At 38.6% G+C, this 566,933-nt stretch overlaps 1 protein-coding gene across 1 annotated transcript; it reads right to left on the reverse strand.

Moving 5' to 3' along the window:
• Window positions 1-53,568: 53,568 nt before the first annotated feature.
• On the reverse strand, window positions 53,569-442,633 carry LOC150077384 (uncharacterized). The gene is made up of 15 exons (XM_090385883.1): window positions 442,453-442,633; window positions 410,909-410,974; window positions 399,984-400,061; window positions 363,763-363,854; window positions 343,221-343,428; window positions 338,248-338,497; window positions 319,164-319,824; window positions 309,619-310,062; window positions 283,868-283,970; window positions 268,144-268,184; window positions 223,458-223,562; window positions 197,911-198,044; window positions 117,117-117,364; window positions 81,646-82,340; window positions 53,569-53,709 (listed from the first exon to the last, which is right to left on the reverse strand). The coding sequence occupies exons 2-15, from the start codon at window positions 410,970-410,972 to the stop codon at window positions 53,569-53,571; spliced, it is 3,264 nt and encodes a 1,087-aa protein (XP_090242009.1). The 5' UTR covers window positions 410,973-410,974; window positions 442,453-442,633.
• Between the last annotated feature and the right edge of the window lie 124,300 nt (window positions 442,634-566,933).

The following is a 566,933-nucleotide window of genomic DNA, read 5'->3' on the forward strand; positions in this document are numbered from 1 at the left end:
TTTGATCTCCCAATGTTTATGTCACACCAAACTGACTCCACACTGCACTGTCCAGCGATGTCGACTGGCTTCACTTCCTTGGTTTTTATGTGTTTCTTAACTAATAGCATAACCCCTCCCCCTTCCTATCCTGTCTATCCTTTCTGTAGACGTTGTACTCCCCAAATTGCAGTTCTGCATCCCTTATATCTGTGTGACACTACGTCTCTGATATCCCAATAATATCTGCCTTCGATGTTTTGAGTAATACCTCAAATTCATCAAATTTATTTACTAAACTCCTAGCATTGGTGTACACGCAAGTATACCTGCACCTGTTTCTATTCTTAGCTACCCTAACACAACCCATGTGTTTACTTGTACCGCAATGGCTCCCAGCAGTCTCTGAAATACCATGCATCTTGTTTTTCAGGCTTCTGCTCATTCTAATAGAAGCAGTGCAAGAATCTCTTTCGCCTCTGCCAGTGGCTACTGTCAATCTATTGGTCTTTGTCTCCCCCCAAGCTAGCAGTTTTCCGACCCACCTAACACTGCCTCAATAGCATCAGCAAATATTCTTGCACCCTTTCTATTTAAGTGTATCCCATCCCTGTAGAAGCAGTCTCTCCTGTTAACAAGTACAGTCCAGGCTGAAAAAAATTCTACCCCTTGAGCCTTGCACAATCTTTCCAGGGCCGAATTGATCGACAAGGCTCTCATCATATACTCCCTCCTATCGTGTCTGGGCAGAATTGCAGACACTTTCAAATTCAACCCTAATTCTCGGCTTTTGTTCAACAGTGACCTGTACTTGTTAAGTAATTCTGCCGGTCTCCTACTCTTAATATCATTAGTGCCAACGTGTACAACTATATCACCTTTTGCGCCCTTAAAAGATGATATTCGCTCTACAACGTCATCAACCTTTGCCCCTGGCAGACATACCCTGGTCCTGTTCCACCTATCTTTTTTACAAAGCATGTTCCCCGTTTCCCTGACAATAGAGTCACCAACAACTACTAGTTCCTTCGGGACCAGCGCATTTTGCCTTAGGGGTTGTCTCTGTGTCACGCGATGCCCAAGTGCAAGCTCTGGCGTTGATGTGGGCAGCGGAGAGCTTGATGGGCCCCTCAATTTAGTTTCTTCGAGGGCATCCACCCTGTCCTTCAAGCTCTCATATAGGCCCACAAGAACGCCGAGTTGTTGCCTGATATCGATACACTCCTTGCATCGCGCACACACAAAGACATCCCCCTTGGCAGTATCATGTCCCGTACCCGATTGCTCTGCAAACATCAAGCAAACAGTGCATTTTATAAGGCTGTGAGTCAGAGGACAACTGCCCCCCTGAGGCAATAGATTTGTTTAGAGTTGTTTTAGTTGTTGTTGTAATAATAGAGTTGTTTTATCTCTATTTTCTACAGGAACTAAAAAACATCGTTTTGTAATTCTTTCGAATGCACCAAAAACCAATTGTGTTCGTATTAGTCGTCCTCTATTTCTTTTGAAAAATGCTGATTCATTAATTTCAACTTCGATAGGTATTCCATTTTCTGAAATCCCCCCCCCCCCAGTTAATTATCTGAATCAATTATTGATATCATTCAGATCTCCCTCAGATCTTTGCATTTTTCAATAACAGTGTTTTTATTGATATTTAAATCAAGAGCAGTGCGATCTTGGGACCAGAAGTTTAGAAGTAATAAATTTTGAGATAATGATAATCTACTATCACCAAAAAATGATTTATATCTAATACTTTTTGTTTTACGGCAAGGTTTCTTACAACCCCATCTAATCACATATTTAACTCAGGGACTCACATCTGGTGAGTATGGGCTTGGCACACCCACGGTCCTGAGCTGGCTATCATCATTCTTCTCTTTCTTGGTGATTCCCTTTCGACTCTCTCTCTCTCTCTCTCTCTCTCTCTCTGTTAGGGTAACTCGGGAATTTTTTTTGGCTGGTGCAGCATAAGCCTCAGGCTTCCTTGCACCATATAGCTAATATTAATATTAGTTTTACATTTACTTTTTGTAAACCGCATTTCAAGATTGCAAACTTCACAAAAAGCTGTATTTTGCAAAATGTGATTTTTTGCCAACCAAGAAATCACGTGATCAATATTGCCACTGCATAAACTAATCAACTCCGTTATAATAACAATAAAAACGGTTTACATATGATGTACAATCAATACGGAAGTGATTTTTTAACGTGAGGAAGTATTTTGTCTTTCTTTAATGGTAGTTCTTATTTTTGACTTCTTCCTCAGAATAAACTGCATTTGATATGCAATTTGGAAGTTTTTGTTTGAACATAATGTAGGAGTTTTAAAAATTTTTAAGGCACCCATTATTTTTTATGGCACCTGTTAATAGGATTTAACCCAAACGAAAATTTAAAAAGTTGGCTGGTTAAGTGTTAAAAATAGCGGATTTTGAGCATGCGGCTAGCGGGAAGTATTATTAAGAGTTGGCAACACTACTTGCATATGTTGATGACATTCTGTGTAAGTGACCGATGCAGTGGGAGGAACCCTTCGTGTAATTAGCGTTTATCTCGTGGTGTTCAAAGAGCGAATTAAACAATGACAAGGAAGAGTAAAACTTCTATTTCAGTCACCCCAAAATTTGCGGGTTTCGATCACACAAGTTGTTTGTCCAACATGTCACTCCAAAGCATGCAATTTTATTAATTTTGTGGTTTGAGGTCGGTTGCTATTTTCACAACATTGGCAACCTTGTCTATTGCTTTCTTTCTATACAGCCAACAAGACTGGACTTTGTCGCTTTTAATACATTTTATAACCGTTTTATATGTATCTGTTATGTTTTCACTTGGGGTGGGAAAATTTATTGAAAGTTACTTTAAGGAGAAACTGGGGAAACGAAACAAAAAATTCAGCCAATCAGATGTTTTCATTTTGCTTTATTGGTACAGAAAGAAAGTTCTGCAGCTCTTATCATGTACTATTTGCGATTTTGCATTATCAAGTGTAGTGATTTTACATTTTCGAGTTTCACAGAGCAGAGCACAAAAAAAATTCACCCATTGCCACCATTCTTTTCTAACCTGTGATAGAAAGGCTGAAAATGGAAGTAAATTTATTATTCCAGTTTTCATTAGTTTACACAGGATTCACAGAGGCGGACTGGCCATAAGACTTACTGGGAAACCCCGGTGGGCCGGAGACCGATGTGCAATTTCATGACCATAAACACTGTTGTGAGGCGGCTAAAAGTTTTCCCCGGTAAGAATTTTTTGATCCAGTCCACCTCTGTTTAGATATGTTGAATGATCCTTGATGTCTGCTATAGTCAAAAGGTTGTCCAGTTTTGATAATAATGTTACTCATTACTGTAGGTTTCTTATTATTATTTTTTTTTTACTATTCTTTGCATTTTGTTACAACTTCACAGAACGATCTGTAATGTTACTCCAGTGTCAGTATTTTATTTTATTTTATTTTTTTTATTATTGAAAACCTGTTGCTGGATCATTTACTGATTATTGAAAGATGTAATATGAATTTCAAAGTTATTTTTCGTAATTTCAAAAATTTGAAAGGATTCTATTTTGAAGTTTTGTATGAATTGAGTACTAAATATTTAATATCTTCCGTAGTATTTATATTTTACTTTTCTTGTCATAATTACATATAATGTAACAAATGTAATACATTTTTTCACAAAATCCTTATGCACATCCCAAAATCTGCTCCAGTTTATCTCTGTGTGCCGTACAAAAATAAGTTTCCAAGTGTGGTGTGGCGTGAAAACGGTTGGGAAGAACTGCTATATTACACGTTATGGCAACAGTTTATTTTATCTATAGAACTTTTGTGGCCTATAGATAAGCCACTTAAATATGATAGCCAATTTGGCTAAGTCTATTCAAAATATCAGGCATACATATTGTACGTTATGAAAAGCCAATGGTTTTTATGCTACAAAGAAACTTAAGTAGGTATGCAATTTGCATGTGAATCATGAAAAGGTAAAGTGTATATTAATATACTATATTAAAAATCGGAGTGGCTTTTATCGTTGGCTGGTGGATGTTGACATTGTTTGAACTTATCCCCAGGGGCTCACATCTGGTGAGTATGGGCTTGGCTCACCCAGTGTCCTGAGCTGGATATCATCATTCGTCTCTTTCTTGGTGATTCCTTTCTACTTCTGACTCTCTCTCTCTCACTCTCAGGGTAATTCAGATTTTTTTTTGGCTGGTGCAGCATAAGCCTCAGGCTTCCTTGCACCGTATGGCCAATAATAATAATAATAATAATAACTTAGCTGTATAGCATGGGTAATCCTACACTTTAGTGTCGTGAGTCACTGTCAGCTCGCAAGTCTCCGCCAGCTCCAACCTGTTGTGAATTGTATTCTGAGGGAGCAGTTCCGACTTCGATGAGCATGCGCGACACTCACTGTATCAGCCGGTCTATATCAAGTCACCGCCTCCAACCACTCACAGGATCTGCCGGTCTGCTGGCTGTGACTCACGCCGTAGCATATTCTCTTTAATGACAACGTACGTCACGTTAATTAAGCAGTACTACTACTCAATCAAACGTTGCCAGGAGAATTAATTTTCATGCTGTGATTCGAAATTTTTCACAAAAAAAGGCCAGGAAAGTTTTTTTTTTTTTTTAATTAAAGTAAATATAAGCCTATCTACCATTTTTTTTTTTTTTTTTTTACTTTTTACTGATAATTATGTCTTCTGATGATTTGATATTTACGTATGGATTGGCCTGCCAGTTCCATCGTTCTAAATCCTATCGAACACATATGGGATGCTCTGGGGGGACGCCTAGCGGCACGTCCACACCCACCAGAAAATGTTCACCAGCTGAAGATGGCACTGACAGTGGAATGGACGATGTTACTGCACGAACTTATCAACAACATTGTTCTAAGTATGGACAGGCGGTGCAAAGCCTGCATCGACATTAGAGGTGGCCATATCTCCTACTGAGGACCACTTCTTCCCTTTGTTCCAACTTTGGCAGTGATGCATCTGTATGATGGCAACCAGTGCTATGTTGCCATTTTTGAATAAAGTTCCTCGATACCGTTTTGTTTCCGTTGTTGTGTCAGTGTTGTTTCCTTCATCATTTTTGTACCTCACGAGGTTCCTTTAGTATGCTTTTCCGATATCCAGGACTCCTATGAGCAGCTATAGGTGAAAACCTGACTGGTCCTTAAGTTTTGCACACCAGTGTATGACGTGGTCACAAAGGAACTGGATGCAAAAAATAAATTTTATACCATATACTGGGATTTCAGGAAACCTTTTGATTATGTTGCACATTATTATTAGCCATATAATGCAAGGAAGCCTGAGGCTTATGCTGCACCAGCCAAAAAAGTTACCCAGAGAGAGAGAGAGAAAGTAGGAGGAATCACCAGGAGAAGAATGATGATATCCAATTCAGAATTCATTAAAAAGGCTTCCGGAGTCAGAAATTCGATAATTAATTTTTAATGCCACCAAACACTGACTCAAGACTGCATATATAACTTTATTTACAATACAATAAAATAAAATATACTATAAAAATATGAAAGTATACTAAAAAACTGCAATTAAAATAAAATGCATGTTACAATAATAAAATCACTAAAAATAGATTAAAACCACTATATAAAAGCTTTCGGCAGCAACAGCTGTCTTCATCAGCTGAAATGGTTACTACGGGTTATCCAACAATATATATATATATATATATATATATATATATACCTAATTCTATCCCAGCAGGTCTGCGACGCCACTACAGCACACGAGCATTACTAACTTCCCATACACTGGAACCGGAAAAGGCTTGGGAACAAGCCATTCTAGACTGCTCATCCCTCCCTAAAATGAGGGACTCAAAAAGCAGATGAATGTGGCAACCCTTATCTCAATTAATGCTATATCGTCCGGACGAACATATTCGTAAGCTCTCTAGCCACTTCCGGTTCCAGAAACCCCTAGCCCTGTCGACAACCAATGCTCCTTTAGCTGAAATACCATGCCCCGTTTCCGAAGCGTGTTCGACTACGGCTGAGATCCCGTAATCCGCTGTCTTGATGGCTCTATTAAATCACTAAAAATCGATAAAAAGATTAAAATCACTATACAAGAGCTTTCGGCAGCAACAGCTGAAATGGTTATGAGCTATCCAACAATATATATATATATATATACCTAATTCTATCCTAGTAGGTCCGCGACGCCACTACGGCACATGAGCATTACTAACTTCTTGTACACTGGAACCGGAATATGTTTTACCGGATGATATTGCATTAATAGGAATAAGGGTTGCCGCATTCATCCACTTTTCGAGTCTCATTTTAGGGAGGGATGAGCAGTTTAGAACAGCTCAGAACCCTGGGTGTGCCAAGTCCATACTCACCAGATGGAAGACTACTGTACGAATTGGAGCAGTATGGCATTAAAGGCAAGTTGCTATAATGGATAAGAGGATGGTTGAATGGGAGAAGACAGAGAGAGGTAATCAATGGACACTGGACACTACTCTCCATGGACTAATGTCATTTGTGGCGTGTCCCAGAGTTAGATGTTGGGCCCATTGTTGTTTTTCCTATATTAATCAATGATGAAGGTATATCAAGCTTAAAGTCGAAGTGTGTAGATGATACAAAGGTTGGCAGGGTTGTTAATGAACAGTATGCTACTGCAACAGAATGTAGAAAAGTTGGGCAGATTGGCTGAGAAGTGGCAACTGAAGTTAAACATTGACAAAGGCAAAGTAATGAATATGGGTAGCAGTATCCCCAGAGAAATGTACCAAATGTGTGGTGTTACACTCAGAGCAGTGGAGAATGAAAGAGACCTGGGGTAATTGTGTAGTTAGATATGAAGTTTTCTGAGCAGTGCAGACTGGTGCCAGAGCAGGTCATGGGGGTCTTGTCGATGATATACAGGGATAAGGAGGTGATTGTCCCCTTGTATAAGGCAATGGTCAGGCCACACCTTGAGTACTGCGTACAAGTCTTGAGGCATCATTTTAAGAATGATGTAGAGTTGCTAGAACAAGTACAGAGAGGGACAAGAAAACTGGTGAGGGGAAAGAGTGGTGCTCTTATGACGAAAGGCTTAAGTGCTGCAATTTGCGTCTGGAGACTAGGCACCTGTGAGGGCATCTGATTGATTGTATAAGGCCTTGAATGGATTGAGCAGGTTCAATGCTAATGGAATTCTTCCCCTTGCTCAGATTATAAACCTGAGGTGGCATAAACTGATAATGAGGAAAGAGTTATTGAACAGATGTGCAGAAATTTGCCTCTAGTCAGTGTGTAGTTGATTGGGGGAACAAACTTCTATCTGTCGTTGTGGAAGTTGATAGCTTAAATAAATTCAAGGAACAAGTGGACAAACTTTTGGAGCGAATGGATTGGTGAAATGGGAAAGTTGTTTTTTTTTTGGCTGAAGCTGTATAAGCTTGGTTTCTTGCATCGTATGTCTACTAATGCTAATGATAATTTTTTAGCATTGCTTATAAATAGGGACGCCGCAAGTGAGTAGCGAAAGCGTCGCTTACGGGCGGCAGTTCAGGAGGGCGGAATTTTTTTTTTGACATATACAAGTAGGACCTCTGTTGAACGAACTTCTTTAAAACGAAATTTTCTATTTAGCGATATTTTACGAATTCCCCACGGTAATTACATTTAAAATAGTTTCCTTAGAAAGGAAAATTTCCATGTAACGAACGTGTTATGACAGACTTAACTGGGGACGCATTAACAGTTCGCACCTCTGGCCTTCAGGCAATTGAGACAATTAGTTCTACTACTAAGCACGAATTAAGAGTTAAAGGGATTACCATTCTGTAACTTAGTGGTACTCATAAAACATCTCCATCTCCTGTTCCAGGTATCCATAAGTCACGCTGGCCATCTGATTGTTTAACGTTTACCAGTATTCAACACCGCAGGCAAATAATTCATTTCAAATAAATACAGTACATGATACTGCAGACTTACGTTAATTTTCTTATTATCTTGATCTGTGTTCAGTGCCGGATTAAGGTACAGGCTAGCAGGATTCTCTTCAAGGGTACCAAAAACAGAAGAAAAAGTGACGTGCAAAGTGTGTTAAGCGTCTAACAGCACCAAGGGTTTCTCCATCTCCGCGTTGCTTTCCTTGTGAGTGTACCGGTTCACTGGGAAGGCCAGATATTTAAAAGTGTGTGGATCATATGAGTATGTAATGTTATGTACCGTTGTTCCTCTGGCCATTTAGCCGCTGGACCCCTGCTGAGGCCCAACGTTGCCCACAGTTTGCCCCGTGGAGGCAGACCAGGTAACCACTAGTTTAAATTTGCACTCTGCCAGGTCCTGGCACACAATTTCCTCAGATTTTAGTGGCTAGGACCTTGAAAAAAAAAAAAAAATTGAATGGGATATTGCGCTAGAATTGGAAAAGCCAAAATGGTGGGCAAACAGTAACTTAGATATGATTATTTTTGACGTGTGGGGGCATTCGTTTGCATACGGATTGAGTGGGCTGAGGAGAATGAACATTGAGGGGATAAAGACAGAAGAATGAGGTAACTAGGGGAGACGACCCAAGGTTGAATCAGTGGGGAATGTCTATGCCCCACCAGAGGGAAGAGCGGGGTCGGCGAGGAGGGGAGGAGACAACAAAGCCGTCGTCTCCCTTTCTTCTCCCTCATACCGGCGGGATCAGGGAGAAGAAAGAGCCGAACAAGGGAGCTGGCTCAGATCGCCAACATGGCGTGTATGCAGCAAAGCTGCGGCTTCGTCCTCGACAGTGTCCCGTCCAATATTTGGTCAGTGTTTGGATAGGATCCCATCCACTGCTGGTCCAATAATCAGGATGTCAGTGTGGCATGGTGTCACTCATGGGACCTAGGTCACATCCATAAAGTCATAGTCATGGTTCTCCGTTTCGGTTGTCAGAATTCCAGTGTCGAGTCTAGGGAAGTTGTAGTAGTGCTCGTAGTCTGGTGAACAGTTCGTGCGCAAATTATGAGAGGGCTCTGTAGTACTCCTCCTCCCAGTGCACAAGGTTGTTCCCGATCCTTTGGGTTGAAACATATTTTTGTTATAAAGTGACTTCTTATATCCTCAAAGAGGGGACATTCATGCATCAGATGTGTCCATATCTGGTTTTCACCGGAGTGGCATAGTGGTGATTCTTTTATTTCGAAGGTCGAAAGTTTGGCGTTAAAGGAACCGTACCCCATTAGAAGGAATGTGGTGTAGAGCCCCAGTGAAAACCAGGACGGCTGATGGGGGTAGACTTGGGTAATGTCCGGGATGAATTTCTGGGTTATGGTGCCTTTAGTTGATTCTGCCCATCGGGACTGCCAGGTTTGCCGGTGATGGTTCTTAAGACGTTTTTTCTCTATGTTCCTGTTGTTGGTTGGTTCGGTAGTGAAGTTGAATCAGGTTACACTTTTCTCCCTTGATAGTTTAAAGAGTATGCCGCAGCGGACAATTTCCAAGTCCAGGGAGAGTGATCCCGCCAGGGCCTGCAGCCCTATCTCTTCCATCATGCAGTATGATTGATGATTCTTGAGGTTATGATGAATATCGTGGTGAGATCCAATATTCCTTACATTTCGAGGGTACAACTCTAAAACGGTTTTCGCAGGCCGGCCGCTAGTTAGTACACCGGACCAAACCTATTGGTAACTCTCTAGGAGGCTTCCGGATCAGCTAGGGTATAATCTTGCTACCTCTACTCTGCCAGATAGTGACTGGAGAGAGTCCGAGTAGTGTGTATGCGGGGAGCATTGTCGAGGACACGTTATGTCAAGGATCTGGGTATATTCTTACCACATGTACGCCATATCCAAAAATTTCATTATTTCATACAGCATGTCCCACCCACTTTTCCTTACTATTGAATAAACCATGAATTGTCAAACTAATACAGCAAGCTTATCTGCGAAAAGATCTAAACCTCCCAAGGACTTCCTAATTCATTTCACAAATATACGTGGTCTCAATTCCAATCTCAACGAAGTCCATTTCCACTTGCAGTCTTCTAAACCTCATGTTCCAAACCTTTTTCTGACTGAATCTCAGTTATCAGTTGATTCAAATACTGCTAATCTCAGATGTCCAAATTATTTGCTGTATGATTCCTTTCGCCTCAGAGGTGGTACTTGTGCATATGTCCGTTCTGATATTCCCTGTCAGAGACTTGGCAATTTGGAATCTCCTCTCTTTGATCTTCTCTGGCTTAAAATCTCTCTACCTCATTGTGTCAAATTCATCTGTTGTCTCTACCGGTCTCCCAACTCCACTAATCACTTGGAGCTCTTTGACTTCCTCTCTTTGCAACTTGACTTTCTCCAGTCCAACTTTCCTAACAGTGAGGTAATTTTCCTTGGTGATTTTAACGTTTACAACTCCAGCTGGCTTCCGTTTTCTAGTCACACCGACCCAGCTGGTCGAGATGCTGAGACTTTTGCAATTACTAATGACCTAACACAGATTGTTCATTTACCTACAAGAATACCGGATAATCCTAATCATACCAATACGCTTGATCATTTTCTCACAAACAACACTTCTAAGTACAAGATCGAAGTGAGAGGTCCTTTAGGCACTTCAGATCACAACTTGGTGATTGTCTCTTCTCCAATGGAACCTTTATCTCATGGCTATTCCCAACCTCGTGTTGTTTGGCATTACAAAAATTGCAAAATGGGATGACCTGCGTGACTTCTTTTCTTTGGTCTGATTACTGTTTCAAAACTTCTGATGTCAACGTTTGTTCAGATCGTGTCAGTGAAATTATTCTTGCAGGAATGGAATCCTTTATCCCACACTCCACTTTAAAATCTCGTCCTTTATCTAAACCTTGGTTTTCCAATAAATGTGCTAAGGCTGTCCAAGAGAAGAATGTTGCATATCGTAATTGGTTTGTTTCTAATTCTTCAGTTTCATTTTCTGCCTACACCAAAGCTCGCAACAATTGTAAAGCAGTTATTAATCAGTCCAAACTAGAGTTTAAACAGGCTAAGAGTAGAAAACTTGCTTCTTGCCCTAATGGTAGCCGAGCATTCTGGTCTCTTGCCAAAGCTATTGGCCGCAACTTTTGCCCATCTCTGCTCCCACCTCTGTCCAAACCAGATGGTTCTGTTGTTACTTCAGCCAAGGATAAAGCTGACCTGCTAGCATCCCATTTTTCTTCCAGCTCATGTATTAATGATCTTGGTAAAACACCTCCCACCATTCCTAACACGCTCCATTCAATGCCTCCTGTGGTCTTCCGTCAAAAGGATATCAGAAAGATTTTGATGAATCTGGATGCTAAGAAAGCTCCAGGTCCTGATGGTATTTCTCCACTTGTTCTCAAAACCTGTGCCCCTGAACTTACTCCTATCCTTTGCCGCATTTTTTCACTTTCTTATTCCAAAGGTGTTTTTCCTTCTGCGTAGAAATTTGCTCATATCTAGCCAGTTCCTAAAAAGGGTGACAAATCCCTCCCATCCAATTATCGTCCCATTGCAATTACTTCTACTCTTTCTAAAGTAATGGAGAAATCAATTAACCGCCAACTCTTAAACTACCTAGAAACTTTCCGTCTGGTCAATGATCGCCAGTATGGATTCCGCCAGTGTCGATCCAATGGTGATATTCTGGCTTATGTTACCCATTTATGGACTAATTCAATGGAAAGGTTCGGTGAAACACAAGTAGTTGCTCTTGACATCTCAAAGGCTTTTGATCGTGTTTGGCATAAAGGTCTTCTAAACAAGCTTCCATCTTATGGTTTGCCAACTGTTTTTAGTAATTGGTTATCCAGTTTTCTCTCTGATCGCTCACTGAGGGTGATGGTAGATGGCTCTCTGTCTTCGAACTTCTCCACTAATGCCGGTGTCTCCCAAGGTTCAGTTCTTTCTCCCACTCTTTTCCTCTTGTATATTAATGATCTTCTTCCATTGACTGGAAATCCTATCCATAGTTTTGCCGATGATAGCACATTGCATTCAACTTTCCATTTTGAGAAACTTTGTCCTGCTCAATCAGCTTCAAGTTCTCGAAAATCTGCTGCCAATTCCTTAAATGCCGATCTTCAGGTAATTTTCCAGTGGGGCAAAGACAACTTAGTTGATTTCAACCCTTCTAAAACTCAGTCTTGTCTTATATCTCGCAAAAAGGATTCTTCTGCTCCTATGCTTATCTTTAGTGATACTCCGATTTCTAGACAAAATGATATATCTCTTTTGGAGATTACCCTTAATTCTAATCTCTCTCTTGGCACAAGTACATTACAAATATTACTTCCTCTGCATCTAAAAAACTTGGTTTTCTCTTTCGCTCTAGGCGTTACTTTTCTTCCAAACAGCTGCTCACCCTGTATAAATCGCAAATTCGCCCTGCCATGGAATATTGTTCCCACATCTGGAGTGGTGCCCCCAAAACCTCTCTCAGGCTTCTTGATTCCATTCAGAAGAGGGCAGTTAGGTTAATTAATGATTCATCTCTAACAGAGTCTCTCCACTCCCTTTCTCATAGACGCACTGTTTTTGCTGCATGCCTCTTCTACAGATACTTCCATGGGCACTGTTCTTCTGAATTGGCTTCTATAATTCCCGCTCTCTCTTTCAAAACAGTCCGAACACGTGCCGCCACCAGCCGACATCCATTTACCGTCCAACTTCAAACCCACAGAACCAACTTTTCATCTTCCTCATTTATTCATTCAACTGCCGTTTTCTGGAACAACCTTCCTTCATACCTATTTCCTGAAAATTACAATCTACAGAAGTTCAAGTCCAATGTCAACAAATATCTTCTTTCGTCTTCTCAACCTCCAAACCAAGCACGGTACTAAGTACTATCAGTTCTAATACCTCTCGTGTTTGGGGTTCTCATAAAAAAAAAAAAAAAAAAAAAGCCTGTGTCAGCTGACAGTGCAGCACGCTGTGTGATGGTGAGCAAGATGCTATGCTGTATTGATTCTAATTTCCTTTTGTTGACAGCCGTGTTTCTTTGTTGTACTAAATCCCTGCAGCGTATGAGATGGCCGGGATGAAAAAAGCCTTGTAAAAGAGTGACAGGGTCCTTTTCCTTAGTCTCCAATCTTTTCGCGTGACTCTTGCTATGAGGGCTGAGTAGTTCCTGATCTTTCCCTGGAGACAGACGAGGTGTGGGGTCAAGGATAAGTGTTTATCCAGTACGATTCCAAGGTATTTTAGTTCTATAGTTAGTTTAGTTTAATTGTTGTTCCTTCTATTTTGATTTGTGGTGGCCTTCTGGTGTCGAGAGAGCCCTTGAGGAGTATTGAGGATGTCTTGGTTGGTGATATCGTTAGGTGGTTCTGTTTTGCCCACGTTTGCAGGGAATCTAGTGCTCGGTTTGTAGTGGCTTCCAGTTGTGCTCGGCTGTCCGCCTCTAGTATCAGGACGAGGTCGTCTGCAAAAGCATGTGCATCTGCTCCATTGAGATTCTGATTGAGGAAGCCATCCATCACCAGGTTCCAAAGGACTGGCCCCAGGAATGAACCCTGTGGGCAGCCCCGGAAGATAGACCGAGTAAGTTGAGAGTAGGGAGCATATACTGAGATACTTCTGTCAGATAGGTAGGTTTGATACAATGGTACAGGTTGTTTGGGGATATTTGCCTCCCGAGGACACTTGACCACCAAAGTGAGTCAAATGTCCCGGCAAAATCGACAGAGGTCATCAGGAAATATTTGCGGATATAGTTGGTAGCTGCGGTTATTATACGTTACAAGCCGTCTACAGTGGAGCAGCCTCTACGAAAGCCAAATTGTTTGGGAGATCGTAGGCCTGCTTCTAGGTAGTGGGTGGAGTAAATGTTCAAATAGTTTGCTCAGTACCGTTAATAGTGCTATAGGTCTGTACGACCCGGAAGTTCCTGTGATTTTGCGGGGTTCTTCAAAATCAGTATTAACCATGTAGATCTCCAGTCGTGAGGGAAGTAGCCTGCAGAGAGAGAGTGAGAGAGAGAGAGAGAGAGAGAGACAGTGGTTGAACAAATTTTCAGGATCTCTGGTCCAGATAGTGTTCACCAGGCATCTTCTTGTTTCGTATTTTGGCAGTCCCCAAGTAGAGGTCTGCTACTGTGAATGGGTCTTTGCGTTGTACTGGGTTTTAGTTTGCGTTTTCTTCGCAGACGGAGCTGCTCTGAGGAGTTGCTGAAAGGTGGCATTGAGGATATTGTCTATTGATTGGTGCCATGATTTTGTATAGAAGCCAGCAAGTGTTTCAGTCTTGGAAACTACCTCTCCTTTGGGAAGCTTGTTAATAGCGACTTTATATACAACCCCCCCAGGGGAACTCGTTCCCGGTATTTGAAACTAGCATTTCCCAGGATCGTTTCTTCCGGGTTCTGAACAAGGCGATTTATTGATTCCTGACCTCGCGGTATTGCTGTCTGAGGAACTGCACCTTTGCCGCGGGCCAGGATCTTCTTGCTCGTTGAAAGTTTTTCCTGCGTGTATTTACCTGGTGTCGGAGTCTCTGAAGCTCTGGGCACCACAGGGGTCCGTACGTGGGGATGGTTTCTTCCTTTTGATGGTTGCGCTTGCAGCCTCTGTAATTATGTTTACAATGGCGCGTTGGTGTTGGGCCGGGGTAAGCGTTGCATAGTCAAAAGTTTGGGCAGAGCCAGTCAGTGCTGCTTGAAATTGTTCCCCTTTGGCCTTGTCAACGGCGAATCTGTTGACGATTATTCTAAGTTTGGGTTGTCTGCTAAGAGCACGGTGCATCTGGAATGTAATAACTCTGTGGTCAGAGGTTGTCCAATCCTCTCTGATCTTCCATGAAGATATATGTCCAGCAGTGGAGCGGCTAGAAAAGCTTACATCTATTGTTGCTTCCCATAATGTGCTTGAGGAGGTGGGCGGATTGTTCGGCTGGTTTAGTATTGGCAGGCTATTGTTGGTCAGGAATTCTTCTAGGCGCTCGCCGTTAGCAGCACCACATCAGTCAGGGGTTGCACTATGCAAGCCGGCGACCTGCAGTTAACATCTGCAGAGACTATTACTTTAGCGTTGGGGAGCTCATGGACGAAGTTTGCAGGTAATGTATTGCATGTAGAATGTCTTAGCCAGGTCGACAGTATAATGATATTGCATAGAATTTTCGTAATGGGGAGATGATTTGGGCACAGGCGGCCCATTTATTGCAGAGATGTGTTATCTTTGTTACCGTGAGGTCAGGATTGCGAACTATGAAGGTCGCCCAGGGGGTATCTCAGTCATGCTGAACTATTTTGTACTTGAGAGGATAGCCCTTCACCTCTTTCTTGTGCGTGTAGGGCTCCTGGAGGAAGAGGACATCAAGATTGTCTTCATCAGCCTTCTTCTTTAGTTGCACCACAACAGCTTTAGCCCGTTGTGCGTTATGTTGAGCAAATTTCATTGTGTTTACATTATTGCATTTATGAAGAGTTCCCATAATCGGTTCTTCATTGTAGAGCGCTTTTGGCTTTTATGTAGACGGGGCAGTTTATTAAGCATACTGATCGGGCCCCCAAACTTCTACTCTGGTGGTGCATGGGCATGCCCCACTGAAAACTGGGGCTATCTACTCTATTGGCCCCATATTTCTGTCTTTTCCCCCCAGTATCTCCTGTCTCCCTCCCCTCTCTACCTTCATCATAGCGAAAGCCCCACACATCAAAAACTTAATATGATAAAATTACCTTACGCCCAAAACTCGGCCTAGCAAACCAAAGCGATATTACCCCTACGATAGCGCAGATTTTTCGCTTATTCATATTTTTCTTTATTTTTATATATATATATATATTTTTTTTTTATTTATTATTTTTTTATTTATTATTTTTTTATTTATTTGTTTTTATTATTATTATTTTTATTTTATTTATTTGTTATTATTATTTTATTTTATTTATCTTTTTTAAGGTCCTAGCCGCCGAAATCCCAGGAAATTAAGCGGCAGGACCTGCCAGAGTGAATCTACAGCTACTAGGTTCCTGGTCTGCCTCCACGGGGCGTAAGTGGGAAAACGTTGGGCCTCAATAGGTGTCCAACGGCTAAATGACCAGATGGACAACGGTACAGAACACAACACATGAACAATTCCCACACACTTTTAAATCTCTGGCATTTCCCAGTGAACTGGTTCACTGCAATGAAAGCAACGTGGAGATGGGGGAAACTCCTGTTGCCATAAGACAACAACACACACTTACACTCACTGATCGGGCGGTTTTATTAGGGCAGGAGTTGTAGTTGTGGCACATGCCTGCACAGTGCCCACAAGTTGGGGAGGTTTGTGGTTGCGCACACGTATGTGTGGTGTGGCCGAATCGCAACCCGGAAGCATTTGGGGACAGCCACGTGCTCTCTAAAGCGGTGGCTGCCCCAGCTGATGTAAATCCGTGTCTGTTGGCTGATTATCTTCGGGCACTTGGGGCTAACTCAATCACTCCGTTTGTGGCGTTACCGCTTCTGGGCTTTGTCTGGTATTTAGGTGTGATTAGTTCTGATGGGTCAGTATCAGGAATGTCTTGCTGCAGGTTTCTTATGTATTATTATTATTAGCCATATGGTACAAGGAAGCCTGAGGCTTATGCTGCACCAGCCAAAAAAAAAAAATTCCCGAGTTACCCCCCCCCCCCTGTGTGTGTGTGTGTTTTTTTTTTTTTTTGATTTGGTAGTTGTTGGCGCATCGGCTTCTGTGGCCATATTGCACCTCCCAAGGTTTTTGCAGTACTTTGATCCAAGCCCGATATATATATATATATATATATATATATATATATATATCGGGATATATATATATATATATATATATATATATATATATATATATATGTGTGTGTGTGTGTGTGTGTGTGTGTGTGTGTAAGAGAGAGAGAGAGAGAGAGAGAGAGAGAAGTAGGAGGCATCACCAAGAAAGAGAAGAATGATGATATCCAGCTCAGGACCTGGGTTTGCCAAGCCCATACTCACCAGATGTGAGCCCCCGGGGTATTTAGTCCTGTAGTTGGGGTTGGGGAGAGGTCACTCCCAGTGTCAACTACAATGCTAGGTCCCTTTCTCTTGGGGACCTCTGCATGGAGGCCCAGGATGGGCACTTTCGGGTTTTCAATGATTTTATTCACATCCTCCTGTCTCAGTTTCAAAATGACGCCGACGTTACGAGTCTTCCTCATCGATTTTATTCTGGTGTTTTTAAAATCTTCACCAAGGTTGGTAATTACGGAGTTTTTCACCTCTTCGCTTGTGTGGTGAGTCAATGGTGTGGCAGGCTTTAAGATGTTCAGATGTGGGCGTTGTAGTAGGGGGGGTACATTCTTCTTGCTGGGGGCAGCAGGAGTCGACTGTTGCTCTATTGTTGTTGTTGTGGTCTTCAACACTTCGGTGTATGTGGGGACGCGCTGTGGCATTTTGTTCGCCCCACAATCAATATAAACCTGAAGCTTTGCTTTCACTCTCTAGGAACGTTTCTATCAGGAGTGTGTCCAGCTTATTCCACAATTTGACGATTTCTGCTCTAAGCCGATTGTCACTGTTCAAGGAGCAAACCAACAGGTCACCCTGTTAGTTTGCTCCTTGAACAGGGTTTCCAGGCAGCCTTGAGGAACATTGATTTCTAATGTACGGTGCCCTCTGGCAGGATGGGATCCAGAGGTGCTTCCGGTTGTTTCTCATCACTGGTTTCTTTTTGACTTATTATTATTATTATTATTAGCTCTATGGTGCAAGGAAGCCTGAGGATTATGCTGCACCAGCCAAAAAAAAAAAAAAAAAACCCGAGTTACCCTGAAAGAGAGAGAGGAGTAGAAAGGAATCACCAAGAAAGAGAAGAATGATGATATCCAGCTGAGGATCCTGGGTTTGCCAAACCCATACTCTCCAGATGTGAGCCTCTGGGGTCGACTTCGCCTGTTGTCGTCGTGTGTTTCTTTTGGCTCCTTAGGCTCAGTGTGTGAGCGTGTCTCCCGCTGTGAATTTGGCACTATTTCCTTCTTATTCTTTCTCTTGCTTGTCTGGCAGTGGTACACCGCTTCATCCTGGTGTTCAATGATAATGGGATCATCGTTTGAGTTTTGTTGCATGGTGTCCTGGTTATTATCAGGTTTTCCCCTCCAAATCGGGTAAAATCTGGATTATCGAGCCGATTCGGTTTAATTGGGTTTTGTGGGTTCCCGTGAAAGGGTGCAGTATGTCGCCTGTAATAGGTTCGTAGGTGGAATAGTGGCTGAACAGTCCATCAGCGAAGTTTTGTGCTGAACCCCACTTTCCACAGATGGAGGGGGGGGAGCAAACAAATGTTAGAATCCACCTAAAGCAGTGGAATTAGTTCCTTCAGCAAACACAAAATAGAATTTTTGGGTTTTCTGAAGACAATGGTGATGCCAAAAACACAACAGATGTTGTTGTTGTTATTTGGTTTTTAGGAGCATTTGCAACTAGGGCCATATTGCTCCGGGGATATGCAGTGGTCATTCCCTGACCTTTCCGCATCCTGCATTAGTAGGGATTTAAATCAGCAGCCATGAACAGTAATACAGAAAGACAAATGATACTGAAATTGAAGAATACCGATGGTGTACTTATAAGCAGCAGAGAAGGCATAATTCAAATAGCAGAAGACTACTATAGAGAATTATACAAGGAACGAGGGAATGATGCCAGCAGTGGGGAAGATGGATTGCAAAGTACACATACGACATACCAGATATTCTTCCTGATGAGGTAGAACATGCATTGAAGAAAATGAAGAATCAGAAAGCCCCGGGGGAAGTTGAAGTTACTGTAGAGTTGCTAAAACTGGGATGAACAGACATAACACAAAAACTGGCAAGGCACAAAGTGCATTAGAAAAGGTGTGACGCCTAAGTAGTGGAAAAATGTAATCATAGTTTTGCTGCATAAGAAAGGAGATAAATCAGAAATTCTAAATTATAGACCAATTAGCTTGTTATCCCACATCTATAAGTTTTTCACAAGGGTCATTACTAACAGATTACAAAGAATACTTGATGAGAATCAACCGAAACAGCCAGCTGGCTTTAGGACAGGATTCTCAACTATGGATCACCTTCACGTAATATCACAGCTAATGGAGAAAGCAAATAAATATAAAACATCATTATGCCTGGCATTTGAGGATTATGAAAAGGCATTTGAGGATTATGAAAAGGCATTTGACTCCATACAGCATAAGGCAATGATTCGGGCACTGGAAAGACAAGGCATAGATACCCCACATATTATGATTTTGAAGAAAATATATGAGAGTGCTACATCCTTTATTAGATTAGACAAGACAGTAAGAAATTTAAAATTGAGAAAGGAGTTCGACAAGGAGACACAATATCTCCGAAGGTGTTTACTGCTGCCCTTGAGGAAACTTTCAGAAGATTAGACTGGTCGCAGAAAGGAGTCAATGTGAACGGAGAGTACCTAAACCATTTACGATTTGCAGATGGCATTATGGTCATAAGCCACGATCTCAAAGAATTAGAGGAAAATCTTAATCAGTTATGCACAATTAGTAAGGATTTTGGACTAAAGATGAATAGGGCTAAAACAAAAGTAATGATGAACAAGTATGCCACAGAATGAGAAATAATGATTGAAGGAGCAGTAATTGAAAAAGTGAAGTCATATACTTATCTAGGACAAGTTATTAGCTGTAATAATGATAAATGGCTGGAAGTCAGGAGAAGAATAAATTTTGGATGGATAGCATTTACGAAATATAGTCACATACTGAAGAGCAATATTCTAGTTTGCTGAAACATAAAATAATAAACCAATGTATACTCCCCACCATGACGTATGGAAGTGAAACTTGGGCACTCCCCAAAAGAATGGAAGAGAAGCTGAGAACTACACAGCGAAGAATGGAACGAATTATATTGGGAATCAGACTGTTAGATAAGAAGAGAAACACATGGATTAGGCAGCAAACTCAAGTAAAGGACATTCTTATCAAAACTAAAGAACTAAAATGGTCTTGGGCAGGACACATAGCTCGAAGACATGTTGACAGATGGACTAAGAAAATAACAGTATGGTACCCAAGAGGAGCCAGAAGAAAACGTGGAAGACAAAGGTGGAGATGGATAGATGAAATTCATGAGTTTGTGGGTAGTAAATGGATGGCCAGTGCTCAAAACAGAAGGAACAGGAAAGTTGCTAGAGAGGCCTTCATCCTGCAGTGGATTGAAAATGGCTGATGATGATGATGCAAAAGATCAAGCTTATGCAGCATCAGCCAAAAAAAAAAAAAAAAAAAAACCACTCCCATTTCACTCCTCCGTTCGTTCAAAATACCTGTCCAGCTGAGCCTTAAATTTATTTAGGCTATCAACTTCAACAACAAGGGATGGAAGTCTGTTCCACCAAGCAACTACTCCCTGGATAAAGGCAAATTTCCGCACATCTATCCTACATCTGTCTTTCCTCAATTTGAATTTATGCCCTCTCAGGTGATTATTCTGAGCAAAAGGAAGAATCCCATCGGCATTGAGCATGCTCAAACCATTCAAGACTTTATACACCTCTATCAGATCACCTCGCCGGTGCCTAGTCTCCAGACACTTTGATTTGCAAAACTTAATGGAACTAATCACTATTCTTTTTGCCCTTCTCTGTACTCATTCCAGCAGCTCTACATCCTTCTTGAAATGAGGCCTCCCGACCTGTATACAGTATTCAAGGTGTGGCCTGCAATTGCCTTATACAAGGGAATAATCACCTCCTTATCCCTGCTAGAAAAATTCCTGTATACCATTGACAAGACACTATAAGCTACTCTTGCAGCCCGTCTGCACTGCTCAGAAAACTTCATATCTACCTGCATAATTATCCCCAGTTCCTTTTCATTCTCTACCACTGTCAGTGTAGTACCACAGAGTTGATACGTTGCTCTGGGGTTGCTGTTTCCCACATGTACTTTAAAATTGTCAATGTTAAAATTCATTTGCCACCTCTCAGCCCATCTGCTCACCATTTCCAGTTCCTGTTGCAGCAGCATAGTGTCAGTAGTGTCCTTAACAACCCTGCCAACCTACCTTTGTATCGTCTGCAAACTTGGACATTAAGCTTAATATACCTTCATCAATATCATTTATAAATATATAAAACAACAATGGACCCAACACTGAACCCTGAGGGACTCCACTAATAACATTAATCCACGACGAGTAGTGTGTATTCATTACCACTCTCTGTCTTCTCCCTCTCAAATATCCCTTTACCCATAGCAGCAATTTGTCTCCAATGCCACACTGCTCCAATTTGTTCAACAGTATCAAAAGCCTTTCTAAGATCCACATATATAATATCAAAGTTATTCCCAGCATCCAGTTCTTTTGTGACTGCATCATAGTATCCAATTAAATTGGTCAGGCAAGACTTTCCCTTAACAAAATCATGCTGTGTCCGAGCTATAACTGAAGTCTTGTACAGATGATCGTGCAGTGCTTCTCTAACCAGTGCCCCCATTAATTTTCCCGGAACAGAAATTAAACTCACAGGTCTATAATTACTGGTGTCAGCCTTTGATCCTCCTTTGTGAATTACGGTCACATTTGCACATCTCCAGTCTATTGGTACCTGCACTGAGTCCAAAAAGCCCTCATAATTATGGCTAATGGTTCGCTTACTTCCTTTGCTGCCTCCTTTAATATAACTGGATAGATTCCATCCACACCGGGTGCCTTTTTTATGTTTATCCTCAACAATTTCTCCTCCACTTTCCTCTCAGTTATTAGAAAATTATCTAGCTCACTGCTATAGTTTACTTGACCTCTGGCATTGACTTTCCTGAATAACTTCTCATGTGTGAATGTAGATGCAAAATACTCGTTTAGTTTGTTAGCCAACTGAGCAGGATCAACTGTTGAACCATCAATATTCAGTGGACCAAGCTGATTCATCCCTTTCCTTCTAGAGTTTACATCGATAAAGAACTCTTTTCTGTTTTTCTTTGTATACTTTGCCAAGGATTTCTCATAATCTGCCCTTGCCTGCCTAATCGCCTTTGTGACTTGGTTACAGACCAGCTTATATCTATCATAGGCTTCCATGTCCCCCATTAATTTATATGTATCCCATGCATTTTTCTTCTGTGCCATATGTCACATTAGTTCATCTGACCTCCACTTAGGCCTAAACCTTGAACAATATTTCTTAGTTGGTATGTAAAGTCTAGTAGCTTCCAAGATAAGTTCTTTGAATGCTTTCCATTTTGAATTTGCTGTTGGTAACATGATCAGTTGGTCTCACTCTATAGAATTGAATTTAAATACTGTCTCAGACCATCGTAGTCGCCTTTACGAAAGTAAAAACCTTTTTCTTTACTCCTGATGGTTGTTACCTCTTTGAGTAAATCCCACTTCGGCATACTTTGATCACTGCCACCTAGTGGTTTCTTTATCTGCAGATTCTTAATGCCTGAAGAATCACTACTGATAATCAAATCAAGAGTATTACTCCCTCTAGTTGCCTCCCGAACATGCTGATGTAGAAAACAATCATCCAATAAATCCACAAAAGCCTTGCTAGTGTGTGAATGACCAACCCACAAATTCCAGTCAATATCAGTGAAATTAAAATCTGCCATTATAAGACTCTCTGATTTACTGGCCCACTCTATTTCCCTGTACAGTTTCTTATTATACTCATCAAAGTCATTAGGCCTATAGCACACTCCTACTCTCAATTTTGATCTTCCAATGCTTATGTCACACCAAACTCGGTACTGCACTATCCAGCGATGTCAACTGGCTTCACTTCCTTGGATTTTATGTGTTTCTTAACTAATAGCATAACTCTTTCTATCCTGTCTGTTCTTTCTGTACACATTGTACTCCCCAAATTCCAGTTCTGCATTCCTTATATCTCTGTTATCTTACTTTGATATTTTGAGCAATACCTCAAATTCATCAAATTTATTTACCAAACTCCTAGCATTGGTGTACACGCAGGTATACATGCACCTGTTTCTATTCTTAGCTACCCTGACACAACCCATGTGTTTACTTGTACCGCAATGACTCCCTGCATATTTGGTGGTCACGGGCTCTAACCTCGGTCTAATCAAGAAGTGTGTGCTGTTCTTGCCCACCTGGCTACGGAGGCGCCACACAATAGAATGCACTGGAGAAGAGTTCGTTCCTCACCATGAAAAGTTTGACGGGGGAGGAGTTCACTAAAAACATATTTCTCGGTTGTTTAACACAGTTAAAAGCACAAATTGTTGGAGCTCTCTTTCAGCCCGATAAAAACACTGTTGGGGCACCCTCCCCAGTCAAGTGCACACTACCAACGTGGTCTCCAGGTTATAATCGGTGCCTCTCTGTGGCCCTCCTGCCAGCCACATGGTGACCATTGTGGTCTGGCAAACAAAGGACACAGATAAAAACGCTAGTAATTTGCTAAATCCCCAAAAGTTTGCAAAATTGTCTCACGTAGGGAATCCTCAGATGAATGTCTTTCGACGGGAACACTTTTCTTGGCGAACTAAACACTTAAAACTCGTATATTAACAAAAAAAAATCAGGAGCTCGTAAAAACGTGTCTACTCGTAACGGCAGCCATATTGGAATCCCAAAAACAGAAGAACAATGTGGCAAAAATATATTATTATTATTATGAGCCATATGGTACAAGGGAGCCCGAGGCTTATGCTGCACCAGCCAAAATAAAAAAAATAAAATAATAAAATAAAAAATTCCCTGAATTACCCTGAGAGAGAGAGAGAGAGAGAGTCAAAAATAGAAGGGAATCACCAAGAAAGAGAAGAATGATGGTATCCAGCTCAAGACCCTGGGTGTGCCAAGCCCATACTCATCAGATGTGAGCCCCTGGGGTTAATATATCCAGCCGGTTCGCGCCGGTTCGGCAGAACCGATACCTAATTTTTTGTTGAGTTCGGCGAACCGATTGTTAAAATGGCACTTGTGATCAGGGTTCTCTCTAAGGTGGGAGCCTGGGCAGCCACCCAATGTGGAAATCACAAATTTACATTCCTTACTCTTTTTTAACGTTCATCTACGCAACAGCGTATTCCAAGTGCCGGTAGTAATGTTCATTCCGTCCATAGGTGAAAAAAATTAGACGGAACTATGCTTGTAATATTTATTTATTCATTCATTTCATAAAACTCATCATACCTTTGATGAAATACTAAATTTTTATTCCCTCGCGTTTGTTACTTAAGTAAACAAACATACCATAGAGAGAAAAAGTGCCAAACAACCAGGGGGGGTGACATACTGTCATTTGTTTCAGCTTTGTGTTACGCCCTAAATTCGCAAGAGATATTATGAGTGCGTTGGTGTTCCCCGATCAATAAAAACAATTGGAAGCTAGGACACAGCCCACCAATAGAAATATAGATTTCAAGGGTTATCTTATCGCCCATTTCGGAAGCCGTGGAAGAATGTTCTTCCATGTTGGAATCCTTATGCCAGTGTGCACGTGGTATTTAAGACGTTTTTATCACGTGACAAACAGGTTTGTCGTACCCATCATTCTATCGTATTTAATTTGTATAGGCTATGCCATTTATTAATTCAGCAAGAAATTTTTGTTTTGTATCGATAAAATGAAGAAAATGTATGTTCTGACTGATGTTTATCAATGGTATAAGCACAGTGCTTTGTTTATAAAAGTTTACGATATGATCACACATGGACAGAACCAGTAAAAATATTCAAATATATAGGCACATATCCGCTCCTGCTCTATAATATATTAAAATAAAACATTTAAAAATTTTTTTGCAGTAGCCCTTAAAAGGATGTGGATTTGCTCGAGCGTGTACAGAGGGGGAGACAACGGGATTGGTGAGGGGAATGGAGGGAACCTCTTGCCAAGAGAGGCTAAGTTCTGCAAATTGCAGTGGCTGGAGACTAGGTACCTGCGCGGTGATCTGATTGAGGTGTATAAGGCCTTGAATGGATTGAGCATGCTGAGTTCTGATGGGATCCTTCCACTTGTTCAGATTACGAACCTAAGGGGGCATAAATTCAAATTAAGAAAAGACAGATGTAGAATAGATGTGCGGAAATTTTCCTTTAGCCAGCGGGTGGTTAATTGCTGGAACAAACTTCCATCTGTCGTTGTGGAAGTTGATAGGTTGAATAAATTTAAGGAGGAACTGGACAGGCATTTGTAGGGAATGGTGTGATTCTTTTTTTTTTTTTTTTGGCTGATGCTGCATAAGCTCATACACTTGCTTTCTTGTATCACATGCCACTACTACTACTTCAACAGAGTTTGACAGATTTTTTCAATAAGAAACCAAAATCAGAATTTGTTGTATCAGAATTGGCCTTGGATGGTACAAAACAGTCACAAGCACAACCACTCCAACTTGAAGAAAGCAGCGCGTCAATTATTGAAATAAAAAACTATAACAACTCCAAAATTGAAAATAATCTTCCTGAATGCTGGACAGTGCAACAATATAACAATTTTAAAGAAAAATATGACGGACTGGTAATTTTTAACAAAAAGTTAGGTTGCGAGTATTGTGCAAAATATGACTTTAGAAAAGAGAAAAGTGTTCATGTGTCAAAAGAATGGAAATGTTTTCAGATTGAGGCATCAGGGAAAAATAAAGAGGCACAACAAGCTTCTCTAAGGAAAAAAATGAAAGAACATTTTCCATCAAAATCTCATAACATTTGTAAAGAGAACTTAAAACAATGTGAGCAGGATTCAATAACAAAAGTAATAAATACGATGAATGAAAAATATTTAATCGCTACTTGTAGAGTATTTAATACAGTTTACAGCCTGGAAAAAAGATGTAAACTGTTTTCAGACATAGAAGATGAGATAGAAGTGTAAATTAAAAATGGATTAGATATGGGAATAGGATTACATTCTCATAAAACTGCTGTGAAAGTAATTGATTTCATTGCAAAGGAAATTAAAAAAGAAATATTTAATAAAATTATTGAAAATAATCTGAAAATATGTTTGATTATTGATGAAGCTTGAACGATATCCTGCAAACCAGTTATTACTGTATACTTTTCTTAAAAGTTGAGGATTCAGTTACATCACCAACAATTTTCGTCGAACTAGTTGAATTGGAAAAACAAGATGCAGAGACAATATGTTCTTCAGTTATGGAAAGTTTAAATGATGTTGGGCTTACTAAGAACTACCTAGAAAAAAAATTAATAGGATTTTGCTCCGATGGTGCCAGCGTTATGCTTGGGAGAAAATCTGGAGTGAGCACTAGGATTGCAAAAGAGTTTCCAAACATAATAATATAGCACTGTTTAAATCATCGCCTCCAACTTGTTTTAAATGATTCAATAAAGGAAATAAAGCAAGTAAATCATTTAAAAATATTTATTGATAAGATATATACTGTTTTTCACAAATCCAATAAGAACCAAATTGAACTTTCCAAAATATCCGAACAACTTGGAATTTAAATTACATAGATTGGTAGAGTTTTGGGACCAAGATGGACTGACTGTAGTTTAAGGTCAATCCTAGCTATGTGGGGCGTTTTATCCAGCGCTACATCACTATTTTTATTCAAATAAAAAAGTACTTAGGATTGGCTGCCCGTCTTGAAAATATATATTTTATAACTGATTTGGCATTGATGATTGATATTTTAAACGAAATTTCTCTTCTTTCAAAAGCACTGCAAGCAAGAAATATAGACATAATAAAGGCTGAAAAACTCGTGATAAGATCTATTAAAGCCTTTCAAATGCTTGGAAAGGAAAAGGGTCCATACGAATAAAAGCTGATGAATTAATTACTTCAGAAACCTTCAAAAATATAAAATTTTACAAAATCATCGATTTGTCGGGCTTCCTCGGGAAAGACTTTTAGAAAACATCGTAACGAATTTGAAAAAAAAAAAAAAAAAAAAGAATAATGGATTGTGAACATATAAAAGCAAGTTGTAGCCATTTTCAAGATAGGAATAAATTACAATTTCTCAATTTTTTGGAGCCAGATTACTGGAACATTGAAGAAGTACTAGTTCCATGGAAAGCAGCTGAAAAACAATTGCTCGAATTTAATGACATTTTTAATTACCAAATTGATATTAATGATTATCGAGATTTCGAGGAGAACGTTTTAAAAAATTCCCAGAATTATGCAATTCCTGAAAGTGTTTAAAGAGCTAAAAATATTGTCAGAACAATTGCTGTAAGTTCAGCAGAAGCGGAAAGGGGTTTTACAAAGATGAACATAATATGTTCAGAGAAGAGAAGTCGCCTAACTGTTACTAATATATCAAACACAATGACTATTAGTCTAATCGGCCTACCTCTAAAGGAATGGGATCCTACTCCTACAGTGAAAAGATGGTTAAGGATAAATCACTCAGCCGATGATGCTCGGATAAAAGAGAAGAAAATTGCAAGTGAGGACGCCAATCAAGAAGCAATAATAGTTTTATTGTTTTCTGTCAGGTATTATTTAATATTTTAAATCTCCTTCTCATAACATAATCTAGTTTTGTGGACCTTTTTATTGTTCTTATTTAAGTATTAACTGCATGAAATAATAAACTACCTTTCGGTATATAGTGTTTTATACTTAGAACTAAGTATAAAACACTATATACCGAAAGAAAAAAACTTATTACTAAGTTTTTTTATACTTAGAACGATCATTAGGGCAGCGAACCGGTTGTTAAATCATTTGAATCCCACCACTGTATTTATCCCTAGTCAAGTGCGCCAAAAAGAGAACAATGAGGGAAAAAAATTATACAGTAGACTCTCGATTTTCCGGGATAGATAGATGGTAAAAAACAATTCCCGGATAATCGATTTCTCGGTTAATCCAAAAATACAAAAGTCCCCGACATACGTAAGAATACGTTCCAGGACTTCTTACTTCTTTGAGTTTTACGTAACTCGGGAATGACTAATAACATATTGCTACTATATTATTATTGACAAATCTGAATTCCGCGCGATACCTGTTAATGTTTGGCCATTTTGATACATCCTTATTATAATGATTCCTTAGAGATTTAACAGATGCACCGTTTTCAAACTTTTGAATAATTTAAAGTTTTTGTTTAACTGAAAACGCAACTCTTTTTGCGTTTACCCATCACTTTCGCGATTTCTAAACAAAAAGAAAAAAAAAAAAATTTACTATAAAAAAAATTCCGACATCCCCGAACATAAATAACGAAAAAAAATTTGTCCTACACTAATCTCCCAATAAATTCGCATAAGTATCTAAAGAACTTATAATGCCGCTTGTCGCTTATTTACGACTTGCAAAATATCTGTTTATACCTATTCAAGTTATTACTTGAATTTTTTGATTTCTGGTTGATTTTTTTTTTTTTTTTTTTTAATTTGGAATCTTGAAGTGTCCCGGTTAATCGAGAGTCTGCTGTATATCCTTAGTCAAGTGCGCCAAAAAATCGTTCTGCCCAAAGCGCGGAAATACCTTGGTCCAGCGCTGTCTGTGTTTCATATTTATATTTCGCAGGGTTATAATCCAGAACATGGCTATAACCCCGTACTTTTGCGAGAAAAAGGGGAAGGAAGCAGAGATGAACACTTAGGCAACTCCCACTCACTGCTATCCCCCCTCTCCTATATTACCGGGGGATGTCACGTGACATCACAATATGTCGGAGCTGAAATGAAGAAAAAGAAACGACAAAACGGCATTTTTTTTAGACAACTAACAAAAATTACCACTATATACAACCATTACCCCTGATTCTTCTCCTCCGTACATTACTAGACGATTTCAGGTGCATTGACAATGAGAATTTGCTCATGTACATCAACAGAAATGTCTTTGGTTTTTTTTTTTTTTTTTTGTTCTGGGACTGCTTCCCCACACCCCCGCTAATATAAAGAGAACCTGATACTAACAACTCATACATACAATTCCTGTGAAAAACATCAAATCGTCAAGAAACAACTTGAAAGCGGAAAAAAAACAAAACAAAAAAAAAAACTAACCTCATCAGCCCTTGACATCAGCATGTAGAAATATTTAAAATGTTTTATATTTCTGAATTAAAAAAAAAAAAATGGTCAGATGACGATTTATTAAGTCATTGCAAACATTTACATATTAAGTTAAGTGACATTTATCGTAATGAGTTGGATATTGATGGTTTAGCATTATCTGAAGAACGTAGAGTACTTCAAATTTATATACTCCATTTGAAGTGTTACAATATTTTTTTAAAAACGACTTTATAGATACTGTACTTTTTCAAATGTAGAAGTTGCATTAAGAATTTTTCTAATTAGTATTTTTCTAGTTCCAGTTTCAGTTGCCTCAGGTGAATGGAGTTTTTCAAAATTAAAATTAATCAAATATTATTTACAATCGAAAATGTCTCAACAACGACTCTTTAATTTGGCAATAATTCAATAGAAAATGATCATTTGGAACAAATAAACATAAATGAAATAATTAATAAATTCGCATCTCTTAAACAAGGAAACGGTAAATTTGTATAATTTTCCTTTTATTTTTTAAAGTTTTATTTTCAGAATGATTTTGTTATATTTGTTTGTTGTTTCATTATATTATATGTGAGTATGTTGTAGTTCTTTTCTTTTTCAATTAATGAAAAATAATTATTTACATCTTATTTTATTTTTTAATCTAAATATTCTGGGGCGGAAAATTGATTTCGCTTACTGGCGGCACATAGGGTTGCAGCGGCCGTGCTTATAAATATTATTAAACTTACTCCATATGGTTAAAATATGATGAAGAAATTAAAAACTAATTAGAAATTAATTAAAATTTCTTTTCCTGTAATAAGATCCTGGTAAAAAAATTACCAGGATTTTATTACAGGAAAAGAAAATATTTGCAAGAATAAGATCAAAGGAAACTTGTTGGTTCACTTAAATATTTAAAAATAACAGCAGAAAGAGATAATGATATGTTGGTACTGTATTACTAAAGATAATAAGCAAGATCAAAATATTGAAATATATCATTATCAGCTGATTCAGGTAATTGGCTAGAAAACCTGACAATGAAACAACATGATTTTTTGATTAAAAATTTTCCTACTCAAAAATAGAGAATATCCTTCCAATGAAAATCAAAGAAAATTTTTCAGATGTTTTTTATATGAGAATTGTTAAAAATGCAGAAAAAGCTCAAAGGAAATGATTACTTCAATCTTTATTGGGAATCTGTATTTTACCGTATCCACTTGTATCTGTACAAGTGGATGCGGTAATTGGAGAAATTTATCTGCTATTTTAAATAGGCAAGAAACAAGTGCAGTACATATTAAAAATCATAAAAAATAGTTAGATCTTGCAGTCATTAAAGATAAACACTACAACTGATGCCACAGAACAGTGATTATATGATATAGAAAAAGGTATTGGTAATTGAAGATGCATATTAGCAAGGATATGTATAGCATTCAGAGGAGCTTCCAAAGATTTATATGAAAATGACAATGGTAACTTTTTAAAACTTACTGAAACAATTGCTAAATTTGGGTGATCAAATGCAAAATGAAATTATTGAAATCTGGTGAGTATGGGCTTGGCAAACCCAGGGTCCTGAGCTGAATATCATCATTCTTCTCTTTCTTGGTGATTCCTCTCTCTCTCTCTCTCTCTCTCTCAGGTTAACTTGGGAATTTTTTTGGCTGGTGCAACATAAGCCTCAGGCTTCCTTGCACCATATGGCTAATAATAAGAATAATAATAATAATAAATAATTTCACAAAATATTACAGATAAAATACTAGAAATGACTAGATAAGTTAAATATTTTGCTATGATTTTGGATACAACTTCCGTTGTGAGTCATGTTCTTGACTGTGATACTTAGATTTGTATTTAGAGACACATGCACTATGAATGTTAAAACACGCCAACGTTTTCTTGGATTTTGTCCTGTGAGTGATTCTATTAGGCAGGGATTGTTTGAATAAATATCAAATCTACTTATTAAGCTAAATGAAATATTCAGAATTTACATGGCCAGGGCTATAATAATGGCTCGAACATGCAAGGAAAGTGCAAAGGTTTACAACAAATTCATTCCATGTGCCACTAACACCCTGTCTTGTTATAAATGATGCTGCTAAGATTTCCTTTGAAACAGCTGATTTTTTTGGAATTGTTCAAGAATTATGTTTTTTTCGTCTACCCATCATTGGAACCTACTTCAAAAATATATAACTAATTTAACACTTACACCTTTGTCTGACACCTGATGTAAAAGTAGAATAGAGGCCACTGAGAAACTATTTTTTTTAATCTTAAAATTAACTGCTAAATTACTAAACTTAATGAGTGTCTAATTTAAGTATGACATTGGAAAATCACTGAATGGTTATTTCTTTCAACCACTTCGGAATTAAAGGAAGCAAATTTAATTATTCTAGGGAATAATCCCAAGTTAAACATTTAATGGATATTTCTTTCAAACACTTTGGAGTAAACACAAGTCAGATTTTTCAGAAAGTTTCAACCAGTGCCGTGTCTAGTTCCACTAAGTTAAACCAAGAGATGGACCGACACACACACTCATAGGAAATAAAAAAATCCAATGTGCAGTCTTCTCCCAGAATTTCCCTAAACATTAACTTAAAATAATAAAAAAATTCCACAATTCACCGGATGCCTATTTATTTAATTATTATCATTAATTTTCATTAGTTATTGTCTGCAGTTCCTTATTTTAGGATTACAATAACTACTAAAATCAACTGTTGATTAAATAACACTTTAAAGTACATTTTCCAGAAGTTCTTTGGGAATAATTTATATGAAAATGACAATGGTTCCTCCCGGAATCCATTACCCTTCCCCTAATCTTAACTTTCATTAAAAGAAGTCCCACAATTCACTGGGAAATCAATGAGCATGTCATAAACACTGAGGATGTGAGGTCCCCTCCCAGAATGCATTGCCCATCAACATTCTCTCACAATTCACCAGGTGACATCGGCCATGATGCCTAATTAACTATGATCATTAATTTTCATTAAGTATGCACATTTGACAATTTTAGGTAGCTTTGACATCACTTACCACCACTACCTTTATCATACATGTCTAAACATAATTTTATGGGGCACCCAGTAGGAACCGTCACAAGCCAGAAGAACCCACAATTGAATCCAGCCGAGGTAAAATTGCAATTTAAATTGAAATAAATAAATAACTAATGCTATCAAGCAAATAAAAATAAAATATAAATATTGGCGGCACCTAGCGGGAAAAAATAGAAACCAAGCCCTAGCAACCAAAATTTTTCTCCCAACCCAACGATTGACACATCTTGAATTTTGCCACCACCTATGTCTGCCATTATGTGGTTTCAAAGCTTCAGCTTTTCAAATTGGTTGGTCCATCAATGCAACCTGTCACTGATGTGACAAGTTGCATTGATTTGAGGAACTACATGTGGACTTAAAAGGTGTAGAGATTAAACATTCGAAGCACATCATATGTTTCCTTTTGCATCTATTGTGACAGAAGTCAGTTTGAAAGGATTGGAATGTGCACCAAATGGCTACTTGGTACCATCATCAGGCCATTTTATGAAGCAAAAAGTAGAAAAGTAATAACCTTAAATGTCCCTGAGATGTGTCTGCAACAGTTCAGATTCTGACCAGATGGTATAACTCTTTTCCTCACTAACAATCCAATTTCTCTGCGTGGGAATGGCAATAGCAAAAAAGTAATTCCATATTTCTTCCTGAACGTACCCATGGAAAGGGGCTCTCAACACTGAAAATGAGATTGAAAATGACCAGAAATCTTCATCTCTATCCCTATCATGGTTTCAAGAGACAGAAGACTGACACATCACAGATGGATCAGACCACATACATCCCTCATAATGGTGAAGAGAAGAGCTTCATTCCAACTCCTATTTAAAAATGTGAAATCCATGAAGAATAAACTTAATGAAGTTGAGAAGCTCTTGTTGTCCAGTTCAATGGATGCGGTTTGCTTTGCACAAGCTTGGCTGAGAAAACCCCCAGAGGAGTTTGGAATTTTTTTCAATGCTCAGGTATTTTGTATCCTCCACTCAGTATCAAGCCAGTTCTAGTTACCCTAAAACCTAAAAACAAGTCACACCAATTCTCTCAACATTGTTGCTGTGCACATCCCACCAGTGCAGATGCACAAGTAGTTGAACTCTTCAATTGGTTGCTTAAACATTTCCATTCATCACCGAAACATGTCACGTGCTGGGATTTCAATTTCCCAAATACTCTGGGGAACCCCAAGAGCAGACTGAGTCAGCGTCTAGATACATTAGGTCTTAAACTGTTTAGCATACCACACACAAGGGACAAAAGCACATTGGATCTCACATTCGCATCAGCAAAAAACTGTGTGGCTAATCAAAACCCTATAAGCAACATAGTCTGATCATAATCTCATCTTTCTCTCTGTGCAAATAGAAATGTCCATGACTTCTGGCAGAAGCAAAGTCAGAACCAAGTCAATTACAGCACCCGAATACCTCAACCCAGAAAACTGTGTTCAAGTGGATCAGACAATTCCATGGGATGCTCTTGAGGACTGTAACCCCAAACTTGGGTTTGACTTTATGACAAGATGGATAGCCACTATCTCTTTCTATGCTGCAATGAATAAACTAACCATCAGAGCATTCAAAGGCCTGATGGAATCCAAAAGGCTCTGAAAGTTTCCACATGAAACAGAACATGTACAAGAGGTGGAAAACCTCTGGCTGACCCTCAGACAGAATTGTCTTCTCCCAAGCTTATTAGGATCAAGAGGGAGGTGGAAAATCCCTCGAAAAAAATGTTACTTGCCAACACACTGTTTTATATTTTCATATGTAAAATTGCCATTTTTTGTGCTCCAATTCTTAATCATACGATTGTATAATTAGTAATAACTCCCCCCCCCGTCTCTGTTTGTTGTTTCCTTTCTTGTAAACACGGCTTGTAGCTGCAAAGGGTGTATACAATAGAGTTGTATACAAAAGTGTGTATACAATAGAGTTCTTAAATTGCCATTCTGTACTTAATTTTGGTCATGTTCATTTGGCTAAATAGCTGCTCCACATCAGAATTTGAGTGGGATAGGGTCAATATAGACAAAGCTCCATTTGCTTTCTTTTGCAAGCTTTTGAATGAGGGACAAAAGAGTTCCTGTAATTGAGAGAGAATTTAAAGTTTGAAGTAATCTAGATGTGGAAGGATTACATTCTAAAAGAATACTGAGAGCATCAATAGCAGTTTCTACATTCGGTGGAACTTCCCCTGTAAGAAAGGCATGCATCAGATGAGAATGACCTATGCATGTTCTTCTATTTTGTCCGAAGCTGGAGCACTATATCTGGGCATCCTGTTTAATCTGAAGTTTATTTGATCATTCCAGAGTAACGTCCAGTGTGAAGACTTTATAACCAGGATACAGTACATAAAAATGTGTTAGTTGTTTATAGGATGTTTTGCAGAGTAGTCTGCTCGCTCTCTCTCTTTTTTTTTTTTTTGATTTGGTAGTTGTTGGCGCATCGGCTTCTGTGGCCATATTGCACCTCCCAAGGTTTTTTGCAGTACTTTGATCCAAGCCCGAGGCGAGAATCGAACCCGCGACCTTTGGGTTGCCGGGTAGGTGCTTTACCCACTCGGCTAGCCCGGTCGGCCAACTCTCTCTCGCTCTCTCTCTCCTTGCCAGAAATGCCAGCATGTCCAGGTACTCAGAAAGAAAAATTTAACCGAGCACTTCGTCATGATCCATCCAAAATAACCATATTTTATTTATAATCAGGTGGGAATGTGTTTTTTGTACTGCAGTTATTGCATGTCTGAAATGAGTGAATAAGCCTCTTTGTTAGAGGCAGAGTTCATGTATTCCAAGCAAACTGTATTGCATATTGATTCAACTAAGTATTTACTGCAGTTGAGCAGAAGAGAAACAGAGATAGAAAAGTCGAGATATCACTGCTGCTTTGGTTTTAGAACCATCAGTGTATATTTGATAGAACTCCTAATTAAGAAATGAGTGGGCTGTATGCATCTGTGTATATTCCTGATTTGGAAAGGAGTGCATTCGAAATTGTGGCAAATAGTCATCACAGAGATCTGTATGCCTGAGCCATGGGGTAGTAGGCATTTGTCCTTTAAAATATGTTGTCTAGTTTCATATTCCAGCTATTTATCAGCTCCAGAAATCAAAGTCCTGCAGGTCTATAATCATTGGGATTACTTGCATAAAGATTGCTCAACTAATTATTAGAGGAATGACAGGCAGGATGGACTGGCATGTTCTGAATTTTTGCTGCATAATTCAGTAGTAGCACATTTACCTCAGAGGAGTTAATTTTCATCTGTATATCAGCTTAGATTTAGAGAAGATCTAAATGCACCCAGAACTATCTTCAAAGCAATGATAAATAGCATTAGTGGCAAAATGATGCAAGACGCAAGCTTAAAAAGCCTCCACTAAAACAAAAACTTCCCAAGTCACCCGCCCATCTTTAATAATTTATTGTTATTCCACAAATTTATTCAAACTTCCCATTTCCGTAACAACAGAGGAAGTTTATTCCAGCAATTAAAGAACCGCTGGCAGAAGAAAACTTCTGTGCATCTGGCCTGCAAGTATCATTCAATTTAATTTTAGCCATCATGTGGGTAATCTGAGTAAGGATTCGATCGAGCTTGCTCAATCCAAAACCTTCAACACTCCATGCAGGAGCCTAGTCTCTAGATGCTTCATTTGCAGATGTGAAGGCTTTCTTGGTAAACTACCCTTTTGTTCCCCGTCTTTATACCAGTTCCAGCAATTCTACATGCTTCTTAAAATGAAACCTCAAAATCTGTATGCAGTACTCAAGATGCAGCCTAACCACTGTCTTGTACTATGGGATAATCACCTGTTTATCCCTGTTAGCAAAGTTCCTGTATATTGTTGACAAAACCTCATGAGCCATACTGGAAGTCGGTCTGCACTGCACACAGAACTTCATATCATCTGCAAGATAAGACATTAAGCCTGATATACCTTCCTCAATATCATTAACATTGTAGAAAACGAGCTCACTACCTGAACCTTGGGAGACTCTTCTAATAACTTTAATTGACGAAAAGCAGTTACCATTAATAACCAGTCTGGCTTCTCCCACTCCAAGGGAAGCTAAGGCTGTTGAATGACCATTAGCTATCATGGTAGCTTTCAGAAAGGACCCAATTCAGAAATAGCAATAGAGTTCAGTGTTTCTTGGTGAACACTGGGGTACTCTACTAATAACACTAATTGATGAAGAGCAGTGTCCATTAATAACCATTCTTACTCCAAGGGAAGCTAAGGCTGTTGCATGACACTGTGAGCGATGATGGTAGCTTTCAGAAAAGACCCAATTCAGAAATAGCAATAGAGTTATAGGGCTTCTATGTAAAGACATAACTTTAAATAGTAAATTCCATCAGGACCTTTTGTGCCATTTCTTGATTTTAGAACTTCTTTTAGTTCCAACATTGTAAAGGACTGATTATGAGTAAGTCTCTTGCTGAAATTTAATTTGCACTGCTTAGCTTTATTTTATCCTGTTTAAAGATGGTTCTTATGTAAATATATGTGAAATTTGTGCAAAAGTTTCTGCCAGAGCATTCTACTTCCACTTATCACTGCAGATGATAAATCTTGCCCTCCCAACTAAAAACTGGAATATCTACCATCTTTAATTTTTTCTGTTGTCCGTATTCTTTGTATAATAGAAGCACACTGGATCCAATGTGCCTTTTTAACAAACTCTTTAGCTTTTTTTTTTAAACCATGCCTTAGCTTGAATTTTTTTTGAAATTCATCACATTCTCAGTTGTTGGGTGATTACGAAATATGTTCCATACAGTGTTCTTCTTTTTGGCAAGTCTGCATGCAACATTGCACCACTGGTTAGCTTGTTTATGGCTTTCTGTGGGTTACTAGTTTGGATTTCACAGATAATTGGGTAGTGTCCACTATATAGTGGGTTGTCCAAGGTAGACTATCAGATGTGTGGAAACAATGATGGAGAGAAGACTGTCAGGTCTATAGCTTTTGTGATTGTTCCAGTGGAGCAATGGTACCTACTGGACTATAAGTATCGGCAATGTTAAGATTGTTGAGAAGAGATTCAATAAGTTTCCCTTCTTCTATCTGTACATGAGGGGATGCCCACAATGGAAGATATACATCCAAGTCTCCTAATAAAAAGGTAGAATCTGTAAAAGCTCTTCTTCTAGGTGGTCATTATAAGCTTTAATAAGTATCCATCGTCTACCTGTATGAGTGGAGAGTCCCATAGTGGATGGTGTGCATTGTCTCCTAATAAAAAGTTCTTCCAGGTTATTATAAGCATGTTCCTTGTTTGATGATAGACAGATCAAAACTAAAGTTAACATGAATCCTAAAAAAGACTAAAACAGCTATATCCAATGAGATTTGCAGAGGAATGTATTTAACATGAATTTTGACGTTCCCAAGAATGGCTATACCTCCATACCCAACAGTCATGTAATTTCTATTTTTTGATAGACAATGAAGTTCTCAATTTTGGAGTGATGTGGGGAGTTAGATTGGTTTCTTGGACACCTGCTGGACTATACTGCTTGATAAGGTCATAGATGTAGTCAATACTGCTACATCAGTTTCTACAATTCTATTGCTTAAGTTTGATTTGATTCAGTCTATTATTTATATGCAGTTTAGTTTATTTTCTCCTTTTTTTGGAAAGGTAGGATGTTCAATGATCATATCATCTTTTGTGTGAAGATCAAAGATAAATTCATCCGGGTTAATATTGTCATCTACATCCATGTTCATTAAAGTTATTAGGGCCTTCTTGGTTGGAGCTGGTGTTTTTTTACAGGTTGCAGTTGGCAAAACAGTGATTGGATCATTAATGTGGTCTATCATGCACTGTTCCTTAGGAGACTATTGTGAAGATGTTAATATTGTGCAAGCCAAATCTGCAATAGACAATGTTAGCACAGCTGAGACTTGGGTATATGCTGATGTTGACTGGCATGGGCTTGGCACACCCAAGGTACTGAGCTGGATACCATCATTCTTCTCTTTCTTGGTGATTCCCTTCTACTTCTGACTCTTGTTTTCTCTCTCTCTCTCTCTCTCTCTCGCTGTCTCTCTCAGGGTAACTGGGAAAATTTTTTTTTTTTTTGGCTGGTGCAGCGAAAGCCCCAGGCTTCCTTGTTGCATCATATGGCTAATAATAATTTCTTTGCTACTGTTGAATAGGCATATTGAGCATTATTTTCTCCTTAGTTTTCTGATAGGTGACATTTCCCCTCTATATTTTTGAATTTTAGAATGTTTTCTAATTTACACAATTCAAAGGTTATGGAATAGGCTGGATGTGGGTCTTACATTTAGAACAATTTGACATTTCAGAATCGCAATCCGTTTGTGCATGGGATTTGGGCCTGCAGTTAGAACAACACTGAACTGCCTTAACAAACCATTTGCAGGTAACCAAAATTCTGAAATTTGTAACATGATTTTTTTTTTTTTTTTGATTTGGTAGTTGTTGGCGCATCGGCTTCTGTGGCCATATTGCACCTCCCAAGGTTTTTGCAGTACTTTGATCCAAGCCCGAGGCGAGAATCGAACCCGCGACCTTTGGGTTGCCGGGCAGGTACTTTACCCACTCGGCTAGCCCGGTCGGCAAATTTGTAACATCATATACAGTTAGGAATTTATATAAACTTTAAATGTATGATATTCCATGTGGGAACAAAGTCACCTTAAGATGATGATGTACTTAGCCTGCATGACTTTTTGGTCTTGCAATTCCTGAACCAGCTCATTCCATGTGACGTCCATTAGATTCCACTCTGTCTTAACTCCTTTTGCGATAGAGTTGCATGTGGGGGGGGGGGGACTTTAACTCCCAAGTTTGAGAGTTCAAGCAGAGTTTGACTGTTACTACCTGTAGTTTCAATCACTAGATCTACATCTTATCGGCATTTTTAGTGAACTCCCTGTGATTTCTAAACATGAGAAACAGAGACAACATACTCATATATTTGTTTGTCAGAGACTGGATGACAAGGAAATGCCAGGCATTCCCATTGCTATGTGTCTATATTCAGTGTTTCTTGATGAGCTTTGGTTAGTTTAATTTAAGTTGGATAAAGATAAGCATCTTTATAGTTGTATTCCACAGTTTGCTCTGTTTATCCAATAGATGAAGAAGCAGAAAGGGTTAGTAGCAAAAAATGAAAAACATAAACAAAGGTAGCTTTCCTTTCTTATTCTCTTCAAAAACTTAAGAGTCTTAGAGCTGTTATCAAATAAGGAGCTTTAATGAATGTTGTAACTTAAAAAATTTCTTGAAATTAACTGTCAACAATTAGACAGTTTGACAACACAAAAATAGTTCTGAAAATTGAAAAGATCTGTTTACCTCAGGTTCAGCTTACAAAAGCCGAAATTGAACATGGAATTCAGTTTGTGAATTTGGCGAAAACTGAATTTTTTTTTTACTTGATTGTTTTGCTCTAGCATTGGGCAATGAAGTCAAAATGAGGATAAATTAATGTCTGAAAATAACTATGTACAAGATGTAAGCACCAGCTTACAAGTTTTGTTTGAGGAAAGAAAATATAAAATAAATATCATGTAATAAAAGAAAAAAAATCTATGTGTATCTTATATGTGTAATTATCTGTGTCCTATCAAGTAGAATGTTTTTAGAACCCCCCCTCCCTTTCCCTTTCTTTTTGCTTAGTACAGGTGCGACTGTATTAAGCAAAAAGAAATATTATAGGTATTTCTTAGTATAGGTCAGTAACATGAGCCACACCTAACAAAAGCCAGGGTATTATAACAGTCACCATTTTCAGAGAAATGGTAATCCTTTTGACAGAAATTAAAAGGAATGCAGCAGGCTATAGTTAGATTCTCTTGCGATAATTTACCCCAATAAATAAAGATTCAATACCTAGAAACTTTATCGTGGAAATTCTCAGAAAGCTTTAGCAAGAGAAAATGGAATTACTTAGGGTCTTTGATAGCTGCTTATTGGGTGCAGCATTAACCGGAGTTTATGGCCGTTTTCAAAATTTGAGGAAAAGTTTTACTCCTGTGACTTGTAATTGGTATAGTAGCAGCTCTAATAAAGGAGAGGTTGCAAACAGAAAAGTGTCCCGAGGCCTGTTTTTTCGCTGTGTGTGGGGTTGGTTTTGCAAGATCACAGGTTGTGAGTTTTCCCAGTGTTTAGCTTATGGCAGTTAGTGGTTGCTGTAACCATAAAAAGGCAATGCTTTATAATACAATTAGAGAATGGTTATGTTAGTGGAAACAGATTATAGAGAGTGAAAGAAGTTGACCTGGAGAGTGAAGTAAAATCACACTTGAGCTGATGAAGTCCAATGTACAGGAATTCTATTCATCCTACGGAGAACCAGAATAATTAGCTCATCTGAGGTGGTTCTCACAGAGAGGCAAAGTTGGAGGCATGATTAACAATAAAAGGAACTGTAAGCAAGTTTTCATATGCCACTGATCTAGGAACAGTAATTTTGCCTTAAGTTAAGAAAGAAACCCTGGGTATACTGTTCCTCCAGTTAAAAAATTGTATAAATAAGTCTTCTGAACTTATTTTTACTGCATGCAAATTAGAATTGGTTTTCAGTATGTTCTTAGACAGCTGTATACTGGTGGCTGACTACTAAATTAGTGTGGAATACAGTCTGAGGTTGAACTGAATGATCCAGCCATTGTCAATTTTTTTAGAAAGGGTGCCAATAGCTCACCTTAGAATTTTTTTTTTTAATGGAGGGAACTAGATAGGTGAAATTGGGAAAACAGTCCTTACTACTAACCCAATTATAGGAATTGTAATTTATTATTAATAAGGAGGCCTCTAGGGTTAGACAGTTCAGTTTGTTAGAAATAATTCGACTTTAAGTGCGAAGCAAAATCTGAGTGTCACTAAATGATTTATGAACAGCAAACAGAGTTTTCTTATGTCCATAAATTTTACAACTTAATATCCTACATGTATGAAATCATTAGAGAGTTGTAATAACTATAATATTAAAGTTTTCTCTTTTGTTAATTATACACAATTTAAGTAGGCCAGCCAATGGTTTACAGCTTTCATGGTTTTAGTCTTTGCATGGTTCTTGTGATTGCTCATATTCTGGAGTAAACCCACTGACTGCCCTAGTAATATAATTTATTCAAGGGACAAAAGCAAAATGCCTACAACATTTCAAAATTTGATGAAAATCTCAATCAAACAGTCACTGGTATAGAAAGTTCATTGCAGAGAACCCACATGCAACAAACTTGTGAGTGTTACAATAAAATCTCATTAATACAAACTCGGTTTATACAAAGTACTCGTTTATATGAAGCACATACCATTCCCCTGAGAAAGGATAGGCTTTTCTATGTAAATATATTCGTTTAAATTTGGTTAATATATATTAAAAAGTTCTTTTTCACCCTGTGAGAAATAAATATTGTCATTTTGTATGTTTAATACAAATCATGGCAGAGCGATCCGATTATTGTCCCCAGCCACTTGGCTCCCTACTTCCTGAAGGATGGCACTGACTTGTTAGAAATTAGTTTTGTGTAAACAAAAGCAGTTTATGGTAGTTACAACGTCAAGTGCACTCTGAAAAACATCTTTCCGAAGAATGAGTTGTTAAATTAACAAAAGAATAAAAAGTTTTTCTAAGTTGTTTACATGCACTCCCTTGCTCAACATGGGAATAAGGTCAGTTGCAATTGTTACCCCACTTCAAAGCCTCTTTTGCTTTCATTTACATCAATCTATTTTTTGTGCCATTTTATCTGAGCTGATGTCTCCTTCTGAACTTCTCTTTAAATTAATTTAAAATTTGTTTATATTAAATCTTATCTAGTAGTGTTATGGCGACAAAACGTAGACAGACAGAATTAAGCCTGGAAATTTAACTAAAAATTATACAAGAGGCTGATAGGATGGAAAGAAGCAAAACGGATATTGCAAAGGAATAAAACATTCCTTTACCTACTTTATCTACAATACTAAAAAACCGAAAAAGACGAAGTGCGTAACACTGGAGCAGTGATGAAAAACAGGAAAGAAATTTGTGGTGCAAAACACTAGGAGCTTGAAACAAAACTTTTTGAGTGGTACCAACAAATGCAAAATTGGACCGGATATTTGCTAATATCGGGTCTAATTTTGCAAGAAATGGCAAATCATCAACTCAGCAACATGGGATTAGTGACTTCAAATGCAGCAGTGGCTAGCTCCAAAGATTTAAAGACAGGAATAACTTGGTTTCATGAAATGTTTGCAGTGAGTCTGGATTAGTCGACAAAGAAAAGGCTACAGACTGGTTCTGTTCTGTACAGTCCATCCTTGAAAAATATGAGGCAAAGGATATTTTTAATCTTGACGAGACAGGTTTAATTTATAATTTGCTACCAAACAAAACATTTGCTGTTCGAGGAGAGTCTTGTCATGGTTGAAAATTAAGTAAACAAAGACTCACTGTTCTGTTATGCTGCAATTCAGATGGCAGTAAAAAACTATGCCCACTTGTGATTGGTAAGTTTTCCAAGCCAAGATATTTTAAAGCAGTTAACCAACATCCCTGTGATTGAGGCCAATAGAAGTGCTTGGCTTGTGGTCAAAATTTTTCAACTTGGTTATCAAAATTGGACAGAAGAATGGCTTCAGAAAAAAGGAACATTTTGATGATTCTAGACCGTTGTACAGCATTCTGCCGAGACACTTAAGTTGACAAACACATCAGCATTTTTAGCATTAGCATTAGTAGAGGCATTTGATGCAAGAAAGCAAGCTTATGCAGCATCAGCCATAAAAAAAAAAAAAAATAAAGTAAAATAAATAAATAAAAAATAACCACTTCCACTTCACCCCTCTGATCGTTCGAAATACCTGTCCAGCTGAGCCTTAAACTTATTTAGGCTATCAACTTCCACGACAAGGGATGGAAGCCTGTTCCACCTACCAACCACCCGCTGGCTAAAGGCAAATTTCCGCACATCTATCCTACATCTGTCTTTCCTCAATTTGAATTTATGCCCTCTCAGGTGATTATTCTGAGCAAGAGGAAGAATCCCATCAGCACTGAGCATGCTCAAACCATTCAAGGCTTTGTACACCTCTATCAGATCACCTCGCTGGTGCCTAGTCTCCAGACACTGTAATTCGCAAAACTTAAGCCTTTCTTCGTAAGAGCACCCCTTTGTTCCATCCACTAATCTTGTTGCTCTTCTCTGTACTTGTTCCAGCAGCTCTACATGCTTCTTGAAATGAGGCCTCCAGACCTGTATACAGTACTCTAGGTGTGGCCTGACCATTGCCTTATACAAGGGAATAATCACTTCCTTATTCCTGCTAGAAAAATTCCTATATATCATTGACAATACGCCATGAGCTACTCTTGCAGCCCATCTGCACTGTTCAGAGAACTTCATATCTGCCTGCACAACCACCCCCAGGTCCCTTTCATTCTCTACATGATTTGATTTTTGATTTGGTAGTTGTTGGCGCATCGGCTTCTGTGGCCATATTGAACCTCCCAAGGTTTTTGCAGTACTTTGATCCAAGCCCGAGGCGAGAATCGAACCCGCGACCTTTGGGTTGCCGGGCAGGTACTTTACCCACTCGGCTATCATTCTCTACCACTGTCAGTGTAGTACCACAGAGTTGATATGTTGCTCTGGTGTTGCTGTTTCCCATATGTAGTACTTTACATTTGTCAATGTTAAACTTCATTTGCCACCTCTCAGCCCATCTGCTCAACCTTCCCAGATCCTGTTGCAGTAGCATAGTGTCAGTAGTATCCTTGACAACCCTGCCAACCTTCGTATCGTCTGCAAACTTGGACATTCAGCTTGATAGAAAACAATAAAGGACCCAATACTGAACCCCGAGGGACTCCACTAATAACATTAGTCCACGATGAGCAGTGTCCATTGATTACCACTCTCTGTCTTCTCCCCCTCAACCACCCCTTTATCCATAGCAGCAATTTGCCTCCAATGCCACACTGCTCCAATTTGTGCAGCAGTCTTCCATGTGCAACAGTATCAAAAGCCTTTCTAAGATCCAAGTATATAATATCAAAGTTATTCCCTGCATTCTTTTGTGACTGCATCATAGTATCCAATCAAATTGGTCAGGCAAGACTTCCCCTTAACAAAACCATGCTGTGTCCGAGCTATAACTGAAGTCTTGTCTAGATGATCCTGCAGTGCTTCTTTAACCAGTGCCTCCATTAATTTTCCTGGAACAGAAGTTAAACTCACAGGTCTATAATTACTTGTGTCAGCCTTTGATCCTCCCTTGTGAATTGGGGTCACATTTGCACATCTCCAGTCCATGGGTACCTCTCCTGAGTCCAAGGAAGCTCTCATAATTATGGCTAAGGGTTTGCTTACTTCCTTTGCTGCCTCCTTTAATATAACTGGATAGATCCCATCCACCCCATGTGCCTTTCTTGTGTTTATCTTCAACAATTTCTCCTCCACTTTACTCTCAGTTATTACAAGATTCTCTAGCTTACTGCTAGAGTTGAATACATCTCTGGCATTCCCCTCGCTGAATAACTCCTCATGTGTGAATGTCGATGCAAAATATTCATTTAGTTTGTTAGCTACCTGAGCAGGTTCATCAACAGTTGACCCATCGATATCAAGTGGTCCAATCTGATTCATCCCCTTCCTTCTAGAGTTTACATAAGTAAAGAACTCTTTGCTGTTTTTCTTCGCATCCCTTGCCAAGGATCTCTCGTAATCTGCCTTCGCCTGCCTAACCTCCTTTGTAACTTGGTTACAGATCAACTTGTAGCTATCATAGGCTTCTGTGTCACGTGTTAATTTGTATGTATCCCATGCATTTTTCTTCTCTGCCATATGTCTCATTAGTTCATCTGACATCCATTTAGGCCTAAACCTTGAACAATATTTCTTAGTTGGTATGTAAAGCCTAGTAGCTTCCAAGATAAGTTCTTTGAATGCTTCCCATTTTGAGTTTGCTGTTTGTAACATCATCAGTTAGTCCCACTGTATAGAATTTAAATACTGTCTCAGACCGTCGTAGTCGCCTTTACGAAAGCAATAACTCTTCCCTTTACCCCTGATGGTAGTTACCTCTGAGTAAATCTCACTTCAGCATACTGTGATCACTGCCACCTAGTGGTTCCTGTATCTGCAGATTCTTAATGCATGAAGAATCACTACTGATAATCAAATCAAGAGTATTGCTCCCTCTAATTGCGTCCCGAACATGCTGATTTAGAAAACAATCATCCAATAAATCCACAAAAGCCTTGCTAGTGTGTGAGTGACCAACCCAAAATTCCAGTCAATATCTTGGAAATTAAAATCCCCCATTATAAGACTCTCTGATTTACTGGCCCACTCTATTTCCCTGTACAGTTTCTTATTATACTCATCAGAGTCATTAGGCCTATAGCACACTCCTACTCTCAATTTTGATCTCCCAATGCTTATGTCACACCATACTGACTCGACACTGCACTGTCCAGCGATGTCGACTGGCTTCACTTCCTTGGATTTTATGTGTTTCTTAACTAATAGCAGAATCCCTCCTCCCTTCCTATCCTGTCTATCCTTTCTGTAGACGTTGTACTCCCCAAATTCCAGTTCTGCATTACTTATATCTGTGTGACACCACGTCTCTGACATCCCAACAATATCCGCCTTTGATTGTTTGAGCAATACCTCAAATTCATCAAATTTATTTTCCAAACTCCTAGCATTGGTGTACACGCAAGTATACATGCACCTGTTCTTTTTCTTAGCTACTCTAACACAACCCATGTGTTTACTTGTACCCCAATGACTCCCAGCAGTCTCTGAAATATCCTGTATCTTATTTTCCAAGCTTCTGCTCATTCCAATAGAAGCAGTGCAAGAATCACTTTCATCTCTGCCAGTGGCTACTGTTAATCTATTAGTCCTCGTATCCCCCAATCTAGCAGTTTTCCAACCCACCTAACACTGCCTCGATAGCATCAGCAAACATTCTTGCACTCTTTCTATTTAAGTGTATCCCATCCCTGTAGAAGCAGTCTCCCCTGTTAACAAGTACAGACTAGGCTGAAAAAAAATCTATGGCTGTTGTTTCCTCCCCCCCAACAAAGTGCAGCCACTCTCAACCCACTGCTGGATGGAAACCTCCTAAACAATTTGTGCTGAGGGAAATGGACCACAATCTGCCACGCTGGTCCAGTGCGGGTTGGCAGATTGACCGTATTCAGCAGTCAGGGGCTTGAACCCCGGTCTCCTCAAAGAGCGTGTGCTACTGCACTCCTGCTCCTGGCCACTCGGCTATGGATGTGGCCCAATACCACCAGTTAAATTCAACCAGGGGATCAAGGCATTATTTTAGTATTAGTAATGGCCTATGGCTCTTGCTGCACCAGCCAAAAAAAAAAAAAAAAAAAAAAAAAAAAAGAACCCGAATAAAACAATGATAAAAAAAAAACCAAACTAATAATTAATAAAAGAAAGGAAATTAAACCTATCATCCTATGCATGTCCCTCGCCTGAAGGTACTATCCAGATGATCTTTGAATTTCCCCAAACTGTCAGCCTCTACCACCCATGTAGGCAACTTATTCCAGTATAACTTGCTGGCTAAAATAAAACTTCCTGCAGTCCAATCTAAACATCTTCCCCCGTAACTTGAATTTATGTCCCCTAGTTCTAGCATCATTTATAATCTTGAAAATTTCGTCCTCATTCATTTTACTGATGCCTCTCAGAGCCTTAACCACCTCAATCAAATCTCCTCCAAGGTGTCTAGTTTCCAAACTATGCAACCCACATATTCGAGGTCTTTCTTCATAAAGACGCCCTTTTGCCAATCTCACCACGTGAGTCTTTGCACCGTTTCAAGAAGCTCGATGACTTTCTTTAGGTACAGTCTCCATGCTTCAACACAGTATTCCAAGTGTGGTCTAACAAAGGCCTTAAATAATGGGATTATCAAGTCCCTATCTCTACTTGGAAAAGTTCGACAGATCATCGATAGGACACCATGGGCCTTTCTTGCAACCTGTTTACAATGCTCAGAGAATTTCATGTCTGACTGATACTCGTAACATCCAAGTCCCTTTCCTCCAGTACTGGGTTTAGTTGAACTCCACGAAGTGAATAAGTAATTTTGGGATTACAGTTTCCCAGGTGTAATACCTTACACTTGGTTGGATTAAAGCATAGCTGCCATTTTTCTGACCATTCCTGAAGTCTATCTAGGTCTCTCTGAAGAAGCTCAGCTTGACAGTGATCATTAACTACTCTACCAATTTTATCATCTGCAAATTTAGACATCATGCCCTCTATTCCTTCATCAATGTCATTTATGAAAATTAGAAACAACAGTGGTCCTAATAATGATTCTTGGGGAACCCCATTTCTTACATCAACCCAATCTGAGGAACAGCCATTAATCACAATCCTCTGCCTCCTGCTCTGAAGCTATCCTGCTATCCACCTAAGGATTTTCCCAGTGATTCCAACCTGTTCCAGCTTATAAAGCAACTGCTCATGTTGGACTGAGTCAAAAGCTTTGCTGAAATCTAAATAATCAATGTCCAAATTATTCCCTAAACCCAGCTCATGAGTGACCCTTTCAAAATCGTGAACCAGATTTGTTAAACATGATTTTCCCTTTCCAAAATCATGCTGAGTATCCTTGAGAATTTCAGTTCTATCCAAATGATCCTGAATTCCGCCCTTGCCTCCATGATTTTCCCTACCACTGAAGTCAGACTGACAGGTCGATAATTTCCCACTTCACTCTTAGAACCACCCTAACGTATGGGAGATACATTGGCACTTTTCCAATCTAACGGAATCTCCCGTCTAGTGATGCTTGCATTATTAGCCTCAATGGTTCAATCCACTCACTTGCCACCTCCCTTAAGATTATACAGGGTGTCTCAAAAATATTGGTACAACCTTTAGGGGAGGTAGGTAACATCTAAAGGAATGTGAATCGCATAGGAACCCATAACCAGAAGCGTCACAGGAAATTAGTAGCAGAGGCACAGGAAGCAGAAATGACACAAGACAGTAATTAGTGGCAAACATTTATCTGACATATTAACAATGGAGTAAGAGATGCATGCATTTCATGATGTTACAACATATGCTCCAAGGTTCCACCATGAGACACGATGCATGCGTGACACCGATGCAGCATGGATTTAAGGACATGGTCGAATACACCTGGAGTTTCTTTGACAGTTGCAGTAGCACAGACATGTCTGGCCCTGAGATCCATTTCCGTCTCCACAGGCGATTCATACACGATAGATTTGAGGGTCCCCCTCAGAAAGAAATCAAGACTCGATAAATCAGGTGAGCGTGGGGGCCAGGCAACGGGTCCACCACAGCCAATCCATCAACGCCTGTTCAAATGGTCATGAACACACCTTCCATAATGGGCAGGTGCCCCATCATGTTGAAACCAAATTTTGCATCTCACATTTTCTGGATCATCGTCAAGTAACCCTGGTAGAATTTGTTCAAGATCCGATATTTAGCGGAGTTCACGCGGGATGGTAACAGGTATGGACGGACTACGCAGTCATCGACCATACCTACCCACATTTATTGCGAAGCGATGTTGTGCCGCATGGGGGCGCACACCGTGTGGGTTGTCGTGAGCCCACACATGAGCACTGTGCTGATTGAAGAAGCCTTCCCGAGTGAAATAAGCCTCTTCCGTGAACAAAACATAGGCTGGAAAATTCAAGTCTTGAACACTTTCTTAGAGAAACCACTGCACAAAAGCCACACGTGCAGGATCTTGGGGGAGCAGTAACTGAACCCTTTGGAGATGAAAGGGGTGTAAGGAATCGTCATGCCAGACACACTGTACACTGCAACGAGACACTCCTAAGGCAGAGGCAATGGCACGTGTGCTGGTAGTAGGATTATTCTGGAAGGCATTCAACACTTTTATTTGACACTTTTAATTTTAACACTTCCATAGCGGGAGTTTGCATCGAACGTGGTCTGCCCGCACTACTCCTGTTACCTCTAAGTGACCCATAATCGCACAAATGTTGATGCACATGCGCAAACAAACAGTCCAGTACATATCTCTCTGGGAAGCGTTCTCCATAAATTCGTTGAGCGGCTTGTCCATTGCCCTCTGCTAATCCATACTAGGTTAATGTCTGCCAGCTCACAGTTCGTATATCGATGCATGCTCTTCGTGTGGCAACTACTGCTTGAACGAGTAAACCAGAAATTTTCTTTCTCGCGAACTGATGAACAGCGCCGTGTACCGACTTACGGTGATGTTTCCGATCATGGGTTCCTATGCGATTCACATTCCTTTAGATGTTACCTACCTCCCCTAAACGTTTGTACCAATATTTTTGAGACACCCTGAAGGGTATATTCCTTATCTCCAGGAGCCTTACTGGCCTGTAGGCTTGAAAGTTTTTCATTAAATGATCTGGTGAAATTTCAATATTAATTACACATTTTTCAACTTTGCTACCACAATTTCTTATTGCTACAAAAGGTTTTTCATCTGTAAATATTGATGCAAAATAACTGTTGAGTTCATCTGCAATGGCAGCTGGTGTATTTAATACTATCCCCTTTCCCTTATGTAAAGGTCCGATCTGGTTTGTCCTGCTCTTTTTAGCATTTATATATGTGAAGAATTCCTTATCCCCCTCTTTGCTAGTGATTTCTCATAAACTGCCTTTGCCTGTCAAACCTTTTCTGTGACTCTATTATAGATAATCTTGTAGCTGTTATATGCTTCAGTACTTTTTATTACTCTGTAACGTTTCCATGCCACCTTTTTCTACTCAAGTAATGTGGCAACTTCACTCTTCATCCACTTGGAACCCTCCTCGTGGAGTATTTTTTTAATGGTAAATACGCATTCAAGGCATCTGTGATTGTTTTAAAAACATACCAGTTCAATTGTATTCATTCTCTGTGCGATATCTACCCAGTTAATAAAAGCCATGTAGCACCTTAAGGCATCGTAATTTCCTTTTCTGAAATTATAACCCATTCCTTTGCCTTTCACTACTGCTACCTCTCTCTTCCTCATCCACCGTAGAACTCTGATCACTGCCTGCTACTGGTTCCTCTACTGTCAGTCCTGTTGTCATCTGATTCATGGGTGATGATGAGGTCTAGGTTATTCTTTTCTCTAGTACTTTCCCTAACATGTTGATACAAATAACATTCGTCTAGTTGATTTAAAAATTTTGTTCCCCATGTCGAGTTTCCTTCCCATTTACTCCAATCAATTAGAGGCAAATTGAAATCACCCGTAATAAGACACTGACACTTACTTGCCCATTTCATTTGCATCTAGAGGCTTTCGTCATAATATTTACAATCACCTGGTCTGTAGATTATTCCTACTTGCATTATACCTTTATTTCCAACGATATCACACCATACAGATTCTACACTAGCACGTGAAACGTCTGAATCCGAGAAAGCTATCGTCACACTCAGGCTGCTTCTGATAAGAAGCATTACCCCACCACCCCTTCTATCTATCCTATCCGTACTAAATACATTATACAAGCCGTACTGAAACTCATCATCCCCCTTTCCGGGTGGCACAACACTTCCATAAGCCCTATTATGTCTGCGTTACTTGTTTTATTTATAACCTCAAGAGAGCATATAGAGCCCACTTGATAAGGTACTTGATCAGCAACATAGGAGGGAACAATTTTCAGCCAAATTGGAATGTCTTGGATGCTATCCGTAATCTTGTTATTGCTTGGGAAAGTATTACATAAAGTGTAATAATCAACTGCTTCAGAAAGATTGGCTTTGGAGAGAACATCATTGAAAAACATGGTCCAGCAGACGAGTGCAATAGCAACAGTGAGGAATTTGAAGGAGTTGATGGATTTTGTTGGCAAATTTAAAGAGTTTGTGAAGCTGGATGATGAAGTTGCTACCACTGCAACACCAAAAGAGCTGCTGGGTACCAAACAAAACGATTTTTTTTTTGTTACCAGCAACAGCAAAAATGAAGTGCACGCACACTGCCATCTAAAAAAGATACCCAAAATGCACTGAACATTATTGAGAACATGTTGGCCTGCAGTAACGTTGATAAAGAAACAACTATTGCATTTGATATGTGTGCTGTAGTTAAAACTGCATATAGGACAAAAACTGTGCAAACAACATTGGATTCTCTCTTTAAATTAGATTAATTTATTAAAAAGTTAATGGTTTGTATATCTCCTTTTATATAAAGATTGTAATTCTTTTTACTGTGATACCTAAAATATTGTTTACTGTATTTCCCCATGTATAAGACGCACCTTTTTTCGAAAAATTTGGGGTCTAAAAACTGTGCGCGTCTTATACAGTGGTTGTAGATTTTTTTTTTTTACTTGCATTTCCCGCTTTTCTTTGTGCTCATTGTTTTGCACTTGTTACCAGTATATTAGGTTATGTTTTGCCACGTTCTGCCCAGAAATGACTCAGAAAAGATTTTCGTACAGTGCTGAATTCAAGTTAAAAGTGATCCAGCTTGCAAGTGAATGGAAATCGTGCTGCTGAACATACGTTTGGTCCTCCAACTAAGAAAACAATCCAAGACTGGCTATGGGGAAAAAGAAACCCTACTGAAAACGTCATGGCAGAAGAAGGCCATTAGAGGCAAGTCAGCAAAACTGCCTGATTTAGAAAGGGAATTTATGATATGGATTGAGGAGTAAAGGGCAATTGGAATTCCTGTGTCCACCATCTTTGTGGACACAGGAATTCCAATCAGCGTGAGGCAAGAAGAATTGCTGATGAAAAAGAAGTTACTGATTTCAAAGGAGGACACAATTGGTGCTTCAGGTTCATGAAACGGAATGGACTAAGCATGCATACATGCACCCAAAAGATGCCTGAAAGCTATGAGCAGAAGGTCCTTGAATTTCATCGTTTTGTCATTCAATGTCAGAAGACATCAGTTTGAGTTGGGATAGATTGCAAATATGGACAAAGTCCCCCTTCAATTTGATGTCCCAAGTAACAGAACTGTTGATAAGGGGGTGAAAACTGTAACTGTGAAGACAAGTGGACATGAAAAGAGCCATTATACTGTTCTAGCTTGTTGTGCCGACGGAACCAAGCTGCCTCCTATGCTGATTTTCAAATGCAAAACAATGCCAAAAGAAGACATTCCTCGAGGAGTGATTGTTCACGTTCATGACAAGGGTTGGATGGATCAGAATGGGATGAAGATCTGGTTTGAGAAAGTTTGGAGCAGGAGACCAGGTGGGCTCTTACACAAACCTGCCCTATTGGTGCTTGATCAGTTCAGGGCACACAACAAAAAATACAAAGAAGATTGCTGCAGAGCAAAAAACAAAACTTGTCGTCATACCTGGAGGCTTGACATCCCAGCTCCAACCACTTGATGTCAGCATTAACAAACCCTTCAAAGCTGCCATGAGAGACGAATGGAACCAATGGATGAAGTCTCTGGGGACAATTTGACACCAGCAGGAAGAGTGAAGAAACCAACTATAGAAGTTTGTAGCTGGGTGAAAAGATCCTGGGATAATATCAAGATTGAGATCGTTGTCAAGTTATTTAAGAAGTGTGGCATTTCAAATGCCATAGATGGAACTGAGGACGAGGCAATATATGAAGACAGTGATTCGCCATCAGACACAGATGAGGATGGGAATTTTGAGTGTGATGAGTTGTATGAATTTTACGATGAATAAAACTTGAGTTCAATAACTTTATGTAATACATTTTTTTTCAAATTTTGGGACCCAAAATTAAGGTGTCTTATACATGGGGAAATACGGTATATCAAAATATATACTGTACAATATTTTCATTTTCGTTAATATTGCTTTTCTCAGTTTATCTTACAAATAAAATAAAATCATTAAAAAATATGTTATTCCTATTACTGTATTGTTAGACAAGGCTTTTGTTTTTATTTTATCAATTTATTTTTGATATTATTATTCTTAGATATACAGTATGTACCAAAAAAAATCCAAAAAACGTTAAAATTTTGACACTTTTGGGGGATCTCGTTACTACAAACCTCATTACAATACTTGAAAATTTAGGTCACTTGAACTTTGTATTAACGAGATTCCACTGTAACTGCTATTTTTCACAGCAGATAAATAATTATCTAGGTTTTGTTGAAAAAAGCTATACTGTGAAAGCAACACACCAACATTTCTTCGTATAAAAAAAAAACTGAAAAGATTTAATTATTTGGTGTAATTTCATTAATTTATTTCTTGTAGCATAGTAAGGCCCAGACTATATCTCAACATATATCACGAAGAGAGCATGAATAAGAATGAATTCTTTTACATTCTCCCCCCCCCCCCTCAAAAGCAGCAGTTGTAAAAATCGGATAAATATAGTACCCAAAAATTCCATTAGTAAAATAATAAGAAACAAACAATTTTTTATAACAATTTTCTTTTAAATATTTACATTCATATTTACAATGGTAACTATATTTCCAACAGTCTTGAAAAGTCATTCAAGATTAGGATAATTTATGCTCATATATTCCTATATGATTTTATGAAAAATCATACAAAATTAACATTTGTACAAAATATTGAAAATTGCATCACAATGGTGTGGAAACCCTTCCTTCACCATCTGAAGTATTATTATCTTCCTTTTGTTGTTGTTTCTTTATCTTCTGCCACTTTTGAACCAAAGATGGAATGTTTTTCTTTTTAAGAGCTAATCCTGAAGTCAGCTTCGTCTATAAGAGAAATCAATATGTTTGAGCAAAAAATCAGATTTTCATACTTTTAGAGTAAGAACTTTTAGCCAATGCACCATTAAAATTCAAATTAAATTTACACTTGTAATGACGATTTTAATAAACAGTAAACAATGAAAGTACAGACAATTTTGTATGTATGGCAATAAGAGATGTTTACATTTGGCAATATTTATATAATAATTTTGAATTTACTGAGATGAATGCAACCCCCAGTTAGTGTTCTTTTCGTTTGTAATGTCAAGGAAAATTTTGTTTTTCTTTCAGTTTTGTGCTAAAAGATTTAATTTTCATCATCGATTCAATTTCCAATTCAGAAGGCACTGGGAGCAAATTTTGCAATCAGAAACAATATAATAAAACAATGTAATAATGTTAACATTATAATCAGAGTTAATTCAGAAATTGAAAAAGGACATCTACGAGTTGTATTTTTGTTTACTTTTCACATCTGGCTATATTGATATTTGTGGAAAGAGGGGGGCGGGGGGTTAAAAATAATAATTTTTAAACCAGAAAACCTTTTAGGTGAATGCAGGCAATTTATAAAGTTATCATATGAGAGGCATATGATGCAAGAAAGCAAGCTTATATAGCATCAGCCAAAAAAAAAAAAAAAAAAAAAAAACCAAATCCTTCCCATTTCACCCATCAGTATTAGCTGAGGTGTACAATGCAAGAAAACAAGCTTATACAGCATCAGCCAAAAAAAAAAATAAATAAATAAAAACCTCCCAATTCACCCATCCATTCACTCCAAATGCCTGTTTAGCTCAGCCTTAAATTTATTTCAGCTATAAACTTCCATAACAAGAGATGGAAGTCTGTTCCAGCAATGAACTACCTGCTCTCTAAAGGAAATTTTCTGCACATCTATTCTACAACCGTCTTTCCTCAATCTGAATCTATGTCCCCTCAAGTTCGTAATCTGAGCAAGAGGAAGAATCCCACCAACATTGAGCTTGCTCAATCTGCTCAAGGCCTTGTACACCTCAATCAGATCACCTCACAGGTGCCTAGCCTCCAGGTGTTGCAATTTTCAGAACTTAAGCCTTTGTTGGTAAGAGCACCCCTTTGTTCCCCTCAGCAATCTTGTTGCCCTTTTTGTACTTGTTCTAACAACTCTAAAATGAGGCCTCAAGACCTGTACAACAGAATAATCATCTCCTTGTCCCTGCTGGCAAAATTCCTATATATCATTGACAAGACTCCATGACCTGCTCTGGCAGCCGGTCCACACTGCTCAGTGAACTTCATATCTGACTGAACAATTACCCCCAGGTCATTTTTACTCTCCACTTCCATGAGTGTAGTACTACACAGTTGGTACATTTCTCTTGGGTTACTGCTACCCATATACAGTACTTTGCATTTGTCAATGTTAAACTTCAGTTGCCACTTCTCAGCCCATTTGGCTAACTTATCTAGATCCTGTTGCAGTAGCATACTGCCTACTAGTTCATCCTTGAATTTATTAAACCTGTTAACTTCTACGGCAGATGGATGTTTGTTCGTGCAATCAACGAACAGCTGGCTAAAGGCGCAAATTTCCGCACATCTATTCTACAACTGCCTTTCATCAATTTGAATTTATGTCTCCTCAGGCAACTAATCTGGGCAAGAGGAAGAATCCCATCAGCATTGAGCTTGCTCAAACCATTCAAGGCCTTATACACCTCAAACAAATCACACCTCACAGGTGCCTAGTCTCTAGACACTGCAATTAGCACAACTTGAGTCTTTCTTTTTAAGCACAACCCTTTGTTCCACTCACCGAACTTGCCCTTTTCTGTACTCATTCCAGCAGCTCTACATCCTTCCTAAAATGAGGCCTCCAGACCTGTATATATTGCCCACTGTGCTCAAGATGTGGCCTGACCATTGCCTTATACAAGGGGATAATCACCTCTTTATCCTGCTAGAAAAATTCCTGTATATCACTGACTGCAAGAGTAGCTCACTGACACAATGAGCTACTTTTGCAGACTGTCTGCACTGCTCAGAAAACTTCATATCTGACGGCACAATTACCTCCACGTCTTTTTCATTCTCTACCACCCTGAGTGTAGTACCACACAGTTAATACTTTGATACATACTGCTACTCATATGCAGTACTTTATGATATCAAGTATACGATATCGGAAACTGAAGTTTAACATTAGTCAATGTTAAACTTCAGTTTCCGCCTCTCAGTCTCCATCTCCTCAACTTTTCTAGATCCTGTTGCAGTAACGTACCTTCATTAGTGTCATTAACAACCCTGCCAACCCTTGTATCATCTGCAAACGTTGACATTAAGCTTGATATACCTTCATCAATATCACTGATAAATATACAAAACAACAATGGGCCCAACAACGAACCCTGGGGACACCACTAATAACATTAGTCCACAAAGAGCAGCATCCATTGATTACCACTCTCTTCTTCCGCTCAACCATCCTTTTATCCATTGTAGCAATTGCCCTTAATGCCATATTGCTCCACTTTCCACAGTAGTCTTCCATGTGCAACAAAGCTTTCCTGAAATCCAAGTATATGATATCAAAATTATTTTTTGCATTCAATTCCTTTGTGATCACATCACAGACCACATCATCAACAGATAAAAGTTGTGCGTGTAATTGAAATTACATACAAAAAAAAAAAAAAAAACAAAACAAGGCTAATAAAATCAGATACTATATGATTTAACACTGAGGCAATATTAGTGAATATAATATATGGTGTTTAGGGAGTTATTTATTTCACTTTATCTAGTAATTCCCCATACAACTCTTAAAACATTTAAAATATGACATCAAACATACCAGATCTCATATTCCATACACTTAATTCTATCCATACAATGCAAAAAACAAGTAATACAAAAATTCTTTTTGATTTTATATTGTAGTTTTAAATGTTTTTCACCAACCTTATGTAGAAATAAGGTCATTTCTACATAAGGTTGGTGAAAAACATTTAAAACTACAATATGAATATACCCAACCTCAGAGGCCTGTTTGAAGAATTCTTTTTGATTATTAATAAAAATTATTGCAATTCAAAATATGCAATATATTGTTTATATTCTGTCTAAATATTTCAATTTGGGGTTAAAGTATTTTATAAAAAAAACATAATATAACAAAAAATTTCAAGTTTCTTAAATCTTACCATTTTTCAAAATTTTTATTTAATTTTTTAACGACAATGGCAAACAAGACAGGTAATAGAATCTGTGGTTCTAAGTACCACTCATGGGTTGAAGACTGAGAAGACAAACGATACTTTTTGGCTTCAACTTCTGTAGATTGCAATTTTTAAGAAATACATATGAAGGAAGGCTGTACCAGAAAACAGAAGTAGAAGGGATAACTGAGCAAGAGGAAAAATTGGATCTCAGTTTGGTGTTGAACACTGAATAGATGTTGATTGGTTGTGGCATGCATTTGGACTGATTTGCAAGAGAGTATGGGAATTACAGATGCCAATTCAGAAGAACAGTACTCAAGCAAGTATCTATAGTAAGGGAACAAAGTTAAAGGCAGCATTATGTGGGTAGCACATGAGATTCAGCATATTTGATATCACATTGTAAATGTGTTATCAAGAAATAATAGGGTAAGTAGAATAGATATTAGTCTGAATTGCAAAGTGAAACTGAGAAATCTGTACTAATAATGGGAAATGGGTAAACCAAATTAATGAGAAGTCCAAAGTACAGAATATAATGCAAGTGAACAAGATTATAAGTGCCAGGATGCAGAATTTTATGCTCCTTCAAAAGGACAAGTTTTTTTTGGAAATTTTTACCGTCTTCTTCATTAATTAACATATTAAATTGAGTTTGGCAAATAGATTAAATAGTCTTATTCACATTTGTTAGCTTATTTTTTAAATTTAGCTAGTGATTTTGTAAGTTATGACTCACTACTTGTACCGCTATCTTATTGGTGTTTCGGCACGAACATCATAGCACGTAACCAGCAGTGCAGAGGAATAGTAGGGTTTTAATTGTGACAAATAAGTAGCTCGAAGGTTCTAATCACTTGTTGGGCATATATCTTTTTTGTGTTTAGTAAGGAATTTTTACTTTTTAGCAAGGATATAACTAATTTAACATTGTGCTTGTTATGGAATAGCATAACACATATACTGAACTTGATAGCGTAAGGTAAAACATAAAACTAGATAGCATAATACATATCACTGCATTTAGGAATCTATCAACTTAGTGTAGTATTGCCAATTAAATTTATTAATTTTCATTGTTAATCAATTAAATTGTACTTAAATAGAAATCGTGTTCCAGAGTAGAGCAGCAAAGCAATGGACACAAAGCAGTGGGAGAGCAGTGGCTCTGTGGAGAACCAAAGGGGAAGATTCTCTAATGCACCACAGCCTAAAAAAATGTGCAACTTTTTAAATGTTTGCAGACCTTTCTGGAAAGGTCTGTAAGGAGGATATCTTTGTGTTGGTGCTAGGTGTAGAGAGTGTGAAGTTGTTGTTGTTATTTGGTTTTTAGGAGCATTAGCAACTAAGGCCATATTGCTCCGGGGATGTGCGGTGGTCATTCCCTGACCTTTCCGCGTCCTCCGTATTTGGTGGTGACGGGCTCGAACCCCGGTCTAATCAAGAAGCGTGTGCTACACACTGGTGCTCCTTCCCACCTGGCTACGGAGGCGCCTAGAGTGTGAAGAGTAGGGTGGATGTCTTCAAAGCAGTTAAATGTGGTTTGGATCCCAACATCGAAATAAAAACCTTGTTTGATCAGTGACATATGAAGAATCTTAAAGATTACAGTTTTAAGTATGAGAATATAGGGAACAGATAAAAGTGAGCTCTGTTAATAAACAGAACAATTGGATATTGGATAATAAGGAAAATACTACTGCAGAAAGAGTGGATATATATTAATTGGTCCTACAAAGTGCGCAGTTATAGTATCTAATGTTTCAAATATCTTGCCTAGGGGCATGTTTCTAAATATTGTATGAGGCAACTGACGTGTGGTCACTGCACCAGAATGGGACATGTATATTCAAGTTGTCCACATAAGGATGAGAGATCTGTCTGTGCCAACTACAAGGCTAGGGGTAGGCAGTCAGATCACTCTGTTAAAGATAAGTTATGCCCAAGATTATATTAGAAATTGGAAGTTAACTAAGAAGAAAATCAATTATGGATGAGAATATACATCAAATTAAAGGAGTTAAAATAATTCCATCAAATTAAAGGAGTAAAAATAACCTTGACGTCCTCTTGTGCAGGAACCATACACCAAGAAAGATTTGTTTAAGAATTTCCAAAGCATAGAATAGTTAAGGCTGAACCCAATGCCTAGGCTGCCATTGTTCTTCAAAATAGGCCTCTGGGTTGGGTATATTCATACTATGATTTTTTAGTGTTTCTCACCAACCATTGAAGTAAAAACGAAAGACGGAAAACCAAATTCTTAAAAATTTTTTTTTTAATATTTACAATAAATTTATTTACAAACAAAACAAAATACCATATTACTGATGATAGTAATTTTAAAATAAGACAACTGTGATATACAGTAAATATACAAATACTGAATTTAAAATACAATAAAATATACTAGGTTAAAAGCACTAAAATACTAACTGAAGCTTTCAAAGGCTTCTGCCTTCTTTCTCAACCGTGTACTTCTATTCTGCGGTGCATGATTAAATACCAGCAGGTTCACGGTGTGTCTCACGTAAACGTATACTGTTCCCACCAGAACCGGAAGTGACTTGGGAGCGTTTCAGGCAAAAACGTTCATCCCCTCCAAGGATTACCGCCTCAAAGAGGGGATGAATGCGTGTGCCCCCATCTCTATTTATATTATTCTCTATAGAACTAATTTGTAAGCTCTCGAGCCACTTGTGGTCCCAAAATCTATGCACCCGATCGGTGATGACAGCTTCGTCTGGGGAGATTTGACGTTGCTTCTCCCAAAAATGTTCAGCTATGGCGGATTTACCATAGTCTGCATTTCTTATCGCATTTGTGTGCTCCCCCAGATGATCTTTGAGACACCGTTTTGTTTTTCCCACATAACACTCCCCACACTCCGGGCATTTAATACTATATACGACCCCACTCATATTTTCATTTAAGACAGGGTCCTTCACCTGTGACACAATTGTGTGCAGCTTCCTGCCTGGGAGCTGCACACAATTGTGATAGATTATTAATAGAAATTCAGAGCTTGTGGTAATCCAAATAACAGAATTATGTCATGTGCAGAAATAGTTTTTTGTTACTTAAGTAAACAAACATATAATGTAAAGAGAAAAAGTGCCAAACAACCAGGGGGTGATACACTGTCATTTGTTTCAGCTTTGTGTTATGCCCTAAATTCACACGAGATTTGAGTGCGCTGGTGTTCCCAATCAATAAAAAACAATAGGAAGCTATGACACAGCGAACCAATAGAAATATAGATTTCAAGTGTTATCTTATCACCCATTTCGGAAGCCGTGGAAGAATGTTCTTCCATGTTGGAATCCTTATGCCAGTTGTTGTTGTTGTTGGGTTTTAACGACACATAGGCTACTTGGGCCATATTGTGTCTTCTAATGGTGAATTTGAAATAATAACTATATTTTATGATATAGTTCTATCCGGTTTAGGAAAGTAAATAGTTCTTTTTTTATTAGGATCATCTCCCAGAATCTGCAATAAATTTATTGATGACTGTGTTTTAGCAATTGATTTAAAAGTATTTAAGCGGATGTTCTGAAAGTGGGGACAGTCCACTAACAAATGGCGAATGGTCAGGTGTACTTGACATGATGTACATTGTGGAGCGCTGTCATTAGTTAATAGATACAAGTGAGTGAGATGAGTATGCCCAATCCTGAGCCTTCCTAAAATTGTTTCTTCTCGTCTGCTTTTCTGGAAGCTGGAGGGCCACAGCTTTGGTTCTGGTTTTATTTAGTATAATTGTTTCCTGGATAACCTCTCCAGATTAGTGACCAGCTATTGTAACATGCTTTATGGATAATATGTTTATAATCAGTATATGGGGTTCGAAAAGTCTGCAAAAGAGTAATATATGGTTGTTTGGCTGCAAGATCTGCTCTTTCATTTCCTGCTATCCCAGAATGACCTGGAATCCAACAGAATGTTACAGTTTGGTTTGACTCATTACACACAAGTAATTTAGAATGGATGTTTAGAATGGATGTTTTATTACAGGGTGAAAGGAGTTGGTATTACTATTTATGGCAGAGACAGCACTGAGCGAGTCAGTGTATATTAAGGAAGATGAAATTAGAAGTTGAGCAATGTGACCTAGAGCCAAGTTAATAGCATAAAGCTCAGCAGTGAAGATACTGCGTTCTACAGGTAATGAGCCAGAAGTGGTGAAAGATGGAAAGAATGCCGCAGTGTCTACTTGAGTCTCAATTTTTGATCCGTCTGTATAGATCTTAGAGGCCTGTGAATTAGAAGCAGAGTGAGCTTCATGTAACTGTGCGATATTGAAGGGACACAAGGTGTTCTTTCCCCACTGTTGGAAATAGTCATCGTAAATTGCAGGGATATTTGTCCACGGTGGATCAGGCGGTGTTACGTCCTGATATATATTGCCTATTTCAATATTCCACGTTTGAGTTAGTTCTTTAAGTCTAAGTGCAGCAGGTCTGTTTTCATTTGGATTACTGTTGTAAAATGAGTCCCATTCGGTATTGTACAGATATCTCCAATTCGGGTGGTAGGGAAGACTGCGGATTTTTGCGGCATATATTAAAAGCAATGTTTTCCTCCGAAGATGTAAGGGAGGTTCGTGGGCTTCAATGTAAAGGCTCTGGGCTGGGGAGGTTCTGAAAGCCCCTAGAGAAACTCAAAGGGCACTGTGCTGGATGGTATTTAACTGCTCTAAAGTACTCTTCCTCGCAGAGTCATACACTGGAGAACCGTAGTCCAAACGGGACCTGATGAGAGCTCTATAAATATGGATAAGCGTATGCCGATCAGCACCCCATGACATGGATGACACACACCGAAGGCTATTCAATTTCTTCAAGCAGATGGTTCGAAGATAGGCCACATGTGCTTGAAAGTTCAGTTTTCTATCTAGTATCAGGCCAAGAAAGCGGACAGTTTAACCAGAGGAACCGACACATTTTTTTATCTTTAACTCAGAATCAGGATGAAATGACCGGAGTTTGCAGAAATGAGTGGTAGTGGATTTCTGTTCAGCAAGATGGTATCCATTGCATAAAGACCACGATTCTATTCTGTTTAGAGTAATTTGTAACTGTCTTTCGATAGTATTCATATTTTGTGATTGGCACGATATGGTGAGGTCATCTGCATACATATATACTTCAATAGTTTTTGGAAGATTTTCCAATATATTGTTGACCCTAATTGCAAATAGCGTTGGACTCAGTATGGAACCCTGTGGGACACCCTCTTATTGAATATGAGATGCTGATAGGAAGTTTTGATATCTGACTTGAAAGGTACGTAACTTTAAAAAGTTCTGAATAATTTGAGGGAGATAGCCTCTCAACCCTAACTGATGCATATCTGTGATAATACCATGACGCCATGTGGTGTCGAATGCTTTCTGAATATCCAGGTTGACCATAACTAAATGTTGTCTCCTGATGAAGGCGTTACACGTACGTTGGATTCAATTTTGACAAGTAAATCTAAGGTGGACCTGTTTTTGCGGAAGCCATATTGGTGATCAGAAAGCAGATTTTGGGATTCTAGAATCCAGGTGAGCCTCTTATGCACCATCCTTTCGAAGATCTTGCCCAAACAGCTTGTCAATGATATTGGTCTGTAATTTTGAACTAGAGAGGTATCTTTTCCCGGTTTTGGTATTGCACAAATATAGGAATGACGCCATGAGAGAGGATATGTGTTTTCTGAGAAGATCCTGTTATAAAATGCTTAAACAGATGTTTAAGCATTCTGTAGTGAATGCAGTCTGGTCCTGCTGCACTATTTGGAGATTTACTCAAGGATTCTTTGAGTTCAGCTATAGTAAAGGGCTGGTTATATGGAAGTGGGTGATTTGTTGAAAAATTCAATTTTTTTCGTTCTTCATTAGTTTTAATTCTCTGAAAAGCAGTCACATAAGTGGTTGAGGCAGAAGTATTATAGAGAGATTCTGCTAAAGCATTTGTGATGTCAGTAGGAGAAGATAGGTCCTGCCCATTCCACTGAATTATTGGAGACTGTAGCAGTAGAAAATTTCCATTGAGAGCTTGTATTTTTTTCCAGATAATCCGAGTGTCAGTATTTTTGTTAATAGTTGAGGCGAACTTAATCCAGGAGTCAAGTTTTGCTTTTTTCCTAATTTGTCTTGCTTTGGCTCTCAGTTTTTTGAAAACTATAAGGTTGGCGGTAGTGGGGAATTTGTGAAATTGGTTCCAAGCACGGTTTTTTTCTACTTCGCTATGGTGCAATCTTGATTCCACCACTGGTTTTGGTGTACCCGCTTGCTCTGGTTGGATTTTGGAATAGAAATTTCGGCTGCTAATAATATATGGCTGGTAATGTGTTCGGTTACGTCATCAATATGTTGTTGCTGTACATACTGTGTGTTTAGTAGGACACAAGTACAGTAGTTTTTACAGTCTGCTTTGTGGAAATTCCAAGATATACGGGCTTTGGGGCATGATACGACCTGTGTTTGAATTGAGCTGATGATTGGAAAATGGTCACTGTGGAATGGATCATTCAACACCAACCATTCCATACTTGGAAAAAGAGATGCTGAACAGATAGATAAATCTATGGCAGATGTTGTGCCTGCAGGTAATTGAACATAAGTTGGAGAGCCAGTGTTTAATACAGTCAGATTATGGTTATCTAGGAATGTTTCAATTAATTGGCCTCTCTTATCCATAGTGGAGGATCCCCACAATGGATGGTGACCGTTAAAATCACCGAGTAAACAGACAGGAGGTGGCAGTTGTGTTAAAAGGTTGTCAAGTTCAGTCTGGGTACAAGGATAATTAGGTGGTATATAAACAGATGCAAGGGTTAATGATATTCCCATTGCTATCCGAACTGCTACAACTTCTAGGGAGGTTTCTAGTTGGAGATGTCTTGATGGTATGGTAGTTTTGACAAGAATACCTACCCCTCCACGAGAAGAAGAGTCAGAATCCCTGTCTCGCCTAAACATAGTATAGGTTTTGAATTTGAGTGAAACTTTTGGTGATAAAAATGTTTCCTGTAAGCATACTCCTAATGCGTTAGTTTGTATGAATAAATCATTCAGGTCATCTATATTACTGCGTAATCCTCTGCAGTTCCATTGTAGGAATTTGTTCATTGCTTGGGTTTATTTGACGAAGATTGATGTGACTTTTTTTTCTGAGGTTTCTGCCTGCTTAGTTTTGATTTTTCATTTTTGGGAAAGGTTGGGCGTCCTGTATCCATGGTATCATTGGCATGTAATTCTAGGACTGTGTCTTCGTCCTCTGACTGAACTTCCATTTGAATGTTGCTATAGCATGGTTTCATTGTCTTTTGATTTTCAACACTAACAGATTTTGTTCTTTCGGGCAAGGTTGAGATGGCATCAGTTGGGATACTGATTGGCATGTTGCTGGTTTCATTAACTGTAGATTTTTTATTGCAAGTTAGCATAGTTTTGGCCCAGGTGGCAAATGAAATGTTTAGTTCTATGGAGACATCTCTTTGAGTTGAAATTGACCGGCTGTTTTTAGAGAACGATGCGTATGATCAGCTAGGCATGGTTAACAGTATTTGCTTCCTTGCTTCAGGGTATGTGACTTTATGCTCCACCTTATATTTCTGGATTTGTTTGCCTGTTTTCCAAAGGTCACATGCTTTAGAAAAGGCAGGATGGCTTCCTTTACAGTTAGGGCAACTAGGAGTGGCAGCTGTACAGTCTCCTTGGGAATGCTCCTTAGAGCCACAAATAGGACACACAGCATCGCCTCGGCATGCCATCTGAGAATGGCCATACTTCTGGCACTTAAAGCAGCAAATGGGATTTGGGATGTAGGGCCGAATCTTGCAGTTTAAATAACCTGCTTTAACAGAAGATGGAAGAGTCGGAGTACTAAATGTCAAAATGATGGACCTGGTTGGTAGTAGGTTCCCATCATTATTCTCAGCGCACGAGTCACTTTTTATTCCCCGAATTCTTGTATTATCTCTTCTTCTGACACTGATAGTAAGTCCCATTCGCTGATAACGCCTCTAGAGATGTTAAGAGTGTTATGGGGCATAACTGACACTGGAATACTGTTAAATGATGTTAATTTTAACAGCTTCTCTGAGTGAGTTGTCTTAGAAGTTTCAATTAGAAGGTCTCCAGATTGGAGACGCTTAACCATTTTAGGAGATCCACAAACCGATTCTAAACATTTCTGTATAAGAAAAGGCGATAGTTTGCCAACAGGTTGCGTGGATAATGAGTGCATTATAAGAAATGCTGGCACGTCATTATTCTGATTTTCCGTCCTTAGTCGCTTGGGACGATTGGAGTCACGGTCGTTGTCAGGAATTTCTGATCTCGAGCCCGAGGGCTCTAATGGTGGATAGTCACTTATATCCATGTCGGCTCCTTTTGGCCCTGGGGGTTTGTCTTTACCACACAGGTTACCGGCCCCGCCACGGGGTGGCAGGAGCAGTGCCACGAGGTGACCAAGCGGCTATTAGTTGTATTAGTAATAAAGAAAACGAAACAGAAAGGTTTCTTTCCTTTCTGGGCCTTTGCCTACTACTTGTAGAACGAAAGAGCTACTTAAGTATAAAATGAGGAAAATGGTATTCGGAAATAAACAGAATATATATAATGGCAAAACCTCTTTAGATAGCTCGCTTTGAGAAACGCATTGAGATCGCTTGGCCACGGAACGCTTGTCACCCGGGGCCCCTTATGCCAGTGGGCACGTGATAATTAAGACGTTTTTATCACAACTTTCCAGTGACAAACAGGTTTGTCGTACACATTATTCTATCATATTTAATATGCATAGCCTATGCCATTTATTAATTCAGAAAGAAATTTTTGTTTAGTATCGATAAAATGAAGAAAATGTATGTTCTGACTGATGTTTATCAATGGTATACGCACAGTGCTTTGTTTATAAAAGTTTATGATATGACCACACGTGGACAGAATCAGTAAAAATATTCAAATATATAGGCACATATCTGCTCCTGCTCTATAATATATTAAAATAAAACATTTTTAAAATTTTTTGCAGTAGCCCTTAAAAGGATGAAAAGGCAACAGAGTTCGACAGATTTTTTCAATAAGAAACGAAAATCAGAATTGGCCTTGGATAGTACAAAACAGTCACAAGCACAACCACTCCAACTTGAAGAAAGCAGCACATCAATTACTGAAATAAAAAATGATAACCCCAAAATTGAAAATAATCTTCCCGAATGCTGGACAGTGCAACAATATAACAATTTTAAAGAAAAATATGACGGACTGGTAATTTTTAACAAAAAGTTAGGCTGCGAGTATTGTGCAAAATATGACTTTATAAAAGAGAAAAGTGTTCATGTGTCAAAAGAATGGAAATGTTTTTAGATTGAGTCAACAGGGAAAAATAAAGGGGTACAACAAGCTTCTCTAAGGAAAAAAATGAAAGAACATTTTTCATCAAAAGCTCATAACATTTGTAATAAATACGATGAATGAAAAATATATAATCGCTACTTGTAGAGTATTTAATACAATTTACAGCCTGGCAAAAAGATGTAAACCGTTTTCAGACATAGAAAATGAGATAGAAGTGTAAATTAAAAATGGATTAGATATGGGAATAGCATTACATTCTCATAAAACTGCTGTGAAAGTAGTTGATTTCATTGCAAAGGAAATTAAAAAAGAAATATTTAATAAAATTATTGTAAATAATCTGAAAATATGTTTGATTATTGACGAAGCTTCAACGATAATCCTGCAAACCAATTATTATACTTTTCTTAAAAGTTGAGGATTCAGTTGCATCACCAACAATTTTCGTTGAACTAGTTGAATTGGAAAAACAAGGTGCAGGGACAATGTTCTTCAGTTATGGAAAGTTTAAATAATGTTGGACCTAGAAAAAATTTAATAGGATTTTGCTCCGATGGTGCCAGCGTTATGCTTGGGAGAAAATCTGGAGTGAGCACTAGGATTGCAAAAGAGTTTCCAAACATAATAATATGGCACTGTTTAAATCATCGCCTCCATCTTATTTTAGATGATTCAATAAAGGAAATAAAGCAAATAAATCATTTTAAAATATTTATTGATAAGATATATACTATTTTTCATCAATCCAATAAGAACCAAATTGAACTTTCCAAAATTTCCGAACAACATGGAATTGAAATTATAAAGATTGGTAGAGTTTTGGGACCAAGATGGGCTGCCTGTGGTTTAAGATCAACCCTAGCTGTGTGGTGCACTTATCCATCGCTACATCACTATTTTTATTCATATAAAAAGTACTTAGGTATGGCTGCCCATCTTGAAAACATATATTTTATTTAGCATTGATGATGATTTGGCATTGATGATTGATATTTTAAGCAAAATTTCTCTTCTTTAAAATGCACTGCAAGCAAGAAATATAGACATAATAAAGGCTGAAAAACTTGTAATAAGATCTATTAAAGCATTTCAAATGCTTGGAAAGGAAAAGGGTCCATACAAAAAAAAAAAGTTGATGAATTAATTACTTCAGAAACCTTCAAAAATATAAAATTTGTAGAAAATCATCGATTTGTCGGGCTTCCTCGGGAAAGACTTTTAGAAAACATCGTAACGAATTTGAAAAAAAAAAAAAAAAAAGACTAATGGACTGTGAACATTTAAAAGCAAGTTGTAGCCAATTTCAAGATAGGAATAAATTACAATTTCTCAATTTTTTGGAGCCAGATTGCTGGAATACTGAAGAAGTACTAGTTCCATGGAAAGCAGCTGAAGAACAATTGCTTGTATTTAATGACATTTTTAATTACCAAATTGATATTAATGTTTATTGAGTTTCGTGGAAAATGTTTTAAAAAATTCCCAGAATTATGCAATTCCTAAAAGTGTTTAAAGAGCTAAAAATATTGTCAGAACAATTGCTGTGAGTTCAGCAGAAGCGGGAAGCGATTTTTCAAAGATGAACATAATATGTTCAGAGAAGAGAAGTCGCCTAAATGTTTCTAATATATCAAATACAATGCCTATTAGTCTAATTGGCCTACCTCTAAAGGAACGAGATCCTACTCCTACAGTGAATAGATGGTTAAGGATAAATCACTCAGCCGATGATGCTTGGATAAAAGCGAAGAAAATTGCAAGTGAGGATGCCAATTAAGAAGCAATATGGAAATATTTTAAATAACAGTTTTATTGTTTTTTGTCAGGTATTATTTAATATTTTTTCATTAAAATATTAAAACTCTTTCTTATAACATAATCTAGTTTTGTGGACCTCTTATTGTTCTTATTTAAGTATTAACTGCATGAAATAATAAACTACCTTTCAGTATATAGTTTTTTTATACTTAGAACGGTCATTAGGGCAGCAAACCGGTTTTTAAATTATTTGAATCCCATATACTGTCAATTCAGTCACAAATTAGGACCCTATCTGCAATATATAAATAGGGTTTTCTCTGTTCTCAGGTCCGAAAGGGTGATTATGGCAGTGGACACAAATGCTCATTCAGTGATGTGGGGAGGTCCAGAGACATAATAGAAGTGAATTATTTGAAGAAATTACTGAACATATGGTCCTTGAGGTTGTCACAGACATTCCCTCAGATATGCCAGACAAGCTGTATATGCTACCTGGGAGTCTAAAACGCTGATGGAACTGATATTCGAGTGACACTCAAGTCAGGTGGACCCAATTTCGGCGAAGTCCGGACGGTCTGTGTCAGCCAAATCCTCTGCTTGCACCTTCACGATGGTGGGACTGTTAGTAATCCTGGGTATAACCTCCATGCACAAGTACATAGTGGGTGATCACCCAGGGGTGAACCAACGTAAGTAGGGGTCGAGGTGTGGCACCCACACCACATGGAGAAACGCCGCTCCTCTATGTTACCAGGCAGTACTAGGTGGTAGATGACTCTCATCAACCGGTGAAATACCACCACTTTGCTTATTGGAGGCTTGAAGTGGTGGAACCCATGTTTAGTCTCTAGAGCTAAGTTCCGGTCAACCCATCCCTATCTCTTCCATCATGCAGTATGATTGATGACTTTTGAGGTTATAATGAACGTCGTAGCGAGATCCAATATTCCTTACATTTCGAGGGTACAGCTCTAAAATGGTGTTCGCAGGCCGGCCGCTAGTTAGTACACCGGACTGAACCTATTGGTAACTCTCTAGGAAGCTTCCGGATCAGCTAGTGTATAATCTTGCTGCCTCTACTCTGCCAGATAGTGACTGGAGGGAGTCCGAGTAGTGTGTATGCGGGGAGCATTGTCGAGGCCACGTTATGTCAAGGATCTGGGTATATTCTTACCACATGTATGCCATATCCAAAAATTTCATTACTTCACACAGCATGTCCCACCCACTTTTTCGTACTATTGAATACACCATGAATTGTCAAACTAATAGAGCAAGCTTATCTGCGAAAAGATCTAAACCTCCCAAGGACTTCCTAATTCATTTCACAAATATACGTGGTATCAATTCTTATCTCAATGATGTCCATTTCCACTTGCAGTCTGCCAAACCCCATGTACTTTTTCTGACAGAATCTCAGTTATCGGTTGATTCAACTACTGCTCATCTCAGATGCCCAAATTATTCCCTGTATGATTCCTTTCGCCTCAAAGGTGGTACTTGTGCATGTGTCCGTTCTGATATTCCCTGTCAGCGACTTGGCAATTTGGAATCTCCTCTCTTTGATCTTCTCTGGCTTAAAATCTCTCTACCTCATTGTGTCAAATTCATCTGTTGTCTCTACCGTTCTCCCAACTCCACTAATTACTTGGAGCTCTTTGACTTCCTCCAGTCCAACTTTCCTAACAGCGAGGTAATTTTCCTTGGTGATTTTAATGTTCACAACTCCAGCTGGCTTCCGTTTTCTAGTCACACCGACCCAGCAGGTCGAGATGCTGAGGCTTTTGCAATGACCTAACACAGATTGTTCATTTATCTACAAAAAATACCGGACAATCCAAATCATAAAGCCAATAACGCTTGATCTTTTTCTCACAAACAACCCTTCTAAGTACACGGTCGAAGTGAGAGGTCCTTTAGGCACTTCAGATCACAACTTGGTGATTGTCTCTTCTCCAATGGAACCTTTATCTCATGGCTATTCCCAACCTCGTGTTGTTTGGCATTACAAGAATGCAAAACGGGATGACCCGCGAGACTTCTTTTCTTCTTTTCCTTGGTCGGATTACTGTTTCAAAACTTCTGATGTCAACGTTTGCTCAGATCATGTCAGTGAAATTATTATTGCAGGAATGGAATCCTTTATCGCACACTCCACTTTAAAATCTCGTCCTTTATCTAAACTTTGGTTTTCCAATAAATGTGCTAAGGCTGTCCAAGAGAAGAATGTTGCATATCGTAATTGGCTTGTTTCTAATTCTTCAGTTTCTGCTTACACCAAAGCTCGCAACAATTGTAAAGCAGTTATCAATCAGTCCAAACTAGAGTTTGAACAGTCTAGGAGTAGAAAACTTGCTTCTTGCCCTAATGGTAGCCGAGCATTCTGGTCTCTTGCCAAAGCTATTGGCCGCAACTTTTTCCCATCTCTGCTCCCACCTCTGTCCAAACCAGATGGTTCTGTTGTCACTTCAGCCAAGGATAAAGCAGACCTACTTGAATCCCATTTTTCTTCCAGCTCATGTATTAACGATCTTTGTAAAACACCTCCCACCATTCCCAACACACTCCATTCAATGCCTCCTGTGGTCTTCCATCAAAAGGATATCAGAAGGATTCTAATGAATCTTGATGCTAAGAAAGCTCCAGGTCCTGATGGTATTTTCTCCACTTGTTCTCAAAACTTGTGCTCCTGAACTTAATCCTATTCTTTGCCGCCTTTTTTCACTTTTTTATTCCAAAGATGTTTTTCCTTCTGGTTGGAAATTTGCTCATATCTAGCCAGTTCCTAAAAAGGGTGACAAATCCCTCCCATCAAATTATTGTCCCATCGCAATTACTTCTACTCTTTCTAAAGTAATGGAGAAATCAATTAACTGCCAACTCTTAAACTACCTAGAAACCTTCCGTCTGATCAACGATCGGCAGTATGGATTCCGTCAGTGTCGATCCACTGGTGATATTCTGGCTTATGTTACCCATTTATGGACTAATTCAATGGAAAGGTTGTGTGAAACACAAGTAGTTGCTCTTGACATCTCAAAGGCTTTTGATCGTGTTTGGCATAAAGGTCTTCTAAACAAGCTTCCATCTTATGGTTTGCTAACTGTTTTTAGTAATTGGTTATCCAGTTTTCTCTCTGATCGCTCACTGAGGGTGATGGTAGATGGCTCTCTGTCTTCGAACTTCTCCACTAATGCCGGTGTCTCCCAAGGTTCAGTTCTTTCTCCCACTCTTTTCCTCTTGTATATTAATGATCTTCTTCCATTGACTGGAAATCCTATCCATAGTTTTGCCGATGATAGCACATTGCATTCAACTTTCCATTTTGAAAAACCTTGTCCTGCTCAATCAGCTTCAACTTCTCGAAAATCTGCTACCAATTCCTTAAATGCCAATCTTCAGGTAATTCTCCAGTGGGGCAAAGACAACTTAGTTGATTTCAATCCTTCTAAAACTCAGTCTTGTCTTATATCTCGCAAAAAGGATTCTTCTGCTCCTATGCTTATCTTTAGTGACACTCCGATTTCTAGGCAAAATGATATATCTCTTTTGGGGATTACCCTGACTTCTAATTTCTCTTGGCACAAGCACATTACAAATATTGCTTTCTCTGCATCTAAAAAACTTGGTTTTCTCTTTTGCTCTCGGCATTACTTTTCTTCCAAACAGCTGCTCACTCTGTATAAATCGCAAATCCGCCCTGCCGTGGAATATTGTTCCCACATCTGGGGTGGTGCCCCCAAAACTTCTCTCAGGCTTCTTGATTCCATTCAGAAGAGGGCAGTTAGGTTAAATAATGATTCATCTCTAACAGAGTCTCTCCACTTCCTTTCTCACAGACGCACTGTTTCTGCTACATGCCTCTTCTACAGATACTTCCATGGGCACTGTTCTTCTGAATTGGGTTCAATAATTCCCGCTCTCTCTTTCAAAACAGTCCAAACACGTGCCGCCACCAGCCAACATGCATTTACTGTCCAACTTCAAATCCACAGAACCAACTTTTCATCTTCCTCATTTATTCATTCAACTGCCGTTTTCTGGAACAACCTTCCTTTATACCTATTTCCTGAAAATTACAATCTACAGAATTTCAAGTCCAATGTCAACAAATATCTTCTTTCGTCTTCTCAACCTCCAACCCAAGCACGGTACTAAGTACTATAGGTTCTAATACCTCTCGTGTTTGGGGTTCAAATAAAAAAAAAAAAAAAAAAAAAACAAAATAGACAAATAGACTGTGTGATTAATGAGATAGAGGCAGCTTGCCACATACTCTTCTTTTATAAGAGAGTATAACATTGATGTGACTTTGGCTTCTCAATTGGCATTACCAAGAGTTATAAATTAGCAGGCACGGACTACCAGTGACCACTGATGTATCACCTATAGGACCAACAGAGGACAGCAGTGTGAGAAATGAAGCATATAATATTGATCGATATGCTGTTAAATTTGCAAGATGGGACAAATTTGAAGAATGCATTGGGAGAAATCTGACTGCTGAAACTGAAGAGATTTGGAATATCAGTAGGGTTACGATGTTATACAAGGGTTACGTGTATATACAAAATTTACATTAAGAAAACAGAGGAGAAGGCCAAACTTTTAGGTAGTATGTTTGCTTAGACAATGCAGGACTCAGTGAAGAAAAGAAAAAGATACAGTCACAGGGTGCCTTGGTGGACGAGTGAACTGAGAATAAAGAGAAGACTTGTCTGGCCTAAGATGTGAATTCCAAAGGTTTAGACCAGTGGATTTTGACTTTTTTTTAATAGCGGCACCTATAAGTAATTTATTTTATTTTGTGGCACCTCTACTCAATTTTATGCCTGTTAGATCCGACTCTGTGTGTGTGTGTGTGCATGCACGTGTGTATATTTATTTATTCACAAACAGACTTCTCACACACAGACCCTAAATAAAGGTGAGAATGCTAAGAGTTACAGAAAATACAAAACAGTAATAATCAATACAAAACTAGAATTAAAATACAGGCCACTCCCCATATTTTTACAACACAGTTTTGCTCTAACACGATTGATAAATTACGGCAATCCTCACACAACACGGTATATTTTTGAGCTTTTATGTTGGGGAAACCCTGCTATTAAGTTAAATGTAATTTTCAATGTTCTGTTACTTTTTGTGAATCCCCACTGTTGATTTGCTAGTCGTCATCGCCTTTGTGATATTTTTCTAAAGCATATTTCTGGAGGCCACTACCATTTAACCCCAGGGGCTCACATCTGGTGAGTATGGGCTTGACACACCCAGGATCCTTAGCTGGATATCATCATCCTTCTCTTTCTTAGTGATTCCCTTCTACTTCTGATTCTCTCTCTCTCTCTCTCTCTCTCTCTCTCTCTCTCTCTCTCTCTCTCTCTCATGGTAATTCTGAAATTTTTTTTGGCTGGTGTGCAGCATAAGCCTCAGGCTTCCTTGCACCATATAGCTAATAATAATAATAATAAAACAATTTGCGGTTTCTAGTTTATTGGTCTTTTCTGTTAGTGTAATCAATTATAAACGGGTAGTAAACTCTATTTTCTCGCATTTGCTATAGTACTGATAGTTGGAATTCTGTGGGTTTTTATGTTATTATGGTGAAATTTGTTTCCCCTTCCATGAAATATTCAATCATATAAAAAACAAATAAATGTTCAGAAACTCATTACTCTGTATCTCAGTTGTGCATATCCTGTTTGTTGCAACTTGTGCATGCCCTGTTCTTTGTTATTAATTGCTTATCATGTTTACTGTTTTAAATTTTACAACCAAAAAAAAAAAAAAAAAAAAAAAGTCAGTGAACAGACTTTTGCTAACTGAAAAATATTCTTCCAATTTTCGCCTATCATTTAACTTTGTTAATTGGTAAGGTAATAAAGTTAAATTTGTGCTTTATATCTAAGCGGGGGTCCACTGTATTTTGTTGGGAGATCACTGGGTTAGGTTCTGTGCTATTGAACCTGCACTTGTTTGAGACCATAAAAAATTGTGACTTTGAAGTGTGCAGTTTATGACTTTTAAAGAGAGCAGAAGGTACACAAAATCTAGATGCTGCAGAAGAGATTGTGCTTAGCAGTGAAGAGGAAGAAAATGAAATGAATGTACATTACCTGACATATAAGTATCACAGTTTGTAAGGTAAGTCATTACTATTTAGGTCACTACTATTATAAAAATGAAGTTAAAATATTAAGTTATTATTACTATAAAAATCAAGTTTCCAATAGTTATATATATATATATATATATATATATATATATATATATATATAAAAAACCTGTGCATTTTTGTTAGCTTTTGGAAAGTACCTTTGTACTGGTTCTTTGTACTGTTCTCTGTACAGTTTCACATTACACGAGATTTTATACGAACCAAACTACTGTGTTATACAAGGGTTACGTGTATATACAAAATTTACATTAAGAAAACAGAGTAAGGTGCAAATTCATATAGATAGTTGGATTAAGTGTAAAATCAATATTATAATTATTCAATACCTGAAGGAAACGAAACAGAGGACTACCAAGTAAGTGTTGAGTACAAGGAATAGGTAGTAAGAAATTAGTTTTGTAAAGAGAATTCAAACGGAATATAGTGAAAGGTATTTGTTCAAGAAGAGAAGGAGAATCGATAACAGAGTTTATAATATCGTAGTCAAAAAGAGACCCAAGGGTTGTCATCTAGAGTGAAGAGGAATGATTCTGAAGCAACCACAAAGAGCTCTATAATTCCGACGGTAAAAGGCAACATGATTTTGATAGCATAAGAATTAAATGAATTTAATTTTCTCAAGTCTGTGAGAGATATTCCTGTTAGTGGGGACCAAATAATATCACAATAATCAAAAATGGGAAGTATGAGCTGCTTGCAGAGAAGAATTTAATTTTGTCATATGGTAAAGAAGCCTGGGCTGGAGAGACACAGTTAGTGCAATTTTAGAGTCATTATTCCCACAAGATTTAGAAGAAAAGGAAACAGTCAGCAGAAGAGATCAGGAAATTAAATAAAGAATATCCAGGTGTAGGTGAATGCAAGTTATTCACAAAAGAAGAATTAGAGGAAGGAACAGCCAAAATAAAGAATGGGAAATCCCCAGGAAAAGACTTGACTGAGCCTGAGGTCTTAAATTTTTTTGTAAAGAAATGGTCAGATATCCTCTGGACTTATATGATACATTTTTGTAAGAGGGTATATATTTAAAAAGTGGAAAATTGCAGTTGCCAAAATCTTAGTAAAAAGTCCAGATAGGGATGTAGCAGACCCTGGATCATATTGGCCTATCTCGTTGTCTCCACTATTTGGAAAAGTATTAGAAAGAATGATTATAAAGTGTTGAATCATTATACAGATTAGCATGATGCAAGAAAGCAAGCTTATGCAGCATCAGCCAAAAAAAAAAAAAAAGAAACTCCCACTTCACCCCTCCATTCGTTTGAAATACCTGTCCAGAGAAGCCTTAAATTTATTTAGGCTATCAACTTCCACAACAAGGGATGGAAGTCTGTTCCACCAACCAACTACCCGCTGGCTAAAGGCAAATTTCCGCACATCTATTCTACATCTGTCTTTCCTCAATTTGAATTTATGCCCTCTCAGGTGATTATTCTGAGCAAGAGGCAGAATCCCATCATCATTGAGCATGCTCAAACCATTCAAGGCTTTATACACCTCTATCAGATCACCTCGCTGGTGCCTAGTCTCCAGACACTGTAATTTGCAAAACTTAAGCCTTTCTTTGTAAGAGAAATCCTTTGTTCCATTCACTAATCTTGTTGCCCTTCTCTGTACTCATTCCAGCAGCTCTATATCCTTCTTGAAATGAGGCCTCCAGACCTGTATCAACCCATCTGCTCAACCTTTCCAGATCCTGTTGCAGCAGCATAGCGTCAGTAGTGTCCTTAACAACCCTGCCAACCTTCGCATCGTCTGCAAACTTGGACATTAAGCTTGATATACCATCATCAATATTATTTATAAATACAGAAAACAATAATGGACCTAACACTGAACACTGAGGGACTCCACTAATAACATTAGTCCACGATGAGCAGTGTCCATTGATTACACTCTCTGCCTTCTCCCTCTCCCTTTATCCATAGCAGCAATTTGCCTCCAATGGCACACTGCCCCAATTTGTGCAGCAGTCTTCCATGTGCAACAGTATTGAAAGCCTTTCTAAGATCGAAATACAGTCAGTCCTCGTTTAGCACGATAGTTTTGTTCCTAGAAACCCTCGTGCAATACAACAGGCCCAATGGGAAAAACAGGATTAGGTGCCGACCACCTAAGATTGAACACACATTCGTAACTAAAACATTACCAAACAATAAATAATTGTAATAAAATACGTATTTTATTACGACCATTACGTAATAAAATATTGCTACTGCTTTTGCTTCTATAGCAAGCAAACTTGTTTTTCTATCCAAACAGATGAAAGCCATTCCATCTCTTCCAATTCTTTGTGCCTTAATCTAATGTATTTTAATTACACTTTGAGTTGTTCCTGCTATGAAAGTTGTTTTTATTTTCTCTGCATTCTTTGTAATTCTTGGCGTTGCCTCATTTAGGACTGTAGCACGTGCAATACGACATGGTCTTTTATTTTGCTCAAAGCGTTTCATAATTTGATACTTTTTCTCTATCGACAGAGGTGGACTGGCCATAAGCTTTACCGGAGAAACCATGGTGGGCCGGAGGCCACTGTGATTTTGGCCATAAACAATAGTATGAGGCCAACATAAATTTTCCCAGATAAGAATTTTTGACCCAATCCGCCTCTGTTTACTGATATTGCTTTTCTTTTTCTCTCTGAATCTGCAGTGTCTTCACCAGGACACTTCCTTTTACACCTTTTAAGTATTTTACTCATTTTTAGGGACTAAAGCACAATTACAAAACGAGGTGGCACGCTTGATACACATAAACAAAGCTGTAGAAACTGAATAAACAACACCGTAAAGGCAGAGATACACTATCAACACCTCACATTTTACTAAAGCACATTTCTGGGGGTTACTACCATAAAACAATAAAAACAATTTCCAGTTGTGTTTCTTCTAGTGGAATCTGTTATAATCTCGATCTAACTGCATTTGTGATTATACTGATAGCTGGAATTGTGTTGGTTTTTATGTTATTAGGGTGAAATGTGTTTCCCCTTCACTAATATAAAAAACATAATTACATTTTCAGAATCTTCTCTTCATTCCTATCGCGTTGCGTTCAGTTGGGGTGATTCTGCGTTCGACTGCCTTTTCTTGTAAACACAAAGGCAAATCGTGCATAAGCGAATTCGGTTCGTGTTATGTCAGATATCGTTCCCCTATTTATTAATCATGTATGACCGAATTCGTGTAGTGTAAACACGTGTTATACGAGGACTGACTGTATATAATATCAAAGTTATTCCCTGCATCCAGTTCTTTTGTGACTGCATCATAGTATCCAATCAAATTGGTCAGGCAAGATTTCCCCTTAACAAAACCATGCTGTGTCCGAGCAATAACTGAAGTCTTGTCTAGATGATCCTGCAGTGCTTCTTTAACCAGTGCCTCCATTAATTTTCCTGGAACAGAAGTTAAACTCACAGGTCTATAATTACTTGTGTCAGCCTTTGATCCTCCTTTGTGAATTGGGGTCACATTTGCACATCTCCAGTCTATGGGTACCCCCCCCTGAGTCCAAGGAAGCTCTCATAATTATGGCTAAGGGTTTGCTTACTTCCTTTGCTGCCTCCTTTAATATAACTGGATAGATCCCATCCACCCCAGGTGCCTTTCTTGTGTTTATCTTCAACAATTTCTCCTCCACTTTACTCTCAGTTATTACAAGATTATCTAGCTTACTGACAGAGTTGAATACACCTCTGGCCTTCCCCTCGCTGAATAACTCCTGATGTGTATTTTTCTTCTCTGCCACATGTCTCATTAGTTCATCTGACATCCTTTAGGCCTAAACCTTGAACAATATTTCTTAGTTGGTATGTAAAGCCTAGTAGCTTCCAAGATAAGTTCTTTGAATGCTTTCCATTTTGAATTTGCTGTTTGTAACATCATCAGTTGGTCCCACTGTATAGAATTTAAATACTGTCTCAGACCATCGTAGTCACCTTTACGAAAGCAATAACCCTTTCCTTTACCCCTGATGGAAGTTTCCTCTCTGAGTAAATCCCACTTCAGCACACTGTCACCTAGTGGTTCCTCTATCTGCAGATTCTTAATGCATGAAGAATCACTACTGATAATCATATCAAGGATATTACTCCCTCTAGTTGCCTCCCGAACATGCTGATGTAGAAAACAATCATCCAATAAATCCAACAAAAGCCTTGCTAGTGCGTGAGTGACCAACCACAAATTCCAGTCAATATCTGGGAAATTAAAATCTCCTATTATAAGACTCTGTGATTTACTGGCCCACTCTATTTCCCAGTACAGTTTCTTATTATACTCATCAGAGTCATTAGGCCTATAGCACACTCCTACTCTCAATTTTAATCCCCCAATGCTTATGTCCCAAACTGACTCGATACTGCACTGTCCAGCGATGTCGACTGGCTTCACGTCCTTGGATTTTGTGTGTTTCTTAACTAATAGCATAACCCCTCCTCCCTTCCTATCCTGTTTATCCTTTCTGTAGATGTTGTACTCCCCAAATTCCAGTTTTGCATTCCTTATATCTGTGTGACACCACGTCTCTGATATCCCAACAATATCCGCCTTTGATGCTTTGAGCAATACCTCAAATTCATCAAATTTATTTACCAAACTCCTAGCATTGGTGTGCAAGCACCTGTTCTTTTTCTTAGCTACCCTAACACAACCCATGTGTTTACTTGTACCGCAATGACTCCCAGCAGTCTCTGAAATATCCTGCATCTTGTTTTCCAGGCTTCTGCTCATTCCAATAGAAGCAGTGCAAGAATCACTTTCACCTCTGCCAGTGGCTACTGTTAATCTATTAGTCCTTGTATCTCCCCAAGCTAGCAGTTTTCCGACCCACCTAACACTGCCTCCATAGCATCAGCAAATATTCTTGCACCCTTTCTATTTAAGTGTATCCCATCCCTGTAGAAGCAGTCCCTTCTGTTAACAAGTACAGACCAGGGTGAAAAAAATTCTACCCCTTGAGCCTTGCACAATTTTTCCAGGGCTGAACTGATCGACAAGGCTCTCATGATATACTCCCTCCTATCGTGTCTGGGCAGAATTGCAGACACTTTCAAACAACCCTAATTCCTTTTTTTCAACAACTATACTCTACCAAATAAAGGACTATGCTCTACCAGGTAGTATGGCTTACAATTCTTCAAATATTTAAAGGCTAGGTACAACAGTGCACACTAAAATTAGAAGAATATCTATAGCCCATGATACAAACCTTACTGCTGATAAAGACAAGATCTGAAAAGGTGGGCTACTTTAGTATTATAGCAAAAAACTGCTTTAAACACGCATGTTAGGCTTAATTGGCCAAACATCCATTTATGTATTTTAGTTTCTACTCACTGTTCAAAATTTATCCTAAAGTTTTAAGCACAAAAAGCTGTTTATTGTTATTTAAAGTTTATCTTATTTTAAGAAATCAGTATTTAAACAGGGTGATATTTGTTTATTCAAGTTTACATACCTGTATGTCATAATGCCCTTTAACTCATATGTTAGCAAAAGTGGCTCTTCACAGAGATATACATAGGTCACTCAGAATAAAGTTAGCTACCTCTGTAATAAAGAAACACTGGTCTAATTATTTATTAATTTTTTTTTTTTTTTCCCTATCTCTGAAATAGCCATTTACAGCTTTCTTGAGATCACCACTTGAAACCTTCTTCAAATGCCCACATAGCGTGCCTAGAGATTTCTGAAGTGAAAATAACCACTGATACAAAGGGGGGAAAGGGGATGTCTACAGGATTGATGGGTGAATTATTTAACTCCTGCAATTTCCAGAAGCACAACACCTCATGTCAGTTTACTTCTAATCTGTTCCTTTATAGACATTACATTTTTAAGAACAGCAGCACAGGGATAATTCACTAATTGTTTTCTTATGTGGCATGTAGCATACCAAAAGAATTTCTTTCATATCCCCAAAAAAGTGTCCATGATCTTCCTGGTAGAGAGCTGAGTCCTGCATTTTTTCAATAGTAGTGGCCAATGGTGCTTCTGTTCCATGGATTTCTGTTTCATTTCTGGATCCCAGTGATGAAACTACATTTCATCTCATCTTACAATTCTTGAAATAATTCTTGTGGATCCCTAAATTTTCCTCATGAATTTCGGCCCTACACTGTTTGACCTTTGACATGAGCAAGAAAAAATTACATTCTCTGGAAATCACAGAAACTTATCAAGTTGAGCAAACTAATTTTTTTTAATGGTTGTAAAACAAGATTTATCCCCTAATATTGTACAACTCTATATTATACGAAGTATGATTATAAACTAATGAGACTGATTTTTTTTTCTCTTCTCTTTTCGTTTTTTTGGAAGTTATCCCAACAATGCTGCCATTGCTTAAAAATATTTTTGGCACTTATTTTTTGGAGATGACTTCAAGACCTGTGTCACATTCTATGAATAGCCCAAATGGGGGGAAAAAACCTTCATCTATGAAGATGGGTTCTTGATTTTTTAAAAACAACCAAAAGTCATTCAGAAAGTCTAGTCAATTAGATAGGTGATTAATACTGTTTCTGATCAAAAACTGTTGTTCTACAGGAAGTGCACAATGAACCGAACAATCAAAAAGGCAATCACTGAAACACAGTTTACTAGCTTTTCATAATACAAAGCCTGCCCATATTTAATTTCATAAAAATCATTAATTTCTCCAAATGCTTTCAAATTTTTACACAATAAGCATAACTAATTATACTTATAAGCATTACACAATAAGCATAATGTCAAAGAAGCAAATCAACAATCTTCAACTTGTGACGGACTTCGCCATCAAAACCAATGCTTGTTTTTCTTAAAAATGCATTGTTTATCCAGCTTCCCTTGAAAGATCAAAATAAATGTCAAGTCCCTACAAAACTTTTCTTGTGTTTCAGTTTCTTTATTTAAACTTAACTCTTCATCCATCATTCTCAACAGTTAATCACCTATCTAAACAAACCAAATCTCTGAGAAGTTCACTATTTTTACCAGTCTTATGGGTAATTCTAGGGCCACTTTGAGAGCTATCATTACAGGCCATCTCCCTTAAATCTTTTGTGCCGGTCGAAAGCTCTTGTTCTTGACATTACTTCATGTAGATGTTTAACTTCACACAAACTTGGATATTAATTTTTTGCTCTATATAACAGTCAAACATTTTCATATTGATATTAAGCAATATGCACTTCTATTCTGCACAACTGTTAGCAAACAACTGACCAGCCAACTTAAAGCACTAGTTCACTGGTTGGTTTAGGTTGATCAGCCAACCTAAACTACTACCTTGATTTACATAACAAATTTACATGTCTTTGTTATGATTTTTCCTCTTTACTTCCACATGCTACATGCGAAATCCAGTCTCATTACTTTACAGTCGCACTTCATGTCTAACTATCAAAGAAGAAAAGCCCCGAAAGAAATAAATTAAGTATTAATATTTCTTACCTTTTTCTTTTCTTTTTTTGGAGCAGGAGACAATGTCTCTATAGCTGTACTTGTACCTGGAGTTGATTCTTTAACCATAATACTTTTAGTTAGTGTATCAGTCACTGTAGAAATTCCTGATGCTGGTGAAACAGAATCACCATGGTTATTTGAATTTGATACTTGAGAATTCTGATTCACAGTTGTTGAAGCATTAGGTAAGGAATCTTCACATATGGATACATTAGATGAATATACTGTTGCTGGCTGTGGTGGCTTAGCAATTACCACAGCCTTTTTTGGTGTAGAAGCTGATGTTGATGAAACGATGCTGGAAGATGCTTTGCTATTTGATTCTGCAGGCATATAAGAAATAAAAGATTCAACTTTTGAAGGCACTTGTTTACATAAATATTTTGCAGATGAGTTATTAACTTTGGAGCCAAACGATGATCCAGAGCTATTAGATTCATCAAGGTCCATTTCAACATCTGGTATTTCACCTTCTTCAAGTTCAGTGCTATCAGGTGGTGGCGGCGGTGGACTTTTTGGAAGAGGTGGTGGAGGTGGTGGAGAATCTACCCCAGGAGGAGGTGGAGGTGGTGGAGAATCTACTCCAGGTGGAGGAGGAGGCGGGGATGGAGAGGGACTATGGGAAGAGGAATTAGAATTTTCATCTATCCAAGGAACAGGTCTAGCATTCTTAGAATTCCAACCTAAAACAAAATGCAAAAATTCAGATCAAAGGAATATGAGATGCTAATTTTTTATTGTCAAATCAGGCATTGGTGCAAACAATGGGGAGGTGGGGTACATATATGCATTAAAGAATTAATAGATATAGATTGTGCATACAATAAATTAAATTGAATTTGCTGAGTACCAAATTAAAACTGGTGTTTATTCTACAATGTGTATATTTTTATGCTTAAAAAAAAATGCCTGTATATTACAGTTGTAAGTTGATTTACTGTGGTTATATTGTACACCACTATATATATATATATGCAGCAAACACATACACACATCTGTACATAGTACCTGATAACATGTAGACCATATTTTTAGAATCTATTTAGGACATGAAAACAATCGAAAAAGGTCATAACAAATGTGTCCAATTCTGAACTCTTATAGAGCTATAACTTTTAATTTTAAAAAAATGGCTATTAGTGTTCAATAGTAAAAAAAAAAAAAAAAAAATTATAAGAAATAGATATGAATGATAAACATGTACCCAGTATGAATAAACATTCAACTAAATATGAGACTACTTATTTTTATTTATTATCTTCACAGCAAAAGCTCCAACTATTCAGAACCAGACACATTCGTATAAACTTTTTTCAAGGTTTTTGTCCTCAAATGATCCTGTATCACAGTGATCATCACTGTGAACCTCCCAAGAGCAACAAGATGCTGATCATTTAACATTCCATTAGCATTAGTAGAGGCATTTGATGCAAGAAAGCAAGCTTATGCAGCATCAGCCAAAAAAAAAAACATAAAATAAATAAATAAAAAATAAGCACTTCCACTTCACCTCTCTGTTCGTTCGAAATACCTGTCCAGCTGAGCCTTAAACTTATTTAGGCTATCAACTTCCACCACAAGGGATGGAAGTCTGTTCCACCAACCAACCACCCGCTGGCTAAAGGCGCCTCCGTAGCCAGGAGGGAAGGAGCAGCAGCGCGTAGCACACGCTTCTTGATTAGACCGGGGTTCGAGCCCATCACCACCAAAAACGGAGGATGCGGAAAGGTCAGGGGATGACCACCGCATATCCCGGAGCAATATGGCCTTAGTTGCTAATGCTCCTAAAAACCAAATAACAACCACAACCACAATTTGGCTAAAGGCAAATTTCCTCACGTCTATCCTACATCTGTCTTTACTCAATTTGAATTTATGCCCTCAGGTGATTTTTCTGAGCAAGAGGAAGAATCCCATCGGCATTGAGCATGCTCAAACCATTCGAGGCTTTATACACCTCAATCAGATCACCTCGCATAGTCTCCAGACACTGTAATTTGCAAAACTTAAGCCTTTCTTCGTAAGAGCACCCCTTTGTTCAATTCCCTAATCTTGTTGCCCTTCTCTGTACTCGTTCCAGCATCCCTATATCCTTCTTGAAATGAGGCCTCCAGACCTGTATACAGTACTCTAGGTGTGGCCTGACCATTGCCTTATACAAGGGAATAATCACCTCCATATCCCTGCTAGAAAAATTCCTATATATCATCGACAATACACCATGAGCTACTCTTGCAGCCCGCCTGCACTGCTCAGAAAACGTCATATCTGCCTGCACAACCACCCCCAGGTCCCTTTCATTCTCTACCACTGTCAGTGTAGTACCACAGAGTTGATACATTGTTCTGGGTTAGCTGATTCCCATATGTAGTACTTTACATTTGTCAATGTTAAACTTCATTTGCCACCTCTCAGCCCACTGCTCAACTTTTCCAGATCCTGTTGAAGTAGCATAGTGTCAGTAGTGGCCTTGACAACCCTGCCAACCTTCGTATCGTCTGCAAACGTGGACATTAAGGTTGATATACCATCATCAATATCATTTATAAATACAGAAAACAATAATGGACCCAATACTGAACCCTGAGGGACTCCACTAATAACATTAGTCCATGATAAGCAGTGTCCATTGATTACCACTCTCTGTCTTCTCCCCCTCAACCATCCCTTTATCCATAGCAGCAATTTGCCTCCAATGCCACACTGCTCCAATTTGTGCAGCAGTGTTCCATGTGCAACAGTATCAAAAGCCTTTCTAAGATCCAAATATATAATATCAAAGTTATTCCCTGCATCCAGTTCTTTTGTGACTGCATCATAGTATCCAATCAAATTGGTCAGGCAAGACTTCCCCTTAACAAAACCATGCTGTGTCTGAGCTATAACTGAAGTCTTGTCTAGATGATCCTGCAGTGCTTCTTTAACCAGTGCCTCCATTAATTTTCCGGGAACAGAAGTTAAACTAACAGGTCTATAATTACTTGTGTGCCTTTTGATCCTCCTTTGTGAATTGGGGTCACATTTGCACATCTCCAGTCCACGGGTACTTCCCCTGAGTCCAAGGAAGCTCTCATAATTATGACTAAGGGTTTGCTTACTTCCTATGCTGCCTCCTTTAATATAACTGGATAGATTCCATCCACCCCAGGTGCCTTTCTGGTATTTATCTTCAACAATTTCTCCTCCACTTTACTCTCAGTTATTACAAGATTCTCTAGCTTACTGCCAGAGTTGAATACACCTCTGGCATTCCCCTCACTGAATAACTTCTCATGTGTGAATGTCGATGCAAAATATTCATTTAGTTTGTTAGCTACCTGAGCAGGATCATCAACAGTTGACCCATCGATATCAAGTGGACCAATCTGATTCATCCCCTTCCTTCTAGAGTTTACATAAGTAAAGAACTCTTTGCTGTTTTTCTTTGTATCCCTTGCCAAAGATTTCTCGTAATCTGCCTTCGCCTGCCTAACATCCTTTGTAACTTTGTTACAGATCAACTTGTATCTATCATAGGCTTCTGTGTCGTGTTAATTTGTACGTATCCCATGCATTTTTCTTCTCTGCCATATGTTTCATTAATTCACCTGATATCCACTTAGGCCTAAACCTTGAACAATATTTCTTAGTTGGTATGTAAAGGCTAGTAGCTTCCAAGATAAGTTCTTTGAATGCTTTCCATTTTGAATTTGCTGTTGGTAACATCATCAGTTGGTCCCACTGTATAGAATTTAAATACTGTCTCAGTCCACCGTATTCGCCTTTACGAAAGCAATACCCCTTCCCTTAACCCCTAATGTTAGTTACCTCTTTGAGTAAATCCCACTTCAGCACACTGTGATCACTGCCACCTAGTGGTTTATTTTCCTGCAGATTTTTAATGCATGAACAATCACTACTGATAATCAAATCAAGAGTATTACTCCGTCTAGTTGCCTCCCGAACATGCTTATGTAGAAAACAATCATCCAATAAATCCACAAAAGCCTTGCTAGTGTGTGAGTGACCAGCCCCTAATTCCAGTCATTATCTGGGAAATTAAAATTTCCCCATTATAAGACTCTCTCATTTACTGGCCCACTCTATTTCCCTGTACAATTTCTTATTATACTCATCAGAGTCATTAGGCCTATAGCACACTCCTACTCTCAATTTTGATCTCCCAATGCTTATGTCACACCAAACTGACTCGACACTGCACTGTCCCGCAATGTCGAATGGCTTCACTTCCTTGGATTTTATGTATTTCTTAAATAATAGCATAACCCCTCATCCCTTCCTATCCTGTCTATCCCTTCTGTAGACATTGTACTCCCCAAATTCCAGTTCTGCATTCCTTATATCTGTGTGACACCACGTCTCTGAAATTCCCACAATATCTGCTTTTGATGTTTTGAGCAATACCTCAAATTCATCAAATTCATTTACTAAACTCCTAGCATTGGTGTACACGCAAGTATACATGCACCTGTTCTTTTTCTTAGCTACCCTAACACAACCCATGTGTTTACTTGTACCCCCAACGATTCCCAGCAGTCTCCGAAATATCCTGTATCTTATTTTCCAGGCTGCGGCTCATTCCAATAGAAGCAGTGCAAGAAACACTTTCACCTCTGCCAGTGGCTACTGTTAATCTATTAGTCCTTGTATCCCCCCCAATCTAGCAGTTTTCCGACCCACCTAACACTGCCTCGATAGCATCAGCAAACATTCTTGCACCCTTTCTATTTAAGTGTATCCCATCCCTGTAGAAGCAGTTTCTCCTGTTAACAAGTACAGACCAGGCTGAAAAAAATTCTACCCCTTGAGCCTTGCACAATTTTTCCAGGGCTGAATTGATCGACAAGGCTCTCATCATATACTCCCTCCTATCGTGTCTGGGCAGAATTGCAGACACTTTCAAATTCAACCCTAATTCACGGCTTTTTTTCAACAGTGACCTGTACTTGTTAAGTAATTCCGCCAGTCTCCTACTCTTAATATCATTAGTGCCAACGTGTACAACTATACCACCTTTTGTGCCCTTAAAAGATGATATCCGCTCTAAGTCATCAACCTTTGCCCCTGGCAGACATACCCTGGTCCTGTTCCACCTATCCTTTTTACAAACCATGTTTCCCTTTTCCCTGACAATAGAGTCACCAACAACTACTTGTTCCTTTAGGACCAGCGCATTCTGCCTTGGGGGTTGCCGCTGTGTTGCGCGATGACCTAGTGCAAGCTCTGGCATTGGTGTGGGCAGCCGAGAGCTTGATGGGCCCCTCACTTGTAATCCTTCGAGGGCATCCATCCTGTCCTTCAAGCTCTCATATAGGCCCATAACAATGCTGAGTTGTCGCCTGATTTCCTTACACTCCTTGCATCGCTTACACAAAGACATCCCCCATGGCAGTATCATGTCCCATACCCGACTGTCCACAAACATTAAGCAAATAGTGCATTTTAATAGGCTGTGATTCAGATTGCAACTGCCCCCCCTCAGTTCTCCCCTGAGCCTTTTCCTTTGCTGCTCTGGTCAGAATCATGATTTCGATTTAATTTAAATAAAATTTCAATTTCAGTACAAAATTAAAACCCTAAACTTATATCCCAACACAGTTATAATGCTATATTTATGTTTCAGTATCGAGTGTTATCTATGAAATCCCTTTATATAACTTCCGTATCCAGTTAAGTATTAATTATTTATTTTTTACTAATTATTTATGTTACATAACCCAAGTCGTTATATGTATAGTTAAAAGTACAATTTAATTTACAATGAAGTTTAACAAGATTAACTGACAATATTATGTACTATACTATACTATATTAAGCTTATTCTATCTATTATCGCGTAACAATGGCGGCAATTACGAACGGTAAACACGTGGATTTGATACCCTTTCCAATACTAAGTAATATCTACAAAATCTCTATTTAAGTTAATTTAAACTAAGTATCGTAAATAGGAATATAAAGCTACTATAGAAAATAAGTTAATATGCCAATTTAAGCTAATAAAACAGAAAATAAATCAGAAAAAACTTCTCTGTTCCAAGAGTGGCAAAAATGTACGTTCGCACAGGCTACTCTCGTTCTCACATTCTCCAACCAATGTTCAAAAGTCTTTAATTAGTAAGAATGCCAACCTTAACTTGGCATTGTATAAAAAATTATTATATTTATTTTCAAATAAAAAAAAAATAAAAATGATAAAATAAATATAATAATTAGGATTTCAAAATATAAAACAAAGGGTAAAAAATAGTACAGTGTAGCGTATTTTTAAAGCATCCCACAATAAATTTCATGTAAGGAAAAGAAGCAATTACAGTAGACCGTCAGTTGTCCGAAATAATTAATATCAGACCGCTTCTGGATAGCAAAATTTTCCAGATAATCGAAAGATAAAATCAAATAAATTCTGTTAAATATGTATTAAGGTAAAAGAAAAAAAAAGAGACTAAATTGTGTGATAAACAAAACACATTTATTTAATTAAAAAAATAATAATAATAACTTAAACACAAACATTTGCACATTTACATATGTATGTATATTCGGATAGGTATTTAACTGCAAATTTTAAGTAATTTTTTAAAATAATGTTCAATCGTTTTTTGCTACATTTGTTGTGACCTTTTTCTCTTTTTTTTTTTTTGCTACGAAATCTCTCAAGTTCCTTAATAATATCAATTCGATTATATCGCATTCTTCCTGGTTTTCTGCCCATTTCAGTGCTGTTTCTTTTCGTTGACATTTTACCGTTAAAAAAAAAACAGAGAAAAATAATAAATCACACAGTTATGGGCCAATATTATTCTTACCAAATCTGGAGTTAAACTAAACATAATATGAAATGAAGAGAACAAACTATGTTTTGGAAACATGGGTTCACGGAAGTGAATGGCTAAACTTTATTAGTCATGGTTTCCAAGAAAACTCATTAGTCCCGCCTTTCAAATTATTCCGAATATCTGACGTTCTACTGTACTTGAAATTAGAGAGAGATGTACTATATATGTATAAACATTGGACTCAAGGGTATCAACTATGCACATCTGGAGCTACGATCAACAGTTTTATTTACATTCAAAATTTTGAAGTCAGAACTATATAATGATCTGCAATTAAGAAAAGAAAAAAAAAATAAAAAAAAAAAAATATATATATATATATTGTGTTCTTATAGAAGTTTATGATATCAATATTTAGTCAAGTTTATGTTATTAGGAGTTTGTCTTTTTTTCTTTTTTTTTTATGTAAACCCCAAACACGAGAGGTATTAGAACCTATAGTACTTAGTACCGTGCTTGGGTTGGAGGTTGAGAAGACGAAAGAAGATATTTGTTGGCATTGGACTTAACTTCTGTAGACTGTAATTTTCAGGAAATACGAATGAAGGAAGGTAGTTCCAGAAAACGGCAGTTGAAAGAATAAACGAGGAAGATGAAAAGTTTGTTCTGTGAGTTTGAAGTTGGACAGTAAATGGATGTTGGCTGATGGCGGCACGTGTTCGGACTGTTTTGAAAGAGAGAGCAGGAATTATAGAAGCCAATTCAGGACAGTGCCCATGGAAGTATCTGTAGAAGAGGCATGCAGCAGAAACAGTACGTCTATGAGACAGCGAGTGGAGAGACTGTTAGAGATGAATCATTAATTAACCTAACTGCCCTCTGAATGGAATCAAGAAGCCTGAGAGAAGTTTTGGGGGCACCACCCCAGATGTGGGAACAATATTCCATGGCAGGGCGGATCTGCGATTTATACAGAGGCAGATCTGCGATTTATACAGCTGTTTGGAAGAAAACAAACGCCGAGAGCGAAAGGGAAAACTAAGTTTTTTAGATGCAGAGGAAGTAATATTTGTAATGTACTTGTGCCAAGAGAGAGATTAGAATTAAGGGTAATCCCCAAAAGAGATATATCATTTTGCCTAGAAATTGGAGTGTCACTAAAGATAAGCATAGGTGCAGAAGAATCCTGTTTGTGAGATATAAGACAAGACTGAGTTTTAGAAGGGTTGAAATCAACTAAGTTGTCAATGCCCCACTGGAGAATTACCTTAAGATCGGCATTTAAGGAATTGGTAGCAGATTTTCGAGAATTTGAAGCTGATTGAACAGGGCAAAGTTTCTCAAAATGAAAAGTGGAATGCAAGGTGCTATTATCGGCAAAACTATAGATAGGATTTCCAGTCAATGGAAGAAGGTCATTAATATACAAGAGGAAAAGAGTGAGGGAAAGAACTGAACTTTGGGGGATACTGGCATTAGTGGAGAAGTTAGAAGACAGAGAGCCATCTACCATCACCCTCAGTGAGCGATCACAGAGAAAACTGGATAAACAATTACTAAAAACAGTTGGCAAACCATAAGATGGAAGCTTGTTTAGAAGACCTTAAGCCAGACACAATCGAGCCTTTTAGATGTCAAGAGCAACTACTTGTGTCTCACACAACCTTTCCATTGAATTAGTCCATAAATGGGTAACATAAGCCAGAACATCACCAGTGGATTGACACTGACGGAATCTATACTGGCGATCGTTGATCAGACGGAAGGTTTCTAGGTAGTTTAAGAGTTGGCGGTTAATTGATTTCTCCATTACTTTAGAAAGAGTAGAAGTAATTGCAATGGGACGATAATTGGATGGGAGGGATTTGTCACACTTTTTAGGAACTGGCTGGATATGAGCAAATTTCCAAGAAGAAGGAAAAACACCTTTGGAATAAGAAAATGAAAAAAGGCAATATAGAACAGGAGTGAGTTCGGGAGCACAGGTTTTAAGAACAAGTGGGGAAATATCATTGGGACGTGGGGCTTTCTTAGTATCAAGATTCGTCAAAATCCTTCTGACATCCTTTTGACGGAAAACCACAGGAGGCATTGAATGGAGCGTGTTGGGAAAGGTGGTAGGTGTTTTACCAAGATCATTAATATATGAGTTGGAAGAAAAATGGGATGCTAGCAGGTCAGCTTTATCCTTGGTTGAAGTGACAACAGAACCATCTGGTTTGGACAGAGGTGGAAGCAGAGATGGGCAAAAGTCGTGGCCAATAGCTTTGGAAAGCGACCAGAATACTCGGCTACCATTAAGGCAAGAAGCAAGTTTTCTACTCTTAGCCTGTTCACACTATAGTTTGGACTGATTAATAACTGCTTTACAATTGTTGCGAGCTTTGGTGTAGGCAGAAAATGAAATGAAGAATTAGATACAAGCCAATTACGATATGCAACATTCTTCTCTTGAACAGCCTTAGCACATTTATTGGAAAACCAAGGTTTAGATAAAGGAGGAGATTTCAAAGTGGAGTGTAGGATAAAGGATTCCATTCCTGCAAGGATAATTTCACTGACACGATCTGAGCAAACGTTGATATCAGAAGTTTTGAAACAGTAATCCAACCAAGGAAAAGAAATCTCACAGGTCCTCCCATTTTGCATTCTTGTAATGCCAAACAATATGAGGTTGGGAACAGCCATGAGATAAAGGATCCATTGGAGAAGAGATAATCACCAAGTTGTGATCTGAAGTGCCTAAAGGACCTCTCACTTTGACTGTGTACTTAGAAGGGTTGTTTGTGAGAAAAAGATCAAGCGTATTGGCTGTATGATTAGGATTGTCCGGTATTCTTGTAGGTAAATGAACAATCTGTGCAAGATCATTAGAAATTGCAAAAGCCTCAGCATCTCGACCAGCTGGGTCAGTGTAACTAGAAAACAAAAACCAGCCTGAGTTGTGAACGTTAAAATCACCAAGGAAAATTACCTCACTGTTAGGAAAGTTGGACTGCAGAAAGTCAAGTTGCAAAGAGAGGAAGTCAAAGAACTCCAAGTGATTAGTGGAGTTGGAAGAATGGTAAAGACAACAGATGAATTTTACACAACGAGGTAGAGAGATTTTAAGCCAGAGAACATCAAAGAGAGTAGATTCCAAATTGCCAAGTCTCTGACAGGTAATATCAGAACGGACACATACACAAGTACCACCTTTGAGGCGAAAAGAATCATACAGGGAATAATTTGGGCATCTAAGATGAGCAGTAGTTGAATCAACTGATAACTGAGATTCTGTCAGAAAAAGTACATGGGGTTTGGCAGACCGCAAGTGGAAATGGACATCGTTAAGATTAGAATTGAGACCACGTATATTTGAGAAATGAATTAGGAAGTGCTTGGGAGGTTTAGATCTTTTCGCAGATAAGCTTGCTCTATTAGTTTGATAATTCATGGTGTATTCAATAGTAAGAAAACGTGGGTGGGACATGCTGTATGAAGCAATGAAATTTTTGGATATGGCCTACACACTACTCGGACTCCCTCCAGTCACTATCTGGCACAGTAGAGGTAGCAAGATTATACACTAGCTGATCCGGAAGCCTTCTAGAGAGTTACCAACAGGTTCGGTCCGGTGTACTAACTAGCGGCCGGTCTGCGAAAACTGTTTCAGAGGTGTTCCCTCGAAATGTAAGGAATATTGGATCTCGCCACGATGTTCATCATAATCTCAAAAGTCATCAATCATATTGCATGATGGAAGAGATAGGGAAGGGTTGACCGGAACTTAGCTCTAGAGACTAAACATGGGTTCCACCACTTCAAGCCTCCAATAAGCAAAGTGGTGGTATTGCACCGGTTGATAAGAGTCATCTACCACCTAGTACTGCCTGGTAACATAGAGGGGTGGCATTCCTCCATGTGATGTGGGCACCACACCTCGACCCCTGCTTACGTTGGTTCACACCTGGGTGGTCACTCACCATGTACTTGTGCATGGAGGTTATACCCAGGATTACTAACAGTCCCACCTAGCAAGCAGAGGATTTGGCTGTTACAAACCGTCTGGACTTCGCCGAAATTAGGTCCACTTGACTTGAGTGTCACTCGAATATCAGTTCCATTAGCGTCTTAGACTCCCAGGTAGCAAGTGTAGCTTGTCTGGCATATTTAAGAGAATGTCTGTGACAACCTAAAGGACCACCTGTTTGTGCAACGTTAATTGCCTACAAATCCATAACATTTATTTAAATAAAATCGACCAACACACACACACACACACACACACACACACACACACACACACACACACACACACACACACACACACACTGATCACTGAATTATGGAGGCGCCTCCATAGCCAGGTGGGAAGGAGCAGCAGCGTAGCACATGCTTCTTGATTAGACCGGGGTTCCGGCCCGTCACCACCAAATACGGAGGATGCGGAAAGGTCAGGGAATGACCACCACATATTCCCTGAGCAATATGGCCTTAGTTGCTAATGCTCCTAAAAAAACCAAAAAAAACAAAAAAAAAAAAAAAACAAAAAAAAAACTGAATTATGACCATCCCTATGAAAACTGAATGCAACCCAATGACCACATGAGGTATGAGAGTGGAGAGTTAGTCGACCTATGTAGCAATATATAAGGTGTCAATGGTTCAGTAGGTAGTAAAAATTCCGACCGTGATGGATAAAAGGAAAGATTTATCGGACTTTGATAAAGGACAGATTGTGGGTGCTCGACGATTTCCCAAACGGCTGAACTGGTGGGGTGTTCAAGGTCCGGCGTAGTTAAAGTGTTCCAGGACTGGAGTCAAATGGTCAAATAATGACACAATGGCAAAACTGCACAGGTTAGTAAAAGGTTGATGTTAGAGATGAGCACCGGGTCCAACGATTCATACAGGCACAGTACTGTTGAAGAGTAGACTACCCAATACAACATTGGCCAACCTGGACCAATATCTGGCATGACCATGTGTTGCATGCTCGCTCGTATGGGCTATACCAGCAGATGACCCCTACAGCATCCTCTCCTCCTAACCAAGGTTCATCGGCTTAAAAGACTTGCCTGGTGCAAAGAGCACGCAAGTTGGACGTTAGAAGGCTGGAAGAAGGTGCGCTGGTCGGATGAGTCACGTTTTACTCCACACTATGGATGGTTGTGTACAGATTTGCCGTCAACAATATGATGCTCTTGATCCATCATGCATGGTATCAAAAGTGCAGGCCAGTGGAGGGGGTTGTATGGTGTGGGGCATGTTTCACTGGCAGGAACTTGGACTCCTTATGCATGTGGAACAACGTATCAGTGGTCTCTGCTATCGTCAACTGCTTGCTGACTGTGTACATCCCACTATGTTACACTTTTTCCCGAATGGCAATGGTGTCTTCCAAGATGACAATGTGCTGAGCCATCGGGCACTTGATGTGCAGGAATGGTTTGAGGAATACAGTTCTGCCTTCCAGTATATCGATTGGCCTCGGAACTCTGCCAATATCAATCCCACAGAGCACTTGTGGGACACTATGGAAAGGCATATCAGGCATCTGGATACACCAATCGCCTCCATACTTGCATTGCTAGCCATGTTACACTTGGTTGGCCATACCCACCGAACGCTGCTGACATATTTTTGAATCAATGCCATGTCAGATAGCAGCTGTGCTGAGGGCAAAAGGAGGGCCTACGAAGTATTAGGTAGTTGGTCATAATTCAGTGATCACTCAGTGTATAAAAAGTTGACAGCTGATTTACAGCATTGTATGAGAGATTACTATGCTGCTTTCAGCAAGTGTACAAAGACTCTGGGTACGCAAGTTTTGTTCTGGGTCTAAGAGGACACTTAGCCACATCAGCAGCATGATGTTTAATTACAACAACAGGTCTAACCTGAGTTCTCAATTAGTATTAGCATTAAAATCAAAAAATTAAATTTTCTGTTTATACTCCTGCACGACAACCAAGTCAGTAGAGTTTACAATAAATCGTCAATACAAATATTTATCGTATTTAGTAGTCAAGGGCTCGAACCCCGGTCACTCAAGGAACGAGTTCTATGCACTCTCGCTCCTGCCACTAGGCTACGTCAGGCGTTTGTAGAGGCATATGATGCAAGAAAGCAAACTTATGCAGCATCAGCCAAAAAAAAAAAAAAAAAAAACTTCCACTTCATCTTTCCGTTCGCTCGAAATACCTGTCCAGCTGAGCCTTAAATTTATTTAGGCTATCAACTTCCACAACAAGGGATGGAAGTTTGTTCCACTAACCAACTACCCACTGGCTAAAGGCAAATTTCCACACATCTATCCTACATCTGTCTTTCCTCAATGCAACTAGGCTGAATAGAACAGCATTCATAACATTATGTTCAGTTGTTTTTTTGTTACTTTAATTAGAGCCTAATGCAATGAATAATAATAACTACTCAGTTAAATTTCTTGGAATGAGGAGTTCATTCTGACACCTACCCTCTTTCGATAACCAAAATATTAAGTTTACCCTCAAGTGCATTCCATCGAAATGCAAATCTCTTTGCCAATTGTGCTTCTTCACTGTCATATCTTTTGGTAAAGTAAAGGAATAAAACAAAATCAGCTGACGTATTTTGTCTACAAATGTACACAATTTACTTGAACTCCCTGCTTATAGTACAGGGCTAAAGTGAATTGCACACAGAATATGAATATTTAAATGTTATAATATTTAAATATTAAGAAAATGTATTTCCACTCAGCATTTAAATTAAGCAACTAACCAGTGTTTAAATTAGGTGTTTAAAACCTAATTAAGTGTTTAAATTAGGTTTTAAACACTTAATTAGAATTTAAGTGTTTAAATTCTAATTAAGTGTTTAAAACCAGACTGCTGTTAACATATTTAATAATTAATTGGAAAAATTAATTCTAATTAAATAAATAAATCCACTGAATAAAAACTATTAAATAAATTCAATGAAAGGAAGTTCATATGACTCACCAGGACTATATTTTGCATTTGCTTAAAATAGAAAAGACATTATGATCTTTAACCAGATTACCTCAAAATAAGTCAGTTAGCTATGGCATCTGAACAAGTACAGGGTTTCACTTTAAAAGGAAATCAAAGTTATTTGTATTGTATACAATGCTAAAAAGTAGTGATAGGTGGTGGAATTATGTGATGGGAATTACCCATCACATAATTCCACCTTTGCATTCAAACTGTTCAGTTTGTCACAATCCACATTTTGAATCAAATGCATTATTACTGGTGAATAAACATCATGCTCTATACCATAGCAATGATTTTCTTAGTGGAATCTTACTTGGAAACAAAGTCTTACAGTGAATGTCAACAAAAACCCTAATCAGTCTTGTCATTTAACATCCTCAAACTTCTTTTTATGAGAGCTATTAAAGCAATCCACAAAGCAAGCATTGAAATTCAGTTAAGAGTCCATCAACAAACACTGTCATGTTGCTTGCAATAAGATGAAAAGAGTGAATTCCCTATAAACTATTATTTGTTAATTATTCTGATAATAAATGGGATTATTCTTTGACCATTTTGGGTTTACAAAATGAACAGCCTATATAACAAGTCAAAAACATACCTGAAACCCAGTGACACACATGAAACACCGGCTTTACAAAGTACAATAATCAACTTTGTACTTATCCTTTGACTATGTAATATCGGTGTAGCTACACCATACACAAAAAGAAAAACTATGATAGTAGCGTGAAAGGCATCATTTCATCTGTCTCATATTGTGCTTATCCTTCACGAGTTACCACATATTGCATTACGTAGAATAAGTAACACTTCACTAATACAGAAGACTATTGTTACTTATTCTCGGTGGGCACCACCAGATGGTGTTGGTGCATTTTCATACTACAATCGTAGTTTTTCTTTAAGGTGTCTATGGTGTATCTACGCTGATATTATATAGATATAGAATCTTAAACTCTTAAAAAAATATTATGCCTAGCTGCTTGTTTGTTTGTTTGTTATTTTGGTTTTTAGGAGCATTAGTAACTAAGGCTATATTGCTCCGGGGATATGCGGTGGTCATTCCCTCACTTTTCCGCATCCTCTGTATTTGGTGGTCACGGGCTCGAACCTTGGTCTAATCAAGAAGCGTTTGCTATGCACTGCTGCTACTGCCCACCTGGCTACAGAGGTGCCATGCCTAGTTGCATTTAGTTTTATTTAAATATTATCCTTTAACTGGACAGTATACGAATAACCTTGAGCAAGTTTTCAAGTTTGTAAAAATTGAAAAACTATGTACAGTAGCGGACAAAAAAATTGCATCACCTTAAAAAAAGTAACATTTGTAGTGAAACACATAAGATATTGTTTGATTACAGCCATTTTGTTTGTTGCAAAGCATGGGTATTGCATCAGACAATAATTGAAAGATGTTGCATCAGCGGTTTCTATAAATACAGCGTTGGAAGGCTATACACGCTCATTAGTATCCTGTTTTGCGGAAGTGTAAGCATGGCTCCATATGTTCAGTTGACACCAAATAAATAAAGTGTACCTGTTGCTCTAATCCAGAAAGGTCTTTCTATGTGTGCTATCATGATAAAATAGGCTGCCACCAGTCAACCGTATCCCAGGTGCTAAAATTAAGGCATGAAACCGGTGATGTGAAGAGAAGATCTGGATCAGGCTGTAAGAGAGAGTGACTACGCCTTCCCAAGATCGATATTTGAAACGGCTATGCCTTTGTAATCGCAATGCTAGTGTTGTGTTTGTTTGTTTATTTGGTTTTTAGGAGCATTAGCAACTAAGGTCATATTACTCCGAGGATATGCGGTGGTCATTCCCTGACCTTTCCACATCCTCCATATTTGGTAGTCATGGGCTCGAACCCCGGTCTAATCAAGAAGCATGTGCTACACAGTGCTGCTCCTGTCCACCTGGCTATGGAGGCAGCCGCAATGCTTGTGCTATACTGATCTAAAACTGGACTTTGAGATGGCCTCTGGTGTTGAAACAAGTACACGAACTATCAATGCAGCTGGTCTGCATGCCTTTCGGCCCAAGAAGAAGAAGCCTTTTGTTGACAGATTGAGGAAGAGGCGACTTGCTTGGGCTAAAACGCATGTTTTATGGACAAAAGAGCAATGGGCCACCGTCATCTTTTCTGACGAATCAAAATTCAACCTGCATGGCGCAGATGGAAAGTGATATGTTAGAAGATGAAAATCGGAGGCATACCATCCTGACTGCATAACACCGATTGTAGCGTTCTCCATCAGTTGAATGGTCTGAGGATGCATAACAAGCAAAGGGGTGGGCAAATTAAGTTTATTAATGGAACAGTGAATGCAGAAACCTACTTTCCACTTCCCTGAGTGTAGTACCACACAGTTGGTATGTTTCTCTTCGGTTATTTCTATCCATATACAGTACTTTGCATTTGCCAATGTTAAACTTTAGTTGCCACTTCTCAGCCCATTTGTCCAACTTAAAAACAGTAGCATACTGTTTTTACTGTCGTTAACAACTCTGCCAACCTTTGTATCATATGCAAACTTGGACATTAAATCCGATATACCTTCATCAATATCACTGATAAATATGCAAAACAACAATGGGCCCAACACCGAACCCTGGGGAACTCCGCTAATAACCTTTGTCCATGAAGAGCAGTGTCCATTGATTACCACTCTCTGTCGTCTTCCACTCAACCATCACTTTATCCATTGTAGCAAGTTACCCTTAAAGCCATACCTCTCCAATTTGTGCAACAGTATCAAAAGCTTTCCTGAAATCCAAGTACACAATATCAAAATTATTTTTGACATTCAGTTCCTTTGTGACTACATCATAATATCCAATCAAATTGGTCAGACAAGACCTTGCTTTAACAAATCCATGCTGTGTCTTAACTATTACTGCAGTCTTGTCTAGATGATCCTGCAATGCTTCTTTAACCAGTGATTCCATTATTTTTCCTGGAACACAAGTTATTACAAAGTTATTTTTCCTGGAACACAAGTTATTACAAAATCACTTAGCTCCTCTAACGAGGAGCTAAGTGATTTTGTAATAACTGAGAGCAAAGTGCCAGAAGTTTATTTTGATAGTTTAAGTACCAGAAGTTTATTTTGATAAACTTCTGGTACTCCCCTCATTGAATAACTCCTCATGTTGTTGTTGTGGGAGTTTCTGGCACAAGGGCTACATAGGCCATATTGCGCCTATTAAAGTAAGTGAGGATCCATGTGATAACTGATCTGGCAGCAATTAGAATTGATTATACATTTTAATTCGTTTCAAGTAAGTGAATAATTCAGAGAGTTCTGCATCATTGCCTATGATGCTGCTGTGTGACAAGGGGTTTGAGATGGAGCTGAAAGTAGACTGTTGGGCAGTCTTGAACAAGCTACATTCAATCAGTATGTGCTTTACTGATGATGGCTGCAAACAGTGGATGCACTGAGGAGGATCATTTCCTGTGAGCAAAAACAGATGAGTGAGGTGAGTATGCCCGATTCGAGTTCTGGCTAGGAGCACTTATTCTTTTCTATTTTTGCGAAAGCTAGATGTCCATAATTGTGGTTCAGGTTTCAGTTAAAATAGCTTATTGTGGGTTTGCTTTTTCCGCAGAAATATCCATTGTTCTATACATATTTTCTGTATGTTGTGTTTATAATCGGGATATGGGACCAGATCATTTGATATGGCTATGTTGTTGGAAGATTGCTTTGCAGCATCATCAGCGCACTCATTTCCAGGAACACCACTGTGACCTGGGATCCAGGAGAAGACAACAGTCTGATGTTGCTCATGAAGATGTACTAGCTTATGTCTTATTAGCTTTACAAAAGGATTGTAAGCTGAATTATTCTTGAGGGCTAACAGAGCACTTTTGGAATCTCTATATACTATACTTTTATCTATATAATATTGGTGTAAATACACAATAGAAAACTCTTAAACAAAAAAAAACTGTTTGTAGTGTGAAAGGGCATCATTTTATCTGTATCTCGCATTGTGCTCATCCTTCACAACAAGTTGCCATGTATTGCACTACCTCGAATAAGTAACGCTTCACAAAGAGAAGACTATTGTTACTTATTCTCAGTGGACACCACCACCCAGGTTTCAGTTTCAGATCATCAGTTTCAAGGCTTGTTGGTCTTTCATCGGTGGGTGGGCAGGTACCCTGGTATTGCAGACACGACAATCCAGTTGTGAAGATATGACAGATGCCAAAAGATGTACATAATAATGTTTAAGAGTATAAATAATCTATATAATATTGGTGTAAATACACCATAGAAAACTCTTAAACGAAAAAACTACGTTTGTAGTGTGAAAGGGTGTATATGTGTATTATATGTGTATCAAAATTATATAGATATACATATAATAAATAATCTATATAATATTGTACCAATATTATATAGATTATTTATACTCTTAAACATATAATGCCTTGACTTTGCCTTAAACATTATTATGTACACTTTTTGGCATCTCTCATTTTGTGGGATTATCTTCACAACTGGAATGTCATGTCTGCAATACCAGGGTACCTGCCTGCCCACCCACCGATGAAGGGCCAACAAGCCTTCAAACGGTGCCGTCTGGGTGGTGGTGCCCAATGAGAATAAGTAAAAATAATCTTCTCTTTTAGTAAAGTGTTACATTTTCAAGGTAGTGCAATAAATTGCAACTCGTTGTGAAGGATGAGATACAGATAAAATGATGCCCTTTCACACTACAAACGTAGTTTTTTTTGTTTAAGAGTTTTCTATTGTGTATTTACACAAATATTATATAGATTATTTATACTCAAACATATGATGCCTTGTTGCATTGACTTTGACTTAAACTATGCTTTTATTGATTGACAAGAGCGAAATATTTTCCAGACAAGCTTTTAACTCCTCACGTGTGAATGTAAATGCAAAATACTCATTCAGTTTATCAGCTACCTGAGCATGATTATCAATAGTCAACCCATCTATGTTAAGTGGTTCAATCTGATTCATACCTTTCCTTCTAGAGTTTACATAAGAAAAGAACTTTTGGATTTTTCATAATCTGCCTGCGCCTGCCTAACCTCCTTTGTGACTTGATTACAGTCTAGTTTATATCTTCCATAGGCTTCTGTGTCATCTGATACTCTACATGCATCCCATAGATTTTTCTTCTCTACCACGAGTCTCATTAGTTCTTCTGACATCCATTTAGGCCTAAACCTTGAACAGTATTTCTTAGTTGGAATGAAAAGCCTAGTCAATATCAAGAGTAAGTCCCAAAAGGCTTCCCATTTAGAATTCAACATTGGTAAGATCATCAGTTGATCCCACTGTACAGAATTTAAAAACTGTCTGAGACCCCTGTAATCACCTCTTTATGAAAGCAAAAGCCCTTCCCTCGATGGTACCTACATCTTTAAGTAATTCCCACATCAGTACATTGTGATCACTGTTACCCAGCAGTTCCTTTATCTGCAAATTCTTAATGCATGAATAATCACTGCTGATAATCAGATCAAGAGTATTACTCACTCTGGTTGCCTCTCAAACATGTTGCTGTAGAAAACAGTCATCCAATAAATCTTGGATGACTGTTTTCTACAGCAATAAGTCTTGCAAGCGTGCGAGTGACCAACCCACAAGTTCCAGTTGATATCTTGAAAGTTAAAATCCCTCATTATAAGTCATTCTGATTTATTGGCCCACACTATTTCTCTGCACAATTGCTCATTATACTCATCAGATTCATTAGGCCTATAACACACACCTACTCTCATTTTCCCTTTCCCAGTGCTTATGTCACACCAAACAGACTCAACATTGCATTGTCCACCAACATCAATTGGATGCACTTCCTTAGATTTTATGTGTTTCTTAACTAACAGCATAACCCCTCCTCCCTTCCTGTTCTGTCTATCCTTTCTGTACACATTGTACTATTGATGATCATGCTCCAAATTCCAATTCTGTACTGCTTATGTCTGTGTAACACCATGTCTCTGATATTAAAAACAATATCTGCCTTTGATGTCTTGACTCGCACTTCAAGCTCATCAAATTTATTAACTACAGGAACTCCCCAACCTATGTAAAACTTGACTTATGGAAAATTCAATTCACGTAAGATTTTGCTAGCCGGTGCAAACTTAGAAAAATCTCGGAAACTTATTTTGCATCCTGTAATAATAAATGGGGTATCGTGAAAATATCATAATGTGAACTCAATAACTATGTTTTTTTTAAAATTTGTTTCAATTTCTTGGAAGTTGAAAATTTCACTATATTACTAAGCTTTTTATCTCTCTAAAAGGTCATATTTATAATGGAAATTGGACTACCATTTCATCGTTATCATATGTTCCTGTTATAAGAATCAATTGAACGATTTTGTGATATTTTTCTAAAGCACATTTCTGGAGGTCACGATCATAAAACAATATGATGAAGGGAAAAAGTGCAAGTGGTGGAAGTGCCAGGAAATAAACTTTTCAAATGCCTCTCAAACTTTGTGTGCGAGGATATGTTGTTCCTTCCTCAATGGTATAAGGTATGTTTGTGGAAACAAAATTAATTTAGAAATGAAGATGAAAATGATTAAGATGTATGAAGCAGAACAAAGTTTGCCATCTATTGCAAGGGAATTAGGTCTTTCTGCTTCAACAGTGAATACCATTTTAAGGGACATGTAAAAGGGTCAACGCACTTAAGATCAACAGTGTTCACAAAACAGTGTTCGGGTGCTATATCGAAGATGGAACAGCTGTTAATAATATGGATGGAAAATCAGATTCAGAAGCAAGTGCCCCTGAGTCCAATGGACATTCAAGCAAAAGCAACAAGTATTTATGAAGATATTAAGGATAAGTATAGTGAATCCCAACCCAAGGTAGTGGCAAGCAACTGATGGTTTAATTGGTTCAAGCATCATGCTGGTTTCCACAACGTTAAAGCATTTGGTGAAGTCGCCAGTGCCGATTCTGCAGCTGCAGAGAAATTCTGTGATGTGTTCGAAATAAATTATTATAAATTGGAAAAAAAAATGCTGGATCGAACATACATTACCAAAGAGGAAAAGACAATGCCAGGTTTCAAGGCTTCAAAAGATAAGGCCACACTCTTGCTTGGGGCTAATGCAGCGGGAGATTACAGATTAAAACCACTGCTTGTGTACCATCCTGGAAATCTTCGTGCATTTAAGGGCATCAATAAAGCCACCCTACCCGTGCATTTCCGATCAAACCGGAGAGCATGGATAACAATGTCTGTCTTTGAGGATTGGATTAAATGCTGCTTCATTCCCGAGATTGAAAAATATTGTAAAGACAATGACGTTCTTCAAGATTTTGCTTCTATTAGATAATGCCCCTTCGACCCTAAGAGTCATATAATCCCAGGGGCTCACATCTGGTGAGTATGGGTTTGGCACACCAAGGGTCCTGAGCTGGATATCATCATTCTTCTCTTTCTCTCTCTCTCAGGGTAATTCAGAAATTTTTTTTTTTGGCCGGTGTAGTGTAAGCCTTGGACTTCCTTTAACCATATAGCTAATAATAATAATAATAATAACCTATACACGGCCTACATAGATTACCGCATGGCCGTCGACTCCGTACCTCATAGCTGGCTAATAGAGACCCTGAAGATCTACATGGTCAATCCGATAGTCACATACTTCCTAGGAGCAACAATGGCGAAATGGAGTACCACCAATAAGGTCGAGAACATCAAAACCAGGCCAATCTCCACAAGAAGAGGAATCTTTCAGGGAGATGCTCTAAGACCACTATGGTTCAATCTAGCACTCAACCCGCTATCCACCATGCTCAACGGCAGCAAGTATGGATATAACCTCAAAGAAGGAAGAAAGAACCTGTACACCCTCACCCACCTGATGTACATGGATGACATCAAGGTCTACGTGGCAACCGAGAAGCAACTCCAGCAACTACTCTGGATCAACGAAGAATTCAGAAGGACATCAGGATGGAATTTGGTCTAGAAAAATGCAAGACCCACACACTGCACCAGGGAAAATTAGTTGGCCGAAACTACCAGCTGCTGACTGGTAAAGAAATCGAAGTTATGACAGAAGGAGAGACCTACAAATACTTAGGGATGATGCAGGCTGAGCAGTTGGAACACAAGGAAATCAAGAAATGTCTGTCCGAAAAATATCATCAGAGACTCAGAAGCCTGCTGAAAGCAAAATTGAATGGAGGGAACACAGTTAAAGCCATAAACACCTATGCAGCTCCAGTAATAACATATACATTTGGGATCATAGATTGGACTAACACCGAGCTAGAAGATATCATGCGAAAGACAAGGACAATGATGACCAAGAATCACCAACACCACCCGAAGTCAGCAGTGGAGAGAATAACAATACCTAGGAAAGAGGGAGGGAGGGAGGAAGGGGCCCGATAGACCTGACAGAACAACAGAAAACAGCGATACTTAACCTGAAGGATTACTTCGAGAACAATACAGCACCACTCCACCAGGCCATAAGAAAGACAGGTAAGTGGTATACCACACACAACCTAAGTGAGGAAACCCTTCCCTCTCAGACGGTACAAGAAACGAAGTTAGAAAGATGGGCAAAGAAGACACTCTATGGCAGACACTACAATGACTTCCATCAAGATCACATTGATAACATTGCTTCCAATGCATGGCTCACAAGCGGGACGCTCTTCCCCAAGACTGAAGGATTCATGCTGGCCATCCAAGACCAGGTAATTAACACCCGAAACTATAGAAAATACATTGCAAAGGAGCCCGGAATATCAGATGACACATGTCAACGATGCCACCTGGCCTCAGAAACGATCCAACACATCACCGCAGGGTGCAAGGTGATCACCCAGACTGAGTACACTCATAGACACGACCAGGTAGCCAGGATAATACATCAGAAGCTAGTGAGGAAATACCAGTTGACCAAAGAAAGTGTACCATACTACAAGCACGAACCCCAGGCAGTACTAGAGACCCGAACCCACAAGCTGTACTGGGACCGCGCCATAATAACGGATAAGATCATCCCTTACAACAGACCAGACATAACCCTTGTGGACAAGATGGAAAAGGCTACCTACCTGATTGCTAGTGTTCGGCACCGCTATGTCAATGTCCAGAACACCCATGAGGAAAAAATTAGGAAGTACATGAACCTGAGACATGAGATCAAGGAGATGTGGCATATGGAAGAAGTATCAACCATCCCAATCATCGTGTCAACCGCCGGTATTGTACCAAAGACTCTACACAGCAGCCTAGCAGCAAGGAACTCCAAAAAGTCAAAATCCTGAACACCTGTAGGATAGTCAGAGATTTCCCTGACCGACAGTAACACCAGACATTACAACCATCCTGTGTACTTGGTAAGCAGTACCCGTCATGGAGTGGAATCCCCCAATCAGGGAGAAATAATATAAGAGCAACAACAATAATAATAAGGGGTGCGATGGCCCAGTGGTTATACCCGGACCATCAGGTATAACCACTGGGTGTAAAAATTACACCCTGACCCAACCTATGGATCAGGGTGTAATTTTTTCGAATTTAAAAGCATACTATTTACGCACATTTGCTCAGGCAGTAGACGATGAGAAAAATTTTAAGTTAAGAGACTTTTGGAAATATTACAATATTTACTACCACCATCTTAAACATTAATAAGGCCTGGGTGGAAATTACAAAATGTTGTTTAAATGGCGCATTGAATAAAATATGCCCACGGCACGTAAAAGGCTTCGAACGATTTGAAAAAGACAAATCATATGAAGAGGTTACAGATCTACTTCAGTTGGACGTTGATGCCAAAGATGTGGAGGAGTTAATAGATGAAGAAGAGAAGGAATTATCTAACGGAGAACTCATTGACTTGCAGGTAGCGATAGTGAAAGAAGAAAATGCTGATGAAGCTCAAGATGAACCAAATGAAGAGCCGAGATGCTTCATCATCAGAGAGATGGCAGTGGCATTCGTGAGATTGCCTCAGCAATGGCGAGGTTTCAGAAGATGGATACTGACAGCGAACGATTCTTAAAAGTTAACAGAGGGGTGAATGATATGCTTACTTGCTACAAAGAAATCTATGATGAAAAGAAAAAAGCCACTGTCCAGTCACCGATTAATGTTCTTTTATAAGGTTGAGTGGCCGACCCCTTCTAAATCTCACACAGCCCTCAACCTCCGCAGCGCCATACTTATGAGCTGAAGACGCTGATTCTGGCAACGATGCTCGAGAGGTAAAACTTACTGACATTATGCCTATCTCCCCTCTTTTTTTGTAATTTTATAATTTTGAAATTTTTTTAAATTTCACGCTTTTTAATTTTTCCTGCACACGAGATAAAAAAATTGAATAAATACAATAAATAATTCTATTTACATGTTCGTTGAACATTTATTTTATGATGATTCAATCAATTCAGCAAGCACAATTGCGAGTGCTGTACAAGCATGGGGGAAATTCCGACTTACATAGCGTTCCACGGAATGCAACCCTTACGTAAGTCTGGGAGTTCCTGTACTAATAAACAGAAAACTAATAACATTTCAGAAATGCTATTAGTTTTTTCCAATACATACCGTTTTTTCAAAAATCACTCAAGATGATGTCATGAGTGGATTATTGAATGTACAGTAAACCCCCGCTATTCGCGGGGGTTACGTTCCTGAGAAATGTCGCGAATACCGAAAACGCGAATACTGAGCTATGGCTCCCATAGTAATAAAGGGGTTCCGTTCCAAAGTATGAAATATATAAGAAAAACTAGTCTAAAATTTTGTCTATGTACCTTCATAATATGACTATGTACATAGACAGTACATAGTGAAATGCAAGCATATGGCATCGAAATGAAAATAAGAAACAATTTAATATTAAATGTAATATTTATTAGAAAATTCAAACAAATCTTTCAAACCAGCGCCTTTGCTTGCTAGCAAAAAAAACATCCCGCCAGTGCTATCACCAGTTTCGCTAAAGTGTTAAATTTCACCAGTTTCGCTAAAGTGTTGATAAAGGAGTTTTGCCTTTTCACGAATGATAAGTGAACTTAACGGAATTTTATTTTGAGTTCGGTCTTCTATCCACAGATTTAAGGCCTTTTCCATTTTTTCTAATTTAACATCACGAGTTACAGAGCAAATTTTTGAAACAATTAGCGCGTTTTTCACGGACACTACGGCGGATTTTTTCTTCCGATTTCTTGATTGAACGTACGGTTGACTCATTGATTTTATAATGTTTTGCCACTGAGGAGACACTTTCACCATTAGAAATTTTGTCTAATAACTCAATTTTATTCGCTAATGTCATCACCTTCTTTGATATTTTCACATTTCTCTTTTTATTCGTAGCCATATTTTTGTAGGGGTTAGAAAGAACTTGTCCACAATAGTCACTTTCTTCCGTTAACACACTCGAAAAAGTCTGTTTTACACTGCAAAACGGTAGATTCATCATTTTTGTAAGCTTATAAATTGATAAATTTATTCAATTTATAAGCATATAAATTAAAAGCAAACGACGAAACCTTCCATGACAAACGCATAACGCATACTGAACAAGGATTAGCGAGAAACATCCACGCTCGCGATTTTGTCACCCCTCTCCCCCCACCCACTGAGCGCTGTTTTGACCGGGAAAGATAATTTGAGCCACGCCCATGTTTTTTTATGGCGGAAAATATTCACGGCGCTTTAAAATTCACAAATTTTTAGGTTTCATTTTATATTAAATCGGCGATCGCGAATACGCGAATACAGATACCGCGAATAGCGGGGGTTTACTGTATTATTTAGTTAGGAGTAATGCTGGGAATTTGTAAACTAAATCTTCACATGTTGGCAACAGTCATCAATCATTTGTTTATCAACCTTGCGAGCTCCATGCAGCAGTTTTTGTCAGTGTGAGCTCAGTTTATTTTTGAGGTTATCATGCTAAAATTGTGTTGAGCAGTGAGTAAAATGCCTTCATGCAAGTGTTTGAACAATCCAAACTTATTTTGTGGAAGTAGGTCTACTTGAGGACTACTTCCACAAAAGTAGTCCTCAAGCAACGACAAGATATTACAGAATTTGATGGGTAAATATGAATTTGAAAAAAAATGTGTATTGTGCTTATTTTTGGAGGGAAACTCAGTGAAGAAGATAAAGACTGGGCTCAATATAAAGTTTGTTGAACCTGTGTCGAAGCATTGAGATTGCGAAAAATGGTAAAAAGAAGGCTATACCATTTTCATTTCCCATGATTTGGCAGGAGCCTACAAAACACTCTGATGACTGTTACTTTTGCTTAGTTAATATAAAGGGATACAATACAAAGAGTAACAAGGGCATTGTGTATCCTAATATTCCATCTGTTATTAGACAAGTGCCACATGGAGACAACCTTCCGATTCCATGCCCTCCACTTATATTAGAGAATGTAGCAGCAGAGTGCTGAAAGTGAAGCTTCTGAACATGAAACTGAAGTCCACATGCCTAGAGACAGTGAGTCTAGATCTTGACTGTTTTCACAGCATGAACTCAACAATTTGGTAAGACATTTAAAATTTACAAAAGGAACCTGCAGGACTCCTTGGTTCTAGACTTAAGTCAAAAAAATTTTCTAGTACATGGGACTTTTTCTCATGGCACGGACACAGACAACGAGAACCAGTCCCCTTTTCTGAGGACGATTCTGTGGTTTTTTGCAGTTATATGAATGACTTCATGAGCTATTTAGGAATTAGTTACAATCCTATATCATGGAAACTTTTTATTGACTCATCAAAGAGGGGTCTGAAAGGTGTGTTGCTCCACAATGGAAATAATCCACATGAAAACTTGAAGAAGTCATTGTCAAATATTAAGTATGAAGAACATGGCTGGTTGATCTGTGCTGACTTTAAATCGATTGGCATGTTACTTGGACAGCAATCTGACTACACAAAAATGCCTTGCTTTTTGTGTGAGTGGGACAGTTGGGCAAGGAATAAGCACTAGGATGTCAAGGTCTGGTCAAAGAGGAGCAGTATGTTTTCTAGATCAAAGAACAGTTTATAAACTGGGTTTGATGAAATAGTTTGAAAACTTGACCTCAAGAAGGTTCCTGCTTCAACTACCTCTGTATTAAACCCCCACTGATCATCCAAGAGAAGATAAAACAAGGTATTTTTGTTGAACCTCAAACATGCAAGCTGAAGGAGAACCATGATTTTGAGGAAACTACGAATAAAAGAGAAAAAAAGGGAACAGATGGGCTTCAAAGTCTGTTGTTGAGAATTTTTTAGGGAACAACGTGGATATAGTTGAAAATATGTTGGCAAAAATTCAAGAAGCTGGACTGCAACATGAGTGTCAAGGTACATTTTATACATTCCCACATAGATTACTTCCCAGAAAATCTAGGAAGTGTTAGTGAAGAGGGTGAGAGGTTTCACCAGGAACAACCAGGACATTAAAGACATGGAGATGAGGTACCAGGGGAGGTGGAATATCATCATGAATAGGCCGCCGTAGCCTAGTGGTCAGGTGTGCGGGTGCATAAGTACACGTGCCTTGAGTGACCGGGGTTCAAGCCCATGACTACTGAATACGGTGCTGTTTCTTGTATTCTGTCTATCTTGTGAACTCCTCTGACCGTTTGGTTGTCCTGGAGTATAAACAGAAAATTTATTTTTTTTTTTTATGATAGCCAACTATTACTGGATATTGAAGAGGGATCTGTACAGTGCAAGGATCTGCAAGAAAATCAAAGGAATGAAAATTTTACCCATTGTACATCAGTTTTTAAAACGAGAGATGAGTATTTAGTGGACTTTTTACCACACTGCCCCCTATTTTCAATATGTATTTAAATATAAAAGTCTGGTAAAAGTAGCATTTTGTTATATTTTCAGTGCACAAATTCTACCTAAATTAATAAAAATTTGTGAAAAATCAAATTTTCTTCTGTGATTTTTGAAGAAACTTAATGTGCTGGAAACAAACAAACAGAAGTCATTTTTAAAACCAGCATTAGAAAGTGATTCAGAAACTGCAGAGTAGCATAATCAGATCTAGAGTATTGCTTTCTCTGGTTGCATCTATAACATGCTGGTGCAGAAAACAGTCATTCAATAAAATCCACAGAAGTCTTACTATGTTTGTGACTAACTCAATTTCTCATCAATATTTGGAAAGTTAAAATCTCCCATTATAAAATATTTTGATTTACTGGTCCACTATTTCTGTATATAGTTGTTAATTATACTCAGTCATAATGCACCCCTACTCTAATTTTTGTTTTCCTAGTGTTAACACCAAATTGACTCAAAATTCAAAACTGAGATTTTGAGGTAACTAATCATCTAGTGAAGTTATCACATCAATTGGGTAACTACTTTACTTATATGTTCCTTAATTAAGAAACACAAAATCCAGGGCAGTGTATCTATCCTATATGAGTAGCACCATGTCTCTGATATCCCTATGATGTCTGCATTTGATGACTTAACCGAACCAAATTCATCCAATTTATTCACTGTGCTTCCAGCATTAGTGTACATGCAAGTACACATACTTGTTTTTACTCTTAGCAAAAGTAACACTCAGTGCATTTGATAACAATCAAATGCACTATGAAGACCCCTTCAGGCTTTGACACTTTGCTATCCAGGCTGCCTCATTTCTCAATGGAAGCAATGCAAGAATTACTTCCACCCCTGACTGCAGCTGCTGTTAATCTATTAGTTTGTGTATCATTCCCCCTTCCTCCCCAAGCTAGCAGTTTTCAACCCACCTAATGCCGCCTTGACAGTAACTGCAAAAAATCTGCTTAGTTGGGATCTGCTTAAATAGTGCTGCCCCACTATTTAAGCAGATCCCACCCTTTAAAAAGTCTCTCCTGTTAACAAGTGTAAGTATATGCTGAGAAAAATTGTATCCCATGAGCCTTGTTGTCTTTCCAGGACCAACTTTATTGACAAGGCACTCATCATATGGTCTCAATTCAATAATGCCTGGGCAGAATTTCAGTCACTTCAAATTTAATCCCAACTTCAGACTTTTTTTTCTTTTTTTCTTTTTCTGAATATTGTCCTATACCTTTTAAGAAATCCTCATATCTCCTATTCTTAATATTATTATTTCCAACATGCACAACAATATCACTTTTTTGCTCTTAAAAGATAACTGCATATCAGCAAATATACTGGTCTTATTCCACCTATCCTTTCTGCTCAATATATTTCCATTTCCCTGAAAATAGTCATCAACAATAGGTATTTCCTGTACAACCAGGGAGAGTACAGTCGGTCCTCGTATAACACGTGTTTACATTACACGAATTCGATCATACACGATTTATAAATAGGGGAACGTTATCTTATATAACACGAACCGAATTCGCTTATGCACGATTCGCCTTTGTGTTTACAAGAAATGGCAGTCGAACGTGGAATCACCCCAACCGAACGCAACACGATAGGAATGAAGAAGATTCTGAAAATGTATTTATGTGTTTTATATCAGTGAAGGGGAAACACATTTCATCTTAATAACGTAAAAACCAACAATTCCAGCTATTGATATAATCGCAAATGCAATTAGATGGAGTTTACTACCAGTTTATAACAGATTCCACTAGCAGAAATGAAATTGGAAATTGTTTTTATTGTTTTATGGTAGTAACCCCCAGAAATGTGCTTTAGTAAAATGTGGGGTGTTAATAGTGTATCTCGGCCTTTACGGTGTTGTTTATTCAGTTGCTATACGCGCGCAGCTTTGTTTATGTGTATTAAGCGTGCCTCCTCGTTTTGTAATTGCGCTTTATTCCCTAAAAATTAGTAAAATACTTAAAAAGGTGTGAAAAGGAAGCGTCCTGGTGAAGACACTGCAGATTCAGAGAGAAAAAGAAAAGCAATATCGATAAACAGAGGCGGACTGAGTCAAAAATTCTTATCCGGGAAAATTTATAGTGGCCTCATACTACGGTTTATGGGCAAAATCACACCGGCCTCCGGCCCACCGGGGTTTCCCCAGTAAGGCTCATGGTCAGTCCGCCTCTGTCGATAGAGAAAAAAATATGAAATTGAGAAACGCTTTGAGCGAAATGAAAGACCATGTTATATTGCACGTGCTACAGACCTAAAGGAGGCAACGCCAAGAATTACAAAGAATGCGGAGAAAATAAAAACAACTTTCATAGCAGGAACAACTCAAAGTGTAATTAAAATCCATTAGATTAAGACAAGAATTGGAAGAGATGGAATGGCTGTCATCTGTTTGGATAGAAAATCAAACAAAAAACAAGTCTGCTTACGATAGAAGCAAAAGCATTAGCAATATTTTATTACATAATAGTCGTAATAAAATACGTAAGCATTTTATTACGACTTACGTATTATAAAATACGTAAGTATTTTATTACGACTATTTTATTTAATATAATAAATTTTTTACGAATAAAATACCTATTTTATTCGTAAAAAATACTTTTTTAGTATTAAAAAAATACTAAAAATACTTTATTATAATATAATAAATAATAAAAAATACTTATTTTTTATTATTTATTATATTATAATAAAAAATATAATATATTTTTTATAACGTATTTTAATCGTTATAAAATACTTAAGTATTTTATAACGATTAAAATTACCTGATTATTTATTGTGTTTGGTAATGTTTTGGTTCCAAATGTGTGTTCAATCTTGGGTGGTCGGCACCTAACCCCACTTTTCCCATAGGGCCTGTTGTTTATATTGCATGATTTTGCATTGTACGAGGGTTTCTAGGAACACAACTATCGTGCTATACGAGGACAGACTGTACTCGAGGATGTTGAGCTGGGCAGCTGAGGCTTCTCATTTTTACTCCTTTGAGAGCATGAACCCTGTTTTTCGAGATCTCATATTTACACATCAAAACATTAAATTTGCATTTAATCTCATACCCTTTTCAACGAACACACAAAGGCATCCACCATAGCTGTATCGTGTCTGCTATAGGTATCTCTGTAAATATAGAAGCCATGCAGGATCTTAAACTGTTACAGTCTCTCTTCCTGAGATTAAAAGTCCTGTATTACCTTTAACTGAAATCTCATTCAACATCCCCCACCCTAGCATTCAAAGATCACTTGCTTCTATGGATTCCTGTAATATAAAATATATTACACCATCAGGATCACAGGTGGTGGTCCAGACTATTCTTACTCCTAGTACTTCCCTAAAATGTCAATATATGTGATGTGTAGCAATTATCTAGGTGAGTTCGAAATTTTTCATCCCATGATGAATTTTCTTCTGAACTGTTACAATTATTAAGTGAGAGATCAAAATTGTCCATAACAAAGCACTCAAGAGCTGGAAAAACAGAGTTAATTTTCTCAAAGGCTTAAAAATGAGAAACCTGTCAAGCCTCAGCTGCCCAACTCACCACTAAAATGTACACTCAAGCATCGGAAAGCAGAACAATGGCAGAGAGTACTGGTTGCAGAGGAAATACCTATTATTGATGACTATTTTCAAGGAAATGGAAATATATTATGCAAAAAAGGATAGGTATTGCTTATAGAGGCTCTCCTCATATATTCTTCACAGTTTAGTCTATAACATTCTCTCAGTCTAATTTTTAATTTGCTTTCTACTATATCACACTACAAAACTCAATGCTAGCATGTGTTAGTTCCAAATCTGGGAAAGTTTTTGCCACACACAGTCTACTTTCAACTAATAACATGACTCTTACCCCTTCTCTTCTGCATGCACTTCTTAAATGCAATACCAGTTTCTGTTAGCTGAACAACGTTGACATAATGGGCTAATGGAAAATTTATGTCACTGTTCCTTATGCAAGTAAAAACAGTGTATTCTCCACTTCCTCATTTGATTTTTTCTTTTTCTAAGAAGCAACAAGTTTTTTTTTTTTTATTTAAATTTAGATCTTTGATTCCTTGCCTTACTCCAGTGCTTTCCAAACCTTTTTCTTTTTCTTTGATGCCAACACACATTATGCATGTGTCAGAAATAATGTCACACCTCCAGAATTCTGAAATTAGTTGACTCTTACTCTTTTTTCATCCTTATTTTTAAATTGAAGGTAAATATAATGATATGAAAATTCCTCTGTTTTGAACAGAAACACAAGTATATTCAGCAGTAATCAAGGCCATCTGAAATCAACTGCATCATTCATTAGCTTTCAAAGATAAAGGACAGTCCGGGGTTCATCTTTTGCTGAGTATAAAGCATGTGAAGAAATAAATATCATAAATTTTTAATGTGCTACTCAATAACTGTAATTTAATCAGCCAATTACATCAATATTAGCATTAGCATTAGTAGAGGCATTTGATGCAAGAAAGCAAGCTTATGCAGCATCAGCCAAAAAAAAAAATATAGTAAAAGAAAATCAGATCGAAAACAATGCTGACATGATGACACAATCTAGTGATACCTTTTGGAATAAGATGCAACATCCAATTTGAAAATTTCTTCCTTAATCTCTGAAGTGCTGAAACATTTCAAATGGCAATACAAGTTTTACAGTTTTTTCTTAAGCAATGCAGATGAATTCCATTATTGAAAACAATTTATCCTAAAAAAACATTAATACAGGTCGACCATCACTAATCCAGCCACGGGTAATCCGGACAATTTCCGTGGACGTAATTTCAAATTTCCCGGGTCGGCACACCGACCTGCCGCTACTGTTTTGGTAGCAGCATCAGCTGTTAGCGCAAAGTCGTAAACACTGGCAAGCCATTCCTACTTGTTTTTCTGCATTTTTTTTTTTTTTTTTTTTTTTAGCCCCAGCCATGGTTCCAATACATAAAGGAAGTGCCTCTTGTGGTGAAAAGAGCAAACACCGTATATTGTCCATAATAGATAAAGTTGAACTTCTGAAAAAACTCAACACTGTGAGAAGTTTAACTCTGCTTAGTTGTTAGTTAGTTATTTTGGTTTTTAGGAGCATTAGCAACTAAGGCCATATTGCTCCGGGATATGCGGTGGTCATTCCCTGACCTTTCCGCATCCTCTGTATTTGGTGGTGACGGGCTCGAACCCTGGTCTAATCAAGAAGCATGTGCTACGCACTTCTGCTCCTTCCCACCTGGCTATGGAGGTGCCTTCAGCTTAGTTGTAAATTCCAGCAAATTCTCTCAGTTCATCTTATTTTAGTAGAGCAGGCCCTCATTATAATGTAGTTCGTTTTACGCTGTTCTTATATTATAACCTGTATCTGACTATAACGCTGTCACAAATCACTATAACGTTCTTTTACAGATTGTATTTTTGGCAAATTTAGCGAAATTGTTTCATTTGATGGAGTCGACAGCTTGAAAATAAATAGCAAAACAGCATTAAAACGTTTCCCACACTGACTTGAGAAATATTCCCACGCTCAGTGAAATTTTCTTGCATGCTAATTTAATTGCAGTACAGTGACTTGTTACGTAGTTCCGAGACGAACATTTTAAAAAATGATCAAGTATATTGCTTGTAATATTTACGTTATATGCATTTATCCGAAGTCTAGTCATCACTCGGTACAGCATTAGACATTGTGCGCAACGGACAGTTTACTCGAACATTGTATCATAATTAAAGCAACTAATGCAGTTACATTTTCGAAGAGTTAATAATGGCGGATAAGAATGAAAAAGCAACAAAGTCTGGCAGCAGTACGAAGACTATAAATGTAAGAAACGGAATGAATTTGAAAATTAAATTAGACGTTTTGAAGCAAATCGATTCCGGTCAATGACAAGCGGATGTGTGCCATAATTTAGGTTGTTTGTTATTTGTTATTTGGTTTTTAGGAGCATTAGGAACTAAGGCCATATTGCTCCGGGGATATGCGGCGGTCATTCCCTGACCTTTCCGCATCCTCCGTATTTGGTGGTGATGGGCTCGAACCCCGGTCTAATCAAGAAGCGTGTGCTACGCACTGCTGCTCCTGCCCACCTGGCTACAGAGGTGCCTTATAATTTAGGACTGGCAAGTTTAATTGTACAAACAATTATAAAAAATAAAGAATTAATTTTAGCAGCAGGAAAGACTGCGGTTCCACTGCAAGCAACTAGGGCTAGGCCGCTATTAGGATGGAAATGGAGAGATTTTAACCAATTTTATTGAAGATAATAGCCAATGCAGAATTCAGTTAAGTTAAATGTTATAAGAGAGAGAGAGAGAGAGAGAGAGAGAGAGAGAGTTTGTTTGTTATTTGGTTTTTAGGAGCATTAGCAACTAAGGCCATATTGCTCCGGGATATGCAGTGGTCATTCCCTGACTTTTCCACATCCTCCGTATTTGGTGGTGATGGGCTCGAACCCCGGTCTAATCAAGAAGCGTGTGCTTCGCACTGCTGCTCCTTCCCACCTGGCTACGGAGGCGCCAGAGAGAGAGAGATTAGCCTGTATGATGATCTGAAGAAAACTCACCTAAAAAAAAAAAAAAAAAAAAAAATGTTGAACCATTTAAAGCTAGTAACGGCTGGTTAAATAGATTTAAAATCCAGGGAGAAACCAAAAGTGCAGATCAAGCAGCCGAAACTTTCAAAAAAAAAACTTGTTAAAATTATTGAAGATGGATATTATGTGTTATACTTCTCAACAATTTTTTTAACTTAGATGAAGCAGGACTTTTTTGGAAAAGAATGCCTAAAAGAAGTTTCATATTGAAAGAAGAAAAAAAAAAAAAACACATGCCAGGTTTCAAATCGGCGAAGGAACGGTTGACTTTATTGTTAGGTGGTAACGCTGCGGGGGATTTAAAATTAAAACTCCTTTTAGTTTACCAGGAAGAGAGCCAAAGTACAACCCAAATTCGACACATTTTTCATGACTTTAATTGGAATTTAAAGTTTAATTTTGATACGTAAGTAGTTACGTATGTATACGTATATACGTTTTTGTATATATAAAATATTTGAATATTAAATATTTTGACTGACATTTGTGCATCTTTTCACTACAGTTTATTATTAATTAGGAAATATCTTATGACAAAGACCAAAACTCACAAATACATGTTACCTTAGGGGAATTCAGCACTCGCTTAATGTGGATTCACTTAGCTCTCTGTTTTTCCAGAACGAATTATCAACATTAAGCGGGCGTCACCTGTAATTTTCTTTTAGCCATTCCTTTTTAGATTTTTTTTTTTTTACAACACACGTACAAACTTGAGGAAAAACACAACATGCTAATGAACTTGTTTTCACAAAATCTCTAACAATTCTGACAAACTTATTGCGATGTTTGAGAGTTTATTTCATCGCAATTAGTTTTATTGCAGTGCTCGCCGTGTGTGCAATAAACTAATTACAAATGATCTTCATATGTATGCTGTAATAGCATCACACGTATGTGGCCGACACAGCTTCTCAAGAAATAAAGTATGGGCTATGTCTGCCACACATATGCGACACAAAAAGAGACTTTTTTTTTTTAGATATTTTTATTTTAGAATTACTAATCAAATTATTGGCTAAATATTTTTTGGCCCCTGGGGAATTTAAACTAGCTTGGCAGTCAACTGGTTAGTTATTGGGTAAACTGTATTTGTTAAAATAACCACCGGTGATCCGGCAAACTCACTAATCCGGCACCCCACAGGTCACAACGTTGCCCAATTAGTGAAGGTCGACCTGTAATACAATTACATATGATCTACATAAATAGCATACAATTAACCGATAATCAGCCTTACCATTTTCAAATTTTAATTTTGCCAGTCTATGCAGAGTATCTGGCTGCTCCTCAGGTACTGATGACGAAACTAAAGGGTGCTGTGCACTGCCAGATTTCTGATGGGTCGACACAGTTTCACTGCTTGAAATGTTATTCCAATGCTGTGGTTCAATACTCTGTGTTGTGAACATATTAGATGCATCTGTTGGAAATTCCCACTGTGACTGTCGAGTTTGCTCATTGAAGTAAAAGTATCTCTTGTGTTCCCTGTATGGTAAGGTAGTAGGAAAGGAATAAAAAAAAAAAAAAAAAAAATGAAAAATACAAAACCATAATTTTTTTTATATAATGAATCAATATTTGCTGAAATGTAAAAAAATAAAATTAATAATGCAAATCATACTTAAGAGGTTTGAATGGCTTGCCTCAAAAAATGTTAACACCAGTTCAATTTTATGTAATAAAATTATTATTTTATATTAATAATACATCTATATTTTACAATGTTTTTATAAAGACAACAGGACACAAAGAAGACAGAAATAATGAAGGGTATATTTCTTATATACCCTTGATCTTATACACTTTTCATTATGTGCACTAAAAGGAAAGCTGAAATGAAAATACAATGAAAATACAAACAGGTTAATCATTAAACATAACTGAATTTTGGATTTTTACAAAAAAAAAAAAAAAAAAAAAAAAAAATTAAATATATATATATATATATATATCATTTATGAAACAAACAAACAATACTGAAATGCAAGATGTGTGAATGGAAAGATGGGAAAAGTGTCCCAGATCAGATTAATGCCATCAAATTACTGACTGATTAAACATTACATCAGTCAGTAAAATAATTACAATTTTACTTTTGGCTTACTATGAATACTTTTATTGTACTATATTTTACTTTATACACTCTTATTCAATATCCTTATCTTGCATACGATGTAATTATATATATATAACTGTAAAAATAATAAGTTAGGAGAAAGAAGGAAACAGGAAAAGTAGAGAAAAAGATGACTGTGAACATAAGAATTGGCATATGTTCATGGCTTGCACTGCTTCTAATGGGCAACAGCCAGGAAAGCAAAGTGCTGGGGATTTCAAGGACTGGTGGGAATCATCATGGAACAAGTAAATACATGAGCTGTGTTAGAGTAACTAAGAGTAATAACAGGCACATGTATACTTGTATCTACACCAATGCTAGAAGTATAGTAAATAAATTTGATGTGCTGGTCAAGACATCAAAGGTAGATACTGTTGGAATATCAGAGACATGGTGTCACACAGATATAAGCAGTGCAGATTTGGAATGTGGGGAGTACAATGTGTACAGAAAGGATAGGAAGGGAGGAGGAGTTACGCTGTTAGTTAAGAAACACAAAATCTAAGGAAGTGCACTCAGCTGACATGGTTGGACAGTGCGATGTTAAGTCAGTTTGGTGTAACATAAGCAATTGAAAAGCAAAGATGACATTAGGAATCTGTTATAGTTCGAAGGATTCTGATGAATACAATAAACAATTGTACAGAGAAAGAGTGGGCAAGTAAATCAGAATGTCTTATAACGGGGGATTTTAAATTTTCCAGATATTGACTGGAACTTGTGGGTTGGTCACTCACAGACTAGCAAGACCTTTGTGAATTTACTGGTTGATTGTTTTCTACAGCAGAATGTTTGAGAGGCAACCAGAGGGAGTAATACTTTTGACCTGATTTATCAGCAGTGATTATTCATGCATCAAGAATTTGCAGATAAAGGAACCAGTAGGTGGCAGTGATCACAGTGTAGTTATTTGGGATTTACTTAAAGATGTAACTACATTAGGGATAAATGGAAGGGTTTTTGCTTTCGTAAAAGTGATACGGTGGTCTCGGACAAGTTTTAAATTCTGCACGGAGAGACCAACTGATGATGTTACCAACATTAAATACTAAATGGGAAGCATTCAAAGGATTAATTCTGGAAGATACAGTACTAGGCTTTTCAAATCAATTAAGAAATACTGTTCAGGGTTTAGGCCTAAATGGATGTTAGATGAACTAATGAGATTCGTGGCACAGAATAAAAATGCATTGGATACATATAAATTATCATGCGATACAGAAGCCTATGTAGATATAAACTAATCTGTAATCAAGTCACAAAGGAGGTTCTGCCAGCGAAGGTGGATTACGAGAAATCTTGGGCTAAGAGTGCAAAGAAAAATAGCAAAGACTTCTTTACTTACAGAAACTCTGGAAGGAAGGAGATGAATCAGATAAGTACACTTGACATCGATGGTTTGACTGTTGATTAGGGTTACCATCAGTCCTTTTTTAACAGGATTTGTCTGGATTTTTTGTCTAAAATTTTTGTCCGGGTGGATTTTTATAAATTTGTCTAAATGTCCGGATTTACGCCATATAATATATGGCGTATATTTCGCCATACGCAATATTATACGCCATTTTTTTATGCAAGCTCGACGAAAACTACTGAGTTACGTTATACACAATCTTGGTTTAGAGAGTAGATAACACGTGAAGATCAGATGGTGTGCTAGAAAAAGATATATAAATTACAGGAATTACAGCATGCCAAATAAATATTGACGGTTAGAGTGACTGTTTTCTTTAGAAATTGATTGCAGCATATGAAAACGTGGATTTGAGCTGTGTGCACACCAAATTGATCAAAAGTTGCATACTGTCGACTAAATTTGGTATACTTATCAACGATCCAATCAAGAGGCAGACGCTAGTTTATTTAATATCAAAGTTTACCTTTTTTTAAAATACTGTTTTTTACTTTAATTACAAAAATATTTATTATCCGTCTTTATACCTGTAGGTATTTTTCTGCAATTAGGTTAGTTTAGTTGTGAATGTAAAACATAACCTAATTTTAATAAAATTTATGCTTCACTACTTACAATAAAAAATTATTATTATTTCAATTATAAAAATTCATATTATAAAGACTATACTTCCCCTAAAATGCCTAAAAGGAAGTGCATGTTTACAGAAGAGATGAAAAACAAATTTCCATGTTTTGTATCTGGCCGAGAGGAATGGGAAGCTGAATGTAAAGTTTGCATATGTTTCAGTAGCCAATAAAGGGGTTGTGATTTGAAGCATCACATTGAAACTGAGAAGCACAAGAAAGCAGTTCAAGGTGAGGCCTCTTCGGGAAAGGTTACAGATTTTTTTGTCAAAGCTATCGGTAAAATAAAATATGATCTGGCTGCTGCAGAGGGTACCATTGCTTTTCACATTGTTAAACATCATAGTAGTTACAAATCAATGGATTGCACAACTGTCATGTTAAAAAATGTATTTTTTGATTCTGAGATAGCAAAAAGATTTTCCTGTGCTAGACCCAAGCCATTGTAAACTTTGTACTTGCAAATCATTCTCTTAATGTTACTGTAAAAACTTTAAAAGAAAATAAAATTGCATACTGTGGGATCTCAACTGATGAAAGTAATCATGGTTCTGAAAAAAAATCTTCCCATTAATTATTCAGTATTTTGATGTAAATGAAGGAGGGTTACAAACAAAATTAATTGAATTACAGAAGATGCCTAACGAGACTGCAGATACCATTTCTATGTATGTTAAAGAAACTCTTGAAAAAAAATGGTTTGCGTGAAAAATGTATTGCATTCACTGGGGACAATTGCAATACAATGTTTGGAGGAGTGAGACGAAATGAAGAAGGGAATAATGTCTTTGCAAAATTAAAGAAACTGTTGCATAACAAGACTTTGATTGGAGTGGGCTGCCCTGCACATATTTTGAACAATTGTCTTCAGAATGCAGCAGAACTTTGGGAAGTTGATGTAGAGAACGTTGTTTTTAAAATTTACCAGTATTTTCATAATTATACAGTCCGGACTGAAGAGCTTATTAATTCTGTAAAAGGTATTTTGTTTTTGCAGTACAATTTCAAACATATGTCATGCATTGATTTTTGAGAGGCAATATTTGAGAGGCAATCCAGAGCTATTGAAAGAAATAATTTCTCAAGACAAATATGAATGTACTAATCCGAAACATCAGTAAATGTGGTTTACATTATCTTTATTTTATTATTTGCATAATATATTTGTCCTCTTTTTTAATACAAGATGAATTTTTTGTCCTCTTTTATTCGCCCCAAAACTTGTAAATGTCCTCTTTTTATGAGTGCAGAAGATGGTAACCCTTGATCCTGCTCAGGTAGGTGACAAACTGAATAAGTATTTTGCCTCTACATTCATGAATCAGGAATTCTGTAAGGAAGTGGAGGACAGAAGCTTAATCTCTAAAAGGGAGCTAAACAATTTGATTTGTAATAACTGGAGCAAGTGGACGAGAAATTAATGAAGTTAAATATAAGAAAGGCACCTGGGATATATCCATTATATTAAAGACAGCAGCAAAGGAAGTAAGTAAACACTTTGCCATAATTATGAGAGTATCCTTGAACTCAGAGGTCTCCATGGACTGGAGATGTGCAAATGTATCCCAATTCATAAAGGAGATCAAAGGGTAACACAAGTAATTACAGACCTGTTAGTTTAACTTCTGTTCAGGGGAAAATAATGGAGTCACTGGTTAAAGAAGCATTGCAGGATCATCTAGACAAGAATGCAGTAATAATTAAGGCACAGTGTGGTTTGTCAGGGGGAAGGGTTGTTTAACCAATTTGATTGGGTACTATGACGTGGTCACAAAGGAACTGGATGCAAAAAATAATTTTGATATCATATACTGGGATTTCAGGAAAGCTTTTGATACTATTACACATGAAAAACTTCTGTACAAATTGGAGCAGTATGGCATTAAGGGCAAGTTGCTAAAATGGATAAAAGGTTGGTTGAGTGGGAGAAGACAGGGAGTAGTAATAAACGGACACTGCCGTTCATGGACTAATGTTATTAGTGGAGTCCCACTGGGTTCAGAGTTGGGCCCACTGTTGTTTTGCATATTTATCAATGACATGATGAAGGTGGTATATCAGGTTTAATGTCCAAGTTTGCAGATGATACAAAGGTTGGCAGAGTTGTTAATGACAGCAGTGAGAGTATGCTTCTGTAACAGGATACAGAAAAGTTGGGCAGATGGGCTGAGAAGTGGAAACTGAAGTTTAACCTTGACAAATGCAAAGTACTGCATATATGGGTAGCAGTAACCCGAGAGAAACATACCAACTGTACGATACTACACTCAGGATAATGGACAATGGAAGAAGAAAAAAAAAAAAAGAGTCAGATATGAAGTTTTCTGAGCAGTGCAGGATTTGTCAATGATATACAGGAATTTTGCTAGCAGGGTTGTTGTTGTTGTTACTTAGTTTTTAGGAGCATTAGCAACTAAGGACATATTGCTCTGGAGATGCGGTGGTCATTCCCTGACCTTTCTGCATCCTCCATATTTGGTGGTCACGGGATCAAACCCTGGTCTAATTGAGAAGCGTGTGCAATGCACTGCTGCTCTTGCCCACCTGGCTACGGAAGTACCTGCTAGCAGGGATAAGGACGTGATTGTCCCCTTGTACAGGTTTGGAGGCCAAATTTTAGGAGGTACAGTTGCTTGAGCAAGTACAGAAGGGCAACAAGACTGGTGAGGGGGAACAAAGGGGTGCTCTTATCAAGAAAGGTTTAAGTTCTGCAGAATGCAGCATCTGGAGACTAGGCACCTGCGAGGTAATCTGGAGGTGTTTAAGGAATGGTTTAAGCAGACTCCATGTTGATGGTATTCTTCCTCTTGCTCAGATTACGAACCCCACGGACATAAATTCAAATTGAAGAAAGGAGAGAAAGTTGTAGAACAGATGTGCAGAAATTTGCCTTTAGCCAGCAAGTAGTTGATTGCTTCCATCTGTCGTTGTGGAAGTTGATAGCTTAAATAAATCCGAGAAAAAACTGGACAAACTTTTGGAATGAATGGATGGGTGAAATGGGAAGTGGTTTTTTTTGGTTGATAGTGAATAAGCTTGCTTTCCTGCATTATATGCCTCTACTAATGCTAATATTCCAGATATCACTGTTAATTATCCTGCAAACAAGAAAAATGCAGGAATCGGGTTATTTACAGGTTATTTATATACACATGCATATTATATACATGTCACATACAATTATTCACAGGTGCTTTCCTCCAATCAGGAACAGTTTCTGGCTTCGTGACATTGAAACTTCATCTAGAATCCAACTACGAATGCATGCTACCGGTTTTTTGCAGCAGTGCTAATGTTATCAACAGTCTGGCACCCAGTTGCATGCATTCATTGAAGTATGTAGATTTTTCAATTTGCATGTCACTTGACAATAGGTCTAAAAGGATTTTACTTTCAAAAATTAAAAGTCTTTAATATTAAAAAAAAAAAAAAAAATGAATTGCATTGAAAAAGACTGAAAATAAATGTTGCATCAAAAAAATGAACAACTCTGAATTATTTCTTACTGAAGTTTAAAACTGCACATGAACAGTGTTACTTAGACATCAATGCCTAGAGGAGCAACACTTATTGTGTTCCAGTGATGGGCTAACTGCTTTTTATGAACTTTGGATCCTATACTCTTTTGTAAACTAAACCTGCAAAATTGTTGATTTATTAACTGCCTAAACAATCACAATAATTTTTGATGGTGTTTAAGAAGAATAATTTTTATTTGAATATTTAAATAAAAATGATTCAGCAAAAGAAGATTCTACGACTATAAAGTTGAGCTGATCCATGAATCCTAACTGGATGTGGAAGAATGGAAGACAAAGGAGAAGCATACATATTCTTATATGCATATGTCAGTTGTCCTCAACATTGTTAAACATAAGAGTATTTAACAAATCCATGAATCCACTTAAGAATTGTCATAAAGACTGTTTTGGTAGGTAACATTTCCATCACATTACTTAGCCATAACGTAAAATTAGATCTAAAAATCTAATTGAAAGCAGTAAAAATATTGACAAGACAGAACAAAATTTCAAAATTATCCCAATAATCTGTACTGTTGATCTATTCAAACAGAATTTAAATAAAAAATATGTAAAATTTTGCAAGCCAAAATTAAAAATGGCCTGGACAAACATTTTTTAGATAATAATAAAAAATAAATAAATAACATAAAATAAAAAATATATATAAATTGCAATTTGCAGACATCCACATGCTAAAATCAATGAATCATATACAGCCACTGCCCGATTTACATAAGGGTTGCGTTCCGCGAAACTCTATGCAAGTCGAATTTTATGTAAGTAGGAATTTCCCAAAATGCTTATGCAGCACTTGCAACTGTGTGTGCTGAATTTGATTGAAGCAAAAAAGAAATGTTCGATGAACATCTAAACAGAATTATTTATTCAATTTTTTTTATCTCATGTGCAGGAAAAATTACAAAAGTGCACAAAATTACAAACTTCAAAATTATAAAATTAAAAAAGAGAGAGGAGACAGGCATAATGTCAGCAAGTTTTACCTTTCGAGCATCGTTGCCAGAATTAACTCTCTAGCTGATAAGCATGCTGCTGAAGTTGAGGGCTGTGGAGATTTAGAAGTGGTTTTTTCCAACACATCAAAAAATTTTTCTACGGCTGCAGAATTGGCACTGGCGACTTTACTGCATACTTTAATGTTTTGGAAATCAGTGCGATGCTTGAACCTATAAAACCATCCATTGCTTGCCACAAACTTAGCTTGGGGTACACCATACTTATCCTTAATATCTTCATAAATACTTCTTGCTTTTGCTTGAATGGCCATTGGACTTAGGGGTACTTGCTTCTGAATCTGATTTTCCATCCATATTATTAATAGCTTTTCCATCTTCGACATAGCACCTGCCTGAATGCTGTTTTGTGATCACTGTTGATCTTAAATGCATTGTTCCTTTAACATGTTCTTTTTATACGTGCACTGTCCCTTAAAACAGTATTAACTGTTGAAGCAGTGAAACCTGATCCCGTGCAATAAATGACAAACTTTATCATGCTCCGTACTTCTTAATTAATCATCTTCATTTCTAAATCAATTTTGTTTCTTTTCCTATTACTGCCAGCATTTGCATTTTCCGTTGATCCCTTTCCCTTCACCATTGTAATAAGTAAATAGGAATGAAGAGAAGATTCTGAAAATTTATTTGTGTTTTTATATAATTGAAGGTTTCAGTGAAGGGGAACTCATTTAACCATAATACTGTAACATAAAGTGCAAATTGTTTTTATTGTTTTATGGTAGCGACCTCCAGAAATGTGTTTTTGGAAAATATCACAATGGTGTTCAAAATTGACTTTTATAACAAAACATATGATAACGATGAAAGTGTAGTGCAATTTCCATTATAAAAATTTACCTTTTAGGGAGATAAACAGTTTAGTTATATACCGAAAATTTCAACTTTCAACTCTGAGCTCTTGGAAGGAATTATCAAAAAAAGTGTTTTGGGTTCACATTACGATATTTTCATGATACCTCCATTTATTTCTACAGAATGCAGAATACGTTTCCACAATTTTTTTTAAGTTTGCACAGACTGGCAAAAACTTATGCAAATTCAAATTTCTGTAAGTCAAGTATTACGTAAGCTGGGGAGTTCCTGTAATTTATATCTTTTAGACTACCTGACTGTCATCTTACTTTTTTTGCATTAAACACTACAAGAAAAAGAGCTATTAAAAAAAAAAAGGCCATGGCTTTTTAATTATTTATTTACTGCAATGTATGTATGTATGTATGCAGAGGTTTTTTTTGTACAAAAATAGGTGCCGGTACTCATTCTTTGCTATTGGGAATATTTGAAAATTAAAAGGATATGAAAAGTACTCTAATCCCCCCCCCCCTAATATTTTTGTAGTAATTTTTTTTTTAGAATAAGAACAAGAAATTAAGTATATTAACACAGTTTATTAATCATAAATTTATTATTCAAATTTTTTTTTTTTTTTTTTTTATGTGAACCCCAAACACGAGAGGTATTAGAACCTATTGTACTTCGTACCGTGCTTGGGTTTGAGGTTAAGAAGACGAAAGAAGATATTTGTTGACATTGGACTTGAACTTCTGTAGATTGTAATTTTCAGGAAATACGTATGAAGGAAGGTTGTTCCAGAAAACGGCAGTTGAATGAATAAATGAGGAAGATGAAAAGTTGGTTCTGTGGGTTTGAAGTTGGACAGTAAATGGATGTTGGCTGGTGGCGGCACGTGTTCGGACTGTTTTGAAAGAGAGAGCAGGAATTATAGAAGCCAATTCAGAAGAACAGTGCCCATGGAAGTATCTGTAAAAGAGGCATGCAGCAGAAACAGTGCGTCTATGAGAAAGCGAGTGGAGAGACTCTGTTAGAGATGAATCATTAATTAACCTAACTGCCCTCTTCTGAATGGAATCAAGAAGCCGGAGAGAGGTTTTGGGAGCACCACCCCAGATATGGGAACAATATTCCATGGCAGGGCGAATTTGCGATTTATACAGGGTGAGCAGCTGTTTGGAAGAAAAGTAACGCCTAGAGCGAAAGAGAAAACCAAGTTTTTTAGATGCAGAGGAAGCAATATTTGTAATGTGCTTGTGCCAAGAGAGATTAGAAGTCAGGGTAATCCCCAAAAGAGATATATCATTTTGCCTAGAAATCGGAGTGTCACTAAAGATAAGCATAGGAGTAGAAGAATCCTTTTTGCGAGATATAAGACAAGACTGAGTTTTAGAAGGGTTGAAATCAACTAAGTTGTCTTTGCCCCACTGGAGAATTACCTGAAGATCGGTATTTAAGGAATTGGTAGCAGATTTTCGAGAAGTTGAAGCTGATTGAGCAGGAAAATTTCTCAAAATGGTAAGTTGAATGCAATGTGCTATCATCGGCAAAACTATGGATAGGATTTCCAGTCAATGGAAGAAGGTCATTGATATATAAGAGGAAAAGAGTGGGGGAAAGAACTGAACCTTGGGGGCCACCGGCATTAGTGGAGAAGTTAGAAGACAGAGAGCCATCTACCATCACCCTCAGTGAGCGATCAGAGAGAAAACTAGATAACCAATTACTAAAAACAGTTGGCAAACCATACGATGGAAGCTTGTTTAGAAGACCTTTATGCCAAACACGATCAAAAGCCTTTGAGATGTCAAGAGCAACTACTTGTGTTTCACCGAACCTTTCCATTGAATTAGTCCATAAATGGGTAACATAAGCCAGAATATCTCCAGTGGATCGACACTGACGGAATCCATACTGGTGATCGTTGATCAGACGGAAGGTTTCTAGGTAGTTTAAGACTTGGCGGTTAATTGATTTCTCCATTACTTTAGAAAGAGTAGAAGTAATTGCAATGGGACGATAATTGGATGGGAGGGATTTGTCACCCTTTTTAGGAACTGGCTGGATATCAGCAAATTTCCAAGCAGAAGGAAAAACACCTTTGGAATAAGAAAGTGAAAAAAGGCGGCAAAGAACAGGAGTAAGTTCAGGAGCACAGGTTTTGAGAACAAGTGGAGAAATACCATCAGGACCTGGAGCTTTCTTAGTATCAAGTTTCATCAAAATCCTTCTGATATCCTTTTGACGGAAGACCACAGGAGGCATTGAATGGAGCGTGTTGGGAATGGTGGGAGGTGTTTTACCAAGATCATTAATACATGAGCTGGAAGAAAAATGGGATGCTAGCAGGTCAGCTTTATCCTTGGCTGAAGTGGCAACAGAACCATCTGGTTTGGTTTGTTTGTTGTTTGTTTGTTTGTATTTTATTGGTGCATCAGCAACTGAGGTTATAATGCGACCATCTGGTTTGGACAGAGGTGGGAGCAAAGATGGGCAAAAGTTGCGGCCAATAGCTTTGGCAAGAGACCAGAATGCTCGGCTACCATTAGGGCAAGAAGCAAGTTTTCTACTCTTAACCTGTTCAAACTCTAGTTTGGACTGGTTAATAACTGCTTTACAACTGTTGCAAGCTTTGGTGTAGGCAGAAAATGAAACTGAAGAATTAGAAACAAACCAATTACGATATGCAACATTCTTCTCTTGGACAGCCTTAGCACATTTATTGGAAAACTAAGATTTAGATAAAGGACGAGATTTTAAAGTGGAGTGTGGGATAAAGGATTCCATTCCTGCAAGATAATTTCACTGACACGATCTGAGCAAACGTTGACATCAGAAGTTTTGAAACAGTAATCCGACCAAGGAAAAGAAGAAAAGAAGTCTCGCAGGTCATCCCATTTTGCATTCTTGTAATGCCAAACAACACGTGGTTGGGAATAGCCATGAGATAAAGGTTCCATTGGAGAAGAGACAATCACCAAGTTGTGATCTAAAGGACCTATCACTTCGACTGTGTACTTAGAAGGGTTGTTTGTGAGAAAAAGATCAAGCATATTGGCTGTATGATTAGGATTGTCCGGTATTCTTGTAGGTAAATGAACAATCTGTGCTAGGTCATTAGTAATTGCAAAAGCCTCAGCATCTCGACCTGCTGGGTCGGTGTGACTAGAAAACGGAAGCCAGCTGGAGTTGTGAACATTAAAATCACCAAGGAAAATTACTTCACTGTTAGGAAAGTTGGACTGGAGAAAGTCAAGTTGCAAAGAGAGGAAGTCAAAGAGCTCTAAGTGATTAGTGGAGTTGGGAGAACGGTAGAGACAACAGATGAATTTGACACAATGAGGTAGAGAGATTTTAAGCCAGAGAAGATCAAAGAGAGGAGATTCCAAATTGCCAAGTCTCTGACAGGGAATATCAGAACGGACATATGCACAAGTACCACCTTTGAGGCGAAAGGAATCATACAGAGAATAATTTGGTCATCTGAGATGAGCAGTAGATGAATCAACCGATAACTGAGATTCTGTCAGAAAAAGTACATGGGGTTTGGCAGACTGCAAGTGGAAATGGACATCGTTGAGATTAGAATTGAGACCACGTATATTTGTGAAATGAATTAGGAAGTCCTTGGGAGGTTTAGATCTTTTCGCAGATAAGCTTGCTCTATTAGTTTGACAATTCATGGTGTATTCAATAGTAAGGAAAAGTAGGTGGGACATGCTGTATGAAGTAATGAAATTTTTGGATATGGCGTACATGTGGTAAGAATATACTCAGATCCTTGACATAACGTGGCCTCGACAATGCTCCCCGCATACACACTACTCGGACTCCCTCCAGTCACTATCTGGCAGAGTAGAGGTAGCAAGATTATACACTAGCTGATCCGGAAGCTTCCTAGAGAGTTACCAATAGGTTCAGTCCGGTGTACTAACTAGCGGCCGGCCTGCGAACACCGTTTTAGAGCTGTACCCTCGAAATGTAAGGAATATTGGATCTCGCCACGACGTTCATCATAACCTCAAAAGTCATCAATCATACTGCATGATGAAAGTGATAGGGAAGGGTTGACCGGAACTTAGCTCTAGAGACTAAACATGGGTTCCACCATTTCAAGCCTCCAATAAGCAAAGTGGTGGTATTTCACCGGTTGATGAGAGTCGTCTACCACCTAGTACTGCCTGGTAACATAGAGGGGCGGCGTTCCTCCATGTGGTGTGTGCGCCACACCTAGATCCCTGCTTACGTTGGTTCACACCTAGGTGGTCACCCACCATTTACTTGTGCATGGAGGTTATACCCAGGATAACTAACAGTCCCACCATCGTGAAGGTGCAAGCAGAGGATTTGGCTGTCACAGACCGTCCGGACTTCGCCGAAATTGAGTCCACTTGACTTGAGTGTCACCCGAATATCAGTTCCATCAGCGTTTTAGACTCCCAGATAGCAAGTATAGCTTGTCTGGCATATCTGAGAGAATGTCTGTGACGACCTCAAGGACCTCAAGTATATAAAAAATAAGTAAAATGTGAGTAAAATAAGTAAAAATAATTTCATAATAAAGTTTTTGTAGAATATTCCAAATTTTTATTAAGTTCTCATCCGACAGGCACCCTATGCAGACTTCTTTTCCTGCTCTTTGTATCGGTTGCTGAATGACGCTTTCGAAGCAGCCACGAATCAACATATTTTGCTGGATTGCAGCAGGTCAGCGCACAGCCCACAATTTTAATTTTAAGAAACAGTGAAGAAGCTGTTTTTGTCATCAATGAAGCGCTGGTTGGTGATCAGATTTATTTCTGAAAATCCTTGTTCACATTCACTCGATGAAATTGGTATCGTACTCAGAGCGTTCATCAAATGCTTCAATTCTTCAGAAACCTTCTTATCAATTAGGTTTCCCCGAAATCCACAAATTGTATTTAACTCTAATTGACAATTTTCTACCTTTATTTTCACCAAATGCCAACAATTCATGTTTAGAAGGTTTAGTTACATCGTTTTCTTTCTCTCGTCATCAGTATTGTCACTAGTTCTTAAATTTAAATTTTTTTCTTTTCTTTTCTTTTCTTTTTTTTTTTTTTTTTTTTTTTTGAAACTGTCCAAAGTATTGGTATCATTCGGATATTCAGATAAAGTAAAGTGTAGCACTTCTGCGAAATAACAGATGATTATTTATGGGGTAAAAGAAAATTACTTTTCTAATTCTCGAACGGGGCGCTTATTTTTTATTATCGAAAGAATTTTCTCATTAAATGTTTTGTTCAGTAAATGTAATTGTGTATTGTACTTAATTAAATTTTTGAATATTTTCAATTTTACTTTTAAATGCAATAAGATATCGAAAATGTAACACACTAAAGAACCTTTGAATTTTTTTGAACATGGCCCCGGTACTGGAAAAGACTGGACACCACTGCAGTAAAAGGTGGGCCAGAGCCCATTGGGAATACCCCTTGAACTGCTCGCTCTTGACCAGCGCGACTTCTCCGTATGTGGGACAGGTGGTCGGATAGGTTTTACTGGGTACCGCTAAGTTTTACAATACTAATCACTTTAACTCTTTTAATTCGCGCAGCAGCACTAATTGCCTAAATTGGCTGAAGGCCAGAAATGCTAACAATGACTGAGTTAATTCTCTCCTAATCCGTTCGCTATATGAAAATTTTCTTCCCTAAACCGAAGCTATTTTAAATGTGTACTTCCAAGGGGAATTCAAAATAATTAAACAGAGGTCCGACTGAGTAATTTAGAATTATAAAAATGGTTATACAGTTTTAGAAAATATCTTAACAATAGACAGTAAAAAATGCAAATTTAGTTAAATTATTTTAAGCTTATTTGAATAATGTGAAAAAATTTACGGAATATTATAAATTTTGAAGTGCATTGCATCCAAATGTCACTGTTAATAAAGGTGACGGTACGGAGTACCGTCACAAAAAAAAGCACTGTATATATGTATTATGATTGTGCATTCAAAATCTGAAATGTAATACACCTATCCAAACATTGTCGCCATTCCCAAAAACTTGCAAATCCATTCTCTGACATATCTGGTGAATCATTTCCAGTGGATATGTTTTCTTGAGGTCTTGAACTTAGTAAGGTAGTAAAGGCAAAATCTGTTGTATAATGTGTAAAACATGCAAACACACCATTCAAGAAATAGCAAAAATATTATCATAACTTTCTTGGCACATCACACTGCTTTTGCTTTTTTTTTTTTTTTTTTTTTTTTGACACTGGATATTTTATACACTTCCACATGGTACTCTGTGGTTTGCTCTTTGGATTGTAATAGTGTGGCCAGGCCTCACCTGCTAGTATAAACTTTGCCATCTAGTATCAACAATCTTGGGATTGCAAATATAATTTATGAAACTCTGTGCATATATCACTTGTGTAAATAATTAATAAGAATGGGGTTTTTTTTTTGGGGATTTGTGTGTGTGTGTGTGTGTGTGTAGGGGTGGGTATGAAAGAATAAAAAAGCAGAATAAAATGCAACGAGCAAAAAATAAATTCAAATTTTTGAGACATAAGAGGAAATGAGATACATGATATGACTGTGTCAAAGCAGGTTAATCCAAGTAAAGAATGTACTCTTGTCTACAAAAAAATCTGGATGGAATGATGTATACAAATATCGACTCCTACATTCTTGAGGTGGAAATTTTTGTTTCAAGTGCTCATTTGCAAAAAGATCTAACCCTCCCAAACACTTCCTAATTCATTTCACAAATATACTTGGTCTCATTTCTAATCTCAAAGATGTCCATTTCCACTTGCAATCTGCCAAACCCTATGTACTTTTTCTGACAGAATCTCAGTTATCGGTTGATTCAACCACTGCTCATCTCAGATGTCCAAATTATTTGCTGTATGATTCCTTTCACCTCAAAGGTGATACTCGGGCATATGCCCTTTCTGATATTCCCTGTCAGAGACTTGGCAATTTGAAATCTCCTCTCTTTGATCTTCTCTGGCTTAAAATCTCTCTCTACATCATTGTGTCAAATTCATCTGTTGTCTCTACCATTCTCCCAACTCCACTAATCACTTGGAGCTCTTTGACTTCCTCTCTTTACAACTTGACATTCTCCAGAACTTTCCTAACAGTGAGGTAATTTTGCTTGGTGATTTTAATGTTCATAACTCCAGCTGGCTTCCGTTTTCTAGTCACACCGACCCAGCAGGTCGAGATGCTGAGGCTTTTGTAATTACTAATGACCTTGCACAGATTGTTCATTTACCTACAAGAATACCAGACAACCCTAATCATACAGCCAATACACTTGATATTTTTCTCACAAACAACCCTTCTAAGTACACAGTCGAAGTGAGAGGTCCTTTAGGCACTTCAGATCACAACTTGGTGATTGTCTCTTCTCCAATGGAGCCTTTATTTCATGGCTATTCCCAATTCCCAACCTCATGTTGTTTGGCATTACAAGAATGCAAAATGGGATGACCTGCGAGATTTCTTTTCTTCTTTTCCTTGGTCGGATTACTGTTTCAAAACTTCTGATGTCAACATTTTGCTCAGATCGTGTCAGTGAAATTATTCTTGCAGGAATGGAATCCTTTATCCCACACTCCACTTTAAAATCTAGTCCTTTATCTAAACTTTGGTTTTCCAATAAATCTGATAAGGCTGTTCAAGAGAAGAACGTTGCATGTTGTATTTGGCTTGTTTCTAATTCTTCAGTTTCATTTTCTGCCTGCACCAAAGCTCACAACAATTGTAATGCAGTTAATAATCAGTCCAAACAAGCGTTTGAACAGGCTAAGGGTAGAAAACTTGCTTCTTGCCCTAATGGTAGCCGAGCATTCTAGTCTCTTGTCAAAGCTATTGGCCGCAACTTTTGCCCATCTCTGCTTCCACCTCTGTCCAAACAAGATGGTTCTGTTGTCACTTCAGCCAAGGATAAAGCTGACCTGCTAGCTTTATCCTTGGCTAAAGGATAAAGCTAAAGGATAAAGCATTTTTCTTCCACTCACGTATTAATGATCTTGGTAAAACACCTCCCAACACGCTCCATTCAATGCCTCCTGTTGTCTTCCATCAAAAAGATGTCAGAAGGATTTTGACGAATCTTGATGCTAAGAAAGCTCCACGTCCCGATGATATTTCCCCACTTGTTCTTAAAACCTGTGCTCCCGAACTCACTCCTGTTTTATATATTGCCTTTTTTTCATTTTCTTATTCCAAAGGTGTTTTTTCTTCTGCTTGGAAATTTGCTCATATCCAGCCAGTTCCTAAAAAGGGTGACAAATCCCTCCTATACAATTATCGTCCCATTGCAATTACTTCTACTCTTTCTAAAGTAATGAAGAAATCAATTAACCGCCAACTCGTAAACTACCTAGAAACCTTCTGTCTGATCAATGATCGCCAGTATGGATTCCATCAGTGTCGATCCACTGGTGATATTCTGGCTTATGTTACCCATTTATGGACTAATTCAATGGAAAGGTTCGGTGAAACACAAGTAGTTGCTCTTGACATTTCAAAGGCTTTCGATTGGGTCTGGCTTAAGTTCTTCTAAACAAGCTTCCATCTTATGGTTTGCCAACTGTTTTTAGTAATTGGTTATCCAGTTTTCTCTCTGATCGCTCACTGAATGTGATGGTAGATGGCTCTGTCTTCTAACTTCTCCACTAATGCCGGTGTCCCCCACGGTTCAGTTCTTTCCCCCACACTTTTCCTCTTGCATATTAATGACCTTCTTCCATTGACTGGAAATCCTATCCATAGTTTTGCCGATGATAGCACATTGCATTCCACTTTCCATTTTGAGAAACCTTGCCCTGCTCAATCAGCTTCAACTTCTCGAAAATCGGCTACCAATTCCTTAAATGCCGATCTTCAGGTAATTCTCCAGTGGGGCAAAGATTATATCTCGCAAAAAGGATTCTTCTGTTCCTATGCTTATCTTTGGTGACACTCCGATTTCTAGGCAAAATGATATATCTCTTTGGGGATTACCCTGACTTCTAATCTCTCTTGGCACAAGTACATTACAAATATTGCTTCCTCTGCATCTAAAAAACTTGGTTTTCTCTTTCGCTCTTGGCGTTACTTTTCTTCCAAACAGCTGTTCACTATGTAGAAATCGCAAACCTGCTCTACCATGGAATATTGTTCCCACATCTGGGGGCGGTGCCCCTAAAACCTCTCTCAGGCTTCTCGATTCCATTCAGAAGAGGGCAGTTAGGTTAATTAATGATTCATCTCTAACAGTCTCTCCACTCGCTGTCTCATAGACGTACTGTTTCTGCTGCATGCCTTTTCTACAGATACTTTCATGGGCACTGTCCTTCTGAATTGGCTGCTGTAATTCCCGCTCTCTCTTTCAAAACAGTCCAAACACGTGCTCCACCAGCTAACATCCATATACTGTCCAATTGCAAACTCACAGAACCAACTCTTCATCTTCCATGTTTATTCATTCAACTTCCGTTTTCTTGAACAACCTTCCTTCATACGTATTTCCTGAAAATTACAGTCTACAGAAGTTCATGTCCAGTGTCAACAAATATCTTCTTTTGTGTTCTCAACCTCCAACCTAAGCACGGTACTAAGTACTATAGGTTCTAATACCTCTCATGTTTGGAGTTTACATTAAAAAAAAAAAAAAAAAAAAAAAAAATTTCCCTTACCTCCTCACCGCACCTGTTACCTTTTAGTGAACAAGTTGAGAAGTACTATACTACTGTAATCCCTTTTATTGCAGACCTCTGGCCAGCAGAAGTGTGTGTGGATATGTAATATTACCTACCCCTTGCACCACTTCTGCAAATATTATCTCAAAATATTTTGCTTTCCATCTCAACTTCCACTTCTCAACTACTTTTTTCATTGTTTTCAGGTCTTGAATCAGGCCTTTCAGGACTGATTGAACATTTGTAAACAATGAATAAAGTTAATATAAACAATCATCCAATTCGAAATGTTTATGGAGCTGGGGATGTTTGAATTTTAAAAAAAATGGCTATATAATTTTTAATAGTAAAAAAGTAAATTTTAATAGTAAAAAAGCCATGGAAACGTCCATCAACATTTTTTTTTAAATTCAAAAAGCTATAGCTCCATAACCATTCAGAATTAGACATTGTTTATATAAATTGCTCTTCATTACTTTTAGGTCCTGAATTGATTATGAAAGTATGGCCTGCATGTTATGTAACACCTTATATTTACTTTCTCTAACTGTTACCGTATATATGCACGAATTGTCTTAGGTCACCGTACCCCTAATTGCCAATTTAAATTGATGAAAAATTCAACACTGTTTAACAATCGACTTGCACAAAACACATACCTTTTGTAAAATAAGGAATTCATGTACATGTGGAATATGCGTCCTATTATTTCATTTATAAATATTCAGGAAGGCATGAAATTCTCCACATAGCTTAGGGAGAAAGGGGAACATTGTCCTATTGATGATTTATCAAACGTTTGCTTGTAGAGACATGAAGGTCATAATCCCATGTTTAAGGCATGGTGAGATCACATCTAAAATAAATACAGTAAATAGTTTCTAAAAAAGGGTTAGAGATGGCAGACAGGCTTATAAGATTGGCAAAAGGGTGTCTACAAGAAGAAATACTTTGGATATGTAAATTAAGGATCTGATACAGGTAGTATTTTAATTTTTAATTTTAGCATTGGCACATGATGCAAGAAAGCAAGGTTATACAGCATCAACCAAAACACACACACACACACACACACACACACACACACACACACACACACACACACACACACACACACACACACACACACACACACACACACACACTTATCATTTCACCCATCCACTTGCTCCAAATGTTTGTCTAGTTCGGCCTTGAATCTATTTAAGCTATCAACTAATACGACAGATGGAAGTTTGTTCCCGCAATCAACCACCCGCTGGCTAAAGGCAAACTTCCACACATCTATCCTACATGTCTTTCCTCAATTTGAAAAATTCAAATTCTGATTATTCTGAGGAAGAGGAAGAATCCCATCAGCATTGAGCATGCTCAAACCATTCAAGGTTTTATACACCTAAATCATCACCTTGCAGGTGGCCAGTCTCCAGACACTGTAATTTGCAAAACTTAGGTCTTTCTTCGTAAGAGCAACCCTTTGTTCCATTCACTAATCTTGTTGTCCTTCTTTGTACTTGTTCCAACAGCCCTACATCCTTCTTAAAATGACGCCTCCAGACCTGTATACAGTACTGAAGGTGTGGCCTGACCATTTCCTTATACAAGGGAATAATCACCTCCTTATCCCTGCTAGAAAAATTCCTGTATATCATTGACAAGATACCATGAGCTACTCTTGCAGACCATCTGCACTGTTAAGAAAACTTCATATCTGCCTGCACAATTATCCCCAGGTCCTTTTCACTCTCTACCACTGTCAGTGTAGTGCCACACAGTTGATATGTTACTCTGGGGTTACTGCTTCCCATATGCAGTACTTTACGTTTGTCAATGTTAAACTTCGGTTGCCATCTCTTAGCCCATCTGCTCAACTTTTCTAGATCCTATTGCAGCAGCGTACTGTCATTAGTGTCATTAACAACCTTGCCGACCTTCGCATTGTCTGCAAACTTGGACATTAAGACTGATATACCATCATCAATATCATTAATGAATACAGAAAACAACGATGGACCCAATACTGAACCCTGGGGGGACTCCGCTAATAACATTAGTCCACAAAGAGCAGTGTCCATTGATTATCACTCTGTCTTCTCCCACTCAACCATCCCTTTATCCACAGCAACAATTTGCCTCCAATGCCACACTGCTCCAATTTGTGCAGCAGTCTTCAATGTGCAACAGTATCAAAAGCCTTTCTAAGATCCAAATATATGATATCAAAATTATTCCTTGTATCCAGTTCCTTTGGGACTACATCATAGTATCCAATCAAATTGGTCAGACAAGACTTCCATTTAACAAACCCATGTGTCCGAGCTATAACTGAAGTCTTGTCAAGATGATCCTGCAATGCTTCTTTAACCAGTGCCTCCATTAGTTTCCTTGGAACAGAAGTTACTAACAGGTCTGTAATTATCTGTGTCTCCTTGTGATCCTGCTTTGTGGATTGGGGTCACATTTGCACATATCCAGTCCATGCGTCCCCTGAGTCCAAGGAAACTTGAAAGTAGTATTAGTTCCAAATGCTAAAATGAAGTTGTTGTTGTTGTTGTTGTGGGGGTTTAATGGCACATAAGCAACTTTGGCTATAATGCGCCTATTCATTTATATTAAAGGAAAAGGGAAAGAATCGTACTGTTTGAAATGTCTTTAATCAGAAAAGATTAAAAATTCTAATTTGCTTCAGAAAACGGAAGAATTCAGATATATTTGCCTTGTCACCTATCAAATTCTCTAGGGTTATTGGTTGTTGAAGGATAACCAGTGATTGCAGGGTTGAAATTCTGTCTTGTTTATAATAGGGGCAGTCAATCAGAATGTGTTTAACAGTCATATTTATATAGCAATGTGGACATTGTGGTGGATCATCTCCTGTGAGTAAATGAAGATGGGTCAGGTAAGTATGACCTATTCTTACTCTTGAAAGAATTACTTCTTCTCGTCTTGATGTCCGGACACTGGAGGGCCAGATTTTCGGAACCTGCTTAATCTGAAAGAGTTTATTATTCGTTTGGGAATGCCATAGGGCTGTCCATTCTGTTAGGCATGCAGCATGAAACATTTGTGCATAGTCTGAGGCTGGGACAGGGATATTGGTTAAATCCGAGCTGGTTGGGTTTTTTGCAGCTTTATCAGCCTGTTCATTGCCTAAAATACCAGAATGTGCTGGTATCCAGCAGAAGGCGACCAGTTGGTGACGTTCTTTAATCTTTAGTAATAATTTTCTAATTTCAATTATAACAGGGTGAAATTTATCTGAGGAACTACACAAAGCATTGACTGAGCTGAGGAATCCGTGTAAACTACTGATTTTAATGAGCAGTCAGGAGGGAGATATTTTAAAGCTAGTTTAAATGCGAATAACTCAGCTGAGAAGATACTGAATTCAGGAGGAAGGGCTGCTGATACAATTGTATTCGGAAACACTGCAGCTGCTCCAACTTTTGAATTTGATTTAGAGCCATCTGTGTATATTGGTAAAAAATCAGTATATTTTTGAGTGTGAACAGCATGAACTTGTCTGGTATTTGATGATTGCAAAATATTCTTTCCCCATTGACAGAGGTAAGTGTCACAGGTCGGGATAGGAGTTTGAACCCATGGTGGTTGGGTACAAGTGGCTACTTGTTGTACGGAATGGATGGATATATTCCAAACCTGCAGTAGTTCAAGAAGGCGATGACCAGCTGGTTTTAATATGCTAGGTTTATTTCTGTACAGATTTTCTAATCGTGGATTGAAAAGATATGGCTGAATGGGATGCAAGGCACAACTTTGTATCTTGACAGAATACTTCAGTAATAGCAATTTCCTACGTAAAGATAATGGCGGTTCATGAGCATCAATGTAAAGGCTATGTGCTGGCGATGTTCTGAATGCGCCAAGTGCAATCCTCAGTGCACTGTGTTGTACTGGATCAAGCCAGCGTAATGTGCTCTTTCGGGCAGAGTCATAAATGGGAGCTCCATAATCAAGATGGGATCTGATTAATGCCCTGTATAATCGAAGAAGGCAGGTACGGTCTGCACCCCACGTTTGTGCAGATAAAGATCTGAGTATGTTTATATTTTTTAAGCAGGCAGTACGTACTTTTTTAATGTGCTCTAAAAAATTTAGCTTGTTGTCCATGATTAAACCTAGAAATCTAATGTTACTAGTAACTGGGATGGAAATATTAGAGATGTGAAGTTCAGGATCCGGATGAAATTTGCGTTGTCTACAAAAATGGATAGCAACTGTTTTCCGCTGTGATAGCCTATAGCCGTTAAGGCTGCCCCATTGCCGTATTTTATTTAATGATATCTGAAGCTGTCGTTCAATAGATCTCATATTTTGGGAATGACAGGAGATGGCAAGGTCATCTGCATAAAGGTAAGTTTCTACAGTATTTGGAAGTTGTTTAGTGATAGAATCTATTCTTAGGGCAAAAAGAGTGGCACTCAGTACTGATCCCTGTGGAACACCTTCTTCCTGAATGTAAGTTGCAGACAGGACATGTTGGTATCGAACTTGAAAAGATCTAGTGTGTAGAAAATGCTTTATAAATATAGGAAGGTTGCCCCGCAGACCAAGAGAGTAAAGGTCTCTTAGTATGCCATGCTGCCAGGTGGTATCAAAAGCCTTCTCTATATCTATGGAAACCATTACTAGATGTTCATGCTTAATAAAGGCATTACGAATGGCAAATTCAGTCTTAACCATAAGGTCCAGGCATGACCTGTTTTGACGAAAGCCATACTGACTATTGCTCATTAACTGTTCTGACTCAATGATCCAGACGAGTCTACAGTGGACAATTTTTTCTAGAATTTTGCTGAGGCAGCTTGAGAGGGATATTGGTCTATAGCTATGGGGATTGGTTGGATCTTTTCCAGGTTTTAGGAATGCCAAAACAGTAGAATGATGCCAAGAAGTTGGATAGATATTTTCTAGAAAAATACGATTGTAAAAGAGCAGAAGGAGATGCAATGCTCTGTCATCAAGATGTTGTAGCATGACGTAATAGATTCCGTCTGGTCCGGCAGCACTATTGTGGGCTGTTCCGATAACATGCAAGAGTTCGGAATATTGTAGGGGTTTGTTATACGGCAGAAGGAGAGCAGTTTGGAAGTTAACAGAGTGCTGTTCTGCAGTGTTTTTAATTCTCTGGAAAAGTGGAGTATAAGCTTCAGTCGCTGAGATTTCAGCAAATGAGTTGCCCAAAACATTTGCGATATCTAAAGGACTAGATAGATCTTGCCCATTACAGGACAGAATTGGTGAAGGTACAGTAGGGAACTTACCAGAAAGCTGTCTAATTTTTTTCCATATTATTTTGGTGTCAGTGTTTTTGTTAATGCTTGATGCAAAACGGATCCAGGATTCTTTCTTGGCTTGCCTTTGTATGAAGCGTGCTTTTGCCTTTGACTTCTTATAATTTATTAGATTGGGTGTTGTTGGATATTGCCGAAACAAATTCCAGGCTTTATTTTTTGCTTTTTTGGCTTTTGTGCATTGCTCATTCCACCAATAATTATAATGCTTACGAACCGAGGGATTTGATAGTGGTATTGTTTCTTTAGCCACATTCAGGAGATGTGACGTGATGTATTCTGTCACATCATTCTGGAGACGGATTTTTTCTTCATCAAAAGATATTGATGACCGGAATTTTGCCCAGTTTGCTCGGGCAAATTTCCATTTTCTGCAGGGTTGAGCTGGAGGAGTCTGTGCTATTAATAGGTTGCATACAATTGGGAAGTGATCACTACCCATTATATCATTTAAAACATACCACTCTATGGTCAGGACCAGTAATGGAGAACAGATGGAGAGATCTATGGCTGAGGTGTATGTCCATTTGGGAGCTGAACATGAGTGTTTGTGCCAGTATTGAGTATAGTGAGGTTTACTGCCTCTATTAGGCTCTCAATGAGTCGACCTCGTCTATCTAATTTAGGATCGCCCCATAAGGGGTGGTGCCCGTTGAAGTCCCCTAACATACAGAGAGGTGGAGGTATCTGTATAAGGAGATCTTCAAGATCTTTTAAACAGTAGGTACAGTTTGGCTGTAAGTAGATTGATACTAAAGTTATTTCAATATGGAGCGTTATACGCACAGCAACAGCTTCTATTTCAGTGTGAAGTGGAATATGTTTAGTTGGGATCATTGAATTAATCAGGATTGCTACACCACCATGGGCAGCATTTGCTGTATTATGATCCCTTCGATAAAGGCAATAGTTCTTTATCGAAGGAGAAATTTGCAAAGTTCAGTAAGTTTCCTGAAGACAAAGGGCAACTGGAGAAAATCGATTTATTAGATCTTGGATATCGACTGTATTGCAAAGAAAGCCTCTGCAGTTCCATTGTAAAATACAAGGCATTATTTGTGTTTAGTTGATGGAGCTGATTCTGACTGCTTTTTGAAAGTGACTGGTTTATGGCGTTCTAATTTGTGTTTGTCTTTTTTTTGGAAGACTGGCCGACCAGTGTCCATTTCTTCTTCTTCGGCATGGATTTCTAAAAGAGGATCTTCCTCTATAGATGTTCCATCTGTGTCCATGGTTGTGTCTCGATTATTTCTGATTATATTTGAATTTGTAATACATGGTGTGGTAGCACTCATTGGAGGAGGAGATTCTGCTGGTATTGTAAGAGGAGTATTATTTGCTTGGTCTGAGAGTTTGGGTTGTTGTTTAGGTACATTTGGTTTTTCCACAGAGAGGACAGTTCTAGCCCAATCTGAAATTGAAATATTAGTAGGAACTGTAACATTAGTTTGAGTAGAGACTGTTTGGTATTTTTTAACTGCATTAGCATAGGAAATATTTTTATTCATAGTAGGTGCCACTAGTCTTCTCGCTTCTGGGTAACTCAATTTGTTCTCGACCTTGTATTTTACAATTTGTTTCTCCGTTTTCCATTTTTCACAAGTTCTAGAATAGGCAGGATGATCACCTTTGCAATTTGGACATGTCATTTTGGTAGTCGTACAGTCACTTTGTATGTGATCCGGGGAACCACAGTTGGGACAGACAGGAACTCCTCTGCATACAGTTTGTGAGTGGCCATACTTTTGACATTTAAAACATCTTAAAGGATTGAGAATGTACGGGCGGATACGGCAAAGTAAATAACCTGCTTTTACAGAGGACGGTAAGTTGGGCGTATTGAACGTGAGAATAATGTTTCTAGTTGGGATAAGTTGATTATCTTTTTTTGTCATTATACGTTTGGCTTGAATTACATTTTGTCCCTGCAGCTCTTGGGTAATTTCTTCCTCTGTGACATTTAACAGGTCCCAACTGGATATGACACCCTTAGATGAATTTAGGGTTGCGTGAGGAGATATTTTTACCGGAATGCCCGCAAAGTTTGTTAACTGTAAGAGTTTCTCTGAATGCCTGTGGTTCGTAGTTTCCACTAGCAGGTCTCCTGATTGTAATCTCTTGACAGTCTTAGGAGATCCTGCAATACCTTCGAGATGTTTTTGTATTACGAAGGGAGACAGTTTGCTCATTGGCTGACTAGTAAGGGAGTGGAAAATTAAAAAGGATGGGCAGGGTTGCTCCATCTGATTAGTCTTCTGTCTCTTTGGATGATCATTTTCTAAGTCGTGATTGGGGTCATGAGTGTCTGTTCTTGAGCTCAAAGGCTCTAACGGTGGATAATTATTTTTATCCATAATGGCTCCTTTTCGCCCTGGGGGTTTCTCCTTACCACCCAGGTTACCGGCCCCGCCACGGGGAGGCAGGAGCAGTGCCGCTTTGTGGCCAAGCGTAGAGTTAGTACGGTTAGTAAATCTAAATTAAAGAAAAAGGTGATTTCCTTCTTCTGGGCTCTCTTCTTATTTCTTATAAGAGACTAGAGCTACTTAACAGAAAATTTAATAACTGCAAGATAAAACAAGGAAAACTTATTCGCTGGGAAGAAAAACGCTTGATATACGCACAATAATCACTTGGCCACCACGGAAACGCTTGGCACCCGGGGCCCTAAAATGAAGTAAGTGTACACATCATCAGATAAATAAAAAAAAAAAAAAAAAAAAAAAAAAACACACACCTCATCGGTTCATTTCCTCTAATCTTCCTTAAAATTATTCAAAAATCCACTTGCACATCAGATGGAAGTTTGTTTTAACAGTCAGTTACTCACTGACAGAAAGCAAATTTACACATCTATCCTGCAGTCATCCCTTTTGAATTTTCTCCATACATGTGTTTTCTGAGGGGGGGGAAAAAAAAAAAAAAACGCCATCAGCTTTCTTACCAAGATTAAACTCTTCAATTACATTTCTTGCAGGTGCCTAGTTTCCAACACTGCAATTTGTAGAACTGAATCTTTCATGGTTAAGAATATCCTTTTGATTCCCTTGACTAATCTTCTTGCACTTCCCTGCACCTGTTTCAAAACTTCCACATCCTTCTTAAAATGAGGCTTTCAGAAGTCTATGCTGTGTCATAAAATGATGACGAAATTATTTTTTGCATCCAGTTCCTTTGTTATTGTCTCACAGCAGCTAATCGGATCGGTAAGATAAGATAAGATCTTCCCCATAAACTACTCTATCCTGTTAAGATGATCATGCAATACTTTTGCCACAAATTCCATTATTTTCTCGCACAAGAAGGTCATTTGCACATGTTCAATATATAGCTACTTCTCCCGAATCCAAGGATGCTCTCATAATTATGGTCAACAGTTTGCTTACTTCTTTTAATATAACTAGATCGAATCCATAAACCCAAGGTGCCTTACTTACTTTTAACTTCAACAGTTAGCATATGATGCAAGAAAGCAAGCTCATATAACATCACCAAAAAAAAAAAAAAAAAAAGCTTCTCACTTCACCCATCCATTCACTGCAAAATTTGCTAGTTCTGCCTTGAACTTAAAAGTTGTTGACCTCCACTACAACAGATGGAAGCTTGTTCCACCTATCAACCACCCACTGGCTAAAGGCATATTTCCATACATCTATTCTACAAATGTCTTTCCTCAATTTGAATTTATGTCTCCTCAGGTGAGTATTCTGAGCAAGAGGAAGGAATCCCATCAGCACTGAGCTTGCTCAAACTATACAAGGCCTTATACACCTCAATAAGATCACCTCGCAGGTGCCTTGTCTCCAGAAGCTGCAATTTGCAAAACTTCAGCCTTTTTTGGTAACAGCAACACTTTATTCCACTCATCAATCTCATTGCCCTTCTCTGTACTCGTTCCGGCAGCTCTACATCTTTCCTAAAATGAGGCCTCCAGACCTGTATACAGTACTCAAGATGTGGCCTGACCATTGCCTTATACAAGGAAACAATCACCTCCTTATCTCTGCTAGCAAAATCCCTGTATATCAATGAGAAGACACCATGAGCCACTCTTGCAGCCTGTCTGCATTGCTCAGAAAACTTGATATCTGACTGCACACAATTAACTCCAGACCCTTTTCATTCTCCACTACCCTGAGTCTAGTACCACCCAGTTGATACATTACTCTGGGGGTTACTACTACCCATATGAAATATTTTACATTTGTCAATGTTAAACTTCAACTGTCAACTCTCAGCCCATCTGCTCAATTTTTCCAGATCCTGTTGCAGTAGCGTACTATCATTATTGTCATTAACAAACCTGCCAACCTTCGTACTGTCTGCAAACTTAGACATTAACCTTGATATACCTTCATCAATATCGTTGATAAATATGCAAAACAACAGTGGGCCCAACACTGAACCCAGCGGGACTCAGCTAATAACATTAGTTCATGAAGAGCAGTGTCCATTGATTACCACTCCCTGTCTTCTACCACTGAACCATCCTTTTATCCATTGTAGCAACTTGCCCTTAATGCCATACTGCTCCAATCTGTACAGTAGTCGTCCATGTGTGCCCCAGTATCAAAAGCCATCCTAATTTCTCAGATCTGAGGAATTTTCTCAATTTCTCAGTTATTACAAAATAATTTAGTTTTCAGTTATAATTTGGTATACTTCTAGTATTCCCATCCCTAAAAACTTCAACTACAAATGTAGCTGCAACATATTTATTGTTTGTCAGCAATTTGAACAGGTTCATGAACAGTTATGCCACCCATATCCAGTGGGCCAATGTGGCCCTTTTCTTCTAGTGTTAAAATAAGAAAAGAGTTCTTTGATATTTTTATTTGCATTATTAGTCAAAAGACTTCTAATAATCTGCCTTAACTTGCCTAACTCCTTGGTGACTTGACTGCAGAATAACTCAGATTTTACACAGCCACCACATTTACCATATGGGTAAACAAATCTTTGTATTTTTATAAGCTGCTTATGAATTTTATGAAAATGGAACATAGGATATTACACAACATTAAAGTATATATAATGCCATTACTTACCACTCAGATGAACCTCTACTTCTTTTTACATCAAAAACATAATTTTAATTAACAAGTAGATTTTACTGACAAGTAGATCTGAACTTGAAGAAAATTTAGCAATCAAGATTTCTTTCAGTAAATATTTCCTTTTTTTGTAACCTTCATTCATATCCTGTTTATATCATTTTGAAAATGTTGCTAACGCAAACTTCAAATTATACAGCAGTTGTAGAAAAAAATTTCAATGCCAAATAGAATCTTTCTTTCTCACTCACACATATCCTAAAATGGGTGATTGCAGCATTAATTAATGCATTCACTTTACTATGACATCACATATCTATCTTTGCTATCCTTAACAGTAATTAGCTAGTTGTAGATGTTTACCAATTCCCATATATTCTACTGCAGGCCACAATCAGCCCTTAAAGTTAAATTAAAAGTGCTACATTGCAATAATAACATAACAAGCTAAGTTTTTGAAATTTAAATTGATTAATTTTTGATGTGGACCCATCTATCAGCAGGAACCAAGTGAAATAGCATTCTAGAATATTATTTGAAAATGAATAATTATAAATAAAACATGAAAAATGTGCCAAAGGCCTAATTTGTATATATGGCTAAAAACCAATTAAAATTACTACAAGATATGTACAATTTTTCATATTGTGAAGCAAACCACTAAGAATTGCCTGGTCTTAAATTCCAAATAAACCATACTGCTTCCTAGTCTCCCTGACCCACTTCGACCAAGATTAGGGGAGAAAAAGTACCTCATCTATCCTTTTATGCCCATGAAGTACAAAGCAAAAACAGCATGGTAATAAATTTATTGAAAAACAAAGGATAGTACAGCTCATATTAATCATCCCTAAATAGGGTATAGAAGTTGGGAGAGAAGATTGGCTAATTAGTGGAGAGCAGGAGTGGATGGCAGTTGCTGGACATATCAATACTAGTAAAGCTCATGACAGCTTGTTTTTGTCATGCAGTTAAGTTGTGCTATTTGTATATCAGTCAACAAGTTTGGTTGTTTTTAAATATATGAAATAAACCAATCAGCGAAAAGGAATATAAGATATTCCTTTAGGAATATATAGGAATATAAGGAATATAAGCAATGTAATTCAAAGAATGTTTTATGAAGAATTGCAGAAAAGTATATATAAATTAGCAGTAACACAATCAACCAAATGAGCTGCACTTACTGTTGCAAAATAAGAGGGAAAAAAAAAGAAAAAAAGGAAGGGATTCATTTAACAAAAAGATAGGAAAAAAAAAACCTTCAATTTTCTACATCTAGTAAAAATGATCAAAGAAGAACAACTATATATCTAGATGACTTTGACCAACATGTGATCTGTCAAAAGAAAAATAAATATAGCAGTGACTAGTAAAAATGATCAAAGAAGAACAACTATATATCCAGATCACTTTGACCAAGGTGTGATCTGTCAAAAGAAAAATGAATATAGCAGTGAAGAAAGAGGTACAGTGATAGAAAAGGAAATAAATTTCAGTGAAGATGCAGAAAAGTTTGATAATGTTGCGCATGAAAGGGTTGTTGAGTGGGAGACAACAGAAAGCGGTAATCAATGGACACTGCTCTTCATGGACTAATGTTATTAGTGGAGTACCCCAAAGTTTGGTATATTTCCCAATGATATTGATGAAGGCATATCAGGCTTAATGTCCAAATTTGAAGTTGATACAAAGTTTGGCAGGGTTGTTAATGACAGTATGCTACTGCAACAGGATCTAGAAAAGCTGGGCAGATGGGCTGAGAACATGTAATTAAAGTTTAACATTGACAAATGCAAAGTACTGCATATGGGTAGAAGTAACCCCAGAGAAATGTACCAACTGTGCATAGTACTCTCAGGGTGGTAGAGAATGAAAAAGACCTGAGGGTAATTGTGCAGTCAGATATAAAGTTTTCTGACAGTGCAGACAGGCTGCCAGAGCAGGTCATTGGGTATTATTGGAGGCAAATTACTGCTATGGATAAAGGAATGGTTGAGGGGGAGAAGACAGAGAGTGTTAATCAATGGACACTGCTCATTGTGGACTAATGTTATTAGTGGAATCCCTCAGGGTGGGACTGTTAGTAATCCTGGGTATAACCTCCATGCACAAGTACATGGTGGGTGACCACCCAAGTGTGAACTAGTGTTGCCAACTCTTAATAATACTTCCTGCTATGCGCATGCTCAAAATCCGCTATTTTTAACACTTAACCCGCCAACTTTTTAAATTTTCGTTTGGGTTAAATCCTATTAACAGGGGCCATAAAAAATAATGGGTGCCTTAAAAATTTTTAAACTCCTACATTATGTTCAAACAAAAACTTCCAAATTCCATATCAAATGGTTTATTCTGAGGAAGAAGTCAAAAATAAGAACTACCATTAAAGAAAGACAACATACTTCCTAACGTTAAAAAAATCACTTCCGTATTGATTGTACATCATATGTAAAACATTTTTATTGTTATTATAATGGAGTTGATTAGTTTATGCAGTGGCAATATTGATCACGTGATTTCTTGGTTGGCAAAAAAATCACATTTTGCAAAATACAGCTTTTTGTGAAGTTTGCAATCTTGAAATGCGGTTTACAAAAAGTAAATGTAAAACTAATATTATTATTAGCTATATGGTGCAAGGAAGCCTGAGGCTTATGCTGCACCAGCAAAACAAATTCCCGAGTTACCCTAACAGAGAGAGAGAGAGAGAGAGAGAGTCAAAAGGGAATCACCAAAAAAGAGAAGAATGATGATAGCCAGCTCAGGACACCGGGTGTGCCAAGCCCATACTCACCAAATGTGAGCCCTTGGGTTAAATATGTTTAGATGGGGTTGTAAGAAACCTTGCTGTAAAACAAAAAGTATTAGACATAAATCATTTTTTGATGATAGTAGATTATCGTTATCTCAAAATTTATTACTTCTAAACTTCTGGTCCCAAGATTGGTCTCAAGATCGCACTGCTCTTGATTTAAATATCAATAAAAACGCTGTTATTGAAAAATGCGAAGATCTGAGGGAGATCTGAATGATATCAATAACTGATTCAGATAATTAACTGGGGGGGGGGGATTTCAGAAAATGGAATACCTATTGAAGTTGAAATTAATGAATCAGCATTTTTCAAAAGAAATAGAGGACGACTAATACGAACACAATTGGTTTTTGGTGCATTCGAAAGAATTACCAAACAATGTTTTTTTAGTTCCTGTAGAAAATAGAGATAAAACAACTCTATTATCAATTATAAGAGAGAGAATAGTGCCAGGTACAAGAATCATCAGTGATGTATGGCCAGCATATAAAGATCTCTACTGAGACATTAATCATACCCATGATGAGGTTATTCATCGCTATAATTTTGTTTCTCCAGATGATTCAAGATCTCTTACTCAAAATATTGAAAACATTTGGTTACAGGGCAAAAGAAAATTAAAATACCAATTTGGAACACAGGATAGTCTACTTTCTAGTATGTTACCTATATGAGTTTCTATTTAGAAGAAATTTTTCTAAAGAAAAATTATTTAATTACCTTATTTTAGGAATAAATAAATTAGAAAGGTAAATTTTTTTAAAAAATTTTTGATTTTCCCTAATTTTTTATTTATTAAATTTTTTCTAACTTTTTTAAGCATTTATTTTTTATATGGTACCCATTGTTTTTTACGGCATGATTAATTTTTATGGCACCTATTAATAGGTTTAGCCTTCATTTGTTTGTAGGGATTAAAAAAAATTATATTATATATAAATAGTTATTTATTTTCTGTTTTTAATATAAAATAAATATCTAAATTAAAGTCGAAATTCAATACCTCCTTATCATATGCTTCTTGTGTACCTATTTTGCGAAGCAGTTCTTCAGGTAAAACATAATTTTGACAACTCTTTTGAGCCTGTATCGTATCCACATTTTTCGATTGGATTCAATAATTTAAAGCTCTGATTGGTCATGTCGTTTGTCCGCGAGTGTAACTACGTATTGAAATAATAATAATTATTATTATTAGCCATATAGTACAAGGAAGCCTGAGGCTCATGATGTGCCAGGCAATAGAGAGAGAGAGAGTGAGTCAGAAGTAAAAGGGAATCAACAAAAAAGAGAAGAATGATGATATCCAGCACAGGACCAGGTGTGCCAAGCCCATACTCACCAGATGTGAGCCCCTTGTTGGTTTCCCCTCAGGGAAATTCCTGAATAATATAAAACCGATTCTTCGCTTTATAAAAAAAAACTATGAAATAAGATATCCCTACTATGTTTACGATGTATATCAATAAAACATTTCAATAAATAAATATTTCTTAATTTAAATGTTACATTGCCAAAATATATAAAATGTATATATAAAATGCCAATATATATAAATATATCTATATATATTAACATATTTAAAATTTTAACATTTATACTCTCAGCTAAAAAATCCGCTATCCGCTATTACATATTTTAATCTGCCAAACCTGAAACAATTCCGCTAAAACTAGCGGGAAAACCGTTAAATTGGCAACACTGGTGTCAACAAACGTAAGCAGGAGTCAAGGTGTGGCACCCACACCACATGGAGGAATGCCGCCCCTCTATGTTACCATGTAGTACAGTAATACCCCGACTTACGCGAACTCGGAGTTACGCGGTTCTTGATTTTTTCGTTTGGCAACGCTGCCGCCCACTATCTTCAAGGTCGTTTTTCATATGTTATCGATATACGGTGCGACGGTGGAGAATGAGAGCGAAAGATGAACAAAATTCAACTTTGCTGCTTTTATGTTTTTTATATCAGTGAAGGGAAAAACACATTTCACCATAATAACGTAAAAACTAACAATTCCAGCTATCGGTATAATCGCAAATGCAATTAGATCGAGTTTACTACCAGTTTATAACAGATTTCACTAGCAGAAACGCAACTGGATTTTTATTGTTTTATGGTAGTAACCCCTAGAAATGTGAGGTGTTAATAGTGTATCTCTGCCTTTATGGTGTTGTTTATTCAGTTGCTACATGTGCGCAGCTTTGTTTATGCGTATCAAGCGTGCTCCTCGTTTTGTAATTGTGCTTTATTCCCTAAAAATGAGTAAAATACTTAAAAGGTGTGAAAAGGAAGCGTCCTGGTGAAGACACTGCAGATTCAGAGAGAAAAAGAAAAGCAATTATCGATAAACAGAGGCGGACTGGGTCAAAAATTCTTACCCGGGAAAATTTATAGTGGCCTCATACTATGGTTTATGGCCAAAATCACAACTGGCCCACCGGGGTTACACTGGCCCCGGTAAGGCTTATGGCCAGTCCGCCTCTGTCGATAGAGAAAAAATATGAAATTGTGAAACGCTTTGAGTGAAATGAAAGACCATGTGATATTGCACGTGCTACAGACCTAAATGAAGCAACGGCGAAAAGCACATGACAATTGCAAACTTGACAGGTTGAAAATTGAAAAGTGCTCAATTGTAAAGGGCTTAAAAATTTTAGAAAACATCGACTCCAACGAAGAACGCGTTATAGCTACAAAGCAAGGAATAAAAAAATTATTAGCTTGCTACGAAGAAATTCTGCGTGAAAAAAAGAAGGCGCTGTGTTGTCAGACGAATTTGTTAGATTTTATGAAGCCATCGACATCGAAATAACTTTTTAACGTAAGTCATTTGTTTTTTTAATACATATTTTGTATTAATATATATAAAGAACTGCAATTTTATTAATATTTTTCTTCTAAACTAGTGTTTTTGTTAGTCCTTGGTCCCAATTAAGCAAAATTTACATGTATTTATATGCAAAGTTGTACCCCGACTTAAGCGAATTCGACTTACGCGATTTTCGTCAGACCCACCTATCGCGTAACTTCGGGGTATTACTGTATTAGGTGGTAGATGACTCTCATCAACCGGTGCAATACCACCACTTTGCTTATTGGAGGCTTGAAGTGGTGGAACCCATAGTCTCTAGAGCTAAGTTCTGGTCAACGCTTCCCCATCTCTTCCATCATGCAGTATGATTGATGACTTTTGAGGTTATGATAAACATCGCGGCGAGATCCAATATTCCTTACATTCCGAGGGTACAACTCTAAAGCGGTGTTTGCAGGCCAGCCACTAGTTAGTACACGGGACCGAACCTATTGGTAACTCTCTAGGAGGCTTCCGGATCAGCTAGCGTATAATCTTGCTACCTCTACTCTGCCAGATAGTGACTGGAGGGAGTCCGAGTAGTGTGTATGCAGGGAGCATTGTCGAGGCCACGTTATGTCAAGGATCTGGGTATATTCTTACCATGTGTACACCATATCCAAAAATTTCATTACTTCTTACAGCATGTCCCGCCCACTTTTTCTTACTATTGAATACACCATGAATTGTCAAAATAATAGAACAAGCTTATCTGCGAAAAGATCTAAACCTCTCAAGCATTTCCTAATTCATTTCACAAATATATGTGGTCTCAATCCTAATCTCAACGATGTCCATTTCCACTTGCAGTCTGCCAAACCCCATGTACTTTTTCTGATAGAATCTAAGTTATCGGTTGATTCAACTACTGCTCAACTCAGATGCCCAAATTATTTTCTGTATGATTCTTTTCAGCTCAAAGGTGGTACTTGTGCATATGTCTGCTCTGATATTCCCTGTCAGAGACTTGGCAATTTGGAATCTCCTCTCTTTGATCTTCTCTGGCTTAAAATATCTCTACATCATTGTGTCAAATTCATCTGTTCTCTCTACCGTTCTTCCAACTCCACTAATCACTTGGAGCTCTTTGACTTCCTCTCTTTGCAACTTGACTTTCTCCAGTCCAACTTTCCTAACAGTGAGATAATTTTCCTTGGTGATTTTAAGCTGAAGTGGGATTTACTCAAAGAGGTAACTACCATTAGGGGTAAAGGGAAGGGTTATTGCTTTCGTAAAGGCGACTACGATGGACTGAGACAGTATTTAAATTCTATACAGTGGGACCAACTGATGATGTTACCAACAGCAAATTCAAAATGGGAAGCATTCAAAGAACTTATCATGGAAGCTACTAGGTTTTACATACCAACTAAGAAATATTGTTCAAGGTTTAGGCCTAAATGGATGTCAGATGAACTAATGAGACATATGGCAGAGAAGAAAAATGCATGGGATACATACAAATTAACACGTGACACAGAAGCCTATGATACATACAAGTTGATCTGTAACCAAGTTACAAAGGAGGTTAGGCAGTCGAAGGCAGATTACGAGAAATCTTTGGCAAAGGATGCAAAGAAAAACAGCAAAGAGTTCTTTACTTATGTAAACTCTAGAAGGAAGGGGATGAATCAGATTGGTCCACTTGATATCGATGGGTCAACTGTTGATGATCCTGCTGAGATAGCTAACAAACTAAATGAATATTTTGCATCGACATTCACACATGAGGAGATATTCAGCGAGGGGAATGCTAAGAGGTGTATTCAACTCCTGCAGTAAGCTAGAGAATCTTGTAATAAATGAGAGTAAAGTGGAGGAGAAATTGTTGAAGATAAACACAAGAAAGGCACCTGGAGTGGATGGGATCTATTCAGTTATATTAAAGGAGGCAGCAACGGAAGTAAGCAAACCCTGAGCCATAATTATGAGAGCTTCCTTGGACTCAGGGGAGGTACCCATGGACTGGAGATATGCAAATGTGACCCCAATTCACAAAGGAGGATCAAAGGCTGACACAAGTAATTATAGACCTGTGAGTTTAACTTCTGTTCCCGGAAAATTAATGGAGGCACTGGTTAAAGAAGCACTGCATGATCATCTAGACAAGACTTCAGTTATCGCTCGGATGCAGCATGGTTTTGTTAGGGGGAAGTCTTGCCTGACCAATTTGATTGGATACTATGATGCAGTCACAAAAGAACTGGATGTTGTTATGTTGTTATTTGGTTTTTAGGAGCATTAGCAACTAAGGCCATATTGCTCCGGGAATATGCGGTGGTCATTCCATAATGTTTCTGCATCCTCCGTATTTGGTGGTGACGGGCTCGAACCCCGGTCTAATCAAGGAACGTGTGCTATGCACTGCTGCTCCTTCCCACCTGGCTACGGAGGCACCTCCAAACAAAAGAACTGGATGCAGGGAATAACTTTGATATTAGAAAGGCTTTTGATACTGTTGCACATGGAACACTGCTGCACAAATTGGAGCAGTGTGGCATTGGAGACAAATTGCTGCTTTGGATAAAGGGGTGGTTGAGGGGGAGAAGACAGAGTGGTAATCAATGGACACTGCTCATCGTGGACTAATGTTATTAGTGGAGTCCCTCAGGGTTCAGTATTGAGTCCATTATTGTTTTCTATATTTATAAATGATATTTTTTTTTTATTTCGTATGATGTGATCAATACACGAAGGAACCAGTTTTTTCTTGCTTCCTTCGTGTATCGCGGCCGGGATATCCAACCAACCGGTTAGTTCGGCACCATCGTGATATCCAGCCCGAGGCGGGAATCGAACCCGCGACCTTTGGGTTGCCAGGCAGGCACTTTACCTACCTGGCTAGCCCGGTCGGCATAAATGATATTGATGATGGTATATCAAGCTTAATGTCCAAGTTTGCACACGATACGAAGGTTGGCAGGGTTGTCAAGGACACTACTGACACTATGCTGCTTCAACAGGATCTGGAAAGGTTGAGCAGATGGGCTGAGAGGTGGCAAATGAAGATTAACATTGACAAATGTAAAGTACTACATATGGGAAACAACAACCCCAGAGCAACGTATCAACTCTGTGGTACTACACTGACAGTGGTAGAGAATGAAAGGGATCTGGGGGTGGTTGTGCAGGCAGATATGAAGTTCTTTGAGCAGTGCAGACGGGCTGCAAGAGTAGCTCATGGTGTATTGTCAATGATATATAGGATTTTTTCTAGAATGGATAAGGAGGTGATTATTCCCTTGTATAGGGCAATGGTCAGGCCACACCTAGAGTACTGTTTACAGGCCTGGAGGCCTCATTTCAAGAAGGATGTAGAGCTCCTGGAACGAGTACAGAGAAGGACAACAAGATTAGTGAATAGAACAAAGGGGTGCTCTTATGAATAAAGGCTTAAGTTTTGCAAATTACAGTGTCTGGAGACTAGGCACCAGCGTGGTGATCTAATAGAGGTGTATAAAGTCTTGAATGGTTTGAGCATGCTCAGTGCTGACGGGATTCTTCCTCTTGCTCAGAATAATCACCTGAGAGGGCATAAATTCAAATTGAGGAAACACAGATGTAGGATAGACGTGCGGAAATTTGCCTTTAGCCAGCGGGTGGTTGGTTGGTGGAACAGACTTCCATCCCTTGTCGTGGAAATTGATAGCCTAAAAATGTTTAAGGCTCAGCTGGACAGGTATTTCCAATGAATAGAGGGGTGAAGTGGAAGTGGTTATTTTTTTATTTATTTTTTTTTTTTGGCTGATGCTGCATAAGCTTGCTTTCTTGCATCAAATGCCTCTAATAATGCTAACTCCACATGGCTTCCTTTTTCTAGTCACACTGACCCAGCTGGTCGAAATGCTGAGGCTTCTGCAATTACTAATGAACTTGCATTGATTGTTCATTTACCTACAAGAATACCGGACAATCCTAATCATACAGCCAATACACTTGATCTTTTTCTCACAAACAACCCTTTTAAGTACACGGTCGAAGTGAGAGGCCCTTTAGGCAGTTCAGATCACAACTTGGTGATTGTTTCTTCTCCAATGGAACCTTTATCTCATGGCTATTCCCAAGCTTATGTTGTTTGGTATGACAAGAATGCAAAATGGAATGACCTGCAAGACTTCTTTTCTTCTTTTCCTTGGCCGGATTACTGTTCCAAAACTTCTGATGTCAACGTTTGCTTTGATTGTGTCAGTGAAATTATTCTTGCAGGAATGGAATCCTTTATCCCACACTCCACTTTAAAATTTCATCCTTTATCTAAACCTTGGTTTTCCAATAAATCTGCTAAGGCTGTTCAAGAGAAGAATGTTGCATATCGTAATTGGCTTGTTTCTAATTCTTCAGTTTCATTTTCTGCCTACACCAAAGCTCGCAACAATTGTAAAGCAGTTATTAATCAGCCCAAACTAGAGTTTGAACAGGCTAAGAGTAGAAAACTTGCTTCTTGCCCTAATGGTAGCCGAGCATTCTGGTTTCTTGCCATAGCTATTGGCCGCAACTTTTGCCCATCTCTGCTCCCACCTCTGTCCAAATCAGATGGTTCTTTTGTCAATTCAGCCAAGGATAAAGCTGACCTGCTAGCATCCCATTTTTCTTCCAACTCATGTATTAATGATCTTGGTAAAACACCTTCCATCATTCCCAACGCGCTCGATTCAATGCCTCCTGTGGTCTTCCGTCAAAAGGATGTCAGAAGTATTTTTACGTATCTTGATGCTAAGAAAGCTCCAGGTCCCAATGGTATTTCTCCACTTGTTCTCAAAACCTGTGCTCCTGAACTTACTCCTATTCTTTGCCGCCTTTTTTCACTTTCTTATTCCAAAGGTGTTTTTCCTTCTGCTTGAAAATTTGCCCATATCCAGCCAGTTCCTAAAAAGGCTGACAAATCCCTCCCATCCAATTATCGTCCCATTGCAATTACTTCTACTCTATCTAAAGTAATGGAGAAATCAATTAATCGCCAACTCTTAAACTACCTAGAAACCTTCCTTCTGATCAACGATCGCCATACGGATTCCGTCAGTGTCGATCCACTGGTGATATTCTGGCTTATGTTAATCATTTATGGACTAATTCAATGGAAAAGTTTGGTGAAACACAAGTAGTTGCTCTTGACATCTCAAAGGCTTTTGATCGTTTTTGGCATAAAGTTCTTCTAAACAAGATTCCATCTTATGGTTTGCCAACTGTTTTTAGTAATTGGTTATCCAGTTTTCCCTCTGATCGCTCACTGAGGGTGATGGTAGATGGCTCTCTGTCTTCTGGCTTCTCGACTAATGCCGGTGTCCCCCAAGGTTCAGTTCTTTCCCCCACTCTTTTCCTCTTGTATATTAATGACCTTCTTCCATTGACTGGAAATCCTATCCATACTTTTGCTGATGATAGCACATTGCATTCCACTTTCCATTTTGAGAAAATGGAAAGTGGAATGTTCTGCTCAATCAGCTTCAACTTCTCGAAAATCTGCTACCAATTCCTTAAATGCCGATCTTAAGGTAATTCTCCAGTGGGGCATTGACAACTTAGTTGATTTCAACCCTTCTAAAACTCAGTCTTGTCTTATATCTCGCAAAAAGGATTCTTCTGCTCCTATGCTTATCTTTAGTGACACTCCGATTTCTAGGCAAAATGATATATCTCTTTTGGGGATTACCCTGACTTCTAATTTCTCTTGGCACAAGCACATTACAAATATTGCTTTCTCTGCATCTAAAAAACTTGGTTTTCTCTTTTGCTCTCGGCATTACTTTTCTTCCAAACAGCTGCTCACTCTGTATAAATCGCAAATCCGCCCTGCCGTGGAATATTGTTCCCACATCTGGGGTGGTGCCCCCAAAACCTCTCTCAGGCTTCTTGATTCCATTCAGAAGATGGCAGTTAAGTTAATTAATGACTCATCTCTAACAGAGTGTCCCCACTCGCTGTCTCATTGATGTACCGTTTCTGCTGCATGCCTCTTCTACAGATACTTCCATGGGCACTGTTCTTCTGAATTGGCTTCTGTAATTCCTGCTCTCTCTTTCAAGCCAACATCCATATACTGTCCAACTCCAAACTCACAGAACCAACTTTGCATCTTCCTCGTTTATTCATTCAACTACTGTTTTCTGAAACAACCTTCGTTCTTACGTATATCCTGAAAAATACAGTCTACAGAAGTTCAAGTCCAATGTCAACAAATATCCTCTTTCGTCTTCTCAACCTCCAACCCAAGCACGGTACTAAGTACTATAGGTTCCAACATCTCTCGTGTTTGTGGTTTACATAAAAAAAAAAAAAAAAAAAAAAAAAGGAAAAAGAAAAGGTTTCAGTGTTGGGTCCATTGTTGTTTTCTGTATTTATAAATGATGATGGTATATCAAGCTTAATGTCCAACTTTGTAAACGATACAAAGGTTGGCAGGGTTGTTAAGGACACTACTGACACTATGCTGCTGAAGAGGATCTGGGAAGGTTGAGCAGATGGGCTGAGAGGTGGCAAATGAAGTTTAACATTGACAAATGTAAAGTACTACATATGGGAAACAGCAACCCCAGAGCAACGTATCAACTCTGTGGTACTACACTGACAGTGGTAGAGAATAGTATGAATCAGAGCTGTACTACTCAATATGTTCTACGTTGATAAAAATATTAGTAAAATAATAAGAAGAGTTTACCTCAATATAGTGCATAGAACACTTCTGTATGATACCCTCCAGAAATTAAAACGGAATAAACGAAAAAAATCGACAACTTACCGGTACATTAGAGTAAAATATAAATAATTAAATAATCAATTTAATACAATTCAAATCAATTTAAAACAATTAAAATCATCTAATGAAAATATTGAAAAACGATTTTCCTTCCTAATGAAATAGTCAATAAGAGTTTAAAAATTAATTAGATAGTATGAATCAGAGCTGTACTCTCAATATGTTCTACGTTGATAATAATATTAGTAAAATAATAAGAGGAGTTTACCTCAATATAGTGCGTAAACTCATCTTATTATTTTACTAATATTATTATCAACGTAGAATATATTGAGTAGTACAGCTCTGATTCATACTATCTAATTAATTTTTAAACTCTTATTGACTATTTCATTAGGAAGGAAAATTGTTTTTGAATATTTTCGTTAGATTCTTTTAATTGCGTTAATTTGATTTTTAATTGTTTTAAATTGATTATTTAATTATTTATATTTTACTCTAATGTACCGGTAAGTTGTCGATTTTTTCGTTTTTTCTGTTTTAATTTCTGGAGGGTATCATACGGAAGTGTTCTACGCACTATATTGAGGTAAACTCCTCTTATTATTTTACTAGTGGTAGAGAATGAAAGGGACCTGGGGGTAATTGTGCAGGCAGATATGAAGTTCTCTGTGCAGTGCAGACAGGTTGCAAGAGTAGCTCATGGTGTCTTGTCAATGATATACAGGAACTTTTCTAGCATGGATAAGGAGGTGATTATTCCCTTGTATAAGGCAATGGTCAGGCCACACCTTGAGTACTGTATACAGGTCTGGAGGCTTCATTTCAGGAAGGATGTAGAGCTGCTGGAACGAGTACAGAGAAGGGCAACAAGATTAGTGAATGGAACAAAGTTTTGCTCTTACGAAGAAAGGCTTAAGTTTTGCAAATTACAGAGTCTGGATACTAGGCACTGGCGAGGTGATCTGATAGAGGTGTATAAAGCCTTGAATGGTTTGAACATGCTCTATGCCAATGGGATTCTTCCTCTTGCTCAGAATAATCACCCAAGTGGGATAAATTCAAATTGAGGAAAGACAGATGTAGGATAGATGCGTGGGTAGTTGGTTGGTGGAACAGATTTCCATCCCTTGTTGTGGAAGTCGATAGCCTAAATAAATTTAAGGCTCGGCTGGATAGGTATTTCGAACGAATGGAGGGGTGAAATGGAAGTATTTTTTTTTTTTTTTTTTTGGCTGATGCTGCATAAGCTTCCTTTCTTGCATCATATGCCTCTACTAATGCTATTGTCAATGACATACAGGAATATTGCTAGTAGGGAAATGTAGATTATCCTTTTGTATAAGGCACTGGTCAGGCCATACCTTGAGTAGTGCATACAGGTCTGGAGGCCTCATTTTAGGAAGGATGTAGAGTTGCTTGAGCAAGTACAGAGAAGGACAACAAGTTTGGTGAGGGGAACAAAGGGTTCCTCGTACCAAGAATGGCTTTTAGGATCTGAAATTGCAGAATACGTACACTAGGCACCTGTGAGGTGATCTGATTGAGGTGTATAAGGACTAGAATGGTTTGAGCAGGCTCAATGCTGAAGGGATTCTTTCTCTTGCTCAGATTACTAACCTGAGGGGGCATAAATCAAAATTGAGGAAAGACAGTTGTAGAATAAATGTGTAGAAATTTGTCTTTAGCCAGCAGGTAGTTGATTGCTGGAACAAACTTCTATCTATCCTTGTGGAAGTTGATAGCTTAAATAAATTCAAGGAAGAAACGGACAGACGTTTAGAGATAATGGATGTGTGAAATTGGATTTTTTTTGGCTGATACTGTATAAGCTTGCTTTCTTGCATCGAATACCTCTGCTAATGCTAAATTGGGGTTTAAATTAAAAAAAAATGCAAAAAAGTGCATAAATTGAACAACCCTGTATTATTGTTTGGTGATCAAGATATTTGCATGCCATGAAGAATGAAAGCAAAAAATTTGTTATTTATACTGATCAAACAGGAAGTCATCAAAATTACATGACTGAAAAATGTTGGCAGAGTAACAGGACTTCATTATAATTCAAATTCAGTATATCGACTAATTATTGTGCATGCTGGATTAGAAAAATGCTCTCAAACACTCTCTTAACTTTTAAATGTAAATTAAAACCTGGAGATTATCATGAAGAAATGATCAGTGCTGATTTTCAGAAATGTCCCCAGAAGAGATACTATTATCTGTTGGGAGGTGGGAACACCCAATTATTGTAATGGTTAATGGCTTGTACCACAGTGCAAAACTGAACAGACTTCTAACAGTGTCAACAAAAAAAGAAAAAAAAAAGAGTAACTTACAAAGTGGTTGGAAGACACACTATTTCATTTTTTGCAGACTCAGAAAATCTGAACTATTTAAAAATATAAGAAAAATCATGTGTTGCAAAACAGAATACAACTCAGTACTGTTGAGGAATGGAGAAGTGCTTGCTGACACGTGGATGACCTGCACTGTGAAAATATTGGAAAAATGACAGAATAATTGATGAGGAAATAGATATATTAGCATACTATAACAGTTAAACAGACACTGTTAGACAGCTTATCCTCTGATGAATCTACCCTGAGTGGAATTGAACCCTTGTATAACACAAAAAGGTAAACTTTTATTTAATCTCTAAAATATAAAAATTTTTGATTACATGAGAATAGGAACATATGGCATTTGTAACACTATTTATCAAGACTACAATAGGTTTCTTTTTCATATGAAAGGCATTCAAAAACAAATAAAATGTGGATTTAAAATGTTCCATGAATTTTGTTAACACAAACTTTTCAAATCATATAAACAATGCTTAATTTCAAATTACAGCTAATCTGAAAAGACAGAAATCCTGAATTACCAACATTTGCGTGATTAGCTCATCGTTTGACAAGACAGAGAACAGCTCCCATGTCAAAAGGATTCAGGATGTATGTTGAAATGTAGACTCACATAGACAGCACTAATCAGGCTTGATTTCTCATAGATTGTGACTCTATAATCTATGGTAATAACACTAATGCAAGCCTTAATAATATTGTCTAGGTAAGTATATTCACAAATACAACCTGAATTCACCAATTCATACATGTTTTATTACTATTCTGATAAAATTATTTTTAGCAGAAAGCTTTTTAGATAAATTTGTCGAAATGGTCCCAAACTTCATAGAGTCCTGAAACATTCACAAAAAAACCAAGTTGAGAAACTTCAGTTTTATCACTCCTTGCTCATGATTTTTATTTAGACACTAAACTTACAATAAGCTAGACAATACTTGAAATTTTACAGCAATGTTAGTGGTTGCATTTCTCAGAAAATGCACACACAGGGACATAAATTTAAATCAAAAAAGGATGTAGGATAAACGTGCAAAAATTTGCTTTCAGCCAGGGAGTGATTGATTGTTGGAACAAATTTCCATCTCGTGCTGTTTGAATAAATTTAAGGAAGGATTAAGCAAATTATTGGAGAGGATGGGAAGATGACAGGGTAGCAATTTTTTTTTTTTTTTTTTTGACTGCTGCTGCACAAGCTTGCTTCCTCAAATCATTTGTCACTAATGCTATAATTTTCTGTGCAGAATAATTGGTAAATTATAAATGAGTTATTTGGCATTTTAAAAATAGTGGCAGATGGTAGGAGAAGGTGATGTAAATGAAAATAATAGAAATTTTGGTAATCAAAAGCTTTCATAAAAAACAAATGTGTTGGGACTGTATTTTTAAGCCAACACTCCTTGGCTAAAGACAAGTAAGTTGCAATTTATTTGTAAATCATGCCATTAACTAAAGCAATTCTTGGTAATATGCTTCACAATAATTTCATGAATTTTATAGCAAACTTTGTCAGCTACATATATTTAGCTTTTCAGCTAAGAGTAGAAAACTTGCTTCTTGTCCTAATGGTAACTGCACATTCTGGTCTCTTGCCAGCTATTGGCCACAATATGACAATATATCACTGGGCTTTCCCCAACTCATATATTGTTTCACTGTTATTACCTGACACCTTTGTCCTGACACAGATTTAATTGAATTTTGAATATCTACACCTTTTTGTCTCTCTCAAATTGTGGAAATTTTTCACAACTTGAGAACAGCAGATTTTTATATTTCTCTTTATTTTTACCTGAGCCTCTAAACACAATCTGTGAAACCTATGGTACTCAAGTAGTGTGGAATGGATCGAGAAGGAAGAAATTTTATAATGAGCTTCAATGAGGCTGTCACAGACATTCTCTCAGATATGCCAGACAAGCTGCACTTGCAACTTGGGAGTCTAAAACGCTGATGGAACTGATATTCGGGTGACACTCAAGTCAAGTGAGTTATGCCATGGATCTGGGTATATTCTTACAATGTGTACGCCATATCCAAAAATTTCGTTACTTCATACAGCATGTCCCGCCCTCTTTTACTTACTATTGAATACACCATGAATTGTCAAACTAATAAAGCAAGCTTATCTGCGAAAAGATCTAAACTTCCCAAACACTTCCTAATTCATTTCACAAATATACGTGGTCTCAATTCTAATCTCAATGACATCCATTTCCACTTGCAAACCCCATGTACTTTTTCTGAAAGAATCTTAGTTATCGGCTGATTCAACTACTGCTCAATTCAGTTGCCCAAATTATTCGCTGTATGATTCTTTTCGCCTCAAAGGTGTACTTGTGCATATGTCCCTTTCAATATTCCCTGTCAGAGACTTGGTAATTTGGAATCTCCTCTGGCTTAAAATCTCTCTACCTCATTGTATCAAATTCATCTGTTCTCTCTACTGTCCTCCCAGCTCCATTAATCACTTGGAGCTCTTTGAGTTCCTCTCTTTGCAACTTGACTTTCTCCTGTCCAACTTTCCTAACAGTGAGGTAATATTCCTTGGTGATTTTAATGTTCACAACTCCAGCTGGCTCCCGTTTTCTAGTCACACCGACCCAGCTGGTCAAGATGCTGAGGTTTTTGCAATTACTAATGACCTTGCACAGATTGTTCATTACCTACAAGAATACAAGACATTCCTAACCATACAGCCAATACGCTTAATCTTTTTCTCACAAACAACCCTTCTAAGTAAACAGTCAGAGTGAGACGTCCTTTAGGCAACCTCAGATCACAACTTGGTGGCTCTCCAATGGAGCCTTTATCTCACGGCTATTCACAACATCGTATTGTTTGCCATTACAAGAATGCAAAATGGGATGACCTGCGAGATTTCTTTTCCTTGGTTGGATTACTGTTTCAAAACTTCTGATGTCAACGTTTGCTCAGATCGTGTCAGTGAAATTATCCTTCCAGGATGGAATCCTTTATCCCACACTCCACTTTGAAATCTCGTCCTTTAACTAAACCTTAGTTTTCCAATAAATGTGCTAAGGCTGTTCAAGAGAAGATTGTTGCATGTCGTAATTGGCTTGTTTCTAATTGTTCATTTCATTTTCTGCTTACACCAAAGCTCGCAACAATTGTAAAGCAGTTATTAATCAGTCCAAACTAGAGTTTGAACAGGCTAAGAGTAGAAAACTTGCTTCTTGCTCTAATGGTAGCCGAGCATTCTGGTCCCTTGCCAAAGCTATTGGCCGCAACTTTTGCCCATCTCTGCTCCCACCTCTGTCCAAACCAGATGGTTTTGTTGTCACTTTAGCCAAGGATAAAGCTGAACTGTTAGCATCCCATTTTTCTTCCAACTCATGTATTAATGATCTTGGGAAAACACCTCCCACCATTCCCAACACGCTCCATTCAATGCCTCCTGTGGTCTTCCGTCAAAAGGATATCAGAAAGATTTTGATGAATCTTGATGCTAAGAAAGACCCAGGTGGTCCTGTTGGTATTTCTCCACTTGTTCTCAAAACCTGTGCTCCTGAACTTACTCCTATTCTTTGTCGCCTTTTTTCACTTTCTTATTCCAAAGGTGTTTTTCCTTCTGGTTGGGAATTTGCTCATATCCAGCCAGTTCCTAAAAAGGGTGACAAATCCCTCCCATCCAATTATCGTCCCATTGCAATTACTTCTACTCTTTCTAAAGTAATGGAGAAATCAATTAACCGCCAACTCTTAAACTACCTAGAAACCTTCCGTCTGATCAATGATTGGCAGTATGGATTCCGGCAGTGTTGATCCACGGGTGATATTCTGGCTTATGTTAATCATTTATGGACTAATTCAATGGAAAAGTTTGGTGAAACACAAGCAGTTGCTCTTGACATCTGAAAGGCTTTCAGTCGTGTTTGGCATAAATGTCTTCTAAACAAGCTTCCACCTTATTGTTTGCCAACTGTTTTTTGTAATTGGTTATCCAGTTTTTTTTCTCTGATCAATCACTGCGGGTGATGATTGATGGCTCTCTGTCTAACTTCTCCACTAATGCCGGCGGCCCCCAAGGTTCAGTTCTTTCCCCCACTCTTTTCAACTTGTATATTAATGACCTTCTTCCATTGACTGGAAATCCTATTCACAGTTTTACTGATGATAGCACATTGCATTCCACTTTCCAATTTGAGAAACTTTGTCCTACTCAATCAGCTTCAACTTCTCGAAAATCTGCTACCAATTCCTTAAATGCTGATCTTCAGGTAATTCTCCAGTGGGGCAAAGACAACTTTGTTGATTTCAATCCTTGTAAAATGCAGTCTTGTCTTATATCTTGCAAAAAGGACTTTTCTGCTCCTATGCTTATCTTTGGTGACACTCCGATTTCTAGGCAAAATGATATATCTCTTTTGGGGATTGTTGTTATTTGGTTTTTAGGAGCATTAGCAACTAAAGCCATATTGCTTCGGGGATATGTAGTGGTCATTCCCTGACCTTTCCGCATCCTCTGTATTTGGTGGTCACTGGCTCGAACCTCGGTCTAATCAAGAAATGTGTGCTACGCACTGCTGCTCGTGCCCACCTGGTTACGGAGATGCCCTTTTGGGGATTACCCTGACTTCTAATCTCTCTTGGCACAAGCACATTACAAATATTGCTTCCTCTGCATCTAAAAAAACTTTGTTTTCTCTTTCGCTCTCAACGTTACTTTTCTTCCAAACAGCTGTTCACTCTTTTCAAATCGCAAATCCGCCCCACCATGGAATACTGTTTCCAAATCTGGGGTGGTACCCCCAAAACCTCTCTCAGGCTTCTTGATTCTGTTCAGAAGAAGGCAGTTAGGTTAATTAATGATTTATCTCTAACAGAGTCTCTCCACTCGCTGTCTCATAGACATACTGTTTCTGCTGCATGCCTCTTCTACAGATATTTCCATGGGCACTGTTCTTCTGAATTGGCTTCTATAATTCCCGCTCTCTCTATCAAAACAGTCCAAACACGTGCCGCTATAAGCCAACATCCATTTACTATCCAACTTCAAAAGCAACTTTTCATCTTCCTTGTTTATTCATTCAACTGCCGTTTTCTGGAACAACCTTCCTTCATACTTAATTCCTGAAAATTACAGTCTACAGAAGTTCAAGTACAATGTCAACAAATATCTTCTTTCATCTTCTCAACCTCCAATCCAAGCACGGTACTAAGTACTATAGGTTCTAATACTTCTCGTGTTTGGTGTTTACATAAAAAAAAAAAAAAAAATTCTGTAGGTTCCAATGTTCAAGAAATACACACAGAAAAACGTTAATCTAGAAAACAGATGTGGAGAGAATAACTAAAGAAGAATAATAAAAAATAGTCTAGTCAGTGTGGAGGAATACATAAGCTTAAAAAAATTGTTTAATTTTGGTAGAATTCTTCAGATATGTTATCAAAGCTTCCTGGTACACTAACAATACTTTGACTGAGAATTCATGGCCAGTTTTTGCATGATGATTGTTATTTGATTTTTATGAGCATTAGCAACTAAGGCCATAATACTGCGGGATATGCGGTGGTCATTCCCTGACCTTTCCGCATCTTTCGTATTTGGTGGTGACGGGCTCGAACCATGGTCTAATCAAGAAGCGTGTGCTACGCACTGCTGCTGCTCCTTCCCACCTGGCTACCAGGGTGCCTTTTTGCATGATGAGCTGGTGCTCCATCGTCCATAAAAAAAACAATGCTGAAATTGATTTCGGACTGCACAAATGGAATAATTTTGTCTTTTAGCAGTCTCAGGTAGCTTTCTTTCTCCTGTCATGGTTCCATCAAAGCAAAAAGACCTGAGAACACCTCCTGTCCAAATTCTGGCCCAGACCATAAAACCAGTAGCATTTAAATCCATGTTAAAGAATAAATGGGGGTTGTTGAGAGAGTAATAAGCACAGTTATGGTGGTTAACAGTTCCATTTGGTTTAAATGGCTTTATCAATCCACAACACATTCTTTACTTTAAAAAAAATAAAATAAAATAAAAAACAACATTCAGAAAATTCAAATATCTGGGTTATCCTCATTTAAACTTTGCAGCAACATGAGATAACAATTCTTGTAATTAAAGTATAAGTCATGGCAGAGAAACTATCTGCCATTTTCATACAGCCTGCAGCAATCTGTCCTAAGTTCTTTCCCTAATCAGATCAGAATGTCTTTATAATAGGCTTAGTTTACCAACTGGGCATTCTGAACAAATTCAAAATGAACAACACCCAAGGGAGGGAGGGGAAGAGAAAGAAATGAATTCCCCCCCCCATTTGACTAACTCTATCAATCTTTTTTTTTTTTTTTTTTTTGTATGGAGCGAGTTTGGTGAATTCTGCTGGGATAACTGAAATTTATTTCATAGCCACACATACCTGTTTCACCACCAGTAAGAATGCAATTAATGAAATTAGTCCATTTTCACCTTTCTTTTCAGCACTCCTTATTTTTCAGTCATCATTTGATTAACACACTGTATTCGTTATTATCCAAAATTCCACTTTTGTATTCGTTATTATCCAAAACAGTGGCCGAAGGCATTATGAACCTGCAATTTTGGAACAAATTTTGTCAACACTTGATGAATGACACTGGCCTCATTTTAGGAAGGATGTAGAGCTTCTGGAACAAGTACAGAGATGGGCAATGAAATTGATGAGGGGAACAAAGGGGTGCTCTTACCAAAGGTTGAAGTTCTGCAAATTGCAGCATCTGGAGACTAGGCACCTGCAAGGTGATTTGATTGAGGTGCATATTTTACCCCAGGGGCTTACATCTGGTGAGAATGGGCTTGGCAAATCTCGGGGTCCTGAGCTGTATATCATCATTTGTACACATAATTAACATCTCCTTAGCATAAAACTAATGGAATTAAGGCATAAAGCAGTTTTTTTAGATGTAGAGAAGCCACACTGATAAGTTTAGAACAATGGGTTAGAAGTTAGATTAATCCAAGTACAGAGATGTGCTAAATATCTCAGTGATGTTGCTTAGCACAGAACTTTTTTTTTTGGTAATTATTTATTTATTTTTTATTTTTTTAGCTAAAACTTTTTTTTTTTTTTTTTAACTTACAAGATAATCTATTCTGATTCCATAGTAATTTATTATCTCCTTAATAGATTTTAATACTTCTTGTAATTATTTTTTTAATGCCTTTGTTTATCTAAATATTTACAGACATATTCAGACATGTTCTGAGTTATATACACAATGCTAGGATCTCTCATGCATCATAAGTATACTCTCTCTCTCAAAAAAAAAAAAAAAAAAAAAAAGAGGAAGAATAAAAGGTTAGTTTTCTGTTGCCTCCTCTGTCCACTTATTTTGTCTAAAACAGGGAATTTACCATTCCATGGTGTGATAGAAGACATATTAGTCAAATGGAATCAAAATGCAATTATGTGACAACCTGACCAACCTTTAACATGTAGCAGTATTACTATCAGTATTACTACATAGGGACAATTTTGAACTTTGATTTTTCATCCTAGTCATTCTGAAGTAAACTGTATGAATGTAATTAAGAGTTAGAAGATTATATGTGTTATGTCCAAAGAAAATAATGAACATATGGGGGTCGGCTAGAAAAATCTTAATATGAATAGCAAAGAGCCACTATGATTGAGGAATTAATCATACAGCGTTTAATGAATATTGCATTTATAATAGGTTAAGTTTACCAACTGGCTATTCTGAACAAATTTAAAATGAACACCCAAGGGAGGGAGGGGGAGAGAAAGAATTTTTTTTTTTTTTTTTTTTTTGCATTTGACTGGCCCTATCATGCTTTTGTATATGGGACAATTAATAACAGAATCCTTGTCTATAAGATCAGTTAAGAATTCCGCTGTTCACTGATGAATAGCAAAATCTTTTTTCAAAAAGTGCTAAATATACCTTAATTAAATGTCAAATATCATTCACAGTGGTGTTTTTGGATGATCATGAGCTCTGGGATGACTGATATCATCTAAATGAGTTTGTTTCACATCAATGACGTGTGAACACAACAAATGTGACAATGCTCTTCCAATAGTGAAATCTGACTATGGTAATATATGGTTGGGTTTTTTGACTTTTTTTTTGAGGGTAGGGTGGGATCGACAATGTTATAATGATCCACTATAAGTATAGATATAATACTACGATACAGGTTTCCACATCTGTAACAGAAAAAGAGACCTTTGCTATATTTCTATAATAACTGCTGTTTGGTACAAAGAGAATAACATTTCAAATCTATCATAGTCAGCTCATGGTCCAGACAATAAATCCTTCCAGGACATCCTGAAATGCACTAAGTCCAAATCTCAGGTGCTATGAATCATAGCCAAGCAATGTATTTCAGCAATGTAGTGCACCACCGTTTCTTAAAAAAACAAACAAAAAAACTATTTAAAGCTTTATACCATACCCACCAAACAAATTATATTGGGTGATTTTGTAAAAATTACAAATTATATTGGGTGATTTTGTAAAAATTACAAATTGGATTGAGTGATTTAATAAAATAATTTGATAGAAAAAATTCCACAACTTAGTTATGAACAGAAGGGTACTGGTGATGAATGTGTAGATAAAATAAGAAGACATCGAAGCATATAATAATCTAAAAAAATATATGGAAGAATAAAGAATAACTATACCCTTATATAAAAGAGTAGGTGTTTAATGGAATTGTGATGAATTAAATATCAAAACATATGCACATAATTAACATGTACTGTTTAGATATAAACCGCTTAAAAAATAGAAAGCAGTTTTTATAGAAAGGAATTTATTTATGCTTGCTTTACATTGCACCACCATTGATATTCACTTTGATCAAAATAGACCTTTTTTTTTGTTCTTGTTCTCTCTTACCTTCCTGGAAGCCACATCTGTAGCTGATACCTCATTAGAGTTGAGTGCAGGTTGGATTTATAACTGTAAAAGCTTAATGAAGTGTATGCATTATATATATATTCCTTCATTTCCTGACTGTTCTTGATATAAGTACAAATAATATATAGTATTAAAATTATTCAGAGCATATAACATAATTATAACTCAATAAAAATAAATATAGGTTATAAGATTAATGATAACTTGTTATCACTGTAGAATGAATTAATAATGAACAAAGGTTCATGTCAGGTTTTATTTAAATGGCATCTAAATTTAATTAATTTTTATGCAATGATTATACAACTTACCTAATGTGATACTAATTACTTCAAAAAACCTCATAAATAGTAAATAATTACTCAGTTTATTTAATTATTTTCTTCAGAAACACAAATTACTAATATCAGAATTATGTGGAGACAAACTTTACTGGAAGCTAGAACCAAAAATACACTCAAATGCTTGAATTTACATTAAAGTGGTATAATGTTTTACCAAAACTAGCTTTTTCCATTAAGTGCAAATTCTTTTGACAGACAATATTCAGTAAGTATAATTTTAATAGAGAGTACTCTTTTCATAAGTTCAAGACTGTGTCTACTGTCAGGGATTTAGCATCATAACAACAATAGTAATAATAATAATAATAATAAAAAAAAATTAAACTGCCCTAGTCTGCTATTATTATTAAATTATCAGAAAATATATTTAAAAATCTTTTACAGAACTAGAAAACATTTTTTAATTGCATATAATTAAAATTTAATAGGCAGACATGTGAATGGACTATTTTAAAATAAATTAAAATCTCTCTCTCTCTCAGTGAAATGTGCATGGTTCATCAAAAACAATTAAAATCATATATGGAAGCATAAGAGATGCAACCATTATTTTCAGTGGCTGATAACTGACTAGTATCATTGTTCCTTACTCCCTAACTGATAACAAATATTGCCGAAAACAGTAGTTATATTTCTGGTGCCTTCACCTATGCAGGTGAAGGCACCCTTTAATATGAAGTATTACTTAGAAACCAAGCTGCATGTTCACTTGGGGATTGAGATTTTAATTCATGTGAATGTTATTCTCAGATGATTTTAAATGCATGGAACTAACAGGTGAGTTAACTATTTTCATAAAAGGTTTTAAACACTATTTACTGATTAACTATTCAAAACTTAGGGTTAAATTCAAAAAATTAACCTTCATTAACCAATTTATAGGGATGGGCAGGGCAAGTGTGATCCCCTGCCCATTCCCAATTTATGAAACTATTTTCAGTTATAAGCTTCATTTGCAATTAGTTTAGAAACACATAAGAGACGGCAGAACTTACTGAAAGATTAAGACAATTTATACGTAAATAATCGACACATTTATTTGTCGATTATTTACATTAAATTATTATGAAAAAGTAAATCTTAGGAAAGTTTGCCTGAGCTGGGTTCAATTTCTGTTTGCCACATATATTTTGTAAAATGAACATACAAAGATCAATATTTATCAAATATGATGCAAATTAAAACAATTAAAAAACAATTTTTTATAATTCTGATAAGCTACATCATTACTTTCACACATTTGAATCATTTATACTGACAGTATTTTCTAGTAAAACCAATATTTCAATTGTGGTATATCACAATTTATAATTAAATGTCTTTCAAGTGCAAACCCTGGGAACTACACTTTTAGTGGAATTCCCTTAGGGTTCAGTGTTGGGCCAAATTTTGTTTTTTTCTATCTTTATCAATGATGAAAGCATATCACACTTAATGTCCAAGTTTGCAGATGATACAAAGATTGGCAGGGCGGTTAATGACAGTAATCTACTGCAACAGGATCTAGAAAAAGTTAGCCTGATGGGCTGAGAGGTGGCAACTGAAGTGTAACATTGACAAATATAAAGTACTGCATATGGGTAGCAGTAACGCCAGAGTAACATTTCAACTGTGTGGTACTACACTCTAGGTGGTAGAAAATGAAAAAGACCTGGGGGGGGGGGGTAATTTTGCAGTCAGATATGAAGTTCTCTGAGCAATGCAGACAGGCTGCGAAGACAGCTCATCGGGTTTTGTCAATGATATACAGGAATTTTGCTAGCAGGGACAAGGAAGTGATTATCCCATTGTAAAAAGCAATGGTTAGGCCACATCTTGAGTACTGCATACAGGTCTGGAGGACTCATTTAGGAAGGATGTAGAGCTACTGGAACAGGTGGAGAAGGGCAACGAGATTGGTGAGTGGAACAAAGGGGTGCTTCTACCAAGAAAGGCTTCAGTTCTGCAAATTGCAGTGTCTGGATACTAGCACCTGCAAGATGATCTCATTGAGGTGTTTAAGACTGAATAGATTGAGCAAGCTCAGTGCTGATGGAGCATAAATTCAAATTGAGGAAGGATGGTTGCAGAATAGATGTGTGGAAGTTTTCCTTTAACGGGGTGGTTGATTGCTAGAACTTATATATGTTATTGTGGAAGTTGATAGCTTAACTAAATTCAAGGAAGAATTAGACAAAAAATTGGAGGGTATGGATATATAAAACAGGATGTTTTTCTCTCTTTTGTCTGATGCTCTATAAGCTTTCTTTCTTGCATCTATTGTCACTACTAATGCTAATTCTCCAATGTATGGGCAACTTTTTTGTTTATAAAAATTAAAATCAAAATGGTAGAATATTCTTTAATTCTCTGGTACTTTGAAAAACTAACACGCGGCTGCTCTGATTTTGTTTGTTATTTGGTTTTTAGGAGCATTAGCAACTAAGGCCATATTGCTCTGGGGATATGCGGTGGTCATTCCCTGACCTTTCCGAATCCTCCATATCTGGTGGTCACGGGCTCGAACTCCGGTCTAATCAAGAAGTGTGTTATGCGCTGCTGCTCCTGCCCACCTGGCTACGGAGGCGCTGCTTTGATTTCAATCTGTATTTCTGCCATGTGTTTATGAAGTGGTGGTACTATTTCAATGTAGATTTTGAAATAGTGTGAGAAAATAACACCTCTCTGTGTTATGTTTTTCTGTCAATTACTGCTTGGGGACAATAATATCCATTGTGGAAGTGCCATAACTTCAGCTTAGGTACTTTAGAAATGACTACTCTTGTCCACAAGTTGACTAAAATAACTATTTCAAATTAACTACCTAATCAAATAACATCACCCAGTCAGCTTCTGTTATTTTACCCAATGTATATATACACTCAGTACATCGTTCACCGACCAGTTGATGAAGGTACACCTTGTACCGAAAGCTTCTATCTTATTATTTATTTATATTTTAATGCTTTTATGTATTTCATTACTTTTATTTTATATCTTTTTTAGTATTTTATAGTGATATGCAGCTCGACATTCAAGGCCTGTTTCTAAACAATGTTTGAGAAAATAATGCAGACAGGTTTTTCTCCTCAAACTATTTCAATATCTGTTGAAACAGTACCCCACAACAATAAACATGACAGAAATAGAGAAATTAGGTGCTTTAGAAATGACTATTTGTCCATGAGTTGACCTAAAGTAGCTATTTCATTTCTAATCATATAACATCAAACAGCAGGTGAATCTGAGCAGTGAATGCACAACATTTGAAAAAATAATGCTGAGAGGGTTTATGTTCTCAAACTATTCAATACTGTTGAAACAGTACCCCACAACAAAAGTCACATTTTAAAATTGGATTTTCCTCCAAATACCACTTGGCTTCTCATTTCAATTTGATACATTTGTTCACCAATCACCATAAGATCATTAATTCAGGCTACTGGTTCTCTGATGATGGAACCAGTCTTGAAACTGATCACAACACTGCCTTTGAGTTTTTACTGAATAACAGATTTGCCTAGGTGATGTTATTTGATTAAAAATCAAATAGTTACTTTAGATCGACTCACAGAAAAACAGATATTTCTAAAGAGCCCACACCAAGCTCTGTGCACATTGTTGTCAGGCAGTAACTGGCAGAAAAATATAATGCAGAGGCATTATTTTCTCAAAGAACAGGCATATAAAGTTCAATTTTTATCAGATGCTGAAGCATTGATGCTAACTTTTAATTTTCAAAAATCTGGAGACTGGGTAACTGTAAACAGGAGGAAAACAGAAAAAATATTTGCCAAAACAAACCAAAAAAAAAAAAACACCCTGGAGGATTAAAATATGTTTTGTAAAATACAGGTGGTTTTTTAAAGTTGTGAAGTACTAAGTCTTGACTTAGTTTTGACTTACTACTAAGTTTTGACTTAGCACTTCTTTTCAGAAGTGCTAAGTCAAAGTTTGTTCACGACAATGGGACTGCTATTTACATTTGGCTGTCAATGCTATTTCTAAAACTTTGCCAGAACAAGATCTGAACTCAAGTTTGCCTTTTCTTATCTGGCTGAATATATTCTCTCATACTCATTGCATTACCATGAAGAACTATTTAATTGCCAAGTAGCACAGCATAATTATAATTCAAGCTTCCTTGTGCACCTTTCAGTTCCATAACTATTGTGATCATTGTGCATCATCAATTCCTTCTACCTTCATAATAGCATCTGGTGGGTTCTCACACTGGAATTTACTGAACTGACACTATAAAATATCCATTACTTTACGTTTGATAACATTGATTAGTACTGGGAAATTTTACCTTTTTTTTTTTTTTTTTCCAATTTATTTAAATTTAGTTCAATAAAAACTGTTTTCCAAATGGAGTTATGGGATAACAAATTTCTCAATATACACTACAGTAGAACATTGGTTATCCGGAATAATTTGAAAGGCTGATTTTTCTTATTGTTTTAAATTAATGGTAGTATTTGAGACAAATGTTTATTATGTTACGAGAGTATTTCTGTCTGTTTTTTTTATATCGTATATCTGGTTGTTGTTATTTGGTTTTTAGGAGCATTAGCAACTAAGGCCACATTGCTCCGGGGATATGCGGTGGTCATTCCCTGACCTTTCCGCATCCTCCGTATTTGGTCGTATATCTGGTAAAATGTTGGATTAGGACTAATGGGTATTCTCGTAAACCATGAGTGATAGAGTTTAGTCATTCGCTTCCTTGAACCCAATTTTCCATGACATATTATGTCTCTTCATTTCATATGCTTAGTTTAGCTCCAGATTCAGGAAGAATAACATCGGCCCAAAACTGTGTGATTTATTATTTTTTTCAGTTTTTTTACAATAAAATGTCAACGAAAAGAAAACATGTAGTTTTAACCTTGGAACAAAAAAAACAGGAATTATTAATAAAATTAGAAAAGGTGACAATTTTGGAAATCTTGCCAAAGAGTAATGTGGGGACTTCAACAATTTATGACATCAAGAAAAATTCCAATCCTATATCAGAATTTGTGTCGACTATGGATAGTGAAGGAGGATCTAGCAGAAAAAAAGACTATGTTGAAACCCAAAAATACCACTTTAGACAGTGCACTTTATTTGTGATTTCTTCAAAAGCAAAGTTTAGGTGAACAAGTGTCTGGACCAATGTTGTGCGAAAAAAGTCAAGGGCTTAGTGTCAGACAACGTTAACCACAAAATCGCATTTTTGTTTTGATTATTCAAATAACAATGCATATCGTGTCACAGAAATGTATTTCTCTAGTACTTTACAAGTTAGCTTAGGCTATAAGCATATTTCCAGTAAACTACGAAAATTTCAAATGACTTTTTCTTGTTTAATTACAAAAACATTTACTACAAAATGAATTTTGTAGTTGACACTGTCTGCAACACTAAACCCACGAAGTAATAGATTTTTGATTGAAAATTAAGATGTAATGAAGATTTGAAGGCAAGCACAGGTTGGCTGAAAAACTTTAAATTGAGACGCAGCATACGTGAACTAAATATTCAAGGCAAGAAACTTTCTACAGATGAATCGGCAGCGGCAACCTTTAAAAGTAAGTTTGCTTCAGTTAAAGCAAATTATGAGAAATAAAACATTTTGAATGTTGATGTGACTAGTTTATTATGGAAAGCATTACCAAGAAAAAACCTAGCCACTAAAAGAGAAATGACTGCACCAGGTTTTAACATGAGAAAAGAGCAAGTTACAATTGCTATGTGTGCAAATGCTACTGGAATGAACAGATTTCCGATGCTTGTTATCGATAAATCAAAAAAGCCAAGAGCATTTAAAAATCTTTCTTATCTTCCTGGTTTGTATGAAAATCAGAAAAATGCCTGGATGGATGTTTCTGTTTTCTGAGACCAGTTTATAATTTTTTTTATTCCTGAAGTTAAAAAAAAATCACATGGCAAAGTTTTACTTCTATTAGATAGTGCACCTTCCCATCCATTTGAGAATGACATTAATAGCATTAATCCAAATTTTCAAGTTCTATTTTTCCCTACCAAACATGACTACTCTCATTCAGCCATTAGACCAAGGCATTACTGAGACTTTAAAAAGGTTTTACAGAAATTTGAACATCCACACAAAATTTGCTGTAAAATACCTATGTAAATGCGTGAATTTCCAACTGTTTTTTTTTTTTATTGGTTATCGAGTTTTCTCTCTAACCGCTCACTGAGGGTGATGGTAGATGGCTTTCTATCTTCTAACTTCTCCATTAATGCTGCTGTTCCCCGAGGTTCAGTTCTTTCCTCCACTCTTTTCCTCTTATATATTAATGACCTTCTTCCATTGAACGGAAATCCTATCCATAGTTTTGCTGATTATAGCACATTGCATTCCACTTTCCAGTTTGAAAAACCTCGACCTGCTCAATCACCTTCAATTTCTCATATATTTGCTACTAATTCCTTAAATGTCGATCTCAAGGTAATTTCTCCAGTGGAGCAAAGAAAATTTAGTTGATTTAAATGCTTCTAAAACTCAGTCCTGTCTTATATCTCGCTAAAAGGATTCTTCTTCTTCTGCTTCTATACTTATCTTTGATGAAACTCCCATTTCGAGACAAGATGATACATCTCTTTTGGGGATTACCCTGACTTCTAACCTCTCTTGGCACAAGCACTTTACAAATATTGCTTCCTGTTTGTTTGTTATTTGGTTTTTAGGAGCATTAGCAACTAAGGCCTTATTGCTCCGGGGATATGAGGTAGTCAATCCCTGACCTTTCTGCATCCTCCGTATTTGGTGGTCACGAGCTAATCAAGAAGTGTGTGCTACGCACTGCTGCTCCTGCCCACGGAGGTGCCATATTGCTTCCTCTGCATCTAAAAAACTTTTTCTTTTTTCACTCTTGGCATTACTTTTCTTCCAAACAGCTGTTCACTCTGTACAAATGCAAATCCGCTCTACCATGGAATATTATTCCCACATCTGGGGCAGGGCCACCAAAACCTCTCTCAGGCTTCTAGATTCCATTCAGAAAAGGGCAATTAGATTAATTAATAACTCATCTCTAACAGAGTCTGTCCACTTGCTGTCTATGAATCTAGGAAAGTTTATCGCATTTTACCATATAGAAGCAATGAGATGTGTTTGGTCAAATCATAAAAAGTTTTTTTATTTAAGTTTCTGCCTTAAGCTATGATTAGCATATTTTTGGAATTCTGTGAACTATGAGGGAATAGTACGGAAATAAAAAAAAAACACATCTATTGAAATATGTAATTTAATACGTAGATTATGTATTTTAATAGTTACATGTATCACAAAAATAGTAAAAAATCCATTATTTGAACAATATAACAATTGGTTAATTTTAAACTAAACTAATTGTAACATTAGGTATGTCATAGTACACTGCAAAAATTCAAAATGAATGTTTATGCAATCTTCAGAATCAGGCACGTTGGGATAATTAATTACTAAGAAACTGTAATATTTACAACACAGTATGTAAATTATTAATAAGAAATATTATGCGCTATACCTCTTAGATAATCAACAATATCACCCCATTCATCGTATGCACTAACAAGTCTTTTAATTCGTTCATCACAATTGCGATACTTCCTTTTTTTGTTGCCCAGATCACTTCCACTTAAATATTGTTCAATGTGCATTTCGTTAATACTTTGTTCTTTTTTAATGCAATCGATAAATTTCCAAATGTTGGGATGATAAGCAGCGAGTTATCAAATCCTCTATGCCACTCTTCAACAGAATTATTCGTTCTTGGTAATCCTTCAAGAACAAGCTGGCGTACGCTCCACATTTCATGGGAATACTTTGGTGGTCGACGAAGATGTCGTCTGGTTGGGCGTCCAATCCACGTATCCTCAAAATAATCAACAACTTCTTGCGATTCTGGAGGTAAAACACCATTTTCACACAAATGTTCAAAAACGACCGTCACAATTGGAGTGGGCACAAATGCAGTTGCTGCCAAAATTTGCATATTTAAAGCAAAATTAGCATCAGTTCCATAACGTTGTTTCAGTACATTATTCTGAATGGAACGAAAAATAGATTGTGAAAAGTGGAAAAAACAACCCTGTTGCCAAGCGTCAGGAAAAACTCTTCTGCAAGCATTCATCATCACCGTCTCAAAATCTATAGTTATTAATTGCGGGGACAGAGCCGGTTCCAATTCTTTCAGCTGCTGTAGTAGAGATACATACGTTTCCTCAGACTTGTTAGGCAATAATGCATAAACTAATGGAAGCAATATTTTGTCCTTGAATCCATGTATCGTATACAGCTGATAACAAAGTAAGGGAACAGTTTTGAAAGTCCCATCTGCATACCAGTGTTCACTTCACGCTAACAACTGCAAATTTCTTTTCTTACTGAAAATTAACATAGGATTGTCCTCGGGTCCAGAATTAAATTGTAGAAACAATTCGCCATTGCATGATGTTTTATATTCTTCTGTAAAAACCATGTCTCTACGATACTTTGGAAGAACTGGGCCATCAAAATTTTGATTTCTTATATTTCGGATCGTTTGTTTCATTGTATCTACACTTGGAAGCTTAGGGGCTGCTGCTTGGCTACAGATTCTAGAAACATTTGAAATAATACTATGAGGCGTATTATTTGTTGTGTCTGCAAAAGTCAAATGGTATCAAGAAGTTGTGCTGCCTCAACTCCTGCTGCATCTCCACAATGATTGTGCTCCTTCCATGTTTTAACAATGGTGTTATCTATCGTAGTAACTCGAGCAGCACATTTGGTTTTTCGGTAATTTTGACACTCCAATGAATTTTTGTTTCATTTTGCCTGTCATTATAAAACAAATGTCCACTAAAGCACAATTTCAATTTTCCCTTTTCTGATTTCAAAAATTCCACCGACATGATGCGTTCACAAACTCAAAAGGATGAAAAATAAACTTAAAATAAGAAAATGTTGTGATTGTAAGAGATTATAAATATATAAGTACCTCCCTAATCGGCATACCATTCTCTCTCACAGAACCAATGATGATACTTTCAAAACTGTTCCTTTACTTTTTTATCAGCTGTATACGATACATGGATTCAAGGACAAAATATTGCTTCCATTAGTTTATGCATTATTGCCTAACAAGTCTGAGGAAATGTATGTATCTCTACTACAGCAGCTGAAAGAATTGGAACCGGCTCTGTCCCCGCAATCAGTAACTATAGATTTTGAGAAGGTGATGATGAATGCTTGCAGAAGAGTTTTTCCTAACGCTTCGCAACAGAGTTGTTTTTTCCACTTTTCACAATGTATTTTACATTGCATTCAGAATAATGGATTGAAAAAACTTTATGAAACTGATGCTAATTTTGCTTTTAATATGCGAATTTTGGAAGAAATTGCATTTGTGCCCACTCCAATTGTGACAGTGGTTTTTGAGCACTTGTGTGAAAATGGTGTTTTTCCTCCAGAATCGCAAGAAGTTGTTGATTATTTTGAGGATATATGGATTGGACACCCAACCAGACGACATCTTCGTCGACCACCAAAGTATTCCCATGAAATGTGGAACGTACGCCAGCTTGTTCTTGAAGGATTACCAAGAACGAATAATTCTGTTGAAGGGTGGCATAGAGGATTCGAGGAACAAGTCGCTGCTTATCATCCCAACATTTGGAAATTTATCGATTGCATTAAAAAAGAACAAAGTATTAATGAAATGTGCATTGAACAATATTTAATTGGAAGTGATCCAGGCAACAAAAAAAAAAAAAAAAAAAGAAGTATCGCAATTGTGATGACCGAATTAAAAGGCTTGTTAGTGCATATGATGAACGGGGTGATATTGTAGATTATCTAAGAGGTATAGCGCATATTTCTTATTAATAATTTACATACTGTGTTGTAAATATTACAGTTTCTTAGTAATTAATTATCCCAACGTAACTGATTCTGAAGTTGCATAAACATTCATTTTGAATTTTTGCAGTGTACTATGACAATGTTATAATTAAAAAAGTAAAGTGCAGCCATTATCAACCCACTGCAGGATGGAAGCCTCCTCAACAATTCATGTTGAGGGAAATGGACCATAATCTGCCACGCTGGTCCAGTGCGGTTTGGCAGATCGACCGTATTCAGCAGTCAGGGGCTTGAACCCCGGTCTACTCAAAGAGCGTGTGCTACTGCACTCCCGCTCCTGCCCACTCGGCTACTGTTATAATTAGTTTAGTTTAAAATTAAGCAATTGTTATATTGTTCAAATAACGGATTTTTTACTATTTTTGTGATACATGTAACTATTAAAATACATAATCTACATATTAAATTGCATATTTCAATAGATGTTTTTTTTTTTTTTATTTCCGTACTATTCCCTCATAGTTCATAGAATTCCAAAAATATGCTAATCATAGCTTAAGGCAGAAACTTAAATAAAAAATAACTTTTTATGATTTGACCAAACACATCTCATTGCTTTTAGACGGTAAGATGCGATAAATTTTCCAGACCCCATTGTTTCTGCTGCATGCCTTTTCTAAAGATGGGCACTGTTCTTCTGAACTGGCTTCTATAATTCCCACTCTTTCTTTCAAAACAGTCTGAACATGTGCCGCAACCAGCAACATTCATTTACTGTCCAAACTCAAAGAACCAACTTTTCATCTTCCTCGTTTATTCATTCAACTGCAGTTTTCTGGAACAACCTTCCTTCATATGTATTTCCTGAAAATTGCAGTCTACAGAAGTTCAAATCTAATATCAACAAATATCTTCTTTCATCTTCTCAATGTACATCCCACGCATGGTACTAAGTACTATAGGTTCTAATATCTCTTGTGTTTGGGGTTTTCATAAAAAAAAATGTGATAATTTCTGCTATAGATAGTGAATATTGTGGCATATTGTTTATTAGTATATCATCCATCAACTTCTTTTGATATTTATCACATACTGTCTCTCATTGGTCATTTATAATTGTGATCAACAAGGAAGATGGTGTTTTATAGACAGGGAAGGGTGTTTTTTTGGCTTGTAGTACATTTATTTTCTTTGAAAATAAATTTTTAATGATATATTTTTTAATAAACTCCAAGCTGTTTTATTAATGTTTATTGCTTTCTAAATTCAAGGAGGGCTCGGGCTGTACCATATTGTGTTGAAAATGAAAAACCTGCAGAATAGGGTGTTTTTATATATATATATATATATAATTATTCTTTTGTATTATGATGGTTCAATTCGCATTTTATTTTTAATATTCTATTATAGTAGTTTTATTTAATTTCTTTCTAGCTTTTTCTGTTGTCCCAGTAGCTGTTTTAGCAATGCATGGGTACGAACAGAGTAATTATTATTATTCTTTTGTATTATCATTCTATTGTGGTTTAACTCGTCTTTGTTCATCATTAATGTCATTGTTTTTCGCCATGATGGCTAATTAAACATTGTCCGTGCCGGTGTTTTTTACCTAAAGATATTATAGTTAATACATTACTGGTCTTTAAGCTAGCCTATTCTCGGTTATCTTAATTACCCGCGGCCTAATTAAGATAACCGAGAATAGGCTAGCTTAAAGACCAGTAATGTATTAACTATAATATCTTTAGGTAAAAAACACCGGCACGGACAATGTTTAATTAGCCATCATGGCGAAAAACAATGACATTAATGATGAACAAAGACGAGTTAAACCACAATAGAATGATAATACAAAAGAATAATAATATATATATATATATATATATATATATATAGCTAACTAGACATTTAATGCAAACTATTCTCAAGTATTACTAGTTAACAGTTAACAAAATACAGCCACTAACTGGCTTATGTAATGTTGCCTTCCACGAAACTCTACATAAATAGTTGACTTTTACGTAAGTCAGAATTAACATAAATGCTTATGCAACACTCACAACTATGTGCACTGAATTTTATTGAAGCAAAAAAGAAATGTTTGACAAACATGTAAATAGAATTATTTAATAAATTTTTTTTTTATCTCATTCACAGGAAAAATTGGCAAAGTGTGCTTCAAAATGTACAATAAAAAGATGAAGATAAGTGCCAGTACAAACACTTCAGGGACACTCATTTCTGAATCTGATTTTCCATCCTTATTATTAATATCTTTTCCCTCTCTAACATAGCACCTGAATTCTGTTTTGTGATCACTGTTGATCCTTTAACATGTTCTTTTATATGCGTTGTCCTGCTTCGTACTTCTTAATCATTTTCACCTTCAATTTTATTTTGTTTCCTAGCACTGCCACCACTTGCACTTTCTGTTGGTCGTTTTCCCTTCATCATTGTAATAAGTAAATAAAAATGAAGAGAAGATTCTGAAAAGTTATATTTTTTATATGATTGAAGATTTCAGTGAAGGGGAAACACATTTCACCACAACATAAAAATCCATGCAATTCCAGTTATCGGTATTATCGCAAATGCAATAAGATCAAGTTTACTACCAGTTTTTAATTAGATTGCACTAACAGAAAAGTCCAATAAACTGGAAAGTGAAAATAGTTTTTATTGTTTTATAGTCATGACCTCCAGAAATGTGCTTTTGGAAAATATCACAACAGCATTCAAAATATAATGATGAAAGTGTACTGCAAATTCCATTATAAAAATGACCCTTTAGAGAAACAAATAGCTCAGTTATATAGCGAAGATTTCAACTTCCGAGGTCTTGGAAGGAATTACCAAAAAAAAAAAAAAAAAAACACCAATGTGTTATTGGGTTCACATTACGATTTTTTCACTAACTTCAATTATTCCTATAGGATGCAAAATACGTTTCCATGATTTCTTAAAGTTTGCACCGGCAAAAACTTATGTAACATTGAATTTACGTAAGTAGAGTATTGTGTAAGTTGAGGAGTGTCTGTATATTAGCAAAATATATTAGTTAACAGAAAAAAAAAAAAAAAAAAATATATATATATATATATAACAAAATAGTATTAGTTAAAGAAATTCATAGGACTTTAAAAAAATTCTAAGTATAATGTAGTTTGCCTTTTTTTTTTTCGCAAAAAGAAAAAAGATGAGGAAAGCTGTTACTGAAAAACAGATGGAGAAACTTATGTTATGAGCTAAATTATGGCTGTAAGGCAGAGCAGAGAATAGGTGAAATCAGGTCAAAAAGTCAGATTCTCCAAACTATTATTACTATTTTGACAGTTTAGCAAGGTATTATATAAGTTGAATTCAAAAGATATTCATTATACTGATGGATTTCAGCTAGATATCAATATGCCTATGTGTAGAATTAAGTATGTTTAATGGTTAGTTTACAAGTATGAAATAAACTCATCAGGCAGTTTCACTTAAGATGCACATATAACATAACATTGCACACAAACTTACTGAATTCAGTTGTGAAAAAATAGTTCAGTTAATTTGATACTAGCATATACTTCAGCTACTCTACTAAACAAATAATATCCTATTTAAATGCACAATTTGAACATCAAATTTTAAAATAACAAAATAGCTACTTATTTCCCTATATTTATTTATTAATGACTATTTCCTTCTCATATTCATTCCCACATATCCAATTTTTTCCCCCACTTCCACTCTCAATTCCAATGAATTTCATGCTTTCCTTACAATGAAATACAGCAATACCTTGCTTAGCATGGTTTCAAACAGCACGGGTTTCACTATAACACTGTTTTCAATTAAGTTTAAGTCAAAAACTTACTGTACATATTAAAACTCATTCAATAACCTAGACACGTGCTCTACATATATGCTGCATTGTCGTAGTCTAGGTACATGTACATATATGCTGTGGTGCCAAGTCTATTGTCTCACGTGCACATGTGCTAAAAGCTCCTCTCAGGCAGTCAGCGGCAACAATGTTCAGTATTCTAAATTCTATCCTGACGAGATGACGTGATAGCTTTTTGAACTTTTCATTTCACAATTTATTTTTTACCCTGTTAAATACAATCGAAAATATAGCTGCATCTTGGCCTAGAAATCACTGCCAACAACATACATTCTGTTTGGCAGCATGTTTTGTCCCATTTGGAAAATTTTTTCACTGGTTTTGAATTGCAAGTTCAGACAATTTTCAAAGACATTGGAGAAGACTTGGGATTTGAAACTTTGGACACTGCCAATGTACCTGACTGCACTGACTTACCTTGAATTCTTCTCACTTAGAATTTGCTGTTGGTAACATGATCAATTGGTTCCACTGAACACAATTTGAAAACTGTCTGAGATAACTGTAGTCACCTTTATGGAAGCAAAAACCCTACCATTTACCCTTGATGGTAATTATATCTTTAAGTAAATCTCACGTAACTACACTGTGATCACTGCCACCTAGTGGTTCCTTTATCTGCAAATTCTTAATGAACGAATGACTACTGTAACCATATTAGCATTAGCATTAGTAGAGGCATTTGATGCAAGAAAGCAAGCTTATGCAGCATCAGCCAAAAAAAAATAAAAAGTAAAATAAATAAATAAAAAATAACCACTTCCACTTCACCCCTCTGTTCGTTCGAAATACCTGTCCAGCTGAGCCTTAAACTTATTTAGGCTATCAACTTCCACGACAAGGGATGGAAGTCTGTTCCACCTACCAACCACCCTCTGGCTAAAGGCAAATTTCCGCACATCTATCCTACATCTGTCTTTCCTCAATTTGAATTTATGCCCTCTCAGGTGATTATTATGAGCAAGAGGAAGAATCCCATCAGCATTGAGCATGCTCAAACCATTCAAGGCTTTGTACGCCTCTATCAGATCACTTCGCTGGTGCCTAGTCTCCAGACACTGTAATTCGCAAAACTTAAGCCTTTCTTCGTAAGAGCACCCCTTTGTTCCATTCACTAATCTTGTTGCTCTTCTCTGTACTTGTTCCAGCAGCTCTACATCCTTCTTGAAAGGCCTCCAGGCCTGTATACAGTACTTTAGGTGTGGCCTGACCATTGCCTTATACAAGGGAATAATCACCTCCTTATCCCTGCTAGAAAAATTCCTATATATCATTGACAATACACCATGGGCTACTCTTGCAGCCCGTCTGCACTGCTCAGAGAACTTCATATCTGCCTGCACAACCACCCCCAGGTCCCTTTCATTCTCTACCACTGTCAGTGTAGTACCACACAGTTGATACGTTGCTCTGGGGTTGCTGTTTCCCATATGTAGTACTTTACATTTTTCAATGTTAAACTTCATTTGCCCCATCTCAGCCCATCTGCTCAACCTTTCCAGATCCTGTTGCAGCAGCATAGTGTCAGTAGTGTCCTTGACAACCCTGCCAACCTTCTTTTTTATTTTATTTATTTTGGTTTTTTTTTTTTTTTTTTTAGGAGCATTAGCAACTAAGGCCATATTGCTCCGGGATATGCGGTGGTCATTCCCTGACCTTTCCGCATCCTCCGTATTTGGTGGTGATGGGCTCGAACCCCGGTCTAATCAAGAAGCGTGTGCTACGCACTGCTGCTCCTTCCCACCTGGCTACGGAGGCGCCCTGCCAACCTTCATATCTTCTGCAAACTTGGACATTAAGCTTGATATACCATCATCAATATCATTTATAAATACAGAGAACAATAAAGGACCCCATACTGAACCCTGAGGGACTCCACTAATAACATTAGTCCACGATGAGCAGTGTCCATTGATTACCACTCTCTGTCTTCTCCCCCTCAACCACCCCTTTATCCATAGCAGCAATTTGCCTCCAATGCCACACTGCTCCAATTTGTGCAGCAGTCTTCCATGTGCAACAGTATCAAAAGCCTTTCTAAGATCCAAGTATATAATATCAAAGTTATTCCCTGCATCCAGTTCTTTTGTGACTGCATCATAGTATCCAATCAAATTGGGCAGGCAAGACTTCCCCTTAACAAAACCATGCTGTGTCCGAGATATAACTGAAGTCTTGTCTAGATGATCCTGCAGTGCTTCTTTAACCAGTGCCTCCATTAATTTTCTGGGAACAGAAGTTAAACTCACAGGTCTATAATTACTTGTGTCAGCCTTTGATCCTCCTTTGTGAATTGGGGTAACATTTGCACATCTCCAGTCTGTGGGTACCACCCCTGAGTCCAAGGAAGCTCTCATAATTATGGCTAAGGGTTTGCTTACTTCCTTTGCTGCCTCCTTTAATATAACCGGATAGATCCCATCCACCCCAGGTGCCTTTCTTGTGTTTATCTTCAACAATTTCTCCTCCACTTTACTCTCAGTTATTACAAGATTCTCTAGCTTACTGCTAGAGTTGAATACACCTCTGGCATTCCCCTCGCTGAATAACTCCTCATGTGTGAATGTCGATGCAAAATATTCATTTAGTTTGTTAGATCAAGAATATTACACCCTCTGGTTGCTTTTCGAACATGCTACAGCAGAAAACAATCATCCAATAAATGCACAAAAGTCTGGCTAGTGTGTGAGTGACCTACACACAATTTCCAGTCAATATCTGGGAAGTTAAATCCTCTATTATAACACAATTCAATTTACTGGCCCATTCTATTTCTCTATAGAGTTGTTTATTGTACTCATTAGGCTTATAACACACTTCTCCCGTCATTTTTGCTTTCCCAGTTCTTATGTCACACCAAACTGACTCAATATTGCACTGTTCCTCTATGTCAACTGGATGCACTTCCTTAGATTTTGTTTTTCTTAATTAACATCATAGACCATCCTCCCTTCCTATCCTGTCTGTCCTTTCTCTACACATTCTACTCACCATATTCAAAGTCTGCATTCCTTATATCTGTGTGACACACCATGCCTGTCATATCCCAACAATATCTGTCTTTGATGTCTTGACCAGCACTTCAAATCCATCAAATTTATTTACTATACTTCTAGCATTGTTGTACATGCAAATATTCTTTTTCTTAGTTACCTTAACACAGCCCTTGTATTTATTTGTTTCATGACTCCCACCAGTCCCTAAACCCCCCCCCACAGAATGCTGCTCATTCTAATAGAAGCAGTGAAGAATCACTTTCACCTCTACCAATCTAGCAGTTTACCGACTTATCTACGACTGCCTCGATAGCATCAGCAAACACTCTTGCATCCCTTGTATTTAAGTGTATCCCATCCCTGCAGAAGCAGTCTCTCCTGTTAACAAGCACAAAACATGCTGAGAAAAATTATACCCCACGAGCCTTGCACAATTCCTCCAGGGTTGAATTGATTGAAAATGTTCTCATCATATACTCCATCCTATTATGTCTGAGCAGAATTGCAGACACTTTCGAATTGAACTCGAACTCACGACTTTTTTTCAGCATCGACCTGTACTTGTTAAGAAATCTGCAGATCTTCAACTCTTAATGTCATTAGTGTTAACGTGTACAACAACATCACCCTTTGTTGTTGTTTCCATCTATTCCATTGCAGCCGACTTTCGGAGGCTTTATGGGTGAGCTGCCTGCATGCTATCAAGTCTACAACTTCTTCCAAGTCTTTCATGCTCATGCCAGTGTCCCTCTTGATGGTGTCGAACCAGCGTTGTTGTTGTTGTTGTTGTTGTTGGGTTTAACGACACAAAGGCTACTTGGGCCATACTGTGTCTTCTAATGGTGAATATGAAATAATATCTATATTTTATGATATATTTGTATCCGGTTTAGGAAAGTATATAGTTCCTTTTTATTAGAATCATCTCCCAGAATCTGCAATAAATTTATTGATGACTGTGTTTTAGCAATTGATTTAAAAGTATCTAAGCGGATGTTCTGAAGGTGGGGACAGTCCACTAACAAATGGCGAATGGTCAGTTGTACTTGACATGATGTACATTGTGGAGCGCTGTCATTAGTTAATAGATAGAGGTGAGTGAGATAAGTATGCCCAATCCTGAGCCTTCCTAAAATTGTTTCTTCTCGTCTGCTTTTCTGGAAGCTGGAGGGCCACAGCTTTGGTTCTGGTTTTATTTGGAATAATTTGTTTTCTGGATAACTTCTCCAGATTAATGACCAGCTATTGTAACATGCTTTATGGATGATATGTTTATAATCAGTATATGGGGATCGAAAAGTCTGCAAAAAAGTAGTATCTGGTTGTTTGGCTGCTAGATCTGCTCTTTCATTTCCTGCTATCCCAGAATGACCTGGAATCCAACAGAATGTTACAGTTTGGTTTGACTCATTACACACAAGTAATTTAGAATGGATTTGTTTTATTACAGGGTGAGAGGAGTTGGTATTACTATTTATGGCAGAGACAGCACTGAGCGAGTCAGTGTATATTATGGCAGACGAAATTAGAAGTTGAGTGATATGCCCTAGAGCCAAGTTAATAGCACAAAGCTCAGCAGTGAAGATACTGCATTCTACAGGTAATGAGACAGAAGTGCTGAAAGATGGAAAGATCGCAGCAGCGCCTACTTGGGTCTCAGTTTTCGATCCATCTGTATAGATCTTACAGGCCTGTGAATTAAAAGCAGAGTGAGCTTCATGTAACTGTGCGATATTGAAGGGACACAAGGTGTTCTTTCCCCACTGTTGGAAATAGTCATCGTAAATTGCAGGGATATTTGTCCACGGTGGATCAGGAGGTGTTATGTCCTGATATATATTGTCGATTGCAATATTCCACGTTTGAGTTAGTTCTTTAAGTCTAAGTGCAGCAGGTCTGTTTTCATTTGGTTTACTGTTGTAAAATGAGTCCCATTCGGTGTTGTACAGACATCTCCAATTCGGGTGGTAGGGAAGACTGCGGATTTTTGCGGCATACATTAAAAGCAATGTTTTCCTCCGAAGATGTAAGGGAGGTTCGTGGGCTTCAATGTAAAGGCTCTGGACTGGGGAGGTTCTGAAAGCCCCTAGAGAAACTCGAAGGGCACTGTGCTGGATGGTATTTAATCGTTCTAATGTACTCTTCCTCGCAGAGTCATACACTGGAGAACCGTAGTCCAAACGGGATCTGATGAGAGCTCTATAAATATGGATAAGCGTATGCCGATCAGCGCCCCAAGACATGGATGACACACACCGAAGGATATTCAATTTCTTCAAGCAGATGGTACGAAGATAGGCCACATGTGCTTGAAAGTTCAGTTTTCTATCTAGAATCAGGCCAAGAAAGCGGACAGTGTTAACCAGAGGAACCGACACATTTTTTATCTTTAACTCAGGATCAGGATGAAATGACCGGAGTTTGCAGAAATGAGTGGTAGTGGATTTCTGTTCAGCAAGATGGTATCCATTGCGTAAAGTCCACGATTCTATTCTGTTTAGAGTAATTTGTAACTGTCTTTCGATAGTATTCATATTTTGTGATTGGCATGATATGGTGAGGTCATCTGCATACATATATACTTCAATAGTTTTTGGAAGATCTTCCAATATATTGTTGACCCTAATTGCGAATAGGGTTGGACTCAGTATAGAACCCTGTGGGACACCCTCTTCTTGAATATGAGATGCTGATAGGAAGTTTTGATATCTGACTTGAAAGGTACGTAACTTTAAAAAGTTCTGAATAATTTGAGGGAGATAGCCTCTCAACCCTAACTGATGCATATCTGTGATAATACCATGACGCCATGTGGTGTCGAATGCTTTCTGAATATCCAGGTTGACCATAACTAAATGTTGTCTCCTGATGAAGGCGTTACGTATGTTGGATTCAATTTTGACAAGTAAATCTAGGGTGGACCTGTTTTTGCGGAAGCCATATTGGTGATCAGAAAGCAGATTTTGGGATTCAAGAATCCAGGTGAGCCTCTTATGCACCATCCTTTCGAAGGTCTTGCCCAAACAGCTTGTCAATGATATTGGTCTGTAATTTTGAACTAGAGATGTATCTTTTCCCGGTTTTGGTATTGCACAAATATAGGAATGACGCCATGAGAGAGGATATGTGTTTTCTGAGAAGATCCTATTATAAAATAGCAATAGTATGTACAGATCAGCTTCACACAGATGTTTAAGCATTCTGTAGTGAATGCCGTCTGGTCCTGCTGCACTATTTGGAGATTTACTCAAGGATTCTTTGAGTTCAGCTATAGTAAAGGGCTGGTTATATGGAAGTGGGTGATTAGTTGAAAAATTCAATTTTTTTCGTTCTTCATTAGTTTTAATTCTCTGAAAAGCAGTCACATAAGTGGTTGAGGCGGAAGTATTATAGAAATATTCTGCTAAAGCATTTGCGATGTCAGTAGGAGAAGATAGGTCCTGCCCATTCCACTGAATTATTGGAGACTGTAGAGGTAGAAATTTTCCATTGAGAGCTTGTATTTTTTTCCAGATAATCCGAGTGTCAGTATTTTTGTTAATAGTTGAGGCGAACTTAATCCAGGAGTCACGTTTTGCTTTTTTCCTAATTTGTCTTGCTTTGGCTCTCAGTTTTTTGAAAGCTATAAGGTTGGCAGTAGTGGGGAATTTGCGAAATTGGTTCCAAGCACGGTTTTTTTCTACTTTCGCTATGGTGCAATCTTGATTCCACCACTGGTTTTGGTGTACCCGCTTGCTCTGGTTGGATTTTGGAATAGAAATTTCGGCTGCTGATAATATATGGCTGGTAATGTGTTCGGTTACTTCATCAATATGTTGTTGCTGTACATACTGTTTGTTTAATAGGACACAAGTACAGTAGTTTTTCCAGTCTGCTTTGTGGAAATTCCAAGATATACGGGCTTTGGGGCATGATACGACCTGTGTTTGAATTGAGCTGATGATTGGAAAATGGTCACTGTGGAATGGATCGTTCAACACCAACCATTCCATACTTGGAAAAAGAGATGCTGAACAGATAGATAAATCTATGGCAGATGCTGTGCCTGTAGGTAATTGAACATAAGTTGGAGAGCCAGTGTTTAATACAGTCAGATTATGGTTATCTAGGAATGTTTCAATTAATTGGCCTCTCTTATCCATAGTGGAGGATCCCCACAATGGATGGTGACCGTTAAAATCACCGAGTAAACAGACAGGAGGTGGCAGTTGTGTTAAAAGGTTGTCAAGTTCAGTCTGGGTACAAGGATAATTAGGTGGTATATAAACAGATGCAAGGGTTAATGATATTCCCATTGCTATCCGAACTGCTACAACTTCTAGGGAGGTTTCTAGTTGGAGATGTCTTGATGGTATGGTAGTTTTGACAAGAATACCTACCCCTCCACGAGAAGAGTCAGAATCCCTGTCTCGCCTAAACATAGTATAGTTTTTGAATTTGAGTGAAACTTTTGGTGATAAAAATGTTTCCTGTAAGCATACTCCTAATGCGTTAGTTTGTGTGAGTAAATCATTCAGGTCATCTATATTACTGCGTAATCCTCTGCAGTTCCATTGTAGGAATTTGTTCATTGCTTGGGTTTATTTGACGAAGATTGATCTGACTGTTTTTTCTGAGGTTTCTGCCTGCTTAGTTTTGATTTTTCATTTTTGGGAAAGGTTGGGCGTCCTGTATCCATGGTATCATTGGCATGTAATTCTAGGACTGTGTCTTCGTCCTCTGACTGAACTTCCATTTGAATGTTGTTATAGCATGATTTCATTGTCTTTTGATTTTCAACACTAACAGATTTTGTTCTTTCGGGCAAGGTTGAGATGGCATCAGTTGGGATACTGATTGGCGTGTTGCTGGTTTCATTAACTGTAGATTTTTTATTGCACGTTAGCATAGTTTTGGCCCAGGTGGCAAATGAAATGTTTGGTTCTATGGAGACATCTGTTTGAGTTGAAATTGACCGGCTGTTTTTAGAGACCGATGCGTATGATCGGCTAGGCATGGTTAACAGTATTTGCTTCCTTGCTTCAGGGTATGTGACTTTATGCTCTACCTTATATTTCTGGATTTGTTTGCCTGTTTTCCAAAGGTCACATGCTTTAGAAAAGGCAGGATGGCTTCCTTTACAGTTAGGGCAACTAGGAGTGGCAGCTGTACAGTCTCCTTGGGAATGCTCCTTAGAGCCACAAATAGGACACACAGCATCGCCTCGGCATGCCGTCTGAGAATGGCCATACTTCTGGCACTTAAAGCAGCGAATGGGATTTGGGATGTAGGGCCGAATCTTGCAGTTTAAATAACCTGCTTTAACAGAAGATGGAAGAGTCGGAGTACTAAATGTCAAAATGACGGACCTGGTTGGTAGTAGGTTCCCATCTTTTTTGGTCATTATTCTCCGCGCATGAGTCACTTTTTGTTCCCTGAGTTCTTGTATTATCTCTTCTTCTGACACTGATAGTAAGTCCCATTCGCTGATAACGCCTCTAGAGGTGTTAAGAGTGTTATGGGGCGTAACTGACACTGGAATACTGTTAAATGATGTTAATTTTAACAGCTTCTCTGAGTGAGTTGTCTTAGAAGTTTCAATTAGAAGGTCTCCAGATTGGAGACGCTTAACCATTTTAGGAGATCCACAAACCGATTCTAAACATTTCTGTATAAGAAAAGGCGATAGTTTGCCAACAGGTTGCGTGGATAATGAGTGCATTATAAGAAATGCTGGCACGTCATTATTCTGATTTTCCGTCCTTAGTCTCTTTGGACGATTGGAGTCATGGTCAATGTCAGGAATTTCTGACCTTGAGCTCGAGGGCTCTAACAGTGGATAGTCACTTATATCCATGTCGGCTCCTTTTGGCCCTGGGGGTTTGTCTTTACCACCCAGGTTACCGGCCCCACCACGGGGAGGCAGGAGCAGTGCCACAAGGTGACCAAGCGGCTATTAGTTGTGTTAGTAATAAAGAAAACGAAACAGAAAGGTTTCTTTCCTTTCTGGGCCTTTGCCTAACTTCTTGTAGAACAAAAGAGCTACTTAAATATAAAATGAGAAAAAACGGTATTCAGAAATAAACAGAATATATACAATGGCAAAAGCTCTTTAGATAGCTCGCTTTGGAAAACGCACTGAGATCGCTTGGCCACGGAACGCTTGGCACCCGGGGCCTCGAACCAGCGTATTCTTTGCTGACCTCTTGTCCTTGTTCCACTGACTTTTCCAACATTAAAGATTTATTCTTGAGCTCATTCATAAAGTTTTCTGGCGAAAAATACTGGAGTAGGTCACCAAGTCTTTCTTCAGTGGTGGCGCTATTATATGGCTGTATAGACCTTTACTAATTAAAACTCGAAGTCGTTAAAAATATATATCTTTTCCGATAAGGTGATATTTTGTCCAAAAATTGGACAAAATAATAATCAGAATGACAAACCATACCACCTAATTAAAGTCCCCTGCATCCATAACTTGTAGAATTTTAAAAGCAGCTCTTCAAACTTTCCAATATCAACACTATGCTACAGCATGGGCAGCTGGAATTGACAGTTAGAACAAATAATGCTCTAACTGACAAAACACACTTATTGTAAATTTAGCATAAATATTACCTTTTCATGATTATAAATTGTCAAACCTGATGAACCTTATCACACAATACTGAAGTTTCACAAAAGAATTTAAAATAATTCTAAATTTAGAATTTAATATCTGAGATTACTGCTTTCCAAATGAAGAAATCTATATTTACTAATGTTATACTTTAATAACTGCCATTACTTGGGTCTCTGAATGGCGAGTCAATTCTTAATGAAACTCCAAATACCTTCTCTTCCCATATTACCAGAAAACTCAGACATCAAACTTTGATATAAAATATACTTGTATCGAACAAATTTAGACTTAATCAAAATAACAATTTAAAATAAATGATATGACCTTATGCTATTTTTGTGGTATAATTATAGTTTTTAGCAGAGTATTATATTACATCTGGGTGCCACCTCTCAGTGTTTTTGAAGGTCCAAAAATTCCAAGTTATTCATGAAATTAATGAAACAAATAGTAAATAATCCCTGGCTTCGAAAACTTTCTTTATTTATTTTTTTAATATATATTTTTTTTATCAACTTTGATTTTAGCTCTATTTTTTTTATTGAAAATTCAGTGTTCTTCTTTAGAAGATAATTAGTATCCTTTGTAGAGAAAAAGTGATCTTCATTATTATCTGTTTATAAGCCACTGGCTCAATATCAGTTCTATTTTCCTCTAGGTTTATGAAAAAGCACATTAGAGAAACACTCTGAACTTGAAATTAGCTTCTGATGAGAAATATAAACTTTTACTGTAGTCCCACTGAAGATTAAACAACTAGTTAGTTAATGTATGGAGTGTGTTACAATTCATGTGCATTGATCAATAGTAATAATTTGTGCATTGTAAAAAAAAAATAAAACAAGAGATCAAAAAGTGTCAACTTTTATGCATGAACTGAAAGCATGTTGTTTCCGCACGTATGCCATATTGCCCATAGGAATAAATATCCAGTGCTTCAGCTACAATATATGGTGCGTGAATAATCTAAGTGATATGCAATAAAAAAAATTATAAAAATCCAGATTTCTATTGGTCCTATTTTATGGGAATGCTTGAGAAACTATTCTGAAAGAGCCAATTATAAAATTTCATGGAAATCCATTCACAAACGTTTGTGTTATTACATGCAAAGGAACACACAAAGAAATAATAACTCTCAGATTTCTATTTAACTGATTTTAACGAAATTTGGGATGGCTTCTAAAAGAGCCAATAAAAGTTTATAAAAACTCATCCATTAAGAGAATGGGAATGGACAGACAAACAATAGGTGTTTTAAGCATATATGCTAATGTGCTTAAAAATGAAGTTCCAGGCAAGTTTCATAATTATCCTGCATATTACAGCAGTACAAAATCAGTCTCCCAACACAATAACAACAACAAAAATAAATAAAAAAAATAATAATAAAAAATATATAAATAAATAATAACAGAATTGGAATGTGCAAGACTTGAACATGATAAATACAAACTGCCAAGAAAAGGGGTCACATGAAAATCAAAGGAAAAATCTGAATTTAATGATGTATCAAAATGTATTCAGTCCTCAGGTATTCCGAATTCTTGGCAAGTACTGTCATCATTGTTTTCTGCTCCATATTGTATCAGATATCTGTTCTTTTATAGAGTATGCTGAAAAAATTAAAAGAATCTACACATGTTTTTATTAAAACTTGTGCTGTAAACTGCATGCAACGGCCAAACATTTTAATGAAATGAATGACATTTAAAAAAAAAATGTTAATGAAATTATAGTTATGATTCCAGTTTAAAAACCATAACCAAAATTGTAGTAGATTCACTTTACAATGTACATACAGAGGATAATAAAATTCTCATTAAATTTAAATGTGAATTAATGTCATGTGCAAAAAAAGTTATGATATTGTCTCATTTACTAATATTTGTTTTTTTACTGCATGCAACATGCATTCATTATAAATGAAGAAATTTAAGAAATAGTGGAAACTTTTTCAATAAATAAATAATAATAATAAATTTTTAATGATGAAAACCTTAGAATTCAGCATCCTAATCCTTTAAAAAAAGGGTAACTCACTCGTACTCATTCACACGTTAGGTTTAAGGTCACTGAAATGCTATGCCCCATGGTTGTTTCAGATGACAGTGACTAATGCTGTGTGATGAAATGGGGCCTAGCAGATGAAATTCTTTTTTATTTCATCATAAATATTTTAATTGTATTCTACCATTTATCTTTTGACCACTCAGTTCATAAATCCCACAACCTGAAAGAATGTGCTTCAAAGTAGGCAGGGACATCTCAGAAGCAATGTATTAAAAAAATGTAATTTTTTGTCCCACAAATTTTTTCCAATCATATTGACATCTGTATTTAACTTAACTGTGTATGTGTCTTTGAAAGTCAACTGTATTTGTGCAATGTAAAAGCAATGTAATTAAAAAAAAAATAATAATAATTTCTTTCTATTTCAGTGCAGCACAGCGTTGTGTGATTAGCTTGAGATTCCTGCATATCTGTTACCTTCACTCACATTTTGAAGTAAGTGCATGGTTTACACCTTTCTCCAGAAATAGAAAAGAATGAGAAAAAAGGTGTGATTGATAAAAGTAATCTGATACCACATTTTTAATTATAACAATAGCAGCACAGTGGGAACTGCATTTTGTGTTCATGGTGAATTTATCGAAGAGACTGGCTTTCGGGCATTATGAATAATCACTATCAACAACACAATTAATAAAAGGGTCAATAATCATCTTTGCTGATCTTCCCCAAACATCTTTTGCATAACTATGTTCAATAGATGAAGCAAGACCTTTGTTTTTTATAATTGACTGTGCACTTGCTGAAAGATATCAGAAAAAAATGATTTTAAGTGCATGTTTACCCTAATTTTGATATAGAATCTAATAAAAAAAAAAAAAATTAACACAGCTCTCATTTCAGTTAGTGAAATGAGAAATGGAATGAAATGTTTTGTTGAAAGCAATTCTATAATAATTTGCACTAATAATCTAATACATAAAAGTTTTCTTCTCTGTAACTTAGAGACAAGATGTAAGTAAAATTAGTAAAAAGAGTGTGTGTGTGTGTGTGTGTGTGTGTGTGTGTGTGTGTGTGTGTGTGTGTGTGTGTGTGTGTGTGTGTGTGTAACCATTAAGAAATTCTTCCACTAACGAAAATATAGTATTTAAAAGTTTGACTGCTTGATGCTTGGAGAGAAATGAAATGTACTACTGATATCTTATCTAAAAAGACATGATGTTCCCAGGCAAGCAACACACACATGGCTTGATACAACTTTGCAATAAGTTAATTGAAATAATTCACTTCACAAAGAAAAGAAAATGAGATACCAATATTTCCATATTAATTTGTTGACGATTTTTTTTTTAGGAGCATTAGCAACAAAGGCCATATTTCTCCGGGGATATGCGGTGGTCATTCCCTGACCTTTCTGCATACTCCGTATTCGGTGGTCACGGGCTCGAACCGCGGTCTAATCAAGAAGCGTGTGCTACGCACTGCTGCTCCTGCCCACCTGGCTATGGAGGCCCCTTTGTTGATGATGACTGGCATCCTTACTTAATTTTAATGGTATATACATCAATGAAAATTACTTGTTTTGTTCTTCCATACTTACATTTTGTAAAACACTGAGCCAACAGTATTGCCATGTACACTGTTCATATAACTTATTTTGCTTTATAAAGGAAACTTTTTGGATAAGAACCACAAAATCTCTGAATCTGTCTCTAACTTTGTTATATACTTGTACTATATAACAAGGATGCAAATCCTAACATAGCTATACTTTAAAAAGGAAGTAAATGCTCTATCGATACTTGTCCCACATAAATTTTTTTTTCTAATCATATTGATATCTGTATTTAATTTAACCGTGTGTGTGTGTGTGTGTGTGTGTGTCTTTAAAAGTCAACTGTATTTGTGCCATGCTATTAGCAGTAGTTTTTTTTCACCTTGCATTTTGTAAAATTCAGCAATAATTATGCTTATGACTTCTGGCTTGATTCTAGGTGGTGGTGGTGTTTACAGTGTTCTGAAGAATCCTTGTTTTTAATTTTCATTAATGATATCACAAGATTCATGTCAAAACTTATTAAGGTTGTTACAATAAAATTATACAACTGGTCTAAAAAATGGCATGCTAGTAAATGCAAGGTTCAATAATCCCAAGTTAAATTATCAACAGAATAATGCACTCAATGCTGCTCAAGATGAAAAGGACCTTGAGATTATAACACAGTCAATCATATACATTTTGATGGAGAGATAAAGAAGTAATTATCCCACCGTACAAATCAATGAACAGGCTACATCCTGAATATTGCAAACAGGTGTGAAAAACTTAATTTCTGTGAAAATATCAAGTGGCTTATGGTTGTAAAGAGCAACTGATAGGCTCTACTTCTTTAAGACACAAAGTTGGGAAACAGCATCTAAATTCACAGGACTTGACTGCATACTTTTTTAGCCTACTGCAGCAATCTGATAAACCATGTACTTTAGAAACTTTTTTTTTTTTTTTTTTTCCAAAAAAAAAAAAAACTGATTTCCTTCCAATGGAGTTGAAAAACAAAGAGCAAATTCCATTACCTGAAATGATAATTATAATATGTTTAGACATATATATATATATATAGTTCTTGGAAAGGAACAAATAATTGCTATACACATGAAAAGATCATAAACATGTACAATTAAAAGACTAATCTACACAAAAGATACCAAATTTATGTCCTACCTCACCATCTTCTTCAATTTCTTTTCCTATGTCCATCCTTCCACAAAGCAGATGATGCTGAAAGTCTCAACGTTGTATGTTGCACAACTCAAAAAAAAACTAGATTCCAAAAATTGCTAAATTCTGTACAAAGTTTTAAATGGAGCCTTTAAATATTAAAAATATTTAAAGAGATAATGAACAGAATAATTTACCCTTCCTTCCTTTTATTACATTAAATTTTTATATAAGAGTTGATTGGTAAATTGAACATTTGTATTCTTTAATTTATAAAGGATTTATAGTAATTTTAGATCTAGACTTTTTACTTGAATTAGAGAAATATAAAACTGTGTCCATGAATTACTGTTTTATTTAGTAATCCAATGTGCACTTTCACAACAAATGCAATTCCCAGTTCCCAGTTCATTGTTGAAGATGGCAGAACAGTGCTGCCACCACCACCATGAGCAAGATGAAAGACACTCAGTGGAGTCGTACCTGTCCCAAAGGCAAGTCCAGCCAGAAGGCACAGCCCTCAGCTCATACTGATGAAGGAAAGTATCTGTTTCTTGGAGTCTGGTGAAAAAGTATTTACTCTCTAGTGCTCCTTCCTGCCAATCTGCAAGTCGTGTCTGAAATCATTTGAAATGGGGTTCAACTTAAAGAATCCAACATACATATAATTACTGCATTGTATAAACTGTTTCAAAATTAAATATGAAACCTATTAACCACCACAATTTTTTTTTTTTTTTTTCATTGAAAGGATATTATAATTTAATGAAAAATTCTGCTTTAGTTTACAACTGTTAAAAATGAGTCCCTTTACTGTGATACTTGAATTGATAATGAAAATGAATTTTAATGGGTTTGGTTCTTCCTCTAGAAGTGTAAAAAGTTTCCAACAAAATAAATGGGTTATCTGGTTTTTTTTTTTAGTATTCACCAGTATGGTTTAAACATTTGATCTTTATCATGCATGTTGCTAATACAGAAGTATATACTAAAAAAAAAAAAAAAAAAAAAAATGGAGGTAGTCCTTGCACTTACGACACAAATGTTTCTCGCAAATCACATCTTAAGTTGAAGCACATTTTCCCATAACAGCAATGTTAAACATTTAGGTTACCTTCCTAACCAAGCAGTCAGATAATTAGATAATTATGGCCTACCTAACTGTCTGGCTGCTTGAATAGGAATGTAACCTAAATTTTGTATAAAATCATCCAAAATATTGTACCTAGCAAAAATGCTGTAAACGTAAATGTAACTAATTAAGGACTAGACAAACCTTCTTATTCTAAGGATATAACAATTAATTGAAAAAAAAAAAAAAATCACTGATTCATGCAATATCCCCCCCCCCCCCAATTTCTACTCTATCTACACCAATGCACCACGAATAGCCCAACTAATAGACAAAACCTATCTGTAAAAAGATCTAAGCCTCCCAAAAAACTTGCTAATTCATTTCACAAAAATCTGTTGCCACAGTTCTAATCACAATGATGTCCTCAGTTTTCCAGTTATCAGCTGCCTAATCCACGACCCATCTTAACTGTACCAACTGTTGTTGTGAGTTTTATTTAAACAGGAAATGAAATGCATTACTGTCCTTCTACTGCTACATATTTGACACAGGTCAATGCACCTGTTGAAAAGTGATCATTACATAACTGCTGCGTTCGTGTCAGCAGTACAATGATGTTTTTAGGCTAAACAAAGGATGAGGAAGAACTAGCCCACTGAGCAAAAAGCAGTTGATTAGGCAAAATTTAAATTTAGAAATTATAAAATCTAAATGGTAATACTTAGTCCAGCAGATTTTAATATCAAATTAAATTCAAAGATATCAAATAAATATGACAAAATATGTTCTGACAATAAACATCCCATATCTAAAAATAAGCATGATAGACTAATGCATTTTAATTGAAACACACTGTATATATTACCTTTATATGTAACAACTGTCATATGAACAAATAATGCACATGCATACACACATACAAAGTACAGTCACAATATTATGACCACTCCCCAATGCAGACATCACACACACACACACACACACACACACACACACCTAGCGAATCATACAGCACACGTGTCAAGTTCACACACTGCAAGCATATAAAGGCTTTATGTCCGGCATTCGTGAACACAGTAACAGCCTCTGTCATGGGTAAAGTACGTGACCTATCAGACTTTGAAAAGGGCCAGAGGTGTCAGCATTTCTGAAACAGTGAAAAGATTCACATGCTGCAGTGGTGAAAGTGTATCAAGACTGGGTGAATGGGACAGTTTTGACGACCCGACGTGCAAATTGTGGAGCCCCATGTGCCACTGATCCCAGAGGTGAATGTCAGCTGAAATGGTTGGTCAGGACTGATCGGCACACTACTGTTGCTCAACTGGCCATCCAAATGAACCATGGGGCCACCAGAAAGGTCTCCAACACAACAGTGCAGCAAACCCTGTTGCGCATTGGGCTAAGGAGCAGATGCTTGGTGACAGCACCAAGGTTGATGGCCGCTCATCGCAAACAACGCAGTCAGTTTGCACAGCAATACTGGCACTGGACCCCGGCCGAGTGGCATGGGTGGCCTTCTCTGATGAGGCATGGTTTCTGCTCCAACGAGTGGATGGACGGTGGTGTATTAGGAGTGAAACCTTCGAGAACACACACACCGGACACAATTATTGGCAGAAGGTAGGCTGGTGGGGGCAGCATTATGGCGTGGGGAATGTTTTCATGGCATGGCTTGGGTCTGCTGATACCTATGGAGGGCACACTGAACCCAAATGGTTACCTATCGATCGTTGCCGATCAAGTACACCCATACATGTTGACAATGTTGGCTGGGGGCGATGGCATCTTTCAGCAAGACAATGCACCATGCCATGTCGCCAGATGATTAATGTTTGCAATATCATCAATCATCAGCCATTTTCAATCCACTGCAGGATGAAGGCCTCTCCAGCAACTTTCCAGTTCCTTCAGTTTTGAGCACTGTCCATCCATTTACTACTCAAAAACTCATGAATTTCATCTATCCATCTCCACCTTTGTCTTCCAGGTTTTCTTCTAGCTCCTCTTGGGTACCATTCTGTTATTTTCTTAGTCCATCTGCCATCATGTCTTTGAGCTATGTGTCCTGCTCAAGACCATTTTAGTTCTTTAGTTTTGATAAGAATGTCCTTTACTTGAGTTTGCTGCCTAATCCATGTGTTTCTCTTCTTATCTAACAGTCTGATTCCCAATATAATTCGTTCCATTCTTCGCTGTGTAGTTCTTAGCTTCTCTTCCATTCTTTTGGTGAGTGCCCAAGTTTCACTTCCATAAGTCATGGTGGGGAGTATACATTGATTCATTATTTTATGTTTCAGACAAACTGGTATATTGCTCTTCAGTATGTGACTATATTTCCTGAATGCTATCCATCCAAAATTTATTCTTCTCTTGACTTGCAGCCATTTATCATTATTATAGCTAATAACTTGTCCCAGATAAGTATATGACTCCACCTTTTCAATTACTGCTCCTTCAATCATTATTTCCCTTTCCGTGGCATACTTGTTCATCATTACTTTTGTTTTAGCCATATTCATCTTTAGTCCAAAATCCTTACTAACTGTGCATAACTGATTAAGACTTTCCTCTAATTCTTTGGGATCGTGGCTTATGACCACAATGTCACCTGCAAATCGTAAATGGTTTAGGTACTCTCCATTCACATTGACTCCTTTCTGCGACCAGTCTAATCTTCTGAAAGCTTCCTCAAGCACAGCAGTAAACAGCTTCGGAGATATTGTGTCTCCTTGTCGAACTCCTTTCTCGATTTTAAATTTGCTACTGTCTTTGTCTAGTCTAATAAAGGATGTAGCACTCTCATATATTTTCTTCAAAATCATAATATATGGAGTATCTATGCCTTGTCTTTCCAGTGCCCGAAACATTGCCTTATGCTGTATGGAGTCAAATGCCTTTTCATAATCCACAAATGCCAGGCATAATGGTGTTTTATATTCATTTGCTTTCTCCATTAGCTGTGATATTACATGAAGGTGATCCATAGTTGAGAATCCTGTCCTAAAGCCAGCTTGCTCTTTCGATTGATTCTCATCAAGTATTCTTTCTAATGTTTGCAATAAATGCTTATTAAATGTTAAGCTTATTTTTCCCCTCTCCAATGATCAAATTCCTACAATTAAATACACAAAGGTCTAGAGCTGTTGCCAATCAGATTAATATAACTGCTGAGGAGTGCAACATCAATGTCCTGTTAATTCAAGAACCACATTATTCATTCATGTAAAGTCAATTATCCCAGAAACTACAGAATAGTGGAATGCTCAACCGAAACATTCTGAGCCGCTATAATTATTAGGAACCCAAAAATCACAGTTACAAAAGTTAACTCCCTATATAATCCAACTGGTCTCTGCACTCAAATATACTATTCAATACCTGCAGTCTGCCCTCACACTTCTCAATCCAGTCAAGCTTCTTATGAAGTATGGATGCAAAATGCAGCACTTTACTGTGGCACAGCACTACCCTGGAAAGCACAGGCTCCAACCATGGGCCAACTTTTGAAGGATTTTCTTCTTACTTTGCGGCTTGATGTTCTCAACCAGCCAGAACACCTTCCCCACTTTCTCAAATGCCTCAGGGAAAGCACCATAGCTATTGTTTGTCCTTGCCTCTTTACTGACTGGTACATGCCCAAGGCCTGGATCCGGGCCCCGTTATTCGTCACTACACAGCCAGATACGAAACCAAATCTGCAAACTGGGACCTCTTCTTTGAGGTTATTATAACTCATCTTCTAGCTAATACCCGCAACTTCTTTCGCATCTCTCTCTGCCTCTGAACTTCAGGTTCACGAGACCAAATTCATCCAGCAAGCCTTGGATTGGTCTAAAGAAGAGGATATACCACTACTGCAGTTCCATGGTGGTCCCTAGACCCAGATCATCTCTGCAAGTCAGTTCACACTGCTCGGAAAAACTTCCAACATGCCAGATCCTCTCTCTCTTGCACAGAAATTAATGCCCGATGAGAGACATACCATCAAATGAGGAATAGCTACACTAAAGTCGTCTGTCAAAGAGCAAGAATGCTGCTCTCTCTCGCCACTACAACTGGCAATGCTGATCTCTGGAGGTTTGTCTATCAAATTGTGACTGACAAGATCCCCAGAGATAAGGTCCTTATATTAATACTCCCTCAGTGGTCATGACTACTAAGTGGGAGCAATTGATAGAGAATATCTTAAACACACTATTCCCAGTAGACATCTTTCCTACCACTCCCTCTCAGTTTGAAACTTGTGCTGACAACCCTAACACCAAGGAGCCCTTACCACGGACGAGCTCAACACTGCTCTGAATAAAATACAAAATAAATGCCCTGGTCTGGACTAGATGGAGACAGAAGTTCTCAAAAAGTTAGCATCATTCCAACCAAATATATTTTTCTCATTCCTCAACAAGTGCCTTGCTGAGAGTGTATTCCCTGACTCATGGAGGACAGCAAACATCAGGCTACTGCTTAAAAGCTCTGAGAAGCCCCCATATCTGCCCTTTGTATCACTTCAGTCTTCATTAAACTTCTGGAATGCCTCCTCCTTTACAGGCTTAGCAACCAATACACTGAAAATCAGCTTGACTCAATACTACAGTAGAGCTTCAAGTCTGGCACCACCACTGATGCCATCCATGAATTCCTTCAAGCAGTCACACAAATAGAAAAAAAAAAAAAACCTTTTAGCCATAACTATAGACTTTTATGGGGTGTTTGATCGCCTCTGGTGGCCCTTGACCCTAAGGTGCTTCAGACACATCCATCTTTCCAAGACTTATGCCTGCCTAACCAGTTACCTCAACAAAAGAACCATCGCAGTCACCACTACCTATAGGCAAATATCCTGAACCTTCACCAGAGAATATTCCCAGAGCTCATTCTTGGAGCTCTTCCTCTGGAGCATTGTCCTGGACAAATTTCTGAACATGGATCTGGGTAGAGTGGGGTTTATAACTTTTGCAGATGACTTAGTCTTCACTGTCACTGCATCTACTGGAACCTTCCTAGAGGACTGTGCCAGCAATGCTATCAATATACTTACTAACTGGATCTTGCAATCTCCCCTGGAAAGACTAAAGCCATGCTCCTCAAAGGAAATCTGAACCGAAACAGGCCTCTATTCATCAAAATTGGGTCCACCTCAATACAACTTGCAATACAGTTTAAGTACAGTGGTACCTTGGATTGCGAGTAACTTGGTCTACGAGTGTTTTGCAAGACGAGCAAAAATTTTTAATAAATTTTAACTTTATAAACGAGCGAGGTCTTGCAATACGAGTACAGTCAGTCCTCGTATAACACGTGTTCACACTACACGAATTCGATCATACAAGATTTATAAATATGCGAATGATAGCTTATATAACATGAACCGAATTTGCTTATGCACGATTCGCCTTTGTGTTTACAAGAAATTCAAATGCAGAATCACCCCAACCGAACGCAACACGATAGGAATGAAGAGATTCTGAAAATGTATTTTTTTTTTTTTATATCAGTGAAGAGGAAACACATTTCACCATAATAACGTAAAAACCAACACAATTCCAGCTATCAGTATAATCGCAAATGCAATTAGATCGAGTTTACTACCAGTTGATAACAGATTCCACTAGCAGGAACATAACTGGAAATTGTTTTTATTGTTTTATGGTAGTAACCCCTAGAAATGTGCTTTAGTAAAATGTGAGGTGTTAATAGTGTATCTCTGCCTTTATGGTGTTGTTTATTCAATTGCTACACGTGCGCAGCTTTGTTTATGTGTATCAAGCGTGCCTCCTCATTTTGTAATAGTGTGAGCGATGAATCTGTTTAACGACAATGCAATGTCATATTTCCGTGAAATCCTCAAGAGGAGGCAAGTGTCATTGGAGAGGTTCCTTGTTAAAGTCGCACAAAAAGAAAGAGTCAACAGATAGCAGTGATTCCGTTAGTGACAGTGAAAGTCGTCCTACCATAAATTCGATTGCTTTATGTATATTAAATTTAAATATTAAAAATATGAAAAGGTATGTATGTATTTTGTATTAATCATTTTTACAGATTATGAATATTTTTGAGTTTTGGAACAAATCATCTGGGTTTCCATGATTTCTTATGGGAAAATTCGCTTTGATATACGAGTGCTTTGGATTACGAGCACATTTCCGGAACGAATTATGCTCGCACACCAAGGTACCACTGTATTTGAGAACCATAATTTAATCCAAACTTACATTCCTCCCATATTTGAACTATTTAGGCACCCACTCATGATCCAACTGCGGTCTTTGCAGGAGAACCTTATTAAGGTTTGAAAATGGCAGAAGGTTATCAAATTGTAGCAGGATACTTAAACTGAGAGCAAAACAGGCAATACCTGTTTACCAAGCATGCTGGTCTGGAGCAGAAGTCGAGAATGATATATTGACTGACACATTGGGCGTGACAGACAATGTACTCATTGGTGCGGGAATACAACAGACAAGTGATTGACATTATGTTACATAATATATAAGGAATATTTTTTCTTTTCCTATTAAGGAAAAGGTTTCTTATATTTCCTAACCTAACATTAAAGGTTAGGTTAGGAGATAACAGGAAAAGACAGGGTTAATCTTAAGAACATGGTGTGTGCACTCCAGTCTATTCGGTTAAATGTGTGTTTTTTTTTTAAATAGGCTAATATTCGGCTAGTAAAAAAAAAAAAAGGTTAGGTTAGTTTACGCTACTAATTCGGGATAGATTCAAGCATAAAAAATGTGACTATACAATACCGCACACTAAAGATTACGGACACCATTTTTCACTTGAATCCATCCTGAATTAATGGCATAAACTAACCTAACCTTTTTTTTCACTAGCTGAATATTAGTCTTTTTTTTAAAAAAAAAAAAAAACCACAGTTCACTGGCACCACAGTTTAATCGAATAGACTGGAGTGCACACCCTGTTGTAAAGAAAGAAAGATTCTTTATATATATATATATATAAAGGAAAATAAGGCCGAAATATATTATATAAATTGATAAGAGTAACATAATTAATGAAAAAGTGATAAAACTCTTACAGAGATTAGACAGGGTAGTCCCAACGCAGTGTGTTAATGAAAATTAGGATAAATTAGGTATAAAATTTAGAAGATACAGATGAGATAAAAGCGTACCAGCAACAAAAAAAAAAGTCTGGAATATACAACTAGTCATAACGATAACTGCAACCAAAATGGTAAAACACAGCATCTATAATGAAAAATTACGCTTAAAGTTTTGATCCATAAATGCCAATGCAATGTATTACCAAAAACAAAGGAAATCTAAAATCAAAGTCTAAAAACATACCTAAGATATAAAAGCAAGTTCCATAACGACTAGGGTTCGAATTTTTATGACCTTAAATGTCAAAACATGATGAAAATATATCATTAAATTTTACCAAATATGACCTTAAATATGACTAAATAATTTACCTTTGCATACTGTATAAATTGTATTTTTATAAGTTGTACGACTTGTTATACAAATTTCTAAAAAGTAATATAGTGAAAATATCAAGGGTTTTGCAAGGGTTTTTTTTTAAATATAAACATTAAAATAAATTTTTTAAACCTACAAAAACCAAAATGTATAGGCTAAGGTATGAGGCTAAAAAAAAAAAAAAAAAAAAAGGTAAAGTTGAGCCACTATCAACCCACTGCAGGATGGAAGCCTCCTCAACAATTCATGCTGAAAGAAATGGACCATAATCTGCCACGCTGGTCCAGTGCGGGTTGGCAGATCGACTGTATTCAGCAGTCAGGGACTTGAACCCCGGCCTACTCAAAGAGAGTGTGCTACTGCACTCCCGTCTTGACCACTTGGCTACGGAGGCCGTCTTAAACATACAAAAACTAAAATGTATCGGCTAAGGTACGAGGCTGCTAACACTTAAGTTGCTAAGTACTTTACAACTTAAGTACAAGTCATGTATATTAAAACTAAATATGCATGAGCATTAAATTTGGAATGTTGATATATGGAAGCATCCAAAAATAAAATTTATGATAGATCTATTACCAGGTAATTAATTTACTTAAATAAACTAAATGCAGCAAGGCATAATATTTAAGAGTTAAGATTCTATATAATATCGGTGTAGGTACACCACAGATTAAGAACAACTTAAATAATAACTACGATAGTAGTGTGAAAAAAATCATATTGGGCTCTTCCTTTGGTCACGGATGAGGCTTATTTCACTCGGGAAGGCTTATTCAATCAGCCAAACTGCTACTGTCAAAGAGCTCATGTGTGGGCTCACGACAACCCACACGGTGTGCACCCCCCCCCATGCGGCATAATATTGCTTCGCAATAAATGTGTGGGCAGGTTGGTAGGTGAATGCTTAGTCGGCCCATACCTGTCTGTTACCATCCCGCATGAACTCTGCTAAATATCGGTTCTTTCAAGAACAAGTTCTACCAGATTTACTTGACGATGTTCCAGCAAATGTGAGACGCAACATTTGGTTTCAACATGACGGGGCACGTGTCCATTATGGAAGGTGTGTTCGTGACCATTTGAAAATGCGTTTTGGGCATCGATGGATTGGCCGTGGTGGACCCGTTGCCTGGCCTCGCACCCACACTCACCTGATTTATCGAGCCTTGATTTCGTTCTGTGGAGGGCCCTCAAATCTTCCATGTGTATGAATCGCCTGTGGAGACAGAAATGGATCTCGTGGTGAGACTCGTCTGCGCTGCTGCTACTGTCAAAGAAACTCCAGGTGTGTTCGACCATGTCCGCCAATCCATGCTGCGTCGGTGTCATGCATGCATCGCGTCTCATGGTGGAATCTTATAGCATCTGTTGTAACATCATTAAATGCATCCATCTCATACTCCATTGTTAATATTATGTCAAATAAATATTTGCCACTGTTAATATTATGTCAAATAAATATTTGCCACTACTATCTTGTGTCATTTCTGCTTCTTGTGCCTCTGCTACTACTTTCCCGTGACACTTTTCCGGTTATGGGTTCCTATGCGATTCACATTCCTTTATATGTTACCTACCTCCCCTAAATGTTTGCACCAATATTTTTTGAGACACCCTGTATATATATAGTTGAAATTGGTTATAATGTGCACAGAAATAACGAGATCGAAAAAAAAAAAAAAAAAAGCCGTGAATTAGGGTTGAATTTGAAAGTGTTTGCAATTCTGCCCAGACACGATAGGAGGGAGTATATGATGAGAGCCTTGTCGATCAGTTTGGCCCTGGAAAGATTGTCCAAGGCTCAAGGGGTAGAATTTTTTTTAACCTGGACTGTATTTGTTAACAGGAGAGACTGCTTCTACAGGGATGGGATACACTTAAATAGAAAGGGTGCAAGAACATTTGCTGATGCTATCGAGGTAGTGTTAGGTGGGTCGAAAAACTTCTAGCTTGGGGGGGGGAGACAAAGACTAATAGATTAACAGTAGCCACTGGCAGAGGTGAAAGAGATTCTTGCACTGCTTCCACTGGAATGAGCACAAGCTTGAAAAACAAGATGCAGGATATTTCAGAGACTGCTGGGAGTCATTGCGGTACAAGTAAACACATGGGTTGTGTTAGGGTAGCTAAGAATAGAAACAGGTGCATATATACTTGCGTGTACACCAATGCTAGGAGTTTAGTCAATAAATTTGATGAATTTGAGGCATTGCTCAAAACATCAAAGGCAGATATTGTTGGGATTTCAGAGACGTGGTGTCACACAGATATAAGGAATGCAGAACTGAAATTTGGGGAGTACAACGTCTACAGAAAGAATAGACTGGATAGGAAGGGAGGAGGGGTTATGCTATTAGTTAAGAAACACAAAATCCAAGGAAGTGAAGCCAGTCGACATCACTGGACAGTGCAGTGTCAAGTCAGTTTGGTGTGACATAAGCATTGGGAGATCAAAATTGAGAGTAAGAGTGTGCTATAGGCCTAATGACTCTGATGAGTATAATAAGAAACTGTACAGGGAAATAGAGTGGGCCAGTAAATCAGAGAGCGTACAATGGGGGATTTTAATTACATAGATATTGATTGGGATTTGAGGGTTGGTCACACACACTAGCAAGGCTTTTGTGGATTTATTGGATGATTGTTTTCTACATCAGCATGTTCGGGAGGCAACTAGAGGGAGTAATACTCTTGATTTGATTATCAGTAGTGATTCTTCATGCATTAAGAATCTGGAGATAAATGAACCACTAGGTGGAAGTGATCAGAGTGTGCTGAAGTGGGATTTACTCAAAGAGATAACTACCATTAGGGGTAAAGGGAAGGGTTGTTGCTTTCGTAAAGGCGACTACGAAGGACTGAGACAGTATTTAAATTCTATACAGTGGGACCAACTGATGATGTTACCAACAGCAAATTCAAAATGGGAAGCATTCAAAGAACTTATCTTGGAAGCTACTAGGCTTTACATACCAACTTAGAAATATGGTTCAGGGTTTAGGCCTAAATGGATGTCAGATGAACTAATGAGACATATAGCAGAGAAGAAAAATGCGTGGGATAGATACAAATTAACATGTGATACAGAAGCCTATGATAGATACAAGTTATCTGTAACCAAGTTACAAAGGAGTCTAGGCAGGCGAAGGAAGATTACGAGAAATCTTTGGCAACGGATGCAAAGAAAAACAGCAAAGAGTTCTTTACTTATGTAAACTCTAGAAGGAAGGGGATGAATCAGATTGGTCCACTTGATATTGATGGGTCAACTGTTGATTATCCTGCTCAGGTAGCTAACAAACTAAATGAATATTTTGCATCGACATTCACACATGAGGAGTTATTCAGCGAGGGGAATGCCAGAGGTGTATTCAACTCTGGCAGTAAGCTAGAGAATCTTGTAATAACTGAGAGTAAAGTGGAGGAGAAATTGTTGAAGATAAACACAAGAAAGGCACCTGGGGTGGGTGGGATTTCTCCAGTTATATTAAAGGAGGCAGCAAAGGAAGTAAGCAAACCCTTAGCCAAAATTATGAGAGCTTCCTTGGACTCAGGGGAGGTACCCATGGACTGGATATGTGCAAATGTGACCCCCAATTCACAAAGGAGGATCAAAGGCTGACACAAGTAATTATAGACCTGTGAGTTTAACTTCTGTTCCAGGAAAATTAATGGAGGCACTGGTTAAAGAAGCACTGCAGGATCATCTAGACAAGACTTCAGTTATAGCTCGGACACAGCATGGTTTTGTTAAGGGGAAGTCTTGCCTGACCAATTTGATTCGATACTATGATGCAGTCACAAAAGAACTGGATGCAGAGAATAACTTTGATATTATATACTTGGATCTTAGAAAGGCTTTTGATACTGTTGCACACGGAAGACTGCTGCACAAATTGGAGCAGTGTGGTATTGGAGGCAAGTTGCTGCTATTGTTAAAGGGGTGGTTGAGGGGGAGAGACAGAGTGGTAATCAATGGACACTGCTCATCGTGGACTAATGTTATTAGTGGAGTCCCTCAGGGTTCAGTGTTGGGTCCTGTATTGTATTGTTTTCTGTATTTATAAATGATATTGATGATGGTATATCAAGCTTAATGTCCAAGTTTGCAGACGATACGAAGGTTGGCAGGATTGTCAAGGACACTACTATCCCGTTGCAGCAGCATAGTGTCAGTAGTGTCCTTGGCAGGATTGTCAAGGACACTACTGACACTATGCTGCTGCAACGGGATATGGAAAGGTTGAGCAGATGGGCTGAGAGGTGGCAAATGAAGTTTAACATTGACAAATGTAAAGTACTACATACGGGGAACAGCAACCCCAGAGCAACGTATCAACCCTGTGGTACTACACTGACAGTGGTAGAGAATGAAAGGGACCTGGCGGTGGTTGTGCAGGCAGATATGAAGTTCTCTGAGCAGTGCAGACGGGCTGCAAGAGTAGCTCATGGTGTATTGTGAATGATATATAGGAATTTTTCTAGCAGGGATAAGGAGGTGATTATTCCCTTGTATAAGGCAATGTTCAGGCCACACCTAGAGTACTGTATACAGGTCTGGAGGCCTCATTTCGAGAAGGATGTAGAGGTGCTGGAACGAGTACAGAGAAGGGCAACAAGATTAGTGAATGGAACAAAGGGGTGCTCTTATGAAGAAAGGCTTAAGTTCTGCAAATTACAATGTCTGGAGACTAGGCACCAGCGAAGTGATCTGATAGAGCTGTATAAAGCCTTGAATGGTTTGAGAATGCTCAATGCTGATGGGATCCTTCCTCCTGCTCAGAATAATCACCTGAGGGGGCATAAATTCAAATTGAGGAAAGACAGATGTAGGATAGACGTGCAGAAATTTGCCTTTAGCCAGCGTGTGGTTGGTTGGTGGAACAGACTTCCATCCCTTGTCATGGAAGTTGATAGCCTAAATAAGTTTAAGGCTCAGCTGGACAGTTATTTCGAATGAACAGAGGGGTGAGGTGGAAGTGGTTTTTTTTTTTTGGCTGATGCTGCATAAGCTTGCTTTCTCACATCAAATGCCTCTACTAATGCTAATCATGGCTGTAATGAGCAAAAAGCCATAATGATGTTAATTTACGCGTATTCCCATACAATCGCTCACTGTTATAATGAGTGTACTACACAGATATACTGAACAAATTTTGGTAACTATGTAAACATTCTTAATTGCTTGGGTTGTCAGAAAAACCGAATTATTGGAATAGATGAAAATGAAAAGGGTGACTTAGCTTTATGAACACTTCCGTCGGATTAGCGGGCGGTTTATGACCTTGTCCTCCAAGGATGGGGCCTATACAACAGTGCATTGGTGTTCTGCTTGTCGTATTACCCTATTTACAGATTGTCTTGTATTCACTGAACCATAAGTTTATTTTGGGACTTCTAACATTAATATTAATATTATTATTAGCCAAATGGTGCAAGGAAACCCGAGGCTTATGCAGCCAAAAAAATTCCCGAGTTACTCGGAGAGAGAGAGAGAGAGAGACAGTGCAAGAGTCTGAAATAGAAAGGAATCACAAAGAAAGAGAAAAATGATGATATCCAGCTCAGGACCCTGGGTGTGCCAAGCCCATACTCACCAGACGTGAGCCCCTGCATTATATGCATTTTGGGACTTCTAAGAACTTTGTATGGAGGTCCACTTTATCATTTTAAAGTTAAATCAGTTAGAAACGAACCTTTCCTTCGGAAACATGTCTACTAACAAAAGTAAGTGTCTCTTGATTCGCAAAAAAGTGGAAATTATTCATGAGTTAGAATGTGGCACAAAAAATGTTGAAGTGTGTAAAAAGTTTTCTTTATCCTCTTCAAGTGCATCGACATTGTTGTTGTTGTTTTTTTTTTTTTTTTTTGGTAGTTATTGGCGCATCGGCTTCTGTGGCCATAGTGCACCTCCCAAGGTTTTTTGCAGTACTTTGATCGAAGCCCGAGGCGGGATTGTATCGACATTGTGGAAGAATAGAAGAGATGTTTATGTATCGGCACTGGATAAGAACATAACCGAAAAAAAAAAGAAAAAAAAAAAAAAAAAAATTTAGAAAGTGCAAGTTGTTATTTGATTTTTAGGAGCATTAGCAACTAAGGCCATATTGCTCCTGGGGATATGCAGTGGTCATTCCCTGACCTTTCTGCATCCTCCGTATTTGGTGATCATGTGCTGGAACCCTGGTCTAATCAAGAAGCATGTGTTACGCACTGCTCCGTATCCTGCTCACCTGGATACAGAGGTGCCAGAAAGTACAAGGTTACAAATGTTGAGAAAGCATTACTTCAATGGTTCACCTCACAAAGAAGTGCCGGGTTTTCAATAGACGGTCTGATCTTGAAGGATCAAACGGAAAAATTGGCTAAACAATTTGGACGCAAAGATTTTGTAGGTAACAACAATTGGCTGGATTGATTTAAAAACCATTGTTCATGCAAAAATTAGTGAAGAATCTGAACTGCAAATCCAATCAAATGAATGGATTAACCATGTTTGGGCAGAAATTAGGAATGATTTCAATGAGAAGACATCCACAGCAATTGTGCTACTGTAACAGGATCTAGAAAGCTTGGGCAGCTGGGATGAGAAGTGGCAACTGAAGTTTAACATTGACAAGGCAAAGTACTGCATATGGGTAGAAGTAACCCCAGAGGAGTGTAGCAACTGTGTGGTACTACACTTAGGGTGTAGAAAATGAAACAGACCTGGAAACAATTATTCAGTCATTTATGAAGTTTTCTGAGCAATGCAGAGAGGCTGCCAGAGCAGGTCATGGGGTATTTATTGCCAATGATATACAGGAATTTTGCTAGCAGGGAGAGGAGGTGATTATCCCTTTGTATAAGGAAATGGTCAGGCTATGCATTGATTACTGCATACAGGTCTGGAGGCCTCATTTTAGGAAGGATGTAGAGTTGCTTGAGCGTGTACAGAGAAGGGCAACAAGATTGGTGAGGGGAATGAAGGGGTTGTCTTACTAAGAAAGGCTTAAGTTCTGCAAATTGCGGTGGCTGGAGACTAGGCACCTGCGAGGTGATCTTATTGAGGTGTATAAGGCTTTGAATGGGTTGAGCACACTGAATTCTGATGGGATTCTTCCGCTTGCTCAGATTACGAACCTGAGAGTGCATTGAGGAAAAAATTGGAAAATAGATGTGCAGAAATTTGCTTTTAGCCAGCAGGTGGTCAATTGCTGGAGCAAACTTCCATCTGTCGTGGAAGTTGATAGCTTAAATAAATTCAAGGAGGAACTGGACAAACTTTTAGAGGGAATGGTTGTGTGAAATTGTTTTTTTTTTTTTTTTTCCCCCCCTTTGGCTGATGCTACATAAGCTGATATGCTTGCTTTCTTGCATCACATGCCCCTATTGCTACTACTACTACTACAAAGGGTACTAGGAAAGTTTTGCAATACAGCTTTGTTTATTTAATTTTTTCAAAGTAATTTCCTCTACATTCAATACACCTCTCCATCCTCCGAAACCAATCTTTAAACCAGTTCTGCCAAGTTTCACTAGGGAGTAAAGCACACTCGTTGTCCCAAGCCCGTAGAAGGTCCTCATCACTGGAAAACCGCCTCCCTTTTAGCTTCATTTTCACATGCGGGAACAGTGCAAATTCGCAGGGAGCAAGGTCTGGACTGTAGGAAGGGTGCTCGAGAAGTTTCAGTCCTGTCGTGGTCAAATATTCGGTGCAGGCTTTGGCGCGGTGACCTGAGCATTATCGTGATGGAGGTACCAGGTATCCATTCTTGACTTTGGCCGCAGGTTCTTCATAGATCCAATGACTTTAGGCAGGCATTGTTCAGTATACCACTTAGCTGTGACTGTCTTCTGCGTGTCCAAAACGACACGTTCCACAATTCCACTCGATTTGAAAAATACAGCTATCATTTTCTTCTTTACAGATAGGGATTTTCTGACAATTACAGGTGTGTCGTCATCATCAAAGACCCAAACTTTGTTTTGAGCCTTGGTCGGCAGATCGTAATAGTACAGCCAAGTCTCGTCACCTGTCACGATGTTGTTCACATACCAAGATTGTCCCTTATCAAACTTTTTTAACATCTCCCGGTATCAATTCACACGTCGTGTCATCTGCTCTTCAGTCAGTTGATGCGGCACCCAGAGAGAACAAAGTTTCTTCATGTGCAAATGATCTTGCAGAATCGAACGAATTGCTGGTGCATTTAGGCCCAAAGTATCCTCTATCTGTTGGTAGGTCACTCGCCTGTTTTCGTCAAGCATTTTCCTCACAGCAGTAACGTTTTCCTCCGTAACTGACGTTCGTGGCCTTCCCGGCCTCTCAGAATCCCCCAGAGTGAAATTTCCCCTTTGGAATTCTCTATACCACCTGAATATTGTTGTACGATGTGGACAATCATCATCTAGTGCAAGAGTCAAATTTTCTAAGCACTGGTCTATGGTTAAACCACGCACGAAATTATACCGCAAAACTGTCCTTATCTCATTTCGTGACCACGATGCCATCGCAAGCACTTTACACTCTCACTACTAATGAATAACTGAGCCCATCGACTTGGCGCGGCGGCTACTATGCACGTATGAACATGTCTCAACATGCAGCAACAAGCAGCTTCCTGTGATTCATTGTTGCGTCATATTGCAAAACTTTCCTAGTACCCTTTGTACTATAATGCTGACAAAACAGGACTTTTTTTTTTTTATAATTTGACACCTGAAAATACATTTAAATTCAAAGGGGATTTTCCCCCTTTATTACACTGCAAACAAGAAAGCTTGGATGACTTTGGATATTTTTTGGCAATATGTAAATGATTGGAATAAGGAGCTATTCAAAAATAATAATATTTTATTGTCAGTTGATAACTGTCCTGCACATCCCCAGAAACAAAATTTATCCAACATTACGCTAGTGTTTCCACCTCCCAATGTGACATCAATTTTATAACCAATGGAGATAGGTGCAATCAAGAGTTTGAAAGGATTTTATAAAAGATTTCTAGTTCTAGATCTGATCAAAAATTTATTGAATGATGCATGAAACAAAGTTACTTCGACAACCATATTGAATTGCTCCAAGAAATTGAAATTAAATTGAAATGAAATTTCAACTGTAGATGAAGAAGATGGAAAAGAAGAAAACAACTTACCATTATCCGAATGGTTGCTTTGTAACAATGTTGAAGGTTTTAATACAGATATGAATTTGTACGAGTCGATGAAAACTTATTAACCAGTGGTCTTCTTACAGAGAGTGACATTGTAGATGCTGTGCTCATCAAAAATGATGATGGTAAAGATGATAATTGTGATGGTGATATAATGACAATTGAAAGTGAATCAAAATCAGTGCCGACAATCTCACAAGCTCAAGGTGCATCAGTCAATTTTTCTGAAGGAACTGAGGCAAGTAATGAGACTTTTAATGTATTGAGTGTTTTAAGGGAAAACTTAGGACATATCAAAGTGAAATTTTTAAAACAACCATCAATTTTAAGATTCATAAATAAAGACTAACTGAAATAGTGTTTATTATTAAGTGTATGGTTTTAAAATTACAGACAAATAAATTGTGTTTAATGTTAAGTGTACTGTAGTTTATACAAGCATATTAATACAAATAATATGTAGGTATATACTTATATTATTTTTTTTCTCTCTAATATTTCTTTTGTTTTCTGAATCTATGTTTTTATCAAGTTATTGAAAATTTAAGAAAATAGGTGGTAGATTTAACTCATCACTGACATAAAAGTGTTCGTTGTTTAACGGCCCCAGGGGTTTCCCCATCTCCGCTATCATGAAAGTAGCAAGTAACAGTTATAACGAGGAAATTTTGTCGGTCCCTTGATGCTCATTATAACCAAGTTCGACTGTATATATATATATATAAAATATGTTGCATAATATTGAAGATAATTCAAGCAGACAATACCAATACCAGACAATATTAATGCATAATTGCTCTAGCAAGGGCATTGGGCCATAAGTATTAGTTACAGTTTGTTATAATTTATTAACTTTCTTTCCATATTACTCATATATATATATATATATATATATATATATATATATAATAATAAAATAATAATATTAAGAAGCTAAGTAATCACAGAGTTTGGAGAGTGCGAAAATGAAGATAGTGTTGATTATGGATCAGGGACACTGCATTAGCAAAACATACCCTACAGCCATAATGTGTATACGTTATGGCTGTAAATTATACAGGCTGGCCTCAATTAACGCGATTAATTCTTCCCGCTAGCGCATCGCGCAAACTGAATAAAATAATCAATAGGAAAAATTATAATTGATTCTTGACCTTCTGGACTGTCCATAAAGAATTTTAAAAATACCATTTAAATAACTTTTTACCTGTATACAATGTAAAAGATAATGAAAATAATTATTGAATTAAACGTTTATTGCATAAAAGAGCAGTTCCCAAACTGTGCACCGCAGAATATTTTAAATTTTCGAGGGAAACACAGCGATACTCGACATCTGTGCGAACTATTAGCTCGAGGTAGTTCACAGTTATAACATTTCTTATTAAGTTGTTTGGACCTAACTACCTAATTAATAAATGGAACTGTTAGGTATTTCTTTTGGTCTGGGTGTGCTTCAAAAAAATTTTTGAGACACTAAGTGCGCTATGAACCGAGCAAGTTCGGGAACCTCTGACATAAAATACACAATGAAGAAATGACTGTTGCGGAAATATTTGAACAATGTTGACTTCTCTTTTCATCAATAAATTTCCGATAGCCGACAACAATCTTCTCTGGGCCCTGGCGAAATAAATATCGCAGAGAACCTCAAACTTTTGTTTGAGGTTCTCTGCGATACGAAAGGTTTCATCTAGTTCTTTTACCATTATCTCCTTCACGGTAACATTTTCATCTGGCTCATTTAAAAATTTGAATTTTTAAATGCAAGTCTGCATTGACTTTATTAGAGGGAGACAAGTAACATGTCTTCTTCCGATGGTTGATGGAACACACTGAGGTGGACAGCAAGCAAATGTTTGTTTTTGCCCGTCCGACGCATGGTAAGATTAATGCGCAATTCAAATATTTTTCAACTGTCACATAAAAAAAAAAAAAAAAAATTGCGTTAACAGGAAATTTGCATCATGTAAAGTGGTATAATTTTTTCAAATAGCAGTAACTGAAAAATACGTTAATCAAACTCGCGTTATGCGAGGCCTGGCAGTATATTATGAAGAAAGCATAAAGAAGGTTTTGTTTACTAATACTGAATCTACGGTATACACCAGAAGTGAATTCTAAGAAATGGATAAGGCGTGCGGTGATATCTCTTTGACTTCCTCTCTTTGCAACTTGACTTTCTCTAGTCCAACTTTCCTAACAGTGAGGTAATTTTCCTTGGTGATTTTAAATGTTCACAACTCCAGCTGGCTTCCATTTTCTAGTCACACCGACCCAGCAGGTCGAGATGCTGAGGCTTTTGCAATTACTAATGACCTAGCACAGATTGTTCATTTACCTACAAGAATACAGGACAATTCTAATTATACAGCCAATATGCTTGATCTTTTTTTCACAAACAACCCTTCTAAGTAAACGGTCGAAGTGAGAGGACCTTTAGGCACTTCAGATCACAACTTGGTGATTGTCTCATCTCCAATGGAACCTTTATTTCATGGCTATTCCCAACCTCGTGTCGCTTGGCATTACAAGAATGCAAAATGGGATGACCGCGAGACTTCTTTTCTTCTTTTCCTTGGTCGGATTACTGTTTCAAAACTTCTGATGTCAACGTTTGCTAAGATCGTAACAGTGAAATTATTCTTGCAGGAATGGAATCCTTTATCCTACGCTCCATTTTAAAATCTCGTCCTTTATCTAAACCTTGGTTTTCCAATAAATGTGCTAAGGCTGTTCAAGAGAAGAATGTTGCATATCGTAACTGGCTTGTTTTTAATTCTCCAGTTTCATTTTCTGCCTACACCAAAGCTCGCAACAATTGTAAAGCAGTTATTAATCAGTCCAAACTAGAGTTTGAACAGGCTAAGAGTAGAAACTTGCTTCTTGCCCTAATGGTAGCCGAGCATTCTGGTCTCTTGCCAAAGCTATTGGTCGCAACTTTTGCCCATCTCTGCTCCACCTCTGTCCAAACCAGATGGTTCTGTTGTCACTTCAGCCAAGGATAAAGCTGACCTCCTAGCATCCCATTTTTCTTCCAGCTCACGTATTAATGATCTTGGTAAAACACCTCCCACCATTCCCAACACGCTCCATTCAATGCCTCCTGTGGTCTTCCGTCGAAAGAATATCAGAAGGATTTTGAAGAATCTTGATGCTAAGAAAGCTCCAGGTCCTGATGGTATTTCTCCACTAGTTCTCAAAACCTGTGCTCCTGAACTTACTCCTATTCTTTGCCGCCTTTTTTCACTTTCTTATTCCAAAGGTGTTTTCCCTTCTGGTTGGAAATTTGCTCATATCAAGCCAGTTCCTAAAAAGGGTGACAAATCCCATCCAATTATCGTCCCATTGCAATTACTTCTACTCTTTCTAAAGTAATGGCGAAATCAATTAACCGCCAACTCTTAAACTACCTAGAAATCTTCTGTCTGATCAACGATCGCCAGTATGGATTCCATCAGTGTCGATCCACTGGTGATATTCTGGCTTATGTTAATCATTTATGGACCAATTCAATGGAAAGGTTTGGAACACAGGTAGTTGCTCTTGACAACTCTAAGGCTTTTGATCGTGTTTGTCATAAAGTTCTTCTAAACAAGCTCCATCTTATGGTTTGCCAACTATTTTTTTGTAATTGGTTATCCAGTTTTCTCTCTGATCGCTCACTGAGGGTGATGGTAGATGGCTCTCTGTCTTCTAACTTCTCCACTAATGCCGGTCCCCCACTCTTTTCCTCTTGTATATTAATGACCTTCTTCCATTGACTGAAAATCCTATCCATAATTTTGCGATGATAGCACATTGCATTCCACTTTCCATTTTGAGAAAACTTGTCCTGCTCAACTTCTCGAAAATCTGCTACCAATTCCTTAAATGCCAATCTTCAGGTAATTCTCCAGTGGGGCAAAGACAACTTAGTTGATTTTAACCCTTCTAATTAAAACTCAGTCTTGTCTTATATCTCACAAAAAGGATTCTTCTGCCCCTATGCTTATCTTTAGTGACACTCCAATTTCTAGGCAAAATGATATATCTCTTTTGGGGATTACCCTGACTTCTAATCTCTCTTGGCACAAGCACATTACAAATATTGCTTCCTCTGCATCTAAAAAACTTGGTTTTCTCTTTCGCTCTTGTCTTTATTTTTCTTCCAAACAGCTGCTCACTCTGTATAAATCGCAAATCTGCCCTGCTGTGGAATATTGTTCCCACATCTGGGGGGGTGGTGCCCCCAAAACCTCTCTCAGACTTCTTGATTCCATTCAGAAGAGGGCAGTTAGGTTAATTAAAGATTCATCTCTAACAGAGTCTCTCCACTCACTCTCTCATAGACGTACTGTTTCTACTGCATGCCTCTTCTACAGATACTTCCATGGGCACTGTTCTTCTGAATTGGCTTCTATAATTCCCGCTCTCACTTTCAAAACAGTCCGAACATGTGCTGCCACCAGCCAACATCCATTTACTGTCCAACTTCAAACCCACAGAACCAACTTTTCATCTTCCTCATTTATTCATTCAACTGCCGTTTTCTGGAACAACCTTCCTTTATACATATTTCCTGAAAATTATAATCTACAGAAGTTCAAGTCCAATGTCAACAAATATCTTCTTTCGTCTTCTCAACCTCCAACCCAAGCACGGTACTAAGTACTATAGGTTCTAATACCTCTCGTGTTTGGGGTTCACGTAAAAAAAATAATAAAATAAATAAATAAAAAAATATGGTAGGATAACCAGGTAAGAGACGAAAAAGGAACAGATAGTTGGTAAGAAATGAAAAGGTGACCAGAAAGGTTACATTGCAGTGTTTTTCACAATTTCAGTGTCTTCATCAGAGGCCATCCACCGAAATTATGAGAAAGACGGCAATGCTCTTGCTTCCCATCTTTCTCATAATTTCAGTGGATGGCCTCTGACGAAGACACTGAAATTGTGAAAAACACTGCAATGTAACCTTTCTGTCACCTTTTCATTTCTTACCAACTATCTGTTCCTTTTTCGTCGCTTACCTGGTTATCGTACCATATATCACTGCATACCTTATCCATTTCGTAGAATTCACTTTTGGTGTATACCGTAGATTCAATATGAGTAAACAAAACCTTCTTTACATCTCACAACAACCATCAATCACTTAATGCTATGATGTTATTATCAGCTGTATTCACGCACCGTCACACCCACGTGTCAATCAATATATCATTCTTGATTTCTGCTCCAGACCGATAGTATGCAGTGCAAAGCTGTGGCAGTGGCAAACGAGTTTGTCTGGTAAGTTTCCTGTAGTTTGCCATCATTCTCGTGTTGGCTTTCTTTATGCCAGAAATTAAACTAATTTTGATTTTGCTTCTTCTTTGTTTAATCAACTAACTGTAAGGATAAAAAATAAAAATTTCATTAATGTAAGTAATGGGAAGCCAATCATCATCAGCCATTTTCAATCCACTGCAGGATGAAGGCCTCTCCAGCAACTTTCCAGTTCCTTCTGTTTTGAGCACTGGCCATCCATTTACTACCCAAAAACTCATGAATTTCATCTATCCATCTCCGCCTTTGTCTTCCAGGTTTTCTTTTAGCTCCTCTTGGGTACCATTCTGTTATTTTCTTAGTCCATCTGTCATCATGTCTTCGAGCTATGTGTCCTGCCCAAGACCATTTTAGTTCTTTAGTTTTGATAAGAATGTCCTTTACTTGAGTTTGCTGCCTAATCCATGTGTTTCTCTTCTTATCTAACAGTCTGATTCCCAATATAATTAGTTCCATTCTTCGCTGTGTAGTTCTCAGCTTCTCTTCCATTCTTTTTGTGAGTGCCCAAGTTTCACTTCCATAAGTCATGGTGGGGAGTATACATTGATTCATTATTTTACATTTCAGACAAACTGGGATATTGCTCTTCAGTATGTGACTATATTTCCTGAATGCTATCCATCCAAAATTTATTCTTCTCTTGACTTCCAGCCATTTATCATTATTACAGCTAATAACTTGTCCCAGATAAGTATATGACTCCACCTTTTCAATTACTGCTCCTTCAATCATTATTTCCCTTTCTGTGGCATACTTGTTCATCATTACTTTTGTTTTAGCCATATTCTTCTTTAGTCCAAAATCCTTACTAACTGTGCATAACTGATTAAGATTTGGCTCTAATTCTTTGGGGTCGTAGCTTATGACCACAACGTCATCTGAAAATCGTAAATGGTTTGGTACTCTCCATTCACATTGACTCCTTTCTGCGACCAGTCTAATCTTCTGAAAGCTTCCTCAAGGGCAGCAGTAAACAGCTTCGGAGATATTGTGTCTCCTTGTCGAACTCCTTTCTCGATTTTAAATTTGCTACTGTCTTTGTATAGTCTAATAAAGGAGGTAGCACTCTCATATATTTTCTTCAAAATCATAATATATGGGGTATCTATGCCTTGTCTTTCCAGTTCCCGAAACATTGCCTTATGCTGCATGGAGTCAAATGCCTTTTCATAATCCACAAATGCCAGGCATAATAGTGTTTTATATTCATTTGCTTTCTCCATTAGCTGTGATATTACGTGAAGGTGATCCATAGTTGAGAATCCTGTCCTAAAGCCAGCTTGCTCTTTCGGTTGATTCTCATCAAGTATTTTTTCTAATCTGTTAGTAATGACCGTTGTGAACAACTTCTGGATGTGGGATAACAAGCTAATTGGTCTATAATTTCCAATTTCTGATTTATCTCCTTTCTTATGCAGCAAAACTATGATTGCATTATTCCACTGCTTAGGCATCACACCTTTTCTAATGCACTTTGTGAAGAGCCTTGCCAGTTTTTGTGTTATGTCTCTTCCTCCCAATTTTAACAACTCTACAGTAACTTCATCTTCCCTCGGGGCTTTCCGATTCTTCATTTTCTTCAATGCATGTTCTACCTCATCAGGAAGAATATCGGGTATGTCGTATGTGTTGCTACTTTGCAATCCATCTTCCTCACTGCTGGTATCATCCCCTCGCTCCATGTATAATTCTCTATAGTAGTCTTCTGCTATTTGAATTATGCCTTCTCTGCTGTTTATAAGTAAACCATCGCTATTCTTCAGTTTCAGTATCATTTGTCTTTCTGTATTACTGCTCATGGCTGCTGATTTAAATCCTTTGTTTTCCCTTAATGCTTGTTCTACTTTTCTTGTGTTAAATCTTCTTATGTCCTCTCTGAGTCTCTTTCTAATGGCTTTGCATAACTCAGTATACTCAATTTTCTCCCTGTCAGTGTCTTTCTTGCTCTTCATTTGTCGTCTTCGGTTCATCATGACAAGTGTTTCTTGACTAATTTTTTCTTCTTTGGATTTCTGTTTCCCTATAGGTTTCTTGGGCTTTATCACTTTCATAAAGTTTTAATATTCCTCGTCGATATCTTGGTCCTGAGCAGTCTGCAGAAGCTCAAACTTGTTTTTAAGTTCCAGTACATACTGCTTTTTCTCCTCCTCCTCTGTTATCTCAAAGACCTTTGTATTATTTACTCGAGTCAGTTTTTTCCTTTCCTTTCCTACATCTATATCAAGTATACATCTTACCATTCTGTGATCACTTCCAACATTTACCTTATTCAGGACGGTAACATCATTCACAATATATCTTCTATTAGTGAGGATGAAGTCGATTTCATTAGTTGTTAATCCATTTGGACTCTTCCATGTCCACTTTCTGTTCACCCTTTTCTTGAAAAAAGTGTTCATTACTGACAGTCCTTGAGATTCTGCAAATTCCACAAGTCTTTCACCTCTTTCATTTCTTTCACCAATTCCAAAATTTCCTATAGTTACTCTTTCTGCGCTGTTTTGCCTTTTTCCAACCTCAGCATTGAAGTCCCCCATAATAATAGTGTAGTGGGTTTTCTGCTCATCTAGAAGACTCTCAATTTCGATGTACATTTCTTCAACCTCTTCATCATCATGGCTCGATGTTGGTGCATAAATCATTATAATCTTTAGCTTGTACCTCTTAGAAATCTTGAGTATTAGCCTTGACACCCTTGGTGATGTACTTTTGAATTCCAAAATGTTGTTTTTAAAATCTTCATGGACCAGAAACCCAACTCCACCTTCACTCCTTTCACTGTTTCCATTGGTGTACAGCAGATTTCTATTTGATAAACTTATAAGGGGGAAGCCAATACTCTGGTTAAACTAACAAGATAAAGAACAGGATATGATTACTTCAGTCAAGTAATTTTTCATGGAATTTCAAATTAAATAAATGTATTCCTAAGAAATCATGCATTCCAATAATGATAAGCAATAATCAGTTAAGAATATTTTATACTAATTCTTACTTTTGAATTAAACTAAAAATTAAAGCTATTAATTTTACCTGTATCTGAATTAGCAAGCTTACAAGGGCAGATATACTAAGATGGCCAGTAACAAGAAAGGATAATTTCTCCACCAATAATGAAGACAGTTCTTGAATTTCTTTCTATAAATAAAGAACAAAAAAAAAGTATAATTAGTTTGCAAAAGAGACATAAACAACCTTACTGGCCATTCTATAATTAGACAATAAAGTAAGATGTAAACAGCCATTCCAGTTACCTGTTTATTATTATTATTAGCCATATGGTGCAAGTAAGCCTGAGGCTTATGCTGCACCAGCCAAAAAAAAAATTCCCAGTTACCAAGAGAGAGAGAAGTAGAAAGGAATCATCAAGAAAGAGAAGAATGATGATATCCAGCTCAGGACGCTGGGTGTGTCAAGCCCATACTCATGTCTAGCCCCTGGGGTTCACATGTTATATATGAGAATGTGAGTAATCTACAGGCCAGGTGATTGTGAAGATTAAGATGAGAACCTCTACATGCAAATGGAATGGGCAAGTAAGCATCAATATCTGATTATGAGTGATTTTAATTTGCTTCTAACTGATTGGAGAAAACTTCACATGGTGGACAAAATTTGTAAATCAACTAGAATCAGTGGTGGCTAACCTTTTCTCATAGAGGGGGCCATATTCAAAGTTAGATATGTTTCTTCAGGTGCCACACTGAGTGATTTGAGAAAAATTAGCGTGTTACATTTTCCACTTTGTTACGCGTAAAAGGAAGTTTCTATTTTCATGTTAATGTTTTATTGTATTCAGGCTAAATATAAAAAATGCAAATTCCCAACACTTATGTGCAACAAATCTGTGTCAGTGATTTATTTTTTAGATTTTATTAAAATTATAAAAATATTACTTACTTTTGTTTTTTTAAAAGTACTTTACTTTTGTTCTTTAAAAGCATACCTTACTTTAAAAAAATTTACAATCTGAAAGAGGATGTCAATGTTAAGGGGAATAAATAAATATGATTATACACCTAAAATTGAAAATATTCCAACACTTTATTAAGTACAATATACAATAACATTTACTAAACAAAACTTAACATTTAATGAGAAAATTTTGGTTGGTAATTTTCAAAATTTAAAATGCTGTTTTATTCACTTTCTGCATGGGCCATATAAAAATTATTCCCGGGCCGTATCCAGCCTGTGGACCATACATTGGACACCAGTGAACAAGGTGATTGTTATTTATATCAACATGTCAGGGAAAGTAGTAGGGAAAAGAATATTCTAGACTTCACTATCACCCATAAACCAGATGACATAATAGGGTTGACAGTACAGGAACCTAGGTGGGAAGGAGCAGCAGTGCGTAGCACACGCTTCTTGATTAGACCGGGGTTCGAGCCCGTCACCACCAAATACGGAGGATGCGGAAAGGTCAGGGAATGACCACCGCATATCCCGGAGCAATATGGCCTTAGTTGCTAATGCTCCTAAAAACCAAATAACAACAACAGTACAGGAACCAGCATCAGAAAGTGATCACGGAGTTCTACAGAGGAAGGAAGAAGAAAGAGGTTTGTTTGTTATTTGGTTTTTAGGAGCATCAGCAACTAAGGCCATATTGCTCCGGGATATGTGGTGGTCATTCCCTGACCTTTCCGCATCCTCTGTATTTGGTGGTAACGGGCTCGAACCCTGGTCTAATCAAGAAGCGTGTGCTACGCACTGCTGCTCCTTCCCACCCGGCTACGGAGGCGCCTGAAGAAGAAGAAAGAGGTAGCAGTAAAAGAAATGGGTTATAATTGAAGGAAAGAAAATTACGATGGCTTAAGATGCTACATAGCCTCTATTAACTGGGTAGATATCTCACAGAGAGAGAATACGATTGAATTATGGTATACCTTTGAAGGCCTCCTTAGCCGAGTGGGCAGGAGTGGGAGTGCAGTAACACACGCTCTTTGAGTAGACCGGGGTTCAAGCCCCTGACTGCTGAATACGGTCGATCTGCCAACCTGCACTGGACCACCGTGGCAGATTATGGTCCATTTCCCTCAGCATGAATTGTTGAGGAGGCTTACATCCTGCAGTGGGTTGATAATGGCTGCACTTTACTTTTTTTACTTTATACCTTTAAAATATAAATCACAGAAGCCTTGAATGGTTATTAGCATTAGTAGAGGCATACGATGCATTATGCAGCATAAGCCAGAAAAAAACCCCCTCCCATTCATTCCAAATGCCTGTCCAGCTCAGCCTTAAATATATTTAGGCTATCAGCTTCCACAACAAAAGATGGAAGTCTGTTCCACCAATCAACTACCTGCTGGATAAAGGCAAATTTCCGCACATCTATTCTACAACTATCTTTCCTCAATTTGAAACTGTGTCCCCTCAGGTTCTCAGTCTGAGCAAGAGGAAGAATCCCATCAGCATTCAGCTTGCTCAACCCATTCAATACACCTCAATCAGATCATTTTGCAGGTGCCCAATCTCTAGGTGCTACAATTTGCAGAACTTAAGCCTTTCTTGGTAAGAGCACCCCTTTGTTCCCCTCACAAACCTTGTTGTCCTTCTTTCTACTCGTTCTAGCAACTCTACAACCTTCCTAAAATGAGGCCTCCAGAACTGTACACAGTACTCTAGGTGTGGCCTGACCATTGCCTTGTATAACAGGATAATCATCTCCCTGTCCCAGCCAGCAAAATTCCTATATATCGTTGAGAAGACTCCATAACCTGCCCTGGTAGCCCATCTGAACTGCTCAGCAAACTTCATATTTGACTGTAGAATTAGCCCCAAGTCTTTTTCACTTCCCTGAGTGTAGTACCACAAAGTTGGCATGCTTCTCTTCAGTTTTTGCTACCCATGTGCAATATGGGTAGCAAAAACTGAATACTTTGCATTTGTCAATGTTAAACTTCAGTTGCCACTGCTCAGCCCACTTGCCCAACTTATCTAGATCCAGTTGGAGTAGCATACTGTCTTTACTGTTGTTAACAACCCTGCCAACTTTTGTATCATATGCAAACTTCGACATTAAACCTGATATACCTTCATGAATATCACTGATAAATATACAAAACAACAATGGGCCCAACACCGAACCCTGGGGAACTCCACTAATAACATTTGTCCACGAAGAGCAGTGTCCATTGTTTACCACTCTCAGTCGTCTTCTGCTCAATCATCACTTTATCCATTGTAGCAACTTACCCTTAATGCCATTCTACAGCACATGGAAGACTGCTGTACTCTTCAATTTGTACAGAAGTCTTCCATGTGCAACAGTATCAAAAGCTTTCCTGAAATCCAAGTATATGATATCAAAATTATTTTTGGCATTCAGTTCCTTTGTGACCACATAATAGTATCCAATCAAACTGGTTAGACAAGACCACCCTTTAACAAACCCATCCTGTGTCTTAACCATTACTGCAGGTCTTGTCTAGATGATCCTGCAATGCTTCTTTCACCAGTGATTCCATTATTTTCCCGGGAACAAAAGTTAAACTAGCAGGACTGTACTTACTTGTGTAACCTTTTGAATCCCCCCCTTCGTGAAGTGATACATTTGCACACCTCCAGTCCATGGGGACGTCCCGTGAGTCCAAGGAAGCTCTCATAATTATGGCTAAAGGTTTCCTTACTTCCTTTGCTGCCTTCTTTAATATAATTGGATAGATCCGATCCACCCCAGGTGATTTCCTTATGATTAACTTCAACAATTTCTCCTCCACTTTGCTCTCAGTTATTACAAAATTGCTTAGCTCCCTGTTAGAGTTTGATAAACTTCTGGTACTCCCCTCATTGAATAACTAATCATGTGTGAATGTAGATGCAAAATACTCATTCTGTTTATCAGATACCTGAGCAAGATCATCAATAGTCAAGCCATCTATGTTAAATGGTCCAATCTGATTCACCCCCCTCCTTCTAGAATTTCCATAAGAACTCCGCTGTTTTTCTTTGCATTCTTTGCCAAAGGTTTCTCGTAATCTGCCTTCGCATGCCTAACCTCCTTTGTCAATTGATTACAGACTAGTTTACATCTGCCATAGGCATCTGTATCACCTGATTACTTTATATGCATCACATACATTTTTTCTTCTCTGCCACAAACCTCATTAATTCATCTGACATCCATTTAGGCCTAAACCTTGAACCGTATTCCTTAGTTGGAATGAAAAGACTAGTAGCCTCCAAAATGAAGTCCATGAAGGCTTCCCATTTAGAATTCAACATCAGTAACATCATCAGTTGATACAACTGCACAGAATTTAAAAACTGTCTGAGACTCCTGTAGTCACCTTTACAAAAGCGAAAGCCCTTTCCTTTAGCCTTGATGGGAGTTACATCTTTAAGTAATTCCCACATCAGTACATTGTGATCATTGTCAGCCAATGGTTCCTTTATCTGCAATTTCTTAATGCATGAATAATCACTGCTGTTAATCGTATCAAGAGTATTACTCCCTCTGGTTGCCTCTCGAACATACTGCTGTAGAAAACAGTCATCCAATAAATCCACAAAAGTCTTGCTAGTGTGTGAGTAACCAACCCACATATTCCAGTTAATATTTGGAAAGTTAAAATCCCCCATTATAAGACATTCTGATTTACTGGCCCCATTATAAGACATTTTGATTTAGTCATTAGATTCATTAGGCCTATAACACAGACCTACTCTCATTTTTCCTTTCCCAGTGCTTATGTCACACCAAACAGACTCAAAATTGCATTATCCACCAACATCAATTGGATGCACTTCCTTAGATTTTATGTGTTTCTTAACTAACAGCATAACCCCTTCTCCCTTCCTGTCCTGTCTATCCTTTCAGTACACACTGTACTCCCCAAATTCCAATTCTGCACTGCTTATATCTGTGTGACACCACATCTTTGATATCCCAACAATATCTGTCTTTGATGTCTTGACTTCAACAAGCTCATCAAATTTATTAACTATACTCCTAGCACTGTGTACATGCACCTGTTCCTACTCTTAGTTACCCTAACACAGCCCATGTATTTACTTGTTCCATTATGACTCCCAGCACTCCTGGAAATCCCCATTACCTTGCTTTCCAAGATACTGCTCATTCTAATAGAAGCAGTGTAAGAATCACTTTTGCCTCTGCCTGTGGCCACTGTTAACCTTTTAATCTGTGTATCCCCCCAAGCTAGCAGTTTTCCGACCCACCTAACCTTACCTCGATAGAATCAGCAAATATTTTTATGCCGTTTCTATTTAAGTGTACCCTATCCGTGTAGAAGCAGTCTCTGCTGTCAACAAGCACAAAACAGGCTGAAAAAAATTCTACCCCTTGAGTCTTGAACAATCTCTCCAGGGCCAAATTGATTGACAAGGCTCTCATCATATACTCCCTCCTATCGTGTCTGGTCAGAATTTCAGACACTTTCTCACATTCAACCCTAAGCCACGACTTTTTTTTCAACATTGACCTGTACTTGTTGAGTAAACCTGCCAATCTTTTACGGCACTGCTTAAACAATGGCTGTTAATGTCATAAGTTCCAACATGTACAACAACATCATTATGTTTTGTGCCTTTAAAAGATGATTGCATAGTATATTCCCTGTCCCCCTGACAATAGAGTCACCAACAAAAACTAGTTCCTTTGGGACTAGTGCATTCTGATTTAGAGATTGCCTCTGTGTTGCCTGAAGCACAGGAGTGAGCTCTGTCATTGAGCTCGACAGCTGAGAGTTTCATGGGCCCTCATATTAACTTCTTCGAGGGCATTTACCCTACACCTCAAACTCTCATAGATGCCCATGAGAACGCTGAGCTGGCACCTAATTTCTTTCTAGACACTAGACTCTAGACACCTAGCACACACAAAGGCATCCTACTTGTTAGATCATGTCCTGGTTTAAAAAGGTAGGCAAACATTTCACATTCTGCATATTTTTTAAGACTGTCACGCATTGGAGAATTGTTCTATTCTTTTCTCCCAAGTCACAGCACCCTCGCTAGTCTGTGATCTTTGCTACGCAGCTCTAGTCTGGGTCATGATTACTGTTTAAATACAATTTAATTAACAATGAAATTTAATAAGTAATATTATTTTTGATTAATTGATAATACTATAATAAGCTAACATATTCCTAATACGGTGCTTCGTATTAGGCTATCTAGTTTTAGCATTATTAGCAAAGGCACATCAGCAAAAAAAAAAAAAAAAACACCCCTTATTTCACCCATCCACTCGTTCCAAATGTTTGTCTAGTTCTGCCTTGAATCTATTTAAGCTATCAACTAATACAACGACAGATGGACGTTTGTTTCATCAATCAACCACCCACTGGCTAAATGCAAACTTCTGCACATCTATCCTACAACTGTCTTTCCTCAATTTTAATTTATGCCCTCTCAGTCGATTATTCTGAGCAAGAGGAAGAATGCCATCAGCATCGAGCAAGCTCAAACCATTCAAGGCTTTATACACCTCAATCAGATCACCTCCCTGGTGCCTAGTCTCCAGACACTGTAATTTGCAAAACTTAAGCCTTTCTTTGTAAAAGCAACCCTTTGTTCCATTCACTAATCTTGTTGCCCTTCTCTGTACTCGTTCCAACAGCTCTACAGCCTTCTTAAAATGAGGCCTCCAGACCTGTATACAGTACTCAAGGTGTGGCCCGACCATTGCCTTATACGAGGGGACAATCACCTCCTTATCCCTGTCTGCACTGCTCAGAAAACTTCATATCTGCCTGCACAATTACCCCCAGGTCCTTTTCACTCTCTACCACTATCAGTGTAGTACCACACGGTTGATACGTTACCCTCGGGTTACTGATTCCCATATGCAGTACTTTACATTCGTCAATGTTAAACTTCATTTGCCACCTCTCAGCCCATCTGCTCAACCTTTTCAGATCCTGTTGCAGCAGCATAGCATCAGTAGTGTCCTTAACAACACTGCCAACCTTTGTATCGTCTGCAAACTTGGACATTAAGCTTGATATACCATCATCAATATCATTTATAAATACAGAAAACAACAATGGACTCAACACTAAACCCTGAGGGACTCCATTAATAACATTAGTCCACGATGAGCAGTGCCCATTGATTACCACTGTCTTCTCCCACTCAACCATCCCTTTATCCAAGCAGCAATTTGCCTCCAATGCCACACTGCTCCAATTTGTGCAGCAGTCTTCCATGTGCAACAGTATCAAAAGCCTTTCTAAGATCCAAACATATGGATATCAAAATTATTCCCTGCATCCAGTTCCTTTATGACATCATAGTATCCAACAAATTGGTCAGAAAGACTTCCCCTTAACAAACCCTTTCCGTGTCAGAGCTATAACTAGATGATCTAGATGATCCTGCAATGCTTATTTAACCAGTGCCTCCATTAATTTCCATGGAACAGAAGTTAAACTAACAGGTCTGTAATTACCTGTATCTCCCTTTCTGGATTGGGGTCACATTTGCACATCTCCAGTCAATAGTTACCTCCCCTGAGTCCAAGGAAGGTCTCATAATTATGGCTAAGGTTTTGCTTAATTCCTTTGCTGCCTCCTTTAATATAACTGGATAGATTCCATCCACCCCCAGGTGGATGGAATCTATCCAGTTATATTAAAGGAGGCAATTATGTTTACTTTATCCTTACGCTATCAGTTCGAGATATATATATACGTTACACTATTTCTTATTGATCACAATATGGCGGCTAGTTCAGCAATATTGGCATCAACACTGGGAATCGTAACTTCCAAAAATCACTGGTTAAATTCAAAATAAGAAGCTAACAAACGCTACTAAACCTATTTAATATCTCTGTAAAACAATGTGAAACATTTGTTAATTAACATAGTGTAAAACACTATGTTAATTAACAAAGAATACGGTAAAAATTAAAAATACTTATCCCTTTACAGCAGCCAAAAATCCCACATACCATGAAAAAAAAAAAAAAAAAAAAACCCCACGAGGAAGAATGGATTGTATGGAAAAGTTGGAAAAGGAGAAGAGCAATAAAAAGTACTGAATCCAATAACAGCTACAAATTGATATGTAATAATGCCACTGAAAAGTTTAGGCTGGCAAAGGCAGATTATGAGAAATTGTGACAAAGAGGGAGGATAAAGAATTCTTCACATATATAAATGCAAAGAAGAGAAGGACAAACCAGATCAGACCCTTATGTAATGGGTGTGGGTAGTTTTAGATACTCCAGCTGAAGTTGCAGATGAACTCAACAGTTATGGGAGTGAAGCTGAAAAAATTTTTGAGCCTACAGACGAGTAAGGCTCCTGGGTTGATTGAAAGCATACAACCTATAATTTTAAGGGAGGCGGCAAGTGAGTGCATTGAACCATTCAGGCTAATTATGAGAGCATCACTGGACTCGGGAGTGATTTCGTTGGATTCAAAAACTGCCAATGTATCTCCAATACATAAGGGTGGTTCTAAGAGTGAAGTGGGAAATTATCGAACTGTCACTCTAACTTCAGTAGTAGGGAAAATTATGGAGACAATGATCAAAGTTGGAATTCAGGATCATTTAGACAGAAATGGAATTCTGAAGGATACTCAGCATAGTTTTGTAAAGGGAAAATCACGTTTAACTAATCTGGTTAGCTATTTTGACATGTCACTCAAGAGCTGGACTTAGGGAATAATTTCGACATTGTTTATTTGGATTTCAGCAAAGCATTTGACTCAGACCCACATGAACAGTTACTTTATAAGCTGGAACAGTTTGGAATCACAGGGAAAATCCTTAGATGGATAGCAGGATGGCTTCAGGGCAGGAGGCAGAGGGTTGTGATAAATGGTTATTCCTCAGATTGGGTTGATGTAAGAAGTGGGGTTCCCCAAGAATCAGTATTAGGACCACTGTTGTTTTTGATTTTCATAAATGACATCGATGAAGGGACATGGGGCGTGATTTCTAAATTTGCAGATGATGTAAAGATTGGTAGTGTTACTAAATGATAACCGCCAAGCAAAGCTTCTTCAGAATGACCTAGATAGACTTCACGGATGGTCAGAAAAATGGAAGGTATGCTTTAATCCAGCAAAGTGTAAGGTATTGCAATTGGGGAACAGTAACCGCAAAATAACTTATATACTTGGCAGAGTTGAACTAAAGCTGGTAGTGGAGGAAAGGTACTTGGTATTACAATACGGTTAGATATGAAGATCTCCAAGCATTGTAGACAGTCCATATGAGACTTCGAATATGTGAGTTGCAGGGCTTGGAAACTAGGCACCTTAGAGGAGACTTGATTGAGGTGTTTAAGGCTCTGAGAGGCATAAGCAAAATGAATAAGGATGAAATTTTCACGGTTATAAATGATTCTAGAACTAGGGGCCATAATTTCAAGTTATGGGGGAGACATTTAGACTGTTTGCAGGAAGTTTTATTTTAGCCAGCAAGTTATAAATTACTGGAATAAGTTAACTACATGGGTGGCAGAGGCTGCCAGTCTGAAATTTAAAGGTCAGCTGGATAATTATTATTACTATATATATATATTTATTATTTATTATTTTTTTTTTTTTGGCTGGTGCAGCATAAGCCATAGGCTTCTTTGCACCATGTGGCCATTGCTAATACTAATAATTACCTACGGAAGGAGGGAGATGCATAGGTTCTCTATTTCCTTTTCTCTTAGTAATTATTTATTTATTTTTAATTTTCTTCTTCTTATTATTATAATTTTTATTTTTTTCTTGGCTGATTTTTATTTTTATTTTCTTCTTGGCATAAGCCATAGGTTTCCTTACACCATGCAGCCATTGCTAATATTAAGGACTATTGCTAATTACTGAATTAAGGCCTAATGATGCAAGGAATCGGACACTTTTTTTTTCTGTGTCAAATTGACAGACTGAAGAATATTCATACCATTTCCAGAAGGTAATTTTATCCAGTTAGGCTTTAAGTTTAGTCATATTCAATGCTTCTGTCACTGCGACAGGCAACTCACTGCTCACAGATGAACTCAATTCCACTGTTTGACAACCCAATACTCATAGATGAACTTCAAATCCCTTCTTTGAACCCTCTCTATAAGTTCCAGGAATTCCTTTTTAGGTGAATACGATATCGAAAATGCAGTTTAACCATCATGTTGTACGGAGGGATAATAATGTCCTTCTTGCTATTAGCAAAAATCCTGCAGACCATGGGCAGAACACCTTTTGACTTTCAAGTTGCCTATTTACCGTATTTCCCCATATATAAGACACACCTTAATTTTCGGGCCCAAAATATATTACATATTGTGTCCTCCTTTGTATTACAAAGTGTATTACAATTGTGTCCTCCTCTGAAATCAGTAACTTCTTTTTCATCAGCAATTCTTCTTGCTTCATGCTGAACCATCTTTGTGGACACAAGAATTCCAATTTCCCTTTGCTCTTCAATCCATATCTTCAATTCCTTCTCTAAATCAGGCCATTTTGCTGACTTGCCTCTCATGGCCTTCTTCTGCTGTGGCATTTTCAGTAGGGTTTCTTCTTCCTGTAGCCAGTCTCAGATTTTTTTCTCAGTTGGAGGAGTTCCAAACTTATGTTCAGCAGCACGATTTCCATTCACTTTTGCAGACTGGATCACTTTTAATTTGAATTCAGCACTGTACGAAAATCTTTTCTGAGCCATTTCTGGGCAGAACGTAGCAAAACGTAACCTAATATACAGGTAACAAGTGAGAAACAATGAGCACAAAGACAAGCGCGAAAAATGCAAGTAAAAAAAAAATCTACAACCACTGTATAAGACGCACCCAGTTTTTAGACCCCAAATTTTTCGAAAAAGGGTGCGTCTTATACATGAGGAAATACAGTACATTGCATGGAAAACTTCAATGAATGAATTATAACTCCCAAAGTCTTTCTCATCGCAACCCACTTTTACTCCCCCCTAAAGCTTATAAGTGATTTTAGGTTTTCTTTTCCCCATATCACCTTACATCACATAACACACATTTTTTAGGGATCCGATAAGTGGAACTTATTGATTTGAAATTATTGTTTTTCTATAACTTTTGATTTAAAATTAGTAATGTAGTATTTATTTGTAATTCCCTGAATAATTTGGCATATTTGTTCTTTAAATGGCCTTTATAATTACTTAAAAAACCACAGCTGACTTCTGCCAGCATTATGTTGTATCAATGAGAACATCTGCTTTTTCCACCTTTGTTTCAGTATTGACATAAGAGATACTTGGAGGTTTCTATGTAGTTTGTAGCAGTGTAATCAGTATTATAAGGGGCTTATAAACTATAATCTACAGCACTGCATACATATTTTAATAACTTACCCTTATCACGTAGTCCATAATGTACGACATGAATATTCATTGAGCTTTTAGTATCAGTGACTTGCCGTAGTTATAGTACCACAAAAAAGTCACTTTTCAGGAGGTAGATGACTTTCATCAACCAGTGAAATACCACCACTTTGCTTATTGGAGGCTTGAAGTGGTGAAACCCATGTTTAGTCTCTAGAGCAAAGTTTCCGGCATCCCCCCCCCCCCCATACTTATCCTTCAACCCATGCACGGTACTAAGTACTGTAGGTTTTGATACCTTTCGTGTTTGGGGTTTTCATAAAAAAAAAAAAAAAAACTCAAGAGTTCAAATCATATAGGTTGGTGACAGATAAATGAATTTATTATGTATTATGGTTATTTATAATTTAAAAACATAACGGTATAGAAAAGGTTAGGCTGGCAAAGGCAGGTTATGAGAAATTGTTAGCAAAGAGTGGGGATAAGGAATTCTTCACATATATAAATGCAAAGAAGAGAAGGACAAATCAGATCAGACCCTTTGCCTTTGATGTCACATTAAGGGCAAGTTAATGCAGTCTTTTAAATGCAACACTAGCAAAAACCTTCCTGAAATTCGAGCATATGATATTAAATATTTTTTTGCATCCAGTTCCTTTGATATGCATCATAATATCCAATCAGATTTGTCAGATAAGATTGCCCCTTAACAAATCCATGTTGTGACTGCAGTATAATTGCATTCCTGTCTAGATCATCCTACATCACTTCTTTAACCACGCCATTATTTTCCCTGGAACAGATGTTAAGCTAATAGGTCTGTAATTTCTCATGTCACCCTTTGATCTCTCTCTTTGTAAATTTGGGATACATTTGTATAGCTCCAGTCCACAGGGATCTCCTCTGAATCCAAAGGTGTTCTCACAATTATGGCTAAGGATTTGCTTACCTCCTTTGCTGCTTCCATTTATATAATTGGACAGATCCCATCCATCTCAGGTGCCTCTTTTATGCATGTATCTTAAACTTTCCTCTCAGTTATCACAAAATCATTTAGCCCTGTTAGATTTTAACAATTTTCTGGCATTCTCTGTTCATAAAGAATTCCTCATGTGTGAATGTAGATGCAAAATACTCATTCAGTTTGTCAGATACCCGAGTAGGATAATGAACAGTTCGACCATCGACATGAAGTGGACCAAACTGATTCATCCCCTTCCTTCTAATATTAATATGAGAAAAGATGTCTTTGCATTCTTTGCTAAAGCTTTCCCATAATCTACCTTAGCTTGCTTAAGACATTTTTACAGACTTGCTTTTAGACATTATTACAGACTAGTTTATATCTACCATAGGCATCTCATGCATTTTCTTCTCTGAATGTCTCATTAGTTCATTTCACAATTTCGTGAGACAACTGTGATATTCTTCTTCTACATTCATTTTTATTAACCTTAAATATGACAGCAGTGCAAATTAGTTCTACCACTAAAAACACATTTTTTCAATGCTTTTAATTACAGTAACAGCTAGTAAGAGATTATCATATTTTTTTGATATTTCTGTAATGAAGTAATAAAAAAAATTAAATATTCAAAAGATTGTAAATATGACTTACACCACTCTGGTTCTCACAAATTCAATTCAAAAAGTGATTTTATAGTATATTCACCTCCACACAACACTAAAGAATAAGTTTGTTCCAACAATCAAATACTTCCTGGCTAAAAGCAAATTTCTGCTCCAAATTTATTCTACAGCCATTTGTTTTCAATTTACAAGGGTTATGTGCATGCGTTCCTCACTCTATATGTCTGCACAACTGACATTTATCAGGCTAATAATTTGAAGTTTAAAACTTCAACAAACTTCTTACTGTGCTTAAGAGTTCTTGAAGTGAATGTTGTGTTGAAGAGGCTTTTCAAAATGGATGGTGATATTGCCTAGGTGGTCAGATTATAGTTTCAGACCAAAGCTCTTTTATCTCAATTGTAATTTTACATGGTTGAACACCAAAATAAATTTATGAATTGTTGCTATAAGCATGCAGTGAGTCAACATTAGATTGTGACACAATTTCATGGTGGTATTAAAGGTTTCATCAAGGTCAGAACAGTGCGGAAGACAAGCAATTCTCCAGGAGACCAAGAATATGGATGACGCATTGTCGACACATCTTTATTACTTCCATTTTGGAGGAAGAGATGCATATGACTTGTGCAGAACTATACAATAAATCTGGAATAGTGAAATCAAATGTACACTGAATTTCAACTGAGATATAAAAATGAAGGGTCAGTGCTTCGTGGGTCCCACATTTGTGTCAGATGAACAATGAACAAAGCATAAAGAAACTGAAATGCAGTTACTTGCATTACCAACAAGTATTAGCCATATAGTGCAAGGAAGAGACAGGCTTTTGTGGCACTGGCCAAAAAAAATTAATTAATTAATTAAAAAAGACTAATAATAATCAATAAAAATAACAAAAGAATTATGTGAATCACTCCTCAGCTAGATAACCAACCTTTATGAAGGTAACTTCTTCCAGTAAGCAACTTGCTAAATAAAAGATAACTTCCTACAATCCAAGCTAAACTCCTTCCTCATAATTTGAATTTATGGGCCCAATTTTGGAAATCCTTCATAACAATGAAAAATTTTGCACTTTACTATCCTCTTTCATTTCAGATCTGAAACGAAAGGGAATAGTAAAACAGCAACCTCCATAATCGAGTGGTCAGAAGCGGGAGTGCAGTAGCACACACACTCTTTGAGTAGACCGGAGTTCGAGCCCCTTACTGCTAAATACAGTCAACCTGCCAACCCACACGGTCCATTTTCCTCATCATGAATTGTTGAGGAGGCCTCCATCCTGCAGTGGACTGATAATGGCTGCAGTTTACCTTTTTACCCCCTTTCAGAGTCTTATAGACTTTAATCAGGTCCTCCCTAAGGTGTCTGGTTGTCAAATGCTAGAGCCCACAAAACAGAAGTCTTTCCTCATATGGTCATCGATTTGCAGATCTCACCATGCAAACTGCTGGTATTTTGACCATTTCAAGAAGCTCATGTCTTTATTCTAAATATGATCACCATACTTTGCACAGTATTCCGGTGCAGTCTTACAACTGCCTTACAGTGTGATTATGACCTCCCTATCTTTACAAGCTGTTGTTGAACAAATCATTGATAGGACACCATGGGCTAATCTGGCTGCCTGTCAAAACTACTCAGAGAACTTCATATCTGCTTGTATTGTAACTCTTAGATGCTTCTTTTCCTCTATAGTCTTAACTGAACCTCACCAAATGTAAGACTTTACATTTTGCTGCATTAAAACACAGCTGCCACTTTACTGGCCATTCTTGAAGCCTGTAAAATTAACCTGAAGGAGTACTGCTTGGCACTGATTATTAACAACTCTCTCAATTTTTATGTAATCTGCAAATTTTGACATAAGGCCTTTATTCCTTTGTTTATGTTGTTTATGAAAATCAGAAGCAACAGTGGTCCAAGAACTAATCCTCAGGGGGAGATCCTACTGCTGACATTCCACCAATCAGAAGAATACCTACTAATCACAACCCTCTGGCTTCAGCCTTGCAGTCACCCTGCAATCCATTGTAGAATCTTGTCTATAATCCCAACATGTTCTAGTTTATTCAAAACCTCTCATATGTGTGACCAAGTAAATCAAATGTCTTACAAAAATCCAAATAAGCTATGTTGAAATTATTCCATACATCCTGCATGAAAATACGTAGCTAATTAGGTTTAAATATGATATCCCTGAAATACACATATGCTGCATGTCAATGCCATTTCTATCTAAATGGTCCCTCGATTACACTCTTATTCATTGTGCACAAGATTTTCCCTACCACCAGTTAGTCACACTAACCAGTGACCAACTTCGCTCTTATGTATTGGCAATATGCTGGCACGGCACTTCTCTAATCCAAATGAATCTCTCCCAAGTCCAATGTACTATCTAACTGCCTCTGTCAAAATCACTGGTTATAATTCCGCCAACTACAGGAACCTTACTTGCCTTTAGGTTCAAAAGTTTATAAACAGTCATTTTGAAAACTTGACTAAAGATCAGTGTGATGTATGTATCAATTCATCAGCAACATTAGCTGAGTTATCTAGGACTTCCCCACACCCAATCATACAAGGGTCTGGTCTGATCTAATTTTTGTTCTTCTGTATTCACATACATGAATAACTACTTGTCCCCATTCTTTGCTCTCTTAGCCAGTGCTTTCTCATTCTCAGTGTTTGCCACCCTAACCTTTTCTGTGATACTACTATAGATCAACTTGTTGTTGTAGGCCTCACTAATTTTCATTGCTCAGTAATTTTCATATGCCAACTTCTGCTCTATTAAGACTAGCTAGCTCCATGTTCATCCATCTGGATTACAGGGACCTTGACAAATGCAAAGTACTGCATATGGGTAGAAGTAACCCCAGAGAAACGTACCAACTGTGTGGTACTACACTTAAGGTGGTAGAAAATGAAAAAGACCTGGGAGTAATTGTGCAGTCAGATATGAAGTTTTCTTAGCAGTGCAGACAGGCTGCTAGGGTGGGTCATGGGGTTTTGTCAATGATATATAGGAATTTTGCTAGCAGGGAAAAGGAGGTGATTGTCCCGCTGTATAAGGTCTGGAGGCCTCATTTTAGGAAGGATGTAGATTTGCTTGAGCGTGTACAGAGAAGAGCAACACAATTGGTGAGGGGAATGAAGGGATTCTCTTACCAAGAGAGGCTTAAGTTCGGCAAATTGCAGTGGCTGGAGACTAGGCACCTGCGCGGTGATCTGATTGAGGTCTATAAGGCCTTGAATGGGTTGAGCACGCTGAATTCTGATGGGATCCTTCCACTTGTTCAGATTACCAACCTACGGGGACATAAGTTCAAATTAAGAAAGGACAGCTGTAGAATAGATGTGCGGAAATTTGCCTTTAGCCAGCGGGTGGTTAATTGCTGGAACAAACTTCCATCTGTCGTTGTGGAAGTTGATAGGTTAAATAAATTTAAGGAGGAACTGGACAGGCATTTGGAGGGAATGGTGTGATTTTTTTTTTTTTTTTGGCTGATGCTGCATAAGCTCCTACACTTGCTTTCTTGCATCATGTGCCACTACTACTACTACTACTACTACTACTACTACCTTGGCATCCTCCTCATATTATGTTTTCTTAATGGCATATATGCATTCAAGGCTTCTGTGATTATGGCTTTAAAGCTATCTCATAATTCTAACGTATTTACACTTCCTCTTCAATCTGCTTAAATCACAGATGCCATGTAGCATCTTAAACTGTCATAGTCCACTTCCAGAAATTAAAACCTGTATCTTTACTTTTAGCTACTGTAACAACTTCCTTCTTCTTCTAACTAATGACTCCATGATCACTACCTGCCAGTGGTTTACCGAGTGCTGTGTCATTTGACTTGAGTAATGGATGAGTCTAGAATATCCTTACTCCTAGTATTTTCTCTATGTTGATAGAAATACTGTATTAAAAATCTAATTTATTTAAAATTTGTTCCACCATGGTAAGTTTCCCTACCACAATCAGTTAGTATTAGCTTTATAGTGCAAAGAAGCTACAGGCTTCTGCTGCATTTCCAGGAAAAAAAAAAAAAAGAGGTATAAAAAATACAAATTATGCACTTTTCTATTTGTGGAGCCAACTATCCGCCCTTTGAATTTCATAAAACTGAGCCTCAACTATCTGCGAGGCAACTCATTCCTGCAATCAACACTTGCTGGCTAAAAGAAAACTTCCTATAATCTAAATCTAATCTTCTTAAAATGTAAATTGAATTTATAGCCACTGTAGTTCTGGAATTCTTTATAAATGTGAAAATTCCACCTTCATTTAATAAATCCTCCCAGAGTCATAAATCTCAATCAATATTTCCCCTCTAAGTCTTTCTTTGTGTGGTTCCCCCTCTGCCGATCTCACCATGCAAGCTGCCTTCTTTGGACCCATTCAAGAATCTAAGGTCTTTTTTTTTTTCAGATGAGATCCCCATACTTGAGCAGTGTTCCACACAGTTAGAAGCAAATTGAAATCACCAATTTTCACCAATTAAGAGTGGGAAGCAGTACTTCAACCCCCTTATAGTCCTTACATATCACAATCTATTCACCAAGCTTAAGGAATCTCTTCACAGACAAAGATTTCTATCTTTAGAAGCACAGAGTACAACCATGAGCAAAAGATATCAAGAACTTCTATAAAGAGTTAAATGACATTCAAAATTATGTGAATGTTGGGAAGTAATCATAACATGTGAAGGAAATTTCTACACATCTACTCTACAACTGTCTTTCCTCAATTTTAGTTTATGCCCCCCTCAGGTTAGTAATCTGAGCAAGAGGAAGAATCTCAACAGCATTGAGTCTGCTCAAACCAATCAAGGCCTTATACACTTCAATCAGATCACCTCGTAGTTACCTAGTCTCCATATGCTGCAATTTGCAAAACTTAAGCCTTTCTTCATGAGAGCACTCCTTTGTTCACCTCACCAGTCTTATTGCCCTTCTCTACAAATCTACATCCTTCCTAAAATGAGACCTCCAGACCTGTATGCAGTACTCAAGGTGTGGCCTGAACATTGCCCTATACAAGGAGATCATCACCTGCTGCTATAAAAATTCCTGTATTTCATTGACAAGGCCTTATGACTGCCCTGGCTGCCTGTTTGCACTGCTCAGAAAACTTCATATCTGACTGCACAATTACCCCCCCCCCTAGGTCTTTTCTGTTCTCCACTACCTTGAGTGTAATACCACACAGTTGGTACATTTCTCTGGAGTTACTGCTACCCATATGCAGTACAGTAATCCCCCCCCCTTATCTGAGGGGATATGCTCCAAGGCCCCCAGTGGATGCCTGAAACCGAAGATAATACCGAACCCTATATACACTATTTTTTTCCCTATACATACCTATGATAAAGTTTAATTTATAAATTACGCACAGTGAGAGATTAACAACAATAACTAATCATAAAATAGAAGAATTATAACAATATACTGTAATAAAAGTTGTGAATGTAATCTCTCTCTCTCTCTCTCTCTCTCTCTCTCTCTCTCTCTCTCTCTCTCTCTCTCTCTCTCTCAAAATCTCTTATTGTACTGTACTCACTCTTCTTGTGATGATGATACAATTCCTAAGTGAGGTGAATGACGTAGGCACTGTAATGTAGCATTAGGCTACTATTGACTCTCTGATGATACGTCAGAAGGAGGATCATCTGCTTCAGGTGAGCCTGGATTATTGAGCCATGACAATGGTTGGAGATTCTCAATTGTTGAAGGTTTTTCTGCCGAAACCTTTTAGAAGAACATTGTAATCAGAAGTTGTCATCTCTTTCTTTTTAATCCACCAAAGTGTTGCTGCACAGAGGTTGTAATCCTTCGGTGATCATACAGGTGACTTTAATGCTGCGTTCCACCTGGGGATCATATTCCATAATTTTCCGTTTAATGTCTGTACAATTCGAAACACTTTAGCAAATTTTGGTAATGAACACATTGTTGATTCTGCTTCAGTTCCTTCTTCTTTCTCTGTAGATGACTCAACAATTTCTTCCAATTCCACATTTGTTTACACTTCTCAATGGCCTTCAATATGTTCTTCCATCTCTTCATCAAGCATGTCGGCAAATCCTTCTCCACTAACTTGTCTTCTTGCGTGAATGATTTTCTTAACTTCTCCATCAATCCCTGGGAAGCTTTTAAAAATCATTCACAACTTCATTACATAAGTATTGCCAGCATGCATTTACAGTTTCTAGTTTTAATTCATCCATTGCAGCTTTGATGAATGTTATTACATCAGCAATAGTGAATGATTTCCAGCACTGCATTATGTCCAGATTAGGGTCTGCTTCAATTGCTGATCAAATGTGATCAAATACCAGGTGGGTGTATGTGGCCTTGACAAACCAAATGATGCCCTGGTCAAGCAGGTAAGGTATAAGGTGCCCTGGTCAAGGTATAAGGCAGCTGTCAGGCCGCACTTGGGTTGCTGTTACCAAGATAAGCTTAAGTTCTACAAAGTGCAGCAAATGGAGACTAAGCACCTGTGAGGTGATCTGATTGAGGTGTATAAGGCCTTGAATAGTTTGAGCAAGTTCAATGCTGATGGAATTCTTTCTGTTGCCTAGATTAATCGCCTGAGGGGGTATAAATTCAAATTGAGGAAAGGCAGTTGCAGAATAGATTTGTGGAAATTTGCCTTTAACCAGCGGGTGGTTGATTGCTGGAACAAGCTTCCATCTGTCGTTGTGGAAGTTGACAGCTTAAATAAATTCAGGGCAGAACTAGACAAATATTTGGAGTGAATGGATGGGTGAAATGGGAAGGGGTTTTTTTTTTGGTTGATGCTGTAAAGTTTGCTTTCTTGCATCATATGCCTATACTAATGCTACTGTTGTTAGTGGACTTTACCTTCTTCACAGCTGATTGCATAAGTGGAATTATTTCAATTTTTTTTATAAATCATACTAGTTTTAAATACCAGTGTTCAGCTAGCACAGCAGTCAATAACAGGTTGCTGACAAAATTTTTGAATGCATCAGCACCTTCAATTCTTCATGTGGTCATTGTTACTGTCAACAATACTAAAAAATAAAATAGTAAACTTTTATGATTAAATCAGCATGCAATATGTTTTCATTTGAAAAGATGCATTTGTGGCACACTTAAATAGTAATTGCAGCACACTTGAAAAGGGTTGCGGCACAGTGATGTGCTGTGGCACGCAGGTTGGGAACCACTGGTGTAGATAATGAATACATTAAGAAGTGTGAAACTTCAAACCATTTATTAGGTTTATTCCAAAAATTTCCATGGTATCACAGAAGACTAAAATGCGCCAGTCAGTCAGTGTGAATTTGTAGGATGATCAAATAATCAGTTATGATTATTTAAAATACTGCCAAGGAAGAATTTTTTTATATTAAGCTAAACTGAAGTCAAACTTAGTGATAGTTTTGCTCAAGTTTCAGAATTATGAATTATTTTGTAGATAGCAATCTCTTGGTTTTTTTTTTTTTTTTGCACTGTCTTACATGTAGTATTAGTATTGGCAAATGATGCAAGAAAGCAAGCTTTTACAACAAAGAGCAAAAAAATAAATTAAATAAAATAAATTAAATAAAATAAAATAAAATAAATTGAAATAAATAAATAACTTGTCCATTCCTATCAATATAGATTTGTAGTTCTTCGTTAAATTTTGTGCACTACCCACTTCCACAACAGATGGAAGTTTATTCCAACAATCAATCACCCACCAGCTGATGGCAAAGATCCACATGTCAATTCAGCAACAATCCATCAGTTTGAAGGATGCTCCACTCATTGTCTGAGCAAGAGGAAGAATGCCATCAGCACTGACTGTGCATGCTCAATAAATGAAGTCTTTAAACACCTCAATGAGATCACTTCCTAGATGCTTAGTCTGCAGCCTCTCACCCCTTTGTTCCCCTCACCAATCTCATTGCTCTTCTCTGCACACATTACAGATCTATGTCCTTCGTAAAACAAGGACTCCAGACCTATGCAGTATTCAAGATACAACCTAACCACTGCCTTGTATAATGGCATAATCACCACCTTATCTCTGCCAGCAAAATTCTGTATATCACTGACAAAACTCCATCTGCTGTCTTGATAAGCAGTACTGCTCAGAGAACTTAATATCTGACTGCACAATTACTCCAGGTCCTTTTCATTTTCCACTACCCTGAGTGTAGTAACACACAGTTGGTACTCTGAGATTAATGCTATCCATACGCAGTATGTTGCATTTGTCAATGTTAAACTTCAACTACCATTACTCAGCCATCTGCTGAATTTTTCTAGATTGTGCTGCAGCAGCATACCTTCATTACTGTCATTATCCACCCTGTCAACTTTTGCATCATTTGCAAACTTAGACATTAAGCTTGATATACCTTCATAAATATCATTAATAAATACAGAACATAATGGGCCCAGCACCGAAACCTGGGGGAATCCACTGATAACATTAGCCCACGATGAGCAGTGTTCATTAATAACAACTCTCTATCTTCTCCCACTCAATCATACCTTTATCCATAGCTGTAACTTGCCCTTAATGCAACGCTCCTCCAATTTGTAGAGTAGTCTATTATGTGCAACAGTATCAAAAGTTTTGCTGAAATCCAAGTACATAATATCAAAATTATTTTTTTCATCCAATTCCTTTGTTTCTGCATCATAGTACCCAATCAAAAAATTGGTCAGACAAGATTGCCCCTTGACAAACCTACACTGTGAGTGAAGTACAATTGCACTACTGTCTAGATGGTCTTGCATTATTTCTTTAACGAGCGACTCCATTATTTTCCCTGGAACAGAAATTAAAGTAACAGGTTTGTAATTACTCATGTCACTTTTTGATTGCTCTTTATAAATTGGGTTTATATTTTCATATCTCCAGTTGAAAATAACTTCCCCTGAATTCAGAGGTGCTCTCATAATTATATAATTTCATTACATAAGTAAAGAAGTCTTTGCTGTTTATTTGCATTCTTTGCCAAAGACTTCCGCTTTAGCTTGCCTTAACCCCCTTTGTGACTTGACTGCAGACCAGTTTATATCTACTGTGGCCTTCTATATTGCCTGATAATTTATATGCATCACGTGTAGCTTTTTCTCTGACACAAGTCCCATTAATTCATTGACATCCACAGAGGTCTAAGTCTTGAACAGTATTTCTTAGTTGGTATGAAAAGCCTAGTAGCTTCTACAATTACTTCCCTGAATTCTTTCATTTAGAATCTGCTGTGGTACCAACATCAGTTGGTCCCACTGTACATAACTGCAGTGGGGCCAACTGTAGATGTCGTTGTTTTTTGGTGCAAGGGCTACTTAGGCCATTTGCACCTATCAACATTATGAATGTTACACATGCATAGTGACCGTTATGACAGTCAAAAACAATCATATAATTTTGTGTTTAATAAAGTGAAAAAACTCCAGCAGATTAGCATCGTTACCTATGATGTGGCAGTGTGTCAAGGGTTCTTTAAGGTTTGGCAGAAAACTAAATGAGCCTTGGCAGGCAGCAGTTTATAAAGCACACTCTACAAAAATATGCTTCGTTGTAAGCGGAGAGAGTTGCACTGTGTGCATTGCGGAGGATCATCACCAGCAAGGAGATAAAAGTGGGTGAGTTGACTGTGGCCAATTCATGCTCTGGTTAAGATTACTTCCCCCTTCTGTTTACTTGGAAGCTGGAGGTCCATAATTGGGGTTCAGGTTTTATTTGGCAGAGTTTATTATGCGTTTGGGCTTGCCATTGAATTGTCCATTGTTTCCCACATATTCTTCTTATGTTACAAAAGTAACATATGAAGTAGTAACCAAGATATGGAATATAATACTCTGATAATTCTCTGTTGGATGGATGTTTAGCAGCATAGTCCTGGTATCCCAGCATGGCCTGGAATCCAACAGAAAATGACTGCAAGCTGGAGTCCTGAGAGATGCATCAATATGAATTTTATGAACTTTATTAAAGGACGTGTTTGAGAAGAAGTATTCTGTAAAGCTATAAGTGCACTCTGGGAGTCTATGTATATCATGCTTTTTTTTTGGATGGACAAATGGAGAATATTTTCTATTGCAAGTTTTATGGCACGCAATCCAGCTGTATAGCTGCTGCATTCATTGGGAAGTGATACATAGAAGGCTTTATAAAGTAAGATGGCTGTGGCACCCACTCCACTCTCAGATTTTGACCCATCAGTATACAGGTGACTCCCGCTTAACGCTGATAATTCGTTCCAGAAAAACAGAATGCTAAGCAAGTGTTGCATTCCCGTAAGGTAGCATATGCATTTGTGAGTTGCGGTCAGGGCCATAGGATATTTCCTAATCAATAATAAACGGTAGTGAAAAGATGTACAAATATCAGTCAAAATATTTAATATTCCAATATTTGTACATAAAAAATATTCTGCATTACATATGTATATAATTATGTGGTAACTACTTACTTTTTTGAAATTGGAATTTCAAAATGAAACTTAAAATTCCAATTAAAGTCATGAATTTAATTGATTTAAATTGATTTAATTTAATTGATAAATTTAATCATGAAAAATGTGTTGATTTTGGGTTGTACTTTGGCCCTCTTCCTGGTAATCTAAAAGGGGTTTTAATTTTAAATCTCCTGCAGCGTTACCACCCAACAATAAAGTCAATCGATCCTTCGCCGCTTTGAAACCTGGCATGTTTTTTTTTTCTTTCAAGATGGAACTTCTTTTAGGCATTCGTTTCCAAAAAAGTCCTGCTTCATCTAAGTTAAAAACACGTTGAGAAGTATAACACATAATAACCCTCTTCAATAATTTTAAGTTCTTTTTTGAAAGTTTCAGCTCCTTGATCTGCACTTGTGGCTTCTCCCTGGATTTTAAATCTATTCAACCAGCCCTTACTAGTTTTAAATGGTTCCACATTTTTTTTTAGGTGAGCTTTCTTCAGATTATCATAAGCTAATCTTTTTTTTTTTTTTTATAAAATTTAACTTAACTTAATTCTGCGTTGGAATAAAATTAGCAATAAAATTAGTTAGTCTCTCCATTTCAATCCTAATAGCCAGCCTAGCCCTATTTGCTTGCAGTGGAACAGCTGTCTTTCCCGCTTCTAAGATTAATCCTTTACTTTTATAATTGTTCTTACAGTTAAATCTGGCAGTCCTAAATCATGGCACACATTCACTTGTCGTTGACCGGAATCGATTCGTTCAAAAACGTCTAATTTAATTTTCAAATTCAGTCTTTTTCTTATATTTGTAGTCTTCATACTGTGTCCAGACGTCGCTTTTTCGTTCTTATCCGCCATTATTAACGAATATGTAACTGCGTTGGTTGCATTAATTATGATACAATGTTCGAGTAAACTGTCCGTTATGCATGATGTCTAATACTGTAATGAGTGATAACTAGACTTTGGATAAATGCATATAACGCAAATATGACAAGCAATATACTTGATAATTTTTTAAAATGTTGAACTCGGAACTATGTAACAAGTCACTGTACTGCAATTAAATTAGAGTACGAGAAAATTTCACTGAGCGTGGGAAAAGTTTTAATGCTGTTTTGCTATTCATTTTCAAGCTATTGACTCCAGCAGATGAAATGATTTCGTTAAATATGCCAAAAATGCAATCTGTAAAAGAGCATTATAGTGATTTGTGACAGCGTTATAGTCAGATATATATATATATATTTTTTTTTTTTTTTTGGTAGTTGTTGGCGCATCGGCTTCTGTGGCCATAGTGCACCCCCCAAGTATTTTGCAGTACATTGATCCAAGCCCGAGGCGGGATTCGAACCCGCGACCGTTGGGTTGCCAGGCAGGCACTTTACCCACCTGGCTAGCCCGGTCGGCTAGTCAGATAATATAAGAACAGCGTTATAGCAAATCAGCATAAAGCAAACAGCGTTATAACGAGGGCCTGCTGTATATTTCTGTAAAATGCAGATGATTTTGTGTGTGGGCAATATGGAGTTATTGTATGTTGACATTTTCAAGAGAGTGATTTCACCAGTTTAGGAAATAACTGTCATGGGATGGTTTAATAGAGGACCATGGAGGATCTGGACTACTTTAATCTTTAAGAACTTTGTCAGGACGTATGTTGTGATAATGCCTGAAATCCAAGCTTGTGATAATGCCTGAAATCTGAGAGCAGTAGGCTGCACTGCCCTGGGTTTATTTCTATAGAACATTGCAAACAGAGGGTCATTCAGTATCGATTTCATGGGATGGGTAGGTAGACTTTGGATTTTATTTGTATAATTAAGGAGTAATATCTTTCTCTTGAGGGTTAGGAGAAGTTCATGAGCTTCAATATAAAGACTTTGAACTGGCAAAGTTCTATAAGCACCTATAGCAATCCTCAGGGCAGAATGTTAAATAGGGGCAAGCCATGCTAGCACACTCTCCCTAGCAGAATCATACACCAGGGCACTGTAATCAAGGTGAGATCTCATTAAGGGTCTATACAAATGAAGTAACATGTATCGATCTGCACCCCATGATGTTGAAGAAATAATTCTGAGTACAGTCAGTTTTGCTATAACACGGTACATATGTTCCTAAAAATCTCTGCATTTCACGCATTAAAAACAACAGAGCTTATGGGAAAAATAGGATAGGGGAAGAGGAGGCCAAAAAAAAGACCAGTCTGTTAAGTAACACTAAAAAAAGTTAAAACCTCATAACATTTCTAACACAGATTTAAACATCTTAAATTTCTAATAAATAAATAATTACAGTAAATATAGCACTTTACCATGACAAGATATGAAGTTTGCTTGATTGATATTTCTATTCATTGACTATTTTTTTTTTTTTTTTTGGATTGTCAAGTTTAAAATGGTAAAAAAAAAAAAAAAAAAAAGATAAGCAATCAATAACGATGAACACGCCACACACAAATGAGATATGGAGTAACAAGTTTACAAAGCTTAAAAAATAGGAATGAAGAGAAGATTGTGAAAATTTGTTTTTACATGATTGGAGATTTCATGAAAGGGAAACATTTCACCATAACAACGTAAAAACCAACAGAATTTCAGCTATTGGTATCATTGCAAATGTAATAAGATCGAGTTTATATTGTTTTATGGTAGTGACCTCCAGAAATGTGCTCCATTGCTCACGCAACTTCTGTTAGAACAGAAAAATATGAGCTCCTGAAAACATGAGTTGGCCTACGATATCATCTCTTATCTTGTGAATACAGCAAATGACAACAGTCTGTCTCCGACCAATACAAAATGGGAAATATAGCTCTCACACATTTGACGTTTAACATTTTTTAAGCTTGGTAAACTGGTATGTATTGCTGTGCAGGTCACTATGTTTAGCTTGGTGCTGGGTTTTGCGTTCACCTAATGTTACTTGCAGATGAAATTGCACATGAGCCAATGTGAAAATTGCATTATATTTGCATTGTTCCCTGATATATCAATCGCGGTGGAGCAAATTCGCATTGCAAAAATGCACATTATAGCAGAACTGACTGTATGTTAATTATTTTTCTGGCAAGATGTATAGATATTTAACATATTCCACAAAGTTCAATTTGCTATTGAAAATCAGACCAAGGAGGCAAATATTGTTCACAGGGAAGGTCATGGGGTTTTGTCAATGATATATGGGAATTTTGCTAGCAGGGAAAAGGAGGTGATTGTCCCTCTATATAAGGCAATGGTCAGGCCACACCTTGAGTACTGCGTACAGGTCTGGAGGCTTCATTTTAGGAAGGATGTCAATTTGCTTGATCGCGTACAGAGAAGGGCAAACAAGATTGGTGAGGGGAATGAAGGGATCCTCTTAACAAGAGAGGCTTAAGTTCTGCAAATTGCAGTGGCTGGAGACTAGGCACCTGTGTGGTGATCTGATCGAGGTGTATAAGACCTTGAATGGGTTGAGCACGGTGAATTCTGATGGGATCCTTCCACTTGTTCAGATTACGAACCTAAGGGGGCATAAAGAAAAGACAGATGTAGAATAGATGTGTGGAAATTTGCTTTAGCCACTGGGTGGTTAATTGCTGGAACAAACTTCCATCTGTCACTGTGGAAGTTGATAGGTTGAATAAATTTAAGGAGGAACTGAATGGTGTGATTTTTTTTTTTTTTTTTTTTGGCTGATGATGCATAAGCTCATACATTTACTTTCTTGTATCACATGCCACTACTACTACAACTGAGATAGGCTGATTTGTTAAGTGTTGCTCTGGATCTGGAGTAATCTGAAGTAGTTCACTTTTGAACTACTTTAGATTACTCCTGGCTAAAGGCAAATTTCCGCACGTCTACCCTACATCTGTCTTTCCTCAATTTGAATTTATGTAATCTCAGGTGATTATTCTGAGCAAAAAGAAGCAAGAAATGGTGATGGGATTCTTCAGCTCAATGCTGAAGAATCCCATCAGCATTGAGCATGCTGAAACCATTCAAGGCATTATACACCTCTATCAGATCACCTCCCTGGTGCCTAGTCTCTAGACACTAATTTGCAAAACTCAAGCCTTTCTTCGTAAGAGCACCCCTTTATTCCATTCACTAATCTTGTTGCCCTTCTCTATACTTGTTCCAGCAGCTCTACATCATTCTTGAAATGAGGCCTCCAGACCTGTATACAGTACTCAAGGTGTGGCCTGACCACTGCCTTATACAAGGGAATAATCACCTCCTTATCCCTGCTAGAAAAATTCCTATATATCATTGACAATACACCATGAGCTACTCTTGCAGCCCATCTGCACTGCTCAGAGAACTTCATATCTGCCTGCACAACCACCTCCAGGTCTCTTTCATTCTCTACCACTGTCAGTGTAGTACCACAGAGTTGATACGTTGCTCTAGGGTTGCTGTTTCCCATATGTAGTACTTTACATTTGTCAATGTTAAACTTCATTTGCTACCTCTCGGCCCATCTGCTCAACCTTTCCAGATCCTGTTGCAGCAGCATAGTGTCAGTAGTGTCCTTGACAATCCTGCCAACCTTCGTATCATCTGCAAACTTGCACATTAAGCTTGATATACCATCATCAATATCATTTATAAATACAGAAAACAATAATGGACCCAACACTGAACCCTGAGGGACTCCACTAATAACATTAGTCCACGATGAGCAGTGTCCACTGATTACCACTCTCTGCCTTATCCCACTCAACCACCCCTTTATCCATAGCAGCAATATGCCTCCAATGCCACACTGCTCCAATTTGTGCAGCAGTCTTCCACGTGCAACAGTATCGAAAGCCTTTCTAAGATCCAAGTATATAATATCAAAGTTATTCCCTGCATCCAGTTCTTTTGTGACTACATCATAGTATCCAATCAAATTGGTCGGGCAAGATTTCCCCTTAACAAAACCACTGCCTCCATTAATTTTCCTGGAACAGAAGTTAAACTCACAGGTCTATAATTACTTGTGTCAGCCTTTGATCCTCCTTTGTGAATTGGGGTCACATTTGCACATCTCCAGTCTGTGGGTACTTTCCCTGAGTCCAAGGAAGCTCTCATAATTATGGCTGAGAGTTTGCTTACTTCCTTTGCTGCCTCCTTTAATATAACTGGATAGATCTCATTCACCCCATGTGCCTTTCTTGTGTTTATCTTCAACAATTTCTCCTCCACTTTACTCTCAGTTATTACAAGATTCTCTAGCTTACTGCCAGAGTTGAATACACCTCTGGCATTCCCCTCGCTGAATAACTCCTCATGTGCGAATGTCGATGCAAAATATTCATTTAGTTTGTTAGCTACCTGAGAAGGATCATCAACAGTTGACCCATCGATATCAAGTGGACCAATCTGATTCATCCCCTTCCTTCTAGAGTTTACATAAGTAAAGAACTCTTTGCTGTTTTTCTTTGCATCTGTTGCCAAAGATTTCTCGTAATCTGCCTTCGCCTGCCTAACCTCCTTTGTCACTTGGTTACATATCAACTTTATCTATCATAGGCTTCTGTGTCCCATGCATTTTTCTTCTCTGCCATATGTCTCATTAGTTCAACTGACATCCATTTTGGCCTAAACTTTGAACAATATTTCTTAGTTGGTATGTAAAGCTTAGTAGATTCCAAGATAAGTTCTTTGAATGCTTCCCATTTTGAATTTGCTGTTGGTTATTTTATCAGTAGGTCTCCCCACTGTATAGAATTCAAATACTGTCTCAGTCCATCGTAGTCACCTTTACGAAAGCAATAACCCTTCCTTTTACCCCTAATGGTAGTTACCTCTTTGAGTAAATCCCACTTCAGCACACTGTGATCACTGCCAACTAGTGGTTCATTTATCTGCAGATTCTTAATGCATGAAGAATCACTACTGATAATGAAATCAAGGATATTACTCCCTCTAATTGCCTCCCGAACATGCTGATGTAGAAAACAATCATCCAATAAAACCACAAAGCCTTGCTAGTGTGTGAGTGACCAGCCCCCAAAAACCAGTCAATATCTGGGAAATTAAAATCTCCCATTATAAGACTCTCTGATTTACTAGCCCACTCTATTTCCCTGTACAGTTTCTTATTATACTCATCAGAGTCATTAGGCCTTTAGCACACTGCTACTCTCAATTTTGATCTCCCAATGCTTATGTCAACACCAAACTGACTCGACACTGCACTGTCCAGCGATGTCGACTGGCTTCACTTCCTTGGATTTTATGTGTTTCTTAACTAATAGTATAACACCTCCTCCCTTCCTATCCTGTCTATTATTTCTGTAGACATTGTACTCCCCAAATTCCAGTTCTGCATTCCTTATATCTGTGTGACACAATGTCTCTGAAATCCCAACAATATCTGCCTTTGATGTTTTGAGCAATACCTCAAATTCATTAAATTTATTTTGTAAACTCCTAGCATTGGTGTACACGCAAGTATACATGCGCCTGTTTCTATTCTTAGCTACCCTAACACAACCCATGTGTTTACTTGTACTGCAATGACTCCCAGCAGTCTCTTCCTTGGATTTTATGTGTTTCTTAACTAATAGCATAACCCCTCCTCCCTTCCTATCCTGTCTATCCTTTCTGTAGACGTTGTACTCCCCAAATTCCAGTTCTGCATTCCTTATATCTGTGTGACACGACGTCTCTGAAATCCCAACAATATCTGCCTTTGATGTTTTGAGCAATACCTCAAATTCATTAAATTTATTTTCTAAACTCCTTACATTGGTGTACACGCAAGTATACATGCACCTGTTTCTATTCTTAGCTACCCTAACACAACCCAAGTGTTTACTTGTACCGCAATGACTCCCAGCAGTCTCTGAAATATCCTGCATCTTGTTTTTCAGGCTTCTGCTCATTCCAATAGAAGCAGTGCAAGAATCTCTTTCACCTCTGCCAGTGGCTACAGTTAATCTATTAGTCTTTGTCTCCCCCCAAGCTAGCAGTTTTCCGACCCACCTCACACTGCCCCGATAGCATCAGCAAATATTCTTGCACCCTTTCTATTTAAGTGTATCCCATCCCTGTAGAAGCAGTCTCTCCTGTTAACAAGTACAGTCCAGGCTGAAAAAAAATTCTACCCCTTGAGCCTTGCACAATCTTTCCAGGGGCGAACTGATCGACAAGGCTCTCATCATATACTCCCTCCTATCGTGTCTGGGCAGAATTGGAGACACTTTCAAATTCAACCCTAATTCACAGCTTTTTTTCAACAGTGCCCTGTACTTGTTAAGTAATTCTACCGGTCTTCTACTCTTCATATCATTAGTGAAACTTGAAAGGACCTGTGCTGAAGGAAATTCTGCATGAATTATGGTAAGTGGCCTCTCAGGTCAAGGGAATGCAAATCTACCAGGATACCAAAACACTATGTGGTGTCGAAGGCTTTCTCTACATCAAGGTATACGAGATGAATGATTTCATCAGAAATGAGCATGACGAGATGCTCATTTCTGATGAATGCATTGCTGATGTTTGTTTCGGCTTTGACCATGAGATCCAGGGCTGATTGATTTTTTCTGAAATCAATCTGATTATCTGATATTAGATTTTTTGGAGTTGAGATACCATGTGAGTAAACAGTGAATTATTTTTTCCAGGGTTTTACTTAAAGCAATTGGCAAATGCTGAGAGAAACGGGTGTATAGTTTTGAGGAACAGAATGATCTTTCCCTGGTTTGGGAATTGCCATTACATAGGAGTGATGCCAGGAACTAGGGAAAGAATGTTCAAGGAAGTTGCGATTGAAAAAGGTCAGCAGTAAAAAATCTGTCTCTTTATGTGTTGAAGCATCATGTAATATATTCCACCAAGGCCAGCGGCACTGTTTTTTGAGGTAGATATTCCCATCGGTAAAGAACATGTAGATCTCTAGTTGAGTTTCAACTTTTCGGCTAATACTTTGATCTTCTGGAATGATGGATCATATGCTGTTGAGGCAGACAACTGTGAAAACAAAGTCCCTAAGGCATTCACTATATCTTGGGAGAAGAAAGCTCCTGCCCATTCCAACTGAGAAGTAGGGAGGATAATTTAACTGTTTTATTTTTCTCCATATTATTCTTGTATCAGTATTTTTATTAATCAAGCTAGCAAATCGAATCCAAGAGCCTCTTTTTGCTTTCTTCCTAATGTGATGGGCCTTGGCTCTCAGTCTCTTGTAATTTATAAGATTGACAGTAGTACGTGTTTTCAAAAAACAGATTCCGTGCTCGGCATTTTTATTTTTTTGCGCCCTTGTACTCTTCATTCCTTCAATAATTTATGGTTCTATAGATGGTTCACTGTGATTGTGGAATTGCAGTACATGCAGCAGCCAATATTTGTTTCATAATGTGATCAGTAACTGTACCGATAGGACAGGTTTTCGTGATCAAAGGACACTCGGGAAGTGAACTTTGCCCAATTTGCTTTGGAAATTTTCCATATTACGTAGTTTTCTGAAATTATGGAATGTGCTGTTTGAACTTTACATATTAACAGGAAGTGATCACTATTGAGTGGGTTGTCAAGGGCCATTCACTCAATGCTAAGGGAGGGGGGAGAGGGAGAGAGGGAGGGAGAGAGAGAGAGAGAGAGAGAGAGAGAGAGAGAGAGAGAGAGAGAGAGAGAGAGAGAGAGAGAGAGAGAGAGATGGAGGGCAAATGGAGAGATCTATTGCAGAGTTTGTACCTGTAGAGAGAGATGGATGTAAATTGGTGAGCCAGTATTTAGTATAGTTAGGTTTTGTCTGTCAAAAAGCAGTTCGATGAGCATTAGCATTAGTAGAGGCATTTGATGCAAGAAAGCAAGCTTATGCAGCATCAGCCAAAAAAAAAAAAAAAAAAAAAAATCAAGTAAAATAAATAAATAAAAAATAACCACTTCCACTTCACCCCTCTGTTCGTTCGAAATACCTGTCCAGCTGAGCCTTAAACTTATTTAGGCTATCAACTTCCACGACAAGGGATGGAAGTCTGTTCCACCTACCAACCACCCGCTGGCTAAAGGCAAATTTCCGCACATCTACCCTACATCTGTCTTTCCTCAATTTGAATTTATGCCCTCTCAGGTGATTATTCTGAGCAAGAGGAAGAATCCCATCAGCACTGAGCATGCTCAAACCATTCAAGGCTTTGTACACCTCTATCAGATCACCTCGCTGGTGCCTAGTCTCCAGACACTGTAATTCGCAAAACTTAAGCCTTTCTTCGTAAGAGCACCCCTTTGTTCCATTTACTAATCTTGTTGCACTTCTCTGTACTCGTTCCAGCAGCTCTGCATCCTTCTTGAAATGAGGCCTCCAGACCTTATACAGTACTCTAGGTGTGGCCTGAACATTGCCTTATACAAGGGAATAATCACCTCCTTATCCCTACTAGAAAAATTCCTATATATCATTGACAATACACCATGAGCTACTATTGCAGCCTGTCTGCACTGCTCAGAGAACTTCATATCTGCCTGCACAACCACCCCCAGGTCTCTTTCATTCTCTACCACTGTCAGTGTAGTACCACAGTTTTGATACGTTGCTCTGGGGTTGCTGTTTCCCATATGTAGTACTTTACATTTGTCAATGTTAAACTTCATTTGCCACCTCTCAGCCCATCTGCTCAACCTTTCCAGATCCTGTTGCAGCAGCATAGTGTCAGTAGTGTTCTTGACAACCCTGCCAACCTTCGTATCGTCTGCAAACTTGGACATTAAGCTTGATATACCATGATCAATATCATTTATAAATACAGAAAACAATAAAGGACCCAATATTGAACCCTGAGGGACTCCACTAATAACATTAGTCCACGATGAGCAGTGTCCATTGATTACCACTCTCTGTCTTCTCCCCCTTAACCACCCCTTTATCCATAGCAGCAATTTGCCTCCAATGCCACACTGCTCCAATTTGTGCAGCAGTCTTCCATGTGCAACAGTATCAAAAGCCTTTCTAAGATCCAAGTATATAATATCAAAGTTATTCCCTGCATCCAGTTCTTTTGTGACTGCATCATAGTATCCAATCAACTTCCCCTTAACAAAACCATGCTGTGTCCGAGCTATAACTGAAGTCTTGTCTAGATGATCCTGCAGTGCTTCCATTAATTTTCCGGGAACAGAAGTTAAACTCACAGGTCTATAATTACTTGTGTCAGCCTTTGATCCTCCCTTGTGAAATGGGGTCACATTTGCACATATCCAGTCCATGGGTACCTCCCCTGAGTCCAAGGAAGCTCTCATAATTTTGGCTAAGGGTTTGCTTACTTCCTTTGCTGCCTCCTTTAATATAACTGGAGAGATCCCACCCACCCCAGGTGCCTTTCTTGTGTTTATCTTCAACAATTTCTCCTCCACTTTACTCTCAGTTATTACAAGATTCTCTAGCTTACTGCTAGAGTTGAATACACTTCTGGCATTCACATCGATGAATAACTCCTCATGTGTGAATGTCGATGCAAAATATTCATTTAGTTTGTTATCTACCTGAGCAGGGTCATCAACAGTTGACCCATCGATATCAAGTGGATCAATCTGATTCATCCCCTTTCCTTCTAGAGTTTACATAAGTAAAGAACTCTTTGCTGTTTTTCTTCGCATCCCTTGCCAAGGATCTCTCGTAATCTGCCTTCGCCTGCCTAACCTCCTTTGTAACTTGGTTACAGATCAACTTGTATCTATCATAGGCTTCTGTGTCACATGATAATTTGTATGTACCCCATGCATTTTTCTTCTCTGCCATATACCTCATTAGTTCATCTGACATCAATTTAGGCCTAAACCTTGAACAATATTTCTTAGTTGGTATGTAAAGCCTAGTAGCTTCAAAGATAACTTCTTTGAATGCTTCCCATTTTGAATTTGCTGTTGGTAACATCATCAGTTGATCCCACTGTACAGAATTTAAATACCGTCTCAGTCCATCATAGTTGCCTTTACAAAAGCAATACCCCTTCCCTTTATCCCTAATGGTAGTTACCTCTTTCAGCAACTCCCACTTCAGAACGCTGTGATCACTGCCACCTAGTGGTTCATTTATCTGCAGATTCTTAATGCATGAAGAATCACTACTGATAATCAAATCAAGAGTATTACTCCTTGTAGTTGCCTCCCGAACATGCTGATGTAGAAAACAATCATCCAATAAATCCACAAAAGCCTTGCTAGTGTGTGAGTAGCCAGCCCCCAAATTCCAGTCAATATCTGGGAAATTAAAATCCCCCATTATAAGACTCTCTGATTTACTGGCCCACTATTTCTCTGTACAGTTTCTTATTATACTCATCAGAGCCATTAGGCCTATAGCACACTCCTACCCTCAATTTTGATCTCCCAATGCTTATGTCACACCAAACTGACTCGACACTGCACTGTCCAGCGATGTCGACTGGCTTCATTTCCTTGGATTTTATGTGTTTCTTAACTAATAGCATGACCCTTCCTCCCTTCCTATCCTATCTATCCTTTCTGTAGACATTGTACTCCCCAAATTCCAGTTCTGCATTCCTTATATCTGTGTGACACCACATCTCTGAAATCCCAACAATATCTGCCTTTGATGTTTTGAGCAATACCTCAAATTCATCAAATTTATTTACTAAACTCCTAGTATTGGTGTACACGTAAGTATACATGCACCTGCTCTTCCTCTTAGCCACCCTAACACAACCCATGTGTTCACTTGTACCCCCATGATTCCCAGCAGTCTCTGAAATATCCTGCATCTTATTTTCCAGGCTGCTGCTCATTCCAATAGAAGCAGTGCAAGAATCACTTTCTTCTCTGCCAGTGGCTACTGTTAATCTATTAATCCTTGTATCCCCCCAATCTAACAGTTTTCCGACCCACCTAACACTGCCTCGATAGCATCAGCAAACATTCTTGCACCTTTTCTATTTAAGTGTATCCCATCCCTGTAGAAGCAGTCTCTCCTGTTAACAAGTACAGACCAGGCTGAAAAAAATTCTACCCCTTGAGCCCTGCATAATCTTTCCAGGGCCGAATTTATCGACAGGGCTCTCATCATATACTCCCTCCTATCGTGTCTGGGCAGAATTGCAGACACTTTCAACTTCAACCCTAATTCACGGCTTTTTTTCATCAGTGAACTGTACTTGTTAAGTAATTCCGCCGGTCTCCTACTCTTAATATCATTAATGCCAGCATGTACAACTATATCACCTTTTGTGCCCTTAAAAGATGATATCCGCTCTACAACGTCATCAACCTTTGTCCCTGGCAGACATACCCCGGTCCTGTTCCACCTATCCTTTTTACAAAGCATGTTTCCCGTTTCCCTGACAACAGAGTCACCAACAACTACTAGTTCCTTTGGGACCAGCGCATTCTGCCTTGGGGGTTGCCGCTGTGTTGCGCAATGACCTAGTGCAAGCTCTGGCATTGGTGTGGGCAGCCGAGAGCTTGATGGGCCCCTCACTTGTAATCCTTCGAGGTCATCCACCCTGTCCTTCAAGCTCTCATATAGGCCCATAACAACGCTGAGTTGTCGCCTGATTTCCTTACACTCCTTGCATCGCGCATTTACAAAGACATCCCCCATGGCAGTATCATGTCCCATACCTGACTGCTCCGCAAACATCACGCAAATAGTGCATCTTAAAAGGCTGCGATTCAGAGGGCAAATGCCCCCCTCAGTTCTGCTGTGAGCCACAGCATTCCCATTAGCTTGAGCCTTTTGCTTTGCTGCTCTGGTTTGAATCATGATTTCGATTTACTTTCAATAAAATTTCAATTTGAGTACAAAATTAAATCCTAAACTTGTATCCCAACACAGTTATAACGCTATATTTATGTTTCAGTAATGAGTGTTATCTACGAAATATTTATGTTTCAGTAACGAGTGTTATCTACGAAATATTTATGTTTCAGTAACGAGTGTAATCTACGAAATCTACGAGTGTTATCTACGAAATATTTACGTTTCAGTAACGAGTGTTATCTACGAAATATTTATGTTTCAGTAACGAGTGTTATCTACGAAATCTATGAGTGTTATCTACGAAATATTTACGTTTCAGTAACGAGTGTTATCTACGAAATATTTATGTTTCAGTAACGAGTGTTATCTACGAAATCTACGAAATATTTATGTTTCAGTAACGACTGTTATCTACGAAATCCCTTTATATAACTTCCGTATCAAGTTATGTATTAATTATTTATTTTTACTAATTATTTATGTTATGTAACCTAAGTGGTTATATGTATAGTTAAAAGTACAATTTAATTGCCAATGAAGTTCGACAAGATTAATAGATTTTACTGATTAATTTTCCCGTAACAATGGCGGCTCTTTACGAACGGTAAACACGTGGATTTGATACCCTTTCTGATACTAAGTAATACCTACAAAATCTCTATCTAAGTTACTTTAAATTTAAGTACCATAAATAGGAATATAAAGCTACTCTAGAAAATAAGTTAATATGTCAATTTAAACTAATAAAGCAGAAAATAAATCAGAAAAAACTTCTCTGTTCCAAGAGCGGCAGAAAGGCACGTCCACACCGGCAACTCTCGTCCTCAGAACATTCCTCAGAGTTGTCCTCATCAATCTGAATTGGGAGAACCCCACAGTGGATGTGTCCATTGAAGTCGCCCAATAAACAGATAGGGGTTGACAACTGTAGAATAAGATCTTTGAGTTCATGAATAGTATAGGGATGATGGGGCTTAGAGGGGAACAAGCATTGTGTGTGTTATCAGACACTCAGTTTAAAACACCGATGGATCCAACATCTTTCTATTTCAGAAGGTTTATGGGAAGTCCGGTTGACCTGCTTCCTTAAAATCCACTCATGCACACCTTCTCTATGGTAAGCCCTGTTACGTCACTTATATGGCAAAGAAATGTGTAGAGTGGTTCTCTTCAAGATGCCTGGTCAGTGTGAAGATGAAAAGATCAAACCCACCAGAACATGACAGCACAACGAAACAAATGGCCCTCAGTCCCCCTCTGACGGCAGCGAGAGGATCAGAGTGGAAGCAGAGGGTGCTAAGAATCTCTGGGTACGATTAGGCTACTATGCACGGAAATTGAACTTCGCCTGTTACAACGTAAGATCGCTCATCGGTGAAGACAGAATACCAGAGCTGGAAAAGGAATCCGAAAACGTAAATTGGAATATCATTGGAATATCTTTGTACATACGACCAAAGAGTAGTATGTACTCTTTGGCTGAAACAAGAAGAAATGAATCACTTATAAGTTTATCAAGTGGAAATCTGCTGTACACCAATGGAAACAGTGAAAGGAGTGAAGGTGAAGTTGGCTTTCTGATCCATAAAGATATAAAAAACAACATTTTGGATTTCAAAAGTACATCACCAAGGGTGTCATGACTACTACTCAGGATTTCTAAGAGGTATAAGATAAAGGTTATAATGATTTATGCACCAACATCGAGCCATGATGATGAAGAGGTTGAAGAAATGTACACCGAAATTGAGTCTTCTAGATGAACAGAAAACTCATTAAACTATCATTATGGGGAACTTCAAAGCAAAGGTTGGAAAGAGACAAAAAGTGCAGAAAGGGGAACTATAGGAAATTTTGGAATTGGTGAAAGAAATGAAAGAGGTAAAAGACTTGTGGAATTTGCAGAATCTAGAGGAATGTCAGTAATGAACACTTTTTTCAAGAAAAGGGTGAACAGAAAGTGGACATGGAAGAGCCCAAATGGATTAACAATTAATGAAATCAACCTCATCCTCACTAACAGAAGATATATCGTGAATGATGTCACTGTCCTGAACAGGGTGAATGTTGGAAGTGATCACAGAATGGTAAGATGCACATTTGATATAGATGTAAGAAAAGAAAGGAAAAAACTGACTCGAGTAAATAATACAAAGGTCTTTGAGAAAACAGAAGAGGAGAAAAAGCAGTATGTACTGGAACTTAACAACAAGTTTAACCTTCTGCAGACTGCTCAGAACCAAGATATCGACGAGGAATATTACAACTTTCTGAAAGTGATAAAGCCCAAGAAACCTATAGGTAAAAAGAAATCCAAAGAAGAAAAAAATCAGTCATGATACACTTGTCACGATGAACTGAAGACGACAAATGAAGAGCAAGAAAAACACTGACAGGGAGAAAATTGAGTATACTGAGTTATGCAAAGCCAATAGAAAGAGACTCAGAGAGGACATAAGAAAATTTAACACAAGAAAAGTTTAAATCAGCAGTCTTGAGCAGTAATACAGAAAGACAAATTATACTGAAACTGAAGAATAGCAACGGTGTACTTATGAATAGCAGAGAAGGCATAATTCAAATAGCAGAAGACTACTATAAAGAGGTTATACAAGGAGAGATGGAATGATGCCAGCAGTGGGGAAGATGGATCGCAAATTAGTAACACATACAACAAACCTGATATTCTTCCTGATGAGGTAGAACATGCATTGAAAAAAATGACGAATCAGAAAGCTCTGGGGAAAGATGAAGTTACTTTAGAGTGGTTAAAATTGGGAGGAAGAGCCATGACACAAAAACTTAGGAGGCTCTTCACAAAATGCATTAGAAAAGGTGTGATGCCTAAGGAGTGAAATAATGCAATCATAGTCTTGCTGCATGAGAAAGGAGATAAATAAGAAATTGTAAATTATAGGCCAATTAGCTTGTTATCCTACATCTACAAGTCGTTCACAAGGGTCATTACTAACAGATTAGAAAGAATACTTGATGAGAATCAACTGAAAGAGCAAGCTTTAGGACAGGATTCTCACCTTCACGTAATGTCACAGCTAATGGAGAAAGCAAATGAATATAAAACACCATTATGCCTGGCATTTGTGAATTATGAAAAGGCATTTGACTCCATACAGCATAATGCAATCTTTAGGGCACTGCAAAGACAAGGCATAGATACCCCATATATTATGATTTTGAAGAAAATATATGCGAGTGCTACCTCCTTTATTAGACTAGACAAAGACAGTAGGAAATTTAAAAATCGAGAAAGGAGTTCGACAAGGAGACACAATATCTCCGAAGCTGTTTGCTGCTGCCCTTGAGGAAGCTTTCAGAAGATTAGACTGGTTGCAGAAAGGAGTCAATGTGAATGGAGAGTACCTAAACCATTTACGATTTGCAGATGACACTGTGGTCATAAGCCACAATCCCAAAGAATCATTGGAAAATCTTAATCAGTTATGCAAGTTTGTGTTGCCGTAGATTGATATTTTTTCATTGCTATTGCATATGTGTTCTTGGGTGCAATGAGCATAATTTGTTTCTTTGCCTCGATACGTAACTTTTTGTTCTACCTTATACTTCTGGATTTTTTTCCCAGTTTTATAGAGATCACAAGATTTGGAGTAGGCTGAATGTGCACCTTTGTAATTTAGACAATGTGGTGTTTTATCATCACAGTCTGTTTGCAAATATTCTTTTGACCCAAAGTTTGGATAGACTGGATAGCCTCAACAAGCCATTTGCAAGTGACCAAATTTTTGCATTTGTAGCATCTTAGGATTCAGAATAAAAGGCCATACTCAGCAATTGAGATAGCCGGCATTGACACTAGATTGGTGTTCCGAATGTCAGAATGATATTGCGGGTGGGAATTAGATCTCCATCCCTCCTGATTGTGATCTGTTTGGCTTGTATAACTTTTTGATGTTTAAGTTACTGGACCAGTTCAGCTTCTGTTACATTCATCAGATCCCACTCTGCAATTACTCCTTTGGAGGTATTTAATGTTGCATGTGGGGTGACTTGTATGGGTAGCCCTCCAAATGTTGTTAATTTCAGCAAAGTCTCAGAATGTGTACAACTTGCAGTTTCAACCAATAGGTCACTTGTCAGCATTTTGGGTGAGCACACCACATTTTCTAAACATTTTTGTATAAGAAATGGTGATAGAGTGCTAATAGCTTTGTCTAAAAGAGAATGAAAAATAATGAATGATGGGCATTCCTGTTGTTCTGTGCCTTACACAAATCACCAGTTTATCTTCAGTTCCTGAATCTCAAGATACTCTCATAATTATGGCTAAGGGTTTGCTTACTTCTTTTAATATAACTGGATTGATCCCATCTGCCCCAGGTGCTTTTTTTATGTTTATCTTAAATTTCTCTTCTAATTTTCTCTCAGTTATACCAAAATCGTTTAACTCCCCGTTAGAGTCTGACAAACGACTGGTATTCCCTTCCCTAAATAATTACTCATTTTTAAGGAATATAGACCAAAAAGAAAAAACTTTAAATCAAAAGGAAAAAAACTTGTAGATGAAGTCTTTAATATGATGTATCATTTTTCTGCATATTCCCTAACTAATTCAGCAGATTTAATTTAGAATTAAAGAAGTTTTTGGATGTTGCTCAAATCAAATCCATAGGAATGAGAGCACAACTATTTTTAAATTGCTTTTACTTCTTTATTGTAGCCTATCCGTTGCCTTGGAGATAATCTGTAAGCTTTAAGGGAGCAAAAGCATTTAGGACAAAATCTGAGCAGGGAGGATTGGAACAACTTTAAATCCAAACAGCAATATTCTTGCCAATGTAACACAACTGATATGAGGTCACCTGTTGTCATGTTCAAGCAACACTATACCTGTTGCATTTCCAGGCCTTACTCACTTCATTCGTTTATTAGCATTAGTAGAGGCATATGATGCAAGAAAGATAGCTTATGCAGCATCAGACAAAAAAAAAACCTGCTCCCATTTCACCCCTTCGTTCGTTCCAAATACCTGTCCAGCTCAGCCTTAAATTTATTTAGGCTATCAACTTCCACAACGAAGGATGGAAGTCTGTTCCACAAACCAACTACACGTTGGCTAAAGGCAAACTTCCGCACATCCATCCTATATCTATCTTTCCTCAATTTGAATTTATGCCCTCTGAGGTGATTATTCTGAGCAAGAGGAAGAATCCCATCAGCATTGAGCATGCTCAAACCATTCAAGGCATTATACACCTCAATCAGATCACCTTGCAGGTGCCTAGTCTCCAGAAACTGTAATTTGTAAAACTTAAACCTTTCTTCGTAAGAGCAACCCTTTGTTCCATTCACTAATCTTGTGCTCTTCTCTGTGCTCATTCCAACAGCTCTACATCCATCTTAAAATGAGGTCTCCAGACTGTATACAGTACTCAAGGTGTGGCCTGACCATTGCCTTATACAAGGGCATAATCACCTCCTTATCCCTGCTAGAAAAATTCCTGTATATCACTGACAAGACTCCATGAGCTACTCTTGCAGACTGTCTGCACTGCTCAGAAAACTTCATATCTCCCTGCACAGTTACCTTCAGGTCCTTTTCGTTCTCTACAACTGCCAGTGTAGTACCACAGAATTGATACGTTACTCTAGGGTTACTGCTTCCCATATATAGTACTTTTCATTTGTCAATGTTAAACTTCATTTGCCACCTCTCAGCCCATCTGCTCAACATTCCTAGATCCTGTTGCAGCAGCATACTGTCATTAGTGTCTTTAACAACCCTGCCAACCTTCGTATTGTCTGCAAACTTGGACATTAAGCTTGATATACTATCATCAATATCATTTATAAATAAGTAAAACAGCAATGGACCTAACAATGAACCCTGAGCAACTCCATTAGTCTACGATGAGCAGTGTCCATTGATTACCACTCTATCTTCTCCCACTCAACCATCCCTTTATCCATAGCAGCAATTTGCCTCCAATGACACACTGCTCCAATTTGTTCAGCAGTGCAACGGTATCAAAAGCCTTTCTTAGATCCAAATATATGATATCAAAGTTATTCCCTGCATCCAGTTCCTTTGTGATCACATCATAGTATCCAATCAAATTGGTCAGGCAAGACTTTCCCTTAACAAAACCATGCTGTGTCTGAGCTATAACTGAAGTCTTGTCAAGATGATCATGCTGTGCTTCTTTAACCAGTACCTCCATTAATTTTTCTGGAACAGAAGTTAAAGTAATAGTTCTATAATTACTTGTGTTGCTCTTTGTCCACCTTTGTGAATTGGGGTCACATTTGCACATCTCCAGTCCATGGGTACCTCCTCCACCGAGTCCAAAGAAACTCTCATAATTATGGCTAAGGGTTTGCTTACTTCCTTTGCTACCTCCTTTAATATAACTGGATAGATCCCACCCACCCCATGTGGATTTTTTTGTTTGTTTACCTTCAACAATTTCTCATCCACTTTCCTCAGTTATTACAAAATCATTTAGCTCACTGCCAGAGTTTAACTCACCTCTGGCATTCCCCCTCACTGAATAACTCCTCATTTGTGAATGTAGATGCAAAATACTCAATTAAATTGTTAGCCATCTGAGCAGGATCATCAACAGTTGAACCATCAATATCCAGTGGACCAATTTGATTGATCCCTTTCCTTCCAGAGTTTACAAAGGTAAAGAACTCTTTGTCGTTTTTCTTTGCATCCTTTACCTGCCTAATTTCCTTTGCGACTAGGTTACAGACCAGCTTATATCTATCATAGGCTTCTGTGTCACGTGTTAATTTGTATGTATCCCATGGATTTTTCTTCACTGCCATATGTCTCATTAGTTCATCTGACATCCATTTAGGCGTAAACCTTGAACAATATTTCTTAGTTGGTATGTAAAGCCAAGTAGCTTCCAAGATAAATTCTTTGAATGCTTCCCATTTTGAATTTTCTGTTGGTAACATCATTGGTTGGTCCCACCGTATAGAATTTAAATACTGTCTCAGACCACCGTAGTCGCCTTTATGAAAGCAAAACCCTTTCCTTTACCTCTGATGGTAGTTACCTCTGAGTAAATCCCACTTCAGCACACTGTGATCACTGCCACCTAGTGGTTCCTTTATCTGCAGATTCTCAATGCATGAAGTATCACTACTGATAATCAAATCAAGAGTATTACTCCCTCTAGTTGCCTCCCAAACATGCTGATGTAGAAAAAACAATCATCCAATAAATCCACAAAACCCTTGCTAGTGTGTGTGACCAACCCCCAAAGAATTCCAGTCAATATCTGGGTAATTAAAATCCCCCATTGTACGCTCTGTGATTTACTGGCCCACTCTATTTCCCTGTACAGTTTCTTATTATATTCATCAGAGTCATTAGGCCTGTAGCACACTCCTACTCTCAATTTTGATCTCCCAATGCTTATGTCACACCAAACTGACTCGACACTGCACTGTCCAGCAATGTCAACTGGCTGCACTTCCTTAAATTTTATGTGTTTCTTAACTAATAGCATAACCCTTCCTCCGTTCCTATCCTGTCTATCCTTCCTGTACACATTGTACTCCCCAAATTCCAGTTCTGCATTCCTTATATCCGTGTGACACCACATCTCTGATATCCGAACAATATCTGCCTTTGATGTTTTGGGCAATACCTCAAATTTATTCACCAAACTCCTAGCATTGGTGTATACGCAAGTATACATGCACCTGTTCCTATTCTTAGCTACCCTAACTCATCCCATGTGTTTACTTGTACCGCAATGACTCCCAGCAGTCTCTGAAATACCCTGCATCTTGTTTTCCAGGCTGCTGCTCATTCCAATAGAAGCAGTGCAAGAATCACTTTCACCTCTGCCAGTGGCTACTATTAATCTATTAGTCCTTGTATCCCCCCCAAGCTAGCAGTTTTCCGACCCACCTAACACTGCCTCGATAGCATCAGCAAATATTCTTGCACCCTTTCTATTATAACGCTTATCACCCACAGGGTCCCAGACAACAGTAAATATCACTTTGTTGGCTGATGCTTTGACTTCGAACATGTTCAAAGATGCTTCCATTTAGTTTTTAAAAATAAAACTAATGTGAATAACTGCTGTAACCACCAGAAAATATTTTGGGCTCAGGACTGACACTGCAGACTTTAAAGGTTCAAATGAATGTCAATGGTGGTAAATGTGTAAATTATCACATTAACCTAATGTTATGCCCCATGAAAGTTTTTTCATTCCTCATCTAAAATCTTAATGTGCAGGTGGAGGATTTTGATTTTAGATGAGAAATGAAAAAAGAATCGTTCTCACCAACAGAAAAATGAACATTTCCTTATCAGGCAGAATTATGACAAGAGAGCTCAAGGGTATGTATGCAAACATAATGAAAAAGCTTTTAGATTTCTTCATGAATTTAAAATTTATTCCTATATGTCAAAAATTAGAAAATTGTTGGATTTTCCCATTACTGAACAAGGCAGTCTTTTCACTGTTGACAATTCTCAGATTGCTAAATTAATGAAAAATTCTGAAACAGATAATCTCTCTTAGAACTCTATTAAATAGAATCAATACGGCATTAAAATATATTTTGGACAAAAATTCCATGTCAGAACCTATAGTATTTGAAGATAAAGAAAATTGACAAAACTAAAATTATTTCCTGTGGTCTGCATTGTGTGAATTAAAGAAATATGTTTTGAAATAAACTTACCAGCATGTCATTCTTTTCATGAAGTTCATCATTTGTTTCAGCTAAAAAAAAAAAATAAATATATATATATATATAAAAATTACTCACATGATAGGTGGTTTAGTGTTTGTGTGCACGCACCCACACACAGTTCATTCATTACTCTAGAAATATATTAACTGAATCTATTGCTAAGAATTTCTCTATACTTAAAGTTAATAAACTAATGGTATTTTGATTAATGCTCTTTTCTCATTTAAAAAATCTTATTTATAATAAGTTTGTAAAATAATAACAGAAGTTTACCTCAATATAGTATGTAGAACCCTTCTGTATGTTACTCTCCAGAAATTAAAACGAAAAAAAATCGAAAATGTTACATTAGAGTAACAAATAATTAAAAATCAATTTAATGCAATTAAAAGAATTTAACAAAAAAATTTAAAAAAACCATTTTCCTTCCTGAAGCTGACAACGTGTTTCAACCGTATGTCGTGATCACAGGAATGAAAAGTACCGAATAAGGGTGAGCATGAAACTTAAATAGGGATTATTTGTCTTTGTGCATGCATGTAAAGGACCACGAGTCAGAGATTAGATATGGCTAGCAAACATTAACAGAATTTTCATATAATTTAATTTCGGCAGTTTCTGCAATTATATAATTAATAGTGGTGTATAATTACGTTGGACACTAAGTACTTTGGCCTTGCTAAATAAAAGTATGTTTTTCATTAATGGCATGAAAGGCTAATTCTGACGCTGCTGAACGAGAAGCAAGAACTGAGGCCACATGTTGATTAACACGAATATTCAGAGGAAAATGCGTCTAACCTTGGTAAGACAAGTCGCAATCACCGAAAGAAATGTTGTATACCAGGTCATTAATTTAATCAAGTTTGGTATCTATATCTATAGTAGTTGAGAGTGATCAGGGTATGCTACTTCAAGAGAATTTAGATAGACCCAAAGATGAGAAAAATGGCAATTGAGGTTTAAGGTACTATATTTAGGTAGCAGTAATCCCACAATAAAGTACCATTAAGTGGTACTGAATTCAAGGTACTGGGGTAAGAAAAAGATCTAGGAGTAATTGTACAGCCTGACATGACATCTCTGAGCAGCACAAACACAGGCTGTTGGAAGAGCCCACGTGGTTCTGTCAATTATATAGGAACTTTGCTAACGGGAACAAAGAGGTGATTATCCCACTGTATAAAGCAATGGTTTGGCTACAACTGGAATATATACTGGTTTGGAAAAATCAGTTTAGGAAGGGTATAGACCTTGGAAAGAGTACAAAGAAGAGCATAGATGATTGATGATTAGTCGGAAGTACAGAAAGATATTCTTTCCATGAAAGACTGAGGTTCCTTTAATTGCAGTCTCTGGAAAGTTGGCATTTTGCACAATGTAATTAAAGTGTATAAGGCTTTAAAAGGGTTAAGTAAATAACTGCTGGTGGCACCTTTGCATTTTCTCAAATGAAACGCACAAGTAGACTTAAATTTAAATCAGAAAAGGTGGTTGCAGAATAGTTTTGTGAAATTCACATTCAACCCAAAGAGTAATTGATGGAATAAGCTTCCATTTAGTGCTCTGGAGGTGGGTGAAGGAATGAATAAATTTCAGAAAGGTTTGGAATAGATGATGGGAAAATAAGTGGTTTTTTTTTTTTTTTTGGTTGGTGCTGCGTAAACTTTGCTTCCTTGCTTCATGTTGCCAATAGTAAACCATCTTTTTTGTCTGTTTTACACTTTTTTAAATTCTTATTTTTGAAATTTAATGAATTTTTCAATTTGTCAATATTTGTCAATATAAGATGGTCGCAGTTTCTTGTTAACATTACTTTTCATTAATTTTTTTTTTGAGGAATTTGGAAATTTGATAAAAAACTGAAAGACCATATACATCAATTAATATTAATTTTTCCTATTTTGATTTTATAGTGAAACAGTAGTGTGAGAATCCTCAAAATAAAATCAAGATCAAACTTAAAAAAAAAAAAAAAAAAAAAAGCGAAAACAATGTAAAAATATATTACAACTAGTTATTAATTTTTTTGTTTTGATGATATAATATTCTCTATTATACAAGTATTACTTGATTCAATTTTGTCAACTTCTGAATCCCAGAGAATTACTGCAATTTCAGCTTGCATAAGCCCATGTCATGCTGAACTTTATTTAAGCCTTTTTCGGAGGGTATAGCCTCCTACACTGGTTTTTGAAATTAAAGAGACAACTATCTTGTGATGACAAGCTACTTGAGGTTGTCACAGACATTCTCACAGATATGCCAGACAAACTGCACTTGCTACCTGGGAGTCTAAAATGCTGATGGAACTAATATTCGGGTGACACTCAAGTCAAGTGGACCCAATTTCGGCGAAGTCCGGACAGTCTCTGACAGCCAAATCCTCTGCTTGCACCTTCACAATGGTGGGATTTTAGTAATCCTGGGTATAACCTCCATGCACAAGAACATGGTGAGTGACCACCCAGGTGTGCACCAACGTAAGCAGGGGTCGAGGTGTGGCACTCACACCACATGGAGGAATGCCACCCCTCTATGTTACCAGGCAGTACTAGGCCGAATGTGGTAGATGACTCTCATAAACCGGTGCAATACCACCACTTTGCTTATTGGAGGTTTGAAGTAGTGGAACCCATGTTGTCTCTAGAGCTAAGTTCCGGTCAACCCTTACCCACCTCTTCCACCATGCAGTATGATTGATGACTTTTGAGGTTATGACGAACATTGTGGCGAGATCCAATATTCCTTACATTTCGAGGTTACAGCTCTAAAACAGTGTTTGCAGGCCAGCCGATAGTTAGTACACCGGACCGAACCTATTGGTAACTCTCTAGGAGGCTTCTGGATCAGCTAGTGTATAATCTTGCTACCTCTACTCTGCCAGATAGTGACTGTAAGGAGTCCGAGTAGTGTGTATGCGGGGAGCATTGTCGAGGCAACGTTATGTCAAGGATCTGGGTATATTCTTACCATGTGTACGCCATATCCAAAAATTACATTACTTCATACAGCATGTAGGGGCTCACATCTGGTGAGTATGGGCTTGGCACACCCAGGGTCCTGAGCTGGATATCATCATTCTTCTCTTTCTTGGTGATTTCCTTCTACATCTCTCTCTCTCTCGGTCCTAGGGTAAATTAATTTTTTTTTGGCTGGTGCAGTATAAGCCTCAGGCTTCCTTGCACCATATGGCTAATAATAATAATAATAATAATAATAATAATGTCTCACATACTTTTTCTTACTATTGAATACACCATGAATTGTCAAACTAATAGAGCAAGCTTATCTGCGAAAAGATCTTGACCTCCCTAGCTAATTCATTTCACAAATACACGTGGTCTCAATTCTAATCTGAACGATGTCCATTTCCACTTGCAGTCTGCCAAACCCAATGTACTTTTTCTGAGAGAATCTTAGTTATCGGTTGATTCTACTACTGCTCATCTCAGATGCCCAAATTATTCACTCTATGATTCCTTTTGGCTCAAAGGTGGTACTCGTGCATAAGTTCATTCTGATATTCCCTGCCAGAGACTTGGCAATTTGGAATCTCCTCTCTTTAGTCTTCTCTGGCTTAAAATCTCTCTATACATCATTGTGTCAAATTCATCTGCTGTCTCTACCGTTCTCCCAACTCCACTAATCACTTAGGGCTCTCTGACTTCCTCTCTTTGCAACTTGACTTTCTCCAGGCCAACTTTCCTAACAGTGAGGTAATTTTCCTTAGTGATTTTAATGTTCACAACTTCAGCTGGCTTCCATTTTCTAGTAACACCCACCCAGCTGGTCGAGATACTGAGGCTTTTGCAATTACTAATGACCTAGCACAGATTGTTCATTTACCTACAAGAATACCGGACAATACTAATCATATAGCCAACATGCTTGATCTTTTTCTCACAAACAACCCTTCTAAGTACACTGTCGAAGTGAGAAGTCCTTTAGGCACTTCAGATCACAACTTGGTGATTGTCTCTTGTCCAACTGAACCTTTATCTCTTGGCTATTCCCAACCTCGTGTTGTTTGGCATTACAAGAATGCAAAATGTGATGACCTGCGAGATTTCTTTTCTTCTTTTCCTTGGTCAGATTACTATTTCAAAACTTCTGGTGTCAATGTTTGCTCAGATCGTGTAAGTGAAATTATTCTTCTTGCAGGAATGGAATCCTTTATCCCACACCCCACGTTAAAATCTCGTCCTTTATCTAAACCTTGGTTTTCCAATAAATGTGCTAAGGCTGTTCAAGAGAAGAATGTTGCATATCGTAATTGGCTTGTTTCTAATTCCTCAGTTTCATTTTCTGCCTAAACCAAAGTTCGTAACAATTGTAGAGCAATTATTAATCAGTCCAAACTAGAGTTTGAACAGGCTAAGAGTAGAAAACTTGCTTCTTGCCCTAATGATAGCCAAGCATTCTGGTCTCTTGCCAAAGCTATTGGCTGCAACTTTTGCACATCTCTACTCCCAACTCTGTCCAAACCAGATGGTTCTGTTGTCACTTCAGCCAAGGATAAAGCTGACCTCCTAGCATCCCATTTTTCTTCCAGCTCATGTATTAATGATCTTGGTAAAACACCTCCCACCATTCCCAACACGCTCCATTCAATGCCTCCTGTGGTCTTCCGTCAAAAGTATATCAGAAGGATTTGATGAATCTTGATGCTAAGAAAGCTCCAGGTCCTGATGGTATTTCTCCACTTGTTCTCAAAACCTGTGCTCCTGAACCTATTCTTTGCCGCCTTTTTTCACTTTCTTATTTCAAAGGTGTTTTTCCTTCTGGTTGGAAATTTGCTCATATCCAGCCAGTTCCTAAAAAGGGTGACAAATCCCTCCCATCCAATTATCGTCCCATTGCAATTACTTCTACTCTTTCTAAAGTAATGGAGAAATCAATTAACCGCCAACTCTTAAACTACCTAGAAACCTCCTGTCTGATCAACGATCGCCAGTATGGATTCAGTCAGTGTCGATCCACTGGTGATATTCTGGCTTATGTTAATCATTTATGGACCAATTCAATGGAAAGGTTTGGTGAAACACAAGTGGTTGCTCTTGACAACTCTAAGGCTTTCGATTGTGTTTGTCATAAAGTTCTTCTAAACAAGCTCCATCTTATGGTTTGCCAACTGTTTTTTTGTAACTGGTTATCCAGTTTTCTCTCAGATCGCTCACTGAGGGTGATGGTAGATGGCTCTCTGTCTTCTAACTTCTCCACTAATGCCGGTGTCCCCCAAGGTTCAGTTCTTTCCCCCACTCTTTTCCTCTTGTATATTAATGACCTTTTTCCATTGACTGGAAATCCTATCCACAGTTTTGCCGATGATAGCACATTGCATTCCACTTTCCATTTTGAGAAACCTTGTCCTGCTCAATCAGCTTCAACTTCTCGAAAATCTGCTACCAATTCCTTAAATGCCGATCTTCAGGTAATTCTCCAGTGGGGCAAAGACAACTTAGTTGATTTCAACCCTTCTAAATCTCAGTCTTGTCTTATATCTCACAAAAAAGGATTCTTCTGCTCCTATGCTAATCTTTAGTGACGCTCCGATCTCTAGGCAAAATGATATCTCTTTTGGGGATTACCCTGACTTCTAATCTCTCTTGGCACAAGCACATTACAAATATTGCTTCCTCTGCATCTAAAAAACTTGGTTTTCTCTTTCGCTCTCGGCATTACTTTTCTTCCAAACAGCTGCTCACTCTGTATAAATTGCAAGTTCACCCTGCCATGGAATATTGTTCCCACATCTGGGGTGATGAAAACCTCTCTCAGGCTTCTTGATTCCATTCAAAGAGGGCAGTTTGGTTAATTAATGAATCATCTCTATCAGAGTCTCTCCACTTGCTGTTTCATAGACATACTGTGTCTGCTGAATGCCTCTTCTACAGATACTTCCACGTGCACTGTTCTTCTGAATTAGCTTCTATAATTCCCGCTCTCTCTCTTTCAAAACAGTCCGAACACGTGCTGACACCAGCCAACATCCATTTACTGTCCAACTTCAAACTCACAGAACCAACTTTTCATCTTCCTCGTTTATTCATCCAACTGCTGTTTTCTGGAACGACCTACCTTCATACATATTTCCTGAAAATTACAGTCTACAGAAGTTCAAGTCCAATGTCAACAAATATCTTCTTTTGTCTTCTCAACCTCCAACTCAAGCACGGTACTAAGCACTATTGGTTCTAATACCTCTCATGTTTGGGATTTACATTAAAAATCTATTCTCTGTGATAGTTGCCGTGTTTAAATTTTTGGCACTGTACTAAAACAACCTTCAAAATGTATTTGTATGTATATATGTTTGCACTTGCAAATGGGCTAAGAATGCTTAACTTACACAAAATTCTAGTGCCCTTTTGCTATAATATTGGTTTATCCTCTCCTACTCGTAGAGAGAAGGGCAACAAGATTGGTGAGGGGATTGAAGGGATCCTCTTATCAAGAGAGGCTTATGTTCTGCAAATTTCAGTGGTTGGAGACTAGGCACCTGCGATGTGACCTGATTTAGGTGTATAAGGTCTTGAATGGGTTGAGCATGCTGAATTCTGATGGGATTCTTCCACTTGTTCAGACTACGAACCTAAGGGGCATAAATTTAAATTGAGGAAAGACAGATGTAGAACAGATGTGCAGAAATGTGCCTTTAGCCAGCAGGTGGTTAATTGCTGGAACCAACTTCCATCTGTCGTTGTGGAAGTTGATAGGTTAAATAAATTTAAGGAGGAACTGGATAAACATTTAGCATTAATTATTTTGTAAATAAGCTCATACACTTGCTTTCTTGCATCACATGCCACTACTACTACTACTACTATTTTATACCTTTCCATCATTTCCATTTGCAAGAACAGTTACCTAAAATATTTCTGTAGCTGTAGTTGTTATTTTGTATCCTGTTATTGAACCAATACTATTCTTTCGTATCGTCATTAGAGATATTAAAACTTTTTTTTTTTTTTTGCAGCTCCAAGTGGCCCATATACACAGGCTAATTTCATTACCTAACTTTCCTGTTTAATTTCTATTGGATACTAAAACTGATGGTACTTAGCTTAATGGCTGTTCTAGCAGCATGTTCCACTAACATTCCAGCCAGTATACATCTTGATTGATTTATCCTACCACAGTTTGTTTTAGGAGCATTAGCAACTAAGGCCATATTGCTCCAGGATATGCGGTGGTCATTCCCTGACCTTTCTGCATCCTCTGTATTTGGTGGTGACGGGCTCAAACCCCGGTCTAAATTCTACCACAGTGAGATGGCCTTAGCCAATAATTTGTCCAGGCTGATTGGATTAGTTCCATATCAACTGTCTATCCTCATTTCTTCAAATGCCATAGAACTTAATTCCTCTTAACAGATTACCCCATGAGAAGGTGAGAAGTGGACAATGGGTAAATATGACTCGGGTTAGTTCCACAAAATCTGAACCACTATGCTTTACTATAGAGAGCAAGATGGTAATATTACTAAGAATTATGAAAAAAGGAAACACTAAACCACATTATAAATATAGAAAATTGCTGCTACCTTTTAAGGTTAAGCTTGATGAAGTTTATGTTTCTGTTCCTATGTACCAAACCAACTAAAATATAAAATAAAGTGAAAGAAAATAAAAAAAAAGACAAAACAAAGCTAAACTCATCTCCAGCAGGGTGAACACACCCACCCCAAATAGCCACCAAAGAATTAGAACCACTTTCTTAGATGAATAAATAAAAAGAACTGGGAACTTACAAGCACTAACTCTTCAAGGAAACGTCAGCACTTGTGAACTCCAAAAAGAAATATTTCAGTCACTGACTGGATAATAATAATAGAACTCAAACTTAAAAAGCACCTGAATTCCCACGTCTACATCAACTGTAAAAGTATCATGGCCACCACCTGTGACACTTTATTGGATAGTGCTCAATGACTGCAATATGATCTTATTTTAGTTCACTAGCACTGATGTCTTCTTTAAGAGGTGGTATTTGTGAGTTTATAGTTCTTTCTATTTATTATTTATTTACACAAAGTGATGCTCATTCTTTGGGGGTTATTTTGTTTTGTCTTCCTAATCTTATTTCATTTTATATTTTGGATGGCTTTGTTCATATACACAGGAGCAAAAAAAAAACACCTTACAAAGTTCAGCCTTAAAAGACAGCAGGAATCTGATTTATTAGTAATGTGGTTTAGTGTTCCCTTTTTATGAGTCTTAATAACATTGCCTTATCAGTAAAAGTATATTAATTTCAGATATATACATAACACAGTTTGTTATACAGGAATACCTCGCATAGTGCAGTTTCAAACAGCGCAGTTTACAAATTGAAAAAAAAAAAAAAAAAAAAATTAACTGCGTTATGCACCAATACATTTGATATGTATGTATGTATGTATTTATTATAATGCCAGCACGTAGGCCAATGTGTTATGGATTCAAGGCCACACTGACTGTTGTCATAACTCCCATTATATACGGACTCTGCTAGCTTTGATAGATTAGTAAACACTCTAGATTCCGAGCAGTGAGGTCGCTGATTGTGCGTAAGCCATACAAATATTTTTCGCTGTGTATTTTTATTAAAGATTATTTTTTAAAAACGTTACACCTTTATACGCAAATATGAGTGGAAAGAAGAAATGTAATGGCGCCGAGTGTTCTTCTAGATCCAAACATCGAACGAGGTATGAAAGTAAGGCAGGCGTTGCAAAATGACATTCGATGTTATAAAGAGATGTATGCAGATAAAAAGAAGAAAAAAAAAAAAAAAAAACTGTGCAAACTAAGCTGATCAGTTATTTTTCAAAATAAAAATACAGTACATACTTCACTTATATTCTTTTGGTATATACATACTGCAATAAAAATCATTTGCACTGTATTTACTAGTATTTTTCATTTTTATCGTTTTAGTTTATTTTTTTGCAACTCGACCCATATAATCAAGTTGTCGGAAAGCATTACATTGAAATACATACTAATAATACCTCGATCATCGTGGTTTCGCATAGTGCGGTATTTTTTTGGCACGAATTAACCACGCTATGCAAGGTATTCCTGTATTGCTCTCCCAACTCTCTTTGTTTACACTTTCTTTCTTTCTTCCAAACTTCTATATTATGATTGCTTGTAATCACCACTTGGTTTCTTTGTTACATTTTTAATGTAATCTATCATTTGGTTTATGTTACTTAATAATTCATTTGATTTTTAATTTAGTTATGTTAAATCTATTTATTATGATTTAGTTCAACGTTAATTTGCATATGTGCATTTGGTTTGACCAATTGATTGACTGTTGACATTTAAATTTGCATTTTCGCTTGTTACATTTGTTTATTTACCCTATAGCAGGTGATAACCATGGCATACTTTCTACTCCTCAAGTTCTATTTAACATTTATTATCTGATTGGAGTGCATAAGATATCTCTTAACACTTTGCTGGATAATGGCCAATGGCTGAAATACAGTCTTTTTTGGAGTTCACAAGAGCTGGTGTTTCCTTCAGGAGCTAGTGATTGTGAGTTCTCAGTTCTTTCTATGTTTATTTATTTAGAAAAAGTAGTTTTTATTCTTTTGTGAGTGTGGGTATGGGTCACCTTGTGCTGGGGGTCATGTGTTCACACTGCTGGAAGTGAGTGTTACATTGTTTTGTCTTCCTTATTTTATTTTATCTCAGTTTATTTAATTTTAATTTTTGGTTGGCTTTGTACATAGGAGTATAATTACACCTTACTAAGTTTAGCATAAAAGACAGAAGGAATCTGCTGCATCTTTAGCATTAGCAAGGGCAAATGATGCAAGAAAGAAAGCTTATGTAGCATCAGCCAACCCCCCCCTTATTTCACCCATCCCCTCGCTCCAAATGTTTGTCAAGTTCTGCCTTTAATCTATTTAAGCTATCAACTTCTACAACGACAGATGGAGGTTTGTTCCAGCAATCAACCACCCGCTGGCTAAAGGCAAACTTCCGCACATATATCGTAATATGGTTTTAGTATTCCTTTTTTTTTTTTTTTTTTTAATTAAGTCTTAAAATCTGTTTTCAGTAATCCCAATTTTTTAAAGAAAAATCTTGGTACATAAAAAAATTTACATCTTCAATCATTTAAAGCCTTAGCAACTGTACAACTTTGTAACATCAGCAGATGTGTGGTGACCTATCAGATGTCCTTAAAAACAAAAGAAGCTTACAGATCTGGATTTTTGAATATCTCTAATTCAATTTTTGACCCAAGGCTAATAATTATATAAATATTACTGATATAATGTATAATCATAACAACAATGGTACTTTTTTATTTAAAAAAAAAAAAAAAGAAAACTTTAGTTACATAACTTAAATGATTCCTTATTTTTATGAACTAAATTTGTGTTTATAAGTGTGACAACGACAGACTTCTGTCGTTGAAAGTAGCCTCCAATATTGTCAATCAGAAAGTAGCCTCCAATATTGTCATTTTATAAATTACTGGTTTACAGTGTTACAGTGCAACTGAGCCATAGTGCACTAGTATCCCAGGTTTAAAAATATTCAATTCATAATAAGCTAAAGGGCACTTGCTACAGAGGATCTGTGGTATCAGATCTACCTTTGAATAAATTATTTTATGGTTCTGTTTAAATGTGTTGTAACAGAAGTTTATCAACTGCAGGAAAATAAAAACATCTGACATACTGTTCACTAAATAACCCTTAAGGTTGATATAGAGAGGTTTCTAAAGGTTTGCCAATATTGTCTTTCCAAATATATTTAGGGGTTTTGAGTGGACCCATAGTTTTGGCACTGTGGTGGTCCTCTGCTAGGAATAAATAAAGAGTACGTAATATACAGTGTAACCTGGCTGAAGCAATCTCTTTGCATCTTTGCCATCACAAACTTTTAGTCCTTGATTCTATGTTTGGTTTACCTGATACAATTTGTTTCCAGTTCATTTGCCATTGTCTCAGTAAGTAGGAGGTTGTAGACTGCACACAGAATTAGGAAGCCATCTGCAACAGGATGAGCAGGTGATTTTGCTGCCACATTGGCTAACTCATTACCTGTAATCACAGCGTGTCATTGGATCTAACACAAACAAATGTCTCTGTTATGATTTAGTGGATGTGAGAAAGAACTAGATTAGAATAGATTGTTCTGTTCTGTAATTACAATCTACTACACAGAGTTCTGCTTATATACACTCCAAACTAAAAGTTTGGAATCACGTTCATTTTTCTTAATTTTGGAAGTTAATATTAAAATAGGACCAAATCGTTTACTAATTTTTATTAAAATATTTTCAATTATTTATAAAAATCAAAAAACTTATATAGTATTTAAGAAATATTAACTTAATAAAATTAACTTAAATTCTAGAATATTCGAATTCTAGAATTTAAGTTAATTATTAGAATAATTAGAACTTAAATTCTAGAATAATTCTAGAATATTTGAATATATTTCAGAAAAGTGTAGAAGATTCCTGAATGTGGTAGAACATTGTAGATGATTCTCGAGTGTGTTGCTACAATACAAATTGAGGAGTAAGAGCTATAAATTATAAAATCAAACACCCATCATTTAGAAAGTGTTTTGTGCAAGTTTTGTGTTTTGCAACAAACATGGTGGCATGGCAAGAAATAACGAACTGAGTGTTGAAAAAAGAAATGCTATTATAATTCTGTATAGAAATTTATTCCATGAGAAGTACTGGCAAAAAACTAGGTGTTTCATTTAAATGAGTACAAACTACCGTTCGATGATTCAAGGAGACTGCCAGTTTAAAGGACAAATCACGTTCAGGACAACTGCATGTAACAAGGCACAAGATAAGACAATAAGGCTGATTTCTAAATTTCTTGAGGCATATGATGTAAGAAAGCAAGCTTATACAGCATCAGCCAAAAAAAAAAAAAAAAAAAAAAAAACCCTTCCCATTTTGTCCATCCGGTCACTCCAAATGTTTGTGTAGTTCAGCCTTAAATTCATTTAAGCTATCAAGTTCCACAACAACAGATGGAAGTCTGTTCCAGCAATCAACTACCCACTGGCTGAAGGCAAACTTCTGCATATCTATTCTACAACTATCTTTCCTCAATTCGAATCTATGTCCCCTCAGGTTCTTAGTCTGAGCAAGCAGAAGTATCCCGTCAGCACTGAGCCTGCTCAAACCATTCAAGGCCTTATACACCTCAATCAGATCACCTTGCAAGTGCCCAGTCTCCAGATGCTGCAACTTGTAGAACTTGAGCCTTTCTTCATAAGCACACCACTTCATTAACAATACACATGATTTTACATATATTAATTTCCACACATCATTAATTTTAATTTCATGGATTAACACTATTTTCTTGTAAAATTAAAACTAAAAAAAAAAAAAAAAAAAAAATAGCATTTATATTAGTATTAAATAATGGCAAATGAAGCAAGAAAGCAAAGCTTATAATACAGCAGATGCCTCAGCAAAAAAAAAAACCCAAATCACCTGTCCATCCCCTCTAATAATTTGTATAATTCCTCCTTAAATTTATTCAAACTACCAACTTCCACAGCAGCAGTTTGTTCCAACAATCAGTTATGCTCTGGCTGAAACAGCCAGCTTTGCACATTTATCTTGAAACCATCCTTGCTCAATTTAAATTTATGCCTCCTCAATCAGATCTCCTTGAAGGTGCCTAATTTGCAGAGCTATCAATAAAAGTCATATGTATGCTAGCTATATACACTCAGTGATCACTGAATTATGACCACCCCCATTTTGAAGTATAAAAATGTTAAAAAGTAGCGGTTACAGGATGTAGTAAAGATATGATGGAGTTTCCAAAGGACGTGATTGTGGGAGCTCATGCACTGGATGCTTCCATATTGGAAATTGCATGTCTTACCGGTCATTCAGGAAAAGGGTGTCAAAATGGATTAACAACTAATGAAATCGACATCATCCTCACTAACAGAAGATATATTGTGAATGATGTTACCGTCCTGAATAAGGTAAATGTTGGAAGTGATCACAGAATGGTAAGATGTACACTTGATATAGATGTAGGAAAGGAAAGGAAAAAACTGACTTGAGTAAATAATACAAAGGTCTTTGAAATAACAGAGGAGGAGAAAAAGCAGTATGTACTGGAACTTAAGAACAAGTTTGAGCTTCTGCAGACTGCTCAGGACCAAGATATCGACGAGGAATATTACAACTTTCTGAAAGTGATAAAGCCCAAGAAACCTATACGAAACAGAAATCCAAAGAAGAAAAAATTAGTCAAGAAACACTTGTCATGATGAACCAAAGACGACAAATGAAGAGCAAGAAAAACACTGACAGGGAGAAAATTGAGTATACTGAGTTATGCAAAGCCATTAGAAAGAGACTCAGAGAGGACATAAGAAGATTTAACACAAGAAAAGTAGAACAAGCATTAAGGGAAAACAAAGGATTTAAATCAGCAGCCATGAGCAGTAATACAGAAAGACAAATGATACTGAAACTGAAGAATAGCGATGGTGTACTTATAAACAGCAGAGAAGGCATAATTCAAATAGCAGAAGACTACTATAGAGAATTATACAAGGAGCGAGGGAATGATACCAGCAGTGGGGAACATGGATTGCAAAGTAGCAACACATACGACATACCCGATATTCTTCCTGATGAGGTAGAACATGCATTGAAGAAAATGAAGAATCGGAAAGCCCCAGCGGAAGATGAAGTTACTGTAGAGTTGTTAAAATTGGGAGGAAGAGACATAACACAAAAACTGGCAAGGCTCTTCACAAAGTGCATTAGAAAAGGTGTGATGCCTAAGCAGTGGAATAATGCAATCATAGTTTTGCTGCATAAGAAAGGAGATAAATCAGAAATTGGAAATTATAGACCAATTAGATTGTTATCCCATATCTACAAGTTGTTCACAAGGGTCATTACTAACAGATTAGAAAGAATACTTGATGAGAATCAACCGAAAGAGCAAGCTGGCTTTAGGACAGGATTCTCAACTATGGATCACCTTCACGTAATATCACAGCTAATGGAGAAAGCAAATGAATATAAAACACCATTATGCCTGGCATTTGTGGATTATGAAAAGGCATTTGACTCCATACAGCATAAGGCGATGTTCCGGGCACTGGAAAGACAAGGCATAGATACTCCATATATTATGATTTTGAAGAAAATATATGAGAGTGCTACATCCTTTATTAGACTAGACAAAGACAGTAGCAAATTTAAAATCGAGAAAGGAGTTCGACAAGGAGACACAATATCTCCGAAGCTGTTTACTGCTGCCCTTGAGGAAGCTTTCAGAAGATTAGACTGGTCGCAGAAAGGAGTCAATGTGAACGGAGAGTACCTAAACCATTTACGATTTGCAGATGACATTGTGGTCATAAGCCACGATCCCAAAGAATTAGAGGAAAATCTTAATCAGTTATGCACAGTTAGTAAGGATTTTGGACTAAAGATGAATATGGCTAAAACAAAAGTAATGATGAACAAGTATGCCACGGAAAGGGAAATAATGATTGAAGGAGCAGTAATTGAAAAGGTGGAGTCATATACTTATCTGGGACAAGTTATTAGCTGTAATAATGATAAATGGCTGGAAGTCAAGAGAAGAATAAATTTTGGATGGATAGCATTCAGGAAATATAGTCACATACTGAAGAGCAATATCCCAGTTTGTCTGAAACGTAAAATAATGAATCAATGTATACTCCCCACCATGACTTATGGAAGTGAAACTTGGGCACTCACCAAAAGAATGGAAGAGAAGCTAAGAACTACACAGCGAAGAATGGAACGAATTATATTGGGAATCAGACTGTTAGATAAGAAGAGAAACACATGGATTAGGCAGCAAACTCAAGTAAAGGACATTTTTATCAAAACTAAAGAACTAAAATGGTCTTGGGCAGGACACATAGCTCGAAGACATGATGACAGATGGACTAAGAAAATAACAGAATGGTACCCAAGAGGAGCTAGAAGAAAACCTGGAAGACAAAGGTGGAGATGGATAGATGAAATTCATGAGTTTTTGAGTAGTAAATGGATGGCCAGTGCTCAAAACAGAAGGAACTGGAAAGTTGCTGGAGAGGCCTTCATCCTGCAGTGGATTGAAAATGGCTGATGATGATGATGATCCATCATGCATGGTGTCCACTATCCAGACAGGTAACAGTGGTTGCTTAATATAGGGCATGTTTTGCTGGCAAGACCTAGGATCCCTGGTGCGCATGGACATGCAATCATCATCTCAGCAACGTTTCACTGGCGATGTGCACCCTACCATGTTGCATTTTTCCCAGACAGAATCCTCCAAGACGATATTGCGCCATGTCATCAGACCCACATTGTACACAAGTGGTTTGAGAAACACAGTGAAGATATCATCCATCTTGATTGGCCTCCAAATTCACATGACCCCAATCCATATGAACACTTGTGGGATGTTTTGTAACAGGAATTGAGAACTATGGACATGCAACCATCATCTATTCTGACACTATGGAATGCTTGTGGGAAGCATGGCTGCAGATCCCTACAGATATCTTCAGATATTTAGTGGAGTCAATGCCTAAGCAAATAGCTGCTGTTATCTGTGCGAACAGTGGCCCAACATGGTATTAGGTAGATGGTAATAATTCAGTGTTAGTTCATGGGCTGACTTTTAGAGATGGATTTCAATTTAAGGAATGAAACAACTATTTATTACCTGGTTCATTACTTGTATCTAATCCTTTCACATCTGTATCAGACAGAGGAACTGGGAGTGTAGTATCTGGCAGTGAATCTGGGAGTGATGATTCCTGCAGTACCTAAAGTAAAATATTAATATTATTAAGAAATGGAATTACGGTTAGCATAAAACTTGCCAGTAGAAAGCACATCTTTTTTTATTATTATTATTAATTTATATAATTTCAGCCAATTATATAAACTAAATTTTAGGTTATAGAAGAGGTGACACAAGTGTTACTATTATGATCAAAAGATTAATTTTAATAACATAAGCAAAATCCCATAATAAAACATTCCTTGGGGTGCATGTATCATTTTGCTGCACTGAAATTTCATTCTAATGAATCTCAACTTAAAATTATTTCCACAGAACCACTTAAATTTTTGTTCAAATAAATTCTGCTATACTTTTCTAATATATAGAAGTAGCAATTTCATCTTTATTTTAATTTAAATACAGGTAGTTCTCGACTTTACAAGTTAATTCATTCCTAGCGCACGCTCGTAAAGAGAGAACTCATAAAGAGGGAATTAATTTCCCATAGACAATGTTAAAAATAGGGGTTACATTATCAACAATGAAATTAGTTAACTAATTAGTTTATGTTTAAACAATGAATGATTTATCCAAAGAAATGAATATGTAGCCTGTAAAATCAAGCAAATTATAATAAGAGAAATTATTTATGACTTTCAAATGTTAAAAAATGTTTATTCTTCATCATCATCATCATCGACTAAATGCACACTCGTTGATCACTCATTATTGGCTCGGCACTTGTTGGTTTGTTACACATGGAGTCGTCTTCTTCAGAAATACTTGAGGCATTTGTTTCCAAGATAATCTTCTCTTTTAATTATAAATTTTAATAGCATGCATAAGCATTTTTTAATGGAACGCACAAATTGCAACTAACATGATTTGTGCAGAGTAACAAGTTTACGAAGCTTAAAAAAAAAAAAATTAAGAGAAGAGTTTGAAAATTTATCTATGTTTTTTATACGATTGAAGATTTCAGTAAAGGGGAAACACATTTCACCATAACATAAAAAACACACACAATTCCAGCTATCAGTATTATTGCAAGTGCAATAAGATCGAATTTACTACCATTTATAATAGCTTGCAGTAACAGAAAAGCCCAATAAATCGGAAAGTGCAAATTGTTTTTGTTTTATGGTCGTGACTTCCAGAAATGTGCTTTAGAAAATTATCCCAAAGCCATTCAAAACTGGTTCTTATAACATATGATAACGATGAAAGTGTAGTGCGTTTAAGGATTTGAATTGGTAACTAATACAATTTACACTATAAAAATGACCCTTTAGGGAGTTATATAACAAAAATTTGAACTTCCGAAGTTGTGGAATGAATTACCAAAAAATGTGTTATTGGGTTCATATTACGATATTTTTGCGATACAATAGTAATGGATTAATGTTGTAAAGCGGGGTACACACTGTATTGTATAGATACGCGTGTAGTTTGAAATGCAATATTAATGAATGTTTAACATTCATTTTTTGCAATTAAATGTTCATATTTTCGATTTTTTTGATACTTGATATTAAAAAAAAAAAAAAAAACGTAAACCCGGGAACTCGTAAAGCAACAACTGCCTGTACTCTAAAATCAATAAAATATGTACTACAAAAGTAAAAAATATTTGTTCTCATGTAGGTATCTATCCAGCTGATTTGAATTTCTCCAAACTGTCAGTCAGCCTCGAACAAATATGGAGCAACATATTCCAGTAACCAATAACTTTTTGGCTAAAAGGAAATTTCCTGAATTCAGTCTAAACCTCTCCCCCCTCCTTATTTAAATTTATGACCTGGAATAATGTATAACAGTGAAGATTCACCTCTCAGATCTTTATACATCTCAACCAAGGCTACCCTAAAGTGTTCAGTTTCCAAATTCTAGCTCACACATCCAGTCTTTCCTCATATGCACTGTTAATTACAGTATATTTTCTGTACTATTTATGAGTCTATCTTGAACACTAATAGTCTTTCTTTGAAGTGTGAGGCTAAACTGCATCCTAGTTAATCAAAAGCAAAAAAATATTTGCCCAATAGCAAATAATGATGTTGATCGGTCATGATTTTCACTTCCATTTTGAGCAGTTATGATTTTCACACTATTTGTATTACATTTAAACATTTTTCATTACTCTTCACATATCACATGATGCAAAATATCATCAAGGAGATGAAGTTATACACCAATGTTCATAACCCCCCAACAACACACATCAAAAGGGCCACGGCCAATATGAACAACAGTAGTAAGGAAATGTGCAATGCTGCTGGTAGTCGAAAGAAAACGTGCATTGCTCATCTTTGTACACTGCCAATAAGCTCAGTGTCTTTCTTTAGATGTTGTCTTCATACTTGAACAAGGTATTCCAAGTGTGGTTTTACAATTGTCTTATATAGTGGGATTATAACCTTTCTATCTCTAAAGTAAACGTTTGATAAATCAATGGGATACAATGGGCATTCAGTGACACTTGTCTCCATTGCTTAGAGAACTTTACGTCTGCCCGGGTCCTAAACTACAAAATCCCTTTCTTTCTCTGTTTTTAGTTCAACTACACCAAATGCATAAGTTATTTTAGAGTTAACATTAGCATTAGTAGAGGCATATGATGCAAGAAAGCAAGCTAATGCAGCATCAGCCAAAAAACAAAAAACTGCTCCCATTTCACCCCTCTATTCGATTCAAATACCTGCCCAGCTCAGCATTAAATTTGTTTAGGCTATCAACTTCCACAACAAGGGATGGAAGTCTGTTCCACCAACCAACTACCTGCTGGCTAAAGGCAAATTCCCGCACATCTATCCTACATCTGTCTTTCCTCAATTTGAATTTATGTCCTCTCAGGTGATTATTCTGAGCAAGAGGAATAATCCCGTCAGTATTGAGCATGCTCAAACCATTCAAGGCTTCATATACCTCAAAATCAGATCACCTCGCAGGTGCCTAGTCTCCAGATACTGTAATTTGCAAAACTTAAGCCTTTCTTCGTAAGAGCAACCCTTTGTTCCATTCACTAATCTTGTTGCCCTTTTCTGTACTCGTTCCAACAGCTCTACATCCTTCTTAAAATGAGGCCTTCAGACTTGTATACAGTACTCAAGGTGTGGCCTGACCATTGCCTTATACAAGGGGATAATCACCTCCTTAACCCTGCTAGAAAAATTCCTGTATATCATTGACAAGACACCATGTGCTACTCTTGCAGACCATCTGCACTGCTCAGAAAACTTCATATCTGCCTACACAATTACCCCCAGGTCCTTTTCGTTCTCTACCACCGTCAGTGTAGCTCTTGATCAGACCGGGGTTCAAGCCCATGACCACCAAATACGGAGGATGCGGAAAGGTCAGGGAATGACCACTGCATATCCCCGCAGCAATATGGCTTTAGTTGCTAATGCTCCTAAAAAAAAAACCAAATAAACAAACAAACAAATTGTCAGTGTAGTACCACACAGTTGATCCGTTACTATGGGGTTACTGCTTCCCATATGTAGTACTTTACATTTGTCAATGTTAAACTTCATTTGCCACCTCTCAGCTCATCTGCTCAACTTTTCTAGATCCTGTTGCAGCAGTGTAGTGTCATTAGTGCCATTAACAACCCTGCCAACCTTCGTATTGCCTGTAAACTTGGACATTAAGCCTGATATACCATCATCAATATCATTTATAAATACAAAAAACAACAATGGACCCAACACAACCCGGTTATGAGGGACTCTACTAATAACATTAGTCCACGAAGAGCAGTGTCCATTAATTACCACTCTGTCTTCTCCCACTGAACCATTCCTTTATCCATAGCAGCAATTTGCCTCCAATGCCACACTGCTCCAATTTGTGCAGCAGTCTTCCATGTGCAACATGATCAAAGGCTTTTCTAAGATCCAAATATATGATATAAAAGTTATTATATATATAAATTCAAATTGGGGAAAAACAGTTGCAGAACATCTAAAAATATTTCTTGACTAAATGTCTAAGAATATTAAAGAGGTTGTTTATGCATGGGTACTGCATAAATACAGGTAGTATACGCATGCACAGTTTAATTATATCTTATATTGTGAATACCTTCACAACGAGTTGCTGAGGTATTTCACAGCTTTGAATAAGTAAAGCTTAACCAGTGGAGAAGTCTAATGTTACTTTTTTTCCGTCAGATACCACCACCCAGACTGAGCCATTTCAAAGCTTGTTGGCTTACACATCAGTGGGTGGGCAGTCACCCTACTGATGCAATAGTGACAACCCGGTTAGGAAGTATAACTCCACAATATGAGAGATGCTTGACGGTGTGCATGGTTTAATCTAAAGATCACACCATCAAGCAGCATCTCTTATATTGTGGAGTTATACTTCATAACTCCACATTATGATTAAGCCAACAAGCTTCAAAATGGAGCTGTCTGGGTGGTGGTATCTGCCAAGAATAAGTAACATTAATCTTCTCCACTGGTGAAGCGTTACTTATTCAAAGCAATGCAATACCTCGGCAACTTGTTGTGAAGGTATTCACAATATGAGATATAATTAAACTATGCATGCATACTACCAGGGCAGTAGAAATGTTGGAAGTGTAGTACCCATGCATAAAGAACCTTTCATAGTTGTAGAATAGATGTGTGGAAATTTGACTTTAGCCAGCAGGTATTTGATTGCTGGAACAAACTTCCATTTGTCTTGTGGAAGTCGATAAATAAATTCAAGGAAGAACTGGACAAACTTTTAGAGCATATGGATGGGTGAAATGGGAAGGTTTTCTTCCCTTTTTTTTTTTTTTTTTTTGGCTGATACTGTATAAGCTTGCTTTCTTGTATCATATGCCTCTGCTAATGCTAATCTACAACAATATTAGTAACGGCCGCATGGTGCAAGAAAGCCTATGGTTTATGCTGCACCAGCCAAAAAAAAAAAAAAAAAAATCCGAACAAAACAATGATAAAAAAAGAAAAAAAAAAAAAAAAAAAGAAAAGGAAATTAAACCTATCATCCTATGCGCTTCCCTTACCCGAAAGTACTATCCAAATGACCTTTGAATTTCCCCAAACTGTCGGCCTCTACCACCCATGAAGGCAACTTATTCCAGTAATTTATAACGCGCTGGCTAAAATAAAACTTCCTGCAGTCCAATCTAAACATTCCTCCCCCCCCCCGTAACTTGAATTTATGTCCCTTAGTTCTAGCATCATTTATAATCTTGAAAATTTTGTCCTCATTCATTTTACTGATGCCTCTCGAGCCTTAAACACCTCAATCAAATCTCCTCAAAGGTGTCTAATTTCCAAACTCTGCAACCCACATATTCGAAGTCTTTCTTCATAAGGACGCCCTCTAGCTGATCTTACCAGGCGAGTTACCCTTCTCTGCACCCTTTCAAGAAGCTCAATGTCTTTCTTTAGGTGCGGTCTCCATACTTGAACACAGTATTGAAAGTGTGGTCTAACATAAGCCTTATATAATGGGATTATCACGTCCCTATCTCTACTTGCAAAAGTTCAATAGATCATCGATAGGACACCATGGGCCTTCCTTGCAACCTGTTTACAATGCTCAGAGAATTCCATGTCCGACCGAATCATAACACCCAAGTCCCTTTCCTCCAGTACTGGGTTTAGTTGAACTCCACCAAGTGAATAAGTTTCTTTGGGATTACTGTTTCCCAGGTGTAATACCTTAAACTTTGTTGGATTAAAGCACAGCTGCCATTTTTCTGACCATTCCTGAAGTCTATCTAGGTCTCTCTGAAGAAGCTCAGCTTGACAGTGATCATTAACTACTCTACCAATTTTAACATCATCTGCAAATTTAGACATCATGCCCTCTATCCCTTCATCAATATCGTTTATGAAAATTAAAAACAACAGTGGTCCTAATACTGATCCTTGGGGAACCCCACTTCTTACATCAACCCAATCTGAGGAATGTTGTGTTGTTGTTGTTGTTGTTATTTGGTTTTTAGGAGCATTAGCAACTAAGGCCATATTGCTCCGGGATATGCAGTGGTCATTCTCTGACCTTTCCACATCCTCCGTATTTTGTGGTGATGGCTCGAACCCCGGTCTAATCAAGAAGCGTGTGCCATGCACTGCTGCTCCTTCCCACCTGGCTACGGAGGCGCCTCAATCTGAGGAATAGCCATTTATCACAACCCTCTGCCTCCTGCCCTGAAGCCATCCTTCTATCCATCTAAGGATTTTCCCAGTGATTCCAACCTGTTCCAGCTTATAAAGCAACCGTTCATGTGGGAACGAGTCAAAAGCTTTGCTGAAATCTAAATAAACAATGTCGAAATTATTCCCTAAATCCAGCTCGTGAGTGACCCTTTCGAAATAGCGAACCAGATTTGTTAAACATGATTTTCCCTTTACAAAACCATGCTGAGTATCCTTGAGAATTTCAATTCGATCCAAATGATCCTGAATCATTTGGATCGATTGGATCCTGAATCCCTTGATCATTGCCTCCATGATTTTCCCTACTACTGAAGTCAGACTGACAGGTCGATAATTTCCAATTTCACTTTTAGAGCCACCCTTATGTATGGGAGATACATTTGCACTTTTCCAATCCAAGGGAATCTCCCCAGAGTCTAGTGATGCTCGCATAATTAGCCTCAATGGTTCACAATGCACTCGCTTGCCGCCTCTTAAGATTACAGGGTATATTCCATCAACTCCAGGAGCCTTACTGGTCTGCAGGCTCGAAAGTTTTTTCATTAAATAATCTTGCGAAATTTCAATATCATTAATTACATATTTTTTAACTTCGCTCCCACAATTTCCCATTGCCACAAAAGGCTTTTCATTTGTAAATATCGATGCAAAATAACTGTTGAGTTCATCTGCAACGGCAGCTAGTGTATTTATTACTATCCCCTTTCCCTTACGTAAAGGTCCGATCTGGTTTGTCCTGCTCCTCTTGGCATTTATATATGTGAAGAATTCTTTATCCCCCCCTCTTTGCTCTGTTTGCTAGTGTTTTCTCATACACTGCCTTTGCCTGTCAAACCTTTTCTGTGGCTCTATTACACATCACCTTGTAGCTGTTATAGGCTTCAGTACTTTTTATTGCTCTGTAACCTTTCCATGCCACCTTTTTCTGCTCAAGTAATGTGGCAACTTCACTATTCATCCAACTTGGAACCCTTCTCGTGGAGTATTTTTTTTAATGGTATATACGCATTCAAGGCATCTGTGATTAATGTTTTAAAAGCCACAGTTCAATTGTATTCATTCTCTGCGCGATATCTACCCAGTTAATAGAGTCCATGTAGTACCTTAAGGCATCGTAATTTCCTTTTCTGAAATTAAAACCCATTCCTTTGCCTTTTACTTCTGCTATCTCTCTCGTCATCATCCACTGTAGAACTCCATGATCACTTCCTGCTACTGGTTCCTCTACTGTCAGCCCTGTTATGTCATCTGATTCATGTGTGATGATGAGGTCTAGGATATTCTTTTCTCTAGTACTTTCCCTGACATGTTGATACAAATAACAGTCATCTAGTTGATTTAAAAATTTTGTTCCCCATGTCGAGTTTCCTTCCCATTTACTCCAATCAATTAGAGGAAAATTGAAATCACCCATAATAAGGCATTGACGCTTACTTGCCCATTCCATTTGCATGTAGAGGCTTTTGTCATAATTCGAATTCGCTCATTTTATTGACGACACGTCTAACGTTACTGTATAAACAATTAAGATTTACTGTTCTTGTATATTTAACAACCCTAACACAACCCTTGAAGTTTTTTAGGCTCTCTTCCCTGATATTAGCTATCAGCTCATGTGAAATGTCTTTGCCCCCAGAACATCTAGATAATATGTCCAGTTGGGGTAACAGATAAGAACTCTTACGGTATGTGCAAGAGTTACATTGACCAATATTATCAGATAAACGCGTCACCTTAAAATCACCTTAAAAGGACCCTTAAAAGATATCTGTTCTACGTCATCTGCTTTTCCCCCCCCCATCTCAGACATACCCTGGCCCTATTTCATGTATCCTTATTGCACAATATATATTCCGTTTTCCTGACAAGATTTCATCTTGTCAGGAAAATGGAAAATTTGGGATAAATCAACTACAATAACCAGTGCCCAAGGGACCAATGCATTCTGCATTGGAGATGTCACTATGTTGCTTGATACACCAAACTAACTCTACACTGCACTGTCCAGCGATGTCGAATGGCTTCACTTCCTTGGATTTTATGTGTTTCTTACCTAATAGCATAACCCCTCCTCCCTTCCTATCCTGTCTATCCTTCCTGTACATATTGTACTCCCCAAATTCCAGTTCTGCATTCCTGATATCTGTGTGACACCACGTCTCTGATATCCCAAAAATATCTGCCTTTGAGCAATACTTCACATTCATAAAATTTATTTACCAAACTCCTAGCATTGGCATATATGCAAGTATATATGCACCTGTTCCTATTCTTAGCTACCCTAACACAACCCATGTGTTTACGTGTACTGCAATGACTCCCAGCAGTCTCGGAAATACTCTGCATCGTGTTTTCCAGGCTGCTGCCCATTCCGATAGAAGCAGTGCAAAAATCACTTTCCCCTCTGCCAGTAGCTACTGTTAATCTATTAGTCCTTGTATCCCCCTCCCCAGGCTAGCAGTTTTCTGACCCACCTCACACTGCTTCGATAGCATCAGCAAATATTCTTGCACCCTTTCTATTTAAGTGTATCCCATCCCTGTAGAAGCAGTCTCTCCTGTTATCAAGTACAGACCAGGTTGAAAAAAATTCTACCCCTTGAGCCTTGCACAATCTTTCCAGGGCCGAATTGATTGATAAGGCTCTCATCATATGGCCCCTCCTCCTATCGTGTCTAGGCAGAATTGCAGACACTTTCAAATTCAACCCTATTGGAGCAGTGTGGCATTGAAGGAAAATTGCTGCTTGGATAAAGGGATGGTTGAGTGGGAGAAGACAGAGTGATAATCAATGGACACTGCTCGTCGTGGACTAATGTTATTAGTGGAGTCCTTCAGGGTTCAGTGTTGGGTCCATTGTTGTTTTCTGTATTTATAAATGATACTGATGATGGTATATCAAGCTTAATATCCAAGTTTGCAGATGATACGAAGGTTGGCAGGGTTGTTAAGGACACTAATGACAGTACGCGGCTGCAACAGGATCTAGAAAAGTTGAGCAGATGGGCTGAGAGGTGGCAAATGAAGTTTAACATTGACAAATATAAAGTACTACATATAGGAAGCAGTAACCTCTGAGTAATGTATCAACTATGTGGTACTACACTGACAGTCTGTTTGTTTGGTTTTTTTTTTAGGAGCATTAGCAACTAAAGCCATATTGCTGCGGGGATATGCGGTGGTCATTCCCTGACCTTTCCGCATCCTCCCTATTTGGTGGTCACGGTCTTGAACCCCGGTCTGATCAAGAACTACACTGACAGTAGTAGAGAACGAAAAGGACCTGGGGGTAATTGTGCAGGCAGATATGAAGTTTTCTGAGCAGTGCAGATGGTCTGCAAGAGTAGCACATGGTGTCTTGTCAATGATATACAAGAATTTTTCTAGGAAGGATAAGGAGGTGATTATCCCCTTGTATAAGGCAATGGTCAGGCCACACCTTGAGTACTGTATACAGGTCTGGAGGCCTCATTTTGAAAAGGATGTAGAGCTGTTGGAATGAGTACAGAGAAGGGCAACAAGATTAGTGAATGGAAATAAGGGTTGCTCTTACGAAGAAAGGCTTAAATTTTACAAATTACAGTGTCTGGAGACTAGGCACCTGCGAGGTGATCTGATTGAGGTGTATAAAGCCTTGAATGGTTTGAGCATGCTCAATGTTGATGGGATTCTTCCTCTTGCTCAGAATGAGAGGGCATAAATTCAAATTGAGAAAGACAGATGTAAGATAGATATGCGGAAGTTTGCCTTTAGCCAGTGGGTAGTTGGTTGGTGAAACAGACTTCCATCCTTTGTTGTGGAAGTTGATAGGCTAAATAAATTTAAGGCTGAGCTGGACAGGTATTTGGAATGAACGGAGGGGTGAGATGGGAGCGTTTTTTTGGTTTTTTGGCTGATGCTGCATAAGCTTGCTTTCTAGCATCATATGCCTCTACTAATGCTAATATGGAGAAAGGTTGAAACTGTCCTGTGCAATGTCCACCGCTGCAGATAAGAATGCAGCCAAACTTGAGGCAAACCTTGAATGTAGGGGCACACAAATGTCACAGCACACCCTACATACTCTGATGTGCTGAGGAACACTAAATCTAAACTCCTGGACAAAACCCAACCAACGAAGAGGAGGTTTTAAAGGGAACCAGGTTAGAGTACTCAGTTTTAATGGGGTTTTAAAGGGTGCCAGGTTAGAATACACAGTTCGGATTGCCAATGGCGTGTCGGCAGCAAAGCCACAGAAAGTCTTCGTCGGTGATGGTTGTCATATCTATGTGGTGTTGAATTCGGTAGGAAGGTCAAACTGCCCATCCTGCTCCAGGGGGTGGGATATGTTAGCTGGCAGTGGGGAACCCACCAGGCTAAGGGGTGGAAGAGAGACACATTTACTTCATTCATAATCTGCATTCTATTTTTTTATACTTTTTTCTTATATTTTATAATTGTTTTCCCCAAGTTTAACACACACACACACACACACACACACAGAGAGAGAGAGAGAGAGATCCAAAAGTCAGTAAACAATTAAAGAATCGGTATTTCAGTGAATTTTTGACATATGGTAACGAGATTAGTGCAGAAATGCATAGAATTACGTGTGGTTTTTTCTGAAAGAATGTCAAAATTAGTTCCAAATGTCCACCAGGTGGCACTGTACCATGAATGACGGCACGAGGTGTTTGCTATAAAGGCACTGCAAGAACAACAGCTAAGCAGTTTAGTGAACGTTTGGAAAAAAAAAAGAAAAGAAGCTGAACGGTCAAGTTATCATTATTGGATAAAGCACTGTTGGTGAAATGTTATTACCTTAATGCTGAATCTGCAACTGCAGCTTTGCAATCTTTCCGTCAGCCGAAGGGTATGCGACGTGGTAAAGGACCAATGACTGTTGCAGGACTAAAGATGATTAAGAAATTTGAGACAACTGGTTTGTTACAAAATCGTCCACGAAGTGGAAGACCATCAACGTGCTAAAACTGCGGCTGCAGAAGACATGGATACTCTAATGATATCATCATCACATGGAGAAGCAAGCTCTCGTGAAGTTTCACGTCGAACTGGCATCCCATATGGGAGTGTGTGTGGAGAACACTGACAGTAGTCCTCTGTAGATATCTGTACAAAATTCAACACCTTCAAGAACTTAGGCGTCCCGATTTTGCAAAGCAAGAAGCATTTGTGTCATGGCTTCTTTCAGCGAATTGAAGAACATGACAACTAGCTGTCAAATGTTTTGTGGACGGATGAAGCCCATTTCACTCTCAATGGCACTGTAAACACACACAACTGCAGAATTTGGACGACGGAAAACCCCTCGAGCTTACATGGAAACTCCATTGCATCAGTCAAAAGTAACGGTGTGGTGAATCCACACCACACCGTTACTTTTGACTGATGCAATGGAGTTTCCATGTAAGCTCGAGGGTTTTCCGTTGTCCAAATTCTTCTTTTGTTATAGGGCCATTTTTCTTTCAGGAAATCAGTGGCTCTGGGTTTGAAACTGTCACAGGTCAGCGTTACGCTGACCTGTTACAAAACTGTGTTATCCCTAGATTGGGGGAAAGGCAAGCTTTGGATGTTGTGACATTCATGCAGGATGGAGCACCACCCCATATTGCTTCTCCTGTGAAACAACTGTTACTCTCAGCGTTTGTTGAGAATCGAGTCATAAGTCGTCACTTTCAGCATGAATGGCCACCAAGGTCTCCAGGCCTGACACCCTACAATTTTTGGTTATGAGGCTACCTGAAGTCACGGGTTTACAAAGATAACCCAACGTCATTGGCAATGCTAAAAGACTCTACACAACGGCAGGTATCAATGATACCTCCAGAAATGCTGTTTCATGCTGTCCATAACGGTGTTACTTGTCTTCAGGCAGTGCTTGACAACGAAGGCTGCTACATTGAAGTGATAATGAGGTGTTTTGTGGTGTTACAGATCAAGCGCCATCTGGTGGACATATTTGGAAATAATTTTGACATTCTTTTGGAAAAAATCCCATGTAATTCTATGCATTTCTGCACTAATCTCGTTACCATACGTCAAAATTTCACTGAAATACCGATTCTTTAATTGTTTACTGACGTTTGGATCACCCTGTGTGTATATATATTTTTTTTTCACTCACACTCATTCATCTTTTTCTCACACACCAGGGGGGGGGAATGCAATGATGTGTAGTGTAAATTTAAATACTAATTAAAACTAGGTTTAGTGTGTACTTAACTGTAGCATTTATGGTTTGTGTTCTTTTTCTCACACACACTTTCATTCATTCTTCTGGCTTTCATTTAATTTATTCAACTCTTGCTTTCTGCACTGCACTCTCTGGGCACCTCAACTTACTGTTATTCTTCAGTTGTGGCGCAGGCCTAGCCACAAGTTTTTTACAGGCCAGGGGAGAATGCAGTGATAGTGTTTGTGTTGTTAGCAAATGTTTGTTAGTATATATAAAGTAATGTAAGTTATTTTTAACTTTGTATTCTTTCGGCCAATTACATTTGCTCTTCTACTCATTCCCATTCTCTCTCTCTCTCTTTCCCTCATGCTAGGTCACTCTTTCTTTCTTTCATAAAAACTGCCATTTATTCCCTTTTACCATAATTCCTAGTTCACTCAGTGCCAGCCTGTTCATTTTGTCTTTCATTCTCATTCATTCAATCATTCTTCTTTCATTCTACATTGCATCCCCTTGCTACTAGCTTACTGATATTTTTCAGATAATCTGTTCCCTGGCTGCTTGTGCATCTCCCTCCCCTACATGGTTACTTATTTGGTGTGGGGCCCCAGGTTCCTACACATAGCAGGGTAGTCCAGGTGAGTTTTGTCATGTCAGGTTTCTGTCAGGGCACAGAATCTGCTATCCTGACAGTTTTTAAGTTATTGTCTGGGTGCGGTGGGAAACTTGGGCAATTTTAACTATTGATTATTGTTTAATTGCTGGGGGGCTGAATTGTCATTCTTTGGATAGTTCTGCTCATTTTGAATACTTTCTGTGTGAAAGATGTAAAGGCTTTATAATTTTCCTCTTCTATGATGAACAGATGTTCTTCTCCCCCCTAGGAATGCATGCCCAGTCTTCACTCTCGCGACATAGTGTGTACTTAACTGTAGCATTTATGGTTTGTGTTCTTTTTCTCACACACGCCGTAGGGGAACCAACAACGGGCAACATCTGGGAGAATTCTTGGTAAGCAGTTGAATAGAAGTCATCAACAAACCTAACAACTTGCCTCCATTTTTGAGCACCCTTTGGGAAGCCACTCTTGATGTCACCTTAGCAACATGCTCCACTGCTCGCTACCTATCCAACTGGACTGTGCAGGGGGGCTGGACAGCCTTAGATCATTATGTTATTACCTTCAACATGTGCAGATCTATCAAACACATCCCACTCAACAGACAAAAGCAACAGCGATATGCCGTGGAGAAGGCGAAATGGGAGCTATTCAGGGAGACTACTGTCAACAAAACTACTGCAAATTGTGAATCTCCAAAATTAAGATCCCAATTTCCACCAGCGAGCAGGGATAAAAGCATTTACAAAGGCAGCTAACACAGCCATCAACAAGAACCCTCTCCCTGGAGCAGACCCATGGTGGTCAAGGGAGCTTCGGGCACTCAGGAGAGAGAGAGGTCAACCTTAGAAGGCGTGCCTTCCAGCTGGCAAAAAGAACCTGGCCCCCCTGCTGATATAGAATTTCTGAGGCAGCAGTACCGGGAGACAAGGAATGCCTACACTGCTATGATCAGGCAGTGCAAGCGTCAGTGCCAGGAGCACACAGTCTCAATGGTGGGTAACTCTGATGCCTGAGACACAGTCTACAGGGTCACTACCAATAAGCTCCCCAGAGGAGAGGTGATTCCCTCTATGAGAACCCTGCTGGGGGGGGCAGTACAAACACCTGGCATGACTCAATTCTTAACATCTTGGATGCCATCTTCAAGGAGCTAGACAATCACAATACTCTGGAGCAAATGCAACTGCCTGGTCAGTGATGGATACCACTCTGCACCGAGGCACCATTCACTGAAACAGAACTCTCAAATGCAATAGCCAAACTTAAAAACAAGAAGACACCTGGCTGAGATAGTACAAAAAAAAAAAGTGGCTGAATTTACCCTGAACCTTCTGTTCCACCTCTACAATAACTGCTTGTCCAAAGGGTGGCTACCTACTGAGTGGAGGACAGTGAGTATAAAACTGATATGAAAAAATCCTACCAAGCAACATGACCTTCCTGAGTGCTATCGGCCTACAGCCTTCCTGTCAACCCTAAGTAGGGTCTATGAACAATTCCTTCAGCAGAGAATAGACATGTACTATAATGCTGCACAAATGCCTGATGAAAATCAATTCGGATTCAGACTGGGCAAATCAACAATACACATCACCCTGGCAGCCCATAACTGCAAACGCAAATACCTATTGGTCATCTCAATTGACTTTGCGGGGGCATTCGACACCCTATGGTGGCCGAGCACCTTCAGCAGGTTTAGAAGTACCAATCTCCCTGGAAACTTGTACAGTGCCATTACAAGCTATATCTCCAACAGAAACATCATTGTCCGCCCCCCCCCCCCTTCTGCAGCGTAGGATGACAACTACACCGCCCCTTCTGCAGGGCTCCATTCTGGGACACCTGCTTTGGAACTACATCCTGGACGAGTTTCTAAACATGGGCCTTGGTGAAGTACAGACCGTAGCATATGCCAACGATCTCTCCCTGGTTCTGGCAGTTGACTCTAGGGCACAGGTGGAAATTACTGCCAACTGGGCTCTTATGACACTATAGGACTGGGTGCACAAGCATCACCTATCAAAACAAAATCAATTCTGCTCAAGGGATATCTTACTCCCAGGAGACGCACAGATTCAAGGGAATTCAAGCAAACTTGTCACCAAACTAAAATACCTCGGCGTTGTCCTAGACAAAACTTGACTTACTTTCCCCATCTCAATCATCTGCAGCAAAAAATCAGAAACTACAACATGCTGGTAGCTAGAGTGACTCGCCAGGACTGGGGCTTGAAAAGATGAACCTTAGCACTATTTTATAATGAAGTATTCATTCCAGCCATCACTTATGCCTTGAGGCGGCATGCAACTGGTGTGCTTTATTAGCTGAGTAGAGGAAACTGCAACTTACTGTGACTGCAACTGCAACTTACTGTGACTATACTACAGATCCCTTAAACAATCACTGGGCTGAGAAGACACGACTAACAACCCATCTGTGACAAACCTGGCAAACAAGGTGGAATGATTCCACAAATGGAGATAAACCCGGAAATTTATCCTAGGTGTGCAAAAAACTTATCCTAAATCATCTTCCTGGTTCTCCTTCGGACTTTTCACTATGTACCTTCTCACTGGTCACAGTGCTTTCAGAAGCCAGCTTCTGGGAATCGTAAACAATCTGCTGTGCACCTGTGGGGCACAGAAGCCCTGGGATCACCTCTTAGATGACTGCACCATGTATGATGATCTCAGAGGAAAACTCATATAGTCCAGGCAAACTAAAGCAATTTCCCTTTAATCTGAGCAAAATTGCTTCAGAAGCATTCTAAAGAGTTCCTGCTCAGGAATCATTGCTGAATAACATATCCAAAATCCAACGAAATTGGACCACAAGAACACCCCCAAAAATGGATTTCAGAATGGCAGACTGGCTGTTTCCTCCTTAATGCAAAAAGAAACTAATTAATGGCTCTATAGGGAATATTTTTCGTTTATTTGTGAATTTTGTAAAATTTTTTGATTTTTAATATTAAATAAAATATTAAAATTATTGAATATTATTAAAAATAAAAATTCAAAATATAAAAATTTTTGAATAATTTTTAATATTTTGTGTTTAGATTCAGTTTCAGACTGAAGTTTGCCTTAAAGAATGGAGACCTCTGAAGAATTGTGCGCGATTTGTAGGGAGAAATTGGACAGTGAACAGGAAGTAGTTAAAATTTCGCAAAAAGGAGATGGTATAAATGAAGCCAGCCGCAGCCGTGGAAGCAATTGTTGCAGCAGCTGGAATAAGTGTTCACGTTGCATGTCGGAAAATATTTACGGATAAGAAGAACATTGAAATAAAGAAATGACACATCACAGGTGAAACAATACCAAGGAAAAATGCTCGTTTTCCTTGGTATTATCAAATTTGTCCACAAAGATATTTGTAATACCTTTGTGGACTTTTCTTCCAAACAAACCAAAATCAGAGCATGTGAAAGTACGAACTTCAGGGTTCACTGAAACCATAAAAAGGTGCTGTGAAAGCCACTGTGATGATTGGTCATTTAAGGTAAGAGGCTGTTTGCATCTACCATCAACACCTGCAGCGTCAATTTTCGAACGGGGAAAAACATTCCTCGTGAATACTCTTCCTCCGGGAAGTGTTCGAAGAAAGGGCGACCTAGTAATGAAGAGCAATACCATGCATTCCTTCAGACCTGCACTTACTTGGAAGAGAATGATGAAGAACAACTGCTAATTTCCAAAATGGAGGAATACCTTCAAGGGAGTCAGAGCTGTTCCTATGAACGTAGGCACATGAAGAGAAAGCTTTTAGAATATTGCGGAGAGAGTATTATAATTTCGGGTGAAAGTGGGAAGGCAGATGTAGTAACTCTACAGGAGACAGCCAACGAAATTCTTTGAGGTTATTACCAACAGTTGAAAGAATGTGATATTGAGCTACAGAAGATTTACATAATATAAGGGAAGCATCGCATTGGACACGCGAGTAGTGCGTGGTAAGTTTTTTTATCTATCGCCATACTTTTTATGTAGGTTGCTGAACATTTTTTGATACAGTAAGTCCAAAACTTACGTAGCTTCGGACTTATGTTACGTTAGACAAAATACGAGAAGCTGTGAAGGGATTGGCACCAATGAAGTAAAATATAATAAACAAGGCTACGAAAAACACATATCAGTTTTTACAGTAACAACGTGTTTTTTTTCTTCCTTTTATGTTTTCTTTTCTTATGTGCCATTCCGGCTTCATACTATTTTTCTTCATTCTTCTGAATATATTGTGGTTTTTGTAATTTTGGCATATCAGGGATATAGTAGCAATATTATATTAGTCATTCCCGAGTTTATAAAACTCGACTTACGTAAGAAGTCCTGCAATGTACTCTTACGTATGTCAAGGACTTGCTGTATTTTTGGATTAACCAGGAAATCGATTATCTGGGAATTTCTTTTTACCATCTATCCCGGAAAATCGAGAGTCTACTGTACAAGCATATTAATACAAATATGTAGGTACATACTAATATAATTTTTCTCTCTCTTTCTTTTGTTTTTTTTTAATTTATCAAGTTATTGAGAATTATTAAAAAACAATAGGAGTCATCACTGATATCTGATATAGTGAATAATGGTTACAATGAGGAAATTTTGTCCGTCCCTTGATGCTAATTATAACCAAGTTTGCACATTGGTAAAAAAATTTTACTGATGTGCAAACACAGTTTGGAACAAACAACTGACCTTGTGGGAAGAATATAACAGGTGGGTGCGGTGTACTACACTAGCCAAAAGCATACTAGACCAATGAGCATCAAACAGTATTAGAAGGGAGTCAGTTAAGCATATATAATACTATCTTCTACATCTATCTATGTTTCATTTGATTGAATCTCATCAACTTCTGGATCTGAATTACAGAGAATTTGAGCTTCTGAATCAAAAATCAGATGACAATGACTAACAAGTGCAACCTCATCATCTGATTTTAAAATTTTATTTTTATGGCTGCTATCTATTTAAACTGTGTAATATCAATCAGAGGGAAGAGTTGCACTGTTGGTGATTCTCCTTCAATTCCCCTCACCCAAATAGTGTGGGGGAGTGAGTTGAACAACTAATAGTGAATCTCTTCCATTAGATTCATATACCACCCCAGAATTGAGGAGAAACATTTGGAGTGAGTGGATGGGTGAAATGAGAAGGGTTTTTTTTTTGGCTGATGCTGTATAAGCTTGCTTTCTTGCATCATATGCCTTTACTAATGCTAACATATTTGGACTCCATTTTCCCTGGTATCTTTTTTACATTTGAGAAATATCTTGGTGAAACCTTTTACCGTGTTCATCGGAGACTACCCCTAAAGTTTTCAGAAAAAAGTCTAAATGGGAATGTAGGAAATGAAGCTTTAATGACATTTTGCATCTGAACTCTTTATATGCTAAAATTAACTCATCTACAATTTCACTATAATTTTGTGATTTTTTATTGTCTAAAAATTTCCAGCAGATGTTTTCAAATGCCTTACAGGCTCTTATTTCTGTAGCATTTAATTTTTTAGTGAATTCCACATCTTGGAATAGTAGTTTGATTTGAGGACACACAAAAATTCACACTTTTACCTTGGCCTTGATTCAAAGAAGCTTTTGCCTCAAATAGGAATTCCTTCTCTTCTTTGTCCATTGCTTTCACAGATATATTTTTTTTTTTTTTTTTTTTATCAAACCTAAGTTGATGTGCAATGAAGGTAAATAGATTTTTGTGACATCCACTAAAGGAGAATATGCTACATTTTTCTGGCCTGGCATAGTTTCTGAACAGTACAGTCATTTTTTTCCCCCTGTAGTGGCAATCTTTCACTCGGCTATCCCTCTCACATAAAAAGCAACAGTATTTAGTGTACCCACCTCGCAACCCGGACAGCAAAGCTATCCCTTTTAGGTTGGCACAGATATTCCATTTGTATTCTTGATAGCATATTTTTTTGGAAAAGAACCTGTAGGTTATCATATGTTTTGTTCATGTGAACTGCATGGGCCAATGGTATAGATGGATACTTATTTCTATTATGGAGTAAAACTGCTTTCAAACTGATCTTGGGGATATGCTCCGGATGTAACTCTATCATTAATTCCTGGACATTGTTACAATAAACCAAAGCACCATCCATGGAGTAACAGATTGTCATGTCAGATTGCCTCTTCAGATAAAAAGACACTTTTTCAAGAATATCCAACTGCTGAAGCTATGATCCTTGTAACTGAGTCTTCGTTTTGGAGAGGTCCAAATCTCTGACCAAATCGTTCAATTCTACCTGAGTGATTAGATGTGGCTTTGCAGTATCAAGAGTTGGAAAAGTCTGGATCTGTACTTGTTCTGCATCTTCTGGAGACTTCTTTTCTGATCCCGAATCAGAGTCAAGTCCATAAGTTTCTGGTGGCTTTGGCACTGGCATTATATCATCGTGAGGAACGAGCATTAGAGCAGCAGCAGGTATGCTGGGATACTCGACTTTATGCTTGGATTTCCTCTTTTTTTTTTTTTTTTTTTTTTTGGAGCATTAGCAACTAAGGCCATATTGCTCCGGGAATATGCGGTGGTCATTCCCTGACCTTTCCGCATCCTCCGTATTTGGTGGTGACGGGTTCGAACCCCGGTCTAATCAAGAAGCATGTGCTACGCACTGCTGCTCCTTCCCACCTGGTTACGGAGGCGCCTTTCGCATTTCCTAGAAAAACCAGTAATATCAATCATGAAAAAGTAACAATCGTTTATGTGATCTCGAAGTTCCAAACACATCACTGGAACAGCAAAAGGCATCGATTTATGACTACCGCTAATCCAGCCTGTTAATGTTATCATTAGCATAGGCACATGATGCAAGAAAGCAAGCTGATATAGCATCAGCCAAAAAAAAAAAAAAAAACCCACCCTTATTTCACACATCCACTCGCTCCAAACGTTTGTCAAGTTCTGCCTTGAATCAACTTCTACAATGACAGACAACTTCTACATCTTCTACAATGGAAGTTTGTTCCAGCAATCAACCACCCGCTGGCTAAAGGCAAACTTCCGTACAACCTACGCTACAACCATCTTTCCTCGATTTGAATTTATGACCTCTCAGGTAATTATTCTGAGCAAGAGGACGAATCCGATCGGCATTGAGCATGCTCAAACCATTCAAGGCTTTTTACACCTCAATCAGATCACCTCGCAGGTGCCTAGTCTCCAGACACTGTAATTTGCAAAACTTAAGCCTTTCTTTGTAAGAGTAACCCTTTGTTCCATTCACTAATCTTGTTGCTCTTCTCTATACTCCTTCCAACAGCTCTACATACTTCTTAAACTGAGGCCTCCAGACCTGTATACAGTACTCAAGGTGTGGCCTGATCATTGCCTTATACAAGGGGATAATCATCTCCTTATCTCTGCTAGAAAAATTCCTGTATGTCATTGACAAGACATCATGAGCTACTCATGCAGACCATCTGCACTGCTCAGAAAACTTCATATCTGCCTGCACAGTTAACCCTCCAGGACCTTTTCATTTTCTACCACTGTCAGTGTAGTACCACAGAGTTGATACGTTACTCTGGGATTACTGCTTCCCATATGTAGTACTTTACATTTCTCAATGTTAAACTTCATTTGCCACCACTCAGCCCATCTGCTCAACTTTTTTAGATCCTGTTGCAGCAGTGTACTGTCATTAGTCTCCTTAACAACCCTGCAAACCTTTGTATCGTCTGCAAACTTGGACATTAAGCCTGATAATACCATCATCAATATCATTTATAAATATAGAAAACAATAATGGACCCAACACTGAACCCTGAGGGACTCAACTAATAACATTAGTCCACGAAGAGTAGTGTCCATTGATTATCACTCGCTGTCTTCTTCCACACAACCATCCCTTTATCCATAGCAGCAATTTGCCTCCAATGCCACACTGTTCCAATTTGTGCAGCAGTCTTCTGTGTGCAACAGTATCAAAGGCTTTTCTAAGATCCAAATATATGATATCAAAGTACTGTGGATACTGTGACTACATCACAGTATCCAACCAAATCAGTCAGACAAGACTTCCCCTTAACAAACCCATGCTGTGTCCGAGCTAACTGAAGTCTTGTCTAGATGATCTGCAATGCTTCTTTAACCAGTGCCTCCATTAATTTCCTTGGAACAGAAGTTAAACTAACAGGTCTGTAATTACCTGTGTCTCTCTTTGATCCTGCTTTGTGGAATGGGGTCACATTTGCACATCTCCAGTCCATGGGTATCTCCACTGAGTCCAGGAAGCTCTCATAATTATGGCTAAGGGTTTGCTTACTTCCTTTGCCACCTCCTTTAATATAACTGGATAGATTCCATCCACCCCAGGTTGCTTTCTTGTGTTTATCTTCAACAATTTCTCCTTCACTTTACTCTCAGTTATTACAAGATTATCTAGCTTACTGCCAGAGTTGGATACAATTGTAGGTGTTAGATGACTTTCATCAACCGGTGAAATACCACCACTTTGCTTATTGGAGGCTTGAAGTGGTGAAACCCATGTTTAGTCTCTAGAGCAAAGTTTCCGGCAACCCCCTCCCCCCATACTTCTCCTTCAACCCATGCACGGTACTAAGTACTATAGATTTTGATACCTTTCGTGTTTGGGGTTTTCATAAGAAAAAAAAAAAAACCTCTGGCATTCCCCTCCCTGAATAATTCCTTGTGTGAATGTAGATGCAAAATATTCATTTACTTTTTTAGCTACCTCAGCAGGATCATCAACAGTTGAACCATCAATATCAAGTGGACCAACCTGATTCATCCCCTTCCTTCTAGAGTTTACACAAGTAAAGAACTCTTTGCTGTTTTTCTTTGCATCCTTTGCCAAAGATTTCTGCCTTCGCCTGCCTAACCTCCTTTGTAACTTAGTTACAGACCAGCTTATATCTATCATAGGCTTATGTGTCACATGTTAATTTATATGTATACCATGCATTTTTCTTCTCTGTCACATATCTAATTAGTTCATATGACATCCATTCAGGCCTAAACCTTGAACAATATTTCTTTGTTGGTATGAAAAGCCTATTGGCTTCCAAGATTAATTCTTTGAATGCTTCCCATTTCAAATTTGCTGATGGTAACATCATTAGTTGGTCCCACTGTATAGAATTTAAATACTGTCTCAGACCTCCGTGGTTGCCTTTACGAAAGCAAAAACCCTTCCCTTTACCCTTGATGGTAGTTACCTCTTTGAGGAAATCCCACTTCAGCACACTGTGATCACTGCCACCTAGTGGTTCCTTTATCTGCAGATTCTTGATGCATGAAGAATCACTACTGATAATCAGATCAAGAGTATTAGTCCCTCTAGTTGCCTCCTGAACATGATGCTGTAGAAAACAATCATCCAATAAATCCACAAAAGCCTTGCTAGTGTGTGAGTGACCAACCCACAAAAATTCCAGTCAATATCCGGGAAACTAAAATCCCCCATTATAAGACACTCTAATTTACTGGCCCACTCTATTTCTCTGTAGAACTGCTCATTATACTCATCAGATTCATTACGCCTATAAAACACTTACTCTCATTTTTCCTTTCCTAGTGCATTATTCCTTGTGTGAACCATCGATATCACACCAAACAGACTCAACATTGCATTGTCCACCAACATCAATTGGATACACTTCCTTAGATTTTGTGTTTTTATGTATTAACTAACAGCATAATCCCTCCTCCCTTCCTGTCCTGTTTATCCTTTCTGTACACATTGTACTCCCCAAATTCCAGTTCTGCACTTCTTGTGTCTGTGTGACACTATGTCTCTGATATCTCAACAATATCTGCCTTTGATGTCTTGATTAGCACTTTAAGCTCATCGAATTTATTAACTATAATCCTAGCATTGGTGTACATGCAAGTATACATGCACCCGTTTCTACTCTTAGTTACCCTAACACAACCCATGTATTTACTTGTTCCACTATGACTCCCAGCAGTCCTGGAAATTTCCACTGCCTTGCTTTCCAGGCTGCTGCTCAATTGCATTTAAATAGAATTAGTGCAAGAATCACTTTTTACTCTGCCAGCAGCTACTGTTAATCTATTAGTCCATGTATCAATCCAAGCTAGCAGTTTTCCGACCCACCTAACTCTGCCTTGATAGCATCAGCAAATATTCTTGCACCCTTTCTATTTAAGTGTATCCCATCCCTGTAGAAGCAGTCTTTCCTGTTAACAAGCAAAGACCAGGCTGAGAAATATACTACCCCTTGAGCTTTGCACAATCTCTCCAGGGCCGAATTGATCGACAAGGCTCACATCATATACTCCCTCCTATCGTGTCTGGGCAGAATTGCAGACACTTTCAAATTCAACCCTAACTCACGGCTTTTTTCAGCGCTGTCTTGTACTTGTACTTGTTAAGTAATTCTGCCGGTCTTCTACTCTTAATAACATTAGTGCCAATGCGTACAACAATATCACTCTTTGTGCCCTTAAAGGATGATATCTGCCCTACAACATCATCAACCTTTGCCCCTGGCAGACATACCCTGGTCCTCTTCCATCTATCCTTTTTTCACAATATGTTCTCTGTTTCCCTGACAATAGAGTCACCTACAAAAACTAGTTCCTTGGGGACCAGCGCATTCTGCTTTGGGAGTTGCCATTGTCAGTGCAAGCTCTGACATTGATGTGGGCAGCTGAGAGCTTGATGGGCACCTCAATTTAAATCCTTCGAGGGCATCCACCCCGTCTTTCAAGCTCTCATATAAGCCCATAACAATGCCGAGTTGGCGGCTGATTTCCTTGCACTCCTCACATCGCGCACACACACAAAGACATTCCACTTGGCAATATCATGTCCCGTTCTTGATTGTCCACAAACATCAAACAAGCAGTGCATTTCTATAGACTGTGATTCAGACTGTGGGACAACCACCCCCCTCAGTTCTCCCCTGAGGGGGGGAGAACAGAGGTTCTAGATGGCAAATATACTACTATACTTGCTATCTAATTTTCCGTGAAACCTTACGCTAGCACCCGTTGTATCTTATAACAATGGTGGTAAGTTAGGAACGGTTAATCTACGGATACAGGGTATTATTTACTACTACTGAGCCACAGCACTTCCACTAGTTTGAGCCTTTTGCTTTGCTGCTCTGGTCTGAGTCATGATTTCTATTCAAGTTCAATAAAATTCCAATACAAAATATAACCCTAAATCTATACCCCAATGCAGTTATAACAATATGTATATGTATTTTGGTATCGAATATTATCTCCGAGTTACGATATATGACTTTCTTATCCCCTGTCAACTTATATGTATCAATTTATGATGTTACGTTTGTAATAACTAGGTCGCTATATTTATTTAGTTAAAAAAGTTCAATTAAATTTACAATGAAATTGAATAAGATTAATAAATTTTAGTGATTATTTGATACTACTATACTCGCTACCTAATTTTCTGTTAAACCTTACACTAGCACACGTTGTATCTTATAACAATGGCGGAAAGTTACGAACGGTTAATCTACGGATACGGGGTATTATTTACTTTCCAAATCGTGCTATCTAAATTCAAAATAAACTACGGAGCTTGACTAGGTCTATAAGCTACTTATAGAAAATAATTTAATCTAACAATTAAGTCAATAAAGCGGCTAAGTATAATTAAAAACTTTTCGATCACGGGAGTTGCAAAACCTGTCCACACATGGATTTGATACTCTTACCGATATTAAGTAAAAACCTACAAAATCTCTAAATTGAATTTAAACTAAAGTATTGTTACTAGGAATATAAAGCAATTCTAAAAAATAAATTAATATTCCAATTTAAGTCAATAAAAAAAGCAAAAACTTCTCTATTTGCTGGAGCCATAAAAACTTTGCCTGTTCACATGTACTCTTGCACCCATATGTCCTTGAACATGAGCTACAGGAAATCTCTGGAGCCCATACTTTATCCCGAAGTATGGGCTCCAAATCAACCTTACATACAAAATAGAGTTCATAGGCTTTTTGTCACAAGTTGACTTCTGTTGAGATTTTAATACCACTTCTCTGCAAATGTAGCAAAAGCTACCAGCTTATTTCGGCAAAAATGCGACATATTTCATGTATGGCTGAAGTACACACACATAAACTGTAAATATTTATTTCTAATTTAAACACAGTTCATGATTTACACTACTGCACACAACACTTATTCACTAAAAAAAAACTTGTTCACCCCCCCTCTCTCTCTGAAACACATACTTTTTGAAATAAGAAAATGCTTGCTTGATGTGAAACTCTCACTCACACACACACACACACACACACACACACACACACACACACACACACACACACACACACACACACACACAGTAGAAGTTTATAGAAGACAATGTTTCTAGAGAACTCTGTCAAAGTTCTAGAACCTTCCAGAAACATCATGACCTTTATTCAACATTCTGCAACATTCTCGAATGTTGTAGAAATATCCCAAATTTTCTAGAAAAAAGGTAAAATAGATGGAAAAGATTATTAAACCAACTACAGGTCTTGGTTTTCGGTCATTCGCCTACATATTTGAAAACTGAGGGCGATGAGAACTTTTTAAGCATATATATTTAAGTTTTTGAACATATTTCCTACAAGAATCTGTCGAAATTATTTCAGGGAGGAAATTGATGCCAAAAGGTGTTATTAGTAAATACTCATAATGCAGCTACAAAGAAAAATATCAACATACCTTCTTTTCTAAAGCAAGATCTAGAGCTCGATCAATTTCATCTATATCCATATCTTCTCCCTCATATGGAACTTCTTTATCAAGTGTATTCAGTTTATTCAGATCTAAAATTTCATCAGATTTCACAAAACTAATTACCGGGTAAGAGGTAGAGCTTTTTAACTTTCTGGATTTTTTCTGTGAATTATCAATATCATTGAATTTTTCTTCTAAAGCTAGTTGTCTCTTTTTGCTAAAGCCAAAACCAAATCTTCCACTCTGATGGGTACTGAACATAGTATCAATGTAACCTCGGTTCATATTAATTTTCTCTGGAATGCTTTCTTCTTTTTTTTCTTCCTCCTTCTGCTCCTCTTTATCTTCAGCTTCTGGTTGTTCTTCTTCTGCTCCCTCTTCCTTTTCTTCGTTGCTTGATTCATCATAATGAACTATAGTTTTTATACCCTAACAACAAAGAAAGAAATTCATATAATTTAAGCATTTAATAGATCCCTAAAATATCAAACTAAATGTACCTGAACATGAATAAAAGAGCAAATTATAACAGAATTAATGTGTTGAAAAAATATTACTTTAGGTGCAAGAACACTAGTTCAGAATTCAAAGTCAAACAAGTGATGAGGTGGTAGTGAAGTTGGAAGAAAGAGAGATGCACTGCATTCGTGGCAGATACTCCATTGATAAACAAAAAGTGAACAATACAGCATATCATACTCAAACAGTATGATGGTCTTTCAGATTTGTTATATACACAAGTATATATAACAAATCTGAAATTGTAAACTGCCACGTGTACCATGTGCTGCATATATTCCAAAGTCAGAAATGGAGGCTGTACTTCTTTCAGATCTTTATTTTGATTTTGGCAACTGGCCCCAGAAGAAGGTGCTGAAATCACAAGACACACGGCATTAAGTATTGTTAATTACTTATTATCATCTTTCTCTTCTTTGTTCTCTGCAATTAAAATTTCAGTTATGTTAGCACTTTAACACTATCTACCTACTTCATACTCTTCACCTATGTATCACTTTAGTCGTTGGGTTCTTTCTGCTTAAATTTAGCAGTGTCCCAGGTCCATAAACCATTAATAAGTTAATTATTTAATTAATTAATAATATTTTATACCATTAAATTCTTAAAAAAGTTATATATACAGGGTGTCTCAAAATATTGGTACAAACGTTTAGGAGAGGTAGGTAACATCTAAAGGAATGTGAATCGCATAGGAACCCATAACCGGAAACGTCATGGAAAAGTAGTAGCAGAGGCACAAGAAGCAGAAATGACACAAGACAGTAATTAGCGGCAAACATTTATTTGACATAATATTAACAATGGAGTACGAGATGGATGCATTTCATGATGTTATAACAGATGCTCGAAGATTCCACCATTAAACGCGATGCATGCGTGACACCGACGCAGCATGGACTGGCGGACACGATCGAACACGCCGGAAGTTTGTTTGACAGTAGCAGCAGCGCAGACGAGTCTCGCCACGAGATCCATTTCCGTCTCCACAGGTGATTCATACACGATAGATTTGAGGGGTCGTCCTACAGAAAGAAATCAAGGCTCGATAAACCAGGTTAGCGTGGGAGCCAGGCAACGGGTCCACTACGGCCAATCCATCGACGTCCAAAACGCCTGTTCAAATGGTCACGAACACACCTTCCATAATGGGCAGGTGCCCCGTCATGTTGAAACCAAATGTTGCGTCTCACATTTGCTGGAACATCGTCAAGTAACTCTGGTAGAACTTGTTCAAGAAAGATTCGATATTTAGCAGAGTTCATGCGGGATGGTAACAGGTATGGGCCGACTAAGCAGTCACTGACCATACCTGCCCACACATTTATTGCGAAGCGATGTTGTGCCGCATGGGGGCGCACACCATGTGGGTTGTCGTGAGCCCACACATGAGCATTGTGCTGATTGAATAAGCCTTCCCGAGTGAAATAAGCCTCATCCGTGAACAAAACATTAAAAATTTTCCCTCTTGCGAACTGATGAACAGCGCCATCTACCGACTTGCTGTGACGTTTCCGGTTATGGGTTCCTAAGCGATTCACATTCCTTTAGATGTTACCTACCCCCCCCCCCCCCTAAACGTTAGTACCAATATTTTTGAGACACCCTGTATATATACTGGGTCGTTATAAAATAAGTTTCCCTATTCAGGAGATCCTACTGTCAAAACGGTTAAAGTAAAGTGTGTTTAGGGTCAAACGGCACCAGGGGTTTCCCCCATCTCCACATAGTTTTCATTGTGGTGTGATACAGTTCACTGTAAAGGCCAGAGATTTAAAAGTATATGGATCTTGAGGTGTGTGATGTCGTGTACCGCCGTTGTTCTATTGCAAGGAAATTAGGTCTCGCTGCTTCAACAGTGAATACTATTTTAAGGTACAGTGTGCGTATAAAAAAACATGTTTAGTCTGCCTCAACAGTGATCACAAAACAGCATCCGTGTGCTATATCGAAGATGGAAAAGTTCTTAATATGGATGGAAAATCAGATTCAGAAGAGGGTGCCCCTGAGTCCAATGACCATTCAAGCAAACGCAAGAAGTATTTATAAAGATATTAAGGATGAGTACGGCGAACCTCAAACCAAGTTCGTGGCAAGCAATGGGTGGTTTAATAGGTTCAAGCCTATTCACGCTGGTTTCCAAAACATGAAAGTATGTCGTGAAGTCGTCAGTGCCAATCTGCAGCTGCAGAGAGAAATTTCGTAATGTGTTGGAAAAATCCCCTTCTAAATCTCTACAGCCCTCAACTTCCGCAGCAGCGTGCTTATTAGCTTGAGAGTTAATTCGGAAACGATGCTCGAAAGGTAAAACTTGCCTGTCTCCTCTCTCTTTTTGTAATTTTTCCTGTGCATGAGATAAAAAAAATTGAATAATGCTATTTACATGTTTGTCGAATATTTCTTTTTTGCTTCTATCAGATTCAGCGTGCATAGTTGCAAGTGCGAAAATTTCCCTAAATGCTTATTTAGAGAAATTCTGATTTACGTAAAATCTGACTTAGTAGCATTTCGCAGAACGCAACCCTTACGTAAGTCAGGGAGTTCCTGTATATTACTAAGGGTGAGGCTAGTTTACCTAAGTATAAGCCTATGAAAGATAGGCTCACTCTCCTGTTGGGTGCCAATGTCTCTTGAGATTTTAAGCTGAAGCCTTTTCTAACACCCCCAGAGTATTTAAACAACAAAAGGTCGACAAAAGCATGCTGGGAGTGTTTTGGCACAGTAACAAGAAGGCCTGGGTTACAGGATATGTCTTCAATGAATGGGAGCTTGAAGTTTTCTGTCCTTCAGTGAAGAGTTATCTTGAGAAAAATAAGCTTCCCGTGAAGGCACTGCTCCTGCTGGATAATGCACAAGGCCATGATCCCAACCTTATTCAATCTCTTGGGGCACAATTTCACTTTGTTCAAGTCAAATTTTTGCCACCCAACACCACTCCTCTCCTTCAGCCAATGGACCAGCAAGTGATTGCAATAAATAAAGAAAATCTACACCACGAAAATGTTCACAAGTTGTTTTGCAGCGACCTCTGGTGAAAATGCTGTCACCCTCAAAGATTTTTGGAGGTCGAAGTTCAACATGCTGGATTGTGTGAGGCTGACTGTAAGTTCTTGGAATGATGTTTCCACCAGGTGCTTTAAATTCAGCCTTGAAAAACATCTGGTATTCAATTATCCATAACGTTGACGGATTTGAAGATTAGGGTGCTTTGACAAATGATATTGTTACTCTTGGTAAATCAATGGGTCTGGATGTTGGAGAAGTGGAAGACCTTAATGATGCTCATAGGCGTGAGCTAACAACAGAGGAGCTACAAGAGTTAGAGAAAACTATGGAAAGTGGCACTGAAGAGGAAGCAGAAGAAAAAGAAATGCAAAAAGCAGCTGAAGAGTCAAAGACTGTCATTTCTTGTTGTGAGCATTTAAGAGAAGTGGTAAAAACATCCAGACATTGAAAACACTGAAGTCATAATGTGCAAACTGGAAGAAGCCATTTTTTACTTCAGGAAGCTACAAAAAAGTCACAAAAAACAGTCCACTTTGGACAGTTTCTTTGCCAGTAGCAACAAAAGACTGGAAAGACACCTGACTCTTGATATAGTCCCACGACCACTAAGCCACCATTGATTTCATCAGCTTTACACTTCAAGTCGAAGTTAAATTCTAATTTATTTTTTAAAGATGTTTTATGACTATTTATTAAATAATCTTTATAAAATACTAATTTTTAATGTAAAATGAAGTATAACATGTAAGAAATACATGTTATACTTCAAGAAATACGAAAGGCCGCCGTAGCCCAGTCGTCAGGCGTGCGAGTGCATAAGTACACGTGCCTTGAGAGACCAGGGTTCAAGCCCATGACTGCTGAATGCGGTGCTGTTTCTTGTATTGTGTGTAGCCTGTAAACTCCTCTGACCATTTGGTCGTCCCGGAGTATAAACAGAAAATTTATTTATTTATTTATTTAAATACCTATTTTATGTGTTGTTGGGGAATGAATTACAGGAAATCAACGTATTATTGGTTTCAACTTACAATATTTTCAACATACAATGAGTTTTGTGGAATGAATTACCATCAGATGTTGGGGCCCCCCCACTGTATTTTACATGGTGATATACAAGAAAACAATTCATTAACAGGAGGAATTTTAAAAGAACTGTTATAGTCAATTTACAGTCCTCCTTTTAAAGATAGTGTCAGGAAATAGGATTCAGTTTCAAAAAACTGAAAAATAAGAACAGCTTTTATAATAAGACATTCTAATTTTGTAGCTCACTCAATTAATCAATATACAGACAACCCCCGTATAACACAGTACTTCTACAACATGGTTTCACCCTAACACGACTGATAAATTGCAGCAATCCTCACACAGTACAGTACTTATATAACATGATTTCGCTCTAACACAGAGAATTGCAGGAAACCTCGCATACACAGTATCTTTCCCAGCACAAAAGCACAAAAACTCCTGGGAAAACCTGCTATTATGTTGGATGTAATTTTTAAATGCTGCCATTCTTTTTTGTGACTTCCAGCTGTTGACTCGCTAGTCGTTATTGTCTTCATGATATTTTTCTAAAGCACATTTGTGGAGGTCACGACCATGAAACAATAAAATCATTTTGCACTTTCCGTTTTATTGGACTTTTCTGTTTGTGCAATCTAATTATAAATGGATAGTAAACTCGATCTTCTTGCATTTAAGTACCGATAGCTGGAATTCTGTGGGATTTCACATTATTATGGTGAAATGTGGTTCTGCTTCCATGAAATATTCAATCATATAAAAAACATAAATTTTCAGAAACTCCTCTCCGTATCTCACTTGTACATATTGTATTTGTTGCAACTTTTGTGTGCCGTGTCCTTTGTTATTAATTGCTTATTGTTTTTACTGTTTTAAAGCAGAAAAAAATCTATGTTTACAAGTTTTATTACTCTTGGATAATGTGCCACGCCATCCAAACATTGAAGTAAAACTCATTCCATCAGAAAATCGTTACGATGGATTTTGGAAATCATCGATTCCAAATCTATTGAAGTGATGGAGGCATGGAATCATAGCTTTATTGCTCAAAGAAGTAAAGCCGTCAACATTAAATGAGTGTTGGAAAAATGCATGGCCAGAGTGAGTTCATTCAGGAAATATGGTCGAACCAACAGACAATGGAATCAGTGCAATAGTAGGAACTTGCTAAGTCGGTAGGAGGGGAAGGTTTTGATGATATGACTCCTGAAGACGTTCAAGAATTACTGGTAGAAAAGAGGTAGGCAAAGTGGATTTGATGGAAATGGCATCGGAGGTAAACCAAACCAATTCAGAGGATGATAGCAGAAAATCCTGAAGTTCCAATTTTTACACTAAAAAGCATACAGGAAGGCAAAAACTTAGCTGAGCAATTATAATCTTATTTTTTGAATGTAGATCCTTTGACTGAAAGAAGCACAAAGTTCAAAAGGAAGCTTCAAAAATGTTTAGCTTCATATCAAGAAATTTACAAAGCTCTATCAAGCAAAAGCAAACAAACCCAGATTACTGATTTCTTAAAGAGAGCAGAAGGTACACGAAATATAGATGGTGCAGAAGGTGAAGATATTCTGCGACAGAAAACGTTTTCGTTTGAGCAAAGGTAAGACATTTGTCGTTATTACTATTTAAGTTACTATGATTATAAAAATAAAGTTAAAATATTAAGTTATTACTATTATAAAAATTAAGTTTCCAATAGTTATAACAAAAATGACATATTTTTGTTAGCTTTTGGAATGTAATCCCCCCTTTTTGTACTGGTTATTAGTCCCGTATAACACGGTTTTGCATTACATGAGATTTTGTAAGAACCAAACTACCTTGTTATACGAGGGTTAACAGGGTTAATGTGTTATACGAGGGTTAATTATACACATTACAGTCAATTGGCCTCTTAACAGATTTCAAATCACACTTGTTTTCCTAGTATTTATGTCATGTCAGACTGACTCAATATTACACAGGCAAACTGGGTTTTACTGTTTACAGTCTATGTGATTCTTATCTAAAAGTATCACTGTTAACCTCATTCCTGTCATTTCCATCTTTTCTGTACATATTATAATCACTATATTTAAATCTTGCATTCCTAATATCAGACATCATGCTTCTGTTACACCTATAACATCTGCATTTGATAACTTAACCAATACTTCAAACTCATCAAATCTATTTATATACTCCTACAAGCAAGTAAGCATTGTTGTTTGGTCTTTAGGAGCATTAGCAACTAAGGCCATATTGCTCCGGGATATGCGGTGGTCATTTCCTGACCTTTCCGCATCCTCCATATTTGGTGGTGACGGGCTCGAACCCTGGTCTAATCAAGAAGTGCAAGTAAGCACTTCTTGCACTTCTTGATTAGACCAGGAAGTGCAAGTAAGCATGTGCCTGTTTGTAATATAGTAATGTTAGATTAGTTACTTATACAATGGTATTATTTCTCAAATAATACAATATACAGTAGAAAACTCACAAATCCAGAATTAATAAAAAAAAGCCGGTACTTTCTGAAAAGTGCACTTTAAAAATTTTGCCCCAGGTAGCTATCCTGCCAATTTTGCTTGAACGCAATGCTCACTCAGCTTCTGTACAGACAAAATTACGGCACCATAATTATAGTATCAGTTTTGCAATACAAACATTGCCTACTTCTGTGGCTTATATTAACAGTTAATATAAATATTAATAATGTTTAATATAAATATTAATTAATAAATGTGTGGCTTATATTAACATTTAATATAAATAATGTTTAATATAAATATTAATTAATAAATATGTAGCTTATATTAACATTTAATATAAGTCACAGCATAATATAAGCTTAAGCAGTTGCTTTCTAGGAGTACCAGAAAACAACTGCTTAAGCAGTAATATAGTGAAATGACATACCAATCCTGAAAAAAATCGGAAGGCTTATAAGAAAAGCCAGACGTTTTGTACTAGCAAGACTTAACTTATATTTATTAAATATTAAGTCAAATAGAGTCCAATTTTTCAAAAAAGTCATCAAAAGGCACAGGTATTGGCAGCATACCAATAAATATTGGTACATGTAAAGGATTAGTTTTTACAGTTGTCTAGTGGGGGGTTCCAAAATCTGGATGTGCAGCAAATAATATGGAGCATTTATGGATATCTTAAATACATACTTTACAAGCTGAATTAGACACAATATAAAAATATTTGAAAGCACATTAAAACAGGAATAACCTCCTTATATAATACTGTATAATGCCATGAGCTACGATGTACATAACTTTTATCCAGATGTGTATTCGGATTCGTGGCAGTTGCATATGTGTTTCTCAGTAGTGTCATTTCATATTGGAGCAGCAACTTCAAAAAAGCTGGAAATCCCTCCATAAAAATATGAATGAAGTGTAAACATAAATCTCTTTCTAATGAGCAAAAAAGGACACTTATTAAGAAAACTAGATAATGGTGCTTCAGTTAAGAAACTTTGTGAAGAATATAGTGTAGGCAGTTCAACTTTGTATGACTTGAAGAAGCAAAAAAGTGAGTTCCTGAAATTTTATGCAAACAGTTACATTCCAAAGGCTATGAGTAGCTAAAAAACAATACATACATCGAGTGTCAATGATATCAACAGAGTATTATTTGAATGGTTTTAACAAAAAAGTGAAGGAGTACAAGTGACAGGCTCTTCGCTAACAGAGCAAGCAAACAAATTCCATGATGATTTGAAAGTAAAAAAGGCTTGTGATTATTTGCAAGACTGGCTTCATCACAGAATACGAAAATTAGCTGTGCCTGGTGAAAAACCTAATGGCGATTTGGAGGCTGCTGAAAAATAATATTGGATTAGTTTGTGAATTACTTTTCACCAGAGGTGAATGCTCATTATAAATCTAAGCGACTAGGTGAAGACTGTAAAATAATCTGACATTAGATAACTGTCCTGCCCACCCAGATGCATCAATTTTGGTATTAGTTAACTTGCATGTTGTTTATTTTCCTCCAAACTGTACTCTATAATTCAACCAATGCACCAGGGATTATTATAGGCACTAAACTGCTATTACGGACAGCAATTAATGAAGAAATTGCTCTTTGCTTGCAACAGAGGCCAAGATGTTTACAGATTTAAAAAGGAGTTCAACATTAAGGATGCAATTTGAAATCTAGCTAAAGTATGGACTGATGTAACAGCAGCAACACTTAAAAATGCCTGGTGTAATTTCTGGCCTGCTAGAATATTTGAAGAATGTGATGAATCACCACCAGATTTCGTAGGTTTCAAATGTTAGTGAAAAAAAGATGCCGATATCTGAAATTATGGAGTTTGTTAAAGGATCAAACAAATAATGCTTTCTTCTCTTTTCTTTCCTTTCTTGGTGATTCCCTTCTACTTCTGGCTCGCTCCCTCTTTCTGGGTAACTCAGGATTTTTTTTTTTTTTTTTTTTTTTTCCGGCTGGTGCAGCAAAAGCCTCCAGCTTCCTTGCCCCATATAGCTAATGATAATAATAATAATACAAAAAGTGTGCAATAAGTATGCAGTATCCTCTTTTAAATTCAGCCAACTGCTAGTTTTAAAACTTCAGTTATAAACTTTTGATTATAAATGTTAAGCATTTTACTGTTTTACATTTAAGCCGGGCATATATACTATGATTTATACAATATTTCATGTTTACTAATGTATATTTTGTCTTTGATTTTAATATTCTGGTGTATTCTGAGTGCATATTGAAATACATGACATAAATTACAAAAATCTATGTTTTGCTCCATCCCATAATATGAGAATTTGCCTTTGGATACTTAGGCTAAGGTACACCACTTTCAAAAAACTGGAATTTTCAAAAATCTGGCTCATGTTAGGTCCCAAGGGTACCAGATTTATGACATTCTACTGTATTAAAATTTTATGTTAATAAGGCCAGTTAATGTGATAAAATTTATTACACTTTCAGTGACAAAAAATACAAAGGTAATTCCAACATACCTGTACCCTGTTTTGGAATATGGTATATTCTGTTGCAACTGGAGAATTTAACATATTATCTTTCTTTGTTGTGGAATCTGGTTCCTCTTCATAGGTGTCATCACCACCAGAGAAACTAGCATTCAGTTGTTTTTCATCTGTAGTCTCTCTCTCTTCAATTTGAAGACACAATTCTAATGGTGCTTCAGCAGTAGGTGAGGGTGGAAGACTGTTTTCTTGTTCAATTTCTGAAACCTCTTCATGAAGGTCACCTGATGAAGGACTATTGGTATTTTCAATTGACTGCTTTTCAGCTTTTGTTTTTACTTTAGTTTCCTTAGGTAAATAATAAGATGGAAGCTGAGGTCCTATAACTGTATCATTTTCATTCATATTCTTATGAATCAACTCATCAGTTTCAGAAGGAACTAATAACAATGGAGCTATAGGAACATCTTCAGGAAACTGGAAATCAGGTGGCAACTGAGGACCTATTTCAGCCTGTAACTGAGTTCCTTTAGAGCTAGCAGCATTTTTAGAAGAATGAAATGAACTACACCTGATTCTACGTCCACCTGCTGTTTTTGAATGTTTTTTTGCTTTAAATTCAGTTTTCACTTCTTCATCAGATGATTCTTCTGAAGATGAAGAAGGTCCAAAATAAGATATAGGAATGATTTTACTGGAGAGGAAAAGAGAGGGAAGGGAAAAAAAATTAGAAAAACTTTTAAAATAACATTACAGTTCAAATTAAATTTTATATAAACTATTAAAGTAAGCCAAAAGGTTTCCAGACTGGTTAATATAACAATTCATTTCGTGACTGTTGATAAACTGATGAGAGAAAGGGAAGGCTTACAGGTCAGAATATATCAGTTTCTTTTGGAGTTAATAAACAGTAATCCTACATCCAGTCCTGCTTGCAATTCTATCTGGATGTGATCAACATAATCGAATCTCCATCCATTAAGCTGCAATTTCAAATTTGGGATCAAGAAGAAGCTGAAGGAGAGTACAGAGGGTGGGAAAACGATAGCTAAGTTGCTCTTAATCAAAAAAAAAAAAAAAACAAAAAACAAACCAAATTGCTGCACACAGAAGGCGATGAGTGTTTCTACTACATTATCATTTGTGCAGTAAAAAGTGCTATACCATACTTCTATGGATATTTTCTCCTAATGTCTTCCCTCAAATGCCAAAGACTCCCATTACTTCTGAGAGTCTATCCTGTAAGAAGGAAAGGAAGAATTCTGAAGCATAATTCCCTCACTGTCAAAAAAAAAAAAAACACATACCAATATATTCTTCATGTTGGGCCCAAGTCTGCCTTGCTCTTTTTCAGACATGAAGATGGACTCATCCACTGCGACAACTGTTGTTTTGTTTCTGGGTTATAACTGTAAACCCAGTTTTCATCTTCTGTTATGACCTTGAAAAGGAAGTTTTTGTCCTTTCTAACATGATCCAGCAAATCCCAGCAGAAAACAAGTTTCTGCATACAGAGAAAGAAATTGAGAGGCAAAAACTGCACAGCAATCAGGCACATGCTCAAATCGTCTTTTTTTAAAAATTCTGTTAATTGTGAAATCAAATATGAAGTTGTCTGAGCAATGCACACAGGCTGCCAGGACAACTCGTAGGGTTTTGCCAATAATATACAGGAACTCTGCTAGCAGGGATAAGGAGATAATTATCCCATGGTACAAGACAATGTTTAAGCTGTATCTTGAGTACTTGAGTACTACAGCTCTGGAGGCCTAATTTTAAGGATGTGCATCTGCTAGATGGGTGAAGAGAACGAAAGGGTGGTCTTAGCAAGAAAGGCTTCAGTTTTGCAAATTGAAGTGACTGGAATTTAAGCACATGCGAGGCGATCTGACTGAGGCATTTAAGACTGAATGGATTGAGCAAACTCAATGCTGACAGCATTCTTCCTCTTGCTCGGGCTCCATACATGAGGTAGGTATAAATTCAAACTGAATTTTGAATGTGCAGAGGTTTTCCTTCAGCCAGAGAGTGGTTGATTGGGGAAAACTTCCATTTGTTATGGAAGTGGGTAGTTTAAAAAAATTCAAGGAAGCAAGAGGAATATTTCCTGCCACCTGGAAACTAACAAACCTCAGACTAATAATAAAAAATCCAGAAAAGTCATCAATGATTCTAAATTCTACAGACCTATTGCCTTGTTGCCTGTTTTGGGCTAAGTACTGGAAAGGCTAATCCTCCATCTGGAGACTCACTATCTAAATGCAAACCTTCAGTCAGAAACAATTTTACTTTAATCCTGGTTGTTCAACTGAAGAGGCCAAGAATCATATCACTGCAGCTGCAAATACAACCCTGGAAAACTATCTGCCGGCAATATCCATAATCTTTGCTGGGTGCCTTTGATGCACTATGGTGGCCCAGAATACCCAGAAGACTTCACAAGGCTAACCTTCTCCAAAATCAGTATACGTGCATTAGGGATTACTTCAGCAACAGACAGGTATTGGTTAACAACTACTATCAAATATCACCCAACGATGCCCCAGGGTTCAGTTGTGGGTATTGCTTCTGGATGAATTCCTGGAGATGGATACTGGACAGACTGACAGGGTTGCCTTTGCAGATGACCTGCTCTTGCTTGCAAAGGCCAACACTTGAGCTACTTTAGAAAAATTACCAAATCTTGTTTTTTAATATTTTACAGGATTGGGCCAACCGCATAAATTAGTAATTTCCAATACTAAAACTAAGTCAATTCTTTTAAAATGTAACCTGAACATAACAAGAGAGCATCAAAACAACACGTAAAACAACAGCCCTTTTCACTAAATTAAAACACCTAGGTGTAACGTTCAACACAAGCTGACCTTCCACCCACACCTTATGTACGTAGTGAAAAAAGTATGAAACTATGTTGGCATAATAACAAGAATCAGCTGTGCCAACTGGGGACTAAAAAACAAGCCCCTGCACTCCGTACAAGGCAATCTTCATCCCAGTCATTATTTATGGTGCGGGCACATGGTTCACTAGAGCTAACTAAGCTAAAAACAGAGCTGAACTCCACCACCCAGCGTGTCATACTACTAATCACAACAAGGACCTCCTGTACTGTCAGCACAGCCTGCTCTCCAGGTCCTGGCAGGTACTCTGCCTCTTGATTTGGAGGTAATCAGAAGAGGCCTCAATTACAGAATAAAGAGGCAAGTTCCCACACATCCTGGGACTTACCGTAAACATAAAAGAGAGTCCTTAGTACTCTTTACTAACATCTGAAAACCAGATGGGATGAGTCAAAAACGGGTGAGGTTACTAGGAGGTGTCTTCCGCAGGTTGCCCTATGCTGTTCATTCTGTTCTCTTTTGGCGACATAGTTTGGGATTGTTGACACCTGGCTTCAGCTGGTCCAGCCAGTGTGGGACTTTCAATGCACAAATAGCCTGATAGTGATCTCCCCCCCCTAATTATAGGGCACTCTGACCCTATGACTGTATCCCCCCCACAGTCCTCTCACTGTGGAGGATGAGGTTCTTCTACAGGGATAACCCCCTCTATCCCCGTTTTTAAGAGGGCCTCCCTGGCAAGCTCAGGCAATGCCAGGGTCTGGTTATCTAGAAAACTTGATCCTATTGCCTGCCCTAACTTCCGATGCCTAGTACAGTAGCTAGGGAGTCGGTGGAGTTCCTTGGGCCCCTAGGTTAACAGGCCAGATGGACAACATAACCCTACACAACACATATCACTCACACCATCTGGCCTTTACATGGTACAACACAAGAGAACTGATTACAGAGTTGTGGGGAATCACCGATGCCACTTGACCCTAAACGCTAACGTAAACTATGTAACTATATTCGATATAATAAGGCTATCTTTGCAGCATGATTAGCTGTATGTCATTGATCTTTGTATATTAAAAAGGAATTTTTTTTACAAGCTTCCTTCAGACTTAGTGACCTAAACAGTTCAGGTATTCAACCAATGTCTGACCACTTTTGAAACTCTAAAACCACTCAAATATCTGTTCTCCACACAGACTTCAGGTCATTGAGTCTGACTGAAGAAAATTTGGAAAAAGTGCATCTATCAGCATTGATTGCTGAATTCCAAGCACAACTTCTCCAACTATATGCTCCTTTCCATCAGCTATTTCACCAATTACAAAACACACATGCATTTAAATGGTAGTTACACAATTCACAGCACACTATAATGGCAAAATTCACCAGACTAACTTATAATGAAGCAATACAATGGTACCCAGCAATGAAAAGCTGTATTTCATGACATTCTCCCTCACAGTTATCAGTCTGGAAGCTCTTGGCTTGAACCTTGTATATGTTTCATAACATAACAAAAAGAAAAACTGCATGAAAAGTAAAGAAAACATTCTCACCCAAAAAAAAAAAAAATTCAAACCTAGATTAGACAAAAATCAGACTTCAAAGTTTCAAAATGACTCTGATATGCTTATGTCACTTTTAAATAAACACTGAGTTTTACATAAATAGATATTCTGCATTGGCCTTTACCAACAAAAGACCCTTCATGCTGAGGAGTCTTTCGTCAGAAAATCATACTATTCTTTAGTCAGTAAATTGTATAATTTCATATTATGAAATCACTAACTTTATAATATGAAATTAGTGATTTCAAAATTACAGATGACTATTTATTAGAAAAACTTTCAAGCCTAAAAGCAAGCAGGGTTCCCAGAGTTGATAGCCTATACCCAGTAATTTTGAGGGAAGTGGTCAGAGAGTGTACTGAAGCACAGGTTAATTATGAGGGCATCATTTGGACTTGGGAGAGAATCCACTGGATTGGTAAGTAACAACATATTTCCAATACAAAAGGTAGTTCTAAGAGTAAAGTTGGTAATTACAGACCAGTTAGCCTGCTTCAGTGGTAGGGAAAGTCTTAGAAGCTACAATTAAGAGTGAAATCCAGGGACATTTAAAAACAAAGGCATTCTGAAGGTCACCTGTAAAAGTTAGTTAAAGGTGTTCTTCAGAAATGTGATTTTTCCCTTAACAAAACCATGTTTTGGTTTTGTTAAGGGAAACTAATGTTCAACTAACCTATAGTAAGCTATTTTGACACAGTTATTAGTTTCCCTTAACAAAACCAAAATCTGCAGATGGCATAACAGACTTCAAGAATGGTCAGAAAAGTGGCAGCTATGTTTTAATGCAGCAAAATGCAAGATCTTACACTTGGGGAACAGAAACCACAAAATAAATTATGCCCTTTATTATTATTAGCCATATGGTGCAAGGAAGCCTGAGTGCTGGTGCACCAGGCAAAAAAAAAAAAAAAAAAAAAATTCTGAGTAACCCTGAGAGAGAGAGAGAGAGAGAGAGAGAGAGAGAGAGAGAGAGAGAGAGAGAGAGAGAGAGAGAGAGAGAGAGAGAGAGACTCGACAAAAACTTTAATGAGGTTCTTTTCCACAACAACGCATGACCCACACCAATCTGTGCACGATGGAGGCCATTGCAAAACTGGGATGCAGTGTTCTTCATCACCATCTCATAGCCTGAATCTTACACCTTCTGACTATCACCTCTTGAGCTCGCTGAAGGATGCACTCCTTGGAAACAATGTTGTGGACAACGACCAGCTCAAGCACAGTGTTCACAAAGCCCTCCAGAGTAAGGACATTTACAGGATCGGAATAGAATACAGCATTTGACTCAGAGATGGTGGAAGTGGATAGAAAATGGTGACTTTGTGGAAAAATAACACTGTTTATTAATGATTGAGGATTAATTGATGTAAAAGGCATAGTTGCAGGAAAAAATAGGAAGCGTTAATTTTGTACTGCTCCTGGTATATATAAAAAGAGATTCTGACTGAGGGCAGCATTGTGCTGAATAGTATTGTGTATTATATTATATAATAGCAGTAGTATTATATCTAAATGGTATCTGATCAGGGCTTCACACAGAATAAGTTCATACAGCAGTGCCCCAGAAAATGGCAGAGACAGCCCTGAGTAAAAGTGTTTTCTTCAGACAGTTGGTGCAAGTGTATATTTTATATACTGTTATATAAAGCTCAGCTTATTATGGACAATAAGATCCATAAATCAAATGCTAGTTTGAGAGTGATATCACAGGATTATTCAACTGCAGCTGACATTCAGGATGCAGTCTGGCAAAAAAGTATTGGAAAGGTTTTCTGCTTTGATAATATGTATCCATTATTTGCCATTTATAAGGAGATTTTCTTTATTGAGACTTGACACTGTCTTTCAATGGAGTTCACATTCTGAGAGCAACAAGGGATAGCAAGGCATCTGCACACAGGTAGGTCTCCTCCAATGTATTGGGGATGTCTTTTGTTATGATTAATTCTGTTTGCAAACTACCTTACACTGATCAGTGAGGAATTATTTCCTACTGAACAAAAGGAATGAGAAGGGGCATTGTAATGGCACACCTTCAAGGTGCTGTTTTGGAAAAAAAAATCTGAATTAGATAAGGGAGATACCCCATAACCAAAAATGAGGTTCTTTAAGAATACCAAATGACACGTAGTATTGAAAGCACTTTTTCAATATCTATGCTTACCATGACCGAATGTTCACTTCTGATAAATACATTTCATACATTTTATTAAGATTTGATTATGAGATCTAAGGAGGATTTGTTTTTAATAAAGCTATATTGGTGATTATTTGTGAGATTCTGAGATTCAAAATACTATAAGAGCCAATTACGTATTATTCTTTTTAATGTTTTCCCCAGACAGCTTGTAAGATAGATTAGTCAATAATTATGCAGATAGTCTTTCCTAGGTTTTCAAAAAGCAGGAACAACTGAGCATTTCCAAGAAAACATGGTTGTTCTGAATAAACATTCTCACTGAATATTCTATTATAGAATCATTTATGTGTTTAAACATTATACAATACACTGTCAAGTCAAAACATTAGGACCACCAGCATGCTTTAGCAATTGGCTCTTCTTCCCTGGTAAACGTGTCATGGTTAGAACCAGTGAACGTAATACTGCAGGTTCATGACATGCAGTCCATATGAAAAACTTGACTGACATGGGCCTGGGATATGATTTGACGATTAAAAAAAAAAAAGGAATAATTGTCCGATATCGGTTGAAAGATAGCAGTATTACAAAACTGAAAATCTTGTGGGCTGTCTCTTAAGTACTGTAGCTAAGATTTTCCAAGAGTGGACAGATAATGAACAGAGCAGCAGTTACCAAGCAAAATGTCGAGCACACATGCCTTATTCATGGCTATAATGAACATAGGCTGTCTTATCTTGTGCATTCTCAGACAGAAAAACTGTGTAATGGCTGACCATGGAGTTTAATCAGGGGATGGCCAGCAGAGTTTCCAAGATGGCAATCCAACAAATCTTCCACTGTATGGGCTTGAAGTAGGCACATTGTCAGTGTACCCCATGCTTACAGCCACCCATCACCAATAACACTTAAAGTTTGCATCTGAACAGCATCATTGAACCACTGATGACGGGAAAAAAAAAAGTTACCTTTTCTGATGAGTTATGTTTCTTGATCTGATGGAAAAACAGTGACAAACTGCAAAGAGGAATCGTCTAATGTTCTGGTATAACAGAAACAGGCAGTGTTTTGGTATGGGAAAATGTTTTCCTGGGAATCTCATGGAGCCCTCATACTACTAGGCCATACTATGAATGTTAAAACCATCTATGCATTGTAGCCGATCAGATACATCCCTTCATGATGACTCTCTTAGCAGATGGCACAGGTGTGTTTCAGCAGGTTAAATAATGTGCCCTTGCACACTGCCAGTATTGTTTGAGAGCAATTTGCCACACACAAAAGTGACCTCCAGGTGCTGCATTGACCACTGAATTTACCAGATATGAATTCAATAGAACATCTCAGGAATTCTGGGGATCAACATATATTCAGCATCTGGATCCTCCAACACAGACTATAACATATTCACAGGATGCAATCCTGACAACATGGTGCAACATAACTCCTGCAATGTTCAAAGGCCTTACAAGAGTCCATGCCTCACCACATGGTGATGGTACAGGCAGCAAGAGAACATACTATTAGGTAGGTGATCACAATATTTTCACAGAACCAGCTGCACTACTGTTTTCTTTATTTAGTGACTTTCATAATTCAAATACTGTATGGGATTGGTTACAGGGGAAAGATATTTAGTGTCAAAATTTATTTTACTCCTTTCTGTTGCAATTTTAATATTCTGAAAGGACTGGTCATAGTAATTATTGCTGATAATTGGGAGAATGTTTTTATGAAGGTATTTTTGTAAGAAAGACAGAGTTATTGTCCATTCCAGTTCACAATTGGAGAGAATTTTAACATTTAGTTGTTCTAATGTTAAATTCCTTCATGGCCAGAGAGAGCATGAATAGTGTATATGTAGGGGGGCATTTTGGGACTATATTATTACTATTAATAGAATCACTGATACAAGAAAGCACAACCTTATGCAGCATCAACAAAAAAAAAAAAAAAAAAAAGTCCCATTTCACCCCTCCATTCATTCAAAATACCTGTCCAGCTCAGCATTAAATTTATTTAAGCTATCAACTTCCACAACAAAAGATGGAAGTCTGTTCCACCAATCAACTACCCACTGGCTAAAGGCAAACTTCTGCACATCTATCCTACAACTGTCTTTCCTCAATTTGAATTTATGCCCTCTCAGGTGATTATTCTGAGCAAGAGGTAGAATCCAATCAGCATTGAGCATGCTCAAACCATTCAATGATACACCTCAAGCAGATCACCTCGCAGGTTCCTGGTCTCCAAACACTGTAATCTGCAAAAGTTAAGCCTTTCTTCGTAAGAGCAACCCTTCTTTCTATTCACTAATCTTGTTGCCATTCTCTGTACTCGTTCCAACAGCTCTACATCCTTCTTAAAATGAGGCCTCCAGACCTGCATACAGAACTTAAGGTGTGGCCTGACCATTGCCTTATAAAAGGGAAATAATCACCTACTTATCTTTGCTAGAAAAATTCCTGTATATCATTGACAAGACACAATGAGCTACTCTTGCAGACTATCTGTACTGCTCAGAAAACTTCATATCTCCCTGCACAATTAACCCCAGGTCCTTTCATTCTCTACCACTGTCAGTGTAGTACCACAGAGTTGATACGTTAATTTGGGGATACTGTTTTCCATATACAGGGTCATTCACTACCAGTGTGACAAACTTGCAGGAGGTGTAGGGGGCACAAAGACGAATCAGAATCACATAGCATTGCAGGGTCCGAAATGAATTCGTCATGCGGTTGAGGACGTTGAACGGGAGGTCGTGTGAACAGCGATCCCGCCGGAAGTCAGCATTTGCGAACCGTTTCTGTTGAAGAAACCAAGTAGCAAAAGTCCTCCAGAGTGGATAATCCGCAAGCTCCAATGATTGGACAAGTTGCAGATGGTATGAACTCATTTGGTTTGTTGACAGTATCTTCCATACAGTAGAAATACCCAATCGTTGGCCTATCGCTTGAGTACACGTACTCGGATTGGCTTCTGCAAGACATAGGACATTCTCCTCATTGTTGGCATCCTCATCATTCACTCTCGATTTATGATACCTCTTGTGAAACAACCAGTCTCACGTAACCTTCTGTGCACACATGCGAAAATCGTATGATGAGGAGCACACCTGTGCGGGAAAAATTCCTGGTACAAGCGCAGAGCGGCGCACCCGTTACAGTCTGCAGCTCCATACGCGAGGTGCATGTCAGCCAGTTCAACGTTTGAATACTCGTCCATCCTACTGCCTCGGGAACCAGTTCGCAAATGCTGACTTCCAGCAGAATCGCTGTTCACGCGACATCCCGTTCAACGTCCTCTACAGCATGACGAAGGCATTTCGGACCCTGCAATGGTATCTGATTCCGATTCATCTCTGTGCCCCCTGCATCTCCTGCAAGTTTGTGGCACTGGTAGTGAATCACCCTGTTCGATATTAAACTTCATTTGCCACCTCTCAGCCCATCTGCTCAACTTTTCTAGATCTTGTTGCAGCAGCGTACTGTCATTAGTATCCTTAACAAACCCTGCCAACCTTTGTATCATCTGCAAACTTGGACATTAAGCTTGATATATCATCATCAATTATCATTTATAAATACAGAAAACAATAATGGACCCAACACTGAACCCCAAGAGACTCCACTAATAACATTAGTCCACCAAGAGCAGTGTCCATTGATTACCACTCTCTGTCTTCTTCCACCCAACCATTCCTTTATCCATAGCAGCAATTTGCCTCCAATGCCACAATGCTCCAATTTGCCTCCAATGCCACAATGCTCCAATTTGTGCCCAGTCTTCCATGTGCAAAAGTATCAAAAGCTTTTCTAAGATCCAAATATATGATATCGAAGTTATCCCTGCATCCAGTTCCTTTGTGACCACACCATAGTATCCAATCAATGTATTGGTCAGACAAGACTTCACCTTAACAAAACCGTGCGGTGTCCGAGCTATAACTGTAGTCTTGTCTAGATGATCCTGCAGTGCTTCTTTAACCAGTGCCGCCATTAATTTCCCTGGAACAGAAGTTAAACTAACAGGTCTGTAATTACTTGTGTCGCCCTTTGATCCTCATTTGAGAATTGGGGTCACATTTGGACATCTCCAGTCCATGGGTACCTATACTTTCCTCTCAGTTATTACAAAATCATCTAACTCACTGGCAGAGTTTAATTCACTTCTGGCATTCCCCTCCCTGAATAACTGCTCATGTGTGAATGTAGATGCTCCTTCTAGAGTTTACATAGGTAAACTCTAGAAGGTCTGTTCTACTTTGCATCCTTTGCCTGCCTAACCTCCTTTGTGACTTGGTTACAGACCAGCTTATATCTATCATAGGCTTCCGTGTCACCCATTAATTTATATGTATCCCATGCATATTTCTTCTCTGCCACATGTCTCATTAGTTCATCTGACATCAATTTAGGCCTAAACCTTGAACAATATTACTTAGTTGGTATGTGAAGCCTAGTAGCTTCCAAGATTAATTCTTTGAATGCCTCCCATTTTGAATTTGTTGTTGGTAACATCATTAGTTGGTCTCACCGTATAGAATTTAAATACTGTCTCAGACCACCATAGTCACCTTTACGACTATGGTGGTCTGAGTAAATCCCACTTCAGCACACTGTGATCACTGCAGATTCTTACTGCATGAATAATCACTACTGATAATCAGATCAAGGATATTACTCCCTCTACTTGCCTCCTGAACATACTGATGTAGAAAACAATCATCCAATAAATCCACAAAAGCCTTGCTAGCATATGAGTGACCAACTCACAAATCCCAGTCAATATACGGGAAATTAAAATAACCCATTATAAGATTCTGATTTACTGGCCCACTATTTCCCTGTACAGTTTTTTATTATACTCATCAGAGTCATTAGGCCTATAACGCACTCCTACTCTCAATTTTGATCTCCCAGTGCTCATGTCACATCAAACTGACTCAACACTACACTGTCCAGCTATGTTGACTGGCTGCACTTCCTGGATTTTATGTGTTTCTTAACTAATAGTATAACCCCTCCTCCCTTCCTCTCCTGTCTATTCTTCTTGTACACATTGTACTCCCCAAATTCCAGCTCTGCATTCCTGATATGTGTGTGACACCATGTCTCTGATATCCCAACAATATCAGCCTTTGATGTTTTGACCAAAACCTCAAATTCATCAAATTAATTTACCAAGCTCCTAGCATTGGTGTATATGCAAGTATATATGCACCTGTTCCTATTTTTAGCTACCCTAACACAACCAATGTGTTTACTTGTACCACAATGACTACCTGCAGTCACTGAAATACCCTGCATCTTGTTTTCCAGGCTGCTGCTCATTCCAATAGAAGCAATACAAGAATCACTTTTACCTCTGCCAGCAGCTACTTTTAATCTATTAGTCCACGTATCCCCCAAGCTAACAGTTTTCCGAACACCTAACACTGCCTCGATAGCATCAGCAAATATTCTCGCACCCTTTCTATTTAAGTGAATCCCATCCCTGTAAAAGAAATCTCTCCGGTTAACAAGCACAGACCAGGCTAAAAAAAATTCTACCCCTTGAGCTTTGCACAATCTTTCCAGGGCCGAATTGATCGACAAGGCTCTCATCATATTCTTCCTCCTATTGTGTCTGGGCAGAATTGCAGACACTTTCAAATTCAACCCTAATTCAGGGCTTTTTTTTCAAGTGACCTGTACTTTTTAAGTAATTCTTCCGGTCTCCTACTCTTAATATCATTAGTGCCAACGTGTACAACAATATCTTTTGTGCCCTTAAAAGATATCTGCTCTATGTCACCAGCCTTTGCCCCTGGCAGACATACCTTGGTCCTGTTCCACCTATCCTTTTTACACACTATGTTCCCCGTTTCTCTGACAACAGAGTCACCGACAACTACTAGTTTCTGTGAGACCAGTGCATTCTGCCTTGGGGGTTGCCACTGTGTTGCGTGATGATCAAGTGCAAGCTCTGGCGTTGATGTGGGCAACTGAGAGCTTAATGGGCCCCTCAATTTAGATTCTTCCAGGGCATCCACCCTGTCCTTCAAGCTCTCATATAGGCCCATAGCAAAGCTGAGTTGTTGCCTGATTTCCTCACACTCCTTACATTGCGCACACACAAAGACAGTCCCCTGTGCAATATCATGTCCCATACCTGAATGCTCCACAAACATCAAACAAGCAGTGCATTTTAAAAGGCTGTGGTTCAGAGGGCAACTGCACCCCTCAGTTCTCCCCTGAGCCACAGCACTCCCATTAACTTGAGCCTTTTGCTTTGCTGCTCTGGTCTGAGTCATGATTTCGATTCAATTTCAGTACAAAATTATAACCCTAAACTATAACCTAACAAGAAATTGGGTCTATCCTTGTCACATGAAAAATTTCATCAATTCATATGATACATTCCTCCACAGTTTCATTTCATCTACATCAATGCATTACAAATAATCAAACTAATGAAATGAACTGATCTGTGAAAAGATTTAAACAACTTCCTAACTCATTTCATTAATATAAATGGTCCCAAGTTCCAATTTCATCGATATCCATTTCTACCTATAATCTGCTCAAGCTCTCACTTTTTTCTGAATTATCGGATGCCTCGACTCCTCCTTCTCCTCTCAGTTGTCTAATTATTCCCTCTGTGATTCCTTTTGCTTCAAAAGGCAGTACTTATGTACATGTGCCTCTGACAAATTTTGTCAGAGACTTCCTAAACCGAAATCTACCCTTTTTGATTTTCTTTGGTTTAAAATATTATCTCACCCTGCTTCATGTCCTCTGGCATTAAAAGAATATGAAATGAGTTGATCTGCATGATTTTTTATTCCTCTTTTCTTTAGATAGATGTCAGAGGTAAAAAAAGTGTATACTATAACTAGTGGAAAATGGCTTTCCAATTACCCTCTCATCGATCTAAATTGATTGACTATGTAATCAATCACTTCTTTCCAAGACCTTCCAATGTTAGGTCCATGTGTCAATCAGTTTATGGCCTGTTAAGCCCACATGTCAATCAAAGGGTCACATAACTTTATTATTCATTATTATAATATTAATTTTATGGTACCAACCTGTGAATTGTACCAACCTGTTGATTTGCTATTGTGGCTATTATTTATTAAATTAAATGGCTGTTTGAACATTCCCACTCCGTAGCTAGTTATATCAGATACTCAACACAGAGTTATACAACAGCATAGAATAAATAAACGAAACAAATTTGTGTTTATTCTTGTGCTGTCTGAAGATAACCGAAGCCAGAAAAGTTTACATATTTATCGTGACTATGTACATACAAGGTGTGGCTATAAAATAACGAGACTGCATGTAACTTCTTAACTAAGAGAATGGGTTATTCTCTTAGTTAAGAAGCACATAAAATCTAAGACAGTGCAACCAACTGACATTGGTGGCCAGTGTAATGTTGAGTCAGTTTGGTGTGACATAAGCACTGGGAAAGAAAAAATAAGAGTAGGAGTGTGTTATAGATCTAATGACTCTGATGAGTATAGTGAACAGCTGTACAGAGAAATGGAATGGGTCAATACATCAGAATGTCTTATAATGGAGAATTTTATCTTTCCAGCCATTGACTGAACCTTCCGGGTTGGTCACACACATACTAGCAAGACTTTTGTGGATTTATTGGATGACCATTTTTTACAGCAGCATGTTAGAGCGGCAACAAGAGGGAGTAATACTCGATCTGATTAACAGAGTGATTATTCATGCATTAAGAATTTGCAGATAAAAGCACTACTAAGTGGCAGTGATCACAGTGTACTAATTTGGGATTTACCTAAAGATGTAACTACCATCAAGGGTAAAGGGAGCAGTTTTTGCTTTTGTGAAGTTGACTACAGTGGTCTTACACAGTTTTTAAATTCCATACAGTGGTAAGAACTGATTATGTTACTATCAGCAAATTCTAGACTTTTCATACCAACTAAGAAATACACTTCAAGGTACAGGCCTAAATGGATGTCAGAAGAACTGATGAGATCATGGCAGAGAAAAAAAGTGCATGAGACAAATATAAATTATCAACTGAAATAAAAGCCTATGATAAATATAAACTAGTCTGTAATCAAATCACAAAAGAGGTCAGGCAAATATAGGCAGATTTCAAAAAATCTTTTGCAAAGGATGCAAAGACTTCTTTACTCGTGTAAAGAAGTACGGAAGAAAGGGGATGAATCAAATTGGTCCACTTGATATCGATGGTTTCACTATTAATGATTATACTCAGGTCGCTGACAAACCAAATGAGTATTTTACATCTACAATTCACAAACGTGGAATTATTCAGGGAAGTAGATTCCTGAAGTTTATTAAAACTCTAATAGCCAGCTAAATCATTCTGTTGTTAATTGTTTTTGAGAAGCATTAGCAACTAAGGCCATATTGCTCCGGGACATGCGGTGGTCATTCCTTGACCTTTCCGCATCCTCCGTATTTGGTGGTGACGGGCTCGAACCCCGGTCTAATCAAGAAGCATCTGCTACGCACTGCTGCTCCTTCCCACCTGGCTACGGAGGGGCCTAAATCATTTTGTAATAACTGAATGGAAAGTGGAAGAGAAATTGTTGAAATTAAACATAACCTAAGGCTAAGGAAACCCTTAGCCATAATTATGAGAGCATTTGTGGATTCAGGGAAGTCCCCACAGACTGGAGATGTGCAAATGTATCCTCAATTCACAAAGGGGATCAAAGTGTGACACAAGTGTGACATAATTACATACCTGTCAATTTAACTTCTTCTCAAGGGAAATTAATGGAGTCACTGGTAAAAGAAGTAATGCAGGATCATCTAGATAAGGCCAAAATTATACTTCAAACACAGCATGGGTTTGTTATGGGGGAAATCTTATTTGACCAATTTGATTGGTTATTATATTGTGGTTACAAAGGAACTGGATGCAAAAAATAATTTTATCATATACAAAGGGTACTAGGAAAGTTTTGCAATATGACGCAACAATGAATCACAGGAAGCTGCTTGTTGCTGCATGTTGAGACATGTTCATACGTGCATAGTAGCTGCCGCGCCAAGTTGATGGGCTCAGTTATTCATTAGTAGTGAGAGTGTAAAGTGCTTGGATGGCATCGTGGTCACGAAATGAGATAAGGACAGTTTTGCGGTATAATTTCGTGCATGGTTTAACCATAGACCAGTGCTTAGAAGAAATGACTCTTGCACTAGATGATGATTGTCCACATCGTACAACGATATTCAGGTGGTATAGAGAATTCCAAAGGGGAAATTTCACTCTGGAGGATTCGGAGAGGCCGGGAAGGCCATGAACGTCAGTTACGGAGGAAAACGTTACTGCTGTGAGGAAAATGCTTGACGAAAACAGGCGAGTGACCTACCAACAGATAGAGGATACTTTGGGCCTAAATGCACCAGCAATTCGTTCGATTCTGCAAGATCATTTGCACGTGAAGAAACTTTGTTCTCTCTGGGTGCCGCATCAGCTGACTGAAGAGCAGATGACACGACGTGTGACTTGGTGCCAGGAGATGTTAAAAAAGTTTGATAAGGGACAATCTCGGTATGTGAACAACATCGTGACAGGTGACGAGACTTGGCTGTACTATTACGATCTGCCGACCAAGGCTCAAAACAAAGTTTGGGTCTTTGATGATGACGACACACCCGTAATTGTCAGAAAATCCCGATCCGTAAAGAAGAAAATGATAGCTGTATTTTTCAAATCGAGTGGAATTGTGGAACGTGTCGTTTTGGACACGCAGAAGACAGTCACAGCTAAGTGGTATACTGAACAATGCCTGCCTAAAGTCACTGGATCTATGAAGAACCTGCGGCCAAAGTCAAGAATGGACATCTGGTACCTCCATCACGAAAATGCTCCAGCTCACCGCGCCAAAGCCTGCACCGAATATTTGACCACGACAGGACTGAAACTTCTCGAGCACCCTCCCTACAGTCCAGACCTTGCTCCCTGCGACTTTGCACTGTTCCCGCATGTGAAAATGAAGCTAAAAGGGAGGCGGTTTTCCAGTGATGAGGACATTCTACGGGCTTGGGACAACGAGTGTGCTTTACTCCCTAGTGAAACTTGGCAGAACTGGTTTAAAGATTGGTTTCGGAGGATGGAGAGGTGTATTGAATGTAGAGGAAATTACTTTGAAAAATTAAATAAACAAAGCTGTATTGAAAAACTTTCCTAGTACCCTTTGTACTTGGGTTTCTGGAATTCTTTTGATACTGTTGCACATAAAAGACTGCTGTACAAATTGGAGCAGTGCGGCATTAAGGGCAAGTTGCTGCTATGGATAAAGGGATGGTTGAGTGGGAGAAGACAGAGACTAGCAATCAATGGACATTGCTCTTCGTTGACTAATTTTATTAGTGGAGCTAGTGTTGGGCCTATTGTTGTTTTCTATATTTATCAGGCTTAATGTTAAAGTTTGCAGATGATACAAAGGTTAGCAGGCTGGTTAATGACAGTATGCTACTGCAACAGGATCTAGAAAAGTTGGCAGATGGGTTGAGAAATGGCAAATGAAGTTTGAACACATTGGCAAATGCAAGGTACTGTATATGGGTAGTAGTAACCCGAGATTAACGTACCAACTGCGTGGTACTACACTCATGGCAGTGGAAAATTAAAGACCCGAGGGTAATTGTGCAGTCAGATAAGAAATTCACTGAGTAATGCAGATAGGCTGCCAGGGCAGCTCATAGGGTTCTGTCAATGATATACAGGAATTTTGCTAGAGACTGATAGGGAGGTGATTATCCCAATATATAGAGCAATGGTCAGGCTACATCTTGAGTACTGCATACAGGTCTGGAGGCTTCATTTTAGGAAGTATGTGGAGCTACTAGAACTAGTACAGAGAAGGGCAATGAGACTGGTGAACGGAACAAAGAGGTGTTCTTACCAAGAAAGGCTTCAGTTCTGCAAATTGCAGCATCTGTAGCCTAGGCACCTGTGAAGTGATTTGATTGAAGTGAGCAGGTTCAATGCTGATGGGATTCTTCCTCTTGCTCAGACCACACACATGCGGGGCACTAATTCAATTTGAGGAAGAGCCCTTGCAGAAGTTTGCCTTTAGCCAGCGGGTGGTTGATTGGTGGAACAAACTTATCAGTTGTTGTGGAAGTTGATAGTTTAAATAAATTCAAGTAAGAACTAGACAAACTATTGGAGGGAATGAATAGGTAAAATATGAGATGCCTTTTTTTATTGGCTGACCCTGTATAAGCTTGCTTTCTTACATCATTTACCATTGCTAATGTTAATTCAAAAAAAAGCCTGCAATTTTTTTTGTCTTTCCTCCAATTTAGTGGATCATTTGTGTCTTAACAAAAGGGAGTTGATATATAAACACAATTCAACAATCCTGGATGTTCTAGGATTTTTTTTTTTTTTTTTTTTTGATAAAGATAATATATCAGCAGCATCAAATTCCTGTTAAATCAAGCTAGATTTGTTTGTGGATCTAAGACTTGGTTACTACACATAGTTTGATCTGGTCATTTTGTCGTAACTGGAGCATTGATATATTAGCACAAAGAAAAGTTAAGGGGCTATGGTTCTGCTCAATGATTGAAGTCACTGACTAGCCAACACTAGTGGAAAAATCACTACTTAATTTCAGCCACATTCCAACTGCTCCTTTGACTTTTCATAAGCCTTAATCAAGAATTACTCTATGTTACTATTAATGACTATTATTTTCTCCATTACTATTACTCTTTTTGTGGTGTTTGTAAATCAATATTCGTAAGATCAAGATGATGGATAAGCATTCTTTATCATAGTTTCAGTTTTCCCCAAATTAGTACTGTTCTAGATAAGTTTTCCTTGAAGATTTTCAAAATGGAACTTAATTTTCAGATATCTCCATTTTGATTCTGCACTACAAGATGATAAAAGTAGTATTTGATATAACAAAATTGGCAAGGACAATTTTAGTATTCTTCTCCTTGCTTAAGGAAATCAAAGATCACTGTTTTCCAAGTATTAATAGGGAGACTTCAGGGCTCAAAAATGCTGAAGCCTGCTGCAAAAAAGAAGCCATAACATTGATTAAGTAATTCATTAATTAATTCAAAATTAAACTTCACATCTTGCATTAGATTTAAAATTAATGTTATTAATAACACATACAAGTTTTAATTAATAACATTACCTGTAAAGCAATAACAACACTGAACAAAAACAAAGGAGGCAAAAGCACCTCCACCCCCTTACATATTATAAATGTTTCAATGTATCACAACAAGGTGCAATACTTTAATTGCCTCTCCCACTGATGTTATCTATCTCTAAAAATTTTTAGACAACAAAGTAGATGTTTTGATTCAATAAATTGAGGCACTACATTTTCAACAACACAGTTATAATATTCCTAAATCAGTACTTCCCTGATTGTGAATACACGAGGATTTTGCAAAATCACAAATTGGGTGCAAAACAAACTAGCCTTGTGGAGGGGGGGGGGAACCTTAGTTTGTCTGTCTAAATTTTTTTAAAATCTGCAAGCTGATTTACCTTATCCATAAAATGAAATGCATAAACATACTTACCCTTCTTCGACTTTATTTCCTTTTTTTTTTGATTTTAATTTTTTTAAGGAGTGCTGTTTAATATCTGGGGAAGGTAAATTCTGATTAGCTTCATTTGATCTAGTAGCAATTTCAGTCACTCCCTGAGCTGTCTGGAGATAAGAAGCATACTCAGGTGGGCATTCCCAAGTAACTTCATTGGTTTCAGTGTTCCAAAAATAAATATACCCAGAGGTTTCATCCTGACAATGCTGCCAAACAGAATATGTTGCTAAAAATAAAAAATAATTTGATGTTTGTTTAATAAGTAGCAAATTATGCTTCTATTCATGTAAATAACATGAAATTAAGAACAAGAAACCTGAACATTTATCATGGTAGTGGTATTTATTTATTTATTGGTGGTGGCGGCGAGGGAAAAGATTCATATAATGTCCATCACACACACACACTAGCATAATGAAGTATTTAAGAAATAAAAAATGGTACAAACAATATAATATGAAAATTAAGAAAATAAATATAAGAAAATATAATTTAAATGTTACAGAGGATGAAAAAAGGTTTTCAGTTGATGAAATAGTTTCAGTTAATGAAAAGTTAATAAGTCAGATATTTGCCTTACCTATATTCGACCTTTATCCAAATATGTTCCCCCCCCCACATCTGATTGATTAGACCAGGGTTCGAGCCCGTGACCACACAAATATAGAGGATGCGGAAAGGTCAGGGAATGACCGCCGCATATCCCCGGAGCAATATGGTCTTAGTTGCTAATGCTTCTAAAAACCAAATAAACAAACAAACAACAACAAACCCCACATCTGATGACAGCTACTAATTTTACTGTACTAATTTTACTTTACAGTTCACCCACCTTCTATTGGCTTTGTAATTCAGCCCATAATTTTCTTAATTCATCATAACACATATATATTTAGAATAATGAAATAGTTGAAAAAGGTAGTAAAAAATTAAGAAAATTAAGAAATGAAGCAATCGTCAGAAGCAGCAAAATGCACATTCCTCTACATGATGCCCGAAATATATCTAATATTAAATATAAAATCAAAACTAATGCCAGTAGAATGGCAAAACTGTTGAGCAAAAATAATAAATTAAACAATTAAATCAACAGGGAGGGAGAAGAAAAGGTAACAAGACAAAAATTGTAGCAGAAGCTCTCCAAATAATTTAGAAAATCCAATTAAGAATCATAAAAATCCATTTAAATTTAGTACCAATTAAATAAAAATTTAAAGGCACCCCTTGTAAGGTGCCAGTTCTAAATTGCGTGAAATATCACAAATAGAGACTATACTGACTACAATAAAATAAAACCAAATTTAAAAAAATAGACTGCCCATTATGCCACATATCGACAGAGGGCCACAAGGCCAATAATTTTTAGACAAATCGCTGCAACGGCAAACTGATCAAACCGCCTATGTAGAGGGTTTGAATAACAGTGGTCCTTATGCAGCAAAAAATAAAAATACAGAACAGACTAGCACTCCAGAGCAGAGCCACAACACTGACACAATGTAAGTTTAACCAGCTTATAGAGACAAATAAATAAAGTACTATAGATTTTGCTGCCTCTGATGATTGCTTCATTTCTTAATTTTTTACTACCGTTTTCAACTTTTTCATTATTCTAATATATGTAAATCAAATGGTAGTTAGTAGTGGATTTGATGTGCTAACACTGCGCCCATACCGCCATCTATAGTACTTTATTTATTTGTCTATATAAGCTGGTTAAACTTACACTGTGTCAGTAGTGTGGCTCTGCTCTGGAGTGCTAGTCTGTTCCATATTTTTATTTTTCGCTGCATAAGGACCACCGTTATTGAAATCCTCTGAATAGGCAGTTTGATCGGGGGATCATAGGAAGGTGGACTGATCCTTTGATTAGTTCACCATTGCAGCAATTTGTCGAATGATTGAAATGTAGTGATTCCCTGACCATTATTGGCCTTGTGGTCCGATGTCGAAATGGGGCATAATGTTCAGTGTGTTATTGTTAATTTGGTTTTATTTTATTGTAGTCAGCATAGTTTCTATTTGTGAGATTTCACGCAAGTTTAAACTGGCACCTTACAGGGGGGGGTGCCGTTAAATTTTTATGTAATTGGCACTAAATTTAAATGGATTTTTATGATTCTTAATTGAATTTTCTGTTACAATTTTTAGTCTTTTTACCTTTTCTTCTTCCTCTCTGTTGATTTAATTATTATGTTTAATTTATTATTTTCGCTCAACAGTTTTGCCATGCTACTGGCATTAGTTTTGATTTTATATCTAATATTAGATATATTTCCGGCATCATGTAGAGGAATGTGCATTTTGCTGCCTCTGATGATTGCTTCATTTCTTAATTTTTTACTACCGTTTTCAACTATTTCATTATTCTAAATACAGGTCGACCATCAACTAATCTGGCAGCATTGGGACCTGTGGGGTTCTATATTTTCATTAGTGAGTTTCGCGGATCACCGGTGGTTATTTTAGCACATACAGTTTACCAAACAGCTAACCACCGACTGCCAAGCTAGTTTTAAAAAAAAATTCCCCAGGGGCAAAAAAATATTTAGCAAATAATTTGATTAGTAATTCTAAAATAAATATTGTAATGTCAGTGTTGTCATTTTTTCGCTTAAAATTTATTATTTTTTTATGCCAACGTGGCCACATGTTGGTTACTTTATTCCTTGAGAAGCCGTGTCAGCCACCACGTACTTGTGACGCTATTACGGCATACATATGAAGGCCATTTGTGATTAGTTTATTGCACGCACAGCAAGCACTGCAATAAAACTAATTATGATAAAATAAACTCTCAAACATCGCAATAAATTTGTCAGTATTGTTAGAAATTTTGTGAAAACAAGTTCGTTAGGGAGCTGAATTATCCATCATATTGTGTTGGGTTTTTCCGCAAGTTTGTACAAGTGTGTTGTAAAAAAAATAAATAAAAAATAAAAAAAATCTAAAAAGGAATGGCTAAAAGAAAATTACTAAAATAAGAGGAACTGAGAGAAATTGCTGGAATTTACAATTAAGCAGAGTTAAACTTCTCACAGACACACCGCTGTCGAGTTTTTTCTGAAGTTCAACTTTATCTGTTATGGACAACGTATGGTGTTTGCACTTTCTACCACGAGAGGCACTTCCTTTATGCATTGGAACCATGACTGGGGCTAAATGTGAGCAGCTTATAATAATAAATGCAGAAAAACAAGTGGGAATGGCTTGCCAGTGTTTTCGCACCGATGAGTTCACGCCAACAGCTGATGCTGCAACCAACGCCACCAAAACAGTAGCGGAAGGTCGGTGTGCCGACCCGGGAAATTTGAAATTACGTTTGCAGAAATTGTCAGAATTAGCAGTGGAACCGGATTAGTGATGGTCGACCTGTATATATAAATCAAATGGTAGTAGTGGGTTTGATGTGCCAATGATCCGCCCATACTGCCATCTATAGTACTTTATTTATTTGTCTATATAAGCTGGTTAAACTTACATTGTGTCAGTGGTGTGGCTCTGCTCTGGAGTGCTAGCCTGTTCTATATTTTAATTTTTCGCTGCATTAAGGACCACGACTGTTCAAATCCTCTGCATAGGCAGTTGAATTATCTAAAAGCAACGAAATTTTCCTATTTTTTTTCTGAGCTCTTTGTCCTAGTTATGCACTCCTCCTCCTTTAAAAGTAGACGATGTCATCCAAGCTTTTTTGTTAGCTTGATATATTTTTTTAAAATTTGAATTTAACTGAATTTAAATAAATTCAAGGAAGAATTGGACAAAATTTTTGAGCAAATGGATGGGTGAAATGGGAATTGTTTTTTTTTGTTTTTTTTTTTCGTCTTTGGCTGATGTTAAATAAACTTGCTTTCTTGCATCATATGCCTTTACTAATGCTAATATTACTTGTATAGATTTATAGATTTATGTTTTTAAAACATCTTCTATTCTTAAATTTGTCTATTACTAAGAGTTTTCTTTTTTCAGTTCCAATTCACCCCAGGAGCTCACATCTGGTGAGTATGGGCGGCTTGGCACACCCAGGGTCCTGAGCTGGATGTCATCATTCTTCTCTTTCTTGGTGATTCCATTCTACTTCTGTGTCTGTCTGTCTGTCTGTCTCTCTCTCTCTCTCTCTCTCTCTCTCGGTAACTTGGAAATTTTTTTTTAGCTGGTGCAGCATAAGCCTCAGGCTTCCTTGCACTATATGGCTAGTAATAATAATAATATTTGAAGAAATCAGAACAGTCTGTCACTCTTTGGATAATTTTTTGCCTGTGCACTTTTCACCTATAAATTCGTGGGTCATGTGGTGGGGTGGTCTATAAAACACACTGGCTTCATCAGCATGTCACTTTTACAGAAACCTTTTTGGATATCTGGCCACACATTTTTAATCCAGTCATTACTCAAACTTCTTCATTTACATCACCAGATTCAACAACTTATCTTATCATAGATAATATTATTTCCTTTTTTGAATCTGTCAAGCAACCTATCATTATTGCAAACAAAATCTGCATAACCAAGATGATGAGCCAATTTGTCAGCTTGCAGTTTCAGTAGAGGGTCACTAATAGGAATACAACTTCTTTTCAATGTACATCAACTCAAAAGAGTTGATCCAGATCAGTTTTATCACATATATATGTAACTTTTTCATAATGTTTTTTGATAGCATTAGTAATGTTTTCCTGATTTTCCAAATGGTGATAGAGTGTTTATTTTCTACGGTTATGAGTTAAGAGATAAAGGCAAGTTGGAGGGGGGGGGAGGCTAACTCAACTGCCTTATTATTTTTCTTAACTTGCCTTTATCTCTTTTAACTTATAACCTGTATATTTTTCATGTGAGTTTCTCTGCAAGTATTACCTATGAATAATGAAAACCACAAATATTTGAATTATCTCAAATATGCAAATTAACCAGAATTTAAATGAAATAAGAGGAAAAGCTGGATATCTTACCATATGTATTCTGATCCAAAGCAGAACACATTTCAGTTGGAACTAGTGTTTCTTTTTCTTCACTTTTTTCAGAGGCTTCAGAATATGATAATGTTAGATCTTCTGAAATATCTTCCAACTCTTGCTTAATATTCTTTTCTTTACAAGCTACTTCTTTTGGCTCAGCTTCACATATATCTTGTTCTTCTGTTGTAAGTGCATCAATTTCCTACAAGTTATATAATTTAGGGTAAGATTTGAGAAAAAAATATTTTGGTTCCTAAGCTTTAATTATGCACTTTATTAAAAAAAAAAAAAAAAAGAAAAGGCCATTGCCTTGGTGTGGTAACAGTGGAAAAGGATCAAGCAAGCCCACTTATTTCTTTATTTCTAAAAAAATGTTTTTGGTTTTTTTGAAATACTGCTTACAGTATATCATTACAGAACTGCAAAAAAACTGTTTCCAACTACAGCCAGCCAGTCCCCAATTAAAGGGTTGCATTCCACGGAACTCTACGTAAGTCGAGATTTCCCTCATGCTTGTGCAGCACTCACAACTGTGCTTGCTGAATTGATTGAGTCAAAAAAGAAATGTTCAATGAACATGTGAATAGAATTATTTATTGTATTTATTCAATTTTATCTCATGCACAGGAAAAATTACAAAGCATGAAATTTAAAAAATTTCAAAATTATAAAATTACAAAAAAAGAGAGGAGACAGGTATAACATCAGTAAGTTTTACCCCTCGAGCATCGTTGCCAGAATCAACGTCTTCAGCTCATAAGTACACTGCTGCGGAGGTTGAAGGAGCTTTAGAAGGCGTCGGCCACTCAACCTTACATATTAATGGATGACTGGACAGTGGCTTTTTTTCTTTTCATCTTAGATTTCTTTGTAGCAAGCAAGCATATCATTCACTTCTCTGTTAACTTTTAAGAATCGTTTGATGTCAGGATCCATCTTCTCAAACCTCGCCATTGCCAATCCAATTTCACGAAAAGCCATTGCCATCTCTTTGATGATAAAGCGTCTTGGCTCTTCGTTTGGTTCATCTTGAGCTTCGTCAACATTTTCTTCTTTCACTATGGCTGCCTGCAAGTCATTAAGTTCTTCGTTATATAATTCCTTCTCTTCTTCCTTTATTAACTCCTCCACATCTTTGGCAACAACCTCCAACTGAAGCAGCTCTGCAACCTTTACAATCTTATCTGTAACCTCTTCATATGATTTGTCTTTTTCACATCCTTCAAAGCCTTTTACGTGCTGTGGACATATTTTCTTCCATGCACCATTTAAACAACTTTTAGTAATTTCCACCCAGGCCTTATTAATGTTTAAGATGGCGTGGTAAATATTGTAATATTTCCAAAAGCCTCTTAAGGTAAAATTTTTCTCATTGTCTACTGCAGACAATGCCTGTGCAAATGTTGTGCTTAAATAATATGCTTTTAAATTCGAAATAACACCCTAATCCATAGGTTAGATGAGTGAAGTCATGTTTGGCGGAAGAAATATGACTCTCACATTTGAACTGAAATCATCTAGATGGGTAGGATGTCCAGAAGCATTATCTGATAGAAGCAAAATCTTGAATTTCCAGAATGGTACACAAGCAGTGGTTTTAATCTGTAATCTCCTGCTGTACTAGCCCCAAGCAAGAGCGTGGCCCTACATTTTGAAGCTTTGAAACCTGGAATTGTCTTTCCCTCTTTGGCAATGTATGTTCGATCTGGCATTTTTTTTCCAATACAAAGCAGTCTCTTCAACATCCATCAATAATTTTTTCCAACACATCACAAAATTTCTAGGCACCTCCGTAGCTGGGTGGGAAGGAGCAGAAGCAGTGCGTAGCACACGCTTCTTGATTAGACCGGGGTTCGAGCCCGTCACCACCAAATACAGAGGATGTGGAAAGGTCAGGGAATGACCACCGTATATCCCGGAGCAATATGGCCTTAGTTGCTAATGCTCCTAAAAAACCAAATAACAAACAAAATTTCTCTGCAGCTGCAGAATTAGAACTGGCAACTTCACCGCATATTTTAATGTTTTGGAAACCAGTGCAATGCTTGAACTAATTAAACCACCTGTTGCTTGCCACAAACTTGGCTTGGGGGTTCACCGTACTTATCCTTAATATCTTCATAAATACTTCTTTCTTTTGCTTGAATGGCCATTGGACTCAGGGGCACTTGCTTCTGAATCTGATTTTTCATCCATATTATTAATAGCTTTTCCATCTTCGACATACACTGTTGATCTTAAATGTGTTGATCCTTTAATTATATGCGCACTGTCCCTTAAAGTAGTATTCACTGTTGAAGCAGTGAGACCTAATTTCCTTGCAATAGATGACCAACTTTGTCCTGCTTCATACTTTTAAACCATTTTAATCTTCATTTCTAAATCAATTTTGTTTCATTTCCTGACACTGCTAGCACTTGCACTTTCCGTTGATCCCTTTCCCTTCATCATTGTAATACGTAAATAGGAATGAATAGAAGTTTCTGAAAATGTTTTTAATATATGATTGAAGATTTCAGTGAAGGGGAACTCATTTCACCATAATACCGTAATGAAAAAACCCACAGAATTCCAGTTATCGGTATTATCACAAATGAAAAAAGATCGAGTTTCATCATCATCAGCCATTTTCAATCCACTGCAGGGTGAAGGCCTCTCCAGCAACTTTCCAGTTCCTTCTGTTTTGAGCACTGTCTATCCATTTAATACTCAAAAACTCATGAATTTCATCTATCCATCTCCGCCTTTGTCTTCCAGGTTTTCTTCTAGCTCCTCTTGGGTACCATTCTGTTATTTTCTTAGTCCATCTGTCATCATGTCTTCGAGCTATGTGTCCTGCCCAAGACCATTTTAGTTCTTTAGTTTTGATAAGAATGTCCTTTGCTTGAGTTTGCTGCCTAATCCATGTGTTTCTCTTCTTATCTAACAGTCTGATTCCCAATATAATTCGTTCCATTCTTCGCTGTGTAGTTCTTAGCTTCTCTTCCATTCTTTTGGTGAGTGCCCAAGTTTCACTTCCATAAGTCATGGTGGGGAGTATACATTGATTCATTATTTTACGTTTCAGACAAACTGGGATATTGCTCTTCAGTATGTGACTATATTTCCTGAATGCTATCCATCCAAAATTTATTCTTCTCTTGACTTCCAGCCATTTATCATTATTACAGCTAATAACTTGCCCCAGATAAGTATATGACTCCACCTTTTCAATTACTGCTCCTTCAATCATTATTTCCCTTTCCGTGGCATACTTGTTCATCATTACTTTTGTTTTAGCCATATTCATCTTTAGTCCAAAATCCTTACTAACTGTGCATAACTGATTAAGATTTTCCTCTAATTCTTTGGGATCGTGGCTTATGACCACAATGTCATCTGCAAATCGTAAATGGTTTAGGTACTCTCCGTTCACATTGACTCCTTTCTGCGACCAGTCTAATCTTCTGAAAGCTTCCTCAAGGGCAGCAGTAAACAGCTTCGGAGATATTGTGTCTCCTTGTCGAACTCCTTTCTCGATTTTAAATTTGCTACTGTCTTTGTCTAGTCTAATAAAGGATGTAGCACTCTCATATATTTTCTTCAAAATCATAATATATGGAGTATCTATGCCTTGTCTTTCCAGTGCCCGAAACATTGCCTTATGCTGTATGGAGTCAAATGCCTTTTCATAATCCACAAATGCCAGGCATAATGGTGTTTTATATTCATTTGCTTTCTCCATTAGCTGTGATATTACGTGAAGGTGATCCATAGTTGAGAATCCTGTCCTAAAGCCAGCTTGCTCTTTCGGTTGATTCTCATCAAGTATTCTTTCTAATCTATTAGTAATGACCCTTGTGAACAACTTGTAGATATGGGATAACAAGCTAATTGGTCTATAATTTCCAATTTCTGATTTATCTCCTTTCTTATGCAGCAAAACTATGATTGCATTATTCCACTGCTTAGGCATCACACCTTTTCTAATGCACTTTGTGAAGAGCCTTGCTAGTTTTTGTGTTATGTCTCTTCCTCCCAATTTTAACTCTACAGTAACTTCATCTTCCCCCGGGGCTTTCCGATTCTTCATTTTCTTCAATGCATGTTCTACCTCATCAGGAAGAATATCGGGTATGTCGTATGTGTTGCTACTTTGCAATCCATGTTCCCCACTGCTGGTATCATTCCCTCGCTCCTTGTATAATTCTCTATAGTAGTCTTCTGCTATTTGAATTATGCCTTCTCTGCTGTTTATAAGTACACCATCGCTATTCTTCAGTTTCAGTATCATTTGTCTTTCTGTATTACTGCTCCTGGCTGCTGATTTAAATCCTTTGTTTTCCCTTAATGCTTGTTCTACTTTTCTTGTGTTAAATCTTCTTATGTCCTCTCTGAGTCTCTTTCTAATGGCTTTGCATAACTCAGTATACTCAATTTTCTCCCTGTCAGTGTTTTTCTTGCTCTTCATTTGTCGTCTTTGGTTCATCATGACAAGTGTTTCTTGACTAATTTTTTCTTCTTTGGATTTCTGTTTCCCTATAGGTTTCTTGGGCTTTATCACTTTCAGAAAGTTGTAATATTCCTCGTTGATATCTTGGTCCTGAGCAGTCTGCAGAAGCTCAAACTTGTTCTTAAGTTCCAGTACATACTGCTTTTTCTCCTCCTCTGTTATTTCAAAGACCTTTGTATTATTTACTCGAGTCAGTTTTTTCCTTTCCTTTCCTACATCTATATCAAGTGTACATCTTACCATTCTGTGATCACTTCCAACATTTACCTTATTCAGGACGGTAACATCATTCACAATATATCTTCTGTTAGTGAGGATGAAGTCGATTTCATTAGTTGTTAATCCATTTGGACTCTTCCATGTCCACTTTCTGTTCACCCTTTTCTTGAAAAAAGTGTTCATTACTGACAGTCCTTGAGATTCTGCAAATTCCACAAGTCTTTCACCTCTTTTATTTCTTTCACCAATTCCAAAATTTCCTATAGTTCCTCTTTCTGCGCTGTTTTGCCTTTTTCCAACCTTAGCATTGAAGTCCCCCATAATAATAGTGTAGTGGGTTTTCTGCTCATCTAGAAGACTCTCAATTTCAGTGTACATTTCTTCAACCTCTTCATCATCATGGCTTGATGTTGGTGCATAAATCATTATAATCTTTAGCTTGTACCTCTTAAAAATCTTGAATATTAGTCTTGCCATATGTAACTATTTCACTAAGTTGCCATAATAATATACACCGATAGTGGTACCCAACTCCTGAAGTCTTTGAGAATAACACTCATCTCATCCAAGAAAACTGATAGTAACAGTTTCCCTGCAGATGGTTGCAATCCGGCCTTTTTGAGAGTTGGTGGTGGTGATGATGAATGTTTCCAATGTTTTGAAACCTGTTTTGTTTCTAGGTCAAAGTGATGTATCCGAGATTACTCCATAGTCACCAATTGGAAAAAAAAAAAAAAAAAAACAGGTAAGAATCATTCTAACACACGGCAATCAATTCAGCAGACCATGTCTGCCTTTTCTTTCTGAAGACATGTGAGTAATTGAGGACTCCATCATGTAGTCAAATCATTGTGAATTATGCTCTCCACTGCTCTTCATAGTTTATCCCAGTCTCAGAAACTGAATAATTGTTATCTGGCAATCACTGAGGATCTGCTGTTCAATTTTCTCCACAAATTGAGCAGTGTGAGGTATGGATGGCCACCCACTTCTTTCCTCATCATGAATGCTCTCCTGGTCGCATTTGAACTGTCCAACAATGTTTTACAACATCATTCGCCGAACAGATATCCCTATACACAACAGACATCACTTCATGAATAGTCTTTGGCTGTTTGCCTTGCAAAAACAGGATTTTAATAATGGATCAATATTCAACTTTATTCATGATGCCACTCTGTCATACATTCAGCTCTGTAATAAATGAAACAGTTAGAGCAATGAAATTTCTGGCACATATTACCGGAGAAACAAGTAACACAATAAATAAAACATAATATCCATAGAATACACAGAAGGTTAGGGTAAAAACTTTTGCTACCACCCCCTTTGTAGTTTCCAAACCTGTACACAATATTCAAGTTGTAAACCAAAGCATTACATAATGAAATAACTGTCTTTAACTCTATATGAAATTTTTTTTTATGAAACCCAAAGCACAAGATGTATTAGAATCTATAATGCTTAGTACCTTACATGGGCTGAAAGTCGAGAAGATGAAAAAAAATACTTATTGATATTAGACTTGAATTTCTGTAGATTACAATTTTTATCAGAAGAGAGAGAGAATTATAGAAACCAACTCTGAAGAACAATGCCCATGGAAGAATCTATAGAAAAGGCATGCAGCAAAACAGAATGTCTATGAGACAGAGAATGCAAAGACTTTGTTAGAGATGGGTAATTATTAACCAAGCTACACTATTCTGAATAGAGCTTAAAAGCCTGAGAGATGTTTAGGGAGCATCACCCCCATACGTGGGAACAATATCAATGGCAGGACATATTTCAGATTTGTACAGAGTTGGCATCTGTTTGGAAGAAAAGTAACACTGAGAGCAAAAGAAAAAAACCCGGTTTTTTAAATGCAGATTAACACTTGAGATGACAATGACTGTCACTGAAGATAAGCATAGGAGCAGAAGAATCATTTTTGTGAGATATAAAGACAGGACTGAGTTTCAGAAGGATTGAAATCAACTAAGTTATCTTTGGAGAATTACCTGGAGACCAGCATTTAAGGAACTGGTAGTAGATATTTGAGAAGGTGAAGCTGTTTCTGCAGGCCAAGGTGTTTCAAACTGGAAGGTGGAATGCAGTGTGCTAACATCAGCCAAACTATATGGAGATAGGATTTCGGGTCAATGGAAGGTCATTAATATACAAGAGGAAAAGAGTGGGAGAAAAAGCTGAACCTTAGGGAACACCAACAGAGCGTCTATCATCATTATGAAACCAATTACAAAAAACAGTTGGCAAGTCATAAGGTGGAAGTTTATGCCAAAGACCTTTAAGACCTTTATGCCAAACATGACCAAAAGCTTTTGAAATGTCAAGAGCAACTGCTTGAGTTTCAAACTTTTCCATTGAATTTCTCCACAGATGAGTAACATAAGCCAGAATATCACCAGTATGGAATCCATACAGGTATTCATTGATCAGATGGAAGGTTTCTATATAGTTCAGGAGTTGGCAGTTAATTGATTTCTATATTTCTTTAAAAAGAATAGAAGTGCAGCGGGACAATAATTAGAAGGATATTTAGAAGGATTTAGAAGGACAATAATTAGAAGGATATTCACAATAATGGGAAGGATTTTTCACTCTTTTTAGGATCTAACTGAATAGTAAATTTTCAAGCAAAAGGAAAAACGTCAATGGAATAAGGAAGTGTAAAAAGGTAACCCAGAACAGGAGAAGCAGAACAATTGCAGAAATAACATTGGGACCTTTCTTGCCATGAAGACTTTTCAAAATTCTTCTGATATGGTTTTGACAGAAGGCCACAGAAGAACTGAATGGAGTGTACTGCGAATGGTAGGGGATGGTTCACCGAGATTATAAATACGTGAGTTAGGAGAAAAGTAGGATGCTAGCAGGTCGGCTGTATCTTTGGATGAGGTGGCAATAGAACCATTCTGTTTTGACGGAGGTGGGAATAGAGATGGGCAAAAGTTGTGCCCAATAGCTTCGGAAAGAGACCAGAATGCTAAGCAACCATTTGGGAAAAATGAAAGTTTCCTACCCTTCGCCTGTTCAAAATTAGTTTGGACTGATTAATAACGGCTTTACAACTGTTGTGAGCTCTGGTGTAGGAAGAAAATGAACCTGGAAATTCGAATTCAAGTTAATTCCAATATGCAACATTCTTATCTTGAGCAGCCTTAGCACATTTATTGGAAAATCAAGGTTTAGATAAAGGATGGGATTTTGAAGTGGAGCATGGGAACAATGGAGGCACGCTTATCCATGTCTGGAGCATATAAAGAATCGGTAAATGACCACTATTTAGAAGGTTATTTAGAACTAATCACTTTTTGTATTAGCATATATTAGGAGAACAGATTGAAAAGGTATACTGCAGTCATAGATCCTGTAGAAAAATGGATGTTGACTGTTGGAGATCGCCACAGCAGATGATGAGCAATGAAATCTCCAAGTAAGCAGAATGGAGATTGTAGCTGTTCTATTAGATTTTCTAGGTCATCTGAGGAGAAGGAGAAATTAAGAGAAAAATATACAGAAGCTATTGTAAGATTATAATGTGTACTGCCACTCCTTCTAAAGGAGTCTAAAAGAGAAACATGTTTGAACAGAATGTTGTTTCTAATAAGAACCACCACCCCTCCTTGGAATGACAAGTCAATACTCCTATCTCATCTAATGACGGTATAATTTTTAATAGCAGAATGCACTTATGAATTTAAATAAATTTCCTGTAAGGATATGCCTACTGGCTCATATTTATCGATAAGATCATGTAAATTATCTTTTGCAATCCTATAGCATCAACAATTCATTGGATTCTTTCCATCATGTGGTTTTATGGGTTGTTTTCGATTCTGACTGCTTTTTTATTATTATTTTTTATGAAAACCCCAAACAGGAGAGGTATTAGAACCTATAGTACTTAGTATCCTGCTTGGGCGGGAGGTTGAGAAGACAAAAAAGATATTTGTTGATATTAGACCTGAACTTCTGTAGGGTGTAATTTTCAGGAAATACATATGAAGGAAGGTTGTTCCAGAAAATGGCAGCTGAATGAATAAACGAGGAAGATGAAAAGTTTGTTCTGCGAGTTAAGTTGGACAGTAAATGGATGTTGGCGGCACATGTTCGAATGTTTTGAGAGAGAGCGGGAATTATAGAAGCCAATTCAGAAGAACAGTGCCCATGGAAGTATCTGAAGAAAAGGCATGCAACAGAAACAGTACGTCTATGAGACAGAGTGCAGAGACTGTTAACGAGGAGTCATTAATTAACCTAAATGCCCTCTTCTGAATGGAATCTAGAAGCCTGAGAGAGGTTGTGGGGGCACCACCCCAGATGTGGGAACAATATTCCATAGTAAGGCGGATTTCTGATTTGTACAGAGTGAACAGCTGTTTGGAAGAAAAGTAATGCCAAGAGCGAAAGAGAAAACGAAGTTTTTTAGTTGCAGAGGAAGCAATATTTGTAATGTTCTTGTGCCAAGAGAGATTAGAAGTCAGGGTAATCCCCAAAAGAGATATATCATTATGCCAAGAAATCGGAGTGTCGCCAAAGATAAGCATAGGAGCAGAAGAATCCTTTTTGCGAGATATAAGACAAGACTGAGTTTTAGAAGGATTGAAATCAACTAAGTTGTTTTTTCCCCACTGGAGAATTACCTGGAGATTGGCATTTAAGGAATTGGTAGAGGATATTCGAGAAGTTGAAGCTGATTGACCAGGGCAAGGTTTTTCAAAATGGAAAGTGGAATGCAATGTGCTATCATTGGCAAAACTATAGATAGGATTTCCAGTCAATGGAAGAAGGTCACTAATATAAAAGAGGAAAAGAGTGGGGGAAAGAACTGAGCCTTGAGGGCCACCGGTATTAGTGGAGAAGTTAGAGAGCCATCTACCATCACCCTAAGTGAACGATCAGAGAAACTGGATAACCAATTACAAAAAACAGTTGGCAAACCATAAGATGGAAGCTTATTTAAAAGACCCTTATGCCAAACACGATAGAAAGCCTTTGAGATGTCAAGAGCAACTGCTTGTTTCACCAAACTTTTCCATTGAATTTGTCCATAAATGGGTAACATAAGCCAAAATATCACCAGTGGATCGACATTGACGGAATCCATACTAGCGATCATTGATCAGACGGAAGATTTCTAGGTAGTTTAAGAGTTGGCAGTTAATTGATTTCTGCATTACTTTAAAAAAAGTAGAAGTAATTGCAATGGGACGATAACTGGATGGAAGGGACTTGTCAACCTTTTGAAGAACAAGCTGGATGTGAGCAAATTACCAAGCAAAAGGAAAAACACCTCTGGAATAAGAAAGTGAAAAAAGGCAGCAAAGAACAAAAGTAAGTTCAGGAGCACAGGTTTTGATAACAAGTGGAGAAATTCATCAGGACCCGGAGCTTTCTTACCATCGAGATTTGTCAAAATCCTTCTGACGGAAGACCACAGGAGGCATTGAATGGAATGTGCTGGGAATGGTGGGAGGTGTTTTATCAAGATCATTAATACATGAGTTGGAAGAGCAATGGGATGCTAGCAGGTCAGCTTTATCCTTGGTTGAAGTGACAACAGAACCACCTGGTTTTGACAGAGGTGGGAGCAGAGATGGGCAAAGGTTGCGGCCAATAGCTTTGGCAAGAGACCAGAATACTTGGCTACCATTAGGGTAAGAGTAAGGGGCGACTCTGTCCAAGTGGGCAGGAGCAGCAGTGCGTAGCACACGCTTCTTCATTAGACTGTGGTTCGAGCCCATGACCATCAAATACGGAGGATGCGAAATGTTCAGGGAATGACCACCGCATATCCTCGGAGCAATATGGCTCTAGTTGCTAATGCTCCTAAAAACCAAACAAGAACAACATTAGGGTAAGAAGCAAGTTTTCTACTCAGCCTGCTCAAACTCTAGTTTGGACTGATTAATAACTGCTTTACAATTGTTGTGAGCTTTGGTGTAGGTAGAAAACGAAAGTGAAGAATTGGAAACAATGCAATTATGATATGCAACGTTCTTTTCTTGAACAGCCTTAGCACATTTTTTGGAAAACCAAGGTTTAGATAAAGGACGAGATTTTAAAGTGGAGTGCAGAATAAAGGATTCCATTCCTACAAGAATGATTTCACAGACACGATCTGAGCAAACATTGACATCAGAAGTTTTGAAACAGTAGTCCAACCAAGGAAAAAAAGAAAAGAAATCTCGCAGGTCATTCCATTTTGCATTCTTGTAATGCCAAATAATACGAGGCTGAGAATAACCATGAGATAAAGGCTCCATTGGAGAAGAGACAATGACAAAGTTGTGATCTGAGGTACCTAAAGGACCACTCACTTCGACTGTGTACTTAGAAGGGTTGTTGGTGAGAAAAAGATCAAGCGTGTTGGCTGTATGGTTAGAATTGTCCAGTATTCTTGTAGGTAAATGAACAATCTGGGCAAGGTCATTAGAAGCAAAAGCCTCAACATCTCGACCAGCTGAGTCGGTGTGACTAGAAAACGGAAACCAGCTGGAGTTGTGAACATTAAAATCAACAAGGAAAATTACCTCACTGTTAGGAAAGTTGGACTGGAGAAAGTCAAGTTGCAAAGAGAGGAACTCAAAGAGCTCAAAGTGATTAGTGGAGTTGGGAGAACAGTAGAGACAACAGATGAATTTGACAGAATGAGGTAGAGAGATTTTAAGCCAGAAAAGATCAAAAAGAGGAGAATCCAAATTATCAAGTCTCTGACAGGGAATATCAGAAAAGACATATGCACAAGTACTACCTTTGAGGTGAAAGGAATCATACAGCAAATAGTTTGGGCAACTGAGATGAGCAGTAGTTGAATCAACCGATAACCAAGATTATGTCAGAAAAAGTACATGGGGTTTGGCAGACTGCAAATGGAAATCGTTGAAATTAGAATTAAGACAATGTATATTTGTGAAATGAACTAGGAAGTGGTTGGGAGGTTTAGATCTTTTCGCAGATAAGCTTACTCTATTAGTTTGACAATTCATGGTGTATTCGATAGTAAGAAAAGTGGGGGACGTGCTGTATGAGGTAATGAAATTTTTGGATATGGCATACACATGGTAAGAATATATCCAGATCCTTGACATAATGTGGCCTCGACAATGCCCCCAACATACACACTACTCGGACTCCCTCCAGTCACTATCTTTCAGAGTAGAGGTAGCAAGATTATACACTAGCTGATCCGGAAGCCTCCTAAAGAGTTACCAATAGGTTTGGTCCGGTGTACTAACTAGCAGCCAGCCTGTGAACACCGTTTTAGAGCTGTACCCTCGAAATGTAAGGTAGATTGGATCTCGCCATGATGTTCATCATAATCTCAAAATTCGTCAGTCATACTGCAGGGTGGAAGAGGTGGGGAAGGGTTGACCGGAACTTAGCTCTGGAGACTAAACATGGGTTCCACCACTTCAAGCTTCCAATAAGCAAATTGGTGGTATTGCACTGGCTGATGAGAGTCATCTACCACCTAGTATTGCCTGGTAACACAGAGGGGCGGCATTCCTCCATGTGGTGTGGGCACCACACCTCAACCCCTGCTTACGTTGGTTCATACCTGGATGCTCACCCACAATGTGCTCGACCATGGAGGTTATACCCAGGATTACTAACAGTCCCACCATTGTGAAGGTGCAAGCAGAGGATTTGGCTGTCACAGACTCTTTGCACTTCGCCAAAATTAGGTCTACTTGACTCAAATGTCACCAAATATCAGTTCCATCAGCGTTTTAGACTCCCAGGTAGCCAGTACGATTTGTCTGAGAGAATGTCTGTGACAACATCCTCAAGGACTTATTTTGTTTGTAGATTGTTTGTATCAATTCCATTTTTGTTTTGTCTTTTTTAGGAAAATAGGGGTGTGTTATGTCCATATCATCGGTCACACAGAGTTCTATAATACAATCATATAGATCATTCTGTTCATCAATGTCTATTCCAGTGGAGAGTGATGGTTGCAGCTTGGTTTCTGTCACTTGTGGTTTTGTTGTTGGAGGGAAACATCGGCTGGAATGGTGATTGGAGTTCTGCTGGCTTGTTCAGCTCTTTGTTGAGAAGGATAATGTTTGTAAGTACACAGCAAGGAACATGCTGAATTAGGCGCCACCGTAGCCAGGTGGGAAGGAGCAGCAGTGCATAGCACACGCTTCTTGATTAGACCGGGGTTCGAGCCCGTCACCACCAAATACGGAGGATGCGGAAAGGTCAGGGAATGACCACCGCATATCCCGGAGCAATATGGCCTTAGTTGCTAATGCTCCTAAAAACCAAAAAAAATAACAAATAACATGCTGAATTTGTGATGGATATATTTGGGGTAACTGATACATCCATCTGAATACCTATGCACTGAATATGTTGAGAAGATGTGGAATATGTATGCTTTGATTCTGTTTTGATTATTTCTCTTCTTGCCTCTGAGTATGTGACTTTTTTCTCCACTTTATATTTCTGGATTTTTTTTTTTTTTTTTCTGGCTTCTAGAGTTCACATGCTTTGGAGAATGCCAGGTGGTTACTCTTATAATTTGGGTAGTGAGGAGTGCTAACAGTGCAGTCAGATTGTATGTGCTCCTTTGATCCACAATTAAGACATACTGTCTCACCTTGCCATGCAGTTTGGGAGTGTCCATATTTTTGGCACTTGTAGCACCTGATGGGGTTTGTGATACAAGGTCAGACAAGACAGTGGAGACAGCCTGATTTGACAGATGTTGGTAAGTTGAGAGAGCTAAAAGTGAGAATTATGCTCCTTGTTGAGACAAGACTACCATCTTTTCAAGTCATGATTTTCCTTGCTTGATAACTCTGCCAACAACCTGCCTTAACAACCCTGCCAACCTTTGTATCGTCTCAAAATTGGAATTAAGCTTGATATACCATCATCAATATTATTTATAAATACAGAAAACAACAATGGACCCAACACTGAACCCATTGTTGTTTTCTGTATTTATAAATAATACTGATGATGGTATATCAAGCTTAATGTCCAAATTTGCAGACGATACAAAGGTTGGCAGGGTTGTTAAGGACACTACTGACGCTATGCTGCTGCAACAGGATCTGGAAAGGTTGAGCAGATGGGCTGAGAGGTGGCAAATGAAGTTTAACATTGACAAATGTAAAGTTCTACATATGGGGAACCAGCAACCCCAGAGCAACGTATCAACTCTGTGATACTATACTGACAGTGGTAGAGAATGAAAAGGACCTGGTGGTAATTGTGCAGGCAGATATGAAGTTCTCTGAGCAGTGCAGACAGGCTGCAAGAGTAGCTCATGGTGTCTTATCGATGATATATAGGAATTTTTCTAGCAGGTATAGGGAGGTGATTATTCCCTTGTATAAGGCAATGGTCAGGCAGCACCTTGACTACTATATACAGGTCTGGAGGCCTCATTTCAAGAAGGATGTAGAGCTGCTGGAAGGAGTACAGAGAAGGGCAACAAGGTTAGTGAACAGAATGAAGGGTTGCTCTTAAAAAGAAAGGCTTCAGTTTTGCAAATTACAGTGTCTGGAGACTAGGCACCGGCGAGGTGATCTGATAGAGGTGTACAAAGCCTTGAATGGTTTGAGCATGCTCAATGCTGATGGGATACTGTCTCTTGCTCAGAATAATCACCTGAGAGGGCATAAATTCATATTGAGGAAAGACAGATGTAGGATAGATGTGCGGAAATTTGCCTTTAGCTAGCAGGTAGTTGGTTGGTGGAACAGACTTCCATCCTTTGTTGTAGAAGTTGATAGCCTAAATAAATTTAAGGCTCAGCTAAACAGGTATTTCATTAGCATTACCATTAGTAGAGGCATTTGATGCAAGAAAGCAAGCTTAATCAGCATCAGCCAAAAAAAAACACACCACTCCCATTTCACTCCTCCATTCGCGCGAAATACCTGTCCAGTTGAGCCTTAAATTTGTTTAGGCTATCAACTTCAACAACAAGTGATGGAAGTCGGTTCCACCAACCAACCACCCGCTGGCCAAAGGCAAATTTCCGCACATCTCTCCGGCATCCGTCCTTCCTCAATTTGAATTTATGCCCTCTGAGCTGATTATTCTGAGCAAGATGAAGAATCCCATTGGCATTGAGCATGCTCAAACCATTCAAAGCCTTATACACCTCTATCAGATCACCTCGCCGGTGCCTAGTCTCCAGACTGTAATTTGCAAAACTTAAGCCTTTGTTCGTAAGAGCAACCCTTTGTTCCATTCACTAATCTTGTTGCCCTTCTCTGTACCCGTTCCAGCAGCTCTACATCCTTCTTGAAATGAGGCCTCCAGACCTGTATACAGTACTCAAGATGTGGCCTAACCATTGCCTTATACAAGGGAATAATCACCTCCTTATCCCTGCTAGAAAAATTCCTATATATCATTGACAATACATCATGAGCTACTCTTGCAGCCCGTCTGCACTGCTCAGAGAACTTCATATCTGCCTGCACAACCACCCCCAGGTCCCTTTCATTCTCTACCACTGTCAGTGTAGTACCACAGAGTTGATACGTTGCTCTGGGGTTGCTCTTTCCCATGTGTAGTACTTTACATTTGTCAATGTTAAACTTCATTTGCCACCTCTCAGCCCATCTGCTCAACCTTTCCAGATCCTGTTGCAGCAGCATAGTGTCAGTAGTGTCCTTGACAACCCTGCCTACCTTTGTATCGTCTGCAAACTTCGACATTAAGCTTGATATACCATCATCAATATCATTTATGAATACAGAAAACAATAATAGACCCAACACTGAGCACTGAGGGACTCCACTAATAACATTAGTCCACGACGAGCAGTGTCCATTGATTACCAATCTCTGTCTTCTCCCCCTCAACCACCCCTTTATCCACAGCAGCAATTTGCCTCCAATGTCACACTGCTCCAATTTGTGCAGCAGTCTTCCATGTGCAACAGTATCAAAAGCCTTTCTAAGATCCAAGTATATAATATCAAAGTTATTCCCTGCATCCAGTTCCTTTGTGACTGCATCATAGTATCCAATCAAATCGGTCAGGCAAGACTTCCCCTTAACAAAACCATGCTGTGTCCGAGTTATAACTGAAGTCTTGTCTAAATGATCCTGCAGTGTTTCTTTAACTAGTGCCTCCATTAATTTTCCTGGAACAGAAGTTAAACTCACAGGTCTATAATTAATTGTATCAGCCTTTGATCCTCCTTTGTGAATTGGGGTCACATTTGCACATCTTCAGTCTGTGGGTACCTCCCCAGAGTCCAAGGAAGCTCTCATAATTATGGCTAAGGGTTTGCTTACTTCCTTTGCTGCCTCCTTTAATATAACTGGATAGATCCCATCCACCCTGGGTGCCTTTCTTGTGTTTATCTTCAACAATTTCTCCTCCACTTTACTCTCAGTTATTACAAGATTCTCTAGCTTACTACTAGAGTTGAATACACCTCTGGCTTTCCCCTCACTAAATAACTCCTCATGTGTGAATGTCGATGCAAAATATTCATTTAGTTTGTTAGCTACCTGAGCAGGATCATCAACAGTTGACCCATCGATATCAAGTGGACCAGTCTGATTCATCCCCTTCCTTCTAGAGTTTACATAAGTAAAGAACTCTTTGCTGTTTTTCTTTGCATCCCTTGCCAAAGATTTCTCGTAATCTGCCTTCGCCTACCTAACCTCCTTTGTAACTTGGTTACAGATCAACTTGTATCTATCATAGGCTTCTGTGTCATGTGTTAATTTGTATGTATCCCATGCATGTTTCTTCTCTGACATATGCCTCATCAGTTCATCTGACATCCATTTAGGCCTAAACCTTGAACAATATTTCATAGTTGGTATGTAAAGCCTAGTAGCTTCCAAGATACGTTCTTTGAATGCTTCCCATTTTGCATTTGCTGTTGGTAACATTCTCAGTTGGTCCCACTGTATAGAATTTAAATACTGTCTCAGTCCATCGTAGTTGCCTTTACGAAAGCAATAACCCTTCCCTTTACTCCTAATGGTAGTTACCTCTTTGAGTAAATCCCACTTCAGCACACTGTGATCACTGCCACCTAGTGGTTCATTTATCTGCAGATTCTTAATGCATTCTCTGATAATCAAATCAAGAGTATTCCTCCCTCTAGTTGCCTCCCGAACATGCTCATGTAGAAAACAATCATCCAATAAATCCACAAAAGCCTTGCTAGTGTGTGAGTGACCAGCCCCCAAATTCCAGTCAATATCTGGGAAATTAAAATCTCCCATTATAAGACTCTCTGATTTACTGGCCCACTCTATTTCCTTGTACAGTTTCTTATTATACTCATCAGAGTCATTAGGTCTATAGCACAGTTCTACTCTCAATTTTGATCTCCCAATGCTTATGTCACACCAAACTGACTCGACACTGCACTGTCCAGCGATGTCCACTGGTTCTCTTCCTTGGATTTTATGTTTTTCTTAACTAATAGCATAACCCCTCCTCCCTTCCTATCCAGTCTATCCTTTCTGTAGACGTACTCTCCAAATTCCAGTTCTGCATTCCTTATATCTGTGTGACACCACGTCTCTGATATCCCAACAATATCTGCCTTTGATGTTTTGAGCAATACCTCAAATTCATCAAATTTATTTACTAAACTCCTAGCATTGGTGTACACGCAAGTATACATGCACCTGTTCTTATTCTTAGCTACCCTAACACAACCCATGTGTTTATTTGTACCGCAATGACTCCCGGCAGTCTCTGAAATATCCTGCATCTTGTTTTTCAGGCTTCTGCTTATTCCAATAGAAGCAGTGCAAGAATGTCTTTCACCTCTGCCAGTAACTACTGTTAATCTATTCGTCTTTGTCTCCCCCCAAGCTAGCAGTTTTCCGACCCACCTAACACTGCCTTGATAGCATCAGCAAATATCCTTGCACCCTTTCTATATAAGTGTATCCCATCCCTGTAGAAGCAATCTCTCCTGTTAAAAAGTACAGTCCAGGCTGAAAAAAAAATTCTACCCCTTGAGCCTTGCACATTCTTTCCAGGGCCAAATTGATCGACAAGGCTCTCATCATATAATCTCTCCTATTGTGTCTGGGCAGAATTGCAGACACTTTCAAATTCAACCCTATTTCACGGCTTTTTTTCAACAGTGACCTGTACTTGTTAAGCAATTCTGCCGGTCTCCTACTCTTGATATTATTAGTGCCAACATGTACAACTATATCACCTTTCGTGCCCTTAAAAGATGATATCTGCTCTACAACGTCATCAACCTTTGCCCCTGGCAGACATACCCTGGTCCTGTTCCACCTATCCTTTTTACAAAGCATGTTCCCCGTTTCCCTGACAATAGAGTCACCAACAACTATTAGTTCCTTTGGGACCAGCGCATTCTGCTTTGGGGGTTGCCGCTGTGTTGCGCGACGACCAAGTGCAAGCTCTGGCATTGATGTGGGCAGCTGAGAGCTTGATGGGCCCCTCAATTTAGTTCCTTCGAGGGCATCCACTGTCCTTCAAGCTCTCATACAGGCCCATAAGAACGCTGAGTTGTTGCCTGATTTCGATACACTCCTTGCATCGCGCACACACAGAACGACTTCCCCCATGGCAATATCATGTCCCGTGCCTGAATGCTCCACAAACATCATGCAAGCTGTGCATTTTAGAAGGCTGTGATTCAGAAGGCAACTGCCCCCCTCAGTTCTCCTCTGAGCCACAGCACTTCCATTAGCTTGGGCCTTTTGTTTTGCTGCTCTGGTCTGAAGTCATGATTTCTTTTAATTTAAATAAAATTTCAATTTCAGTTTATAACCCTAACTTATCTCCCAACACAATTATAACGGGATATATATTTTTTAGTGTCAAGTATTAATTATCTCCGAGTTCCCTTTATATAACTTCCCTATCATTATGTATTAATATAACAGTTATGTATTAATTAATTATGTTATGTTTGTCGGTAATATGTATTTAATTAAAAGCTAATTCGGTATATGTATTTAGTTAAAATTAAAAGTACAATTTAAATGCCAACGAAGTTCAGCAAGTTTAATAGATTTTACCGATCACTGAAAATATTATAACCTATACTATACTAACACTATCTAGGTTCTATATATAATGATCGTATTACAAAGACAAAGCCGGGAAGTTACGAACGGTAAAGATATATGGACACTTAAGTATTAATTAACTTTCAAATCTCGCTGTCTCAATTCAGAATAAACTAACGATCCTTACTTGGTCTATAAGCTACTTACAAAAAATAATTTGAGGTAAAAAATATTCAATAAGCGGCTAAATATGGCTAAAAAACTTCTCGTTCAGCGGAGTTGCGACTTGTAACACATTTCGAACGTGAAGTGGAAGGGGTTTTTTTTTTTTTTTTTTTTTGGCTGATGCTGCATAAGCTTGCTTTCTTGCATCATATGCCTCTACTAATGCTAACTCTTTGTTCGCGTAGCTCTTCGGCAATTTCCTATTCTGATAACAGTTAATAGGTTCCATTCTGTTATTACTCTCTTTGAAAAGTTTAGGATGGCATGGGGAGCAACTTTTATTGGGGTGTCCACCTTTGATGGACATATATAGAGACATAGCTTTGCTAAATGTTGGAATTGAGTGGGTCTCTACCAGAAGATCACCAGACTGGGGTCACCTTACTGATTTCTGTGGAACATGCAGCATAGACTGAATGCATTTCTGCACAAAGAAGAACAATAGTTTATTCAGATGATGCTCTGATAAAGAGTGCAAAATGAGGAATGATAGTATCTCCTCTTGGGTGGTTGTTTTCAAACTGTTGTGTTGAGAAAAGTCATTTGAGAAAAGTTGAGAAAAGTCAGTGTTATTTGTTTCTAGTTTTGAGCTCAATGACTCTAAAGGTTAGTGAATAGTAAAAGTGCATAACACTTTTGCTCCTTTCTTCTCCCAGATTTCTGACTGTGCCACAGGGAGGCACAGTCAGAAACCTGTAAGTTCACTATTAATTAGTAGGAAAGACAGAAAAACTCTTAAAACTGAACAAGAACTGTCGATTTGAGTAAATGCTTGATTGTTATAATGCTTGTAACCAGGGCCACATATTTTCTAATTTACTGATACAGTTACATGCACAGCATGGGGACAGACCACAACCTTAGCCATCCAACAATAATGGTTGTGAAATCACTACATGTCAAACGTGAAATCAATACATCAAATCACAAGAGAGAGAGATTTTGCCTCTGATAATATAATACTGTTTATTAAAAAGTACACTTCAGATTGCCACAGTTAAAAACATGGGTAGAACTCAGTGACAATAATGATTACCACAAGTCAAACAGACTTATGCTGGGGCCTGCACTGAAAAACAGACTGGTTTAAACTTTCAAGATTGTTTCAATGCAGCACAAAGCAGATCAACTTTTTATCAACAGTGTTCTTTCCTGTAAGTAGAGGGTGCTTGCAGCATGCAAGATGCACAAGATGAAATCTCAATCAGCTGACAGCACAGCACATTGAGCACAGAAAGTTGTTTCTGGGAAGGAATAAGATTTATCACAATTCCATTGAATACTGGCAGCCTGTATCACTACTAATTGGAGGGGGAGGGAATGGAAGTAATATTGATGTTGCTTCTATTGTAAGAATAAGTTCATTTTGAATTTCATATAATTATTATTAAGTTATACTGCAAATATTTAAATTCAGGATAAAACTTATCCCCATGCACTTGTATTACAAAATCAAATGGTCCAACTTACAGGGTAATTATAGCTGAACTCATTATCTTGAATCAGGCCTTCTACTTTATTTCTCATAGACAAAAACATAGCATAATTGTAAGAACATAATCTAAATATACAATAATTCCAATGAATATACCTTAAGAAAATCAGCAACTTGGGAAGCAATTGCACTTGAAGAATCCTTGGTATCAAGCTCAGTAGCTGATGTAACGAAAGGTTCATGGTCCCCTGAAATTATCAAAGTCAGTCAAGTAACATACTTGGGCATAAAGTATAAATAAATAATTTAAGTTCAAGTTTTGTATCATGTATTTAAGCCTTTCGCTCATATGCTGATGCTGTTTATGGATGGCATAGCCATTAGAAAGACTTTCTCTCTCTCTACTCCCCCCCACAACCAAATTGCTTTACTTATTTCAGTGGAGCAGTGGCTGCTATCCATGTGCTCTAATGATGATGCTGTTTACTTCAAGTCACTGTTAGACCTTCTAAACTAGCAATTCTCAAACTTTTTTTAAATTCTCAGCACACTCTGACAATACTACCAACTAGTCATGTTCTACTTGTATTTACACTAATGGATTCTCACACAAAATTATATGATAAGATGTGAAGAATGCTGCAAAGTGAATACTAATGGTAATTTTCAAGTTTCTTTATAACAGAATATTGTTAAGTAAAGAACCCTTTTGTTCTATCACTTTACACTTTCGGAAACCAATGTGTAAAGTGAACACTTTGATTTCTGATGTCCATTACACAACATTGGGAAATAAAGAATTTAATTTCCCAATACATTTAAGGGAAAATTATGTATATACTGTGCTTCACTTAAAATAACTTTGAGCCTCATTATTTGAAAACAAATTTTCTAGACTTTTCTAGATGCAGCCTTTATTGGTGGGTGGCCTAACCACAGAACATCACTACTAACAGTTGGATAACTTGTTCTACTGCAATATATCTTGTGTTAAAAATTTATGACAGAAATTTCCACTCATTCAATTTTTTATACAAAATAAATTTCAATAACATTAATAAGTGTATTGTAAAATTATTACTAATTTAGCCTGAAGAGGCCAAATTATTCTTCTCTCGAAACCTAAGTTTCGAGAGAAGAATAATTTGGGGCAGCAGCAAAATGATCCCAAAATCTGAATATTACAGCATGGCCCTTTTTATGAAATTTTCTGATTTTTTTTTCCCCTTTTCGTAATAATTCTGCATTTACATTTAATAATTCTACCTACACTTAAGACACACAATCTTATTAGAACTATATAGCCTTGAGATTGATCTCCAACACTACAAGTCCAGCTCCACAAAGTGTCCCAGCACGGTGAAGTACATCTCGCTGTTAAAAGTTGAATCAAAAAAGTATGGCATCATTAACCTGTCTTTCCAGAACTCACGCCACATTGTGATTTTTGGTGAGCCTTGTTCTCGTATCTCATTAATCCAATACAGATTGGTGGTGACCCACCACTGACATGTCTGTTTTCTGCAAGTGCTGATGAGATGGAACACCTCACTACTAAAGCAGATATGTTCCTAAGAAGTTAGCATCAGGGTCATCTTCAGTTAGCAGGGCAATTTTCTACAGATACTTCCATGGGCACTGTTCTTCTGAATTGGATTCTATAATTCCTGCTCTCTTTCAAAACAGTCCAAAAACGTGCCACAACTGGTCAACATCTTTTTACTGTCCAACTTCAAACTCACAGAGCCAACTTTTCTTCTTCTTCATTTATTCATTCAACTTCCATTTTCTGGAACAACGTTTCCTTCATACATATTTCCTGAAAATTACAATCTACGGAAGTTCAAGTCTAATGTCAACAAACATCTTTCATCTTCTCAACCTCCAATCCACCCACAGTACTATAGGTTCTAATACCTCTCATGTTTGGGGTTTTCGTTAAAAAAAAAAAATTCAATTCAAAATATTACAAAGTTCATTGCATGTGAATATTTTTCATTTGGTCAATTATCATTCTAAACATAAAATATCCCGTTTGCAATAGTAATAAACATACTTTTCCAAAAAATTATTGCAACAAAATTAGTTGTACTGGTTGATTAATATTAGTAATACAGTAAACTCTGCAAAATCTGGCACTTTACCATCCAGAATTCTTTAAACCTGGCACATTTATAGAAAAAAAAAAAAAAATAGCATAAACAGTCGAGAAATATAAGAAAAGCAATCTGGCTCTTGCATCAACAATTGCATTTCTCTTTAAGAATCCATGAAAAATGGAGTGAAATTTCTCTCTTTATAAGATGCTTGAAAAAATATCTTGTCCTTTAATCTGTTTTTGTAGATAGCAGGATTTAAACTCCATTGATAATGAATGCAATGGTCTTACTTCTCAGAGCATAACAAACTTGCCTTTTTAATGAGTTGCCTTGGCACTGCAACACATTCAAACAGATGACTTCACTGTTAGGTTAATTTGTCATTTGTTTAAAAGAAGATGAGAATGACAGTCTGTTTCAGGACTCAGTGGTGCCTCATCGAATACAAAGTGGTCTAAGTGGCAACACACCACCATAAAGAAGTCATTCAATGTGATCTGCCATACAGGATAAGAAATATCCATTCTATCTGAGTGTTGTTGCCATAGGCTACTTTCTATCTGGTGAGGTACTATTTAATCCCAAAATAGGTTGTCATAGCAGTCTCACTTATTAAATAAATGACCAATTAACTGTTTTAGCAAGGCTATTTGTTTGAAAGTAGTGCAATACAAGCGACTTGTTAAAATAGACACTTGTATTGATGTGAAAATTAAGACCTTTGCATAATCAATGCAGTTTAAATCCTGAGACAATATAAGATAAAAGAAAAACATATTCCTGCAAACATCTTAAAATTTCTCAGAAGCTTTGAATTTCTCTCTTTTAGTAAACTTCGTAACTTAGTGTAAAATACTGTACAAATTACAGTTATATGGCTGATCATACAGTTCTTGAGTGAGCTGATGATCACTTCTCAATAGCTTGAGACCAAAGAAAGATGGAAAATAACCAATGTGAGCAGGGCCGTGCAAATGCACTGGATCCACCACACTATGACCACCCCCCCTCCTGATCTAGGGGGCCCCCAATTGAAGGAGTCATCAAAGTCACAATATAAATAAACAAGGCCCCTTAAACCCTTTTGCATCTGGAGCCCCAAAGTACCTTTGCACGGCCCTGAATATATGTACTATAGGTTCTAATGTGAGTACAGATGGAAAAATGTATGCTTCATTAAATCTCTTCCATAAACAGCAACTTATTGACATGCACAAACATTAGATTTAGTTCCGCACAATCAAGGATTTTTTGCCACCATTATAATCAGTCATACAGCTTGTCAGAAAAATGACTAAAATAGGGAAAAAAAAAACAACAGCCAACTCAATGATACTCATTTGGTTTCCCACTCTGTACTAATTCTAACGAATAGTATAATGGCAGCAAATATGAAACTTGTCGTCTTTGTAATTACATGCTAAAAACTGATTAAAATTTCTGCACAGTATACAGTGAAACTTCTAACGGACACCTCTCGTTAACGGACATCTCTCTACAGTGGATATTTTCAAATTCCCCAACTCACCTCCATTGCTTTTAACATGTTTGCAGCTTCTGTCTAGCGGACATTCTCTGTAACGGACGCGGACAGGCAATCTGCACTGTTTCGTTTAGATTAGCACTTAATTTGATCTCCCCGTAACGGACAGCGGGCGAGCTCACGGCCCTTTTTCTAGGAACGTTTCTTCCACGTATTGCCTCAATCGTGTGTTTATTTTCTATTTCTGATTCTCTGAATTTTATCAAGGTTTACGTCGCGGTTCTATACCCTTTTTCAAGAATTTTAAGGCTTGTGTAAAACTTCTGATGAATTCGGTGTGTGCATGGGGGAGGGAGAATATGGTCGGCCTTTCATCTTTTCAGTTTCAGTTTTGTTCAGTGTCATGTGAAGTGCACAATGTCTTCTCGTAAACATTTAACTTTAAAAGATAAAGTCGAACTCATTAATGCGTATGATCGGCAAAAAAATAGTGTTCGCAATCTCGCTACAAAATTCAAAATCGGGAAGACGCAGGTAAGCGACATCCTAAAGGGAAAAAATGAACTTCTCAAACAATTTTGGCAACACGGAAATGATCAGGTTCAAAAATCATTCGCGAAAACTGTTGGACTTCAAATTTGTCGCGCACGTGCTAAAAAAAATTCCCATTAATGGGCCTATTATTAGGGAAAAGGCTTTGGAGGTTGTGAAATCTATGGGAGTAAACGAGTTCAAAGCTTCTGTGGGATGGCTAGACAAGTTCAAAACTCGGCATAAAATTTCTTGGAAAACCATAAGTGGTGAAGGTGGATCCGTTGATACTGGGGTTGTAACAGAGTGGACCGTCAAATTGGAAGATTTATGTCATGATTTTTGAAGCTAAGGATATTTACAACTGTGATGAAACAGGGTTGTTTTTTTAAAGCTCTTCCTGAAAAAACAATGAGTCTAAAAAACAAAAAGTGCCAGGGTGGAAAAATTTCTAAGGAACGCTTGACTGTACTATTGTGTACAAATATGTTGGGAGACTTTGAACAACCTCTTGTTATAGGAAACCCACAAAATTCTCGTTGTTTCAAGGGCATAAAATTGAATCTTTCGGATGTTGACTGGAAGTCTAATAAAAAAGGGTGGATGACACGAGATATCATGAGCGAATGGATAAGTCACTTTAACCAAAACATGATTTGTCAAAACAGAAAAATTATTCTTTTCATGGATAATGCTGGATCTCACGCGCACATTGAATTGTCCAACATTCAAATCATTTTTCTGCCACCAAACACATCTGCAGAGTGTCAGCCCTTGGATCAAGGGATAATAAAAAATTTTAAACTTCACTACAGAAAACGTGTTTTAAGACATCTCATTGCAAACATGAACGATGTAACGTGCGAGTGACCTTGCAAAGAAAATCAACATCCTAGATGCGATTCAATGGATTTCCTCTTCAGTAAATGCAATTAGAAAACAAACTGTCGTCCACTGTTTTGTAAAGTCTGGCTTCTCAAACACAAAAATTGAAGTTGTGAACAGCAATGTGGAGCACCGCTACAAGTGACCCTGGCTACAAAGATATAGACTCAAATCTCACTACAGAAGATGGTGCTCTAGATATCAACGACATTATCATCGATATTTTTCAAGAAGTTCCTCATGAGGATGAAGAAATGGAAGGAGGTCATTCTGTCGAAGAACATTAACGACGAACCACCGATGAAAATAGAAGTGCTCATACAAATCAATCGTTTAAAAATGTTTTTCGCCGCTGAAGAAGATACTGAAGGACTTTCGATGGTTTCTTCACTCCAAACAAATGTTGAAAACAAAATTATCAGCCGGAAGAAGGTGCAGAAGAAAATAAGTGATTACTGTATGCATTTTTCTTAAGATAAAGTCATAATATGCATAGCACAATTGTATGTATATTATTTACAAAAATATTGTGCAAAATCTGTATATAATTTAATTTAATTTTACATTAAACGTTTAACGATTTTTTCTTTATCTCTTGTGTATGTAATTGTATATTATTTACAAAAATATTGTTCAAAATCTGTATATATTTTAATTTAATTTTACATTACACGTTTAACGATTTTTCTTTCTTTTTTTTTTTTTTTCTCCCTCAAACTTCTTGTTAGTGGACACTTCTCTCTAACGGACACATTTTCGTCCCCCATGGCTGTCTGTTAAAGGGAAGTTTCACTGTATTAATAAATTCAAAATGTCATATAAACTTCTCTTTTTTTCCTTTTTTTTTATGAACATCTCTCAGCTTCCTCTACACCTAAAAAACTGGGTTTTCTCTTTCACTCTGAGCGTTACTTTTTTTCTAAACAGCTACTCACTCTGTACAAATCTCAAATCCACCGTAACCTCTCTCCACTCTACACTCCACTCAAAAGAGTAGTAGTTGGGTTAATTAATGATCCATCTCTTACAAAGTCTCTCCACTCCCTGTCTCACAGACATTTTGTTTCTGCTGAATGCTTTTTCTATAGATACTCCATTGGCACTGTTCTCGATTGGCTTCTATAATTCTCTTCCAAAGCAGTCCAAACACGTGCTGTAACCAGTCAATATCCTTTTTCTGTTCAACTTCAAACCGACAGAACCAACTTTTCTTCTTCCTCATTTATTCATTCAACTTCAATTTTCTGAAACATACGTAATTCCTGCAAATTACAATCTACAGAAATTCAAGTGTAGTGCCAATCAGTATCTTCTTTCATCTTCTCAACAGTCAACCCATGCATGATACTAAGTACTATAGGTTCTAATACCTTTTATGTATGGGGATTTTATTTTAAAAAAAATAAAAAAATTGTACGATATTTGAATGATGCATGCACTTCAAAAATGGATGCAATATCAATGAGAACAATGCAACGTATGAGAGATCATGAACATGAATGAATGACAAACTTTTCTTCATGACATAAGTAATCCTATTATTTGGACAAATCATCAAATAAGAAATGAAGACAACAGTTCCCAAACCTTCTAATCATCAGCATCAGCCATTTTCAATCCACTGCAGGATGAAAGCCTCTCCAGCAACTATTCAGTTCCTTCTGTTTTGTGCAATGGCCATCCACTTACTGCCCATCAACCCTAGAATTTCATCTGTCCATCTCTTGTTGTCTTCCAGATTTTATTTTAGCTCCTCTTGGGTACTATTCTTTGTTTTCTTAGTCCATCTGTCTTCATGTCTTCCAGCTACGTGTCCTGCTCAAGTCCATTTCAGGTCTTTAGTTTTGATAAGAATGTCCTTTACTTGAGTTTGCTGCCTAATCTATGTGTTTCTCTTCTTATCCAACAGTTTCCTAAAATCCAAAACTTGGTTAAAATGAGCACGGAAATAACGAGATCATGGCTGTAATGAGCAAACAGACATAATGATTTAAATTTATGTGTATTCCCAATCACTCACTGTTATGATGAGCGTACTACAAGGATATACCATACAAATTTTGGTAACCATGCAAACATTCTTAATTGCTCTGGTAGTCGAAAAAACCAAATTCTTGGAATAGACAAAAATGAAAAGGGTGATGTAGTTTTTATAACCACCTGTATCGGATTAGCAGACAGTTTATGACCTTGTCCTTTTGGGAATGGGGCTATACAATAGTGCATTGGCAATCCGCTTGTCGCATTACCTTATTATTATTATTTATTATTATTAGCCATATGGTGCAAGGAAGCCTAAGGCTTATGCTGCACCAGGCAAAAAAAAAAAAAAAAAAAAAAAAATTTCTGAATTACCCAGAGAGAGAGAGAGAGAGAGAAAAGTAGATAGGAATCACCAAGAAAGAGAAGAATGATGATATCCAGCTCGGGACCCTGGGTGTGCCAAGCCCATACTCACCAGATGTGAGCCCCTGGGGGTAGATTTACAGATTGTCTTGTATTCACTGGTATATAGGGAACCCTGGAGACCACAATTAAAACAAACACACCTTGAGCTTATCTTGTATTCACTGAACCATATATTTATTTCGGGACTTCTAAGAATTTTTTAAAACGGGACTTCTAAGACCTTTGTATGCATTTCAGGACTTATAAGAACCTTGTTGCAGATCACTTTACTGTCATTTTAAAGTAAACTCAAGAAATGACCCCTTCCTTCGGAAACATGTCTATTAACATGAAAAAGTCAAAATTATTCGTGAGTCAAAATGTGGCACAAAAAATGGTGAAGTGTGTAAAAAGTTTTCTTTGTCCTCTTCAACAGTATCGACATCGTGGAAGAATAAATATGTTTACATATCAGCACTGGAAAAGAACAATTTTCTCTCTAATAATTTTGTTTTTTAAATCTATCTTTTTATCAAGTTATTGAGAATTAAAAAAAAAATAGGAGGTAGGTTTAACTCATACTAATATAGTGCAAAGTGTGTTTAGGGTCTAACAGCACCAGGGATTTCCCCTATCTCTGCTCATCACTGATATTGAGTAATGCCAACTGTTTTTAGTAATCGCTCACTGAGGGTGATGGTAGATGGCTCTCTGTCTTCTAACTTCTCTACTAATGCCGGTGTCCCCCAAGGTGCAGTTCTTTCCCCCACTCTTTTCCTTTTGTATATTAATGACCTTCTTCCATTGACTGGAAATCCTATCCATAGTTTTGCCGATGATAGCACATTGCATTCCACTTTCCATTTTGAGAAACCTTGTCCTGCTCAATCAGCTTCAACTTCTCGAAAATCTGCTACCAATTCCTTAAATGTCGATCTTCAGGTAATTCTCCAGTGGGGCCAAGACAACTTAGTTGATTTCAACTCTTCTAAAACTCAGTCTTGTCTTATATCTCGCGAAAAAGACTCTTCTGCTCCTATGCTTATCTTTAGTGACACTCCGATTTCTAGGCAAAATGATATAACTCTCTTGGGGATTACCCTGATTTCTAATCTCTCTTGGCAGAAGCACATTACAAATATTGCTTCCTCTGCATCTAAAAAACTTGGTTTTCTCTTTTTCTCTCAGCATTACTTTTCTTCCAAACAGCTGCTCACTCTGTATAAATTGCAAGTTCACCCTGCCAAGGAATATTGTTCCCACATCTGGGGTGGTGAAAACCTCTCTCAGGCTTCTTGATTCCATTCAAAAGAGAGTAGTTGGGTTAATTAATGATTCATCTCTATCAGAGTCTCTCCACTCGCTGTCTCATAGACATACTGTGTCTGCTGCATGCCTCTTCTATAGATACTTCCACAGGCACTGTTCTTCTGAATTGGCTTCTATAATTCCCGCTCTCTCTCTTTCAAAACAGTCCAAACACATGCCGCCACCAGCCAACATCCATTTGCTGTCCAACTTCAAACTCACAGAACCAACTTTTCATCTTCCTCGTTTATTCATTCAACAACCTTCCTTCATACATATTTTCTGAAAATTACAGTCTACAGAAGTTCAAGTCCAATGTCAACAAATATCTTCTTTCATCTTCTCAACCTCCAACCCAAGCACAGTACTAAGTACTATAGGTTCTAATACCTCTCGTGTTTGGGGTTTACATTAAAAAAAAAAAAATGGTTATAACAAGGAAATTTTTTTGGTCCCTTGATGCTCGTTATAACCAAGTTAGGCTGTAATTCGTTCCATTCTTCACTGTGTAGTTTTCAGCTTCTCTTCCATTCTTTTAGTGAGTGCCCAAGTTTCACTTACATAAGACATGGTAGGAAATGCAAAATAATGAACTAATGTTCATTATTTTGTGTTTCAGACAAATTGGGATATTGCTCCTATCGTATTGGGATATGTGACTATATTTCCTGAATGCTATCCATCCAAAATTTATTCTTCTCTTGACTTCCAGCCATTTATCATTATTACAGTTAATGACTTGTTCAAGATAAGTATATGAATTCAACTTTTCAATTTCTGCTCCTTTTCTATGGCATATTTGTTCATCATTACACCCGAGGGCTCACATCTGGTGAGTATGGGCTTGGCAAACCCAGGGTCCTGAGCTGGATATCATCATTCTTCTCTTTCTTGGTGATTCCTTTCTACCTCTCTCTCTCTCTCTCTCTCAGGGGGTAACTTGGGAATTTTTTTTTTTTTTTTTTTTTTTTTTTGGCTGGTGCAGCATAAGCCTTAGGCTTCCTTGTACCATATGGCCATTAATAATAATAATAATAACTGATTAAGATTATGGCTTATGATCACAATGTCATTGTAAATTGTAAATGGTTTAGGTACTCTCCATTCACATGATGGAGACCAGTCCAATCTTCTGAAAGCTTCTTCAAGGGCAGCAGTAAACAACTTCGGAGACATTGTGTCTCCGTGTTGATCTCCTCTTTCAATTTTAAATTTGCTACTGTCTTTGTCTAGTCTAATAAAGGAGGGAGCATTCTCATATATTTTCTTCAAAATCATAATATATGGAGTATCTATGCATTGTCTTTCCAGGGCCTGAAAGATTGCCTTATGCTGTATGGAGTCAAATGAGTTTTTATAATCCACAAATGTCAGGCATAATGGTGTTTTATATTCATTTGCTTTCTCCATTAGCTGTGATATTACGTGAAGGTGATCTACAGTTGAGAATCCTGTCCTTAAGCCACCTTGCTCTTTCAGTCGATTCTCATCAAGTATTCCTTCCGATCTGTAATTTCCAATTTATCTTCTTTTTTTATGCAGCAAAATTATGATTGCATTATTTCACTCTTTAGGTGTCATGTCTTTCGTAATGTATTTTGTGAAGAGTCTTGCCAGTTTTTTTCATGTCTCTTCCTCCTAATTTTAACAACTCTACAGTAACTTCATCTTCGCCTGGGGTTTTTTGATTCTTCATTTTCTTCAATGCATGTTCCACCTCATCAGGAAGGATATCAGAGATGTAATTTGTGTTGCGAATTTGTGATCTATTGCTCCTTATATAATACTTTATAGTAGTCTTCTGCTATTTATAAGTACACCATTACCATTCTTCAGATTCAGTATCATTTGTCTTTCTGTATTACTGCTCATGACTGCTGATTCAAGTCCTTTGTTTTCCCTTAATGTGTGTTCTACTTTTCTTGTGTTAAATCTTCTTATGTCCTCTCTGAGTCTCCTTCTAATGGCTTTGCATAATTCAGCATACTCAATTTTGTCCTTGACAGTGTTTACTTTGCTCTTCATTTGCAGTTTTCGATTCATCATGACGTGTGTTTCTTGACTAATTTTTCTTCTTTGGATTTCTTTTTACCTACAGGTTTCTCACGCTTTATCATTTTCTTTGGCTTTATGTTTTCAGGAAGTTGTTGTATTCCTCGTTGATAACTTGTTACTGAAAGGTCTGCAGAAGCTCAAACTTGTTCCTAAGTTCTAGTACATACTGCTTTTCCTTCTCTTCTGTTATCTCAAAGACCTTTGTGTTATTTACCCAATTTAGTTATTTCCTTTCTTTTCATACATCTATATCAAGTTTTGATAATAGAGAGCTATTAAGTGCTCGATAATGCCTATATTCTATTGTATTATGAAACAACAGGGATTACCTTTATTTTAGATATAGGAAGCTTCTTTTCCAACCAACTTTCCTGGTCCAATGCACTAATAATTCTTAGGGAAGGCGATATCAATTTTACAATGTGGGACATCTTCCCCACTATTAGAACCGTACTGTTCAGACCCCTCGGTCTCAACCTTGAGCACTCAAGACTTCTGTCTTCAAACACCATACCTCTGGCAGCAAGGAAACCATTACGTGGATTGACATAAAATCAAATTTTGAAGGTCTAAACCGCTTAATAAATATGGACCGATTATTTTCTTTGGTCCAGTAGCTTAACATTAGAGTTAAATTTAGGGGTCTAAAAAAGTTTAATGCATATGGGGGGGGGGGATTATTCTCTACATTCCTTAAGTCGGACCAGAACTTTTCGGGGCGTCATTTTCACAGGAATAGAGCAACTCACAATTAATCCGAAACTTTTGTCTTATGTTGTAGTGTTTGTTCTTCACGCATGCATATAAGTGACTAATCGTCGGACAATAGGAATGGTCTACGGATATTGATTGAAGTTTCATGTAATTTCATCTCTGAGGTTTCCGCAATAAGTAGTTTGTGATAGTTTTGTTGAATATTTATAATTTTTGTTTCATTAAAGCCAAGTGAATGTCGTTCATTTATTGCGGGGAAATAAAAGTTCTGATGAATTTGAACGACCCACCCGCACTGAAGCTTGGTGTTGTCTTGCTCAAAGCTGTGCCACTCCCATGGTAGATCCTACATAAAACAGTGTCACAATTTTTGCATGGGATGCTGTACACTAGGTCATTCTGTGATTGGAATGTGGTGTTTGAAGGTCGATTTCTGAAGAATGTGTATAATTTGTTCATGGGTTTTGCTATGATTTTCATGTCGGTTCCCTTGCATATTTGGTTAAGTTTACTGTATCCCAGTACTCAACATATGGAATGGTGATGAAATGTATTTTGGTCTTGTCGGATTTTTGTTCAATGTTTGTTGCAAGGTTGTTGTTATTTATTTTTTCATGGGCTATTGTTTTAACTTTGTTTATATAGGTTAGCAGGTAACCTCTATTTGAGAATCTTCTAGTTAATTCATTTATTTCTGTTGTTAGAGAAATCTGGGTGGAAGAATATTTAAAGGCGTTAAGAAATGATTCAGCATGACCGATTTTTTGTATGGTTGGGGATGATAACTGTGGAAATGCAAAAGCATCCCTTTATTAGTGGGTTTCTATATATGCTGAAATTTAGTTTTTGATCTAATCCAGGGGTGGGCAACCCGCGGCCTTCTAAGATCTTATGTGCGGCCTTTGTCACACAAAGATGAAATAAAACCATTAAATAATCCTACTACTTTTAAACTAATATTTTTTAAAATTAAATATTCAAAATGTTTTAATAATAAAAAAGCTTTATTTTTTTTCACAATATAGAAACATTATTCAGATAATTAAAAAAAGGAAAATACAAATTTTTTTTATCTAAAAAGTAAAATATATCATTTTTAACTTTTTCTATTTATTTAAAAATTGTTTTTATGTACCACAAATGATAAAAAATGAAAGCTATTTAATAAAAGAAATTCTAATACTCTGTTATGTTTGTTAAAATAAAAAAAATATTTTAACAGAGTTAATAATTTGACGAAAATAGTTTTTTATTTTAAAATTTAAATTGTGACATCGTGATTTTTTATCATCTGTTGCTTTTATGTAACTATGAATATTTTGACAACCATATGTATTCTTGTCTTGAATTTTGTAATCCTGTAATTTCTTATGTTTGATTTCACAATTGCTTAATTTTTAGATTGCCCATCATGTCCAAAAAAGTTAAAAGGAAGTTGAACGAAGAAAACAGAACATTTAAAGAAGATTGGGAGATGCAGTATTTTCTTATTTCTGTGAAAGACAAAATGGTTTGTTTGATATGTAATACAGCACTAACAACATTAAAAAAATACAATGCAAATCAACATCATCTGTCTCACAAGGATCATAAATATGTAAAATTAGAAAAAGAAGCTCGCAAATTTGCACTTCAAAAAATGAAGAAAGAAAAACAGCACCAGGAAAAGGCTTTTGGTGCTTTTATTAAGCAAGGAACTTCTGCAACTGATGTTATATACAAAATAGCGCATATACTTGGAAAAAAAGGCAGACTATTTAGTGACATTGAAATGATAAAAGAATGTATTGTTGAAGCAGTAGGATGTTTAGATCTGGAAAAAGTTAACAAATACAAACAATTACCTCTCTCAAGAAAAACTCTTAACTAATAGACAACATGAATTAGCTCAGAATGTAGGAGAACAACTTCAGATAATAATTCACTCTAAAGATGTATATTTTTCAATAGCATTAGATGAAACCACTGATAGAAATGACTCTGCTCAAATATTATATTTTATTCGTGCTATAACTGAAGATTTTTATTGTTACAAGGAACTACTGGCTTTGGGTACGCTCACTGTAAGGACTCGTGGAATTGATATTTTTAACAATTTTGAAGAAATGTGTCTTGAGAGAGGACTAAACCTTGGTAACATGGTGAGTGTATGCACAGACGGTGCACCTTCTATGAGAGGAAAGCGAGAAGGATTCATTTCATTGTTAAAAAAAGAAAAGCCCAATTTAGAAAAGTTAATTTCATTCCACTATATATTACACCAACAAAACCTTTGTGCTAAATCCTCCACATTGAGCAATACTTTGGACAAAATTATTGCAATTGTTAACTTTATTCGAGTAAATGCTTTAAGATATCGCCAATTTCGAAGCATGCTTATATTGGATGATGAGACATATAATGTCAACTTGCCATATTATTGTAAAGTGCGCTGGTTATCAAAAGGACAAATTTTAGTAAAAGTTTTGGCTTTGCGAGAACAAATTAAAAAATTTTATGAGGAACAACAAGAATGTGATTTATTTGATGAAGAATTTTGTAGAAATGCTGAGTTTTTGTGTGATATTATGGAAAAGCAAAATTAATTAAATGTTTATTAGCAGGGAAAAACAAGACATATATATATATATGACATGTGGCAAAAAATGCAGGTATTTCGAAAAAAGTTAATTTTTTACAAAACTCTTTTCTCTAAATCAGAAATATGTGGGGAACATTTCCCTCATTTAAAAAATATGTTAAAGGAGCAGAAATATGTTGTATGTGACACTTTCAAAGACTACATAACTGTATTGGACATCCAATCGAAGAATACAATGATAGATTTTCTGATTTCGAAGAACATACTTTAGAAATGAAATTGGCGTATGAGCCACATTTAGTTGATATCCTGACGGCACCCACAGAACTACAGATGGAATTAATTGAATTAGGAGAAGATAATATGATAGACTTTTTTTGATACAAAAAAAGATCCTATTGAAATATGGAAAAATGCAGTTGAATACCCACGTTTACATCGAAATGCTTGTCGACTGCTGTCTTGCTTTGCAACTACGTATTGTTGCGAATCAACTTTTTCATACCTTACACAAATTAAGTCATTTAAGGACTCAGATATCTGATATTCATTTAGAAGACCAACTCAAGTTGCGTACAACTAAGATGGAGCCTAATATCCAGTTGTTATCTAATAAAAAACAAACCCAAAAATCTCATTAGTTAATTATCAAAAAAGATGTTTCGGCTGAACATCTTTTCAATGCATTCAATCTGATGCATCAATGCATTCTGATGAGTTTAGCTCATTAAAAATGTGCAATCGAAGTGGTTTCAGCCAAGACATCTTTTTTTGGTAAACAACTCAACCACCAAAGCATCAAATCTTCAACACATTAGTTAACTCATATTAAATTATTTTTTACAATAGTACAGTTTTTTCTAATTATTCTTGTATAATTAGAAAAAGAGAGAATGTTAAATGATTCATTTGAATAACAATTTAGAAAATAATTTATCTTTAATTATATTTTTTTAAATTTTGTGTTCATATAAAATGTAGGCAGATGTATTATGATGAGAATATTGTAAATATGTATGTTTTATTGAAATTTATTTGCCTTTTCTATAGTTATATGTAATAAAATTTAACACTGATAATTAACTATGTTTTACTTTGTAAGTAGTGGTTTGAAGGATCGGTGCAGCGTTTCCACTATTTCCAAAAATGAATATGGCCTTTTATTCAAAAAAGGTTGCCCACCCCTGGTCTAATCTGTGTATGGTAAAATTAAGGAAATTTATGGAGTGGGTTTCTGCTTCAATTTCTAATTCAAATTTTAATCTCTGATGGATGTTATTAAAAACCTGTAGAATATTGTTTATGGTCAAATGATCTGTGATAATTTAGGATGTCATCCAGATATCTTCTGTAATATGTGATCTGTGGTATAAATGGATCAAGATGGATCTTTTCTAATTTGTCTAAATATAGTTCAGCAATGAGTCCACTGATGTTTAGGCCCATTGGGAGGCAGAAAATCTGTATATTTTTCCTTGAAAGAGAATGTAATTAGCATTTACTAATAGTTTTGTTAGTTCAAAGATTCTGTCTTTGGGGAGTCTGGTGTTATTAATTTTTATGTTATCATCGTTTAAGTAGGCCCAGACTATGTCTAAGGCATAAGGTACATTTATGCTAGTGTATAGTGAAGTCACATCCAGTGAATATAACTTCATATCCTCCTTGATATGGAGATCTTTAAGGTTCATGAATAAAGCATCATAGTTTTTTATGTTATATGATAGGAGTTCTCGAAGTGGTTTGAGAATTGGGTAGACAAATTAGAAAAGATCCATCTTGATCCATTTATACCACAGATCACATATTACGGAAGATATCTGGATGACATCCTAATTATCACAGATCATTTGACCATAAACAATATTCTACAGGTTTTTAATAACATCCATCAGAGATTAAAATTTGAATTAGAAATTGAAGCAGAAATCCACTCCGTAAATTTCCTTAATTTTACCATACACAGATTAGACCAAAAACTAAACTTCAGCATATATAGAAAACCCACTAATAAGGGGATGCTTTTGCATTTCCACAGTTATCATCCCCAACCATACAAAAAATCAGTCATGCTGAATCGATTTCTTAATGCCTTTAAATATTCTTCCACCCAGATTTCTCTAAAGACAGAAATAAATGAACTAACTAGAAGATTCTCAAATAGGGGTTACCCACTAACCTATATAAACAAAGTTAAAACAATAGCCCGTTAAAAAATAAATAACAACCACCTCGCAACAAACATTGCACAAAAATCTGACAAGGCCAAAATACATTTCATCACCATTCCATATGTCAATACAATAAACTTAACCAAATATGCAAGGGAACCGGATATGAAAATCATAGCAAAACCCATGAACAAATTATACACATTCTTCAGAAATCGACCTTCAAACACCACATTCCAATCACAGAATGACCTGGTATACAGCATCCCATGCAAAAATTGCGACGCTGTTTATGTAGGATCTACCATGGGAGTGGCACAGCTTCGAGCAAAACAACACCAAGCTTCGGTGCAGGCGGGTAGTTCAAATGCATCAGAACTTTCGTTCCACGCAATAAATGGATGACATTCATTCGGTTTTAATGAAACAAAAATTATAAATATTCAACACAACTACCACAAACTACTTATTGCAGAAACCTTAGAGATGAAACTACATGAAACTTCAATCAATATCCGTAGACCATTCCTATTGTCCGACGATTGGTCACTTATACGTATGTGTGAAGAACAAACACTACAACATAAGACAAAAGTTTCAGATTAATTGCGAGTTGCTCTATTCCTGTGAACGTGACGCCCCGAAAAGTTCTGGTCCGACTTAAGGAATGTAGAGAATAATCCCCCCATATCCATTAAACTTTTTTAGACCCCTAAATTTAACTCTAATGTCAAGCTACTGGACCGAAGAAAATAATCGGTCCATATTTATTAAGCGGTTTAGACCTTCAAAATTTAATTTGATGTCAATCCACGTAATTGTTTCCTTGCTGCCAGAGATATGGTGTTTGAAGACAGAAGTCTTGAGTGCTCAAGGTTGAGACCGAGGGGTCTGAACACTACGGTTCTGACTGTGGGGAAGATGTCCCACGTGTTTTGTAAAACTGATGTCCCCTTCCCAAAGAATTATTAGTGCGTTGGACCAGGAGAGTTGGTTGGAAAAGAAGCTTCCTATATCTAAAATAAAGGTAATCCCTGTTGTTTCATAATCTCTATCAAATATACACCTTACCAATCTGCGATCACTTCCCACATTTACCATCATTCATAATATATCTTCTGTTATTATTATTAGCCATATAGCAAGGAAGCCTGAGACTTTTGTTGCACCAGGAAAAAAAATTTTCCAAGTTACCCTGAGAGAGAGAGATAGTCAAAAGTAGAAGGGAATCACCAAGAAAGGTCAGGACCCTGGGTGTGCCAAGCCCATACTCACCAGACTTCCAGCCTTATGCAATCAGCATATTAACCAGAACTAACAGAGTTAAGAAACATGGATGTGGCTGTACAGTTTAGTACTGCTGTTATTCATAAATCATTTAATCAGTTTTTCCCCCCTCATCCTTTGGGATCAAGAAATGAATCATATATTTTGATATCCTTGAGGACAGAAGACGATGCAGGGTGAGTAGCAGTTGGACCCAGCATACAGAATTTTCTTTATACAGGTACTCCCCGACTTACGGAAATTCGACTTTACGCAAGTTTTTGCTGGCCGGTGCAAACTTAAAAAATCGTGGAAACGTATTTTGCATTCGTAAGAATAAATGGAAATATCATAATGTGAACCCAATAGCACATTGGTTTTTTTTTTTTTTTTTTTTTTTGGTAATTTGTTTCATGACCTCAGAAGTTGAAATTTTTCGCTATATAACTAAACTATTTATCTCTATAAAATGTCATTTTTATAATAGAAATTGCACTACAGCTTCATTATTATCATATGTTTCATTATAAAAATCAATTTTGAAAGCCTTTGTGATTTTTTCTAAAACACATTTCTGGAGGGCACTACCATAAAACAATATTCACTCTCCAGTTTACTGTTAGTGCAATCTATTATAAACGGTATAAACTCGATCTTATTGCATTTGTGATAATACTGATAACTGGAATTCTGTGGATTTTACATTATGCTATTATGGTGAAATGAGTTCCCCTTCACTGAAATCTTCAATCATATAAAAAAAAACATAAATAAATTTTTAGAATCTTCTCTTCATCCCTGTTTACTTATTACAATGGTGAAGGGAGAGCACAAGTGGTGGCAGTGCTAGGAAACGGAACAAAATTGATTTAGAAATGAAGATGAAGATGAAAATGATTAAAAAGTAAGAAGCAGGACAAGTTTGTCATCTATTGCACGGAATTAGATCTTGCTGCTTCAACAGTGAATACTATTTTAATGGACAGTGTGCATATAAAAGAACATGTTAAGGGATCAATGTATTTAAGATATCACAATATAGTGTGATTATAATTGATCACAATATAGTGTTCAGGTGCTATATCGAAGATGGAAAAGCTATTAATAATATGGATGGAAAATCAGATTCAAAAGCAAGTGCCCCTGAGTCTAATGGCCATTCAAGCAAAAGCAACAAGTATTTATGAAGATATAAAGGATAAGTACAGAAAACTCCAAGCCAAGTTTGTGACAAGCACTGTGCTGGTTTCCAAAACATTAAAGTATGCAGTGAAGTCACCAGTGCTGATTCTGCAGATGCAGAGAAATTCTGTGATGTGTTGGGGAAAAAAAAAAAAAAAAAAAACTCTTCTAAATCTCCACAGCCCCCAACTTCCACAGTGGCATACTTATCAGCTGGAGAGTTATTTTGGCAACGATGCTCAAAAGGCAAAACTTGCTGACATTACGCCTGTCTCATTGCTCCCTCTTTTTGTACACTTTTGTAATTTTTCCTGTGCATGGGATAAAAAATTGAATAATTCTATTTACATGTTCGTCGAACATTTCTTTTTTGCTTCAATAAAATTCAGCACACAGTTGCAAGTGCTGTATAAGCATTTAGAGAAATTCCGACTTATGTAAAATTCAAATTATGCAGCGTTCCGCGGAATGCAACCCCTAAGTAAGTCAGCGAGTGGCTGTATATGAAAGTGACAAATAATATTAAATTGAAAATAAAGTGCAATATGCTTAGACTCCTTAACTTTATTTGACACTGAACATAATAAAGAGAGTTCACTCTAAAAAAAACAGCCAGTGAAAGTTGAATGCATTGCTGTTTTAACCAGTTAGTTTCGTTTTTATATCACAAAATGCCCGTATCTCACTGAATTCATTGAGATTGTATATGAAAAGTATAAATAATGAATAAAAATATTATTTGTTATTTAGAATTGCTTATTATTTCTCTTCATACAAAAAGAGGTGTTTCTATTTTCATTACAGACTTCGACCATCAGAAGGATGTGGACCATTCCGTTTATATAATTTTATGTTTCATTCCATTGAAATAGCCATAAGTACTTGGCCTGCAATACTTATTCGCATCATTAGCTATCTCTTAAGTGCTACAACTGCAATCATAATCTTTGCTTTATTACTGTGAGTATATAAAGTATAGTAAACATAGGTGCTTTAATTATTTGACTTAAAATGTAAATAATCTGTCCATAAATATAATATGATAAATCTGCAAGTTTTCTCCCATTATATTTAGTTTGAAAGAAGTGTTAAACTACAAGATTTATCATATTTATGAATATTTCCAAACCACTTTGTGCTTAGTATGAAAATTGTATATTATAATGATGGTTTCCCTCTCATTTTACAATAATTAACACCCATTTCTGAGATAAAATGGTATTGCTCTGGGAGTTTAGTCTCGGACCGTGTGCATTTTGTACTTGACCTCTATTTCAGAAAATAAATGTAACTGCCTTCTCAGTCATGTCTTCAGAGCTTTTCTTCTCATGCACACAATACAACAGAATAAATGCAAAAAATAATACTGACATTGTATATCTATCTATTTCAGTAATGTGTTTTGACCCTGTTCCACAACAACTGAGGTCAAAATGTGCCTATTCTTATGTTATAATGTTATGTACTAAATTTGTCCGATTTTCACATCATAGGAATTCATATACTGGCACTCCCTGACTTACATAAGGATTGCATTCCATGAAACTCTGTGCAAGTTGAATTTTACGTAAGTTGGAATTTCCCTAAAGACTTATGCAGCACTCGCAACTATGCGCACTGAATATGAATGAAGCAAAAAAGAAATGTTCAACGAACATTTCTTTTTTCCACAAACTTGACTTGGGGTTCACTATACTTATCCTTAATATCTTCATTAATACTTGCTGCTTTTGCTTGAATGGCCATTAGACTCAGGGGCACTTGCTTCTGAATCTGATTTCCCATTCACATTATTAATAGCTTTTCCATCTTCTATATAGCACCTGAACACTGTTTTGTGATCACTGTTGATCTTAAATGCATCGATCCTTTAACATGTTCTTTTATACATGCACTGTCCTTTGAAATAGAATTCACTGTTGAAGCAGCGAGACTTAATTCCCATGCAATAGATGACAAACTTTGCCCTACTTCTTAATCATTTTCATCTTCATTTCTAAATAAATTGTTTGGTTTCTTATAAATGCCACTACTTGCATTTTACATTGGTCGCTTTCCATTCATCATTGTAATAAGTAAATAGGAATGAAGAGAAGATTCTGAAAATTTATTTGTTTCTTATATGACTGAGTGGTGACGGGGAAACACCACTTTCACCATAATAACAAAAACTCACACAATTCCAGTTATCAGGATTATCACAAATGCAATAAGATCGAGTTTACTACCTGTTTATAATTAGATGCACTAACAGAAAAGCCCAATAAACCGGAAAGTGCAAATTGTTTTTGTTTTATAGTTGTGACCTCCAGAAATGTTCTTTAGAAAAATATCAACAAAGTCGTTCAACATTGATTCTTATAAGGGAACATGATAACAATGAAAGGGTAGCGCTCCATTATAAAAATGACCTTTTAGAGAGATAAATAGCTTAGTTATATATAGCGAAAATTTCAACTTCAAGGTCTTGGAACAAATTACCAAAAACAATGTGTTATTGGGTTCACATTGCAATGTGAACACAATACCTCGTCTCCTTCCACTGATGTTGGCACTACACAACATGGTGTTATGTCCAATGATGTCACCGAGAATTAGAATAGGGGAAGGCAGCTGCACAATGAGATCAAGGTCTCTCTAGGAGATGCTGGCCCAAGGTAGCAAATAAATTGAACAGATGGTTCGATTTATTTGCCAATAAAAACCCAACTGTAAGGAAAATTGCTACTGCTTCTAAGTTAGTGGAAAGTGATACAGGTTGGAAAGGGGTCTGGTTGCCCACAAGGATGGAAAATTCTCCATGGGCAGGTCCATTCCCAGTTATATCCTTATGTATGATAGTTGTCATATGAAAAGAAGGGTTTTCATTCAGCTTGAAATATGTTTGCTGCAAGCAAAAGCACATTGGCTGGTGCTTTTATAAAACAGTAATTTTTTTTATTGTTCAGTGATGACACCCTTCTAGAATTGCAAAAATAATTACTTAGGCCTACTTGACCATTTTTACATTATAATACTTGAATTGTATTCACCAGTGGTGGCTATTTATTATTTATTAAACATAATTTTATCATGTTATTCATCAACAAAGGACAAATAAAAGATTAAAATATATTATTTTAATTAAAATTAAGCACAACTGCAAATTAAAAAAGATTATTGTTATTTAATTTTTTTTTTAAATATCCATCTTAAAATATTTTAAGTCAATCAAAATTTTTAAAATAGTTTCATAAAAAACACAAACAATTGAAACAATCAATATTCTAACACTAAGATGAGCTCTCAACTTGGTTATAAATAAGCCTGCTGCAGAAAAGGCTCTTTTCTGATTGAACAGAAGTTGGCAGAATGGTTTTCAGTGCATTAAATAAATTCACGATGTTTGAAGTTCTGTTCCCTATTGTCTCAAATAATACTAATTCTTGATTCAAATGCTTGTTGAGCCTGATATGAAAACATTGAATGATGCATAGTTCTTTCTTTGATTGCATTGCTGCTTCTAATTTGTCTGCTCATGTCATGGATTTTGCAATTTTTCGACTTTCCCCTTCCTCTGAATGTGAAGAGCTAGGTTGTGATTCACCTTCATTGAAAAGCCTTGGCAATCCCATCTTTACAGATTCAAATAATGATTTCTCATTTGGTAAGGAGGGAAAGCCAAGACCAACTGCACAATTTTCATAAGGCGCCTCAGTAGCCAGGTGGGAAGGAGCAGCAGTGCGTAGCTTCTTGATTAGACCGGGGTTCGAGTCCATCACCACCAAATATGGAGGATGCAGAAAGGTCAGGGAATGACCACCGCATATCCTGGAGCAATATGGCCTTAGTTGCTAATGCTCCTAAAAACTAAATAACAACAATTTTCATATTTTCCCAAAACGTTTAAATACTAAATCAGCACAACCAAAGTAGCATTTCTTTCCTCTCTGTATTAAGGATTAATCCTCTGTATTAGGGAATTTCATTTTCTCGGCAAATCCTGATATTTATTGATTTAGCCAATCAATTATAAAAACAAATACACTCTCAGCAGTTAGCAAAGTTGCAACACAGTTACACAAATTTTCTGCACCAGTTTTTACTGATTGCAGGATTGACACATTGTCACAATATTCAAATTCATCAAATATTCAAGGGTATCGAATTCTTCATTAGTTAGAGGTTGCTTTTTTTTTAAATATCAATCAAGGCTTTGGCAGCTGCAGATCTTATTTGCTTCAGCATTGCCAATAAACTGTTCCAACAAGTTTTGGAATGAAATTAACATCTTTTGATGACCATGCTCTGCTTTCATATAATTTTGTAAAATTTCATTTTTGAGTGGTGGCTTTCTAAATAATCTTACAATTCTTCTAACATTATTGAGAGTTTCATTAATATCTGGGACCATTTTGATGTCTTCTTCTTTGTCTTCATTGATGGCAATTTGATTAATTTTCTCAGTTGCAGTTAAATCCTCAATTTCAATTGTACTCAACTCCTTGCCTAACTCATCTTCATCTGATTCGTTTTCTGTGATAATATTTATATCAGAATCATGTTTTCTCATAAAGAATGTCACATACAGCAAGATGCCTGCCATGGGCAAACGTAAATTATGTTCGCAACTCACTAGTTTTCCAAATTTAATCACCATACTGGCACCATCTGGAACACAAGCAACGACATGCTCCTAAATACTGAGATAAAATTCTTCTCATTCTGCCTCTACTGCTCTTACAGCACTTTCTGCAGAAAATGATCCAATAATTTGTACCATTCCTAAGATCCAAAATTTGCCTTCATCCACATGAACATTCAACTATCTTCTATTTTTCAAAAACAAATATTCTTCAAGAGATTTCTTTATGATTCATTTTGATCCTGCTTTTTTTTTTGTAAAAATTCCATTCTTAACTTTGGCCTTAATGATATCATACTGTTTTACATATGACATTCATTAAATCACTGGGTTGGCAGGAAGCAAATACCCGTTGTCTTGAATTGCCTGTCATAAAATTACTTCTTGTAATTGCATCAACAGTAACAAGTTTGCTAACAACTTCTTCTCATCATCATTCGTCATTCTCTTCCGTTTGGCATGGGCGAGTCCCTATTTAGATATCGTCCTCCACTGTTGTTGATCTCTTGAATCTTCTGTTGATAACTCTGAAAGTCTGCATTTTCCTTTAGGCATTGGAGCCATTCTCTTTTGAGTCTTCCTGGTGGTCTCTTATCTCCAATTCTTCCTGTCATTACTACATTAGGCAGCCTGTGTTGTTTCATCCGGTTCACATGTCCAAACCACTGAAGTTGTTTTTTGTAGATCTGCTCTATTATTCTGCATTCAAAATTTAGATCTCTCCTTACTTGTTCATTAGTTTTATGTTCTCTCCAATTTGTTTTATTGATTTTCCCTAGAAATCTCATTTCAAATGCCATTATTTTTCGCCTCTCTTTCTTATTTATTCTCCAATTCTTTGATCCATAAGTTGCTGTGGTTACGATGACAGTTTCATATACAGGTAGTTCCCGACTTTACGAGTTAATTCATTCCTAGCGCGTGCTCGTAAAGCGAAAACTCATAAAGCAGGAATTTATTTCCCATAGACATAATGGGAAATAAATTTAATGGTTTGTTGCATAAACCAATAACGAGTCGTGTTCTTCAGAAATGCTTCAAGAGGGGGTTTTTTTTCCAAAATAATCTCTTCTCTTTTCTTTATAAATTTCACGATAGCATACATAAGCATTTTTTAATGGCATGCACAAATTGCAACTAATTAACACGATACCCGAAAGCGAGACAGCAACTAACACAATTTGAACGGAGTAACAAGTTTACGAAGAAGGAAAAAAAGGAATGAAGAGAAGATTCTGAAAATTTATTTGTTTTTTATATGATTGAAGATTTTAGTGAAGGGAAACTCATTTCACCATAATACCGTAACATAAAAACCCACACAATTCCAGCAATCGCATTTTTGCAAATGCAATAATATTGGAGTTTACTACCCATTTATAATAGATTGCACTAACAGAAAAGCCCAATAAACCCAAAATTGCAAATTGTTTTTGTTTTCTGGTAGTGAACTCCAGAAAATGTGTTTTAGAAAAACATCACAAAGGCATTCAAAATTGATTCTTAGAACGGAACATATGATAACGATGAAAGTGTAGTGAGTTTTAATGATTTGAATTGGTAACTAATACAATTTCCATTATAAAAATGACCTTTTAGAGAGATAAATGGCTTAGTTATATAGCAAAAATTTCAACTTCCGAGGTCTTGGAACGAATTACCAAAAAAAAAAAGAAAAGAAAAAAAAAAAAAAAAACAATGTGTTTATTGGGTTCACATGATGATATTTTCACGATACAATGGTGTCTCTGGAATGGATTAATATCATAAAGTGGGGTGCACTGTATTGTATAGCTACGCACGTGGTCTGAAATATGGTATTTATGAATGTTTAACATTCTTTTTTTTTTTTTTTTTTTTTTTTTAATTAATGTTCATATTTTCAATTTTGTTGAAATCAATCTTTTTCAATTCTTCTTCTACCAATTTTATTTTCCCAGGCTGGTAAAGCGATCTTACGTTTAGCATTGAGAGACACATTTGAGTTTTGGCTAGCTTTCTTCACAGCTCTTCTCTATGGTTTAACAACAGCTGCGTTGGTTACCCCAGATGGGATAGCATGAATGTTTATCTTACAATGACTGAGATCCATAGGGTTTAAGGCAGATAATGCAGCCACTTGCCATTCGTCTGCTGCATAGTCCACAATTTAGATGGGACCAGTATCTTGGAAGAGTGACAGACTTCCACTGTTGCTGAAGACAGATCCTCTATCTTCACCTGTAACCCAGGCAGGGGCCCATCCCAGGTACTGTCGGCCAGAGCCAGCCAAGCACAGGGTTTTTTTTTTTCCTTGGAGTATGTGCCTCTCCCTCCTTTCTCATCCAGGCTTGGGACCAGCAATGGCAGAGTTTCTTATAGGATATCTTTTTTCTTATTAGCAAAATACATTAATATTTGCTTTCGCTTACCAGTAGAAGTGCTTCCTTCACTGTCCTCAAGTACTTGGTGCTTACAAATTCCACTGCCTGTTAACTCAGTCAATTTATCTATTGAGGACCAACCTCAGCATAGTAATGGAACCATATTTTTTTACATTTTGCTCTTTCTTCATTGGAGTCTTTAATAAAATACTGCCAAACAATCATTTTTTCATTTATTTTATTTTATTTTATTTTTTGTTTAAAATGAAAAAAAAAAAAAAAAAAAAGGTCAGTCAACCCCAGGGGCTCACATCTGGTGAGTATGGGCTTGGCACACCCAGGGTCCTGAGCTGGATATCATCATTCTTCTCTTTCTTGGTGATTCCCTTCTATTTCTGACTCTCTCTCTCAAACTCGGGAATTTTTTTTTTTTTTTTTGGCTGGTGCAGCATAAGTTTCAGTCTTCCTTGCACCATATGGCTATTAATAATAATAATAATAATAATAATAAAAAATATCCCTAACACTATGGATGATAGGTGGCAACTGAGATAGAATCTCATGTATTATAATAATTCAGTGAGTAACATTAGCATGCCTTATTTTGGATATAGAAAAATTTTTTTAATTCCTGGATTTCCCAGGATATTTAATCCACGGGATTTTAAAATCCAATAAAACAGTCAAGATCGCGGAAAAGAGAAACTAGTGGAATTCTCTAGGGTTCAGTGCTGGACCAATTGCTATTTCAAGCTTATCACTGTTGTATATTGCATTTAATGTCTAAATTTGCAAATAATACAAAGGTTCGTAGGATAATTAATCACAGTAATCAGGACATGTTTACTGAGACAAATTAGGCAGATGGACTGAGAAGTGGCAACTGCAGTTTAATATTGACAAATGAAAGGTATTAATCTGGTACTGCTGTTGTTTTCCATACTTGGGGGAGCAGTAATGCCAGATTAATGATCTAGCTCTGTAGTACCACACTCAGGGCAGTGGAGAATGAAATTGGGGTAATTTTGCAATCAAATATAAAGTTCTCTGAGCAATACAGACGGGCTGCTTGGACAGATGATGGGGATTTTAAAGTGATATAGAGGAATTTTGCAGCAGGAATAGGAAGCCGATTATCTTTTTTGTAATGGTTATGGTAAAACCTTGAATAATATAAACAGGTGTGCAAGTCTCATTTTAAGAGGAGCATGGATCTGTTGGAACAAACGAAGAGAAGAGAAGAGAAGAGAACAGCAAGGCTGTTGCTCTTCGTGGACTAATGTTATTAGTGGAGTCCCATAGGGTTCGGTGTTGGGTCCACTGTTGTTTTGTATGTTTATCAATGATATTGAAGAAGGTATATCAGACTTAGTGTCGAAGTTTGCAGATAATACAAAGGTCGGCAGGGTTGTTAATGACAGTAATGGCAGAGTGCTACTGCAACAGGATCTAGATAATTTGGGCAAATGGGCTAAGAAGTGGCAACTGAAGTTTAACCTTGACAAATGCAAAGTACTGCATATGGATAGAAGTAACCCCAGAGAAACGTACCAACTGTGTGGTACTACACTTAAGGTGGTAGAAAATGAAAAAGACCTGGGAGTAATTGTGCAGTCAGATATGAAGTTTTCTGAGCAATGCAGACAGGCTGCCAGGGCAGGTCATGGGGTTTTGTCAAAGATATATAGGAATTTTGCTAGCAAGGAAAAGGAGGTGACTGTCCCTCTGTATAAGGCAATGGTCAGGCCACGCCTTGAGTACTGCGTACAGGTCTGGAGGCTTCATTTTAGGAAGGATGTAGATTTACTTGAGCGTATACAGAGAAGGGCAACAAGATTGGTGAGGGGAATGAAGGAATCCTCTTACCAAGAGAGGCTTAAGTTCTGCAAATTGCAGTGGTTGGAGACTAGGCACCTGCGTGGTGATCTGACTGAGGTGTATAAGGCCTTGAATGGGTTGAGCATGCTGAATTCTGATGGGATCCTTCCACTTGTTCAGATTACAAACCTAAGGGGGCATAAATTCAAATTAAGAAAAGACAGATGTAGAATAGATGTGCGCAAATTTGCCTTTAGCCAGCAGGTGGTTATTTGCTGGAACAAACTTCCATCTTTCGTTGTGGAAGTTGATAGGTTGAATAAATTTAAGGAGGAACTGCACAGGCATTTCGAGGGAATGGTGAGGTTTTTTTTTTTTTTTTTTTTGGCTGATGCTGCATAAGCTCATACACTTGCTTTCTTGCATCACATGCCACTACTATGATTTTTATTTAACCCTCTCCCCCCCCCCCCAAAAAAAACCAAACAACTCATTAATGGGACAAAATGTTTCCATAAAGTACTGAAAGATAAAACAAATGCAATCGAGGAACTTTAAAAAGTAAAAAAAGAATAAAAAAGGGTTCTGAAGATGCTTTCTGATAATTATCATCATCATCAGCCATTTTCAATCCACTGCAGGATGAAGGCCTCTCCTGTAACTTTTCAGTTCCTTCTGTTTTGTGCAATGGCCATCCATTTACTACCCACAAACTCATGAATTTCATCTGTCCATCTCCTTCATTGCCTTCCAGGTTTTCTTCTAGCTCCTCTTGTGTACCATTCTGTTATTTTCTTAGTCCATCTGTCATCATGTCTTCAAGCTATATGTCCTGCCCAAGACCATTTTAGTTCTTTAGTTTTGATAAAAATGTTCTTGAGTTTGCTGCCTAATCCATGTGTTTCTCTTCTTATCTAACAGTCTGATTCCCAATATAATTTGTTCCATTCTTCACTGTGTAGTTCTCAGCTTTTCTTCCATTCTTTTGGTGAGTGCCAAGTTTTACTTCCATAAATCATGGTGGGAGTATACACTGGTTCATTATTTTATGTTACAGACAAATTGGGATATTGCTCCTCAGTATGCGACTATATTTTCTGAATGCTATCCATCCAAAATTTATTCTTCTCTTGACTTCCGGCCATTTATCATTATTACAGCTAATTGACTTGTCCGAGATAAGTATATGACTCCACATTTTCAATTACTGCAACTTCAAATCATTATATCTCTTTCTGTGGCATACTTGTTCATCATTACTTTTGTTTTAGCCATATTCATCTTTAGTCCAAAATTCTTACTAACTCTGCATAAATGACTAAGATTTTCCTCTAATTCTTTGGGATCATGGCTTATGACCACAATGTCATCTGCAAATCGTAAATGGTTTAGGTACTCTCCATTCCCATTGACTCCTTTCTGCGACCAGTCTAATCTTCTGAAAGCAAGGGCAGCTGGAAACAACTTTAATATTGTGTCTCCTTATCGAACTCCTTTCTCAATTTTAAATTTGCTACTGTCTTTGTCTAGTCTAATAAAGGAGGTAGCGTTCTCATATATTTTCTTCAAAATCATAATATATGGAGTATCTATGCATTGTCTTTCCAGGGCCTGAAACATTGCCTTATGCTGTATGGAGTCAAATGCCTTTTCATAATCCACAAATGTTAGGCATAATGGTATTTTATATTCATTTGCTTTCTCCATTAGCTGTGATATTACGTGAAGGTGATCCATAGTTGAGAATCATGTCCTAAAGCCAGCTTGCTCTTTCGGTTGATTCTCATCAAGTATTCTTTCTAATCTGTTAGTAATCACCCTTGGGAACAACTTGTAAATTTGGGATAACAAGCTAATTGTCCTATAATTTACAATTTCTGATTTATCTCCTTTCTCATGCAGCAAGACTATGATTGCATTATTCCACTCCTTAGGCATCGCACCTTTTCTATTGCATTTTGTGAAGAGCCTCCTCAGTTTTTGTGTCATGGCTCTTCCTCCCAATTTTAACAACTCTACAGTAACTTCATCTTCGCTGGGGCTTTCTGATTTTTCATTTTCTTCAATGCATATTCTACCTCATCAGGAAGGATATCGGGTATGTTGTACGTGTTATTAATTTGCGATCCATCTTCCCCACTGCTGGCATCATTCCCTTGCTCCTTGTATAATTCTCTATAGTAGTCTTCTGAATTATGCCTTCTCTGCTATTTATAAGTATACCATCGGTATTCTTCAGTTTCAGTATCATTTGTCTTTCTGTATTACTGCTCATGGCTGCTGATTTAAGTCATTTGTTTTCCCTTAATGCTTCTTTTACTTTTTTTGTGTTAAATCTTCTTATGTCCTCTCTGAGTCTCTTTCTAATGGCTTTGCATAACTCAGTATACTCAGTTTTCTCCTTGCAGTGTTTATCTTGCTCTTCATTTGTCGTCTTCGGTTCATCATGACAAGTGTTCCTTGACTAATTTTTTCTTCTTTGAGTTTATTTTTAATTATAGGTTTCTTGGGCTTTATCACTTTTACAAAGTTGTAATATTCCTCATCGATATCTTGGTCCTGAGCAGTCTGCAGACGCTAAACTTGTTCTTAAGTTCCAGTACATACTGCTTTTTTTTCTCCTCTTCTGTCATCCCAAAGACCTTATTAGTTACTCGAGTCAGTTTTTTACTTTCTTTTCTTACTTTTCTTTTATATAAAGTGTGCATCTTACCATTCTGTGATCACTTCCAACATTTACCTTATTCATTACGGTAACATCATTCACAATATATCTTCTGTTAGTGAGGATGAAATTGATTTCATTAGTTGTTAATACATTCCACGTCCACTTTCTGTTCAACCTTTTCTTGAAAAAAAGTGTTCATTACTGACAATCCTCGAGATTCAGCAAATTCCACCTCTTTCATTTCTTTTATCAATTCAAAAATTTCCTATAGTTCCCCTTTCTGCACTGTTTTGTCTCTTTCCAACCTTAGCACTGAAGTCACCCATAATGATAGTGTAGTGGGTTTTCTGCTCATCTAGAAGAATCTCAATTTCTGTGTACATTTCTTCAACCTCTTCATCATCAAGGCTTGATGTTGGTGCATAAATCATTATAACCTTTAACTTGTACCTCTTAGAAATCCTGAGTAGTATTCTTGACACCCTTGGCGATGTACTTTTGAATTCCAAAATGTGTTTTTTATATCTTTATGGACCAGAAAGCCAACTCCACCTTCACTCCTTTCACTGTTTCCATTTGTGTACAGCATATTTCCACTTGATAAACTTATAAGTGATTCATTTCATCTTCTTGTTTCAGCCAAACCGATGATATTCGGTATCATCCTGACAGTTATATAACTGATGGGAAAAAAAAAAAAATGTGAGTAGCTGAGATCATTATCTTAAAAAATTACAATTATCTGTATATATTATATTTATTTAAATAAAAATACAGTCCTGAAACTTTTCAATTCAACTTGTATTATATAACGCCTATAAAGTATTCATTTTATTTTGAGGGTTGCTATTCCCCAGGTGTAAGACCTTGCATTTTGATGCATTAAAACATAGCTGCCACTTTTCTGACCATTCTTGAAGCCTGTTCAAATCATCCTGAAGGAGTGCTGGCACTGGTCATTAATGACTCTGCTAATCTTTGACTTCTGCAAATTTTAATATCATGCTCTTTACCCTTTGTTACTGTTTTTTATGAAAATCAGAAACAACAGTGGTCCAACAGTAGTCAAAGTCCCCTTGGGGAACTCCACTTATGATTTCACACCGATCTGAAGGGCATCCATTGATCACAACCTTCTGTCACCCTGAAATCCATGTTAGAATCTTTCCAACAATCTCAACATGTTCCAGCTTATACAGTAACCTCTCATGAGAGACTAAGTAAAATGCTTTGCTAAAATCCAAATAAAATTTGGATTTGCTAAAATTCCTACATGCATATCGAAATAGCTTACTAGGTTAGTTAAACATCTAATCTCAATGATGTCCATTTCCACTTGCAGTCTGCCAAACCCCATGTACTTTTTCTGACAGAATCTCAGTTATCGGTTGATTAAAGTACTGCTCATCTCAGATGCCCAAATTATTCGCTGTATGATTCCTTTCACCTCAAAGGTGGTACTTGTGCATATGTCCGTTCTGATATTCTCTGTCAGAGACTTGGCAATTTGGAATCTCCTCTCTTTGATCTTCTCTGGCTTAAAATCTCTCTACCTCATTGTGTCAAATTCATCTGTTGTCTCTACCATTCTCCCAAATCCACTAATCACTTGGAGCTCTTTGACTTCCGCTCTTTGCAACTTGACTTTCTCCAGTTAAACTTTCCTAACAGTGAGGTAATTTCCCTTGGTGATTTTAATGTTCACAACTCAAGCTGGTTTCCGTTTTCTAGTCACACCGACCCAGCAGGTCGAGATCCTGAGGCTTTTGCAATTATTAATGACTTAGCACAGATTGTTCATTTACCTACAAGAATACTGGACAATCCTAATCACACAGCCAATACGCTTGATCTTTTTCCTCACAAACAACCCTTCTAAGTAAAAGGTCGAAGTGAGAGGTGCTTTAGGCACTTCAGATCACATCTTGGTGATTGTCTCTTCTCCAATGGAACCTTTATCTCATAGCTATTCCCAACCTCGTGTTGTTTGGCATTACAAAAATGCAAAATGGGATAACCTGAGAGACTTCTTTTCTTCTTTTCCATGGTCGGATTACTGTTTCAAAACTTCTGTTGTCAACGTTTGCTCAGATCGTGTCAGTGACATTATTCTTGCAGTAATGGAATCCTTTATCCCACACTCCACTTTAAAATCTCGTCCTTTATCTAAACCTTGGTTTTCCAATAAATGTGCTAAGGCTGTTCAAGAGAAGAATGTTGCATATCGTAATTAGCTTGTTTCTAATTCTTCAGTTTCGTTTTCTGCCTACACCAAAGCTCGCAACAATTGTAAAGCAGTTATTAATCAGTCCAAACTAGAGTTTTAAAAGGCCAAGAGTAGAAAACTTGCTTCTTGCCCTAATGGTAGCTGAGCATTCTGGTCTCTTGCCAAAGCTATTGGTCGCAACTTGTGCCCATCTCTGCTCCCACCTCTGTCCAAACCAAATGGTTCTTTTGTCACTTCAGCCAAGGATAAAGCTGATCTGCTAGCATCCCATTTTTCTTCCAGCTCACGTATTAATGATCTTGGTAAAACACCTCCCACCATTCCCAACACGCTCCATTCAATGCCTCCTGTGATCTTCCGTCAAAAGGATATCAAAAGGATTTTGTTGAATCTTGATGCTAAGAAAGCTCCAGGTCCTGATGGTATTTCTCCACTTGTTCTCAAAACCTGTGCTCCTGAACTTACTCCTATTCTTTGCCGCCTTTTTTCACTTTCTTATTCCAAAGGTGTTTTTCCTTCTGCTTGGAAATTTGCTCATATCCAGCCAGTTCCTAAAAAGGTGACAAATCCCTCCCATCCAATTATCGTCCCATTGCAATTACTTCTACTCTTTCTAAAGTAATGGAGGATTCAATTAACCACCAACTCTTAAACTACCTAGAAACCTTCCGTCTAATCAACGATCGCTAGTATGGATTCCGTCAGTGTCGATCCACTAGTGATATTCTGGCTTATGTTACCCATTTATGCACTAATTCAATGGAAAGGTTGTGTGAAACACAAGTAGTTGCTCTTGACATCTCAAAGGCTTTTGATCGTGTTTGGCATAAAGGTCTTCTAAACAAGCTTCCATCTTATGGTTTGCCAACTGTTTTTAGTAATTGGTTATCCAGTTTTCTCTTTGATCGCTCACTGAGGGTGATGGTATTTGGCTCTCTGTCTTCAAACTTCTCCACTAATGCCGGTGTCCCCCAAGGTTCAGTTCTTTCCCCCCACTCTTTTCCTCTTGTATATTAATGACCTTCTTCCGTTGACTGGAAATCCAATCCATAGTTTTGCCGATGATAGCACATTGCATTCCACTTTTCATTTTGAGAAACCTTGTCCTGCTCAATCAGCTTTAACTTCTCGAAAATCTGCTACCAATTCCTTAAATGCCGATCTTCAGGTAATTCTCCAGTGGGGCAAAGACAACTTAGTTGATTTCAACCCTTCTAAAACTCAGTCTTGTCTTATATCTCGCAAAAAGGATTCTTCTGCTCCTATGCTTATCTTTAGTGACACTCCGATTTCTAGGCAAAATGATATATCTCTTTTGGGGATTACCCTGACTTCTAATCTCTCTTGGCACAAGCACATTACAAATATTGCTTCCTCTGCATCTAAAAAACTTGGTTTTCTCTTTCGCTCTTGGCGTTACTTTTCTTCCAAACAGCTGCTCACTCTGTATAAATCGCAAATCTGCCCTGCCATGGAATATTGTTCCCACATCTGGGGTGGTGTCCCCAAAACCTCTCTCAGGCTTCTTGATTCCATTCAGAAGAGGGCAGTTAGGTTAATTAATGATTCATCTCTAACAGAGTCTCTCCACTCGCAAACCCACAGAACCAACTTTTCATCTTCCTCATTTATTCATTTCAACTTCTGTAGATTGTAATTTTCTGAAAATTACAATCTACAGAAGTTCAAGTCCAATGTCAACAAATATCTTCTTTTGTCTTCTCAACCTCCAACCCAAGCACGGTCCTAAGTACTATAGGTTCCAATACCTCTTGTGTTTGGGGTTCACATAAAAAAAAAAAAAAAACATGACTTTTCTTTAAAAAACCATGTTGTAGTTTTGTTATGGGAAAATTGCTTTTCTGAAGGACACCTTTAACTAGAATGCACTCTTAATCATAGCTTCTAAGACTTTCCCTACTATTGAAGATAGACTAAACAGTCTGTGGTTACCGACTGTTCTAAGTTCACTCTTAGAATCACCTTTATGTAATGGTCATATTGGTCATATGGTGGCATGTCTCCAGTCCAAAGATGCTCTCATAATTAATCTCACTGGCTGAATACTTTCTCTGGCCATCTTCCTCAAAATTACTGTGTACTTAATGCTCAAGTTTCTTCAATAAAGAGTCATAGTAACTTCGAAAACACTAACTTCAGATGGCTCAAACTCACTTCCACAGTCTCTCTTCAGAATGCTGCGTCTTTCATCAGTAAAGACCAATGCAAAGTGCCTGTTCAATTCATCAGCTGGATTATTATTATTATTAGCCATATGGTGCAAGGAAACCTTAGACTTATGCTGCACCAACCAAAAAAAAATTGAGTTACACTGAGAGAGAGAGAGAGATGGCAGTAGAAGGAAGTCACCAAGAAAGAGAAGAATGATGATATCCAGCTAAGGACCATGGGTGTGCCAAGCCCATACTCACCAGATGCGAGCCCCTGGGGGCTATTATTTAAGACTTCCTCATAGCTAGAACATAAGAGTCCTATCTAATTTGTTTTTTCCTCTTTGTATTCACATAAATGAAAAATTCCTTGTGCCCATTCTTTGTTCTCTGTAATTTGGTTCCTGGATCCTGTAATTTAAGCCCTGTGATGTCATCTATTTGTGAGTAATGACAAGGTCAGAGAATATTCTCACTCCTAGTATTTTCTGTAACATGCTGGTAAAAATAATAATCATCTAGTTTAAGCAAAAATTTTGTTCCCCATGGTGAGTGTCTCTTCCGCTTATTCCAATCAGTTAGGGGCAGATTGAAGTCAGCCATAATAAAACATTCAACCCTTCCATCTGCATGTAGAGACTCTCATTATACTCTTCATAATCTTCTGGTCTGTAGATTACTCCCACTCTCATACATTTGCTGCTTCTAAATAACTCACACTACATACACAGATTCTATGCTGGCAAGACAACTTCTCGCTCAGCAAAAGCTCTTTTCATGCACAGGCTGCTTAAGAAGCATCAGCCCACCACCCATCCTATCTTCCATATCTTTCCTACATACATTATACATACCATAATGGAACTCATCATCCCTAACTTCTAGGTGGAACCATATTCTAACAGAAATACTGTTAGGCCTGCCTATTATGTCAGCATTAGTTGTCCTTACCAGGAGTTTGATTTCAGCCATTTTATTGACAATGCTCCTGACATTGGTGTAGACATAGTTAAGACTAAGTATTCTTTTATGGTTTACTACCTGATATACCCCTTGAAGTTATTTAGACTTTTTTCGCTAGCTTCATCTTCCCACTCATTTGAAACGTTGCAACCCTCAGAACATCTTGCCAACATCAGCTGTTGTGGCAATAAACAAGAATTTTTGAGGTGAGTGCAAGCATTACTTTGACAAATATTCACTCCTCCTCCAAAGATTCCCTTGCCCCTAGAGCCTTACTGATGATTTGGTTTTTAATGGCACATTGAACTAGAGCTTGCAGATTCCCCCCGAGTCTTGAATTAATCCACAAGGCTTTCAGCATATAATCCCATTTATATCTGGGCAGAATAGCAGACACATAAACACTCTGACCTAACTGATAGTTTTTTAGCATGGTCCAACAAATGGTAAGGTCCTGTTCATTTATTATCACTGGTCCCCCACATGAATAATAAAGCTCTCTTTACCCCCACCCCCTTGAAATCTGACAAATATGTCCCAGTTTTAGTCCATCTATCTTTATTACAAAAAATGTTACTCATTTCCCTGACAACAGAGTCTTCCAATAAAACAATCTACTTCAATCAGAGCAGTATGCACTTGACTTTTTTTTTTTTCCCCTTTTGGACCTGAATCAGGGATGCATCACTTGGCAGGCACCCATTTGTTCAGTGACTCTGATTCTTCTTGTAATGCACCAAGTTCTAATTTGAGATTGGTATACTCCTTACAACAGGTGAAAAGAAAAGAATCGTCAGTTGAGATTGGTTGTCTACTAGACCAACCCTATTTCCATATGCAATTTTAATACTTAGTACTAATAATAACCAATGGATCATACCTTGAACCTGTTTGCTGCTCTCATCATCGCTATCACTGTACTGGGATAATCCACGAAGTGGAATTCTGTTAGTAGTTGCTAAAAAATATTTATAATCTTCATAAAACTTTTCATATTAATAAAACAAAAAAAAAAAATTTAAAAGAGATATAAAAGAATTATAACTATTCACTTTCTAAGACAATCATCTGATCAGAATGTTTGATGAAACATAGCTCTCAACAATGAAAATACTGGACACAACTCTAATAAACTCAGTAAAAATCCATTATAAAAAAGTACCACTTCTAGTAAGAAGTCCACAGCATAAGTGCTAATGAATGTATCATCAATTTAATAATGCTAACAATGGGAAAAAAAAAAAAAAAAAAAAAAAAGCATTAGTAATATACGAGGACTAAAAGGAAACTGATGAGCTTAAGTGCACTTATGGCAAGAAAAGTGAACCTCAGATGTACAAATGATCTAAATGTAAACATTTTGAAGTCAGTCACAAAGTATGCTTCTGTATATACACTGGTGTTCAAAGAAAGTGCATCAAGCCTTAAAATTTAGTTGTCATCCAAATAACATAAATATATGGCAATATATCTTAGTGATTGAATTAGATAAGATTTACAGACATAGGTGATGATGTAATATTGCATCAGCACACTGCAAGAGTGACAGTCATTCCTTGCTTGTGTCAGGATGGAGAGTTACGTGCAGTTGACGCCACGAAGAAAGAGTGCTAATGTTGCTTTACAAGAGGAAGGATGTTCTTCCCATCATATTGCTTATAGAGTGTCTTGTAATCAGTCGACAGTGAGTAGATTTCTTACCAAACTCAAGAATACTGGTTCTGCTGATAGGAAAAAAGGAACCGGACGCAAACAAGTGTCTACGCCAAAACAGGAACCGAACACAAACGAGTCTCTACAGTGCATTTTGAAGAACTTATGGCTTAAAAACTGGTAGCAGTAAGTGAAGTAACAGTCAGAAGATGCCTCTTCAAAAATGGACTTGTAGCCCTTGTCCTAAGAAGAAGCCCCTCCTCACACAAAATATGAAAAAGGTCAGATTAATTTGGTGTAAGGAGCATGTCAAATAAACCCACGAGCAGTGGGAGTCAGTTATTTTCTCGGATGAGAAAAAATTCAATCTGCATGGCTCTGACGGGAGACAAACAATTCGCTGTAGACGTGGTGAAGAATACCACCCAGACTGTATGGTGTCTACAGTGAAATTCCCTACCAGCCAAATGATATAGGTGTGCATTTCGGATCACAGAGTAGGTCACCTGCAGTTTATAAAAGGTTCCGTAAATGCCAATGGATACCTGGCTATATGGGAAGGCAAATAGCTGCCAACCATTAGTCCATTTCAACCTGTCAAGTAACTGCATCTTTCAGGACGACTCTGCTCCTTGTCATTGGGCGAAAAGTGTAAGTAGGAACTGCTGTAGTTACTTTAGCTTCATTTCTAGAGGTTTGACAGTAATGTGCTTACCTTTGTTACAGATGAAAAAAATGGCTGGAAGAACAGTCCATTACAATTCTTAGCTGGTCAGGAAACACCCTGGACCTGAATCCTATAGAGAACTGTTGGCATCGTGTAGAATCTGAAGTTGCCAGAAAGATATCAAAGACCCTTCGTGAACTTCAGAAAGCCATAATTCGTGTTTGGAACCACGAACGATCAGTTGATTATCTTCAGAAATTGATCTTGTCAATGCCTCAATGGTGTGCTGCTGTCATCAGGGCCAGAGGCAGTTCAACTAAATATTAGTTTGCATCTGGTGAACTTTTCATTTTGTTTTCCATTTAAAATGATAAACTGAAATAAATTGAGGGCTTCTGATAACATTTCAGCCATAATTGACGTGTTGTATAAAGGTTGGAAAAGCTCATTTTGGAATATTTTGAGAGCACCTGTCAAATATTACTTAGCTTTGCCTTAACTATTAATAAATATCTTTTGTTTATATTTCTATTTGTGATGCTAGTCATTAATGTAACATAACATTGAGGAGTAGTACAAAATTACTACTCCTCATACCTCCTATTTTTTGACTCAGAAAATTTAATTTCTACAACTATGCCTTTTACATCAATTAATCCTCAATCATTAATAAACACACTTATTTTTCCACAAAGTCACCATTATTTTCTATGCACTTCTGCCATCTCTGAGTCAGATGCTTTATTCCAATCCTTTAAGTCCTTACTCTTGCTCAGGAGGGCTTCGCAAACAATGTGCTTGGGCTGGTTGTCGTCAGCAAAATGGGTTCCATGGAGTGCATCCTTCAGCAGGCTGAAGAGGTGACAGTTGGAAGACAAAATCTGGTCTATGAGAGGGGGTGAGGAAGAACAGTGCACCCCAGTTTTGCAATGGCTTCCATTATGCGCAGACTGGTGTGGGGTCGTGCATTGTCATGGAGAACCACCTCATTAAGGTTTTTGTCCAGTTGAACTCTATGGATGCAGGCTTTCAACATTTTCAGCATTTCCACATATCTGAGTTGATCGCGGTGCCACACTCCAAAGTCCATAAGCAAGATCCCCTCTTTGTCCCAAAACACTGTCGTCATGCACTAACTGGCTGAAGAAAACACATTTACTCAGGACTGTCTCTGCCATTTTCTGGGCCACTGATGTATGAACTTATTCTGTATGAAGCCCTGATTAGATACCATTTAGATATAATACTACTCCTATTATATAATACAGTACATAAATAGTACTATGTACTATAAAATATAAGAGATTTAACTCGTACCTTTTTATAGGAAGTTCTTCGGCCCGACACTCGCATCAAATTAATCCAATTAATACATTATATGAAATTAAATTTATGACACGATATTATGGTTTAAAATTGTTAATATATATATATATATATATATATACACAGGTTACTTAAAAATAATCCTGTATTCAATTTCCATAATCTACTCACTACTAAAAGGAAGAGCAAAGTGAAGTAAATGTACATAAACCCACTACAAACCAAACCCCCCCCCCCAGCAATAACGGACAGGAAATTGAAGACAATTGTCAAATTTTCTAAATTTTTAGTCTATAATATTTTAGAAAATTTGACAATTGTCTTCAATTTCCTGTCCGTTATTGCTGGGGGATTTAGTTTGTAGTGGATTGATGTACATTTACTTTGCTTTGCTCTTCCTTTTAGCAGTGAGTAGATTATGGAAATTGAATACAGGATTATTTTTAAGTAACCCGTATATATATTCCATAGCCGAGCGGTCAGGAGCGGGAGTGCAGTAGCACACGCTCTGAGTAGACTGGGGTTCAAGCCCCTGACTGCTAAATACGGTCGATCTGCCAACAAACACTGGACCAGCATGGCAGATTATGGTCCATTTTCCTCAGCATGAATTGTTGAGGAGGCTTCCATCCTGCAGTGGGTTGATAATGGCTGCAGTTTGCCCTTTTTTTTTTTTTTATATATATATTAACAACTTTAAACCATAATATCGTGTCATAAATTTAGTTTCATATAATGTATTAATTTGATGCGAGTGTCAGGCCGAAGAACTTCCTATAAAAAGGTATGAGTTAAATCTCTTATATTTTTCAAATAGTATCAAAGTAGGAAGGATTGAGCTGTACTGCTCTTATTTATTTTGATAATACTATTTCAGCACAATGCCCTCAGTCAGAATTGCTTTTTATATATACCAGGAGAGGTACAAAAGTAATGCTTCCTATTCTTTCCTACAACTCTGCCTTTTACAGCAATTAATCCTCAATCATTAATAAACACAGTTATTTTTCTACAAAGTCACCATCATTTTCTATGCACTTCCACCATCTCTGAGTCAAATGCTGTATTCTATTCCAATCCTGTAAAAGGTCCTTACTCTTGCTCTGGAGGGCTTTATGAACACTGTGCTTGAGCTGGTTGTTGTCCACAAAATGGGTTCCACTGAGTGCATCCATCAGTGGGCTGAAGAAGTGATAGTCGGAAGGTGCAAGATTTGGGCTATGAGAAGGGATGATGAAGAACAGTGCGTTCCAGTTTTGCAATGGCCTCCATCATGCGCAGACTGGTGTGAGGTCATGCATTGTTGTGCAGAAGAATCTCATTAAAATTTTTGTCCGGTCAAATTCTACGGATGCGGGCTTTCAACTATTTCAACCTTTCCACATAGTGATCTGAGATAATTGCTGTGCCATGCTTCAAGAAGTCCACAAGCAAGACCCCATCTTTGTCCCAAAACACTGTCGCCATGACTTTACCGACAGAAGGCTGTCTTTTGAACTACTTCTTGCACAGTGAATTTTGATGGCCACTCCATCGACTGTCTCTTCATTTCAGTCATAATAGTAGACCCAGGTTTCATCACCTGTGACTGTGTGTGAATAAAATACTTCTCCTTCACTCTCGTAACGATGGAGAAGTTCTGTATACAGATGAATTTCCAAGCTTCTTTGTGCTCATGTGTCAGAATTTTCAGGACCCAAAACCTTTGAGCCTAGTTCCTTTATGATGATCATCACAGAAGGTGATGATCATCACCTATACCTACTGCATCGTACAATTCGCGTATTGTGATTTGGTGGCCCTCTTTGATCAGCACGTCGATCCGGCTCTTGTCTATTGTCACTAACTTTATTGGCCGGTTGCTTCAGGTCTTGTCAACAATGTCACTTTCTTCTGTCTTACCCAATGTCTAACTCTGCTCACATCTACAGTATTGTCACTATAAACATTTTTGAGACACGTATGGATTTCAATAGGCATCACTTCTTCCTTGGTGAGAAATTCAATCACCACTCTGTTTGATATGTATATCTGTAACATCCATAATTTTGAACAATCCATGTGCTGCACTCACGAGACCAATCAGAGCATCACCCAGTGACATGTGAAATGATCCACAACACCGCATTTGAAAGCAAAAAAATTAGGAGGCATTACTTCCATACCAGTCCTTGTATAAGTTAAATAGTGAAAGGTGTTCTTCAATTGTGAAATAGTATTAAAAAATCAACTATGTATTATATCAAAAATAAAGGAATAAACTGGAGTAAACATTTGTTCTGCTGCAGTTTCTAACAATAAAGTTGTACATGAAAGTAAGTGACATGATCATTAGATTTATAGTAGGTTAAGCTGTTAAAGTATTTAATGCACGCAGTAAAATTCATATCAGACATGCACAAGTCATTCAATAAACAAATTATTTTTTAATGAATACAGCAGAAGCTCATTAATACAAAGTTCAAGGAACTTAAATTTTCATGTATAGTAATAACAAGGTTTGTAGTAACGAGGTCTGCTACTACAAGTGTCAAAAATTTACTTTTACTTTTTTTTGTACATATCTAATAATAATAATAAATAACAAAAATATTTAAATAAATAAAATAAAATAATGAAATAATAACAAAAATCTTGATTAGCAATAATAAGGATTTCCTTTTTATTCATAAGAATACTATGAATTTTTTCTTAAGTGCAGCACAGACATCTGCTGCAGTTAAGAAACAAATGCAACAGTTGTTTCTCTATCAGTGTTACTGCAGGCCACATTCCATTCTTTCATTTTAGAAGGAAGGGAATAAATCAGATTGGTCCACTTAATATTGGTGGATCGACTGTTGATGATCTTCCTCAGATCGCTGATAATCTGAATGAGTATTTTGCATCTATATTCACACATGAGGAGTTTTTAAAGGAGGAAAAAGGCAGGAAGTTTATAAAACTGTAACAGAGTGCTTAATGATTTTGTAGTAATTGAGAGCATAGTGGAGGAGAAATTGTTTAAGTTAAACATAAGAAAGGCACCTGGGGTGGATGGGAGCTATCCAGTTTTATTGAAGGAGGCAGCAAAAGAAGTAAGCAAACCCTTAGCCATAATTATGAGAGCATCCTTGGACTCGGGAAAAGACCCCACGGACTGGAGATGTACAAATGTATCCCCAATCACAAAGGGGGATCTAAGGGTGACACGAGTAATTACAGACCAGTTAGTTTAACTTCCATTCCAGGGTAAATAATGGAGTTAAAGATGAATTGCAGGATCATCTAGACAAGACTGCAATGCATCTTTAACCAGATACATAATCACAAAGGAACTGGTTGCAAAAAATAATTTTGATATCATATACTTGGATTTCAGGAAAGCTTTCGACACTGTTGCTCATGGAAGACTACTGCACAAATTGGAGCAGTATGGTATTAATGGTAAGTTGATACAATGGATAAAAGGATGGTTCAGTGGGAGAAGACAGAGAGTGGTAATCAATGGATGCTGCTCTTCATGGACTAACGTTATTAGTGGAGTCCCCCCGAGTTCGGTGTTGGGCCCTGTTGTTTAGTATATTTATCAATAATATTACTGTATATTTATCAATGATATAACTGGACAGCTCCCATCCATCCCAGATGCCTTTCTTATGTTTAAATTAAACAATTTCTCCTCCACTTTGCTCTCAATTATAACAAAATCATTATGCACCCTGTTACAGTTTGATAAATTTCCAGCCTTAACGTCCAAATTTGCAGATGATACAAAGGTTGGCAGGGTTGTTAATGACAGTAATGGCAGCGTGCTACTGCAATGGGATCTAGAAAATGTGGGCAGATGAGCTGAGAAGTGACAACTGAGAAGTGACATTGACAAATGCAAAGTACTGCATATGGGTAGAAATAACCCCAGAGAAATGTACCAACTGGTACTACACTTAGGGTCATAGAAAATGAAAAAAAGATCTGGGAGTAATTGTGCAGTCAGATATGAAGTTTTCTGAGCAATGAAGATAGGCTGCCAGAGCAGGTCATGGGGTATTGTTAATGATATACAGGAATTTTGCTATTAAGGAAAAGGAGGTGATTATCCCTTTGTACAAGGCAATGGTTAGGCCACAGTTTGAGTACTGCATACAGGTCTGGAGGCCTCATTCTAGGAAGGATGAGGTGATTGCCCTTCTCTGTGCATGCTTGAGCATGCACAGAGAAGGGCAACAAGATTGGTGAGGGGAACAAAATGGTTCTCTTACCAAGAAAGGCTTAAGTTCTGCAAATTGCAGCAACTGGAGACTAGACACCTGCCAGGTAATCTGATTGAGGAGTATAAGACCTTGAATGGGTTGGGCATGCTTAATTCTGTTGGGATACTTCCACTTGCTCAGGTTATGAACCTGAGGGGCATAAATTCAAATTAACGAAAGACAGTTGTAGAACAGACGTGCGGAAATTTGCCTTTAGCCAGAGGATGGTTAATTGCTGGAACAAACTTCCATCTGTGGTTGTGGAAGTTGATAGTTTAAATAAATTAAAGGAGGAACTGGACTAACTTTTGGCAGGAGTGGATGTGTAAAATTGGTTACTACTACATTCTCTATTATGTGCAGTGCATTTTGGGAATCTTTTTTTTTTTTTAGAAGGCAGCGTGAGTATTTCTACAGTTTCATTTTCAGTGGTAAACTTCACGCTGCTTCAAAATCCCCTCTTTCTCAACGTTGTTATTACACTTCTTTGCTAGATCATGTTTTATTATACAGTCAAACTTGGTTATAATGAGCACGAAAATAACGAGATCACCTCTGTAATGAGCAAAAAGCCATAATGATTGTAATTTACACATATTCCCATACAGTCACTCACTGTTATGAGTGTACTCATGGATATACCAAACAAATTTTGGTAACTATGTAAATATTCTTAATTGCTCAAGTAGTCGAAAAAATCCAATTCTTGGAACATCTGTGGTTGTGGAAGTTGATAGTTTAAATAAATTAAAGGAGGAACTGGACTAACTTTTGGCGGGAGTGGATGTGTAAAATTGGTTACTACTACATTCTCTATTATGTGCAGTGCATTTTGGGAATCTTTTTTTTTTTTTAGAAGGCAGCGTGAGTATTTCTACAGTTTCATTTTCAGTGGTAAACTTCACGCTGCTTCAAAATCCCCTCTTTCTCAACGTTGTTATTACACTTCTTTGCTAGATCATGTTTTATTATACAGTCAAACTTGGTTATAACGAGCACGAAAATAACGAGATCACCTCTGTAATGAGCAAAAAGCCATAATGATTGTAATTTACACATATTCCCATACAGTCACTCACTGTTATGAGTGTACTCATGGATATACCAAACAAATTTTGGTAACTATGTAAATATTCTTAATTGTTCAAGTAGTCGAAAAAATCCAATTCTTGGAACAGATGAAAATGAAAAGGGCGAATTAGCTTCATAGTAAAAGAGGCATGTGATGCAAGAAAGAATCAGCCAAAAAAAAAAAAAAAAATTCACAAAACCATTACCTCTAAAAGTTTGTCCGATTCCTCCTTGAATTCATTTAAGCTATCAACTTCCACAATGACGGATGGAAGTTTGTTCCAGCAATTAATCACACGCTGGCTAAGGCAAATTTTCACATATCTATTCTACAAGTCTTTCCTCAATTTGAATTTATGCCCCCTTAAACTCTATTTACAGATTGTCTTGTATTCGCTGAACCATAAATTTATTTTGGGACTTCTAAGAATTTTGGAAACGGGACTTCTAAGGTTCATAATCTGAGCAAGTGGAAGAATCTCATCAGAATTCAGCATGCTCAACCCATTCAAGGCCTTATACACCTCAGTCAGATCACCACACAGCTGCCTAGTTTCCAAACCTGCAATTTGCAAAAGTTAAGCCTCTCTTGGTAAGAGAATCCCTTCATTCCCCTCACCAATCTTGTTGCCCTTCTCTGCACACGTTCAAGTAAATCTACATCCTAAAATGAGGCCTCCAGACCTGTATGCAGTACTCAAGAGTTGGCCTAACCATTGCCTTATACAAAGAGATAATCACCTCCTTTTCCCTGCTAGCAAAATTCCTGTGACCCCATGACCTGCTCTTGCAGCTCCTGCATTGCTCAGAAAACTTCATATGTGACTGCACAATTATTCCCAGGTCTTTTTCGCAAGTCTTATGACCTTGTCCTTCCGGGGATGGGGTTTATACAACAGTGCATTGACGTTCCGCTTGTCTCATTACCCTATTTACAGATTGTCTTGTATTCGCTGAATGATAAATTTATTTTGGGAACGGGCCTTCTAAGAACTTAGTATGCCTTTCGGGACTTCTAAGAACTTTGCATACAGATCACTATCATTTTAAGGGTTATTTGTGAGAAAAAGATAAAGCTTTTTGGCTGCATGGTTAGGATTGTTTGGTATTTTAGTAGGTAAATGAACAATCTGTGCAAGGTCATTAGTAATTGTAAAAGCCTTAGCATCTCGCTAAGCTAAGTCAGTGTGACTAGAAAACGGAAGCCAGCTGTAGTTATGAACATTAAAATCACAAAGGAAAATTACCTCACTGTTAAGAAAGTTGGACTGGAGAAAGTCGTTTCAAAAAGAGGAAGTCAAAGAGTTCCAAGTGATTAGTGGATTTGGGAGAACAATAGAGGCAACAGATAAATTTCATAGATTGTGGTAGAGAGATTTTAAGCCAGAGAATATCAAAAAAAGGAGATTTCAAAAATACTAAGTCTCCGATAGAGATTATATCAGAACACACAAGTACCGCCTTTGAAGCAAAAAGAGTGAATAATTTGGCCAACTGAGACGAGCAGTGGTTAAATCAACTGAACTGGGATTCTGTCAGAAAAAGTACATGGGGTTTGGCAGACTGTATTTGGAAATGGAAATCACTGAGATTATAACCGAGACCAAGAATATTTATGAAATGAATGAGAAAGTTTCTGGGAGGTTTGGATCTTTTCAAAGATAAGTTTGTTCTATTAGTTTGGCAATTCATGGTGTATTCAGAAGTAAGAAAATGTGGCGAGGACATGCTGTATGAAGTAATGAATTTTTTGGATATGGCATACACATGGCAAAAAATATACCCAGCTGATCTCCAGAAACTTCTCCAGTGGAGCAAAGATAACAGAGTTAATTTCAATTCTTCTAAAACCAAGTCCTGTCTTATATCTCGCAAAAAGGATTCTTCTGCTCCTATGCTTATCTTCGATGACACTCTGATTTCTAGGCAAGATCATTTATCTCTATTGGGAATTACTCTGAATCCTAATCTCTCTTGACATAAGCACATTACAAATATTACTTTTTATTAATGTTACCTTTCACTTGTGGAAATAATAGCAGCAACCACATAGCGTTGTTGAACAATACCGATAACTGATCTTTGACATAAACAGCTAAAATCACGGAGTTAAGCACTGAATTATCCATTCTAGTTTCATTTATCCTTTTTTTTACCCAACAATGAATTTACTATACACATTTGTTTTGCTCCCCCCCCCCCCCATAATTTTCTATTTTGAAAATTGCTGCTTTCCACAACATAATTTATTATTATTTTTTTTTTAAACATTGTTTGGAATGGTATTTCTTTTGTCATTATTTGCAAGAGAAGATGATGTATTACTGTCCTTGTATAGCTATCTGTTTGACACAGGTGTACACTCCTATCAAGAAGTGACCACCACATACAACCATTACATTCATTTCTTATTTGCTTCAAATAAAATGGTTTACGTTTGTTTCAGAAGTACACCAACAGACTAAACCGAGGATGGGGGAAACTTTCCCACTGAGAAAAAAGAAGCTGATTAGACAAGATTTAAATTTAGACACTGTAAAATGTAAACAGTAATACCAGTCCAATTTAATAATCAAATTCAAAAGTTTCAAACCAATATGACAAAAAAGGTCCAGATGACAAATCGCCTAAAACTAAAAATAAGTGAGACATCTTGGTGCATTTTAATTGAAACACTCTTTATATATTCACTTACTTTACTACATTATTCGCTTCAATCTTAAATTATAATTAAAAAACTAACATATCCAGTAAAATAAAGGACACTTATTTGCTAAACTAAACTAATACAAATTATGGATTTATCTATCAAAAGAAAAAACAAGAAACCTTCTCACAGTAAGAATTAATACTTACACTGACGGTCATTATTCAGCTGTAAAATTGGTCGACGGCCAGTTTTATCTCTTCTTTTAACCATATCTGAAAAAGAAACCCAATTTATATCCATATACGGTGAAGCACATTTAGGATGAATAGTGCAAACTGTTTTCTCCATTCAAGAGATCATAAATGTAAACTACTTAAGCATCACATGAGAGTCTGTTTGGTAAATCCAGTGGGGGTTGGGGGTTGCCAGAATTTGTTTGCCATTGACTTTTAACCGTAAAATTTTACTGTAAAACTGTTAACTGTAAAATTTTTCAGTTTTTTTTTTTTTTTTTTTTTGCTAGAGCATCAACTAGGCTAAAAAGAGCATCAGCCTAGTAGTGCTCTTTTCTGATGGTGCTGTATAAAAATTTCTTCAGACTGCCAAACTTGAATACTCTATTACCAACCTCAAGATTATCCAAAAAAGTAATTTAAGTAATTTACAGTAGTAATTTAAGTAATTTACAGTAGTAATTTAAATATGATACAAATTAGTTTGTTAAAATATAAAATTTCAAAATGTTCCTATAAAATAATTACAGTAATACAAAAAATCAGAACTAACATTTTCAAAATGTAAACATAACTTCACACTGACTTGAACCACATTTTCTGAACAGTTTCTAATTTTCATTCAGTATGATAATGATATGTTACTCTCTACAATTACTCACAGAACCAATAATGTAATTCTCTCACAAAATAAAAGGAAGCAAGGTTAAGAAACACATCGGTACAAGTAATTTTTTTAAAATTGATAACTGACACCAATATGTTTCTCATTGGCTCGTATTTTTTTTTATGTATGGGCTCTGTGGAACAAGCATGTGTGTGCATGGATGCATGCGTGTGTATGCGCGTGCACACACACACACACTTTCAATGATGGGCTCTGCAGAGTACATATATATTAAGGTCATTCCAGACATTATTTTTTTACACAAATTGTCTAATAATCTTCAAACAGGTAGTGCCATATCTTATCTGTTTCCAGGAAATTGTAGACACAATTTACAAAGATGGCGATAAGAAACTAGCTCTGAAAATGGGAATAAAGACTCATCTGTTAATGTCAGCTGCCCAATTTGAGCATACAAAAGATGAAGTTCAATAAATGTTCAGGAACTCTAATTAAGCGGGCTCATGTGATACTCATGTATCCTCTGAATCAGTAGATGCAGAAGATATTACCTATATCAAATAAATAAATTACAAATTTATTTTTTCATGATTTCAATTTTCTGTTGCAATTTTTTTAAAAAATTCTAATTTGATTTTTGACATTAATTTCACTCTAATGTTGGACAATCACGTCAAAGTAAGAATAAATTAATTATACAATTTTAGCATTAGTAGAGGCATATGATGCAAGAAAGCAAGCTTATTCAGCATCAGGCAAAAAAAAAAAAAAAAAAAAAAAAACACACCACTCCCATTTCACTCCTCCGTTCGCTCGAAATACCTGTCCAGTTGAGCCTTAAATTTGTTTAGGCTATCAACTTCAACAACAAGTGATGGAAGTCGGTTCCACCAACCAACCACCCGCTGGCCAAAGGCAAATTTCCGCACATCTATCCGGCATCCGTCCTTCCTCAATTTGAATTTATGCCCTCTGAGCTGATTATTCTGAACAAGATGAAGAATCCCATTGGCATTGAGCATGCTCAAACCATTCAAAGCCTTATACACCTCTATCAGATCACCTTGCCGGTACCTAGTCTCCAGACTCTGTAATTTGCAAAACTTAAGCCTTTCTTCGTAAGAGCAACACTTTGTTCCATTCACTAATCTTGCTGCCCTTCTCTGTACCCGTTCCAGCAGCTCTACATCCTTCTTGAAATGAGGCCTCCAGACCTGTATACAGTACTCAAGATGTGGCCTAACCATTGCCTTATACAAGGGAATAATCACCTCCTTATCCCTGCTAGAAAAATTCCTGTATATCATTGACAAGACACCATGAGCTACTCTTGCAGCTCGTCTGCACTGCTCAGAGAACTTCATATCTGCCTGCACAATTACTCCCAGGTCCTTTTCATTCTCCACCACTGTCAGTGTAGTACCGCAGAGTTGATACGTTGCTCTGGGGTTACTGTTTCCCATATGTAGTACTTTACATTTGTCAATGTTAAACTTCATTTGCCACCTCTCAGCCCATCTGTTCAACCTTTCCAGATCCTGTTGCAGCAGCATAGCGTCAGTGGTGTCCTTAACAACCCTGCCAACCTTTGTATCATCTGCAAACTTGGACATTAAACTTGATATCCCATCATCAATATCATTCATAAACACCGAAGACAACAACGGACCCAACACTGAACCCTGAGGAACTCCACTAATAACATTAGTCCACGTTGAGCAGTGTCCATTGATTACCACTCTCTGTCTTCTGCCACTCAACCATCCCCTTATCCATAGCAGCAATTTGTCTCCGATGCCACACTGCTCCAATTTGTGCAGCAGTCTTCCATGTGCAACAGTATCAAAAGCCTTTCTAAGATCCAAATATATAATATCAAAGTTATTCCCTGCATCCAGTTCTTTTGTGACTACATCATAGTATCCAATCAAATTGGTCAGGCAAGACCTGCCCTTAACAAAACCATGCTGCGTCTGAGCTATAACTGAATTCTTGTCTAGATGATCCTGCAGTGCTTCTTTAACCAGTGCTTCCATTAATTTACCTGGAACAGAAGTTAAACTAACAGGTCTATAATTACTTGTGTCAGCCTTTGATCCTCCTTTGTGAATTGGGGTTACATTTGCACATCTCCAGTCTATGGGTACCTCCTCTGGGTCCAAAGAAGCTCTCATAATTATGGCTAGGGGTTTGCTTACTTCCTTTGCTGCCTCCTTTAATATAACTGGATAGATCCCATCCACCCCAGGTGCCTTTTTTATGTTTATCCTCAACAATCTCTCCTCCACTTTCCTCTCAGTTATTACAAAATCATCCAGCTCACTGCCAATGTTTACTTTACCTACATCATTCTCCTTCCTGAATAACTCCTCATGCGTGAATATAGATGCAAAATACTCGTTTAGATTGTTAGCCACCTGAGAAGGATCCTCAACTGTTGAACCATCAGTATCCAGTGGACCAATCTGATTCATCCCTTTCCTTCTTGAGTTTAAATAGGTAAAGAACTCTTTTCTGTTTTTCTTTGCATCCTTTGCCAAGGATTTTTCATAGTCTGCCTTTGCCTGCCTAATCTCCTTTGTGACTTGGTTACAGACAAACTTATATCTATCATAGGCTTCCATGTCACCCATTAATTTGTATGTATCCCATGCATTTTTCTTCTCTGCCACATGTCTCATTAGTTCATCTGACAACCATTTAGGCCTAAATCTTGAACAATATTTCTTAGTTGGTATGTAAAGCCTGGTAGCCTCCAAGATTAGTTCCTTGAATGCTTCCCATTTTGAGTTTGCTGTTGGTAACATCATCAGTTGGTCCCACTGTATAGAATTTAAATACTGTCTCAGACCATCATAGTCGCCTTTACGAAAACAAAAACCCTTCCCTTTACCTCTGATGATAGTTACCTCCTTGAGTAAATTCCACTTCAACACACTGTGATCACTGCCACCTAGTGGTTCATTTATCTGCAGATTCTTAATGCATGAAGAATCACTACTGATAATCAGATCAAGAGTATTGCTCCCTCTTGTTGCCTCACGAACATGCTGATGTAGAAAACAATCATCCAATAAATCCACAAAAGCCTTGCTAGTGTGCGAGTGACCAACCCACAAATTCCAGTCAATATCTGGGAAATTAAAATCCCCCATTATAAGACTCTCTGATTTACTGGCCCACTCTATTTCCCTGTACAATATCTTATTATACTCATCAGAGTCATTAGGCCTATAGCACACTCCTACTCTCAATTTTGATTTCCCTATGCTTATGTCACACCAAACTGACTCGACACTGCCCTGTCCATCGATGTCGACTGGCTTCACTTCCTTGGACTTTATGTGTTTCTTAACTAATGGCATAACCCCTCCTCCCCTCCTGTCCTGTCTATCCTTTCTATACACATTGTATTCCCCAAATTCCAGTTCCGCATTCCTTATATCTGTGTGACACCACATCTCTGATATCCCAACAATATCTGCCTTTGATGTTTTGAGCAATACCTCAAATTCATCAAATTTATTTACCAAACTCCTAGCATTGGTGTACACGCAGGTATACATGCACCTGTTTCTATTCTTGGCTACCCTAACACAACCCATGTGTTTACTTGTACCGCAATGACTCCCAGCAGTCTCTGAAATATCCTGCATCTTATTTTTCAGGCTTCTGCTCATTTCAATAGAAGCAGTGCAAGAATCACTTCCACCTCTGCCAGTGGCTACTGTTAATCTATTAGTCCTTGTATCCCCCCCCAACTAGCAGTTTTCCTACCCACCTAACTCTGCCTCGACAGCATCAGCAAAAATTCTTGCGCCCTTTCTATTTAAGTGTATCCCATCCCTGTAGAAGCAATCTCTCCTGTTAACAAGTACAGTCCAGGCTGAAAAAAATTCTACCCTTCAGTAGTGAATTTTAATAATGCTGGGGGCTACAGGTAGGGAATTGCTGTGGATTAAATGATAAAATTAGATGAAATAATTTGATATCATTTGAATGATATAATATGATGTATAAAATGTTAATCATTTTACAAAACATAAAATTCAAGAAACTCTCTGCACAGAGCACACCACCACAGCAATTCCCTACCTGTAGCCCCCAGCATTATGAAAATTCACTACTGTGGTTTCACACACATTAAGAGAATTCTCCATACAAACCCATGCATGTCTAAGGACTCACTCATGAAAGAGTCATTTTATTATTATTATCATCATTAGCCATATGATGCAAGGAAGCCTGAAGCTTTCACTACAGCAGCCAAAAAAATATTTCTGAGTTACCCTGAGAGAGAGAGAGAGAGAGAGAGAGAGAGAGAGAGAGAGAGAGAGACAACAAGAGTCAGAAATAGAGGGGAACAGAAATATAAAACAAAAGGAAGACAAGAATGATGATATCCAACTCAGGATCCTGGGTATGCTAAGCCCACAGATGTTAGCCCAACGATACATAGCAGCTTAACATATGTCAGTTACCATTGCTAATTATGAAATATCATGATATTTTGTATTTTTACAGTATTTGTATGCGGTATATATTTCACAATACAATTCAATAACAGTTCAATTTCATAATACAATTTATTTGTATGTCCTCAAAGTTCTAACTCAAATTATTTTGGCAATTCATATTAATGAGCTTAAAAACTTTGTATTTATCGGCTAATTGGTTATTTTTAAATAAAACAGATTTATATCCAGTTAATTTTTAAATTACTTCACATGTTCTAGAATAATGAAATTTTTCATGTAGGTAACTTTTCAATATTTGCTGAAGGAAAATTCTAAAACTGAAATGTTTTTAAGTAGCATCAAAAATTTAGTTTTAACTCAGTATCGGTTGCAGCACAAATCCCGGAAAACACTGTGCAGCACCAGATAGGTGCTCAACTTTTTTTTTTAATTCTGAAAAACATTTTTTTTTTTTTTTTTTTTAATTATGCTTGCAGTATACAAATGGTTAAGCCTTTGCTAATGGGGTGCATTAATTATTATATGTAATTTTTGTTTCGATACAAAACATTTGTAATCTTAAAACATGTTTTTTTTAAAATCATTTTCAATGAAACAAAACTTATTAATTCTACTCAAATTAAAAAAACCTAAATCATGCAATTAAAAAACAAACATGAATACCCAAACCTATAAATCTAATTTAGTGGTTAGTTAAATTCGAATCAGGTTCTCGAACTACGCATAAATGTATACTATATACAATACATATAATTATATACACAACTATGCAAGATGAACTGAGAAACTGCATTTTGGAAGCTGCTGAAACCATTAGGAACGTTTATTTATTTGTATTTTCAGCCCCCACCAAGCTGTAGCAACTCCACTGTGCATTTTGCAAATATACTGAACTAATAAAGGCCAATCAATGAAGATTGGTGTTTCAGTATCATAGTGTAATGTTGAGCTATGTTTCATTGAGTGAATGGCCACTTAACCCAGATGGCAATAGAAGCTGCCAACTGGTTGTTATCATCTAGCACATGAAGCTGGGACAGGGATATACTTAGCTAGAGCTCATGATATATATGTGCTGATCGTGCTCATTCCCAACGAGGGAAAGATAAGACATGCCAGGGAATTACAGACATCTAACAAACCAATGGTCACTTTGAACAGCTGCTTTATGCATTTAAATATTTAGACAAAGATTCTTTTTAGAGGCTTATTTCTTTCTTTTTATGTTTTTAAAATCCATAATTAAAATTCTGGAAATAAAGCCTTTTGAAGCATATGCTTATAGGCACTTTTTTTTTTCTTTCTTATTTTTAACTGTAGAATATGTTCCTATGTCTGTTCTGTGCAATTTTTAAATACCCTGTAAATGCTAACACATTGATCAACACTATTTATAGCCTCATTAAGACTTAAGTTTTAAACGGATATTATTCTATATATTCAACACATATCTTCCCACCTAAAAGTTTGGAATCATTTTATTTTTCTTAATTTTTATTAATTTATAATTTTATTTATTTTAATAAAAATATTAAAATAAAACTAACTTCTTTGCCAATATTTATTAAAATTGTTTTATGTTATATATAAAAATCAAAAAAATTAAATAATACTTAAGAATATTTCTAGAATATTCCAGCCTCCTGAATGTGACAGAACATTCTAGAAGATTTCTGAATGTGGTAGCACATTGTAGATCCCAAAATATTCAAGATTTTTTGCAATAATATAAATTGAGGAATAAGAGCTGTAACTTATAATAAAAAAAAAAACACATTCACAAAAAGCATTTGGTGCTTAGTGTGTTTTGCATTAAACAAGGCAAGAAATAAGGAATTGAGTATTGAAAAAAGTACTATTATAAACCAGCCAAAAAAACCTGAGAGAGAGAGAGAGAGAGAGAGAGAGAATGAAATGAGAGAAAGAGAGAGAGAGAGAGAGAGAGAGAGAGAGAGAGAGAGAGAGAGAGAGAGAGAGAGAGAGAGAGAGAGAGAATGAAATGAGAGAGAGAGAGAGAGAGAGAGAATGAAATGAGAGAGAGAGAGAGAATGAAATGAGAGAGAGAGAGAGAAAGAGAGAATCGCCAAGAAAGCGAAGAATGATGATATCCAGCTCAGGACATGTGAGCCCTTGGGTATTTAAAGGAGTACAAACTACCATTCAACAATTCAAGGAGCTGGGAGTTTAAAGGTTAAACCATGATCAGAATGACCACCCATAACAATGGAAGCACAAGATAAGACCATAACGCTGATTTCTAAATACAATTAATGACTTACTGCACCCAAAATCCAAGCTAAGTTCAATAGGAACACAGAAACTGATGAAGAAGATGTCTACATCTACTGTAAAGCTTTGTCTTAAACAAGCAGGACTTTATGATCGTGTAGCAGTCTAAAAACCCTTATTAAAACTATAAAATCAAAAGATGCTGTTGGGTTGGGCTAAAAGCCATCAACACTGGATAACTGAAGAGTGGAAAAACCGTACAGTGAATGAATGATACCAAATTTGAAAAATTTTTGGATCCAAGCACTGAATTTATGTGAGATGATCAACTGAATTAAAAATGGGCCATATTGTTTGTGCCTGCAGTTAAGCACTGTACTGGTTCCATCATGGTCTGGGATTTCTATTTTTCTAGAGTGGATGACATAATCAAAATTCAAGGTATTTTAAGAAATTTTGGATGCATTAACAATGAGAATTTCTGATGCACATATTACAAAAATATTTTTTATTGTATTTTTGGGGGCTGAAAACCTCCACCTTTGTGACTGTAGGTTAGTAGACAATTTTGAGTGCATTAACAATGAGAACTGCCAATGCAAGTCTACAAAAATGTTTTTTTTTAATTTTTCTGGGGCTACTTCCCCAGACCCCCCCCCCGCACGCTACTATCAAGAGAACTATGTCAAGACAATCTTACACTAACAACTAATACAAAACAATCAAATCAAAAATCTACTTAAATACAAAGAAAACTAGCCTCATAAAAATATCAGAGAGCAGCACTATGGCAACGACAAAACCTCTACTTTCGATAGCACAATAACAATTAAGCAACATGACAAAACAAAGCCAATAATAATTTTGCATTTACAGCTAAAATCAGAAACGAATTTGCACACATACAAAATGGAGAAGGGAGGAAAAAGCTAATAATATTTTCGTATTTACCGCTAAAATCAAAAGCAAATTTGCATCCAATCAGACAATCAGAAATGCAAATTCCACATTCACAGTAATCAGGCAATCACAGAACTCAATTGGACAATCACTCCATTCTTCGGCCACGCCTGCAACACGGTAACAAGATTTAACCAACTCTATTATAAAATTAATCGTCAGAATGCCATGTCTGTGTAAGGCAGTGATAAAATCTAGTAAAGGATATTTTGATGAAAAATCAGTGTAGCTGTTAATATTACCATTTCAATATTTTTTGCAGTAAATTTTTTGAATGCCTAATAAAAAAATCTTAAAATATTTCGTAGTGTGTTTTTTTTCATTTTTTATACTGAACCTTATATTATCATAGCTATTTTTAAAAAAAAATTAATGAAAGCTGTTATCATACGTCTGATTCCAAACTTTTGAGCAGGAGTGTATACAGTAAGAGGCAGTTATAGCGATCACATTTGCAAACTGAATTTTGATTCTAATAAAAGGGTGATTCTAATAAGCAAAAATCGACAAATATTATCCACAGGCTATAATAATAATAAAGATATAAAGCACAAACTTACACTTTATTAACAGAAGTTTATTACCAATTAAATGATATGTGAAAATCAAAAGAATATTATCCACAGGTTGAACAGGTGCATGTATACTTGCATGTACACCAATGCTAGAAGTAGAGAAAATAAATTTGATGAACTTGAAGTGCTGATCAAGGCATCAAACGCAGATATTGTTGGGATATCAGAGACAGGGTGTAACACAGATATAAGCAATGGACAATAGAAATTTGGGGAGTACAATGTGTACAGAAAGGATAGACAGGGTAGGAAGGGAGGAGGGGTTACGCTGTAAGTTAAAATCTTAAAGTTAAAAACACAAAATCTAAGGAAGAGCATCCAGTTGATGGACAGTGCAATGTTGAGTCAGTTCAGTGCAGTGGAGTAACCAGGTATCATCATAGGGGGGGGGGATGGCAACCGGGTCCAGGTAACATCGTAGGGGAGCATGACGACCAGGATTTTGAATTTTTTTTGTTTTTTTTTTTCAGAATGCCTCCTGCATTATTTTCCTTTAATTTCAAATTTTTGGTTAAGAGGGGAAAATGAGAGTGTTATAGGCCTAATGACTCTCATGAGTACAATGAACAGTTGTGCGGAGAAATAGAGTGGGCAATAAATAAGAATGTCTTGTAATGCATTACCATTAGCATAAGATACAAGAAAGCAAGCTTATGCAGCATCAGCCAAAAAAAAAAAAAAAAAAACTCTCATTGCACCCCTCCGTTCGTTCGAAATACCTGTCCAGCTGAGCCTTAAATTTATTTAGGCTATCAACTTCCACAACAAGGAATGAAAGTATGTTCCTTGGACTCCCCTGAGTCCAAGGAAGATTTCAACATTTTGGCTAAGGGTTTGCTTACTTCCTTCACTGCCTCCTTTAATATAACTTTTATATCTTATCTTATCTTTTGTTTATCTTCAACAATTTCTCCTCCACTTTACTCTCAGTTATTACAAGATTATCTAGCTTACTGCCAAAGTTTAATACACCTCTGGCATTCCCCTCCCTGAATAATTCCTTGTGTGAATGTAGATGCAAAATATTCATTTACTTTGTTAGCTACCTGAGAAGGATCATCAACAGTTGAACCATCGATATCAAGTGGACCAATCTGATTCATCCCCTTCCTTCTAGAGTTTACATAAGTAAAGAACTCTGCTGTTTTTCTTTGCATCCTTTGCCAAAGATTTCTCATAATCTGCCTTTGCCTGCCTAACCTCCTTTGAGACTAGGTCACAGATCAACTTGTATTTATCATAGGCTTGTGTGTCACCAGTTATTTTATATGTATCCCATGCATTTTTCTTCTCTGACACATGTCTAATTAGTTCATCTGACATCCATTTAGGCCTAAATCTTGGTCAATATTTCTTATTTGATATGAAAAGTCTAGTAGCCTCCAAGATTAATTCTTTGAATGCTATTCATTTTGAATTTGCTGTTGGCGACATCATCAGTTGGTCCCACCGTATAGAATTTAAATACAGTCTCAGACCACCGTATTCGCCTTTACGAAAGCAAAAACCCTTCCCTTTACCCTTGATGGTAGTTACCTCTTTGAGTAAATCCCACTTCAGCACACTGTGATGACTACCACCTAGTGGTTCTTTTATCTGCAGATTATTAATGCATGAAGAATAGCTACTGAAAATCAGATCAGAGTATTACTCCCTCTAGTTTCCTCCCGAACATGCAGCTGTAGAAAACAGTCATCCAATAAATCCACAAAAGCCTTGCTAGTGTGTGTGTGTGTGACCAACCCACAAATTCCAGTCAATGTCTGAGAAATTAAAATCCCCATTATAAGTCATTCAGATTTACTGGCCAACTATTTCTCTGCACAGTTGTTCATTATACTCATCAGATTCATTAGGCCTATAACACACACCTCATTTTTCCTTTCCCAGTGCTTATGTCACACTAAACAGACTCAACATTGCATTGTCCACCAATATCCATTGGATGCACTTCCTTTGATTTTATACTTTTCTTAAAAAACAGCATAACTCCTCCTCCCTTCCTATCGTGTCTATCCTTTCTGTACACACTGTACTCCCCAAATTCCAATTCTGAACTGCTTATGTCTGTGTGACACCATTCTTGACTAGCACTTCAAGCTCATCGAATTTATTAACTCCCTCCTAATCTTCTTTGCCTTGCTTTCCAGGCTGCTGCTCAATTGCATTTCAATAGAAGCAGTGCAAGAATCACTTTCACCTCTGACATCGGCTACTGTTAATCTATTAGTCCATGTATCCCCCCAAGCTAGCAGGTTTCCGACCCACCTGACTCTGCCTCGATAGCATCAGCAAATATTCTTGCACCCTTTCTATTTAAGTGTATCCCATCATTGTAGAAGCAGTCTCTTCTGTTAACCAGCACAGACTAAGCTGAGAAAAATTCTATCCCTTGAGCCTTCCACAATCTCTCCAGGGCCGAATTGATCGACAAAGATCCCATCATATACTCCCTCCTATTGTGTCTGGGCAGGATTGCAGACACTTTCAAATTCAACCCTAATCCGTGGCTTTTTTTTTTTTTTTTAGCATTGACTTGTACTTGTTAAGTAATTCCACCAGTCTTATACTCTTAATATCATTACTGCTAACGTGTACAACAATATCACCCTTTGTGCCCTTAATAGATATCTGCTCTACAATATCATTAACCTTTGCCTCTGGCAAACAAACCCTGGTCCTGTTCCATCTATACTTTTTTGCACAATATGTTCCCCGTTTCCCTGACAATTGACCCACCGACAACAACTAGTTCCTCTGGGTCCAGCGCATTCTACCTTGGGGTTGCTGCTGTGTTGCGTGAAGTTCAAGTGCAAGCTCTGGCATTGATGTCGGCAGCTGAGAGCTTGATGAGCCCTCAGTTTAAATCCTTCGGGGGCTTCCACCCTGTCCTTCAAGCCCTCATATAAGCCCATAACAATGCTGAGTTGGCACCTGATTTCCTGACACTTTTTACATTGCGTACAATATCATTGTATGTTAATGATATTCCCCTTGGCAATATCATTAACAACCCTGCCAACCTTTGTATCATCTTCGAACTTCTACATTAATCCTGATATACCTTCATTGATATCATTAATAAATACACAAAATAAAAATGGACTCAGCACCGAACCTTGGGGGACTCCACTAATAACATTAGCCCACATAGAGCAGTGTCCATTTATTACCACTGTCTGCCCTCCCTCACTCAACCATCCCTTTATCCTTTGCAACAACTTGTCCAATTTGTTCAGCAGTCTTCCATGTGCAACACTATCAAAAGCTTTCCTGAAATCCAAGTATATGATATTAAAGTTATTTTTTGTATCCGGTTCCTTCGTGATGCCATTTTAGTATCCAGTCAATTTGGTCAAGACTTCCCCTTAACAAACCCATGCCATGTCTGAACTATTACTACAGTCTTGTCTAGGTGATCCTGCGTCACTTCATTAACCAGTGACTATTATTTTCTCCGTAACAGAAGTTAAACTAACAGGTCTATAATTATTTGCTTCACCCATTGAACCCCCTTTGTAAATTAGTTGTTATGAAAAGCCAAGTATCTTCCAAGATTAATTCCCTGAAGGCCTCCCATTCAGAATTCACTGTTTTGAACATCACTTGATCCCACTCTATAGAATTCAAAAACTGAATGAGACCACTGTAGTCACCTTTACAAAAACAAAAACCCTTCCCTTTACCCTTGATGGTAGTCACATGTTTATGTAAATCCCACATCAGTAGACTGAGCACTGTCAACCAGTCATTCCTTTATCTGCCAATTCCTAATGTGAGAGTCTTCACTGCTGATAATCCAATCAAGAGTATTACCCCTTCCGGTTGTCCCTCGAACATGTTGCTGTAGAAAATGATCTGTCAATAAATGCACAAGTCTTGTTATTGTGTGAGTTACAAACCACAAGTTCGAATCGATATCTGGAAAGTTAAATTCCCCCATTCTTCTTTTAATTTCATCTTTTAAGGGCACAAAAGATGATATAGTTGTGAACGTTGGCACAAATGATATGAAGAGTAGGAGACTGGCGGAATTATTTAACAAGTACAGATCACTGTTGAGAAAAAGCCGTGAATTAGAGTTGAATTTGAAAGTGTCTGCAATTCTGCCCAGACATGATAGGACGGAGTATATGATGAGAGCCTTGTAGATCAATTTGGCCCTGGAAATATTGTGCAAGGCTCAAGGGGTAGAATTTTTTTTCAGCCTGGTCCGTACTTGTTAACAGGAGAGACTGCTTCTACAATGATGGGATACACTTAAATAGAAAGAGTGCAAGAATATTTGCTGATGCTATCAAAGCAGTGTTAGGTGGGTCAGAAAACTGCTAGCTTGGGGGGGTACAAGGACTAATAAATTAACAGTAGCCACTGGCAGAGGTGAAAGTGATTCTTGCACTGCTTTTATATGAATGAGCAGAATCCTGGAAAACAAGATGCAGGATATTTCAGAGACTGCTGACAGTCATTGCGTAACAAGTAAACACATGGGTTGTGTTAGGGGTAGCTAAGAAAAAGAACAGGTGCATGTATACTTGTGTGTACACCAATGCTAGGAGTTTGGTAAATAAATTTGAGGTATTGTTGGGATATCAGACACTTGGTGTCACACAGATATGAGGAATGTAGAACTAGAATTTGGATAGTACAATGTCTACAGAAAGGATAGACAGGATAGGAAAGGAGGAGGGGTTATGCTATTAGTTAAGAAACACAAAATCCAAGGAAGTGAAGCCAGTCGACATCACTGGACAGTGCATTGTTGAGGCAGTTTGGTGTGACATAAGCATTGGGAGATCAATATTGAGAGTAGCGGTGTGCTATAGGCCTAATGACTCTGATGAGTATAATAAGAAACTGTACAGGGAAATGGAGTGGGCCAGTAAATCAGAGAGTGTACAATGGGGGATTTTAATTACCCAGATATTGACTGGTATTTGGGGGCTGGTCACTCACACACTAACAAGGCTTTTGTGGATTTATTGGATGATTGTTTTCTACATCAGCATGTTCGGGAGGCAACTAGAGGGAGTAATACTCTTGATTTGATTATCAGTAGTGATTCTTCATGCATTAAGAATCTGCAAGTAAATAAACCACTAGGTGGCAGTGATCACAGTGTGCTGAAGTGGGATTTACTCAAAGAGGTAACTACCATTAGGGGTAAAGGGAAGGGTTATTGCTTTCGTAAAGGCAACTACGATGGACTGAGACAGTATTTAAATTCTATACAGTGGGACCAACTGATGATGTTACCAACAGCAAATTCAAAATGAGAAGCATTCAAAGAACTTATCTTGGAAGCTACTAGGCTTTACCTACCAACTAAGAAATATTGTTCAAGGTTTAGGCCTAATTGGATGTCAGATGAACTAATGAGACATATGGCAGAGAAGAAAAATGCATGGGATACATACAAATTAACACGTGACACAGAAGCCTATGATAGATACAAGTTGATCTGTAACCAAGTTACAAAGGAGGTAGTAGTAGTAGTGGCACATGATGCAAGAAAGCAAGTGTAGGAGCTTATGCAGCATCAGCCAAAAAAAAAAAAAAAAAAAAACACACCATTCCCTCCAAATGCCTGTCCAGTTCCTCCTTAAATTTATTTAACCTATCAACTTCCACAACGAAAGATTGAAGTTTGTTCCAGCAATTAACCACCCGCTGGCTAAAGGCAAATTTCCGCACATCTATTTTACATCTGTCCTTTCTTAATTTGAACTTATGTCCCCGTAGGTTGGTAATCTGAACAAGTGGAAGGATCCCATCAGAATTCAGCGTGCTCAACCCATTCAAGGCCTTATAGACCTCAATCAGATCACCGCGCAGGTGCCTAGTCTCCAGCCACTGCAATTTGCAGAACTTAAGCCTCTCTTGGTAAGAGAATCCCTTCATTCCCCTCACCAATCGTGTTGCTCTTCTCTGTACACGCTCAAACAAATCTACATCCTTCCTAAAATGAGGCCTCCAGACCTGTACGCAGTATTCAAGGCGTGGCCTGACCATTGCCTTATACAGAGGGACAATCACCTCCTTTTCCCTGCTAGCAAAATTCCTATATATCATTGACAAAACCCCATGACCCGCCCTAGCAGCCTGTCTGCACTGTCAGAAAACTTCATATCTGACTGCACAATTACTCCCAGGTCTTTTTCATTTTCTACCACCTTAAGTGTAGTACCACACAGTTGGTACGTTTCTCTGGGGTTACTTCTACCCATATGCAGTACTTTGCATTTGTCAAGGTTGAACTTCAGTTGCCACTTCTTAGCCCATCTGCCCAAATTATCTAGATCCTGTTGCAGTAGCACACTGCCATTACTGTCATTAACAACCCTGCCAACCTTTGTGTCATCTGCAAACTTCGACATTAAGCCTGATATACCTTCATCAATATCATTGATAAATACACAAAACAACAGTGGACCCAACACCGAACCCTGTGGGACTCCACTAATAACATTAGTCCACGAAGAGCAGCACCCATTGATTACCACCCTCTGTCTTCTCCCACTTAACCATCCTTTTATACATTGTAGCAACTTACCCTTAATACCATTCTGCTCCAATTTGTACAGTAGTCTTCCATGCGCAACAGTGTCAAAAGCTTTCCTGAAATCCAAGTATATGATATCAAAATTATTTTTTGCATCCAGTTCCTTTGTGACCACATCATAATAACCAACCAAATTTGTCAGACAAGACTTTCCCTTAACAAACCCATGCTGTGTTTGAATTATTGCTGCAGTCTTGTCTAGATGATCCTGCAATGCATCTTTAACCAGCGACTCCATTATTTTACCCGGAACAGAAGTTAAACTAACTGGTCTGTAATTACTCGTGTCACCCTTCGATCCACCTTTGTGAATTGGGGACACATTTGCACATCTCCAGTCCGTGGGAACCTCCCCTGAGTCCAAGGATGCTCTCATAATTATGGCTAAGGGTTTGCTTAGTTGCTTTGCCGCCTCCTTTAAAATAACTGGATAGATCCCATCCACCCCAGGTGCCTTTCTTATGTTTAACTTCAACAATTTCTCCTCCACTTTGCTCTCAGTTATTACAAAATCATTAAGTATCTTGCTACAATTTGATAACCTTCTTCCATTTTCAAATTGTAATAATTCCTCACGTGTGAATGTAGATGCAAAATACTCATTCAGTTTGTTTGCTATCTGAGCAGGATCATCAACAGTCGAACCATCGATGTCAAGTGGACCAATCATATTCATCCCCTTCCTTTTAGAGTTTATATAAGTAAAGAAATCCTTGCTGTTTTTCTTAGCATCTTTTGCCAAAGATTTCTCGTAATCCACCTTCGCCTGCCGAACCTCCTTTGTGACCTGATTACAGACTATCTTATATCTGCCACAGGCTTCTGCGTCACCTGATAATTTATATGCATCCCATGCATTTTTCTTCTCTGTCACGAGTCTCATTAGTTCATTTGATAACCATTTAGGCCTAAACCTTGAACGATATTTCTTAATCGGTATATAAAGTCTAGTAGCTTCCACGATTAATTCTTTGAATGCTTCCCACTTATAATTTACTGTTTGTAACATCGTCAGTTGATCCCACTGTACAGAATTTAAAAACTGTCTGAGACCACTGTACTCCCCTTTACGGAAGCAAAAACCCTTTCCTTTACCCCTGACGGTAGTTACCTCTTTGAGTAAATCCCACTTCAGCACACTGTGATCACTGCCACCTAGTGGTTCCTTTATCTGCAAATTCTTAATACACGAATGATCACTGCTGATAACCAGATCAAGAGTGTTACTTTCTCTGATTGCCTCTCGAACATGCTGCTGCAGAAAACAATCATCCAATAAATCCACAAAAGTCTGACTAGTGTGTGAGTGACCAACCCACAAGTTCCAGTCAATATCTGGGAAGTTAAAATCCCCCATTATAAGACATTCTGATTTACTGGCCCACTCTATTTCTCTGTACAATTGTTCATTGTACTCATTCAAGTCATTAGGCCTATAACACACTCCTACTCTTATTTTTCCTTTCGCAGTGCTTATCTCACACCAAACTGACTCAACAGAGCACTGTTCATCTATATTAACTGGGTGCACTTCATATCGATGAGTCAACTGTTGATGATCCTGCTCAGGTAGCTAACAAACTAAATCAATATTTTGCATCGACATTCACACATTAGAAGTTATTCAGCAAGGGGAATGCCAGAGGTGTATTCAACTCTGGCAGTAAGCTAGAGAATCTTATAATAACTGAGAGTAAAGTGGAGGAGAAATTGTTGAAGATAAATACAAGAAAGGCACCTGGGGTGGATGGGATCTATCCAGTTATATTAAAGGAGGCAGCAAAGGAAGTAAGCAAACCCTTAGCCATAATTATGAGAGCTTCCTTGGACTCAGGGGAAGTACCCATGGACTGGAGATGTGGAAATGTGAGCCCAATTCACAAAGGAGGTTCAAAGGACGACACAAGTAATTATAGACCTGTTAGTTTAACTTCTGTTCCAGGAAAATTAATGGAGGCACTGGTTAAAGAAGCACTGCAGGATCATCTAGACAAGACTTCAGTTACAGCTCAGACACAGCATGGTTTTGTTAACGGGAAGTCTTGCCTGACCAATATGACTGGATACTATTATGCAGTCACAAAAGAACTGGACGCAGGGAATAACTTTGATATTATATACTTGGATCTTAGAAAGGCTTTTCATACTGTTGCACATGGAAGACTGCTGCACAAATTGGAGCACTGTGGCATTGGAGGCAAATCGCTGCTATGGATAAAGGGGTGGTTGAGGGGGAGAAGACAGAGAGTGGTAATCAATGGACACTGCTCATCGTGGACTAACGTTAATAATGGAGTCCCTCAGGGTTGAGTATTGGGTCCATTATTGTTTTCTGTATTTATAAATGATATTGATGATGGTATATCAAGCTTAATGTCCAAGTTTGCAGATGATACAAAGGTTGGCAGGGTTGTCAAGGACACTACTGACACTATGCTGCTGCAAGAGCATCTGGAAAGGTTGAACAGATGGGCTGAGAGGTGGCAAATTAAGTTTAACATTGACAAATGTAAAGTACTACATATGGGAAACAGCAACCCCAGAGCAACGTATCAACTCTGTGGTACTACACTGACAGTGGTAGAGAATGAAAGGGACCTGGGAGTGGTGTTGCAGGCAGATATGAAGTTTTCTGAGCAGTGCAGACGGGCTGCAAGAGTAGCTCATGGTGTACTGTCGATGATATATAGGAATTTTTCTAGCAGGGATAAGGAGGTGATTATTCCCTTGTATAAGGCAATGATTAGGCCACACCTAGAGTACTGTATACAGGTCTGGAGGCCTCATTTCAAGCAGGATGTAGAGAGGCTGGAACGAGTAGAGAGAAGGGCAACAAGATTGGTAAATGGAAAAAAGGGGTGCTCTTAAGAAGAAAGAGCTTAAGTTTTGCAAATTACAGTGTCTGGAGACTTGGCACGAGTGAGGTGATCTGATAGAGGTGTCTAAAGCCCTTTCTGTAAACATTGTACTATCCAAATTCCAGTTCTACATTCCTCATATCTGTGTGACACCAAGTGTCTGATATCCCAACAATACCTCAAATTTATTTACCAAACTCCTAGCATTGGTGCACACACAAGTATACATGCACCTGTTATTTTTCTCAGCTACCCCTAACACAACCAATGTGTTTACTTGTACCGCAATGACTCTCAGCAGTCTCTGAAATATCCTGCATCTTGTTTTCCAGGTTTCTGCTCATTCAAATAGAAGCAGTGCATGAATCACTTTCACCTCTACTACTGTTAATTTATTAGTCCTTGTTAATTTATTAGTCCTTGTATCCCCCCAAGCTAGCAGTTTTCTAACCCAAATAACACTGCCTTGATAGCATCAGCAAATATTCTTGCACCCTTTCTATTTAAGTGTATCCCATCATTGTAGAAGCAGTCGCTCCTGTTAACAAGTACAGACCAGGCTGAAAAAAAATTCTACCCCTTGAGCCTTGCACAATCTTTCCAGGGCCAAATTGATCTACAAGGCTCTCATCATATACTTCCTCCTATCGTGTCTGGGCAGAATTGATGAATATGGCCAAAACACATTAGTAACTGTGGCATACTTGTTCAAAGATGAACAAGTATGCCACAGAAACGGATATAATGATTGAAGGAGCAGTAATTGAAAAGATGGAGTCATATAATTATCTGGGACAAGTCATTAGCTTTAATAATGATAAATGGGTGGAAGTCAAAAGAAGAATAAATTTTGGATGGATAGCATTCAGGAAATATAGTCACATACTGAGGAGCAATATCTCAATTTGTCTGAAACGTAAAATAATGAACTAATGTATATTCCCCACCATTACTTATGGAGTCTTATAATAGGGGATTTTAATTTACCAGATATTGACTGGAATTTGTGGGTTGGTCACTCACAAGCTAGCAAGGCTTTCGTGGATTTATTGGATGATTGTTTTCTACATCAGCTGCATGGAAGACTGCATGTTCAGGAGGCAACTAGAGGGAGTAATACTCTTGATTTGATTATCAGTAGTGGTTCTTCATGGATTAAGAATCTGCAGATAGACGAACCACTAAGTGGCAGTGATCGCAGTGTGCTGAAGTAAGATTTACTCAAAGAGGTAACTACCATCAGAGGTAAAGGGAAGGGTTATTGCTTTCGTAAAGGCGACTACGACGGTCTGAGACAGTATTTAAATTCTATACAGTGGGACCAACTGATGATGTTACCAACAGCAAATTCAAAATGGGAAGCACTCAAAGAACTTATCTTGGAAGCTACTAGGCTTTACATACCAACTAAGAAATATTGTTCAAGATTTAAGCCTAAATGGATGTCAGCTGAACTAATGAGACATATAACAGAGAAGAAAAATGCTTGGGAAACATATAAATTAACATGTGACAAAGAAGCCTATGATAGATATAAGTTGATCTGTAACCAAGATCTGTAACCAAATATAAGTTGATCTGTAACCAAGGGGATGAATCAGATTGGTCCACTTGAGATCGATGGGTCAACTGTTGATGACCCTGCTCGGGTAGCTAACAAACTAAATGAATATTTTGCATCGACATTCACACATGAGGAGTTATTCAGCGAGGGGAATGCCAGAGGTGTATTCAACTCTAGCAGTAAGCTAGAGAATCTTGTAATAACTGAGAGCAAAGTGGAGGAGAAATTGTTGAAGATAAACACAAGAAAGGCACCTGGGGTGGATGGGATCTATCCAGTTATATTAAAGGAGGCAGCAAAGGAGGTAAGCAAACCCTTAGCCATAATTATGAGAGCTTCCTTGGACTCAGGGGAGGTACCCATTGACTGGAGATGTGCAAATGTGACCCCAATTCACAAAGGGGGATCAAAGGCTGATACAAGTAATTATAGACCTGTGAGTTTAACTTCTGTTCCCGGAAAATTAATGGAGGCACTGGTGAAAGAAGCACTGCAGGATCATCTAGACAAGACTTCAGTTATAGCTAGGACACAGCATGGTTTTGTTAAGGGGAAGTCTTGCCTGACCAATTTGATTGGATACTAGAATGCAGTCACAAAAGAACTGGATGCAGGGAATAACTTTGATATTATATACTTGGATCTTAGAAAGGCTTTTGATACTGTTGCACATGGAAGACTGCTGCACAAATTGGAGCAGTGTGGCATTGGAGGCAAGTTGCTGCTATGGATAAAGGGGTGGTTGAGGGGGAGAAGACAGAGAGTGGTAATCAATGGACAGTGCTCATCGTGGACTAATGTTATTAGTGGAGTCCCTCAGGGTTCAGTATTGGGGCCTTTATTGTTTTCTGTATTTATAAATGATATTGATGATGGTATATCAGGCTTAATGTCCAAGTTTGCAGACGATACGAAGGTTGGCAGGGTTGTCAAGGACACTACTGACACTATGCTGCTGCAACAGGATTTGGAAAGGTTGAGCAGATGGGCTTCGAGGTGGCAAATGAAGTTTAACATTGACAAATGTAAAGTACTACATATGGGAAACAGCAACCCCAGAGCAACGTATCAACTCTGTGGTACTACACTGACAGTGGTAGAGAATGAAAGGGACCTGGGGGTGGTGGTGCAGGCAGATATGAAGTTCTCTGAGCAGTGCAGACGAGCTGCAAGAGTAGCTCATGGTGTATTGTCAATGATATATAGGAATTTTTCTAGCAGGGATAAGGAGGTGATTATTCCCTTGTATAAGGCAATGGTCAGGCCACACTTAGAGTACTGTATACAGGCCTGGAGGCCTCATTTCAGGAAGGATGTAGAGCTGCTGGAACGAGTACAGAGAAGGGCAACTAGATTGGTGAATGGGACAAAGGGGTTCTCTTACGAAGAAAGGCTTAAGTTTTGCAAATTACAGTGTCTGGAAACTAGGCACCAGCGGGGTGATCTGATAGAGGTGTACAAAGCCTTGAATGGTTTGAGCATGCTCAATGCTGATGGGATTCTTCCTCTAGCTCAGAAAAATCACCTGAGAGGGCATAAATTCAAATTGAGGAAAGACAGATGTAGGATAGATGTGCGGAAATTTGCCTTTAGCCAGCGGGTGGTTGGTGGGTGGAACAGACTTCCATCCCTTGTCGTGGAAGTTGATAGCCTAAATAAGTTTAAGGCTCAGCTGGACAGGTATTTCGAACGAACAGAGGGGTGAAGTGGAAGTGGTTATTTTTATTTATTTATGTTACTTTTTTTTTTTTTTTTTTTTTTTTTTTTGGCTGATGCTGCATAAGCTTGCTTTCTTGCATCAAATGCCTCTACTAATGCTAATGCTAATGCAAGTTACAAAGGAGGTTAGGCAGGCGAAGGCAGATTACGAGAAATCTTTGGCAAAGGATTCAAAGAAAAACAATAAAGAGTTCTTTTCTTATGTAAACTCTAGAAGGAAGGGGATGAATCAGATTGGCCCACTTGATGTCGATGGTTCAACTGTTGATGATCTTGCTCAGGTAGCTAACAAACTAAATGAATATTTTGCATCGACATTCACACATCAGGAGTTATTCAGCGAGGGGAAGGCCAGAGGTGTATTCAACTCTGTCAGTAAGCTAGATAATCTGGTAATAACTGGGAGTAAAGTGGAGGAGAAATTGTTGAAGATAAACACAAGAAAGGCACCTGGGGGGGGGGGATCTATCCAGTTATATTAAAGGAGGCAGCAAAGGAAGTAAGCAAACCCTTAGCCATAATTATGAGAGCTTCCTTGGACTCAGGGGAGGTACCCATAGACTGGAGATATGCAAATGTGACCCCAATTCACAAACAAGGATCAAAGGCTGACACGAGTAATTATAGACCTGCGAGTTTAACTTCTGTTCCAGGAAAATTAATGGAGGCACTGGTTAAGGAAGCACTGCAGGATCAACTGGACAAGACTTTAGTTATAGCTCAGACACAGCATGGTTTTGTTAACGGGAAGTCTTGCCTGACCAATCTGATTGGATACTATGATGCACTCACAAAAGAACAGGATGCAGGGAATAACTTTGATATTATATATTTGGATCTTAGAAAGGCTTTTCATACTGTTGCACATGGAAGACTGCTGCACAAACGGGAGCAGTGTGGTATTGGAAGCAAGTTGCTGCTGTGGATATAGAGGGGTGGTTGAGGGGGAGAAGACAGAGAGTGGTAATCAATGGACACTGCTCATCGTGGACTACTGTTATTAGTGGACTAATAACATCGTGGACTAATGTTATTAGTGGAGTCCCTTAGGGTACAGTGTTCGGTCCATTACTGTTTTCTGTATTTATAAATAATATTGACGATGATATATCAAGGTTAATGTCCAAGTTTGCAGACAATAAAAAAGTTAGCAGGGTTGTTAAGGACACTACTGACGCTATGCTGCTGCAACAGGATCTGGAAAGGTTCGGCAGATGTGCTGAGAGGTGGCAAATGAAGTTTAACATTGACAAAAAATAAAGTACTACATATGGGAAACAACAACCCCAGAGCAACGTATGAACACTGTGGCACTACACTGACAGTGATAGAGAATGAAAAGGACCTGGGGGTAATTGTGCAGGCAGATATGAGCAGTGCAGACGGGCTGCAAGAGTAGCTCATGGCGTCTTGTCAATGATATACAGGAATTTTTCTAGCAGGGATAAGGAGGTGATTATTCCCTTGTATAAAGCAATGGTCAGGCCACACCGTGAGTACTGTAAAGAGGTCTGGAGGCCTCATTTCAAGAAGGATGTAGAACTGCTGGAACGAGTACAGAGAAGGGCAACAAGATTAGTGAATGGAACAAAGGGGTGCTCTTACGAAGAAAGGCTTAAATTTTGCAAATTACAGTGTCTGGAGACTAGGCACCGGTGAGGTGATCTGATAGAGGTTTATAAAGCCTTGAATGGTTTGAGCATGATCAATGCTGATGGGATTCTTCCTCTTGCTCAGAATAATCACCTGAGAGGGCATAAAATTGAATTGAGGAAAGACAGATGTGGGATAGATGTGCGGAAATTTGCCTTTAGCCAGCGGGTAGTTGGTTGGTGGAACAGACTTCCATCCCTTGTTGTGGAGGTTGATAGCCTAAATAAATTTAAGGCTCAGCTCGACAGGTATTTCGAACGAACAGAGGGGTGAAGTGGAAGTTTTTTTTTTTTTTTTCCTGGCTGATGCTGCATAAGCTTGCTTTCTTGCATCATATGCCTCTACTAATGCTAATGCTAAACCACATTGCAGTATCCTATCAAATTTGTCAGACAAGATTTAGCATTAGTAGCATTAGCATTAGTAGAGGCATTTGATGCAAGAAAGCAAGCTTATGCAGCATCAGCCAAAAAAAAAAAAAAAACCACTCCCACTTCACCCCTCTGTTCGTTCAAAATACCTGTCCAGCTGAGCCTTAAACTTATTTAGGCTATCAACTTCCACGACAAGGGATGATGGAAGTCTGTTCCATCAACCAACCACTCGTTGGCTAAAGGCAAATTTCCGCACGTCTATCCTACATCTGTCTTTCCTCAATTTGAATTTATGCCCTCTCAGGTGATTATTCTGAGCGAGAGGAAGAATCCCATCAGCATTGAGCATGCTCAAACCATTCAATGCTTTATACACCTCTATCAGATCACCTCGCTGGTGCCTAGTCTCCAGACACTGTAATTTGCAAATCTTAAGCCTTTCTTCGTAAGAGCACCCCTTTGTTCCATTCACTAATCTTGTTGCCCTTCTCTGTACTCATTCCAGCAGCTCTACATCCTTCTTGAAATGAGGCCTCCAGGCCTGTATACAGTACTCTAGGTGTGGCCTGACCATTGCCTTATACAAGGGAATAATCACCTCCTTATCCCTGCTAGAAAAATTCCTATATATCATTGACAATACACCATGAGCTACTCTTGCAGCCCGTCTGCACTGCTCAGAGAACTTCATATCTGCCTGCACAACCACCCCCAGGTCCCTTTCATTCTCTACCATTGTCAGTGCAATACCACAGAGTTGATACGTTGCTCTGGGGTTGCTGTTTCCCATGTGTAGTACTTTACATTTGTCAATGTTAAACTTCATTTGCCACCTCTCAGCCCATCTGCTCAACCTTTCCAGATCCTGTTGCAGCAGCATAGTGTCAGTAGTGTCCTTGACAACCCTGCCTACCTTTGTATCGTCTGCAAACTTTGACATTAAGCCCGATATACCATCATGCACTCACTATGATGCACTCACAAAAGAACAGGATGCAGGGAATAACTTTGATATTATATATTTGGATCTTAGAAAGGCTTTTCATACTGTTGCACATGGAAGACTGCTGCACAAATTGGAGCAGTGTGGTATTGGAAGCAAGTTGCTGCTGTGGATATAGAGGGGTGGTTGAGGGGGAGAAGACAGAGAGTGGTAATCAATGGACACTGCTCATCGTGGACTACTGTTATTAGTGGACTAATAACATCGTGGACTAATGCTATTAGTGGAGTCCCTTAGGGTACAGTGTTCGGTCCATTACTGTTTTCTGTATTTATAAATAATATTGACGATGATATATCAAGGTTAATGTCCAAGTTTGCAGACAATAAAAAAGTTAGCAGGGTTGTTAAGGACACTACTGACGCTATGCTGCTGCAACAGGATCTGGAAAGGTTCGGCAGATGTGCTGAGAGGTGGCAAATGAAGTTTAACATTGACAAAAAATAAAGTACTACATATGGGAAACAACAACCCCAGAGCAACGTATGAACACTGTGGCACTACACTGACAGTGATAGAGAATGAAAAGGACCTGGGGGTAATTGTGCAGGCAGATATGAGCAGTGCAGACGGGCTGCAAGAGTAGCTCATGGCGGCTTGTCAATGATATACAGGAATTTTTCTAGCAGGGATAAGGAGGTGATTATTCCCTTGTATAAAGCAATGGTCAGGCCACACCGTGAGTACTGTAAAGAGGTCTGGAGGCCTCATTTCAAGAAGGATGTAGAACTGCTGGAACGAGTACAGAGAAGGGCAACAAGATTAGTGAATGGAACAAAGGGGTGCTCTTACGAAGAAAGGCTTAAATTTTGCAAATTACAGTGTCTGGAGACTAGGCACCGGTGAGATGATCTGATAGAGGTTTATAAAGCCTTGAATGGTTTGAGCATGATCAATGCTGATGGGATTCTTCCTCTTGCTCAGAATAATCACCTGAGAGGGCATAAAATTGAATTGAGGAAAGACAGATGTGGGATAGATGTGCGGAAATTTGCCTTTAGCCAGCGGGTAGTTGGTTGGTGGAACAGACTTCCATCCCTTGTTGTGGAGGTTGATAGCCTAAATAAATTTAAGGCTCAGCTCGACAGGTATTTCGAACGAACAGAGGGGTGAAGTGGAAGTTTTTTTTTTTTTTTTCCTGGCTGATGCTGCATAAGCTTGCTTTCTTGCATCATATGCCTCTACTAATGCTAATGCTAAACCACATTGCAGTATCCTATCAAATTTGTCAGACAAGATTTAGCATTAGTAGCATTAGCATTAGTAGAGGCATTTGATGCAAGAAAGCAAGCTTATGCAGCATCAGCCAAAAAAAAAAAAAAAACCACTCCCACTTCACCCCTCTGTTTGTTCAAAATACCTGTCCAGCTGAGCCTTAAACTTATTTAGGCTATCAACTTCCACGACAAGGGATGGAAGTCTGTTCCATCAACCAACCACTCGTTGGCTAAAGGCAAATTTCCGCACGTCTATCCTACATCTGTCTTTCCTCAATTTGAATTTATGCCCTCTCAGGTGATTATTCTGAGCGAGAGGAAGAATCCCATCAGCATTGAGCATGCTCAAACCATTCAATGCTTTATACACCTCTATCAGATCACCTCGCTGGTGCCTAGTCTCCAGACACTGTAATTTGCAAATCTTAAGCCTTTCTTCGTAAGAGCACCCCTTTGTTCCATTCACTAATCTTGTTGCCCTTCTCTGTACTCATTCCAGCAGCTCTACATCCTTCTTGAAATGAGGCCTCCAGGCCTGTATACAGTACTCTAGGTGTGGCCTGACCATTGCCTTATACAAGGGAATAATCACCTCCTTATCCCTGCTAGAAAAATTCCTATATATCATTGACAATACACCATGAGCTACTCTTGCAGCCCGTCTGCACTGCTCAGAGAACTTCATATCTGCCTGCACAACCACCCCCAGGTCCCTTTCATTCTCTACCATTGTCAGTGCAATACCACAGAGTTGATACGTTGCTCTGGGGTTGCTGTTTCCCATGTGTAGTACTTTACATTTGTCAATGTTAAACTTCATTTGCCACCACTCAGCCCATCTGCTCAACCTTTCCAGATCCTGTTGCAGCAGCATAGTGTCAGTAGTGTCCTTGACAACCCTGCCTACCTTTGTATCGTCTGCAAACTTCGACATTAAGCCCGATATACCATCATCAATATCATTTATGAATACAGAAAACAATAATGGACCCAACACTGAGCCCTGAGGGACTCCACTAATAACATTAGTCCACGACGAGCAGTGTCCATTGATTACCACTCTCTGTCTTCTGGGGTTGCTGTTTCCCATGTGTAGTACTTTACATTTGTCAATGTTAAACTTCATTTGCCACCACTCAGCCCATCTGCTCAACCTTTCCAGATCCTGTTGCAGCAGCATAGTGTCAGTAGTGTCCTTGACAACCCTGCCTACCTTTGTATCGTCTGCAAACTTCGACATTAAGCCCGATATACCATCATCAATATCATTTATGAATACAGAAAACAATAATGGACCCAACACTGAGCCCTGAGGGACTCCACTAATAACATTAGTCCACGACGAGCAGTGTCCATTGATTACCACTCTCTGTCTTCTCCCCATCAGCCACCCCTTTACCCACAGCAGCAATTTGCCTCCAATGTTACACTGCTCCAATTTGTGCAGCAGTCTTCCATGTGCAACAGTATCAAAAGCCTTTCTGAGATCCAAGTATATAATATCAAAGTTATTCCCTGCATCCAGTTCCTTTGTGACTGCATCATAGTATCCAATCAAATTGGTCAGGCAAGACTTCCCCTTAACAAAACCATGCTGTGTCCGAGCTATAACTGAAGTCTTGTCTAAATGTGCGGAAATTTGCCTTTGGCCAGCGGGTGGTTGGTTGGTGGAACCGACTTCCATCACTTGTTGTAGAAGTTGATAGCCTAAACAAATTTAAAGCTCAACTGGACAGGTATTTCGAACGAACAGAGGGGTGAAATGGGAGTGGGGTTTTTTTTTTTTTTTTTTTGGCTGATGCTGAATAAGCTAGCTTTCTTGCATCATATGCCTCTACTAATGCTAATGCTAAATGATCCTGCAGTGCTTCTTTAACTAGTGCCTCCATTAATTTTCCTGGAACAGAAGTTAAACTCAGAGGTCTATAATTGCTTGTGTCCACTTTTGATCCTCCTTTGTGAATTGGGGTCACATTTGCACATCTCTAGTCTATGGGTACCTCCCCTGAGTCCAAGGAAGCTCTCATAATTATGGCTAAGGGTTTGCTTACTTCCTTTGCTGCCTCCTTTAATATAACTGGATAGATCCCATCCACGCCAGGTGCCTTTCTTGTGTTTATCTTCAACAATTTCTCCTCCACTTTACTCTCAGTTATTACAAGATTCTCTAGCTTACTGCTAGAGTTGAATACACCTCTGGCTTTCCCCTCGCTAAATAACTCCTCATGTGTGAATGTCGATGCAAAATATTCATTTAGTTTGTTAGCTACCTGAGCAGGATCATCAACAGTTGACCCATCGATATCAAGTGGACCAATCTGATTCATCCCCTTCCTTCTAGAGTTTACATAAGTAAAGAACTCTTTGCTGTTTTTCTTTGCATCCCTTGCCAAAGATTTCTCATAATCTGCCTTCGCCTGCCTAACCTCCTCTGTAACTTGGTTACAGATCAACTTGTATCTATCATAGGCTTCTGTGTCATGTGTTAATTTGTATGTATCCCATGCATGTTTCTTCTCTGCCATATGCCTCATCAGTTCATCTGACATCCATTTAGGCCTAAACCTTGAACAATATTTCTTAGTTGGTATGTAAAGTCTAGTAGCTTCCAAGATAAGTTCTTTGAATGCTTCCCATTTTGCATTTACTGTTGGTAACATCATCAGTTGGTCCCACTGTATAGAATTTAAATACTGTCTCAGTCCATCGTAGTCGCCTTTACGAAAGCAATAACCCATCCCTTTACCCCTAATGGTAGTTACCTCTTTGAGTAAATCCCACTTCAGCACACTGTGATCACTGCCACCTAGTGGTTCATTTATCTGCAGATTCTTAATGCATGAAGAATCACTGCTGATAATCAAATCAAGAATATTCCTCCCTCTAGTTGCCTCCCGAACATGCTGATGTAGAAAACAATCATCCAATAAATCCACAAAAGCCTTGCTAGTGTGTGAGTGACCAGCCCACAAATTCCAGTCAATATCTGGGAAATTAAAATCTCCCATTATAAGACTCTCTGATTTACGGGCCCACTCTATTTCCCTGTACAGTTTCTTATTATACTCATCAGAGTCATTAGGCCTATAGCACACTCCTACTCTCAATTTTGATCTCCCAATGCTTATGTCACACCAAACTGACTCGACACTGCACTGTCCAGCGATGTCCACTGGCTTCACTTCCTTGGATTTTATGTATTTCTTAACTAATAGCATAACCCCTCCTCCCTTCCTATCCAGTCTATCTTTTCTGTAGACGTTGTACTCCCCAAATTCCAGTTCTGCATTCCTTATATCTGTGTGACACCAAGTCTCTGCTATCCCAACAATATCTGCCTTTGATGTTTTGAGCAATACCTCAAATTCATCAAATTTATTTATTTTCTCTTAAGAAAACCATGCTGTGTGAATTATTGCTGCAGTCTTGTCCAGATGATCCTGCAATGCATCTATAACTGGCACTGACTGTGTGTATATGTATATAACCATATAAATAAGAATACATATTAAAATAAAATAATGCCAGCAGTATGGTAAGACAAGAGCGAAAATGATCAAAATTAAACCTAAATCAAACCGGGGGGGTGGGGGAGAGAAGGGCAACAAGAGTAAAAATATTGCAGTAGAAACTCTAAAATAATTTAGAAAATCTAAATGAAAGAATAATAATTCATTGAATTTTGAAAGCCAATTAAATAGAAATTTAGCGGTACCCCCTTTGATGGGTACCAGGTCCAAATTTATGTGAAATATCACCAACAGAGGTGTTAACCACTACAATAAAATAAAACAAAAATAAACCAAAAATAGACTGACCATTATGTCCTATCTCGACAGAGGACCACAAAGCCAATAATGGTCAGAGAATCACTGCATTTCAATCGCTGGACAAATTGCCGCAAAGAAGAATCGATCGAAAGATCAGCCCACCATCCGATCCTCAAATCAAACCACCAATGCAGAAGATTTGAACACCGGTGGTTCTGATGCAGCAAAAATTAAAAAAATAGAACAGCTACGAGCACTCCAGTGCAAAACCACATTACTGACAAAGTAATCTCAACCAGATTATATAGACGAATAATGAACTATGGATGGCAGCACAGGTGCAGCATTAGCAATTCGGCCTACTACTGTCATGTGATATAATTATACGTATATTTGAAAAGCGTTTAAAATAGTTGGAAACTGAATCTTTCATAATAAAATAAAATAGTACAGCATACATCAGAGACAGCAAAAAGCATATTCCTCTATATGATGCTTGAAATATAACCACATAAATACGAAGAAGAGTTAAATAAAATAATAATAAGACGAGCGAAAATAATCAAAATTAAACCTAAATCAAATGGGGGGGGGCAGAGAAAGAGAAGGGTAATAGAGTAAAAATATTGCAGTAGAAACTCTAAAATAATTTAGAAAATTTAAATGAAAGAATAATAATTCATTGAATTTTGAAAGCCAATTAAATAGAAATTTAGGCGTACCCCCTCTGATGGGTACCAGGTCCAAATTTATGTGAAATATCACCAACAGAGGTGTTAACCACTACAATAAAATATAACAAAAATAAACCAAAAATAGCTGACCATTATGCCCCATCTCGACAGAGTGTTATGCCCCATCTCGACAGAGTCGGGATGGGGCATAATGTCTCGTCCCCATCTTGTCTATATAATCTGGTTGAGATTACTTTGTCAGTAGTGTGGTTTTGCACTGGAGTGCTCGTAGTTGTTCTATTTTTTAATTTTCGCTGCATCAGGCCCATCGCTGTTCAAATCTTCTGCATTGGTGGTTTGATCTGAGGATCGGATGGCGGGCTGATTTTTCGATCGATTCTCCTTTTCGGCGATTTGTCCAGAGATCGAAATGCAGCAATTCCTTGACCATTATTGGCCTTGTGGTCCTCTGTTGAGATGGGGCATAATGGTCAGTCTATTTTGGGTTTATTTTTGTTTTATTTTATTGTAGTGGTTAACACCTCTGTTGATGATATTTCACATAAATTTGGACCTGGTACCCATCAGAGGGGGTACTGCTAAATTTCTATTTAATTAGCTTTCAAAATTCAATGAATTATTATTCTTTCATTTAGATGTTCTTAATTATTTTAGAGTTTCTACTGCAATATTTTTACTCTTGTTGCCCTTCTCTCCCCCACCCCCCCCGGTTTGATTTAGGTTTAATTTTGATCATTTTCGCTCTTGTCTTACCATACTGCTGGCATTATTTTATTTCAACTCTTATTTATATGGTTATATTTCAAGCATCATGTAGAGGAATATGCTTTTTGCTGCCTCTGATGTATGCTGTACTATTTTATTTTATTATGAAAGATTCCATTTCAAACTATTTTAAACGCTATTCAAATATATATATATAGTGTACATACACCTACATTTTGTTATCTTTCTTGGTGCACTGTTTGTTAACAATAAATGAAAATGATATGAAAATAAATAAACTAAAAACTAAAGTTGCAAAAGTTACTTATAAGCGTCATTAATGAATTTTCATTAGTAGTGCATATTCAAATAAAAAATTCCAACAAATTAGTCCAATCTAGGAAGTTCTATTACAAATAATTATAAAAATCATTTATTCTTGTAGTTTCATATATATTTATTGTACCAGCATGCATTTTTACATTTCTAAAACATGCGATTTTATCACGGTGCAATGCAATACTTACTTGTCAGTTACATATAGAAGAATTACTTCAATTGGTATAGATGTTAACACGTTTGACTTTCACTATATAATTCTTAGAAACTTTCAAACATAACACAGCGGAATCTGTGAGATCCAAATTGGAGTGACAATCATTTTACAACAGACTAATTCTCACTGAATTTCACAAAAATTGCAGAGTAAATATTTTTTGCAACAGCATATAGATTCATCTTCGAAAATACTGGCCTATACTTACAAGGATTAATTATAAAGTGTGCCAGCGTATATGGTGAAAGAACTGATAACAGAACAACTAAAAATGCCAACACAACATAAATATAAGTTTTAACTAATTTTGCGAATATACCAAAAATCGCGACAAATAAAAAAACAAACAAACCCACACAAAATTTTATACCACTTAAGCGCCGCCTACCACCTCTATAAATAATAGTATTTACATTATAAAACTTTGTGTATTTGAACATATATATTAAATATGTATTTTCAGTATAAATAAATATTCACAATTTAAAAACATTGACTGCAGTATCGACGTTAGATGCTGAATACAGTCGCGCTATTTTGAAGAAATAACACAATTTTCCTTTTCATGATTTCCATGTATGTTACACAAAATTTTCAAATAATCACCAAACAAGTAAGGTATTTGTAATAATAGTAATAATAATGGAGTCATTAGCATTAGCAAAAGCACATGATTCGAGGAAGCAAACTTATTTAGCATCAGCCAAAAAAAAAAAAAAAAAAAACACATTATTTCACCCATTCACTCGCTCCAAATGTTTGTCAAGTTCTGCCTTGAATCTATTTAAGCTATCAACTTCTACAACAACAGATGGAAGTTTGTTACAGCAATCACCACCCGCTAACTAAATGCAAACTTCCGCACATCTATCCTACAACCGTCTTTCTTCAATTTGAATTTATGCCTTCTCATGCGATAATTCTGAGCAAGAGGAAGAATCCCATCAGCATTGAGCATGCTCAAACCATTCAAGGTTTTATACACCTCAATCGGATCACCTCGCAGGTGCCTAGTCTCCAGACACTGTAATTTGCAAAACTTAAGCCTTTCTTTGTAAGAGCAACCTGTTGATCCGTTCACTAATCTTGTTGCTCTTCTCTGTACTCGTTCCAACAGTTCGACATCCTTCTTAAAATTATGACTCCAGACCTATATACAGTACTCAAGGTGTGGTTTGACCATTGCCTTATACAAGGGGATAATCACCTCCTTATCCCTGCTAGAAAAATTCCTGTTTATCATGGACAAGACACCATGAGCTACCCTTGCAGACCGTCTGCACTGCTCAGGAAACTTCATATCTGCCTGCACAATTACCCCTAGATCCTTTGCATTCTCTACCACAGTCAGTGTGGCACCACAGAGTTGATACGTTACTCTGGGGTTACTGCTTCCCATAGGTAGTACTTTACATTTGTTAATGTTAAACTACATTTGCCACCTCTCAGCCCATCTGCTCAACTAGATCCTGTTGCACTGTCGTTAGTGTCATTATACATTATACAACCCTGCCAACCTTCGTATCGTCTTCAAACTTGGACATTAAGCCTGATATACCATCATCAATATCATTTATAAATACAAAAAACAACAATGGTCCCAACACTGAACCCTGAGGGACTCCACTAATAACATTAGTCCACGAAGAGCAGTGTCGATTGATTACCACTCTGTCTTCTCCCACTCAACCATCCCCTTATCCATAGCAGCAATTTGCCTCCGATGCCACACTGCTCCAATTTGTGCAGCAGTCTTCCGTGTGCAACAGTATGAAAAGCCTTTCTAAGATCCAAGTATATAATATCAAAGTTATTCCCTGCATCCAGTTCTTTTGTGAGTGCATCATAGTATCCAATCAGATTGGTCAGGCAAGACTTCCCCTTAAAAAACCATGCTGTGACTGAGCTGTAACTGAAGACTTGTCTAGATGATCCTGCAATGCTTCTTTAACCAGTGCCTCCATTAATTTCTCTGGAAGAGGAGTTAAACTAACAGGTCAGTAATTACCTGTGTCTCCCTTTGATCATCTTTTGTGGATTGGGGTCACATTTGCACATCTCCAGTCCATGGGTTCCTCCCCTGAGTCCAGGGAAACTCTTAAAATTATGGCTAAGGGTTTGCTTACTTCCTCTGCTGCCTTCTTTAATATAACTAGATAGATTCCTTCCGCCCCAAGTGCCTTTCTTGTGTTTATCTTCAACAAAATCTCCTCCACTTTACTCTCAGCAAAGGAGCCGTGCCCCCTTAGAAGGAATGCGGTGTAGAGTCCTGGTGGGAACCAGGCTAGCTGGTGGGGGTAGACTTGGGTTATGTCCGTGATGAATTTCCGGGTTATAGCGCCTTTAGTTGATTCTGCACACCGGGACTTCCAGGTTTGACGGAGATGGTTAATTAGACATTTTTTGTCTATGTTGCTGTTGTTGATTGGATCGGTAGTGAAGCCGATACAGGTTACCGTTTATAACTGAAAGAGCATGCCGCAGCGGACAATTTCCAAGTCCAGGGGAGTGATCCGGCCAGGGCCTGTAGCGCGTGTCAGTTGACAGTGCAGCACGCTCTTGTGATGGTGAGCAAGATGCTATTCTGTATTAATTCTAATTTCCTTTTGTTGACAGCCGTGCTTGCTTTGTTGTACCAAATCCCTGCAGCGTATGAGATGGCCGGGATTAAAAAAGCCTTGTAAAAGAGAGACAGGGTCCTTTTCTTAGTCCCCAATGTTTTCGTGTGACTCTTGTTATGAGGGCTGAGTAGTTATTGGTGTTGGAAATTACGATATCGTAACACTATCCAATATGGTGGAAAAACAAAGGCAGGTAAATCGTTAGGTATTTGTCTCAAGAGAAAGTCCACAGTCTTTTGAGCAAAGGAGAGTTCACAGCCCAGTAAATAAATCCGGAAATTTAAAGCGGCAGATGATGATCGAGAGTGAAGATTCAGCCTCTCTGATGTCACTCCTATGGCTTTTTTCTAAGGAAAATGGTCATTACCACAGGAACAACGTTATATTCGATCTGGGTATTTCCAGCCTTCCTCATGAGATAGACACTTTAAATTTTACTACATGGACTTCGAATAATTCTATATCAGTTACACTACTCGGTGCTATCAGGAAACTCGATAGTCCGAAGTTCTTGATCATTAATTCGAAGCATTGAAATATGCAGCCACCATTTTATATAGATGGCATGAACGTGATGTAATTGTATGTAGACATGTAGACATGTATAGTATCTTCTGTATAGCGGCTCCAGGAACATAAGTTCATCTCCACCCTGTTACTCTGTGATGATACAAAACTCTGTAGAGCGGCCAGAAACGTGTAGTGTTATGTTTCTCTATATTATGTGTTGTTTAGTTGTTTCTGGCCTCTTTTCCACCGGGCAAGCGATCTCCTGGAAAGCGTGCCCGATGCCCGTCTACACCACGAGGAGGTGGGCCACAACTAGATATGTCCTTAGCCAAGTGGAGATAGACCATTACAATCTTTTCCTGCCCTGAAGAGCACGAAGTCCCGCACCCACTGGTATAGCACAGTGCTATACCAGTGGGTACCAGCAAATCCCGTACCCACAGCTACCCAAACTTTCGCTCTATGCTGGAACCCAAACTTAGGGTACCAGCATAGAGGGAAAAATTAATAAATAAAATCATAATTAAAAAAAAAAAGTTAGTTAAAAAAAAAAAAAGTAAAAAAATAAACTAAGATAAAAATTTATAGAGAAGAGTAGGGAAAAAAATAAAAATAAATAAATAAATAAAAATTAAATAAAAAAAAGGAAATTGCTAATTAAATAAATAAATAAAATGATGGTGAAGCAAAATTATATAAAATAAAATAAGATGCAATTGTGTAGATTACTTGGGAATTTGGCCTCACGGAGCCTGCTGAGGACGCTTGGCTACCAGAGGGTCTCAAACGACCCAGCAAAATCAACCGTGATGGAAAGAAAGTATTTGCGGTCTATTTCTGTTCAGCGTTGATGATGCTGCGTAGGGCATCGGTGTTGGAGTATCCTTTTCGAAATCCAAACTGTTTGGTTTGCTTACATTTGTGTAGTGCCTCTCCATCCTGTTTCGAGGAGATGTTCAAGAACTTGCTGAGAAATGTCAAGAGCGCTATCAGGTGTTAGGACCCTGGGAGGTCCTGCCTCTTCATGGGATTCTTCAAGATTAGCTGGAGCGTTGCCAACCGCGCAAGAAGTAGCCATCTTTGAGGCATTTGTTGTATAGTTTCAATATTTCCACCGGGATGGTGTCCACTGCTTTCTTGATGATCTCTGGCTCTAGGAGATCTTCCCCTGGGGACTCTGTTTTTCAGCTTGGCCGCTGCGATCTCCAGCTCAATCTTAGTGAAAGATTTCTCAGTTTGCTGGGTTGTGTATGTGCTGTTTTGTTGGCAGTGCTGTACTTGTTCTGGCGTGGTGGGATCAATGTGCTCCAGGAAGATAGCGTCCAAAATGTTGTTGACTGTTTCTTGCCACGTCTTTGTGAACTCCCCTGCGGTTTCCTCATGGCTGGGACTACCTCCCCTCTGGGGAGCCTCTTTGTAGTCCCCTGATAGACCACTCCCCAGGGGTTATCATTTCCTGTAGTGGAAACTAGGTGCTCCCATGTACGCTGCTTTCTTTCTCTGATTTTTGCTGTGTATTGATTCCTTGCAGTACGGTATCGTTCACCGATGGCCTCTACTTCTGCAATAGGCCAATCTCGTCTAGCCCACTGGAATTTTTTCCGACCGGTGTTTGCTACTTGCCTTTATTGCTGGAGATCAGGGTTCTACCAGGGTATCGCGCCCAGAGATGGTTTCTTTCTTTTGATGGATTTGTTCGCCGCTTCTGTGATAAGTCTCACCAGTTTTGCTTGGTGGTGGTCTGGGATTGTCTCTTCTGTGTGGGCAGCCATCCGTACGGTTTGTTGGAATTTGGGCCAGTCTGCTTTTCCTATGATGCATCTGTGCTGTATTTGTCTGGGAGTTGTACTTCTGGCTATTGTTCGGTTTAGTTGGTTATTATTCTGTGGTCCGATATTGTCCAATTTTCCGTTACTGTCCAGGCTGTGATATGATCAGTAATGGATCATGTGGCAAGGGTGACATCAATTGTCGTCTCCCACATAGTGCTGGAGAATGTTGGGAGGTTGTTTGACTGGTTAAGTATATTATAGCAACTGTTTGTGAGGTACTCTTCCAGATGCTGCCCGTCCACAACACCTCTCCGTCTTGAGTTTCACTATACCATGCTGGTGAGCGGCAGTTTACGTCTGTGCCTACAATTATTTTGGCATTCGGGAATTCTGTGTGCACATGGTCTGTAGGTAGTTAATAGTTGGGACGATGTTTTCCCACGATCGACTGTATATTGAGACAGCGCAAAATTCCCCTAGTGGGTTGACTATGTGGGCACACGCAGCCCAGGGGAGGCAGTAGTTTGACAGTTTGATCGTTGTGTATTCCAGATTTCTAATTAGGATGACTGCCCACGGGATTTCAGCATCAGTATGCACGATCTTGTGTTGCAGGGGATATCCCCTGACTTCTTTGCTGTGTGTACATGGCTCTTGCACGAGCATAATGTCGACATTTTCTTCATTGGCCTTTTTACCAACTGGGTGGCAACCGCCCTCGACCTTTGCACGTTGAGCTGTGTGAACTGAACTTTTAGTTGGTTATACTGTTTAGGGCGTGCTTCCATAGTCCAGTCTTGTTTGATATACTCCCTTGGCCTTGATGTATACAGGGCATTTGTTGTCACGGATTGAATGGTCTGACTGGATTTTGTGCGCCGTGCAGTTTTCACATGTAGGTGGATCCTCTCTCTCTTAAATTCGTGTCCTACTTCAGCATAATGTCCACACTTTGGGTGCGTTTGGGCGCATGTGCGGGTGGTGTGTCCGAAACGGCCACACCAGAAGCATTTGGACACTGTCACGTGTTCGTTGTAGAGATGACTGCCCCAGTTTATGAACACTGTTGTGTTTGTTTATAGTATTCCAGATGGCAGGCGAAAGCTCGACCACCAAGTTTGTGGCGTTACCTATTCTGTATTTGGTTTGATACCTCGGATTTATAAGTGACGCTGGATCTACCTCCGGGTGTTCCTGCTGGAGGTTTCTCACATCGACTAGCGCCACTAGTGTGAAGTCAAGTAAAATGTGCTCCTACTTTTTGGATGTGTTTGTGCGTCTTTAGCAACCCCTGAGCTGGAAAAATATGTGTCAGTGAAAATATATGAGGTGGTGAGTCTAGAGGTTACGTTTTGGGAGTTGGGGTTGAATATTTACACAGAAATAACTGATTTAAATTTTACAACAATTTGTGCTCTCATTTCATATAGAGAAACATTGCTCCATAGGAAAAGCATTGTGGAAATCCTATAGTGAATTTTCCCATAGAAGTTGCATTGGTCCATAGACTTTATATGGGACAAGATGGCTGCCTGGCTTTAATTCTTTTTTAGTGTCCAGGGATACACTATAACAGGGATAGTGACACCTATGTGTGGTGGTTATATAATTTCAGGTGGAATTTTGTTATTAAAATTTGAAAATTCAATGTTTTCCTATGGATGGACTTTTTCCCATAGGTTAACATAGGATTTATGGTGGGCTGGTTTTGGGCTAAAATTAGCAAACTTTTAAAAATCAATATCTGCTTAACTATTGGGATTGAGGTTCTCATCTTTGGTAGGTGAGTTCTTAAAGAAATTACTTATTTTCAAGATTTTTTCTAGCTCCATCTGGTGATTAGGAGCTGAGATACAGGAACTAGGTTTAGGCAAAATCAGAACTTTTATGCTGATTTTTGCCCATTGGTTAACATTGGAAAATATATATATTTTGAACCAGATTTTTATTGTAGGTGAGAGGTAAGTGTAAGGAATACAGGACAGTCAAGCAGAAGAGGATCCCTTTAATAAATAAATAAAGAACTTTTATTACAGGAAGAAGAGGACTTATTAGAGATAAGGAGAATCGTGGTAGTTTTCTTTAAACAAAACATACATTATGGATATAGAATCTAGTAGGGAGATAGCTGGGGATTTTGATATAGAGGGGGTGTTCTCTGGTGAGTCTGGGGATAAACCAGAACCCCGTAAGAAACAAAAGGGTAAAAATGTTGTTACATCAATCAAGGGAAGTTCTAAGGGTGATAAAAGTAAAACTAAACGGAAAAAATCTGTTTTTATTGACGTGGAAAAAGGTAAACGCGATTCTGAGGGAGGTACCTCTACTGACTCGGAGTCATCAGCGTTAAGATCTCCCGAGGTTTTTAAAACATTAAAAGGTCGTAAGGTTCCTTTGACCCCTAGGGTGGTGCCTCATGGAGACAGGGCCATAATGTAATATAGATAAAGATAATGTAGTTTGCCCCCCTAAGCTAATTGTGGACTCATCCACGTTAACGGAGCTAGAGGAAGTAGACGTGTCTGATCCTTCCAGTTCATTTGTATCAGATAAGAATCGGAGAGAAGTGACACAGAGATGGGAATCGATATTGAGCTCTCCACTTGATGATGATCCCGTTTCTGGACAGGTCCAGGAGGTCTCTGGAATATGTTCTGCGGTTTCAAGGACTAAAAAAGCCCTCACAGATTTTTTGTTTTCAGAATCAAGCGGGGTTACTGCTGTTGCTGCTAGTCGCATCTTGGGCTTTTGGGCAGATGTGGAAGCAGTGAATACGACTCCACTAGTGGACAATGAGCGCTTAAAGGTACGCTCAGCCGAGCATGAGACTCGTGCGGAACTTTTTAGTAATTTGTTGACGACGCAGACTGAGTCAGGAAGTTTGAATCCTAGATATAAAACACTTGCAAAGGTTGTTGGAAGTGGTTTGATTGGAGAGGATGAGCCAGTTTTATCGAAGTCAGTTGGGAATCGTGAGAGTGCTCGCGGTTCTGTTCGCGGGGCTCCTGAATTCCAGTCTGACACTAATAACATAGTTATTTTTCGTCGTCAGAACGATCTGAGATTGACTCTAGTCTGAGTGGGGGAACATGTTCCCAAACTGTAGCAAGGGACCAACCAGAGAGTATGCCATCTACAAAGGACACTGGAGAAGAGAAGTCAACAGAAGTTCCCTTGGATCTTACATTGCCTGAAGGCACAGTGTATGAAAAATCTCTAGCCTTGAAGACGGCATTAGAGAATGTTTTCAAAGAACCATCAAACAGAATTACAACAGGTATTAGATCGCAGATTGTAAACATTTTCAGTAAGATGGAAGCCATGCTGATAGAGACCTTCCTAGAAAATGAAAAGGCAAACGTGAAGATACAAATCTACGAACAATGTGGGGCAAATCAAATGCAACAGCGTGCCCCCACATATGTCCAGGCGCTGAGGAATGGCTCAAATCAGTTACAAATAAACGAAGAAGGGCAACAAGAAAAAAGGCAACCACTCTTCAAAACACCAAACTTGGTGGTTCTCAGACCGACAACCCTGGAAAACACTGAAAATGTCCAATCCAGCGAAGAACTGAAGGTTAAATTTATGAAAGAGATGAAAGATGACTTGAGGACTACTAGAATTAAAACAATAAGAAAAACAAGAAGCACAGGAATAATAATAGAAACAGAAAATAAGGAAGATATACAGGCAATAATGGAAAACCCAAAACTTGTCAAGTTAGGGCTAACAGCGGAGCCGCCAAAAAAGCGTGGGCCTTCAATTATAATATTTAATGTAGACCAAGACGTAACGCCTGAACAACTAGCAACTGAAATTGTCACCAGAAATCTAAGGAATTTAGCCCAGGACGCACAAAAAAAATGCATGGTAACACCAAGGTATTCAACCGCTACCAGATCGGGAACCAATAGGAACTGGGTAGTTGAACTAGACCCATCTGCATGGCAACAGCTGAAAAAATGCAACAGAATATATATAGAATGCGGATCCCACCGGTTCCGGGAGCATGCAGCGGTGCCGAAATGCTTTCGGTGCTGCAAGTTCGGACACACAACCCACACCTGTACTCAGACAACGCCTACTTGCGGCCATTGCTCTGGCAAGGGCCATGAATACAAAACTTGCCCCAACAGGGAACAGGATCCAACCTGTGCGAATTGTAAAGCAGCCAAAATGGAATACACACATTCGATCAGAGATCCAAACTGCCCGGTCTATATCAAAGCAAAGGGTCAATACCAAAAGAGAATCGACTATGGAGACAAACAATAAGAAATATAATACATCCAAAATAGAGATCATCCAACAAAATGCGCAAAGAGCCAGAGCAGTGGCAGAACAGCTAAGGATAAAAGCTGACGAAATCAATGCAGACATTCTCATACTCCAGGAGCCGTACACCCATTCTAAACGGGTGTGTGGATACCCAATCACATATAAGATAGTACACGAAGAGGAAGATACCCCTTGGGCGGCGGTAGTGGTACGCAACCCAGACTACACAGTCACGAAAGTTAAACAACTATGCTCGTCATGGGCAGCTTGTGCCCACGTATTGACGCCGCTAGGCCAGTTCTACATAGTGGCACTGTACTGTAGACCGGGGGAGGACATTACCCCAGCTACACAATACCTTCAGGTTTTGGTAGACTTGCTCCCAGACGAGAAAATAATCATAGGGGGAGATGTCAATTGCCGATCCCCCACCTGGCACAGCCTGACTCCGGACAGAAGCGGAACTCGGAACGGGCAAATACTAGACGAATATCTTTCTAACTCCCCGATCATGGTACTAAATCGGCCGCACCAACTGCCCACGTTCTGTAACACACTGTGGGAGGCCACGATCGACGTCACGCTGTCCACTAGGAACGTCGCAGGCTATATAAAGGATTGGCTTGTTCGGGATTCGTGGACAACGTCCGATCACAGAGTGATTACCTATCAGATAGCAAGGTCACTTGACAGAGCCCCAATATCCAAGCAAATACAAAGCCGCTATGCCATTCGCAAAGCAAATTGGGAACGTTTTAAGGAAATCCTAATACCAGCAACGGCCCAACATCTAACTGAGACAAATCAGCTCGAGGAACCCAATAAAACCCAAAAGTAACCAAGATAATAACAGAAGCCAGCAATGCAGCAATAAAAAGAAGAAGCCTGATCCGGGGGGCTGTCCCGTGGTGGACCCTGGAAATTCAACAGCTCAGACGAGAAACAATTAAAAGAAGAAAACAATTCCAACGGGCAAGGCGCACATGGCCGGCCCATGAGGTTGAAGCTTTAAGGGAAAGATATAGAGAAGCCAGAAACAGCTACACAAATGCGATCGTCAAGAGCAAACGCAAGGCCTGGGAGACCTTTGTTAGCACAACAGGGAACACTGAACCCTGGGGTGTGGTATACAAGATAGTGACGAATAAACTTCCCAGGGGGGAAGTCATTTCAACCACCCAGACACCACAAGGTGATTATACCACCACGTGGCAACAATCTATAAGCAATATATTGGATGCCATCTTCCCGAAACCAATAGAGCCAACACTGCCAGAGCAACTTATCATCTGTCAAGATAATGAAGTTTATTCAACAGACACTCAGGAGCCACCCTTCACACGGGATGAACTACAACAAATGGCAACCCTGATAAGAAATAATAAATGTCCAGGCCTGGACTACTTAGAACCCGAAATTATTAAGAAAACCGTGGAGATCGTTCCAGACCTCCTCTTACACCTATATAACAGCTGCTTGGCTAAGGGCATCTTCCCCAAAAATTGGAAGACAGCAAAGGTAAAATTAATCGCCAAAAATTCGAACAAACCACTCCACCTGCCAAACTCTTATCGGCCAATAGCCCTACTGCCGGTTGCAAGCAAACTGCTTGAAAGACTACTCTGCACAAGGATACATCAGCATTACCAGGCAGCGAAACTCACAGAGACATCGCAATACGGATTCAAGAAGGGTTCGTCTACTGTGGAAGCCTTGCGTAGCCTATCGGAATCAGCAGCAAACTGCAATAATAAATATCTTCTAGCCATCTCTGTTGACTTCGCTGGGGCGTTCGACACCATTTGGTGGCCGAGCGTACTGGCAAGACTAAGGCTGGCACATGTGCCGATCAACTTATATTCCATAATTAGGTCTTATCTCTCCGAGAGACGCATCATCGTGGAAGCACCTTATGGTAGAGTGAATCGTGATGTCCACAGAGGCTGTCCCCAGGGTTCTGTTCTGGGGCCGCTCCTGTGGAATATGGTTTTGGATGGGTTCTTGGCTTTGCACCTTGGTGATGTGCGCTCCCAGGCCTTTGCTGATGATTTGGTCCTCACCATTGCTGCAGATAGCCGGGCCCAGCTAGAGGAAAAGGCCAATCAGGCAATGCTGATATTGCAAAACTGGACCAGAACCCACTGCCTGACGATATCAACAACAAAGACGTCCTCCGTCCTGCTAAAAGGCAAGCTTGATATACGTAGACCGCCACAAATAAAGGTGGGACCTACCACAATAAAATTAGTGACCCAGTTAAAATATTTAGGAGTTATACTGGATGGTAATCTTACTTTTAAACACCATCTAACTTATATCAGAGCCAAAATCAAAAGATACTCTGGATTGGTGGCTAGGATCGTCAAGCGGGACTGGGGGTTAAACCAACGCACCCTGTCATTGTTTTATAAAACAACCTTCCTACCGATCATCACTTACGCCTCAGCAATATGGTTTTCCAAAACAGGAACTGTAGTAAACCGACGCATCCTTGATGCAACGCAAAGAACAATCCTACTGACAGTTACACGTGCTTGTAGGACAACCAGTACCCACGCGCTGCAGGTCTTGGCCGGAGCTCTTCCCCTTGACTTAGAGATCATGCGTAGGGGAATGAACTACCACATAGAGAAAGGAATACCTTGTACATACCATGGCTATACTGTGGACGTTAATGCACCACAAAAAAATGAAAAGACAAGGCTGCAAAAACACCTGATGCAAGTTTGGCAGGAGCGCTGGGCCAACTCAAATAAGGGAAATATCACCAGGAAATTCATTCCGAACATCGACAGGATGTACCCCAGTCCCCCAACTTGGTTTCAGCCTGGCTTATACACCACCTATTTATTGACTGGTCACGGGGCCTTTACAGCCAAGCTGGCAGCGCTGGGGATTGAGGTGGATCCGAGATGTGCCTGTGGGGAGCTTGAGTGCTGGGAGCACATTATGTATGATTGCACCCATTATGAGGACCTCAGGTGCAGACTGATCACTGCAATACACTACCTCCCCAAGAACTTGGAATCACATCTATTGGACTCACTTGAGGAATACAGGGAGCTAAAGGAATATGCCCAAAAACTATTTGGTAGGCGTAAAACATTGATAGCCATCTACAGAAGATAAAAAAAAAAAAAAAAAAACACAGAATATGCGTGGAGAGAACTCAAGGAGAACCTCGCCCAGGAACCTGCTTACTACTAATCATCTAAAACCAGCGATCGCAAGAATAACCCCATGGAGCTGCGGAACTTTCCATGATGAAGAGAACCACAGCCATAGCTAACAGACCAACAATGGACCTGACCAGTGTTCATAGCTTAGGAAAAATATGGCTACCAATGACAGAGAAGACCAACGAAGATAGAGAAACTCCAAGTTGCTGCCTCAACGGAGCCATGTTGGCTCTATGCTCTGCACTCTCTTGTGCAGTGCAATTCTTTTACTCCCACACCCGGCAGGGGAGGGAGGTGATGGCTTGCTGTCGCCTCTCTTCCCTGCCACACCATTTCTTCCCTCTGGTGGGGCATGGGCATGCCTCACTGAAAAATTGGGGGTCACCTACCCTATCGACCCTCTTCTTCCTATTTCACCCACCAGCCTTCATTCTCCCCTCCCAGCACTTTTTCTTGCACAGCGTATAGCCCTACACGTCCAAATTTAAATACACCAAAAATTTCGCCCAACCTTTTAGGCACTTCAGAAACAGGCTTTCAGCGTCAAACCCCATATTAGTGCTTTAATGTAAGTGATTAAAATCAACCGCGGTCGTTCCAATTTTTTTTTTTTTTTTTTTTTTTTTTTTAAGGTCCTAGCCACTAAAATCCCAGGAAAGTAAGTGGCAGGACCTGCCAGAGTACAATTGACTCAATGGTAACACCCGGCTAGCCTCCACGTGGCGAGGTATGGGCAACGTCTGGTCCCATTAGGGGCCTGGCGGCCAATAAGCTGGATAAACAATGGGCACAACATATAACACTACTCATGACCCACACACTTCTAAATCTCTGGCTTTGACAGGGTACTGTCACCGATACATAGAACATTCGCGGAGATGGGAGAAATTCCAGGAGCCGCTAGACCCTCAATATACCTCATACCTCATACCTCTCTCCAGGCAAGAGCTCCCATGCAGCTGCCGTTACGAGTAGACACGTTTTTAGGGGCTCCTGATTTTTGTGTTAAAATATGAGTTTTAAGTGCTTAGTTCGCCAAGAAAAGTGTTCCCGTCGAAAGACATTCATCTGAGGATTCCCTAGGTGAGACAATTTTGCAAACTTTTGGGAATTTAGCAAATTACCAGCGTTTTTATCTGTGTCCTTTGTTTGCCAGACTACAATGGTCACCATGTGGCTGGCAGCAGGGCCATAGAGAGGCACCGATTATAAAGCGGAGGCCACGTTGGTAGTGTGCACTTGACTGGGGAGGGTGCCCCAACAGTATTTTTATCGGGCTGAAAGAGAGCTCCAACACATTTTAATTTTAAGCATTCATATTCCAATTAATTAAGAGTCGAAACCAACAGCGGGCTTAATGTTCATTCAACGCAGCCGAACCGAGTGATATTCTGCTTAAGGCAACACGTCACTTAAGCTCCTGGCAAGGTCAAGTGGCGACAGGGTTAGTGATTGTTATTCCCGCACTCCCACCCACTGCTGCATACTTTCTCCTCTAGTCATCGAACGGAAGAAGTTCACTGTTTCCCCCCACCTGTTTGTGGGGGACAGGCAAAATCTTCGTTAGTGCACAGAAATTCACCAAATTGGACTACTAACTTGTAGCGGGTGTCTTCCTGCACCAAAAATCAAGTCCTACTGAAGCAACACCCTACCGACCCGGAAATCCGGACCTACTTCGATTATTTGAAATTATCCCAAAATGGAAGGTAAAACCAATAAAACCCAAACCTCGTTGCAGCATACCAACAAGGATGACATTACAGTCATCGAGCATGACGAGGGGCCGGTGGATCCCCGCGCCGAAGCCCCCTCCGCTAAAAGGAAAACCCGCTCACAAACCGACACGAGAGAATCACAAGAGATTCTTGCCTCCCAACCATTCTTCCGAACAGAAACAAGAGGAACCACCACTGGATTCAACCTTGCCCAAGGGCACCGTCCCTGAACAGAAACTAATCCTGCGAACTGCCCTTGAAAACTTATTCAAGAAGCAGAGCAGCAGAGTGACTACAGGACTAAGAGCTGAAATCGTTTCCCTGTGGACCAAACTAGAAACAATTTTGGACCAAACGCACCTGGAAAATGAAAAAATAACTGCCAGGCTTGATGCCTATCTTGAAAGTGGGGCAAACAAAGTGCAACAGCGAGCGCCCACTTTTGCTGAAGTGCTGAGGACACAGCAACCCACCAACCAAACAGTAACTAAGGAATCTAACACTAAACGCAAGACCCTCTTGCCAACCCCTCACCTAGTCATCGTAAGACCGACCTCCAAAGATGAAGTCCACACCAGCGAAGAGGTAAAGAGCATAGTAGTAAATAACCTTACAGAAGACTTAAAAGCGGCAAAAATCAAATCGGTTCGCAAAACCAGAAATGTGGGTGTTATCATTGAAACCCACACAAAGGCGGATGCAAACCTGATACTAAACAATCAAAGAATCCACACACTTTGATTAGAGGCCCTACCACCGAAAAGAAAGGGACCTTGTGTAATTATATACGACTTGGACAAGGACATATCCCCGACTGAGATCCAAACAGAGCTGTACATGAGAAACCTACAGCAAGACTATCCAGGGAAGGCACCATCAACCATCGTTACTCCGAGATTTCAGACTAAAGCTAGAGCAGGAAACGCCACCAACTGGGTGGTAGAGCTCTCACCAGCGGCCTGGAAGACTATATGCCAGCAAAACAGAGTCTTTATCAACTGGGGCAGCCACCGCTTCAGGGAGTACGTACCGTCCCAAAATGCTTCCGGTGTTGTAAATTCGGGGATACTACCCACACCTGCGCTCAGACTCAACCCACCTGCGGCCATTGTACAAAGCGGGGACACGAGTTTAAAACTTGGACAAGGACATATCCCCGACTGAGATCCAAACAGAGCTGTACATGAGAAACCTACAGCAAGACTATCCAGGGAAGGCACCATCAACCATCGTTACTCCGAGATTTCAGACTAAAGCTAGAGCAGGAAACGCCACCAACTGGGTGGTAGAGCTCTCACCAGTGGCCTGGAAGACTATATGCCAGCAAAACAGAGTCTTTATCAACTGGGGCAGCCACCGCTTCAGGGAGTACGTACCGTCCCAAAATGCTTCCGGTGTTGTAAATTCGGGCATACTACCCACACCTGCGCTCAGACTCAACCCACCTGCGGCCATTGTACAGAGCGGGGACACGAGTTTAAAAACTGCACAGACAAAGACCCTATCTGTGCTAATTGCAAGTTGGTAAAAATGGATTGCAAACGCTCGATAAAGGACCCCAACTGTCCCTCATACATCAAAGCGAAGAGCATGCACCAAACTAGAACTGATTATGGCGACTACAACTAAGAAATTCAACACCACAGAGATGAAAATATTCCAGTATAATGCACAGAGAGCCAGGGCTGTGGCTGACCAGCTACGCCTTAAGGCCGACCAAGAGAGCGCTGATATCCTGCTACTTCAGGAACCGTATGCACATTCCAAACAAGTAAGGGGCTACCCACTTGCATATAAACTAATCCAATCTGATGAGGACACTCCCTGGGCCGCGGTCCTGGTCCGAAACCCGGACATCACGGTAACGAAGATCGCGCAGCTGTGCACACCATGGGCAGTCTGCGCCCATGTCATCACACCAATAGGAGCCTTCTACGCCATATCCCTCTACTCTAGACCGGGACAGGATATCACAACTGCCATAAATTACTTGCAACAGCTACTTGACATCCTACCAAACCAGCGGATCATTGTGGGAGCAGACGTGAACTGTCGGTCTCCTGCATGGCACAGCAAAACGGAGAGCAGAAGAGCTACGCACAATGGTCAGCTACTTGAAGACTTCCTAGCCACCTCGCCGTTTGTGATCCTTAACCAGCCACACCATTTGCCCACATTCTGCAACCTGCTTTGCGAAGCAGACATAGACATAACAATAGCCACAGCCAATATGGCCGCGCACATCGACAGATGGACAGTCGAAAATTCCTGGACAACATCCGATCACCGGGTGATCACGTACCGAATCTCAAGAACGCTAACCAGAACCCCAATCACCAGATATCTCACCAACAGATTTGCAATCCACAAAGCGGACTGGAATCAGGTTGCGGTTCACCTAGCCACAGCTATCAAAGCTAGACAACAGCAAATAGAGAAGGAAACTGATCCAGACATCCTGCAAAGAACAGTGACTAACATAATCACAGAGTCCAGCAGTGCAACCATAAAGAAGAAGAGACCCTCCCCAGGAATGGTCCCATGGTGGATCCGAGAGCTGCAGACCCTTAGGAAGGAGGTCGCAAAGAGAAGGAAACAATTCCAAAGAGCCCGCAGGTCTTGGCCGCAGGCTGAGGTGGAGGCCTTAAGACAACGCTATACGGAGGCAAGAAATCTATACACAGACAAAATCCAAAAGAGTATAAGAAAATCCTGGGAGTTACTTCTCTCCACAGCTGAAAATGCGGATCCCTGGGGAGTTATATACAAAGTAACTACGAATAAACTCCCCAGGGGAGAAGTCCTCACGACGACTCGAACTCCACAAGGCACTCTAACAACAACGTGGGAGGAATCAGTCAACAACCTCCTAAACGCAATACTGAAGGAACCAGCACAGCCAACCAGTGAACAACAACTCAAGCTGTGCAAAGAAAATGAAGAATACCTCACGGAACAGATAGAACAACCATTTATAATGGAGGAACTCCAAGAAGCGACTGCCCGGATTAGGCCCAAAAGATGCCCTGGAAGAGATATGCTTGAACCTGAAATCATAAAGAAGGTTGCTGACCTAGAACCCCAACTTCCCTTAAGGCTGTACAATTGCTGCCTGGAGGCTGGCTACTTCCATAAGGAGTGGAGAACAGCAAATGTCAAATTAATTCTCAAATCCCCAAGCAAAAATCCGGCATTCCCGGAATCATATCGACCCATAGCGCTCCTAACAGTTTTCAGTAAGCTATATGAACGGTTCCTCCATAGACGGATACAACACTACTACTCCACTGCCACCTTGAGGCAAAAAACCAATTCGGATTCAAGCCAGGTCACTCGACTGTCGATGCGATGAGAAACCTACTGATATCAGTGAATGATTGCCAACAGAAGTACTTTCTCGCTATTGCAGTGGATTTTTCCGGGGCGTTCGACTCACTTTGGTGGCCGAGCGTCCTGGGCAGGCTCAGAATGGCACAGGTCCCAAGCAACCTTTATAATAATATCAAAAGCTACCTCTCACACAGAAAAATAGAAGTGAAAGTACCATACCAACAGATCAGCAGGAACGTCCACAGGGGGTGCCCCCAGGGTTCCGTGCTCGGTCCACCGCTGTGGAATATAGTATTTGATGATTTTCTGAACAACGGCCTTGGGGAGGTGGTAACCCAAGCATTTGCGGATGATTTAATTCTCACTGTGACGGCAGATAATAGGACACAACTTGAGACTCGAGCAAATCAAGCTCTGTATACTCTACAGCAGTGGGCTATGGAGAACTTTCTACAGATCTCGCCTGCCAAAACGACTTCCATCTTGCTTAAGGGAACATTGGACATAAGGAGACCACCGCAAATTAAAATAAATCGCGCTACAATCAAATTCGCCCAACAAATGAAATACCTCGGGATCATTTTTGACAGCAAGCTCGCATTCCAACCGCATCTCAGGCAACTCAGGACGAAGATTAGGAACTACTCAGGCCTGATTGCGCGAGTCTCACGCAAGGACTGGGGGCTGAGTAAACAAACCATGTTGCTATACTACAAGACTACTTTTCTCCCAGCGATCACATACGGTGCACCAATATGGTACCATAGAACCAGACTGACCACCAACAAAAGAATACTGGACTCAACGCAACGAACAATATTGCTCAAAACAACCCGAGCCTGCAATACTGTGAGCACGGAGGCGCTCCAGGTTCTTACTGGATCCTTACCACTGGATCTCGAAGTGATCAGATGCGGACTAGCATACTACATATCAAAAGTAATCTCTGTGACCTACTCGGGCTTTACGATTGAACCCACAAACAATATAAAAATGGAAAAGGCTCGGCTCTTGGCACACTTAAAACAGGAATGGCAAAACAGGTGGACAGACTCAACCAAAGGAGAGGTGACACGACGCTTCATACCTGATGTAGACAGGTTTTTCCCAAAACTACCTGTATGGTTCCACCCAGGCCTATATGCCACCTACTTATTGACGGGTCACGGCCCCATCAACGAGAAACTAACATCTCTGGGCCTCCTCCAAGACCCCAGCTGTTCATGTGGCGAACCGGAAAGCTGGACCCACCTCATGCACGAATGTACAAACTACGAGGACCTACGTGGAAATCTAATAACAAGATTGACCTACGTGCCGCGAGGCCAGGAGCATCATCTCTTGGATACAAGCGAAGAATATAAGAACCTCACAAGATTTGCACAGGAACTCTTTGCCATAAGAAGAACCTGTTCTGCGATCAGGAACTAAGGGCAATGCATGCCTTGTAGCAGACATTAAACTTCCACAACACCGGACTATAAGCAGCACTAGACCACCCTTCCTGAGGATGGAAACAGGATCAACTGACCAAACCCATCCGGGATGCAAAAGAGACACTCCACGAGACCACCCTGGTCGTGTATATAACCCATAAATGTGACTGACCTCAACCTACCTGGATGGACACATAGCCAATGAATGACATCGGGGAACTGGTTCCGACTGCTTCGTTGGACCCATATCTTTTTCCCCACCTTGAACAGCAGATTTGCTGCCAGTGTGCCAATTGGCGACCGAGCTGGGCACTCTTTCCTGGCTTTCTTTCCACTCCACTTCCCTGGCAGGGGGGGGGAGGTGCCTGTCCTCTTGTCTCCTCCCTTCCTTGCCACCCCCAATTTTCCTTCTGGTGGGGCATGGGCATGCCCCACTGACACCTATTGGGGTCGCCTTCCCTATTGACTCCATATTTCTGTCTTTCCCCCCCAGTCTTCAGTCTCCCTCCCCTACTCTATCTGTACACAAGCGATTGCCCTACACATCCAAATTTAATCATGTCCAAATTACTGTTTGCCAATAGTTTCGGCCTTTCAAATTCTAGCACTCTTACCCCTGCCACGCGAAAGATCAACAATTTTTTTTTGTTTTTTATTATTTATTTTTTTTTTTTTTTTATAGGTCCTAGCCACTGAAATCTCAGGAAATTAGGTGGCAGGACCTGCCAGAGTAATTAATTATAATGCTGATATACCTGGCCTGCCTCCATGGGGCTGAGTGTGGACAACGTTGGGCCTCAGCAGGGGTCCAGCGGCTAAATGGCCAGAAGAACAACGGTACACGACACTACACTCATACAATATCCATACACTTTTAAATCTCTGGCCTTTTCAGTGAACTGGCACACCTACAATGAAAGCAACGCGGAGATGGGGGAAACTCCTGGTGCCGCTTGACATTAACACTCTACACTCTACACTCTCTCCAGGCAAGAGACATGGGACACCACCAACAAAGGATTGATAACCAAAGAGTTCATTCCCTCTGTGAACCTCATCAGTCCAAAGCCTCTTCCCTGGTACTCACCAGGCCTCCATACTACCTTTCTATTTACAGGCCACGGACCCTTTAAAGCGAAGCTAACATCCCTTGGCATAGAAGAAGATCCGCTGTGTCACTGCGGGGCTGAAGAAACGTGGGATCACGTGATGTATGATTGCCATGAATATGACGAGTTCCGGCTAAGGTTTGCCACTAAAATGCAAGAAAATCCCCGGCATTGTGAGCACCTGATTATAATGGACGAGTAGCGCTATGCCGCCTTTACAGGGTTTGCGCAGTCTGTCTTCACTGCTAGACGGGTTAGGCACCCAAATACCACCCATTGAAGATCAAAGTAAGAAACTTCCTGGATATGACAGTCCTCTCAGGAGAAGGTAAAAAAAAAAAAAAAAACACTCCTTCCTTCCTTCGTTCCAGGAGTGACAGAACCTACACCAGCACAGCTCAGCTGCTGCCTTTAGGCCTCCCTAGCCACGCTCCCTTGCGTGGTCCTTTGCCTCCACTCCCTGGCGGGAGGGGGAGTTCATCCCTGGTGTCCTCCCCCCTCACCACCCCTCTTTTTCACTCTGGTGGGGCATGGGCCTGCTCCACTGACTTGGGGTCATCTTCCCTATGGACCCCGTATCTCTGTCTTTTCCTACCCAGTCTTCAGCCTCCATCCCGTTCTCTAACTTACAACTAGTGTCTGAATCAACTCCAAATTGTTTGAGCCCTACACCCAAAAACTTAACAACATCAAATCGCCCAACTAGTACTCCCTTTGTTTTGTCTGACCCCTATCTATAGCCGTTTTTTTTTTTTTTTTTTTTAAGGTCCTTGCCACTGAAATCTCAGGAAATTAGGTGGCAGGACCTGCCAGAGTAAATAACTAAGTAGTGTACCTGGTCTGCCTCCACGGGGCGAAGTTTTTTTTTTTTTTATGTGAACCCCAAACACGAGAGGTTTTAGAACCTATAGTACTTAGTACCGTGCTTGGGTTGGAGATTGAGAAGACGAAAGAAGATATTTGTTGATATTGGACTTGAACTTCTGTAGATTTTAATTTTCAGGAAATACGTATGAAGGAAGGTTGTTCCAGAAAACGGCAGTTGAATGAATAAATGAGGAAGATGAAAAGTTGGTTCTGTGGGTTTGAAGTTGGACAGTAAATGGATGTTGGCTGGTGGCGGCACGTGTTTGGACTGTTTTGAAAGAGAGAGCGAGAATTATAGAAGCCAGTTCAGAAGAACAGTGCCCATGAAACTATCTGTAGAAGAGGCATGCAGCAGAAACAGTGCGTCTATGAGACAGCGAGTGGAGAGACTCTGTTAGAGATGAATCATTAATTAACCTAATTGCCCTCTTCTGAATGGAATCAAGAAGCCTGAGAGAGGTTTTGGGGGCACCACCCCAGATGTGGGAACAATATTCCTTGGCAGGGCGGATTTGCGATTTATACAGAGTGAGTAGCTGTTTGGAAGAAAAGTAACGCCGAGAGCGAAAGAGAAAACCAAGTTTTTTAGATGCAGAGGAAGCAATATTTGTAATGTGCTTGTGCCAAGAGAGATTAGAAGTCAGGGTAATCCCCAAAAGAGATATATCCTTTTGCCCAGAAATTGGAGTGTCACTAAAGATAAGCATAGGAGCAGAAGAATCCTTTTTGCGAGATATAAGACATGATTGAGTTTTAGAAGGGTTGAAATCAACTAAGTTGTCTTTGCCCCACTGGAGAATTACCCCACTGGAGAATTGTGATATTGTCCATTCCACAAGTCTCTCCATTCTTTATTCTCTTTATTGCCTCTTCTCTTTCTTCCCACATAATTGGTATACCAACTTCTTCCTCCAGAATTTCCATTCCTCCATATTTGTCCCTTCATACAGCTTTTCTCCACATTCTTTCCAACTCTCCACAATGTCTTTTTCCTCATATAATACAGTCGAACTTGGTTATAATGAGCAAAAAGCCATAATAATTTTAATTTACATATATTCCCATACAATCACTCACTGTTATAATGAGCGTACTACACAGATATACTGAACAAATTTTGGTAACCATGCAAACATTCTTAATTGCTCAGGTAGTCGAATAAACCTGATTCTTGGAATAGACAAAAATGAAAGGGGGGCTACTTAGCTTTTATGACTACCCTCATCGGATTAGGTACTGGTTTATGACCTAACCTTGTCCTTGTCTACTAACAAAAGAAAGTTTCTCAATTCACAAAAAAGTCAAAATTATTCATGAGTTAGAACATGCCGCAAAAAAATGTTGAATTGTGTAAAAAGTTTTCTTTGTCCTCTTCAACAGTATTGACATTGTGGAAGAATAAACATGTTTACATATCCGGGGGAAAAAAAAAAATTAGAAAGTGTGAGGTTACAAACGTCAATGAAGCATTACTTCAATGGTTCACTGCACAAAGAAGGGCTGGATTTTTAATAGATGGCGTGATCTTGAAGGCTCAAGCGGAAAAATTTGCTAAACAGTTTGGATGCGATGATTTTGTATGTAACAGTGGTTGGCTAGATCGATTTAAAAACCGACATAACATCGTTTATGCAGAAATTAGCAGAGAATATCGATCTGCAGATCCAATAATGGCAAATGAATGGATTGACAGTGTTTGAGCAGAAATCAGGAAAGATTTCAATGGCAAAGATGTACAATGCCAACAAAACAGGACTTTTTTTATAATTTTACACCTGACAATACATTTAAATTTAAAGGGGAAAATGTATTGATGGAAAAAAAAATCAGACTCACTTGACGGTGCTCGTATGTGCAAATATGACAGGAACTGATAAAAATAAAAAACTGCTGGTTATCGGAAAATTGTTAAAACCTCAGTTTCAAAAATGTAAGGAAACTTGCTGTGGATTACACTGCGAACAAGAAAGCTTGGTGGACTTCGGACATTTTTCGGCAATACGCAAACAATTCAAATAAGAACCTATTTAAAAAAGAAAAATTATATTATTGTTAGTTGATAACTGTCTTGCTAACATTTGTCTAACATTAAGCTGCTTTTTATGCCTCCCAATGCGACATCAATTTTATAACCAATGAATATGGGTGTAATCAAGAGTTTGAAAGGATTTTATAAAACATTTATAGTTCTACATCTAATCAGTCAAAGAGAACAGAAACTTTATGAGTTTATATTGAGAGTAGCAGCATGTCAAAATTGAGAGTAGAAGTGTGTTATAGGCCTAATGACTCTGATGAGTATAATAAAAAAACTGTACAGGGAAATAGAGTGGGCCAGTAAATCAGAGGCTTATAATGGGGATTTTAATTTCCCAGATATTGACTGGAATTTTTGGGTTGGTCACTTGCATACTAGCAAGGTTTTTGTGAATTTATTGGATGATTGTTTTCTACATCAGCATGTTTGGGAGGCAACTAGAGGGAGTAATACTCTTGATCTGATTACCAGTAGTGATTCTTTATGCATTAAAGGAAACAGATAAAGGAACCACTAGGTGGCAGTGATCACAGTGTGCTGAAATGGGATTTACTCAAAGAGGTAACTACCATCAAAAACCCTTCCCATTACCCTTGATGGGTAAAGGGAAGGGTTTTTACTTTCGTAAAGGCAACTACGGAGGTCTGAGACAGTATTTAAATTCTGTTTGGTGGGACCAACTGACAATGTTACCAACAGCAAATTCAAAATGGGAAGCATTTAAAGAAAATGGCCTAAATGGATATCAGATGAACTAATGAGAGACATGTGGCAGAGAAGAAAAATGCATGGGATACATATAAATGAATGGGTGACTTGGAAGCCTACGATAGAGATAAGCTGGTCTGTAACCAAGTCACAAAGGAGGTTAGGCAAGCAAAGCCCGATTATGAGAAATCTTTGGCAGAGGATGCAAAGAAAAACAGCAAAGAGTTCTTTATCTATGTAAACTCTAGAAGGAAGGAGATGAATCAGATTGGTCCACTGGATATTGATGGTTCAATTGTTGATGATCCTGCTCAGGCGGCTAACAAACTAAATGAGTATTTTGCATCTACATTCACACATGAAGAGTTATTCGGGGAGGGGAAGCCAGAGGTGAACTAAATTGGAGGTGTGTGGCATTGCTGCTATGGATAAAGGGATGGTTGAGTGGGAGAAGACAAAGTGGTAATCAATGGACACTGCTCTTCGTGGACTAATGTTATTAATGGAGTCCCTCAGGGTTCAGTGTTGGGTCCATTGTTGTTTTCTGTATTTATAAATGATATTGATGATGGTATATCAGGCTTAATGTCCAAGTTTGCAGAGGATACAAAAGTTGGCAGAGTTGTTAATGACACTAATGACAGTATGCTGCTGCATCAGGATCTAGAAAAGTTCAGCAGATGAGCTGAGAGATGGCAAATGAAGTTTAACATTTGACAAATGTAAAGTATTACATATGGAAAGCAGTAAGCCCAGAGTAACTTATGAACTCTGTAGTACTACACTGACAGTGGTAGAGAATGAAAAGAACCTTGTGCAGACAGATATGAAATTTTCTGAGTAGTGCAGACGATCTGCAAGAGTAGCTCATGGCGTCTTGTCAATGATATACAGGAATTTTTCTAGCAAGGATAAGGAGGTGATTATCCCCTTGTATAAGGCAATGATCAGGCCACACCTTGAGTACTGTATACAGGTCTGGAGGCTTCATTTTAAGAAGGATGTAGAGCTGTTGGAACGAGTACAGAGAGGGCAACAAGATTAGTGAATGGAACAAAAGGTTGCTCTTATGAAGAAAGGCTTAAATTTTGCAAATTACAGTGTCTGGAGACTAGGCACCTGTGAGGTGATCTGATTGAGGTGTATAAAGCCTTGAATGGTATGAGCATGCTCAATGCCGATGGGATTCTTCCTCTTGCTCATTATAATTACCTGAGAGGGCATAAATTCAAATTGAGGAAAGACAGTTATAGGATAGATGTGCGGAAGTTTGCCTTTAGCCAGCGGGTGGTTGATTGGTGGAAGAGACTTTCATCTTTTGTTTTGGAAGTTGATAGCCTAAGTAAATTTAAGGCTGAGCTGGACAGGTATGTGGAACGAATGGAGGGTTGAAATCAGAGTGGTTTTTTTTTTTTTTTGGCTATTTCTGCTATTTCTGCTTGCTTTCTTGCATCGTGTGCTTCTACTAATGCTAATGCTATATCAATAATGAATGTTATAAATTTATTAAATTATGCATGGAATGATGTTACTTCAACAAACATATTTAATTGCTTCAAGAAATCGAAATTAATTCAAATGAAATTTCAATCATAGTTGACGATGATGGAAACAAAGAAAACAACTTACCATTATCCAAATAGCTGCTACGTAACAATGTAGGTTTTAATAATAATATCGATGAATTTGAACAAATTGGTGACAACTTGTTAACTAACTTGTCTTCCTACAGAGAATAACATTGTAGATGCTGTGCTCAACAAAGACGATGGTAATATGATGACAAGTGAAAGTGAATCAAAATCAGTGCTGACAATCTCCCAAGCTTAAGGTGTGCAATGGACAAATTATTTATTATTTATTTTTTTTATGTGAACCCCAAACACAAGAGGTATTAGAACCTATAGTACTTAGTACCGTGCTTGGTTTGGTGGTTGAGAAGACGAAAGAAGATATTTGTTGACATTGGACTTGAACTTCTGTAGATTGTAATTTTCAGGAAATACGTATGAATGAAGGTTGTTCCAGAAAACGGCAGTTGAATGAATAAATGAGGAAGATGAAAAGTTGGTTCTGTGGGTTTGAAGTTGGACAGTAAATGGATGTTGGCTGGTGGCGGCACGTGTTCGGACTGTTTTGAAAGAGTGAGCGGGAATTATAGAAGCCAATTCAGAAGAACAGTGCCCATGGAAGTATCTGTAGAAGAGGCATGCAGCAGAAACAGTACGTCTATGAGAAAGCGAGTGGAGAGAGTATGTTAGAGATTAATCGTTAATTAACCTAATTGCTCTCTTCTGAATGGAATCAAGAAGCCTTAGAGAGGTTTTGGGGGCACCACCCCAGATGTGGGAACAATATTCCATGGCGGGACGGATTTGCGATTTATACAGAGTGAGCAGCTGTTTGGAAGAAAAGTAAAGAGAAAACCAAGTTTTTTAGATGCAGAGGAAGCAATATTTGTAATGTGCTTGTGCCAAGAGAGATTAGAAGTCAGGGTAATCCCCAAAAGAGATATATCATTTTGAGTAGAAATCGGAGTGTCACTACAGATAATCATAGGAGCAGAAGAATCCTTTTTGCGAGATATAAGACAAGACCGAGTTTTAGAAGGGTTGAAATCAACTAAGTTATCTTTGCTCCACTTGAGAATTACCCGAAGATCGGCATTTAAGGAATTGGTAGCAGATTTTCGAGAAGTTGAAGCTGATTGAGCAGGACAAGGTTTCTCAAAATTGAAAGTGAAATGCAATATGCTATCATCGGCAAAACTATGGATAGGATTTCCAGTCAATGGAAGAAGGTCATTAATATACAAGAGGAAAAGAGTGGGGGAAAGAACTGAACTTTTGGGGACACCGGCATTAGTGGAGAAGTTAGAAAACCGAGAGCCATCTACCATCACCCTCAGTGAGCGATCAGAGAGAAAACTGGACAACCAATTATTAAAAACAGTTGGCAAACCATAAGATGGAAGCTTGTTTAGAAGACCTTTATGCCAAACACGATCAAAAGCCTTTGAGATGTCAAGAGCAACTACTTGTGTTTCACCGAACCTTTCCATTGAATTAGTCCATAAATGGGTAATATAAGCCAGAATATCACCAGTGGATCGACACTGACGGAATCCATACTGGTGATCGTTGATCAGACGGAAGGTTTCTAGGTAGTTTAAGAGTTGGCGGTTAATTGATTTCTCCATTACTTTAGAAAGAGTAGAAGTAACTGCAATGGGACGATAATTGGATGGGAACCCTTTTTAGGAACTGGCTGGATATGAGCAAATTTCCAAGCAGAAGGAAAAACACCTTTAGAATAAGAAAGTTAAAAAAAAAGGCGGCAAAGAATAGGAGTAAGTTCAGGAGCACAGGTTTTGAGAACAAGTGGAGAAATACCATCAGGACCTGGAGCTTTCTTAGCATCGAGATTCATCAAAATCCTTCTAATATCCTTTTGACGGAAGACCACAGGAGGTATTGAATGGAGTGTGTTGGGAATGGTGGGAGGTGTTTTACCAAGATCATTAATACATCAGCTGGAAGGAAAATGGGATGCTAGCAGGTCAGCTTTATCCTTGGCTGAAGTGCCAACAGAACCATCTGGTTTGGACAGAGGTGGGAGCACAGATGGGCAAAAGTTGCGGCCAATAGCTTTTGCAAGAGACCAGAATGCACGGCAACAATTAGGGCAAGAAGCAAGTTTTCTACTCTTAGCCTGTTCAAACTCCAGTTTGGACTGATTAATAACTGCTGTACAATTGTTGCGAGCTTTGGTGTAGGCAGAAAATGAAACTGAAGAATTAGAAACAAGCCAATTACGATATGCAACATTCTTCTCTTGGACAGCCTTAGCACATTTATTGTTAAATCAAGGTTTAGATAAAGGACGAGATTTTAAAGTGGAGTGTGGGATAAAGGATTCCATTCCTGCAAGAATAATTTCACTGACACGATCTGAGCAAACGTTGACATCAGAACTTTTGAAACAGTAATCCGACCAAGGAAAAGAAGTCTCGCAGGTCATCCCATTTTGCATTCTTGTAATGCCAAACAACACGAGGTTGGGAATAGCCATGAGATAAAGGTTCCATTGGAGAAGAGACAATCACCAAGTTTTGATCTGAAGTGCCTAAAGGAGCTGTCATTTCGACCGTGTACTTAAAAGAGTTGTTTGTGAGAAAAAGATCAAGCGTATTGGCTGTATGATTAGGATTGTCCGGTATTCTTGTAGGTAAATGAACAATCTGTGCTAAGTCATTAGTAATTGCAACAGCCTCAGCATCTCGACCTGCTGGGTCGGTGTGACTAGAAAACGGAAGCCAGCTGGGGTTGTGTAAATTAAAATCACCAAGGAAAATTACCTCACTGTTAGGAGAGTTGGACTGGAGAAAGTCAAGTTGCAACGAGAGGAAGTCAAAGAGCTCCAAGTGATTAGTCGAGTTGGGAGAACGGTAGAGACAACAGATGAATTTGATACAATGAGGTAAAGAGATTTTAAGCCAGAGAAGATCAAAGAGAGGAGATTCCAAATTGCCAAGTCTCTGACAGGGAATATCAGAACGGACATATGCACATGTACCACCTTTGAGACGAAAGGAATCATACAGCGAATAATTTGGGCATCTGAGATGAGCAGTAGTTGAATCAACCGATAACTGAGATTCTGTCAGAAAAAGTAAATGAGGTTTGCCAGACTGCAAGTGTTAATGGACATCGTTGAGATTAGAATTGAGACCATGTATATTTGTGAAATGAATGAGGAAGTCCTTGGGAGGTATAGATCTTTTCGCAGATAAGCTTGCTCTATTAGTTTGACAATTTATGTGTATTCAATAGTAAGAAAAAGTGGGTGGGACATGCTGTATGAAGTAATGAAATTTTTGGATATGGCGTACATGTGGTAAGAATATACCCAGATCCTTGACATAACGTGGCCTCGACAATGCTCCCCGCATACACACTACTCGGACTACCTCCAGTCACTATCTGGCAGAGTAGAGGTAGCAAGATTATACACTAGCTGATCTGGAAGCCTCCTAGAGAGTTACCAATAGGTCCGGTCCGTACTAACTAGCGGAAAACCGTTTTAGAGCTGTACCCTCGAAATGTAAAGAATATTGGATCTCGCCACGACGTTCATCATAATCTCAAAAGTCATTAATCATACTGCATGATGGAAGAGATAGGGAAGGGTTGACCGGAACTTAGCTCTAGGACTAAACATGGGTTCCACCACTTCAAGCTTCCAATAAGCAAAGTGGTGGTATTTCACCGGTTGATGAGAGTCATCTTCCACCTAGTTCTGCCTGGTAACATAGAGGGGCGGCGTTCCTCCATGTGGTGTGGGCGCCACACCTCGACCCCTGCTTATGTTGGTTCACACCTGGGTGGTCACCCACCATGTACTTGTGCATGGGGGTTATACCCAGGATTACTAACAATCCCACCATCGTGAAGGTGCAAGCAGAGGATTTGGCTGTCCTAGACTGTCAGGATTTCGCCAAAATGGTCCACTTGACTTGAACATCACCTGAATATCAGTTCCATCAGCGTTTTAGACTCCCAGGTAGCAAGTACAGCTTGTCTGGCATATCTGAGAGAATGTCTGTGACAACCTCAAGGACCTGGGGCAATGTTGGGTCCCAGCGGCTAAATGACCAGATGAACAACGGTACACGACACTACACAAATACAAAATCCATATACTTTTAAACCTCTGGCATTGACAGTGTTCTGTTTCACACCCTCAATGTATAGCACGCGGAGATGGGGTGGAACCCCTGGTGCCGTTTGACACTAAACACTCTCTCTCCGGGCAGGTCCACAGAGGCTACCCCCAGGGATCAGTTCTGGGGACCCTTCTGTTGACTCTTGTGCTGGATGAGTTCCTCAATATGGAAATCCCTAATATAAGAACGCAGGCATATGCCGATGATCTTATACTGATGCTGCAGGGTAATAGCAGCACACAGCTGGAGACCCATGCAAATCAGGCCATTTCTGTTCTGCAAGGATGGGCAAATCGGAACCTACTGAACATCTCACCGGAAAAAACGCATTCAATACTTCTCAAGGGCTCCCTTGATCCCAGGAGACCTTCTCAGATCAAGATAAATGGAACAACCATTAAACTCCAAACAGAAGTCAAGTATCTTAGCGTTTAATAGAATAGAATCTTTAATTGCAACAATGATAGACATACAATTAGTCCCGTCACAGCATGGTGGTGCCAGGGGTTAAAAAACATATTTACAAAAGAGATACACATGAGAAAAAAAGATAAATCAGATTATTAACAAGGCACAGTTTTACATTTTCAGTTCGACGAGGATACCCTTCCTGTATTTTTTATTATTGACCACTTCTTGGAGGTCCCCGTCGATGGCTTGCAGTGAGGGCAGCATTTGCTTTGGCAGGAATCTGTCGGTTAGTACTAGCCGGTTACGGTTTGCTAGCAGCTGTGCTGAAAACCGGAGATAAGGGGGAGGAATGCGCCAAGAGCAGTGATCCCAGAAGTTCGGCTCTGTAATTTTACCGGTGGCCATCTTGATGGTGAACAGCAGCCTTCTTTCTGCGATGTAGGACCGGAGCCTGCGTAGTTGAAGAGCTTCTGCTAACTGCGTTGATCTGAGAGCTGGGGGAAGGTGGAGTTTGCTGTTGGCCCATTTTAGAAGCCAGAATTCGGCAGAGAATATTCTTTTGATGTTGGATTCGGCGGCCGAGGCCCATATCTCTGAAGCATACAGTATTGTTGGGTAAAGGATTGATACGATGTATCTTTTTACCAGTTGTGGGTCGGTGGTGTGGAGCAGCTGTTGTTTGGCGACCCAGCGTAGTGAGTTCAGCCTCGACTGTATGAGGTTTATGTGATCGTTGAAAGATAGTTTGGAGTCGAAGACGACCCCCAGATCTTTGTGTGTTTGAACACTTGGAACTGAGGAGCCATTAAGCACAGGCTCCAACGTTGTTGGGCTGCCCTTTAGAGAGTAAGTTATTTGTGCTGATTTTAGGGGGTTGATTTGGAGGTTGAAGGTATTGAGGTAGTCAGCCATGTCCTGCAGTTTGCTAGTGATTTGCTGAGTGATTTCGGCTGCCGAGTTGGATGGCGATATTTTAGTAAGGAGCTTGACATCGTCAGCAAATGTGATCCAAATGCATTTATTGGTCACAAATGGCACCATGATTGCTGAGAAGAGAATGCCAGACAGTACCCCCCCCCCCTTGAGGTACACCGGCAGTTATTCTCGGCAGACACCTCAACTTCACACCTCATCTTAGTTACCTCAGAGTAAAATTCAGGAAATATTCCGGCCTATTCACTAGAGTTACACACAGAGACTGGGGTCTGAAGAAGAGGGCGCTCTCCATCCTCTACAAGGCATTCTTCATACCAGCACTGGCTTATGCAGCGGGAGCTTGGTACGCTAAGGCAAGCACTGCTGTTAACAGAGGAAAATTGGAAGCCATCCATCCAATAATTCTCCTTACAACAACCAGAGCATGCTTCACGGTGAGCACCCACGCTCTTCAGGTCCTTGCGGGATGTCTCCCTCTGGACTTGGAGATTGTCGGCCGTGGGCTGCTGCACCAACACGCCAAAGGAAGGGTAATCACACATTTGGGATATACTACGGACCCAACTCTGACTAGATCACAGGAAAAAAGATCTTACAGGCCACATGAGAACAGTGTGGCAGAATCGGTGGAATGACTCCACTAAAGGCCACATAACTAGAAGTTTCATACAAGATATTGGACGTGTTTACCCTATTTTCCCGACCTGGTACTCTCCTGGACTTCATACCACTTACCTGCTGACAGAGCATGGCTCCTTCAGGAAGAAGCTTCACGATTTTGGAATCTCGGACATAGCGCAGTGTAGATGCGGACAAGAAGAAACTTGGGAGCACCTGCTCTATGAATGTAATATATATGAAGACCTCCGTGGCCTGCTGTTTACTAAACTACGCTCCATCCTTAGAAATCAGGAGGACAAAGTGCTGCAGGAAGAAGAAAACTCTAAGGCTTTCACGCTTTTCGCTCAAAATCTCTTCGCAAGGCAAAGAACTTTTCACCACCCTGAAACAAACTTCAGACTTTGGACCACCAATGGACAAAAAGAACACAACTGGCCATTGACGACCAGCTGAGTGACTACAGGACTTGAACTCAAATGGTGGGGACAACCTACAATAACTGAAAGACAACTGAGCCCTAACTGGATGCGACCAAACACTGGGACCTAGATGTAGTTGGCCTGTCACGTGCAGGTGACACACCCTGACCTCTGCCGAGATTAAGTCCACCACCTGGAGAGTCAAAGTGAATGACTTAGATTGCAGCCTTGCTGTCAACTAGCCAAATGGCGACCCAGATCCTACACCTTTCCGGGCCTGCTTTATCTCCTTTTCCCGGCGGGAGGGCACCCCTGTCTCCCCCTATCCCTGCAAAACCCACTTTCCCTCTGGTGTGGCATGGGCATGCCAGCTGAACGTTTGGAGGCCACCTTCTCTATCAGTCCCTTTCTTTTTTTTCTACCCTCCAGCCTTCCTTCTCCCCACCCAAATCTGTCTACCTTCATGATTTGTTAATTCTGGTTTATGGCAAGTAAAAAAAGTAAAAAAAGTAAAGTGCAGCCATTATCAACCCACTGCAGGATGGAAGCCTCCTCAACAATTCATGCTAAGGGAAGTGGACCATAATCTGCCACGCTGGTCCAGTGCGGGTTGGCAGATCGACCGTATTCAGCAGTCAGGGGCTTGAACCCCGGTCTACTCAGAGCGTGTGCTACTAAGGTCCCAACTAGAGGCACGTGCCTCTCAAATAATGGAGGAATATATAGAGTGGTCCAGATTGTATAAGTTACAGATCTCAAAAACAAAGACTGTACAGATGCTGCTTAAAGGACGACTGAGTATGAATAGAAATTCAGTTCTTAAAGCATTTGATATGTCAATTAGGTATGTGACTTCTGTAAAGTACCTTGGTGTGTGTAGGGGAGAGGATGGCGTTTTTGGAGCACATGAAGTACTTAAAAAAAATAATAATAAATAAAGTTCGAGTGCTGTATGCCAAGCTGAGAAGAATGATTAGAACTGATTTGGGGATAAAAGGAAGAGCGCTGAATCTCCTTTATGACTATGTATTAGTCCCCATAATCACATATTCTTCTGTGGCTTGGTTGCCCGGAATAACTAATAGTGTTCAAAAGAATGGGCATGTCTGCCAGGGGCAAAGGTTGATGACGTTGTAGAGCAGATATCATCTTTTAAGGGCACAAAAGGTGATATAGTTGTACACGTTGGCACTAATGATATCAACAGTAGGAGACCGGCAGAATTGCTTAACAAGTACAGGTCACTGTTGAAAAAAAGCCGTGAATTAGAGTTGAATTTGAAAGTGTCTGCAATTCTGCCCAGACACAATAGGAGGGAGTATATGATGAGAGCTTTGTCGATCAATTCGGCCCTGGAAAGAATGTGCAAGGCTCAAGGGGTAGAATTTTTTTCAGCCTGGACTGTACTTGTTAACAGGAGAGATTGCTTCTACAGGGATGGAATACACTTAAATAGAAAGGGTGCAAGAATATTTGCTGATGCTATCGAGGCAGTGTTAGGTGGGTCGCAAAACTGCTAGCTTGGGGGATACAAAGACGAATAGATTAACAGTAGCCACTGGCAGAGGTGAATGAGATTCTTGGACTGCTTCTATTGGAATGAGCAGAAGCCTGAAAAACAAGATTCAGGATATTTCAGAGACTGCAGGGAGTCATTGCAGTACAAGTAAACGCATGGGTTGTGTTAGGGTAGCTAAGAATAGAAATAGGTGCATGTATACTTGCGTGTACACCAATGCTAGGAGTTTAGTAAATAAATTTGATGAATTTGAGGTATTGCTCAAAACATCAAAGGCAGATATTGTTGGGATACCAGAGACTTGGTGTCACACAGAAATAAGGAATGCAGAACTGGAATTTGGGGAGTACAACGTCTACAGAAAGGATAGACTGGATAGGAAGGGAGGAGGGGTTATGCTATTAGTTAAGAAATACATTTACAGGGTGGAAATTAATGGGTGCTGCTCTTCGCGGACTAATGTTATTAGTGGAGTCCCACAGGGTTCGGTGTTGGGTCCACTGTTGTTTTGTATATTTATCAATGATATTGATGAAGGTATATCAGGTTTAGTGTCGAAGTTTGCAGATAATACAAAGGTCGGCAGGGTTGTTAATGACAGTAATGGCAGAGTGCTACTGCAACAGGATCTAGATAATTTGGGCAAATGGGCTAAGAAGTGGCAACTGAAGTTTAACCTTGACAAATGCAAAGTACTGCATATGGATAGAAGTAACCCCAGAGAAACGTACCAACTGTGTGGTACTACACTTAAGGTGATAGAAAATGAAAAAGACCTGGGAGTAATTGTGCAGTCAGATATGAAGTTTTTTGAGCAATGCAGACAGGCTGCCAGGGCAGGTCATGGGGTTTTATCAATGATATATAGGAATTTTGCTAGCAGGGAAAAGTAGGTGATTGTCCCTCTGTATAAGGCAATGGTCAGGCCAAGCCTTGAGTACTGCGTGCAGGTCTGGAGGCCTCATTTTAGGAAGGATGTAGATTTGCTTGAGCTTGTACAGAGAAGGTCAACAAGATTGGTGAGGGGAATGAAGGGATCCTCTTACCAAGAGAGGCTTAAGGTCTACAAATTTCAGTGGCTGGAGACTAGGCACCTGCGTGGTGATCTGATTGAAGTGTATAAGGCCTTGAATGGGTGGAGCACGCTGAATTCTGATGGGATCCTTCCACTTGTTCAGATTACGAACCAAATGGGGCATAAATTCAAATTAAGAAAAGACAGATGTAGAATAGATGATGTGCGGAAATTTGCCTTTAGCCAGCGGGTGGTTAATTGCTGGAACAAACTTCCATCTGTCATTAGGGTCGAATTTGAAAGTGTCTGCAATTCTGCCCAGACATGATAGGAGGGAGTATATGATGAGAGCCTTGTCGATCAATTCGGCCCTGGAAAGATTGTGCAAGGCTCAAGGGGTAGAATTTTTTTTCAGCCTGGACTGTACTTGTTAACAGGAGAGATTGCTTCTACAGGGATGGGATACACTTAAATAGAAAGGGTGCAAGAATATTTGCTGATGCTATCGAGGCCATGTTAGGTGGGTGGGAAAACTGCTAGCTTGGGGGGAGACAAACACCAATAGATTGACAGTAGCCACTGGTAGAGGTGAAAGAGATTCTTGCACTGCTTCTATTAGAATGAGCAGAAGCCTGAAAAACAAGATGCATGATATTTCAGAGACTGCTGGGAGCCATTGCGGTACAAGTAAACACATGGGTTGTGTTAGGTTAGCTGAGAATAGAAACAGGTGCAGGTATACTTGTGTGTACACCAATGCTAGGAGTTTAGTAATTAAATTTGATGAATTTGAGGTATTGCTCAAAACATCAAAGGCAGATATTGTTGGGATATCAGAGACGTGGTGTCACACAGATATAAGGAGTGCAGAACTGGAATTTGGGTGTACAGTGTCTACAGAAAGAATAGACAGGATAGGAAGGGAGGAGGAGTTATGCTATTAATTAAGAAATACATAAAATCCAAGGAAGTGAAGCTAGTCGCCATCGCTGGACAGTGCAGTGTCGAGTCAGTTTGATGTGACATAAGCATTGGGAGATCAAAATTGAGAGTAGGAGTGTGCTATAGGCCTAATGACTCTGATGAGTATAATAAGAAACTGTACAGGGAAATAGAGTGGGCCAGTAAATCAGAGAGTCTTATAATGGGGGAATTTAATTTCCCAGATATTGACTGGAAATTGGGGGCTGGTCACTCACACACTAGCAAGGCTTTTGTGGATTTATTGGATGATTGTTTTCTACATCAGCATGTTCGGGAGGCAACTAGAGGGAGTAATACTCTTGATTTGATTATCAGTAGTGATTCTTCATGCATTAAGAATCTGCAGATAAATGAACCACTAGGTGGCAGTGATCGCAGTGTTCTGAAGTGGGAGTTACTCAAAGAGGTAACTACCATTAGGGGTAAAGGGAAGGGTTATTGCTTTCGTAAAGGATTCTACGATGGACTGAGACAGTATTTAAATTCTATACAGTGGGACCAACAGAGAATGTTACCAACAGCAAATGCAAAATGGGAAGCATTCAAAGAACTTATCTTGGAAGCTACTAGGCTTTACATACCAACTAAGAAATATTGTTCAAGGTTTAGACCTAAATGGATGTCAGATGAACTAATGAGATATATGGCAGAGAAGAAAAATGCATGGGATACATACAGATTAACACGTGACACAGAAGCCTATGATAGATACAAGTTGATCTGTAACCAAGTTACAAAGGAGGTTAGGCAGGCGAAGGCAGATTACGAGAAATCTTTGGCAAGGGATGCAAAGAAAAACAGCAAAAAGTTCTTTACTTATGTAAACTCTAGGAGGAAGTGGATGAATCAGATTGGTCCACTTGATATCGATGGGTGAACTGTTGATGATCCTGCTCAGGTAGCTAACAAACTAAATGAATATTTTGCATCGACATTCACACATGAGGAGTTATTCAGCGAGGGGAATGCCAGAGGTGTATTCAACTCTGGCAGTAAGCTATAGAATCTTGTAATAACTGGGAGTAATGTGGAGGAGAAATTGTTGAAGATAAACACAAGAAAGGCACCTAGGGTGGATGGAATTTATCCAGTTATATTAAAGGAGGCAGCAAAGGAAGTAAGTAAACCCTTAGCCATAATTATGAGAGCTTCCTTGGACTCAGGAGAGGTACCCATGGACTGGAGATGTGCAAATGTGACCCCAATTCACAAAGGAGGATCAAAGGCTAACACAAGTAATTAGAGACCTGTGAGTTTAACTTCTGTTCCGGGAAAATTAATGGAGGCACTGGTTAAAGAAGCGCTGCAGGATCATTTAGACAAGACTTCAGTTATAGATCAGACACAGTGGTTTTGTTAAGGGGAAGTCTTTCCTGACCAATTTGATTGGATACTATGAGGCAGTCACAAAAGAACTGGATGCAGGGAATAACTTTGATATTATATACTTGGATCTTAGAAAGGCTTTTGATACTGCTGCACATGGAAGACTGCTGCACAAAAATCGGGCAGTGTGACATTAGAGGCAAATTGCGGCTATGGATAAAGGGGTGGTTGAGAGGAAGAAAACAGAGAGTGGTAATCAATCGACACTGCTCTTCGTGGACTAATGTTATTAGTGGAGTCCCTCAGGATTCAGTATTGGGTCCATTATTGTTTTTTGTATTTATAAATGATATTGATGATGGTATATCAAGCTTAATATCCAAGTTTGCAGACGATACGAAGGTTGGCAGGGTTGTCAAGGACACTACTGACACTATGCTGCTGCAACAGGATCTGGAAAGGTTGAGCAATCTGAGAGGTGGCAAATGAAGTTTAACATTGACAAATATAAAGTACTACATATGGGAAACAGCAACCCCAGAGCAACGTATCAACTCTGTGGACTACACTGACAGTGGTAGAGAATGAAAGGGACCTGGGTGTGGTTGTGCAGGCAGATATGAAGTTCTCTGAACAGTGCGGACGGGCTACAAAAGTAGCTCATGGTGTATTGTCAATGATATATAGGAATTTTTCTAGCAGGGATAAGGAGGTGATTATTCCCTTGTATAAAGCAATGGTCAGGCCACACCGTGAGTACTGTATGCAGGTCTGGAGGCCTCATTTCTAGGAGGATGTAGAGCTGCTGGAACGAGTACAGAGAAGGGCAACAAGATTAGTGAATGGAACAAAGGGGTGCTCTTACGAAGAAAGGCTTAAGATTTGCAAATTACAGTGTCTGGAGACTAGGCACCAGCGAGGTGATCTGATAGAGATGTATAAAGCCTTGAATGGTTTGAGCATGCTCAATGCTGATGGGATTCTTCCTCTTGCTCAGAATAATCACCTGGGACGGCATAAATTCAAATTGAGGAAAGACAGATGTAGGATAGACGTGCGGAAATTTGCCTTTAGCCAGCGGGTGGTTGGTGGGTGGAACAGACTTTCATCCCTTGTCGTGGAAGTTGATAGCCTAAATAAGTTTAAGGCTCAGCTGGACAGTTATTTCGAACGAACAGAGGGGTGAAGTGGAAGTGGTTATTTTTTATTTATTTATTTATTTATTTTATTTTTTTTTTGGCTAATGCTGTATAAGCTTGCTTTCTTGCATCAAATACCTCTACTAATGCTAATGCTAATGCTTATGCTAATAGTATTTCTTAAATTTTGTCTGTACTGCTCATAAATAATGCAATAATACAGCACATGATCCCAGGTTTCAACACACGTACAGTAGCAAAACGGGTCAGGTTTTAACCCAAAATAATGCAGCTTATAATTAAAAGATCTATGTCCCGTCATGAAATACGATGTTTCCATTTCTGGAAACAACCAGCTGTTTTTTTTTTTTTCTTATCACAGACAAAGTTAATATCTGAAAGAAACAAATGGGTAACCTGACCAGTCTCACTACTGCACTATCTGGCCTGCCACTGATCCATCAAAGTAGTCGTTATCAATTTCTTAGCCTTAGACTTAGTTATATCTAAATTATTAGTAATACTCATAAAAGTAAGTTCAACCCTCTTTCTCAAATGGTAACAAAAAACTCTAAACAACATAGAGATCTAGAGGCATACAACCAGATATAATCTGAGCAGCATTAGTGGAAACAGTTCTACACATTTTAAACAAAGATAGTCTCATTTTCCTTTGTATAGACAATAATTTCTGTCTGAATTTTACAGTAAGTAATCTTGAATACCAAACATTAGCTCCATACACAATGATAGGCAGAAAAACTGCCTTATAGTATAATACAAGAGTCTTCTTACTCAGGCCCCATTCCTTTCTAGTAATCCTAATAATAGACCAGGAAAAGTTTAATTTTTTCACCTAAATACTCTAAATGCTGCATAAAAGTCAACTTACTGTCAATTAATATCCCTAGATGTTTTGTTGTCTTAACCATAGGGTTTGTTTCCCTTCAATTAATACCTTCGGAGACATTCCCACGTCTAATCTACCTTTACATAACATCATTTCAGTTTTACTAATAGATATCTTTAACTTATGATCTGTTGCCCAACATATCAGATTACCCATTACAGTAGCTGCCTTAATCTCTAAATGCCGTCTTGACATGCCATCAAAACCCAGCACCAAATCATCTGCATATGCAATTTTATGGCATTGCATATCTGTGTTTTGTAACTATAAATTCAATACCATGTTCCAGAAGGTTGGCTCCAAAACAGATCCCTGGGGACAACCTCTTGAAATATTCATTGAGATCTTACCAAATGCTGAGATCTTACCAAAATCTTCCTGCCGTGCAAATAATTTGACAGACATTTATATAACAATTGAGGACATTTCATCAAGCGCAAAGAATAAAGTATGCTTTCGTGCCAGACATTATCAAAAGCTCCTTCAAATTCTATATAAATAACTAATACATATTTACTATTTGAAGAGCCAACATAATCTACAAGGACCTTTAGTGCATCTTCAGTGGAACATTTTCGTTTAAAATCATATTGATACGGTAGTGTATAATTACACTTAATAAACCAATCATTTAATCTGAGGAGTAACAATCGTTCAAAAATCTTAGACATATTTGGAAGTAAAGAGATAGGCCTGTATGCTCTAGGTTCCGACAAAAAAAAACCGCTAGGTGGCGGAGATGACAGCAGTGTAATATTTGTGCTCCGTCTATTTGTCTATTTTTACTTAACAATTAGTCATTTACTAGATATGATTAATACCGATAGAAAGCATATGACTCCCTCCATCTGAATATTCCAACAGAAGAAGAAATTAATGCTCAGGTAAAGTTTTATTAATGATTTTCTGCATGTTTATCACTTGCTATTTCACCTCGTTCACCTGCAAGTGTCCCTCAAGGTCACACACTCTGCTGCGCTAAAGAATTAGGCACTACCGCCTAGAGCTAAAGTCAGAAAGAGCTTTCCTACAACAGCCTACCTCCCTGGAGGATTAAAGAATTCAGTTCGCTATTACAATTTACCCTTCAGCATGGAAAAACAACCAACGGATTCAACGGAACTGACGTGCAGCGTCTGTAAGACCGCAAATAAATACACGATCAAATGTTCACGGTGCAGCATCATAATTGGAAGTTGCTGTTCTCAAGTGGATATAGTGCGTTTAAATCAGAAACGACGCAAGAAGTTTCTTTGCACAAGTTGTAAGTCCACAAATGAAAATGATAGAACGGAACAACTGAATAAAACAACTGAAGCGCCACAAGGTATCATAGACACTAGTGACTCAGAAAATGAAGATCCCTCCTCACAGTCCGCTAGGAAGGTAAATCACTCCTTAGCTCAAATCTTAGGCTGTGACACATGCTCAGAAGAATGTGAACACAAGAAAACAAGTGACGACCCCCAGGATATTTGTAACATTTTAGACCACACTATAGAAGCGAGCTGTATTGCATTTCAGACAGAAGATAAAAACGAAGCGAAGCACAAGCAATTAGCCAACGACATACGGAGGCAGGGAGACTTACTAGAAGAACTCCTTCTCCCCATTTTCAAACTCTCCAGGACATCCAAAAGGAAAATCACGAATTAAGAGAGCAAAACATTAAACTAATTGCCAGTCAGAAAGTAATGGATAAGAAACTAGACACCGTCCTAACACAGCTACAACATATTAACAGACGACATAATCAGACAGCTGAAAACTTACGAGCTGGCCCAGCTACCCATCCTAAAGAATCAAATAAAGAGCATGATACTCGTCTCAGGACTACCCTCCCAGGCGAAATAAAAACAGTATTGCACGAAGCTGTTCCCCGCAGAGAACAGATACGCTCTGAAATTGTAGAAAGTACTGAAAACTACTTCCCGAACAGAAGAAATCCAGACTGCAGAACGGAAAACAGAGCAGTGACAACAGTCGCTAGCACTGCGTTACCCGCAAGCCAACCCTGCATAGATATGAATCGCTGTTCCAACTTAGAGCCATATGCACAGAAACAACCTACCTACGCACAGATGGTTACTCTCCCATCAAAATCGGCTGACCAAAGTTCTACTAAAAGAGAAAGCCACCTGCTACCTACCAATCAGCAACATGATGCAACGCGACCAAACGGAGATCCTATGCATAAAATACCTGTTTCCTCGCCGAGGTTACCCACAGGATATCGTCCTTGTCTTGCCGAAAAGTACAACATCACTTCGGTTCAAACGAGAGGGAAAATATTTGTGTCGCGAATCAACCCCAATATTACTCCTGGTGTCATCAGAGAAATGTGTGTTGAGGGAATTGGTATCGATGTTGAGGTACGTCAAGTACGAACCAGACACCCTGCCTACTCCTCCTTCACTATCTCTTGCCCCATTAATTGTGAAGCCCAACTACTGAACAGAAACATATGGCCCAGTGGCACCCTCGTTAAAAGATACAGAGAGCAATCGACAATGCCCACAACTAGTGCAGTGAACACCCTGGCAAAACAATAGCAATTAACGAACACCTCGCCAGTCTTCAAAGAAGATACAAAAGTCTCCATTTTCCTACAAAATGTTCGCAGCATATCGAATAAACTCCACACCTTGCAGAGCCTTCTAATCAATTCAGAACACTCATTTATCTGTCTGACAGAAACGTGGCTCCAAAATAATAAGCAGCTGAACGCTCTGGCAGACAATTTAGGCTACAAGTGCATCGGTAGAGGGAGAGAAATCAAAAGGGGCGGAGGAGTAATGATGCTATATAAAACCGACTTCCAGATTCGGAAAGAACAAAGCTCTAATTCAGATAACTTCGAAGCTGTTATCGCCACATTCTCTGGTGAGAACAGCAAGGTACAGCTTTGTCTTATCTACATGCCACCAGAACATACGAGAGAGATCAGAAATGAGTTCTTTACCTGGCTGGTATCAAACTTAGACGTAAATATTGAGACAATCATCTTGGGAGATCTGAATATGCCGTTACCGAGGAATAAAGATGCAAAAGCAGAGCTACACTTGGAATGAAACAATTAAAAACACCTGCGACAAGAGGATTACAGTGCTTGGATTTAATTTATTACAACGCGCAAGATGTTAACTTAATAGACAACTCCTTACAGTTTTCCTCCGACCACTCTGCGCTTTCAATGGAAGTTGCTCTTCGAAGACAGATTGCCGATCAGAACTGCGACACACACCAGAGTAATGAATCAAATTTGATATTTTCCACAAAATATATCAAATGCGAGGTCATATTGCAATGCTTAGCGCAATATAACTTTCAAAGTCTACATAAGATGTCCACTGAAGAAGCCATTGATGAGATTTCGAGGTTACTCTTGCAGATCGCCCGTCTAGGAGCAGCAAAAGTATTAAAGATCTCCGACAGAGCGAACTCTTGGTTCACTCCACAAGTAAAAGTTATGTTTAAAAAGAAGCAAAAGCTCTACCGAAAGTGGAAAAGAACTGGGCACCCGACTGATCGGACTATGTACAAACGCGAAAGGGCACAGTTCATTCGACTGAAAAGACAAGCATACTTTGAGGTTATGAAGGAAAAATTAAAAAAGGGAAAGAGAATAGTTAGCGAGAAAAACAACAAAAAAGAAATGACGGACCAGCTGTTTAGAGAGTGGACAGAAGTCACATTCGGAAAGCCTTTGAATGAAAAGCAGAAAAATTGTGAGGAAAACATTCGCGAGATGCAGAAAATGATTGAAAAACTGATGGATCCCACTGGCACTAACCGAACTAGAGATAGAAACATATTACGTGAAATTAATATCAGCAGGGAAAACTTAAAGGAAGCTATTAACTCGCTCCCCAGTAAAGCAACGATCGGGCCGGACCAGTTCCCGCTATTCATGATAAAAATATGTAGCGCTTACATAATCGAACCGCTCCACCAATTCTTCCAGCGAATACTAAGTGAGGGGGTTATCCCGGAAAAATGGAAGAGATATTACGTAAAACCAGTTCCAAAAATAAGCAATCCTAAAACCAGTAAAGATTTCAGGCCCATCGCAATCGGATGCTCTCTGCAAAAAATATTTGAAAAAGCAATCCTGAGCACCATCAATCAGCACTGCTTTGGGGACAGGCCAGAATACTTACATTCTGTGCTTCCTCGAAGGTCGACTATTACTAATTTAATGGAGACTCTACTCCGAATACAGTTAGCTTTAAACAATAAACAACAGTTGGACATCGTTTTTCTGGATGTTGCAGCAGCCTTCGACAACGTCTCAATCCCAGCTATAACAGTAATTCTCAAGGAGTATTTCCTCATTTCAGGAAGCACTTTAAGCATTCTCACAAACACTCTTCAAGAAAGACAAATTATCGCAATAAACGGGAAACAAACAGCATCTTACTGTATCTCCAGGGGAGTACCTCAAGGGGGCGTATTGTCCGCCACCTTCTTTGCAATAGCACTAGCCCCATTTTTAGCTCAAAACTGTGAACAATTTATTACATATGCTGACGATTTGAAATTTTTTGTAACATCTAAAGAACAAGAAACTGCACCCCATCTATCAGAGGAAGCAAATAAGGCAATCAAGAAGCTAGAAGAATATCTGCACTACATTGGCCTGAAACTTAATGAAAAGAAAACTGCCCAAATGACCTTCACCAACAAAAAGAAGAAAAATGAAATTACGATTTTTGTGAACAATACCAGAATCCAAAATTCCCACGCACATGTTGACCTTGGCCTTAAGTGGGATGAAGGATTAAACTTCATACCTCACTTCGAACACATTAGGAAAAAGACATACGCAGCACTGTGGAGCACTAGACAAGAACTCACCGGTCTCCGAAGCCCTCATCTTATAATTCAATACATCCTTAAATGCGTTACACCGATTCCGTTGTACGCATCGACTATCTGGTCATCAGCCCCTGAGAGCAACATCAAGGCCTTCTTAGGAGTAGAATACTGGCTCCTGAGATGGCTAAACAAGATCCGGGAAACCGTTTACCATCTCAAGAGCGGTCTTGTCTGCCAATCTGGACATCACACCCTGGAAGTACATCATCACAACCAGAAACATCTTAACTCTGGCAAAGCTACTAACGGAGAGAACAGATGCGCCGAAAGTGGGAAACGTGATCACTCGCCCCCGGATGATACGACCGAGAATAAAGAGGGAAGAACCAAGTCTCAAGTGCCAACTGACTCAATTGGACTCTCTGGGGAGATTTTTCCCAGCAAATACTGTGAATTATTTTAATAATTTAAATATAGATCCAGAGAAACTATGTACAGACAAAATGTATAGGACAGAAATCTTTGGTAATGTGTATCGGCAAGTATAAATATAATAAGAAGACTAATTTAATAATTTATATAATAATATTTAGCATTTAACAACCATTTGCAATTAATTAAATCAACTTAACAATTAATTCATTAACCACATATTCTGTGTTTTTGCATTTCCAAATTTTGTAAATAAGTTCATGTAAACATGCTTGTAAATACTATAATGTAACCACACCCTCTAGCCACGTGCTGTCTATGGGTGTCTCGAAAGAGAAATAAACAGATAATAATAATAATAATAATAATAATAAAAAATCTTTGCCAAGTTTAGGTATCAATTTTAGCAAGGCAACCTTCCAATATCCAGGAAAGCAACCAGCTAAATAACACTTATGAAAAATCTCCAACATTAAATGTGGATAGACTTGAACCATTTTGAGTATTACATTATTTTCAACAAGATCAATACCTGGAGTTTTATTGATGTTAATACCCAAACAAACTTGGTTAAGATCATTAACCGTAAATAAAGTATCCGCACCTGAACCAACATAATTACAATTATCACACTTTATACGCAATTGATTTACAGTATCATCCTCCACATTAGCTATAATTACCAGCCTACTAGAACATAGAAAACTTACTGTTAAGCACCAAAAGCTACAATCATACTTTACCATCTCGCGAGGAGTGCCACAAGGGGGAGTTCTTTCGGCTACCCTTTTCGCGGCCGCCCTGGAGCCGTTTCTTGCACAGTACCATGACTTTATAACATATGCTGACGATGTAAAATTCTTCATCACTTCCAAAGACCATGAATCAGCAGAAAGTATTTGCCAGATGGCAAATAGCACAATCCGAGAATTTGAGAGCTACCTGGATTGCATCGGGCTCCGTATTAATGCACAGAAGTCTGCCCAAATGACCATAACTTACAAGCAGAATAAACATGACATCTCGATCTCTGTGAACGGGTCTAGCGTTGAAAAAGTGCACTCTCACCTGGACCTAGGTCTTAAGTGGGATGACAGACTCACCTTTGCTCAACACTTCGCCCATATGAAGACAAAAATATTCGCCGCTTTATGGGCTACTAGACAGGAACTGGTAGGAATTAGTGATCATCATCTAGCGACCAAGTACATTTTAATGTGTGTCCTGCCAATTGCAATGTATGCCTCGCAAATCTGGTCATCAGCTCCAGATTCACATTATAAGTCCGTCCTTGGGATTGAGTACTGGTTCTTGCGATGGCTTAACAGAGTTGCTGGCCACCCTTTTACTATCTCAAGGGCCATTCTCTACTCAAACCTTAACATCGTACCCTGGATGCAGCGGACAATTATCAGGAACATACACACTCTCGCACAAATGCTCACAGGCAGAGTAGATGCTCCAGTCCTGGATAATATTCTAGTCAAACCGCGTGCCACTGCTAGACGTTGCGGGGAAGTAAATAATCCACTCCGTCCAGTCCTGAACAATCTTAGTAGCCTGCAAAGATTCTTCCCATCAAATACAGCGAAAATATTTAACTCACTACACATAGATGCTGAAAAACTGTGTGAGGATGCAACATACCGGAAAGAGATCTTCCAGAATTCGTACAGATTTACCGAAATATGAATCGGCTGCAAAGTACCAAAGAATTGAGAGTAAAAGAGAAACTTTCTACTTTAAGAACAATAATAATTGTTGACCGGAAAAATACACCTTCTGTAACAGTTATGTAAATAGGTAAGTTATATGTAGAATTATTAATGAATTGTAAATATATGAGCTGTATAATGTTTGTACACAATCATAAATGTGTAAATACTGTATGTATTAAACATAAAATGTATGTATTAAACATAAAATGTGTACAAAATATTTTGGGACGAGACTATGTGTACAGTATATGTAACCAATTGCACGTAGTATCTCGTACCCTGATATGTACTTAGCACCCTCCTGGCACTTTGCCGTCCCGGGGTGGTTCCTTATGGAAATAAACAGATAATAATAATAATAATTATTATTATTATCATCTGGAAATAAACAGTTAACTATACCAGCAACTGTTGTCTCCCAGTAATTTGTTTCACAACTACCTGACTTAATAGTAGATAAGCCGACCGAGCTAGCCTGGGGGTGGGTAAAGTGCCTGTCTGGCAACCCAAAGGTCGTTGGTTCGAATCCCGCCTCGTGCTTGGATCAAAGTACTGCAAAAACCTTGGGAGGTGTATTATGGCCACAGACGCCGATACGCCAACAACTACAAAAAAAAAAGAAATATAGTAGATAACAGGGGACTGACTTGCATTTTATTAGTTACTAGCTTATATACAAGGCCGCAGGAATTAGGGTTACCCGCCCCTGAGACCAAGTTTTTCCATGATTTCGTTTTACTTTTAAGTATTAATTTATGTATTAGTAAAATAATAAGAGGAGTCTACCTCAATATAGTGCGTATATATCTACATCCGAACGATTGGTCTATATTGAAGACCTCCATAGATTTGCGACGGGAAGCACAGGCCTCAGAAATAAAAAACAGACACGTTAATAAGTTGCAAACATTATCGGATAGGTCAAGACACGTTCATGCGAATTCTAACACATTGTCGCGGGATTGCGACCAAGTTCATACGAGTTGGGTGACATCCCCCCCCCCCACAGACACACAACGTGTTACCACAGAATATGTCAGCTAGTTCACGAACACCCCCTCACCAATTATCCGGTAATCACTAAAGCAGTATTTTGAGAACTAGCACTAGCTGAGCTAGGACATATAGTTTTACCCCCCCCCTCAGTGTCTTAGGGTCAACACTTTTCCTAGACCCATCCTCTAGTGTTTTGGAACACTAGAGGAAAGGGGCTAAACACTCCGATTTCATCCCCCCTTCACAGACTTCCTGCTAATGAGACCTATCCATAATTCTGCAAAAAAGCAGTACTCAACAATGGCCAAATTTTCCTAATCATTTGCTTCGGAATAATAGATATTTTATTTCCGTTTATCCAGGAATCGTGCAATTTCCCTACAATCAAAACTCAAGTACCATCTCAGTCAGTAATAATAGACTTGAACTACTTAGTAAAACTAAAGGAATCACAACTTGATTAGCAGAAACTGTAAAATCACAAAATTAAAAAAATAATAATAATAATAAATAAAAAATCACTGGTGTGCGAACACAGCAAACCACATCCACCTCTAACCTACCGATCACTACATGTAACACTCTCGATACCAGAAGCTTAGCACCTTTTAAGAAGGTGGTAGACATCAGAGTGCCCGAAAAATAGATTATTGGACACAGGGTATCCCAGCAGAATATCACCCAAAGCATGACACCACTGCAACCGGCTTGTGTTCGTCCCATGGTGAATCCAGGCTCCATCACTTCCCCAGGAAACCCACACCCGGCCTTCCACAAGGTGCAACAGGAAACGTGATTCATCGGACCAGACGACCTTCCTCCAATCACTCCAGGTCCAGTTTCGATGTTCGCGTGCCCATTGTAAGCATTGTCGCCGGTGAACCATGGTTAGCATGGGGCCTCAGAGTGGCCTGCGGCTATTCAGCCCCAGTTTCAGCAGGGTTCGATGTACTGTGTGTTCTAACACATTACTCCCGTCACCAGCATTCCAACTCGCCAAATATTATGTGGCTAGTTGCGCCACAGTCGCCTTTCTGTTGCCACGTACCATCCGGGTAGCCTTCGCTTACCTCGGTCATCTATGAGTCGATGAGTCGTGGTTGTCCAACACTTCGCCGGCGTTTCGTGGGGTTTCGCTCCTTGGACTACTGTTGGTAGGTACTAACCACGGCGGCGCCTCCGTAGCCAGGTGGGAAGGAGCAGCAGTGTTCATAGGTGATTTTTTGGTTGTTGGAACCGTGGGGTTGTGGAATTATTTGCATGAGATTATATTACAAACTGAGTAATTGATTTCATAGTCGTACATTGCATTGCATAGTGCTTATACATATACCACTGAAATCTCCCATAGAGATACCATTATCCCATAGACTTTGTATGGATGATAATGGCGACTTGAAATATTCCATTTTTTGAAATTAGTCATGGAGACGGAAAACATTTACTAGCGCCATCGCAGTATTTTGACTTAATATCGTTTGTTCATTAGTTTACTTAAGCCTTCCGTTGGATAACATTGTGGGCTTGTTTGGGCTATCATTTCTCAATCTTAAAGTTGATATTTCTCCTCATCTATTGGTCCTTGGGACCCCGTTATTGGTAGGTGAGGATCTTATAAAAATACTTAATTTCAAGAATTTTTCTAGCGCCCTCAGGCTATTAGGGACTGAGATCTAGACACTGCTCTTCGAAGATTTCAGAACTTCCCTTCCACTAGACATATTGATATAACTCTGTCTTTAGGGTACTAATGAGTATCCTATTAGGATTGAGAAGACAAGTTTAGAACAAGAGGATAGACAATAGTCGTGTGGTTTTTTTTTTTTTTTTTTTGCCTACACTTATCTGACATGGATACTGACTTGGACCATGACCAAGTTAGGATACTGACACAAGATATTGACATTGAGAATTCTTCTGGATCAGAGTCTACGCATTCATCTAAGAAAAAAAAGGGGTGCAGGGGGAAGAAAACTCCCAAAACTCCTAGAATTACTCAAGCTCGAGGAGATAAAAACATTGTGGTGGAGGAGAGTCCCTCTGTTTCGTTGGCTTCTGAGCCGCCGATGGTCATTGTCGATAGTAACTCGATTCCAACAGAATCTTCTGAGGATCTTTCTCTAACAGAGGGATTGGACCTGGGTGGGTCTTTGAATGCTTCAATTGTATATGCGACGGTTGCCAAAATAAGGAAAGCTCTGGGAGAGTTTCTATCAAAGGATTCTAGCAAGATAACTAAGTCTGCCTCTAACCGCATTCATAGTCTATGGCTGGATCTAGAGGCAGTTACCACCGCAATCTTAATTGACAATGAACGACTTAAGACCAAAGCATCTGAATTGGAAATCAGAGCAAGTCTTTTGGACAAGATGATACAGATCCAACGTGATCTACATCCTCATAAGACTTTTACGGAAGTTGTTCGTGGTGGTACAAAGCGAAATAGACAGACTCCTGAAATAACAGAGATTCCAGTGGAGGTGGCAGCTTCTTCGGGCAGTCCAATTGCTGGTGAAGATAGGATGGATTCCGGAAGTGGGATCTCTGATTCCGAAAACATACTAATACTTAGGCCCTCAGCAGAATCTTCCCTGGCGTCTAGCCAGGATATCAGGAAGGCAGTTACTGAAGTGATTAAAAAAGATCACAAGGACATGAAAATCAAGGGTGTACGTCTTTTGAGAAATAAAGGTGTGTTGTTAGAGACAACAAATCCTGATGATGCCAAGAAGATCTCAAGTGCTTCTGCATTAAAAAAAGCAGGATTATCAATAGAAAAACCCAGATTGTCCGATCCTACAATTTTGATCTACGGTGTCCCGAAGGAATATTCTAAGGAGGATATTTTGGAGGATTTAATTAATAAAAATTTAAAAGACTTTGGTTTTAGCCAGGAGGAAGTTAAGAATGAGATTACATTCAGATTTAACTCTGGCACCGGAACCAGAGTGACCAATTGGGTTATTGGTTTCAGCCCACGCCTTATGGGACACGTGATTCAGAGTGACAAAATTTATCTAGGTTTTACGTCACATAGATTTCGTAAGTTTACACTTGTAAGCAAATGCTTCAGATGTCTGGGATATGGTCACAGTGCGCAGTTCTGTTCCCATAAAGCTGTATCTTGTGGCCACTGCGGGGGTGGAGGCCATGTTTTTTCTGACTGTATTCACAAGGAGGAACCACCTCAGTGTGTTAATTGTAAACGTAGAGGTAGGGATTGTAATCACTCGGTCAGGGATAATAAATGCCCTGAGTATCTTAAAGCTGTTGAATTGACAGACCGAAGAACCAGACATGAATAATACAACGGTAATTGATTCAACAAGTGTTAACCTGCAATACGGCGAAATAAAAATTCTTCAAATTAATGGGCAAAGATCTCGTGCAGCGGCGGACGAGATTAGGAAAGCTGCTGATGATCTGAGGTTTGATATTGTATGCTTGCAAGAACCGTATTACTCTTCTCAGGTAGGGGGTTCAGCGTATAAAGTTATAGGATATCCAATTTCGGCAAGGATTATTGCCTCAAGTGACGATCAACCCAAGGCCGCCATAATTATCTTTAACAGTGAACTAGTAATAACAACTATCTCAAGTGAATGTTCTGCTACCACAGTTTGTATCCTGGTTTCCTCCAGGGACCAGTCGTTTTATCTGGTTTCCCAGTATTTTCCTCCCTCAGAAGATATTCAGCCAGCCTTACACAGACTTGACAGGGTATGTAGCAGATTTTCAGCTAAAAACTTACTAATTACAGCAGATTTCAACGCTAAGTCTACACTTTGGAACAGCGGCTTTTCTGATGCTCGAGGCGAGCAGTTGGTTGATCTGATCATGGATCATAATCTCTGTGTAAAGAACTTGCCAAATAAACCATATACATTCTCGACGACAAATGGTGAATCTAATATAGATGCTACTTTAACCTCCATTAATCTGGTGGATAGGGTGCAAAATTGGGACGTCAATCCGTATCTAATTAATAGTGACCATCGAGCAATCACCTTCTCGATTTTACCGGAGGATAGGCAAGTGAATATAACAATAAGGGATTTAAGGCGTTTTCGGATGGACAGGGTGAACTGGACCAAGTTTCGTGAATATCTGAATACAATTTTTAATGGAGATGACAAAGTAATCATTAACACCTTAACAGCAAAAGAATATGTTTTTCTGGTTCAATATCATTTATATCAAGCGATGGCCTACTCGACGAAAAGAAAACAGACAGGAAGAACTTCTGTCCCATGGTGGTCTTCGGCACTAGCTGAATTGAGACAACAAACTCAACAAGCACGAAAAGCATACCAAAGGAATAGGCATCTATCGGACGCAGACACTCAGGCTTTGAAAAATGATTACAGAGACTTGAGGAAGAGGTACCATAAAGCAATTGCTGATAGCAGGCCAAATTGTTGGCAACGTCTGGTGAAGGAAACAGGAAATGCTGACCCTTGGGGTATAATCTATAAGCTTTCAAGAAATAAACTTTTGTGTGGTGAAATTTACAACACGATAATTAGAGAGAATCAAGAAACTTCGGACTGGGAATCTACAGTCGAAGGGATAGTGAGTAGCCTATTTCCGGAAGATTTGCCGTTTATGGACAGCCCTGATCAAGCGGAAATTAGACGCATTAATCGTGAATATAAGGGGACAACCGAAACTGCCATTTTTAATATGCTTGAGCTAGGTGCTGCAGTAGCTAAATTGAACCATAAAAAATGTCCTGGCATTGACCTCATTGAGAATCAAGTAATTGAAAAATTTTATGAATTCTTCCCTGAGATTTTATTAAACTTATTTAATAAATGCTTGCTAGAAGGGCTTTTCCCTCTCGAATGGAAGCTTGCGCTCTTAAAAATCTTGCATAAACCGGGAAAGCCAAAAACAAACCCCAGAGCATACAGGCCAATCTCTTTATTGGCAAATCTTGGCAAATTATTTGAAAGGATGATTGCCCCAAGGATTTTTAAATTATTTACAGAACATAAACTCTCCTCTGATTGCCAGTTTGGATTCAAAAAAGGACGTTCCACTGAGGACGCAATCTCAACTCTGCTGACTTACATTCAGGAGGCAAACAGCAAATATGTTCTTGCTGTTTTTATTGACTTTGAGGGCGCTTTCGATTCCCTTTGGTGGAAGAGTGCTCTCAGGTCACTGCAACTGGCAAAGTGTGATGACTACGTGTTCAGAGTCCTCAGATCTTACTTTAAGGATCGACAAATTAGAGTATGTGCAAAGCATTTATCATACACGACTACCGTTTCAAGAGGATGCCCTCAGGGTTCAGTGTTGGGACCTCTCTTTTGGAATGCAGTGCTAGACCAGTGGCTCACGAAGGATAGCGATGAGTTCATCAAAGTTGCATATGCAGATGACTTGGTGGTGGTGGCGGTGCAGGGAGGATCAAGACAAATTCTCGAACAAAAAATTCAGTCAGTTTTGAATAATTTAGTGGCATGGGCGGGTTTGAATAAACTAAAGATTTCTGTCACCAAGACCAATTTCATGGTGTTTAAACACCACTTCGATTATGGAAGGCCGCCAAAGGTAACGCTATATGGTACTCAAATTCCATATGTACAGAACACCAAGTATTTGGGTTTAACTTTAGATGATCGTCTCAGGTTTCATGTACATGTCACTAAAATCAATGAAAAAATCAAAAAGTTCGTAGCTGCAGTTGTTAGAATTTCCCGCAAGGAATGGGGTTTATCCAAAAAACTCTGGTATTGTACTACAAGACGATATTTCTTCGCATTGTAGATTATGGTGCTGGTATTTGGTTTGCGGCTGCTACCAAGGTTACAACTAAAGCCAAGCTTCTGTCCCTACAACGTATAATGTTGCTTACAGTTATACGCGCTCCAAGGACAGTGTCGACAAATGCCTTACAGGTTATTGCAGGTACCATCCCCTTGGATTTACACATTATTTTCCGAGGTATTTGTAACGCCCTTCCCTTAAAGAAGGGAAGGGCGTTACAAATATTGAATATCACCTCTAATCCAAATAACAACATAAAGGAGGAAAAACGTAGAATTTGGGGCGAGCTTGTGAAGTGCTGGCAGCAACGTTGGGATTTGAGTGAGTATGGAACCATTACAAGAGGCTTCATTCCAGCCGTAAGCTTTGCAATGGACAGGAGGGTGTCGTCTTGGTTTGCTCCCACCATGACCACGAGTTACTTAATCACTGGACATGGCTTAAGGGCCAAACTATTTGAAAGAGGATTAGAACCTGACCCCTACTGTTCGTGCGGTGAGGTGGAATCTTGGAGACATATCATCCTTGAGTGCGGACTGTATACTTCAGACAGGCAGGAATTACTAAAGAGGTTGCCAAACCTCACGGAGAATAATTTACCTCTCTTGGTTCAGAGGTGGGACATCTTTGCTTTGCTTCAGGAATTCTCGGCCAAAGTTTTTAAAAGAAGACAGGAGCTAAGAAATCTATTGCAGGATACCAATTAAGGGAAGTGCTGCACATTTGACGACAGAACACTTCGTGTAATGTCATCTTTATAGGATGTTTCTTGTTTACAGCGAGATGATCTTCTGCTCCTGGACACCAAATTGCAGGCTTGCATTTGTGGATGGACTTTAAAGTGGAGATAATGTTAATGTTAATGTTTCTAAGTGTAAAGTTAATGTCATTCTAAGTGTATGTATTTGCTATTTACATGTAAATAATCGTATAATGTTGCTTTTGTTCAACAAGTGTACATTGTTCTTAGTTGAAAAATTTTTTTTTTTCGCTGGCCTCCAAGTTTGGGCAGCCTTGGGGGCGGGATTGCTGGCACCTACCAGTATAGCACTACTTCCGGTAAGTGCAGGATTTGTGCATTACAGCACACATAGAGAATGGTGGATCCAGGTGTTAGTTAATCCCTGGTGGCGAAATGGCCTGACATAATGCTCTTTTTTTCAGGCTGTTTTGCAGACGTTCTGAGCTTTCTCAGGAGTAAAAGGTGGAGATGGGCTTGTGTCTAGGAGCCACCCTTCATATCAGGACACACACAATCAATGTACAGAAAGACAACAGTATATATAAGAGCATGTATATAAAATCTGTATATAAATATTGTATATAAATTGATTAATATTGTATATAAATTGATTAATATTGTATATAAATTGATTAAGATATCTTGAGAATGTATATACAGTTGTGTGTTAATAAATAAAAATAAAAAAAAAGTGCGTAGCACACCTGCTACGCACACCACCTGCTTTACGACTGCCTACAATACGAAGACCTCAGATGCACCCTCATCACGAAAATCCATTACCTCCCCAAAGGACTTGAACATCACTTCATTGACATGGAAGAGGAGTACCGAGCGCTCTCCCAGTATGCACAGGACCTCTTCACAAGGAGAAGGGTGTTAATTGCCATACATCGAGACTGACAGTACAGTAACATAAATCGCATAAGACAGAGACAATTCCTGCAAAAGAAAACTGTGGAAGAAAAGAAAATGAATGGAAAAGAAAGGAATAAAGAAAAGAAGGAAAAAAGAAGAAGAAAAGAGAATCAACGGAGGAAAAAAAAAAAAAAAAAAAAAAGGACAGGGATTGCCTCATGAGTGTCCCAATCTGAATCAAGTGGACAAGAATAGAGACAACAAACAACAAACTGCAGCCTAGCTCCCAAAGCCTCACGGCAGCCTGAAGAGGGCACCCTAGCCCCCTTCACTTTTAAACCCTACTCCCCCGGGGAGACGATTCTCTCGTCCCCCCCTCATTTCCACTCTGATGGGGCATGGGCATGCCACACTGAAACTTGGGGCTGTCTTCACTATTGGCTCCATATTTCTGTCTTTCTCCCCCCAGTCTTCAGCCTTCCCCCTCTCTATCTTCACGCTAGCGAAGTCCCACACACCTAAATTTAAATACATCCAAAATATCTTCACCCACGTTCTGGCCCAACTCAAGCAACGTCAACCCCACGATTGACGTTTGTATGTGTATGCACGTTGTGTGTACATATGTGCATGTGTGTATACAGGGTGTTTCAGTTAAACGTTTCAGAACTTCTAAGAGGGGTAGGGTACATCCTGACAACTCGAAATCATATAGCAATGTGGGGTCGGAAATGCTTTCCTGAAGCGGTGTTGTACACAGAAGCACCATAAAAAGAAAAGAGACCGTTAGTGAGAAATCGTTTTAATAATACATGTAAAGAAGCAAAAGGTACATGGATTAAAGTAAGTGTTCGAAGTTTCTTCCACGGGCTACAATGCACGCCTCATATCTCCGACGCATGGACATCCGAACATTCTGGAATACTCCAGGCGAATTTCGAATTTCTTCGGCAGCTACTGCGATTCTTGCAACCAGCTCCTCAGCATTGTCAACAGGGGGTCATAAACTAGCGATTTCATATGACCCCAGAAATAAAAATCAAGACATGATAGGTCGGGTGACCGAGCAGGCCAACGCACGAGACCACCACGTCCGATCCACTGTTGACCAAATGTGAAATCCAGGTAGTTACGAACATCTCCGCTATAATGGGCAGGGGCTCCATCGTGTTGGAACCACATTGTCTGTTGCGTCGATGCAGAAATCTGTTCATCTCTTAAAAGTTGTGGCAATACTTGCTGCAGAAAGATCAAGTAGATAGGTCCGGTTAGACGACACGGTAACAGGTAAGGGCCGATGAGGTGATCTCCCATAATACCGGCCCATACATTGACCGAAAATCGAATCTGTGCTGCACGACGTCGTATTGCATGCGGGTTCTCGACCGCCCAGATATGGTCGTTATGCGTGTTGAAAATTCCTTCCCTTGTGAAGGATGCCTCATCGGAAAACAACACTTCAGCAGGAAAAAGGAGATTTGTAGCACATTTTCCAAGGTACCACTGTGCGAAAGCAATACGAGGTTGAAGAAACTTCGAACACTTACTTTAATCCATGTACCTTTTGCTTCTTTTCATGTATTATTAAAACGATTTCTCACTTACCATCTCTTTTCTTTTTATGATGCTTCTGTGTACAACACCGCTTCAGGAAAGCATTTCCGACCCCACATTGCTATATGATTTCGAGTTGTCAGGATGTACCCTACCCCTCTTAGAAGTTCTGAAACGTTTAACTGAAACACCCTGTATATGTACTTGTATGCACACATATATGCACCCAACTCAAGTGACGTCAACCCCACGATTAACGTTGGCACATGTATGCACGTTGTGTGTGCATATATGTGCTTGTATACATGCATATATGCATGCAATATAAATACATTTTTTTTCTTATTATCATTCTATTTATTTATCTTTTTATTATTATTTTATTTCTTTATTTATTTTATTTTATTTTATTTATTTATTTATTATTTTTTTTTAGGTCCTAGCCACTGAAATCTCAGGAAATTAGGTGGTAGGACCTGCCAGAGTAACTTAAGTCTACTGGGTTCCTGGTCTGCCTCCACGGGGCTAAGGTGGGGCAACGTTGGGCCTCAGCAGGGGTCCAGCGGCTAAACGACCAGATGAACAACGGTATACAGCACTACACATATACAATATCCATACACTTTTAAATCTCTGGCATTTCCAGTGAACTGGTACACCCACAATGAAAACTATGCGGAGATGGGGGGAAACCCCTGGTGCCGTCTGACACTAAATACACCTTACACCACCTTAGTGCGTAGCACACGCTTCTTGATTAGACCGGGGTTCGAGCCCGTCACCACAAAATACGGAGGATGCGGAAAGGTCAGGGTATGACCACCGCATATCCCGGAGCAATATGGCCTTAGTTGCTAATGCTCCTAAAGACCAAATAACAAACAAACAAACTAACCACGGCTGTCCATGAGCATCCCACCAGCTGTGCCGTTTCGGATATGCTCTGACCCAGTCGTCTGGCCATTACAATTTGGCCTGACGACTGGGTCAGAGCATACCCAATAATAATAATAATTATAATTATAATAATTATTATTATTATTATTATTATTATTATTATTATTGCTCTTATATTATTTCTCCCTGATTGGGGGATTACACTCCATGACGGGTACTGCTACCAAGTACACAGGGTGGTTGTAATGTCTGGTGTTACTGTTGGTTGAGGAACTTTCTGCCTATCCTATAGGTGTTCAGGATTGCGATTTTCTGGAGTTCCTTGTAGGTGTTCTCTGGGAAACCTATTGCTGCTAGACTATAGCTATGTAGGGTCTTTGGCACCATACCTTTGGTTGACACGATGATCGGGATGGTCGTTACTTCTTGCATATGCCACATCTCCTTGACTTCATGTCTCAGGTTCATGTACTTCCTAATTTTTTCCTCGTGGATTTTCTCGACATTGCTAGCGTGGGGCACCGCTATGTCAATCAGGTAGGTAGCCTTTTCCATCTTGTCCACAAGGGTTATGTTCGATCTGTTGTGCGGGATGGTCTTATCCGTTATTATGGTGCGGTTCCAGTACAGCTTGTGGGTTGGGGTCTCTAGTACTGCCTGGGGTTCCTACTTGTAGTATGGTACACTTTCTTTGGTCAACTGGTATTTCCTCACTAGCTTCAAATGTATTATCCTGGCTACCTGGTCGTATCTATGAGTGTACTCAGTCTGGGTGATCACCTTGCGTCATCCTGTGATGTGCTGGATCGTTTCTGAGCAGGGTGGCATCGTCAACATGTGTCATCTGACATTCCAGGCTCCTTTGCGATGTATTTTCTATAGTTTCTGGTGTTGATTAATTGGTCTTGTTCGGTTAGTTAGTTAGTCCGGTGTTAGTCCATGCATTGGAAGCACTGTTAGCGATTTGATTTGATGGAGGTCATTGTAGTGTCTGCCATAGTGTCTTTCATCATCTTGTGCCGTCTGGGCGGGAGGGGACTCCTCGCTTAAGTTTAGTGGGATATACCACTTATCTATCTTCCTTATGGCCTGGTGGAGTGGTGTTACGTTGTTCTCGAATTAGTCGTTCAGGTTAACTATCGCTATTTTCTGTTGTGCTATCAGGTCTATCAGGACCCTTGCCCCCCTCTTTCCGAGCTATTGTTAGTCTCTCCACTGCTGACTTCGGGTGGTGTTGGCTGCTCTTAGTCATCATTGTCCTTGTCTTTCGCATGATGTCCTCTAGCTCTGTGTTAGTCCATTATTGTTATTATTATTATTATTGCTCTTATATTATTTCTCCCTGACGGGTATTGATACCAAGTACACAGGATGGTTGTTATGTCTTGTGTTACTGTTGGCCGATGAACTCTCTAACTATCCTACAGGTGTTCAGAATTGCGACTTTCTGGAGTTCCTTGTAACTGTTCGGTGGGAGACCTATTGCTGCTAGGCTGTTATGTAGGGTCTTTGGCACCATAACTGTGGCTCACACGATGATCTGGATGGTCGTCACTTGTTGCATATGCCACATCTGTTTGATCACCTGTTTTAGTCCGTGTACTTCCTGATTACTTCCCCATGGGTTTTTTTGCAGGTTGCCAGTGTTGGGTACCGTTATATCAATCAGACAGGTAGCCTTTTCCTTCTTGTCCAGAAGGGTTATGTCCTGTCTGTTGTGCGGGATTGTGCTATCTGTTATTATGGCGCAGTCTCAGTACAGCTTGTGGGTCGGGGTCTCTAGTACTGCCTGGGGTTCGTACTTGTAGTATTGTACACTTTCTCTGATCAATTGGTATTTTCTTCCTAGCTTCTGTTGTATTATCCTGGCTACCTGGTCATGTCTATGAGTGTACTCAGTCTGGGTGATCACCTTGCATCCCGCGGTGATGTGTTGGATCGTTTCTGAGGCCAGGTGGCATCGTCGACATGTGTCATCGGACACTCCGGGCTCTTTGGCGATGTATTTTCTATAGTTCCTGGTGTTGATTACATGGGCTTGGATGGCGAGCATGAATCCTTCAGTCTCGGAGAAGAGCATCCCGCTCGTGAGCCATGCATTGGAAGCAATTTTCTCTATATCTTCTTGATGGAGATCATTATAGTGTCCGTCTGAGGTGTCTTCTCTACCCATCTTTCTAGCTTCGTTTGTGCCTTCTGGTTGGGAGGGGACTCCTTGCTTAGGTTGAGTGAGGTTTACTGCTTCTCTATCTTCCTTATGGCCCGGTGGAGTGCTGCTGCTGTGTGTTTCTGGAAGTAATCCTTCAATCACTGTCTTCTGTTGCTGAATGAGGTCTATCACGCCCCTTCCTCCTTCTTGCCGGGCAATTGTCAGTCTCTCCAGAAGTCGCCAGTGAGTGATACCTAGATTACCTTGGAGAATGGATCTGGAGATAGTAAAAGGGTGGCCCACCACCACCCTGATCATCCCTCTGAGCAACCAGTATTCCAGACTGAGGTACTTTTTTATGTGGGAGGGAGGAGCAGATGACCAAATTGCAGATTTTACTAGGCGAGTGGGGGAAGGAGTGGGACTCAAAAGATACCAACAAGAGAGTATGGTATTGATCACCACTGGGCGCAAAAGTCATACTCGGGAGGCAAGGTCCTTTTCTGTGTTTAAGTCATGTTTCAGTAACAGTCACAATTGAAGATGTGCAGGTCACGGTTGGGAGACCAAGTCCCATCAGTGGCTTAGTCATGTCTAGGTATTTGTCATGGTCGAGAGGCAAGTTCCTTTGCTGTGGTTAAACCACGTCCAAGTAACTGTTACAATTGAAGATGTGCAGGTTACGGTTGGGAGACCAAGTCCCCTCAGTGGCTTAGTCATGTCCAGGTATTTGTCACAATTGGAGGTTCTCAGTATGTATCTTGTTTAGAGGTATTTAATCAATCATCTAGGTATTTAATCGCATCCAAGTGTTTGACAGAATTGCTAGATCTCGATATCAGCAGGTGGGTGTATATTATTCACTATTCAGTGATTGCTCATCAGCATGTATGTTCCTAGGATCGCTGATAGGATTGTTTCTTTGTCTTGAAAAGAGCTCTTGGGCAAACGTTGCAAATGCCATCTTATGTATGATTGACCCCGCATACAGGGGGAAACAATCATACATAAGATGGTGCCAGCTTTCGAGCGCCGCACAAGCACAAGATGGATTTTCAATAATGCCTAGTAATGTTAGCTTGGTTTTAATGGATCCATGGTCAGTACGTACAGTGGTGGACAAAATAACTGCATCACCTTAAAAAAAGTAATATTTGTAGTGGATATAAGATATTGTTTGATTACAGTTATGTTGTTTGTCACAAAGCAAAGGTATTGCGTCATATAACGCTTCTATTGAATCAGACAGTAACTGCATCAGCGTTTCTATAAATATGGCGTTGGAAGTGTAAACGCTCTCATTAGTATCCTGTTTTGTGGAGGTGTAAGCATGGCTCCATATGTTCAGTTGACACCAAGGAAAAAAAAGTGTAGCTGTTGCTCTGTTCCAGGAAGGGCTTTCTACACGTGCTATCACTGATAAAATAGGCTGCCACCAGTCAACAGTATCCTGGGCGCTGAAATTAAAGCTTGAAACCGGCGATGTGAAGAGAAGACCCGGATCAGGCTATAAGAGAGTGACTACGCCTTCCCAAGATCGACATTTGAAACGGCTATGCATTTGTAATCGCAATGCTAGTGCTCATGATCCAAAACTGGACTTTGAGATGGTCTGTGGCGTTGAAACAAGTGCAAGAATTATCCAAAGACGGCTTTAAGAATGTGGTCTGCATGCCTATCGGCCCTTTGTTGACTCAACACAGGAGGAAGAAGCGACTTGCTTGGGCTAAAACTCGTGCTTCATGGACAATAGAACAATGAGAACAGTAATCTTTTCTGACGAATCGAAATTCAACCTGCATGTGGACATTGTGTTTTTGTAAAGGGTGGCTCCTTGAACGTCTGTTCATCTCCGCCTCGTATCTCTGTGAAGAATAGTATTACTACAAATGGGCCAGATATGTGTGTGACGGAGGTTTGTGTGTATTATGCGTGTGTTCTGTTGTTCTGTTCTGGCCACTTGGTTACCCAGAAGCATCAGTCACCTGGACAGATGATTCTAGGTACTCGTCCACACCACGGGAAGGTGGGCCAGTCCCAATAGTGCTCGTGATGTCTCAATTCGAGACTCTGACCCACCTGATGTTGCCAAAAGGTGGGTCAGATTCCTCTGTGGGCCCACTACAGAGGGGAAAAAGGGGGGGGAGAGGGGTTCCCGCGGCGTATTAAAAAGGGGGGGGGTGGAGGAGAGAGAGGTTCCCGCGGCGTTTTTTAAAAAAAAAGAGGTTTCCGTAGGGTATTAAAAAAAAATAAATATAAAAATAAATAATAATAATAAAATAAAATAAAAAAGAGAGATTCCCGTGGCGCATTAAAAAAACAGAGAGATTCCCGTGGCGTATTAAAAAAAAGAGAGAGAGAGAGAGAAAGAGAATTCAACCTGCATGGCTCGGATCGAAAGCGATATGTCAGAAGACAAAAATCGGAGGCATACCATACTGACTGCATAACACCGACTGTAAAGTTCCCCGCTGGTCATATGGTCTGCCAATGCATAACATGCAAAGGGATGGGGCGAATTAAGTTTATTAACGGAACAGTGAATGCAGAAACCTACACTGCTATCTTGGAGGAGTACCTGATTATTACGGATCACCACACAGACGTCCAAAACTGCATTTTTCAACAGGACTCAACACCTTGCCACACAGCAAAATTGGTAAGTTTTATGCTATATAGATTTAATGATGAGTTTGTCTTCTTGTCTCACAAGGCTTAAAACATACTTACACCAATGTTTTCCCTCGTTTTTCTCCCTTTAGGTGCAGTCATACCTCAGAAATCCTGGCATTACAGTGTTGGACTGACCCGGTAACAGGCCACATTTGAACCCTATTGAAAATTGCTGGTACATAATGTCGTCTGAAACTGCTCAGAAGAAGCCAACAAGTAAGATTCAGCTGCAGGAGAGCATTGTAAGGGTGTGATACCACGAAATTGGGCAACCATATATCCAGAAGTTGATTAACTCTATGCCAGATTGTTGTAAGGCTGTAATTGCAGCTCGAGGAGGAACAACAAAATATTGATATTTATTTTGTTTATTTACATACTATTAATTTAACTTGTCATTTCAGTTTGTACACGCAATTGCAATGAAATGTATGTTTGGTTGTTATGATTGCCATTTGCATGAATTTCTCATATTTCCATTAATTACGCATTTTACCCTTTGGGAAGATATTTATGACAATTAATTATATCAGGTGGAGTATTTTTACTGGATTTCATTCACAGAGATATATATTCAACAAATGCATTTGGAATATTTCTGCAACCCACAATGCAGAGCAAAACACATTATTTGTAAAATTCACAAGTGATGCAGTTTTTTGGTCCGCAACTGTAGGTAAGTTGATTACAAACCCTCTGAGAACCAAGGGGGTGGTCTTAGGAAGATCATATTTACATTCGGCAAGAAGTTCTAGGTGATTTCACCCTTTGTAGAGTTAGCCCAGCTAATCTTCCACTTCTGCTGCTAGTGGTTAAGTAGGCGTTGCTTCTCTTCCTTACATCCATTAGCCGGGTTGGTTGTGTAGTTGAGGATGGTATGCGAAACTCCTCTTGAGAGCTGACTATCTCCAAATCAAGGGGCAGAGCACCTGCCAGAATCTAGAGGGTAAAGTATAAAGTGTGTTGTTGTCATACAGCACATGAGGTTTCCCCATCTCCTCCTTGCTTTCATTGTGGGTGTACCAGTCGCTGGGAAATGCCAGAGATTTAAAAGTGTGCGGGAGTTGTTCATGTGTAGTGTCGTGTACCGTTGTTCATCTGGCCATTTAGCCACTAGAATCCTGCTGAGGCCCAACGTTGCTCCACTTACGCCCCTTGGAGGCAGACCAGAAACCCAGTAGACGCAGTTTTACTCTATCAGGTCCTGCCGCTTACTTTCCTGAGATTTCGGCGGCTAGGAACTAAAAAAAAAAAAAAAAAAAAATTCCGTTAGGTTAGGTTAGTTACGATGCACACATGTATGTACACATATACATACACATATGCGTCGGCGTGGGGGTATGATCGCTAAGGTTGTTATGCTGAATTATGGGCGCAAAGGATTTTTGGCACATTAAGTTTTTGTTGTGTGGAGCTTTCGTTAGCGTAAAGATAGAGATGGGGAATACAGAAGACTGGGGGTGAGAGCCAGAAATATGGGACCAATAGGGTAGGTAGCCCCAGTTTTCAGTAAGGCATACCCATGTCCCACCAGAGTAGAAGATGTAGGGTGGCGAGAAGGGGATGGAACGAAGGTCGTCCCCTCCCCCAAGGATGTGGGAATAGAAGGTGAAGGGGGCTAGGGTGCCTCTTCAGGTTGCCGTCAGTCTGTTGGCAGTTATGCTGCTTTTAGTCTCTTCTTAGTTTTCGGTGTCACTCATGGGGGAAATCCTCGTCCTGGTGACTAAAAGCAGAGACTAAAGGCAGTACGCTGATCTCCTCCAGAGATCAGCGTACTGCCTTTAGTCTTCTCCTCCAGAGATCAGCGTACTGCTTTTAGTCTCTTCTCTGTTTTCAGTGTCACTCATGGGGTAATCTCCGTCCTAACATCTCTTCCAGTTGTCAGCGTTCCACTCGATCGAGTCTGGTGTCCCACGAATTTCTATTTTCTGTTTCATCTAGTATCATTTCTTGTCAGTCTCTGTGTTGATCTCTGTAGATTGCAATTAGCATTTTCCTCCTGGCGAATAGATCCTGCGCGAAGAGGGAGAGCGCCCTGTATTCTTCCTCTGGGTCCTGGAAGTAGGACTCCAGTCCCTTCGGAAAGTATCTGATTCTTGTTATAAGAATCCCTTTGAGGTCTTCATGTTGTGGACGTTCACAATGGAGGGTAAAGTGTAAAGTGTGTTTGGTGTCAAGCGACACCAGGGGTTCCCCCATCTCCGCATTGCTTGCATTGTGATGGGTGTGCCAGTTTACTGGAAATGCCAGAGATTTAAAAGTGTGTGGATATTGTACATGCGGTGTCGTGTACCGTTGTTCATCTGGTCATTTAGCCGCTGGCCTCTACTGATGCCCAACGTTGCCCCGCTTTCGCCCCGTGGAGGCAGGCCAGGAAACCGACTAGTTTTAGTTGTACTCTGGCATGTCCTGCCATCTAATTTCCTGAGATTTCAGTGGCTAGGACAAAAAATTATTATGCGCTCGCGTGGCGAGGAGGCGATAGGAATGGGAGGTCAAAAGTAGTGGGCGACGTGATTTTAGATAATTTAATTTAAATTGTATGGGGCATTCACTTGCGTGCAGGTAGAGTGGGAAGGGAGACTGAAGACTGGGGGGGGGGGACGCAAAGATATGGAACCGATATGGAAGACAGCTCCAGTTTACAGTGTAGTATGCCCATGCCACATCAGAGAGTAATAATCGGGGAGGGGGGGACAGAACCGGCAGAATTTCTCCACGTGGAATTTGGTATAGACCAGTATGGTCTAGACCATATGCTCGTTGCTTTTGGTACACTCCGTCTGTAGGTTAGGACTGAGTATTCACGAACCAAGTCGGGTCCATTTGATACGGGAAATGTAGGACCAATAAGTTCAGAACCATAATGGAGGGTATATTGAGGGTCTAGCGGCCCCTGGGATTTCTCCCATCTCCGCGAATGTTCTATGTATCGGTGTTCACACGATGATCGGGATGGTCGTCACTTGTTGCATATGCCACATCTGGTGTCTGCGCGGGTAGCACAGTAGTATCGTCACCGTCCTCCCCACACCGGGTAGGAAAGGCCTTGGTTCGAATCCCCGTCGATGACGCGAGGAACTTTAATGGGCTTTTTTCACTCCGTGGCTGAGTTAGTTGGTCTCAGGCGTAGATAGCAAGGTTTTTCTCCCCAGTAACTGGGGTTTTTTCGTCCAGCAAAACAGGCAAATCAACCATAGAACATACGCAATTTACAGACACAAATACGGGTTAATGTATTTAATTACGGGTAACCCTAAAATAATAATAAAAAAAAAAAAAATGCCACATCTGGTACACTCGGTGACAGTACCTGTCAAAGCATTCAGACTGAAACTGGAAATCATTCCCCCACTCAGCTAAACATTATAAAAGAAAACACTGAATATGACAATGCCAATATTGAACCTCTGTTCACTGTACAAGACTTAGAAATAGCACTATCTAAAACCAAAAACAATAAATGCCCAGGTTTTGACCTCTTAGTGTCTGCGCGGGTAGCACAGTAGTATCGTCACCGTCCTCCCCACACCGGGATTGTGGGGAGGACGGTGGTTGAGATTATCAAAAAATTAGCGGAAATAGCACCAGATAAATTAATAGCACTATATAATAACTATATGACAGAAGGTATATTCCCAAAAATATGGAAACAAGCTGTGTTAAGATTAATCCTCAAAAACCCTGAAAAACTCCCTACTGATCCCAAATCATATAGACCACTCTACTGAATAGCCCTACTCCCTGTACTAGAGAAAATATATGAAAGACTAATATATAGCAGATTAGTCTTTCATATATTTCTTAGTCTTTCATGGCATCCTCCGCAATTCTACGGAGGTTGCCATGCACCACCGACTGACAACAGTTAAAAACACAGAGGAGAAATATATTCTGGCAATCTCCATCGACTTTGCTGGGGCATTTGACTCACTCTGGTGGTCTAGTGTCCTTAGGAGACTTCGCCAGGCAAATGCCCCACAAAACCTATATAAGGTAATAAACAGCTACCTTACAGACAGAAGTGTCTCAGTACGCACAAGGTTCCAGGAATTGACCCGCCCTGTGAATAAAGGCTGCCCGCAGGATTCAATCCTTGTCCCTTTCTTTTGGAACATTGTTCTGTACGAATTTCTGGCCTTGGATCTGGGCCTCGTGGAAAGCCTGGCCTTTGCAGATGACATGATTTTCCTTGTAAAAGGTAACTCACGAGTGGTTGTAGAGCAAGGATCAAATGCCGCCCTCTTGCAGCTGCAGGAGTGGGCACAAATGCACATGCTCAAAATATCGCCTGAAAAAACCAAACAAATACTTCCAAAAGGCAATTTGGACATAAGAAGACGTCCACAAATCAAAATTAACGCAACCACTATAAAAATGGTAACAGAACTAAAATATCTTGGAGTGGTCTTTGATTCAAAATTAACTTTTTACCCCCATTTGATCTACTTGGCGAAGAAAGTGAGAAATTATGCAGGTGTGATTGCCAGGATCAGTCGAGCTGACAGGGGACTCAAAATAAAGACCCTGGCAATCATATACTGTGCAATGTTAGTCGGTCTCAGGCGTAGATAGCAAGGTTCCCCCCCCCCCCAGGGTTTTTTCGTCCAGCAAACCAGGCAAATCGACTATAGAACGTACGCAATTTACGGACACAAATATGGGTTAATGTATTTAATTACGGGCAACCCTAAAAATAATAATAATAATAATAATACCGTGCAATGTTCCTACCTGTTATCACCTATGGAGCCGGTGCGTAGTTCATCCGCTCGGCCATAGTAAGAAAGAGGAATAAATTAGAATCGATACAAAGGACAATACTACTCACTATTACCAGAGCATGTCGCACAGTAAGCACACCTGCACTACAGTTGCTGGCGGGAACTCTTCCACTTTACCTGGAAGTAGCCAAAAGAGGCTTATATTATAGATTTAAAAAGGGCATACCCACAGAATTTCTGGGGATAGCTTTTGGTACAACCAACACCTTCAATGATGAAAGAAAAAGAATAGCCACAAAGCTCCACGAGCTATGGCAAACAAAGTGGGAGCAGGAAACCAGAGGTCTGGTTACCAAACCGTTTCTGCCACGGGTGTCGATGGTTAGCCCAAAGCCACCTAAGTGGTATGCCCCTGGACTTTTTACAACATTTATATTGACAGGTCACGGCTCCCTAAAAGCGAAACTAACCTCCTTAGGCTTGACCGATGACCCAAACTGTACCTGTGGCGAAAGTGAAGACTGGGCACACATTCTATATGAATGTATAATATATGACATCCCCAGAACAGAGCTAATAGCACAGATTGGTCCCCTTCCCAGGGGAGAAGAACATCTCTTCATCATAGAAGAGCAAAATTATAAAGCTTTTACATCTTTCACACAGAAAGTATTCGAAATGCGCAGAGCAATGCAAAGAATGGCAATTCAGCCCCCCCCCCAGCAATTAAACAATAATCAATAGTAAAATTGCCCAAGTTTCCCACCACGCCCAGACGATGACTTAAAAACTGTTAGGATAGCAGTATTCTGCACCCTGACAGAAACCTAACATAACAAAACTCCCCAGGACTACCCTGCCATGTGTAGGAACCTGGGGCCCCACACCAAATAAGTAACCATGTTGGGAAGGGAGATGTACAGGCAGCCAGGGAAGCAGATTAACTGAAAAATATCAGTAAGCTTGTAGCAAGGGGATGCAATTAGAATGAAAGAAAAATGAATGAATGAGAATGAAAGATAGAATGAATGAATGAAAATGAAAGATAGAATAAATAGGCTGAGCACTGAGTGAACTAGGAATTATGGTAAAAGGGAATAAATGGCAGTTTTGGTGAAAGAAAGAGTGCCCTAGCATGAGGGAAAGAGAGAGTTATTGTTATTTATTTGGTTTTTAGGAGCATTAGCAACTAAGGCCATATTGCTCCGGGGATGTGCGGTGGTCATTCCCTGACCTTTCCGCATTGTCCGTATTTGGTGGTGACGGGCTCGAACCCCGGTCTAATCAAGAAGCGTATACTGCACACTGCCGCTCCTTCCCACATGGCTACGGAGGCGCACAAAGAGAAGTGAATGGGAATGAGTGGAAGAGCAAATGTAAGTGGCCGAAAGAATACAAAGTTAAAAATAACTTACATCACTTTATATATACTGTACCAACAAACGTTTACTAACCACATAAACACTATCACTGCATTCTCCCCTGGCCTGCAAAAAAAAAAAAAAAAAAAAAAAAACTTGCGGCTAGGCCTGCACCACAACTGAAGAATAACAGTAAGTTGAGGTGCCCAGAGAGTGCAGTGCAGAAAGTAAGAGTCGAATAAATGAGATGAAAGCTAGAAGAATGAATAAAAGCGTAAGCGTGTGAGAAAAAGAACACAAACCATAAATGCCACAGTTAAGTACACACTAACCCTAGTTTTAATTAGTATTTAAATTTACACTACACATTATTGCATCCCATCCTGGTGTGTGAGAAAAAGATGAATGAGTTGAATGGAAAAAAAATATAATAAAAAAATAATAAATAAATAAATAAATCAATAAATAAATAAAAAATAAAAATATATATATATAAAACTTGGAAAAAAATTATAAAATAAGAAAAAAGTATTACAAAAAATAATAAATAAATAAAAAATAAATATATATATATATAAAACTTGGAAAAAAATTATAAAATAAGAAAAAAGTATTACAAAAAATAATAAATAAATAAAAAATAAATATATATATATATAAAACTTGGAAAAAAATTATAAAATAAGAAAAAAGTATTACAAAAAAATAATAAATAAATAAAATAAAAAAAATATATATATATATGTAAGAAAAAAACTTGGAAAAAAATTATAAAATAAGAAAAAAAGTATTAAAAAAAATGAATGCAAGTAGAGTGAGAATGCAGATTATGAATGAAGTAAATGTGTGTCTCCCACCCCCTCGCCTGGTGGGTTCCCCACTGCCAGCTAACATATCCCACCCCCGGAGCGGGATGGGCAGCTTGACCTTCATACCGGATTCAACACTCCTTGGACATTTAACCCCGGGGGCTCACATCTGGTGAGTATGGGCTTGGCACACCCAGGGTCCTGAGCTGGATATCATCATTCTTCTCTTTCTTGGTGATCCCCTTCTACTTTTGTCTCTGTCTCTCTCTCTCTCTCTCTCAGGGTAACTCGGGAGCTTTTTTTTTTTCCTGGTGCAGCATAAGCCTCAGGCTTTCTTGCATCATATGGCTATTAATAATAATAATAATAATAATAATGACACCGACGAAGACACTCTTTTGCGGCTTTGCTGCCAACACACCATTGGCGATCTGACCTGGTTCCCTTTAAAACCCCATTCCCAGGGAGGAGACGGATCTCTGTCTCCTCCCTGCCTACCCCCCATACTTCGCCTGGTGAGCTCGTCCCCACTGACCTCTTTAGAGATGCCTACTCTTTCGTCCCTATTCTTCTATCTGTTTTCCCCCAGTCTTCAGTCTCCCCCCCTCTCACTAAATCGCCTTAACAATACCGCCAAATTATAATCAACGTCTAAATTCTACCGGTTTTGTGTAAATCTCTAAGACAAACTATTACTATTAGCTTTTATCTAGCGTATAGCCTCACATAATAATAATAATAAGATTCTTTATTAACATAAATTTTATACACTAGTGATTCCTTACACAGAAAGCCAGAGGAATCTTACAATTAGTTGTTTATACAAGTGATTTTGATTTATAAAAAAATAATAATAAAAAAAAAACAAATAAAATAATAATAATTAATAGATCAAAGCAAAGATAATAGTCAAAATGTAAAAATGAATGAAGTAGTAATTACAGCGAAAAAGGACTACAAGTTGAGAAGAACATGAAATTACATCGGCTAACTAAGATCGGCACTTACATAAATGTCCTTTACAAACAGGAAGATGGCCAGGATGCCATCTCGATATGCCTTGTCTATCGTCCACAGGTCGATGTCGATGTTGAGCGAGTTGAGAGTGTCCATAGTCACATTAGGGAAGTGTCTCTTGAAATTCTGTAACCGCTGGAGCCTTGAGCATAAGGAGGGAGTACTACGGAGATGTCTGCCTGGCAAACGCCAACCAACCGTGTTCCAGATGTTGATGTGATCCTGCTTAGCTGAGCACAGATGAAGGAATGACTTTATTTTTAGCACATGGGCTCTGTGGACTATGGGCGTATATTGCAGGTTGCAGCAGAGAGTAGATTTAGATGTTGTGTAGATCTGGTGCGACCACAAGTTGGCCCACTTCAGCACCCAGAATTCGAGGCCCCATAATTTCCTGAGGCTGGTGGGTGGTGCCGCCGACCAAACTTCCACGGCATAGGAGAGTACACTACAGAAGTAAGTTGCGAGGTACTTCTTGATTATTTTCTTATTGTGCGTTTTTCACAGATCAATTTTCATTCCCCAGAACGCTCTCAGGGCTTTGGAATACTGAGCTTGGATTTGTTTTTTATAGGTGAGGTTGGCATCAAGGATTACTCCTAGGAAATTGACACTTTCTGTGGGAGTCAGGACATTTCCTGCCAATTCCGGAATTAGAGAAGATGCAGTATCAGCAGAAGTGATCCGACTTGGCGTAAAGATGAGATAGTTTGACTTATCTGGATTGACTGACAGGCCAAAAAATTTAGCATACTAATAGAATGTATTTTGGTAGCTGTTTACAGATTCAGAGGCGGTTTGTCTTTCTTGTGAAGGACCAACATGGCGTTTGCATGGCAAGTAGCAAACAATATCATCAGCATACGATAGGAACGCTGGAATTTGACCCATTAGTGGAACGAATATTGCTGCAAATAACAAGGCTGAGAGACAACCACCTTGTGGGATCCCTACTTCGACGCTTTTAGTGACTTTAATACCATCGCCTTTGAAGTGAAGCATTCTCCTAGATAGCAAATTATTGAGGATCTCGAGCATATTTCCGGATATCCCGTGGAATCTCTCAAGTAAGGCAAGAAGGGGTGTTATTTGGACTGAGTCGAAAGCAGATTTCATGTCGAGAAAAATGGTGTGAAGATCTTCGTTGTCGTTCCAGGCCTGAAGTATTTTCTGTGATAATGACTGTAGGCAGGTTACCGTAGATCTATTAGGCATGGCATAATGGGTGTGTTCTGGCCTATGCGCAAAGATTGCGAGTGCTACATCATTATAGATGCACTTCTCGAGGCATTTCAGAAAGGGAGAGGCAATTGATATTGGCCTGAAGTCAGCCGGTCTTTCGCATGAGGCTTTTTCGGAACTGCCACGACTCTGTATGATAACCAGCTTGAAGGCACCTGTGCAAATTTGAGTACTTTGTTGTAGAGTTGAGTGAGCTCTTTGCTGATGAAATGAGAAGAAATTTTTAAACTAAACAGAGGTATTGCATCAATTCCTATGCTGGACTTGTCAGGTAGTGAATTTATTATTTTTATTAGTTGTTCTTCGGAAATTTCTGTATTACTAGTAGGTGAAGAAATGTTAAACGCTTCATTCCAAGGTATGCTTCGGACACACGGTGATCTCGCTTAAAACGCAGCACATGCTCACACCATTCCTGAACATCTAAAGATAGAGGGGCGCAAATATGACTAGTGGACCACACACGTTTTCCCCTGGATAGCCGGCCGTTCATGAAATTATCAATAGAAAATTGTTTCCTCTTCTGGAAATCCATCCTTGCTTTGGAAAATCTGGCGTATGACTCTTGTGAAGGCGACTTCTTGTAAGAGGCATGGCCTGCCTGTTTTTCCCTAAAGGCCTTGGTCAGGAGGTCATTCCACCATGGCTTTGAGTGGGGACTAAGGATGCAAGTTTTGGACATTGCAGGCCTTGCAATGAATTCCATCCATCTCGAAAACCAGTAGGCAGCCTTATTTATGTTAAGCTCAGCCAGTATGTTCTATGGGTAAAGTTGGAAAAGGGTAGTAACTTTTCCAATGTTGATGTATTTTGGATTGTATGCTCTCCTGACAGTGTTCGTAGCTTGTACTTGTGTACGTTCATCCTTAGGTGCCTGCAGAGATATCATCGCAGCAATCGGAAAGTGATCGGACGGGAGGAAGTTCTCAGTTATGGTCAGGGTTTCCTCTACTAAACAGTTTGAGAAGATGCGCTGCAGGGTGGCATCGCCGTGTGAGGGAGGAACATGAATAAGACCAAAGCCCATTTCCGACATGTTCAGTGACAGAGAATCTAGGAGCTTCTTTGTGGCTGGCAGTGGAAGGTTAAAGTCTCCGAGGATAATGAGCTTTTGCCGATGATTGATTGTGGATGACATCTCGCCATGCTGTCAGATTAAGGACAGAATCCTCAGAAACTGGTGGAGGTAAATAAACGGCACACACAGAGATCGACAAACCAGCAATTCGGTAGATTCCAAGAACAGCTTCTATGTCACCTCCTGGATGCCTTAATCAGGGGTAGTGAACTCCTTTGACAGATTGCTACACCGCCACCTCGTCTCCCAATTCTATTAGCAGCCAGCGTGTGGTAGCCAAGATTTGAGGTGAAGGCAGCAATTTCCATTTCATCTCTGAGCCAGGTTTCTATCAGAATGACGAAGTCGTACTCTGAGCAGGAAAGCAAATCAAGTAGACCATCTAGCTTGTTTTTGACACTCCTGATGTTTTGTAGGAAACATCGAATTTTTACTTCGACAGAAGGTTGTACTATGATGAGATTACTCTTGGAACAGTATTTGCTTTCCACATAATGATCTGAAATCTCGTCCCGGGATCGATGTCGCGTTTTATGTGCTCTCCTACTGGATATTCTAACTGGAATGCGATCGGTGCGATGTTCGCTCGTCATCTCCACGTTAGATCCATAAGTTGCACCCGCTCTGGGATATAATTTGGGAGACTCCGCTAGAGAGGAGGTAGCTATGCTGGTGTAGTTATACATTGTTGTGGAATGGGGTTCGGGCTTGATAAGTTCTTGTTCTTTGGTGTCCCATAGTATGGAATTACCAACAAACCTCTGGGCCAGTATTCTGCATTGAGGTATTGTTGGTAATTAGGCCCATCAATCTGAATCCTAAAGGAAGCATAAGACGGATGCTTGGTATTGATTTTGAAAGGCTTACCGGGTATGCCTAGTTCCATCAATAGTGCCTGAATTTCTTCAACTTTTGTCAACGGATCAAGCCTGCTAATGAAGATATTTGCATGAGTATTGCTGGTGGCTTGGCGATCTCGTATTCTGAGGCTAGTGTTAATTATTCTCGTGCCAATCAAGGTGGTTTTGCTGTTTCTGGAATACCGTTGGCGTGGGGATGCTTGCGTTGGTTGAGGTCCGGGCATCTGGCCTTGCTGTGCTCCATTCATGCCTGCAATATCAGAGTTCCGTTTCGTTGATATTAGCATGGCGTTATAGGCGCTGTCTTTAGAGAGTGTAACTGTATCTGTTTCGGGTAGTAGCGATGACTCAGGTGTGGGAGATGGGCGTTCCAGTGGGCCAGGACAAGGGAGTCTAGTGTTCACGGGCAAGAAACCTTGTAGTACGCTCAAGGACTTGCGTTGATAATCTTCAAGCTGGCTCAGACGTTCCCTTAGCGAGCTATTTTCTGAATACAGTTTTCTTAGAATGCCTTCAATAGTTTCAAGTTTCTCAGTGTTACACCCGCAAAAAGCGCAGCTGACTTGTGCCTGTGATTCCGTTTGAGAATAATATCAGTAACCCGAGGCAAAAACTTGCTGTTCGTAGCCGGTTCACTGAGAGTGGAATTGATATGTGTGGTGACGTCATTGACAACATTCAGCATTCTAGAGGGAGAGACTGTGGGGGAGGGAGGCAGGTGCACTAAGGGAGCAGCCAATATGTCAGCTGTATCTGACGAATCCCTATTTTGCTTGCGGCAGAGTACACATCTCCATTTTGATTTCCTAAGTTGTGCTGTCCGTTTTAGATCTTTAATGCCACTACAAAAATTGCAAAAAAGAAGCTGGCATGATAATGAAGAACATTTTATTAGGCAGTCGGAAAGTTTTTCGCAGCTCGAGCAGGGTTGCATATTTTTCGACGGCATTATACCCAAAATTCGCTAAAAACTACAGGGAGAGATATGGCAAGGTTGCTGACAAAGTTAAAGCAGAGTACTTACTGACTCAGGAATGTTCCTTCAGGCTAGGATTAAGTAGGGTGGTGAAGAGCTGACCGCTTACTTTTCGCAGTATGTGGGCTCGAACGGGTAAATGAATACACACTGTACTCACAATGGCGAACAATAAGGTCCGATTCAACTTTAGCAATTCTGCCAGGAAATCCGAAATTACTGGACGAAATAGTAGCAAAAGCACTTTGATTCTCACTCTTCACGAGCTATGAATATAGATCTAAGACATTAGATGAAAATTAAGATGGTTACACTAGTTTAAGAAACTAAAACAATTGAAGTAAGCGGAGCATGTAAATAACGCGCACGCGCAGTTAGTTAATAACATCAAAATTTGCCCGACCTATTTGGCCTTTAACACATCTCTTTAGCGTTCAAACCCCAACCAGCGATTTCCTAACAGCAATCCTATTAAGCATTAATGTCAAACGCAATTTTTTTTTTTTTGGTCCTAGCCACTGAAATCCCAGGAAACTAGGTGGCAGGACCTGCCAGAGCAATTTGTTGTGATACTGGATACACCCGGCTAGCCCCCAAGTGGCAGGGTATGGGCAACGTCTGGCCCCACTAGGGGTCTGGCGGCCAATAAGCAGGATAAACAATGGGCACAACATATCACACTGCACAGACACGGCCCACACTTTTTCAAGTCTATGGCTTGACAGTGTACTGTCCTCGATACAGCGTGCCATCTGACACGAACATACCTTATATCTTTTACCTTATACCCTGTCAAAGCCAGAGATTTAGAAGTGTGTGAGTCATGAGTAGTGTTGTATGTTGTGCCCATTGTTTATCCGGCTTATTGGCTGCCAGGCCCCTAATGAGGCCCGACGTTATTCTTGGGGTTATTCTTATTTGGGGATGATTAGTAGTGAGCAGGTTCCTGAGGGAGGTTCTCCTTGAGTCCTCTGCACGCGTGTTCTGTGTCTCTCTTTTTCTTTTCTTTTTTTTTTTTTTTTATCTGTTTCTTCTGTTGATGGCTATCAGTGTTTTATGCCTAGCAAATAGTTTTTGGGCATATTCCTTTAGCTCCCCATATTCCTCTAGTGAGTCGAATAGATGTGATTCCAAGTTCTTGGGGAGGTAGTGTATTGCGGTGATCAGGCTGCACCCGAGGTCCTCATAATGGGTGCAATCGTACATAATGTGGTCCCAGCACTCAAGCTCTGACAGGCGCAGCTTGGATCCTCCTCAATTCCCAGCGCTGTCAGCTTGGATTTAAAGGCCCCATGTTCAGTCAGTAAATGGGTGGTGTATAAGCCAGGTTGAAACCAAACTGGGGGACTGGGGTACATCCTGTTGATGTTCAGAATGAATTCCCTGGTGATATTGAGTTAGCCCAGCACTCCTGCCAAACTTGCATCAGGTGTTTTTGCAGTCTTATCTTTTCATTTTTTCGTGGTGCATTAACGTCCACAGTATAGCTATGGTATGTACAGGGTATTCTTCTCTCTATGTGGTAGTTCATTCCCCTGTGCGTGATCTCTAAGTCAAGGGGGAGAGCCCCGGCCAAGACTTGCAGTGCGTGGGTACTGGTTGTTCTGCAGGCACGTGTAACTGTCAGTAGGATGGTTCTTTGAGTTGCATCAAGGATGCGTCGGTTTACTACAGTTGCTGTTTTGGAAAACCATATCGCTGAGGCGTAAGTGATGATCGGTAAAAATGTTGTTTTATGAAACAATGACAGGGTGCGTTGGTTTAACCCCCAGTCCCGCCTGGTGATCCTAGCCACCATCCAGAGTATCTTTTAATTTTGATTCTGATATAAGTTAGATGGTGTTTAAAGGAAAGATTACCATCCAGTATAACCCCTAAATATTTTAACTGGGTCACTAGTTTTATTGTGGTAGGTACCACCTTTATTTGTCGCGGCCTACATAATGGATGGTGTGGGGAAGGACAGGTCCCATCAGAAGAGGAGGAGGCAGGGGATGAGGATTTAAAGAAACCAGGTTAGGGCACCCGGTTTAGATCGCCAAATGGCGGAAGGTCAGATTCAGGATGCAGTTCCCAACTGGGGGGACTAGAAGGTCATTTCATACGTTGGTATTTGTCGTCCTTCAGTCGTATTTCTAGTTCTTCCATTTGCAAGTTTCGGTTTTGGTGGGGTATCTTGTACTTTTTTTTTATGATATTAGGGTCCCCCGTAAATGATTACATCTACCCATATATTTATTTTGTCTGTAAATTGCATGTGTTCTACAGTCGATTTTCCTGTTTTGCTGGACGAAAAAATCCCACTTTCCGAGGGAAAAAACCTTGCCATCTATGCCTGAGCCAAAAAGCCCGTTAAAGTTCCTTGCATCATCGACGGGATTCGAACGCGTGCCTTTTCCACTCGGTGTGGGGAGGACGGTGACAATACCGCTGTGCTACCGCTCAGACTGCAATCTTGTACTACTACTCTGCGCATTGTGGGTAGTCAGTTGCGGTCCATCAGACATGAGGCTGATTTGGGATGTATCCGTCATCAGTTCGGGTCATTGCCTTCTATATTTAGTAGCGTCAAGTTTGAATAAGTCATAGCGTCATGTTTGGGTAAGTCATAGCGCCAAATTTAGGTGTCACATCCGGGTGTTCATTCAGTAAGGATTTGTTGATAGGGGCACCATTCCTTTACTTAGGTTCATTCCTGCTCTTTTATTGTTCGTTTGGTGCGGGTCTACGGTCTGCCTTGTTAATCTCCTGCGTTGTTATTCAGCGCGATCAACCTCCTCCTTGCGAAAAGATTATGCTCAAACTTACTGAACGTTTTGTATTCTTCTTCTTTCGTGTCCAATAAAAGGTGTTCCTGGTTACGGGGAAGGTACGTAGTCTTGGTTATCAGGCCGCTTCGGAGATCCTCGTAGTATTCACATTCATATACAGTATTATGTGTTTCCAAGTCTCTAACTCTCTGCATCCACAGTTGGGTCGTCTACAATTCTCATATTATTTAGCTTGGCATTTATGGCACCATGGCTCGTTAGTAGGTATGTAGTGTATCCTGGGAAGAACCAATGTGGGGTTCTAGTAGGATTTTTGGTAGTAGGATTATATTAGGAGCATCAGCGAGAAAGGCCATATTGCTCTGTGTATAGTGTCTGTAAATTGCGTGTGTTCTGACGCTCTTCTGTTCAAACGCTTTTCTGTTTGCTGGACGAAAAACCCGAGTTTCCAGGCAAAAAAAAAAAAACTATACTACTCTCGCTTGAGACCAACTAACTTAGCCACGTTAAGCAATTCCTCGCGTCATCGACAGGATTCGAACTCAGGTCGTTTCCACGCTGTGTGGGAAGGACGGCGATCCTATCAACTGTGCTGCCCATAAAGGCGAGGGATGCGGTACCATCCCTTCAACTTCAAAGAGAGGGACACTTACGATGGAGGCGGTGTTCTCGTGTGGGGCTAAATAATGATCAACGGCCGCACCATTATTCGTGTTTTTGAAAGATGAACCGTAACTGGACAGAAGTACAGAGAGTAGATCCTCGAAGCTATGTGCGACTTTTTAGCGGTGCGGTTGACCAGATTTTCTTTTCATGCACGACAACCCACTGCATATTGAATACAAATGGTGGAGGAACATCTTGAAACTGAAGACATAAAAGATTGCCATGGCCAGCACGATCAGCAGACTTAAATCTGATCAGACATGTGTATGGGACACTCTTGAGCGTCGCACTGCACACCGACAGCTAACTCCTCGGTCACTTGGTGAGTTAAGGTCTGCTTAATTTCTTTGTAATGTTAATAGTCTGTTATGGGCTAGTGAAGTTCCAATGAAGTGTAAAAAGCTGATAAATAGGGTATATTTGGTCCCTATATTGACCTATGATCCTAAGACGTGGAGAGTGAATAAAAAGGATTGCAGCAGAGTCCAAGCAATGGAAATGAAGATGCTAAGGACTACGCTAGCTAAAACTAGACGAGATAAAATAAGAAATACTGATATAAGAATGAATTTGGGAATAGAAAGTCTGAGGGAGAAGATGATTACATCACGTTTTCAGTGGTTTGAACACATGAAGAAAATGAACTTGGACAGATTACCAAGAAGAATGTTTGAGATAAAAATGGACAAGAAGAGGCAGAGAGGAAGACCCAGGAAGAGGTGGAGGATCAGATTAGAGACGATGTGGAAACAAAGGGAGTTGAATGGGATAGAATGATAGAAGACAAGATCTGGGAAAACAGAAAAAGATGGAAGGCTTTAATTCACCTGACCCAACCTTAGGTTGGAACAGTGATGAAGATTATGATGATATGGCTGTTGTAGACCTTGTGCCAAAACCTTCTACATCAACAACAATTCTTAAAATAATACGTTGTTCTCGTTAAGACTGGGTGAAAATCCATAGGCCATGGGAAAGGAAGGGGAATTGTAACCGTATTTTAATCATTTGTGGAATATTTAATAGAAAAACTGGGATAAAACCTAATTGAAAGCTATTGTGAATAATTGCAATATCTGCAACATTAAATCAAAGTGATTCCCACGCAATTAAGATCGAGCTAACAGAAAATGTTACAAGAAATAAATAAAAGTATCGAGAACAGCATATGAATTCCTGTAGGTTTTAAAATGTTAGTTGGGTTTTAAAACCAAGCTGACATCTTTTTAAGAGATAAGTAGAATAATTTAATAATATCATAATATTGTTATCTTTATTTTTTACTGTGTTAAATATGATTTAAACGAAGCTATTAATTTGAAAAGTATATTTTTCCTGCATAAGAAAATTTTATCTAATAGAAAAATAATAATACACGGTTTATAATTAAGTCTGTGAAGTCTTGGCTGATAATCTTGTGCAGCTCTCTCGTCGAGAACGGACAGTTTTGATATATGGCTTATAGTATCTAATAAATATATTGCAGTTTTATTTAAGAGATGTATCTTTAGATTAAGTTACTTTGTGTTATTAGTTAAATATTATTCTTTTACGTCTGCTTGTATTCAATTTGTAGGTTGTCGAAATATTCAGAAATTCAAGTGAGAAATAAACAAAAAAAAAAAAAAAAAAAAAAAAAGTGCTAAAAATGGGTCTCCCGTGATTCTAAATTAAGGATCTACGAATTCTTGCAGTTCAAATCATGCCAAGGTTACTGGTCTAACGTAGGTCACGTGCTTTTCTCTTGGCATGAGAACTAACTTTATTATGATCTAGACGTAATGCAAGTATTCTTCTGTTGTATTTGCTAATCTTACTTTTGTTGTAACGACGAAGTCTTAAGAAAGGGGCGGAAAATATATAAAAAAAAAAAAAAAAAATCAAGTTAGTTAACGTACGCAGTGCGTTGCATTCCAGGCGCGTTAGCAATTAATAATTCATGATTTAAATATAACCAAAAAAGCAATGCCTTTTATGCACGAACCGAGAAAATTTCGTTTCTGCGCATCCGCCACTGAGTGCCTCCATATAGATATCTGTGATATGCATGAAAAAAATCAAATAAAATAAATAATTATTACTAGGCTTCTGTTGGTCTGTCCGATTTTAATGAAATTTGGGAAGGTTCGACAAATGTTTCTGAAAGAGCGAAATATAAAATTCATGAAAATTCATTCACTGGACTCGAGTAATTACATGAGGACAGAAAAAAATAAAATAAATAATAATAATAATTGGCCCGTTTCCAGTCCGATTTTAATGAAATTTGGATGGCTCAATAAATCTTTTCAATATGTCCATATATAAAATTTCGTGAAAATCTGTCAACTGAGAGTCCAGTCGTTACATGCGGAAGGGCAGAGTGTACATTATATATTGTATTACAGTATTTGTAATGCGACTCCGGGGGTTTCCCCAAACTCTGCGTTTAACTCTGTGACGAATACACTATAAAGGCCAGATAATGTAGGTTAGTGCAACGTTTCCAAAACTGTTTTTCGCGGAACACTAGTGTTCCGCGAAAAACAGTTTTGGAAACGTTGTTCCGTGAAAATCGTAATTAATAATTAAAAATATAAAATAAATAAATTTTGCATATTTGTAGCGTACACCGCTTTGGTATCATTATAATATTTAACATAATTTTTTTTGGTTATTAATATACTGGCATAAATTAATAATCAAATATATCGCGGAACACTAATTTGGCGGGCTTTTCATGGAACTTGAAGCATGCGTGGTGTGTATGACATGTTCTATGATGGGGGGGGCAGTACTAGTCTGCCCTAGTTCCCATTCCGTTACTCCAGTTATTTTCCTGCTCCTAGAGTCCTCCAACCATAGGCAGGGAAACCCCAAGGGTAGGAGGTCATATTTCGTTGTTCAGTCAAGTAGATATGTCAAATTTGGGGGGTCCTCTCGTTCCCTGGATGTGGGGAGAGACATGGCAGCGTAAGTCTTTGGGCTATTGTTTGGTACTGGAACAGGTTATAGTGCCTGTCTCTGCAGATTTTGTCTAATCTCAAACACTTTTTGAGCATAGTTGGTAAAGGCCTTATATAGTCTTTCCACCAGCATGAGTAGATGTTCTTGGCCCTAGGAAGGGAACCGATTTCTGTAATAAGTTTATTTCTTTGGATTTCATATAGTGTGCAGTCATACAAAACATGTGCTTAGTCCTAACTTTCGCCACAGGTACAGTTGGGGTAATCTGTCATTGAGAGACCCGTGACCAGTCAGTAAATAAGTTGCGAAGAGTCCCGGGGCCTACCACTTAGGTGGCTTAGGACTAACCATTGCCACCTGTGGGAGAAACTTTCTGGTGATATCACCTTTGGTTTCTTGCTCCCATGCAGTTTGCCATATTTAATATAACTGGATGGCAATTTGTTTCCTTCCTACCTTGATGTTATTCGCAGCGTTCAGGGTAATTCCTAGGAATTCCATAGGGATGCCTCTTTTCAGTCTGCAGTATAGCCCTTTCTTTGCTAGGTAAAGGTAAAGGTAAAATTTCTAGGTAAAGTGGTAGTCGGCCAACATTTGTAAATTGGGATACTCACTGTGGAACATGCTTTGGTTGTTGTTAATAATATTGTTCTTTTTGATGCTATTTAACTTCGCCATGTTTCTTGCTATGGCTGCACGGTGGAACCATACGGCAGCACCATAGGAGATCGCAAATAATGCACTGTAGATGAGTACCAGAGTCCTGCTGTTGAGACCCCAATCGGCTCGACTAACTCTGGCTATCATTCAGCACAGTTTTGGACTTTTTTTCGGAAATATAGGTCAAATGAGGATAAAATATTAATTTAGAATCCAAATAAGTCAGAACTATATGTATCGAGGTGTCAACTATTTTAATCACTGGTGATCTACATATTAGCATTAGCATTAGCATTAGTTGAGGCATACGATGCAAGAAAGCAAGCTTATGCAGCATCAGCCAAAAAAAAAAAAAAAAAACCTGCCCATTTCATTCATCCATTCACTCCACTCCTGTCTGTCAAGCTCAACCTTAAATTTATTTAAGCTATCAACTTCCACAACAAGAAATGGAAGTCTGCTCCAGTAATCAACTACCAGCTGGCTAAAGGCAAATTTCCGCACAACGATTCAACAACTGTCTTTCCTCAATTTGAATCTATGCCCCCATCAGGTTCGTAATCTAAGCATGAAGAATAATCCCATCAGCATTCAGCTTGCTCAACCCATTCAAGGCTTTATACACCGCAATCAGATCACTTTGCAGGAGCCAAGCGCTGCAATTTGCAGGAATTAAGCCTATCTTGATAAGAGGATCCCTTTGTTCCCCTCACCAATCTCGTTACCCTTCTTTGTACTCGTTCTAGCAACTCTACATCCTTCCTAAAATGAGGCCTCCAGACCACACACACAGTACTCAAGGTGTGCCCTGGCCATTGCCGTGTACAATGGGATAATCACCTCCTTATCCCTGCTAGCAAAATTTCTGTATATATTATTGACAAGACACCATTATCTGCTCTAGCAGCCCTTCATCACTGCTCAGCGAACTTCATATCTGACTGCACAATGCAGTCGGATATGAAGTTCGCCCCCAAACCTTTTTCATTCTCCACTTCCCTGAGTTTAGTACCACACAGTTCGTATGTTTCTCTGTGTTACTGCTACCCATATGGAGTACTTTGCATTTGTCAATGTTAAACTTCAGTTGCCACTGCACAGCTCATTTGCCAAACTTATCTAGATCCTGCTGCAGTACCATACTGTATTTACTGAGATTAACTACCCTGCTAACCTTTGTATCATCTGCAAACTTCGACATTAAGCCTGATGTATCTTCATCAATATCATTGATGAATACACAAAATAACAAGAGCCCAGCACCGAACCTTGGAGACCTCCACTAATAACATTAGTCCACGAAGAGCAATGTCTATTGATCACCACTTTCTCTCTTCTACCACTCAACCAGCCGTTTATCCATTGTAGCAACTTGCCCTTAATGCTGTACCGCTCCAATTTGTACAGCAGTCTTCCATGTGCAACAGTATCAAACGTTTTCCTGAAATCCAAGTATATGATATCAAAATTATTTTTTCCATCCAGTTCCTTTGTGACCACATCATAGTATCCAATCAAATTTTCAGACAAACCTCCCTTTAACAAACCCATGCTGTGTCTTAACTATTACTGCATTATTGTCTAGATGATTCTGCAATGTTTCTTTAACCAGCGACTCCATTATTTTCCCTGGAACAAGTTAAACTAACTGGTCTATAGTCACTTGTGTGAACTTGAACCCCTTTGTGAATTGGGGATATATTTTCGCTCCTCCAGTCCATGGGGACCTCCCCTCAGTCCAAGGAAAATCTCATAATTATAACTAAGGGTTTGCTTACTTTCTTTGCTGCCTCCTTTACTATAACTGGATAGATCCCATCCACCCTAGGTGCCTTCCTTATGTTCAACTTCAACAATTTCTCATCCAATTTGCTCTCAGTTATTACAAAATCACTTAGCTGCCTGTTAGAGTTTGATAAACTTCCGGCATTCCCCTCCTTAAATAATTCCTCATGTGTGAATGTAGATGCAAAATACTCATTCAGTTTATCAGCTACTTGAGCAGGATCATCCATAGTCAAACCATCTATGTGAAGTGGACCAATCTGATTCATCTCTTTCCTTCTAGAGTTTACATAAGTAAAGATCTCTTTGCTGTTTTTCTTTACATTCTTTACCAAAGTTTTCTCGTAATCTGCCTTCGCCTGCGTAACTTCCTTTTTGACTTGATTACAGACTATTTGCTATAGCCTTCCGCGATGCCTGATAATTTATATGCATCCCATATATTATTTTCTCTGCCATGGGCCTCATTAGTTCATCTGACAACTATTTAGGCCTAAATCTTGAACAGTATTTCTTAATTGCTATGAAAAGCTTGTAGCCCCCAAGATTAAGTCCCTGAATTCTTCCCATGGCGACCGGGTCAATTGCCCAGTGCCCCGCGCTCGCACAATATACAATACAAAATGGTTACTGAAGTAATTATTATATATTATACGATTTTGTACAAAATCAACAAGAAATGAAAGAATTGTACTTGTTTGATGTGGCGGTCTCTCATTGGTCGATATGCCGGCTATGTGGTAATTGCTAATTGGTGCTTACTCACACATGACCAATACTCTGATTGCTCTATATTTATCATGCGTCAGCTCAGCTGATGGTGTCTTTTGAAGAATATTTTGTGTTTTAAGCAACTCTGCCAAAGTGGCGTAAGTTTTTGCGCTTGGTTTCTTTCGTTATTTATTCATTGCTTATTTAAATTTTCTCTTGTACCAGTGTGGCTCCTCTTATGACGGTTGTCTCGTTCCTCCTATATTCCATATATAGATTATCATAATTTGGTAAATTAAAGTGTTATTTTATGTTTATGTTTAATAAATTATTTAATCTGCGAACGACTATACCACGAGTGTGACAATCGAAAACGGATTTGCACGAGATTTAATAATATGTTTCATATAATATGTTATATGAAAATTGAAAAAACGTTTTTTGCATTTACTATAAAATGGGCAAGCGAGATAGAGACCAGAATCATAAATATCCTAGTGGATCTGAAAAAAGATAAAAAATTGCAAAGAAACAAGAAGCATCTAAATTGCAAAATGCAATATTGAAATTTGTTACTGTGTCAAATTTAGAAACACCGAGCAATAACAAAAGCTCAGTGTTAAGTCTACGCCAATGGTGTAGTTACTAGTGAAGAATAAATAGGAGATCAAGAAATAAAAGAACACACAGGAGGAGAAGAAATAGGAGGTCAAGAAATAAAAGAACACAATGAAGCACAAGGCAAAAATGAAGCTTCTGAAGCCCATTCCGGTGTTGGTGTTGATAAAAATTTTGCTATTGAAGATCCAGTAACTTGGCCTAAATATATAATATCTGACCAAATGAGAACATTAATAATTTAAAAAAAACCAGTTCAAATAAAATCTGATAATTTTTCACACAATAGCAATGGAAGATGCTTTTACCAGTTACCAAATGGTGAAATTCAACAAAGACGGTGGTTAATATACTCATCGAGTTGGGAAAGCATGTGATGTTTTGCCTGTAAACTCTTTTCCTATTCAGAAATCGCTTTTTGTAGCAAAGGATTTGATAATTGGTCTCATCTAAATCCAAGAATTCCAGAACATGAATGGACACCTGTTCATCGCAAATGTATAAATAGTCTAATCGAAAGGGAACTAAATTTAATTAAGGGAACATCACTATATACGAGAAGTGAAGAACTTATAAAAGAAAAGACGGAAGAATTACATCAAGAATTACACCAGGATTATTGGAGGAATTATCTACTTGGCAAAGCACAATTTGGCATTCAGAGGAACAAGTGACAAACTTTTCAACCCTAGTAATGGACATTTCCTTATCCTTATGGAACTGATTTCCAAATTTGATCCAGTCTTAAAAAAACACATAAATAATTACTTAGAAAGACAAAGCACTAATTTCAAAAAAAACATATTGCATAATTTTCCCGTAGAATACAGGATGAATTAATTGAGCTAATTGGTTCAAAAATAAAGCAAACTATTGTAGACATGATAAACTCACCTGAATACTATTCCATTCTACATGACTGTACTCCAGAAGTCAACAAGAACAGTTATTCGTTGTATTCAGGTTTGTGTATATCAAAGATGCTAAAGTTGAGATTCGTGAAAATTTTGTCACATTTTTAACTGTTAACGATACAACGGGAACAGGTTTATTCCACAGATTGAAGGCATTATTAAAAGAATTATGCATACCAATTGAAAATTGTCGAGGACAAGGATACAATAATGGGTCAAACACGAGAGGTATCAGTAAAGGGGTTCAGGTGCAGTTTTTGAAGGAAAAAACCCCTAAAGCGATATATACTCTATGTGCATGTCGCAATATAAACCTTCTTTTGGAAGATATTGCCAAACCTTCCGAACTTGGAGTAAAATTTTTCAAGACACTTCAACGAATATATACTTTATTTTCATCTTCGACATCTAGTTGGGATCTATTGAAAAAACACATAACGCAGTATACACCAAAACCTTTGTCAGACGCTAGATGGGAGTGTTGTATGAATAGCGTTAAAGTTATATGGCTTCAACTGGTAGAATTTTTTTCAGCATCGAATTAAATTCGAGAAAACGTTTCCGACGATGATATAAAAGTAGAATTCAGGAGCATTGAGAAATATGTGCACAAATTTGAATTTATTTTAAGTCTTGTAATTTGGTATGAATTAAAGAAGGCCTCCGTAGCCGAGTGGGCAGGAGCGGGAGTGCAGCAGCACATGCTCTTTGAGTAGACCGGGGTTCAAGCCTCTGACTGCTGAATATGGTCGATCTGCCAACCTGCACTGGATCAGTGTGGCAGATTATGGTCCATTTCCCTCAGTATGAATTGTTGAGGAGGCTTCCATCCTGCAGTGGGTTGATAATGGCTGCACTTTACTTTTACTCACAAAAGTTAATTTCATTAATAAATTGTTGGAAAGTTCAACAATGCATATAGATATAGCAGTGAGGTATTTGGAAGAGTTAATTAATTTCTTTCAAAAGTACAGGGGAATTGGGTCTCTTGTTTAGCAACAGCTAAACGGTCATGTGGGGAACTAAACATTGATATCCCAGAAGAAATTTACACAATCAATTTCTTTTTATTAATTGTTGATGATGCAGTAGTATCATTCGAAAAATATTTTAAATTGTATAAAGAACAAGAAGATATCTTTGATTTTTTGTATGATCTCAGTAAATTGCGATCATGCCTGAAGCTGACCTAAAACAAAAATAGAAAATTTTGTTCAATATTTAATACAGATGTCAACAAAATTGATTTTTATGAGGAAATTAAATGTTTAGAAGCATTGTACCCATCAATTTCACACGTCTTGAAGTACTGCAGTACATATACTCCAAGAATTAAATAGAGTTGTTTGTTTGTTTGTTGTTTTGGTTTTTAGGAGCATTAGCAACTAAGGCCATATTGCTCCGGGATATGCGGTGGTCATTCCCTGACATTTCCGCATCCTCCATATTTGGTGGTGACGGGCTCGAACCCCGGTCTAATCAAGAAGCGTGTGCTATGCACTGCTGCTCCTTCCCACCTGGCTACGGAGGCACCTAAATAGAGTTGTACCCTAATATTATAACAGCTTTAAGGATAATATTAACAAGTCCTGTGACAGTAGCTTCAAGTGAAAAATCGTTAGTAGTTAAAGCGGTGATAGGAACCATGCAAATTAGGTTGACGTGGATTCATTGGAGCTGCCAGTTGATTGGCTGTTGTGTTGGTCCCGCTCCTCTCTGTGATTGGCTGTTGAGTGATGCTAGCTCGTGATTGGTTGTTGAGTCAGTGGGAATTTTTTACTTTAGTTGATATTTTGCTCACTAGATGGCGATGTGTGTTATTTTTTTATTTATTTATTTTTTTTTTTTTTTTTTTTTTTTTTTTTTACTGAGCTGAAAACCTCAATCTTGTGTGCTGGTTGTTTGGTGCTTATCCACTCGGCTACCCTTTAAGTTGAGTGAATGTGTAAATGTGGCTATTATAGGTATTAGTGTGAGTGTCATCAAGAGACCTGTGTTCTGATGAATTGTGAGTTGGGGGTGTTTGATGGTTAAATTTATTTTTTTGGACCTGTGTCTTGATGGTTAAATTTATTTTTTTCCCAATAAGTTAGCCTGGGTGGTGGTGGTTCCATTTATCGGTCCTTTTTGCAAGCTGAAAATTAAATTTTTTCCCTCTATATTGAAAATATAATGATTTTACATTCTTAGAAGTAATTTTCCAAAGTCGTCTAAGATTTTTAAAAACTATTGATTACTTGTAAATTTTTAAAAAGTTATTTCTCTAGTAGCTAAGAAATGACAGCCACAATATTGACAAAAAAAGATTTTTTATTGATACAAAAGAGATTTACATGGCTAGTGACAAAACACAAAAGACTAAACTATTAAGAAAAAAAGGATAAAAAATCAACGCAATCACTTACATAATGAACATAGTTTTCTAGCTGAATGGAAATACAGTATATTTTAAAGTGTAGGCACCTCGTCTAGTTCTATCATTGAGCAGACAGTGCTGATTATATGTTGAATTCTGGTTTTATCCCTTCTTTCTGGCATTTAGCAGAAAAAATTTGAACGCAATTATATGGCTCTGCAGTTTGAAGAAAATGTTCATACACAGCGTTAAATGGTATATCGAATGAGTTTGTAAACATTCCTGATTTTAAACGGGCTCTAACACAGTCTAAGTGTTCTAATATAACAGTTTGAGTCAGTAGAAATGCCGACTTTTCACCTTCGAGACGCACTATGAATGCATTGATGTCTGCGACTCTAGTCGATAAAAGTTCAAGTTCTGAAAATTCTAAACTTGAATTTACCTCAGGTTCCAGAGTACTGTGTGACCAATACAAGCCAGCAGTGCTGTGCCCAGTACACACTCTGAGTCTATGTAGTTGGATCTCCTCTTTGGCACTTGCTCTTACGAAAAGCAAGATATCCTGCAATTTTTCCATGAAATCAGTCCATTGCGTTTTTGATAATCATATGTAGGCTTTCTCTGTTTCAATCATCACACATGACTCCAACTTGTAATAAGAAATCCACACTGTGGAACTATTGCCTAATCCTCTATAGAAAATAACATTCTGTTTTCTAAGATCGCCAAACTTTGCTGCAACTGACACTTTGACAACCCCACAGAGAAAGTCAAAGAACAACTGAATGTATTCTAAGTCCGAAATGATTCAGGCGTACATGCGCAGAAGTTAACGTCACATAGTTAACACTTCTCTCCAAGTACAACTCCGACCCAATGCTCCCACGCCGATGGGCAATAAAACTACATGAGGGAAGCCGTGTTTATGGTAGTCAGGTGTTCAGTCTGACTATCTTTTTTCTCTCCCCAAAAATACATGAATAATCATGTTACCAAGTCCGACTGTAAGAAAAAAGGGTGCATTTTACTTTAAAGAACACCACAATCTTTTATGGTCGCAGGTACTCCGTCGCTAGAATATGTTTGAGCTGTGATGTAATGAAAAGTTATTTTATTCTCAGGAATAAAATACTATAGAGAAAAAATTTATTTATTTATGTTTACTATATACTAAAATTCATTTCGATCTTTGTACTTAGAAAGACAAAAAAATTAGAATCGCAGCGAACAAGTATATTTTTTTCGACAAAAAGTCCAAAAGTGTTACAATTCAAAGGAAAATGTTCCCATAAAAATCATTAGCCCGTTTAAATGAATATATAATTTTAATTCAAAAACATGTCATATTCTTCCTTAATCAAAAAAAAAAAAAATCCACAAGAATAGAGAAAGCAGCCTCATAGTAAGATTAAAAAACAACTCGTTTATAGGTAAATTTGATTCCAACTCCTGACTATCTCTACTCATAAAACACGAAACAGTATTTACGATTTAAGTAAAAAATCGCTATTTTAAAAAAATTCATTGTTGAATGTTCGTTTTAGTCTGTGGTTCATATGCGATGTCAATGTAAACATATCCTTACGGTCTGAATACAACTGCATTCCTTAACAAAGTGTAACTTTCAGCCCAGACACAACAACTTCGCTTTTTAGTGTTAGTTTAAAAGATAATGAAAGAAGATATTATTCTGTTGCTTATTTGAATGTACTGTAGTTTAAGAACAAAAAAAAATTAAAAAAAAAATACAAATTCAGATTCTCAAGCGCCACTCTACACACGCCCTCTATGGGCTGTTGATGACAGGGAGAAGTTTTATAACGTCACATTGCTGTTCCTGATAAGGCAGTCACACGATTTTTTTTGTTCTTTAAAAAAAAACAAGCGATACTTACAGTTAGCAATGTAGAACCCATTATTTCTTTTTTTTAAATCTGTTAAAGGTCATGATCTATATTTCAGTTTGTGTGCACACTCCTGAAAGCAGCACACAAAGATTATTTTAGGTTAGCAGAATGCAAAGTACAGTCAACAACCCCCAGGACACAACCACAACAGTTAAATGTAACTCCCACACTCGTTTATTTCCAGAGACATAACGGAGCTAATGTTTTTTTTAGCTTAATAAAATTGATATTGTCTATGAAAAAGACGAAATTGAGTAAAACTTGTCTTTTCGACTGACAAAAGACGTGTGTTTCTAAAACATGCAAAGATATACTACTGAAAGGGGCACAATATTAAAAAGCTAAAAACTCACCTTTCACTTTAAAAACTCATTCAAATTTTCATTATTAGTGTTTCCAGTTTATCATTTTAAATGGAAAACAAAATGAAAAGTTCACCAGGTGCAAACTAATATTTAGTTGAACCGCCTCTGGCCCTGATGACAGCAGCACACCGTCGAGGCATTGACAAGATCAATTTCTGAAGATAATCAACTGATAGTTCGTGGTTCCAAACACGAATTATGGCTTCCTGAAGTTCACGAAGGGTCTTTGGTTTCTTTCTGGCAACTGCAGATTCCAGACGATGCCAACAGTTCTCTATAGGATTCAGGTTCGGCTGGTTGTTTCCTTGGCCAGCTCTCTGTTGTAATGGACCGTTCTTCCAACCATTTTTTTCATCTGTAACAAATGTAAACACATTACTGTCGAACCTCTAATGCAAAACGTATCTACAGAAGTGCCTACTTACACTTTTTGCCCGATGACAAGGAGCAGAGTCGTTCTGAACAATGCAGTTACTTGACAGATTAAAATGATCTCTAATGGTTTGCAGCAATTTGCCTTCCAATATAGCCAGGTGTCCACTAGCATTTACAGAACCGTTTATAAACTGCATGTGATACCGAAATGTACCTCTATATCATTTGCCTGTGCAGGTGATACGAAATGCACCCCCATATCATTTGGCTGGTAGGGAATTTCACTGTAGACACCATATAGTCTGGATAGTATTCTTCACAATGTCTATAGCGAATCGTTTGTCTCCCATCATGCAGGTTGAACTTCTCATCACAGAAAAGAACTGACTTCCGCTGCTCAGGGTCTATTTGACATGCTCCTTACACCAAATTAAGTACGTTTTTTTCTGATTTTGCACTCTCTTCAATCCCTCCTACCACATACGACGGGATAGATACAAAATTAACATCTTGTTTGTATGTATTTTCACAAAAGAGACATACATTTTGATGGGTCGAAAAGTTGAAAATCTGAATTGATGGCCTTAAGCTTAGAAAAAGAATTGCTGATAGAGAGGATGTAAAACATTAGTATCACCTTTCTTTTATATATGTTATCTAAAGTACCGCACCATATGTGATATGAAAGTTGAAAATCGTCTTGACCGTCAAAAATAACACGAACTCCAGGGTGGATCGTCGTGCAGGGCGCTTCAAGACCATTCGAGAGGCAGATAGCGTACTCTTGCGGGAAGGCCAAGTACTCTTAACGCGGGGGGCCCTTTGGTGGTAATCGTACAGCATATTGACAGTACAATGGCGAGCCACGGAAGAAGGAAGCCAGGAAGCCCAATAGCCATCCCGTCACTAATCTATGTTGCAATTGTCTGATGATCGGGACTGGTTCTTGTAATCCTGTAGGTGATTACCAGGTGGTCAGAGGTCATCCACGCGTTTTCCACCTTCCAGCCAGGGCAGTGCGCAGCCATGTTCGTTGTGGCAAAGGGAAATGTCGATAGTTGCCTCCCGGAGCGTGTTGCAGAACGTCGGAAGGTTGTGTTTGTTTAACACGGTGATTCTCGATCCGGCTAGGAAGTCTTCCAGGAGTTGCCCATTATGGGTCCTCCACCTGTCCTGCTATGCCACATGGGTGAACGACAGTTGATGTCCGCCTTAACTAGGATTTTTTGGTTTGGGAGTGCATCCAGCACGTGCTGAAGGTAGTTAATTGCATATGGTTTTTCCTGGCCTGGTCTGTAGTACAGGGAAACAACAAAGAAGGTGCCAATAGGAGATATTACGTGGGCACAAGCCGCCCAGGGAGTACAGAGTTGAGCCATTTTAGTAGCCGTTAGATAAGGATTTCGGGGGAGGGGGTTATCGCTGCCAAGGGTATCTTCATCCGCTTGTATGAGCTTGTAAGCCAGCTGTTTTCCCCTGACAATTTTTGCATGTGCATATGGTTCTTCTTGTAGAAGGAGGATGTCGGCTCCCTCCTCATCGGCCTTTATCCGGAGTTGGTCGGCCACTGCTCTGGCCCGTTGTGCATTATGTTGAAAGATTTTAAATTCAGTGGTGTTGTACTTTTTATCCGGCTAGGAAGTCTGAACTTAATTAGATTAAGTTCATGTCACCATAATCTGTTCTTAGTGGTGTTGTACTTTTTAGTTCGTGTCACCATAATCTGTTCTCCCTTTTGCCCTTAGGTATGAGTCTCTGATTGAGTGATTGCATTTCATTCTTGTTGACTTACAGTTTGCACAGACGGGTTCTTTATTTTTATTTCGGCAGTCTTTGTACTCATGCCCTCTCTCTCTCTCTCTCTCTCTCTCTCTCTCTCTCTCTCTCTCTCTCTCTCTCTCTCTCTCTCTCTCTCTCTCTCTCTCTCTCACACAGAGCAGTGGCTGCAGGTTGCTGCCTGTTGTGGCCAAAGCTACAACACCTAAAATACTTAGGCATGACCACGTATTCCTGAATCGATGGCAGGTCCACTCAAAGTAAATTCTTGATTGAGCCTTCAGCAGTTCCCAGGCATCCGGGGCGAATTCCACCACCCAGTTGGAGGCATTTGCTTTCTTAGACTTTATTGCGTATCTAGGCTTAATGAGATTTTCGTGGTTCTTGATTTGGTAGCGTTTCTCTGAGATTCTTTTGGTAGATTCTCCTCCGTCAATTCCTGCGGATTTGTATCCTTATTCAGATCGAAGATAATAGCCGTTGGCCCTCTTCTCCTTGGTGGCTCAGCAGTTAGGCCTAAGGTCGCGAATTTCGGGTTTTTCATTATTCCTTGTATTTCCTCTTGTGTTTCAGTTTATATGGCGATTCCAACGCTTCTCATTTTCCGTATGGATTTAATTCTTGTCGTTATAAAGTCATCTCTCATAGTGCCCATGACCTTATTCTTGATTTCCTCGCTAGTCGCTGCTTCCCCTTCCTTGAGTCTAAGAATGATCAGGTTTAGCGGTTTGAAGAGTGTTTTCTTCTTTGCTTGTGCTGGAATTTCTGCAGCAGGTGCATTTGCAGGTGTCCTCAGTGTAGCAGAGTAAGAGAGAGCGCTGTGATCTCTTTCTCTCTCTCTCTCTCTCTCTCTCTCTCTCTCTCTCTCTCTTCCAAGTAGACTACTAATTTAGCCATTGCTTTTTCCTTTGCATGGTGCTCGGCCATTTATATGGCATCGAGTTTAGACCATATGGACACAATGTCCCCTCTTACTGACGTGGTGATTCTATTGTTGTTATCCTTCATGATGCCTTCTAGTTTGGTGGGCAGTACCAATACTTGATTTACAATATCCCCTTCTGGAAGGGAAGGATCCAGGGTGGGGGAACCCTCGCCTTTCTGGGTGAAATTCAGCATCTGTTTGCTTACCAGTGCCTTCCTGTGAGTCGTTAGGCTCAGTCCGGCTTCTTGTTTCAGATTTCGGGACAACCATTCTCTTATATTTTTTCTTGGGGGCAGGAGTTGACCTCTGGTCCTCTCGGTCTTGTATTCTGGTGATGTTGGCATTTTCTGGGGACTGAGACAAGTTACACTACCGTTGTGCAGTTTGTGTCTTATCGGTGTGCATTTCACTGAGAGTCGCATCACCGAGATTATTCAGATGATCGGAAATTTTGCTATTTCCCTTTTTAAGTCCATTCAGAATACTACTGTGCTGTGAAAACCGCAGGTCTGTAGGTCAATTTGGTGCTGAAGAGTCCGTCGGCGAAGATTTGGGCTAACCACCACAGGTCACGTGGGGGGGGGGGCTTCCAAGTGCAAAACCCTCAGAGAGACGGAGAAACTTTCCTTAAAGGTTTTCGAGGTCCAGAAACAAGATGGTGGTATTTACTTTCCAAACAGATGTGCAGGAGCAAAGTTGACTGAACAACATGGAAAGTCTATGAAGGGTGGGGGAACCAAAAGCATGATTCGGGTATTGATATCAGGTTGGTCTTGTTTAATAGAGGGGATCTTCCTCTTTAAAGCAGTATAATTAGAATTCCTTTCCGCTACCTGGATCGCTATTTACAGAAGCCCGTAAACTGTCAATTTTCCCGGAGCATAGCGCGTTGTTGTTGTTGTTATTTGGTTTTTAGGAGCATTAGCAACTAAGGCCATATTGCTCCGGGGATATGCGGTGGTCATTCCCTGACCTTTCCGCATCCTCCGTATTTGGTGGTCACGGGCTTGAACCCCAGTCTAATCAAGAAGCGTGTGCTACGCACTGCTGCTCCTGCCCACCTGGCTACGGAGGCGGCCTGGTATACCGCGAGTTCCGACCACGTGGTGCACAGTACCAATGTATAACATATTAAAAATATGTAAAAGAGCCATATTATTGTTTCCTAGTTGCTAAGTGACAAGTATAATTGCCATACAATATCAATTCAGTTCTTATATAATTCATAAGGGTACAATTAAGCAAATATTCCTCTCGCGACGAGGTAAAAACCAATATGGCGCCCAAGATGGCGTCGCTATTGTTGCGGCAACGTGTTTATTCGACATCGCGACGAGAATAGTACAAAAATACATGGTCATTATTATGGTAATTTCCTATAACTAAACACTGCAAGGTTTCTAGTCTTTTCACCAGTTATGCTTTGCCCTGCGGAGTCCATAGGGGACAAAACTATTTCTCGGGACTCTAAAGTCCGAGAATTCGGATGCACATCATATACGTATGGTGACTATTATATACAAAAATTTTTAAAACACCCTTATATTCTTTAAAACAGATTATTTTTAGCTAAAAAGTCACCTGAATCTCCAGTGCTCTAATGAGTTTCATCTAACATCGTTGGCGGGCGAAAATTCCAGTTCTACATACTTTATGACACTGATTTACACACAGTTCACAAATGCGTGGCCGCACACTCAATGTCCCTCACACTTGCTTTTGAAACATAGAAGTTCATGTGACCGATTGAACTGTGCAAAACGCCTGGACCACATCGGATCACCGCACAATCACCTTCAATATCAAGAGAACGATGTCAAGACCAACAAATGGCAAATACATGGCGAGAAGGTTCGCCATCAAAAAGGCAAACTGGGAGCTCTTTCGAGAACAATTGATCCTCAAAGCACAAGAGGTAGTGACCGGATGGGAGAGTGACAGGATGGTAGACAGGATGCAGGAGAAAGTCATCGACATTATAACCACTGCAGCGGAAATGGCGAGGAAAAGGAAGACACCCTCCGTAGGAGCCATGCCGTAGTGGACCCCGGAGTTACAAAGACTACGAAAGCAAGTCCAAATAAAGAGAAAAGAATACCAGAAGGCGCAGAGAACCTGGCCACCGGCAGACACGAATACACTTACACTTTGTACAAAGTGTATTATTCTACTATTTATTTTTATGTTTTGTTCTATCTTTTTTTTCTGCTCTGTTATACACTTTAACTGGGCGCATGCCTATTATAAATATTATATGTTAAAAAAATAATAAAATAAAATTTCCGCTGCAGTGGTTATAATATGGGTGACTTTCTCTTGCAATCCTGTCCACGTTTTCCATCCCGTCAATCTCCCGTCTGGTCACTTCCTCCTGTGCTTGTGTTTTGCGGATCAATTGTTCTCGAAAGAGCTCCTAGTTTGCGTTTTTGATGGCGAACCTGATCGCCATGATCTGCCACTTGTTGGTCTTGGCATCGTTCTTTTGATATTGAAGGCGATTGTGCGGTGATCCGATGTGGTCCAGGCGTTTTGCACAGTCCAATCCTTATACGTCAGCTTCTATGTTTCTTGTGGCTAGCGTAATGTCTATGGTTGATTCCTATAGGGTCTTGCAGTATGTCGGTAGATTGGAGAGTTGGTTCTTTACATTGAAGATAGAATTTGCTAGGAACTCCTCGAGCCTCTGTCCATTCCTGGTACCTCGTCGGTCCGGTGTAGTGCTGTGACAGACAGGGGAGCGGCAGTTTACATCAGCGCCAATTACGACTCTTTGTCCTGCTAGGGTTTCTTGCACCGTTTGTACGTAAGTGATAGCGAAATCTATATCTATTCCGGTCTGCAGTACAGCGAGATCATATACAGGCTGCCAACAGAGCTAATAATATGGGCACATGCTGCCCATGGCGTGCAGAGTTGTGTATTTTTGTCGTGGTTATCTCCAGGTTCTGTACTACCACCGCCCTCGGAGTGTCTTCGTTGCATTGTACAATTTTATATCGGAGCGGGTAGCCCCTGACTTGCCCTGTGTGAGTGTAGGGATCCTGTATCAGGAGAACATCTGCGTTAGCCTCATCAGCGTTTTGCCGTACTTGGTCGGCCACTGCTCTGGCCCGCTGCGCGTTTATTCGGTGCACCACTAGGATTCCGTTATTAAATTTCTCATGGTGTGTCCCCATAATTGATTCGCTACTGGTATGAACTCTTAGCTTTCTGGTAGGTTGGGCAGTTTGTGTTGGATGTGGAATGGGCATGATCTAACCTCAGGGATTTTCAATTGGTGCAGATGGGATCTTTTTCTTTATTTGGGCAGCTGTTGTAATTGTGGCCCATTTCAGAGCAGTTGCGACATGTAGCTTCTTTTTGGGAGCAGGTGTGTGTTGTGTGGCAGTACTTGCAGCATCGGAAGCACCTTGGTACATCCACACATTCTCTAAATCTATGACCGCTCCACTCTATGTATATGGTGTTTTGCATTCATAGGATCTGCCATGCTTCGGGAACCAGTTGCAGTTTCTACTATTTCTAGATTTTGTTCTGTACTTGGATATAATCAGCTGTTTTTCATCCTTGTCAGGTAATTCGTTTCGGAGTTTTCCTTGTATGTCTCTTCAAGATGTCATGTCTTGGTCAGTATCAAAAATAATTACAGATGGCCCTTTTCTTTTGGGGGCCTCCGCGGTAAGGCCTAGGCTGAAGGTCTTGGGGTTTGTTATTATCTCCTGTACTTCTTTGGTTGCCGTTTCAATAACTATTCCGGGGTTCCTCGTTTTTCGGATAGCTTTGATTCTAGTTGCGCCGAAATCTTCTTTCAAGTTCTCTGTGACTTTCTTCTTTATTTCCTCACTGGTGGATTTTTCATTCCCTACTGTCGTACAACCACTATGTTGGGTATGGGCAGAAGGATTTTTCTTTGGACTGGTTGACTTTTGGTCTGTACATTTGTAAGTTTCCTCAGCGTTTCTGCGTAAGTGGGTGACCGCTGTGGCATTTCTTTTGCCCCACATTCCATATACGCCTCCAATTTGGCCTTATTTGTTGCCGCTTCTAAGTGGACCTTCTGTAGAATTATTTCCTGCTTGGTCCAGATGGTCACAATTTCTCCTCTGAGGGCAGTGGTTATTCTGCTAGAGGATTCCTTCAGCTTGTTTTCGAGCTGAACCCAGAGGGACAGCATCTGGTCCAGAACAGGACCGTCGGGCAGCGTTGGTTCCATGGGGAAGGATTCCGCATTTTTTGGTGCGTCGTTGTTATCCCGTTTGTCCTTAGTGTCATTCTGTGTGGCAGCTACTTCATTTGTCTCCTTTTGTTCGGATTGCGAGCGTGTTTTCCTTTCTGATTTTGGGACGATCATATTCCAATTTTTTCCTTTGGTCGGAGGGGACTCCTGAGCGGGAGTTCTCCGTCTCTTCTTCGTTTTTTATCAATACCGAGTCATTATTTTGATCTTGTTTCGCGACGACGGTAGTTCTCTTTGATTTTCTCTCCATTTTGTTGGTACTCCGGATTAAAGAGGTTTTCCGGATTGTCGGGTTTGTGCATGCCTGTTGAAAGTAGAGCTCCAAGAGCTGTCGATAGACACTAACCACAAGTCCCTAGGTTTATTAGGTGTTTGCAACTGTTAATCGCAAGTTTAAGTTTCCCCTTGGTCACGTGGTGGGGGAGGGAACAGCCAAGTGCTAAAATGCACCTTGCAGTTTCTTCGGTGTTTTGCGCCCACTTGCAGCAGCTTCGCGAATTTTCATTTGCCATTCAAAACCTTATGGATACCAAAACTTCGATACACTAAAATTTCTCGAATTGCACCTATCAATTATTTTCGCATAACTGTACTCTTCTTCGGAAAGCGTTATATAACCTTCCAACTATGGGTCCAATTTCCGAGGCATGTAGACATTAAAACAATTTCTACAACTGATGCACCTGTTCATAAGGTTTGGGACTGCGCCTATGCGAAAAGAAAATTTACATTGCTGCCGTACGTCACACGCAGGATTGATGTCAAAAATCGTTATCAAAAGGCTGAATCAACCCTCCGTAAAAAGACACCCGCTACAAGTTCGTAGTCCAAATTGATGAATTTCTGGGCACCAAAGAAGATTTAGGCTGTTTCCCACATCCTCGTCGTGGAGGAGGAACAGCCATTCACGAAAACACCCCTGGAGGACCGCAGCAACTTTCTCCTGGGGGTTTTCAGGGGCGGTGAGCACGAAGATGAGATTTATTTTTCCGTAGGAACAGTATTTGTGGAGTTCGTCTTTCATCATAGAATGTTTATGGAAGAGAGGGGGGGGGACACACAAAAGTCATATTCTGTTCGTTGTAACCACACGGAATCGTTGGAAATTGTTGGAGCACACCCAAAATTACACTGTTATGGATCACCTCCCTAGTCAAGAGCTGGATCCAAGTGCGGCAGCCAGAATTAATTGGACGCACTCTCTATTTCCCTGTTGTGAGCGGCATGGAGACCAGTACCGTCTGGCAAACAAAGGAAACAGATAAAAACGCTTCAGACAAACACAAAAGCTTCTCACCTGAAGAATCCACTGGAGTTTAAAAATTAATTGATGTACTTTGCCTGAGAGGAAACACACTTAATCCACATGTTATTAACTAAAATGGCGGAGCGATGAACAGCGTGTCCGACGTGGTTGGCAGCCAAAATGGCGATCATGAAGGCGGCCATATTGGCGTAAGCATGTGCTACATACAAGCACAACGCTGTCATATATAAGAAATAATGGCTCACATAAATTCATTAAATCCACACAGAATTTTATATGAAGTCATTGGTGATCCAGTATCTTTAGTTCTTCAAATTCAAATCTTTGGCGAACGGAAAATCCATGATTAGTCGGCACTCAGTCTGCGCAGGTAGCACAGTGGTATCGTCACCGTCTTCCCCACACTGGGTGGAAAAGGCCAGGGTTCGAATCCCGTCGATGACGCAAGGAACTTTAATGGGCTTTTTTTTTTTTACTCCATGGCTGAGTTAGTCGGTCTCAAGCGTAGATAACAAGGTTTTTTCCATAGAAACTGGGGTTTTCGTCCAGCAAAACATAAATCGATCATAGAACACACGCAATTAACAGACATAAGACACACAGCACGGCAGATAAATTTAATTATTCGGGTGGCCTAAAAATAATAATAATAATTCTGATCCCTGATGTTTAGGTAGGTGGTAGACGTCAGAGTGTCAGCACATGGATGACTGTACCCAGCAGAACATCGCCCAAAGCGTGATACCGCCACTACCGGCTTGTTTTCATCTCACAATGCATCCAGGCGCAATCATTTCCCCAGGTAAACGAAACGCACTTACCCGGCCATCCACATGTGCAAAGGGAAACGTGATTCATCGGACAGACGACCTTCTTCCAATTACTCAAGGTCCACTTTCGATGCTGGCGTGCCCATTGTAGGCGCTGTCGCCGGTGAAGCAAGGGCACTCGGAACGGCCCGCGACCATGCAGCCCCATTTTCAGCAGGGTTCGATGTACTGTGTGTTGTGACACATTACTCCCATCACCAGCATTCCAATTACCGGCTAGTTGCGCCACAGTCGCCCTTCGGTTGCGACATGCCATCCGGGAGAGCCTTCACTTACCTCGAGCATCGATGAGCCGTGGTCGTCCAACCCCTTGCCGGCAGTTCGTGGGGTTTCCATCCTCGCTACGACTTTCGGTAGGTACTAACAGCGGCTGACCGTGAGCATCCCACCAGCTGTGCCGTTTCGGATATGCTCTAACCCAGTCATCTGACCATTACAATTTGGCCTCTGTCAAACTCGCTTAAGTCCGCTGCCTTTCCCCATCTGAAGAACGAGCGTAACGCTGATTAACGGAGCTCAGTATCAGGTGTTTTTTTATACCGTGTACCGACCCGCACACGCACCGTAGTTCATCTGCAGTTGCTTCTATTTGCTTAACGACTCTCTATTCATAACGTTTCGGTGTACAGTATCTTGCATTTTTAAATGTTAATCTTGAATTGCCATTTCTCAGCCCGTCGACCCAATTTTCCTATATCTTTGCCATAGCTCATCTTGACGACTCTCCTGAACCACCCTGCCAACCTTTAAATCAACTGCAAACTCAAATATTATAATATACCTTCATCAATATCATCCATAAATAATGAAAACAACAATGGGCTCAGCACTGGGCACTGAACCCTGGAGAACACCGCTAATAACATTAGTCCTTGAAGAGAACTGATAACCACTCTCTGTCTTCTTCTACTTAACAATCCCTTATCCTTATCCCTAGCAATAATCTGCCCAAATTGTCACAGTAATTTGCCCTTAATGCCACATAACATAACAGAAAGGTTTGAACACTGGAGTGATGGTCCATGACTGTGATGGACACTGTCCTCGGGAGCAGGTTGTAATGTCCTGTAACGTGATCCTGGGAAGGAAGTCGACCGAGTACTTTCTGCCTATATTTCTTATCGACTGCGAACTTGTAGAGGTCGCCATCCTCTACAAGTGAATGAAGATGGTTAAGCGGCCAATTGAGCAGTTCATCAACTACTTGTGTGTCTGGAACTGGTGGGATATACACTGCGACAATTTCGAGAGAATTGTACTGGCTGTTGTTGTTTTTAGGTTTTAGTTTAGCTAGAACTGCCTCGAAAGAGTCAGACTGGCTCAATACTGAGTGGTGGATAGAAAATACCGGCTCATTGAAAAAAATTACAAATCCTCCTTCCCTACGGTTTTCTCCAGATGTGACCATCTGATACCTTGCAGGCCAAGCAGAGGAAAGTTCATTGGGTCAAACCAGGTTTCTGCAAAGCAAACCACGTCCATTGAACTAGACAACAAGAGCTCCTCAACTTCATTCAGATTATTCCTCATGGATCGCACATTTTGGAACAGGAGTTGGAATGACCCTGTTTTCTTTACCGTGACGAGGAATGTACACAGTCTGATCCGTCTGTGATGCGTCACTGATCTTCGATATGTTGAACCCATGATAGGGATCGTAAAATTCGAGGAGAGGGATGACGAAGATTTTGGGTAATTTACAATCTCATCATTTACAATTACCGTTGGGAGCCCCCTTTCCGTAGGTATGTTAAGGGCGAAGCATGGATTTAACTTGTTTTTCCTACGGCTATTCCCTTGTAGAGCGGTTGGGTTGTTAGTGGAGAATAGAGATACATCGTCTAGTCAGAGTCTGGAGTCTGCGCGGGTAGCACAGTGGTATCGTCACCTTCCTCCCCACACCGGATGGAAAAGACCCGGGGTCAAATCCCGTCGATGACGAGAGGAACTTTAGTGGCATTTCTTTCACTCCGTGGCTGAGCTAGTCGGTCTCAGGCGTAGATAGCAAGGTTTTTCCCCCCAGAAACTGGGGTTTTTTTTCGTCCAGCAAAACAGGCAAATCGACCAAAGAACACACGCAATTTACAGACACGAATACGGGTTAATGTAATCATTTACGAGTAACTCAAATATAATAATTTGAAAGAGTCAGAGTCTGGACTGTTGTCGACACACCTCAGGGGCTTTTAAGGATATCACTTCTTTTCTACTTCGTGCTTCATAAAATGGCCCGATGTTGGTGCCGCAGGGCCATTTGGTGCAGGTTCCAATTATTTCAAACTGACTTCTATTACAATAGATGCGAAAAGAAGCATATAATGGGCGTTGAGTGTTCAATCTCTGAATATTTAAGTCTAACTGAAATTCCTCAATCAGTACATCTGTGACGAGTTGTGCTGACGTGTCTGGGGCCAAACGCGAGACAAACAAACAAACTGCTGGGCGAGGAGTCTGGGTGATGAACCAATCCGTTTGAAAAGCCGAAGCTTCGAGACTAGTGCGTGCCCGTCCAAGTAGTTTTCTTCTTGTTCAAAATGTTTCGACTGGGCGTTTTGCACTTGGTAGCCTGGATATTTCCCAGTTAAGCACCCAACACCAAGCTGGTTGTGGGCCTGACAGTGGTTCGGTCTTGTTTAGGGCTAACTGTCGAGTGACTTCCTGGGTGCAGTTCAAGGGCGTTTGCTGTGGCATTTTTATTTATGTACTGAACCCGAACTTGAACCCAAATGTAGAATCTATCGTGATGGGAGATTTGAACATGTCTCTTCCTAAGAGCGAATTGGATGATACTATGGAAGCCCTCTCGATGAAACAACTTGAAACGCCCCTCATAAGAGGCACACAGCGCCTTGACCTGGTATACTATAATCCCCAAGACAGCACATAAACTGAAAGCACGACTCGCTTCGCTTCTGATCACATCCCTCTCTCAATCCAAGCCAACCTAAGAAGTCAAGCTTGTGGACAAAAAGAGAACTGGAGGTGGGAAAACAACGCTGATGTTATCATCAGCATTGTTTTCTCAACTTCTTGGTTGAGAAGTGTTATACAACGCTTCTCAACCAAGTATATAAAACCAGACGTAATTTTGAAACCGCTCGTGAATTTCAAATGGCAAAATCTCTTCCAACTCCCCATAGACAATGCCTTAGAAGCACTTTCAGATACACTTCACTATATTGTTCTTGAGGGTGCATCAAAACGCATTAAAATTTCCGATCTATCAAATTCCTGGTTTAGTCCACAAGTAAAATATGCTTTCAAGAATAAGCAAAAACTCTTCAGAAAATGGAAAAAAACTGAACATCCACCTTCAATATAAAGAAGCTAGAGCACGGTTCATTCCATTGAAACGTCAAGCTCACTATGACATGGTGCGATCACATTTAAAGCAAGGAAGCAGGATATCTAATAAGAAAAGATGTACGGATATAATGCCGGAGCACATCTTCTCAGAATTGACCCAAGCCACCTTTGGAACTCCTCTGCCAGAAAATCAAGTTGACAGTGAAGCCAAAACAGAGAAAATCCGTGAACCAATCAGCAAACTGAAGACAGAGGTCTATGCTGAACTGTCTCAAATCAATATCGCTAGAGATGACGTTAAAGCTGCTGTGAATAGCCTCAGGAATAAAGCCACGATTGGGCTTGATAAATTCCTGCTCTTCATGATTAAGATCAGCAGTTATACATCATAGATCTGCTCCTTCACATTTTCCACAAAATTTTAAGCGAAAACCACTTTCCGAAGATATGGAACACGTACTTCGTTAAACCTGTTCCTAAAAATTCGATCCTAAGTCTGCTAAAGACTACAGGCCTATTTCGATTGGATGTTTGTTTCAAAAAATATTTGAGAAATCCATTTTAAATACCATCAACCATCACTGCTTCGGACATAGACCGGAGTACCTTCATTCAGTGATCCCACAAAAATCTACTACCACGAATCTTATGGAGACTATTTCGAATCCCACACGCCCTTAACTTCAGACAGCAATTAGATATTGTCTTCTTAGACGTTGCATTCGCTTTCGATAGTATATCCCTCTCGGCTATTATTATCATCTTGAATGGATATTTTTATATAACTGGGCATGTATTAGCTGTAATAATGAGTTCTTTGAGGGAGAGACACATCACTGCCATAAATGGAATTTCCAAAGAGCCCTTCCAAATCAACAGGGGAGTCTCACAAGGTGGTGTCCTCTCTGCTACTCTCTTTACAATAGCACTGCATCCTTTCCTGACCCAAAATCAAAAACAGTTTGTCGTATATGCAGACGACTTGAAAAATTTCATCACCTCGAACGACAAAAACACATCCTTACAACGCAACAACGAAGCAAACTCCAAAATCGCCGAGTTGCAAGAATATCTTAATTGTATGGGGCTCCGACTAAATGAACAGAAGACAGCACAAATTGTTTTCACCAACAAGGTAATAAAGAACCACATATCAATACGCGTAAATGGCAGCGTGGTCAAAAAGTCAGGACAAATATTGATCTTGGTCTGAAAAAACCTAAACTTCACACTCAATTTTGGATGTAAAGAAGAAAACTTATGCAGCACTATGGACCTCCAGACAGGAACTGGTAGGTATCAGGAACCCTGACCTTGTTAAACAATACATTTTAAGATGCGTCATCCCCATCTCTCTCTCTACGCATCTCAGATTTGATCTTCTGCCCCAGATACTACCATCAAGGCTTTCCTGGGTTTAGAGTACTGGATGCTGAGATGGATAAACAGGATCACTACGCAGCCATTTACAATATCAAGGGCTGTTTTATATGCCAACTTGGATGTCACGCCTTGGTTTCACATAATTGTCACCAAGAACATTCTCACGCTTACAAAACTGCTGACCGGGAGACTCGACTCGCCGAAAACTGACTACCTGCTGACTCGGCACCGCATGACGCAAAGTCGGGAGAATAGAACACCATCACCACCAATCAGTAGCCCGCTCACGCAGCTGAAAAGCCTTCAGCGATTTTTTCCTTCTAACATCATTAAGATCTACAACGATCTACAAGCAGACCCAGAAAAGCTTTGCACAGAGAAGACGTACAGGACTGAAATGTTTCAAAATGCATTATTCCACCTATAAATGTTGAGTTAAGCCCACTGGTCGGGACTGTTTTTGTTCCGCACTGATGCTCCTGTTATGTTTACATCATACGTCTTATCTTTCTGTTATCTCGCTGTAAATAGTGGTGTAGATGTGAACATTCTCTAATTTCTCGTAAAATTGCAAATTATCTTGTGTTCTCTTTCTACCTGCCTGTCATGTAAAAATAAGGCAATGATATGTATAATATAATTAATTATACAATGTATGATTTGTATAATTTATTAAGACAATGATGTGTATAAATTATAAATGAATAATTATGTATATAACTTATATTTGTATATATGTATGTGCACCCGCCCCCCTGGTTAATAGCTGTAAGCGAGTGTCTCTTAGGAGAAAATAAAGATAATAATAATAATTATGTTCTAATTCTCTAAGTGGTCTGATTATCTTCTTTTGGTCATGCAGCTGGTCAGGATCTTGTACAGGCAAATACAGGCAGATGACCTTTGTATTTCACCGGGTTTCTTGTATCTTCGTCTTTAGGCGCTTCAGATATGTGACTCCTTCAGTGAGAAACTTCGGGATTGTCTCCGGGTGCCTTATCATTCGAGTGAACTGCTCTGCTAGGTGCTTGTGTGTGCATGTGAGCTTCTTGTACCAGTAGTTGTGGATGTTATCAATTCCTGGGGTTCGCCAGTTGTGGGTGTTCCTGATCGACTGTTTTACTTCTTCTTCTCGAATCTCCCACTCGCTCATCTCTTGTATGTCCTTGGCTTTCTTTCGTTCTACTTTTATCCAGCGTGCTCTGCTCTTATGTCTTATTTCACTGCTCCAGATATTTCCCCAGAGCTCCTCGATCGTCTTCTTCTCGGGTGGTCCGTTTCCTGCTTTCTCATCTTCACCCAGTTTCCTGTAGAAGGCTCTTTGGTCCTCATCGAAGATTCGGTTGTTTATTTTCCTCTGGGTACTCTCTTTATATCGGTGAAGTCTCTTGCTAAGTGCAAGGAGGTTCTACTTCAGTGTGTCCAAGTATTCTCCTATTGTCTGCTTTTTGGTCTCATGTTTGCTGTGGCCGCTGTCTCCCTTGAGGATACCCTTCACCTTTCCAATCAATTTCTTACTTCTATTACCCTGTTGGCACTGGGTCAACTGGCCTATCTTTACTCTTAATTCTTTTATCTTCTGCTGAAGTCTTCTTTCCCAAGCTGGCGGTTCCTTCTGTTTTCGGTTCTTCTGCTGCTGGTCTCTGGTTTCTTTTCCATTAATCCTAGTGGCTGCTATGGCAGCACAGTATACGACTGTGTGGATAGCCTCCAGCGTTGCACCATTGTTATCAAGGTAATGTGGCATTATTTGCCGATTGAGGTGGTCTGTTACTCTCCACAGGATTTTATTTGACCTCTTCCGTTCTTCTGTTCTACTTCTATCCAGGGTGCTTTTCTGTTATGTCTTACTTCACTGCTGCGTACTTCTTCCTCTCGTCTTCTACTCTGGATAGCATGACTTCGTCTCTTTCCACTTCAGTTTCTCTGGATTGTATATATTCTTGCTGTCCCTTCTCTGGTTCCATATTGACCATATTCTTCGTGCTTTGTAGTTGATCGCTGACATACTGTTTGATTTTTTCCAAGATGGCAGGAGCTATTAGGTTCTTCGTGACGATGGTCCTTCTTTGGTCTGCTAATCGCTGTTCGGTGACCTGAATATCCGGGTATCGTTCCAACCACATGGTATGTAGTCGCGATCTGTACATTGTCATATCGGTCTCTAGCCTGGTTATTTCATAGTACGCTCCCATGATGTATGTATTCATGTCAATGCTCCATTTCATGCGTTGGCGTTTTCTTCCTTCCTGGTGGTCACTAGCGCAGTTGCGCAGGAAGCACTTCCAGTTGGTGGGGCTAGATGGTGTTTTTCCTTTCTCTTGTGGTAGCCTTACGGTGGACAGTGCCACTTCCTCCACTATTATTATTGTTGTTGCTCTTATATTATTTCTCCCTGATTGGGGGATTCCACTCCGTGACGGGTACTGCTACCAAGTATACAGGGTTGTTGTAATGTCTGGTGTAACTATTGGTCGAAAAAATCTCTGACTATCCTACCGGTGTTCAGGATTGCGACTTTCTGGGGTTCCTTGTAAGTGTTGTTTGGGAGACCTATTGCTGCTAGGCTGCTATGTAGAGTCTTTGGCACCATACCGGTGGTTGACAGGATGATCGGGACAGTCGATACTTCTTGCATAACCCACATCTCCTTGACTTCATGTCTCAGGTTTGTGTACTTCCCAATTTTTTCCTCATGGGTTTTCTGGACATTGCTAGTGTTGGGCAACACTATGTCAATCAGGTAGGTAGCCTCTATCATCTTGTCCACAAGGGTTATGTCCGTCTGTTGTGCGGGATGGTCTTATCCGTTATTATGGCGCTGTCCCAGTACAGCTTGTGGGTTCGGATCTCTAGTACTGCCTGGGGTTCGTACTTGTATCATGGTACACTTTCTTTGGTCAACTGGTATTTCCTGGCTAGCTTCAGATGTATTATCGTGGCTACCTGGCTACCTATCGAGTCTATGAATGAAATCAGTCTGGGTGATCACCTGGAACCCGCGCGATGATGTGTTGGATCGTTTCTGAGGCCAGATGGCCTAAGACATTCCGGGCTCCTTTGCGATGTATTTACTATAGTTTCTGGAGTTGATTACCTGGTCTTGGATGGCCAGCATGTATCCTTCAGTCTCGGGGAAGAGCGTTCCGCTTGTGAGCCATGCATTGGAAGCAATGTTATCGATGTGATCTTGATGGAGGTCATTGTAGTGTCTTCTTTGACCATCTTTCTAACTTCGTTTCTTGTACCGTCTTGGCGGGAGGGGGTTCCTCGCTTAGTTTGAGTGGGGTATACCACTTATCTATCATCCTTATGGCTTGGTGGAGTGGTGCTATGTTGTTCTCGAAGTAATCCTTCAGATTAACTGTTGCTGTTTTCTCTTGCTCTATTCAAGTCTATCAGGCCCCTTCCTCCCTGTATCCGAGCTATTGTTAGTCTCGCCACTGCTGACTTCGGGTGGTGTTGGCGGTTCTTGGTCATCATTGTCCTTGTTTTTCGCATGATATCTTCTAGCTCGGTGTTAGTCCAATCTATGACTCCAAAGGTGTATGTTAGTACTGGAACTGCATAGGTGTTTATGGATTTAAATGTGTTCCCTGCGTTTAATTTTGCTTTCAGCAGGCTTCTGAGTCTCTGATGATATTTTTCGGCCAGGCACTTCTTGATTTCCTTGTGCTCTAACTGCTGAGCCTGCATCATTGCTAGATATTTGTAGGTCTCTCCTTCTGTCATAGCTTCGATCTCTTTACCAGTCAGCAGCTGGTAGTTTCGGCCAACTAAATTTCCATGGTGCAGTATGTGGGTCTTGCATTTTTCTAGACCAAATTCCATCCTGCTGTACTTGCTGAATTCTTCGTTGATCCGGAGTAGTTGCGGGAGTTGTTTCTCGGTTGCGGCGTAGAGCTTGATGTCATCCATGTACATCAGGTGGGTGAGGGTGTACAGGCTCTTTCTTTCTTCTTTGAGGTTATATCCATACTTAAGCAACGTGTATAGCGGGTTGAATGCTAGACAGAACAACAGTGGGCTCAGAGCATCTCCCTGAAAGATTCCTCTTCTAACGGGGATTGGCCTGGTTATGATGTTCTCGACCTTAATGGTGGTACTCTAGTTCGCCATTGTTGCTCCTAGGAAGTTTGTCACTATCGGATTGACCTTGTAGATCTTCAGGGTCTCTATTAGCCAGCTATGAGGGACGGAGTCGAAGGCCTTACGGTAATCGATGTAGGCCGTGTATAGGTTGCGGTGCTTCTTGTAGGATTGTTCCATAACTGCGGCATCTATAGTTAATTACTCTTTGCATCCTTTGCTCCTCCGCTTCCGTCCTTTCTGCTGTTCGGCCATTATGTTCTGGCTGTTTAAGTGGTCTGATATCTTCTTGTTTATGCAGCTGGTCAGAATCTTGTAGATCGTTGGGAGGCAGGTGATTGGCCAGTATTTCATCCGGTTTCTTGTATCTTCATCTTTAGGCTTCAGATATGTGACTCCTGCGGTGAGAAACTTCGGGATTGTCTCCGGGTGCCTTATCATTCGAGTGAACTGCTCCGGTAGGTGCTTGTGTGTGTGTGTGTGTGCAGGTGAGCTTCTTGTACCAGTAGTTGTGGATGTTATTAATTCCTGGGGTTCCCAGTTGTGGGTGTTTCTGATCGACTGTTTTACTTCTTCTTCTCGAATCTCCCACTCGCTCATCTCTTGTATGTCCTTGGCTTTCTTTCGTTCTACTTCTATCCAGGGTGCTCTGCTGTTATGTCTTATTTCACTGCTCCAGATATTTCCCCAGAGCTCCTCGATCGTCTTCTTCTCGGGTGGTCCGTTTCCTGCTTTCTCATCTTCACCCAGTTTCCTGTAGACGGCACTTTGGTCCTCATCGAAGATTCGGTTGTTTATTTTCCTCTGGGAGCTCTCTTTGTATCGATGTAGTCTCTTGCTAAGTGCGAGGAGGTTCTGCTTCAGTATGTCCAAGTATTCTCCTATTCTCTGATTTCTGATCTCATGTTTGCTGTGGACGCTGTCTCTCTTGAGGATGCTCTTCACCTTTCCTATCAATTTCTTACTTCTATTACCCTGTTGGTACTAGGTCAACTGACCTATCTTTACTCTTAATCTTTCTATTTCTGCTGAAGTCTTCTTTCCCAAGCTGGCAGTTCCTTCTGTTTTTGGTCTTGCTCTTATTTCATAGTATGCTCGCATGATGTATGTATTCATCATTTCATAGTTATTTCATAGTATTCTCGCATGATGTATGTATTCATCATTTCATAGTTATTTCATAGTATGCTCGCAAGATGTATGTATTCATTTCAATGCTCCACTTCATGCGTTGGCGCTTCCTTCCTTCCTTCCTGGGTAGTCACTAGCGCAGTTGCGCAGGAAGAAGCACTTCTAGTTGGTGGGGCTGGATGGTCTTACCCTTCTCTTGTGGTAGCCTTACGGAGGGCAACGCCACTTGCTCCATTATTATTATTATTATTATTATCCAAATGGTGCAAGAAATCCTGAGGCTTTTGCTGCACCAGCCAAAAAAAAATTTTCTGAATTACCCTGAGAGAGAGAGAGAGAAGTAGAAGGGAATCACCAAGAAAGAGAAGAATGATGATATCCGGCTCAGGATCCTGGGTGTGTCAAGCCCATACTCACCAGATGTGAGCCCCTGGGGTATATTGTAATAAAAGAAGTAGCGGATAATTATTAATTACTAAAATTTCAATATTTCCCTTTTAACAGTTTTTTGCTTATCTGAAATAAATTTTGCGTAGGATTAAATGTGAAGAGAAGTTTTGCAAGCGGGTGTCAAAAAAGAAAAAAATAAGAAGTTATTACAGGCTCATTTCTCTAGTTTACCCAAAGTTGACACTTATTTTAAAGTACAGTAACACCAATAAACGAAGATTCATTTATTGAGGTTGGTATATCATCAATAGTTGAATAGTTGGTATATCATCAATAGTTGAATAGTTGGTATATCATCAATACAAACTATTCCTAGAGATATTTCTAATGCATTTACATCTTGCATTTACATATTGCAGACTATAAAAGAGAAACTATTTCCTATAGATATTTTTAAGGCAACAACTACATCCCATCCTGATATTTCAGACTACAATACAGAAAAGAATCAACAAAACATCTATACAAAATACAACGATGAGGGTCTGTGGCGTACTTCAACTAAGGATGATATCTCGTTTTCGGTTCAAAAAGGCCGCGTTGACTGTCAAAGCTGGAAGGATTCATTTGAAAAATCAAAACAGATATCTAAAAATCAAGTAAAGTATTGTTCCAAAGGATTTTTTCATTCCACAAAAATAAATGGTGAAAAGTACACTCGAGAATGGCTAGTATATTCTCCATGAACTGGATGTGTCTACTGTTTTGAATGCAAACTTTTTTCAAAAACAAGTTGCACTTCAGCAAATGATGACTTCAAGGATTGAAGTCATCATTTGCTGAAGTGATGACTTCAAGGATTGGCGAAAACCCATTTTAATTAAACAACACAATAATTCAACTTATTATAGAGCAGCTTTGTTCACATATTTATCAAGGAAAGGTGCATCCACTTTAGATTCAAAATTAGATAAACAAATTATAATATATATTGGAGGCAGGGGCTTCAACGTATTGTTGCAGTTGTATCTACTTTGGCAAAATGAGGATTGCATTTCCAGACGATGATGAGAAATATAATTCACCTCTAAATGGAAATTTTCTCGGATTATTAAAACTAATTACCCAATTTGATCCTTCTTTCGCTGGTCGTTATTATTATTATTATTATTATTATTATTAGCCATATGGTGCAAGGAAGCCTGAGGCTTATGCTGCACTGGTGAAAAAAAAAATTTCACTATTACCCTGAGAGAGAGAGAGAGAGAGAGAGAGAGAGAGAGAAAGTAGAAGGGAATCACCAAGAAAGAAAAGAATGATGATATCCAGCGCTCAGGACCCTGGGTGTGCCAAGTCCATACTCCCCAGATGTGAGCCCCTGGGGGTATGGGAATTCTTGGTCTGGAAAGCCATCATATTTATCTAAAACAACATGCCACAAAATTATTCATTTAATGGCTAAAAAAAAGTAATGAAATCTATTTTTGAAGATTTAAAAGACGCTGATTATTTTAGTTTGTCTGTTGATTCTACACCTGATCAGTCGCATATTGATCAGTTAACTGTTGCTGTTTTCTCTTGCTCTATTCAAGTCTATCAGGCCCCTTCCTCCCTGTATCCGAGCTATTGTTAGTCTCGCCACTGCTGACTTCGGGTGGTGTTGGCGGTTCTTGGTCATCATTGTCCTTGTTTTTCGCATGATATCTTCTAGCTCGGTGTTAGTCTAGTTGTTCTAGTTGTAATATAATTACAATACAATACAATATAATATAATTGATAATGCAATTTTATAATATTTTATAATATGATTATAAAATATAAAATTGTATATTTTATATACAATTTTATAATATTTAGCAAGTGTAGAGGACAGTCCTACGAAAAAGCAGCCAATATGTCTGGGAATTATAAGGGTATGCAGCCAAAATTTTAGAAAAAAAATAAATATGCCATATAAATTCAGTGATCACTGAATTATGACCACCTACCTAATACTACGTAGGTCCTCCTTTTGTTATTTTATGATATGTATGTCCTCACGATGGTCATCACGATAACATTCATTCCAATAGAAAAACCTTTCTGGAGAAATTTTAATTAATTTGATACCTGATTATGTTAAAAATGAATTTTATAATATACAATCAATTTTATAATTATATATTCAATGATTATATAATTTTATAATATTTTATAATCATATTATAAAATTGTATTATCAATTATATTGTATTGTATTATATTGTAATTATATTGATTATATTTTATAATATAATCAATTTTATAATTATATAATAAAATTGATTATATTATAAAATATAATCAATATAATTACAATACAATACAATATAATATAATTGATAATACACTTTTATAATATTTTATAATATGATTATAAAATATAAAATTGTATATTTTATATACAATTTTATAATATTTAGCAAGTGTAGAGGACAGTCCTACGAAAAAGCAGCCAATATGTCTGGGAATTATAAGGGTATGCAGCCAAAATTTTAGAAAAAAATAAATATGTCATATAAATTCAGTGATCACTGAATTATGACCACCTACCTAATACTACGTAGGTCCTCCTTTTGCATTAACATTAGCAAAGGCACATGATACAAGAAAGCAAGCTTATATAGCATCATCCAAAAAAAAACACACACCCTTCTCATTTCACCCATCCACTCGCTCCAAATATTTGTCTAGTTCTGCCTTGAATCTATTTAAGCCAGTAACGAAGCTACCATGTATGCAGGCAAGGCAATTGTCTCCGGGACCTGGCGTCTTTCGCTGTCTCCCCTTTTTGCAGTTTTCATTAATTAAGTAGGGTCCAGAACATGTTCTTTGCCTCCGGGGCCGAAAAAGCGTAGCTATGATACTGATTTAATTTATCAACTTCTACAACGACAGATGAAAGTTTGTTTCAGCAATCAACCACCCGCTGACTAAAGGCAAACTTCTGCACATCTATTGTACAACTGTCTTTCCTCAATTTGAATTTATGACCTCTCAGGAGATTATTCTGAGCAAGAGAAAGAATCCCATCAGCATTCAGCATGCTCAAACTATTCAAGGCTTTATACACCTCAATCAGATCACCTCGCAGATGCCTAGTCTCCAGACACTGTAATTTGCAAAACTTAAGCCTTTCTTCGTAAGAGTAACCCTCTGTTCCATTCACCAATCTTATTGCCCTTTTCTGTACTCGTTCCTACAGCTCTACATCTTCTTAAAAGGAGGCCTCCAGTACTCAATACAGCACACATCTTCACTCTCGCCACATCATATATGCAATATTATATTGCATATATGATATATAATGAAATATGCAATATAATGATATATGACATATATCATTATATATGTCATATATTATACATTCATCTATATGAATTTATAATATATGACATCCCCAGAACAGAGCTCATAGCACAGATTGGCCCCCTTTTCCAGGGGAAAAAAACACCTGTTCATCAAAGAATAGGAAAATTATAAAGCCTTTACATCTTTCACACAGCAAGTATTCGAGATGTTCAGAACAATCTAAAGAATGGCAATTCAGCCCCTCAGAAATTAAACAATAATCAATAGTTATAATTGCCCAAGTTTCCCACCACGCCCAGGCGATGACTTAAAAACTCTCAGGATAGCAGTATTCTGTGCCCTGACAGAAACCTGACATGACAAAACTCCCCAGGACTATTGTGCCATGTGCAGGAACCTGGGACCTCACACCAAATAAGTAACTATGTAGGGGAGGGAGATGCACAGGCAGCCAGGAAAGCAGATTATCTGAAAAATATCAGTAAGCTGCTAGCAAGGGTATGCAATATAGAATGAAAGAAGAATGAATGAATGAGAATGAAAGAAGAATGAATGAATGAGAATGAAAGACAGAATGAATAGGTTGGGCACTGAGTGAACTAAGAATTATGGTAAAAGGGAATAAATGGCTGTTTTGGTGAAAGAAAGAGTGACCTAGCATAAGGGAAAGAGAGAGTGAATGGGAAGGAGTGGAACAGCAAATATAATTGGTCGAAAGAATAGAAAGTTAAAATAACTTACACTACTTTATAAATACTAAGAAACATTTACTAACCACATAAACGCTATCACACAAAAAAAAAAAATTGCGGCTTACCTGCACCACAACTGAAGAATATCAGTAAGTTGAGGTGCCCAGAGAGTGTGGTGCAGAAAACAAGAGTCGAATAAATGAAATGAGAGCTAGAAGAATGAATGAAAGTGTAAGTGTGTGAGATAAAGAACACAAACCATAAATGCTACAGTTCAATACACACTAACCATAGTTTTAATTAGTATTTAAATTTACATTACATATCATTGCATCCCCCCCCCCTGGTGTGAGAAAAAGATGAATGCGTGAGTGAAAAAAAAACTATATATATATATATAAAACTTGGGGGAAAAAATATAAAATAAGAAAAAAGTAATTTTAAAAAAATGCAGGTAGAGTGAGAATGCAGATTATGAACGAAGTAAATGTGTATCTCCCCCACCCTACGCCTGGTGGGTTTCCGCTGCCAGCTGACGCGGCACTTAATGTTAAACATCAACTGCCGCGTCTCGGCCCACCTGCTCAACTTTTCTAGATCCTGTTGCAGAAGCGTTCTGTCATTAGGGTCATTAACAACCCTGCCGACCTTCGTATCGTCTGCAAACTGATATTGGTGATGATATATCATCATCAATATCATTAATAAATACAGAAAACAACAATGGACCCAACACTGAACCATGTTGGACACCACTAATAACATTACTCCAGGAAGAGCAGTGTCCATTGATTACCACTCTCTGTCTTCTCCCACTCAACCATCCCTTTATCCATAGCAACAATTTCCCTCTAGGGCCAAACTGCTCCAATTTGTGCAGCAGTCTTCCATGTGCAACAGTATCAAAACATAACATTCAATCAAATTGGTCAGACAAGACTTCCCCTTAACAAACCCATGCTGTGTCCGAGCTGAAGTCTTCTCAAGATGATTCTGTAATGCTTCTTTAACCAGTACCTCCATTAATTTCCCTGGAACAGAAGTTAAACTAACATTTTTTAAATTACCCATGTCTCCCTTTGATATGAATCAGTAATTACCCATGTTTCCCTTTGATATGAATCAGTAATTACCCATGTTTCCCTTTGATATGAATCAGTAATTACCCATGTTTCTCTCCTTTGCGAATTGGGTTCACATTTGCACTTCTCCAGTTCATGGGTACCTCCCCTGAGTCCAAGGAAGCTCTCATAATTATGGCTAAGGGTTTTCTTACTTCCTTTGCTGCCTCCCTTTATATAACTGGATAGATTCCATTCACCCAAGGTGCCTTTTGTTTATATTCAACAATTTATTCTCCATTTTACTCTCATTTATTACAAGATTATCTAGCTTACTTCCAGAGTTTAATACATCTCTAACATTCCCCTCCCTGAATAACTCCTCATGTGTGAATGTAGATGCAGAATATTCATTTAGTTTGTTAGCTAACTGGGCAGGATCGTCAACAGTTGAACCATCGATATCAAGTGGACCAATCTGAATCATCCCCTTCCTTCTAGAGTTTACATAAGTAAAGAACTCTTTGATCTTTTTCTTTGCATCCTTTGCCAAAGATTTCTCGAAGTCTGCCTTTGCCAGCCTAATCTTCTTTGTGACTTGGTTACAGACCAGCTTATATCTATCATAGGCTTCCGTGTCACCTGTTAATTTATATGTATCCCATGCACTTTTCTTCTCTGCCACATTTCTAATTAGGTCATCTGACATCCATTTAGTCTTAAATCTTGAACAATATTTCTTAGTTGGTATAAGGTATGTTCGTGTTACACTGCACCTGGTATTTCTCCCATCTCCACGTGTGTTCGCTGTATCGAGGACCGTATACTGTCAAGCCACAGACTTGAAAGTGTGTGGGCCATGTCTGTGCAGTGTGATGTGTTGTGCCCATTGTTTGTCTTGCTTATTGGCCGCCAGACCCGTAGTGGGGCCCGAAGTTGCCCATACCTCGCCACGTGTAGGCTAGCCCTGTGTGGCCAGTATCACAACAAGCTGCTCTGCAGGTCCTGCCACCTAGTTTCCTGGAGTTTTAGATGCTAGGACCTAAGAAAAAAAAAAAAAAAAAAAAAAACAACCACAACGCGTATGACATTAATGCTTAATGGGATTGCTGTTTGGCAATCGCTGGTTGGGGTTGAACGCTAGAGAAATGTGTTAAAAGGCCTAATTAGTCGGGAAAAATTTTGATGTTATTAAATTTAGACGTGAGATTATAGTCTAGATGAAAGATAATTAGCATTAGCATTAGCATTAGCATTAGTAGAGGCATATGATGCAAGAAAGCAAGCTTATTCAGCATCAGCCAAAAAAAAAAAAAAAAAAACCCACTCCCATTTCACCCCTCTGTTCGTTCGAAATACCTGTCCAGTTGAGCTTTAAATTTGTTCAGGCTATCAACTTCAACAACAAGTGATGGAAGTCGGTTCCACCAACCAACCACCCGCTGGCCAAAGGCAAATTTCCGCACATCTATCCGACATCCGTCCTTCCTCAATTTGAATTTATGCCCTCTGAGGTGATTATTCTGAGCAAGATGAAGAATCCCATTGGCATTGGGCATGCTCAAACCATTCAAAGCCTTATACACCTCTATCAGATCTCCTCGCCGGTGCCTAGTCTCCAGACTCTTTAATTTGCAAAACTTAAGCCTTTCTTCGTAAGAGCAACCCTTTGTTCCATTCACTAATCTTGTTGCCCTTCTCTGTACCCGTTCCAGCAGTTCTACATCCTTCTTGAAATGAGGCCTCCAGACCTGTATACAGTACTCAATATGTGGCCTAACCATTGCCTTATACAAGGGAATAATCACCTCCTTATCCCTGCTAGAAAAATTCCTGTATATCATTGACAAGACACCATGAGCTACTCTTGCAGCTCGTCTGCACTGCTCAGAGAACTTCATATCTGCCTGCACAATTACCCCCAGGTCCTTTTCATTCTCCACCACTGTCAGTGTAGTACCGCAGAGGTGATACGTTGCTCTGGGGTTACTGTTTCCCATATGTAGTACTTTACATTTTTCAATGTTAAACTTCATTTGCCACCTCTCAGCCCATCTGTTCAACCTTTCCAGATCCTGTTGCAGCAGCATAGCGTCAGTAGTGTCCTTAACGACCCTGCCAACCTTTGTATCATCTGCAAACTTGGACATTAAACTTGATATCCCATCATCAATATCATTCATAAACACCGAAAACAACGGACCCAACACTGAACCTTGAGGAACTCCACTAATAACATTAGTCCACGTTGAGCAGTGTCCATTGATTACCACTCTCTGTCTTCTGCCACTCAACCATCCCCTTATCCATAGCAGCAATTTGCCTCCAATGCCACACTGCTCCAATTTGTGCAGCAGTCTTCCATGTGCAACAGTATCAAAAGCCTTTCTAAGATCCAAATATATAATATCAAAGTTATTCCCTGCATCCAGTTCTTTTGTGACTACATCATAGTATCCAATCAAATTGGTCAGGCAAGACCTGCCCTTAACAAAACCATGCTGTGTCTGAGCTATAACTGAATTCTTGTCTAGATGATCCTGCATTGCTTCTTTAATCAGTGCCTCCATTAATTTACCTGGAACAGAAGTTAAACTAACAGGTCTATAATTACTTGTGTCAGCCTTTGATCCTCCTTTGTGAATTGGGGTTACATTTGCACATCTCCAGTCTATGGGTACCTCCCCTGAGTCCAAAGAAGCTCTAATAATTATGGCTAGGGGTTTGCATACTTCCTTTGCTGCCTCCTTTAATATAACTGGATAGATCCCATCCACCCCAGGTGCCTTTTTTATGTTTATCCTCAACAATATCTCCTCCACTTTCCTCTCAGTTATTACAAAATCATCCAGCTCACTGCCAATGTTTACTTTACCTACATCATTCTCCTTCCTGAATAACTCCTCATGCGTGAATGTAGATGCAAAATACTCGTTTAGGTTGTTAGCCACCTGAGCAGGATCCTCAACTGTTGAACCATCAATATCAAGTGGACCAATCTGATTCATCCACTTCCTCCTAGAGTTTACATAAGTAAAGAACTTTTTGCTGTTTTTCTTTGCATCCCTTGCCAAAGATTTCTCGTAATCTGCCTTCGCCTGCCTAACCTCCTTTGTAACTTGGTTACAGACCAACTTATATCTATCATAGGCTTCCATGTCACCCATTAATTTGTATGTATCCCATGCATTTTTCTTCTCTGCCACATGTCTCATTAATTCATCTGACAACCATTTAGGCCTAAACCTTGAACAATATTTCTTAGTTGGTATGTAAAGCCTGGTAGCCTCCAAGATTAGTTCCTTGAATGCTTCCCATTTTGAGTTTGCTGTTGGTAACATCATCAATTGGTCCCACTGTATAGAATTTAAATACTGTCTCAGACCATCATAGTCGCCTTTACGAAAACAAAAACCCTTCCCTTTACCTCTGATGTTAGTTACCTCCTTGAGTAAATCCCACTTCAACACACTGTGATCACTGCCACCTAGTGGTTCATTTATCTGCAGATTCTTAATGCATGAAGAATCACTACTGATAATCAGATAAAGAGTATTGCTCCCTCTTGTTGCCTCACGAACATGCTGATGTAGAAAACAATCATCCAATAAATCCACAAAAGCCTTGCTAGTGTGCGAGTGACCAACCCACAAATTCCAGCCAATATCTGGGAAATTAAAATCCCCCATTATAAGACTCTCTGATTTACTGGCCCACTCTATTTCCCTGTACAATATCTTATTATACTCATCAGAGTCATTAGGCCTATAGCACACTCCTACTCTCAATTTTGATTTCCCTATGCTTATGTCACACCAAACTGACTCGACACTGCCCTGTCCATCGATGTCGACTGGCTTCACTTCCTTGGACTTTATGTGTTTCTTAATTAATAGCATAACCCCTCCTCCCCTCCTGTCCTGTCTATCCTTCCTATACACATTGTATTCCCCAAATTCCAGTTCCGCATTCCTTATATCTGTGTGACACCACGTCTCTGATATCCCAACAATATCTGCCTTTGATGTTTTGAGCAATACCTCAAATTCATCAAATTTATTTACCAAACTCCTAGCATTGGTGTACACGCAGGTATACATGCACCTGTTTCTATTCTTAGCTACCCTAACACAACCCATGTGTTTACTTGAACCGCAATGACTACCAGCAGTCTCTGAAATATCCTGCATCTTGTTTTCCAGGCTTCTGCTCATTTCAATAGAAGCAGTGCAAGAATCACTTCCACCTCTGCCAGTGGCTACTGTTAATCTATTAGTCCTTGTATCCCCCCCAAACTAGCACTTTTCCGACCCACCTAACACTGCCTCGACAGCATCAGCAAAAATTCTTGCACCCTTTCTATTTAAGTGTATCCCATCCTTGTAGAAGCAATCTCTCCTGTTAACAAGCACAGTCCAGGCTGAAAAAAATTCTACCCCTTGAGCCTTGCACAATCCCTCCAGGGCCGAATTGATCGACAAGGCTCTCATCATATACTCCCTCCTATCGTGTCTGGGCAGAATTGCAGACACTTTCAAGTTCAACCCTAATTCACGGCTTTTTTTCAACAGTGACCTGTACTCGCTAAGTAAATCCGCCGGTCTCCTACTCTTAATATCATTAGTGCCAACGTGTACAACTATATCACCTTTTGTGCCCTTAAAAGATGATATCCGCTCTACAACGTCATCAACCTTTGCCCCTGGCAGACATACCCTGGTCCTATTCCACCTATCCTTTTTGCAAAGCATGTTCCCCGCTTCCCTGACAATAGAGTCACCAACAACTACTAGTTCCTGTGGGACCAGCGCATTCTGCCTAGGGGGCTGCCTCTGTGTTGCCTGATGACCAAGTGCAAGCTCTGGCGTTGATGTGGGCAGCTGAGAGCTTGATGGGCCCCTCAATTTATTTCCTTCGAGGGCGTCCACCCTGTCCTTCAAGCTCTCATAAAGGCCCATAACAACGCTGAGTTGTCGCCTGATTTCCTTGCACTCCTTACATCGTGCACACACAAAGACATCCCCCTTGGCAGTATCATGTCCCGTACCCAACTGCTCTGCAAACATCAAGCAAACAGTGCATTTTAAAAGACTGTGATTCAGAGGGCAACTGCCCCTCTCAGTTCTCCCCTGAACCACAGCACTCCCATTAGCTTGAGCCTTTTGCTTTGCTGCTCTGGTCAGAGTCATGATTCCGATTTAATTCAATAAAATTCAAAACAAAAATTAAATCCTTAAGTTATATCCCAAAACAGTTATGTTATATATATATTTTTTCGGTATCTAGTGTTTTCTACGAGTTCCCTTTATACAACTTCCGTATCACGTGTACCACTATAGTTATGTATTAATTATTTGTTACGATTAAGTCGTTATATATATATAGAGTTAAAAATACAATTTAATTGACAATAAAGTTTATCAAGATTAATAGACTTACTGATTAATTGACGATATTATATTATGCACTATACTACACTAAGCTTATGCTATCGTGTAAAAATGGCGGGAATTCACGAACGGTATTTCTACGGACTCGTAATTATTGATTAGCTTCCAAATCTCGCTATCTCAATTTAGAATAAACTAAGGATCCTAACTAGGTCTATAATCTACTTATAGAAGATAATTTGATATAACAATTGGTTAATAAATCGACTAAATTTGGTTAAAAAAAAAAAGAAAAAAAAAAAAAAAGACCTCTCGTTCAATTTGTGACACGTGGATTTGATACCGTTACGGATACTAAAGTAATATCTACAAAATCTCTGTCTAAGTTAAACTTTAAACTAAGTATCGTAACTAGGAATATAAAGCTGCTCTAGAAAATAAGTTAATATGACAATTTGAACTAATAAAGCAGAAAATAAATCAGGAAAAACTTCTCTGTTTCAAGAGCTTTAAGGAGCAACGTCCGCACAGGCTAAACTCGCACCCCTGTTAATTATCTTAATTATCCCCTATTGGGACCCACAGTTGCCCACCCTTTGCCACAAGGAGGCAGGTCAGGCACTCAGTAGATAAAAAAAGGGGGGGTGTACACTCGAATTTCGCCGAAAAAGATTTACATGAAAGCTGTAGAATTTAGACGTTGATTAGAATTTGGTGGCATTGTTAAGGTCTAGGTCGGTTTAGTGAGAGAGGGGGAGACTGAAGACTGGGTGGTAAAATAGAAGAATAGGGACGATAGAGTAGGCATCCCCAAAGAAGTCAGTGGAAAAGAGCCCACCGGGCAAAGTATGGGGGGAAGGCAGGGGTTGGAGGTCTCTGTCTCCTCCCCTCTCTGCCTGGGGATGGTTTTAAAGGGAACCGGGTTAGAGTACCCAGTTCAGCTCACCAAATGGCGTGTCGGCAGCAAAGCCACAGTATGTCTTCATCGGTGATGATTGTCATGTCCATGTAGTGTCGAATCTCGTAAGAAGGTCATGCTGCCAATCGCGCTCTGGGGAGGATATGTTGGCTGGCAGCGGGAACCCAACAGGCGAAGGGATAATAATAATAATAATAATTTATTTATCCCTATTTTATGTTACACTTTTTTAGGAGATAACAGCAAAAAGGAAGGGAGAACACATAAGCCAATGGCTTTTTAGGGGGTGTTCCCTTAAAACAAATGATGAATATACAAATATACAATTGAAAAATGTACAGTTCTGAAATTGCACAGGTAACGTTCAACAAGAAAGACATAAATAAATTGCAGTGTTTTGTACATTTCTTTACAGAAGACTTCGAAAAGCATCACTACTTGTAATAAATAATTGTGAACATTTTTACAATTAAATGAGGAGAGAAAAAAATGATGAGATACATGCACAGAAATTTACAAACTATTTGCCAACTGCTTCCTTTAACATTTGTACATTATTTCCATGTTGGTGTTTTTAAAATTCAGGAGTTGAGTGGAAGGTAATTTGAATCAGACATCCCTGGTGATGTGTTCCATTAGTAGTTTCTTGAATTGATTTAGTGAAGGGACATTTTTGATTTTTGCAGGAAGTTTGTTCCAGGTTTTAGCACCTCTGTATTTTATACTTTTCTGACCTATGGGATTGGAGAGAGAGAGACACACATTTACTTTATTCATAATCTGCATTCTCACTCTACTTGCATTCATTTTTTTAATACTTTTTTTTCTTATATTTTATATATTTTTTTCTAAGTTTTATTTATATATATATGTATATATACATATTTTTTTTTCACTCACACTCATTCATCTTTTTCTCAGACACCAGGGGGATGCAATGATGTGTAATTTAAATTTAAATACTACACTTCGGGGATGCCTACTCTATCGTCCCTATTCTTCTAACTATTCCCCCCCCCCCAGTCTTCAGTCTCCCCCTCTGAAAATACATGTTCAAATTGCATGCATATTTATTAGATTTCATAAAAGAAACCAGAAATAGTTTCGATGAATTTGAACAAAATGCAAAAGAAAAATTACCAGATAGCATAGATACAAGAGTTCAAAGAAAAGAAGAATATCTAGAAAGGTACAGATTAATGATGGAAATGCATCTGATATTGACGATCTTTCTGCAAGAGATAAATTTAGGATAAAATATTCCATTCCTATCATGGATTATTTAGAAAGTAATTTACAAAGAGATGAAGTATATAAGTATGCTCCTCAAAAATTTTGACTACACAGATGAAAAGTTCAGAGAAAATGTAAAAAGTTTAGGAAATAATTACCCCCAAGACATAGATGATAACTTATACGAAGACATAAAACATTTTCATCTATATATAAAAAAAATTATTCTCAAACAAATAAGTTTAATTATCAAATTTTAAACAACATAATAATTCAAGATTTTACAGTCAGTTTTTCCAAATGTTGAAGCTATATTTCAAATTTTTCTTACCTTGATGATAACTAATTGCTCTTGAGAATGATCATTTAGTAGGCTTAAAATGTGAAAAATTAACGTTGTACACCCATGCTTCAAAACAAACTCTGTTCTTCGAGAATCTTATACAGAGTGTCTCAAAAATATTGGTACAAACGTTTAGGGGAGGTAGGTAACATCTAAAGGAATGTGAATCGCATAGGAACCCATAACCGGAAACGTCACCGTAAGTCGGTAGACGGCGCTGTTCATCAGTTCGCGAGAGGGAAAATTTCTGGTTTACTCATTCAAGCAGTAGTCGCCGCACGAAGAGCATGCATCGATATACGAACTGTGAGCTGGCAGACATGCACCTAGTGTATGGATTAGCAGAGGGCCCACACGGTGTGCACCCCCATGCGGCACAACATCGCTTCGCAATAAATGTGTGGGCAGGTATGGTCGGTGACTGCTCAGTCGGCCCATACCTGTTACCATCCCGCATGAACTCTGCTAAATATCGAATCTTTCTCGAACAAGTTCTACCAGAGTTACTTGACGATGTTCCAGCAAATGTGAGACGCAACATTTGGTTTCAACATGACGGGGCACCTGCCCATTATGGAAGGTGTGTTCGTGACCATTTGAACAGGCGTTTTGGACGTCGATGGATTGGCCGTAGTGGACCCGTTGCCTGGCTCCCACGCTCACATGATTTATCGAGGCTTGATTTCTTTCTGTAGGGGGGGGCTCTCAAATCTATCGTGTATGAATCGCCTGTGGAGACAGAAATGGATCTCGTGGCGAGACTCGTCTGCACTACTGCTGCTACTGTCAAAGAAACTCCAGGTGTGTTCGACCGTGTCCGCCAATCCATGCTGCGTTGGTGTCACTCAAGAATCGCGTCTCATGGTGGAACCTTCGAGTATCTGTTGTAACATCATGAAATGCATCCATCTCGTACTCCATTGTTAATATTATGTCAAATAAATGTTTGCTACTAATTACTGTCATGTGTCATTTCTGCTTCTTGTGCCTCTGCTACTACTTTCCCGTGACGTTTCCGGTTATGGGTTCCTATGCGATTCACATTCCTTTAGATGTTACCTACCTCCCCTAAACGTTTGTACCAATATTCTTGAGACACCCTGTATATGGAATGTGACTATCTTATCATTTTAAGATATTTAGAAGCTTATCATTTTAAGATATTTTTTCAGATTTCACCATAATGAAATGATTTTATTGATTATTGAAATAAAAATTATTTATTAATCATTAAATAAAAATTATTTTATTTATCTGTTACAAACAAAAAATTGAGTTTTATTTTATTTTTTTAAACAAAAATGAATGAAAATAATGCCTTTTGTTTTATTTCAGTGTATATTATTAATTTATTTGATATTATTGTTATTATTACCAATACCGAAAATATTTGTTTTTTTTTAACAGTTTGTATAAAAAAAAAATTATACGCACCTTTGATGAGCATGAAATGCTATTGAACCTAAAATTTACTCAGTAGAGGGGCCTCCATAAAAGTTATAGCTTAGGGGCCACAACAACCTTAAATACGATTATGTCTACATTCCTCCTAAAATTAATCTCCACACCTCTATTTATCGTACTGAAGATATGACCTGACCATTGTTTTATTCAATGGATAATTACCCCTTTATTCCTGTTAGAAAAAATTCTGTATATTATTATTATTAGCTATATGGTGCAAGGAAGCCTAAGGTTTATGCTGCACCAGCCAAAAAAAAAAAAATTCTGAATTACCCTGAGAGAGAGACTGAGAGAGAGAGAGAAGGGAATCACCAAGAGAGAGAAGAATGATGATATCCAGCTCAAGACCCTGGGCGTGCCAAGCCTATACTCACCAGATGTAAGCCCCTGGGGTTATCATTGGAAAAACCCCATGGCAGCCTATCTGACAGTCCTTTATGGGAGTCTTGGCAGCCTATCTGCACTTTAAGAGGGCTTGATTCAGTATCTGACTGCACAATTACCTGGGGGTTATTGTACAGCAGAAATATTTGATGTACATATACATCCCATGCTCATCTGACATCGATTTAGTCCTATAACGTGAAGAGTATTTCCTAGTTGGTACTAAAAGTCTAGTAGCTTCTATGGTTAATTCAGTGAATGTAGTTCTCTCACAGTGCAGATAGGCACTGTGATTTGGCATTTGGAATTACTGATGGTAACATCATCAATTGTTCCCACTGTATAGCGGGAACAATTGATGATGTTACCATCAGTAGACAATATAAAAACTGTCTGAGACCACTGTGTTCTGTTTCACACCCACAATGTTATACTACGCGGAGATGGCGGAATCCCCTGGTGCGCCGTTTCACACTAAGCACACTCTACTCTCTGTAGTTACCTTTACCAAAGCAAAACCCAGGGGCTCACATCTTGTGAGTATGTGCTTGGCACACACAGGATCCTGAGCTGGATATCATCATTCATCTCTTTCTTGGTGATTCCTTTCTACTTCTGACTCTTGCTCTCTCTCTCTAAGGTAACTCGAGAATCTCTTTTTTTTTTTTTTTTTTTGGCTCGTGCCTCAGGCTTCCTTGGACAATATTGTAGGTGGTAGATGACTTTCATCAACCGGTGAAATACCACCACTTTGCTTACTGGAGGCTTGAAGTGGTGAAACCGATGTTTAGTCTCTAGAGCAATTTTCCGGCATCCCCCTCCCCCCATACTTCTCCTTCAACCCATGCACGGTACTAAGTACTATAGGTTTTGATACCTTTCGTGTTTGGGGTTTTCATAAAAAAAAAAATTTTTTAAAATATGGCTAATAATAACAATAACAAAACGCCATCCCTTCATGCTTGATGATAG

This window comes from Mastigoproctus giganteus, chromosome 12 (assembly GCF_048544385.1).
Source record: "Mastigoproctus giganteus isolate SK-2022 chromosome 12, ASM4854438v1, whole genome shotgun sequence".
Taxonomy (NCBI): domain Eukaryota; kingdom Metazoa; phylum Arthropoda; class Arachnida; order Uropygi; family Thelyphonidae; genus Mastigoproctus; species Mastigoproctus giganteus.

What these genes read in the sequence shown, in the direction of transcription:
- LOC150077384 (XM_090385883.1), bottom strand. Translation starts at nt 410,972, where the DNA reads ATGGTTAAAAGAAGAGATAAAACTGGCCGTCGACCAATTTTACAGCTG. An exon ending in ATCTTGCTTTAGAAAAGAAG is followed by an intron (nt 283,971 to 309,618) that starts GTATGTTGATAT and finishes ATTTTACTTTAG; the next exon opens with GTACTGCAGGAATCATCACT. An exon ending in GCTTGCTAATTCAGATACAG is followed by an intron (nt 198,045 to 223,457) that starts GTAAAATTAATA and finishes AAATGATTTCAG; the next exon opens with ACACGACTTGCAGATTGGCA.